We start from the raw sequence: 547,088 nt of genomic DNA on the forward strand, positions 1-547,088 counted from the left end.
CACAGACTGAAGTCCACCAGGCTTCTCTGTCCAAGGAATTTCCCAGGCAAGAATACTGGAGTGGGTTGCCATTTCCTTCTCCAGTGGATCTTCCTGACCCAAGGATTAGACCCGTGTCTCCTGCTTGGCAGGTGGATACTCTGCCACTGAGCCACCTGGGAAGACCCTTGTAATGCAATAGCAGGAGGTTTATCCACACTGTCACCCGAAGTAACATGGAAAGTAGAACAGCACCTGATGAATGGTGATGTCTCAGGAAATTTTTATACAGAGTGTTAAAGGTATTGCCTGGTCTCTTGCTGCTAATAGTAAAATGCAAGTTAAGCCAAAAAGACAGTTAAAAACAATCAGGACTTCATGGTTTTGAAAACTCCTGGCCTCTCACTTGACAACTGATCTTTAAATTAAGAAATGATTTGTAGCAAAGATTAAATCCAAAAGGACACATAAAGGACACAGCCAGGAAAACATGGTCTAAAGATAAATCCAAGGATGTTATTGTCAAATCCCTTGTTAAGATCCCATAAAGATCAAAGATGACGCTTCAGAGTACATTTAGGCAGACAAAATTCTAATGAAATTTTTAGTTTGCCTCACAGTTTTAATCAAACAATGGAGCATCTAAGAGATTGGAGGGTGTTGTCCTTCAGCAGACTCTCAAGGTTGCGAAGGGCTTATTGTAGAGAGATTTGAGGCTCTGGCTCTTGAATAATGATGTGGACTGAATAAGATTCATAGGAGACCTGCGAAGTTTTTTGAAGAACTGGATTGGAATAAACATTGCCAGCTTGGACTCAAAGAGGGTGTGTCTAAAAGGGGATGAGTGTATTTTGCATGTGAGATCAACATATATAATTTGCATCTGAAGGACAGGATATGCTGGTTTTAGACTATGTCCGCAAGTTATTTGCTTTTCTTTCCTGCAAAGGAAATTTGGAGGAGTTAGGCTCTCTTCTTGAAGGTGGGCTGTACTTAGCTGCTTACTTTTGTTTTTTGTCTGTGATGGTCTCAGCAGTTGCAGTATGTGGGCTCGCTAGTTGTGGTTTGTGGGCTGAATTGTCTCTTGGCCTGTGGGATCTTAGTTCCCCAACCAGGGATGGAACCCCTTTTCCCTTGCATTGGAAGGCGGGTTTTTAACCACCAGAGAAGTCCCTACCTGCTTACTTCTAATGAATAAAATGTGTCAGAAGTGGCAAAGTGCGATTTCCAAGACGAGCTTATAAAAGGCATTGTACTTCCTCCCTGCCTTCTCTTGCATCACATGTCATAGGGCAGTTTTTCAACCTCAGCCCAACTGATGTTTTGGACATGGTTATTTTTTGTTGTGAGGGGCTGCTTGTGCATTATAGGATGTTGAGCAGCATTTCTGATCTCTACTCACTCAAAATTCCCCTAATTGAATTCTTTTGTCAAAGTGTATATACATATGTACATACACGCACACACAAATTTCCTTATTTATTCTGGCTTTTTTGTTAAGGCTTTGTATACCCAAATTGCCCTTCAGAAAGTTTGTATCTTTTTCTACTTTCACAAGTTGAATCTGTAGATCTTTTTTTTAAAAAAAAAAACATTTTTGCCAGTATTGGTTTTGTCTTTCAGAAATCTTTGCAAATATAATAGACAAAAATTGGTATCTTGTTTTAATTTTTTTTATTATTGGTGACTTTGACCATTTAAGAAATGATTTTGGTCTGTTGTATTTCTTTGTGACTTAGCCCACTTTTTTCCTGGTGCATGAGCGAAAACATAGGACTTACTTTCTTTTTCAACTTTTTATTTTATTGGAGTATAGCCAGTTAGCAATGTTCTAATAGTTTCAGGTACACAGCGGAGCAACTTCTCCATACATATATATGTGTGTCTTAAGTATGTATGTCATAGTCTAAGACCAGCAACTCCCCAAACTCCCCTCCCATCCGGGCTGTCACATAACATTGAACAGACTTCCTTGTGCTGTACGGTAGGAGGACCTGCTTCCTAGGGCAGGCGGTTCTGCATATTTTGATGAGGAGGGCTGGAGAAGCCCCACTTCCCTCACTACCCTTCCTAGGCAGGTGCCCAGTGTACACAATTCTTCCTTTAAAAATGTATTCCTTTAGTTTGTTCTCCCTCTAGATTTTAAAATATCAAGCAAATCCACTGTTGGGAATTGGTGACACATCAACTTTCTTTTTGACACATTTTATCAGATGAGTGAATGGGAGTGAGTGAAGTTGCTCAGTCGTGTCCGACTCTTTGCAACCCCATGGACTGTAGCCCACCAGGCTCCTCCGTCCATGGGATTCTCCAGGCAAGAATACTGGAGTGGGTTGCCATTTCCTTCTCCAGGGGATCTTCCAAACCCAGGGATCGAACCCAGGTCTCCTGCATTGCAGGCAGACGCTTTAACCTCTGAGCCACCAGGGACCAATACATAAACAGTGTCATGGTTGGGTGGGACCAGGAGACAGTTAAAGAATAATACTGAAAAGAGGAAGAAGACAAGAAACCGGATAATGGTCACTTCAGACTTTGCCGGAATCATGGTTTTGCTTAGGTATATGCTTTTCTAGGGCTTCCCTGGGGGCTCAGACAGTAAAGAATCCGCCTGCAATGTGGGAAACCTGGGTTCAATCACTGGATTGGGAAGATCCCCTGGAGGTAGGGCATAGCAACCCATTCCAGTATTTTTGCCTGGAGAATCCCCATGGACAGAGGAACCTGGCAGGCTACAGTCCATGGAATCGCAGAGTCAAACACAAGTGAGTGACACACACACACACACACACACACACACACACACACATCCTTTTCTAATCTACCTCACCCTCTCCCAAGAATAAAACTGTTAATTCTTTAAAAATATTTTTTCAGGACATTCATCTCTTGTATTTTGGTAATACATTCTTAGTGTTTCAATTCAATAAATGTATAGTTTGAGGTCTGACTATGTAGGACTTTAGGCACTCTGTAGGACTCTTTAGGGAAAAACCTATACATTCCCTGCTCCCATGAGTCTATTCTTTAGTGTGGGAGACACACCATTAACAAGTAATCAAAGAAGATAACATGGTGAATGATGGATGATCTAACAGTGATCAGTGAGATTCCAGAACTGAGAATAATCGACAGCAGTTCTGATGGACTGGTGGTGTAGGCATGGCTTTGGAGGGGGAGGTTGAGGAAGATTCTGATCTATATTTACTTCCTTAACAGTTGGCACCTGGTGGGAGTAAGCATCTTTCATTCCTTTTATTTGAATTGTTCCCCCTTGGGTGGAGGGTCGGCGTGTGTGGCATGGCCTGATGTGGCTGATTAGAAGCAGCAGAGACTGCCTACTGGCTCATCCTCTTTTTGTGTTCTGGACCCATGACCCTGCTCTGGGAGCCCCCAGTGAAAGTGAAAATGTTAGGAGCTCAGTTGTGTCTTTGTGACCCTGTGGACTGTAGCCTGCCAGGCTCCTCTTGGTAGCCATTTCCTTCTCTAGGGGATCTTCCCGACCCGGGGATCAAACCTGGGTCTCCTGCAATTGTGGGCAGGTTGTTTACCGTCTGAGCCGCCTGGGAAGCCTGGCTGCCCCCGACACCATACTTAATGGTTTCCGTTTTTCCCTTCCTGATCACCTCTCTTCCTCTTTAAACCTTCTGAATTAATCTTACTCCTTAGTCTCTTTGCTGCTTAAAGCGAAGTCCACGCACCAGCAGCAACATTGTCAATTGGCAGCTTGTTGCAAAGGCAGAATCCCAGACTTGCTGAAGAGGAATCCGCACTTAGCAACATCGCCAGTACTTTCTCCACTCAAGTTTGAGAAGTCCTCGTTCAGAGCTATGCTTCTCATTGGTCTGCGAAGGCCCTTCTCTGGTTATTTGCTTATTTATTCCCCTTTATTCCAAAGCCCATTCCTATCCTTTCACCCAACAGGGATACTCCCTTTAATCTGTTTAAGAACTGGCTTTAACAGATGAACAGTAAGGTCCTACTGTAGCACAGGAACTATACTCAATATCCTATGATAAACCATAGTGGAAAGAATATGTACAACTGAATATTTTGCTGTACAACAGAAATAAACACAACACTGTAAATCAACTACACTTCAATAAAATTAAAAAAAAAAAAAGAATTGGCCTTAAGCCTACACTTTTAAACCTGCTGCTGCTAAGTTGCTTCAGTCATGTCCGGCTCTGTGCGATCCCATAGAAGGCAGCCCACCAGGCTCCTCCGTCCCTGGGATTCTCCAGGCAAGAACACTGGAGTGGGTTGCTATTTCCTTCTCCAATGCATGAAAGTGAAAAGTGAAAATGAAGTCGCTCAGTCATGTCTGACTGTTCGAGACCCCATGGACTGCAGCCTACCAGGCTCTTCCGCCCATGGGATTTTCCAGGCAAGAGTACTGGAGTGGGGTGCTATCGCCTTCTCCCACACTTTTAAACCTAAAGAGTGTTATTATGAGGGCACATATGTATTTTCAATGTACACAAGTGTTATTGTACTAGAAATATTATTGCTTCCTACATTTTAGTCACTAATATGTATTTAAGATATAATTACATTGCTGTATAGATCAAGTTCATTGTCCTAATGACTTCGTAGCATTTCATCAGCATCCAGTATGTTTTACTTACCATTTGCCCTTAATGGGCAGCTAGGTGGCCTTGAACTTACCAAACCCCCAAATAACACATGTGTCCCCTTACAGTCTTGTCCAAAGTTTCTCTGGGCCATACATGCTCAGGAGTGGGATTGCTGGGTCCTGGGATAAACATATACATAATTTCACAAAATTCTTCCAGATTGTTCTCCAGATTATTTGTCCCTGTTTACTGTAGCCACTGGGCTTCCCTGGTGACTCAGCTGGTAAAGAATCTGCCTGCACTGTGGGAGACCTGGGTTTGATCCTTGGGTTGGGAAGATCCCCTGGAGAAGGGAAAGGCTACCCACTCCAGTATTCTGGCCTGGAGAGTTCCATGGACTGTATAGTCCATGGGGTCACAAAGAGTCAGACACAACTGAGCATCTTTCCCTTTCACTGTCACATCAGTAGCGTCACATCTCTAAAATATTTGCCTTTCTGGGGGATGTAAGATGGTGTAACATCATTGCTTTAATTTGCACTTATCTGACTACTAATAAATTTGAGCATTTTTGTGTCTTTTTGCTAGTCATTCATTTATTCAACCAAAAATTACGCTGAGTGCCTATTATGTTCCTGGCACCAGGTAAAAGCATCCCTTGTTGATTTTATACTGGATCTCATGTCTTTTTTTTGGATCAGTTTGTATGAGCTCATCATATATACACATATTAATGCCTTGTCAGTTTTAACAAGGCAAAAATCTGCTCCCCACATGAATCTATCTGCTGTCTGCTATCTCACTGACCAGATAGCCTTATTTTGATGAGGTCAAGAAATTTTTTGGCCTCTTCTATTAAGATTCTCTGGGCTTCCCAGGTGGCACTAGTGGTAGAGAACCTGCCTGCCAATGTAGGAGACACAGGAACCTCAAATTTGATCCCTGGGTTGGGAAGATCCCCTGGAGGAGAAAGCATGGCTACCCATTCAAGTATTCTTGCCTGGAGAATCCATGGACAGCAGAGCCTGGAGGGCTATAGTCCATAGGGTTGCAAAAAGTTGGACACGACTAAAGCGACTTAGCACTCAGGCACACACATTACAATCTCCTGGAGAAAGAAATGGCAATCCACTCCAGTATTCTTGCCTGGAAAATCCCATGGACAGAGGAGCCTAGCAGGCTACAGTCCATGGGGTTGCAAAAAGTCAGACACGCCTGAGCAAGCACGCACACACATTATGCAATATTACAATGACAGTCTCTTGGATTTTGTTCTATTAGTAATAGTTTGAGCATTTACATTTAGGACTTCATTCCATCTGGAATCCACCATTTTACGTGGTACAAAGTAGTAATCTATATTTTTCTCTACGTAGTGAACTTGTTCTCCTGACACAGGTTTTCCTTTGCTCTCAGGGTTTCATCATTCAACCTAAGAGATCTCAGCCTTGAGTCTATTCTGGGAACCAAGATGAGTCAGAGGTTTGCAAACAGTTGCATTTGGAAAATGTCCCTGTGAAATCTGAAACTGGGCAACTCCAATGTTGACTGCTTTGCAGAAAGGTTTGACTTATGGTTAATGTTATGTGGAGTAGCTGGAGCCAGATGCTTGACAGCAATGGACAGGTGCTGGTGGGGAGATGTTTCTCCTACAAGGTGAGGGCTTGCAGAGAGAACTTACAAACCAAGGGCAAGGCTGAAATTTACCGTAAAAGTTGGAATACTACCAGGGGGATTGTCTAGTATCACACATCGAAATTTGCACACTCCTAAAATGTAAGCTTTGAAATTTGGACATGATTTAAAAGTATTAGGGGGCAATGTAGCTCAAGTTTCAAGCATGAGTCCTGGGAGGTCAAGAACATTGGGTTCAAATCCCGGCTTGGTTGCTTACCAGCTGTTTGACCTTGGGCAGATTATTCCTCTCAGGGATTTAACATGAGGTCATCCTTATAAAGCACCTAGCTCAGGGCCAATATGTACTAGGCATTCAATGAACAAAGACAATAGAAATGCTTATGAATGACATAACAGACTCTGCATTCTGGGGAATACAAAGAATAAACATACTCTGACCCCCAAGGGGTGTACGATCTAACACAGGGATGAGATAAACTACAAAAATAATTATACCGTAAGAGAAAAGCTGGAATTTTGCTCTAAAAACATTATAATATGTAATCAGAGTTCAAAGGAAAGAATGGCATATAAATCTGGGGGCTGGGTCTGGGACTAGGATTAGGGGCTGGGGAAAAGTTTCATGGAAGGACTTGGCTTTGGGGAAATGTCTAGACCAATGAGCAAAGGCTCCTGCAAGAGAGTGCCCATGAGGCTAGAGTATAGATTAACGGTAAGAGGATGGCCTGTTGGGTTGTGCCATGAGACCTTGAAGCCTGAAATGGGGTTGGATTTATCCTGGTAGACAGAGAAGATGCTCTGCTCTGAGCTGTGCATTGAGGATTAAACAGGAGTGGCTGCCAAGTGGATTGCAACCAGAGGGGAGGGAGATGCGGGAGGATGGTATGGTCTGGACAGGTTAGGTGGGGTCTCAATAGGGGCATGGGCACTGGGAGCAACAGGTAGGGAGCAACACAACAAGCCTGTGATGGAAGAATCCACAGGACTCCCAAGGCAACCTCTTCCCTAACAGCTATTTCCTTCCTACCAGCTCTCCTTCCCTTAAAGCTACACCTGGATTTCCTTTCTCTCTTTTAGCTGATAGATAACCTCACTTACGGAGAAGGCGATGGCACCCCACTCCAGTACTCTTGCCTGGAAAATCCCATGGGCGGAGGAGCCTGGTAGGCTGCAGTCCATGGGGTTGCGAAGAGTCGGACACGACTGAGCAAGTTCACTTTCACTTTTCACTTTCATGCATTGGAGAAGGAAATGGCAACCCACTCCAGTGTTCTTGCCTGGAGAATCCCAGGGACGGGGGAGCCTGGTGGGCTGCCGTCTATGGGGTCGCACAGAGTCAGACATGACTGAAGCGACTTAGCTGCAGCAGCAGCAGCAGCCTCACTTATGGCCACCTTTGTATCTCAAAATGTTTCTTTTGTTCTTTCTTTTCTTTTTCCTGCCTGTTTCCTCCCCTCCTTTCCTCCGAGGCCTCCCCTTCTGCTGGTGTTCTTGACCCTGCCTTTCCTCCTTCTCATGGAATCTCCACCAAGGACTTCCTGTCCTTCCTCATGTCTTCCTCCAGGTCTCCCCTGGCTCGCTCCTGCTTACAAATGTGCCAGGTGTCTCTCAGGCTGGAAGAGCTTCCCTTGGGTCTGGTTCTCAAGTGATACTTCAATTTCTCTCCTACCCTGGGCCTCCAGGTTTCTCCAGAGAGGGTTCCCTCCAAGTCAGCCTTCACCACCTTCACCCCTCAGCCTTTCAAAGCAACCCCCACCTCCACAAACACTGCAGAGTCACCAAGGACGTCTTTGAGATCGAATCCAATTTTTTTTCTCAGCCCTCTATCCACGAGGCTCTGCTGAGTGATAACCCCTTTTCCCACGCCACCTTCCCCCAGTGTTCTCTGTACCTGACTTTGCAAACAAAGCTCCTGAACCTCTCTTTTCCTAGATTTTCCTTCCCACTGTCTTTTGTCCCTGCCCTGCAAACAAGGCTCTGGGAGTGAGCAATCTTTTCCTGTACAAGTTAAAGGAGAAAATGTTTATATAAATATGTATATGTTATCTACCCTCTGGAGTCAGGCCCCAGCTAGGATCCTTCTGCTCTGTGTGCTATGGGCCCAGAGAGTAAGATGGAGAGCTCAGTTCAGAAGAAAAGGAAAATGGTATCTTTGATCAGAGCATGGGGAGGTAAGGGTTCCTACTCTAGAGCACAGCTCTCCCTGTGGGCAAGGCAGTTTTATAGGGTCTGACACTGGGGAGTGGAGGGGAGGGGAAGGCACAGAGTTCTCATTAGGCAGGCACAGCCGTGCTGTTTCAGATTGCAGTGCCCACTTGGTGTCTCTGCACAAGCCCTACCACCATCATGCACAGTGCTTCTGGGCTGTGCAATCTCACGCCATGTGTCAGACTGCAAGCTCTTCGCCTGTGGCCCTCTATAGGCAAGTGAAGCTAGACTAAGCCAGCTTAAGTTAAAGAGGTTAGACCATATCACCTACATTCCATCTTGTTTTTCCTGGGGACTCCAGTGGGGTTTTGCTGGTGACAAGTATATTTATTTTATATAAACTTGAGTGAAGTTGCTCAGTCATATCCGACTCTTTGCAACCCCATGGACTGTAGCCCACCAGGCTCCTAAATATATATTTATATATATAAAGAATTCCCTGGTGGCTCAGATGGTAAAGAGTTTGCCTGCAAAGCAGGAGACCGGAGTTTGATCCCTGGGTCAGGAAGATCTCCTGGAGAAGGAAATGGCTACCTACTCCAGTATTCTTGCATGGAAAATCCCAAGGATGGAGGAGCCTTGTGGGGCTACAGTCCATAGGGTCACAAAGAGTTGGACACAATTGAGTTTATATATAAATATATATACTTAAATATACAATATATATAAATAACTTTAAAATATCCATCTATGTCTATTTATACTCCATTTAATAGAATAATAATCAGTTAGAAAATGGGCATTTCATTATGGCCCCTAAAACATATCATCAAGACATAATTGCAAATAAGTAGCAATAGGGAGGAGCGTTTCAATCTTTCTTGCAATTATGCCAAGGGCTGAAGTTAGGCTCATTCTTTTGCTTTCCCTCTAAAACATTAGTGTCTACCATGATTTAATTGCCACCTCCCTGTGAGGAATTTCTCCAGCCCTCACCCTCTTCTTAAACTATAGACCACCCGTCCCAATGTCCTGATAGCACCTCAACTGAATCTTTCTCAGCAGAACTCATCATCTTCTTCCCTCATCCTACTGAATCTGCCACCCTTTTTCCTTTCCATCTTCTTAGGCTTCAAGATCTGTGTAGAAGCAAAGAGCATTATTTTGAAATTGTATGATGATAAATACATTATTCTTGGTGCTGTAAGAATGTTTTTAGAATATGTAGCTGTAGACTTTTAACAAATATGATAGTGAGTGGAATATTATTTTTTTAAACAGCAACATAGAAATCGATGAATCAACATTTAAGTTTAGAAAATCCAAATAAATAATATTCTCTAAAAATACTGCATGATAAACCTAATACAATTCTTTTTACAATGTAAATAGAATTCTGATAAGTTGGGGAGAATTATATCTTTCTTCCTTATATTTTTAATAAATGAAATAGTAATTGATGACAACAACCTTGACTAAGAGCCTTCTATGTATCAGAACTGAATAGCAGGCCTTGCATTCTAGGATTTTACAGATCTTCTGGAATTTCACTCATTAGCACATTAATAAAAACAAAGAAAACTAAGTGATGAAGCAGTAGCTAAAGTTATCAGTGAGAAAAAAAGAGAAATGTTCAGGGATTTTCATATTATTTGTAAAATCACTCTATTGGCTTGAGTTTATAAAATTTAAAAACAGCCTGTGTATGACGTTTCACTTTGACAAAAGGAGATGAAATAATCCTAAATTATTCTACAAAATTTATTAAAAATTTGATCTACAGTAGTCTTATAAGAAACAATTAGTAAGAGTCCATAAAGATTTCAGTTCAGTTCATTTCAGTCACTCAGTCATGTCTGATTCTTTTCAACCCCATGGACTGCAGCACATCAGGCCTCCCTGTCCATCACCAACTCCCAGAGTTTACCCAAACTCATGTCCATTGAGTCAGTGATGCCATCCAACCATCTCATCCTCTGTTGTCCCCTTCTCCTCCTGCCCTCAATCTTTCCCAGCATCAGGGTCTTTTCCAATGAGTCAGCTCTTCACATCAGGTGGCCAAAGTATTGGAGCTTTCAGCTTCAACATCAGTCCTTCCAATGAACACTCAGGACTGATTTCCTTTAGGATGGACTGGTTGGCTCTCCTTGCAGTCCAAGGGACTCTCAAGAGTCTTCTCCAACACCACAGTTCAAAAGCATCAATTCTTCAGTGCTCAGCTTTCTTTATAGTCCAACTCTCACATCCATACATGACTACTGGAAAAACCATAGCTTTGACTAGATGGACCTTTGTTGAAAAAGTAATGTCTCTGCTTTTTAATATGCTGTCTAAGTTGGTCATAACTCTCCTTCCAAGGAGTAAGCGTCTTTTAATTTCATGGCTGCAATCACCATCTGCAGTGATTTTGGAGCCACCCCCCAAAATAAAGACAGCCACTATTTCCACTGTTTCCCCATCTATTTGCTATGAAGTGATGGGACTGGATGCCATGATCTTAGTTTTCTGAATGTTGAGCTTTAAGCCAACGTTTTCACTCTCCTCTTTCACTTTCATCAGGAGGCTCTTTAGTTCTTCACTTTCTGCCATAAGGGTGGTGTCATCTGCATATCTGATATTTCTCCTAGCAATCTTGATTCCAGCTTGTGCTTCATTTAGCCCAGCATTTCTCATGATGTACTCTGCATAGAAGTTAAATAAGCAGGGTGACAATATACAGCCTTGACGTACTCCTTTATCTAGAACCAGTCCTTTGTTTCATGTCCAGTTCTAACTGTTGTTTCTTGACCTGCATACAGATTTCTCAGGAGGCAGGTCAGGTGGTCTGGTATTACCATCTGTTGAAGAATTTTCCTACAATTTATTGTGATCCACACAGTCAAAGGCTTTGGCATAGTCAATGAAGCAGAAATAGACCTGAAACTCTCTTGCTTTTCTGATGATCCAGTGGATGTTGGCAATTTGATCTCTGGTTCCTCTGCCTTTTCTAAAACCAGCTTGAACATCTGGAAGTTCACGGTTCAATATTGCTGAAGCCTAGCTTGGAGAATTTGGGGTGTGGGGAAGGGTGGCATTCACTTTGGAGAGAAGAATTTTGAATGTATTTTGAAGAGGCAGACTTTGTATGCAGGTCAGGAAGCAACAGTCAGAACTGGACATGGAACAACCGACTGGTTCCAAATAGGAAAAGGTGTACGTCAAGGTTGTATATTGTCACCTTGCTTATTTAACTTATATGCAGAGTACATCATGAGGAACGCTGGGCTGGAAGAAGCACAAGCTGGAATCAAGATTGCCGGGAGAAATATCAATAACCTCAGATATGCAGATGACACCACCCTTATGGCAGAAAGTGAAGAGGAACTCAAAGGCCTCTTGATGAAAGTGAAAGAGGAGAGTGAAAAGGTTGGCTTGAAGCTCAACATTCAGAAAACAAAGATCATGGCATCTGGTCCCATCACTTCATGGGAAATAGATGGAAAAACAGTGGAAACAGTGTCAGACTTTGTTTTTTTGGGCTCCAAAATCACTGCAGATGCTGATTGCAGCCATGAAATTAAAAGACGCTTGCTCCTTGGAAGGAAAGTTATGACCAACCTTGATAGTATATTAAAAAGCAGAGACATTACTTTGCCAACCAAGGTCCGTCTAGTCAAGGCAATGTTTTTTCCCGTGGTCATGTATGGATGTGAGAGTTGGACTGTGAAGAAAGGTGATCGCCGAAGAATCGATGCTTTTGAACTGTGGTGTTGGAGAAGACTCTTGAGAGTCCCTTATACTGCAAGGAGATCCAACCAGTCCATTCTAAAGGAGATCAATCCTGGATGTTCATTGGAGGGACTGATGCTAAAGCTGAAACTCCAATACTTTGGCCACCTCATGCGACGAGTTGACTCACTGGAAAAGACTCTGATGCTGGGAAAGGTTGGGGGCGGGAGGAGAAGGGGACGACGGAGAATGAGATGGCTGGATGGCATCACCGACTCTGTGGACATGAGTTTGAGTGTACTCCGGGAGTTGGTGATGGACAGGGAGGCCTGGCGTGCTGTGATTCATGGGGTCGCGGAGAGTCGGACACGACTGAGCGACTGAACTGAACTGAACTGAAAAAGGAGAAATGTGGTTGCCATTTACCAAGATGAGGAAGTCAGAGCAAGTAGTGGGTCTGGGGGTGTCAGATTTGAGTAAATTGGGTTTGAGATGTCTACTAGCGTAGCATCCAGTGGTCTCCCCAGGTGGCCCTAGTGGTGAAGAACCCGTCTGCCAGTGCAGGAGGCATAAGAGACACGGGTTCGATTCCTGGGTCGGAAAGACCCCCTGGAGGAGGGCATGGCAACCCACTCCAGTATTCTTGCCTGGAAAATCCCACTCCAGGATCCCAGGAGCCTGGCGGGCTACAGTCCATAGGGTGGCAAGGAGTCGGACACAACTGAACGACTTAGCATGCAGCACTAGCGAGGAGCTCCGGTTGGTGCGGCCCCCTCCTCACCTTTTCTCTCCTCTCTCCGTTTTGATGGCAGGGGCTGTGGCCTGTGTGTGCCAAGGCGTGAGCACCTGTAACTACTAGCTGGGTCTCGCTGCCCGTCAGGGGCTGCTATCGGCTTGAGCCTGGGGCGCGTTTGAATGATCTGTTTTATAAGAGCCACGTGTTAGTAATCATTCCAAGGCGGATGTCTGCCGGCTGTGGCCTTGGTAGTTGGGTGTGGACTGGTGTGAAAAGTGAAAGTCGCTCAGCCGTGTCCGACTCTTTGTGACCTCATGGACTGTACAGTCCATGGAATTCTCCAGGCCAGAATACTGGAGTGGGTAGCCTTTCCCTTCTCCAGGGGATCTTCCCAACCCAGGGATCGAATCCAGGCCTCCCACATTGCGGGCAGATTCTTTACCAGCTGAGCCACACTTGTACAGGTCGAGGAAAAGGCTCACCCTGCAGATACAAGCATTGGAACCAATAGCTTGTAGTCGGTGTGTGAAGCCATCAGGTCAGCAGAGGTGTGAATTTAGAAAGAAATGTGTATAACTTGGTTCCAGGATCCTTGTTCTGTATCCATTTGTCTATGCATACATTAAACACCTGGCACACCGACAGCGCTTAACAAAGATGGTTGCATTTTTTTTTTTTAATTAATAAAGCCATCTGTAGAGGCTTGCCTCTGGGCAACCTCCTGTCCGGCCAGGAAGGCGCGCTTTTGTGACAACCACGCACCCTAAAAGAAATCGGGGAAGAAAAAATGACTGGATGCGGTAGAAGTGACCGGTAGGTATAGATGGAAGGGTGTCAGTCCAACCCTTTCCTTTTACAGGCGGGGAGGCGGAGGCTCGGGGAGGTGAAGCGCAGCTAACTGGAGGCGGGATGAAGCTTCCACCGCGGCCGCTGTGCTGCGGGTCTTCCCCACCCAACCCGACCAAGCTGCCTCTCCCATCCTAGCCCCAGCCCCGCTGGTCCGCAACATAACACAGCCTCTTCCGATTCTAAGTTCCTGGAAGCGCCGGCCTCTACGCGGCCGCACTGCTGTTTGTGAGGGGCTGCCCGGCTCACAGCCGGGCCTGACTGCCGCGGGAGCCGGAAGGGAAAGCGGCGGGGCGGGCGCGGGTTTGCGCGCTGGAGCCGTGCGCCCTTGGGTTCTTGGCGCACGCAGGTGGCACTTGGAACTCGGCGCCCGGTGCTCCCAGCCGCCGGCAACTGGCGGGGTCCAAAGGGAGGGAGAAGGAGGGCGCTCGCGGGCCCGCTGCGCCGGAGCCTGGGCTGCAGCCGCGGGGCGGGGAGCGGGGCGGGGCCGGGAAAGTTGAGTCTTAGAGGCGGAGGGCTGGGCTCCGCGCGGCAGCGCCCGCCACCGGGGGGACCGTAAAAGGTTGGAGCGGGCTGGGGAGGTGTGGCTCTTCCTGCGTGACCTGAGCCCCCGTCTCGGTCGCCGTCGTCTCCCGCAGCCGCGGCCTCTCAGTCATGGGCGCCGTCTGGTCCGCCCTGCTGGTCGGAGGGGGTCTGGCCGGAGCGCTTTTCGTCTGGCTGCTGCGGGACTCGGGAAAGGAGGGGAATGCGGAGCAGAGGAAGGACGCCCCCCCAAGGGAGGCTGCGGCTCCGGGAGGAGATCAGGGCGGTGGCGGCGGCGGACTGAGCCCCGGACCTTCTGCCAAACCAGGTATTCTTCCTCCTTGGGCAGATCTGCCAGAGGGCTCTGAAGTTCCTCGGGGGAGCGGGAGGGATCCACCTGGAGCTTTCCTAGCCGTCCTTTCCCCGGGACTAGCTTCCTCTACCCGGATCGCGACCATCGCCGCGCTCCGCATTTTCCCCGCCTGGTGCGCACGCTCCGGGCGGGGTGCTCGCCCCCACCGAGGCCCTGAAGATGCCCAGACGGTTCGTCAGGGGGCGCGCCCCTCCGAGTCGCTAACCTCGGCGCCTGCCCCTGCCCCTCCGGCGGGGATGGGCTCCTCCGCTCGGCGGCGCTTGGTGCAGTGCAGACGGCTGCAGCGGCGGCGCCCCTTCCGGGCCTTCGGAAAGGGGTGCTTAGGGTTAAGAGATCCTCCGACCCTCCCGCGTCTGTCCGAGCAGGGACACTGTCTCATCTCAGTCCCAATCCCATAGCCTCATGTCCTCCTATCCCTCACCGCAGGGAAGAACCGCGTTTGGGAACACCACAGCAATAACCACCCCCGCTCTCTGGACGCCTCTGTCAGGGAGGCAAAGTTCAGGCTGGAGTCTGGCCATGAAGGCCTCGGCTCAAACCCTGGGGCGGCTCGCTGGCAGCAGATTTCGGAGCTGTCGGCCCTCCCCCATGCTCACCGGAGCAGGGCACGGTTGTCTAAAACCCCAGGGAAGAGGCACACTTAGTAGCGGCCCCAACTCCGAGGAACAGAATTGACATCTAGGTTTAGACGTCTGCGCTTTTGACCCCCTGTGCTGGACAAATAAGAGACTCGGCAGAAAAACTTACCTTCCAGCGCCCTCCCTTGGCAAGCTGCCCATCCCTGGATTCCAGCCTAGTGAAAATGACATCTGTAAACTTTATTTTTAGTGGAGTGGTGTTCATGTGTAGCCACTTGATAAATCTGCCTCTCTGTCTTTCCTGCAGAGAGCTCATTGGTCTTTTCCGTGAAAGCCAGCCTCCTGTTTCAGGTGGAGAGATTGGGAATTCTAAGTAATTTTTGTTTATGCCTCACTTCCAACCCCACCATTAAAAAGAGACAAACAAGATCGCCCTTTTCTCACTCCCATCCCCCTCTCAATCCCCATCTATTCTGATTGAATGGTTCTGGAGATATTGTAGGGAGCTATTTGGACTATATGAAGAGGCCAAGAAGTAAGCTGAGTTTTTGGTTAAAGTGTTAGTCCCTCAGTTGTGTCCAACTCTTTGTGACACCCATGGACTGTAGCCAGCCAGGCATCTCTTTCCATGGGATTTCCTAGGCAAGAATACTGGAGTGGGTTGCCATTTCCTTTTCCAGGGGATCTTCCCAACCCAAGGATTGAACCTGGGTCTACCACATTGCTAGAGAAGGCAATGGCAACCCACTCCAGTACTCTTGCCTGGAAAATCCCATGGATGGAGGAGCCTGGTAGGCTACAGTCCATGGGGCCTCAAAGAGTTGGACATGACAGAGTGCCTTCACTTTCACTTTTCACTTTCATGCATTGGAGAAGGAAATGGCAACCCACTCCAGTATTCTTGCCTGGAGAATCCCAGGGGCAGAGGAGCCTGGTGGGCTGCCCTCTATGGGGTCGTACAGAGTTGGACACGACTGAAACAACTTAGCAGCAGCAGCAGCTACCACGTTGCAGGCAGATTCTTTATCTTCTGAGCTACCAGGGAAGTTACTTTAACTAACTAGCCTGTGTTTTGTTGAAGAGGCTCCAAATGCACACAGTTGGCAAGGAGAATCCAGCCCTGTCCCCCCACCCCTTGCCCACGGATGCACTGCTGTCCTTCATATTCTGCCACAGTGACAGCTGCTGCTGGCCTGTCCACACTGTGACCATCAACGCCTGACCCACACACAGTTCCTGGGAGGGAAGGTGTGCTCTTCTGGTTTGCAGGGTAACTGTGCAGCTCTTCATCACACAGGCTGGACAGCATTTTTTGATGATAGGAGCCAAACGACTCGATTGCATGCCAGTACGGCCTGCACTGCGGAGATCCAGGACGATGACAGTGTTACACGTCCGCCTCTACAGTTTGCCTCCTTGTTTATACTCTTGTGCTGGTATACTGGCACTCCTGGATATGCCTTTTATTATTGGATGTGGTTTGCTTAGTTGCTCAGTCATGTCCGATTCTTTGTGACCCCAATGGACTGTAGCCCGCCAGGTTCCTCTGTCCAAGGGATTCTCCAGGCAAGAATACTGGAGTGGGTTGCCATGCCCTCCTCCAGAGGATCTTCCTCACCCAGGGATTGAACCTGGGTCTCCTGCATTGCAGGCAGATTCTTTACCATCTGAGCCAACAGGGAAGCCCCTTATTATTGGATATGTGTGTTCTTAGAGCACAGTGTTAGGAAGGCACCAGGTAATTAAGTACTTGATTTTAATAGAGACAAATTTTGTGAACTGCAGATAGATTAGTAGTGGAGTCTTTCATAACTAAACCTATTTCCTCAACCTAACTTACTGAACTGCCCAAATACTATTACATTTTTCCTTTTGTTTTTTTAAGAGCATCTTCAAGAAAGCAATGGATGTTTGGTTTCTGAGACCAAAGGTCCTGGGGACCTGCCGGGAGCAGCATGGAGACAGCAGAGTCCTTCTGGAGAAGCTGGTAACCCTGACAGTTCAAGAGCGCATGTTCCTTCTGGCCCGTTTCCAGACACAGAATCTCTACCTACCTCTGAGACTGGTAACTCTAGAAGTTACTCTGACGTTTCAAGACACGAAAACCTGGGATCTCCTATGGGAGAATGGGGATTGCAAAAAGGCCAAGAGACACCTTCCAAAGCAGTTCCATGTTTGGCAGAGAAGTTTCCCTCTAGCAACCTGCTCCTGGGCAGAGCGAAAGAAGTGAGCCCTGCACAGCTGGACAGTCAGACCCGGGCTGACCATGAGGACTGGGAGATGGTGTCCCGGCACTCGTCCTGGGGAGATGTTGGTTTGGGTGACAGTCTTGGGTCTCCAGTGTTAAGCTCTAAGCAGGGAAAGGACTGGGACAGAAGCATGCTGGTAGAAGCAAGAGGTCAGAAAGAGTGTCGTCAAGTTAGTGTCAGGTTCCAGGTCCATTATATCACAAGTGCTGGTGTGCAGTTCATCGCCGTAACTGGAGACCACGAGAGTCTTGGGAGATGGAATGCTTACATCCCACTCCAGTGTAGCAGGGATGGGTTCTGGTCTCGTTCTGTGTCCCTGCCGGCAGACACGGTGGTGGAGTGGAAGTTTGTGGTGGTAGAGAACGGAGAAGTTGCTCGTTGGGAAGAATGCAGCAATAGATTCTTAGAGACTGGTCATGAGGATAAAGTGGTTCACAGGTGGTGGGGGATTCACTGAATCACTTTGACAAACAGCCAAGAGGCTATGGGAGCGCATGGAAGGGGCTAAGGTCATGGAGCACCTGGAATAGTTTAAAGGAAGTGTAACTTCAAATCTAACCCCTCAGACTTGTTTCAAATTTGCTAGTGGCTTTTGTCTAATGTGTAGATAGTGCTTCCAGTGAGCATGGCATTTCCTGTGGCATTGCTGGATGGATTTATGCTGATCCATCATTACTTTAGGGCTTGGTTGTCTTGGGGAGTGGCTTGGCTAAGTGCGCAGTGGTCAGGGAGCGCAGAAACCAACTAACTGTGCAGGGTTTAGACTTGAGCCTTTCAGTGATTCTTAGACCAGGGGAGTAAAACAAGCCTTATTCAAAAAGAGATTTCCTACTGGTGCAGCTGGAGGAATGCTCTCATACACATATTTAAAAATCATTAGCACCATATGGCAGAGAAGGCAATGGCACCCCACTCCAGTGTTCTTGCCTGGAGAATCCCAGGGACAGGGGAGCCTGGTGGGCTACCGTCTATGGGGTCGCACAGAGTCGGACATGACTAAAGTGACTTAGCAGCAGCAGCAGCAGCACCATATGGAACTGTAATGAGAAAATATCTGGTCACTAGATGTGATTAGCCAGGATATGAAGCATTGCGTTAAGACTTCCCTTTTTTTTTTTTTTTTTTGCTTGATTTTACTTGCCATGTATGGTTTGAAAGTAGCAAGTATGTTTTTGTCTTAATGATCAAAGGCTGGTGTAGAAACAGGGGCCTAATCAGAGTCTGTTACTGGGAGCAGTCTAAGAGGAAAGAGAACAGGAAGGGGGTTATGGTGGATGCTGAGCAAGGAGGCCTGATTGATACCTCTTAAAGGGCTGGGGGCTACGGCACAGCCCACTGGAGGGTGGGACGCCCCATCATTTCCTGGAAGGGCCTTTGGAGGACCATCTTGCCCCACTGCTGCTCGTCTCACAGCAGATTTGGGCTCACAGATGGCTGGTCCCACAGCAGTCATTTCACTGTCTTCCCTCTTCATTTTGGTGACGATCTTGGGTAACAAAACTGTAACAGGACAGTGATGCAGAAACACATCTTTGCCCTGGGAAGAAACAACCTTTAAACTTTGCCATTATAACTGAAAAAAAAATAAAACCTGAGTTTAGTATCTTTATTAAATGTCTGAATTATTTGTGTAAGTCTTAGTACCATAACCGCTTAGATGTAAAATAAAATACTAATATTTTTCTTCACTAATGACACAGAAAAAAAGGCAAACATCAAGAGGCATATACACTGTTCTCTTCCCTTTAAAGTTTTAGAATATTTCTTTTACAACTTTGCCTTTGTTTGGGAGGATATTACGCATGCCTGTACTTGAAAATTCTATGTTGAAACAACTTTTTATTAAGTGTAATATTTATTGGCAAAACAACATTTAATCCTGGATGGTCTTTGCTAAAAAGAGCGTAAACTCATCTGAAAATAGTGTTACAAAGTGCTTCAGTAACTTTTTTGGCTCAGAATACTTTTGCTTTAATACACACACACACACACACACACACACACACACACACACATTTTTTACAAACTTCATAATGGAATTTTATATTCCTTCCAGTCAGGTCTTCAGAAGACACTGACTTTTACTACACAGAATACCCAAGCGTTTCTATTAGGTAAAGTTAAAGGTGGAACAATTTATAGTAAAAACCTGTTGAGAGTTCTGTCACTAGCTATTTTATCATTATCTGATGAAGTAAAAATCTTTAAGTAAAGCCAGTTGATTTAAGAGATACATAGTAGTACTAAATTTTACATTTTTGAAACTCATTTAAAATCAGATGTGCTTAGAGGGAGAAGTGGGAGGGCCGTAGAAGGACTTATGTCCTTCTCAGCTTGGCATCTGCTCTTGTTAGGCTGAGCGGCACCTGCTGTCACGGCCCCGCAGCGCTTACTCCCCGCTTTACTAAACAGCAGTGGGCACTCCTGGCGGGAGGGCCACTTTCCCTGCAGATCGTCACCCAGGCCTCTGTCCTGTGGCTCCTCTGTCCCCTAGGACCGCCCTCTCCTCTATAACCAGTCCGTGGAAAGGGAAAAGACTCCACTAAAACTCGGGGCCAGAAGGTGCCACATACGGCTGTGTCCTAGTGTCATTAGTGAGACCTGGTCAGGTGGCCATACGTAGATTGGAGCGGGGTTGGGGGGTGGTTTGCTGGGAACAGAGCCATTAGCAGGGCCGCAGTCTCTCAGGGACGTCTGTACTGGGGAAGGGGAGCACGGGTTTTATTTTTTTGGACAGGCTGGCTTCTGTGAATTGTTTCTGTTGTCTTTGACACAATTTAAACATTTTTGTATCTGTTCTGGTCTCCTTTCATTGGGTTCCCATCCTGCAGTATAATAAATACATTTGGTCTTTGTTTCTGACAATTTCCCCAGAGCTGGTGGTGTCTTCTGTTATTCATTACGAGGCCCCTTAGACCATGCCTGAATTTCTGCTAGTGAGGTGACTTAGGTGGGGCCACTAGACAGCCTCAGGTCAGGGCTGGCCACCAGAAAGACCAAGTAGGATCGCAGGCTTGCCACTTCCAGCCCCACACACCAATCTCCAGGCTGGGGAGGGGGCTGGAGATGAAGCTCTGAGACACTCTAGAATGATGGCACTTAATAAGCTTCTGGGTGGGAGGATATATCAAGGGGCTGGGAGCCCTGAGAGGGCATGGAAGTGCCACACCCCCATCCATGCCTTGCTCAGTGCCCCTGTCGTTTGCCTGTTCCTGAGTTACTCCTTTATAATAAGCCATGATAGTTAAGTAAAGCACTTTCCTGACTTCTGTGATCAGTTCTAGCAAATTATTGAAACTTTAGAGAGGGATGTGGGAACTCCCCAATTTATAGCCAGTCAAAAACTACAGGTGGCCCAGGACTTGCGATAAAGTGGGGGCAATCTTGTGGGTTGTTGTTGGTTAGTTGCTGTGTTCAACTCTTTTGCAACCCCATGGACTGGAGCCCACCAGGGTCCTCTGTCCATGGGATTTCCCAGGCAAGAATACTGGAGTGGGTTGTCATTTCTTTCTCCAGGGGATCTTCCTGACCAGGGATTGAACTCACATTTCCTGCATTGGCAGGTGGATTCTTTATTGTTGGGCCACCTGGGAAGCCCTAGTCTTGAGGGACTGGGCTCTTGAGTCTGCAGAATTGGACACTAACTCCAGGTAGTTAGTGTCAGAATTGAATTGATTCACAGACACCCAGTTGGTGTCCACAGAGAACTGGATATTGGTGTTGGAAAATATTTCACATACAGACCCCACTCATTTATGAAACACTACTTAGAGCAGACTGAATCCATTTGATCTACAGAAGTTACCCACTGGCTGAAGAATCAGTTCAGTTCAGTCGCTCAGTCGTGTCTGACTCTTTGCGACCCCATGAATCACAGCACGCCAGGCCTCCCTGTCCATCACCAACTCCCGGAGTTCATTCAAACTCATGTCCATCGAGTCGGTGATGCCCTCCAGCCATCTCATTCTCTGTCATCTCCTTCTCCTCCTGCCCCCAATCCCTCCCAGCATCAGAGTCATTTCCAGTGAGTCAACTCTGAGAATAGTAAGCCTTTTATCTCTTTCCTTCTAGTTATTAATATGCAAAAAGAGAAACTTCTTCAGAAGTTTTGATTACAGGCCCCAGTGTTCTGTTCTGTGATAACACTGACTGATATTGACAGAACACCGAGTTCAGGGTCACAGAAGGAATCTGGTCAAGACCTTGGAGTTTGTCCTTCTGTCTGGGCATCATACCCCATCTTTTACTTTCATGTAAAAAGAAATTTTTAAGCTGAAAAAAAAAAAGACTATTGCCTCAGCACCTGTAAAGATAATAATTTTTAAAAAATGCAGTTATTCCAACACACTGGTATTAGCATGGATTGATACCTGTAAGGTACATTCACATCTAGCTAGTACTGCTTTAAGTTTTACTAAGAGAGCATTCAAGAATAGTTTATTTCAAAATAGAGCTTACAGGACAGGATAGGATATCTTTTATTAAATTTTCACATAAAAAGAAAAAAGTACACAGGGCATTAATTATAAGTAACACCACAATTAATTGGGCATCATCTCTCTGTAAAGAATAGGCAAGCAATGTATCATTTTAGTAACATTTTTTCCTGGTCTTTCACTTTCTGTATTCTTTTTTCTTGATTTCTGATCATTGAAGACATTGCTGAAAATGTTGATAAAACAAAGTTAGAAAAGCAACATATACTCAGGCTTTAAATATATACTTCTATTATGTATTTCTTAAAAGATCAGCTTGCTACCACAGAATAGATACATGCCAAGCTCAAAAAGTTCTTAAAAACTGCAAAGTAGCACATTTTAAAAAAAGACTTTAATTATGAAACAGAGCTGAGGGTAAATCTTTGCTCCTTTAATTGTTTTCAATAAACACGATACAGAATTCCCTGATGGTCCAGTGGTTAGGATGCTGTGCTTTCACTGCCAAGGGTATGGGTTCAGTTCTTGGTCAGGGAAGCAGCACTGTGTGGCCAAATAAATAATAACATGATAATTATTGTTACAGAAGTAATACATACTAATTGGAAATAATCTGAACACCTCAGAAGGATACACAAAGAGATAAAAATCATTCTTTGTTTTTATTCCCTCAGTGTATTGAACCTCCTTCTCCCTAGGTTATCACTATAAACATTTTAGTGAATATCTTCACAAGTACATACGCGCACACACACAGACAGAAGTTTTCTTCTTTACAAAAATGGAAATGTGGTATAAATCATTCTGCAGCTTGCTTTCATTCACTTAAAACGTCAATATCTTTCCAGTTCAGCTCATGTTTTGTTATGACAGCACAGTATCACATTGTGTGGATGTACCAACATGTTAATAAATAAACTTTTTAAAGCTGCTTCCTTATTTTTGCTTATAAACAATGCTATAGGAAATACTTCTGTGAGTAGACTTTTGTGTGTGCAACTTTTCTTGCAGAATAAATTGCTAGAAGTGGAGCTTCTGGGTCAGAGAATACATGTACTTTAAATTTTGATAAATGTTCCCCACATTCTCTCCAAAATATCTGTTTCATAATTTCTAAGAGACATTTCATCCAGACAATGCATCCAATAAAAAGATTAGAAAAAAATTTTTTTAACAAATATGACATGTTTTCCATTTGCATTATTATATGGTAGGTTTAGTCAGATAAAGTCAGAAATATAAGTCAAAGTATGAATAAAAATGGGGCCAATAAGATAATCTTCCTCTAAAAAGTTATGATAAACTTAAAATCAAATGTTTATGTTTATATACACAGACATCTGGAGTTATCAAAAAGAATTTGTTGATTTTCTTTAGTAACAGTTTAGCTTTTAGTACATTAAAAATGTGGATTTTGGAGTCAAAAATTGCAGAGATCAGTTCCCAGCTCCACTACTCTTTGTGTGACTTAGAACTTATTGACTGACTGTGATCTTCAGCTTCCTCATTACCAAATGACAAGAGATTAGCATGCACCTCCCAGTATTGTGAAGCTCACAAGCAAGACACTGCATACAGGGCCTGGCACACAGAGCCTGGCACACAGCTGATGATTGCTCAATAAATGCTAATAACAACTATTATTAATAATAAGGTTAAATTTATTTTTAAATGATTTTTTGAAAGTTATTATCTTCCATCTAGCAAGACTGTATTATTTCCAGAGATGAAATAAGAATAACCTGTATACTCCAAAATTAATTTCTCTCTGACAAAGTCTCCTGGATTCATGGATTTATATCAGGAAATCATAAAACATGATAGCCTCCTGAATTCATGGGAACATCCACTTGGAATTCATGTCCCAAAAGTTGTCTATCATCTGCAGAATACAACAATTTCTCGTTCAAATAGCTCTAGTTTATGTAGACATATGGAAGTCCACATTTAGACATAGTTCATCTTTTTATTCAGTGATTCAATGGGTGGCACAGTCTGCCCTGGGTAATTTAAATCTTCTATAAGGCTAAATACTGTTGTTTTGTTTTCTGGCTATTTACTGCCACCTTATGCTTGCTGCTGTCATACAAATGTTCATCTACGGACCAGAAAGGACAAGAAAGACAGTGTATGGGAAAGTGTCATGTGAACTCAGCCACTCAGAACATGTGTCCTGCTGAGGGCTGGTCAGCAATATTATCATCCCTATTAGATGAAAGAGGAGGGCTAAAGCAACTTGCCCAAGGTCACACTGCTAATCTAGGCATTAGTCATGGTGAAGACTCTTAGGTTCTGACTGAGGTTTCTAAATTGCCTGTTGTGTATCCTTTTCAGTGGATCTACAGGTAAGAGGCTTAACCTGAAAGGAAGGCTGAGTATTCTTTTGAGCTAGGATGTTCTCTGCAAAAATGTGCATCGTACCTTGGTTCTTCATCTGTAAATCTTCTACCAGAGTTTGCAAGCTTTCCAGTCTGGTTTGGAGCTTCCTGCATGTCTTTCCGGTTGTTTCTATTGGCTGAGACTGTGAAGCTATTAGAAAATTGCTTAGATGATATTAAAAGTCTATTTGATATTTCATTTTAGAAATCTTCCAATTATGGGTTAAACAACCTTTCTTTTAAAATAATGGAAGCTTTAAACCACTATTTTAAAATAAAGAAATATTGTATCCAAATATTGCAATACTAGCTTATATGATTTTGTTTCAAACCAATCTGATTTGCTAGTCTGTAAACTGAGCGACTGAACTGAACTGAACTGAACCACACAGCATTAAGTGGGATGAGTGGGAAGAACACTTCAGGTTTAATGATATGTCCTACATTTTAAATGACAGCTTTTCATTCCAAACCTGTGTAGTTCCAGCAACTAAGTGTTTGGAAGAGTGAGATTTAATACTGGTGCTGGAAACATTTTTGAATGTGTGAGGCCAAGTGCCCATTTCAGTTGTTGTCACATGAATGAGGACAGTATTATATTGCAAGAGCAGTATGGACACTGACACAGCCACAGGGAACCTAGAAAAAATGTGGCAGCAGCAACTGAGGAGGTGCTAGAAGCCTGTGAACTATTCTCAAATATTACGCTATGCTTTGTCAACCTCCAAAAAGTACTGGCTGTCAATCACAAGATTTTAATTTCGAGCTCAGTCTCTGACTTTCTGTATAATCTTGAAAATATTTTGATACCTCATTTTCCTATCAAGAAAACACCCTTTTACTTTTTAAAGATGATTTTAAAGGCAATCATCTAGGAATTATTTTTGTTCAAGAGAATAAAAAAATAATTTCTCATTGAGATATTTTTAATGTAAATAATGCAAAACATGTTTAACAAATATCTGACAACAGGGAACAATAAAGAAAATGCCATGGTATTGAAAGTTGCTCAGTGGTGTCCAACTCTGCGACCCCATGGACTATACAGTGCATGGAATTCTCTAGGCCAGAGTACTGGAGTGGGTAGCCATTCCCTTCTTCAGGGGATCTTCCATTATGTAGCCACAAACTAATAATGAGGTGATCAGCGGCACTGTTCTACTCCTGCAATAATCACTGTTGTCATTATGATGTAATTGGGCTTCCTTGGTGGCTCAGATGGTAAAGAATCTGCCTATAATGCGTGAGACCTGGGTTCGATCCCTGGGTTGGGAAGGTCCCCTGGAGGAGGGCATGGCTACTCACTGCAGTATTCTTGCCTGGAGAATTCCTTAGACAGAGGAGCCTGGCTAACTACAGTCTGTGCTGTGCTGTGCTTAGTCGCTCAGTTGTGTCCGACTCTTTGGGACCCCATGATGGAATGTAGCCTGCCAGGCTCCCCTGTCCATGGGATTCTCCAGGCAAGAATACTGGAGTGGGTTGCCATGGCCTTCTCCAGTCTGCAGTCTATGGGGTCACAGACAGCTGGACAAGACTGAGCAACTAAGCACAGCACAGCACATTTTTTAAAAAAAATTAAAGAACTTAGAAGTATAAGAAATGAAGGAGGACCCAGATGCAGAAAAAGATGACAAAAAAAGAAAATGTGCTAAAAGCTATGATTAAGTCCTGATTTTTTTTTTTTAGGATTTACAAATATGTTAGGTATAGAATTTCAAAAGACCAGGAACTGACTTAACAATGATGCAACAACTTGGCTAATTTACCTCTTATCAAAGAGAATGATACCAGAGAGCACTGATGTCATATATGATGAAAAACATTTCAAGCTCGATTCAGTACTTATATATATTTAATGTCCACTTTCATTTTTTCAGGCTTATTCTAAAGCAAATCATTTTTTTCTCACCTGTCTTTATTAATAATAAATGAACTCAAAATTTTAAAAATGAGGACATTTTGGTAAGTTTGTATAACAGATACTTGCACTTACACAGACAGAACACAGAGATAATTTGAAGCACAAGCTGGAATCAAGATTGCTGGGAGAAGTATCAGTAACCTCAGATATGCAGATGACATTACCCTTATGGCAGAAAGTGAAGAAGAACTAAAGAGCCTCTTGATGAAAGTGAAAGAGGTGAGTGAAAAAGCTAGCTTAAAGCTCAACATTCAGAAAACTAAGATCATGGCATCTGGTCCCATCACTTCATGGGAAATAGACTGGGAAACAGTGGCTGACTTTATTTTTCTGGGCTCCAAAATCACTGCAGATGGTGATTGCAGCCATGAAATGAAAAGATGCTTACTCCTTGGAAGGAGAGTTATGACCAACCTAGACAGCATATTAAAAAGCAGAGACATTACTTTGTCAACAAAGGTCCATCTAGTCAAAGCTATGGTTTTTCCAGTGGTCATGTATGGATGGGAGAGTTGGACTATTAAGAAAGTTGAGCACCGAAGAATTGATGCTTTTGAACTGTGGTGTTGGAGAAGACTCTTGAGAGTCCCTTGGACTGCAAGGAGATCCAACCAGTCCATCCTAAAGGAGATCAGTCTTGGGTATTCATTGGTAGGACTGATGTTGAAGCTGAAACTCCAATACTTTGGCCACCTGATGCAAAGAGCTGACTCACTGGAAAACACCCTGATGCTGGGAAAGATTGAGGGCAGGAGGAGAAGGGGACGACAGAGGATGAGATGGTTGGATGGCATCACCGACACAATGGACATGGGTTTGGGTGAACTCCGGGAGTTGGTGATGGACAGGGAGGCCTGGTGTGCTGCAGTTCATGGGGTCGCAAAAAGTCGGACATGACTGAGTGACTGAACTGAACTAAGAAAAGTCATTCATTCTCAGCATTTACAAAAAGACCCAAAATCTTATAATAAAATAGAGAAAAAGATCATTATTCATGTCAGAGAAAGAGATAATATTTATCTATAATATCTATGTTTATTTACTAAGGTGTATGTGTGCATTAATAATTATTCTATTTAACTAAGACAAATAAATAAATAAATAAGACCCACTAATCCACTCCAGTACTATTGCCTGGAAAATCCCATGGACAGGCTACAGTCCATGAGGTCACAAAGAGTCTGACACGACTGAGTGACTTCACTTTCACTTTAAACACACACCCACCACACAGCATCAATTGGAGTGTACCTACAAGAACACCATGTGAAACTTTATTAAATCCAATTATGGAAAAGAACTTTTAAATCACCAGAGTAGGAAAACAATTAATTTCATCAGTGATATCAGGTCATTCTTACCTTTAACAGGATCAGGTGAATGAACAGGTTTGGTAGATCTATATTGTGGTGAGGAACCTATGGAATCCTCAACCGAACTAGTTAGGAGTGAGTGAACTGGAGACTTCTTAGGAGAAGAATGGAATGAACGGGAAGCTGAATTTTTCACAGATGGACTTCCTAAAATTTTATAAGAACAAAAGTAAAAGGACAGAATTATTTAAAAATAGTATGCTACACCTCTCAAAAAATCAAACTCTCATGAGAAAATGTTTCTAATCATGTGGGTGGGGTGTGTTCTGGTAAAACCCAAGAAAATGGGGTACATCCTAGAATAAGGAACTGAGCCTGCCCTTGTGGGTCCTGAGGTCTATCTTCAAATTATCTTAATTCCTGATTGGATTAAATTGATCTGGGATTGCTGGTATGGTTGAGTACCAGAGGCAAGTATGAATTTTCTCTGGAAGAAGGCAATCTTATTCTAAGTCTGAAAGCATTTTCTAAGTCTGAAACAGTTTTTCGTACATATTCATATATGTTTGTCATACAATAAAAATAACCAAGTATATGAGGAGACCCCCTTCATGGATCACAGCCGTGTTGTAGCAAAGGGGCTTGCCTAACTCAGTGAAGCTGTGAGCCAAGCTGTGCAGGCCATCCAAGACAGATGGGTCATAGTGAAGAGTTCTGACAACGTGGTCCACTGGAGGAGAAAATGGCAAACCACTCCAGTATTCTTGCCATGAGAACCCCATGAACAGTATGAAAAGACACCAAAAGATGAACCCCTCAGGTTTGAAGGTGTCCAATACGCTATTGGGGAAGAGAAGAGGGCAATTACTAATAGCTCCAGAAAGAATGAAGTGTTGGGCCAAAGTGGAAATGATGCTCAGTTGCAGATATGTCTGGTGATGGAAGTAAAGTCTGATGCTATAGAGAACAATTTCTCAAAGGAACCTGGAATGTTAGGTCCATGAATCAAGGTAAATTGGACATGGTGAAGCAGGAGATGGCAAGAGTGAACATTGACATTTTAGGAATCAGTGAACTAAAACGGACTGGAATGGGAAAATTTAATTCAGAGGACCATGATATCTACTACTGTGGTCAACAATCCCTTAGGAGAAATGGAGTAGCCCTCATAGTCAACAAAAGAGTCCAAAATGCAGTACTTGGGTGTAATCTTAAAAATGACGGAATGATCTCGGTTCGTCTCCAAGGCAAACCATTCAACATCACAGTAATCCAAGTCTACACCCCAAGCACTGATGCCGAAGAAGCTGAAGTTGACCAGTTTTATGAAAACTTACAAGACCTTCCAGAACTAACACCATAAGAAGATGTCCTTTTCACCATAGGAGATTAGAATGCAAAAGTGGGACGTCAAGAGATACCTGAGTAACGGGCAAATTTGGCCTTGGAGTACAAAATGAAGCAGGGCAAAGGCTAACAGAGTTTTGACAAGAGAGCACACTGCTCATAGCAAACACCTTCTTCCAACAACACAAGAGAAGACTCTACACATGGGCATCACCAGATGGTCAATACCAAAATCAGACTGATTATATTCTTTGCAGACAAAGATGGAGAAGCTCTATATAGTCAGCAAAAACAAGACCTGGAGCTGACTGTGGCTCAGACCATGAACTCCTTATTGCAAAATTCAGGCTTAAATTGGAGAAAATAGGGGCAATCACTAGTCTATCAGGTATGATCTAAATCAAATCCCTTATGATTTTGTCCCTTACAGTGGACTTGAATAGACTCAAGGGATTAGATCTGGAAGACAGAGTGCCTGAAAAAATATGGACAGGGGTTTGTAACACTGTAGAGGAGGCAGTGACCAAAATCATCCTCCCAAAAAAGAAATGCAAGAAGGCACAGTAGTTGTCCGAGGAGGCTTTACATATAGCTGAGGAAAGAAGAGAAGCAAAAAACAAGGGAGAAAGGGAAAGATGCATCCACCTGAATGCAGCATTCCAGAGAACAGCAAGGAGAGATAAGGAGGCCTTCCTCAGTGAACAATGCAAGGTAGTAGAAAAAAGTAATAGAATGGGAAAGACTAGAAATCGCTTCAAGAAAATTGGAGAGACCAGGGGAACATTTCATGTAAGGATGGGCACGATAAAAGGACAGAAACAGTAAGAATTAACAAAAGCAGAAGATATTAAGAAGAGGTGGAAAGAATACATAGAAGAACTATACCAAAAAGGTCTTAATGACCTGAATAATCACGATGGTGTGGTCACTCACCTACAGCCAGACATCCTGGTGTGTGAAGTCAAGTGGGCCTTAGGAAGCATTACTGCAAACAATGATAGTGGAGGTGATGGAATTCCAACTGAGCTATTTCAAATCCTAAAAGATGATGCTGTAAAAGTGCTACACTCAATATGTCAGCAAGTTTGGAAAACTCAGCAGTGGCCATAGGACTGGAAAAGGTCAGTTTTTTCATTCCAATCCCAAAGAAGGGCAGTGTCAAAGAATATTCAAAGTATCATACAACTGCACTCATTTCCCTTGCTAGTAAGGTTATGCTCAAAATCCTTCAAGTTAGGCTTCAGCAGAACGTGAACCGAGAACTTCTTGATGTACAAGATGGGTTTAGAAAAGGCAGAAGAATCAGAGATCAAATTGCCAACATTTATTCAATCACAGAGAAAGCAAGAGAATTCCATAAAAACATTTACTTCTGCTTCATTGACTACATTAAAGCCTTTGACTATGTGGATCATAATAAACTGTAGAAAATTCTTAAAGAGATAGGAATACCAGAACACCTTACCTGTCTCCTGAGAAACCTGTATGCAGGTAAAGAAGCAACAGTTAGAACTGGACATGGAACAACTGACTGGTTTAAAATTAGGAAAGGACTGTGACAAGCTGTATGTTGTCAATGTGCTTAATAACTTATATGCAGAGTACATCGTATGAAATGCCATGCTGGGTGAAGCACAAACTGGAATCAAAATATCTGGGAGAAATATCAACAACCTCAGCTATGCAGATGATACCACTCTAGTGGCAGAAAGGGAAGAGAAACTAATGAGGGTGAAAGAGGAGAGAGAAAAAGTTGGCTTAAAATTCAACATTCAGAAAACCAAGATCACGGCATCCAGTCCCAGCACTTCTTGGCAAATGTAAGGAGGAAAAGTGGAAATAGTGACAGATTTTATTTTCTTGGGCTCCAAAATCACTGCAGACAGTGACTGCAGCCATGAGATTAAAAGACATTTGCTCTTTGGAAGGAAAGCTGTGATAAACCTAGACAGCATATTAAAAAGCAGACACATCACTTTGCTGACAAATGTCTGTATAGTCAAAGCTATGGTTTTTTCCCCAGTAGTCATGTATGGATGTAAGAGCTGGACCATAAAGAAGGCTGAGTGCTGAATAACTGATGCTTTCAAATTGTGGTGAGGGGAAGACTCTTTAGAGTCCCTTGAACAGCAAGGAGATCAAAACAGTCAATCCCAAAGGAAATCAACTCTGAATATTCATTGGAAGGACTGATGCTGAAGTTGAAGCTCCAATACTTTGGCCACCTGATTCGAAGAGCTGACTCATTGGAAAAGACCCTGATGCTGGGAATGTTGAGGACAGGAGGAGAAGCGGGCAGCAGGAGATGAGATGGTTGGATAGCACACTGACTGTATTGACATTTGAGCAAAGTCTGGTAGATGATGAAGGACAGGCAAGCCTGGTGTGCTGCAGTCCATGAGGCTGCAAAGAGTTGGACACAAATTAGTGACTGAGCAACAACACGAGGAGTCAAAATGACATGGCGGAAAACCAAGAGAAAAAAAAATACAGATAACAGGCATAGACCTGCAAGGTCTGGATGATGGAGGCATAGACTACCACAGATTCAACAGCATTTACTCCAAACCACAAACAAGTGCTTCTTATATAAAGAAAATCATACCTAGATGTATCAGTAAAAATGGCCAGAAAATAAAACAAACACAAACCCAAAGACAAAAAACAATCTTAAAGCTTCCAGGAGGGCAAAATGACAGGTTACATTGAAACGAGGAATAATTAAATTTAGAGCTGACTTCTTAGTGGAGACAATGGAAGCCAGAAAACAATGGAAAACTCTCAAAATGAAAGAAAAATGTTAACCTAGAATTCTATACTTAGCAAAAATACTCCTCAAAAGTGGGGATAAAATAAAGACATGTTTAGACAAACAGAAACTGAGAATATGTTAAAGGAAATATTAAAGGCATAAGTAAAATGACAGCAGATACAAGATACAGTGTGAATATGTGTGTGCATCTAAAAGAATTTTAATGGCACAACACAATGGAAATGACCCCTTATGGTATTTTACCTTTATAATTAAAATACATGACCACAATTCTGTGTAAGCTGGAAGGAAAGTAAATGGAGTTAATATGTTCTAAGGTACTCACAATTTATGAAAAAAGGTTAAAGCATTCACTTATATTAATCTAATATAGCAAGGATATTTGTTGGATAAATGGCAAACAAAAATATAAACATACAACTGAAGTAAAATCTAAGGAAACTATTCAACTTCAAATGTTCTTTTCTTCAAAATATAATATTAGTTCATAAAAATCCTCACAAGTTAAAAATTTTAAAATTAAGAAATAGAATTTATTTAAGAATATTGCTTTGATGTTAGATATATATTTACATTCTTCTACAAAAGACAAGAAAACCTGGAAACTTTCCTTCTATTTCACCTCACACCTTGATTTTCCCTACTTTTACATTACTGTCCAGATTTATAGTAAACTTTTGCTGAATAACCATCATTTTCAGTTTTGTTCTTTTCTATTTATTTTGTTTTCTTCCATAAGACAGCTGATTTTGTGTCTGCTGGTTTGCCTTCGCCTTCCAAATGCAACCTATTCTCTATTATCTTTCACATTTCTTAGTTTTAAAAATTCCTCTTCTGCAGTTTTCTCTAGGAGTCTGTCATGTCCCTGATTATGATTTCTGCCCTTCCTATCCTCACTTTTATTTTTTTCCATTTCTAGTTTGAGTTGTGCCATTTTGTTTTTCAACAGATTCTGCTATCTTTCAATTTCTTCCTTTATCTTGCTTTATAGAGTACATTTTGTCTTTGGAAAGTGAATGGAGAACAATCTGTCTCATATCTTTTTCTTTTCACTCATTTAGCAATTATTTACTGAATATTTTTACTGAATAATTTACTGAATTATTTACGGGCCTGCTATGTCCCGGGAAGGTTCTGGATACTGGGGTATATCCCAACCACTAAAGACATCTGCCCTTGTGCAGATCTGTCTAGCAGGAGGTGACACCCAATCAACAACGTAATTAGTAAGTTACATAGTATAAAAAATGAGGGGGCTAGCAGAGCGTGAAAGGGAAGCCACTGTAGGATTTAAGCAGGCCCCATTTCTGTGCTTTCATTAAAAACTCACCTGCAGATGGGAATACAAAGCAACCAGGTGGATCTTCCAACTCTCCTACGTGTAATGTGACTGGCTCTCTGTAAACATAAGAATGGTCATGCAAAAACATTCCATTTCCAAACTCAGTGCTAGGATTTATCAACAAGAACAAGCTGGTGAAGGCAAAAGTGATGGCTTAATGTACAAACCCAAGATGGCAGCCACGACCCTAAGCTGCAGAGGTCCTAAAGCACCCTATGAGGGAGAACCAAAGTTACGTCTTCCTTATGTATTCAGTGCCCATGAACATTTTGCAGAATGAAAATGTAACAACGTATAATCTTGGTTGCAAAATTCTTTTTTGTAATAATAGCTATAAAACCCAGTATTTCTCTCATGGATTCTAAGAGATGCACTCTTAATGACTCATTTAAAATTTAAAAACCAAGGAAAAAAATAACCTCTCTTAAGTGTCAGACCTATTTAAATCAGTAAGTTGAACTAAACCACATAGTTCTCTGTGGGTTGGATACCAGTCTGAAAATATTATGACAGCAGTTCTCAAAGCGGTGCCCTTGAAAAGGGGTTTGTGAGGTCAACACTAATTTTATTAGAATACTAAGATATTATTTTCTTTTTAACTCATAGTCTCTCATAAGTACACAGTGGAGTTTCCCAGAGGCTCTATGATATCTGATATCATACCAGAAAAATGCAGTGGCAGGTATGAGAATACAGCTACCTTTTATTAAGCCATGTATTCAATGTAAAATGATGTCCCAATGATTTTTTTTGTTTGAAAAGTTATTTTTCATAATAAACTTTTATTACAGTAACATGTAATATACTTACTTTGCTTATCTTAAAGTATCAAAATGTTTTATTTGTTTAATTCTTAAAATTTATTTTCCAATACTAAAAATAGAAATGACCTACGTAAACAAAAGCTCTTTGGAATCCTCAGTGATATTTGTGAGTGCAAAGGGGTTCTGAGACTAAAATGTTTTAGAATATTAGGAGGAAAGCCTTGGAAAAGGTCAAGGCTGTGTTGTGCAGTCTTCATTATCAGGGTAAGGAGTCTGTTCTTGCTCCAATAGGCAATGGGGAGCCTTTGAAGGTCTGGGGGATGGGAACATAGTCTGAGGTGTGCTTCAGGCAGAGCAATTTGAAACTGATGCACAGAAGTGATTGGAACTTACAAGAGACTATAGAGATTTAAGACATCCACACTGAACACTATAGCTGCTGCTGCCAAGTCACTTCAGTCGTGTCCAACTCTGTGCGACCCCATAGACGGCAGCCTACCAGGCTCCCCTGTCCCTGGGATTCTCCAGGCAAGAACACTGGAGAAGGTTGTCATTTCCTTCTCCAATGTGTGAAAGTGAAAAGTGAAAGTGAAGTCGCTCAGTCATGTCCGACTCATAGCGATCCCATGGACTGCAGCCCACCAGGCTCCTCCATCCATGGGATTTTCTAGGCAAGAGTACTGGAGTGGCTTGCCATTGCCTTCTCTGGAACACTAGAGGCTACCACAAAGGTACATGAGATTGGTAAAATGGCTTTAAAAGCAGTGTGGTGGGATGAATAATGACTGTCAAATATATCTGTCCAAATACCAACAGCCTACGAATGTTACCTTACATGCCACTAGAGACTCTGCAGATGTGATTATATCAAGGGTCTTGAGATGGAGAGACTGTCCTGGAGTATGTGGAGATACACCTACATTATCTAAATCTCTACAGGAGGAAGGCAGGGGGAGATTTCACACAGAAGAGAGAAGGTGATGTTACAATCCCAGCAGAAGTCTTGAGGATGCCATGCCAGAGGCTGTGAAGACGGAGGAAGGAGCCACAAGGTAAAGAGTGCAAAGAATGAAGCACTAGAGGCCCAGAAGCTCTAAAAGAGAAAGGGAAGGGAATGCATTAATCCCAAGGGCTTCTAAAAGGATTGTAACCTTGCCAACATACTGATTGTCCAGGTACCCAGAAGCAGAACACAGGAGTGGTTATAAGCCTGAGCTCAGAAGCAGGCTAGAACTGAGTTCAAATCTGGTTCCTTTTACAAGCTGTATGACCCTGGTAAATTGTTGGGCAAGCTGAGTCTTCATTTCTAACCTATATATGGGGATAATAATGCCTGTATCATAGATTTGATTAGACGGACTAAATGAGATAAGTCAAAAACACCCAGATAATAGATGGCTGCAGATATTATTAATAGAATCAGTGAGTGTAATGTTACACAACCAGGTTAGAAGACAATCAAAACTTGTTTCTTTTAGGCTAAGAGAAAGCTGTATTTATAAAGATTCAAGCTCACTGAATATTGATCAAACAGTAGGGACAGTAAGAAAGTATCTGCTTTAATTCATTCACGAACAAATATTTACTGAAAAACAGGCAAAATGCTTGGTGCTAAAGATACAGTAATGAATAGGACTTTCTTTGCCTAACTGGAATTTAAACACTAGAATTCATTTTCATATTCTATGATATAAAGAGGACTCCAATATCTCTATTTTTTCATAAGCAATAAAAATAGGAAGATAAAAGTTTTTCCCAGCAGTCAGTCAATAAATAGACCCTACAACTATAAACAGCTTGAGGACAGGGCCCATGTGTGTCTCACCTGCTGTTACATCCCATGGGCCTAGCACATAACATGGCACATCACAGGCAGTGAACAATATTCTAATGAATGAAAAATAGTAGTAAAGGGGACATTCTGAAAGTCAGGGGCTGGTCAGATGGTTTCTTACCTGCTAAAAGTTTCACTTGATTTGCTGCCTTCAGTGGATTCCCTTAATGAATTGTTGCTTCTGTTGGCAGAGGGTGGGAGAAGTTAAAGACTATGTGATGTTATTTTAACTTAGTGATCAAACCAAATTGTTCCTCTGAATACTGCTTTTAGACAGATGCAGATTCAAAAGAAAGAGACTGGGGTGCTGGCTCTTTCCAGTGGAGAGAATGTATGGAGAGAAGCCTGAAGACAGAAGGACATGGACCCCTCTGGGAATCAGGCGTAGTCCATCTTGGTCAGAGCTCAGTACAGGAGGAAGGCAGGCTGGCGACCAGCTAGGGAGATGCTTCAGTGTCAGTCTGAGAACCATGTGTTGAATGAAGCAGATGCTGGGAGCTACTGAAGACCTGAGGCAATGCCTTCTGTGTCTGACTGAGTAACAAACTAATATTAGCTTTTCTCCTTTTTGGCTAAAGACAGTTCTCAGGGGTTGTTTTTGTTTAGGGATTATGGATGTAATCTCTCTTTTTAATGGTTTTTTAATGCTCTTTTTAATGGTTTCATTTAAACATTCAGCTATCAGATTATTGATAAAAATAGGACTGTTTTCAGTAAGGTTCTTATAATCCTATATTGAGGTTGTTACAACTTCCTTTGAGACCACCTTCTTCTCGAAAGTTATGCAAGCTATTGTAACTGTAGGAAAAGTATTCCATTTTTGGAATGGCATACCACAGAAATATCTTCATCTGGGTAAACAGCAGCAAAAAAAAAAAAAAAAAAATGCCTATGAAGTTGACTTCTAGAAAGTAAGTTACTTCAGTATATTTCACAAAAATATACTTTTCTGTTTCAGTTAAACACTATTAAGGCTTTCCATCAATTCCCATCTAAACTATTCAGACTTCCCAAATTATCTGGTCGGTCACATGTACAATTCTTCGGCAATTAATAAGATTCAGAATCTCAGACTCCTCTTACCTATGGCATATCTCTAATCTCAGGCTTGATTCAGTAACACAATCTCTTACTCTATCATCTCTGTATCGATAAATATAACTCTCAGTTAATTATACAAAGAATAATTTCCAGATTCCATGTATTTTTAGAATCAATTGCTCATATGTATTTAACTCTTTAATGCAAAGAGTAGATTTTGGGTCTCCAAGCAAGTTTTGCAAAGGGTTACCCATGGAGTTTGTCAACCTAGAAATGCTTTTGTTCCTGAATCTTTAAAAGCTTTAGGCTGAGTTGAGGCTTTGGTAACAAGGTCATCTGTAGAATTATAGCAAATTAACATAAATTCTCTAAAGGCAGGGGCCAAATATATTCATGTTCAACAGAGTCCAATATAGTCAAGCACATCTGGAGAGGTTGAAGTGATGGAATTTGATCAGGGAAGTCATGGTAATCTTGTGGAATGATTAGTTCTGGAAGTCAGGGGCTCTAATGTTTATTTGGTTTACTTCTGACTTTATCTCTTTGTCTCATAGGAGGCAGCAACTCAATCTATGTCAACGTAATCATTGGTCAAATGAACTTAATAAATACTGCCCTAGCTTAGAAGGCATATTAGAGTTATGACAAAAACCAAAGTGCTCTGCTATCCATAATAGCCAAGACATGGCAACAACTTAACTGTCCTTTGACAGACAAATGGATAAAGAAGATGTGGTACATAAATCCAGTGGAATACTATTCAGCCATCAAAAGAACAAAATAATGCCATCTGCAGCAACATGGATGCGACTAGAGATGATGGTACTAAGTGAAACAGTCAGAAAGAGAAAGACAGATACCACATGATATCACCTGTATCTGTAATCTGAGCTATGACACAAATTAACCTATCTATGAAACAGAGACAGAATGACGGACACAGAGCAGACTGGTGGTTGCCAAGGGAGGAGCAGGGTGGAAAAGGGAAGCAGTGGGAGTTTGGGGTTAGCAGATGTAAGCGTCTACATACAAAATACATAAACAACAAGGCCCTACTGTATAGCATGAGAACTATATTCAATATCCCATGATAAACCATAATGAAAAGAATGTTTAAAAAAGAATGTACATCTATCTATAAGTGAATCACTTTGCTATACAGCAGAAATTAAAACAGCATCGTAAATCAACTATACTTCAATTTAAAAATTGAAAAAAATAAGTAAAATGCATGAGAACATTTTTTTAAAAAGTACTCTGCACATATAAGTGTTCTTGGATGGAGTGAAAAGGGGATGTTTCTGATGCGATTCAGACAATGCAATGTTATGTATATATCAGACAATCACTAATATTTTACTACTACTATTAACAAATATTATTAGTAAAATAGATAAATCCAATTAATATTTTGCTATTTCAGGTTAATAAGCACTGTCTGAATATCTTAAAGAAACTGGAGATTGTTTACATATAAGTATTATGTCAGAGAGTATGATTTTGAGATATTTGCTACATAACCAGATAAAAAATGTTACAAAAGTGGGTTGTTATAATACTAACAACATATAATTAATGTTGCAATGCTAATAATATAGTATATATACTGTGCTAAAATGCTCTAAGTTAATTTAATAATAGCACACATTAAAATTTTAAAACACTATTTGATTTCTGTAAGTACATGCAGGCAGTGGCTGGTAGACTGGCTGAATCATTTTTTGGATGTTATTAATTTAAGTCACTGGCATGGATGCCTAGAGAGCCAAACCTTTCCAATTAGTTTATATTTGAAGAGTACGCAGTTCTCAGGGTTTGAGTTTTAGCTCCACCATATGTGGCAGTAGGTAACTCAACCTTTTGGAACTTGTGTTTTTCCTGTTTTTAAAATTGGATAAATAAATCCTGCTCTGTCTTGTCTCAAACAGTTGCTGTGATAATCAAGTAAGATTATGGATGTGAAATTTGCTGGGAACTATAAATTACTGTATGAATGTAACTTTGGGTCACACTTTGCCCTAATTTCTGAATAGAACAAATAATATTTTCTCTCCATATCAAGTAGTTTCACTTCTGCCGACTCCTCCACTTTCATATCATTTCTCCTGGTAATGTCCAGATACCCCTCAAAGTTAATGTAACCTCAACCTCCCCTGTAGACAGTGTGATGGCCAGCCACTGTTGAGGGACACTTTCCCATTCTGAAGCACATTCAGTCTTACACAGCCACAAAGGAGACCCCCAGAGACGGTGCTCTCCCGTCTTCCTCGCTCTTGCCCAGAGGCACGGCTGGCTCCTCGTTGATCACACTTCTCAACTCCTGGAGAAGCTGTTTCAAGTCCCTCGTTGGATCTTCCTTTGCGTTAGGTTTCATAGAGTGCTGAATTAAAACAATTTACAAGACAAGGATACTTTGTTTTTTTCAGATTTTAATGCCATTTCCTATTATAAAATTAATTCAACTGGTAAATTATGGAGGAGAAAAAGAGGAAATAAAAAACCTGTAATCTTACTACTCAGAGATAAATCAGTAATATCCAATCAACACAGTGCTATATCTAATTCATAAATGCATATACCTATTTATGGACTTCCCAGGTAGTGCTAGTGGTAAAGAACCTGCCTGCCAATGCAAGAGACTTAAGAGTTACAGGTTCAATTCCTGAGTCAGGAAGATCCCCTGGAGGAGAGCATGGCAACCCATGTCAGTATTCTTGCCTGGAGAATCCCATGGACAAAGGAACCTGGCAGGCTACGGTTCATAGGGTCACAAAGAGTCAGACATGACTGAAGTGACTTAGCATGCATGTACATACCTATTTATACATATACATATATAAATTAACTATACAGTATTAAACTGTACACATCTATTTAAAAGTATTTTCTTTTACAATTAGCAGGGACTTTATTTTTCAACATAATTAAGATTTATATAATTTTCACACAACAGCAGGATACAAATTCTATTCAAGTTCCCACAAACTATAAACTAGGAGACACTGGAACATACCCAGGGACATAAAACAAGGTGGAAAAATTTCAAGGTCTAAAAGGTATTGAAATTATAGAGTCTGTTCTCTTATCACTGTGGAATTATGGTTAGAAATCAATATCAAAAGGTATTTGAAAATAACCCACATATTTTCAAGTGCAACGTGACATTTACCAAGAGAGATCTTTGGTTTAGCCAAGAGAGATCTTTTGATTTAGATCTCTAATAAAGCCATTGATTGAGCTTTTATTACTCTCAATAAAGTTAGAAGACTGAAAAAACACAGAGGGTGATTACAGAGAAGAAAGCATTTAAATGAGAAATTAATATCAAAGATATTTTAAAAACCCTGTGCATGTGGAAATTAAATATCCACTTTTAAATGATGGGTGTATCTAAGAAGCTGTAACAAGGAAAATTAGAAAATACTTGTAACAGAAAAAAGATGAAAAGAGAATTTATCAGAATTTGTTGCATATAGCTGAAGCTACTCAATGCAGTTAAATACGATGTGGAATCTTGAATAAGATATGAAAACAAACAATGGACACTAGCATAAAATTTCATGAAATTTGAACAAAATCTGTACTTTAGTTAATAACACTGTATCATATATTAATTTCCTTTTTCACAATATAATGAACTCATTTTTTAATTGTTTTAACTTTAACAATATGGTATGGACATCTTACCATGCCATTAAATATTTATAACTATATCCAGGTAAAATAATTTCAATAATTTGTTAAAGGATGAACTAATTTTATAAAGCTATAGAATTTTAGAAGTAAGGAACTCTCTAGCAATGAGTGAATCTAGCCCCTCCACCACCACCACTTTACTGAAGAGGAAAGAAATATTCAATATTTTCAAACTATGTTAGTTGAGGAATTATATTAAAAGATTTTTCAGGTAGCAAGTATTCCTCAATGAATATTTATAATATAAAAAGAAGCACAGATGTTCCCAATAGGCACAAAAAAGAGAGGAAACCTAATAATAATCAGAGGTTGCCCTGCTGAGCCAGAGAAGGCAATGGCAAGCCACTCCAGTACTCTTGCCTAGAAAATCCCATGGATGGAGGAGCCTGGTAGGCTGCAGTCCGTGGGGTCGCTAAGGGTCGGACACGACTGAACGACTTCACTTTCACTTTTCACTTTCACACATTGGAGAAGGAAATGGCAACCCACTCCAGTGTTCTTGCCTGGAGAATCCCAGGGACGGGGGAGCCTGGTGGGCTTCCATCTATGGGGTGACTTAGCAGCAGCAGCAGCCCTGGTGAGCAGGTGGACTTAGTTGGAGGATACTCATGGCTAGAGAGGCATCAGGCATCACAGGTATTTTAGCCAGTGGTGTCTGACCCAAGGTAGAGTTACACCTGCCAGACATACTGGTAATTGAAGGATAAACACTGCAAAATTTTTGTTCTTTAGGCTTTACTTTTCTAGGGTCCATGCCAATCAAGTGTTGATGCTACTGGTATAGCCCTCACATTGTCCTTCACTTCCTATTACCACTGATAAACCACACAAAATATCCAGTCGAAGATGTCAAGAGTTCTAACTAACTATATGTGTGGTAAGTATGATTTTACCACTTTACTGATGGTCATGTTACCGAAAAATTACCATGATGAGTTCAGGGTTTCATAAATTAAGATTCCATTAAACTATTCAATTTTATTTCATTGATTTAAAATATACAAAGATGTGAACCATTTTTAATAGCCTTTATTTTTTGGAGAAGTTTTAGGTTCACAGCAAAAATGAGTAGAAGGTACAGAGATTTCCCATATACCGCACATGCTGAACCAGTTTCTTAATCATGAGTAAAAGCATTTGTTGCTAAGCAGATCCAGTTTCAACAAACACAGGCTTTGTTCTTGTCCTAGCCCTGGTGGACCTCATATCTGATGTGGAATAAAACTTCAAAAGACTTATCCTATTGCAATAATCAGTCACTTCAGTTCTAACCTTCAATATAACACCTGGACCTTCATATCTTCTACCCACTAGGAAGTTTACTTAAGAAGCTTTGTTTAAAAATTTTAAGCCCATGACACTTATTATAAATTATCAGTGTAATAACCTGCAAACAAATTCATAAAGATTATTTCAATATAACAAGGGAAATGCTTCTTTTAGTCTCCATTTCCTAATCTGTAAAAATGGGGAAAATAACTCTTACTGTAAAAGGATGGCATAAGGAATGAGAAGTACTTAATGTATGCATAGTAAGTACTCAAAAAAGGCTGGTTTCCACTTCCTTCTCCCCTTAGCATAAAAACACATTAAGTATCTTATATGCTTCATATTTACGGATTTAGAGTAACCAGAAAGGTTAACATGACAATGTAAATAGTATGTTAGTACCAGGACAGAGTCATGAAGAAGATGTCATCAGGGTTAGCTGTGTGTTCTAGCTACAATGCTTCCCTTGATATATTGACAAACTGATTCTAAAGTGTATATGGGAAGGCAAAAACTTCAGAATAGGAAAGACAACAGTGAGGGTGAACAAAGTTGGACAACTGACATTTCCCAAGTTCACGATTTACTGTAATAAAACAGTGTGGTACTGGTAAAAGAACAGACAAATAGACTGATGGGACAGAATAAAATAAAGATCCCAGGAACAGTCCCATACAAATATAATCAACCAGTCTTCAACAAAGGAGCAAAGGTATTTCAGTAGAGAAAAGGGAGTATTTTCAACAAATGGTACTGGAACAACTGGCCATTCACATGCATTAAAAAAATAAATCTAGATGCAGACCTTATATTGTTCACAAAAATTAACTCAAAGTGAATCACAGACCTAAACATAAAATTCCAGACTATAAACCTCTAGAGGATAATACAGGAGAAAATTTTAGATGATTTTTGGATTCATGATGACTTTTTAGATACAAATCAAAAGTACAATCCATGAAAGAAAAGCATTAGTAAGTTGGACTTTTTAACTTTAAAAACTTTTCCTTGTGAAAGATAGTTTTTAAAAAAATGGAGACAAAAATCACAGACTTGAAGAAAATCTTTTCAAAATACATAAGTGACAAAAGACTGGTAGCTAAAATATACCTCCAAAAAGAACCTCTTAAAACTCAACAGTAAGAAAAAAATTTAAATACCCATTTAAAACGTTTAGAACAGACATCTCACTATAAAAAATATGTAGAAGGCAAATAAGCATATGAAAATATGCTCAACATCATATTTCATTAAGGAATTTCAAATTAAAACTATAAGATATCACAATACACTCCTATTCGGTTCCGTTCCGTCTCTCAGTCGTGTCCGACTCTATGCGACCCCGTGGACTGTAGCCTACCAGGCTTCTCCGTCCATGGGATTCTCCAGGCAAGAATACTGGAGTGGGTTACCGTTTCCTTCTCCAGGTTAGAATGGCTAAAATCTGAACACTGACAACATCAAATGTTGAGAAGGATGGGGAACAACAGGAACTCTCATTCACTGCTGGTCAGATTGCAAAATGGTACAGCCACTTTGAAAGACAGTTTGGTAGTTTCTTACAAAACTAGACACGCTTGTACTATAAAATGCAGCAACCATGCTCTGTAACATTTATGTAACAGAGTTGAAAACTTATGTCTATGCAAAACCTGCACACAGATGTTTACAGCAGGTTTATTCATAACTTGCCAAAACTTGGAGCAATCAAGATATCCTTCAATAAGTGACTGTATAAACTGTGGTACATCCATACTATGAATATTGTTCAGTAAAAAAAGAAATTGACTATTAAAGGATAAAAAGATATGAAAAAATCTTGCAAACATATTGCTAAGTGAAAGAAACCAATCTGAAAAGACTATAACTAGATGACTCTGGTTATATGACATTCTGGAAAAGACAAAACTATGAAGACAGTAAAAAGATCACTGGTTGCCAGGGGCTCAGGGGAAGGGAGCAACTGATGAAAAGGTGAAGTACAGGGCATTTTTTGAGCAGTTAAACTATTCTGTATAACACTGTAATGGTGGATATATGTCATCATACATATGTCAAAATGCACAAAATGTACATATAAGGTGAATGTGATGTTCAGTAGTGTCTGACTCTTTGCGCTCCTTTGGACTGTAGCCTGCCAGGCTCCTCTGTCCATAGGATTTTTCAGGCAAGAATTCTGGAGTGGGTAGCCATTTCCTACTCCAGGGGATCTTCCCGACCCAGCAATCAAACTCATGTCTCCTGTGTCACCTGCATTGCAGGTAGGTTCTTTACCCACTGAGCACTCAGGGAAGCTCCACAATATAAGGAGTGAGACCCACTGAAAATTATAGACTTTAGTTAATAACAATGTATCGATATTGGTTTAGCAATTATAACAAATGTACCACATGAATGCAACATGCTGGTAACAGAGGAAGCTGGGGGGAGAGAGGACAGCAAAGAGAATCCATGGGAACTCTGTATTTTCCGCTCAATTTTCTGTAAGGCTAAAACCACTCTTTAAAAAGTCTATTAATTTTAAAACAAAAGGAAATCGTGAACTTTGGAAGTAAAAATGACAATGTAAAGTCATATCAATTTATATGTTTATCAGTAAGGTGTGGTAGAAGAGTAGCCATTATACCATACCCTTCCCATTACCATTTGACCATTCTATACACAAAATTGTTTGTTTTAGCTTTAATATGTAATAATTATTAACTGATTATAAATGAGCTTGAACATTTTTCATGCTTATGGACTATATGCATTTCTTCTATGAATTTTATATACATGTCTTTTCTATACATTTCTTTTAGAATATATGCTGTCTTTTTCCAGGTATGTAAAAACTTTTTGATACTGTTCATGGGAAGGGCAAAATGATAGGATACTGAATGAGGAATTCCCCAGGTCGGTAGGTTGGTAGAGTGCCTGATGAACTCTGGACGGAGGTTCGTGACATTGTACAGGAGACAGGGACCAAGACCATCCCCATGGAAAAGAAATGCAAAAAAGCAAAATGGCTGTCGGAGGAGGCCTTACAAATAGCTGTGAAAAGAAGAGAAGCGAAAAGCAAAGGAGAAAAGGAAAGATATAATCATCTGAATGCAGAGTTCCAAAGAATAGCAAGGAGAGATAAGAAAGCCTTCCTCAGTGATCAATGCAAAGAAACAGAGGAAAACAACAGGATAGGAAAAACAAGAGATATCTTCAAGAAAATTAGAGATTCCAAGGGAACATTTCAGGCAAAGATGGGCTCGATAAAGGACAGAAATGGTATGGACCTAACAGAAGCAGAGGATATTAAGAAGAGGTGGCAAGAATACACAGAAGAACTGTACAAAAAAGATCTTCACGACCAGGATAGTCACAATAATGTGATCACTGACCTACAGCCAGACATCTTGGAATGTGAAGTCAAGTGGGCCTTAGAAAGCATCACTACGAACAAAGCTAGTGGAGGTGATGGAATTCCAGTTGAGCTATTTCAAATCTTGAAAGATGATGCTGTGAAAGTGCTGCACTTAATATGCCAGCAAATTTGGAAAACTCAGCAGTGGCCACAGGACTGGAAAAGGTCAGTCTTCATTCCAATCCCAAAGAAAGGCAATGCCAAAGAATGCTCAAACTACTACACAATTGCACTCATCTCACACACTAGTAAAGTCATGCTCAAAATTCTCCAAGCCAGGCTTCAGCAATACGTGAACTGTGAACTTCCAGATGTTCAAGCAGGTTTTAGAAAAGGCAGAGGCACCAGAGATCAAATTGCCAACATCCGCTGGATCATGGAGAAAGCAAGAGAGCTCCAGAAAAACATCTATTTCTGCTTCATTGACTATGCCAAAGCCTTTGACTGTGTGGATCACAATAAACTGTGGAAAATTCTGAAAGAGATGGGAATCCCAGACCACCTGACCTGCCTCTTGAGAAACCTGTATGCAGGTCAGGAAGCAACAGTCAGAACTGGACATGGAACAACAGACTGGTTCCAAATAGGAAAAGGAGTACGTCAAGGCTGTATATTGTCACCTTGCTTATTTAACTTATATGCAGAGTACATCATGAGGAACGCTGGGCTGGAAGAAGCACAAGCTGGAATCAAGATTGCCGGGAGAAATATCAATAATCTCAGATATGCAGATGACACTACCCTTATGGCAGAAAGTGAAGAGGAACTCAAAAGCCTCTTGATGAAAGTGAAAGAGGAGAGTGAAAAGGTTGGCTTGAAGCTCAACATTCAGAAAACAAAGATCATGGCATCTGGTCCCATCACTTCATGGGAAATAGATAGAAGAACAGTGGAAACAGTGTCAGACTTTATTTTTTTGGGCTCCAAAATCACTGCAGATACTGATTGCAGCCATGAAATTAAAAGATGCTTACTCCTTGGAAGGAAAGTGATGACCAACCTAGACAGCATATTAAAAAGCAGAGACATTACTTTGCCAACAAAGGTCCGTCTAGTCAAGGCTATGGTTTTTCCCGTGGTCATGTATGGATGTGAGAGTCGGACTGTGAAGAAAGCTGATCACCGAAGGATTGATGCTTTTGAGCTGTGGTGTTGGCGAAGACTCTTGAGAGTCCCTTGGACTGCAAGGAGATCCAACCAGTCCATTCTAAAGGAGATCAATCCTGGGTGTTCATTGGAAGGACTGATGCTAAAGCTGAAACTGCAATACTTTGGCCACCTCATGCGACGAGTTGACTCACTGGAAAAGACTCTGATGCTAGGAAAGGTTGGGGGCGGGAGGAGAAGGGGACGACGGAGAATGAGATGGCTGGATGGCATCACCGACTCTGTGGACATGAGTTTGAGTGAACTCCGGGAGTTGGTGATGGACAGGGAGGCCTGGTGTGCTGTGATTCATGGGGTCGTGGAGAGTTGGACACGACTGAGCGACTGAACTGAACTGAAAAACTCTTTATATTTTATATTAACCCTTTGTTTACTAGAAATAATTTTCTAGTTTGTGATGGCTTCTGATTTAAGTTTCATTTACTCAAAATAGTCAATTATTCCTTTTCATGTTGTAAATCTTATAATACTTTCACTTGTAATACTTTTCATTAAAAAGTTTAATACTTTATTGTTTGATTCATATGGAACAATTTTTTATTTATAACATGAACAAAATATACTTTAAAAAATTAGAAATAGCTAGGAAATGAATGATTTAAAAACATTCTTTACATATGACTGGCTGGCTATGTATGGCTGTTTATGACTATCTTGTCTGACTGGTAAAGAAACAGCTACATTCAAGTTCTTCATGAGGTTACTAGAACCCATCAAAGAATCTTGCTCTTCCTCACGTCAATCCTTTGACCCTTAGGATATATATTAAGGCTATTTCTAGGGGACATACATTTTCAGGTTAAAACTTATACAAGCTTTTTGATTTCAAGGGATGAATATGAACTTATACTGTCATTGTTAAACTTAAGGTTTATTTTGTGATTTGATTAGCTTCCTATTACATTTTGACTCTGAAATTGTTTTATGTCAGACTTGTTTCCAAAATAACTTGCAAATTATATCTCAAATGCACCTCCATCTTCTCCAAATATTGTTCTCTCTAATGGCCTTGAGTCCATTACAGGCAAACATGAGTTATAACTTAAGATAAGTAATGTTGAAGAGAGTGTGTGCTTCTCAACACCTTCTATCTCCACTCTCCAGAGATAGAAGATAAATGAAAAAGCTAAAAATAAAAGCTTGATCTCATTCAGTTTGAATTACACTGTTCTATTTTAAGAATGCCTGACCAAATCCATCTCCTATAATACCTATGTTCCTGTCATAAGATTGTAGTAAAAATGGATTATGAATATACTATTTAGAATATAAATATACTATTTATATTGTATATTAAAAATGGGTGAATAGGAAACCAAAGTTATATAAAGTCTTACTGAAAATCTTGCTCACATCATGGGTACTTCAGTGACAAAGATCAAGCACAGTTAGCACAAATTACAGTGCATGTGTATGGAATCCGATATATAAATAAAATAAATTATATTATCCTGGAATTATTCTATTCTAAATGCTAAAATAATCTGTATCTAAAATCACGTACTCTGTGGACATGAGTTTGAGTGTACTCCGGGAGTTGGTGATGGACAGGGAGGCCTGGCGTGCTGTGATTCATGGGGTCGCGGAGAGTCGGACACGACTGAGCGACTGAACTGAACTGAACTGAAAACTTTAATCTAGAATGCTTCTGTGTCAGGCTACCAATTATGTGTGTGTATCTGTGTGTGTACGTATATACATACACAGATACACACACATGTTCTTGGTTTCTGAGCTTGGATCAATCAGATAATAAAATTTTTCCAATTCTACCATTTTCTCTTCTATTATTAATAACACTGGGGCAATCAACTGGATACTTTTTAATGTCTTTGGATCTCTGAAATGGTACAATCCTCAGTCACAAGGACCTGATGAAATACACAGTTAGTGCAGGTAGAGTATTTATTTACAGCATCATCTATTTATTTTTTTATAACTAGCATTCAGCAGTGTAGTGTGCATAATCAGTACAGCAAACTAATCAAGAAGACAAATTCTAGACTCAGGCCATCTTGGTTAAGTTTTGGCACAACTGTGTTTTTGGAGTGTGAACTCTGTATAACTCATTGAGCTTCTCCAAGCCTTAGTTTCTTTCTCTGAAAACTTGTTATAATAACAGCACTTACCTCATGTGGGTAATTGTGAGGAATAAATTATATAATCTTTAGAAAGAATATCGTACAGTGCCTGGTGTTCAGTAAATAATGACTATTATTAGATTCATGGAACAAGGAGACTAAAATGAAATGAAATAAAGGGGCAATGCAGAACAATTTATGCAGTGATATTCTACTTTTGTTCTACTTTTAAACATTAGATTTGGCATTTATTCCATTTATTTTAGTGTCACTAAAATGACACTAAAAAAATTAACAAGAATAAACAGGAAAAGAGAGATAATATTAGATGAGTAATGATGATAAAATCTGGGGAGATGAAAAGCAAATGGTAATTCACAGCTAATTCAATGGAACAAAGAAGCTAAAACATTAAGGACCTGCACAGAAGTAGCCAAGAAACAGTGAACTGCTCTGCATCAGAGTATACCAGCAAGAAAGATTCAAGTAATGGAGGCCTCATGCATTTCTAAAGGTCAGGGGAAGGCACAGGGCAGCAAAATGGGAGGACTGGCTAAAAGCTTATGGCAGAAGCTGTGAGAATACCAGATGTTCTCCCCATGTAGATGGGTAATAATTCATTATTTTCCTCTCAATAAAATTAGAGGTTGGACCAAAGGAACTTAAACTCTAAGAGGACACCTGGCATGGCAGAAGTAAGGCTGCAAACTGAAAATATAAGCATAATAAAGTAAGACTATACAGATACACATGTACCCCAGGCTCCCTGTCCCACTCACCTCTTCAGAACACTGGCGAACAGATTTATATCAACAAGTCAGTAGTAAGAGATTCTCTCTGTAGTGGGATTGACAGGACCAAGAAAAAAGTAAGATAGTTTTTGGGTCTCTTAGTTAAAAAGTAATACCTAACCATCTACTAGTTGACAAATCCTGTGAACCTTACCAAGTGCTTTTAATTAGTTTTTTAGGGCCTCAATTTTTAAAAAAATTTTAGGACCTCAATTTTAAGTATGAATGGATGGCTAGTAAACAGTGAAGGAAAAAGCTCCAACATGCAAGACAGACATCTGAAATTAAAAAAGTAAAGTTATCTAATAGTACAAGTTTCAGAAGGAAACAAGAGAATGGGGCAGAAAAAATAATCAAAAATATAAAAGATACAAATTTCCCCAAATCAATGAAAGATATCCATCCACACATCCAGGGAGATCAGTGACCCACAAGAGATAAAGAATACAGGTAGGCACATCACAGTCAAACTGCTTAAACCAAAATCTTCACAGTGGTCGGAGAAAATATTACCTTCAAAAAAGCAACAGTAAGACTTAAAACTGACTTGTCAGTAGAAACAATGAAAACCTGTACCCAATATTTTATCAGTACAATGAATTCATTCATCCATTAGACAAATATGTACTGAGTATCTACCACATGCTAGATACTTTTCTAGGTACTCAGAACACATCAGTGAACAGAAAAAAGAATGTATATTACATTTAATGTGTAAAATTATATAATAAACATATTTATAATAACATTTTTAAGGGAAGAAATTAATTGTATGAACAGGTTTAACAATCTATTCAGAAAATATACTTCATTATTGCTGTTAGAATTATAACTCAAGTTTTTAATTTAATAGACTCATGACTAGTACTTTTTCAGTGATGGATGAGTTCTTTATAATCAAGTATAGTCTATGTATTAAAGAGCCTATATTACTAGGCTGGCTTTTGGGTAATGAAAAGTCATGAAATCTTAGAGCTGATCTTCTAGAAAACCCTAGAGATGATCCATAGTCCAGACTCCTCATTAGAGATGAAAAGACACAGTATTATTTAACTCAAGTTCCAAGGTCACACAAAGAAGTTAGAGGCACATCTTAAGCCCCAGTGACTCCTGGTCAAATATGCTTTGTTGTTGCTCTTTGTTCGTTGTTTAGTTCATGGAGAGAAGGGTTTAATTTAGTTTTTATTAATGTAACATACATATAGTTTTAAAAGTAAAATGATTTATGACACTTAAAAAGCAGCAATTTTCTTCCCTTCCTCTGCCCACCTCCAAATTCCAGTCTCCAGAGAGAACCATGTTTAACTTCTAATGTTAATAATACTGGGCTTCCTTTGTAGCTCAGTCGGTAAAGAATCTGCCTGCAATGCAGGAGACCCAGGTTTGAATCCTGGGTTGGGAAGATCCCCTGGGAAAGGAAATGGCAACCCACTCCAGTATTCTTGCCTGGAGAGTCCCATGGACAGAGAAGCCTAATGGGCTATAGTCCATGGGGTCACAAGAGGCGGACACAACTTAGTGACTAAACCACCAACCACCACCACCATTAATAATATTCTTTTGTTTGATAGAATGTTATTGTGTGACAGCTTATCAGTCATATACCTCATGTATGTGAAAGGAGTCCATTTCAACTTGTTCATTCTGCAGTGCATGTTTTATATTCAATGCACAGGCAGAATAACTGGTAGGCGACCAGTGACCTTGTTGCTATACACACAATAGGACCATTAACTAATGAAACGAATTTTCATGGGTGATTTATGAAATATGTCTCATTTCTTTAGAGCTGGAGCTGAATATTGGTTGCAAGTGATTAGTGGTACAATAAATACACATAACTTCAGAGAAGAGAAAATCTGAATTTTATACTGTGCATATTTTTTCCTAAGCTTTAATAGTACAAAAGGTTAAACTAAAAAATTTTCAAACTCTCTAATTTTTTTAACTAAAGAGAATAACTATTTTAATATTAATAAAATCTTTATGATTATAAATAAGTCCACATATAGGTCATGAAGAGACAATATACAGCAAATCATTTTCATCTTAGTAGAGTTCAGTTCAGTTCAGTCGCTCAGTCGTGTCTGACTATTTCCGACCCCATGAATCGCAGCACGCCAGGCCTCCCTGTCCATCACCAACTCCTGGAGTTCACCCAAACTCATGTCCATCGAGTCGGTGATGCCATCCAGCCATGTCATCCTCTGTCGTCCCCTTCTCCTCCTGCCCCAATCCCTCCCAGAATCAGAGTCTTTTCCAGTGAGTCAGCTCTTTGCATAAGGTGACCAATGTATTGGAGTTTCAGCCTCAGCATCAGTCCTTCCAATGAACACCCAGGACTGATGTGGTCCACTGGACAAGGGAATGGCAAACCAGTATTCTTGCCTTGAGAACCCCATGAACAATATGAAAAGGCAAAATGATAGGATACTGAAAGAGGAACTCCCCAGGTTGGTAGGTACCCAATATGCTACAGGAGATCAGTAGAGAAATAACTCCAGAAAGAATGAAGGGATGGAGCCAAAGCAAAAACAATACTCAGTTGTGGATGTGACTGGTGATAGAAGCAAGGTCCAAAGCTGTAAAGAGCAATATTGCATAGGAACCTGGAATGTTAGGTCCATGAATCAAGGCAAATTGGAAATGGTCAAACAGGAGACGGCAAGAGTGAACGTCGACATTCTAGGAATCAGCGAACTAAAATTGGACTGGAATGGGTGAATTTAACTCAGGTGACCATTATATCTACTACTGTGGGCAAGAATCCCTTAGAAGAAAGGGAGTAGCCATCAGGGTCAACAAAAAGAGTCCGAAATGCAGTACTTAGTAGAGTACTACAATACAAATAATTTGTCTTTGGCATTTGAAGTGATGCTTATTTTAGCCATCTCAACATTGGCTTTGTAAACTGAATGCTTGTAACAGAAAAAAATCAATACAGGTTATTAAATAATTTACTTTAATAATTATTGTTTATATTAATATCACTGAGTATTTCATGTTTTGTTTTTTCCCAGAGAAAATACCAAACAAGAATGAAAAACATTTTTGTTCACCTGATCTGTATAAATTTAAATTCTAAAAACTGAAAATGTCGTAACTATAGGTTTATTTTTTAAATGAAATTCTTCTCAACTTAGAAGTATTTACATATTATGCCATTTGCATCACAAACTATAAGACAAGTGACTTACATGAGACAGGAAGCTGGCTGTAGACTGGGAAGATGGAACGTTGGAATGAGAACGGGCAGCGGGTGATGGCTGTAGAAGGCGTGGTTTCACAGCAGAATTTGAGGTGTATCCAGGGCCCTGCAGTTCCTGGAAGACAGGATACATGTGAACAAAATAACTGTCAACCTACAGCTGAAATTGTGAAATCAAAATGTATTTTTGCAAATACATTTCAGTCTTACATGTTGAACCCCAACAAAGTTTGAAGCCAAAGTATTAAGCAAGATGCATGTTATTCTTTGGGGACTAATCTTGGGCTTAGCAAGAGGCCTTCACACTTGTGAATGATGTAAGCATTCCAGGTGGGAAACGGCATCTCCAATCAGAGGCTACTACACTGGTTTTAACTCTGCCAAACACTCCACACCAGTTCTGACATACTACTGAGAAGGTTCCTCTCCAACTATGGGAGGGTATCCAGTATTGTGACTCTAAAGTATGTCTGCAATTTTAAAATATATTCAAAAAACAAATATATTTCAGTGGAAAATGTATTATTTTTAAAGCACACCTGATCTGTCATGCAAATTACCTCATTTTTGCTATTCTCCAAACAAGCCAAGAAACTCCAATACTTTGGCCACCTCATGCGACGAGTTGACTCACTGTAAAAGAGTCTGATGCTGGGAGGGATTGGGGGCAGGAGGAGACGGGGACGACAGAGAATGAGATGGCTGGATGGTATCACCAACTCGATGGACATGAGTTTGAGTGAACTCCGGGAGTTGATGATGGACAGGGAGGCCTGGCGTGCTGTGATTCATGGGGTCGCAGAGAGTCGGACATGACTGAGCGACTGAACTGAACTGAACTGAACTGAAACAAGCCAAACATGTTTGACCTCCTCCTGTATGCAAACCTCTGCTTCCCCAAAGTAAGTACTTCTGTGTTTCCCTTACTCAATATAAACATAACATAAAGCATGATGCTTCAACGTGTTACTATATAGGAAAAGGATAGGTATAGTAGGTACAATGTAAAGATTTTATAATTGTTAATATCAGATAATGTTAAAAGTACACTTGAAAGCATCTAAGATACATGAAAAAAACCTAAAAGTATATCAAACCAAGGCTTAAGTTTTGCATAAATTACTATTTAATGAAAACAAAAGACCTTACTTTTACATCCAACGTGTGTTGAAGTTTTAGGCGCACAGATTCTTGTTCCTGACGCTGTATTATATCTTGACATTCTGCAAACTGCAAAGATGCCTACAATCAAGCAACCACATGTGGTTTATCCTCCATGCTTTGTGCAATTTTATTTTATTAATGTATACGTGCAGAGTTGCCATCTCTTCAAGGAAACTTTCCCCCATTCCTAGCACAGTGTATTACATTTATCTATTTACTTATCTGTTTTATTCAGAAAACTGAGAGTTACTGGAGGTCATGTCTTTGTAGCCCCAGCATCTGTATGGCGTTTAGTAGGTGAAGGGTATGCAAAAGAATGAATGAACTAAGGATGAAATGAGCAAACAGCTTTAGCAATGGTAAAAATATCTGCATAAAGATAACCACAACTGAAATTCGTTGAGCCCATATATCATGTTCTAAGACCTAAGTTTGCATAGGTGGGAACACAGACCATGTTCTGTCACCACGGAGGCTCTGATGTCTCAAGAAGCAAGGACTAGTTTCAGTATACAGTATTTTCAGGTTTCCAGAGTTTTCAGGAGACACAAAGAGAGATTACTCCTCTACAATATATGGCAAGGACAAATGTAGTGTCATCACTGATCTTCTCAGTCATTAAGCTGCATTCTCTACCTGCACTTTCTGAACTCCACAAAGTGCCACACATCAGCATTACTTCGTCTTTTTATTGATATTAACAGACTGTATTCTACCAAGTATTGAAGTCCTTCTTTGAAGGTAAATTAGACTGGTGGTATTTTAAACTATTCAGGCCCCAAAGGACACCAGAAGCATCTCATATCTTGTATCTTACTGCTCTTATGTTCATGTTAGAAAAAAAAAAAGATAATTTTGTAAAAAGTATGCATCATGATTTGTTCTTAAAGCTCAGCCTTCTCTACAGGATACAGTTCTTCCTTGTGTGAGGTAACTGGGACACAATCCAATTTGACAGATTTGGTGTCTATCAACATGGAGCTTTCCTGTTTAGTTGTTAATTACTGTATATATTTAGTTAATAACCACCTTATCAAGAGCAACTTCCATATTAGCAACCTTTTCTTTCAATCGGCGCTCCTGAGATCGCAGGACTTCTAGTTCTCCAGCCATCTTGTTTTTCTCTGTTGCAACAGTACTCAATTCCTGGCTTAATTTTGTCTTCTCTTCTTTTAGAAAATGCTTTTCCTACAATTATACAGGAGCAAATATCAGAAATGATATAGTGATGTAGATGCTGAAGCACACACACATAATTTCTCTTATCCTAGATTTGTTAATTTTACCCTTCCATTATTTGCCTATTTGGAACTTAAGGCAGGAGGGGATAAAAAAGTTGGAAAGAACAAAGTCACAAGAAATCAGTGCATGTGATGAGTGTGTGTGCGTTCAGTCGCTTAGTCATGTCTGACTCTTTGTGACCGCATGGACTGTAGCCCGCCAGGCTCCTCTGACCATGGGATTTTCCCAGGCAAGAATACTGGAGTGAGTTGCCATTTTCTTCTCCCAGGATCTTCCTGACCCAGGGATCGAACCCGTGTATCTGGTGTCTCCTACACTGCAGGCAAATTCTTTACCCCTGAGCTACCAGGAAAGACTGGTGAGAGGTATAACAAATGTATGTGCATATCTGTCAATATTTAGCCTCATTCTAAAAAAGCATTTTGGGAAGGGGGAAAGCAACTGCTTTAGTTGCCTCCTTTTCTACCTATGCTGTTTACCTTCTCATTGGCATTATGGTCAGTTCTATTGTAACTCTTCTTCAATCAGTGCAATTCTCTGATTGATGTATCAGGGAATATTTGAGCACAACACAGATTTCACAGTTACTAAGGCATGGTTTCATCTGTGACAAATACTAGGTCAGTGTAGAAAACAGCACCCAGCTAAGGAGAGTTGCACAGAAATACAAAAAGCAAACATACACACTCTTCAAACAATTAGCTCCCTCAATTTACCTTGTGTCATGAGCCACATCCTATGTCACAGAAAAACCTACCTTCTACCCCTTAGCAACTATCACACTGCAATTCTTCAATGCACACGTTCACAAGCAAACTTCAGGTCATTTTTAAGATAAAGGGCCATTCTAATTGCAGTATTTATGTGTCTCTCAAACATTTAACGTGTAAAACTGTGCGACCATTTTCATTAGGTTCCTATTTTTCCTCTGTCATCGATGAAGTTCGTCAGTGCCATGCTCCTAATCCCACTACTCCCACAAGTCCCATGGTGGTTTCTGTTGCACAGTTTTGCGTAGCATGATTTTAGGAACACAGTTGTCACATTAGAGTGGAACTGAATATGCTCTGCTTATAATCACTCTGTCTCTACCACGAGTATCTTCTTGCAGTAAAAATACTAGCTCTCGGACAGCTACATGTAAGAAAATGAAATCAGAACACTTTAACAGCACACATAAAAATACACTCATAATGGATTAAGGACCTAAATGTAAGACCGGACACTATAAAACATCGGTAGAACACTCTGACATAAATTACAGCAATATCCTTTTCTATCTATCTCCCAGAGTAATGGAAATTAAAACAAATTAAAACTCCAATGGAATTAAATGAATGGGACCTAATTAAACCCAAAAGTTTTTGCACAGCAAAGGAAATCACAAACAAAATGAAAAAACAACCCATGGAATGGAAGAAAATATTTGCAAATGATGCAACTGACAAAAGATTAGTCTCAAAAATTTACAAACAGCTCATGTGGCTTAATATCATAAAAACAAACAATCTAATCAAAAAATGGGCAGAAGACCTAAACAGACTTCTCTCCAGAGAGGACGTACAGGTGGCAAGAGGTACATGAAAAGATGCTCAACATCTAATTAATAAAGAAATACAAATCAAAACTATGATGAGGTAACACCTCACACCAGTCAGAATGGCCATCATCAAAAAATCCATAAACAATAAATGCCTTAGAAGGTGTAGAAAAAAGGGAACCCACCTATACTCTTGGTGGGAGTGTAAACTGGTAATTGCCACTTAGAGCTATCACATGAGTCAGCAATCCCACTCTTGGGCATATATCCAGAGAAAACCATGGCTTGAAAGGACACATGCACCTCAGTGTTCATTGCAGCACTGATTTACAATAGCCAAGATATGGAAGTAATCTAAATGTCCATCAACATATGAATGGATAAAGAAGATGTGAGATATATATGCGATGGAATATTACTCAGCCATTAAAAAAAATGAAATAATGCCATTTGCAGCAACATGGATGGACCCGGAGATAATCATACTAAGTGAAGTAAGTCAGAGAAAAACAAACGCTGCATGATATCACTTATATGTGGATTCTAAAAAACTGATACAAATGAAATTATTTGCAAAACAGAAACAGACTCACAGACTTAGAGAATGAATTTATGGTTACTGGTGGGAAGGGTTGCGGGGAGGGATAGATTGGAAATTTGAGACTGAATATGCATACTACTTTCTCTTTTCTTTGTTTCTTTCTAAATTAATTTTTATTGGAGTAGAGTTGCTTTACAGTGTTGTGTTAGTCTCTGCTGTATAGCAAAGTGAATCAGCCATATGTATACACATATCCCCTCTTTTTTAGATTTCCTTCCCACTTAGGTCACCACAGAGCACTGAGTAGAGTTCCCTGTGCTATACAGTACGTTCTCATTAGTTATCTATTTTATGCATAGTATCAAAGTGTATATATGTCAGTCCCAATCTTCCAATTCTTCCCACCCCCACCCTTCCCCCTTGGAATCCATGTTTGTCCTCACTGATATATTTAAAATAGATAATCAACAAAGACCTACTGTATAGCACAGTGAATGTTGCTCAATATTATGTAATAATCTAAATGGAAAAGGAATTTGAAAAAGAATACATACATGTAAAAAAATAACAAAAGACGACCACAGAAGAAAGTAATAAAAGAAAATAAAATTCATTCCAGAGTAGTTATTAAAAAAAAAAACAAAAACCCAAAACACTAGCTCTTTCAAGGCCCTGCTCAGATGTTCCTTTGGGAACCTTCTCCTCACTCTCTCAGTTAGGAATAACCTCTTGCCATGTCCCACTGTACTTTGCATCTCTGTGTGTCTTATTCTCTGTTGTAGTTTACTAATGAGTAAACACATCAGCCTCCCCGACTCCAAGGACAGGGACTCACCTTGTTTGCATTTGTCATTGCCTCTTCCAAAAATTGTATCTTGCTCTGAAGGGCATCTATCTGACCTCTTTTAGCTGTAATTTGTTTTTGCATCCCCATTGCCACTTTCATAGCTGAAAAAAAAAAAAGGAACTAAGCTGTGTCTTAGTTTTTAAAGTTTCTAAATTTTGACAGGTGACTATAATTTGATGTTCAAACACTATGAAAAGGTGTTAGATTCCTCTAAGGCACCTGGATCATTTCAAGAAGGTGTTCACAAAAGATGTTTTCAGATTTCACAATATTGGGATATAACAATTTTCAGCAATTACTCAGGGGTTTTGAGCTGAGAAACATAGATAAATGATGATGTTCTGTGATTCCTTGCTAGAATTAACTTCATTGGCCATCGTACTTTGCCATATCTCCAATGGTAATAAATTATACTGACCAAATTCATACTTATACATATAGAAAATATATACACAAAATATATAGTCATAAATGAAACATGTAAATAATATTTTTACTAAAATAACTTTCTAGAAACTCATATATAAAATACCACAGAAGACATCTACTACTATTGATCTTTTAAAAGATTCCAGAGATAACACAAGCCATTCAATTTCCATGTCATGGGTATTGCCATGTACTCAGAACTCACTATTGTTTCAAAAATCAAACTGGCCACATAAGCATACATGTGATTATTTTCCTGAAACTGGTGACAGGATGAGAATGTTCTAGACAGGAGGCAAGGCACTGAATACTTAAGACATGGTAGGCCACTGAGCTCACTATTGTTTGGAATTTCAAAGTCTGAGACCCTATGTTGTTTCTTGGAACCAGCTGAGAAAAGGGGTTTGAAAATGCCACTGCTCTTGAGTTAGGTCCAGCTTAGAGGTTAAAAAGAAAAAGAAAATGTGGCATTCTTTAAAAACAAACTATTGGAGGATTAAAGGTCTAACTTCTTGCTAACAGGATATAGTTCCTGTAGCTAAACTGTCCAGACTAGGGTTAATACAGGCACCGTTCACTGGTTTGTTAATAGAGCAAAAGTCTGGTATCATTTGCTCACCACTCTGAAGAATTCTGATCTGATTAGGTGCATCATGCTGGGCCTTCAAAGGTAATTTTCTTAATCAATTCTTTATTTTAAAGTGATCCTAATTTGAGAGTGAATACAGGGTTACCTAGTTAATTTAACAACTGTACTAGGACTGGGGGATTATGGAGAGGCCTGGAGCACATGAGGAGGAGACTGTCTCGTGGATGGGGAGGAGGGAACAGACCCCAGATAGGCCTCTGGAGTGAGCGCTCCACGCCCCACCATTTTCTTTACGTTTACCAGCAAAGACAGAGCTGAATCTCTGAGGACCACATAAAATGTGGACATTTCAAGAATTTCTGTGCCATCTTTGTGCAACGGCCATGGTAATCTTTCAGTATCATTCCAATTTTGGTATATGTGCTGTTGAAGTGAGCACAAACATAAATCTTTTGACATGAAAAAATATTGAGAAATAGAAAATGTAGTCTTTAGTTAAATCTTTATTCTTATAGTCAGCTAATACAGCCATACTAACAATGATAGGAATAATATGAAACAGCAACTAACCTTCCTTCTGAATTAATATGGGCAGCAAGGTGAAAAGGAAAAGGGTGTAAAGCGGTGAGAAGGGACCCCTCATCCTAGCAGTTCAATTCCCAGGGCACCCTCCCATCTTCAACTCAAAGAAGGAGTCAGGAATGGACAAACAGCCACAGGCTCACAGTTTATGAAGACAGTAAACATGTGAAAAATAGGCTGGTGAATGAAAATTATTGGTGCTCTGTATTTGTATCAACACTTCCTCAAAAAGAATTAATTGGCATTTATGGACATTGAGGTTTGTTAGAGATTACTGAAATAGCTAAAGAAAAAGAAAGATTTAGATACTTAAGGAGTAAATTAAGCAAATTGTCAATTTCCCTCAAAGACACGGGGAATTATAACTGCTGGTAACAACCATCAGTGATATTTACTGTTGTATGTCTCTCACCATGCTTCACTGTGAAGAAGTGGAAGGCAATGAATCCAGTTTGTGTTTTATTAAATCTATACCAAGGGAATTAAAAGCAAAAGGAAAAGATCTACTGAAGCATACCATGACCATCAGATCCTTCCATTGACTTTAAAGTATTTCTTGTTTGCTCCAGCTCAGACTGTGCAGATTTTAATTGCATTTTCAGCTTATTTGTAGTAGTTTCCATTTCTTCACTTTTGTTTCGAAAGTTCCTTTTTAAGACTTCATAGTCCTCTGTACAACATGATAAGCAATAATAGTTGGTTAATTTTTTTTCTACTCCATTGTTATAAAGCTCATTTTATTTGTAATTAATGATCACAGAATTTTGGAGCTGAAAGAGACCCCACTTAGTTACATCATCGTTCATTACAGAAATGAGATGTACACACACATTTTCAGGGATCTAACTCTTTTTAATCTGCTTGGGTGGGTCATCCTCTTTTACTCTTACTATTCATTGCTTTTTCTTCCAGCCAGTGTAATTGGCTCACAACTATTTCCTCTTAAACCTTCTTGGATAATCATACCCACCACAACAGATTTAGCCACCATTTGTAGGCAGATGAATCTCCATGACTCGGTAAGTAACCTGACACTGCCATGTGTTTTACCTGATTTTTAATCTCCAGTAACTATCAAAATACCTGGCATTCATCATTCATACACAAGAATACACACACACACACATTCAACTATCCATTTACTTACATTTGTCTATTTATATATGATAGATAGATTTACTTATAAAGGGAACAAGCAGAGTCAAGACCTCTCTGCTGAGATCTAACCCCATCTCTCCAGATGCTTTCAATGTGGATGCCCTGGTGCCCCCAGACCAATGGTCTCACACTGACTGCCTCACCCTCCTGCCTGTAAGTTAACCCCTCTTGATTTCGTTTTCTCAGATGTTGGTATCATTGTTCTCCCAATACTACAAACTTAAAATCAGAAGCACACACACAACCCCTCTGATCGTTTACTGTTGATTCAATCTCCAAAAACTCGCTTAATTCTTCCCTCGCCTCTCATGCTCACTGTACTGCCTCAGTTCAGGTTCTCATCACCTTTCCCTGGGACTACTGCAAAGTTCTCCTCAGCTGGCTGGCCTCTGTTCCTTTAGGCTTGCCTTTCTCTTCTTACCTGCTGACTCTGTCCTTCTAAAATGTAAATTTGGCGACAACAATCTCTCACTTGGTATCACTTGCCGGCTCCACACTGTCTGGCTCTGCCTATCCATTCTGCCTCATTTCTTAGTTCTTGTTCCTTTGTGCTTCTACTCCCATAAGTGTTTCTGAGGTCGCACTGCGTTACTTCATGCCTTCATGCTTTTGCCCATAATGTTCTCTCCGCCTGGATTGCCCTTCTGCCTCCTTTTCACCTGCCAAATTCCTATTCCTCCATCGAACCCAGATGTCACCTGCGACAGGAGGCTGATTTCCTACCTTTCCTGCATCTGTACCCACCACCCAGCCACTGTGCTTCACCCACCACACATGATACATTCTACACAGGTCTGGCTTCCGACTAACGTGAAGCCTCACTGCTGTTTCCAGGGCCTGTCTCAGCATCTGGCATGGTAAATGCTCAAGAATCCCTGACATATGCATGTGATGTGTGTATGTGTGTGAAGTAGAAAATACCTGTACCATACTAACAGTGAACTGGGGGTATTTTCATCTTAAACTTTAAAGCCTTGGATTTTTCCATTCCAAGAAATTTGCATAAGTCTATTTACATGTGTGGCTTCATTATTACACCTCTAATCATGCTATCTGACTCAGAGGACTCAAGGTTTCCACTTCTCTCACTCTCCCCTTGGAAACGCAGTACCGAATTTCATGGACACTGAGGGCTGACTAAAGTTAATGGTTAATGAGTGCACGCTCTGGGAGCACTTCATGGAGAAGTGTCAGGGTTTCAGGTGATGAGATGTGTGCACAGTTCAGTTCAGTTCAGTCACTCAGTCGTGTCCGACTCTTTGTGACCCCATGAATCACAGTACGCCAGGCCTCCTTGTCCATCACCAACTCCCGGAGTTCACTCAAACTCATGTGCATCAAGTTGGTGATGCCATCCAGCCATCTCATTCTCTGTCGTCCCCTTCTCCTCCTGCCCCCAGTCCCTCCCAGCATCAGTCTTTTCCAGTGAGTCAACACAGAGACAGCATAATTATCCATGTTTGTATCACTGGATGAGGGCCCATTCTGTCACAACAGTCCTAGTATCCTCATGGAACACCACTGACAGCACTCCTATTTTCGGCGAGTTTGAACTGGAATAACGTACCTGTAAGACTGTTTAACTCATTCCTACTAGCTTTCACCTCACTTAATAAATGGTCTCTCTCTTGCTTGATGTCTTTCACTGCTCGGAGCCTCTCGGAGCCTGCGTTCACCAGCTTCACCTTTTCCAATTCCAGGTCACTCACTCTGGCTTCAAGCTCCCGTATCTTTGCATCTTTTTTATCTTTCAAAATCTAAATGTAGGGATAAATACAAAGGACAGAGCAAGAAATAAAAAAAAAATATAATATAAAGCAGTAATAAGAAGTGGGAAAACAAAAGGAGTATTTTACCTTTCTTTTAACCATAGATACCAATTCCCAGTATCACTGGCTACAGCCTTTCATTATTCCTATTCTATATATTCATTCATTTAAAAAAACACAAAAAATGTACTGGGCACCTAACTGTGCCAGACTCCATGTTACACGTTGAGGATAGTGTGCAGGTAAGGCCCTAGGTGAGCACCTACTCAAGTTTTACTCCCATGGCACCGCCCACACCAGGCTCCCCTCGCCCTGGCCATGTATAGCAGTGAACAATGTCCCTGTCCTCGTGGGGCCTTTGCATTCTCGTGAGAGGAGACAGACAGCAACAAATACTGAATAACCCGATGACAATAACGACGGAGAAAGAACTGAAAAGGTGAGAGGGCAGAGAATGAACACAGGGAGGGGGCTGCTACTGGAGCTAAGGTGGTGTGTGGAAGAGAGCCTGACCACTGCCCTGATGAAAGCTTCTAGTCAGGGTGGCTGTTGGTGGTCCTGAAAACTTGGATTTGGGGAAGGGTCCCATCAGTCTAACCCGCTCTGCCTAAAAACTGTTCTTCAAGTGAAACAATTTACACTGAACCCTTGCTTTCCTTTCAGAAGACTGTATTCCCCTCCCTGGTAAGGAGAGCCTATATGATCAGCTCCCAGTATAAAAACTCTGCCCACTAAGCCTCTGATGAACCCCCCTCGTTGGCAGCATCTGACACATGTTGTCAGAACTTATCGCTGGCAGGGTTAAGCATCTTGTGCCCGACTGCAGGAGAAGCTTATGCCTGGTTTCCTTTGGGTGAATTTTCCCCTTTGCTGATTTTTAGATCCTTTCTTTGTCATAAATCATAAGGGAAAAAATATTGGTTTTTTGTATCTATATGAGATGATAGATGGTATCTTACTGTTGTAATCATTGCATAATATGTGTAAATTAAGCCATTATGCTGTATCCCTTAAACTCATACAGTATTGTATGTCAATTATATTTCAACAAAACTGAAAGAAAAAATTAATTATATGTGATTTGTTTCCTACTATTTACCTGGCAGATAAAAGTAATATAAAGCTTGGGAAACTGAATTTTTAAAAATTCATTCAATAGTTTTAAATCCTGATAAACATTTACTGAGCACCTTCTGGGTACATGGCACAAAGTCAGGGGCAGGGGTCCAAAGATGAAGATGTGTGCCCTGCTGAAGAAGTCTTCAGTCTCACAGGGAAGAGGAGAAATTGCTATTTACACACACACACACACACACACACACACACACATGCACGCACGCATACACAGTGCAATATAGAATGTGGCCCAGGCTGTAACAGGTACAAACGCAGTACAATAAGGTTCAGGTGGAAAGTGGAATGGGGGAGGGGAACTAATATTCTCTAAACGTCTTCCACAGACCAGGAACCAAGCTAAATCCTTGATATACACTTTCTCATTTAAGCCTCAAATAACCCAACAAGATTCGGGGGTTTTTTGTTTTGCCTTTTGGTTTACAGACATAGAAGCCAACATTCAGCAGTCTAGTGCTTTACAGTTACGGAGTGGTGAGATGGGATTCAAAACAGACATAGAAGCCAACATTCAGCAAACAGTCTAGTCTAGTGCTTTACAGTTATGGAGTGGTGAGATGGGGTTCAAATTTAGGTCTGTCTGAAGGGGGACAAAATGCTTTCTCAAACTACAGGATCAGGATGGACTTCATAAAGAAGCTGGATTTTCTGATTTTTCTCTTTTGTATCAGCACTTCTGAACCATTTGGGGGCCACTCCTTGTGGAATTTAAGAAAAGTATGGAAACTTTCTCACAAAAGCACACATGTACACTGACAGAAACACTTGCAAACAATTTCAGAGTGTCTATAACTATCTTTACAGAACCTACTTCTGGTCAATTAGGTCCAACTTATGGGAGAAGAGAGATATTGCAGAAGCTAAACCACCAAAGCACTCCACAGACCTTAACTTCCTGTAGCTCCAGCCTCCTATCGTTGATCTCCTTCTCCAGCTGGGCTTTCTCCACCTGCATAGCGCCGGCCGTCCGCCCGTGCTGGCCCACCAGCTGCGTCATGTTCTCAATCTGCTGTCGCAGGATCTCGATCACTTTGTCCTTCTCTGCCATCTGCAGCCTGAGGGCCTCGCACTCTGTCTGCACGTTTCGGAGGTGATCCCCTTCATTCTTCAGGTGCTGCAGCTCCTGCAACTTCAAGTCCACCCGGGAGCGCAGCTTCGTGATTTCAGCGTTGGTGGCCTCGATGGCTCGCTCCTTTTCCTGGAGGGAAGCTGTTAGGTCTGACACGGTCCTCTCCGAGCTCTCCAGGGTCATCTTCTTGGCTGTCAACTCTTCCACCACTTTGCGAAGCATCTCTTTGGTGGATTCAAGCTGAGCAGTCAAGGAGGACACTTTTTCCAGACTTTCATTCTTTCCCTGAATGGCTGCCATCTGGTTGTTAAAGAAGAATTTCACAGATTTAGGTAGACAGCGAGAGGTCTCAAGAGATCTGAAGAGTTAGCTCAAGAAGGTGAAATCATGAATATGACAGGACCTCCAATTGTTTTGCTCTCAGAATTTCATACCGACAGCAGACTAACTTGTGTTAATTAGATAAAGGTGGAGAGGCCTTAATTAAATAACAATGCTCATCCAGAATGGTGTTGCAGGGTGGGGACGAGCTCGGCAAGTGTCCTCTAAGGAAGTTTCCCATACCAATTTATATTAGGATGACACTGGCAACAGTGGAAAGCGGGGTAAGAGTGAAGACAGCTATCCTTCTGTTCCCTCCTTAACTCCTCCTTTGAGGGAAAAGTGAATGATGGCTTTTATCCAATGTACATTCACATCCTCTGGTCCTTGTTTGGAAAACAGTAAGATTCTAATTGGGCTTCCCTGGTGGCTCAGACAGTAAAGAATCTGCCTGCAATGCAGGAGACCCTGGTTTGATTCCTGGGTTGGGAAGATCCCCTGGAAAAGGGATAGGCAACCCACTCTAGTACTCTTCAGCTTCCCTGGTGGCTTAGATGGTAAAGAATCTGCCCACAAAGCAGGAGACCTGGGTTCAATCCCTGCCTTGGGAAGATCCCCTGGAGGAGGGCATGGCAGCCCACTCTAGTATTCTTGCCTGGAGAATCCCATGGACAGCGGAGCCTAGTGGGCTACAGTCCATGGGGTCGCAGAGTCAGAAATGACTGAGTGACTAAGCACAGCACAGCACAAGATTCTAACTGCCAGGTGCTCCTTGCAGCTTTCCTCCTGCCCAGGCTGGGTCAGAGAACAGGAAGATGACTTTGCCTGCGTCGAGGCCAAGGCTGCTTTTTCATTTGAGGAAGCTCTTTTGTGGGACTCTTGTAGTGTCTCCCTGGTAATTACGGCAGGCATTGGAACTACGTCCTTCCTGTCTTGAAGGTACACTGGTGCTCACGCAGCACCCCACGTGTCACTCCTGGTGTGCTGAACTGGAGGGCTCAGCCTGCATATTTATCATTCCTAATCAGTTTGGGGGAAAAGGAGGGAAAAGCCTCTTTGGGGAAGGGGAAAGAAAAAATTCTACTGGAAACCTTCAACCCTGCTTTTCCTCAGATCTCCCTATTTTAGTTGTGTCCGACTCTTTGCATCCTTACGAACTGTAGCCCATCAGGCTCAACTGTCCATGGGGATTTTCCAGGCAAGAATACTGGAATGGGTAGCCTTTCCCTTCTCCAGGGGATCTTCCCAACCCAGGGATTGAACTCAGGTCTCCCACATTGCTGGCAGATTCTTTTCCATCTGAGCCCCAGATCTCAGATGAAGCCCCAGATCTCCCGATGGTCTGATGCTTTTCTATTATTAGGAATTATTAGGTTACCAATTTCTAGGTGAAATGAAAAGGCAACTGAATGGGAGTTTCATTACTCAACAATGGATAAAAGCGAGATGAAGTTTAACATTTGAAATTTAACAAGAGGTCAGAACCATAGAAATAAATACCCGGTTTACATATCTTGCTCTCAGAGCCCACAGCTCTACCCCGGGGAGGCCCTGCCTCACCTGCCGCTCCATCTGGCCCTGACACTCGCTCTTCATGGCCTTGAGCAAGGCTTCCAGGCGCTGCACCTCCATGTTCCTGTCGTCCAGTTCCCGCCGCAGGTGGTCGATGGTGATGCTGTTGCCCGTGTCCCGGTCCCACAGCCTCTTGTTCTGCTCCTTCTCCAGACTGAGCTCCTTCTCGCGCTTATGTAGGTCAGCCTACGAGAAGGGACGTTGGCATTCCCCCTTGTGTTACACATTTGTTTTCGAACTCTTTTTTTCCTTACATCATCTTTGGAGTTTCTATGCGATTTGACAAGACTTTGATCTTGGAATTGGATTCTTTTTTAATGATTTTAGATAAAGAACAATGATTTCCTAGAAAACTAACATTTTGTTTACTTATAATTTCTAGCATTACAAGTAACTCTCAATGGACTAGACCCCAGATTAGACATGAGGATGCTGGGAAACATGCAACAGGAGGGAGAGAAGCGAGGATTATCCTGCAGTTTAGTCAGCTCTCCCTTGAGCATGTGCTCATCAAGCCCCGGTTAGCCTGTGAAGGACACTCTGGCAGCTGAGGGCCCTGCAGCCTGAGGCAAGGTTTAGTGGGGAGAGAATCCTGTTCTAAAGGAACCCTAATAAACACTGCATGAAGGGGTACCAACATTGCCTTTCCTAAGTTTCTCAGCCTAGTGGAGGGCAGAAGCTGCTTCACTACCATCAGAATCCTCTTTTCTTCCTAAAAAATTTTTTTACCTCAATTTGCATTTAACTTGTCTTTATACAGGATTTGTATGTGTTTTGAATGTTGTTTGGCTTTGAAATGAACATTCAACCCTACTTCAGTTTAGCAAAACACAGTACCTAACGGAAAGACCATGGCTGTTCAAAGATCACCTTCATCCAACTTGTAAGCCCAAAGAGTTGTGCTTAAAGTATACAATATTATATTTCACATGAAAAACTTGAATAGTGTCCAGGATGCTGTGTTGTGTGTAAATGTACAGGTATGTTGGAAAATTTGGAATTTGAAACTAGTTTTGTGAAATACTGTGGTAAAACTTCCCAGAATTAACCTCATTCATATTTCAGAGCACCTTCTTACCAAGAGCTTTTGAAGTTGGTCGTCCAGATTTCCAGATTCCTGACTGAACTGATCACGTTCTGTCCGTGCCTCAGTTAGCTCTGAGTTTGCAAGAACTAACTGCTTCTCCAGCTCTTCTATCTACAAGGAAATCACAAATCAATCTGACTACGTCAATGAGCAATATAAAATAAATATAGTCTTTGGAAAACACAGTATTATTTGGGGCAATGGTATCATTTGGGGGGCAAAAGTAAGAGTTCATTTTGTGAGGTAGTTTGTAGACAAAATTGTGATGTATTTTGCAAAGTTTTCTAAACTTAAAATCTATGTAGAATTCAGCCAGACAAATTGACCAAAATGAAATACTTGGTACTGTGAGATTTAGCCATTGTCTGTAATATGTCACTCTCATTATCACACTATTCAAAATATATCTTCTGTGAAAATGAGTTCTATAATTTTGTATTTAAGGAAGTTTTATGTGACATAAACAACATTCTACAAAACCCACACAAATTAACTATATTATACTTAGATGTGCTATTTTGTTTCAGAACATCAGTTTCAAAAATAAAGGCACTGACTATTAAATGAATGGTAACAAGTTTATAGTTACTGTCACTGCTAGTCACCCTATTTTGAAAGGATACACAAATTTATATATACATATATAATAATAATATGGAAGCGGCTATGGGGGCTAGAGCAGCATGAGTGAACATGACCAAGTTTTACAGGAAAACTCCAGTGATTTTCAATCAAACATTGCATAGGCAGCCAAGGAGCAGTGAACAGCAGTTACTACAGTAGTGGAAGCCGAACATCTATGGGAGTGAACGGAATGGGAGGGATGTCTAGCATGTCCAGTATGAGTAGTGGATGGGGAATGTAATTGATCCTGATCACTGACTCTTGGTCAACATTTTTTAAAAGAAAAACTTAAATTTTAACAGTTTTGCAATACAAGCTTGTGATTTATGCTTACTCTAAGTGGAAATCAGGATTGTTTTAAAGACTTAAGGTTCAGTATTTTTCAACACACATTCATCTAGGATGTAACAACTAGGTTGAGTAAACTATTACTGTTAAATAATTTTCAGCTTTTCTCAAGTTAGTTCTATTGTAGGATGTACTTAAGCAGTAAGTGTATTTAGGTTAAAGCAGTTGAATTATGTTAAATGTTGCTCTTACATCACATTACATTGAACACTGTCTGGATGCATGCTGAAAGACATGCTTTTTTGTAAAACTCAATATAGGAGCTGTGTCTACAATTAAAAGTGAAATATTTGGCATGTTTGTTAAAAAAAATCCTCACTTTTTTCTAACTATCAAATAGGATAAGAATACTAATTTTAAAGAACTGTATAGATGTAGTTCTCTCTTACAGACAGGAAGCTGTCAGATCCGTGTGACCATGCATTTCTATGATGTATAACAGAAGGGCCATCGCTGTAAACAGCATCTTTACAGCTCTTAACCTGGGGCTTCAGGCTATGAGGTTAAGATCTTAGACAATGGAGATTCTGAGTTTATATTTGAGCACAGCTACATAAACTCATTACTTAGACACAGATATTAAAATAATGAAAAACTACTGATACTTAGTGTTATATAGTGATACCTGATCTTTAATGTGATACCTACAATAACATTTCACCACCACTTTCCAATAATAACAAATCTTTTATGTCTGCATAAATGCTATATATTCCTTACTTCTAAGGCATCTACTGAATAGGCTTCCAAATCTACAGTCAAGAATAAAACTTACTGACTGGTTTGGATGGGACTGTGATTAAACCTTCTTAGAGAACATATAAGCAAGACTAACATTTTGTGATACTACTTTAAGTTGGTCTAAGTTCATTTAAGATCTTCATTTATTAATTTGGTACATATATATAAATTATATTACATATAAACATGTATATGTAACTATCTGATAAATGGTAAGGATGAATACATAGATGGTGTGTATACATATATATGTCTTTATTTACATACGTACATACATGACTTAAGAGCATACTGATACAGGACTATCAAATAGTTTCACATTTACCAACAGAGTAGTATCACAACCTACAGGAATTTGAATATAAATTTTAATATTTACATTGGATATATTTCAAAACTGACTTTGAACTGATTCCATGTTTCATACAAAAAAAAGTATTTCACAGGAATTAGGTAAAACATTAAGTGACCGATAGAAATGAGCTCATAGATTCTAATAATCCTATAAAAAAGTGCTTTCACTCTTGTGCTCCTATAACAATTCATCCTCAGGGATACAAGCAGCTTCCAAAGACGAATGAGTACTATCAGCTGAAACAATCTCTTCAGCTTTACTATTATTAGGAAAGACTAACTCAGCACACATAGTAAAGACATTAAGAATATTGAGGGAAAAAAACATCAACTCTTACTTTGGTTAGACAAATGTGATCAGAAAGGCAATATGATCTGGTTGAGAATCAAACAGCCTGGTTCTGAACCAGCTTCTGTCAAACATAAGCTCTCTGAGTCTGTAATTTGAGTCTAAATTATACATCTATAATTTGAAAAAAGTATTCTAGATGATCTCTTAAATTCCTTTCAATTCTGCTTCTAATATTTTTTCACATAAGATCAGTATTAATAAAGCTGAAATTCTATATTTTCAAAGGAACCATATTTGAGCTCTAAATTTAACAAGAACGCTTTCAATTTTAAAAGTTACTCATATGACTAAAACGAACATTTCAGACTCTTAGTCTGGTGTAAAATCATTTCTATCTTTGAGCAAAGTATTTGTGTGGTTTAAAAGCTTAAATTAAAACTTGCTATTTTATGTCTGTTTTCACTTTTTAAGAAATTCTGGATAACCATTTAATGTTAAATTCTATGAGACCAAATTTTACAAAGAAATAAAAGAAAAAAGAAAAAGAATCAAGTAGTATCTTTCCATCTAAGTTATCAGACGTTCCTCCAGACCCCTGCAGGAACATTAGTTTTGTAGTTGTCAGTACTGACTCAACTGCTATAGCTCTGCTTTTACCTTTCACTTTTTAAAAGTAAAAATATTTATATTAATTAAACAATCAAAAAGATAAATGGAGAGTGAAAGGGAAAACCATTGAAGTAGCAGCTGAGCTGATACAAACAGCTGTAAAAAAACACTATGAAGAAAAGTCTTTTAAAATGTCCAGAATAAATACTGACATCTGAGATGTATTAGTTTTTTTCTTTTTCGTTTCTTTTTAAATAGCAGCACTGGTTTTCCCTTTCACCATCCATGAATCTACTTTTTTTTTTGGATCACTGGTCAAATAAGTACTGGGATCTCATTATAATCGTACGGTGATTTTAGATATCACCAATTGTGCCAAATTGTTATCTCGTTTTCTGTGCTCAAAAATACACAGTTCTGGGATAATAAGGAATGCTGCCGGTCAGCATGGAGGTGCATTGGCAGAACTATGCAGAGATTTGCATAGAATCTCCCTGCACAGGGTATAGCTCCAGCCAGTGCTACTACAACTTCACTTTTTGAGTAAGAAATCCAGCCCCAAATGCTTTCAAAGTAGGAAAAGTAAACTTAGAATCAAGATTGTGAGATATTTTTGTTATCAAAAAGCGAAAGTTAAGAGTAAAGCCAAATCTACAGAGCCAATAGTGACAGCTTCTACTGGTCCAAATTCGTAAAGGGGAATTCTGGAGGTTCTCCTAAAATGGAAAGAGAAGAATAGAAAAAATATTACAGTAAAACGCTTTTGTATCTCTGAAAGCTATGTCTACAGTCTTCTTTGAAACATCACTTTTCATCAGTAAGAAAATACTTTTGCTTATCTGAAGAGACACTTGTCTGGCTAAACAAGTTTTCTCTATACTTATGCATTCTAGTTGGGAAAATTTTGTTCAGACCTGTCATGTAATCAATTTTTAAAAATAATAAATATTTTTTTCTGAAGGAATCTGACCCTCAGCAGAAAATACTAACACTTCCTGCCTCTCGTAAAATAGGTGGATGTATAATATCAACATACTCTTAAATAATAATTTTAAGTCTCTCTTCCCACAAATCTCACTTTCAATCATAGCTGTATTTTTTCCTCATTGTTATTTGGACAGTATATATTGTATATATTAAATGTACAGCAGCAGTGGAAAAAAAATTTTAAGATTTTATTTAATTTTAAGATTTTAAGGTTTTAATAGGCTTTAGCAATGTCAAGGTAAATGAAAATAAAATAAATTAAACAAAAGAATCTGTGTTTTTTAAAAATTCTACATTCAATTTTTCACAACAAAAACATTTCATAACAATAGAATTTATCATGAACACAAAATAAAATACTTTTGTTAATGGGTTTGATCTTCTTTGCCTAGTTACACCATGTCCTTTTTTTTACACTATGTATTTTTAATGCTTTTCAGGTCAGAGTACATTAAAATCTGTATTTACATGGCAGGATAATCATCTCTCAGTGTTCCTTGACTAAAGGGAGTTACTATAGAGCTCCTAGGTGCCAACTCGATTAGGCTTAATACGCTTTACTAAAAGTCTCAGTGATCTGGATTAAAATTAATTAAACTAATATGCCCCCCTTTTTCCAATAATGTTGACTGTTAAGATTGTAAAGATTCTTCATAATCAATTGTTTACATTAGAGCAAGGCAAGACAATGATTTTAGTATTATGTTTGTATCTACATGACCTCAAAACCCTCAAATAAAAGGTTTCAGTCATTTATCTGGGGCAAAGAGTCAGATATGACTGAGCGACTGAACTGAACTGAATGCTTCTACAATGCTAAAGAGATAGGTGTTTATAAAAACAAAAACTATTTTTGTACTGTTAAGATGTCAATATTTGTTAAAATTTCCTACCATGCCCAAATTTAGGTTGATCAGCACGGTGTTATACATCAGACAACATGCAGATTAGCAAACAACTGGGTGACAGCTTATGAAGAGGTTGTTTCCAAGCAACATTACAAATGGAAAGCTATATTAATTTCAAATTATGTAAGATAGACAGGTGAGTCAAGTCTTAGTGTTTAATATTTTGTGGCTTTTCAAAGGGTTTGTCAATAAACAATGAAAATTAAATCTTTTCAGAATGGGTTGAGTATGATGAATATCAGTCACTGTATGCTTGATCTGCCCAGAATGGGGTGGATATTCCTCTTATCCATCTTCAGGGGAAAAGTCCATCCTGAACTAGAACACAAAAGGCAGGCCTCAGTGAAGCAGGAAAGAACAAATATTTCTCTCTGGGCTTTTGTTTCTTGGATTTAGCCTTTAAGAAGTCTAAGGCTCCTTAAGGCTACTTCTAGGTGGCAGTGGTTGAAATGACCCTGACACAAGAATCAAGGCCAAGAGCTAAGGAAGAGGTTTTCAAAAGCAGTGCTGTTCACACTGCAACCCACCAGGAAAATGTGAAATCAATTTAGTGGGCATCAAATCAGTATCTGAAGAGAAGAAAAAGAGCCAGTGTCGTGAGTATTATTTTGTGAAGTGTACTTTGATTGTATCTGTGTGGACTAGATCATACGGAAAACTAGATTTCTTGGTGTGGGTAGTGATCAAAAATGTTTGAAAGCCCCTGTAGAGGATCCAAATCTCAAAACTGAGATTATACAGTTTCACGTTACTCTTTATTGTTTAGACCTTTATAGTAAGATCATGTCTAAAGTTTCCATCCTTCTTTTAGCTGCGCAACAACTAACTAAAACCAAAGTCTTGAACTAGAGAGCCGAGGAGAAAGAGCCCCTTCCTGTGACCAGCACAGGGGTGACAGTGATATGAAAGGAGGGTTTGCCCAAAGGCAGGAAAGTATCTGGAAGAATCAGTGCTGCAACTTTTCAACTGCCTCTTCCCATAAGGAGCTTTTTCCCTTGTACCATTTCCCTGGAGAACTAGATTATGTTATAAAGAAAATCTGTCAGCTTTCTTATACTCTATTTTTTCCCAATCAACTAAGGAGTAAAAAAATTGGCTACAAGTGGTTAGACCTGCATGTTCCCTTATAGGTAGGATGATTATCTAAAGATTTATCTTCCAAACTAGGACATTTTGGAGATGAAAGGGGGTATTCACAAAACAGGATACCATTTTGTGTCCTTGAAATCAACAAAAACCTAAGCTCCAAAAGATTGGTTGATAATGAAAATAGTTTCTTTTTAGCTATGGAAACTGTGAGAACAGAATACTGTAGTAAATATTAATTAATGTCTAGTTTTAATAGGAAGTGTGTGATAAGAGATGAAGATTTAGCTTGCTAATTATTTTTTATTCAGACTAATCTTGAAGTGAATTCAGTTTGTAAGCATCACAATGATTAATAAGGAGGAGTTGAAATAAGAGAGGAAATAACCTAAAGTATTCAGTGGGAGGGGGAGATCAGCTGGTGTCAAGCACTTGCAAAAGCTAAACCTTGTAGCAGTAATTTAAATGATGTTATCCTTTAATTTTTAGAAACTTGCAGGAAACTTTTCTAAGAATGAATTAGTTTGAGCAAACACTGTTTATAATTTAACATGTAGATATTTAGCACCCATCTTATAAACTGCTTTTAATTTTAAATGATTGCTTTGATTCCTCATTTTCAAATAAACCATTAAAAACTATCTAATTGATTCTGTGTATAATAGTCTCTGGAAGCAGAACAGCAAAATTTAAACTCACCTTGTCTTCATACATCCTTTTGGCTTCCCTTAATTCAGAACGTAGTTGAGAAACAGTAGATTCCAGGTCACTGAGTTGGCGCATATACATTGAGTTTTGGTTTCTTGCTTGCTCTCTAAAAAGGGTTTAAAGAGGGAATAAGAGCAAATAAGATCTAAGGCAGAAGGAAAAGAGCATGACAGAAGATGAGATGGTTGGATGGCATCACTGATTCAATGGACATGAACTTGGGTAAACTCTGGGAAGTGGTGGCCTGGTGTGCTACAGTCCACGGGGTCACAAAGAATTGGACATGACTTGGCAACTGAACAACAACAGGGGCAAATAGCAAACTGAGAGTAAGTGTGATACCTAAGGGTGCTCTAGCTTTTAGGTACTTTCACGAATTATTTAATATAGCCACAGTCTTTTATCTTTCAAATTGGTTACTAAAGGCTTACGTTCAAAACTGTTAACTGTTAAACATAGATGACGCATACACAGGAGTTCATTTTATAATTTTCTCTCTGTATGACTGAAAATGTCCATATAAAAAGTTTCAACATGGGAATGCAAATTATAAAATTATTTGTATGTTGTTAGTCAGTCACTAAGTCATAATGGGTCTGACTCCTTGCAAACCCATTGACTGTATAATTTATATATATTTACACACATGTGCATGCTCAGTCACTCAGTCATATCTGACTCTTTGTGACCCCATAGACTATAGCCCTCTGGGACCCTTTGTCCATGGGATTTTCCAGGCAAGAATCCTGGAATGGCTTGCCATTTCCTCCTCCAGTGGATCTTCCTGACCTAGGGATTGAATCCACGTTTCCTGTGTCTCCTGCATTGACAGGTGGATTCTTTACTACTGAGCCACCTGGGAAGTCCATCTACACACACACACACACAGATATATATAGTGTGTGTTTGTTTTATCCAGTTGAAATATAGACAAAAATTAAAACATCCAAACCCCAAGAGGTCCACATACTTGCCATAACACTTCTGATATGGTTATAAAGTATTATCCATATGTTAAACAATCTTTTCCGTTCACTTGAATGTTAGAAAAGTTTCACTTTCTTGTAGAATCAACTATTAAGCATTTTAAAAAAAGATCTTAGAACAAAAATCAACAAAATATAAAATGAAGATAAATAGCTATCAACTTCAAACCACCAGGACACACATACTGAATGATTTCCAATTGACTCTGGATACTGTTGGCTTGACTCCGAGCACTGCTAGCTTTCTCGGTGAGTCCTGTTATTTCAGCTTCATGTTCACTTATTAACTGTTCAATCCTATAGAAAGAATGTGGTGAACGTTATTTGATACAGATTTTGCCTGATAATGAATTATTCTAAAAATTAATGATTTTCAACACTCACATTTGGTATTTTGTTTTAGCTTTGTCTATATAATCCTTTTTATGACAAATATCTAGCTCTGGGAGTTGGTGATGGACAGGGAGGCCTCATGTGCTGTAGTCCATGGTGTCGCAAGGAGTCAGACACAACTGAGCAACTGAACTGAACTGATGACAAGTATTTAAGTTAGATACAGAATCCTTTATCCAAATCCTTTGGGAGCCAGTCAGGCTTTGGAATTCAGAATTTTTAAAAAATGTTATGATGGTAATAAAGAATAGTACTAAGTATCATGTGACTTCCCCAGAGAGATCTATGGAAGTGTCTCAGAAGCCAGACATCACTAATGCAATGGTAGGTTTTTAAATATTTACAGTAAATCATGAAGACTATAAAAAGCTTTATATTAGTTCAGATTAGGTTTTGCCAACAAAACTGACATAGTATCTAACCTTGACCAAACTGTAGTCAGATGCCTCTTGGCACTTAGAAGCCTACGCTTAGTAAGAATTTTGCTAAGTCAGTTTAGTGAGAACCTCCCACCCCATGCCTCCTCCTAGTAATTTTCCACCCACTGACCCTCTCACCCTGCTTCTTGGCTATGAATCCCCATCTGCCCATGTTGGACTGGGAGTTGAGCCTCATCACTAATTCAAACACCTTTTGCAATAGTCTTCAATGACATCTTCCCTACTTCTCAAATAAGTGTCAGAATAAATTTTTCATTAACACGAGTTTCCTACAGATTTATGGGGGGAAAAATCTGTGTTTTAGAGCTTTTTAGATATTGGAATTGCTGATGAGAGATTGTAGATTTGTGCGATAGTTTCACTATGATCTTCGATACCTCAGCCAGAAACCTACCTATCTTGATGTTGTTGAAGAAGTAGTTCCATTTTGTTCTGTGATTCAGATTTCAGGGCTTCAAGCTGATCCTCTACCTGGTTATAAAAAAGAAATACTGACTGCTGCTGCTGCGTCACTTCAGTCGTGTCGACTCTGTGTTTCCCCATAGACGGAAGCCCACCAGGCTCCCCCATCCCTGGGATTCTCCAGGCAAGACTACTGGAGTGGGTTGCCATTTCCCTCTCCAATGTGTGAAAGTGAAGTCGCTCAGTCATGTCTGACTCGTAGCAACCCCATGGACTGCAGCCTACCAGGCTCCTCCATCCATGGGATTTTCCAGGCAGGGAGTACTGGAGTGGCTTGCCATTGCCTTCTCCGAAATATTGACTGAGGAACTGGTAAATCTAAAGCTTGGAAAATTTAAGAGATTTCCTAACTAAAGGAATGCTTTGAAAGTGAAAGTGAAGTCGCTCAGTCATGTCTGACTCTTTGCGATCCTGTGGACTGTAGCCCACCAGGCTCTCCGTCCATGGGATTCTCCAGGCAAGAATACTGGAGTGGGTTGCCATTTCCTTCTCCAGGGGATCTTCCCGACCGAGGGATCGAACCCGTGTCTCCCTCATTGCAGGCAGATGCTTTAACCTCTGAGCCACCGGGGAAGCCCAAGGAATGCTTTAGAAAGATGCAAATAGAAGCAATGCTAAAATCAGATACATTCGATCACTGTATTTTATTAAATCTTTTACAGTGGTTATACTCATGGAACTATACAGAGAAGTTAGCTCCCTTTATTAGGAAAGATCACTGGAAGTAACTTCCAGTATTTTAGAGAACAAAAATGAGAACATGGCTCACTTTGAAGGGTTTAAAAAAATTATATGCCTTATACTATTGTCTTAATGAATTTTAATATAAAATTGACATAGTGTTCTCACCACTTACTGGAAATATCCTCCCTTTAAGATAAGAAATCTCTGTGTCTAATTCTCTTAGGATTTTACTAATAGCTGAGGCCATGCTTCGGGAGTGGATGGTAGACATGCTGTCATGTTCAAATACTTTCTTGCCTGAGGCTTCTTCGAAGTCAACCAGGACTGATCGGATTTCTTGAAGCACTCCCTCATGACTAAGCATCATCTTTCTCAGCTGCTCTATCTGTGTGCTGCTATCTTTCAGCATATCGTCCTTAAGGCATTTGGCAGCTTCAAGTTCATGAACTGTATTTTGAAGCTGATTTCGTAAATCCTCCTGGGACTGACTCTCCCTTCGTCTATGAAATAAATGAAAGAAAAGAAATAATATTGATAAAACTCAGATTCAAACAAGTGATTTTACTCTAGAAAACGTAAAACTTTAAAATAATTTCAGGTAACGAAGCCCAACCTGATGTCAGCCATGGCATCTCTCTCCATCTGCATCTCTTGAAGTTTTGTTTGCAAATCAATGACTGATTGTCGTAAGTAAAACTTTTGTTTCTCATGCAATTCATTGCTCTGGAAAAAAAGTGTCCTGCAAATTAGTCTTCATTCAGTTCAGCTCAGTTCAGTCGCTCAGTCATGTCCGACCCTGCGACCCCATGAATCACAGCATGCCAGGCCTCCCTGTCCATCACCAACTCCCGGAGTTCACTCAAACTCATGTCCACCGAGTTGGTGATGCCATCCAGCCATCTCATTCTCTGTCGTCCCCATCTACTCCCGTCCCCAATCCCTCCCAGCATCAGTCTTTTCCAGTGAGTCAACTCATCGCATGAGGTGGCCAAAGTATTGCAGTTTCAGCTTTAGCATCAGTCCTACCAATGAACACCCAGGATTGATCTCCTCTAGAATGGACCGGTTGGATCTCCTTGCAGTCCAAAGGACTCTCAAGAGTCTTCTCCAGCACCACAGTTCAAAAGCATCAATTCTTCAGTGATCAGCTTTCTTCACAGTCCAACTCTCACATCCACACATGACCATGGGAAAAACCATAGCCTTGACTAGACGGACCTTGGTTGGCAAAGTAATGTCTCTGCTTTTTAATATGCTATCTAGGTTGGTCATCACTTTCCTTCCAAGGAGTAAGCGTCTTTTAATTTCATGGCTGCAATCAGCATCTGCAGTGATTTTGGAGCCCTAAAAAATAAGGTCTGACACTGTTTCCACTGTTTTCCCATCTATTTCCCATGAAGTGATGGGACCAGATGCCATGATCTTTGTTTTCTGAATGTTGAGCTTCAAGCCAACTTTTTCACTCTCCTCTTTCACTTTCATCAAGAGGCTTTTTAGATCCTCTCCACTTTCTGCCATAAGGGTGGTGTCATCTGCATATCTGAGGTTATTGATATTTCTCCCGGCAATCTTGATTCCAGCTTGTGCTTCTTCCAGCCCTGCGTTCCTCATGATGTACTCTGCATATAAGTTAAATAAGCAGGGTGACAATATACAGCCTTGACGCACTCCTTTTCCTATTTGGAACCAGTCTGTTGTTCCATGTACAGTTCTGACTGTTGCTTCCTGACCTGCAAACAGGTTTCTCAAGGGGCAGGTCAGGTGGTCTGGTATTCCCATGGAACATATTTCCTTATAGCTAGTAATTTCCAAAAATCTATGTATCAATCATTTAACTTTAAAAAAAATTTGTGTCTTTTTAAAGAAATTATTAATATTTATTTGGCTGCATTGAGTCAGTTGTGGTGCATGGGCTCTTCACTGTGGTGTGCGAATTTCTCTCCAGAGCAGAGGCCTCATTAGTTGCAGCTTACCAGCTTAGTTGCCCCATAGCATGTGGGATCTTAGTTTTCTCACCAAGGATCAAACCCATGTGCCCTGCACTGAAAGGCAGATTCCTAACCACTGGACACCAGGAAGTCCCTCAATTGTTTGTTCTTATGTGTACTTCCTTCCCCCTTCACCATTGTCTGGGGCCTAATTAATCATTTCTAACATAGACTTTTATTGAATTAAATTTATTAAATTTATGTAATTTATTTATTAAAAGATGCTTACTCCTTGGAAGGAAAGTGATGACCAACCTAGATAGCATATTAAAGAGCAGAGACATTACTTTGCCAACAAAGGTCCGTCTAGTCAAGGCTATGGTTTTCCAGTGGTCATGTATGGATGTGAGAGTTGGACTGTGAAGAAAGCTGATCGCCGAAGAATTGATGCTTTTGAACTGTGGTGCTGGAGAAGATTCTTGAGAGTCCTTTGGACTGCAAGGAGATCCAACCAGTCCATTCTAAAGGAGATCAATCCTGGGTGTTCATTGGAAGGACTGATGCTAAAGCTGAAACTGCAATACTTTGGCCACCTCATGCGATGAGTTGACTCACTGGAAAAGAGTCTGATGCTAGAAGGGATTGGGGATGGGAGGAGGCGGGGACAACAGAGAATGAGATGGCTGGATGGCATCACCGACTCGATGGACATGAGTTTAAGTGAACTCTGGGAGCTGGTGATGGACAGGGAGGCCTGGCGTGCTGTGATTCATGGGGTTGCAAAGAGTCGGACATGACTGAGCAACTGAACTGAACTGAACATAGATTTTTGGAATACCCCTTCAATCCACTTACTTTATAATCAAAACATCACTTCTGAACAAATCTGACTTATAGCTCAAGAAAGGGATAGGAATAAACTCTATTCCTGAGGATAGAAGTGGTTGAATTTGTGTATACAGAAAAGTCAACCCCCACCTCCAACTGACTTAAAAACTGGCAACTGACTTGGCAGCAGACAACTACCATTCAAAAATCAAGGTGTTCTACTACAAAGAAATTCACAAAGATCTCTAAAATCAGGCACTGAGAGGTCTCCCAGAGTAACTGTTGACACCCCATCTAATTATCCCAAAGTAAAGCCATCAAGTTCTGCCCATAGACAGATTGTCAACAGTTTTTGTTTTTTCCTACTGTTCATTCTTGAGTATGAACAAAAAGCCAAAAATCACTGAAGGAAGATTACAAAATAAAAAAGAGACCAAGATGAAACAAATGAGAAAATACCCAGAAAAAAAGATCCAAAGAAACAAAAAGTGATAATGCAACAGTGGAAGAACATTTCCAAAAACTTGTATTAGAGAGAAATTTGGAAGACATTTTTGCTATTAAGAATAGTGATATGTCAAATAAGTGATCAGAGAAGAATAGGGCTATGTCAAATAAGTGATCAGAGAAGAAGAAAGGGTTCCTGGAAATTAAAAACATGGCTGCAAACTAAAAAGTTGCAATAGAAATGTTGGCAGTCAAGAAATGCCCCTTTAAGTAGAAAAAGTAGATAAAATTCTTGAAAGAAAAGGTAAGAGATTTAGAGATTCAACCTAAACAACAGGAGCTTCAGAAAGAGAGAAGTGAGAAAACAGAGAAAGAAACTGTCAAAGGAAAAAAAAAGATTGAATTCCTCAAAGCCATGAAATTAAAAGATGCTTCCTCCTTGGAAGAAAAGCTATGACCAACCTGGACAGCATATTAAAAAGCAGAGACATTACTTTGCCTACAAAGGTCCATCTAGTCAAAGCTATGGTTTTTCCAGTAGTCATGCATGAATGTGAGAGTTGGATCATAAAGAAAACTGAGCACCGAAGAGCTGATGCTTTTGAACTATGGTGTTGGAGAAGACTCTTGAGAGCCCCTTGGACAGCAAGGAGATCCAACCAGTCAATTCTCAAGGAAATCAGTCCTGAATATTCATTGGAAGGACTGATGCTGAAGCTCCAATCCTTTGGCCACCTGATGTGAAGAACTGACTCACTGGAAAAGACCCTGATGCTGGGAAGAATTGAAGGCAGGGAGAGAAAGGGATGACAGAAGATGAGATGGTTGGATGGCATCACCAACTTGATGGACATGATTTTGAGCAAGCTCCAGGACTGTGCTGCAGTCCATGGGGTTGCAAAGAGTTGGACGTGACTGAGCTACTGAACTGAACGGCACAAATCTACAGACCAAAAGGGTCCACTGAGTCCCTTTTGGGACTAGCACAGTGAATGAAAAAAACAAAAATCCACACCTATGTACGTTACAGTGGAATTTCAGAGATAAAGAGAAGACCCTAAAGTTTCCAAAGATGAACCTCAACTAAGTAAAAAAAATATCATCTACAAAGGAACAAGAATCAGATAAATATCTTCTCAGTCTCTGCAAGGGCACACAATATTTTCAAAGGATTGAAAGAAAATGACTTTCAACTTTATCCTGCTTAAGTCATTTTTAGAATGAAATAAATTCATACAATGTATGTCCCATACACTTTTTCTTAAAGTTTCTAAAGATGTGTTCTGACTAAATGAAGAAATAAATCAAGAAAAAAGAAAATAATAAATCCTAGAAATCATGGCTCCAACCAGGAAAGCAGATTTGATAATAATCTCAAGAAAATATTTTTTAAACTTTTTTATAGTTATACAACAGACCTAAGAAAAAACTCTTCTAGACTCGACAAAAGAACTAGAGTCCTGGGTTAAAGGAAGGTATGATAGAAAACCTATATGATAATTTTTTAATAAGGTTATGATAAAGGTAAATAATATAAAGGAAAAAGTAAGGCAATTGGGAAACACAGGAAAAACAAAAACTACACAGCAAAGGAAATATAAAAGGTTACTACCTGATTCTGCAGTTCACAATGTTTATATAGTCACTATAAGGTGGGACCCTCTATCTTTTTCTCTAATAGTCCAGGTGAATGGCTAGAGTAGTCTGAACTTTTAATGTAACAGTGGAAATGAAAACATATTCGAGAAATATATATGAGGTGCACTGGATGGACACGGCAGTAAAGTGCATGTCAGGGAAAATGCAGAGGTATCAAGAATGAATCAGGTTTTCGCCCTCCACAACTGTATAAATGTAGCACCACACAAAGCCAGAAGAAAGGTTTGGGGAAAATCAGGTATGTGACTGGAAATGGTGAGTTTATGAGCCTGAGGAACCTTTCAAGTAGAAATGTCCAGGAGGAACACAGGTACACTAACTGGGTGTGGAGACCAGTTGAGAGGTCTGACGAGATGTGTAAACTGGACAGGCACTGACATATACATGGCAACAGAAGCCATGGAAATCACTATTACAATCTATGGAGGGTTTTGCTGGAATAAGAAAACTGAAAAAGAATGAGCTGCAGGAAAGTTAGGAGACTGTGGTTCCAAGAGACCTAAGAGAAAAGAGTGTTTCAAGATGAAAAGAATTGTCATATGTGTCGAATGTTGTGGAAGAGGCAAGTAAGATAAAGAATGTAAAGCATTGATTAGATTTAGCATCAGTGCTTACCCTACTGAGGCACATCCTGTTACTATCATTTTCTGTTTTAAATATCTCAGCCATAAGACTGTAAACACACACATAAAAAGGAGGACATCTTTTCCATCTTTATATATCCAGTACCTAGTATAATATCTGTTACATGGGAGGGCTGTGATAAATATTATGTCTCCAAATAACCCTGTTATTCAATTACTGATATAACTATTCATAATTTATTGGGAGCCAGTCAAGTGTCACATACTCTGCCAGAGGACAGATGTGGAAAATTAATTAAGGCATTGTTTCTATTCCTCATTGGCATTTCCGTGCTTCACCCATCTATCTATCTACAATAAAAGCACTGAACAGTACAACAGACGTGTGCACAAGGAGCAGTAACTGTACAGAGGAGAACACGCCCACCTGTGTCTAGAGGAAAGGTTTCAGAGAAAAATGCTTCAGTTGAGTCTTGACTGAGAGGAAGAACTGCCAGGCAGACAGTTAGAGAAGGGGGAATGATCTGGGCAAACACATGAGGGTCAGGGATTATATGGTACATCTAGGGAAGAGCAGGCAGCTTGATACTGCTAGAATGCACAGAAGAGGCTAAAATGCACAGGGAAAAGTTAGATTACAAAGGCGTCTGTGCAAGTTTGACTCCAAGCTATAGACTGCTCAGATTCAACATGCAGTTGTAAAGCTGACCAAATCCAGCTTAATTCTACATAAGGTCCACTTAAAAGTTTTTATGGATTAATTTCTAAACACTATTTAGCCATCACGTATACACACACATCTAAAATCTGATCCCCAACCACTGGTTTGAAAAGAAAAACCTGCTATCATGACAGCAGCACAGCAGGCTTGAACCAATTATTAATTATAATTACAGCTGAATGTCATTAAGCATAACACTTTGAGTTATCCAAGTCTCACTAAGATTACACCAAAAGCACAGCAAAAGAATCAATTTGCAACTCACTTCATTTAGTCTTCTCTGCAAATCTTTGACTTGATGTGAATATTCTTCCAAAACACGCTCAATGTGTTCCTTTCCAGGGTAAGGAATGACTTTTCTATGAGAATCAAGTTCCACTTCATATTTAGGGAAAAAAGGAATTTGTGTTATAGTCCCAGTTGAAGATGTGTTTTCAATTATTGTTCCACGAATAGATGACATAAAAAATGGACCTGAAGAACCTAAATATTAAATAATTAATTAACCAATTAATTAACTGAATAATAAAATGATTTTGTGGTGAACAATTATCCCAGGTGATGCCCTTACTGAACCCTGAATGAGCTCAAGGTCTCATGGGGAAAGAGACAAGTGATAGTCTCTCTGAGAGAGAAGGGCACAAGGTAAAAAGGAGCAGCAGGATAGGGAGGGGGCAGTTTTATTTGCTAGTGATCAAGTGATACTTGCGTTGCATGAGCCTTGAAGCATCTATGACTACAAAGTAACTAGCCTGTATTGTAACTCCTTATGTATGAAATAACTAGCATGTATGGTAACTAGTTTGTATAGTAATTCTATGGTACTGTATCTGAATTCGAGTTTTCAGTATGAACTTAAAAAAGAAATCTAATTCCAAGTTTTAAGACACTGAACACTCCCAGACACAGTGTCACCTCAGTAGCAATAGGCACACGAGATCCTGGTGTATGATTACTATTTCCTACTAAAAAGAACCAGGGCTCCTTAGCAAATGGCTGATTCCAGGTCTGGTGGAACAGGAAAAGTACTGTGTGAGTCACAATTAAGAACTACCTTTATCAGGCAGAAAAAAATAAGTATTGTAGGAATAAGAGAGTGAGAGTGCTAGAAGATAGCAGGCTGGATTCCAGAAGCCCAGCTGATCTTGGCAATAACATCCAAGACAGGAAAGTGAGTACTCTTAGCAGTTCAGTCGCTCAGTTGTGACCAACTCTTTGAGACCACAAGAACTGCAGCACACCAGGCTTCCATGTCTATCACCAACTCCCGGAGTTTGCGCAAAATTATGTCCATCAAGTCGGTGATACCATCTAACCATCTCATCCTCTGTTGTCCCCTTTGCCTCCTGCCTTCAGTCTTTCCCAGCATCAGGGTCTTTTCCAAGCAGTCAGTTCTTCCATTCAGGTGGCCAAAGTATTAGAGCTTCAGCTTCAGCATCAGTCCTTCCAGTGAATATTCAGGATTGATTTCCTTTAGGATGGACTGGGTGCATCTCCTTGCAGTCCAAGGGACTCTAAAGAGTCTTCTCCAACACCACAGTTCAAAAGCATCAATTCTTTGGTGCTCAGTTTTATGGTCCAACTCTCATGTCCATACAGGACCACTGGAAAAACCATAGCCTTGACCAGACAGACCTTTGTTGGCAAAGTAATGCCTCTGCTTTGTAATATGCTGTCTAGGTTAGTCATAGCTTTTCTTCCAAGGAGCAAGTGTCTTTTAATTTTCATGGCTGCAGTCACCATCGGCAGTGATTTTGGAGCCCCCCAAAATAAAGTCTCTGTTTCCACTGTTCCCCCATCTATTGGCCATGAAGTGATGGGACCAGATGCCATGATCTTAGTTTTTTGAATACTGAGTTTTAAGCCAACCTTTTCACTTTCCTCTTTCACTTTCATCAAGAGGCTCTTTAGTTCCTCTTTGCTTTCTGCCATGAGGGTGGTATCATTTGCATATCTGAGGTTATTGATACTTCTCCCAGCAATCTTGATTTCAGCTTGTACTTCATCCAGCCTGGCATTTGGCATGATGTACTCTGCACATAAGCTAAATAAGCAAGGTGACAATATACAGCCTTGACATACTCTTTTCCCAATTTGGAACCAGTCTGTTGTTCCATGTCTGGTTCTAACTGCTGCTTCTTGACCTGCATACAGATTTCTCAGGAGGCAGGTAAGGTGGTCTGGTATTCCCATCTCTTTAAGAATTTTCCCCAGTTTGCTGTGATCCACACAGTCAATGGCTTTGGTAAGTCAATAAAGCAGAAATAGATGTCTTTCTGGAACTCTCTTGCTTTTTCGATGATCCAACGGATGTTGGCAATTTGACATCTGGTTCCTCTACCTTTTCTAAATCCAGTTTCAACATCTAGAAGTTATTGGTTCCCGTTACTGTTGAAGCCTGGCTTGGAGAATTTTGAGCATGACTTTACTAGCGTGTGAGATGAGTGCAACTGTGCGGTAGTTTCAGCATTCTCTGGCATTGCTTTTCTTTGGGATTGGAATGAAAACTGACCTTTTTCAGTTTGTGGCCACTGCTGAGTTTTCCAAATTTGCTGACATACTGAGCGCAGCACTTTCACAGCATCATCTTTAAGGATCTGAGATAGCTCAACTGGAATTCCATCACTTCCACTAGCTTTGTTGGTAGTGATGCTTCCTAAGGCCCACTTGACTTCGTATTCCAGGATGCCTGACTCTAGGTGAGTGATCACACCATCGTGATTATCTGGGTCATTAAGATCTTTTTTGTATAGTTCTTCTGTGTATTCTTGCCAATTCTTCTTAATATCTTCTGCTTCTGTTAGGTCCACACCACTTCTGTCCTTTACTGTGCCCATCTTTGCAGAAATGTTCCCTTGGTATCTCTAATTTTCTTGAAGAGATCTCTAGTCTTTTCCATTCTATTATTTTCCTGTTTCTTTGCATTGATCACTGAGGCAGGCTTTCTTATCTCTCTCTGGAATTCTTTGGAACTCAGTATTCAAATGGGCATACCGTTCCTTTTCTCCTTTGCCTTTTGCTGTACAGATCAAAATGACTGAGTAACTACAGACAGAAGGCATGAGCCTGAGACCTTAGATGGATCATCCATGAGGACAATGACACTGCAGGATGATGGTGTGCCTGGGGCGGGAGTGAGAGCCCATGAGCTAAGCGGCCATGCCCCCACTGGCTGGTGGGGAGGTGAGCAAGGGGAATGAGCAGGGTGGATGGGTCTAGTACAATGGAGTTGCCAACGGCATGAGCATCCTAAGGAGCAGAAGATTTTACAGAATAATCATGTGAAGATAAAAGTCTGTAAGCAGACCGGTGGAACAGACCTGTAATTCAGAATGAACTCTGGCTGCATTCTTTCAGATGAGAGAGACATGAAGGGAGAGCAGGCAGGGCTGTACAGTCGCCTGCCTGACTGCCACAGAGTCCCTTCCCTGCCAAGTGCTGTGGAGACCATCCTTCCAATGGCCCATTCCCAGTGCGTTTCCTGGTAGCTTTGCAATGGAAGGTGCTGGCAAAAGACCAGAAGGCCACAGGCGGGGAGAAGCTGAGGGACTCTCCTCTCTCCTGCCTCAGACGGGCTTCTGGCAGTGACTGGTGGGTCCGTCTCCAGCAGGCAGCCCAGTCCGTGGATCCAGCTCCTGCTTCCACCCACGCGTTATAACAGTTCCTATTCTCAGGGTCCTTTTGGCCCAGAGGCTGGTAGCAGCTTCCTGCTGTGGTTGATCTCTGTGTTCTCTCATCTCCCGTGAACCTTCTCAGCTCTTCCAACACCTGTGTTATCAATTCCCTGTATTAAGTGCCGCCTATTTATTCCACCTGTTTCTGTCTTCTGTCTGCTATCTGCTGACTGACATAATTTTCATCAGAGTCGATGGTGGGCCTGAACTAGAACAGTAGCCATGGGAATGGAGAGGTAAAATGGATTCAAGAGACATTTCTGAGACTAGAGAAAGCAGGATGTCATACTTGATTGGATGTGTCAGGGAGAGGTGTAAGGGAAAAGAAGTCAAAATGATGCAGTGTTGGGGCCTGGGGCAGACCAAGGAAGAGAATGCATTTAGAGAAACGGCATGTGCGGAAGTGCCTCAACATGGAAACAGTGTTCAAGCCAGAAAATAATGTAAACACATGCTAAAAAATAGACATGCTATTTTTAAAAGATTAAACAACTTCTTCCTTATAAAGCAGAATTATAAATAATCTGGTTATCATTCATGAACAAGGTCTGTGACCTGCATAGTTAAACTAAAACACACTAAAAAAACAGTGGCTTGAATGAATATTATGAAGGCTGCTTAGCTCTTGAATATTATGAAGGCTGCTTAGCTCTAATTTTCTCCCATTTTTGTTTTAAAAAAAACACATACCTGCATTGGATGGGATGCCACTGCTCGACAAAAGATGTTCATTTTTGGGTTCACAAGGTTTTTGTTCCATATTAAATATTTGCTACCTCTTCTTAGAGATCTTGAAATATGAATGCTTCCCTATTTAGTTCTTTTAGTTCTTATCTATAAAAGACAGGGATTTAGTCTTTATTAATAAGGTTAAATGTGAAACAAGTTCACAGAGGAGGAAATGACTATATTCACATTTGAAATTTAATAACAGGTTTTCACCAGGAAAATACTTATACAGAAATATTTTATTATTACGTAAAATTAACAAGTGAACAGAACCTTATTGTAAAACTTGTTGATTTTAATGGCCAAGTGGTTTATTAGAGATAACCCGAAAATAAGAAACACTTTTAATTACTACGATTATTAGCACTCTGATCTGGGGCAGAGTTTTTTCTCTTCTTATGTCTCTCTCATAAGTTACATTATAAAATAATGAAAGAAGGCACTTCCTCAGTAAAAAGTCACAAATTATGAAGAAAATTCAAATTAGAAATCATTAATAAAAAGTAATGGGGTGGCAACCCATTCCAGTATTCTTTCCTGGAAAATCCCTTGGACAGAGGAGCCTGGTGGGCTACAGTCCATGGGGTCACAAACAGCTGGACACAACTGAGTGACTGAGCACGATAAATGGTAAAAACTTCTGGGATATCAAACAGTGCTCATAATTTTAGATTAGGCCAAGAGGGGACTTTGGGGTTTGAAGAACACTGGTAGAGGCCTGATTCCAAATCTCCTTATCCTCTGAATATCCATAAAATCAACAACAAAAAACCCATATAAAAGCACATGGGCTCCAAGCCTTCAGCATTCCCAGAAGACAGAGAATGCCATAGCTTTCAAATTATCTGTTAGCAGAGGGAAATTTTTTTCCAAAAGTGCTCTCATACTCTACTGACCAGCACTACAGGCCTCTGGGTTTGGACAGTGGGAAAGGAGAAGCTGAAAAGACTGAAAAGGAGCAAAGGGCTGAGAGGAAGCACAGAGTGGCCCCCAGAAAGAGAACAAGAAGAGCCAGGTTACTAAGCACAGGCTGGAACGTGATAGTCTCTGGCTGTGCAGTTAGGGCTAAGTGGGCGGGCGCTAGGAGTGTCAGCCTCAGAGAAGAGTGTTTCTGGGGGAGACTCAGAGTATTTCCGAGGGAGATATGGTCTCCCCTGGAGACAAGGCAGTAAAGGGAAGAAGAAAATGAGAGGGGAAATTTTAGGAACCAGCAGAAGCACAAAGAAGCAAGATATGCCAGTGCTCCTTCTACCCCTCCCACCTAATATCCCCCCACCATCCATAAAAGAGAATGCCCCGAAGACAGCTCTCTCAGATCAATGGTCCTGTCCACTAAATAAACAGAAATAGTTAAAAATAGATCACATCCATACAAAACTTCCACAAAATATCAGAAAATGTGGACAAACTCTTTTCTGCTCATGAAAAGTCCCCCAAACCCTCCCCAACAACAAACATGAACTCAAAGAAAGCTGTAACACCACACTTCAAGCTGAACTGAATATTCTCAAACAAGCATTTGGGAATAATGAAAAGTCACCCTTGAATAAGAACTGTAAAATGTAAGAACAGAGGTGGACAAGAAACAAAGAAAACAAGCAAGTCATCAGGAAGAAATGAAATGAGAGTTGACTAAAGTAAGGAAAGCAAGAGAAGAAAACACAAAATTATATCAGAAATGAAGACCAAATTACAAAGACCAGAGAATAACCTGTGATGTAAACATAATAAAGGCACTGAAGGAAATCAGGAAAACAACCAAGAGGATGAAAATTGAGATAAAGAAGAAAAAAGACATGGAGAGGAAGTAAAAGAAATAGAAGACAGGCAAAGGAGGTTGAATATAATTGGTGTCCCTGAAGAAAAAAAGTCCAAAAAATGAAATAGAACTATTATTTAACAGTATTCCGTTCCGTTCCGAAGGCTCAGTCGTGTCCGACTCTTTGTGACCCCATGGACTGTAGCCTACCAGGCTTCTCCGTCCATGGGATTCTCCAGGCAAGAATACTGGAGTGGGTTACCGTTTCCTTCTCCAGGGGATCTTCCCGACCCAGGGATCAAACCCGGGTCTCCCGCATTGGCGGCAAACGCTTTAACCTCTGAGCCACCAGGGAAGCTAATGCATATATATGGAATATAGAAAGATGATAATGATAACCCTGTATATGAGACAGCAAAGAGACACAGATGTATAGAACAGTCTTTTGGACTCTGTGGGAGAGGACGAGGGTGGGATGATTTGGGAGAATGGCATTGAAACATGTATATTATCATATGTGAAACGAATCTCCAGTCCAGGTTCAGTGCATGATACAGGATGCTCGGGGCTGGTGTACTGGGATGAACCAGAAGGATGGGATTGGGAGGGAGGTGGCAGGGGGGTTCAAGATGGGGAACACATGTACACCCGGGGCAGATTCATGTCAATGTATGGCAAAACCAATACAATAATGTAATTAGCCTCCAATTAAAATAAATTAATTTTTTAAAAAAAGAAAAAGAATTATTATTTAAAACTTTAATCCAAGGACGTTTCCTAGAAATAAAGGAAGATCCGAATCTATACATTTTTCATACTAAAGAAAATCAGTTAAGAATGATTAATTTTGAAAAACATCCTATCGCAACAACATTAAGATGTTAAAGATTATGAAAAAATCCTTACAGCCTTCAGGCAAAAAAAATGAAGTAATTTATAAAGGCAAAAAGATTAGAACGGCATCAGATTATTCAAAAACAACATATAAAGCAAGGCAACAGAAGAGCAACATTTTCAAGAAATATAAGGAAAAAGAAAGTACAAACCAAGCCTATTACATCCAGCCAAGATCAAAATATTCAAAAGCACAGAAAAGCAGTTTTGAATGTGCCAGAACACTGTACATAAGTGCCCCTTCTGAGGAACCTACCAGAGGGAGTGAGGCTTCATCCAACCAATAGATGATCAGCAAATGTGGCAACATGGTACCAGCTGGTGTAAATCTTTGGTTTTTCCAGAGGTTTTAAATTTTTCAAAATAAAACTTGGGAAAAGGGAGGACTATTTTTAAAAAAAAGATGACTGGGAACACTGAAAAAACACTTATGTGAACAGTTTAAATATTCAATTGTAGAGTTGCGACTAAAACATGAGAAGGGTAATGGCACTGAAAAATAATGTGTAAATATTATATGTGTGACAATAGAGAGCAGATACAACTAAAGATGGGAAGAGAATAAAAGGGAAATAGAGGGCCACTGGTTGTAAAAGGTACCATTTAAAATTGACAAAAAATAAAAGGTTATATAAGAAAAAAAGTTGGAGGGGTTATGGGTGTAGTATAGAAAGCATTAAGGCAAAGGTAACAACTAGAATAAAAATAAAAATCTTAAATGCCAAAATAATTTTTTAAAAAAAGAAGAAATAAACACACCAAATAAACACATTAATATAATATAATACACACAGTAATTACACCACAAGATAATAATGTAATAACAATGAGACAGAGGGGCTTCCCTGGTGGCTCAGAGGTTAAAGCGTCTGCCTCCAATGCTGGAGACCCGGGTTCGATCCCTGGGTCGGGAAGATGCCCTGGAGAAGGAAACGGTAACCCACTCCAGTATTCTTGCCTGGAGAATCCCATGGACGGAGAAGCCTGGTAGGCTACAGTCCACGGGGTCGCATAGAGTCGGACACGACTGAGCGACGGAACGGAACGGAATGAGACAGAATTTAGGCCAACACAACAGTCATGTCAGTAAGTCTGAAGGGATTTGACTATTCAAAGAAATTTCAAATTAGCTCTTTAAAAAATTCAACTCTGTGCTGTACATAAGAGGACACTAAAAGGCACAGATTAAAAAAAAAAAAAACTTCAAATAAAGTGACACCATCATCTGCTAGGCAAATGAATGCAATAAGAAAGCATGGGGTGGCCATACTATCCAAAGCAATCTGCAGACTTAATGTGATCCCTATTAAAATTACCCATGGCATTTTTCACAGAACTAGGACAAATAATTCCAAATGTATATAGAACCATAAAAGACCCAGAATAGCCAAAGCAATCCTGAGGAAAATAAAACAAAGCAGGAGACATACCCCTCCCAGACTTCAGACAATATTACAAAGCTACAGTAGTCAAAACAGCATGGTATTGGCTGCATCACCCTCCCTCTCCCCACCCCACTCCTCCACCCCGCCGCCCTGCCATAGACATATGGATCAATGGGACAGAACAGAGAGCCCAGAAATAAGCCCACTCACCTACGGTCAATTAATCTTTGACAAAGGAGGCAAGAATATAAAATCAGAAAAAAGTCTCTTCAGCAAGTGGTGAAGAGTTGGACAACTGCATATAAATCAAGTTAGAACACATCCTCATACCATATAGAAAAGTAAACTCAAAATGACTTAAAGACTTAAATATAAGACATGGCACCATAAAACTCCTAGAAGAGAACATATACAAAATGTTTTCTAATAAAAGTCATACCAATGTTTTCTTAGGTTAATCTCCCAAAGCAACAGAAATAAAAGCAAAAATAAACAAATGGGCCCTAATCAAACTTATAAGCTTTCCCACAGCAAATGAAACTATAAACAGAATGAAAAGACAACCTACAGACTGGGAGAAAATATTTGCAAATGATGTGACGGACAAAGGATTAATTTTCAAAATATACAAAGAGCTCATACAACTCAGTAACAAAAAAGCAAACAACCCAATCAAAAAGTGGGCAGAAGACCTAAATAAGCATTTCTCCAGAGAAGACATATAGATGGCCAACAGGCATATGAAAAGATCACTAATTATTAGAGATTTATAAATAAAAACTACAATGAGGTACCACCACACACCAATCAGAATAGCCATCAATAAAAAGTCTACAAATAATAAATTTTGGAGAGGATGCAAAGAAAAGGGAACCCTTTTACACTGTTGGTGGGAATGTAAATTGGTACAGCCATTATAAAAAACAGTATGAAGATTCCTCAAAAAACTAGAATAGCCATATGATCCAGCAATCCCACTCCTGGGCATATACCCAGACAAAACTGTAATTCAAAAGGATACATGCACCCCTGTGTTCATAGCAGCACTATTTACAATAGTCAAGACATGGAAACAACCTAAATGTCCACTGACCCACTGACAGATGAATGGATAAAGAACATTTGTGTCTATATATACATGTATATACATACAATTTAATACCATTTGCAGCAACATGAATGGACCTAGAGATTATCATAGTAAGCAAAGTAAGTCAGAAAAAGACAAATACCATATGATAGACAAATACCATGTGATGCTGCTGCTGCTAAGTCACTTCAGTCATGTCCGACTCTGTGCGACCCCATAGACGGCAGCCCACCAGGCTCCCTCGTCCCTGGGATTCTGCAGGCAAGAACACTGGAGTGGGTTGCCATTTCCTTCTCCAATGCATGAAAGTGAAAGGTGAAAGTGAAGTCGCTCAGTCGTGTCTGACCCTTAGTGACCCCATGGACTTCAGCTTACCAGGCTCCTCCATCCATGGGAGTTTCCAGGCAAGAGTACTGGAGTGGGTTGCCATTTCCTTCTCCGCCATATGATACAAATACCAACAAAAACAAACTTATATGTGGAATCTAAAATATTATACAAATGAGCGTATCAATGAAACAGAAACAGACTCACAGAAATAGAGAACAGACTCACAGTGGCCAAGGGGAAGAGCACTGGGAGGGAAAGATTGGGAGTTTGGAATTAGCAGATGCAAACTATTATATAGTCAATGGATAAAAAACAAGGTCCTATTGTATAGCACAAGGAACTGTATTCAATATCCTATAATAAGCCATAATAGAAAAGAACATGAAAAAATATACATGTATAATTTTGCTGTATAGCAGAAATTTACACAACATTGTAAATCAAATATACATCAATAAATTTTTTTAAAAAAAAAGCATGGGTTAAAATCCTGATACCAGACCAAATGGTCTTCAAGCCAAAGAGTATTAAATAAGACAAAGGGCACTTAAGTTAAAAGCTTCATTCCACAATAACAATATAATACCTCTGACTCTATGTACCATATAACACAGCAATCATTTAGATAAAACATAAATTACAGGAAATGCAATAATAACTAGAAACGATAATAATGCGAGGCTTTAACACATCACTCAGCATGAGATAAATCAAACAGCCAAAAAATAAGTAAGAATATAAAAGATTTAGAAATAATCACTAAGGTAGACTTTGTGGATATACATTGAACACTATATTTTAATAATAGAGAATACACCTTCCTCTCAAATACACATAGAATATTCACAAAACTCCATCACACTCTAGGACACAAATAATAGATTAGCAGCTTCCATAAACAGAAATGACAAACATTCCCCTCTAGTCACAACGTAATATGAGAAAGTAAAAGTAAAACCCCAAAAGCAAAAAAGCCTTTCCACTTAAAAATTAAAAGGCTTTGTATTAAATAACTCTTGAGTGATAAGAGAAATATAAATAGAAATTTTTAAGTTTCTAAAAATGACAATGAACGCACTACATATCAGAATCTGAGATACATTAAAGCAATGCAAAGAAGAAAATTCCCAGCCTTAAAAACCTATTTTAATTTTTTAAAAAAACATGAAAATAAGTGAATTAGATTTGTAACACAAAAAGATTTCTAATACAAAAAGGGAGGCGGAATATAACAAAAGCACATGGTAGGACATAATAAAGATAAAAGCAGAAATTAAGAAAACAGAAAAACAATAGATCACATTAATGAATCAGAATACTAATTCTTTAAAAAACAGATGTAGGTAAGAACTATCAAAATGATACAAAGAGGAATATTACACATAACATACTGCTCATCATTTTTACAATGTAAGCATTGTGTTAAAAGTTATTTTTAAATACTTCTGAGCTAAAAAGAATTTTTGCTGTTGAACAGAATTCATTTTTATTACACTTACAGTTTTACCTTTTAGATTACTGAGGTGCCATCTGTCAAAACAATGATTAAATTCTTCCTTAATATGCTTGTACTATCATTTTTAGGAAATCAGTGGCAGGGAAACATTTCATAAAGAATTATAACAAATGGAATGTTACTCAAGACTGCCAGGCAATTTAAATGTTCTAAATAGAAGAAATTGCTATTTGGGAAAAAAAAACACCTCTCATTTAAACAAGTTTTATCATGAATGTTTGCGGTTTAACTTAGCTTACACACTAAAATGATATATTTGGGGATTCTTCAGGATGATAAAAGTAAGAAAATGTAAATTTATTGAGTAATGTTATTATCATAAATTAGACATAGATCCAAAGCATAAAGGAATGAGTAGGGCAGGTGGAATCAAAGCCCAGCATTAGGAGATCATATATTAATCCACTCTGATTGAAAGCAGACTTTGGGCTATCAAGAAAGAAACAGAATCTATAAGCAAGATAAGCAGAACAGGTATGTCTACTTGCCAATGCTGCTAGCTATTTTATGTATATACCTTAGAGTAATGAAATGTCTTTTAAAAATTATTTGTAATCCAGATTTTCACTGTTTTAGACTGACCAAATCAATAAACTGGTCAAATCATTCAGTATTTATTTTCATTGCATTGTAAGAATTGTAACCTTATTCCTATATTCAGGCATAAAACTTATTAAATTCCTAAAGATTTCTGGAAAAAGAAAATTTTTTTTTTTGTCTCAGTAACTGCAAGGAGATCCAACCAGTCCATCCTAAAGGAGACCAGTCCTGGGTGTTCATTGGAAGGACTGATGCTGAGGCTGAAACTCCAATACTTTGGCCACCTCATGCGAACAGTTGACTCACTGGAAAAGACCCTGATGCTGGGAGGGATTGGGGCCTGGAGGAGAAGGGGACGACAGAGGATGAGATGGCTGGATGGCATCACCGCCTCGATGAACATGAGTTTGGGTGAACTCTGGGAGTTGGTGAGGGACAAGGAGGCCTGGTGTGCTGCGATTCATGGGGTCGCAAAGAGTTGGACATGACTGAGCGACTGAAGTCATGAAACCATGAAAATGCGGCACTTTGTTGATTTGCGGATCAAAACATGAACTTACATGTGTTTGATTTAAACCTCTGAGAAAAGCACACAGATGAGATCTTGGACTCTTCTAGTATGCCTAAGATTTATTAAGAACAATTCTGCCTGCTTTAAAATTATGAACAGGTTCACACTGAAAGAAGCCTAAATTTCTGACAAGTATTGCAGCCATGAAATTAAAAGACACTTACTCCTTGGAAGGAAAGTTATGACAAACCTTGATAGTATATTAAAAAGCAGAGACATTACTTTGCCAACAAAGGTCCGTCTAGTCAAGGCTATGGTTTTTCCAGTGGTCATGTATGGATGTGAGAGTTGAACTGTGAAGAAAGCTGATAGCCAAAGAATTGATGCTTTTGAACTGTGGTACTGGAGAAGACTCTTGAGAGTCCCTTGGACTGCAAGGAGATCCAACTAGTCCATTCTAAAGGAGATCAATCCTGGGTGTTCATCGGAAGGACTGATGCTAAAGCTGAAACTCCAATACTCTGGCCACCTCATGCGACGAGTTGACTCACTGGAAAAGACTCTGATGCTGGGAAGGATTGGGGGTGGGAGGAGATGGGGATGACAGAGAATGAGATGGCTGGATGGCATCACCGACTCGATGGACATGAGTTTGAGTGAACTCCCGGAGTTGGTGATGGACAGGGAGGCCTGGTGTGCTGTGATTCATGGGGTCGCGGAGAGTCGGACACGACTGAGCGACTGAACTGAACTGAATAGCTAGGTAAAGATTCTACTCCTGTTATTTAATTAGAATGTTGCAGAAAAGGCCTTAGAAACTACAGACCACAAAAAGAGGACTTTTGGAGGAAAAGAAGGTTATAGGCTTTAGTTTTTGTTACACAGTTGAGCTAAGGGATTTAAAACCCAGGACTATCTGGGACTAAGGGACTATCTCCTAGGTTTTCACCTCTTCTCCTTGGCTTCCAAAAGCTGTGGCGACTGTACACCTACACTTGCCCTAATGTGACCAGTCCTCACCTTGATTTCTTTCTGTATGGCTATGCCCGGTAGCCCTCTACCGTGACTGTGATAGAATGTGACTGTCTCCATAGTAAGCTGATCTATTTTGATTTGGAAAGATTACTTACAATGTGGGCTTCCCTGATAGCTCAGTTGGTAAAGAATCCACCTGCAATGGAGGAGACCCTGGTTTGATTCCTGGGTCAGGGAGATCCCCTGGAGAAGGGAAAGGCTACCCAATCCAATATTCTGGCCTGGAGAATTCCATGGACTGTATAGTCCATGGGATCGCAAAGAACTGGACAAGACTGAGCAATTTTCACTTACAATGTGGGTTATATTTAGATTACTGGATTCATCAATTAATGACTCAAGCCCTCAGGGTGCTACCTTTCACAGAAGCCTAAGATTGGTGATTTTATAAAGCTAGTCCACACTCTTGTAGAACCAGTCTGCAGGTATGTCTTCCCCAGGAAATCCTAAGGTACTCTCGTGTGTTAGTCAGTCAGTCATATCTGACTCTTTGAAACCCCATGGACTATAGCCTGCCAGGCTCCTCTGTCCATGGGATTCTCCAGGCAAGTATACTGGAGTGTGTTGCCATTTCTTTCCCCAGGGGATCTTCCCGACCCAGGGATTGAACCCAGGTCTCTTGTATTGCAGGAAGACTCTTTACCATCTGAGCCACCAGGGAAGACTAAGGCTAATCCATATATCACATGTCTGGGCTGGTACAGTCTGAGAAACACAATGAAGACAGCAGTCATTGCTGAAGAAACCTTTATTGCCTGAGTTATTGTTCTCACTACTAACTTCACATCACTCATGGGTTCAAAATCTAGCTGTGGGATCTACCACCTATGTGATCTTGAGAACAATATTTAACCTCTGTAAGACTATAAGACAGATACAGAGTATATACCGCAAAAGAATAACAATTACCTGAGATAACTCATCAGACTTATTATCCTGTTGCCTCAGTCTACAAGACACTAGCACTACATAATGGAATAGTAAACCAAGAATAACAATACTGGTTTTGAAATTTAAGCAGTGTATACCAGCGCACTTTCCCATAATAAATGGCCATATCTTTGTTCATCGAGAAAGAAGGTATGTTTCATATATGTCCTCTAAAGGAAAAGAAAGCGGGTTCAGAATGCACTGAGTAAACACAGGGACCAATATAACACAGAATTAAGTTACATAAGATTCCACATCACCAGTACATGAGACCGTTTTGGAAGGAGGCAGCCCAGAAGAAAAACAGAACTTAGAATAGTAATTCTGCCTTTGGTCACCTGTGAAAGCATAGGCAAATCTATTCACATCTCTGAGCCTCAATTCCCACCATTACTAAATGAGGTTAGGGGTGTGTCTTCCAAACTTTTTTTTAACGAGTGGAAGCCTTTCGTTGAATCTTCAGACATCTGACTACACACCTTCCTCTCTGCCCTCTAAATACCTTTATGGAATACAGAAGGCTCCACTGAGCAGAGTTTGAAAACCACAGAGACAAACCCCTTATAACTTTATTATATTAGATATTCTAGCCTAGGCATTGATGAAGCTGAAGACCTCAGGCTCTAAAATTAGTTGCAGATATAATAAATTAGTGTTACCAGTTTTATTTAGTCACAATTCTTAAGTATAAAACCAAACAAGAAATACCTTAAAATCTGGATATTCTTATTTTCACTTATCCTATTAACACCTGAAAAACAGAAAATATTTTAAAATCTGCTTATTAATATATACACTACTTCATTATCTAAAATTTATTATTTTCAAAAAGTTCAACTTGTGAGTTCATTTTCATCATTTAAGATCTTGACAACACCTAAAACATGTACATACAGTAGCAACAACAAAAGTTTGAATTCTTCTTCCTTTGGGTTTATCTTGTATATGAAAGTATTGACATTTTAAATTTATAGCACTTAAAATGGCACCTGTGGCACTTATCGACACTAAGTTTATAGAACAGAACATGTTCAGCTATATGCTCCCTACTTTGCTGTGCTTAGTTGCTCAGTTGTGTCTGACTCTTTGACCCCAGGGACTGTAGCCCACCAGGCTCCTCTGTCCATGGGATTCTCCAGGCAAGAATACTGGAGTGGGCTGCCATGTCCTCTTTCAGGGGATCTTCCCACCCCAAGGATTGAACCCAGGCCTCCTGCACTGCAGGTGGATTCTTTACCATCTGAGCCACCAGGGAAGCCCATGCTCTCTATTGGTCCAATGCTAATCTTGTTGTACAGGTCTCATTGACATGATCAAGATAAGGCAGCAAGTAAACCAACAGGCCCATTATCGACATTTCCAACCTTTCTCTAGGTACTTCCAAACTAACTTAAATAGATCCCCCGAATGTCTTCTGACCATTTAAGCTGCTTTTCACTGCTTGGAAATGCTCTGACAAGGTAACAGCTCTTGTGCTTGGTTAGAAAAGTTACTGAGTAGAGGAGATTCTACCTATAAATTAGCAATAGTTCTATAAATTTTAAGCAATGTAGCTGAGAAAAACAACTAGGAATTTTGGAATATCTCAGTGGAATCTAAGTGAGCAGCTGCCTTACAGGAAAAATGAATGACAACACAAATACCAAATCATAATGTAATAACCTGAAACTAACATAATGTTATATATCATTTAACTTCAACTGAAAAAAAGAATGATGCTCTATGTGCAGAATTAGGACTAATGAACAGAAGTAAAGGGAGACAGGTTCTAGCTCAGAGTGGAGAGGGACATTCTAAAACCTGGAGCACCTTCAATATATACACAGTGGACCTCCTTGTGAGGTGTTCAAGCTGAAAGTGGATGACCATTTGTTGGAATGACAACTGCCACTGGCTTTCCTCTCTTGGCAGAGTGTTGAACTAGAATAACTATAAAATCTTCTCCAATCTGGACATTCTATGATTTCGTATGGAAAAACTTCAGCAAAAAGATGACCTCAAATACAATGATATCTCACAGGTGATTCCAGTCAGCAAAGCCAGACAGAGATAATTCCACTGCTTCCAGAAAAGTTCATGCTTTGTTGTTCAAAAAATTGAGGGGGCTCTAGATTCATCTTTATCCCAAATCTGGTCTCTCTGCATTCCTTCCTGACCTGTTTCCTAGGATGTTCTCAGACGGTGATGCCATAAAGCCAGCTTTCCAGGTCAGACGCTTCAGTGTCTTCACTGTTATTCACTTATTCAAACCCCACCTTCCGTTGAGTAATACCTTTTAACTCAGTGAAGGAGACTTAGATGTGGTCGCAAGTTATAAGGAAGGAACCCTGGCATATGCAGCTTAGTTATTTTTAGTCCTATTGTATTCTTCCATGCTTTAACCAACTCTTACTAGACCTGCTACAAAATCCCTCACAACGATCCTTCTAAGTTTCAGTTTCTTACAATCTTCCTTTAACATCAGAGCTATTCTGCCACAACTTGCTGAAAACAACAGCTTAAACTAACACTAGCCCTCAAAGCCCTTTACGATCTGGCCTCAGCAACCTCTCAGCCTCATCTCCTTCATCTTCACTCCCTTGACACACACCACCGTGTCCATTCAAAGCTGTGTCCTGAGCATGCCCTGCTCTTTCAGGACCCTCCTTTATTTACACTCTTTTTCTTCCTCCTTTCTTCCCTGAAAACCCGTCTCCAGTTTAGTTTTCAGCGAAGTGGAGAAAGAGGTTCAAAACTATGTAGCTGGTAGCAATGGACACTGATCCAGCCTGAAAATCAATATTCTAATAATAAGGGAAAGAACACTACCCAATGCCACTGAAAGATATAATTTAATGTGGGAACTGTATTTGGAGGACATGCTTTCCTCACTCTTCCCACATCAAAAGTAGTAACATTTAATTAAATCATCCATGCATATAAAACACTTAGCACAGGGCCTGGTACACAGTAAGCCTCTGGCAGTTATTAATTGCTGTTAGTAGCATTTTGATGGTTTATACTGTATTGCCGCTATGAATAGTGCCTCTGTAAATACTAGAGACAGAGCTTTTGGAAGATCATGACCAATCAAGTTCCTGCCCTTGTGGATCTTATATTTTAACAGAGAAAGACATTAACAAAATAAAGCAAAAATATAATTTTGGAGTGTGGTCAAGTGCAATGATGAAAATAACACGGAGTAGTAACATACAGAGTTGAGGAGTTGAGGCTACTTAGTAGGTCAGAGAAGGACTTCCTGAAGTGACCTGTGAGCTGAATGACAAAAAGTCAGCTCTGCAGAGGACTGGGGAAGATCCTAAGAGGAAGTACCACAGGCAAAGGTCTGTAGATAAGAAAGACTACGTGTTCACTGACAGCCAGGGAGGAGGCTAGTAGTCCAGGGAGAACGGGAGGTCTGCTTACAGACAGCTGGCTGTGTACTGTGTCCAAAGAAACACCGTGCTTTTTAGGAGTTCCTTTCCTAAATTATCTTGAGAAGTTGCTGGTGAGGTTGGCTGGTTGTAGAGTTCATGGGACCTTGAAAAAGCTACACTAAGGACTTGGAGGTTTATTCTAATTGCAACGGAAAGCCACTGGAGCATTTTAACCAGAGGCATATAATCTTCCAGGGGCTGGGTGGGAAATATGCTGAGTAGAAGCAGCGGTCGGTTTTGAAGCCACTGGAGTAGTCCCTGCAGAGGAATTAAAACCTTAACTCTAAAGTAGGCCAGTGATCAAAAGCAGATTGGTGCTGGGGTTGGGAATGGAGACTGACTACAAATGGGTACAAGTGATCTTTTTTGGGTGATGGAAATGTTCCAAAACTGAATCACGGTGACTTAATAAAAATCATTGGATTTTATACTCAACATTGATGAATTTTATGGTAAGCAAATTAAACCTCAAAAAAGCAGTTCAAAAATAAAGCTACTCTTTGTACATTTCTGTAATGCTTTGTGGAGTAAGAATAGGGATGCAAATTAGCTGCCTGGGACCCAGAAGTCAATCAGTCAAATCTGAACACATTTCTTCCCCCTGCATCCTAATCCTAAATATTGCAAAGTGTCTTAATTTCAAGATAACTAGAGATTGCTTTTAACTTCCTTACAGAAGCACTGTAGCATTGCCTCTTTTCTCCTGGATTGAATCTAGAACTCAATTTCCAGGTGTCTGCAACTCTTATTTGATATACACATGATAGATATCCAACAACAACATCTTAGCTAAGGACAAAACCTAAGCCATTTTGTACCTATAATCTCTTAACCAGAGCAAATGCAGTGCTATATTAATAGAAATACAAAGAAAGTTTAAAGAAAATTGCTTTAGTGGTAGGCCATCTCTTTCTAATGCAACTAATTTATTTTCCCTTCTCACCAAATTCTCTCTTTAAATCTTTTCCTTAGGATGTACAGGGTTCAGGAAATACTCGATGGTCTCCACTACAACACCTGCCACTGACCCAGCTGCAAAGCTTTAAAACATTCATCAATACAGGCCTGATTCTATGTGACTTATAAGCATAATTGTATGTATTAGTTTCCTATAATCGCCATCACAAGTTACGAAAAGCTTGGTGGTTTAAAACCATAGCCATTTATTCTTTCACAGTTCTGGTGCCAGAAGTTCAAAATCAGTCTCATAGGGCTGAAATCCCAGTATTGGCAGGGCGGTGCTCCCTTCATAGGCTCAAAGAAAGAATCCATTTCTTGCCTCCAGTAGCCTCTGCTAGTTACTGGCATTCCTTGGCTTATGGCCACATCACTCTGATCTGTGTTCACAATGCAGTCTCCTCTTCCCTGTCTAATCTTCTCTGCCTCCCTCAAGGATTCTACTGTTTGTATTTAGGATCCACTCAGATAACCTTTCTAGTTCAAGATCCTTGACTTAATCATATATGCAAAGACCTTCTTGGCTTATCACATTTATGGTTCCAGGGATTAGGACCTCATATTTTTGGGTGGCTCTTATTTAGCCTACTATACCAAATCATTTGAGGGCTTTTAGTGTGGGAACCGGAGAAGGCAATGGCAAGCCACTCCAGTGCTCTTGCCTAGAAAATCCCATGGATGGAGGAGCCTGGTAGGCTGCAGTCTGTGGGGTCGCTAAGGGTCAGACGCGACTGACTGACCTCACTTTCACTTTTCACTTTCACACATTGGAGAAGGAAATGGCAACCCACTCCAGTGTTCTTGCCTGGAGAATCCCAGAGACGGGGGAGCCTGGTGGGCTTCCGTCTATGGGGTCACACAGAGTCGGACACGACTGAAGTGACTTAGCAGCAGCAGCAGTGTGGGAACAGGTGGTGTGCATAGTCCCTATTTAATGAACTGTGGATGTGAGTGGCCCTAACATACTAAACAGACAACAGTGAGTCCTCTTTATAAATCACAATAGTAAGGAGTCTGCATATACAAAATAAATTGTCGATTTCTGTCCTCAATTCAGGAATATAAAAATGTCTCCAGGGCATAAAAACCATTTTACCCACAAGACAAATAAAGATAACTGTATAAATCTAAGAACAATAGAGCTGGGAGGACCAGGCGTCTCCCACACTCCCCCACCTCCACCCCACGACTTTACACAGAGAAACAGTCCTGCCCCACTCAGTTCTGGGACAGTGGAAGGTGGCGAGCCTTCCTTTCCTGAATGGGCAGCTGCGGAGGAAGCAAGAAGTGGAAGCCAGTCAAAAGACCCTGAGAAATAGCCAACTTCACTTTTCTTCTACTTTCCCCTGCTCTTAAAATACACCAAGATGCATGAACACCACAGGGCTCTTAAGGTCTATTATATCCTTCTACACTTCTGGCTAGTCTATCTATTCTTTCTATTAATTTTTGAGAGCTTGGTGCTGAAACTCCCACTAAAAATCATAATTTATCCACTTAAAAATAAATATACAGTGGAACTATATATTAATTCTGTTCTGTATTGTCCACGTCTCCTGTAAATATGTGATCATACTTTCATAATTTAAAAAAGAAAAAAAATAAAGATGCATGAACTCAGCCCGGAACAACAGCCTCAGTGGGGACTGGCAGCAGTTCTGTGGGAGAGGGTGGACTCATCTGAGAACTCTCTGTTTCTGACAGACACTGATAATGATGCAGAACCAGACTCCTCACTTAACAGACAAGGTTGCAGCTGAGAGGGCCCTTGCACAGCATTTAATACAATCTCATTGGGATTAGACTGTCCAAGGTTACACATTACTCATCACGTCTCTGTTTTCCCCTATTCCTCCCCCCGCCCCCCGCCACGTCTGCCAAAGCAGCTGGGTAGGAACAGGAGTTAGCAGTAATGTTGGAGCAACAGGATCCTGTTGTTTCTACCAAAATGAACACTGTAGTCCGACAGTTAAGCCACCGTCCCCGGAAGTCTTGTGATTCCTGAAAACAACGGCAGTCCCTTCTGGTAAAGAAACAATTTATTGGGCATCCACCATGTGCAAAACAAACGAAAAGTTCTGGAAGGTTCCAGAAATGAAGATGCGCAGCCTCGGGTCCTCTGGCGAACGACCCGCCTCCTCACCCGGTCCCCCGGCCGCACCCGCCCTTGTACCTGCTACCAACGCCTCATCCTAAGAGACCGGCCGCATCCCCGCGGGGGCGCCGGCGGGCGCGGCGGCCGCACCTGCGTCGACTGGGCGGCGGCGGCGGCGGCGCAGGACCGAGCCCCGCCCACCCGCGCGCCGGCTCCCCGTGCGCTCGCGCTCGCGCCCTGCCTACGCCAAGCGAGCCTCGGGGGCAACCGTTGGGCACCTCGCCCGAGACTGGGGAGGGGGCGGGGGGAATGCGGAACTAACCACGTGGGGGCCGCCTCCGGCCCCAGACTCCGCCCCTAGACGCCGTCGCCCGGGCAACCGAGCGCCTGTCCCCCACGCCCGCCCAGCGTCTCCATACTAGAGCTCTGACCGAGGGCGCTGCTTGGCCTCAAATCCTGCCAGCACTACTCCACAAGCGACCCCGATTCGGGCTTCCAACTTATACTCTCTGCCACTCACGGCCATCCTCTTTATCTGCGGCCTCCTAACCGGTATCCACGTCCTGCTCTTGCCCTCCATCACCCGAACGCCCCAGGCTGTTCTCCAAGTTGTTCCGCAGAGAATCTTCTCCAATTCTTTACCGACCCGCATAAATCCTGTCTGTATTCACAATCTAAGGATCAAGCCAATACTGGCGTTGCCAGTCAGGCCTCCCCGCCCGCCTTCTAACAGCGGCCCCTCCCGCCCCAACCTACCCCTCAATTCCCCTTTGCCTATCTGCCTTTGCTTATCCTGATCCTCTGTCCGGAATGTTTTGCAAGGTTCAGAAATGTCCTCGGAATAGCTGACCCTCTCGCCTCCGGAGAGTTTTCTTCCGCTGTGATTCAGTTGCTGTCTGTCGTCATCTCTGTAATATAGAACTTATCATATACTGTGATTACACACTTAGACCTCTCCGTACTGCCTAAATTAGTGCTCGGATGGAAGAAATCCAGAAAGGGCCTGAGTGTGATGGATGCCACCTGTCAGCGTTAATGCTATTAGCAGTGGCACTATAAGGATACCTCCAGCGAATAACTTTCTATGTGTGAGTTGATTGGAAATAGTAATAAATCCTACATTACATAATGTAGTTTTAAATTTTCATAAAATTAGTATTAAATACCACTAAAGATCCCTTTTTATTGTACCTATAATATAAATTTATTGACCTGGACAATCTTGCCTATAGAATCAAGTATTTTAATAGGGAATGAGGCTAGTAAATGGAAGGGTGAATGGTTTAAATTTCGTGGCTAGACAGCAATTTTTAATTCTTTTGTTTTAAACTTTTATTGTGTTAAAGCACAACTGTGTTCTTACATCAAGAAAATGTTTCAGTTACCTAATACGTGATTTCCATTAATGTCTCATGTTTATATTTGGACCCTAAGAACCAAGAAAGTTTCTTTTTTTATTCTTTTTGAAGTTGTTAACTGAAAAATGTTTCTTAGAACACTATAAAACTATTTAAACCCACATATATGTGTGACCATTAAAATTTTATTATAAAATTCTTTTCATTTGAAGTGCCTTACAGTTTTACTTCATGGTATGTTTCTGATATTGAATTTAAAAGAGATTCTTAGCTTTTAATAAAAAAATTTCGAGATAAAGGAAGGGGTCCAGAGTTCCTATACCATTCATCCAGTCATTTGAAGGTGTGTTCATACAGACCTGATAATGCAAAGTTGTTGAAAATACAGCCATGAACCAAAAAAACTCCGATCTTCATGGAGTTTGACACTCTTGTAGAAGAAGATGAGCAATGAGCAGAGAGTCAAGTTCAAATATATCAGATGGGGATAAGTGTAGATGAAATAGGGTATGGAGGTTAGAGAGAGTAGGTACCATTTCATGTGTGGTCTGAGAAGGCGTCATTGATAAAGTCGGAGAAGGCAATGGCAACCCACTTCAGTACTCTTGCCTGGAAAATCCCATGGACGGAGGAGCCTGGTAGGCTACAGTCCATGGGGTTGTGCAGAGTCGGACACAACTGAGCGACTTCACTTTCACTTTTCACTTTCATGTGTTGGAGAAGGAAATGGCAAGCCACTCCAGTATTCTTGCCTGGAGAATCCCAGGGACAGAGGAGCCTGGTCGGCTGCTGTCTGTGGGGTCACACAGAGTCGGACACGACTGAAGTGACTTAGCAGCAGTAGCAGCATTGATAAAGTGACACTGAGCAGAGATCTGGAGGACTGGAGGGAGGAGCCACGTTGTAGAACAGAGCTTCCCAAGCATGTGCTTGGTGTACTGAAGAATAAGACACAGCAGTGTATGTAAAACAACTATGCGCCAATAAAAAAATAATAATAATTTTTAAAAATTCAGCCAAAGGCCAGATTGGCCTGAGCAGATTGCCTTTTCTCCTCTAGGCTGTTTCTGTCATTGAGGTCAACCACCGTTGTCACTAATGTCTTTGAAGCTTGCTCTGGTTTTTCCAAAATAAACTAATGTGCTTTATCAAAACTATTGTTTGAGATCTTAATACTATGGGTTCTGCTGAACTATATTTTTATTAAAATCCTCTACTTCTCATAAGTTTATGGATATACTTCTACCAGATTTTAGAATTATAACTTACTACAATAATTCCTATAACAGTAATAATTTTTTTGCCAGGTATCTAATGTTTAGTATATGTGATCAGATATTATTATTATTATTTGGTTCTTTATGCATTTGACAATTTCTATGACATCCACCCACAACCATGCTCAGCCTGGTGAAGGGATGAACTGATTAATTACAGTATCATATTTTACAACGTTTCTTTACCTGTTTCAAGTACTTAAAAAAAAAAAACAAAACTTTTTACTGTGGTAAAATGCACTAACGTAAAAGTTACCATTTTAACCATTTTAAGTGTTTAGTTCAGTTAAATTCACATTGTTTATGTGACCATCACCACCATCTATCTCTAGAACACTTCCCCAAACTGAACTCTGTACTCATTAAATTCTAATTCTCCATTCACCTTCCCTCCAGCTCCTGGCAACCACTATTCTACTTTCTGACTCTACCAATTTGACTCTTCTAAGAATTCATATAAGTGGAATAAAACAGCATTTGTCCTACTGTGACTGGCTCATTTCACTTAGAATAATGTCCTCATTTCATCCATGTATGTATCAAAATTGTTGTCCTTTTAAAGGCTGAGTTAATGTTCCACCATTGTGTGAGATATATATATATATATATATATATATATATATATATACACACACATAGAATAATAATAATAGTATAAAACCTCACATTTTGTTTATCCATTTATTCATCAATGGGATTCTTGTATTTGTAAAATTTTATTTTATCTTATCTATTATTTTTTTACTGTGCCATGCAGAATCCTGCGGGGTCTTAGTTTTCTAATTAGGGGTTAAACCTGTGCCCCCTGCAGTGGAATCTTAACCACCAGTGGACCACCAGAGAAGTCCCTTGAGTTTTTTTTTAAGCTGACCTTATTGAGGTGTAATTTCTGTTCATTAAACTGCATTTATTTAAAGTGTACCATTTGATGTGGTTTCATAGATACACATTCAACCCTTGAGCAATAAGGGTTTAATCTAATTATATACAAGTCTACTTACACTCGGATTTTTTTTCAATAAATGAATTCTACAGTACTACACAATCTGCAGTTGATTAACTCCTCAACACAAAATTGAGGGAACAGAGGGCTGACCGTAACGTTAAGTATTTTGATTTTTCCTGCATGGGTCAGGTGGAGGGGATTCTATGCCCCTAAACTTCATGTTGTTCAAGGACCAACTATGAAACTACTACCTGTGAAACTATAGCTTTGATCAAGACATGGCATTTTCATCATTGCTGAAAGATGTGAACTGATTGTGCTCGGACAGTTTTGTGACAGCCCTCAGGATGGTGAGTGAAGCTGATGCTGTAAACCACAAATCCAGGAACCATGGCTTCTCCCTCCTTTCTCAGGGAACCCCACTTTGGGTATCCACATTCTATAGAGCTAGGACACTGCTTCAGGGGCCGTTCTAGCAGGTGCATCTTGATGATTTTTAACTAACCTTCGGGCGTCCAGTCCTCTTCCAGTCCTCGTTTCAAGTGACTGTCTTCAGGTGAGGCTTCTTGGCATTTAAGGGTGAGGGAAGATCGGCTTGGAAGTTCTCCTCACCCTTAAGAAAGAGACACATGAAGAGATTTTTTTTTTTTTTGCCTCTGAAAGATTGCCTAGAGAGACTGTGCAAAGTTTAAAATAAAGTTGATTTTTGTCTATTTGGGATGGTTCTGAGACGTTCTTTCTAAGAAAATCTAAATAACCTTCTAAAGGTATAATTTAATAACTGTCCAGTTCCTTTGATGACTATTTAGTAAGCCAGAAGAGCCACTAGATGTCACTCTGAGTTTTTTTATTTTCAGAGACAAGCCAGTGAATTTTCAATCTTTGAAATACTAAATTTAAAGGCATTCAAAACACCCAATAATTTAAAAATCATACTTAAAATGCTAAAACAAAAGAGAAAGACACACAGGTTGCTATGAAAAAAATCAAGGAGTGAATATTTTGAAACGAACATTATTTTTCCTTTAGTAATGTTCTAAGAAATCAGAACGATGGTTAGGCAAGTGACATTTAAAAGCACATTTGGAAAAGGCACTCTAGAAGAACAGGAGAGTCAATATGATTGAACTGTTTTTTGCTCTGGGGCCATATTCACAGTAACAGCAAGATGAACGATTACAATATCGGGAATCTTTCATACAGAGATAGAAAGTCGTGAGGTATGTGGAATCTATTTATTATGAAGGAAGAACTTGATAAGTTCTACTTTAAAGGCACAAAGGAGGGAAGAAGTAGAAAAAGAGAAAACAACATTCAAAGCTACCTCTGTGAGACAGCACTCTGTGTGTGTGTGTGTGTGTTCAGTCGTGTCCGACTCTTTGTGACCCCATGGACTGTAGCCGGCCAAGTTCCCCTATCCATGGAACTTTACAGGCAAGAATACTGTAGCAGGTTGTCATTTCCTACTCCAGAGGATCTTCTGTCCCAGGAACTGAACTCACATATCTTGAGTCTCCTGCATTGGCAGGAGGATTTTTACCACTGCTCCACCTGGGAAGCCCCCCATGGGACAGCACTGAGCTTCCCTAAACCTTTTCCTAAACTAGGAAAAACCATGAAGGGTTTCTTTGTGTTTACTCGAAACTCTTTCAGTTGCAAGTAATAGAAACCCAACTCCAGCTATTCAAGGAAAAAGTACACATGTGTTCATAGGCTCACCAAACTGGTAAAAATGGGTATGGCTGTACCTGGTTGAGGCCAGCAATTCTCAAAATGTAGTCTGGGTATCCTGGGAAGTCCTGAGACCCTTTTGGGTCTGCAAGGTCAAAGACATTCCTATTCATGGTTCATTCCACTGTCAGCACCTTGAGACAATAGGTTTTTCTCTGTCTAGAGAGGGGAGAGGGTCCAATTTCATTCTCTAATTAGAGTTTGGGTCCAAGTCACATGCCCTAACAGAAGTTATCCTTATGAATTAGCAGTGCTGGCCACATAAACAATTTTCCTTTGGCCATAAACTGTGTGCAAAAGACCTACCTTAAACTGTAAGCCATTCCTAAGGGTCTGACAATTTTAATTTTATGGCCACTTATGCTTTCAAACTGTAGTGCTGGAGAGGACTCTTGAGAGTCCCTTGGACAACAAGGAGATCAAACCAGTCAATCCTAAAGGAAATCAGTCCTGACTATTCATTGGAAGGATTGATGCTGAAGCTGAAACTCTTATACTTTGGCCACCTGATGTAAAGAGCAGACTCACTGGAAAAGACTCTGGTGCTAGGAAAGATTGAGGGCAGGAGGAAAAGGGGGTGACAGAGGATGAGATGGTTGGATGGCATCATTGATCCAATGGACATGAGTTTGAGCAAACTCTGGGATATAGTGAAGGACAGGGAAGCCTATCCACGGGGTCACAAAGAGCCGGACATAACTTAGTGATTGAACAACAACAAGAAGGCTGCTTGCAGGATGACTCTGGTCAGATTATTTAGGCTTCCCAAGGCCTCTATGCACTCACCTTCAAAACAAGGATACGTTCTTTGATTGTGAGCAATGGAAGAAGGGGGAAAAAGTTATTCTAACCCTGATCAATCAGTTGCTACACTGTGTCCAACAAGTTCTATATGGTTTATTTTTCAAATTATTTATCAATTTTCATTAAATATTTATGTCAAATACTTTTGGTGGTTATATAAAATAGAGGTTTCATCAATCCACAAGCCCTGAGTTGTTTCTTCACTGCTTAACGTGTTCTTACTTCCTTTCCATTTTGTTTTTGGTTTTATTACTTTTAATATTAAACGTTGATTCTATGAAATCCCATATTTTACAAAATGAATCAGGAGCAAGATTGTAAATGCCACATACAAAAAAATACTTTTCAGAAAGAAACTTCATTTACCTTGGTTTTTATTTAAATATTCTCTCTCTGTATACGTATATGTTTTAATAATGGAGTGAATGAAAAGTCAAGATTTCACCTTCTATTCTTTATTTATAAATTAAGTTGTAAAAGGAAGCCCCAATAAAAATTGCATAAATTATCCAAGAATCAAACAATGTTTACCATTTACTTTCATTTTGTACACCTTTTGTTTTCACTAAAATACTATCATGACATTAAAATTAGATTTTACTTTATTTTGTCTTTGAGCCCTACAGATGAACTTATTACTGAAAAGCAAATAACACTTGTCATGTGTTGTTGTACCTTAAACATCGTACAGACTTCTTTGCATATTATATCTGCTTCTTTATTATCTTAACTTTTCATTAACTATAGGTACAAACACCAAAATTAAATTGATATCAAAATGTCAGTATCCAACACAATTCACATCACGAACTTTTAAACAAAAAAAATTTTAGCAAAATATCCCCTGGAAATAATTCTAAGTTGTTCCAACTTAATAGCTGGGGCTTCTGGCTAAAAGATACAGTTATCTTGCACTATTTAAATTTTTAATAGAAAGTTTTGATGTCAAATTTTATGTAACATTATTACAAAATTCCATTGCTAACCTGAAATCCAAACAACATTCCACCTTGAGTGCTTATTACTTGTCCGACACTATTTCTTTTCATTTAAAGAATGGATAACAAAGTAGATAACGATCACAATATAGAATAAAGCCTGCGACCTGTTTGTACTGAATCAAACAAGGAGAAATTTGATTGGAGAGTCTTATTTCAAGATGAGAGGCCAGTTATAAATTTTACCTGTCATTTTCTTCTAATGAACAAAATAAAGCCCTTGTGCTACCACCGTGACACTTACTTAAATGTTTACCAAAAAGCTCTGCAAACTTGGCCGCAGGGCAGAATTGCCCAGAGGTTTTTTTAAAAAATGTCAATGCCTGTGCTGGCTCCCAGGGATTCTGCTTTAATTGGAAAAAGGGGTTAGTCCATCAGCTATTTTGCTACTTGCTAATTAGCTGTGAGTACCGTATTTTTAACTGTCTATGGTCTATCAAGTGAAAGACTGTTGTGATTGGTCGGGTCTTTGTGGGGAACTGAATTCCACATAGCAGCGCTTACTGTGCAGAAAGGTTGCGGTTCCTCTGTTTGCCTTAATCCATTTTCCTCTCGCTTCCTTACTCTTTCTCTCAGAAAAGGCAAGTACAGCCTTGGCTGCAGTAGTGGCTGCTCATCACTGAAAATACCAAAGAAAGGATTGAGCTGCCTCCTGGATATTTTTTCCAGGGAAGGTTAATTTATCGAGGTTTTTTCCATTTTTCTCTACATCCTAGGAAAACTTTTTTTTTCTTCAAGAAACAGATTGAACTTATTGCTGAAAAACATAGACAAGTATCAGCACAGCTTATCTGTTTGGAACAAGTTAGAAACTTCTGAAACTGGCAGAAGCATAGTTAGTGCTTTCTTTCTTTTAAAGCTACTTCTGGGAAGATGGGAGGCTATTGTAATGGTAAATTTCACTCAGAGAGGATGAAAGGGTTGATAATCAATCAAAATTGAGGTACGCAGTTGAGTTTTTGCAATTTTCTTACTATATTGTAAGACGACTTTAAGTTTCTCTGTATAATCTGCTGGAAAAATTTTGGCGTGGGTGTGTGTGAAATAGAGGCAGTCTGGAGAGTGACAGTGAAAGAAGTCTGTTTCTTTTTCTTTTTTTTAACGGAGTGGAGAGATATACACCCCTCTGGGGCTTTAGTGAGAACCGGGAATTCCAGGAGGAGAGTTGCATTCAGAAACGTTGAAGTGAAAAATCCTCCTGGCTCAGCATCTTGCAGTTAAGCTCGCAAGAACCTTTTACATCTGAAAGAATTAGTTTCTGAAAACGTCTTTTTTGGCCAGCTGGATTGCGAAGGATGGCATAATGCTAAACACCATTCTCCTGAAACGGCTTCAGGCGTTTAAAATTTAACTCGAGGCATCATGTGTTTGCCATGATGAGGACTACTGAGAACTTCGATGAGACCAGTGCAACACTAACCCCTAACAGGACCTCCAGGGGACGGTACATTTATCTGGAAGCGTTCCTCCAGGGAGGAGCTCCCTGGGGTTTTACTTTGAAAGGTGGTTTGGAGCATGGGGAACCATTAATCATCTCTAAGGTATGTTGCTTTTTCCAATATTTTTTTCCTTAAACTGCTTTTTCAACTTTTGTCAGATCTCTCAAAAACACAGATAATGCTGAAGATTGTCTGACAATTGCTTAATTTGCTGTTTCATATCCTTCTGTTTATATCTAGAAATATTTTGCATAGCTTGGTGTTTGAAAGAAAAATGTGTCTGGCGCCTTTATTCTGTGAAATTCCAGGGGAGAATGTGCTTGTCTAATGGATCTCTTTTTGTGAATGAAATAGTATAAAACCAGCTGCCACATGATCTTTTCAGTTGTGAATCAGATTAAAGATTAACCCCGTAGTTAAGGTGGTGGCATAATATATATTTGTATATGTGCATCTTTATTTAACAGGCAACACAGCAAACTCCAGGAGATAGTGAAGGACAGGGAAGCCTAGCATGCTGCAGTCCATAGAGTCATAGAGTCGGATAACTGAGCAACTGGACAACAACAAATTTAACATATGGCTAGAGATATATCTGCTCTTTCTCCTTTCAACTAAAAGTGTTATATCTAGCATTCCAAAAGATTTTAGAATTTGTTTGAATTTCTGGATAATTGATTGCATAAAAATCATTTCTTCTTCTTTCAGACTTGGAATTATAGAATAAATCAGCTTTCCAGTATAATTCAAGGGCAAAACAGTATTTCTGCCTCTTCTATTTATATATGATTTAAGCCCATTTTTAAACTTTAGTCATTCTGGAACATGCCTGAATTCTTCGTTTATGTTTGGTGTGGCAAGGTATACCCATTGAATGAATCCTCTTAATGCATTAAGTTTAGTGCTTCTGCTTTTCTCTAAAACTACAGAGATTAAGAAAGATTACATAGGATGCTTTACAGAATTTTGTTGGTTTCTGCCAAACATTTCCTTCAATTAAAACATAAATTAAAAAAGAAAGATAACAGAAATTTATTTTACAATTTCAGAATATTAACAGAAACGGTAACCCACTCCAGTATTCTTGCCTGGAGAATCCCATGGACGGAGAAGCCTGGTAGGCTACAGTCCACGGGGTCGCAAAGAGTTGGACATGACTGAGCGACGGAATGGAACGGAATGAATGGAAAACAACAGAATATAAGTGCTTTACATATCAAAACATTACTGAAGAAATATTTCTAATTGAGGGGAAATTTCTTTTTTAGTTTAAGGGTGGGAAAGAGAAAAATATGCATTTTGCCTGAACTTTGTTACCTATTAAGGTCTATTTTTCTATCTCACCAAAATAGGTGTTTTGAGAGAGACTAAAATGATGTTTGCTTCCCTAGTTCCTAAATAATAAAGAATTTGGAGCCGTGGGTTCGATCCCTAGGTCAGGAAAAGGAGAAGGAAATGGCAACCCACTCCAGTATTCTTGCCTGGTAAATGCCATGGACAGAGGAGCCTGGCAAGCTGCAGTCCACGGGGTCACAAAAGAGTCAGACACGACTGATCAACTAAAGAACAGCAACAAAACAATTCTTACTGTGGATGAGCCAGTGGAATTGGCTTCCAGCAGTCAGCCGAGATGGAGAAGGCAATGGCAAGCCACTCCAATACTCTTGACTAGAAAATCCCATGGATGGAGGAGCCTGGTAGGCTGCAGTCCGTGGGGTCGCTACAAGTCAGACATGACTGAGCGACTTCACTTTCCCTTTTCACTTTCACACATTGGAGAAGGAAATGGCAACCCACTCCAGTGTTCTTGCCTGGAGAATCCCAGGGACGGGGGAGCCTGATGGGCTGCCATCTATGGGGTCACACAGAGTCGGACATGACTGAAGTGACTTAGCAGCAGCAGCAGTAGCAGCAGTCAGCCGAGAGTGTGCAAAATAACACTGTAAGCTGTGTGACTTTTCCTTGTCTTTCCTAAGAAAACAAAAGGTAGGTGTACATATATGTGTATCAGGAAGGCTTACAGCTATAAGTAATTGGAAACCTGATTGATAGTGACCTAAGTAAATTGCGATTCGTTTTTTTCATCTTACAAGAAGTCTGGAGTTAGGTTGTCCAGACAAGGAGAATGTCTGGACATTCTCAATAATGTCATCAAGAACTTCACTTAGCTCTCCACTCTGCCTTCTTCAGTGTTGGGTTTTATCATTAAAGTTGCAAGATGGATGCCACACTTCCATCCTTGCATCTTCATTCTGGGCAGAATTGTGGCTTTTTGTTTGGAAAGGGTCACCCTCCCTATCAAACTTGTGTTTACATCTCATTGATCAGAACTGTGCCACTTACCTGTCCTTAGACCAATTACTGGCCAAGGGGAATGAAACTACTATTACTAGTTTAGACCAATCAGAATTTCTCTCCTGGGTTCTGCAGTGGAAACCTACTCTTCCTGATGTCAAAGAATCTCCACCCATTCGTTAAACAAATTGAGGTTCTGTTTTCAGGAAGAGGGAGGTAACAGGTGCTGGGTAGATGGCTGAGAATGTCTGCCACAGACATAAATATCATCTCTGCATTTTAAAACTCTGATTTACACTCAGTTTTCCTGATCTTTAATGATAAGATATTATGTATGGGACTGCCCTGGTGGTCCAGTGGCTCAAACTCGGCACTCGCAATGTAGGGGGCCCAGGTTCGATCCCTGGTCAGGATACTAGATCCCACATGCCTCAACGAAGTTTGAAGATCCTGTGTGCTATGACCTGGCTCAGCCAAACAAACAAATAAATAAGTTTTAAAGAAAGAGGAAATAAAGGTCAAGCTGATAAAAGCTGACTTGAACCTTAAAAAAGAAAAGATATTATATATCTGTTCCCTAGAATATGGTTTGCTGTTAGATCTAATCCTACCACTAATGAGCCACTGTGGTAAGGCTTCATTTTATCTGCAGAATGGGAATAAACAATTATCTCCCTTATCATTATGTGCGGAGATTAAATTGGATGCAAGCACTTAAAACAGCTAGCACAGGGGCTTGTACACAGGAAAATCTCAAAAAAAATCTTAGCAAGATTATGACTATTGCTTTTCATTATTGTAAGAGACATTGTGTTTGGATACAAATTTGTCTGCGGTATAAAGATTCAAACTAACAACAGCTTAAGCAATACAGAGATTGATGTCTCTCTCACATGACAATGTGAGCTTAAGCTAAACTGAAAGATGGTCCTTTCTACTGTCTTGCTTCCATCCCTGGGGCGATGTCCCGTCTGCTGGTCTAAGGTGACTTGCCACAGCATCTGCTTTCCAGTCAGTAAGAAGTGGAAAAACAGTAAAGAGAAGACAGTCTCCTTCCTTTTCAGGGGTATAGTCTGGTGCAATCCACTCTGTCCAGCAGGGTAGCCAAGAGCCGCATGTGGCCATTTCCAGTTTAATTAAAGGGAACTAAAATGCAGTGGGGCTTCCCAGGTGGCCCAGTGGTAAATTATCTGCCTGCCAATGCAGGAGACACAGGAGATGTGGGTTAGATTGCTGGTCGTGAAGAATCTTTGGAGAAAGAAATGGCAACACACTCCAGTATTCTTGACTGGGAAATCCCATAGACAGAAGAGTCTGGCGGGCTGCAGTCCATGGGGTAGCAAAGAATCGGACAGGACTGAACACACACACCTAAAATGAAATGGAATTTTAAATTCTGTTTCTCATATACACTAGCCAGATTTCAAGTGCCACATTGCTTCAAAGCTCTTGAATCTCTCTCTTTATCCTGTCTGGCAAACTTATCTTCATCCAAGCTTCATTTTTTCCTCTCTCTCAAGTTTTCCTGACTTCATTAAGCTGGGTTAGATGGTCTTTCTTCTGTACTCCTGCACCATACATTTATTATAACAAATCATACTTTTAAAAAATTTATGTTGACTGTCTTCTCAGAAGTTTAAAAGCCTGTTGAAAGCCTGGAACTTTTTTTTTTTCCCATCTCTACCACATCTAACTCAGAGCCTGGGTACACAAATATTTGTTGGGTAAATGAAAAGGCTATGTCTTATTCATCTTGCATTTCCAAGACGTGCCTGGCACAGAGTAGGTATTCAATAACTTTTACTGAATGACTAATCAAAGACAAAACAGAGGAGGGAGCAGTGTGAGCAGGAAGGCAGAGTTCCGTGAGGTGAGGACCCTAGGCAGATCTCTGGAGATGGAATGTGTGTCAGTTTCCCAGTGTTGTTCAGTCGCTCAGTCGTGTCTGATTCTTGGTGACCCTGTGCACTGTAGCTGGCCAGGCTCCTTCGTCCATGAAGTTCTCCAGGCAAGAATACTGGAGTGGGTTGCCATGCCCTTCTTCAGGGGATCTTCCCAACATAGGGATCGAACCTGAGTCTCCTGCATTGGTAGGCGGATTCTTTACCACTGTACCACCAAGGAAATCAAGGAAAGGGATAGTACACGTTAAGTCTTTGATATGAAAGACACATACACTTATACAAAACAGTTATAAGCTGCACAGTATGACAATATAATGAATGAAGTATCATTTTTCTTTAGGTACAAATGAGATGGAAGGATGAATGGGGGAAGAGGAGCTACAAAAGGGTGGCAATAAAAGAAATCATTTCCAAATTGCTTTCTTTGGGATTTAATGTCCTTGAAAAGGAAAGGTGGAGTTGAGGAAAGAGCCTCTGTAATCTGTGAACTTCAAAGAGAAAAGGTAGCTTTAAAAAAAAAAAAAAAGGATTGTATGTAGAAGCTCAAGTAATTCAATAGTTCAGGAAGTTGGCAGCATGATTTTATTATGACTCACGCAGTATTGTGGCTGAGAACGGTTCCACCTTCTGTGGGGATGCACCTGCCCCTAGGATTCATCAATCAAGTAACAACTAGACAACAGCCGACAACAACAACCAGTAACAACCACCAGTAAATGCTCGCACTTACTGAGTGCCAAGGTCTATTCCAGGAGATCCACATGTGTTAACTCGTTTAATTTTCACAGCTCCATGAGGAAGGTGATATTATGAAGCTAGTTTTATACAAGAGGACTGAGACACAGAATTTGAGCAGCTTTCTGAAGCTCTCATGACTGGTAGAAAGTGCTAGAGTTGGAATTTGAATCCTGACATCCTGATTCTCCAGGGTCCTCTGCTATTCAGTCACCATGGATACCAAATATTAATATTTGGCTCTGTCTAGATTCTAGAGCTTTGATCTGGGTAAAATATGGAATTAATCTCTTTATTGTATATGTTTTAAAATTTATTAGAGGAAAACAAACTTTAAAAATCTTAGTCTTGGAGCTTCCCTGGTGGCTTCGTGTTAAAGAATCCACTTGCCAATGCAGGAGACACGGGCTCCATCCCTGATCTGGGAAGGTCCCACATGCCGTGGAGCTACTAAGCCCATGTACCACAACTTACTGTGCTCTAGAGCCAATATGTCATGACTACTAAAGCACATGTGCTTTGCAACAAGAGAAGCCACTGCAATGAGTAGCCTCCACTCACCACAACTAGAGAAAAGCCCACATAGCAATGAAGACCCAGTATAGCAAAAAATAAATAAAATTTTGTATATAATGTTAGTCATATAAAAGTCCCCTAAAAATAGGTATGGGCTTCCCTGGTAGCTCAGTTGGTAAAGAATCTGCCTGCAATGCAAGAAACCCTGATTCGATTCCTGGGTCAGGAAGTTCCCTTTGAGAAGGGATAGGCTACTCACTCCAATATTCTTGGGCTTCCCTGAGGGCTCCGATGGTAAAAAATTCACCCGCAACGCGGAAGTCCTGGGTTCAATCCCTGGGTTGGGAAGATCCCCTGAAGGAGGGCATGGCAACCCACTCCAATGTTCTTGCCTGGGGAATCCCCATGGACAGAGGAGCCTGGCGGGCTGCAGTCCATGTGATCACAAAGAGTCAGTCATGACTGAACAACTAAGCACAAAATAGGTGTAGGAACTCCTGTAAGTAGTTTCAGAACCCTAAAAGGAGGGGTCACTTGACATTTCTTAGAAAGTGTTGTTGGGTGTCTTCAATTAGAGATTTTTTTGTGTGCACTGGTCCTGCTGCTGACAAGTGCTGAGTGGTTTCTGACTCTTTGCAACCCCATGGACTGTACTACAAAGGATTAAAACCTCCACATGTGCTTCATGTGCTTACATGGCCTAAGATTGTCTAAGAAGACGAAAACATATATGCCAACCAGAAAGAAGTATGAGCAGGCCAGTTCAGCCTTGGGGAAGAAAAGGAGGGGAAAGGAAGCTTATTTTAGTTATGTGGGGAAGTCCTAAAGGAAACACACCCTGACTTCAATGGATCCTTGGGTCCTCTGGAGGATTGGTGACTGAAACTGATTGTGTGTGTGCTAAGTCACTTCAGTCGTGTCTGACTCTGTGTGACCCTATAGACTGTAGCCCGCCAGGCTCCTCTGTCCATTGGATTCTCTAGGCAAGAATACTGGAGTGGGTTGCCTTGCCCTGCTTCAGGGGTTCTTCCCAATCCAGCAATCGAAACTGCTGTCTCACATCTCCTGCATTGGCAGTCGGGTTCTTTACCACGAGCACCACCTGGGGAGCCCCTGAAACAGATTAACCTGAAGGCAGCTAGACTATCCTTCGACAAACACAGAAAAGCTGTCACCAGCAGAGAACTCCTTGAAACAGTCAAGCAGAGATCCTCTCAGAAGAGCTTGTGGATAAATGAAGTGTTTCTGAATGGCCATGTTGTTGGAAATGATTGCACTTGTTCAAAAACATTGGATACCTCAAAGGGCTGGGCTGGAGGATAGAGTATCTAAGAAGCTACTACAGGCAGGAGTCTTGATGCTAAACACCTGTTATCTGGGTCCTCTGTTTTTAACCTCTGATGTCACTTGTAGAAAACGAATGAAGGAAAGGCATTTTTTTTTTCGTGTGTATAGAAAAAATCCTGGGCCTCAGGATTGAAGGTCAGCCATTGTCTCTCATGTCACCAATATGAGGATCACACATTCCTGATTCCTACCCCTGAGAGGTATCTTTGCTCTGACTGGACTCTCTTATGTGCCAGCCGCATCTAGACCTTCAAAAATGGCCCTGTTACTCTGCCAGGCCAGCAGCTCTCATGAGTAACAGAACTAGCGAATCCCATCAACATGTGCCCATTGCCAACCCCCTTTACTATAAGTGTATCCCTTGATCAGAGGGGATGTTATGTAGGATCCTATTGAGGGGATCAGACACTTGTAAGCCCCCAAATATCAATGCTGACTGAGGGCTTATGGTTAGGAATATGTGTCACTTCCAGTCCAGAGGAACAACTGCCCCTACCAGAGTAAAAAGGTCCAATGTCATCAATCAACTTGCCATCAAGTAGGTAATCGGTTTCTATGAGGGATGTTGAAACAGGTAAGTTCAGCATTTGTCTCTGTTTGCTGGCCAGTTGAACCTTTGGCAGCATTGATAGCTAAATCAGTCTTGGTGAGGATGGGGCCCATGCTACTGGGTCCATACACAACCTCCATACCTGCTACCTGCCTCCTGTGTTCGCGAGCTCATTGTGCCAATGCCAGGGTGAACTATGACACGGACTTCCTGATATCAACTGGCTGTTGGTTCCATCTTCCACACCATTACCCCTCCCTCTCTGAAACTGCTTCTACCACCTATACCACCATCATTCTCTTCCTCTCAATCTAAGTCACAGCCTTCCCCTACCAAGGCTTGACTCACTATCCCAGCTCAGCCCCATCTTTCCATTCTTGATGTATAAGGGATTGTGTTTGCTAGGTGACATGGGAGGTTAAACTCAAACACGTGTCCCCTGGCTTCCTGGTGTCTGATACTACTCAGATATTAAAATGGATTCTTTCATTGGGTTTTTCTAGCCTCAGTGATATGAGCTCATCCCTGAATCCTCTTCATAATTCCTCCTCTGAAGACAATCATCTGAAACACCCTAATCAACCTGCCATTTTAAGATAAAATGAACTGCTTCACTGCATTGTGAGAAGCCTTGGAAATAGAAACAGTCCATATGCTGGGAAATGATTCATTGGGAACACACTTAAATTGTCTGGATGAACATGTTGAGATTTCCTCATTGCTGGTTTTTCTATATCCATCTGTCCACACTGAGCACTCTATTACCTTCTAGCTTCCTTAGTGATCCTCAGTTTCAACACACCAACCTCAGCCAGACAATCTCTCTAGGTCCATTTCTTCTGCATTAAAATAAGAATTATCTTATGAGTTTATGAGCCCTGGTTTCTGAATTCAGTGTGAAATTGGCTTCTAGGCAGTTCCCCCAGGACCTTGGGCTGGTTGATTTAGTTCATCCCAAAGTCACCTTTTCTGTCTTTTTCTGAGAACCAAGTTTGATTAGCTTGTTATTGACCTTTTAAAATAGCCAGCGTTTTCTGAGTTTCCTTCCCTACTGTTCTTGCTCTTTCCTTTAACACCCTTTACCCTTCATACTAGGGTAGCCTCATCTCTCTGCTGTCCTTAAACCAGCTTGTCTGATCTCTCATTGTTCCATCCCCTTCTGTCCTGAATTTGTATCAAATCTTCCTCTTGTGTCCCGGCACCTTTATTCATGCCATCTTCTAGTACAGTTAGTTGTTCACATTTGGCCAATACATTGTAATCACTTTAAAGCCGAAAGAGTTTTACTCAGGCTGTACATCTTGTTTCTTCTAATAAAATACTTCCCATTTCACATGCAACAATTGCTCAGTAAATGTTGAATGGCCTATAGGATGTTAGAGCTGTGAAGAATCTCAGCAATCATCTTATTCAACTTCCTCATTATACAGAGAGAAAACTGAGACACAATAAAGTTAATCTATTTGCCAAGATGGTTTCTGCCATAGCAAACTGTGTGTGTGTTTCTGGTTAGGCTGCTAACTTCTGGAAGCTAAGGACATTTCTTTCCTTTTCTTTCCTCCCTCCTTTTCTTCCTTCTTTCTCTTATCCACAGTGTTTAAACTATGCTTAGCAATGTTGAAAATGAAAATGTATTAATGAAGAAGACAAATGAATCTTAAAAAGGATCTTCTTTAAAGTCTTTGTTAGAAAGATGTCAAGGGCAATGTACAAACACGTTACTAGAAAATGCTGCTTTAAAGTATAAGATAAATTGGTTGAGTTTGACCTTCAATTTAATGATGTCTTGTACATATGTAATGTTTGGTTCAATGTCTGTTGAATTGACTGGGAGAAAAAGGGAAAATTTGTATTTTTGATTTAAACATTTATAAACTATCTAAACTGCTTAAAGTGTTATGTGTTGTTAGACAAAGACCAAATTTGTGATTCTGTCGATGTTGTTGGAAATAATTTTTCTTCAAGTAGTATGCGGAGGTGGTGTGCCAGATGGCTCTTTACGTCTGTGAGAACTCAGCTTTCCTTTAAAACTATAGTTTCCCAAGGCACTGCCTCCTATGCCAGGGACACAATTTAAGAAATACTTGTTGGTTTCATCTCAGTGAATCCACAATGTGATTGGAAACACATAACGAGAGACTTTCTATCAATCTTTGTAAAAGCAAAATCCCAAAGGACATTCTGGATCTTAACTAACCCACAGACAGGTTTTTCCACTTCTTTTCTTTTGAGGTACTTCAAACATCGAACATCTTGATCTAAAGAGCTGCAGAGTCACTGTTCTCCCACTCCGTTCGTCCCACCCATCTCTCGTGCTCTGACATCCTGGGCCCTTATCAACAAAATGAAGTGACGCAAAGACTCTCTGCTAAATCTGGGCATTGTTTCTCCCCGTCTTCTAATGACTATCCCTGCAAAAGAGAGCTTGCGTTATCTCCATCTGTGCAGTGGAAGTGACAGTTCCTTCCTGACTTCAGAGGAGGCTTTTCTAACTTCACAGACTAATGTGAAGAACTCTCTGTCCTGGGCATCTGAGCCTGAATTTCCTCTTACATCATGTACTTTTTTCCATTCCTCAGCCATTCATACATCTATTCATTATATCCTTCTCGAACTTGAACTGCATTTTACCTTAGAGATTTATGAGATCTAACTAAAGTCTTTATTTTTAAATGCCCTTTGATATATCTGTATTGCTTTAGGGTTATAACTTCTATGTTATCTTTTTTCTTTTCATTTTAATCAAGGCTGTCCAGTATAGCAAAATACACATCCCAGAGTGAAAATGAACAAATTTCATTTCTACCATAGTCTTAACTGGCTGTGTCACTGTGGCAAGTAACATAGCTTTCCTAAACCTGTGTCCTTATCTTTAAAAATGGGAATTCTCACCTAATGGAATTGTTATAAGTATTCAAAGGATTAAACTATACGACAGTGCTTTGAAATGACAAACCACATCCAAAGTTTAGTTATGATGTGATATTATGGACTGGTGGGAGAGTAGTAGATACCAAAGTTAGCAACTCACGTAACAAAGATGATAGTTGACTGACTTTCTGTATCATGGCCTAAATGGATAATTGTTGATAGTTTCTACCTGAACCGACAATTCCCTGCCCCTGTGGAGCTTATAGTCTAGTAGAAATAGACTAGTGGGAAGCATGTTTATACATGATAATTTCAGAATTGGTAAGTGTTATTACAAAAAAAAAAAATGGATTCCAGAATGCTAGTATCCGTTGGGTAGAGAGGTATAGGGAACAGGGTTTGCTTTAAATAGGGTAATTAGAGAAGAGTTTTCTGATAAGATGACTTCTGAGTTAAAACCTGGTGGATGTGATACAAGGAATCAGATGTAAAAGAGGTTTATAAGTTAGGCTGAGGAAGGAAAGTCTTGGAATGTTTTAGAAACATGAAGAAAGGCATTTGGGGAGTAGAGTAGGTGTCTTATTCTGTTTGGACTGTTAGAATGTCATAGACTGAGTGACTTACAAACAGAAATTTATATCTCACAGTTCTGGAGGCTGGGAAGTCCAAGATCAAGGCACTGGCAGATTCAGTTTCTGGGGAGGGCCCACCACCTGGTCCATAGATGGCATCTTCCCACTGTGTCTTCATATGGTTGAAAGGGCAAGGGAACTCTCTAAAGTTTCCTTTTTAATGGCATAAATTCCATTCATGAGGCCTCTACCCTCATGACCTAATCACCACCCAAAGGACCCACCTCTAAATACTATCACATTGGGGGAATAGGTTTTAACATATAAATTTTGGAAGGGACACAGTTTTAGTATATAGTAGTAGGCAAGAGCAGTACTCTTGCCTGGAAAATCCCATGGACGGAGGAGCCTGGTAGGCTGCAGTCCATGGGGTCGCAAAGAGTCGGACATGACTGAAAGACTTCACTTTCACTTTTCACTTTCATGCATTAGAGAAGGAAATGGCAACCCACTCCAGTGTTCTTGCCTGGAGAATCCCAGGGATGGGGGAGCCTGGTGGGCTGCTGTCCTTGGGGTCGCACAGAGTCGGACACGACTGAAGTGACTTAGCAGCAGCAGCAGCAATAGGCAAGAGAGAGTAGTGTGACATCAAAATGCAAAGGAGTCAGGGGTCAGATCAAAGAGGACCTTGTTAGTTACAGAAAGGATCTTGGATGGAATTTAAATGTGGGGCGTGAAGAGACGGTATCTCATACCATGATTCTGTCTCTACCTATGGTGGGTTGGGCCAATTGCATTTAATTAAACTCCGGGTGACTTTTTGTGCCAACCCCTTTCTTGCCTTCCATTTATTTATTTTGGCGGCACTGGGTCTTGGTTGCTTTGCACAGGCTTTCTCTAGTTGTGGCCGGCAGGGGCTACTCTTTGCTGCGTTGCTCCAGCTTCTCATTGTGGTAGCCTCTCCTGTTGTGGAGCATAGGCTCTAGGTGAGAGGACGGAGATGCAAGCAGAGGTCAGACTGATGGAGGGCACAAGCCAAGGAACGCAAGTAACCTTGAGAAGCTGGAAAAAAGCAAGGAAGCAGCTCTCCTCTGGAGCTTCTAAAAAGAACACAATGCTGAAATCTTGTTTTAGTCCAGTAAAACCCATTTGAGCTCGGACCTCCTGTACGGTTAGATGATACATTTCTGTTGTTTGAAGCCACCAGTTCTGGGGTACTTTGTTACAAGCAGCAATAAGAAACTATTACAATATGTCATCTAGCCCACTGTTCTTTTCAGAAACATAGAGGATAAAAACATAACACTGAAAGGGAGAGTGAGGGAAAAGAGGCCGCAAAGGGTGAAAACTGGTGGAGGAAAGATAATGGTTTGACCCCAGGGGGGTTGATGAAAATACCTACATTTGAATCACGATCAGTTTTGAGTTTCAAACTGGTGGAGTGCTGATTTTCTGGGAGGTTTTAAGTTCATGCCACTGCAACTTGGTAAAGAGACCTGGTTATAAGCTCAGCAGCACAACAGATGGTCTTTCATAGAGGAGTGTCCACCAAGTGGCCTTAACCCTCACCTGTTCTTGGCTCCTGGAAACCTGGTTTAGACAGATCCTAAACTCTAAAGATCTCAACATTTTAAGAAGATCTCAAAACACAAACTAGTTAAGTGAAATAAGCATTCATCAGGTTAGTTGGACTAAGTGCCTAGCACTTTGGGTATTATACATTTGTTGGAAGGTAAGAAGAAAGATTGAACTTTACAACTAATGGACTTACTCTTTTCCTTTGAGAAGTTAAATTTTTTATGAAGAAAGTTGTACGGGTATAATTTAAGCTTTTATCATCTTGTGTGCCATCCTCTGAGAAGTTAACATTTTTCAGGGTTTGTTTCATGGAAATTGGTAAATGAGCTATTGGAATTCAGACCTGGGATCTTACTAGATACTTGAAAGAAATATACATGTTGAGTGTTGAGATAAAACCTTACAAGAGTAGGAGAGTGAGTGAACTTTTGGGAATGAGAAAGCAGAAAATACCTGACACTTTCTTCTTACTCCTTGATTTTTTTTTTTTTTTCATATTTTCACTTTGGAGTAATTACTGATGAGCAGCAGGTCAGAAAAAGGCAAACGTTGACCTTAGTATAAGCAGCAGTCACGTTAAAAGGGTTAGCCTCGATCTTCAAAACACATTCATAGTTCCATAGTGGTGGTCTTGGCTCAAAACTAACAAGCGTTGGTTCTCTCTTGAAAGAATTGCTATCACAGCTTCCCGTATATATGAAAGTCAATGAAGTAGACATTTAGGAAGAAACCGTTCGTGTGGGCTGAGATACATTGCAGATTTAAAAACTCATGCACTATCAAGTGCTCCAGCCACCTTTCATTTCTGTGAGAGAAAAGCAAAACAAAGGAGGGAGGGCCATGAAAAAAGGAAATGGATATATAATAACAATGTTTCCATTTACTTGGTTCCCGCTGTGGGTCAGGCTCTATGTTAGGTTCTGTCATTTATTACTGATAATAGAAGATTTGTTTTTACATGTGAGAAAAGAGGTTTTCCACAGATGATGGTGCTAGGATTAAAGCCAAATTATTATCATGTATTCACGAATACGGTATTTATTGAGTGCCTAAAATGTGACACGATCAAGGAAACCACAGCAAACAAGGTCCCTGTACCCCAAGAGGGAATGTGTTCTCTGGTTACTTTCATGTCACTTGCAGCTGACCCAGGTGCCACCACTCACATTCCCTCAGCCTTTCACTGCCCCCGCACAAAGGCTGGACTTCCCTCTGCTGAAGCTACATGGTGGCTCAGATGGTAAAGAATCTGCCTGCCATGTGGGAGACCTGGTTCAATCCCTGGGTAGGGAAGATCCTCTGAAGAAGGGAATGGCTGCCACTCCAGTATTCTCGCCTGGAGAATTCCATGGACAGAGGAGCCTGGCGGGCTACAGTCCATGGGGTTGCTATGAGTCGGACACGACCGAGCAACTAACACTTTCCTACTGTCAGCATCTTGATTTCTTTGCCTGTGGACTTTCTTTTGCCTTCTCCTTTGGTTAATGACTCTGGGAGCAACTCTCAACCCATGACTGAGTGAAGATGAACAGCTCAGCTTTTTCATCCCTTGAATGAGGTAAGAGGGAGGTGATGTTCCCACTGGAGTTGCCCATGGTGATGGCTGGCTTGAAAATGGAACTGCTTTCCTTCTCTTATCTCTTTTGCCCACTTTCGCTCTGAGTTTTCTTTACTTCCCAGAGAAACTCTTTGCTTTTGAATTCTTTTGTTTTTAATTTTATTTTTCATTTATTTTTGTTTCTTGGCCATGCTGCATGGCATGTGGGATCTTAGTTCCCCCACCAGGGATCGAACCTGTGCCCCCTGCATTGGAAGAGTCTTAACCACTGGACCACTGGACGACCAGGGAAGCCCCTCATTTGAATTCTTGTCTCAGAGTCTGCTACTGGGGAAACCTAAACTAAAATAACCACTGTTTAGGGAATGCTTACTAATGTGAAAACCAGAACTTAAAATCTAATGTAAATATCTTTCCACTCTACTCTGGAATTCAAGCAGGAAGAATCTCATATTTCCTTAGACCTAATATTTTCTTGGGTGCTAAGGAAAGGAGAAATTCATTCCTAGATGTGATGTTTTGCAAGTCTCCCTTTCATCTTCTGCCCGCTCCCCCATGGGCCTGCCTTTCTCATTTTTCTCCATTGAATGGTTTGGTGAGCTTCACTGTTTTCATTCTGGCTTCTGTTTTCTGTATCAATCAAGCAGCAAGAGACTTTCCCCTCCCCTACGAGAGGACGATCCAGTCTGTGTTTTGTTCCATAGGTCCTTTGATTCTTCAGGTTCTATAGGTGAGTGGTTAAAGAAAACGTGGCTCCTTGAGCAGGACGGACAGAGAAAATTAGATCTGATTTTTGTTTCTGAGCATAGTTTCTTTTCTAGAATGTTAGTAATGTTGCTTCTTTTCTTTCGCAATTCATTCTATACACACAGCACAAGAAGCAAGGTGAACAACAAACAATTTTTCAGTCCAGAATATTTGACAGTGTAATCTGTCAGTGGTATGAAGTTTGGCACCTAAGCAAGCAATAAAATATTATTTCCAACCCACCCCAACCCAAAATAACAGAATAACTTTTCAACACTGAAATGTAGTTTCCTGGTGTAACTTGTACCATTGCCAAATTCAGTACCAGAAGCTGCTTTTCTCTTGGAGCTGTTTCTCCACCGTATGAATATTCTTTGACTCCCTAGGTTGTCCATTCCCAATTTCCTTGTTTTTTGCTTGAGCTCACTGAAGACTGACAAATAGTAGCTTCATGTGACAGCCATTAATCTGCCTTAAACCTCAACTTACTCTTGAATGGATAGAATAATGAATGCATTTTATGTCATGTAATTCATGTTGTCAGCTATATGAAATTGGCAGCTCAAGATCAACTAAATATGCTTCCAGTCTTCTCTCCTCTGTGTTCCTATTTGAATATAATAATGCAAAAGGAGTTGTTACCTCCTTCAGCTAAAGTACTTTCATAGTAGTCTGAATTCTGAGTAAGAAAGCAATAAATGCATCGTCTATCAAAAAAAAAAAGAGAGAGAGAGAAGGTAAGGAAGATAAGTATTTTCTACTTTGTAGTAGTGGAAATTAACAAGCATTTTTTAAAAGTTGTGTTTGTGCGTGTGTGCACACAGGGAGGGGCTTTTCATCATAATGAAGGAGGTCTTGGCAAGTCAGTGTTCACTCTAACCCCATGGCATTGATTGCTGAGCACATGCATGCCCACAATAGCTCCAGGGAGTGTGCGGAATAGAAAATAGATTCAGAAAGTAGTACAGAAGAAAATCAACTCCCAACCTTCCATCTCTCATGCAGGGGAAAAGATTCATTCTTCTTAGAATTCCTTGGTTTGTCCTGTTTATGCTGTCATTTCATAGAGGTTCAAAATATGCCTTTTAATTTATTGCTGGTAGGAATGTAAAATGGTTCCATCGCTTTGGAAAAACAGATGGCAGGTTCTTAAAATGTTAAACATGGAGTTACTGTATCACCCAATGATTAGATGTCTAAGTATTGAGTTGGCCGAAAAGTTCGTCGAGTTTTCCCGCAAGCTGTTATGGAAAAACCCAAACTTTTTGGCCAACCCAGTATATACCCAGGAGAAATATGAAAACATATGTCAATACAAAGACATACTCAGGGACTTCCCATTCTGCAACTGAAAAATTCCACATGTTGCAACTAAGTCCTGGCACGCAAATAAATAAAAATAAAATATATTTTTGGAAAAAGATACTCAGATATTCATAGCTGCATTGTTTGCAATAGCTGTTAAGTGGAAAAAATTCAAATGCCCATGAACTGTATAAACAAAATGTGGTATAGCTATATGATAAAATACTGTTTAGCAATAAAAAAGGACTGAATATTGATACATGTTACAACTGGATTAACCTTAAAAATATTAATTAGGCTCAATTAAAGAAGCCAGGCACAATAAAACACATATTATATAATTCCATTTATGTGAGACGTCCAGAAGAGGGAGATCTATAGAGACAGAAAGGAGATTAATGATTGCCTAAGCCTAGGGGTGGAAATGGAGAGTAATTATAAATGGTATAAAGTTTCTTTTTGAGGTGATTAAATGTTCTGAAAGTAGATGGCAGTGATGGGTGTACAACTTTGTGTTAAAAATCATTGAACTGTAAAGAAAAAAAACTCACTTCTATTCTGGTTATAGAAAGGAAAAGAAATAAAAAAGGAGAAAGAAAATAAAGAAGAATCACAAAATAGATATTACCATGTTGAGCACTCAGTATTGATTTGATTAACAAATTTAAAGTAGTAGAGGAAGACAACCAAATGAAGCTTTAAAGAAAACACTGCAGTGCCCGAATTATTTAGGGAGTCAGGAAAATCTAAAATGTTGTTCTTGAGACAGCTTAGAAAATGAGACCTAACATGGCATGTTCAGAGAACCTAGGCCGTGGATTCTAGGATCTTCTCCAAAGGAAGAGTGCCCTTCCTTGTAGTCAGATATCAGGATCTTAAATCTCTAATTCATTGGTTCACCATGGAAAATGAAAATATGTTTATAAAAAGACTTGCACAGGAATGTTTATAGCAGTTGTATTCATAATAGCTCCAAACTAGAAGCAATCTAAATATGTACCAGTAGGAAATAGGTAAAGAAATATGGCACATCCACACAATGGAATTCACTCGACCATAAAAAGCAATGAACTACGGGTATGTGCAACAACATAAATCACCTACAGAAACATTGTGCTGAACGAAAGGAGGTGGAGCACAGGGGAGTGCATACTGAATTATTTCATGTTCAGGAATATTTAGAACAGGCAAAACTAAATGGTTGGGGACTGACTGAAGCAAAAAGCATCTCTCGGGGTGATTGAAACATTCATATCTTAATAGTAGTATGGGTTATCTGTAGGTATTTGCCAAAACTCATTGAACTGGATCCTGAAGATCTGTGCATTTTATATCATATAAAATTATACCTTAAAGTGAGATACTTTCAAGTATGAGGCAGGAACAAATTGATTGGGCAATGACACCATGGAACAAAATAGAAAATTTACAAATGGGTTCACTACATAAATAATTAGTATATGATGAAAGAGAAACTTTAGATCAGCAGGAGCAAGAAGGGAGGGAAGGATTATTTAATAATAATATTGTGACCAGGAAAGATAAAAAACTGGCTCCACTTCATGTGTAACACCAAAATAAAACCTAGTGAATTAAAAATTTACATGCAAAATAATGAAATAAGTTTCTCCACATTCTTGCCAAGACTTGCTACTTTTCTTCTTCTCCTTCTCTCCTCCTCCTCCTTTTAAAAAATGGCTCACCTAACTGGTGTGAAGTGGTGTCTCATTGTGGATTTGATTGCCTTCCTTAATGATTTGTGATGCTGAATATCTTTTCATGAGCTTGTTAGCCATCTATATATCTTCTTAGGAGAAACGTCTGTTCAACTTCTTTGCCCATTTTTAAATTAGGTTGTTTTGCTGTTGTTCTTCTATAGTTCTTTGTGGACTGTACAGTTATGGAATTCTGCAGGCCAGAATACTGGAGTGGGTAACCTTTCCTTTCTCCAGGGATTTTCCCAACCCAGGGATCGAACCCAGGTCTCCCACATTGCAGGAGGATTCTTTACCAGCTGAGCCACCAGGGAAGCCCAAGAATACTGGAGTGGGTAGCCTATCCCTCCTGCAGCGAATCTTTCCAACCCAGGAATTGAACCAGGGTCTCCTGCATTGCAGGTGGATTCTTTACCAGCTGAGCTACCAGGGAAGCCCTTATATATTCTGAATACTAATCCATTATCAGCTGTATGATTTGCAACTATTTTCTCCCATTCTGTGGATTGCCTTTTCACCAGGTTGATAGTGTCCTTTGATGAACAAAAAGTTTTTAATTTTGATGAAGCACACAATTTTTTCCTTTGTTTCCTACACTTCAGATGTTCTACCTAAGAAGTCACGACCAAAGTTAATGTCATGAGGCTTTTCCTTTGTATCTTCTTTTAAGAGTTTTATAGTTTTAGCTCTTATATTTATTTGATTCATTTTGAATAAACTTTTGTGTATAGTGTAAAGGCCCAACTTCATTCTTTTGTATGTGAACATTCAGCTTTTCCAATATTATATCTTGCAAAAACTGTCTTGAATATTGAATGGTCTTTGACCCTTGCAGAAAATCATTTGGCTGTATTTGTAGTCTATTTCTGGAGAAGGCAATGGCAAGCCACTCCAGTACTATTGCCTAGAAAATCCCATGGATGGAGGAGCCTGGTAGGCTGCAGTCCGTGGGGTTGCTAAGGGTCGGACACGACTGAGCGACTTCACTTTCACTTTTCACTTTCACACATTGGAGAAGGAAATGGCAACCCACTCCAGTGTTCTTGCCTGGAGAATCCCAGGGACGGGGGAGCCTGATGGGCTGCCGTCTGTGGGGTCACACACAGTCGGACACAACTGAAGTGACTTAGTAGTAGTAGTAGTAGTCTATTTCTAGGCTGTTTATTCCATTCCACTGGTCTATATGTTTGTCTGATGCCAGGACAACACTATTTTGATTACTATAGTTTTAAAATAAGTTTTGAAATCTAGAAGTATGAGACCTATAATTTTGTTCTTTTAAAAAAAAAAAAGATTTTTTGGCTATTTGGGATCCCCTGAGATACATATAAATTTTAGGTCCGATTTTTCTGCAAAAGTTTCATTGGATCTTGATAGAGATTGCATTGAATGTATCAATCTCTTCAGGTAGTATTGACATTTTAACAAGACTAAGTCTTTCAATAGACAAACATGGACTGTTTTTCTATTTACTATGTCTTTGTTAATCTTTCAGTAATGTTTTACAGTTTTCAGTATATAGTCTTTAGCCTCCTTGGTTAAGTTTATTCCTAAAGAATTTTTCTTTTTTATGTTGTTGTAACTGGAATTGTTTTCTTAATTTCCTTTTTGGTTTGTTCATTGTTAGGTTTAGAAATACAGCTAATTTTTGTATGTTACTTTTGTATCCTCTAGTTTTGATGAATTTGTTTATTAATTCTGTGTGTGTGTGCGTGTGTGTGTGTGCGCGCGTGTGTGTGTGTGTGTGTGTGACTTTTGGGGTTTTCTATATGTAAGGTCAGGTCAAATAGAGATAATTTTGTTTCTTCGTTTCCAGTTTGGATGTTTTTTATTCCTTTTCCTTGCCTACTTGCTCTGGCTAAAACTTCCAATATTATGCTGAACAGAAGTAGTGAAAATTGGTGTCTTTAAAAAAAAAAATTATTTATTTCGGCTGTGCTAGGTCTTTGTTCGGAGAAGGCAATGGCAAGCCACTCCAGTACTCTTGCCTAGAAAATCCCATGGATGGAGGAGCCTGGTAGGCTGCAGTCCGTGGGGTCGCTAAGGGTCGGACACGACTGAGCGACTTCACTTTCACTTTTCACTTTCATGCATTGGAGAAGGAAATGGCAACCCACTCCAGTGTTCTTGCCTGGAGAATCCCAGGGACGGGGGAGCCTGGTGGGCTGCCGTCTATGGGGTCACACAGAGTCGGACACGACTGAAGTGACTTAGCAGCAGCAGCAGCAGCAGGTCTTTGTTGCTGTGTGTGGGCTTCTCCTTGTGGTGGCTTCTCTTGTTGCAGAGCATGGGCTCCAGGCACGCAGACTTCAGTAGTTGTGGCACATGGGCTTAGTTGCCCTGTGGCACGTGGGCTCTTCCTGACCAGGGATGGAACCCATGTCCCCTGCGTTGGCAGGTGTATTCTTAACCGCTGGTCCACCAGGGAAGTCCCAAAAATGGGTGTCTTTGTCTTAGTCCTGATCTTAGAGAAAAAGCTTTCAGGCTTTCACCATTGAGTATGACATTAGTTATGAGCTTTTAAAATATGGCCTTTATTATGTCATATTTTAAAATAAAATATAGATAAATATATAATTTGGAGGAAGGAAAGCATGATAGAAAAAGCAAATACTATAAGGGAAAGAAAAGCTAATGCATTTGATTTGAAAATATTTATATGGCAAAAACTCCGTAAACTAAAATGATATGATAAATGATATGATACAGATAGGATTCTTAATATAAAAGAACTATTACATATAAATAAGGAAAAAATCCATAGAAAAGCTAAACTGGCAAGGGACATGAACATGCAGTTCCTAAGAAAAGAATAACAGAGTTGTGGCATATTTAGGAAAAACGTTTATTCTCCTTAGCATTTAAAGAAATAAAAATTTTAATGAGATAGAATTTTTTAAAATTGAAGTATAGTTGACTCTCAATATTATATTAGTTTCAGGCATACAAAATAGTAATTTAGTATTTTTATAGATTATACAAAGTTATTATAATATATTGACTATATTCTCTGTGCTACACATTACAAACTTGTCACTTATTTATTTTATACCTAGTTCAGTTCAGTTCAGTTCAGTCGCTCAGTCGTGTCTGACTCTTTGCGACCCCATGAATCACAGCACGCCAGGCCTCCCTGTCCATCACCAACTCCCGGAGTTCACCCAAACTCATGTCCACAGAGTCAGTGATGCCATCCAGCCATATCATTCTCTGTCATCCCCTTTTCCTCCTGCCCCCAATCCCTCCCAGCATCACAGTCTTTTCCAGTGAGTCAACTCATTGCATGAGGTGGCCAAAGTATTGGAGCTTCAGCTTCAGCATCAGTCCTTCCAATGAACACCCAGGACTGATCTCCTTTAGAATGGACTGTTTGGATCTCCTTGCAGTCCAAGGGACTCTCAAGAGTCTTCTTATACCTAGCAGTTTGCATAAATTGTCGTCACCATGTTGCTCCCTTCCCCCACCCTATTCCCTCTGTTAACCACTGGTTTGTCCTCTACATCTGTGAGTTCGTTTCTATTTTGTTGTATTTGTTCATTTGCTTTACTTTCTAGATTCCACATACATGTGAAAATATACAGTATTTGTCTTTTTCTGTCTGACTTATTTCACTAAGAACTTTTTTTTTAACCTCTAATTCTGAGGAAAGAGAGAGTAGTGATTTCACACATATCCATGGGAATACAAATTGGTTCAGACCGTCTGAGACATCCGAGAAGCCCTTTCAGGAGAGCACTAAGGGCTAACTCTGAAAAATGTGCATCCTTAGCGATTATATAACTCTGGGTTTATCCTAAAGACAAAATCATCCAAGATGTACGTTCAAGGATGTTCACTGATATATTATGTAAGAGAGCAAAAAAAAAGAGGACTAACCTAAATGTCTAACAACTGTGGGCCCACTAGAAATGATGATTCAGATGTAGCGTGTACACCCACCCACACACACACACATATGGTCATCCCTCAGTATTTAAGCCCTTCCCTGGTGGCTCAGATGGTAAAGCATCTGCCTACAATGCGGGAGACCCAGGTTCGATCCCTGGGTTGGGAAGATCCTCTGGAGAAGGAAATGGCAACCCACTCCAGTACTCTTGCCTGGAAAATCCCATGGATGGAGGAGCGTGGTAGGCTACAGTCCATGGGGTCGCAAAGAGTCGGACACGACTGAGCAACTTCCCTTCACTTCAGTATTTAAGGGAGAACTGGTTCCAGCACCTTTTCTTGGAATCTTTGGAAGCTCAAGTCCCTTATATTTATGTATAACCTAAGCACATCCTCTTGTATACTTTATATTATCTCTAGATTTATCATAATACCTAATACAATGTACATGAGGTGTGAATAGTTATGTGTACTGTGTGCTAAGTTGCTTCAGTCGTGTCTGACTCTGTGCAACCTTATGGACTGTAGCCTGCCAAGCTTCTTTGTCCATGGGATTCTCCAGGCTAGAATACTGGAGCAGGTTGCCATGCCCTTCTCCAGGGGATCTTCCCGATCCAGGGATCAAACCTGCGTCTCTGATGTCTCTTGCATTGGCAGGCAAGTTCTTTATCACCAGTGCCACCTGCGAAACCCTGTGAATAGTTATAAGTACAACATAAATGCTATTCAAATAATTGCCAGCATGCAGCAAATTCAAGTTTTGCTTTTTAGAACTTTCTGGAATCTTTTTTTCAACTATTTTGACCCATGGTTGGTTGAACCTGCATATATGAAAGGTGGACATGAGTTTGAGTGTACTCCGGGAGTTGGTGATGGACAGGGGGGCCTGGCGTGCTGTGATTCATGGGGTCGCGGAGAGTCGGACACGACTGAGCGACTGAACTGAACTCTACCTGTAAATCTAAGCACGTGATCTAAGCCCGGAAAGATATATATATGTACTGAGTGAGAAGCAAATTGCTAAATAATACACCGAGTACTACCTGAGTTTTATTTATTTGTTTTTGACAAAATTTGGGAGGCTATTTATACAAAACTATTAAAAATGGTTGTGTCTAGATAATAGTATTTTAAGTGATTTAAATTTTCCTCTTTTTTCATTTCTTTTTCTCGATTTCTACAATAAACATGTAGTCGTGACATAGTAATGGTTTTTGTTACTTAAAATGATGACTTTTTACTATGGTAAAATATACAACACATAATATTTACCATTGTAACCATTTTTCAAGTGTATAACTCAGGGGCGTTAAGTATATTCATATCGTTCTGCAACCATCACCACTGTCCATCCTCAGAACTTTTCATCTTCCCAATCTGAGATTATACTCATTAAGCAATAACTTCCCATTACCACTGCCCTGTCAGTGCAGGAGCATTCTATATTCAATCATATTTATCTCTCTCTCCTCTTCCCAACTACACATATGCTTAAAAACAAAAACAATTTTATTGAGATAAAACTCACACATGAAATAAATCTCCCATCACACAACTTAGCCTTCCTGTCTTTTATTTTAGCCTTCCCTGTCTTTTAGCCTTCCCTGTCTTTTTATTTTAGCCTTCCCTGTCTTATTTTTTTTTTTAATTGGGAACATTTTAATCATGCATGAGGACAGCGTTGGAAGTGAATGCTCTTGAATTGCTTTGGAAGAAACTGTAGAGGAAAAAAATATAAGTGAATTTTACCTGCCAGAACCCTGTGCTCTGTGTATGGAAAGGGCCTCTGGGTACTTTCAAAAACTATTCAAACTGATTCAGGCCCAGGTCCCCTTGGAAAGCTGAGATAAACTCAAGAGCAGGAATCTATTAATAGGTCAACAGCAGGAGAAGAAGGGGGGTATGGAGGAGTCTGGGGCAGCTGCGTCTCATTTGGGACTTGAAAATTGGCTTTTCTTTTATTCTTTTATAGAATCTAAGAAGAGAAGGGATGTTTTCTCCTGCATATTTGATCATTATAACAGGGCAAGATTTCTTTGAACATAACCAGTAAAGAAAAGAAGCCTCCGAACTGGGTAAAATAGTAACATAATCTCTGGTTTGTAGTTTGAATCCTATTAATGTTAATGGTGTAGAATTGTACAGTGAGAATGCTCTGGGAGTTTTTAAAGCTCGATTTTTCAAAGGCTGCATTCCTCATTAGACCTTCCCCATTAAAGCATGCTTGAATGATGCTACACAGCCGAATAGTTGGGATTTTTTTCCACTCTTGTCATAGTCTGAAGACAAAGGATTCTTCCGCTTGCCCAAGTTCCTGCGAGCCTAGGTTGAGTGGCTGTGACAGCGCGGCAGCAGGGAGCTTTTTGTGCAGGCTTGGGTTTGCCGTCAGGCCTCATTCACTAGACAGGATCAAGTTGGAGCAGTGGATGGAGGAAAAAAAATCAATGGGGGAATATCTCACGCAGCCAGATATGGTGCCATGATCCACTTTTCCCTTTCACTGCTGCTGAGTCATGGTGCCGTCCAGGCCACAGCACAGAAAACTGTAAAATCTCCTCCTAACTGCATTGTGTCTTTTCTGTGCTTTGGCTAAAGTGATGTCGAGACGGTTTAACAGATGCTAGTGTTAGGATCTCAGCTTTCTTGACTACTTCTGTGAGTGGCATTAAGAGTGGTGGAAAGGAGCTGGGGGCCCTGTAGTGGGTACCCACGGTTCCTCCTCATGTCTTACAGCCTAGCTTTTCCTCAATGTCTCCTGGCCTCAATTTCCTTATCTGTAAAGCATGGACAATATACTTACTCCTTCTAATTCACAAGGTTTCTGTGAGGATCAAAGAGGGTTAACTTATATGTTTGTTATCGTATGGAGGCATACTTCTAATTCATTATCACTGGGATTTTTATACTTGAGTTGGAAGTTGTGTGTATAATTCTTCTGGATTATGTGTGCATGGATTTCAGCAATTACCAAAGATTTTTAATATTGCCCAAGGATAAGCATTGTGTGTGCTCAGTGGCGTCTGACTCTTTGTGACCCCATGGACCATGACCCACCAGGCTCCTCTGTCCACGGAATTTTCCAGTCAAGAATACTGGAGTGGGTTGCCATTTCCTTCTCCAGGAGATTTTCCCAACCAAGGGATCAAACCCACATCTCTTGTGTCTCCAGCATGGCAGACGGACTTTTTACTATTAGCACCACCTAGGAATACCCAGGAAAATGTTAAGGGCTATATAAATTTAAAAGTGACTTTGGGTATAAGATATAAAATGTAAATATTGTGACTATTAACTAGTTAATTGGAATAGAGTTTGGGGGAAGGAAGGAGAAAGAGAGGGTCAAATAAAAACCCCCTCCTTCACAACAAACGAAACGAAGCAGGACTCATCAAAAGAGGGAAAGACAACGGGGAGTAGGGAGTAAAAACACAGATGCACTAAGGCACCGAAACGGACACACAGGAAAGACACTGCCACCCTTGTCTTGTGACCTTATGTCTCTTAATACGGAAGGTTTAAAAACCATATTACATCTTTACACCATAAGCGACATATTAGTTTGCTAGGGCTGCCATAACAAAATACCACACACAGACTGGATGGCTTCAACAATTGAATTTTTTCTTCCGGTTCTGAAGACAAGAAGTCTAACATCAAGGTGGTGGCAGGTCTGGTTTCCTGGGAGGCCTCTCCCTTCCTTGGCTTGCAGATGGTGGTCTTCTCACTGTGTCCTCAGGTGGTCTTCTTTGTGTGTATGTGTGTGTGTGTGCATCCCTGGCGTCTCTTTCTGTGTCCAAATTTCCTCTCCTTATACGGCATCGGTCACATTGTATTGGAGTCTTCCTCAGTGGCTCAGTGGTAAAGAATCTGCCTGCAATGCAGGAGACACAAGTTTGATCCTTGGATTGGGAGGATCCTCTGAGGAGGACATGGCAACCCACTCCCATATTCTTACCTAGAGAATCTCATGGGCAGAGGAAACTGATGGGCTATATCATGGGGTCTTAAAGAGTCAGATATGACTGAAACAACTGAGCATGCACACACACAAGCACGCATATTGGATTAAGTGAAAGTGAAGTCGCTCAGTCGTGTCTGACCGTTTGCAACCCCATGGAAAGTGTAGCCAACCAGGCTCCTCCATCCATGGGATTTTTCAGGCAAGAATTCTGGAGTGGGTTGCCATTTCCTTCTCCAATCCAATATTGGATTAGGACCCATTCTAACAACCTCATTTTAATTTAATCACCTCTTTAAAGATTCTCTGTTCAAATATGGTCATACTCTGAAGTACTGGGAGTTAGAGCTTCACTATGAATGGGGGTCAGTATGATTCAGCCCACAACATGCTTTTTGTATCATAGACAATAAGAAATTAGTCAAAGGACCAGAATTTACTCCAGAATCATAGAAGGGGGCCAAAAGGAGTTGTGAAACCAGTGGTAAAATTTTTTTGAATATCTCTTGTGATACTTACATCAATCGTACAAAAGATATCTGATATTTATGAAGAAACTCAGACTTCCGTGGATAAATAATTATTTAGTTTAAGCATTTGGTCCATAATTTTTGATTTGGGAAGTGGGATTGGAGTTGTGTCAGATAAGGAAATAGAATCTACACCGGTTATGTCAGCAGAGGAAATTTAATACAGGGGAAAGCATGAAGAGATTTACTACTCTCTGCTCCTGAGGAGCAATTTAACATGGGATCATTCATGAGGGAGTCACATGTGATGTTCATGGGATGTTCTGTGGGATGTCAAGATGGTCAAGACTTCTGGGGACCATGGAGAGATGATGTGGCACAGAGCAGAAGGGTTGACATAGCCATGAGGCAACACAGTGAATGTATACTGTTGTCCCTCTTAGTGGAAAGAATTAGCAGAAAGCAAGAGACTTGTGATCCTTGATAACTGTTTGAAGGGAAAAAATTAGATCAAGAGCTGTGTACCAGATGCCAGATACTTGTGTTAATTTGCTCAAGTGAAGTTACCATGTCGGGAACAGCAATGACTATCAGCATTGCCTGACAGAGTTTAAAGTAATCTATAAGCGTTATCCAACGTGAGTACATCTTCTGCATAGGCCCAACAGGAAAGTTAAATGGAAATGGTAGGAATTGCCACACCTGCTTCTTTGAAGTCTGTGGTGTTGGCATTAATCTTGGCAATCCTCCTAGGGATGTGGTATTGCTTTTGGTTCACTGTCAGGAATGGTGTGGAAGGAATTCCAAGAGCTTCCATTTGGCCTTACTACAACATTTTCCCACATTCCAGTGTGGAGGCTAGATCAGTTTCTGAGTGTGTTTGCAGCAATTATACACTCAAGATCTAAGGAAATAACCATTTCCTTACGGTGGGTCCGATAAGGTAGACTTGAGCTCAAACCTCAAGTATCACCTGACTACTGTAGGTCTTCTCTTTGAATACTGATCTTCAGTGGTGCTTTGGGTCTTCAGTAATTAGCATCCATTCAGAACTAGTATCTAGAACATTTCAAAGATCTGTAGATTCTTTAATTTCCCTTGATAAAAGGCCAAGACTTTACTTAAATCTTATGAGCAGAATTGATCCATATCACTTGCTTATCCAAACTAGTGTGTGTATATATACTAGCTGATGCCTGTTGTTTGATGCCTGCTATGACAGTTGATCTCTGCTGTGGGGGCTCCTCATCAGACCTTCTCAGAATTGCACTGCAGGCTGAAGCTCCTCCTCCTCAGTCGCCTTCCTTCCCTGTCTCCTTTCACAGGGGTCAGACCTGTACTGTGGTCAGAAGCCTCTCCGCTCCTACTCCTGATCCTTCTCCCCTTTATCTTCCATAGATGTTTCCCCCAATATGTGTCTATCACATCTTGTTCCACTTTGGCGTCTGTTTCTCAGAGGATCTGAGCTGACACAGAAATCAACTAATCATTCAAAATTGCCTGAAGTCCATTGAATATTAGATTGCTGATAAGTATAAGACTCCTGGGCTTCAGTGAGCATAATTTTAGTTTTTCCTAATAACTGAAAAAATGTTAAAATAATTAAATAAGGCATATATTAAAAAGCCTGAATAGAGTTAGTTTCTTTCTTCTAGGAAAACATCTATTCCTTAGGTAAGAAAATGTTGCTTTTGGAAATAAAATTTTAAAGTGGATCCAGGGAAGAGATTGAATTCAGGGAAGAGATTGGGAGCAGAAACTGGGAACCTGGGTAGCATCTGTCTATCTCTGCTGTATGTTTTTCTTTCTATTTTATATCAAAAAGTGTTAACCTAAGATCTGACTTGTCAAAAATGAAAAATGTGGGATTCATGTGGTACTCTCAATAGGCTCCTTGAAAAACATTTTTTCCTTCTGTCAAAGATCAGCTAGAGTTGAATTTGGCATTGTTTGCCCTCTGTCACCCCTGCATTCAGGTCAGAAGAGTCTGACCTAAATGAGGCAGTGATGGACAGGTCTGTAAAGGGTATTATCACAGCCTAATCAGATAAACTGAAAGCAAAATTGTTTTTCTCTTCTCCCATGGCATCTGTTCCTTCATGCTCTCCCTCTTTCATGATCTGGCCTAACTTGCTCTGTGAATTTTCAAGACATGGTACAATCGACTGTTAGGAATGAGACAGAGATTTGGTCACAGCAGCAGTTCTGGGAATCAACTCTCCTCCACCTTGTAGACTGACTTCCTCAGGAACAGAGCAACCTAAGCACCATGAAACCTGAAATATTTTTTTACCTAATGCATAAAAGGCCCTATTGTTTCCTGGATGCATTGGGCTTTCAGTCGATGATAATGACACATTTAATCTTGTGCTGTGCTGAGTTGCTTCAGATGTGTCTGACTCTGTGACCCTATGGACTGTAGCCCACCAGGCTCCCCTGTCCATGGGATTCTCCAGGCAGGAATGCTGGAGTGGGTTGCCATGCCCTCCTCTAGGGGATCTTCCCTACCCAAGATCAAACCTGCATCTCTTATGTCTCCTGTATTGGTAGGTGGGTTCTTTACCACTAGGGCCACCTGAGAAAGATCTAAAACATTCATTTTGTAATAGTAACAGTAAGTCCAAGTATAGAATCAGCAGAAATCTTGCAAAAAATAATTAAACTAAATAAAATGAACAACGGCAACCAAAACTAAGTCCTAAAGGCACTAAAAGAATCTCTTTTTGTTTGCTTGCTTGTTTAATTATATATTTTAATAATAATAATAGACAAGTAAGAAATGCCTATGTTTGGGGCTGTAGAGGCAATGACAAATAGGCTTAAAGGAAAGTAAAATACTGTCAAAATAGTATTTTGCTTCGCTGCCAGGGGAGTAATAGAAGAAAATAATTATTTGTTGCAATTGTGCTTTGTGCCAACCTTTGTGCTAAATTATGCATACACACACACACTCAGTCACTCAGTCCTGTCCAACTCTTTGTGACCCCACAGGCTGTATGTAGCCCACCAGGTTCCTCTGTCCATGGGATTCTCCAGGCAAGAATACTGGAGTGGGGTGCCGAGGATCTTCCTGACCCAGGGATTGAACCCTCGTCTCTTGCACCTCCTGCACTGGCAGGTGAATTCTTAACCACTAACCCCACCTGGGAAGCCCGTTATATATTTATTAATATTTTGGCCAGCTAAGATTATGTATTTATATTTTTGATTGACGTATAGCTGCCATACAATGTTAGACATCATAGGTGTACAATATAGTGACTCACAATTTTAAAGATTGTATTCTGTATATAGTTATTATAAAATATTGGCTAAATCCCCCATGTTGTACAATATATCTTTGTAGCTTATTTCATACTTACCAGTTTGGAGGAGCCTGGCATGCTACAGTCCATAGAGTCACAAGGAGTCAGACTTGACTGAAGTGACTTAGAACACATGCACGCACAGTTTGTACCTCTTATTTCCTGACCCCTAAATTGCCCCTCCCCTCTTCCCTCTCCCCACTAGTAACCATAGTTTGTTCTCTATGAGTATGCTTCTTTTTTCTTATATTCACTAGTTTGTTGTATTTTTTAGATTCCACATATAAATGATATCACACAGTATTTGTCTTTCTCTGTCTGACTTCTTTCACTTAGCATAATGCCCTCTAAGTCTATCTGTGCTCCTGCAAATGGCAACATTTTTATTTTTTTTATAGCTGAATAGTATTCCCTTGTGTATATAAACCACATCTTCTTTATCCATTCATCTGTTGATGGACACTTAAGTTGCTTCCATATCTTGGCAATTGAAATAATACTGATATGAATATTGATAAATAACTTAACCTTCTACCTAAAGGAACTAGAGTAAGAACAGCAACAGTTAGTAGAGGAAAGAAATCATAAAAATCAGAGCAGAAATAGATGAAATAGAGACTAAAAAAAAAATCAATGAAAGAAAAAAAGATCAATGAAAATAAAAGCTGGTTATTTGAGAAGATGAATAAAATTTATAAAACTTTAGCTGAACTCATCAAGAAAAAAAGAGAAAGGGTCCAAATCAATAAAAAAAATGAAAAAGGAGACATTACGACCGACATCACAGAAATACAAAGGATCATAAGAGATCACTACGAACAACTATATGCCAATAAAAAGGTCAACCTAGAGGAAGTGGACAAATTCTTAGAAGTATTTTCCCAAGACTGAATCAGGAAGAAATAGAAAATATGAACATATCAATTATCAGTAATGAAATTGAATCAGTAATTTTAAAGGTCCTAAATCAATGCAGGAGATGTGTGTTCAATCCCCGGGTTGGGAAGATCCCTTGGAGAAGGAAACAGTAACTCATTCCAGGATTCTTGCCTGGGAAACCGCATGGACAGAAGAGCCTGGAGGGCTACAGTCAAACAAAACTTAGCGACTAAATAACAACAATAAACAAAAGACAAGGACAGGATGTCTTCATAAGTGACTTCTAGCATACATTTAGAGAAGAGTTAACACCTATCCTTCTCAAACTTTTTTTAAAAAAAAAATCACAGAGGAAGGAACACTTCTCAGCTCATTCCATGAGCCCAACATCACCAGCTGTTTCATCTGGTAAAATTCTTAAAAGATCTTGTTTAAACTTCACTCTTCATTGGCACACATAGATTTTAAAACATTTTTAAAAACAAAAATTTTAGCTTACTTGTAATTAGTATTTAACATGAACCTAAACTTAATGCTCAGTATTAACTCATCTTTCCAACACATCTATGCAGTAACTCCTATCATTAACCCCATTTTGCACTGAAGGAAAGAGATTTAGACTAAGTGATTTGACCCCAAACGCCAAGCTACCTATTGTACTGTGTCTCTCTGTCTACTTCAGAGAGTTTCCATGAGAATCAAGTGAGTTTCTGTGTGTGAAAGCACTTTGAAATCCACAAAGCACAAGATACTTAAAAGCCAGTTTTTAAGAGAAAATCTTACTTTCTCTATGGAATAATCCTTTTAATACAATACTTAGCAAGTTACTGTCCAAACTAAAATTAACCATGGATTGGAGGAACACTTTTGGATGGCAAAGTAAGAGTTAAGAAAAACACAAGGATGAAAAGAAAAAAATTGACATATAATCAAGATAAGTTGTAATTTTAAAAATGGCCTTTTTGAAGGAGTGAGAGTTTTTTGAAGAGCTAAACAATGTGATTGCATTGCCACATTTTATAAAACAGTCTCTGGAACAGGTCTGACTTGGCCATAAGAGGATAACTGCATGGTCTAATCGGAGAAGGCAATAGCAACCCACTCCAGTACTCTTGCCTGGAAAATCCCATGGATGGAGAAGCCTGGTGGGCTGCAGTCCATGGGGTCGCTACGAGTCAGACATGACTGAGCGACTTCACTTTCACTTTTCACTTTCACACATTGGAGAAGGAAATGGCAACCCACTCCAGTGTTCTTGCCTGGAGAATCCCAGGGATGGGGGAGCCTGGTGGGCTTCCATCTATGGGGTCACACAGAGTCGGACACGACTGAAGTGACTTAGCAGCAGCAGCAGCAGCATGGTCTAATAGATTGCTTCCACCTTCAGCTGCTATTGAAACTCTTAGAAAATGTATCCCCACTTAACAAACATGGCTGAAAATGTCAAGAAGCCTTTTGCTAAAGGATGTGTTCTCTAGGCCCCGACTGAAATCATTATTTTGTTAGAGCACTGCCACCAAGCCAAGCATGGGCAATTTAGCATGCCACATTTCAAGCTGAATTTAATTCATCTAGTATGTTCTCTTTTGTGTGCCGTAAATGAGACAAATTTACCCTATGATCAGGTGACCACCGGTCAGGAATGTCATAAAAGGGAAGTGCCAATTCTGCCATAAACAATACCATAAACAAAAAGTCAAGTCATGGTTGTCCACCTATGAAAAGCTGGTACAAAAATTTGCCAAGGCTGTCAAGGTCCTATGTTGACAGGAAACATGTCTAAAAAGGCTGTGGCTGTGCCTTTTTAGGGGCTTCCCAGGTGGCACAGTGGTAAAGAATCAACCTGCCAATGCATGAGATGCAAGAGATCTGGGTTCAATTCATGGGTCAGGAAGATCCTCTGAAGCAGGAAATGGCAACCCACTCCCAGTATTCTTGCCTGGGAAATCCCTTGGACAGAGGAGCCTGGTGGGATACAATCCGTGGGGTTGCAAGGAAGAAGTAAAAGAGTGTGTGTGTGTGTGTGTGTGTGTGTATGTGCCCATGGGTGTATGCTACTTTGTTATGGAACATCACTTATCTTCAAACCAAAAAAAGAATGGGTAAATATCTTGATCAAAGAAAGCACATCTAAGTGACTGTTAATCTACTATGGGTATATTTTTTTAATCACACAGCTCTCAAGTTACCTTAAGATAGCTATCTCTTATAAGTACTAGCTCCTTCTCTCTTTATGGCCACATGCTTTCCCTTAAGTAGCAAATCTAAAAGTGGGGATCATTGGAATGTTATCCAAAGTTGGTGGCTTCCCTGGTGGCTCAGATGGTAAAGCATCTGCCTGCAATGCAGGAGACCTGGGTTCGATACCTGGGTAGGGAAGATCCCCCAGAGAAGGGAATGGCAACCCACACCAGTATTCTTGCCTGGAGAATTCCATGGACAGAGGAGCCTGGTGGGCTACAGTCCATGGGGTCACAAAGAGTCGGACACGACTGAGCGACCAACATTTTCAATTTTCACCCATAGTGCCTGATATACCAGTCACAAAGTGACATGTGAATGGGTCCAAGATCACAATAAGAAAGTGTGTTACAATACACACCATTTATCAAACACTTCCAGTTCCAAGGAGCTATAAATCGGAGAGAAAATCTGAGAAAGACACTAGGAATTCAGTGAGCATCTTTTTTTTTCCATCAGATTTAGGGCAATTATCAGGTACTTTGGGAATCAGAATTACTTGGGAAGGATTGAGGGTTGTATTATGTAGGCTCTGAAATCAGATTGCTTTGTTTTGCTTTCTTTCTCTGCTGTTCGATAGCTATGTGACCTGGGGCAGGTTACTTAGTCATTGTAAGACCTGGTGCTCCTGTGGGTAAAAGCAAAAGAATGGAGAGTGAAAGATAGGGAGGGTCACAGGGAGAGAGAAAAATACACATCTCAGTTAAGGGTGTTGTGAAGATTGACGTGTTGCTGGGCATGGCTTCAGGCATATGGTAAGCCTACAGTAATTATCTATTGTTGTTGCTCAGTCATGTCTGACTCTCTACAACCCACTGACTGCAGCACGCCAGGCTTCCCTGTCCTTCACCATCTCCTGGAATTTGCTTGAACTCACTTCCATAGAGTCAGTGATGCCATCCAGCCCTCTCATCCTCTGTCATCCCCTTCTCCTGCCTTCAATCCTTCCCAGCATCGGGGATCTTTTCCAATGAGCCAACTCTTCGCATCAGGTGGCCAAAATATTGGAGCTCCAGCTTCAGCATCAGTCCCTCCAATGAATATTTAGGACTGATTTCCTTTACAATTGACTGGTTTGATCTCCTTGAAGTCCAAGGGACTCTCAAGAGTCTTCTCCGACACCACAGTTGGAAAGCATTAATTCTTCAACGCTCAGCCTTCTTTATGGTCCAATTCTTACATCCACACACAACTACTGGAAAAACCATAGCTTTGACTATACGGACTTTTGTTGGCAAAGTAATGTCTCTGCCTTTTAATACACTGTCTAGAGGCTTAGTCTTCCCTAGTGACTCAGACGGTAAAGAGTCTGCCTGCAATGCGGGGGACCTGGGTTCAATCCCCGGGTTGGGAAGATCCCCTAGAGAAGGGAATGGCAACCAACTCCAGTATTCTTGCCTGGAAAATCCCATGCACGGAGAAGCCTGGAGGGCCCCAATCCATGGGATCACAAAGAGTTGGACACGACTGAGCGACTAACACACTCACACTCACTAGGTTTGTCATTGCTTTTCTTCCAAGGAGCAAGCATCTTTTAATTTCATGGCTGCAGTCACCATCTGCAGTGATTTTGGAGTCTAAGAAAATTAAGTCTGACACTGTTTCCATTGTTTCCCCATCTATTTGCCATGAAGTGATGGGACCAGATGCCGTGATCTTAGTTTTTTGAATGTTGAGTTTTAAGCCAAACTTTTCACTCTCCTCTTTCACTTTCATCAAGAGTCTCTTTAGTTTCTCTTCACTTTCTGCCATAAGGGTGGTGTCATCTTCGTATCTGAGGTTATTGATATTTCTCCCGGCAATCTTGATTCCAGCTTGTGCTTCATCCAACCTGGCATTTTGCATGATGTACTCCGCACATAAGCTAAATAAGCAAGGTGACAATATATAGCCTGAGGTACTCTTTTCCCAATTTGGAACCAGTCTGTTGTTCCATGTCTGGTTCTAACTGCTGCTTCTTGACCTGCATACAGATTTCTCAGGAGGCAGGTAAGGTGGTCTGGTATTCCCATCTCTTTAAGAATTTTCCATAGCTGCTTGTGATCTACACAAAGACTTTAGTCAATGAAGCAGAAGTAAATGTTTTTCTGGAATTCTCTTGCTTTTTCTACGATCCAGTGGATGTTGACAATTTGATCTCTGGTTCCTCTGCCTTTTCTAAATCTAGCTTGAACATTAACTGTTTTATTATTTTGGATGTGCTGGGTCTTTGTTGTGTTACGTGGGCCTAGTTGCGGCAAGCAGGGGCTACTCACTAGCTGTGGTGTGAGGGTTTCTCCTTGTGATGGCTTCTCTTGTTGCTGAGCATGGGCTCCAGGCTTTCAGTTGCCACACAAAGGTTCAGTAGTTGTGGCACTTGGGCTCCACTGTCCTGCAACATGTGGGATCTTCCTGGACCAGCGATTGATGCTGTGCCCCCTGAATTGGCAGGCAGATTCTCAACCACTGGATCACCAGGGAAGTCTTAGCCATTTTATTTTTGATATTATTATTTTCCTTTCTCTACCTAGAGTCAGCCTTTAATTGATCAAAATGTATCATGTACCTCAAATGAATTGGGGGCAAAACAAACAAAAGACAAAAACAGATTGAGAAACAAAGCTTTGTGCAATAGTTTAAATCTCTTCACTGATCAAAACTTTATAGGAGATGCTATTAGACAGTAAGTTAACTGACTTTCCACTTTTTACTAATTTACTCAACAATACTTGCTGTCAAGCACCGTAATAAATTCTGTTTGAATGCAAAGATGAACCTGATTTGGGACTTGCCTTCAAGAACCATAGTCTTGCCACAGTGTTAGGACTGGGAAACAGTGGTGGGGCACTAGGAGACCTTCTAGGTGCTGGCAGTATTCTGTTTCTTGATCTGGGGATGGTTCTATAATAATTAAACTATACATTTATGTTTAACTTTTTGGTATACCTTTTAAATTCGCAATAAAAAAGAGTCCCTAAGAATGGTATGTAAATTGTATCCCAATAGAAAAAGATTATGAGACCTTGGATTATTATTATTATTCCTGACCTTGGATTAGAGGGTGGTGTCTTAGATGGGCACACAAAGCACAAGTGAGCAAAAGGAAAAAATAAGTTCATTTAACCAAAGTTAAAAACTTTTGCTTTCACAAGAAAGTATCAAAAAACTGAAAAGACAACCCAAAGAGTGGGAGAAGTATTTTTAAATCAGGTATCTAATAAGGGTCTAATATCTAGAATATGTAGAAAACTATTACATCTGTCAGTTCAGTTCAGTTCAGTCGCTCAGTCATGTCCGACTCTCCGCGACACCATGAATCACAGCACGCCAGGCCTCCCTGTCCATCACCATCTCCCGAAGTTCACTCAAACTCATGTCCACAGAGTCGGTGATGCCATCCAGCCATCTCATTCTCTGTCATCCCCTTCTCCTCCCGCCCCCAACCTTTCCCAGCATCAGAGTCTTTTCCAGTGAGTCAACTCATCACATGAGGTGGCCAAAGTATTGGAGTTTCAGCTTTAGCATCAGTCCTTCCAATGAACACCCAGGATTGATCTCCTTTAGAATGGACTGGTTGGATCTCCTTGCAGTCCAAGGGACTCTCAAGAGTCTTCTCCAACACCACAGTTCAAAAGCATCAATTCTTCGGCGATCAGCTTTCTTCACAGTCCAACTCTCACATCCATACATGACCACGGGAAAAACCATAGCCTTGACTAGACGGACCTTTGTTGGCAAAGTAATGTCTCTGCTTTTTAATATACTATCAAGGTTGGTCATAACTTTGCTTCCAAGGAGTAAGCGTCTTTTAATTTCATGGCTGCAATCAGCATCTGCAGTGTACCTCAATAAAGCTGAAATTAAAAGATGAAAGAAGAAAAAAAAGAACTGTTAAATCTCAACAATGGGGGCTTCCCAGGTGTCCCAGTGGTTGAGAATCCATCTGTGAATGTAGGGGACATGGATGTGATTCCTGGTCTGTGAACTAAGATCCCATATGCTGCAGGACATCTATGCCTGTGAGTCCAGTGTACCACAGTGAAGACCCAGAGCAACCAGGGGAAAAAAAAAAAAAAACAACCAAAACCTCAGTAATGAAAAGGGACAAATTACTCCATTAAAACTGAGCAAAAAATTTGGGCTTCCCTGGTGGCTCAGTGGTAAAGAATCTGCCTGCCAGTGCAGAAGACACGGGTTCAATTCCTGGTCCAGGTAGAACCTACACGAGAAGCCTGCACACCAAAACTAAAGAAAAGCCCATGCAGCAACAAAGACCCAGCACAGCCAAAAATGAAGAAATAAATAATTTATTTTAAAAAATGAGCAAAATGTTTAAAGACATTTCTCCAAGAAAAATATATAAATGGACAATAAACATATGAAAAGATGCTTAACACCATTAATTATCAGATAAATGTGAATCAAACCCCCAAAGTTACCATTTCATACCCACTAGCACGGCCATAATGAAAAAGGCAGACAATAACAAGTGCTGGCAAGGATGTGAAGAAACTGAAACAGTCATACATTGTTGATGGGATTGTAAAATGATGTAGCTACTTTGGAAAATAATTGGGTATAATGCCTCAAAAATAGAGTTACCACATGACCCAAAGCTGGCTTAAAACATAACTTTCAAAAAATTAATTTTGGGCTCCAAAATCACTGCAGATGCTGATTGCAGTCATGAAATTAAAAGACACTTACTCCTTGGAAGGAAAGTTATGACCAACCTAGATGGCATATTAAAAAGCAGAGACATTACTTTGCCGACAAAAGTCTGTATAGTCAAAGCTATAGGTTTTCCAGTGGTCATGTACAGATGTGAGAGTTGGACCATAAGGAAGGTTGAGTGCTGAAGAGTTGATGCTTTTAAACTGTGGTGTTGGAGAAGACTCTTGAGAATCCCTTGGACTGCAAGGAGATCAAACCAGTCACTCCTAAGGGAAATCAACCCTGAATAGTCATTGGAAGGACTGATGCTGAAGCTGAAGCTTCAATACTTAGGCCACCTCATGCAAAGAACCAACTCATTGGAAAAGACCCTGGTGCTGGGAAAGATTGAGGGCAGGAGGAGAAGGGGACAACAGAGGATGAGAAGCTTAGCATCACTGACTTAATGGAGTTGAGTCTGAGCAAACTCTGGGAGGTGGTTAAGGACAGGGAAGCCTGGTGTGCTGAAGTCCATGGGATCACAAAGAGTTGGACACAACAGAGCAACTGAACAACAACAACAATAGGTCTTTACACAAGAGAAATGTAAGCCTAAATCTACACAAGAACTTGTACGTGAAATTTTATAGATGCACTGTTCAAAATAGTCAAAAAGTAGGGGGAAAAACTCAACTGTTCATCAACTGATGGATAAACAGAATATGTTTATATAATTGATTATTATTCAATCATATAAAAGAATGAAGTACTGATATCACCTACAACATGGCTGAACATTGAAAATATGATGTTAAGTGAATGAAACTGATCACACAAGATCACCCTTTGTATGATTCCATTTTTATGGAAGGTCCAGATTGGAAACAGAAAGCAGGTTAGTGGCTGCTGGGGATGAGGGAAGAAAGGGACTAAGGAGTGATTGCTGATGAGTACAGGATTTCTTTGGGGGGTGATAAAAAATATTATGGAATTAGATAGTGGTAATAGTAACAATATAAAGCATTATGGATGTATACAATATAAAATATAAAGCATGACTTCCATAAGAAAGAAGTGATAAATAGAAGATAAAAGTAAGATTTTTGTCATGTTCACTAACACACATCCCTAATTTGGAGGACAGGAAAGGGAAAATAGTCTGTTAATCTAGGTCTCAGCATGACATTTGTGTTACAATAGTTTAATGAGAGTTGTTGAGAATTCGGAAGGATCTGAGAATTTACCCTACTAACAAGCTATCCTAATAGGTGTGAGGCTTCCCTTGTAGCTTAGTTTGTAAAGAATCTGCCTACAATTCAGGAGACCCGGGTTCAATTCCTGGGTTGGGAAGATACCCTGGAGAAGGAAATGGCAATCCACCCCAGTATTCTTGCCTGGTGAATCCCATGGACTGTAGCCTGCCAGGCTCCTCTGTCTATGGGGTCGGTAGAATTGGACTTGACTTAGTAACTAAACCACAAGGACCTAAGACTCCTGGGTCAGAGACAAAGGACTTTTATTCTGTGTTTTACCATAGTCAATTGTGAAAGAGTTAACAATTTAAAGAATTTTTAAAAAATATAATCAAATTAGTGTTTGGAAACTCTAAGAGGCGTATTGTAAAATAAAATATTAAATGCGGAAGGTGTATAAAATCTGTTTACCATATAACTTCTTGAGTATATGCTTGCTGGATGTTTCGGAAGCTTATAAAGTAAATATTAGCTTTTCAGATTAAAAACACAAGCTGAAATAGAATGTGAAAGAATCCTCAGCAAATTGCTTGAACTTATACATAGCACTTAACTTTCCCAATGAAGTTTTTCAGAAGGACAGATTCAGTAAAATATGTTAACTGCAAATTCATTGTTCACCCGAGACTTCTTTAATCTAACAGTGCATGGTGGGGAAAAATTTTACAATAAATGAGAAAACATTCAGTAGTGAATTCTCCTTGTATTTTCTGCAAAGTTCCCTGGGATCATGTGGTTTAATCAGCACAAAAAAGTACTGGTCTTAAAAAAAAACAAAATCCTCATTTAGAAATCATCTTGCTTGTATTACAATTATATTTTGTTTCACTTAAACCTGTTGAACTGCATGGACATACAAAACAATCTTAGAGCCACTGTGCTAGCAGAGTGAGTCAGCGTGCTGAGCCCCAGCATACGGAGGAAACCGAGACTCTGGGATCTGAGTCTGAAGGCAGCAGTTTCTTAGAGTATTTTGGAAAACTTGGTTTTGAAGGAGTCAGTTACCTAATGAGGTTAGAGAGTCAGTTAACTAATTAGATGTGTTTCATACACAAGGAGAGATGATCGCTTTAGTCTTTTCCTAGACTCCTAAAGAGATTTCCTTCAATTATAGGACCTCCAACATACACAGGAGGTCTGTTTCCTAAGTTTTCTAAAGGCTGATCCATCCATTATTAAAGAGACTTGGCCTCTGAGCATCAGATTACTGCATTTCTTGTAAAACAGCTTAGTGGCAACAAAATCCATTTCATCTCTAGACATTGGGGTGTTTTTTTTTTTTTTTTCCCTTTTTAACTGAGTCCTTCTATTTTGTTTTGTTTCTTGGTTAAAGATGAGCTGCAAATAAGTCCATGGAACTTTTGGTTATCAACTTTACTTACTTTCAAATGATCTAACTATATAATCCTTTGTCCTGTCTCAGATATTTGCTGTGTGTAATTTTTGCTTCATTTCACTGAGATGTCTTTCTTTTTCTTAAGCAGAAATAGCAGAAGATTAAGAGTTAGGATATGTAGCCTTGTCTTTCATCTCTTAATCCCCTGTGTATAACCTATTGCATCAAGATAATGCTTCTGGGAACATGCTATGAGTTTCTTCGGCGTGACTGCTGACGAGCTGGGGTAGATTTGGCTACAGTCTGGAGTTCCTGTGTGTTTGGAAAAAAAGGATAAAAGAGAATGTTCATAAAATATATCTTAACTAGTTTATGTGGCTGAAGAGACTGGGAGCGTCATCTCCTAAACTAAATAAGATTTGGTTTAACTTGGTATGTGGAAAGATGAAAGGACAGCTCCCTTAGGAAACTCAGACTTGATGCAAGACTGTGCATCACTAGACCTTCTGCCTTTGCCTTGAATTGTCTGGAGGCTCAAAACTATTCTTAATGCTCACTTATAGTGACTGTATTAAGTTTTAAAAGTTTTAAAATCATTACCATGATCTTTTCTTTCAACTTTATCATATCTTCCTACTTTAACATATATGTGTAAATAGTCAGTATAATTAATATATAGGTGAGTGCATGGGTGCTGTGCTGTGCTATGCTTAGTTGCTCAGTCGTGTCTCTTTGTGACCCCATGGACTATATATAGCCCGCCAGGCTCCTCTGTCCTTGGGATTCTCCGGGCAAGAATACTGGAGTGGGTTGCTGTGCCTTCCTCCTGGGGATCTTCCCAACCCAGGGATCAAACCTGGGTCTCTCACACTGCAGGCAGATTCTTTACCATCTGAGTCACCAGGGAAGCCCGAGTATGTGTATGTTTGTGTAAAACATATATATGCATACATACTTTTTTCTTTCTTATGAAGTCATCTATAGTTGTTTTTGGAAAGAAGTGAGAAATGAAAGCATGGCAAAGAACACATGAGGTGTGAGGGATGTTTCTTTTTCTGTCCAAAACCTTTAGTTAGCACGTTCTTTTATATCAAGGGAACACTGAACTCATCATGAACAGGGCACATAGAAAGATGGCACAAATGGAAAGGAAACAAACCAACAAAAAAAGAAAAAAAATAAAAACAGCTCTTGGGAGAGTTGATTATGATTGCACAGGAGCAGCCCTTCAACTTTCCTTTCTATTACCAGGGGTTTTACTCAAATTGCAAAAATGTGGTTGAGCTGTAGTGACCTGGAGACTCAGCATCTGTTAGCAGAAAGTAAGAGGGCCATGATTACAACTGAAGTTTTAGAGCCTGGCGATGGGCCTGACATTTGAGAAAACAGGCAGGAGGAGTCCTTTGGTCTCCCTCCCTTACCACCCCCACCACCACTTCCCCCTCTAGGACCCAAGTTATACTGCTCCACGAGGCCTGTCATATCCAGAAAGTACTCAAGCCCTTGATCCCCTCTTCTCTATCCTCTGGCTAAAATCTAACCATCAGTGTCCTGTTCCCTCAGGTCTGTTAGGAGAGAGAATCTAATGTGATAGTAAATTCACAGTAAATATTGGATAATAGAAGAGCTCTCAGATCACATAGGAAACCCACTGTGGTTGCTTTTCCATATTGTTTCAATGTCCTGTGTGTTCTCTGGAATTTGGAGTTATGTTGAACCAGCAGTCAACCATCACTTGCTTCGCTGACCTTGTATCCTTCTCTTTTTCCTGCAGATATGGGGGTTTTTTGGTTTTGTTTTTTCCATTGAAAAGGAAGACTTAAACTCTCTTTGAGAAACTTCCCTGGTGGTCCAGCGGCTAAGACTCTGCACTCTCAATGCAGGGGGCCCGAGTTTAATCCCTGGCCACAACTAACACCTGGCAGGCCAAATAAGTAAATAAATATTAAAAAAAAAAACTTCCTTTGACTTGAGTTGGTAAGATGGATTAGAAAGTAGGTGAACTCCTAAATGAATATTTTGTTCCTAAAAATAAGTAGAAAAATTTATAGGCCATTTCTGAGAGAAGTGTTGTACGTTGGGAACATTTCGGTTCAGAAATGAATATTCAGAGATAGAACCACTCATGGTGTTTTCAAGGAGCTATCCGCTATGAATGGGAAGGGATCTCCATTCATTTCTGTATGGAAGCTTTGATGTTTTAGCTTAAAAGAGAATGTAGTGGTGAACTTTTGCAACATTCTGGCAGTGTGGATTCCAGGGAGTGGGGTTAACTTTGGACAGGTAATCCCTTTGTATCAGATTCTAAAGGGCAGTATCTTTATTGAATGTCAGCTTGGCTGTCATGCATGTTTTGCCCTGCAGTTTCTGAATTATGCATTACCTTTTTGTCTTTTCCCAACCATTTGAAAATCAAGAGTGGAGATAATAATGTGGTTGGGGCTCCACATGCATTTATTGCTCATGTGGGGTAGTAGTAAGCAATGGGATGTTTCATGATTCTTTATGCCTTATATGTCTGAGATGGATCATAATAATTAAATGACTGTAAAATCTAAATAGAGCAGGGACTTCCCTGGGGGTCCAGTAGTTAAGACTTTGCTTCCACTGCATGGGGCTTGTGTTTGATCCCTGATCAGGAAACTAAGATCACACGTGCCTCGTGGTCAGAGAACAAAATAAAACAAACAAAATAAACTAAATAGAACAAATGGTTTGGGGAAATTTTTCCTACATAGTCAAACCATTCATTTGCATAGGTTCTAACAGAGCAGCAGTTGGGCCATTTCCATTTTTTCTGCTTCCCTATCCCTTAAACAAACACAAATGGAATTTTCTGGATGTGACTAGTTACTTCCCACACTCAATGACTTACAGAAGAAAATATGTATGCACTGCCATTTGCTTAAAGGTCAGCAGCTTCCATCTCTGTGGGTTATGGTGGAAGTGAGCACACAGGTGTTTGCTCAGTAAGCATAAGTATTTGCAATGCTAACTATATCTACTGCAAAAGCACAGCAAATCGCATATTTAATTGGAAATTCAAAAAAGCCAGAGCAGACAGCAACTAGTATATTTTGAAAAGGATAGTTAAAATATGCTGAAAAAGATTATTTGCCTATAAATAAGATTGACAGTTCATAACCACATGTTGGAACCTCTTTCGTAAACATTTGAATGAGATGGGATCAAGATGGGGGTGGGGGGTGGCGGGGGTGGGGGACTGATCATGGAAATTTAAGAGTGCTAGTGATGCCTGTTAAGGATTAAACCATTATCGCCGGGCTGACCAACCACTATCTGCATCCCAATCCATTGACACATATTCAATAATTCTTGTAAAGTGGAAAAAGAAAAAAAAAAAATTGCTTCTTTGGTGGTGCTGGGTGGCAGGGGGAGATCCAGGGGAATAAAAGCACATGCTAGTGTCTTAATGGTAGCCAGGATCACCATAAATGGCTATGCAGAGTTTGCTCTGCACGACTCCTGGGTCACAATTTTTGTAGATTCCAAAATGAATGACACCCTGTGCCTGCCTCCCCGCCGTCATAGTGCAGTACCTCAACCCTAGTGGCAAATCATTTATTTGGCAATTTGGAAATATTTCCAGAATATCGTTTATGAAGACAAAGATCTACTGTGTATGTTATATACTGTGTACGTAGTTAATATATACTTCACTATTAACCCTGTCACTTGTATTGAGTAATAAATATCTATTCGGTAAAAAAAAAAAGGAGAGAGAGGAAAGCAGCTTTAAAAGAGCAGCCTTTTTTAAAAAAAAAAGGTACAAATGAATTTATTTATGAAACAGAAATAGTCACAGACATAGAAAGCAAACTTATAGTCACAAGAGGGGAAAAGCAAGGCAGGATAAACTGGGAGATTGAGACTGACACATACACACTGCTACATATAAAATAGGTAAGTAGCAAGGACCTAGGATTTCCCTCGTGGTCCAGTGGTTAGGAATCTGCCTCCCAGTTCGGGGGACAAGGGTTCCGTCCCTGCTCCAGGAAGATCCCACGTGCTGTAGGACAACTAAGCCTGTGTGCCACAACTACTGAGCCTGTGCTCCGGAGCCCAGGAGCCACAACTACTGAAGCCCATGCACCCTAGAGCCTATGAGCCACAACAAAAGAAGCCACCAGAACGAGAAACCTGCACACGACAGCTAGAGAAAGCCCACAAGCAGCAAAAAAAAAAAAAAAAAAAGACCCAGCGCAGCCATTAAAAAATAGATAAAAATCAACCGGGAAATTTATTTTAATTTTTAACAAAAGGACCTAATGTATAGCACAGGGAACTCTACTCAATACTCTGTAATGACTCATATGGGAAAAGAATCTAAAAAAGAGTGGATATATGTATATGTAACCCTTATGGAAGAAATTAAAGAGGAATTAAAGAGCATCTTGATGAAAGTGAAAGAGGAGAGTGAAAAAGTTGGCTTAAAACTCAACATTCAGAAAACTAAGATCATGGCATCCGGTCCCATCACTTCATGGCAAATAGATGGGGAAACAGTGGACACAGTGACAGACTTTATTTTCTTGGGCTCCAAAATCACTGCAGATGGTGACTGCAGCCATGAAATTAAAAGACGCTTGTTCCTTGGAAGAAAAGCTATGACTAACCTAGACAGCATATTAAAAAGCAGAGACATTACTTTGCCAACAAAGGTCTGTTTAGTCAAAGCTATAGTTTTTCCAGTAGTCATGTATGGATGTGAGAGTTGGACCATAAAAAAGGCTGAGCACTGAAGAACTGATGATTTTGAACTATGGTGTTGGAGAAGACTCTTGAGAGTCCCTTGGACTGCAAGGAGATCAAACCAGTTAATCCCAAAGGAAATCAATCCTGAATATTTGTTGGAAGGACTGATACTGAAGCTGAGGCTTCAATACTTTGGCCACCTGATGCAAAGAGCTGATTCATTAGAAAAGACCCTGATGCTGGGAAAGATTGAAGGCCGGAAGAGAAGGGGACAACAGAGGATGAGATGATTGGATGGTATCATCGACTCAATGGACATGAGTTTGAGCAAGCTTCCAGGAAATGGTGAAGGACAGGGAAGCCTGGCATGCTGCAGTCCATGGGGTCACAAAGAGTCAGACACAACTGAGCAACTGAACAACAATTTACATATAAACCTTGCTGTGCACCTGAAGCTAACACAACATTGTAAATCAGTTATAATTTAATAGAAAATGTTCAAAAATGAACAGATTTACCGAAATATAATTTTCATATCACAAAATTCACCCCTTTTTTAATGCAATAATACAACCATCACCATAATCAGTTTTAAAATATTTCATTACTCTCTCCCCCAAATCCTATACCCATTATCAGTTACTCCCTTTTCTGGAGTTCTGCTTATGACTTTCCCTGTTCCTTTCTTTTCCTAGCAACCACTAATCCACCTTCCATCCTTATAAATTCACTTATTCTGCACATTTCACATAAAGAGACTCATACATACTTTGACCTTTTGTGATTAGCTTCTTTCACTTAGCATGATATTTTCAAGGTTCATCCATGTTTTAGCATGTATGACTACTTCATTTCTTTTTACTATTAAATTATATTCCATTGTATGGATATGCCACATTTCATTTATCCATTCATCAATTCATGGATATCTAGGTTATCTCCACTTTTTGTCTATATTTGTGTGGACATATATTCACACTTTTTATCTATGTTTGTGTGGACATATATTTTCAGTTCTCTTGGATATGTACCCTAGGAGTAGAATTGCTGGGGAGAAAGGCAGGTTTTTGTTTAGAAATTTCTCCATTTTTAAGTGTTATATTAAAGCCATCATATTGATCGTATGTCTTTTTATTGAAGCATAGTTGATTTCCAATGTGCTTCTTTCTGCTGTACAGCAAAGTAACTCAGTTATACATATATATTTTTTCTATTATGTTTTATTATAGGATATTGAATATAGTTCCCTCTGCTATACATTAGTCCCTTGCTGTTTATTCATCCTATATATAATAGTTTGCATCTGTTAATCCCAAACTCCCGATCCATCCCTCCCAGTCCCCTGCCCCCTTGGCAATCACAAGTCTATTCTCTATTCTCTATGGTTGTGAGTCTGTTTTTGTTTCGTAGGTAAGTTCATTTGGGTCATATTTTAGATTTCACATATAAGTGATATCGTATGGTATTTGTCTTTCTCTTTTTGACTCTCTTCACTTAGTAAGATAATCCCTAGATCCATTCATGCTGTATATGAATATATATACACATATATGTACATATATACACACACACACATATATATATATGCATACATACATGGACTTCCCCGGTGGCTCTAGTGGTGTCTTGATCCATTCATCTTCTGATGGACATTTAGGTTATTTCCATGTCTTGGCTATTGTACATAGTGCTGCTATGAACATAGGGACAGGGATGCATGTATCTTTTGAATTATAGTTTTGTTCAGATATATGCCCAGGAGTAGGATTGCTGGATCATGTAGTAACTCTGTTTAGTTTTTAGAGGAACCTCCATTCTATTTTCCATACTGGCCACACCAGTTTACATTCCCACCAACAGTGTAGGGGCATCAGTGGTAGTGCTTCTTGGTCCCACATCAACTTTCCAGCCCCCACACCCACACATGTTATGAACCACGGAAACGTGAATGCACTAAATGTTTAGTCTCTTCGAGCAGGTCATACCTACATTGAATTCACTCTGATTTATTATTTTGCTACTGCACTTGGAACACAGACAGTATTCATTAAGAACTGGATCTATAGAGTGGAAACAGAGGTTCCCTGTTTCCATCGGTCAACTCTCAAAGGATAGCTGGAGCCAATTTCAGATTATTCTAGGGTCTGTGCTTTCTTAGTTCTTTGCCATCCTTCTTTCTTTTGGTCTTTTTGCTTTTCATTAGTGCCACTCACTAAGCTAAGAGACCTGAAACACAGATAACTGAGCCAAAGTATTTTTATAGTCTTTAGGTGAAAAGAACTTTTAATAGGTTTGTCATCATGTATTTTATGTGCCTTGTAAATTGCATTGTTTATCCTGAAACTATGAAGACGTTACAGTCTGCTTCTTTCAACCTATTCTTAGTTTCTGGTATTGGGCTGTGAGACTTATTATTAAAGATGGTAAAAAGAACTTATAGTAAAGGTAGCAAATTGTTTAAGTGTATAAATTATAGTATTTATTTTTTAAGTGGTCACTAAGTGAGAAAAAGTACCACTAGAATGACTTTTAAAAATAGATTGTATTTTCATCATAGTAGTAAATTTATTCATAAGTGTTCCAGTTATGACTTTGATAAGTGAACGTTACCTTAGGATTGAGATCTTTGGATTAATGAGCTTGTCAAAAGTGTGATTTTTATTGAGCCAAAGCTATTTGAACTGTGCAGACTTGAACGGTTTTCTTAGTGGCATGTATATTTGAGTAGGAGGTTATAAAGAGTAGGCAGTGAGAGGAATGCTGCTTGACTCTTAAGGAGAACATTGTTTCATTGGAGAGAAATAAAATATGGACTCCCTTTAAGTAAAGCAGTTTGCATTTCTGTTGTCCAGCCTTCTGAAGAACCTGATAAAGCGTTAGCCCCACCGTATCGTGCTTTCCCCATTTTTCTTTTGGGACTCTTTTCTACAGAATGAAATTGGTTGATTCATAGGCTGGCCTGAGGTTTTGAATAGAGTGCTTGGGGGAATGTTTAGGAAGTGTTCCAGCAAGCCATCAAGACTGTTGACAGGTGGCCAAGTCAAGGGAAAGAGTATTAGTAATAACAACAGCTCACACTTATGGAGCTCTTAATCATGTGTCAGGCAGTGCCCCAAGCACATTACATATATTAATCCATGTGATTCTCACAGCAATCCTATGAGCTCAGTCTGTTTTCATCCTCAAAGTAGATGAAGGATTTAGGCACAAATAAGTTAAAGAATTCCCCAAGGTCACACCACAATGGTTTGAACCCAGGCAGTCTAGTTCCAAGGTCAGTGTCCAACCACTAAGTGTTTCTGCACAGCCTGGAGAAACAGAGAAACTCGCCTGCCTCTGGAGGCAAGAGGACAGGCAGGGTTCAGGTCCCTGCCAGGACTTTGCCACTAATGAATTTAGTGAACTGAGGCATTCTTCTGGCCTTTCACTGCTTAGATCATTTCAGAGGGCAAAAGAAGCATTCATTGTATGGAATTCTTTTGTGGCCAGAATATATCAACAAGACATAGGTCCAACTTATCTTTAAAGATATACCTTTAAAAAAACAACAACAGAGAATGAGACTGCAATGTTGCTATTGTATGCAATATTGTCTTTTATTATGGCTTTTATGACAAAAGAGGTCAAATTAAGAGGAGTTGAGGGGGATGGGATAAATTGGGAGATTGGGACTGACACGTATACACTATTGACACTGTGTATAAAATACATAACTAACAAGAACCTACTGCATAGCTCAGGGAACACTACTTGGTGCTCTGTGGGGACTTCAATGGGAAGGAAATCCAAAAAAGAGGGGAGATATGTATACAATGTATAGCTGATTCCCTTTGCTGTACAGTAGAAACTAATACATCATTGTAAAGCAACTCTACTCCAGTAAAATTTAAAAAGCAAAAAGGGGACCTCCCTGGTGGCTCTGTGGTAAAGAATTCACCTGTTAAAGTAGGAGACGTGGGTTTGATCCGTGGTCTGGGAAGATCCCACAGGCCACAGAGCAACTAAGTCATGAGCCACAACTACTGAGCCTGTGCTCTGGAGCCCTGGAATTGCAACTACAAACAGCACACGCTGCAGCTACCGAAGGCCCCGCGCCCTGGAGCCTGTGCTCTGCAGCAAGAGAAGCCACTGCAGAGAAGCCTGCGAACGGCAAAGAAGCCTCAGCGCAGCCAAAGACAAAGAAGAAAAATTTAAAAAAATAAGTAAAAAACAGGAGGAAAAAAAAAGGAATAGAAATGTAAAGATGATAATGCAAAGTCACAAGGCCGTCACAAAGTAAGAAGAGTGTAATTTGTGTGTCCATTTAATCCCTGGTGTGACTTTTAATCTCTGATGCTTAAAATTTATGGAAACTAACTGTGGCCTAATAAAGAGCCACTGTGTCTTTTCATTTCAGTTTTTCAAAGTTGCATCAGTTCAGTTCAGTCGCTCAGTCATGTCCAACTCTTTGCAACCCCATGAATCACAGCACGCCAGGCCTCCCTGTCCATCACCAACTCCCGGAGTTCGCTCAAACCCATGTCCATCGAGTTGGTGAGCATACAGGATAAAGATAAATACATACTGTTAACAGCTTCTGAAGGAAGCATACAGTGCTTTAAAAGAATAAATCAAGACATGAGCCAGGGTTTATGGCCTCAGCAAATGAAGTTTTTCTTGAGGACAAATTGAAGTTCAGGCATTTCATTTTATTTGGTGGTAGTTTAGTCACTAAGTCGTGTCTGACTCTTGCGACCCCTTGGATTGTAGCCCGCCAAGCTCTCTGTCCATGGGATTTTCCAGGGAAGAATACTGGAGTGGGTTGCCATTGGGGAGAAGGAAATTAATTTTTTAATTAATTTATTTATTTGGCTGTATCAGGTCCTAGTTGTGGAATGCAGACTCTGGAACTCAAGGGCTCAGTAGGTGTGGCCTTCAGGCCTGGTGGCTCCATAGCATATGACCAGGGGTTGAACACATGTTCCCTGCTCTGCAATGTAGATTCTTAACCAGTGGACCACCAGGGAAGTCCCAGTTTAGGGATTTTAGCAGAAGCTTTCCTGAAGAATGAGCTTAGCCCAAAATGGTCCTAACCTTGGTACTTTCCTTAGTCAAGTAGAGAAAGACAAAGAATCCGTTTAGAAAATGGCTGTTGAGTGGTGGATCAGAGGTACGTCAGCCAATGAAAGGGTTGGACTTTATTTCAGCAATGGAAATTGGCTCATTGAGGGCAGCCACCGTGTATGTATTACCCACCCATTCATCCTAATTCAGAGTGGAGTGCTTGCTACTTAGTAACAACAACAAAAAGAGCAAAAATAATAGCTACCACTGCTTGACACTTACCCTGTATGCGATGTATTATTATCACCTCCGTTTTATGAATGAAGAAACAGAACCTTAGAGAGCTGTCAATAGCCAAATCTCATACAAGTCATTTAACTGCAGAGTCAGTTTTCTTAACCACCACAACTGATCGTGGCTGACCTTAATGATTAGGCTAAATGTTTTGGAGTATCTTCTGTGGTTAGGAGGGACTCCTTGAAAGTTTTCTGAACAAGAAACTTAGTTTTTTAAATGTGGTATATAGGATGAGGGCAGAACAGTCTTGTAGCTTTTGCACTTTAGTCTTATTGTGAAGTGATAAGCATCTGAGTCAATATGCTGTATTAGAACGAAAAGGAGAGAAGAGATAGAAGACTCTCTGTGAAGGGGTGGATGATCCTTAAGACATGGAGACTGATTGGTTGTGGGAATTAGGGAAAGGAAGGAATCCCAAAGAATCGGTGGTCTCCAGAGCAGTGACAGAAAGATTGCTGGTGTCATGAATAAATATAGAGAACTTAGGAGATGAAGCAGTTTGCAAAGACTTTTAGGACTAGGGTGATGTTTTGGGCCGGCAGTGATGGCAGGACACTAGTGTTCAGTGTATACCAGTTTTTCCTTGATGATGTCAGAGCCTTCATCTCCCTACGTAAAAGCTAAAAATTCTGGATTCTTGTTTTCCTAGACTCCCTTGCATGTGACCCAGCTTTGGTCATGGGACACAAGTGGATACCTGCTGGGGGTTTTGAAGAAAGATTTTTCTCTTTGATGATAAAAAAAATCTAGTAAGGAAAAATCTCTTTCTGTTTTGGATTTCGAGCACAAGGTTATCTTACAGGGAGCTGCTGTAGCCATCTTGTAGTATTGAGGTGGAGAAAATAGATGGAAAGTTGACCCAGAGCTCCAACACTGGGGAGGTCCTGAAACACCAGGACCATTCATCTCTTGACTTATCATATGGGAAAACAAAAACAAAACCATCCTTCAAGTCGCTTTTAAGTGGGTGCTTTGTTATTGATAGCCAAGTATCCAAACTGGTATAGACTTTATGAAGGTCCTGGATGACCTTGGGATCCAAGCTTGGCTGTACTGTCTCCTTTGGACATTAATTTTGGGAAAACACCATATGGGGCGTGAACATCAGAATTGCCCACTGAAGCCTCTAAAACTGTAGGAGTTCCTAAAAAGGAGAACGCACTTTAGATCTCATTTCTAAAAAATGAGGGCTTTTTAATGAAAAGGTCTCTAAAGATCAAACAGCCTGGCCTAGATCTTGGACCCAGTTTGCTGCTAGGTGAGAATCCCTGTTAGGTTTCAGCATTAAAATGTGCTTCTCAAATGACAACAGGGTTCCTTAATAAATGGAAGCATTCCCCCAGCCCCTAGATACACACTGGGCAAAGGAAACATTTTCTTCTTTCAGAGCTGCTGCTCTTTTCATTCGCTTCGCTTCCTCCCACCTTCCTTGCGCTGGCTGGTGTCTGCTGGCAGGCAGGCATGTTCAGCCCAGTGATGGATGCGCTGAAGAGACTCAGTCTGTTTTGTGGAGCTTTTGTGTGCATTCGGAAGGTCTGGGTGACTGACTGATTGAAAAGTAATTGATTGCAGACTTTCAAAATAAGATTCAAAAGGTACATTATAAAGTTAGATTTCACAAAGGCCTAACCCTTTCTTTATTATACTCTCCTTTTTACTCATTTTATTTGTTTCAACTTTGCAAAATTATTTTAGAATTTAGTATCCACTTCACCATTTAGCCCCTGAAGCTTTGTGTGTTGTATATAAAGTTCATGAAAAGAAAATTCTTGTCAGAGAGGAAGGAAGGAGAAAAACAGGCCACATTGATTCTCGTCTTGATTCTACCTCCCAGGAGGGAATCTTGTTTAATGTTTCCAAGCTCCCATATTTGTCAACGAAAATATTGGGTTGGCCAAAAAGTTCGTTCGAGTTTTATGGTACAAACATTTTGGCCAACCCAATATTTTATAAAATCTTGTGTAAGATCCTGTCCACAGGAGCTTAGGGTTTCTACTATTTAGGTCACATTCTATGTAAGAATTTTGCTGGAAGTACTTCCCAGGTACTAGTGGTAAAGAATTCGCCTGCCAGTGCAGGAGACATAAGAGATGCAAGTTTGATCCCTGGGCCGGGAAGACCCCTTGGAGAAGGAAATGGCAATCCATTCCAGTATTATTGCCTGGAAAACCCCACAGATAAAGGAACCTGGTGGGCTATAGCCCATAGGGTTGCAAAGAGTCGGACACACCTGAAGCAACTTAGCATGCATAATATCAATAAAATTTGGTTCTGACAGTGGGATTCTGGGTGGAGATGCCAGATAAAATACAAGACACTTAAATTTGAATTTCAGGTAAACAAGAATTTTATTTCATTTTTTTCGTATAAATATGTCCCAACTATTACACAGGACATACTTCCGCTAAAAAATACATCTATTATCTTATTTGAAATTCATATTTAACTGGGAATCGTATTTGGATTGTCTAAATCTGGCAACCCGAATTCTGCAAAAGTCACTGATGGTAATAACATCGGCCTAAATTACTCAGGAAAGGATAAAGAAAGAGCTCCAGGAGAGTTTTGTAGGTTTGAAAGATCTGCTGTCCTGGCCAGGGGCTGAGTGGGTTCAGCCAAAGGTGAGGGGATTGAAAAGACTGAGGTATATATGTCCTCCTTTTCCTGGTTCTTCACTTGACCTTGAACATCTCTGCAACCCCCTTTCCCTTTTTCACCCTTAATTGGTTCTCACGACAATGAAACTATTAACTTGTTACAGGCTGTAGTCATGTCATCCATTTTATGGTCCTTGTTCTGAATTTCTGAAATGTGTGGGTGGACCTTGGTTTATTTTTCTCCTTCTCTGTGCTCACCCCCCGCCCCGATTAAATTGATTTCTGCTGGTGTGTGGCCTAGATTGATTGTTTTCCTCCCATGTGGACTAGCTCTTTCTCAACAGAAAAATGATTGCCAAATTTCTCAAGCCCACTTCTAAATTTGGGGGCCTTTTTGAATTTTATTCATAGTCCTCCTTCAGTTGTCTGTACACCCTTTACCCACATGGCGTGTCTCTTCACCACAGATAGAGGAAGAGGATTGCAACTGGGGTGGGTTTTGCTTTTTGTTTTTGTTTTGACAGATGGATGATCAGTCACTCTTTACTGAAACACAGCACACATGCCAGGGGAAGTCCAGGGGTATCTCTGGCACAGGGGAAGACCCCACCCCCTCCCTACACATGCACACTCAGGCCCATGTGAGCCAGGGTCCCACTGAGCGTCTGGATCAGGCCTGCTGATCTACATGGGAACCTTCCAGGTATCTCTCAGCACAGTAACACGACTCCAGTCGTGGTGGGGCCCAGGCCGTAGGCAGCACTGCCCCTTTCCACACGTGGCTGTGCCTAGTCCCTGAGGGTCTTCAGCCCCTCCTGAAACACAGCAAGGAGACTCGGATGGGAGACGTAAGCACTGCACTTGGGTTTTGATCCTGTGTGTGGCTGGCTGCCTGTAGCACTGCAGAGGCAGGATCAATGTTGTGCACTGCCAGTTTGTTCCAGTTCGTCAAGCAAGATCACTTAACACCTCTGGGTCGGATAACCATGCTTTCCCATGAAGTGAGAGGACTGCTGAGCTGGAGAAATGGAGGAGCCTTCTCCTAGAGGGTAAGCTTTTCAGGGCCCTGATGTTAAAAGTGGCAAGAGAATAAATAGGGAAAAGAACATGCTGAGACTGCCGTACACGTGGTGTAAGAAGTGGCTGGGGTGGGAGTCTCGTGGTGAGGGGATGTCCCTCATCATGGCACACGGGGAGCGGCCACAAACCTGGCTTCTTGGCTTTTTATCCTGAGGATGGGTGCAGCAGGGGCCCTTTGGGAGGCCCTCTGTGTCCTGCTGTCAGTGGTACTTGTGTCATGGCCTTTGAGGCCCAAAATGCCAGACAGGAAATTAGGCAAATGAAGGTCATGGCTCAAGGCCACTTCTTTCTTTTTAACTTCTTATCTTATTTTGGAATATAACTGATTAACAATGTTGTGATAGTTTCAGATGCATAGCAAAGGGACTCAGCCTTACATATGCGTGTATCCATTCTACCCCAAACTCTCCTCCCATCCAGGCTGCCACATAACATCGAACAGAATTCCCGGTGCTATACAGTAAGTCCTCGTTCATTATCCATTTTAAATATAGCAGTGTGTACATGTCCGTCCCAAACTCCCTAACTATCGGAAGTGGTTGCTGAAGTTTCTCATCTATGCAATCTGATTGATGAAAGGCTCTTCTTTTTAAAAACAAAAACCAACCAAACAAAAAAATACAACGAACTCTTACCTACATGCCTGATTGAAATGCCTGTTATTAGAACCACAAATGATCCCAAAACCTTTGTTCAGGACAGCTTTCTTCTGTGTACTAGCCACCAGGGATTCTGAGAAGAATGGATGGCCCCCACTGTCTGGAAGCTTATCGAATGAGTAAGCTGATGGTTAAACTAGAGTTTGACCACGTAATGAGTGCTGTGGTGACAATTCACCTGGGTTAGACCCGTGTTGAGGGGTGGGTGACACAGGAATTCAGCAATGAGAAGACAATAGATGTAGGTAAGGTTGTGGGCTTGGATGCTGGAGGACCTGTGGTGGGTCCTGTGGCCAAGTCCCCTACCCTGAGCTACTGGGAGCATTGACTGTCAGGCTCCGTGCTGTACTCTTCCAGGGTAAATTGCCTTCTACTCAAAGGAGCAGAAAATGCCCAGGAGTGGCATTTTCAGCCTGAAGAATCAGGCTGAGCATAGAGGTCAGAGTGAACCACATCTGAACATCTGTGCCATCCTGCCTCCCTCACTCCCTTCCAGGTTTCTCCCCAAAAAAGTCTCAATAAGTCACTTGCTCTTGAATTCATCTCTGGCTCTGTATCTAGGAAACCCCATCTGCTGGAGGAGAAGCAGGAAGTTGATGTGGTTCTGGCACGGTGGGTTCTTATTTTCTGAGATGTGGGAGATGCAGTAGACAAGGTGGTTGAGAAGACTAGTGACTGTTGATAGTGGGCGTGTATGGCTCACATGAGGAATAGGAGCAGGATTGATTGTCAGCTTAGGTGAGAGACCATATTTCTGTGGCACCATCTATATTGTGGTATCACTGTCTTCAGCACTCAGCAGCCTAGATACAAAAAAAGAAGCACGTGGCACACAACTGCAGTGCTGACAGACGGAGACCATAGGAAGATAGTGGGCCAGATGTGATAAGAGAGGACTCGAGAGCAGGAAGGAACTAGCAGTTTGGGAGAAAATGGAGGTGTGGACCAAAGATATTGTTAAGATTAAAGAATATGTGTGATGAGCACAGCATAGAGAACACGTGGCAAGATCAGGAGGCAAGGAAGGTGTGTTCAGAGTTTGGAATGCAAGAATTTAAGGTTTAAGGGTTAGAGCATTTCAACATAACAACAGGACAGCAGGTCTAGATCTGCCATGGGCACAAGTGTCTGAACCATGTGGATTCCTGGTAAAGAGATCAAAGCACTGCAACGTTAGGGAGTTGGATGAGCCATCTTCAGGGATGTTGTCAGCAATGAGGTGTGGTAGTGACCCCAGAAATCCACACTGATCAGTTCTTATCTGCCCCATGCCCCAGAGATGTCATTACTTCTTGCACCTGAGCCTTTGTGTAGTAGGCGAGCTTAAGAAAGACACTGGACAGACATTGGCCAGTGTGGGCTACATGGAGTGCTGAAGGCACAGGAATTCCTAGTGAGGCCCTTTCTCTTGGTGGTTTATAACCCAAACCACCTGTTAACAGCTGGAATAATTCCCATCTTTCAGCGTTCATGGTGTCCCACCTCTTCTTGGACTAATTGGCCTTCCTGTTAAATCTCTCAGTTGGGAAAACTCCACTCTTACTTTATTTCTCTTTTTTTCCTATGTATTTTCACTTGCTATTCTTATCTACTAATTTTCTTGCTGACCCAGGCATTCAAGAACAGGGAACACCATGCTATCTGAGAAGAAGTTGTAGTGGAAAGGATTCACGACTCTAGTTCTGCATGAAATGTTCCCATTCCCTTCATCATTCACTGAATTTTCACTTGTCCTTTGGGTATCTCTAAACTGTCTCTTTCTGTTCTCCCCAGACTATTTCAGAACCCCTCAATATGATAGACTCTCAAAGTTACCTTATTCCCCTTCATGACCCTTATCACAGTTGTAACTAAACAAACAAAAAAATGAAGTAATTCATTGCTTAAGGTCTATGTCACTTGATGGAATGTAACCTCTCTAAGGACAAGGGCCATCTCTGTGTCCCCAGCTCCTGGCACAGTGCCATACATAAAGAATGTACTCAATAAGTGTTCATAGAGCAAATAAATAAACATATGATGAGGTGATGATAGTTCGAAAAGTTCCAATTCTCTTCCTAGATCTGTTTCTACTTACCCCATGATCTTCAACAAGTCATTTCAGCTTTCTGAGCAAAATATGTTTTTACTCATTTTAGCATTCTTTGATTTCTGATTTCACAGCCTATCAGTCAAACACCTTAACAACTCTTAACCCCAGCACTATGTTTGGGCTAACTAAAACTTCTCCTGGAACTTCTTAAAGTAGCTTACTTGTAGAGAAACTGTTTTTCCTTTGTGTCTCAGTAAGCTATTGTGAAAGTGAAGTCTCTCAGTTGTGTCTGACTCTTTGTGACCCCATGGACTGTAGCCCGCCAGGCTCCTCCATCCATGGGATTTTCCAGGCAAGAACCCTGGAGTGGGATGCTATTTCCTTCTCCAGGGAATCTTCCTGATCCAGGGATCGAACCTGGGTCTCCCTCTTTGTAGGCAGACGCTTTTACCGTCTGAGTCACCAGGGAAGCTATTACAAGCTATTGCTAAGTAACAAATAAGTCCTATGTTTAGTGTCTTAAACAGTAATTTATTATTTCAAAATAAGTAGGAAGAAAGGTAAGAGTAAAGATCAGGGTTTAAAAAACACAAGCAAGCAATGAAATAGACATAGAAAGACTAGGAGATAAGGCAGTGCATGACGCAGATGTTTCAGGAAAGAACTTTCAAGGCAGAGGGTACTGTTAGCTCCAGGGTCCCCTAGTAGGACATGCCAGAAGATCAGAAAAGAGGCCCTGAGTGCATGAAGCAAAGAAAGCAAGGAGGATGGAGGTGGGCAGCCAGACCACACTGGAACCTGTGGCCAGCTCAAGGACTTGGACTTTGCCTCTGAGAGAGATAAGGAACCACTCAGGGATTTTGAACAAAGTAGTATGATTTTCAGTCTTCAGTTCTTTCCTCTGGTTTGAATTCTAGTTTGTTCTCTTGACTCTGGTCATGGAGATATGTACCTGGGTCATAAGACATAACAATCTAATTTTATATGATCAGAGATAGGCTGTTTCTCTGGGCAGGTTTTTATTTCACATTTGTACATTGAGTTAGTGGGCTTCTCTGGTGGCTAAGTAGTAAAGAATACACCTGCCAATGCAGAAGATGCAGGTCAATCCCTGGGTCCAGAAGATCCCCTGGAGAAGGAAATAGCAACCCACTTCAGTATTCTTGCCTGGAGAATCCCATGAACAGAGGAGCCTGGCGGGCTACGGTCCATGGGGTCACAAAAGAGTCAGATACAACTTAGTGACTAAACAACAAAAGATTGTGTTTGCACTTTCAGTTCCCAGGGAGTTCACACAGATAGGGGTGACTGTTTTGTACTAATGGCAATTTCCAGCTGTATGCCTACATTGTTTTTTGATGTGGTTGAAGGTTCAAATGGATAGATAGCTCAAGGAATATGGATAGATATATGTGGAAATGGATGGATGGGTGAATGGGTGGATATGTGGATGGATGGATAGACACAGATATATAGTAGAGAGGAAGAGTAAGAAGGAGAAATCTTCCTTGTTTAGACAGCACTCAAGGAGGACAGGTGAACTTTTTCTCTCTTTGTGAATTACAGACAGAGTTTAGAAATTGCGTGGTTGAGTTATTGTTCCCTTAATTTCATCTCCTTAATAATCAAGTATATTCTAATTTAACCAAATAGTAATTAGGTTTCTGCTTATCTCCTGGTAGCAGAGGGAACATTAGAGAGATTTGGTACTGGGATATTACCTGTGGATAAGAGGCATATTTGCTGAATTATGAGAGTAACTAACAAAACTGAACTTTGCCCTTTCAATATGGGAATGCTCAATAATGCCTGGATCTTTTCTTTTGTGTTCTGGTTTTATGCAAACACAAATTACATTCTTGTTGACTTCACTGTAACCCATGAAACTGAAGAAGGGGAAATTTGAGTCCCATAGAAAGCAGTTTCACCAAACCTACCTCACGCATTTGTGTGATGGAAACTGAGAACACCTGTATTTACTAACCAGTTTTATGAAGGAAGAAATGTCTCCAGCACTAATCAGCACTGGCACATGATATGAACAGACAAAGCTACTTCTTTAAAATCATATATTTTAAGGACTTCCCTGACAGTCCATTGGTTAAGACCCTGCGTTCCCAATGCAGGGGGCACAGGTTCAATCCCTGGTCAGGGAACTAAGGTCCTGCAGGCTGCAAGGCATGGCCTAAATAAAATCATACATTTTAGAACTGGAAGAAATCTAAGAAAGCATCCAAGCCTCCCTCATTGTACAAATGAACAAAGTAAAGTGGAGAAATGCCTGTTCACAGCTGACATCAGTCTGTACTAATTGCAGGAAGCCACATGGCATCATAGAAACAGCACAGTTGTTGCAGAGGTCTGGGCAGAAATCAGAGCTCAACCACTTACTAGCTACTGTGGCCTTGGGCAAATTATCTTTGAGACTTTCTTCCCTCATCTATCCCTACTTTGTGGGCTGGTTGTAAGAATTACATGACATAATATATAAAGCCCTGGCACAAAGTAGGTGCTCAGGAAATAGTAGTTATCATCTGCATATTTTGTAGGAATCAGTGTAGAGATCTTATACATATTTCGTTAGATTTATTCCTAGGTGGTTGATTTGCTCTAACAAATAGTATTATTCTTAAAAATTGTTCTCTGTAGCTTATATATATGTGTATATATATTATGCACATATAATTGATTTTTGTATATTGACTCTTTGGCTAGTGATCTTGTAAATTCAATAAGGTATGCTATTTATAAGGGCTTCCCAGGTGGTGCCAGTGATAAAGAACCCACCTGCCAATGCAGGAGACTAAAAGATGCGGGTTCAAACCCTGGGTTGGGAAGATCCCCTGGAGGAGGGCATGGCAACCCACTCCAGTATTCTTGCTTGGAGAACCCCATGGACGGAGCAGCCTGGCGGGCTACAGTCCATGTGGTCACAAAGAGTCAGACATGACTGAGCAACAGAGCACACACATATTTATAGAAGAATTTTTGTACGTATCCTTTACAATAGAAGTACCTTTCTATTTATAATTTTCTGAAATTTTCTTTAAAACCAAGAGGGTGCTGACCTTTACCAAATGCTTTTTCTGCATCTCCGAAGACGTTCACTTCTGTTCTGATTCAGCTTAGAACCCAGTACTAAAGTCTGTTCCCTGGGTTTGGCTCTATCCTACATTCAAAATAGAGACTGGCAAACAAGAGCTTGTGTGGAAGTAGATGCAGAAAGGAGGAGATGAACAAGAGAAATCCCGATGCTCTGTAACGTAAACGATTTTATACAGCAACCAGCTGGTTTAAACAGAGCCCAACCTCAAATTCTTTAAAGGCGGAGGACAAATTTTATAATATACATAGATAATTTAATTATTTATTTATTTTTGGCTGTGCTGGGTCTTCGTTGCTGCACGGGCTTTTCTCCGGTTGCGGCAAGCAGGGGCTGCTCTCTGGGTGTGGTACTCAGGCTTCTCACCGTGGCGGCTTCTTTTTGTTGCAGAGCACGTGGACTTCTTCAGTAGTTGCCGCTCCCAAGCTATAGAGCACAGGTTCGGTAGTTGCGATGCATGGGCTTAGTTGCTCCGCAGCATGTGGGATCTTCTGGGATCAGGGATCAAACCCGTGTCTCCTCTTTCGGCAGGTGGATTCTTTACCAGGGAAGCCCTAGACCTCAAATTTCAAAATTCCTTTTGATAACATGAAAAAGAAATCTCACCCCTTTGTGTTATAGAAACAACAGGCAATTTTCCAAGTATAAAGTTTGATTGATTGTATTTTTTTTTCAAATTTTATACCCAGTAATCCCCATACCCAAAGTCTGATCCATTCTCCCTCAAAGAGTACTCTTTCTCACCACTCTCTTCCTGTTGAAAATCATTAAAATAGCATTCATAACACATCACTGCATAGAGGTGGTGCCGGTCAGCAGATTATGCTGTCTATCCTCAGTATGTTCTGAGTGCCCTGGATGGTTGGGGTAGGGAGAACTGTATGAAGGTTCTATTAGCAATGAGATTTTATCATTGAAAGGTACAGAACTGGTCAGTTCTACCCCAGGGTATAAATGGACCATGTAGAAGAGGGGTCCCCAATCTCTGGGATCTAATGCCTGATGCTCCGAGGTGGAGCTGATGAATCAGTAGAATAAAGGGCACAATGAATGTAATGTGCTTGAATCATCTGGAAACCATCCTCCCGCCTGAATTGGTGGAAAAAATTGTCTTCCATGAAGACAATTTGTCCCTGGTGCCAAAGAGGTTGGGGACTGCTGCTGTAGAATACACACTTATGGACTTCCAGTTTTACTAATACTCAAACAGGTTCAGTTCAGTTCAGTCGCTCAGTCATGTACAACTCTTTGTGACCCCATGGACTGCAGCCCACCAGGCTTCCCTTTCCATCACCAACTCCCGGAGCTTGCTCAAACTCAAGTCCATCGAGTCGGTGATGCCATCCAACCATCTCACCTTCTGTCATCCCCTTCTCCTCCCACCTTCAATCTTTCCCAGCATCAGGGCTTTTTCTAAGGTGTCATTTCTTCTCATGAGGTGTCCAAAATATTGGAGCTTCAGCATCAGTCCTTCCAATAAATATTCAGGACTGATATTCTTTAGGATTGAGTGGTTTGATCTCCTTGCAGTTCTCAAGAGTCTTCCAGCACCACAGTTCAAAAGCATCAGTTCTTCAGCCCTCAGCCTTCTTTATGGTCAAACTCTTACATCCATATATGAATACTGGAAAAACCATAGTTTTGACTAAACGTGCCTTTGTTGGCAAAGTAACGTCTCTGCTTTTTAATATGCTATCTAGGTTGGTCATAGCTTTTCTTCCAAGGAGCAAGTGGGATGCAAGCCACCTCTCATGTCTCCTGCGTTGGCAGGCAGGTTCCTCACCTCTGGAGCCACCTTATGGAAGATGATGATTTAGTTTTCTCGTGGTACTGCCATACTCTCCATCTTCTCTGTGTGCATATGCTACTCTTCTCCATTTATGATCCCATTTATGTCAAAATAATTTAATCACATATTTATATATTTTGCCTTCTCCACAATAGACTAAAGGACAGACAAACCTGAAACCATAAGAATACCCTGAGGGTCTGTTCCCCAGGCAGGCCCACTGGCAGGCCCAGCCTCTAGAGTTTCTGATTCAGGTGGGCAGGTGCTGCGCGAGAATTAGCATTTCTAACCTGTGTGTGAAGAATCAGCCTGCAACACGGCAGACCTGGGTTCAGTCCCTGGGTTGGGAAGATTACCTGGAGAAGGAAATGGCAACCCACTCCAGTATTCTAGCCTGGAGAATCCCAAGGACAGAGCAGCCTGGTGGGCTGCAGCCCATGGGGTCGCAAAGAGTCAGACCCAAGTGAGCAACTAACACATACATACAACATGTGTGTGTGTGAGGGAGAAGCTGCTGGTCTGGGGACCACGGGACTGGAGAGCAAAGGGAAGACCACAGGAGGCAGACAAGGAAAGGTCGTGAGTAAACAGGCCCTTAGTGGGGGTTCTCTCCTAGTCTGAACTTTTCTTGTGAAGTGAAGCATATGGGGTGACAGATAATGATAAAGAGTTGAAAGTATAGATTTTGTACTCACAGATCGAAATTTGAATTCTCTCTCTGCCAGATGTGGCTGTGTGACTGGGAAAGTTTCTGAAGCACTCTAAGCCTCAGTTTCCTCAAGTATAAGATGGGGATAAAATGGTTGTGGCTTCATAGGGTGACTGAAGACTTGAGATCATAGGAACAGGGCTTCACTCAGCTCCTGATCCACAGTGAGTGTCCCTTCAGTGTAACCTCTTATTAGTGCTTAGGTGGCCCTGTCACACGTGAGTGCAGTCCCTTGGGAATGTTTTTACCAGATAAGACATGCAGATTTGGACACATTGTTTTTTGTGGCCATGTACACTGATGGTCTGAGTTGTTGAGGTCTTGATCTGAGTGCATGTGCTGTGAGTGTAATCGTTCAGAGAAGTGGGGTGGCAAAAGGGAAGGAGCCAGGGGTTCTTGTTTCAGTCTGAGTCTTATCTCAGACTGAATTTATCTCAGCTTCCTTATCTCTGAATTGAAGTGAGTCAGATTAGAAGATTTCTATGGGCTTCCCATGTGGCACTAGTGGTAGAGAACCAGCCTGCGAATGCAGGGGACATGAAACACGTGGGGATCCCTGGGTCGGGAAGGTCCCCTGGAGGAGGGCTTGGCAACCCACTCCAGTATTCTTGCCTGTCCCATGGACAGAGGAGCCTGACAGGCTATGTACAGTCCATAGCGTCACAAAGAGTTGGACACGACTGAAGCAGCTTAGCACTCATCCACACAAGGTCTCTTCTTGCTTGAAAATGCTGGTTTCTCATTGCCAAGGTGACTCCATGAATTCAGACTTTCTTCTCTTAAACACCAGGTGGCAGCAGAAGACAAGAGTCTTGGCTGCTCTTTGCTACCACAGGTAGGATGTGCTGATATCCCCCAATTTACACTGTGTTACAAGATAATGGAGGCAAATGGCTTAAGATTACCCCTGCTTCTAGCGGTTTCTATGAAGACAAGGTTTAATATCCCTAGAATGATGCTTATGCCACTATAATCAGGATTTTCCTATTTTTCCAATATGTACACAGAAGGTATACCCCACCAGTCAGCACTGGCCCCCCTACCCACTATCCACATGGACACAGTCACACACACAGACACACACCACCACCCTTCCCCAAGGCTTTATTTATCATGGCTGCAGCTTCCTAGAAGAATACCTGCCAAGTTCTTGCCTGTGATAAGCTGAGGGCTGCATGGCAGAAAGGCAACTGTGTGCTTTACAGAAACTTCTTTCTTCTGGGGTCTGGGAGGATTTGAGGCCTGGGGGGCCTGGCAGTGCTCACCCAGGAAAATACATTTCAAATAAAACATCTTTTATGACCATTCTGTACCAGTGTGGCCTATTTACAAATGGCGGAAGGAGAGGCAGATCTAGCAGTTGGGATACTACTCCTTGGTTGGCTGCTGGCCCCTGGCCAGGCGGGCTGGGAAGGGGTGAGGAGGAGACAGAACTGGACCATGGAGTGAGATATGCAACCCGGTTGCAGAAGCAGAATAAGAGATCTGTCTTCAGAATCTAGATAAGGCTTCTCCCAGGACCCCTAGGGGCAGAGGCCAGGGACCTGCTTCAGGTGCAAGTTGGATGAACTTTAACAGAAGAATTTCACCCGTAGGCCTATGGGGGTAGTGTGAGGCCTAAATAGGAAGATCACTGTTCTCCAAAGGCCTAGGGGACGTCACGACATAGGTGATCTAAGCGGGGCAGATGGACATTAGAATGAAGGGCTAGAAAGTTAGGGTCAAGGGGCTTCCCTGGTGGTCCAGTAGCTAAGACTCCACACTCCCAATGCAGTGGGGCCTGGGTTTGATCCCTGGTCAGGGAACTAGATCCCACATGCCACAACTAAAGATCCTGCGTGCCACGACAAAGATCTAAGATCTTGTGTGCCACTGCTAGGATCTGGCTCAGCCAAATAAATAAATAAAAATAAATATTTTAAAATTAAAAATTAAAAGGTATGGTCAAGCTAAAGTGTTGGCACATAGTACTAGAAGGAAGTGGACACGTAAATACCAGGGTGAAGTTGTTCAGTGGTTTAGGCATACGCCACATTGCTTTGAGCAACTGGGAGCTGTGCTTACCCTCCTCTCTGCCACCAGTTCATTTCCTGAGATGCGCTCTACACATTGGTGAGGAGTGACTGAAGTGGGGTTGGCCATGAACTGGCACAGATGCTTGGGGTGCTCCAGCTCTTCCTGGGGAGGGCGTCTCCAGACAAGAGAAAGGAGGGCAGGCCTTGAACTGGGTTTTGATTTTTCAGAGGAAATCCTTTTCCTTCTTTCCTATGCTTCCTGCTAAGTGGTAGGAACAGAATAAAGAAGGAAAGCAGCAGCTTTTGGAAACTGGTAAATTTGGAATGTGGGTTATTTTCTCAAAGCTCCCTTGTTTTCCATCTTCACATGCTTGCTCTAATGGTCATACCCTTTGCAGGGTGCTTGGGAATCAAGGGACAAAGAGGGAAAATGCTTAACCTTTGAATTTGGTGACCCTTGGGGGAGCCTCTACCCAGGTTACCTCCAAAATAAGTGGAAATGGGGAGGGGAAAGAAACTCTAGTGTGGTCTAATGGGCTGGGTCCAGGGAGGCTGCCTTGAATGCTGGGTCACACGTTTCTCTTACAAGTGGGTGAGGCATTTCAGGAAGGGAGAATTAGCAGAAAATTCAGTAAAGACCTATCACAGACCTGAATTGTTACTCACTGGGGAGAAATTTATGGAGGGGTTAAGGTGAGAAATAGTTGATATTTGGCTAAAATGCAGGGAAGAAAGAAGGGGCATTGATCGTAATTGACTTCATTGGCACTTCCTTCAAAGTACCCAAACAGTAACATCAGTGTGAACAAGACCTATAAAATGTACTGATGCTTTGCACGGTGTCACCCTCCCCAGTCCACCCTGGTGCTGTTACCTTAACGATGCTGAGCCCCCAGCTGCCATCTGGGGAGCTGAAGCAGGTGGGTTGGTTTGGTGTCAGAAGCTCATCCTGGACTTCCATTGACCTCAGAGGACCCTCTGTGGGACTGTTGTACTGTCGGGTCTTTCGTGATTCCTTACTAGATGTTTTCATGTGTGCTATAGCCGTGAAAGGAGAGAACCCCAGCTAAATACAAGAGAAAGCTGTGCTGGAGGACTGTGGGAGAAGGGGAAGCTGGTTGCGATTCCAGTTCTAACATTTGAGGGAAAGACAACATTTCTATTTCATTGATCACATTTACAGGTGGTTACTTCAAGAGGAGCTAAAGAACCTCTTGATAAGGGTGAAAGAGGAGAGTGAAAAAGCTGGCTTAAAACTCAGTGTTCAAAAAACTAAGATAATGGCATCCAGTCCCATCACTTCATGGCAAAAAGATGGGGAAAGAGTGGAAGCAGTAACAGATTCCCTTTTACTGGGCTCCAAAATCACTGCAGATGGTGACTGCATCCATGAAATTAAAAGATGTTTGCTCCTTGGAAGGAAAACTATGACAAACCAAGAGAGCATATTAAAAAGCAGAGACATCACTTTGCCAACAAAGGTCCATATAGTCAAAGCTATGGTTTTTCCAGGAGTCGTGTACAGATATGAGAACTGGACCATAAAGAAGGCTGAGAGCCAAAGAATTGATGCTTTCGAACTGTGGTGCTAGAGAAGATTCTTGAGAGTCCCCTGGACTGCAAGGAGATCCAGTCAATCCTAAAGGAAATCAACCCTGAATATTCATTGGAAGGACTGATGCTGAAGCTGAAACTCCAATACTTTGGCCACCTGATATGAAGAGTCAACTCATTGGAAAAGACCCTGATGCTGGGAAAGATTGAAGGCAAAAGAATAGGGTGGCAGAGGATGAGACGGTTAGATAACATCACCAGCTCAATGGACATGAATTTGAGCAACTGCAAGAGACAGTGAAGGACAAGGAAACCTGGCATATCCATGGGATGGCAGAGTCAGACATGACTTAGCAACTGAACAACAACAACTTTGGGGGGAAAAGAGAGCTGGGTAATTGCTGAAGTAAAGCCTTTAAAGAAAATGACTTCATTGTCTTTAGCAAACATCCAGAGACAAATCTCTGACCTTACCTGGTAGCCCCTGAAGAAATGCTGAGGATTAGGGGGAAATTTTGGAAGACTTGGGGACTTTGCTTTTTCTTGTCTGGGTCAGACATTGATCTTTGAAAAATGGTCCACTACTGTATGGTCATTAACTGATGATTTGCAAAGGTCTGCTGCTGCAGTCGGAGAAGGCAATGGCACCCCACTCCAATACTCTTGCCTGGGAAATCCCATGGATGGAGGAGCCTGGTAGGCTGCAGTCCATGGGGTCGCTAAGAGTCAGACACGACTGAGCGACTTCACTTTCACTTTTCACTTTCATGCATTGGAGAAGGAAATGGCAACCCACTCCAGTGTTCTTGCCTGGAGAATCCCAGGGATGGAGGAGCCTGGTGGGCTGCCGTCTATGGGGTCGCACAGAGTCAGACACGACTGAAGCAACTTAGCGGCGGCGGCTGCTGCAGTTCCTGGAACCAGGGAGAATACTAGAGTGAATTGAGGACCAATGACCCACATTAAAAATCAACCAAATGGTGATGGGAAGCAAGAAGCAACTTAATTGACTTTTTAAAAAATTTCTGAAACAATTCACTGGATAAGTATTTAAGGGTGAAATATGAAGCATAGTGGCCTTCCCAGGTGGCGCTAGCAGTAAAGAACCCGCCTGCCAATGCAGAAGACATGAGACTCGGGTTTGATTCCTAGATTGGGAAAATCCTCTGGAGAAGGAAATGACAACCCATTCCAGTATTCTTGCCCAGAGAATCCCATGGACAGAGGAGCCAGGAGGTTCAGGGTTGCAATCCATAGGGTCACAAAGAGTTGGGTATGACTGAAGCAACTCAGCACACACACATGCATGAAGCATGATAGCATTTTGCAGCCACTTTGTAAAACTGTTTGAAAGTTCCTCAGAAAGTTAATAGAGTTACCCAGAGACTAGGAATTCTACTCTTAGAAATAATACCTAAGAGAAATGAAGACATATATCCACACAAATGGTTGTATGAATGTTTATAGCAGCATTACTCATAATTCCCCAAAGTGGGGAGGGAAACTCATTTGCCTGTTAGCTTTGATGGATAACCTAAGGTTGCATGGCCATACAATGGAATGTTAGTCAACCATAAAAAGGAAGGAAGTACTGATACATGCCACAACACAGATGAACCTTAAGTACATTATTCTAATTGAAAGAAGCCAAACACCAAAGGTCACATATTGTATGACTCCATTTATATAAAATGTTCAGTAGAGGCAAATCCAAAGAGATTGAAAGATTAGTGTTTGTCAAGGGGTGGGTGTAGGGGAGCATGGAGAGTGACCAGTAGTGGATATTAGGTCTCTTTTTGGTGGGAAGAAAATGTTCTGAAATTAGATAGTGATGATGACGGCATTCAATGTAAGTATACTGAATTGTGCGATTAAAAAGGGTGAATTTGGGGTATTTAAAATTTTATGGTATGTAAATTACATCACGATAAAATAAGAAGCATGAAATTTTATTCAGGAAACCTTTAATAAATAACCCAATTACAATTAAAGCATAAGGAAAGACAGAAAAGAAAGAAAATGAGAACCACTCTTTTCTCTCACTCATTCTCTGTTAATCTCTAGCCTGGTCAAATACAACAGCTTTGTAATAAGTTTTCTAGTCTCTAATCATGCTCCCCTAAAATCCACCCTTCCTTTAATGAAACTGTTATTCCTAAAGTCCACATCATGCTATGTCCTTGCCTAATTATTTCCCTGTGTTGAGAGTAGATGAAGCTATAAGCTGAGATGTTCAAGGGTGAAGGACTTTGCAAGGCCATCAGATTTTGCTTTACCTGAGCCCATAAACCTGGTCATTGGAAAAGATCCCTGCACTGAATGGCCTGGGTCAGCTGACACTTTTGGGTAACAGTGCTTTGATCACTCTAGATGAAAAAAGAGGAGTATTATTTTTTTAAAAAAGAAAACCCGAACCATCAGCTAATAGGCAGGAATTTGAGCAAATTCTGGGAGATGGTGAAAGACAGGGAATCTGGAGTCCATAGGGTCGCAAAAAGTCGGACACAACTTAGCGACAGAACAACAACAGACATTATGAAGTAAGCACATCACAGAAATACAAAGCCACAGTGTGCGTTCCCTGTGCCAGTCCCTGCGGAAAGCAGTTGATAAATGCATATGAGCTTGATCTTCAGTCCTGGTTCTCTGAGTTTCCGGCCCCGGTCCTTTCATGAATCACATCTGCTATCTCCAATGCCAGTCAAAGCTGCACAAACCAAACAAAGCTTTCCAGGGAGGCTGGGAACCTCTTCTGAGCTAGCCACCACAGAGTTTTATTTCCAGCCAAACTGTCATCATATCCAGAACTCAATGATGGCTTATTGATGTTCTCACTGGAGGAAATTCTCTGCCCCCCACACCCTCATGAGACTTCTGTTCATTTCATTATCATTATAACTGTCCTCAGGGGAGGGATGAATTGGGAGATTGAGACTGAGGTATATACACTGTTGATACTATGTATAAATTAGATAACTAATGAGAACGTGGTCATGTATGGATGTGAGAGTTGGACTGTGAAGAAAGCTGATCGCCGAAGAATTGATGCTTTTGAACTGTGGTGCTGGAGAAGACTCTTGAGAGTCCGTTGGACTGCAAGAAGATCCAACCAGTCCATTCTAGAGGAGATCAATCCTGGGTGTTCATTGGAAGGACTTATGCTGAAGCTGAAACTCCAATACTTTGGCCACCTCATGCGACGAGTTGACTCACTGGAAAAGACTCTGATGCTGGGAGGGATTGGGGGTAGGAGGAGATGGGGACGACAGAGAATGAGATGGCTGGATGGCATCACTGACTCGATGGACATGAGTTTGAGTGAACTCCGGGAGTTGGTGATGGACAGGGAGGCCTTTCGTGTTGTGGTTCATGGGGTCCCTAAGAGTCAGACACGACTGAGCGACTGAACTGAACTGAACTGAATGAGAACCTACTGTGTAGCTCAGAGAAGTCTACTCAATGCACTGTGGTGTGCTGAGTGTTTGTTAGTCACTCAGCCATTTCTGACTCTTTGCGAACTTATGGATTGTAGCCCATCAGGTTCCTTTGTCCATGGGGTTCTTCAGGCAAGAAGACTGGAGTGGGTTGCCATGCCTTCCTCCAGGGGATCTTCCCAACCCAAGGATCAAACCTGCATCTCCTGCAACTCCTGCATTGCAGGTGGATTCTTTACCCCTGAGCCATTGGCGAAGCCCAGATATATCTATGTGATAACTGATTCACTTTGCTGTAGAGTAGAAACCAAAACAACATTGTAATGCAACTAAACTCCAGTAAGAATTAATTTTAAAAAATGCATACAACTGTCTTTAAACAGGTTTCCTGGTGATTCCTTACCCCTAATCTTACAAAGGGATTAGACACTTCATACCCAAAGGACCATTGCAACTGTATCAATAAGGTTTCTTCTAAGTGTCAACCACTGGTCCTTCCCTGTTACGAAAGGAGTCTGAGCTTCCATGAGTGAAAAATATCTGCCACAGGTGCAGGTGGAGAAGAGTTTGTGTGTTTGCCTATTTTGTACCACACCCGTATTGTCTAGGGACTGGAAAGTCACCCCAGTTTACTCGCAGTGTGCATTGAACAGGTGTAGGAAAATTACCTGGATTAGTAAAGACAGGATGTCCAGAGAGGCCTCCTCCCTTTCCTCCCCCAGCCCCAGCAGGAAAACTGCATCCCAAGTACAGAACATCCCTAACCCCGCATGCCTGGCTGACTGTTCTAGACTCTACTAGTCTAAGCCCTGACTGGGTGGCTTCTAGAATTCCTCTCTGGCTAAACTTGTCATTGTTTCAGATGAAGCACTGGATAAGATGATAAGACTTAGAACTCTGATTCATGCAAATGAAATTGAAAGCATTTCTCTTGGTTGAGTTGCTGATTTACTAGAGAATTTTTAGGGTTTATTTTTAGACATTACGGTTGCAACAGATCCCAGGATACTGGAAAGTTCCTTAATTCAGGTTTTTGTCTTTAAATCGAGAAGGACAACTTTGAAAATGATTTACTTAAGTTACAAGGAAATATCTTCTTGAATAATTCTCAGAAATTGCAAGATGGTTATTTTGCTATTGTATGTATGTGTGTTCCTACTGAAGAGTGAGAGCTAGACTCTTAGGAATCATATCAAATATCAAATTATCTCCATTTCTGATAAATGGAGAAAAAGAATCAAAGAACCTGTTAGAAGTAAATTTGGGAGAGGCTCAAACTCGAGAATCCTTTGGGTGCTGAGTCCCTTGAGGACAGGGGCTGCGTGTATTCATGCAGATGGTCTCCTCCATCCCACATGATCATCTACACAGAATAGGCACCCAGGAAATGTTTGCTGTTGTTAAATGAGAGCCTTTTTCTGAAGACTTTGAAAGACAGAGGCAAAGGCAGAGTGCATTTTCATTAATGCTCAGGGTGTCTTTCATTTTTCTCTTCCTGCTTTCCTTCCTTTTGTGGATTAGATAATCTAAATAATTTGAAAGGATTTGAAACACTGCTTCATATTTGGCAGAGCTCTATGGATCCTGCCTGAAAGTGAACATATTTCTGAACCTGTGCTGTTACAAATATGAGACCAGTCATCCAAGCCTCTTTCTGTGGACTCTCCCATTTACCTAGAGAACATTGAGATCAGTGCAGATCAAGAAATCAAATTCCTGAGGGCTGTTTTGAAATTCCTTTAACTGAAAGTGATGTAAACCCAATTAAGCAAAATGAAGATTTCTATTGGGTCATCACAGGGAAGGCAGGGGCTTGGTTCAGTTCAGTTACTCAGTCAAGTTCGACTCTTTGCAATCCTGTGGACAGCAGTACGCCAGGCCTCCCTGTCCATCCTATTTCCTGGAGCTTGTTCAATGTCCATCAAGATGGTGATACCATCCAACCATCTCATCCTCTGTTGTCCCCTTCTCCTCCTGCCTTCAGTCCTTCCCAGCATCAGGGTCTTTTCCTATGAGTCAACTCTTCGCATCAGGTGGCCAAAGTATTGAAGTCTCAGCTTCAGCATCAGTCCATCCAATGGATATTCAGGACTGATTCCCTTTCAGATTTACTGGTTTGATCTCCTAGCAGTCCAAGGGAAACTCAAGAATCTTTTTCAATGAAAAGAAAAAAAAAAAAAAAGAATCTTTTTCAACACCACAGTTCAAAAGCATCAATTCTTTGGTACTAAGCTTTCTTTATGGTCCAACTCTCACATCCCTATATGACTATTGGGAAAACCATAGCTTTGACAATATGGACCTTTGTCAGCAAAGCAATGTCTCTGCTTTTTATGCTGTTTAGTTGGTCATAGTTTTTCTTCTAAGGAGCAAGCATCTTTTAATTTCATGGCTGAGGTCACCATCTGCAGGGATTTTGGAGCCCAAGAAAATAAAGTCTGTCACTGTTTCCATTGTTTCCCATTCTATTTGCCATGAAGTGATGGGACCGGATGCCATGATCTTCATTTTTTGAACGCTGAGTTTTAAGCCAGCTTTTTCACTCCCCTCTTCCACTTTCATCAAGAGGCTCTTCACTTCCTCTTTGCTTTCTGCCATAAGGGTGGTTTCATCTGCATATTTGAGGTTATTGACATTTCTCCCAGCAAACTTGATTCCAGTTTCTGCCTCATCCAGCCTGGCATTTCACATGATGTACTCTGCATATAAGTTAAATAAGCAGGGTGACAATATACAAGATTGTAGCAATTACTGGACCCAGCACAGGATTGGAGCCAGGAACGCGCTCTTCATCTCTCAACACTGCTTCTCTCTGCTTGTTTGTCTTCCTAAAACCCATAGACTGAGAACTGGTCTCTGATTGCAAGTGCAGAAATCCCAGGGGAGGCTTCTGACTGAACTGACTTAAGTCACGTGCTGCTCCGGTGGCCAGTGAGACACAGTGACTGGTGGCACCCTAGAATCACCGACTGCAGTAGGGGAGGGCAGAACCCCTCAAAGAAGGGATACCTTGGAACTTCCCTGGTTGTTCAGTGGCTAAGACTTCACACTCCCAATGCAGGGGACCAGGGTTCAATCCCTGGTTAGGGAACTAGATCCCACATGTCTCAACTACGACCCAGCACAGTCAGGTAAATAAATAAAATTTTTTTTTAGAAAGCAATGCCTTTCCTGGAAGAAAGGAGGGTGCTGGATAACAGTCAGGTTCGTTTCTAGGGGCCAGAGAGTGGACTGAAAGAGAATAATTGCTGACTAAGAAGCCCTGCTGCTGCTACTGCTGCTGCTGCTGCTAAGTCACTTTAGTCGTGTCCGACTCTGTGTGACCTCATAGACGGCAGCCCACCAGGCTCCCCCGCCCCTGGCATTCTCCAGGCAAGAACACTGCAGTGGGTTGCCATTTCCTTCTCCAATGCATGAAAGTGAAAAGTGAAAGCAAAGTCGCTCAGTCGTGTCCGACTCGTAGCAACCCCGTGGACTGCAGCCTACCAGGCTCCTCCGTCCATGGGATTTTCCAGGCAAGCATACTGGAGTGGGTTGCCATTGCCTTCTCCGAAGAAGCCCTGGCTTGCTCCTAAATGTTCAGAGGAATGCACTTACCTTCAGCAACTGCTGCTCTGTGCTCTTAGATGAGTAGAAAAAAGGTAAAGAAATAGAAAAATAGCAATACAAAAGTTGCAACAAATTCAACTTGACATTCCACTCAATGAGTATACAGCCTAATGTGAGAGCGTGTGGGTGACATGAATCTCATTGAACCTCCCCAAGGAACAAATATCTCTTCCCCCTGACTAAGTGAACTGTTTAAATACATATGTTTTTCATAGAACTTGGCACTTAAATTCAGGTTTTTTTATTTAGTGCTTAGTCAGAAAAGCAGAGCCCAGTTCCAGCACAGCAGCAGGATACTGCAAAGAGGCAGTTGCTCAGGTGGTGTATCCCTAGATTTCTCAGCGCAATTTTGTCTGTATGTGATTTTTGCCACATATACAGACAGATTTTAGAAATTAAACTCCTATAAGACAGGGTACTTCTTATGTTTTTGTAGGTGCATCTGAATGTGTTATTCAGTTGAAATTTCTTTGCTGAAACTCTTTCCCATTTGTGTGAGTATCTGGTAGAAATGGGAAGAATGACTAATTCGTAGATTTGGGAGATGTAAGGTGTGACATTGTTGCAACATAGGAGGCTTATTTTAAAATATTTACTTATTTATTTATTTGGCTGTACTGCGTCTTAGTTGTGGCATGTGGGTTCTAGTTCCCGGACCAGGGATTGAACCCAGACTCCCTACATTGAGAGCTCAGAGTCTTAGTCACTGGACCACCAGGGAAGTCTCTGAAACAGTTTTTAATTTGTGTCGAGCTTCTTATATTTTACTCATTCTTTAAAATTCTGCTTGACACTTTAATGGTGTATTTAAGGATAGACCCACAAGCCTAGGTTCTTTGGGATCATCTGATTCAGTCTTTCAGTTAATTCTTAAAATCCCAAAGGACCATCTGGGGTAGGATTGAATACCCCGGTAACCTAGGATACCTCTCAGATAGACCAAGCCTCTGATCTTCAGACAACTGTAACCACTAAAACGATGTTCCCTGTGTATTGAGCCCGATTCTGAATTCCTGTAACTTATACCCTTTGATGTAGTATATGTGTTCCCAGAGCCACATGGAAATCATCTCATCCCTCTTCCTCTTGGCAGCATTTCAAGCCTTTGAAGAGACCGGTCATGTCCCTACATGTCTCCTTTATATTGTCCCCTGCTTTCTTTTTACTAGTTATTCCTGAAGGTGATGATGATAATGATGACACTAGAAATAATAAATAATCAACATTGTTTGGTTTATATGTATATATTATATGCCAGATGTCATTTTAAGCAGCTTATATATATTAATTCATATAAATCTTATAACAACCCTATGAAATGAGCAGTATCCCCACTTTTAGATGAGCCACAGAAAGGTTAAATAATGTGCCCAGAGTTTGCAGCTAGGAAGTAACAAAGCCTGACTTTGAACCAGGAGGATTGGCCCCTAAGACTTCCGACCTAACACCATTGTGAGAGGAGAATCCTTTGACATGATCCAGGCTGGCCGCACAGAGTCAGACATGACTGAAGCGACTTAGCAGCAGCAGCAGGCTGGCCACAGTCTGTTAGGATGACGTCTAGTCGTGGATACACTGCTACAGATGCTGTCTATGGGCTGTTTTCTACTCAGTGAATTTCTCTTAATGCCACCCAGGTGTCCACGGGCTGTACGCAGTACCTTGTAAACAATGGAGCGAAAGGAAGTTCATCAACTCTTTTCACCAGTGTGGTTTTGCCTGTGCCTCCTTCAGCCAATTAGAAAAATTACTACAGGTTTTCCCCTCATATTTGGGCACCTGGAACCACAAATGAAAGGAGAGCGCTCTCATTGTATGTGAGGCTTGATCGCTTCTGTTAAAGCAGCCAGGGTCCATCACTTTGGGATCTGGGGTAGCTTTCTGTAGCTGCTGTTCGACTCAGAAGAGTTGGCGTCACATGGCTTCATTAGTATTTAGTTCTGTAACAAGAGCCTTTTATTTTTTAAATCGTTCCTGATCTAATCTCTGACATTCCCTTTAGGATTTGATTAAAGTTGAGAATCTTTGTAAAAATAGTGACCCATGATTAAATATAATGAACAGAAATTGACTTGTAGCAGTAAGCCCTGGAAGTTTAGGCAAGGCTGAGTATGTATTGAAAGATAAACATACAATTTTTAGAGTTAACATTGTATAATGTTGCTATTACAAACATATTAACTAACTCTGGAAACTGACCTGAATTGCTGGGACCTACTTAAAATATCTTCGAAGTAAATAATGTTGCTCAAGTCCATAAGACATCATTTACTTTATTTTTGAGTGTCTCATACAGTGTCCTGAGAGCTACGCTCCAAGGCACCTGAGCTCACCGCTGAGTTCTAGATAAGCCAAAACCACTCCACCTGCACAACACATTGCATGTTTTTGTGTAGAGCACAACATTGCAGAAGTGGGGATGGCAAAGTCACTGCACTCTGGTGATGACCACAGTTAATAAGAGGTGATACAGGTGGTTGATAAGAAATTGCATATTTTGTCAAACCTTCAAATTTTCTAGTTTCAGTACAGACCGCTGTAACTCACACGTCTCATTCATTCCTTCAGTTGACAGCTAAGGGCTCCCAGGCCTGTTGAAAACTTTTGGGAATCCGATAAGTCACAATCCTCCACCTTAACCAAGTGTCAAAGTGATAGTAGACATTGGTCATCAAATCAAATGTCACAATGTACCTTCCTGATGTGATGCGTGAAGAAGGACACAGTATTACCCTGTTGCTGCTGCTACTGCTGCTAAGTTGCTTCAGTCGTATCCGACTCTGTGTGACCCCATAGACGGCAGCCGACCAGGCTCCACCGTCCCTGGGATTCTCCAGGCAAGAACACTGGAGTGGGTTGCCATTTCCTTCTCCTGTTAGTTCCTGCCAAACTTGTTTAACCTGAATCTAATCTTGGGGAAATAGTCAGACAAATCCGGATTTGCGGGCGATATATGAAACTGATCTGGACACTCTAAAAATGTCAATATCAAGAAAAGAAGGAAGAAAAAGCCAGGGAACTCTTGCAGGATAAAGAGCTTACAGAAATGTGATAATTAAATGCAGTGAATGAACCCTGCTTGAGTCCTGAATTTAAAAAAAGCTTTAAATGTCATTGTTAGGAAGTTTGGGAAGTTTGAATATCTACTTATATCATATTAGTACATATTATATTATATATACTCTATGGGTTTCCCAGGTGGTTCAATGGTAAAGAATCCTCCTACAATGCAGGAGATGCAGGTTTGACCCCTGAGATGGGAAGATCCCCTGGGTAAGAAAATGGTTACCCACTCCTATATTCTTGCCTGGGAAATTCCATGGACAGAGTAGCCTGGCAGGCTACAGTCAATGGGGTTGGACTTAGCAAACACTCTATATGTACTCTATAATTTATTGTATTAATGTTACATTTTTGGAGTATGTAGTGGTAATTTATATAAGAATATCTTTTTTCTTAGGAGACACATATTTTTAAAGTTTTATTGTTCAATAGCTAAGGACTGCAGCATGTTAGGCTTCTCTGTCCTTCACTATTTCCCAGAGTTTGCTCAAATTCATGTCCATTGAGTCAGTGATGCTATTAAGAGATAAGTGTCATGAAGCCTAAAGCTTTCAAATGTTTCATTAAAAAGATTTTGTATATCTGTTAATAGGTATATGAATATCTATTTTATATTTTCTATTATACATTGATTTTATATTAATAAGTATATTAATAACAATAGTATGTGTGTGTGTATATACATATGGTGGTGCTAGTGGTAAAGAACCTACCTTCCTATACAGGAGATGTGGGTTCGATCTCTGGGTCAGGAAGGTCCCCTGGAAGAGGAAATGGCAACCCACTCCAATATTGCCTAGAAAATTCCATGGACAAAGGAACTTGGTGGGCTACAGTCCATGGAGTCACAAAGAGTCAAATATGACTTAGCGACTAAACAACAACAAGAGAAGCAAAACCATACTGTCAGGAAACAGAGCAATGGTTGCCAGGAAGGAGGGGTTGATTACAAAGGGCACAGAGTAATTCTTGGGAGAGAGGAAACTGCTCTAAAACTTGATTGTAATGGTAAGTATACAACTGCATGTGTTTGTCAAAACTTATGTAACTATACACCAAGAAGGGTAAATTTACTCTGTGTGTAAACTACTCTTCTATTTAAAACAGACAACAATCATAGAAATCTTGGAAAACAGACATCACCTCCAAATTTAGTAATAACAGCAGCAATAACAGTGAAGTTAGTCAAGGTAATTACACACGGTGCTAACTCAGCCAGGACACCTTGAAAAGGGTTTCCGTGGGAAGTGACACCCAAGAGAACAGAGCTTGAAGGCCAGTGTGGGAGTCAGCCGCAGAGTTAAGGGTGCACTTGGGGAACTGCCAGCAGACCAGAAGAGTTGGAGCAGAGGGCATGTGTGTGAAGACGGTGGGAGTGGAACCAGGAGAGACACAGCAAGCACAACCTCGAGAGAGCTGTTTTTCACTTGGAAGGCCAGGAGGAGCCTAGGTGAGATTTTCAGCAAGTATAACCAGACCAAGGCTAGGAGTGTGGAGAAGCCTGGGTACAAACCAGCTGGGAGACTGGTGGAACAAGCCAGATAACAAACAAGGGGCGTCAGAGCAGGGGAGGGTGTTGGGGAAGCTGTGAGAGCTAGAACCTGAAGGGCTTGGCTGCTGAGCAGATGGAGGTTGCAGAGAAGGAAGAAATGGGGAGGAAGAGGGAGCCCAGGGTGACTGTCTGCGCTCTTCTCTGCAGGACATACAGGAGACAGAGAAGGAAGGGCTGCAGACAGAGGGTGGCAGAGAGGATAAAGGCTCTGCTTAGTTTTGACGTGCTGAACTTAAAGGGCCAGAGGGAGGCCTTGCTGAAGTGTCTGAAGCCCAGGAAACAGGCCTGGCCTGGTGACTCGTGGGCATCATGGTGTTATGTGAAATCACAGATTTTGAGATTTCCCAATTAGAGTGTAGAGACAAGTAGGAGGCAGGGTGTGGAACCTGAGAAGCAGGGCAAAAGAAAGCAGAAGTCCCGCCAAAGAAACAAAAGAGAAGACAGAGAGGTGGGAGGACGGCTAGGAACCAGTCCAAGAGGAAGGTGTGTGTGCAGGGGAGTGACAGCAATGTGAGACAGCACACAGGGCCTCAGGGCAGTGGCGGACATGAGTCCTTTACGCTCTGCAGCTGGGAAGTCCCAGAAGTTTCAGGAAGGTGCGGGTCAGATGGCCAAGGACCAGGCATTTAACTAAAGGAAGCATAGAGCCAAATAGGGATGAATATTCTTAGCAGACACTTGGCCAGAAGAGTAGAGACCTAGTCATGTTACTAACTCAGGGATCAATGTTCTCCCTTAATTAATGAAACATGAGCTCTCTCTGCCTTGTCCGTCAGGTTGGAGGTCTGGGTACCTGAGGTCTCAGCCTTATGGTTGCTTCAGTAGATTTGTGGCCAGGATTTCCAGAGAACCGTTTCCAGGAATTCCACTGATATGACAGCAGCCCCTGAGAGTTTGTTTGTTTATGAAAGGGTGGAAGTGTTTCTCTCCCTGTACCCCGTTAACTGTGAAATATCCAGGTGACAGGGTAAGCTGCAAAGGGCTACCTGCTCTCAAATTTATGAGAAGTGTTGGCTCAGAAACGGAACTGTCCAAAGGCAGGCATGACTGGATGTGAGTCTCAAACAATTTTCTCGGAAATGGATTTCTTTCTCCATTTCTCACTGGCGCTTTCCAGGCTGCAGTGCCATTGACAGCTCCCTTGTATGGTTTCCAGACCTCCAACCTTCCAGATCTGAGTCCAGTGCAAAGAACAACCATCTCCACCCCAACGCCAGGATACATCCAGACCGGCCGGGCTCAGGGGAGCATGCAGGCCCAGGTCACATGTTTTCATGGGACCTTTCTGGGCTGGGAGTGGCCATAAGGGAAATGTGGGCACAGTGAACAGGAGACCATTGGTGAATGGGTGTTGGGGAACCCAAACCACAGAATTCACAGCATCTGCCTCATCTGCCTACCAGAAATCGAGGTAGGGTTTCAAAAAATATATTAAAAAAAAAAATATGTAGATTCACAGGAAGTTACTAAAAATAGTACAAAGAGATCCATTGAACTCTTCCCCCAATTGCCCCAAACTACATAATTATAGCACGTTATTAAATCTGGGAATTTAACATTGGTACAAATGCGTAAGTATAAATCCATCACATTTTACCACATATATAAAATCTGTAATCACCAGTGCAGTCAAGATACAGGGCTAGTCCATGACCACAAAGATCCCCTCATTCTGTCATATCATTCCCCTCACCCCTAACCCCGGCAACCCCTCACGTTTTCCATTGTTAATTCTGTCATCTTGAGAATGTTGTATACAAGTCACTCCCTTTTGTTGCTGAGTGGTATTTTATGGTATGGATTGTTGACCTAGCAGAAATAGACTGCCAGGTATTTCTTCAGCAAAGATGGGTTTATTTGGTATCAGCAAAAAATTGCATTTCCGAGTCTACAAGCATGGTGAGCCCCATGCAAGTCCCCAGGCAAGGGAAGGAGAACACTTTCACTGAAGGAAGAGGAAGTTGGGAAGGCTACAGTAAACAGAGAGTCCCTGGCTTTTCATTGACAGAGTTTTTGCCAGGAAAGAAAGGAGTTTTCCTTCTTTCTTTTGGGCCCAATTGTTGTCCATGGCATGAGAACTCCCCCTTTTGGACTCTAATTGAGATTTCTGTTTATGAAATTTTTTACAGGATGTACTTCCCAGGTGACGATAGTGGTAAAGAACCCACCCGTCAACGCAAGAGACATGAGACGAGGGTTCAATCTCTGGGTGGGGAAGATCCCCTAGAGAAGGGCATGGCAAACAATTCTAGTATTCTTGCCTGGAGAATCCCATGGACAGATGAGCCTGGCAGGCTATGGTCCTTAGGGTCACAAAGAGTCAAACATGACTGAAGTGACTTAGCAATTAGCACCACAGTTTATTTAACGACTCAACTCCTGAGGGATATTTTGGTTGTTCCCAGTTATGGGCTATTTTTTAAAAGTTTTTATTGCAGTATAATTGATTTACAATATTGTGTTTAATCTTTGTTATGTAGAAAAGTGACTCAGTTATACTTATCTATTCTTTTTCATACTCTTTTCCACTATGATTTATCACAGTATACTGAACGTAGTTCCCTGTGCTATAAGTAGTCCAGCTATGGGCTATTACAAATAAAACTGCTATGAACAATTGTGTGTACAGGTTATTATGTGGACATAGTTATCATTACTTTGGGATAGATGCCCAGGAGTGTAATTGCTGGGTCATGTGGTAAGCATATGTTTAGTTTTAAAAGAAACTACCAGACTATTTTCCAGCATGGTTGAAGCATTTTAGATTCACCCCACTAGCAATGTATGTATATTTCTCCATATATTCGCCAGCATTTGGCATTAATACTATTTTTTATTTTAGTTAGTTATATAACAGAGTCTCACTGTGGTCTCAATTTGCATTTCCCTTGGACTGCAAGGAGATCCAACCAGTCCATTCTAAAGGAGATCAATCCTGGGTGTTCATTGGAAGGACTGATGCTAAAGCTGAAACTCCAATACTTTGGCCACATCATGCGACGAGTTGACTCACTGGAAAAGACTCTGTTGCTGGGAAGGATTGGGGGCAGGAGGAGACGGGGACTACAGAGAAGGAGATGGCTGGATGGCATCGCCGACTCGATGGCCATGAGTTTGAGTGAGCTCCGGGAGTCGGTGATGGACAGGGAGGCCTGGCGTGCTGTGATTCATGGGGTCGCGGAGAGTCGGACACGACCGAGCAACTGAACTGAACTGAATGTCTAGCAATGTTGAATACCTTATTATGTGCTTATTTACCATCACATATCATCTTTGTCTGAGTGTCTCTTCATTTTTTTGTTCATTTTCCAATTGGATCTTTTTTTTTTTAATGTAGAGCTTTGAGAGTTTTCTCAGTACAGTTTTTCAAGGTTCATAAATATCATTTTTCCAAGCACAGAGCCTATTCTAATTTAGCTCTAACCAGCACGGTGTTGACTCTAAACATCTTTGCTTCAATACAGATACTATGAGCCAACCTTTTATTATTCAACAGGGGCGTTTTCCCCATAACACTTTTGCAAGTACTCTCTAGCATCTTCTGCTCTTTCTGCCAGCCTTAGTCCCGTGCTGCCTCCATAGCAAGCAGCCCTGGCTTTAGTCTCAGACATCCTCCTGACCTCACTGTCAGCTTCGTGATCTGAGACTCAGTCTGGACAACTGGACCCTTTTTCCAGGACCCACATGCCTCTCAGTTGTTGTTGCTCGATTGTGTCTGACTCTTTGCAATCCCAAAAACTGCAGCAGGACTGGCTTCCCTGTCCTCTACCAGCTCCTAGAGCTTGCTAAAACTCGTGTCCATTGAACCGGTGATGGCATCTAACCATCTCATCCTCTGTCACCCCATTCTCTTCCTGCCTTTAATCTTTCCCAGCATTAGGCTGGGAAAGGGAAAAGGGAAAAGGCTGACCCTTTTCTAATCAGTCAGCTCTTCGCAGCAGGTGGTCAAAGGATTGGAGCTTCAGCATCAGTCCCTCCAATAAATATTCAGGACTGATTTCCTTTAGAATTGATGGTTTGATCTCCTTGCAGTCCAAGGGACTCTCAAGAGTCTTCTGCAACATCACAGTTCAAAAGCATCAGTTCTTCAGTGCTCAGCTTTCTTATGGTCCACCTCTCACATCTGTACTGGAAAAACCATACCTTTGACTATATAGACATTTGTTGGCAAAGTAATGTCTCTGCTTTTTAATATGCTGTCTAGGTTTGTCATAGCTTTTCTTCCAAGGAATGGGCATCTTTTAATATCATGGCTGACTATGGAGAGCAATGTGGAGATTCCTTAAAAAACTGGACATAGAACTGCCATATGACCCAGCAATCCCACTGCTGAGCATACACATCAAGGAAACCAGAACTGAAAGAGACAGGTGTACCCCAATATTCATCGCAGCACTGTTTATAATAGCCAGGACATGGAAGCAATCTAGATGTCCATCAGCAGACGAATGGATAAGAAAGCTGTGGTACATACACACAACAGAGTATTACTCAGCTATGAAAAAGAATGCATTTGAATCAGTTCTAATGAAGTGGATGAAACTGGAGCCTGTTATACAGAGTGAAGTAAGCCAGAAAGAAAAATACCAATACAGTATACTAGTGCATATATATGGAATTTAGAAAGATGGTAACGATAACCCTATATGCGATACAGCAAAAGAGACACAAATGTACAGAACAGTCTTTTGGACTCTGTGGGAGAAGGCGAGGGTGGGATGATTTGAGAGAAGAGCACTGAAACATGTATATTATCATATGTGAAACAGACCACCAGTCCAGGTTCGTTGCATGAGACAGGGTGCTCAGGGCTGGTGCACTGGGATGACCCAGAGGGATGGGATGGGGAGGGAGGTGGGAGAGGGGCTCAGGATGGGGAACACATGTACACCTGTGACTGATTCATGTCAATGTATGGCAAAACCACTACAATATTGTAAAGTAAGTAGCCTCCAATTAAAATAAATAAAATTGCTACTCAATGCAATCCCTATCAAGCTACCAACAATATTTTGGAAATACAAAAAACCTCGAATAGCCAAAGCAATCTTGAGGAAGAAGAATGGAACTGGGGGAATTAACCTGCCAGACTTCAGGCTCTATTACAAAAACACAGTCATCAAGACAGTATGGTACTGGCATAAAGACAGAAATATAGATCAATGGAACAAAATAGAAAGCCCAGAGATAAACCCACGCTCCTATGGACACCTTATCTTCGACAAAGGAGGCAAGAATATAAAATGGAGAAAAGACAGTCTCTTTAACAAGTGGTGCTGGGAAAACTGGTCAGCCACTTGTAAAAGAATGAAACTAGAACACTTCCTAACACCATACACCAAAATAAACTCAAAATGGATTAAAGATCTAAATGTAAGACCAGAAACTATAAAACTCCTAGAGGAGAACGTAGGCAAAACACTCTCCGACATAAATCACAGCAGGATCCTCCATGACCCACCTCCCAGAATATTGGAAATAAAAGCAAAAATAAACAAATGGGACCTAATTAAAATCAAAAGCTTCTGCACAGCAAAGGAAACTCTAAGCAAGGTGAGAAGACAGCCTTCAGAATGGGAGAAAATAATAGCAAATGAAGCAACTGATAAAGGATTAATCTCCAAATTATATGAGCAGCTCCTGCAGCTTAATTCCAGAAAACTAAGTGACCCAATCAAAAAATGGGCCAAAGAACTAAACAGACATTTCTCCAAAGAAGACATAAAGATGGCTAATAAACACATGAAAAAATGCTCAACATCCCTCATCATCAGAGAAATGCAAATCAAAACCACAGTGAGATACCATTTCACACCAGTCAGAATGGCTGCTATCCAAAAGTCTACATGCAATAAGTGCTGGAGAGGGTGTGGAGAGAAGGGAACCCTCTTACACTGTTGGTGGGAATGCAAACTAGTACAGCCACTATGGAGAACAGTGTGGAGATTCCTCAGAAAACTGGAAATAGAACTGCCATATGATCCAGCGATCGCACTCCTGGGCATACACACCGAGGAAACCAGAATTGAAAGAGACACATGTACTCCAATGTTCATTGCAGCACTGTTTATAATAGCCAGGACATGGAAGCAACCTAGATGTCCATCTGCAGATGAATGGATAAGAAAGCTTTGGTACATATACACAATGGAGTATTTCTCAGCCATCAAAAAAAATGCATTTGAATCAGTTTTAATGTGGTGGATGAAATTGGAGCCAATTATACAGAGTGAAGTAAGCCAGAAAGAAGAACATCAATACCGTATATTAACGCATATATATGGAATTTAGAAAAATGGTAACCTGAACCCTGTATAGGAGACTGCAAAAGAGACATAGGCATTTAGAACAGTCTTTGGGACTCTGTGGGAGAGGGTGAAGGTGGAATGATTGGGGAGAATGGAATTGTAGCATGTATATTATCATAAGTGACCAGTCCAGGTTCGACGCATAAATTAAAAAAAAAATAAATAAATAAAAAAAATAAAAAAGAAATTTGTCCATTTCATCTAAATTGTCATATTAATGTTTATAAAGTTGGTCATAGTAAAAAGAATAATAATAATATCATGGCTACAGTCACCATCTGCAGTGATTTGGTGACCTCTAGATGCAAAAATAAAGAAATGCTAGTAAATAAATCAGTAAATAAATGCTAGTAGGTGCCTGTGCATTACTACTCTGAGCACTAGACAGTTGGGATTTATCTGCTATCCTGAAAAGCAAAGAATAATAGGAAAGGGCAGAAACTTAAAAATCTGACATCCTAACGACAGTGACCCCCTTTGAAGATTGTCAGTTTGCAGCCACAGAAAGGAAATAGAAGAATGTGTACTACCATGTGAAGCAAGCTGGAAAGAAAAAGACAAATATCGTGAGATGTCACTTATATGTGGAATCTAAAACATGACACAAATGAACTTATTTACAAAGCTTTCTTAAGGAACTTATTACCAAACAGACTCAAAAACATAGAAAACAAATTTTTGGCTACGAAAAGGGGAATGAGGGTACAGAATTAATTAGGAGTTTGGGATTAGAAAACTATATACAAATAATTGTATTACATATTATATACTATATTAAAAACAATATTACATACTGTATTATAAACAATGATAAACAAACAACAGGGCCTACTGTATGGCACAGGGAACTATATTCAATATCATGTAATAAACCATAATGGAAAAGAATATGAAAAAGAATATATATATATATAAAATGTATAATTGAATCACTTTGCTATACACTTTAACACAGCAGAGTAAATCAAATATATTTGAATTAAAAAAAATTGGGGACTTTCTTGGCAGTCTAGTGGTTAAGACCCCTGCCTTCCAATGCAGGGGGCTCAGGTTCCATTCGTAGTTGGGAAACTAAGGTCCCATGTGCTGTGGGGTGCAGCCAAAATTTTTTTTTTAAACAGAGAAGAAGAATGTGGGAGAGGAGGCCTTGGGGAGGAAGTCTTGGGTATACCACACAGGACAATGGCCTTCCCTGACGCACTTGGGGCCTTTGGCAGGTTATTTTTAACTGCCACCTTGTAAAGTCAATGTTTGCACTTTGATAAGTGTCCCGTCCAGTGGCTTGTTCTAAACTCTGGCCTGGGAGGTGCCTGGAAGAGCCTAGGCGTGGTGTGTGAGAGGGAAAGGGGTGAGTGAGATATAACAATCCTGTAGCCTCCAGCCCTGCTATTCCTGAGGATCAAACAGTGTGCATTGTGCCCTGCTTGCATCACCTGGTCATGAGTTGTCGCTGGAATTTGTGGAATGGATTATTCCCTTGGAGTTACCCAATACCCCTGAACAGTGGGCTCACACATTCTTGCTTTTACATAAGAGCTAATAAGGAACGTTCCATGCACACAATCAGAAGCAGAAAGCTGGTGCCTGACTGTCAGCTGGCCTGCCTTCCGCCTCTCTTTCTGTTTCTGCTTGTCCCCCTCCCCATTCTGCTCCTGCACCTCCCGCCCTTCTTCCTCTCCTTCTGCCTTTAAGAAAGAAAAGAAGAGGGAGGAAGGGAAAGCACGATAGATCCATTATGCAGAGGTCCCTGGGAGAATGATGCCACAAGTTGGAGGGAAGATAAATACGGGAAATTAAGGGATACTCTGGGGTTTTCAAGGGCCTCTCTGGTGGCTCAGACATTAAAGAATTTCCCTGCAATGCAGGAGACCCAGGTTCAATCCCCAGGTCAAGAAGATCCCCTGGAGTAGGAAGTGGCTACCCACTCCAGTATTCTTGCTTGGAGAATTCCATGGACAGAGGAGCCTGGTGGGCTACAGTTCATGGGGTACCAAAGAGTCAGACCGGACTGAGCAGCTAATACAAATACACACACTTCCACACACACACACTGGGGTCTTCACTTCATAGAATCTGCTTTTATTCCTTTGTTGTTTTTTCTCATTGAATATGGTTCTAAACAAAAGACATGAAAGTATGAGGTAATTGTTGCGAGGCCCTGCTTTACTCATACATTCAGATTTAGGAGCTGAGAAAGTCCCCTCTCCAACCACAACATTTCAGGGTTCTTTGGTTGCATGAGATACAAAGCCCAATCCAAACCATGTCAAGCAGAAAAACAGACGGATTGACTTAGCACTGGAAGGTCAGAAGCAATCGGCTCAGAGTTGATTTGATTTAGTAACTTGTCAGACATCTTTTCTTTTTTAAAAAATAATTTAAAATTTTTTATTTATTTATTTATCTTTGGCTGTGCTGGGTCTTCACTGCTGTGCAGGCTTTTTTCTCTAGTTGCGGCATGGTGAGCAGGGACTACTAGCTAGTTGCGGTACACAGGCTCCTCATTTCAGTGGCTTTTCTTGTTGTGGAGCGTGGGCTCTAGGGCCTGTGGGCTTTAGTAGTTGTGGCATGTAGGCTCTGTAGTTGTGACCCCCATGCTCTAGATCATGGGCTCAGTAGCTGTGGCTCAGGGGCTTGGTTACTCTGAGGCATGTGGGATCTTCCTGGATCAGAGATAGAACCCTGTGTCCTGCATTGGCAGGTGGATCCTTTACCATGGAGCCACCAGGGAAGCCCCAGGCATCTTTTCTTTACCTTCTATGGTGTCAGTTTCAGGCTTAGGCCAGCTCCCTGTTTCAATGTCCATCTGCAGAGAGAGGAGGCCAGTCCCCACTGCTGGTTGATAGCCCGTAACCAACCCTCAGACTTGGGAAATGTCATGGACTGGCTAGCTGGAGCTTGGCTTTCCTGACCCGGTCCCTGCATCATGGAGGTGGGCTCATTCGGAAATGTAGTCACTATGGCTGCTTCACAGTGAATGATGTGAAGGAAGGACGAAGTGGATGCTGGAGTGGCCACTGTGATGCCCACCACTACATCTCCCGATGAAGGTGCCTCTGATTCCTGTCCTGAGGGTGAAAACTCCTTTAAGAGAACATCAAGCCTCTCAATCTGAAATTTAAGATAAAATCAAAATAGTAACAGTGAATTTACATTAAAACGTATCAAGAGAGAAAATATTTACTAACACAAATGTCAATGAGCTAAGTCATTTTCTTTCTCTATACTTGAATTAACTCATGAGCCCTAATTTCTACTTGGTAATAGAAATCAACATTTTTTCTAATTGAAGATGATTCAATTATTTCTTGTTTAAATTCTGATCCTTTTTTTTATTGTTATTTTCTGGAAACCACAAGTTAGAATTTTTTAAATTAATTTATTTTTAATTGGAGGATAATTGCTTTACAATATTATGTTAGTTTCTGCCATACATTAACATGAATCAGTCGTAGGTACACATATGTCCCCTCCCTCTTAAACCTCCCTCCCAACTCCCAGCCCAGTTGCTTCAGCTTCAGCATCAGTCCCTCCAGACCCTAGGGACTGCAGCACCCCAGGCTTCCCTGTCCTTCACCATCTCCCGGAGCTTGCTCAAACTCATGTGCATTGAGTCAGTAAAGCCATCCAACCATCTCATCCTCTGAGATGCCCCCTTCTCATCCTGCCTTCAGTCTTTCTCAGCATCAGGGTCTTTTCCAATGGGTCAGCTCTTCACATCAGCGGGCCAAAAGACTGGAGATTCAGCTTCAGCCTCCGTCCTTCCAATGAACATTCAGGGTTGATATCCCTTGGGATTGATTAGTTTGATCTCCTTGCAATCCAAGGGATTCTCAAGAGTCTTCTCCAGCTGATGTCTGTGGTCTACCCTGTCCTGAGGCTTCCCGGTCCATCCACCATGAGACTATAAGCCAGCCCACTGGCTTTTTCTCTGCCAAACTCTTGCCCTATCTTAGGGAAGGAAGAACAGAAACAGTGAGATGTCTGCCAGTCTTCTGTGCTGCTCTGACGCTGCAGGAAATGTGGAGGGGGACATGGAGAGTCTGTCTCAGAGGGTCTCTCTGGCTGCACCTGCCCTGTGGTCACTGCCACTCTGGTGTAGCCCTGCATGCTGGCACAGGACAGTCTGTGAGAATGTTTCCTTTCAGGATTCTCCAAGAGGGGTGGAGGGACAAGTCTTCCTGCTCCTGGATCCACAGTTCTTCTGAGGGTTTCTTCCCCTTCTATCCCAAGAGTTGAGCTTTGCGTCAGCCGTCCTGACCAGTGACTTACTCTTTTGCTCTTTTCCTTGTTTTTCTTCCAGTCCAGCAAAAGCAAAGCTTTTTTTTTTTTTTAAAAAAAATCACCTCTCTGTCGAGTTTGGAGGAAGGGGGAAAGTTTACATAATTTTCATTCTTTTAAGTCTCTTGGTTTTGGCATAAACATTACTATTCAGTAGTTTTGATCTAGGTCTGGGCATTGACTACCATCATCTGATTTAGAACCATTTGCTCATCTTTAATATTGAAATAGAACTCTCTCACAAGTGAAACAGGACGATATACTCAAATGAATTTCTCATTCATTTTGTTCTTGGAAACATATTTGGCACAATTTCTCTCTTACTGGGGCTCCTGGTCCAATTCTTTTGAGTTGAGTGATGATATATTGAGATCAAATATTCCCTTTTTTCTTCAGAGATTCACATTTCTTTTCTTTTTTATTACTTATATTTATATATATATATATATATATATATTCTTTTATTTGTTTTTGGCTGTGCTGCGTGTTTGTTGCTGTATTTGGGCTTTTCTCTAGCTGCAGTGCATGGGGGCTACTCTCTAGTTGCGGTGTTCAGGCTTCTCGTTTCAGTGGTTTCTCTTGTGTGGAGCCCAGGCTCTTGGGCACATGAGCTTCAGTAGTTGTGGCTCTTGGGCTCCAGAGCTTGAGTTTGGTAGTTGGTGCACGGATTTAGTTGCTCTATAGCATGTGGAATTCTCCTGGACCAGGGAGTGAACCTCTGTCCCCTATGTTGGCAGGCAGATTCTTAACCCCTGGGTGACCAGGGAAGTCCTCTTATTTTTAATATTGAAAAAAAAAAAAAAAGGTCTTGCCTGAAAAAGCTCCTGCTTGCAAAACAAATGGGAAGGCATTTAGTAGTAAATGAGAATTATTTCAGCTGCCAGTAATGGACAGATTAAGGCACAGATTAAAGAGGTATTGGGTTAACACTGAGTAAAATACTTTTAATAGGTAGTATTGCAACTTCGTGTCCATTCTTCTTTTTCCCTGGGGAATCAGCTTGGTAACAGTTCTAGGCTCCTGAAACAAACCCTGGATCAGCGGCCATGGTGGGCAGCTCACAGCCACAGCTTACTCTCCATCCTCCATGGTCTTGTTAATGGATGTACACTTCTTGCTTCCTTCATTGCTTAACTGAGAATAATACCACTGAAATGGGGGGAGCAGCCATGGGATTAAAACTTGTGTATTGTTCTGTTATCCTTAATACGTTTAATTGCTTTTCCTTGTTTCTCAGTTGACATTGAACCTGACATTCTAGGTGAATAAGCAATAAGCACCCACAAGATGAATCTGAAAAGCTGAAGAAAATACAATCTACTGGGATAACCCAATGAAATGAGGGTGTGTCCAATGTTCCAACACCGGCATTGTAGAATGACTGAGCTCTATTTACTCTGAAGATAAAGACAAATAGAATTCATCTTTGGAGATATTTGTGAGAATTTGTAACACCGTTCATACAATGTGATGATACAGTGTAGCATAAGATAGTGATTAGGAGTCCAATTTTTGTTGTCACAGCCTTGGGTTTAAAACTCAGCTCAGCCACTTTCTTACCCCAGGCAAGATACTTAATCCTGTTCAAATCAAGCTCCCTCCAGTGCACCACGAATAGCGTACATGTGGGACTTCCCAGGTGGTCCAGTGGTTAAGAATCCACCTTGCAATGCAGAGGATGTGGGTTCAATCCCTGGTCAGGGAACTAATATCCAACATGCCACGGAGCAACTAAGCCATATGCCTCAACTGAGCCTGCGTGCTCGGAGCCCACTCACCCCAATTAGAGAGCCTGAGCACTGCAAGGAAAGATCCTGCAGGACACAATGAAGATCCCACATGCTGCAACCAAGATCAAGTGCAACCAAATAAATAAATGTTAAAAAAAAATTAGTGTATATGTGTGCCAACAGATTGGTCCTCTCAGCCCTGGAGGAGATGCTGTGATGCAAAAAGACTCGGAAACATCACCACAATCTGAGCTTCCACATCTGTTCATCATAACTGTATTATCCTCATGGGGTCAGTTTAAGGATTAAATGCAGGCAACCTCTCCCTGCCCCAAAGTGTTCAGTAGAGAACTCAGTAAGCGATCACCAAATGACAGCATGCCCTAACCACACGGTCCTCTCCAGCCATCCAATTTAGCCAGCATTTGAAAAATGTCTGAAAGGTAATTACTTCCCACTTCATTGCACAGAAAGAATCCTGAAAGCCATTTTCAAGGCCGTCAAAGAAATCATTCCTTTCTAGGAAGGTCAGTGTTGATGGCCACTGGAACCAAACCCTGCTCTCTCTGCCAACTTGTTCTTGAAGGCTTCCTTCTTTTACAGTAAGTAGCTAGAAAGTATAAACATTTCAACCTCCAGTTCCATTGGGAATAAAATAATTTCCTCAAATATGAGAGCCTCCTGCATTTGATTTCCATACACAGGAAGCATCAGGGTCCAACTTTATCTTTCTTCATATAGCAGGTCCTGATGGCTGTTTTATTTTGTTGTTGTGTGTGTGTGTGTTAGTCACTCCGTCGTGTCTGACTCTTTGCGACCCCATAGACTTTAGCCCACCAGGCTCCTCTGTCCATAGAATTCTCCAGGCCAGAATACTAGGGTAGGTAGCTATTACCTTCTCCAGAGAATCTTCCCAACCCAGGGATCAAACCCTAGCCTCCTGCATTGCAAGTGGATTCTTTACTACCTGAATCAGGATTTCAGAACTAGGTGGTGCTTTAGGGATTATTACATCTACATTTTTCTTTACTTGTCTCTACTCTGACCCATTGTGCATTGATTTTTACAGATTAAACACTCATAAAATATTTCTTGCATTTCCAAGCTATTAGGGGTGGGGCACAACCCCCATTGGAGCTCTCAGGTTCAAATATATATATGCTTACTCTGATCATAACATTTAGTATGTAGCAGATGAATTGTCAGTTTAGCTGTCTGTTTCCCCCTAACTGAGAATTCCAAGCCGTGTCTCAGTTTTGGAGCCCTGTTTCCCTGGGACCTGGCACAATGACTGAATCAAAGCAGACACTCGACAAGTTTTTATTGTTGTCATTGTCAATTGAAACACAAAGATGTAGCCCAAGCCAGTTGGATTTAGACTTGTCTGGAGACACAGTAAGTTGGCTGAAGAATGGTGTCCTCATGGAGCCGAGATTGTGACAGGACACCCAAGGGCAACTTGTCAATTACGCAGCACTGCTGGGATGGTCGGCATTTTTAGCCTGCAGCTTCTCACCATGGTCACAAGAGAAAGGCAATCTCTGATGGGTGCTCTACCCATTGTCCTCAGTCAGCATGGCCCTAAGGCAGTCCTGGTCCCTCCCCAAGGAGGCTGACCCCTGTGGGGTTCACTTCTCAGTCTCCTCAATCAGCTGGCCTCTAGGAGGGTGTGGACAATGGAAGATACCAGTACATGTAGAAGGAAATTAATATTTCCATTGGATGTTGCCAGCCATAAGAAGGTGTGTTGCCTAATGGATTTGGCTTGCTGCTGCTAAGTCACTTCAGTCGTGTCCGACTCTGTGTGACCCCATAGACGGAAGCCCACCAGGCTCCCCTTTCCCTGGGATTCTCCAGGCAAGAACACTGGAGTGGGTTGCCATTTCCTTCTCCAATGTGTGAAAGTGAAAAGTGAAAGTGAAGTCGCTCAGCCGTGTCCGACCCTTAGCGACCCCACGGACTGCAGCCCACCAAGCTCCTCCATCCATGGGGTTTTCTAGGCAAGAGTACTGGAGTGGCTTGCCATACTGAGTCTAAATCCCCATAATTAATATTGGACTTTGTGGCAAAGTCCAAATATTTCACATTTGTCCTTTGTAAAATGGGTGCAATACTAATTGACCTCTCAAGATTTTTATTTGCATTAAATTGATGATCTTTAGACTAATTAGCACTTGGGAAATGTTTCCAGCTGGAATTTATCATTATTCTGATGGCAATTAATAAGACTTAGGGGACTGCTCCATAGTTTCCTGACTGCCATTTAATCCCTAAACTTCAACTGTAGGAAGTAGAAACCAGAATGGATAAGACATTTTAAATTAGACTTTCTATTCAGCAGATTTACTGTTTATAGAAAACCAGTCTACAAGAGAAACCAGCCTCTTGCTGCTGGTTCATGGTCATTTAATGAGTAACTCATCACTGTTAAATAAGGAGACAGAGGTTGACCAGGAGGCCTGGTGCAAACAATTCCGTGTAAGTCTCTTGGTTGTCACTGCTCCCCCACATTCGTCTCCCTCCTCACGGTGCAGGTTTTGAGTGATTGAAGTTAGTTTGAGCAAGGATTCCAGACAGGGAAAAGCAAATACTTAAGTCAGAGGTCAGGGGAGAAGAATAAGCCAAGGGGAGGAAGAAATGCCAAGCTGATAATTGAAAGATAATGAATGTGGGGGTGGCTTATGGCAGCATAGTTACGGGGGAGACAGACACCCAGAGCTTCCTCAGGCATCTGCAGGAGGCCCAGGGTTACCACTCATCTTCAAAGGCCCATGGAGCATGGATTTCTAAATATTTGGGCCACCCAGCATGGACTTTTAGAAATGGTGTTGTTGAGTAAAACCATTAACAAATTACTTTCCGTCCATTTCCTGCATTGACAGGACCTTCTCTTTATGCCTCCTTAGCAGCAACTGCAAGGAGTAAATTTGTGGCCAGAGTCCTCATGCAGTGAACCACCTGATGGAATTTTTATCATGCAAAAGTGATCCTAGACGATTAGTTGAGAGATTGCCAGGAATCTCTGGAATCTAATTAACCCAAGTTGAGCACACAGAAGTTTCATTTTAGGGTAAAGTCAAGGTGAAGAATTTGTGAAAATAAGCCATATTGATTTCCTTACTATTGCAAATATTTGAATTCCGTAATGGGCATCCATTCCCAACTTGTTCTCAACTAAATAGAAAGCTGGATATCTGTGATGTCGTGGGCCAAGGAAAGGTTTTGAGGTTGGATTTTTGATTGGATACCAAGTTTCACCACTGACCAGAAATTTGTTAGGGTTCTGACTTTATCCCTCTGTGTCTCTATTAGCTCATCTATAAAATGGATATATAACCATCTTCATCTTGCAGGCTGTGAATATTAAGTCAAATAATAAGTAACAAGACCTTGGCCTTTAGGAGAACCTCCTCAAAGTTTAAATACCCAGTTTCTGTTCTCTTCTTTTTTCCTATTCCAACTTCTCCTTGCTGCCCCAGAAATTTTCTGATTTGGAACAGCCCTTGCTAAGCTTCTGAAAAATGCAGGAGACCTGAAGGAAGGGAGGGAGTAAACCATATGGCTGCCTGGGGGAAGGTGTTCCAAACAAAAATCCATCAAGTGCAAAGACCATGTAGTAGACATGTCCTTGGATGATTCAGGGCATCTCAGCAAAGCCGGGGTGGCTGAAGTAGAGTAGCCCCAAGGGAGAGTGACAGGAGAAAGACAGATAGAGAGGGGCAGACTGTGTGATGGTGCAGGGCCTTGAAGGCCTTTAAGAGGACTTGAGCTTTTACTCTAAGTGGGCTGAGAAGGCATTAGATGGTTCTAAGCCAAACAGTGATGTGTTTGACTTAGTTTTAAAGTGATCTCTTTGGCTGCTATGCTGAAAATAACATTATGGGACACCATATATTAAATCATTGCATTATGCACATTAAATTTACATATAAGTCAATAATACCTCCATAAAGCTGGGAAAAATTAAAAAGATAGGGAGAAAAAAAATACATCATGTCATAGGGATGTGGAATGAGTAGATGGGGCACAAGGGCAGAAGCAGGAATGCCAGTTAGGATCCCACTAAATATCCAGATAAGAGATGGTGAAATGTCAGAACTGGTCATTAGAAGCAGTGTCAATGTCAGGAGCAGTGTCACTGGCAGGAAGTGATGAAGTTGGGAACATTTTTGAGGTAGTAGTTTAGGCTTTGCTGATAAGAGTCAACGTGTAACGTGAGAGAGACTTCTTTAGGTTCTTGGTTTGAGAAATTGGAAGACAGTGCTGCTATTTGTCATAAAAGAGTTGGTTCAGGGGAACACCAAGAGTTTAATTTTAGGTTTGTAATATTTGAGATGCTAAATTAATATCTAAAAGCAGGCAATTAAACATGTGATCCTGAAGTTCAAGCTATAGAGAGAAAAGCTTTTCTGGAGGAAGATGTAGGATTAGAAGGTTTGCTTTTTTTAAGATGGGAGAAATAATAGAAACTTTTTCAATAAAGAAAATAATCCAGTTGAGTGGGAAAATGTGATCATGCCTGAGAGGGAATAGTTGCTGGAATAGAGTACATGAGCAGGTGATAAAGGATGAGATTTGGGGTACCAAAGGGCCTATCACTATCAACAGTCCAACCCCGGTAACAGAAAGGATGATAAAGTAAATAGAGAAGTCCATGTGGTGGCAAAATTTGGGGGCATTGTCTTCTGATTGCATCCCTTTTCTTGGTGAAATAGGAAGCAAAGTCAGTGTGAGGATGGTGGTGCAGGACTGAAGTTGACAAAGCTATGAAATTAACCAGGGGAGAAGAGGAAAGGGTGACTTTGGGGACTGACAAGTGATTGAGCATTGCCAAGTGACGTTAAGGGCTGGGATTTAAACTGAGACCAGCTTCTTGCATTGGTGCAAATTAAAGTGTGACATTGATAGTTTGATTCAACCGAGCCTGGGATTTTGCCAGATGAGTATGAGGATGAAAGAGAAGAGCAAAAAAGCTGAGAGCTTATACAAATAACTGATTATATAAATGGTCCATGGACATTAAGATGGATAAGAAAGGAAGTGAGCCCTTCTTTGAAATGAGGGCGAAGCAGTGAAAGCACCATAGGAAAAATGAATGGGATAAAAAAAAAATGTTGGAGTTAAGAGTATTAGAACAAACAAGCTAAAAAGAGAGAAGAGGGAATGCAAATCAAAACCACAATGAGGTATCGTTTCATACCCAACAGGATGCCTGTAATAACTGAGATAGAAACTAACAAGTGTCGAGGAGGATTGTAGAGAAATTGGAATTCTCATTCACAGTTGAAGGGATTATAAAATGGTAGTAGAAAATTGGCTGTCTGGTAGTTTCTTAAAATGTCAAAATGTAAAGTAACCATGCTGTGCTGTGCTCAGTCACTTCAGTCATGTCTGACTCTTTGTGACCTATGGACTGTAGCCCGCCAGGCCCCTCTGTCAATGGAATTTTCCAGGCAAGAATACTGGAGTGGGTTGCCATGCCCTCCTCCATATCTCTGGCATCTCTGCATTGCAGGCAAGTTCTTTACCCACTGAGCCACCTGGGAAGCCCTAAAGTTACCATGTGACCTGGCAATTCCACTCCTAGGCACAGACCCAAGCGAAATGAAAGCTTTCATCACATAAAAGTTTATACACAATGTCCATCAACTAATAAATGGGTAAAAACTAACATATCCATATAATAAAGCATTATTTGGCAATAAAAATAAAATTCTGGTACTTCATCCTGTGATAATTTAGATAAATTTTGAAAACATGCTAATGGAAAGAAACGAGGCACAAAAGGCCATATATTGTATGGTATGAAATACTAAAAATAGTTAAATATATACACAGAGATGCCTAGACTGGGAGCAATGGGAGAATTGAGGGGGCATGAAGGCTAATAGGTGTGGTGTATTTTGTGGGTTTAGTGATTAAAATACTCTGAAGTTGATGGTGGTAATGGTTGAACAACTCTATGAATACATTAAAACCATTGAACTGATCACTTGAAAAGGCTGAATCTGATAGTATATGAGTGATGTCTCAATAAAACTGTTACAAAAAAAAAAAAGAAAGAAAGGAGGAGGTGGTCAGAGAATGGGGTGCTTGGAATTGGGTTATGGAGGGTTTGCTCCGGAGAAGGCAATGGCAAGCCACTCCAGTACTCTTGCCTAGAAAATCCCATGGATGGAGGAGCCTGGTAGGCTGCAGTCCGTGGGGTCGCTAAGGGTCGGACACGACTGAGCGACTTCACTTTCACTTTTCGCTTTCACACATTGGAGAAGGAAATGGCAACCCACTCCAGTGTTCTTGCCTGGAGAATCCCAGGGACTGGGAGCCTGGAGGGCTTCCGTCTATGAGGTCACACAGAGTCGGACACGACTGAAGTGACTTAGCAGCAGCAGCAGATAGGTAATGACACAGTTAGGGACTAAGCGACTATCCACGATGGCTTGGAGAAGGGAGGAAGCATCATGTGTGCTGGCAGGAGTGACGTTGGTGAGAGGCTGACAGTGAGCCAGGGGCTAAAGATCTAGGGGATAAGGAGCAGGGACCTGAGGTTTGCAGATTACTGTAACAAGGCAGCATCCTAGCAGGTGGGAATCTGGTAGTAGGCAGATCAAAGCTGGAGTTGGCTAGGGTAGGGTTAGACTGTTCTGAAGTTTGAGTATTTTGTGAAGAACAGAACATCCTTTTTTTTTTTTTTTAACATATACATGCATTAACTTGAGTTCTCACAACCATCCTATGAAGGGTATTATTAACCTTATCTCACAGACAGACAGACAGGCACAGAGAGGTCAAATAGCTTGTTGAACCTCACATAGCATCTTAGAGTGTGGCATGCAGGATCTTAGTTCCTGGACCAGGGAACTGAACCCATGTCTCCTGCCCTAGAAGCACAGAGTCCTAATTGTTGGACCGCCAGAGAATTCTCTGTACTTTTCCTTCATTCATGTTTTCACTCAAGCAACACATACTTCTATTTTTTCTGCACCATTATCTATTCATCTTGCCATCTCTGTGAATGCAGCCAAGCACGGTAGACTGACTCCTGGGAGGGCTGCAGTGCTCCAGCTGCTGTTTGGTGGTCCCCCTTCAAGGATTTTCCCTAGAGTCTGTTGCTCACTAGTTGGGTCGAGGGCTATAGTGATCAGCATGTCACTCTCCTTAATCACTAGTGTCACATTGGCCTTCTCTGTTGTTTAGCTATAGGAACACAACAAGTGACTTTATTATTTTTTTTTTGAAAGGGTGGGGGTGCTACCTGTTTTATAGTTGAGTGGGGGAATGCTTAATGGGTTTTGGCTTTGGACAGATCTGGATTTGAACTTGGGCTTTGCTATTTTAAAACTTTGTGATCTTGGGCAGCTTATTTTAACTTCTGGGACTTAGTTTTGTGGTTAGCAAAATATCTACCTCCTAAGTATTGGTGAGCATTAAATATTATACAGGTCAAGTTCCTAACAGATAGTAGGCAGACCAAAGATGTTCTTTTCCTTCTTTTGCCTTTATGCTAATGCTGCTTCTTCTGTTTTATTTCTAGCTTTTAGCAGTTCTGGTGTCTGGCTTCTAATCAGAAGCTTTCTTTTAGGGATGGTTAAAATTATTGAGCCAACTTCCAGATCAGCATAGAGTCACTTGAATAGTTTAGAGTACTGTCTCAAATGTTTTATAAACTTTCTCTAATCTTAACCTTTAAAGTAACCTGTGAGGCATATAAAAGAGGTATTTGTATTCCTAATATTTTGGAAGAGAATATAAGGTATGGAGAGAAATTTAGAATTACCGGGTATTTTCTAAATGGTGCTTTTCTCATTGGCATTTTTCTAAACATTTACTTAATCCTGACAACCATCCTGTGACGGGTATTATCAACATTATCTCACAGACAGGGAGACAGGCAGAGAGGTCAAATAACTTGTTGAAGGTCACATAGCTTCTAAGCATGGAGGCAGAATTTGAACCTGGACAGTCTTGTTCCAGAGCTTAACCTCTATGTGGCTCTGGTAGAAGATAAGTAAATAAGTCATTGTTCAGAACTCCTGGGTGAAGAAATCCTTTGGCTGGTTCCTGTTCAGGTATCTCTCTGCCCTCAGAATGTCATGCAGCTTGAAAATGTTTGTAGTTCACAACAGTGACTAGTAGAATATTATTATTATCAGTATCTTGTACTAGAGGTGAGTCTGTGTGATTTTTATTACTCAGGGTCTTTCTAGCTCAGCCACTCCTGAGAATTCTTTTACAGAGACAAAGAAGTCAGTTCCTCTAAGATAATAGCAGTAAGAATAGCCACTCTGATCACACTACATTTCTGCTTGTTGCAAGCTAAAGCTTTCTTAATATCATAAGTCTAAAAACCTAGGAGAAACTTTGAAAAACTTTGGGAAACAAAATTCATAAGGTTAAATTAAATGTTTTAAATAGGTTAAATACTGTTTTTTGATGCTGGGAAAGATTGAAGGCAAGAGGAGAAGGGGGCAACAGAGGGTGAGATGGTTGGATGGCATCACCAACTCAATGGACACGAGTTTGAGCAAACTCTGGGAGATGGTGAAGGACAGGGAAGCCCGACAGGCTACAATCCATGGGGTTGCAAAGGGTCAGACACAACTTAGCGACTGAATAACAACTTTTTCTGTTTCAGGTGGATTTTTCTTTATATGTTTCTTTCCATGTAATGAACATATATACATGGACATACATATGAAACATACAAGCTTTATCTGGATATCTGGCCTAAGATTGAACCATTAGATCCCCATGAAGCTCACCCTAAAACAGTAGAGATAAGGCATTTTTACTAAGTGCTAGAGGTTTGAAAGCTATGGCATTTAGGCATGGATTCTCAAACATTCGAATCATCTAGACATTAGTCATTTTTCTTCTTGCTGCCAAAGATTCTAGTTTTTTTTAAAAAAATAATATATTTATTTGGCTGTGTCAGGTCTCAGCTGTGACACATGGGATATTTCGTTGCAGTGACTCAGTAGCTGTGGCTCTCGGGCTTAGCTGCCCCACAGCATGTAGGATCTTAGTTCCCTGACCAAGGATTGAATGGGTGTCCTCTGCATTGGAAGATAGATTCTTTTTCTGTTTTGAAAGGTGGATTCTTAACCACAGGACTGCCAGGGAAGTCCCCTGATTCTAGTTTTTGATCCCATGGCTCAGAGGTTAAAGCGTCTGCCTCCAATGTGGGAGACCCAGGTTCGATCCCTGGGTTGGGAAGATCCCCTGGAGAAGGAAATGGTAACCCACTCCAGTATTCTTGCCTGGAGAATCCCATGGACGGAGAAGCCTGGTAGGCTACAGTCCACGGGGTCGCATAGAGTCGGACACGACTGAGCAACAGAACGGAACTGAACGGAAAATTTCTCCCAGAGCCAGGAGTAGGGAAAAAAAGATGAAACTAAAGCTTGATCATTTTAATATGTCAGAAAGTTTGATATAAATCTGACAAAGGAATAGTTGGAAATTGCTATCTAAAATGAGACAGGGGACTTCTCTGTTGATCTGGTGGTTAAGACTCCAAGCTTCCACTGCAGGGGGCACCAGTTCAATCCCTGGTCAGGGAACTAAGAACCTACATGTCACATGTTGCCCCCCCAAAATTAAATAGGAAAAGAAAAAAGAAAGCAAAAGAAAAATGAGATAAAGCTTGTATGTTTCATATGTATGTCCATGTATATATGTTTATTGGCCTTTGATTCTTATTCATATCATATTGATGATAAGAAGTGAACTTACTCTGTAATATTTATGAAATAGTAATACATGAAATAAACATGTGATTTGTAGAATTTACTTATTTTCCAAAGATCCAAGCTTCTCATTGATGTGGTTAATGTGAAAAGTTCTCTCATTTGTAAAGTGGTTTATATAAACATTCTCTGTATACGTGCATTTTAATATATATTCTATACATGTGTGTATATTATATACAATATAGTATATCTCCATGAATAAATACAGCAGAATCAGTCTAATGAATGAAAACACTGTAGGTTGAACATAAACAAATGGGGCAATTAAAAGAATCTTTCTTAGGAACATGGAATGACCATGCTAAGATTCCTGATACTATTTGAGAAATCAAGTAAAGCATAAATAAATGCCTTGAAGTTTAAGAAAGTACTTGCCCAAGTCTTTGATCTGAATGGAGCAGAAACAGGAGACTGAGGTCCAATTAGCCTTGGCCTCTTGTTCTCTGGACAGGCCCAGCACCTCCCCTCTTTGAAGCTCCTTGGAGTTCCCTGGGGTGTGACACAAAATAACTGAAGGGGCTCAGGGACTTCACTGAGAGGGAAAACAAACCGAGTGCACTTTCTGAGAAGGCTCGGATTCACACGTAGGCACACAGACACCTGTCCCTTCAGAAACGAGTTTTGCTCTTGTTACAGCCCAGGGGCTCCCAAGGCTTCTCCATGCATTCAAGGGACTCTGAGAAACTAGTTTGGGACTAGAACTTCCTCACAAGTCTCTTTCTAAGATGTGAGAGCTGGCTTAGTTCAAACACCAGAAGCTCAGAGGACTCCACTTGGAGGGTAGCAGTCCCTTGTCTGTCAATTGTGTTCGTCGTGCTTGCTCTTGCTTCACTGTCCTGAACCAGGGGAGGGCGAAGGAAGGATGGGGGAGAAGCAGGAGGCCAGGCCTCTGTGATGTGGTTCATTCTACTGCACCCAGTAAGCAGGGGAGGACTGAGTGTGCATAACCTCTTGACCTACTTTCCCCGTAAACGATGATGATGATGATGATAAAGCCTAATGTTTATGGATCCCTTTTCATTCATTATCATAATTTACTTTTAGTCTCTCAGTAGTTCCTAGGGGTAAGTGCTATCATCATTACCTTCCCTATTTTTCCAGAAAGTAAACTGATATTTAGAGGAAAGGAATAATTTCGCCTACCATCACACAGCTAGTTAGAGGTTCTGATAGGCAGAATAATGCCCCTTTCCCAAAGTTGTCTGCATCTTAAACCAGGGGATATAGTACATGGCAAAGGGGGATTAAGATCACAGGTGGTGGGACTTTCCTGGTGATCCAGCGATTAAGAATGCAGGAGACACAGGTTCGATTCCTGGTACAGGAGGATCCCACATGCCACAGAGCAGCTAAGCCTGTGAGCCACAACTACTGAGCCTGTGCGCGAGGACCCAAGAACTGCAACTCCTAAAGCCTGTGTGCCTAGAGCCGCCGCGGTGAGAAGCCTGTGCACCCCAACTAGGCCCCGCTCATTGTAACTAAAGAAAGTCCGAGTGTAGCAACGAAGACCCAGCACAGACAAATAAAAAGATTGCAAATGGAATTAAGGTTACTATTCAGCTAAACTTGAAATTAGGGAGATTCTCCTAGGTTATCTGGGTGCATGCATGCTTGCTAAGTTGCTTCAGTCGTGTCCGATTCTTTGCAACCGTATGGACTGCAGCCCACCAGGCTTCTCTGTCCGTGGGATTCTCCAGGCAAGAATACTGGAGTGGGTTGCCATTACCTCTCAGATCTCCTGCATTGCAGGCGGATTCTTTATCGTTGAGCCACCTGGGAAGCCCCAGGTTATCTGGGTGGGCCCAGTGTAATCACAAGGGTCCTCATCAATGAAAGAGGGAGGCAGGAGAGTCAGTGCAAGGAGAGTCAGTGTCAGAGCAAGACAGTATGGGAAAGACTCGACTGGCTAACGCCGGCTTTGGAAAATGGAGGAGAGGCCAAGAGCCACTAGGCAGCCTTTAGATGCTAGAAAAGGCAAGAAAATGGATTCTTCCCTAGAGGCCTCCACCTCTTGAAAGAACACAGCTATGACAACACCTTGGTCTTAGCACAGTGAGACCCATTTTAGACTTCTGACCTCCACAACTCAAGTTAATGACCCTTGAGTGGTTCAGGTGGCTTCAGTGAAGCTTGACTTTTACCCTAACTTAGAAATCAGTTCTTTCCGCCCTATGAGCAGTAAATCAAGAGTTGTGGGCACATCTAGGTTTTCAGGGGCTGCATCTCATTTGGATGGTTCATAAGGTGTCACTGGGTAACTTCCTGCCTTGAGACCCTTCTCTGAAATAAAAGCTTCCCGCCAAAGGAAAGACTGTCTCCTATTTCGCTTATAAATCAAGTTGACTCCTGTTCTTTGACTTTAAGTAAATAACTTCTCTCCTCCTCCCAGCAAATGTCCTCCCCTTGGTCTCTGCAGTTGTAATTATATTCTTGTGGTGGAAACAATCAGAAAAGTATTAAACTTATTAAATAAAACCTCAAACCCTGTAATTCGGGAAACACTTTTAAGAAGCGGGTGCTGTGTGTAAGGACACCTCGCTGTGTTAATTCATGTGATCCTCACACTAACTCTGTGAGGTTTGTCTTCTTGTTTCCATTTTGAGGCTAAAGAGATGATGATGCATATTTTGCCTAAGAATGCCCATTATCAGGAGGTAAGATTCTTACCCATGTGGTCTACCTCTCGAGCCCCCAGTTCTTACACACCTGTTTCTACCTTCCTTCCATCCAAGCGATGAACCTTGGAAAATAAAGGATATACCTTGTATTTAGAAAATAACAAAACATGGGGACTTCCCTGGTGGTCCAGAGGCCAAGATTCTGCACTCCCAATGCAAGCGGCCTGGGTTTGATCCCTAGTCAGGGAACTATATCCCATATGCTGCAACTAAAGGTCAAAGATCCCACATGCTGCCGCTAAGACCTGGAGCAGCCAAATAAATTTTTTAAAAAAGAAAATAACAGAAGAATGATTATATAATTTTAAGTAGTAGCTGTTGTATCTGTGTGTGCTCAGTCGTGCCTGACCCTTTGGGCCCTCATGGACTGTGCCCCGCCAGTCTTTTTCCTCCGTGGGGTTTCCCAGGCAGGAATACTGGAGTGGGTTGCACTTTCCTTCTCCATGGAATCTTCCCAACCCAGGGATCAAAACTGCAGCTCCTGCATTGGCAGGCAGACCCTTTACCACAAATCTACCTGGGAAGCTGTTGTATATGTATTCCAATTTAAAATAAAACTGGAATTTTCCCTATTGGTCATCTTAATTGGAAATAGATGACCAACAGGTCATGTTATGGATAAGAGACTCATCCAGGGCCCCACAGATAAAAAAAGTCCAAAGTCTGGATTAGGGCACAGGATTCCTAACTCTTGGGCTTCCCAGGTGGCACAGTGGTAAAGAATCCACCTGCCAATGCAGGAGACCCAAGAAATTCAGGTTCAATCCCTAGGTCAGGAAGATTCCGTGGAGTAGGAAACGGGTACCCAACTCCAGTATTCTTGCCTGGGAAATCCCATGGGCAGAGGATTCTGGCGGTCTACAGTCCATAGGATTACAAAAGAGTCTGACACAACTGAGTGAGCACATTCCTGACTCTTAACCCAGTGTTCTTTCTTCTACTACCATACACGTCATTTTATAACTGGAAAAAGGAGTTTTCAACAGCATAAACCTAATGATTTGGGGTTAGATGAGAAGCAGGTGATGAGAAAGGGAAGCATCATATCTGTTCTCTCATGTCACTCAGGGCAACTCAAGGGGATGTTTCTCTGTTTTAAGTCCCGAGATTAGTTCTGGGGTCCAAGAAGTGCTTGCTCATTTCATAGGGCCTCAGAGCCCCATACAGTTCCTGGGAGGAACTTTTAAAATTTCACTTTACCTGATTGTCCCTACTTTATGTACAAGTTAAAACCAAGAATGCCCACCAAGTTATAATGATAATTAAAAGTCATTAAAAAGCAGCACTCCAACAGCTTTGTCTGAAAGATCCTTACAATATTTCTTTACCTATTTGTTAATCTTTCTGTAGTTTGTTATTACTTCGATACAATTTTTCCACTTATGGAGAGTTTATTTCTTCTCAAATCAATCTCACAAAACAGCAAACAAATTGTATATTTCACTGGATTGACTGTGAGTTATTGAAGCCTCCTGTTCTCCCCACACTCCTTCCTTGGCATCATCCAGGAATGAAAGTAATCAGAAGAGGAAAAGAAATCACTCAAGAATTCAGACATTAGAATGCAGGTGAAATTCAATTGTGGTAGATGTCTACTAGAAGAGTTCGATTTTAATTAAAACCCCAGATAGGATTGTAAATGGAAACCATTACATGTTCAGCTGCACTTGGCCAGGCCATCTCCCTGTGCCGGGGCACTGCAATGCCAACTCTTTGTCCTGTGGAAGCTGTGAACCTGTGAGCTCATACCGTAGCTCCACAGTTCTTAGGATCCCTGAAAGAGAACGGTCAGGACACAGGAGTGTGGGGTGACTGTTTTCTTGGGCGCGTGAAGGATCAGGCAGACAAATGAAGAAGTGTTAGCTTGGGGATAGAGACCTGGGGAATTCTCCTGGCAGCAGGCTGGCGAGTGTGGGCTCTGAATTTCAGCTCCAGCTCTGCTGTGTAACTGACTCTGCAACCCTGAGCAGGTCATCTGACCCCTCTGAGTCTTTACTGTTTGCATTTATAGCAAAAGGAGATCATAGTAGCTTGCAGAATCTTTGTGACTTTTCGGATGATGCAATAAAGTTACCGTAACACAGAAGGCATGCAACAGCTGATAGCAATGCTGATGTTCCCTTATACAATAAGTACTGAGCAGCTCTATGTGCCCCCATGCAGTCCTGAGCACTGGGGACACGGCAGTGAACAAAACAGACCCAAGTCCCTGCCCCCATGCAGCCGACCTGGGGGAGACAGACTATGAACAAGATACAGAAGTAAAAAGTATAGTGAGTTGGATCATGACCGAAGTGCCAAAGAAAAAAACGAAAGATGGGAAGGAAGAGTAGAGGCTGAAATTCCTCCAGAAGCTGAATTAGTGTAAAGACCTAGAGGAGGTGAGAGGATGGGAAAGGGATGACTCGAGGGAAAAGCATTCCAGGCTGAGGGAACAATAGGTACAAGAGCCTGCCTGAGCCAGGAGCTTGCCTGACAAACTCCACCTGCCTCAGGGGGCTTCGGACTGGAGTTGAGTAAGCAGAAAGGAGAACAGCAGGATGTGGAGAGGTAAGGAGGCCAAGCCCAGCAGGGGCCATGGTGCACAGGGAGAACTCTGGTTTCTGCTCAGAGTGTGGAGACGAGGGTCTTGCAGAGGAGAGTGACCTGATCTAATTGAAGTTGCAAGAGGATCACCAGGTTGCTGCCCATGATGTGCTTCTGATCCTAGTGATGCTGCAGCTGATGCTGTGGTGATGACCTAAGACGGAGAACAGGGCTGGAGGGCAGGGCATCGAGTCGAGGTATTTTTATCGGAGGGCACAAAGCCGGGAGAAGAAGAACACAGGACCCATCCCCAGAGAGTTTGTGCATTTAGAGTGGGCTGCAGAGGTTAGAGTCTTGGAGAGGGGAAAGGAAGGGCCTGACTTGTCTAATTAATTGATTTTTGGCTGTGCTGGGTCTCCGTTGCTACGTGGGCTTCTCTCTAGTTGCGGCGAGCAGGGGCTACTCTCGTTTCAGTGCACAGGCTTCCTTTCCATTGCAGTGGCTTCTCTTGTTGTGGAGCACGGGTTCTAGCGCACATGTGCTCAGTAGTTGTGGCCCATGGGCTTAGTTGCTCCAGGGTGTGTGGGATTCTAGCCCCCTGATCAAGGATCAAACCTATGTCTCCTGCATTAGCAGGCTAATTCTTTTCACTATTATTTGTTTATTTTCTCTGTATATTTTTTCTGGTTGTGCTGAGCCTTCGTTGCTGAGCAGGCTTTTTTCTAGTTGCAACAAGCAGAGGCTACCCTTTAGTTGCGGTGCACCAACTTCTTGTTGTAGTGGCTTTTCTTGTTGAAGGGCACAGGCTCTAGGGTGTGGGGACTTCAGTAATTGCAGGTCCGTGACTCTAGAGCACAGGCTCAATAGTTGTGGCACATTTGCCTAGATGCGTGTGGAATCTTCTCAAATCAGGGATCAAACCCATATCTCCTGCACTGGCAGGTGGCTTCTTTACCACTAAGTCACCAGGGAAGCCCTGGAAGGCTAATTCTTTACTGCTGGACCACCAGGGAAGTCCCCAGGTCTGACTTCTCGCTCCTCTGCAACCCACATCCTGTTGCTGACACGGACACACAACTCTCCCCTTTACCTGTATTTTGCCTGTATCATGTTTTGAATGTATGAATGTATCATCTGGTATTGTATTTATTTAAAGTCAGCTTCTGCAATGCAGGAGACCTGGGTTCGATCCCTGGGTCGGGAAGATCCCTTGGAGAAGGAAATGGCAACCCACTCCAATATTTTTGCCTGGAGAATCCCATGGACAGAGGAGCCTGGTGGGCTACAGTCCACGGGGTCGCAAAGAGTCGGACACGACTGAGCAACTTCACTTCACTTCTTTCACTTCACTTCTCCAGATGTACTCAACAAAGGCTTATTAATCACTTACTATGATTGGTGCTATGTGCCTGCAAGTCGCTTCAGTCATGTCCGACTCTTTGCAACAACTGTAGCCCACCAGGCTCCTCTGTCCATGGGATTCTCTAGGCAAGAATACTGGAATGGGTTGCCATGCTCTCCTCCAGGAGGTCTTCTGGACCCAGGGATCGAACACAAGTCTCTTTTGTCTCTTGCATTGGCAGGCAGATTCTTTACCTCTAGCGCCACCTGGGAAGCCCCGATTGGCACTATGTTAGGAGCTGAATGTATTGAAATGTAAAAGACTATAAATGTTTTAAAAAACAACTCCTTACATGGTCATAGTAAGAAAATTCATTTACTCCTAAAGGTGTGGATGCATTTAGAATTTGAGAAGGGAAGAAGCCTACTAATTTTCCAGGTGTATAATCGCCTTCTCCCCTTGTTAGCTTAGGGATTTCCCACCCAGTTGTACAAGGTACATTATCTGAAGTCATTTAACTTGTTGACCATCACATTCTTGGAATAAGTAAAGTCTCTGCAGGTGAAATTGAACAAACAATGCCAGTGACCTCTTTAGCTGCTCCAGTATTGGTCCAAGGGTTTAAAATAATAAGCTTCATTTTTCACTGAGTCTTGCTGACAGACAGTATCAGCAGGGCATGAGGTTAGAAGTATAATCCTCTTTGATGAATAGTTCTAGAGAATTATTGTTAAACCTTTTGTAAATATACGTTTTTTTTTTAAAGTCATAATAATGATTTTAGATAAACAGTATGACAACAAGGTCCTACTGTATAGCACAGGGAACTATATTCAATATCCTACAATAAACCATAATGGATAAGACTATAAAGAAAGAATGTATATGTGTGTATAACTGAGTCATTTTGCTGTACAACACAGCTTGGACAACATACTTTAATAATATGTTATTAACCACTATATTTTAATAATAATTTAAAAAATAGGCCAGTTCAGTTCAGTCACTCAGTCGTGTCCGACTCTCTGCGACCCCATGAATCACAGCATGCCAGGCCTCCCTGTCCATCACCAACTCCCGGAGTTTACTCAAACTCATATCCATAGAGTCGGTGATGCCATCCAGCCATCTCAGTCTCTGTCGTCCCCTTCTCCTCCCGCCCCCAACCTTTCCCAGCATCAGAGTTTTTTCCAGTGAGTCAACTCGTCGCATGAGGTGGCCAAAGTATTGCAGTTTCAGCTGTAGCATCAGTCCTTCCAATGAACACCCAGGATTGATCTCCTCTAGAATGGACTGGTTGGATCTCCTTGCAGTACAAGGGACTCTCAAGAGTCTTCTCCAGCACCACAGTTCAAAAGCATCAATTCTTCGGCGATCAGCCTTCTTCATAGTCCAACTCTCACATCCATACATGACCACGGGAAAAACCATAGCCTTGACTAGACGGACCTTGGTTGACACAGTCCACCAATGTCAAGTGACCATGATCCTCCCTTGAGCCAGTTGCCACATCCTGAAAAAAATATAGGGAGAAGTTTTGAATAGGATGGTTTTTAACCAAAATGCACAAAAAAATGATAGAAGTGACTGACTTCCCCCGAATTTAGTATCTGACATAGAAATTGAACTCTATAAAAATAAGGTTTTGTTTTTTCCGTTCCGTCGCTCAGTCATGTCTGACTCTGCAACCCCGTGGACTGTAGCCTACCAGGCTTCTCCATCCATGGGATTCTCCAGGCAAGAATACTGGAGTGGGTTACTGTTTCCTTCTCCAGGGGATCTTCCCGACCCAGGGATCGAACCCGGGTCTCCCGCATTGGAGGCAGACGCTTTAACCTCTGAGCCACCAGGGAAGCCCTTGGTTTTTTACATACCTGAAAAAAATACTGTGAATAATTGATATAAATGTGCATTTAGTCAGCCTCAGTAGATTAGAAATCAATTACGTTGTTAGTGCATCATAAAATGCATCTCAGTATCTCAATTTCTCATTTGTGATAATAAATGGAGTCAATCATATTGATTAAGGTAATTCAGTCTTGTCTTAGCCAATAATTTCCACTTTCTTGGCAATCAGGCTTACTACCTGAGTGACCAACAGGTAGAATATCCACTGACACTGATACTACCAAATAGGAAGGTGGCAGAAGAACCAGCAGTAGACGAGAAAGAGGGGAACACTGGGGTCCCAAGTAATCCACAAACTGATATGGCAGCCCTTAATGTGGTTAGTCAAAGGCATTAGATGAGGGGTCTACATTTCGTGCCCAGCTGGCTCAATTCCAGCCTCATTTGGACTGACTGGGATGTGATTTTTTGGGGAATAGAACCCATGGGTGAATCCTGAAGAACTTCCTGAACTCCATTGACTCACTGCAAACTGCCTGACCTTCCAGGGAGAGTTATGTACATAGATGAATTGAAGCACCCAAAGAACAGAAAAAACTCAGCCTTGTTTGGATCATTATTTTCTGGTGGCTCATCAGTAAAGAATCTTCCTGCTATGCAGGAGGCCTGGGTTTGATCCCTGGGTTGGAAAGATCCCCTGGAGAAGGGCATGGCAACCCACTCGAATATTCTTGCCTGGGAAATCCCATGGACAGAGGAGCCTGGTGGGCTACAGTCCATGGGGTCACAAGACACGACTTAGTGACTAAACCACCACTACTACTGTGGTCTCTGAACTGCCTCCATGAAGGCATAAGGCTTTTAATGCAAAGATATGAAATATATTAAAAGCTGGATGGACCTAGAGCCTGTCATATAGAGTGAAGCAAGTCAGAGAAAAACAAAGATTGTATGTGAATGCATATTATGTGGAATATAGAAAAGTGGTACAGATGAACCTATTTGCAGCGCAGAAACAGAGACACAGACGTGGGGAACAGGCAAGTGGACTTGGGGTGTGGGCGAAGAGGAGGGTGGGAAGAATTGGGAGATTAGGATTGATATATGTATACTGCCATGTGTAAAATGGATGACTAGTGGGAACCTGCTGTACAGCACAGGGATCTCAGCTCGGTGCTCTGTGATGACCTAGAGGGGAGGGATATGGGTGAGGCGGGAGGGAGAGGGTGGGTATTTGTATACATACAGCTGATTCACTTCCTGTACAGAAGAGACTAACACAATATTGTAAAGCAATAATTCTTCAATTAGCAAAAGGAAAGAATATGCTAAAATGTAAACTCCAGGAAAGGCGAACACAGAGTATGCTTCTTTCCTGGACATTTCCCCAGGCCTAGAACAGTGCCTGACACTTGGTGCAGCAGCTATAGTGGCTAAGTCGCAGCAGTCGGGCCCAACTCTGTGTGACCCCATAGACGGCAGCCCAACAGGCTCCTCTGTCCCCGGGATTGTCCAGGCAAGAATACTGGAGTGGGTTGACATTTCCAGTGCATGAAAGTGAAAAGTGAAAGTGAAGTCGCTCAGTCGTGTCCGACTCCTCACGACCCCATGGACTGCAGTCTACTGGACTCCTCCGTCCATGGGATTTTCCAGGCAAGAGTACTGGTGTGGGTTGCCATTGCCTTCTCCCTGACACTTGGTAGATGCCCCCAAAATATTTGTGAACAGAAGAGTTTCTGACTTCTGGGAGTTTAAAACCCGGAAGAGGGGACAGAGCATGGTCAGAAATACCTATGACAAAGACACTGCTGTGGCTTGTCTCCAGGCAGGCAGAAATGGTGTAGAGGAGAAGGCGAGAGATTCTATCTGGGTTGATAAGGCAGTTTCATGATGGAGGAGGGGCATTTGGAAGAAAAATGAGGAAGAGAAAAAGAGAAACTGAAAATATAGGGTAAAGGCTTATGCAAAAGATTAGTGTTAGAGGAAAGGTCTAAAAGTCATCTCCAGAGAGAAAATCTGAAGAGAGCATGAGAGTTTGGAGAGATTAGAGAATCAAAACAAGAACCCAACTAATGGTTGGTAAAAAAAAGTGAAAGTGAAAGTGTTAGTCCCTTAGTCATGTCCAACTCTTTGCAACCACACAGAATGTAGCCTGCCAGGCTCTTCTGTGCATGAGATTTCCCAGGCAAGAAAACTGGAGTGGGTTGCCTTTCCTTCTCTAGGGGATCCTCTCAAGCCAGGCATTGAACTCGCGTCTCTTATGTCTGCGATATTGCAGATGGATTCTGTTACCATCCGAGCCACCTGAGAAGCCATACCATTCCAAAAAATTATCCCAGTCCCAACTTTTTTCAGTTTTATACATAATTATCTTTACTGACTTTTTTAAAGTAAGCAAAATTCTATAGAGCAATTATCCTAAAAAACAAATAATTTTTTTTAAAAAGTAAGCACTTTAAGCCTCAAGGCTCTGTTCAAAGTCAAGAGATTATGAGAAACTCTGTAAATACAAAGGGTTATAGAAATAGTTTATCAGAACAGTGAACAACAATGAAACTCTTTAGGCCATTCTTTCTGGTAATGTTTACTTTCACGTTAAATCAGTCATGAGAAAAACATGATATAAACTGTACAAATGCGCTTTTCTTGACTTTCTTTTTAATATAAGTAATTGGCTATTTCCTAGGCCTCATTTCATTCTCATCTTACTGAAAATATTGGCAAATAGTAGAGCAGCAGAGAGGGGATTTAATTCTACAAACGGGGACTTGAATAGGACTGTTGTGTCTGTGGTGTTCATCATTGTCCCCTCAGCTTTTAGCTCCATACCTGGCACACAGTAGATGCTCAGTGAATCTTGGCTGAATGAATGAACCAGTGCGAGGAGGTCCTTTGTGCAAACCTCTGGGGAGGCATTCTGGGCTAAGTAGAGATAGTGTCAGTTCCTCTCTTCAGAGTTCACAGCCCAAGCTGGGGATAAGGTGGGACTGTGGGCAGAGAACAGGCACAGACTTAAATAGCTGTGCCTAAAGACAGAGTGTGATAGCCACAAGCATTGTGTTCAAGTAGTATAACGATAATAAACTATCTATTTAGTAAATTATCTATTTAGTTTATTATTGCTGTAATGTCATTATGTAGTATTTTATTCATTTGGTTCTCCCACAATGGAGGGGTGGGACACTTCTTAAAGGACAGATCGCAGGTGCAAGAGGGTCAGGGGATATTTATGACAGATCAGAAAAGGCTTAGAGGAAATGGGATTTGAACTTGGCCTCAAAGGATGAATAGTCAATAGACTTCAACTTTATTGAATACATACTATTGAACCCCTGGGTTGGGGAGATCTCCTGGAGGAGGGCATGGCAACCCACTCCAGTGTTCTTGCCTGGAGAATTCCATGGACAGAAGAGTCTGATGGGCTACAGTCCATGGAGATGCAAAGAGTCAGACACGACTGAGAGACTAACACATACACTCTATGGGTCAAGTCCTTTTCTTGATGAACTCACTTGATACCTCAGATAGGCTCTGTGGTAAACCCTATCATCTTACAGAAGAGGAAACTGAGGCACCCTAAGGTTAAATAAGCTGCTCACAGTCACACAGCTGGCAAGCCTCAGAGCCAGACTATCTGGTTCCAGAGCCCCAGCTCTTAACCATGAGGGAATATTGCAGTTTTTATAGGTGACCATGGTGCTGTGAGTAGTGGGGAGTGATCCAGGTAGAGGGTAACTGAGCCACTGGGGTAGAGCTTGAGGTTAGAGTGTGCCTAGTATGTTTGGGGGGGAAAGTGAAATCTATAAGAGGTTGGCAGGGAAGTTTAGTGGGATGAAAAGGGTAGAAAGGCAGGGGAAAATGACCAACAAGAAAGGATCAGTTCAGTTCAGTTCAGTTCAGTTGCTCAGTCGTGTCCAACTCTTTGGTTCCAAATAGGAAAAGGAGTGCGTCAAGGTTGTATATTGTCACCCTGCTTATTTAACTTCTATGCAGAGTACATCATGAGGAACGCTGGGCTGGAAGAAGCACAAGCTGGAATCAAGATTGCCGGGGAAAATATCAATAACCTCAGATATGCAGATGACAAGAAAGGATGGCTAAATGAATTGTACCAAGATGGTATAGTAGAATCTGGTATAAAAGGAAGTATCTTCATGATATTTATGACTTTTGAAAACAATGGCTACTACTTATAAAATCTTACTGTAATCCGGGACCTGGAACCGTGTTCACCAATTCAAGCGGCTCATCTCATTCATCCTCCCTGCAGTACAGCTATTGCTATCTCCTGTTTAACACAGGAGTCTCACGACTCCAGAGAAGAGGTGACTTCCTCTTACCTAAGTTACCTGTTTGACGCCTCAAACTCTTAACCACCTCAGTTTAATGCCTCTTGGTTAAAAGCCAAAAGATGGTCGAGGGGGTGGGTATAGCATGATGTCATTTTTGTGAAAATAAAAAATACACACACACACACACACACACACACATATATATATATGCAGGTCTTCATTGACTTTCAATGAGGTAATATCCCAATACCCTCATTGTAAGTGGACAATATCATTAAGTCCAAAATACATTTGATACATCTAACCTACTGAACTTAGCTTAGCCCACCTTAAACATGCTCAGAACACTTAACATTAGCCTACAGTTGGGCAAATCACAAATCATCTAAAATGAAGACTGCTTAATAATAGTGTTGAATATTTTATGTAATTTACTGACTACTATACTGAAAGGGAAAGCAGGATGGTAGTAAGGACACAGAATGGTTTTAAGTGTATCAGTCTTTATCCTAGTGATTGCTTCAGTTCAGTTCAGTTCAGTCACTCAGTCGTGTCCGACTCTCTGCGACCCCATGAATCACAGCATGCCAGGCCTCCCTGTCCATCACCAACCCCCGGAGTTCACTCAAACTCATGTCCATCGAGTCGGTGATACCATCCAGCCATCTCATTCTCTGTCGTCCCCGTCTCCTCCCACCCCCAATCCCTCCCAGCATCAGAGTCTTTTCCAGTGAGTCAACTCATCACATGAGGTGGCCAAAGTATTGGAGTTTCAGCTTCAGCATCAGTCCTTCCAATGAACACCCAGGATTGATGCTAAACTGTAAATAGTAGTTGCCTTTATTTTTAAAAAATAATAAATATTTATTAATATTTATTTGCACTTTTGGCTGTGCTGGGTCTTTGTTGCTTCAAGAGGGCTTTCTCTAGTTGTGATGAGAAAGCTACTCTTCTTGCCGTGCTTGGGTTTCTCTCTGCACTGGCTTCTCTTGTTGCAGAGCACAGGATCTAGGGTGCTCAGCTTTCTTTTGGTAGCTGCAGCATATGGCTGAGTAGTTGTAGCTCGCAGGCTCCAGAGCACAGCCACGTTAGTTGCGGCATAGGGCTTAGCTGCCCCTTGGCATGTGGAATCTTTCTTGACCAGGGATCAAACTGGTGTCCCTCAAATTGCAAGGCAGATTTTTAACCACTGGACCACCAGGGAAGCCCCGACAATGGTTACCTTTAGAGAGTAAAACGGAATGAGCCGGGGTATGACTTACTTTTCCCTTTACATACTTTCTGTATTATTTTCATCCTTCATAATAAATTAATGAATATAGTGATTTAATAATAAATTAATGAACACTATCTTAAAAATAAAGTATAAATTTTAGCATACATTACACTAAAACAAAAGTTAGCAAGGACATAATTTACAAAATTTTTATAGGAATTTGGTTTATTTTATATATATTAAGGCCTACTGAAGGTTTTTGAACATGTGGGTAATTCTGGAGAGTAATTATTGAAAAAAGAAAGCTATATGGGTCAGGCTTGTTTACTTGTTTTTGTTTTATTTTTGTCCCTTTTAATTCTGTTTCATCACTATTGACATGCCATAGGATCAAGCATTATTTTGTTCTGTTGGTTTCCAAAGCACTTTGTCAATCTTTTTTAAAAAACTGCCTATCATTTATTTTATTTTTTAATTTTTGGCTGTGCAGGGTGTTTATTGCTGTGTGGGGTTTTCTCCAGTTGCAGGAATCAGGCCCTACTCTCTAGTTGAGGTGTGTGCGCTTCTCACTGGGGTGTCTTCTTTTGTTCTGGAGCACCAGCTCTAGGGTGCGTGGGCTTCAGCAGTGGTGGCTCACAAGCTTAGTTGCTGTAAGGTATGTGGACTCTTCCCGGGCCTGGGATCAAACCTGTGTCTTCTTCGTTGGCAGGCAGATTCTTAACCCCTGGACCACCAGGGAAGACAGCTTCATCAACTAACATCATTTACTTGTTTACTCTGTTTAGTGTTTGCTTTCTGCCTCTGCCTTAAGCACCAGAAGAGAAAGAATTTCTGTATGTTTTGCCCACTGTCACAGCCTTAGCTCCTGGAACAACTTCTGGCATAAGAAAATGTTGAATCACTTTGTTGAATGAATTAGGATTTTTAGTAGAAGGAAATGGCAACCCACTCCAGTGTTCTTGCCTGGAGAATCCCAGGGATGGCGGACCCTGGTGGGCTGCCGTCTATGGGGTCGCATAGAGTCGGACACAACTGAAGCGACTTAGCAGCAGCAGCAGCAGCAGCAGCAGGAGAGTTCATTTATGTTATAAAAAATGCTTCTCTGGTGGCTCAGACGGTAAGGAGTCTGTCTGCAATACAGGAGACCTGGGTTTGATCCCTGGGTTGGGAAGATCCCCTGGAGAAGGGAATGGCAACCCACTCCAGTATTCTTACCTGGAGAATTCCATGGACAGAGTAGCCTGGCAGGCTACAGTCCATGGGGTCTCAAAGAGAGTCAAACACAACTGATTGACTAACATTACACATGTTAACTTGGTTGCTGCAGTGAGGTAATTTTCTGTTTGGGCTTCCCTGGTGGCTCAGCTGGTAAAGAATCCACCTGTAATGTGGGAGATCTGGGTTCCATCCCCGGGTTGGGAAGATCTCCTGGAGAGGGGAACGGCTACCCACTCCAGTATTCTGGCCTGGAGAATTCCGTCAGTTTTAAAATTCACAGCGAAGTTGAGCAGAAAGTAGAGAGAGCTTCCATGTGTCCCCACTCCTTGATTGCTTGCATAACCTCTCCTATTGCCAATCTCCTTGTCACAGTGGTGCATGTGTTATGAGTGATGAACCTACAGTGACACAGCCTTATCACCCAAAGTCCATAGTTGATGTCAGGGTTCACTCTTGGTGTTGTACAGTCTTGGGTATAATGTCGTGTACCCAACCTTATAGTATCACACAGAATAGTTTCATGGTTCTAAACATCTATGTGCTCTGTCTATTCTGCCCATCTATCTAACTACTGATCTTTCTATTGTTTCCATAATTCTGTCTTTTCCAGAATGTCATAGAGTTGGAATCATCCCATATGTAACCTTTGGATATTGGCTTCTTTCACTTATTAACATGCATTGAAAGTTCTTCCATGCCTTTTCATGGCTTGTGAGTTTATTTCTTTTTAGTGCTAAATAATATTCCATTGTTTGGATGTACCACCGCTTATTTATCCAGTGAGTTATAATTTTGTGTGTGCACTCTAAGTCACTACAGTCGTGTCCGACTCTTTGCGACCCCCATGGACCGTAGCCCTCCAGGCTCCTCTGTTGCTGGGATTCTCCAGGCAAGAATACTGGAATGGGTTGCTATTTCCTCCTCCAGGGGATCTTCCCACCCAGGGATGGAACCTGTGTCTTTACCATTAGCCCCACCTGGGAAGCCCCCAAATAGCAGAAGAGGGCGTATAATTTTAGACCTCCCCCCCAAAAAAATGAAGTAAGAAGAAGGCAACTTCTAAAGGAATAAAACAGTTGCTTTGAGGGACTTGGAACGGGTGCTGAAGATGGAGGTCGGGAGTGGGTTTTGGATGGAAATCAGTTCTTTCAGCCCTTCACCCTCTGTTTCTGAATGCCCTCTGTGGCTGGCTGGGTGCTGGGTGCTGGAAGGTGTGGAGAAAGGAAGTCATCCCTGCCTTCTGGATGCAAACAGTGGGAGTGGGCGTGGCCGCGGGCAGTGGGCGGTCTCTGCAGGAAACAGGCTGCTCACCTGTGGATCCTCCTCTCTCTAAGCAGATCAAAGAAGGGGGCAAAGCGGACCTGGTGAGCTCCAGACTGCGGGCTGGGGACGAGGTGGTGAACATCAACGAGGTGGCACTGAGCAGCTCCCGGAGGGAGGCCGTTTCCTTGGTGAAAGGATCCTACAAGACCCTGCGGCTGGTGGTGCGCAGGTAGGCAGGACGGGTGGGCGCCAGGTTCCTCCTGCGCCTCCCCCTCCCGTAAAAAGCCTGTTCTTTAAACCTCGCCGTGTGGATTTTATGGTACCTCACCCCCCACCCCCCCACCCCGATCACCACATAACTTTCCTTTTTTCTTGCCCATCTTGTGGCCTGTGAAGACATTTTAGATATGTCTGTCTTGTGAAACCCTAGTTTTCCCAGCAGGTGTTGGCTTGGCAGGGTTCACTGTACTTTCCACATTTCTGGGCTTGATGAAAAGTGACCCTGATCCCCGATGTGGTCAGAGCTCTATGAGGTGTTACCTCCCTGTGGGACCAGAGACAGCCCCAGGCTTGGAGACTTGGAGAGCATTCTTCTTACCTGACCTACCCCCGGGGGTAGGGAATGTCGTCAAAACAAGTGAATTCCTGCTTTTGTTTGGTTTGTTTTGTTTCTCTGGTTGTGATAGTGATGTTTCCTTTGTTGGAAAAGGTTTGCCTTGTGATTGGTTCATGATGCCTTAAAGTTAGAAGCTTTCTAGTTCCAGGAGAACACCTCTTGGTGGAGGGAATTACCTGTGGAAGGAATTTAAAACATTTTTTGCAATCATTATGACAAACCAAGCATTGCTGGAGATGTCTTACATTAATCTATATAACTTCATTTAGTCTGCACAGAATCTGGGGAGATAGCTATCATTATCCTCATTGTATAGGCAAGATGGTTAAGCAGGTCACTGAAGGTTGCTGAACTGGTAAGTGGATGAGCCACAGAGGAGTCTAGATGCTGCTGGTCCCACTTCACCAGGCCACTTGAGCCTTATTACCCTGACCTACTAAGTCCTGGGCTTACACATTTAGGTATTTCTTCATTAATCAGGTTTTGGCTATCTCACATGGTAACTAAATGTTATAATATTTGAGGATGTTTAAGTTGACAGTGGAAACAGTGTCAGACTTTATTTTTTTGGGCTCCAAAATCACTGTGGATGCTGTTTGCAGCCATGAAATTAAGAGACGCTTACTTCTTGGAAGGAAAGTTATGACCAACCTAGACAGCATATTAAAAAGCAGAGACATTACTTTGCCAACAAAGGTCCGCCTAGTCAAGGCTATGGTTTTTCCCGTGGTCATGTATGGATGTGAGAGTTGGACTGTGAAGAAAGCTGATCGCTGAAGAATTGATGCTTTTGAACTGTGGTGCTGGAGAAGACTCTTGAGAGTCCCTTGGACTGCAAGGAGATCCAGCCAGTCCATCCTAAAGGAGATCAGTCCTGGGTGTTCATTGGAAGGACTGATGCTAAAGCTGAAACTCCAATACTTTGGCCACCTCATGCGACGAGTTGACTCACTGGAAAAGACTAATGCTGGGAGAAATTGGGGGTGGGAGGAGAAGGGGACGACAGAGAATAAGATGGCTGGATGGCATCACCGACTTGATGGACATGAGTTTGAGTGAACTCCGGGAGTTGGTGATGGACAGGGAGGCCTGGCGTGCTGTGATTCTTGGGGTTGCAAAGAGTCAGACACGACTGAGCAACTGAACTGAACTGAACTGAAGTTGGCTGGAACTTCAGGAGTTGTTAATCAAGCCATACCATTTTTAAGATGTCCATAGTAAGCTGGTCTTCTCATCAGGCCTCACATAGTCTCTTAAGTCAAAGGTCTACAATCTCTGGGCTTTTGGACAGTCAGTGGAGGCATAAGATTAGAAAGAAAGTGAAAGTCACTCAGTTGTGTCTGACCCTTTGCGACCCCTTGGACTATAACAGTCCATGGAAGTCTCTAGGCCAGAATACTGGAGTGGGTAGCCTTTCCTTTCTCCAGGGGATCTTCCCAACCCAGGGATCGAACCCAGGTTTCCTGTATTGCAGGTGGATTCTTTACCAGCTGAGCCACAAGGGAAGCCCAAGAATACTAGAGTGGGTAGCCTATCTCTTCTCCAGCGGATCTTCCCGACCCAGCAATAGAACCAGAGTCTCCTGCATTGCAGGCGGATTCTTTATCAGCTAAGCTATGCGGGACGCCCAGATTAGAAATAAAGTGCACAGTGAATGTAATGCACTTGAATCATCCCCAAACCGTTTCTCCATCCCTGGTCCATGGAAAAGTTGTCTTCTACGAAACTGGTCCCTGGTGCCAGGAAGGTTGGGGGCTGCTGTCCGAGAGTCCCATTCACTCCTGCATTCACTTCTTCCTCTAAGTTCACTGTCTGAGGCTGTGCTGAGGAGAAAAGCAGCTCCTCCCAACCACAAAAAAATAACAGCTGTGGGTGTGGTCCCACCGTGTCCCCAGGCTCCAGTGACTCTCCTCAGTGTGCTGGGCCGGATCTGGTTTCTCTTCAGGGCCTTCTAACTAGACCTTTGCTTCTCTGGTGGACAGTGATGCAACATGGCTCAAAGCATAGGCGCCAGAGTCAGATCAGGCCTGGGTTCAAATTCTAGGGCTGTTATCTTCTACCCATGGGATCTTGGGAGATTACTTAGCCTGGTTGAAGATTCAATTTCCTTATTTTTAAATTGGGATTAAAATAGCTACTTTACAAGGTGATTAGAGCAACATAATGAAATATTCTACATGGTTACTCACGATAACAACAGATGCTGCTGCTATTATTTTTATTATTTTTGGCCAACTCTAGGCATTATTTGTGGGTCAGTATTTGAGTAAAGCAAGCATTCATTCTGCACATGGTGGCCAATTTCTCAAATAGATGGATAGGAAGATTCAGACCCATTGGCCTATTCCATGCGTCCAGAGAGTGTTGAAAGCTTTGAACTCACTTTGACATTGGAACCCAAAGCCAGTTTGAGAGCTCTAGCATGTATCTGTTGAGGATTGACAGCGGAATCCACATACAGAATGTTAAGACAGGACTCTCGTTACCAATTAACCTCTGAAGAGGGTTGTCTTGTTTCCTGCTATGGATAGTAGCCATGCTGGCTTCCGGTTATGCCTTCTAGTTGATATAATAGTTGACTATTATTTTGTCTAGTTTGAATTATTTTGTCTAGCGGAACAGGCAACAGACAGTCCTGGGATTGAAATCAGGCTTTGTTGTTTGCAAATTGTGTGACCTCAGGTTCTCTTTTATAAAGTAATAATAGGAAGTAATAATCCCTGCCTCACAAGGAAATTGTGAAGATTTAATGTACAAAATCAAAGTACATAGAAAATGTGCACTGTTTGCTCATTATTATTCTTAATTAAGTTAGGGGCCAACAGCGATATGGAGTACTGTCTTATTACCAAACATGCTGGGTGCCTGGTTATCAAGAAGCCCCCACCCTCCCCCTCTCGTGAAATTTAGAAATGTTAATTCACATCATTGAAAGACACACACCAGAATGTCAATACATTAGCTCATTTTGAAGAGCGCAGCTCTAAGTGGAATAAATACCCCAAGGTGACCAAGAATCAGTATACTTTATCCCCACAGGAAAACGAAATAGGAAGTCTGATCATAACTAGGTCAGGAGGTTACATGCTGATCTCAGGCTGAAGAGTGGGTCTGAGGCGCCAGAATGTGCTGGCCTCCCCGCTGTTGGCCAGGTGGCCCATCTTTCCACGAGGAACGCATCTGCTAGGCGGGACAGATGCCCGCGCTGCTGAATCAGGGCCCTTTCCCCTCTGGACCGCAGGGAAGCATTCTGCCAAAGCGCTCCTCTCCCATCTCGTGACTTCTCTGCCCTCCGCTCCAAATCCCCTTTCTGATTGACACATTCTTTCTTTAGATATGTTAATGGGATCGATAAGGTTACTAAAGAGTCCTTGCACTCTGTGCTTTTGCTGTGGGAAACATTTTGTCTCTAAAATGCCTTTTGAATATGTCTTATCTCGTCTATTATGTGTTGGTTTTTAAAGTTGAACTCTCCAAAAGAAGGTAGTCTTTCCTCCTCATACATCTTTATCAACTGAGCTCTCAGGGAAGCACATATTTAGAGATGGGGATTTATGAACGCGCTTTGGTAGACATGGATGGACATTCCGCCCCTACATTGCAGAGAACTGGGTAGACGCCCTTATACTCTGGATTAATCTGGCTTTGTTTTTAGTAGAGCTGTTGCTTTCCTGAGGTCTTCCCTTTATATCTTGGCATATGTCACGTCCAGAAATGTCATTTCCTTTCACTTGATTCTGATAGAGTAACTTGTGATATTTCATTTACTTGTGTCTGACTCTTTGCGATCCCATGGATTGTAACCTACCAGGCTCCTCTGTCGTGGAATTCTCCAGGCAAGAATACTGGAGTGGGTTGCTATTCCCTTCTCCACAGGATCTTCCCGACCCAGGGATCGAATCCAGGCCTCCTACATTGCAGACAGTTTCTTCACCATTTGAGCTACCCAGGAAGCCCATTTTATTGACTAGCTTTCATTTTTTTCCTAAGTGATCTTTCTATTTTTGAAAAAAAGATCTATGTGGCTTCCAGGATATGTGATCAGGGAATCTGTTTCCTGGAGAAATCATTTGTGTGGTGAAAATGTATATTTATCGGCATTTCCATCTGTACCTGCCTCCTTTTCTCTTAAAATTAGTTTTGGGTGGACAAGGGCAACACCTCAGGTTGGCAGGCTTCCTCATCCATCATAAATATGTCAAGAATGCTGAGCAGGGAAGTGGTGTTTATATAAGTTTTGTGAGTGTCTTACCCAGTGACCAAAAACAATCAAAAGTAAAAACACCTTCTTAAAAGGCTACAGTGACAAGAGAAATGCAGTTTCAAGTGAGTTGTGGGTCAGTGGCCTTAGGAGATCTGCTGACCCATAAAGAAGGCAGGGTTTAGTTCTCTGGGAGGAGGGAGTGAAGGGGTGACATGGATGTTCTAGGACAGAGAATATGTCTGCTGCTGAGTACATAGAGGTCTGCAGCTAGTGGTGGATAAATGGAGAAGAAATGATGCAATGTGAAGTGAGCCAAAGAAAAGACCTTCGAAAAGGAAAACAAACACCTCCCAGCTGAAGGGAAACTGAAGAAGGAAGGACAGTACAAAGGATGTAAATTAGGAAAGCAGACAGGTACACAAATAAGAGTCAGTACTCAAGACCCTCTCTAAATCAATGGAAACTTGATTTGGTAGATAGGTGTGCTGCGCGTCGTAGATCCACTAACGTTTAGAATGAATGGAAAGCAAAGACAGAGGAAAGGGTCTCCGGTTTCATTTAAACCCCTGGGATGATGCAAGGTGCTTTCAGTACAGGGAGTACTCTGCTGTTTGCAGATAACCTACATTTTAAATTTAAAAAAATCAGAAGCTACATTTCCCTTTCAGGACAAACTGTTAGGGTTAACTGCTGGGGATGCACCTAATCTCATGTTTTCACCCTGAGTTGGGACTCTGATTCCTGTCCTGAATCAGATCCTCAGAAAGGCCTTGTAACCAGTGAATTTGTACCTCAGTAGTTGGTGATGGACAGGGAGGCCTGGCGTGCTGTGATTCATGGGGTCACAAAGAGTCAGACACGACTGAGCAACTGAACTGAACTGAGAATGCCCCCCAACCCCCATTTTTCTTGGCAAACCCAACCTCCCAAACTTCTGTATTAAGGTACTAATTTTGCCAAATATTATCCTACTCCTAAGTTTGGTATCCATGGTTGGTTTGGCAAAGAAAAGTTTTGGGGGTAGTTTTCGTGGTAAATGTTTTGTAAATTTTTTGCAAGGCTCATGTAAGCCTTTGGGAATTAGAATGCAGCCTTTCTAGGAGAAAGGACATGTGAGATGGTGATGCAGGCTTGATGCTGCCTGGAAAACAAGTCATTTAATTTATTTGATTCTCACCTCAAAGGATTGTAGCGAGGATTAAATGAGAGATATGGACGTTCAGTATATAGTGTAGGTGATTGAAAAATGAACACTTGAAAATAAATTGTGTATTTGTGAAATAAATTGCCTCTTTTTTATATTTATTTTTTTTGCTGCCTCCAAATATCTTTTTAATATTATTATTAAACTTTTTATTTTGTATTGGAGTATAGCTGATTAGCAATGTTAGGACGGTACAGGTGGACAGCAGACTCAGCCATACATATACATGTATCCATTCTCCTCCAAACCCCTCATCCTTCCAGGATGCCACATAAAATTGAGCAGAGTTCCCTGTGCTATACAGTAGGTCCTTGTTGGTTATCCATTTTAAATACAGCAGTGTGTACTGGTCCATCCCAAAGTCCCTAACTTTCCCTTCTCCCCATTCTTCCCTCCTGGCAACCATAAGTCCATCCTCTAAGTGTGTGAGTCTGTTTTTGTTTTGCAATAAATTGCCTGTTACAAGAAGCCCATTTTACTGTCTATAACATAGCACACGATTAGAGGTTCCATTGAATGGGAAGGATGTGTGGGGAAGAGGCCTTTCTGGGCATAGGAGGCAGCATGTATGATTCGGAACAGTAGACAGAGGGTGGGGAAAAGTGAGCCCCTTTTAAAATGATATCTCACTACTAAATCTTCCCACTATCCCTGCAAATTTGGAATAGCTTCTCCCCTTCCCATTCATTTAGTCTATGAGCTTACTTTACTTTACCAACAAAGGTCCATCTAGTCAAAGCTATGGTTTTTCCAGTAGTCATGTATGGATGTGAGAGTTGGACTATAAAGAAAGCTGAGCACTGAAGAATTGATGCTTTTGAACTGTGGTGCTGGAGAAGACTCTTGAGAGTCCCTTGGACTGCAAGGAGATCCATCCAGTCCATCCTAAAGGAAATCAGTCCTGAATATTCATTGGAAGGACTGATGCTGAAGCTGAAACTCCAATACTTTGGCCACCTGATGCAAAGAACTGACACCTTAGAAAAGACCCTGATGCTGGGAAAGATTGAAGGTGGGAGGAGAAGGGGACGACAGAGGATGAGATGGTTGGATGGCATCACCGACTCAATGGTCATGAGTTTGAGTAAGCTCTGGGAGTTGGTGATGGACAGGAAAGCCTGGCGTGCTGCAGTCCATGACGTTGCCAACAGTCAGACACGACTGAGTGACTGAACTGAACTGAACTGATGAGCTTACATGTCAGAAGGGAACTCTTTTTTGGGCTGTGCCATGTGGCCTGTGGGATCTCAGTTCCCTGACCAGGGATTGAACCTGGGCCAGGGAACTCCTGGGACTGTTGATTTTTTTATTTGACTGAATATATATGTTTGAGGAGAAGAAGAAGTAGTGAAAGAAGATCATATTTTACAGAAAAGTGAGATTGAGGAGAAAGGAGGGTGACTTTGTAAAACACAAGCAAACAATAGTCATTTGTCTAAAATACAAGTACTACCAGGCTTCATGACTTGCCCTGTGTTCAGACTCAGATTCCTGTCCTGAATCGAATCATCAGAATTAGCAGGGGCCAGAGTGAAAATCTGGGTCTTGTCCCTTTCAGCCCACAGCGCTGCCTGGAAGTAGACATGATGGAACTGCATCCAAAGATGTGTAGAGACTTGCCCAAGGCCACATGCAAGTAGCCTAAAGGAGCATGGAGGTCTCTGAGGAGTAGGTTTTGGAGCTTTTGACATCTCAAGCAGTGAACTAGTGCTTTTCACCCGGCTGCCTTTTCCCTTAGAAATATTTGTGATGCTTAAAAAACAGGCAGTGGGACTTTCCTGGTGGTCCAATGGTTAAGGCTCCTCACTGCCAATGCAAGGCCACAGGTTTGATCCCTGGTCAGGGCATTAAGATGCCATTTGGCACCACCAAAAGATAAAAGCCTTTAAGGATTAAAACAAAAAGTTGCAAAAAAAAAAAAACAGGCAAAAAAATCCAGAAAAACCAAATAAACTGATTTTTGCCTGGAGAATCCCAGGGACGGGGGAGCCTGGTGGGCTTCCGTCAATGGGGTCACACAGAGTCGGACATGACTGAAGTGACTTAGCAGCAGCAGCAGCAGGAAAAACTAGATTCCCCACTGACCTTGAACTTCCTGGGGAGTTCAGAGGAAATGCATCTCACTGCTCTGTGCACCCTGCTGGCTGGAGGCTTTCCATTAGCCTCTGGAAAATAAAACTATTTGTTGCCTTACAGCTGCTCCCTCCATCCGAACAAAAATGGTGATGAAATTAAGCTCACCACCACCAGCCCACGCTTCCCAGAGCAGACCATCCCACATTTCTGAGGGTTAGCTGCATAATTCTTTTTATAAACGGGTGGATGACTTAATCGGAATGGAATGGGATGGGTGGCTCCCACACCTGCTACCTCCGTGTCAGGTTTCCATGACCTTTTTATGTCTGGATTGAGTTGTGAGACTGTAACTCGCCAAGGATTTGCAAGTCAGTGATCTTGTAAGAAGAATCTGGTAATGAGCGCCATGATTTTAAGGTCCTCTTAAAGAATACAAAATGAGTTCCAATAACTATTCATTAAAAAAGGAATTTTTGCAAATCAGTTCCTTTTCCAACTCATGGTTACATTTTATTTAAAAAGAAAGACAAAAACTTTCTTCCATATTATCATTATCCCCTTCCCATGTTCTGCACACATTTTTGCCACCTACCTGCCCCCACACCTGCCTTACTCTTTTCCCTTAAAAAAGTGGCTATATTCGTAAAGCATCTTAGTCTCACTTTGCTTAACCACCTAACATCTTTTTGAAACTAAAACAATTTAAAGAAATTGTTCATTAAGAGCTTTGAAAAGCAAATTGAAAAGTAAATCCCTATTTTTAAAGCACACAGTTTGAAGGGAGGGTGGAAACTTTTCCAGAGCATGAAAAACATCTGTTGTATTCTTCTTTTTTTTTTCTTATATATTAGCTGTTTTTAAACCAGTCTGGGCTACCTCAAGCTGCCAGTTTTCAGATACGAGATGACAAACAGCTTGGGACGAGAAGTCCATGTCATGGGGATTCCAACTGCAGCTCTGCTGTGTACTGGTCATGGTACCGAGAGCTCAGATCAATCCCTCTGAGGTTAAGTTTCTTTTTGTGTGTGGTAAATTTATTTATTTACTTTGGGCTGCCCTGGCTTCTCGTTGCAGTGGTTTCTCTTGTTGCAGAGCACAGTCTCTAGGCACGTGGGCTTCAGTAGTTGTGGCTCCCAGGCTCTGAAGCACAGGCTCAGTAGTTGTGGCAAACGGGCTTAGTTGCTCTGGTAATGTGGGATCTTCCAGGGACAGCCCACATCAGCAGGTGGATCCTCAACCAGCGGACCACCTGAGAAATCCCTGACTGCATTTCCCTGTGTGTGTCACTCGTTCAGTCATGTCCAACTCTTTTCGACCCCGTGGACTGTAGCTCGCCAGGCTCCTCTGTCCATGGAATTCTCCAGGCACTAGAGTGGGTTTCCATTCTCTTCTCCAGGGGATCTTCCCAACCCAGGGATCAAACCTGGGTCTCCTGCTTTGCAGGCAGATTCTTTACTGTCTGAGCTACCAGGGAAACATTTTTTTATGATTGTCCTATTTAATGCACTAATTTGACTTGTTGGTGTAAATGAGGGCATAGGGATTTTAAGTTTCTGATTATACCCTTTTTGCTCAGAAATGTAGTTTGAAAGACAGGACCAACTAGGCCTGAGTTCAGATTGAGAATTCAAAGAAAAAGACCGTATTCTCTGGAGAACTTGAGTAGGAATTGTTCTGATTCTGAAACACATCAGAGCTCCTTGGTGGGAGGCTGAATATGGAAGAGGATCCCCCGATTGCAGAAGGGGGCTCTGGGACAAGTGTGTTTCATCTCCTGGTATATGAAATTTAGAAATGGCTAGGTTATATGGGCACATGTATGTAGCACAGGCTGAGTAATTTGAAAAGGTAGTGTTCTTGAGCACAAGATGTGGCCTTTGGGGAAATCATGATGCCAAAAGATAACTCTTGGGTGGACAGGCAGGAGTTGAGGACAAATAGAAACAGAACAATAATCTTTTAAAAAATTAATTAATTGACTTATTTATTTACTTATTTTTTGGCCACGCTGGGTCTTCATTGCTGCCAGTGGGCTTTCTCTAGTTGTGGCAAGCGGGGCTACTCTAGTTGTGTGGGTTCCTTATTGTGGTGGCTTCTCTTGTTTGGGCACATGGGCTTAGTTTCTGCATGTGGATCTTCCCGGACCCAGGGATCAAGCCTGTGTTCCCTTCCTTGGTAGGCAGATTCTTTACCAGTGGACCACGAGGGATGTCCAGGAACAGTACTCTTTTGATAGACAGTTGCAAAACCGTTCTTAAAGCTCCAGGCACTTGGTGACAACAAATAGGGCCTCTTCTATCTCACCTGGACCCGGAAGCCACATGAGAAAGATTTTTGTCCCTTGTGCATGTGTTCAGAGAAGGTAATGGCACCCCACTCCAGTACTCTTGCCTGGAAAATCCCATGGACGGAGGAGCCTGGTGGGCTGCAGTCCACGGGGTCGCAAAGAGTTGGACAGGACTGAGCGACTTCACTTTCATGTTTCACTTTCACACATTGGAGAAGGAAATGGCAACCCACTCCAGTGTTCTTGCCTGGAGAATCCCAGGGACGGGGGAGCCTGGTGGGCTGCCGTCTATGGGGTCACACAGAGTTGGACACGACTGAAGCGACTTAGCAGCAGCAGCAGCAGTGCACGTGTTAGTCGCTCAGTCACATCCAGCTCTTTGAGACCCCATGAATGCCTCTGTCCATGGGATTTCCCAGGCGAAATCCCACTCCATACTGGAGCGGATTGCCATTCCCTCCTCCCTTGTAAGTTCCAAGAATTGTCTCTCAGGATATAAAAGGGGGCCTCATGCTGTGCTCTGTGGCTGAGTCTTCTGTGGAGGTGGGGGATTGCAAGAACCAGTGCCCCCTAAGGACATCCCTGGGCAGTAGGGACAGCTCTGAGCTTCTTATATGCACCTCCAGCCTCCCTGCCTCTCAGGCCCTTGCGATGACCCTCTTGCCCTGCTGCCCGATCCCATGCCTTACTTGTCCTTTCGTTCTTCTATGCTCTGTGCTTTTTCACTTGGACAAGGGCTGCAGATACCTGGGACATGAACACAAACCCCAAAGCGCAGTTCGGTTTGCATCCCCTCAGAGGACCCAGGACTAGGCTTCCCCAGATGGGGAGTCAGGAGAGCTGAGAACTGTGGTAACTTACCCTCTAAGCATTTTTTCCACTAGAGCAAGTGGCTGAGAAGATGGGAAGGAGGCAGCTGCAGTGGCCTTCGACCCCCAGAAACTTTTCCAGGAGGGCTGGCATCATGGGAATTCGCTCAGTATGCTTTGAGGAGGTATTTCAATCCTGCTGGGACCAGACTCAGAGTAGTTTTTGGCTTGCCTGGAGTCTTAGGTTTGAATGTCACTGTCTAGAAGTCTAGTATTTGATTTCCTAACCAGTTGTTCCTTCCCGTGGAAAATTCATGTAACACATTATTAGGTTTCCTAAGAGGTATGCAATAAGACTCCCTTACTGTAATGAGAAAAGGGACATTTTTTCTGTGGCACATGATGATAACTGCTATTTTTATTCATTGGGTTACATATGCTCACAGGCTATGTGCTGAACACTAGCCATGTACAAAGGAATGCTGTATTGTTCCCTATGAAGGAGGTTTGATGATAAAAGACCATGTTTCATTCCTGGGATAACATGGTCTTACTTCTGACAAATGTATTCCAAACAGGAGTCACCCCTCCATGCCCAACCAGTAACGACTGGCACTCAAATATCTGTCTGAGCCTTTGTAAAGGGTATGAAGTCTCAGGCTGAGATCACACAAAAGTTATGGTGGAAATCTTTTCTCCCAGTTCTAAATGTGGGCGCGAAAGCACAAATAAGTTTGAATGATGCTGATTTAGAATATGAGCCAATTTGTAGTTCTGCATCCTTGCATCAAAATGGCTTAAAGTTGGGACTTCCCTGGTGGTCCAGTAGTTAAGAGTCTGTGCTTCTAATGGAAAGGGCGTGAGTTCAGTCCCTGGTCAGGGAACAAAGATCCCACAGGATGGGCAGCATGACCAAAAAGCAAAACAACAACAACAAAAAAATGGCTTAAATAGTCCATCTCAAACTTGACTACGCATTAAAATTACCTAAGAAGTTAATAGCAAATGAGCTGATGCCTGGCTCCCCCAAAGATTCTAATTTAACTGATAAGAGAGTGTAGCTTGGCATTGGACATTTTCATAGCTGCCCTTGTTATTCTAATGGGCAGTAAAGTTTGAGAACCACTGGTTTAAGCTGTAAGTCAAAGTGATAAAGAGAAACAGTGAGTAGCTAGAAACTGAGAAGGAGAAGAAAGATACGCAGCTATGAAGCGGTCATGAGGATAGTAGCAGGAGGAGAATCAAGAAGGCAAATCGAGGGACTCTCTGGGGGTCCAGTGGTTACCAATCTGCCTTCCAGTGCGGGGGATTCAGGTTCAATCCCTGGTCAGGGAGCTAAGATTCCACATGCTGCACAGGGCAACTAAGCCCACGTGCCACAACTAAGATCCAGCCCAGCCAAATAATAATAACAACAACAACGCCGGAGGTAAAACCTAACAAGTGTGATTCAAAAACAAGAAAAGTAAATCAAGAAGGGCAGCAAGTAGAGCAGAGCCTCCAGAATGGGGGCAGCAAAGGTGGCGACAAAGGATGAGATGGTTGGATGGCATCGCCAACTCAATGGATGGAAGTTGGAGCAAACTCCAGGGGATAGTGAAGGACAGGAAAGCCTGGTGTGCTGCAGTCCATGAGATCACAAAGAGTCGGATACTTAGCGACTGAACAAGAAGGTGCAAAAACAGAGCCCCTGCTGAGGTCTCTGGACCTCCCAGGACCCAGAGAGGCCTGCAGGGTATGGCTGCTCCAGCAGTGGCTCTTGCTGTTGCATTTCTATGCGATCTGTCTCATGATTGCTGTATGGAGTATTGCTTCTTAAAAAGCTCATCAAGTGACACGTGGACGTGGGCAGGGGCACACTTGTCTGGCCCTCCTGGGAACACCTGCGGCCCAAGCTGTTATCACGTGCCATCGCCCTGGGAGCTCATTTTTACCGGCAGGTGTTGGGGCCACTGTTTTGAGCCTGTGGCACCATAGCCATCGCACTGCAGTTGCTGTGTTCACTCTACATGCCATTTCTGGATGGTGCCCCTGTGAAACCAACCGTGAAAGAAAGATGGCTTGACGCTATCGAACTTATTCTATCTAATGAGATGTACAATGCGAAGACAGAATCTAGAGGTCCCTAGAGATGGTGCTCTGTGATGACCTAAAGGGGTAGGATTGGGGGAGGGGCAGGAGGGAGACCACAGAGGGAGAGAACATGTGTGTACATAGAGCTGATTCGTTTAGTTGTACAGCAGAAACTAACACAACACTCTAAAGCAATTATACTCCAATAATAAAATTTTTAAAAAAGAAAAGAAGCCCTCAGTGAAACAAGCACTTGAGCTTGTTTTATTTATTTCATCCATCCCTGGTTTTTAAAAAATCACATTTTGTATAGTCTTGGCACCAGTCCCCCATTTCTTGGGACCCAGGGATAGAGAAATGGTTTCTGGAAAGAGTTGTTAAAAGCCAGTCACCACACACGTCCTTAATGGTACATCTGAGCTTTGAGGGTCCTGGCAGTTTTGTCCTGCTCGGGATAATTCCACTGTTAGAATATTGTTATGTCTTGTGCATATGTGCCCAGTTGATTTGGTCATGTCCAGCTCTATGGACTGTAGCCCACCAGGCTCTGCTGTCCATGGGATTCTCCAGGCAAGTATATTGCAGTGGGTTGCCATGCCCTCCTCCAGTGGGCCTTCCCAACTCAGGGATCAAACCCATGTCTCTTATGTCTCCTGCATTGGCAGGCAGGTTCTTTAACACTAGCGTCACCTAGGAAGCCCAAAGGCTAGGGAATTAAATAATGTTATGTCTTGTTTAATTATAACTGCTTCAAGATCACACGTGGCCTAGTAAGGTCCTGGCAAGAGGTTTAAAGTATAGGTTTAGAAACACTAAAAAGCCCACACAGGTACTTAGCTTTCAAAGGCTGGGAACCCCTGGGTCTGTCTGGCTAGACATGACCCCTAAGGTTCTTCTATAAGGCTTCTCTGGTGGCTCAGATGTTAAAGAAGCTGCCTGCAGTGCAAGAGACCCAGGTTCGATCCCTGGGTCAGGAAGATCCCCTGGAGAAGGGAATGGCTACCCACTCCAATATTCTTGCCTGGAGAATCCCCATGGACAGAGGCTACAGTCCATGGGGTTGCAAAGAGTCGGACACGACTGAGTCACCTGTCTTCTCATGGTTCTGTTAAACCTCTGGCATCCTAGCATGTGGCAGTTTTGAGGAGCCTAGTGTGTCCTTAGTAAAAGGCTGTAAGACCAGCTTTACTCTGCTTCTGTCACTAACACTTTTTGTTCTGCGGCCCACTGATCTAGAGCCCCCCGTCAGTCTTTCCACTTGCTGCCAACTATTGTCTGGATAGTTCATCATTGCATTTGAAAGATGCCATTTCTCCACTCCCCCCTCATTCTGCTGTCAGACTCCTGTCTGATGCTGTGTTGGCTTAACAAGCAGGATGTGTGAAGTTATCCCTGGGACTGTTGCTTGATCGGTGTGTTTATGGTTTATATGGGAGGGATGCTACACTGTTTTCGTGAAGACTGTGGACTCTGGCCTTTTTAAGAAATATTTTACTTTTGATTGTAGGATGATTACCTTACAGTATTCTGCTGATTTCTGCCATATATCAACATGAATCTGCCACAGGTACATATGTGTCCTGTCTCTCTTCTCCCCCCTCCCAGCTCCGTCGCCTCCCACCCCCCAGGTTGTCACAGAGCACCTGCTCTGGGTTCCCTGCGTCATACAGCACACTCCCAGTGGCTATCTATTTTGAAAGGATTTTTGGAATCTTTCCTTAAAGGTGTCTCTTGGGAATCAGCCATTGGTATTTATTGATTATAAATGAGCGAGGTCGACAAATCCTTTGACACAGAAAATCCTCTTTCGTGGAGCTGTCCCTGGAGTGAGATGTTTTAGTAACCTTCCGTTCTTCACCCTCATGACTTTAAAGGAGCAAAAGATGAAAGAGAATCATTGTTTTTCACCAGCAGCTGAGTATTATTTACATTAAAAAAAAAATAAGTTAAAAAAATTTTTTTAATCAGTTTTACCTTTTGACTTGTTCCCTTGCTTCCTTCAGGTATTTGCTCAAATGTCAGGCTTCCCTGTACAGCCAGTTAAAAAATTGAACCAGCAGCCCCCAAAATTATATTAAATTATTAAAAAAGGGGACTTACCTGGTATTCCAGTGGTTAAGACTTGCACTTCTATTGCAGCAGGTATGGGTTCAATCCCTGGTCGGGGAACTAAGATCCTACATGCTGCATGGCACAGTCAAAACAGCAACAACAAAACAAACAAACTGCAGCTTTCTTCCTACATGTCTCCAACCCTTTTTATTTTCACTTATGAGATATAGACTCCTAAAGTTATTCATTCCGTTTCCTCTCATTGGATGATAAACTCCTCAATGGCAGACTTTGTTCCGTGTGGGGTCCCCAGTGCCTGGAATGGTCCTTGGCACATGATATGTACTCAGTGAATGTTTGTGGAGGAAAACACACCCAATGAAAACAAAAATGTACCCAGTAGCAGCTGTGCAGCCCAGTGGATGTGAGCACAGCCTCTGAGCCAGCTTGCCAGACTTTGAATCCCAGCTTTAGCATTTGCTGGTCGAGCGCCTTAACCTCTGACACAGTTTTATTATCAGTAAAATGGATGTAACAGCAATCTCTCCCTCCCTGGTGTCGTAAGCTGCTATATAAACATTGACTGTTACGGATCTTGTCACTGGAGAGGGTGTGTACTCTCTCTCAACTGAGGGTTTCTTTTTTTCCCCATACCTCACAGCATGCCGGATCTTAGTTCCCAGACCTGGGATCAAACCTGTGCCCACTGCAATGGAAGGGCGGAGTCTTAATCCCTGGGCTGCCAGGGGAGTCCCCAGTTGAGGTTTTTAAAGCTAGTCAGCTGCAAGCTTGCCAGCTGTGAACCCCCTTTACTGTCACATGGTGACTCACTATCTGGGAGTCAAGGCGACTCGGCGGGACCCCGAAACAGGGATGCAGATGGATTCCTCATGACTTTATTTGAGCCTCGGATCCAGACCTATCCAGTCAGCTGCTGCTGCTGCTTCAGTCATGTCTGACTTTGCAATCCTATGGACTGTAGCCCACCAAGCTCCTCTGTCCATAGTTTTTTCCAGGCAAGTATACCAGAGTGGGTTGCCATTTCCCTGTCCAGAGGATTTTCCCCACTCAGGGGTTGAACTGGCATCTCCAGCTTGGCAGGTGGATTCTTTACCACTGAGTCACCTGGGAAGCCCTGATCTAGTCAGATTCTAGTCTTTTTCTGTTGTGTGACCCAAAAAACCTCTATGCTTAAAGAAAGGGCTTCCCAGGTGACACTAGTGGTAAAGAACCCACCTGCCAATGCAGGTTTGATCCCTGGGTCAGGAAGACCCTCTGGAGAAGGGCATGGCAACCCACTCCAGTATTCTTGCTTTGAGAATCTCATGGACAGAGGAGTCTGGTGGGCTATGGTCCATAGTGTCACAGAGTTGGACACAACCGAATCGACTTAGGACCTACGCATGCATGCTTAAATCGAGAAAAAAAAAGAAAAGAGTTCACTGCAGTGGGCAGGCTGAGCTCCTTCTTGCTGCCATCCCTGTTCCCTTGTGGTCAAGAGTCTCATCACCAAACTGACCACACCTTTCACCAAATAAAGATCCTGTTTGAAGGCTTTCTCCCCTCTGTAAAATGAGATTGACAGGCTCCCTCCTCCCTTTGCGTGCACCCCCCACTCTGTGCTTCTCTGGGGGAGGTAGCGCTCCAGCCCTCGCTTGGGGGTTAGGTCCTGGGAGCCCGACTTTGGGGACGCTTCCTATGGCAGGGCCCGCCCGTTACTGTGTCCCCAGTGAAGCCTCACCAGAGTCAGGGCCTCTGCTGTCACCTACTACTTGGAGGCTGGGACTCCTTTTTCAGTCCCGTGTTCGACGGCAGTGCTGTTCAGTGGTTATGGGCACTGGCTTCCAATTGAGCAGGACTTGGTCAGCAACCTGCCCCTTACTGGGAGGGCTGGGTCCATTGCCTTCACCTCCTGCTTTCCTTTTGTTTCCTCTGGAAAGTGAAGACGATCATTGTTGCTTCGTATGAAGGTTGGGATAATAAAGACCACACGTGTGAAGGAAAAACCTGGGCCCTGGGCTTGCTGCACCTCCCTTAGTCAGCCGATGAAGCCAGTGCCTGTGAGAGGAGGCATTTGCATCCTTCACTAAGAGAAATGCTTTCTTCCTTACATCTCGCCCAGTTTCCCTGCCCCAGAGTCCAGAAAATGTGGCGGGAGAGCATGGTTCAGGGAGCAGGGATGGGCTTATGTTTCCTGCCAGTGAAAGTCAAACCCAAACTGGACTGAAATCAGATTTGTCAGAAGAAGAAAGCAAGGGGAAAAGGTGACCTGCTGCTGACTGTAGATGGAAGAGAATTTTGGGGGTCAGAGGTCACTGACAAAGCCCCTCTCCTGACCCCCCAAGGGATCTTTCTGGAGAAACTGCTGCCTGCTTTATGGAAGTTGAGGCACCCAGAAATGGAAGTGAGTGTGAAAGTCACTTAGTCGTGTCTGACTCTTTACGACCCCGTGGTCTGTCCCTGGAATTCTGGAGGCAAGAATACCAGAGTGGGTTGCCATTCCCTTCTCCAGGGGATCTTCCCGACCTCGGGATTGAACCAGGGTCTCCTGTATTGCAGGTGGATTCTTTACCACCTAAATCCCAGGACCAGAGACACAGACTTAGGAAGAGAAGCCAAGCTTGCTGACACAAGGCAGCGGTGTCAGGACCCCTGTGACAGCTCCAAGGCCAGGCTCTTCTTTCCTTTCATCTTACGGCTTCTCCTTCCTTGGTGCCGGGAACTGATAATTTGATGTGTTCCTGTTTTGTGTGATGATTCCCCCTCTCACTCTTCACCATCTTTCATGTATCATGTCATCTTCCTGTAACAGTTCCTCAACGTGTGAAACACATTTAAACAACTTGCATCAAAATCAGCTGTGGTGCCTATACAAATCCCTGTACCCCCCAGATCAGACCGTCTGGAGCACGGGGCGAGCCTGTTTTTGTAGCAAACTGGCCAAGTGATTCTAGTGTCCACTGAAGCACACAGCCTGCACTGCTAGGAGAGGCACCGCAGCCTTCCTCTGGTTGTGAAGTCATTCCTGGGGATCTTTTTTTTTTGTCTTTTTGGCCCACGCTGAACCTCAAATGATGGGATCAGTGTCAATTTGAGCGATTCTATGGTTATTCCTCAAGATGAAAAACTAGCTCCACGCCTCTTCTTGGCCATGGTGTGTAAGTGAGATTCAGAATTCAGATTTTCAACCTTAAATAGAGACTGGAGATGATTTTTGTCTTCTCGGAGCTCTTTCACAAACATTTTTGAACACAACCCCAGTGCACAGTAATGTTCAAAAATAGCAATAGTGTTCGGTCTGCCTTCTGTCCAAGGGCATGATGGCTTGCAGCAGTTTCTAAAAATAGGTCTTCCTGGTCCAGGTCACTAAGCAGGAATGGCCTCTGCGTCACTCTGTTTACACAATTTCCCATCTGACTCCTTCATAACAACAATGCGGACTGGATGAGGCCTGGGGGCCCGCGGGGGCCTGTGGGAACTCTGGGTGACTGCAGTATCCCTATGAGTGTGTTTGGATTCGGGGTCAACCTTTGCTTCGTGACTCCTCATCCCCTTTCCATCACTGTCTCAGAGTCAGGGGCAGAGGTCAGAAACTCCAAGTCATTCCACAGGATCCCAACAAACAGAAAAATAAGCTCACGTTCGAGAATGTAAGACCCGCGGTGTTTTCCTTTGTTTAATCTGTCTTTCATTTTCCCTCTCTGCACACTTGTGAGTTTACAAGACATCACAGAGTTGCAAATGTAACTTCCAGAACTTTCAGTAGAATGTTCAGAAAAGGCTTGTCTTTGATTTTGTTTTGGAACAGTCCTGCAATAGTGAGAGGTCTCCTCTTTTGTGTAATAGTTCATGGCACCCCTATCCTTTCTCCTAAATGCAGATGACGGGAGTGGTATTAGAATGAAAATATCTTGGAATTAACATTTTAAAATTAAGGACATGGGATAAAAGTATGGTGACACTTGACACTGAATATACATGCGGTGACTGAACTGGCCCACCGAGCCTTCACATTTGTAAGATTCTTAGTAAGTTCTGAAAAAGTGGGTTAATTTGTGTCAAATGTAAAATGTTATCTCTAGGAATCAATTTTGATTTACTAGTTAGCCTGCCACCTCTAAAGAAATAATTGTTACAAGCTCTCACCTGTTGTGGATGTTCTAAGCCAGGGGTCCCCAACCTCCAGGATCTAATGCCTGATGATCCAAAGTGGAGCTGATGTAATAATAATAGAAATAAAGTGCACAATAAATGTAATGTGCTTGAAATAGTTATTATTATTACTCTATTCTATGGAAGAGGAAACAGACTTTTTAATAGGGTAGCCTGGCCAAGGGAACGCATTTTGAATTTGAGCTCTAGTCTGTCTTACATGAATGTCCAGGCTTTTGAGTCAGTAGCTGTTCAGAGGAGCAGGTGAGCTGGTTTTCTGTGGTTGCTCAAACCCCCATACCAGCATGAATTCTTCAGCCCCTGGGCAACCACGGTTGGGTTCCATCACTACTTTTGTTTTATTTTAAAGACAGTACTCACTGGTGCCTTTTGTTTTCTCAGCATTGTTTATCCACATTCCTGTAAATAAATTAACCCTGCCATCTTGTCTGGCTCATCTAATGGGAGCAAGTCCACATGCCAATAAAAATAGCAACAACACAGCAAGGGAGAAGTGACTGAGGTTTTATGGTTATTATGATATGAATACAGGCATAGCATTTTTCACTCTTTCCAAACAGAGCAAAAGACCCCCACAACTTGATTCCAATCACAGTTTGTTATATATATATACATGTATATCATGTATGTGTATATATATAGGTATATATGTATATATAATATTATATAATAGATATAATATATAATATAATAACGTATGTGTGTGTGTGTGTGTATATATATATATAGGCTGCTCAGGATCTTCGTTGGTGCTCATGAGCTTTCTCTACTTGCCGTGAGCAGGGGCTACTCATCATGCATGGGTTTCTCATGGCAATGGCTTATCTTGTGGATCCCAGGCTCTAGGGCATTTGGGCTTCAGCAGTTGTGGCGCATGGGCGTAGTTGCCTCGGGGCATGTGGAATCTTCCGGGACCAGGGATCAAACCCGTGTCCCCTGCATTGGCAGGTGGATTCTGAACCACTTGACCACCAGGAAAGTCTTGTTTTATAATTTTTCAATGGTTAAAATACATGATTAATATTGAGATGTTGGAACATCTACTGTTTTTTGAGATTTTATCACTTCTCTCCCAAATAGCAGATGCTTGATAAATGATGTTGAATGCAAGTGCTAAACTTGTGAGTACTTAGCCTAGAAGACTCTGTCCACTGCAGGGTGGACTAATCCAGCTTCCAAAGAAGATGCAGTTTGTTTGTTCTCTGTTCTAGCCAGCACCCTAATGAAGACCCCTACTTTGTACCCACTGCTCTCTGCACACCCCACCCCATCTCTCTCAAATCTCTCCTCTTCTAGGAATTGTTCCTCCACACCTCTTTCCTGGTTTGTCATTCAAATTTGCCTTTCCATTTTTTGCTCCCTCAGAACCCTGCAGGAGAATGACTTACAAAACTCCAAAAACAGAACAGTTGAAGTCCTTTGAGAGAACGGTACCACCTTACACTGATACAAAACAGCAGGGCTTCCCAGGTGGCTCAGTGGTAAAGAATCTGCCTCCAGTGCAGGAGATGCTGGTTCTATCTCTGGATTGGCTGGATCCCCTGGAGGAGGAAATGGAAACCCACTACAGTATTCTTACCTGGAGAATACCGTAGCCGAGGACCTTGGCAGGCTACAGTCCATGGAATCGCAGAGTCAGACACAACTTAGCAACTGGGCACAAGCACACAAATAAAGCTATTATTCATATTTTTAAAAGTGATTGTGCAGATTATCAGTATCTTACCATAATGGAATGTGTTCCCAATGCTGTTATCTCTGTGACAATTGATTGGAACCTCCCAGGGTTTCTCTGATAGCTCGGTTGGTAAAGAATCTGCCTGTAATGCGGGACACCTGGGTTCAATCCCTGGGTTGGAAAAATCCCCTGAAGAAGGGAAAGGCTACCCACTCCAGTATTCTGGCCTGGAGAATTCCATGGACTCTATAGTCCATGGGGTCAAAAAGAGTTGGACACAACTGAGTGACTTTCACTTTCACATGGATAGATGGGTCTTGTCATTAGAAGCCTTCTAATCATGGACAGAAAGTGACGTCATCCTTGTAAGGTTGATGCTGGCCCTTCAGCCTGTGTGGCTGACTTAGCCCCCTGAGGACTCCTGGTAGTCAGCAGGGAGCCTTGGTGGCCAGTGATGGTGGGCCCTGGGGATGAGGGTTAGAAGATACATTAGCTATCTTGACAGTATAATTAAAATGCTCATTTCATGAACTTGTGGCATCCTGGATGGGAGGGGAGTTTGGGGGAGAATGGATACAAGTGTATGTATGGCTGAATCCCTTTGCTGTTCACCTGAAACTATCTGAACATTGTTAATCGGCTAAACCCCAAAACAAAATAAAAAGTTTAATGAAAACGCTCATTTCACAACTTTGGAAATCATCCAAAAGGTGTATTGTGATAATTCAGATGTGAATATCCTAATTTGAATGTAGTGTAAAGAAAGTGATGGGTATGTTTCAGGATGGATTTGCCTCTTTGTAGAATTGTCTGCAGGGTGGGTTTTATCCTAAACTTTTTTTCTCTGCTACTTGACTGTTCCTGAAATATTAACGTGAGCTTGAAACCCAGTATATGCAAGTCTGGGTTTAGCTCTGTCAATTGCCCTCAGTTGGCGCAGCAATAAGACGGTTAACGATTAGATTCCTGGGTTGAAGTAGGCAGTGTGATGCTGGGACACTCTAATAACTTTATCCCCATATGTATACATGCAATGTTTGTGTGTGGGTGAGTCGCTCAGTCATGACCGACTCTTTGCAACCCCATGGTCTGTCCGTGGAATTCTCTAGGCAAAAATACTGGAGTGGTTTGCCATTCCCTTCTCCAGGAGATCTTCCTGACCCAGGGATTGAACCCAGGTCTCCTGCATTGCAGGCAGAGTCTTTACCATCTGCGCTACTAGGGAAGTCATATACATGCAATAGTATGTCCCATGTAGGGTTGGCCAATTGAGCACATCAAAAAACAGGATGCCCATTTTATTTGAATTTCAGTGAGCAAATAATTTTTTAATAAAAGTATGTCCCTGATTTTATCTAACAACCCTAGTCACATTACAACTTAGATATACAGGGAAAAAAACAGGCAGGTTCTTTATCTAAAAATTTTTTTTAATAAAGTATAGTTGACTTATAGCATTGTGCTACTTTCAGGTATACAGCATAGTAATTCCATATTTTTGCAAATTATATTGTACTACAGGTTAGTACAAGATGATGCGTGTAATTCCCTGTGCTATCCAGTGTATCTTTGTTGCTTATCTGTTTTATGTATAGTAGTTTGTACTGTTGACCCTATATTCCTACTTTGTCTCTCCTCTCCTCTTGTTTGGTAGCCACAAGTTTGTTTTCTATGAGTCTGTTTCTGTTTAGTGTATACATTCATTCACTGGGTTTTTTTGATTTTTTTTTTTAAGATTCCACTTATGTTCATGCATGCTCAGTGATGTCCAACTCTCTGATCCAATGGACTGCAGTCTTCCAGGTTCCTCTGTTCATGGTATCTTTCCAGGCAAAAATACTGGAGTGGGTTGCCATTGCCTAAAGTATTTATCTTTCTCTGTCTGACTGATTTCACTCAGCATAATATTCTCTAGGTCAATTCACATTGCTGCAAATGGCAGAATTTCATTCTTTTTTGTAGCTGAGTAATTTTTTGTATATATATCACATCATTTTAATACACAACATGTATTCACATGTTGATGGGCACTTGGTTTGCTTCCATGTCTTGGTTATTGTGAATAGTGTTGCTATGAACATTGGGATTGTATATTTCTTTTCAAATTAGTGTTTTCATTTTTTTATGGATATATACCCAGGAGTGGAATTGCTGGATCATCTGATAGTTCTATTTTTAGTTTTCTAATGAAATTCCATACTGTTTTCCATAGTCAGCTCAGTTCAGTCACTCAGTCGTGTCCAACTCTTTGAGACCCCATGGACTGTAGCACTCCAGGCTTCCCTGTCCATCACCAACTGCCGGAACTTGCTCAAACTCATATCCATCTAGTTGGTATGCCATCCAACCATCTTATCCTCTGTTGTCCCTTTCTCTTGCCTTCAATCACTCCCAGCATCAGGGTCTTTTCCAATGAGTCAGCTCTTCGCATCAGGTGGCCAAAGGATTGGAGTTTCAGTTTCAACATCAGTCCTTCCAATGAACACCCAGGACTGATCTCCTTTAGGATGGACTGGTTTGATCTCCTTGCAGTCCAAGGGACTCTCAAGAATCTTCTCCAACACCACAGTTCAAAAGCATCAATTCTTTGGCACTCAGCTTTCTTTATAGTCCAACTCTCACATCCATACATGACTACTGGAAAAGCCATAGCTTTGACTAGACGGACCTTTGTCGGCAAAGTAATGTCTCTGCTTTTTAATATGTGGTCTAGATTGGTCATAGCTTTTCTTCCAAGGAGCAAGCATCTTTTCATTTTATGGCTACAGTCACCATCTGCAGTGATTTTGGAGTCCAAAAAGATAAATTCTGTCACTGTTTCCATTGTTTCCCCATCCATTTGTCATGAAGTAATGGGACAGGATGCCATGATCTTAGTTTTCTGAATGTTGAGTTTTAAGTCAACTTTTTCACTCTCCTCTTTCACCTTCATCAAGAGGTTCTTTATTTCTTCTTCACTTTCTGCCATAAGGGTGGTGTCATCTGCATCAGTTCCATTGTGTCCAACTCTTTGCGACCCCATGAATCGCAGCACACCAGGCCTCCCTGTCCATCACCAACTCCCGGAGTTCACTCAAACTCACCTCCATCGAGTCGGTGATGCCATCCAGCCATCTCATCCTCTGTTGTCCCCTTCTCCTCCTCCTGCCCCCAGTCCCTCCCAGCATCAGAGTCTTTTCTAGTGAGTCAACTCTTCGCATGAGGTGGCCAAAGTACATGTACCCAATTTTGTAGCAACACTATTTATAGCAGCCATGACATGGAAGCAACCCAGTGCCCATCAACAGATGAATGGATTAAGGTAATGTGACACTATGCTACTTTGTGCTATGGGAAGTCTCTGGTAATTGGAATCCTTCAGGCTCAACCCTGGGTGGATTACAGTGGTTCTCAAAAGTGTGGTCACTAGCCAGGACCTGCTGTGCAATGAAAGATCTGGAGCCCTCCTCCAAAATGCTGGAGTTTTAACCTGGTAACTGATGGTTTATCAACCTTTCCAGGTGTTTCTGATGTACCCTAAAGAACCACAGCTTTAAGATTTCAGCGAATTATCTCATTCCCTTGCTTACAGTTTCCAAGCCTAAAGTCTTATTCAGTGGACCAAATGTACACATGCTTGTGTGCTGAGTCTCGCTTCATTTGTGTCTGACTATTTGCGATCGTATGGACTGTGGAATGAAATTTGGACATACTACAACATTGAGGAATCTTGAGCATGTTGCACTAAGTGAAATAAGTCAGTCACAAAAAGATACTGTATGATCCCATTTGTATGAGGTACCTTGAGTAGTCCAGTTCAGAGATTCGAAAAGTAGAATAGTGGTTGCCAGAGCCTGGAGGGTGGAGAGGGGGAGTTATTGTCTTATGGGTACAGAGTTTCAGTTTTGTAAGGTAAAAGGAGTTCTGGACATGGGTGCTGGTGACGGTTGCATAGCAACATGATTGCACTTAAAACCACTGAACTGTACAGAGTTAAAAATGGCTTAAGTTCTTAAGTAAAGGTATTGATTTGAGGAAAGGTCACATGCTTAACTCAACTGGTTATCCATGGAATGTAATCCTGGATGTTAGAGTTCAGATCTCAATCTGGAAACAGATGTTCCTTGTAAATTTGGGTATTTTACCAAATGTTAGTTGAGTTTCTGAGCTATCTGAAGTAGATGAAGTAACTGATCCAATCAATCTGACTCTGGAGTTTAAATAGGATAGTCAGTCTCACTGTGGCTATTGAGGTAAACGATTTTATATATATATATATATATGTAGTGTTGGGAATTTTTGCATATAATATCATTCTACATGAGAAGTAATGATAAGCCATCGGCTTTTCCCCGTTTGCTGAAAAGATGAGCCACTGGAAGAGCTTTGTCTGATGGTTTGAATAGGTAGCCTTCTAGCTCCCTTTATTGTTGCTACTCTTCCAGTCATTTGGCACCAGGTGAATGAACCCATCCTCTCTAGAGGTGGCAACTCGAGGGTGGTATTGGCAGACAGTAGAGCTTTAATCCCCCTTTCCAGCTCCCAATAATATGCATCAGTTGTCCACCCAATAAAATAATATTCCTTGCTACAGACGATTGATGTTTTCTCAATCTTGTTAAGGATGAATGAAAGGATCTTTAGAAAGTGGCTCTGGTGTAAGTGAAAACAGTGAACTTACTATGCATAGCGCAGCTTCAAGACAAGTTCCCTGCAACCTCTACACAATCCACTTGCCACCAGGGAGCACCCCCTGTAGCAAATTCTGTATCTCCCACTATTCTAATCCCATTTCCACGCTGCACAAATTTCCAGGGAGAGAGAAAAAGTCCAAATCCAAATTTAAACATCCAAATATGCCTCCTGTCTCTGAACTATATTCATACACGACAGTGTTCTCATAAGCCCAGGAAATTAGTTTAGGTAAATAAAGATAGATAAAGTGAAAGTGTCAGTCATGTCCAACTCTTTGCTACCCCGTGGACTGTAGCCAGCCAGGTTCCTCTGTCCATGGGATTCTCCAGGCAAGAATGCTGGAGCGGGTTGTCACGCCCTCCTCCAGGTGATCTTCCTGATCCAGGAATTGAACCCATTATCTCCTGTGGCTCCTATCTTGCAGGCAGATTCTTTTAACATTCAGTTCAGTTCAGTTCAGTCGCTCAGTCGTGTCCGACTCTCCGCGACCCCATGAATCACAGCACGCCAGGCCTCCCTGTCCATCACCAACTCCCGGAGTACACTCAAACTCATGTCCACAGAGTCGGTGATGCCATCCAGCGAACCTAGATACTTAATGTCAGCCTTCAAAGCACCACCACCAATCCTTATAATATGAAGCATGAACTCCTAATCAGATACTGAATTCATAAGTTTCATTTTGCTCCTGATTAAGAACTGAAATTTATCATATTCTTGTGGAAGAATTAAGAAATCTTCCCTGGAAACTTAGTGGTAAAGAATGCGCTTGCCAATGCAGGAGACTTGGTACTTGGGTTTGATTTCGGGGTTGGGAAAATCCCCTGGAGAAGGAAATGGCATCCCATTCCAGTATTCTTGCCTGGAGAATTTCATGGACAGAGGAGCCTGGTGGGCTACAGTCCATGGGATCGAAAGGTTGGATACAACTTATCGATTAAACAAGAAAGCACATCGTTTGCTAATTTTTATGAGGCCATGTGGTCCAGTGGAAAGGTACCCAAGTAGACCACACACTGTGCTGACTGCCTGCCTGTATGTGTCTCCTGTCACATTTTTTTTTTTTTCTTTTTTCCAGGAGGGTGGGTTTGCCAGCCCCAGTGCAATTCAAACTGCTTTTTGAGACTGTAGACAAGATGGAGGGTTAGGAAAGAGAAAGGAAGAATGTTCTCCACACTGTTTAAATTATGATTTGAAGCAGGTTTTATTATACCAAATTATCATCAGGCTAATTGCTTGACAGCCTCTCTCGTTACTGCTGGCTGGCGCCATTCATCTGATACACTCAGCTGATATGTGGCTGGGGGCGGTATGGCATAGTCTCCCTAGGGAGAAATCTGGCAGCTGGAAAAATACCCCAAACTCCTCAACATCGTGTGTGCCATCCACATCCCACTTCTAAGTCACAACAGATCTAGCGTAGACAGTAGTGTTTAAGAGCATGTTCCTTGAAATCAGGCTGCCCAGGTTCAAACCTTGTTATTACCACTTGTTTGTTTTGTGATCCTGGGCAAGTTTTTTATCTCTTGTTGCCTCAGATTCTTCACCTATGAAGTAGGTATAAAAATAGTACCTCCCTAGTAGGGTTGTTGGAAGAGGTAAAATATGTCAAGTACTTAGTATTCTCCCTGATATAAAGTAAGCACCCTGCTAAGAAACTATTGATAAATATGTATATGTCTATATTGTTGCCTGTTACTCATTGTTTTTACTTTAGCTGTGTAATTTTTCTAGAGATTTAAACGAGTCATTATTCGTGTGGGCTCAGTTGTGTCTGATACTTGGTGACCCCATAGACTGCCAGGCTCCTCTGTCCATGGGATTTCCTAGGCAAGAATACTGGAGTGGGTTGCCATTTCTTTCTCCAGGGGATCTTTCCAACCCAGGGATCAAACCTGTGTTTCCTGCACTGGCAGGCAGATTCTTTACCACTGAGCCCACCTGGGAAGCCCATAATGAGTCTTTAAGGATACCATAATTTGGACTTAGAGAATGAACTTATGGTTACCAGGGGGAAAGGATGCAAGAAAGGGATAGTTCGGGAGTTTGGGATGGGCATGTACACACTGATATGTTTAAAATGGATAACCAACAAGGACCTACTGTATAGCACAGGGAACTCTGCTCAATGTTATATGGCAATCTGGATGGGAGGGGAGTTTGGGGGAGCATGGAAACATGTATACATATGGCTGAGTCCCTTTACTATTCACCTGAAGCTATCGCAACATTGTTAATTGGCTGTACTACAATATAAAATAAAAAGCAAAAAAAAATAAAAAGAATACTGTCATTTGTGTTCAGCATGCTCTTTCTCCAGAGTTTTCTTTTTATGCTCTAGGATAAAATGTGAACCCAAATGTAATTCCTCTGCCTGTTATTCTTAGCACTAAATGGTAGCTTGGGATTCCCCATTGGGGATATTGGGACTTTGAAGGGATGACCAAACCCAATACCTTTATTTACTGCCTTCTGACCACTAACATTCTTGTGATGAAATGCCTTGGTTTCCCCTAAAGAATTAGAGAATGTGAAGAGAGGAGAAAGACTAAGAGTGACCGGATAACTTCAGGCCTGTTGGTCTCTGTGGTCAGAGGCAGCACAATAGGAAGGAGAGAGATTTAAATGCAAGAAAGGTGACTCTCATCAGTCACGTTAGCAATGAGAAAATACCATGCTTTCTGATTTCTGTGTCATAAATGATTTGTGTCCTGCAATTATTGCCCAGGAAAGGTATTGCATTATAACACTTTGAACTTAACTGACATCTTTTATGACACTCAGAAGCCTATGGGTAATACTCATCAACCTTGACGTCAACATTCGGTCAGAGTGGGATTGAAAAATGTTCACTTGAACACAAAGTGAGCATGGCTCAGCTGCTCTGTGTCCACTTCCCTTGGTGTGTCCTTCAGGATCTGACTCCTTTAGACACACTTGGAGTTTAATCCACCAAATACAATTTCCCATGAAATTGAAGGAAAATGGACTAGAAAAAAGAAACTGAGCTTATTAAGTTTCTCGCTAGGCTCATTGACTGGTTTTCTCTCAGTCTGGACTCTCTATGTGGGAATTTGCAGAACTGGACTAAACTACTTCCGAACCCCCACGTTTGTTCACTTTTCTCACCTTAGCTGTGATATTTTGTATAATGCCTGTTCTTGCTGATGACACAGTGTGATTTCTAAAAGTGAGATGTATAGGGTACAGTTTAACCTGAATCACTTACATGATTTTACAAAGTTTATTTCTTTATTGAGCATCTCATATATGACCAGTCATTGCTGTAGGTGCTTGGGACTCAGCCATGGTCTGACATACCTCTGTCCTCATGGAGTTGACATCCTTGTGAGCAGAGGAAAGGAATAATGAACATTATACATATGTGAATTATGCAGTATGTTACGTGGTGAGTGCTCTGTGGAAAGAAAGCAGACCAGAGGACAAGGGGCTGTTTCCATTTCTTCCATTCATAAAATTCTTTCAATTCCTCCTGGGAATATTGAGGATAAATTTTGCAGTGGTGGGGGGTAGATTATGGGAAATGCCTTTATTATTTATTTCATCTTATCTTTTATTGACGTATAGTTCATTTACAATGTTGTGTTACTTTCTGCTGTATAGCATAATTCCATTATACATTTGTCTACATTCTTTTTCATTACGGTTTATCACAGGCTATTGAGGACAAACACTTAATTTTAAAAATCATACTCCGTGAAAGAACTTTGAGCTTCTGGGCTGTGCCATAAACGTGCCCTACAGGCGTCAAATCTACCTGACATAGTAGATGAGTCTACCTTGCAACTGATGGAGAAGAGTGTAACTGCACAGATGCAAACACAAAGAAGTTGAAAATAAGAAAACTACATTTTTTTTCATTATTTAGTGAGGCTTTCTCTCCATAGACTCCCATCTCTAACCACGAACAAGTACCCTACAGGGACATGTGCGAATCATTAAGGAGAAATACCATGGCAGTCTGGTGTTCTGAAATCAAGGCCATCTATTAAATATCTCGGTCTGCAGTTTATCAATAGAGTGACAGAAAACCTTCCTGCCTGTGGGTGTTTAAAAGGTAATCAGAAGGAAACAGGATGTACCTGAGGAGATGAGCTATTAGCTCTTAGAGAAAAGGAGAAAGAAAAACTCACGTTTCTTCAAAAACTCATCTAGTATATTCCCTTTTTCTTCCTCACCACAGATATTAGTACTGGGAAGAAACTTAGCGATGTTCTAGGTTAGTGAAGACTAGAGCCCAGAGATAATAAATGACTTGTTCAGGGTCACTTAGCAGGTCAGTGGCAGAGCCTAAAGAAAGCCAAGCCCCCCATCTCCCGGTCCAGTACTGTGGGTTCTATAGCTCCGCTTTCAGTTTGGATCATCAGCACTTTTCAGCATGGATTGCCTAGCCCTCTACAGCTGATTGCTAAAGAAGCTAAGAGAGGATAAATGAGAAGTCTAAGGTGTCGGTGAAAGTGTTTCAGATTCTCAGTAGAAATCTGAAGTAGAAGGAGCAGGAAATACAAGACGGGGCTGAGAGTCAGATCTGGGGGGCCAGCATGGCGTGGAGAGTCTCTCTTCCAGATTGAGGGTGGGGCTTGCTGCTGCACATTTCAGCGTGAAGGACTTCCTCTTTGCCAGAGTAACCATCCCCGACTCTGGAGAGCGGCGCTTCCAGACGTAAGCACCCAGGCTGCACTGTCCTTCTGCCTGTGAGTGGCCGCTGCACCACCGAAGGGTGATGAGAACACACCGTGCGCTGTCACTTCAGGTCCTGGTGAAGGTGGCAGAATGACTGTCCTGTCCCTTTCACCGCAAGGAGCTAACATTTGAGCTCTTCCTCTAGGCTGCGTGCTTTGCTTGCGTCAGCCCGTTCTGTCCTCATATCCGGTAAGTTTGTTGTCAATCCCATTTCAGAGGAGAGACAACTGAGTCTTGGAGAAGTTTAGTAATAGTCTGACCAGTCACAAAGCTAGTGAATGCCACAGTCAGAATTCAAATTTTCCTTCGTAATTCGAAGATGGGGGTGGTTCAAAGTATAGGCTCTGTGAGCAGATTGTCAGGGTTTGAATCCCCACTCCAATGCTTGCAGGGTATGAGGTGTTCAATGCATTACTTAGCCTCCCCAAGCTTCCCTTGCCTCATCTGTAAAACTGTAACAGTAATCACAGTGTTACATTATAGAATTGTGGTGATTAGAGAATACAGCATAGCACCTATTGACACATAAAATTAAGTCCTGCTGCTGCTAAGTCACGTCAGTCGTGTCCAACTCTGTGCAACCCCATAGACAGCAGCCCACCAGGCTCCCGTCTCTGGGATTCTCCAGGCAAGAACACTGGAGTGGGTTGCCATTTCCTTCTCCAATGCATGAAAGTGAAAAGTGAAAGTGAAGTTGCTCAGTCGTGTCCGACTCTTAATGACCACATGGACTGTAGCCTACCAGGCTCCTCTGGTCCATGGGATTTTCCAGGCAAGAGTACTGGAGTGGGTTGCCATTGTCTTCTCCGAATTAAGTCCTAGTTATATAGTATTTGACTACAGTTCAGCTACAGGTTGAATCACATGAAATTGCTGTCATAGTCTACCAAAAATTGTCAAAAACTGACAGTTTTGTATGGTTCAGTCTAATACTACATAGGTATTCATTCTTTGTAAATATAACAATGGTTCCCTTATCCATCTCATAATTTGTGAATGGACAGGTGATTTGATTGCTTCAGTACAATCTTTTCTTTTTACTTGCCTGCTCTTTTTAGTTTCTCTAAAGAACTACATAATTATATCGTCTCTCCTAATGTAGCGTATCACCCAAGAGGACATATGCAATGATGTAATTCCTGGAGCCACTAATCTGTTGAGCATATTGTCACAGGCAGCTTGAATGGGAGTAGATTTGAAGTGAGCTTAGGTTGTGCAGAACTAGACTAAAAAATTACTGGCGAAATGAAGAGGGGGTGGACTCCTGGCTCCTTTAAGCCAGTGGGAATGTTCCACTGGTGGAGGGAATGGCATTCCCATGCTAGATGGCTGGTTGTGATAAACGCATGTCAGGCAGAACCATTTGTCGTGTACACTGGAAAGACCAGCGCCTGGCCAGCAGTAGCAGGTTGTTCAATTTGACACATTCAAAATGAATTTTGTGGCCTGGCTGCCCTTGAATTCTGGTTTGGTGAGAGTAGCTGTGATAGAAGGACACACAGTTTAGTTGTCGTGTCTGGGGCGGCTGTGGGGTTGAAGAAGAAAACTTGAAACTGGGATAAGAATTCTGCCTTCCTGGGGAAGAGGGAGAGTGTGGAAGGAAGGGACAGTTAGGGAGTTTGGGATGGACATGTACACCCTGCTATATGTAAAACGGATAACCAACAAGGACCTACTATACAGCACAGGGAACTCTGCTCAGTGCTATGTGGCAACCTGTTACGTGACAGGTGAGTTTGAAGGAGAATGGATACATGTTTACATACGGCTGAGTCCCTTTGCTGTCCACCTGAAACTATCACAACGTTGTTAATCAGCTATAGTCCAAAATAAAATTAAAGGTTTTGGACAGGGAGGCCTGGCGTTCTGTGATTCATGGGGTCGCGGAGAGTCGGACACGACTGATCGACTGAACTGAACTGAACTGAACTGAAAGAAGATAAAAAGAATTTTGCCTTCTGCCAAGAAAAGAATGTTACTTTCAAAGGAATGCATCCAGGGTGCAAAATCTAGAGGAGCTTTCTCTCCTGAAAGAGGGTTCTCTGTCTCACTCCCACCTATGTTCCCATCTCACACCTGCCCCAGTCCTGTTTCCTTAGATTTCATATTATAGGAATAGAAATAGCTCTGGAATTCAAGTGGAGCATTCTGGAGAGACAGTCCTGCTAGTTAATGCAGGAACAATCTCTAAATAAAGTTAGTCTCACCTTTGAAATGTACTGACATCCTCAAGAATGCTTCAGACTTTCTTGGTATCTGGAGTGGAGATGACTACTGTATTTAGAGTATAATGCCCCCTGTGATGTCAGAATGGGGTGTGTGGGTGTGTGTGCGTGTGGGTGTGTGTGGGTGTGTGTGGGTGTGTGTGCGTGTGGGTGTGTGTGCGTGCGTGTGCGTGCGTGCGTGTGCGTGCGTGCGTGTGTGCTCCCTTTACTTCTTTCCACATCTAAAAAAATAATCTGGAAGTCTGTTAAAGTTTCCGTAGCAAGGAGGTTTACAGATTACAAGTGGATCGTGGTTTGTTTTTTCCCACCATGGCGGCCATAAACTAATGAAAATGCATTTGCATAACCACGCATGCAGACACACCGGGAGTCGTTCTCTTTCTGTGTGCCCTATTCCTTTTCCCTCTCTTTGTGTCTATGGTTACTGTTAAGTTGACCCCTACAGTCTGGGGCAAATACCGAAACTTGAATCAAGCACTGCTTCTCCATACAGCTGCAAAGGCCTGCCGCTTCAGAGGCTCGGATGATCTGTTTAAGTGAAATTCTTTTTGCCAAGATTGCACACACAAAGGTGAGCCGCGTGGCACTCCAGTGTACTGCATTTACTGTTGTTGCTTTGTTTTTTTTATGAGAACGGCCTTTTATAAATTTTTGTCTGCCAGGGTTGAACAGTATTGAACGAGATCCTTCGAAACAATGAAGATAGAAAGATAGTCCTTTCTGTTGAGTCTCCTTCCGCTCCTCTTAGTTTCTGTAAGAAACCGTTGCTTGCAAAAACTATAGCTAATTAAAAATTGAACTCATTCAGCTGCCCAGAAACCCGAGTGGGGACCGGCAAGGGGCGGGAGGAAGAGCGGACAGGGGCGCCCTGTGAGTGGCGCCCCCAGCGCCATTCATTCTATCGTCCTTCCCTTCCATTTAACCTTCGCATAGTGGTTTTGTGAGTCGAAGGACCCTAGAGCGACCTGTGGGGACCGGCAGGAGAGGGCGTACCCGTTGCCACGAGCTCTGCTTGCAACAGCGAGCCAGCCTCTGCAGAGCGCGGGCCCCGGAGTGCGCGGGGCCGGCGTGCCCGCGGCCACTGCAGAAACCGGTTCTGGGCTCTGGCCGCGTGTCCTTCCCCTTACATCAGGGTGCCCGCCGCTGTCAGGCAGGCCGGCCGGCGATTGGCTGGGAGGAGGGCAGTAATCCGAACTGCCTTTTGTATGTGGCTAATCAGGGCAGCTGCCTGATTGCAGGTTCCCAGCGGAGGTGCCTGGGTGGTGTCTGACACCTGTGTCGTAGCTCTCGCCTTCCCGGAGCTGCTTCCCCGGGATTCTTTCCCGGCCGGATTCGTGTCTCTATGTCACCTCCCCCCGGCCCCTGAGCCCCCTCGGGCCGCCGGCTTGGCCCCTTGTCATGCCTGGCGAAGATGTCCAACAGATAATCAAGGACAGTGGAAATGCCGGCTTAGACTTCCTTAAGGTAAGTCCTTTTTAAACCAGGTATTTTTCGACCGGATTTCTCCATTTAATTCGACAGAAATGCTTGTATCGGGCAGGTAAACTAAAGAAGGTCTGGGGAGTTGTTTTAGTTTAGGCTTTTATGATGAAATTTGTAAGTGATTTGAGTGTCAGATGTGCTGGCAAAATGATACCAAGGCAGAAATAAAGATGTACATGGTTGGGGGTGGGGTGCGTACTTGACAAACCACTGTCAAGATCCTTGCAAGCAGCTGGCACCTCACTGTGCACTCCTTCCTATTTGATGAGGAGCTCCAGTGACCTTAGAATAAAGTAACTTTTCACCAAGGCCAACAAATGTATATGCTTGTGCCATAGGCTCCTCCCAACCGTGCAATCCCAGGAGCTGGCATTTAATTCTCATTCCCACTTCTTTTTAAAGCTGTCTTTAATTTTTTCCTCTTGTGATAGTAAAGCAGTTTTCTTTTGAAGTCTTGCTCAGCACGGAGGAGTTAGTGACTTTCACTCCAGCATGGGGTTTGGTTGTACTGCTTGGGTAACTTCCCCTCACCTTTATTTTCCAGAGAAAGTCAGATTCTAGACAGCACTTAACTGACTCACAGGGAGATGCTTTGGAATATTAAGCCATGATTCTGATTAAGCTTAAGCTCTGTTATGACTTCATTTTATGTTCTTTTAAGTTGATCGACAGATACTTCGGGGCCATCCTGTCTTCCTCTTGGATTGGTGTCAGCATACTCTTATTGTAGGATTTAATAATCCAAGGTTGGTAAAACGACTAGTGGTGTGGACAAATGCTTACACCCTTGCCTGCTTGTTGTGATAAGGAAGAAAATTTTTATTTTTTTTAAATGAAAACTTTCTGTATATGGGTGAAGATCCATTTATAAATCCAAAGAGGTTCTGAGGCTACTTTCCCCCCATATTAATTTCAAAGGTAGGAGGAAGCTGTTCCCCACTTCTAAATGATTCCATTTGACCAGTAAACAGGAATAGAACAGACAGAGGTGGTGAAAAGCAGGCGATAAACATTCAGAAACCATATACTCAAGATCTATGTTAATCATCCTGAAATATGTCTTTTTCTTTCATTATTTATAGGCAGCCGGAAGTCTCCATCTTTCTCAGCTGTTAGCTAACTATTCTTTATAAAGACATTTTCCTGTAATAAGATCAGCATATTTGTAATACTAAATATAAATACTAAAAATGCTGCTCTGATGAATAGAAGCGTCAGAAATGACATTGCCCACGGGTTGAAATGTGAGCATCATGCAAGTCTACAGAAATCATTTAAAATATAATGTATGTGCCCCATAATACAGATGGTTGATGATGATTGAACAATTAGATCAGTTGGTAGGTATTTATTAAGTGAATTATAAATATTGAGGGGATTAAAGGACAAGTAAATGTGGAAAGCTAAATAAATACTGAATATTTAGCACTGAGTTCAAGTTCAAAATGCTACCTTCACCTATGAATTACAATCTAGAGAATGTGTAAATTAAAGTTGGTTTCCTGGTTTAAGGATAAGTCATTGCTGTATAGGGAGGGATAAATACCATCTCAACTTAATCACTATCTTAAAAAAAAATTTCACTGTCCATAATAACCTTAGCGTCCTAAAAAGAAACAGAAAGGAAGAGAGAACTAGTTTCAGCCTCTCAGTCAGTCAGTTTACTCGCTCAGTCGTGTCCAACTCTTAGGGACCCCATGAATCACAGCATGCCAGGCCTCCCTGTCCATCACCAACTCTCAGAGTTCACTCAAACCTATGTCCATTGAGTCGGTGATGCCATCCAGCCATCTCATTCTCTGTCGTCCCCTTCTCCTCCTGCCCTCAATCTTTCCCAGCATCAAGGTCTTTTCAAATGAGTCAGCTCTTTGCATGAGGTGGCCAAAGTATTGGAGTTTCAGCTTCAACATCCGTCCTTCCAATGAACACCCAGGACTGATCTCCCTTAGGATGGACTGGGTGGATCTCCTTGCAGTCCAAGGGACTCTCAAGAGTCTTCTCCAACACTATAGTTCAAAAGCATCAATTCTTCGGTGATCAGCTTTTTTCACAGTCCAACTCTCACATCTATACATGACCACGGGAAAAACCATAGCCTTGACTAGACGGACCTTGGCTGGCAAAGTAATGTCTCTGTTTTTTAAAATGCTGTCTAGGTTGGTCATAACTTTCCTTCCAAGGAGTAAGCGTCTTTTAATTTCCTGGCTGCAATCAGCATCTGCAGTGATTTTGGAGCCCAGAAAAATAGTCAGTCACTGTTTCCACTGTTTCCCCATCTATTTCCCATGAAGTGATGGGACCAGATGCCATGATCTTCGTATTCTGAATGTTGAGCTTTAAGCCAACTTTTTCACTCTCCTCTTTCACTTTCATCAAGAAGCTCTTTAGTTCTTCTTTACTTTCTGCCGTAAGGGTGGTGTCATCTGCATATCTGAGGTTATTGATATTTCTCCTGGCAATCTTGATTCCAGCTTGTGCTTCCTCCAGCCCAGAGTTTCTCATGATGTACTCTGCATATAAGTTAAATAAGCAGGGTGACAATATACAGCCTTGACATACTCCTTTTCCTATTTGGAACCAGTCTGTTGTTCCATGTCCAGTTCTAACTGTTGCTTCCTGACCTGCTCTAATTAAAAAGGAATTAAAGTCACAAAAACTGCACACTTCATATTGAATGTAGAAAGCCCTGTACCTATCTACAGAGTGTAAGGGGACCACTGAATGTGTAATTTAACACAATGGTTAATAACTGATACACACACAAACACATTTCATCCCAAGAACAGCATTGTCAGAGTTAGATTGGGACAGGGGATTAAGTATCTTATATTTATTTTTTTCCCCAGTGTCTCCTTTCTGGAGCTGTGGGATGACTGCCAGCCTCCGTCTTCCACGGGGGCCACTGGGATGAACCCCTCTAGTGTCTGCAGAACACACAGTAAGGCACAGTAGTGTTGCCCGCCAGACACACTGCGTGTGCCCCAGTGGCTCTGTGCAAGAAAGGGTCAGCTATGCAAATGAAGCCGTCCACGTGGACTCTGCCCTCCCCTCACCTCTCCTCTCCTCTCCTTCCTCAAAAGAGTCCCAGATTCCAGCCTTTGCCCCAGGCTTTTCTGACTGGGGCGGTGGCGGGGTGGGGGGGGAAGAGGGAGCTGAGAATGAAGGCCGCTGTGAGCTCAGAATCTGAACAACTGGGCCAGACTTCCCTTTGCCGGATGGGCTTCCATAGCCCTAGAAAAATGGAAAAAGTCCCCATCTCCACCCCGCTATAGATGGCTTCATGAAAACATCCCTGTTTAATAGGAAAGAGGTGCACTTCCTGTTAGGCTGAGCTTCTAAAAGGCGTGTTTTGTTTTGTGTTTTTAAATTGCTTCCAGCAATCCTAATGTTCACAACTTGGGGATGAGAGGAAAACTTTATGTCAGAACAGCTGGGTGATTTTGGAAGGTGGGAACCTAAGCAGCTCAAGTCGTTTTGCTCCTAGCTGCACAGATTGGATTTAAAAATGAACGTCAGATGATGGTGGCGGTGTGGTGTTTGTGGCCTATCATCTGATATCACAGGGAGAATCGCTCTTAACGAATGTCTGTGAACTGAAACTGGTAGGATGGCTCTGATGTCCCATCAAGTGATCCAGTGACACTGGTGTCAGACACTTCTGTAGGACTTTGCTTGTACACTCCAGACCTGGTTTTGTGGCAACAACTCAGGAGATGGAATTTAAATGAGCCCCACCCTAAAAAGCTGTGACTGTTAAGAATCACTTGTTTTTTTCCAAGTCCCAAATCTCCTTAGTGACCCATGCAGGTACAGGGAGACCTTTTCCACCAAAACCTGTGGTCAGTAATCCAGACCAGCCCTCCAGGGGCTGCGGCCCCTACGATTAGACCCCGAAGTGCTGTCTCTAAGTTCCTTCCTTATCTTCTTCCCTGGCAGCACTGGAGGCTGGTCCTATGATATTTATGCAGTGATTTCACAGTTGTTTATTAATCAGGTTCATCAGTTTCTCTCTCTGATGCATGTAGGTCGATATCATCATCCCAGTTTGGAAGAGTGAGAAAAGTGATGGTTTGTCCAGCAGCACCAAGAAGTTAGTGTGAATCTAGAATCTGCCCCGCCTTGACTTTCTCCCTTCCTTTCTGTCGGAGGAGAAATCAGGAATGCTTAAGCCTCTTCCTCAGCAACTCTGGAGACTAAAATGGCTTCAGTCCAAAACTCTGTTGCTCTCAACTGGACCACTGTGATGGGGAGGGGTCAGAGGCTTCCCAACAATGAACTGAATTGGGTGTGGAGTGAGGTGTGTGTGCATATGTGTGTGTGTGCGTGCACATAAGTTTGAATGTCTGCATACCCATGTGCGCCCACCTGCTCACCTGAAGGACTCAAAACCCCCAGGGGTGTGTGAGTAAAGTTTGTCCGAAGCCTCCACTGACGGCAGCATCTGTACTGTGGCCTTTTCCTAGAGAGGCCTGATCATTCATTTATAACAAATCTCAGCCCAGGCCCAGTGGCCAGGGAGGCCGGCCCAGGAGCTGCGGGTGAGCCAGTCTGAGGGCGGCTGGCCCGCATTTGCCTCAGAAAGTATTTCAGGAATGTTAATGGTATGCCTGAGTGGAGGGCTTCAGAGCCCGGAGCTGGGGCTGAGAACTGCTCTGTGGCCATCTGTTGAGGCCCAGGAAGTCTCATAGCAACAGCTTCTCAAGAATGGTGCCCACCCCCCTTTTTTTAATTAAAATTAACTAACACAAAACCCAAAAACTGGCTCCACTGCTCAGAAAGACAGAGTTTGAATTCTTTCTACAGAGTGATGAGCTTTTAAGGAAGAAAACCCCCACATTCTTAATTCCTGTTCTTTAAATGAGCAATTTGTACTTGGTTTGAGGTCTTAATTTTTTTCTCTCCCCTGGGGTGGAATTCTCTTCTGGAAAAGGGTAGAGGTGAAAACAAGCTTTCAAAGCTGTGGCGAAATCATTGGCAAAACTCCGGTTAAGAAAAAAAAAAGTGGTCAGACTTTTGAGATTTTCCTGGTATTTGTTGCTCTTAGCGATCCTGTCAGCAGCTGCATTTTTTTTCGCTCTGTAATAATGTGAGCTTTATAAAACTGGATGTTTAGTGAGTGAATTGAACTTCAGACAAAGACCCTACTTTTACTGTGACGATGTAGGGGCTCCACTAGGAGTCTCTAAAATCTGTGTAAAAGTAGACTTTGGAAAAAGAGGGGAAAGTAATATATATAGCTTTTAGTTTTTCAGTCGGTGGGCTCTCAGTTAGCCATTTATAGTAACTGAGTTCCTTCCTCAGGATAGAAGGCCTGTAACATGTTAAATACCTGAAGTCTGACCAGCAGCTGTGAGTGCAGGAGTGGGCGTTCTAGATGGAGACAAAAGAGTTATATTCCATTCTAAATTCTACCCTGTACGGGGCTATTTCAGGAAGGTGCGCAACCTGTTAGAGCATAGTTCCTCATCTGCAAATTAGATTTCTCCATTATTAGGAAGGTTAAATATAATCCCATGAAACGAACTCGGGAAATGATCCCTGAATGAATGGCATCTATAATAAGCTGTCATTCTTGCTGTTGTACAACTCTGAGAAAATGTTTTCATGAGAATGAATATATATATACATTTTCAAATCTTTGTATATTTAAACATTTATATTTTCTTAATTTTTATCAGAATATACTTGCTTTACAATATTGTGTTAGTTTCTACTGTACAGCAAAGTGATCAGCTATATGTATACATGTGTCCCCTCTTTTTTAATTTCTTTCCCATTTAGGTCACTCAGTGCACTAAGTAGAGTTCCCTGTGCTCTGCAGTAGGTTCTCATTAGTTGTCTATTTTATCCATAATATCAGTAGTGTATACATGTCAGTCCCAATCTCCCAATTCATTCCACCCTATCCCTTTTCCCTTTGGTAGCCGTATTTTCTTTACATCTGTGTCTCTATTTCTGCTTTGCAAATAAGATCTTCGATATCATTTTTCTATAGTCCACATATATGTCTTAAGTATTTATATTTTCGTTTAAAAACCTGCTGCTGCTGCTGCTAAATCACTTCAGTCTGTGTGACCCCATAGACGGAAGCCCACCAGGCTCCCCCATCCCTGGGATTCTCCAGGCAAGAACACTGGAGTGGGTTGCCATTTCCTTCTCCAATGTGTGAAAGTGAAAAGTGAAAGTGAAGTCGCTCAGTCGTGTCCGACCCTTAGCGACCCCACGGACTGCAGCCTACCAGGCTCCTCCATCCATGGGATTTTCTAGGCAATATTACTGGAGTGGCTTGCCATAGAGTCAAAAAATATTCTGACAAGTGATTTTTCCTGCACATATAGAACTCATGAATATAGTACATATGTGGAATATTTCTTTACATTTTTGATTGCTAGGATTGTTTGGAAGTATTATTCAGATCTAACATATTGCCCCTGATGGTCAAAACTAATGTGACCGACTCTTGGGAAAAGGCTGTATACTCTGAGTTTAACTTAGTCTTTCTATGAAAAGCATGACCCCTTACCCTTTCTGTACTGATTGCCTCATGTATAAAATTTAAACACTAAGTATTTATGCAGTGTCTACCGCGTGCCAGCTGGGTTCCACATGCTGGGGGTTTAGGGTTGTGAACAAAAGTAGACAAAAATCCTCGCATACATTCTGGTCAAGACAGACAACCCCCTAAATAACTAGGTTATAAAATAACTGCTATGGAAAAACCTAAAGCAGGGAATATAAGCAGAAGGGATATTGTCATTTTCTGAAGGGTGGTGAGAGAAGCCTACGAGGAAGGTGATGAAGAAAGACGAAATAAGACATGAAGGAAGTGAGAACCTAAGCCTGGGGATGAGCTGGGGAGGAAGACAGAAACCAAGAGAACAGCAAGTGCAAAGGCCCTGGGGGCAGTATAGATGGCATGTGAAAGGAAGAACCAGATGAGTGCAGTGGGGGCAAAGGTCAGGGCCCTCTGTACCACCGCAAGGCATTTGACTTTTTCTGAGTGAACCCCATGAGGACTTACTTCACAGAGCTGTCGCAGGGTTTAAATGAAATAATTTGTTTGAAGCCTTAAGTGCCTACTATATAAGAATTCTTCTATAATTGTTAGCCATTGTTCCTTTGCTTATTATTACCACCACCTAGGATTTAAAGATAGGATAATGTGAGCATATAGAAGAGAGTGTTGTTCTGATTAAAACTGATCATCATTATGAGAATTAAACTCCCACACTCGGCCCCTTAGCTGTTTGATTTTATCATCTAAGAGGGTCCCAATTCTATATCTTCAAATATATGAGGGCTTACTTTTTAAAAACTAGCCTGTTTAAACTATAGCATTATCTCTCCTAGGAAAGCACTAAGTTCATACTCTCTAGGGACAGGTGTCTTTGGATATATTTGGTTTAAGTTTCAGCTACAAAAATCCTGTTGAATTCCACTGAATTCACATGCTCTCGCAATGTACTCATGTTTGAGTTTTGATATGGATCCTTCCTTCAGGCCACAGGATCCCACGTGGGGAGGAACTTAGTGCAGATGTAATTAAAACAAGGAATCCATGTCTTTTCCTTCTCCCCTGAGCCCAGAAGCAAGATTGGTTTTCCTGGCTGCTTTGAGAACCCTATTTCAAAATTATCTTCTTGGACACACCTCTGTGTCTCCTCCTTTGAACTTTTGAAGGATTTTGGTAGGAACTCAGGTCAAGTGGTGACTAGCTCAGAAACTAGAAGAGAGGGAATCTTCTTCTCCAAGCATTTGAGGGCCATCATTTAGAATCAGGGTTATCTTATCCTTGCTCCAGAATCAGGATAAGTGGTTTTGGGGACAATAAAAGGAAATTCTTCATGGTAACTAGAGATGATGCGGAAAGGAAGAGGCTAAAAATGTGTACCCTCGGCAGTGGGAGCATTCCAGTGGAGGCTGGGTAACCACTGGGCAGAGGGGTTCTCAAGCATTTGGATGGCAGCTTGGTTTCTTAAGTTCTCTTCCGAATTTGTGATTCTGCTTTCTTTCAAGATATGCATTTTGAAAACTAAGTTCTTTAGGGAAAGTCACTGTAAATTTTCTTTAACCAATATCTTAAATTAAGGATCCTGAGAGCAAGAAATAGATGATTGTGGAACCTCTGTTTGACTTAGGGGTCAGCTGGGTCATCCTCCTGCAGTGGTGACCCTGGTCCTGCAGTGGTGACGCTGGTCCGGGGGCCTGAAGCCCTATTCTCCCAACGTCGACAGTCCTGTGCTCCAGTTTACAGATTCAAATATCAGGGTGTTGTCATAATCACTACTTGATGCAAAGTTGCTTAGTCATGATCAGTGGGTAAGAATAGACTATAGCTTGCTTTTCCTTTTGAACAAATACTTGTATAAATTTATATTTTAAATAACTGATAAACATGCGCTCCTAAAAAGCCTAAGGACAAAGCTACAATTTTAATCCCTATTTATCAAGTTATTAAACAATTGTGATACCAGTTCAGGAACTATTCAATGTCATATGGTGAGAGAGCAGTTGAGAGAGAGAGTTTGAACCCAGGCAGTTGGCCAGCAGGATCTGCACCCTTAAATCCTGTTTGGATGTGCCCCACAACTGCTTTATCTAGTCCTATGAACCCTTTTCATTTGTGGTAGCCCTCCTGTTGATTTAGAGGGGAAAAAAAAAATGATCTGGCATATCATTACACTTTATTGCCCTCTATGAGGGCAGAGAACAAAAACTGTTGATACCTGTGCCTAGAATAGTGCCTGGGGCACTGCGGATACTCAAATATTTGTTGAATAAGTGAGGGAGTGAGGGTGTGACTTGAATAAATAGTAGTAGGGCCATAGAAATGCCTTCTTAATCTCACAGAGGCACAGAGATGTATGTGAATGCAGGATGCCACTTAATGCAAAAACTTTAAAAAGTTAAAAACCAGATAAAATTAGAGGTGAGGATATAATAAGGCAGTGTCAACAGCTTCATCTTTTGTTAAGTCTCATTAATATTTTAATTAATAAGTCCTATCACACTAGAAACAGTGCCCGTAAAAGACCTCAAACTAATATTGGCCACATGACAATTAGGGAAGGAGCAAACCAGGGAACCATGAATTCCACTAAGTCAGGATTTTTAAAGTGGGGATTTGGACACTGAACATTTCACACTTAACACTTAGGGGGCTTCCCTGGTGGCTCAGTCTGTAAAGAACCTTCCTGCCAATGCAGGAGATGTGGGTTTAATCCATGGGTTGGAAAGATACCCGGAGAAGGAAATGGCAACCCACTCCAGTATTCTTGCCTGGGAAATCCCATGGAAAGAGGAGCCTGGCGGGCTATAGTCCTTGGTGTCTCAAGACTCGGACATGACTTAGGAACTAAACCACCACCACCATTTAACATATAACAGTACATTTAACAAATGGACCCTGAGACTCACAGAGTTATTAAGGGGCAGAGAAGGGAAGCCCTAGTTTGGCCAATGCTGGTGCCTGGGGGAACATTTGGGTGCAGTGAGGATAAACTCACTCATACCAACTCAAATAAAAAAGATGTTTTTTTGGAAAGGTAGCAGTGAAGCTTGAGGAATCCAGTTGCAGCAAACCAGGAACACTTCTAAGTTTAATGTGATGATTAAGTCTGGAGGAGTCGAAAGTGTCAGTGTTTTTCCCACCTTGGCATTGCTGGGTTTGTGATGTTGGACAGATACCTCAATGTTTCTGGTCCTTGTTTACCTATCTGAAAAGCAGAGAATAATTAAAGTATCTATTGATATTTTGTTGGGTTGTTGCATAGATTAAATGAAGTAATACATATAAAGCACTTAGAACACTGCCTGACACATAGTAAGATGTGTAACCACAGCTTTTATTATGATTCAGCAAGTAGGCAGCTCTTCACTTCTCCTTGGACTATATAGTCCCTCATTTCAGTTGATTTTGAACATTGGTTCCATTATTCTCCTTTCGGACGGGCTTCCTAAAAGACATGGTTCCAGGATTAACTGAATGGCATAGGATGTCATCAAGGTTCCAGCTTTACCTGTTTCCATTCTACCATCCTTTGCATGATGATTTTAATCTTCAGGTTCATCCCTCATGATTACAAGATGGCTGCTGCAACTCTAGGCATCATGTCTTTATACGACTTTGTCCAAAGGCAGCAAGAAGTCCCAGTTTGGTGTATTTTAGCAAAACATAAGGAACATCTCTTTCCTTTGGGTCAGAGCTCATTTGCTAGGGTTGCCCTGTACCCATGCCTGGACTAGTCCTGACATGGGAGTCAGAGTACCATGATGAATGTAGATGAAGAATGATTTTTTAAAAAAATAAATGCTTTAAAGTCTTTATTGAATTTGTTGCAATATTGCTTCTGTTTTATGTTTTGGTTCTTTGGTCCCGAGGCATGTGGGATCCTAGCTCACTGACCAGGGATTAAAGTTACACCCCCTGCATTAGAAGGCAAAGTCTTAACCACTGGACCTCCAGGGAAGTCCTGATAAAGAATGATTTACTTCTTGGGGATGTGGAAGCATCCACCTTTCTGAGCATAGGATCAGAATTATGTTTATGAGGAAGAAGGGGACAGTGGCCATTGAATAAACAGTCATAAAGACCTGTCTTAGATAAGAGTGTATCCAAGTCAGGCAACTCAGAGTCTTCCCTGAGATTTTATACAGAATCTAAGAGAAGGCAAAGCTTTCTATTTTTTGAAGTGGCTAATTTGAAAAACATCTACTTCTGCTGTGTTGACTACGCCAAAGCCTTTGACTGTGCGGATCACAATAAACTGGAACTGGTTCCAAATTGGGAAAGGAGTAGGTCAAGGCTGTATATTGTCACCCTGCTTATTTAACTTATATGCAGAGTACATAATCTGAAATGCTGGGCTGGATGAAGCACAAACTGGAATCAAGATTGCCGGGAGAAATATCAATAACCTCAGATATGCAGGTGACACCACCCTTATGGCAGAAAGTAAAGAACTAAAGAACCTCTTGATGAAGGTGAAAGAGGAGAGTGAAAAAGTTGGCTTAAAACTCAACATTCAGAAAACTAAGATCATGGCATCTGGTCCTATTACTTCATGGCAAATGGATGGGGAAACAATGGAAATAGTGACAGGCTTTATCTTTTTGGACTCCAAAATCTCTGCAGATGGTGACTGCAGCCATGAATTTAAAAGATGCTTCCTCCTTGAAAGAAAAGCTATGCTGAACCTAGACAGCATATTAAAAAGCAGAGACATTACTTTGATGACAAAGGTCTGTCTAGTCAAAGCTATGGCTTTTCCAGTAGTCATGTGTGGATATGAGAGTTGGACTATAAAGAAAGCTGAGTGCCGAAGAATTGATGCTTTTGAAAAGTTGCTCAGTTGTGTCCGACTTTTTGTGACCCTATGGACTATAACCCTCCAGGCTCCTCTGTCCTTGGGATTTTCCAGGCAAGAATACTGAAGTGTGTTGCCATTCCCTTCTCCAGGGGATATTCCCAACTCAGGGATCGAAACCAGGTCTCCCACATCACAGGCAGATTCTTTACCATCTGAGCCACCAGAGGAGCTCAAAGTCAGGGAAGTGGATATGATAATGGTGGAGAATCCAGTAAAAGACAAAATAGTCAATGACAGATATATTAGCGAACTCCACAAAGGGGACAGGAAGTTGAAGTCTAAGATTCTTCTTAATCATAGGTTAATGAAATGATTGCTCAATGAGGTCTGCTGCTGCTGCTACATCACTTCAGTCGTGTCCGACTCTGTGTGACCCCATAGACAGAAGCCCACCAGGGTCCCCCGTCCCTGGGATTCTCCAGGCAAGAACACTGGAGTGGGTTGCCATTTCCTTCTCCAATGTGTGAAAGTGAAAAGTGAAAGTGAAGTCGCTCAGTTGTGTCCGACCCTTAGCGACCCCACGGACTGCAGCCTACCAGGCTCCTCCATCCATGGGATTTTCTAGGCAAGAGTACTGGAGTGGCTTGCCATTGCCTTCTCCTGGCTTCTGGTTATTTGAGTTGTGATTATGTAATCTGAGGAAACTGACTCCTCCTACAGCCTAATCTCCAAATTGCTGAGGGTCTTACTCGGTGACAAGACTAAGAAAACAAGAGGCATTATTCCTTTGACATTTGGCAGCTCTTGGTCTGCAGTCTCACAGGCACTGTGCTAGGCTTTCTAGGCACAGAGATCTGAAAGATAGGGTCCTGGCTTCACAGAATGCAGGGTCTACTGGAGGAAATCAATAGGAAAGTCTATCACAGGCACACTAGAACAAAGTTATCCTGGTAGCATAGGATAGGTGAACGTTTCTTGGAAAAGGATAATTGTCTTGATTATCAGAACAGCAAACAGGAGGTAGGTAGAGAGATTTAGTAGGTAAAGGTGTTCTAAACAAAGTAAACCAACAGGTGCTTGAAGAGACCTTTATGTCAGGGATGCACAGCTGATCGTGCACTTGTGACCCATGAAAGGGACGGGCAGAGATGGGGTGGGAGCAGGGCTGAAATCCCACCTGGGCTTTGCTCCCTGGAGGAGCTGCACCCCATGGAGTTGGCAGGGACTTTGTCTAATTCGCACAAGGTGCCTCATGGGCTGTCTGAATGTATTTGCTGTGTTTTGACTGAAGGACATAACGCAAGGACCCTCATAAGTTTTAACAGGACCCTGAAGGTGATGGGAAGCTAATGAGGAATTTAAAAGGCAGATCAGGGGAGATGAAATAATGTCATTTGCAGCAACATGGATGGATCTGGAGATAATCATAGTGAAGTTAGCAGAAAGAGAGATATCGTGTGATATCACTTATATGTGCAATCTAAGACAATAATGCAAATGAACTCATATACAAAATGGAAACAGAGTGGCAGACCAAAAATGCAAATTGATGCTTACCAAAGCGGGTGGGAGGAGACGGGGACGACAGAGAATGAGATGGCTGGATGGCATCACCGACTCGATGGACATGAGTTTGAGTGAACTCCGGGAGTTGGTGATGGACAGGGAGGCCTGGCGTGCTGTGATTCATGGGGTCGCAAAGAGTTGGACATGACTGAGCGACTGAACTGAACTGAACTGAACTGAAAGGGAAAAGGCAAGGGGAGGGATAAATTGGGAGTTTGGGATTAGCAGATACAAACTGCTATATATAAAATAGATAAACAACAAGGACTGACTCTATAGTACAGGGAACTATATTCAATGTCTTGTAATAATCTATATTGGAAAGGAATATGAAAAAGAATATGTATATAACTGAATATAGCTATCACTTTTCTGTATACCTGAAATATTTTAAGTCAACTATGTTTTAATTTTTAAAAAATGGTAGATTGGGGCAAAATCAGATTTGTTTTTGGGATGGACCATTCTGGCTACATTTTGGAGGGTAGTTTTGAAGATGGCAAGTCTAGAGGAATAGAAATTAGTGGGCGAGGATTGGTCCAGATGAGAAATAGTGAAGGCCTGCACTAAGGCTATGGCAGGTAGAGGGGAGGAAGTGGCGGGATGGGCATCTAGAAAGTAAAACAGGTAGACCTGGTAGCAGGCTGGCTCTCTGGATGAGGAAGGAGGAGATGGTCAGAATCACTCCTAGCTTTTTAACTTCAGCAGCTCAGTGGAAGGTTCTGGCTTCCCAGCAAAGACTGATAAACTCGAGAACTTTGACACGGTGTGTAGTAAGGTGTTAACTGTTGAGTAACCATAAAAAGTACCTTCTACAGCCTATAGTTAAAGATTAAAAAGACAGCTTTAAGGGTTGCTTTTGCGTTTGAGGGAGAGCACACTGGTCTTGAGCTGGGTCTCTTCAGAGAATGATCACCTGGCATCAGAGGAAATGGTTCCTCTTGTTTCAAGTACAGCGCAGCCTCCTGCACTGGATGGTCAGTCTTTGCAAGATAACAATGCCCAGCTGCAGACAGCTAGTTCATCACTTTTATTCTTTCAAGGGGCTTCCCTGGCGGCTCAGATGGAGAAGAATCTGCCTTCAGTGCAGGAGAGCTGGGCTCAATCCCTGGGTTGGGAAGATCTCCTGGAGAAGGGAATGGCTACCCACTCCAGTATTCTTGCCTGGGGAATCCCATGGACAGAGGAGCCTGGCAGGCTACAGTCCACAGGGTAACAAAGAGTTGGACATACACATTCTTTCTAAAGTAAAATGATATGATAGAACAGTCTTTGGGACTCTGTGGGAGAGGGTGACGGTGGGATGGTTTGGGAGAATGGCATCGAAACATGTATATTATCATATGTGAAACGAATCTCCAGCTCAGGGTCGATGCATGTTACAGGATACTCGGGGCTGGTATGTGGGGATGACCCAGAGGGAGGATAAGGGGAGGAGGGAGGGGGGAGGGGGATTCCGAAAGGGGAACTCATGTACACCCGGGGCGGATTCATGTCAATGTATGGCAAAACCAACCGATATAATATTGTAAAATTTTTTTAAAAAATGATATAAACCTAGGGTATCTCAAACCCTTTCCCCATTCTTTTTATTTTTTTGTTTGTTTTTAATACTTGTTTATTTGGCTGCCCAGGTCTTAGTTACAGCATGTGGGATCTTTTGTTGTGCCATGAAAATGCTTAGTGGTGGCATATAGGACCTAGTGTCTTACCAGGGATTGAACCAAGGCCCCCTGCATTGGGAGCCAAGAGTCTTAGCCACTGGACGACCAGAGAAGTCCCTCCCCATTCTTTTGGAGAAAGTATTTTTTGTTCTGTTCCTAAGAGTGGACAAGGTAATCAGGGTTCTTTCTGCTGTCTCCCTACGCTAGTAACCATGGGATAATAGCTCAGGCTTTGGAGTTGAATGGTCTTGGGTTTGAATACCAAGTCAATATTTTCTGTCACATTGGGCAGGATACATGCCTTTATGAACCTCATCTGTAAAGTGGGGGAAATGTGACTCAGCTCATAGAGCTGTTGTGAGCGTTAAGTGGTAATGAACATAAAACCTGGCAGCCAGCGTGCTGGTCACACATGGTGGTAACGTGGCCGTTGTTGCTGCTGTCATCCTTGTTGTTAATGCCAGTGTTCAGACATTAAGAAAAGATACGGTTTGCTTTTACAGACTTTGATTATTCCTTGGGCTGGCATCTGTTAGGTGGTGAATATATGCAACATTGCCTTCCTGATATTGGCCCAAGGAGAGGAAGGTGCGTGCTACGTGAATCAGAAGGAAGGTCCCAGACACCCCTGCTGCTTCCTGAGGTGTCTTGGGAGATGAGGGTGACAATGCTGGGGATAGAGAAGCATACCATTAGTCTACAGGAATCACTGGAAAGAAGGCCGAGCACCGTGGTACTCTTGGTTTTCACACGACTGAGATGTTTTTCTAGGATATACAGTCAACTGTGAAGCTACATTTGATATTTTACAGTTATTAAATCAATGAAGAATATTTCCTACTAAGCATGTGGTTTTCTTATCCAGTTGCACCCAAAGAAGGTATGCTTCATAGTCCTTATCAAGAAACGGTCTCGATAAGATAGTGATTGTAACTCTGGTCATTGCTCTGGAATGTTCCTGATGGTCATGCCAGTTTTCATTGCCCATAGGTGTGATATTTTTATAAATGCCTGTATGCTATGCTTTCACAAGTTAAAAATGTTTTATGCTGCCCTGTAACTGAAAACAACAACTAATGTGCTTCTATCTCTCACCTGTAAAAAGGGGAGTGGTAAGAATTCAGGCGTTAACATTGTTACCATGCCTGGGATAAGAAATACACGTTAAGGTGTGAGCTCTTATTGGGTTTCCCTTGTGGCTCAACTGGTAAATAATCTGCCTGCATTGCAGGATATCTGGGTTTGATTCCTGGGTTGGGAAGATCCCCTGGAGAAGGGAAAGGCTACCCACTCCAGTATTCTGGTCTGGAGAATTCCATGGACTGTATCGTTCATAGGGTCACAAAGAGTAGGACACGACTGAGCGTCTTTCAGTTCACTTCACTTATTGTTCTTGGGCCTTTCCAGGTGGCACTAGTGGTAAAGAACCCGGCTGCCAATGTAGACCAAAAGATGTGGCTTCTATCTCTGAGTCGGGAAGATCCCCTGGAGGAGGGCTTGGCAACCCACTCCAGTATTCTTGCCTGGAGCCTGGTGGGCTACAGTCCATGGGGTCGCAAAGAGTTGGACAGGACTGAGGCAACTTAGCACACCCACATATTATTGTTCTTGATTGTCACTGAATCCCTGTGAAGCAACCATGAGAATCAGAGACTAGGAAAAGTGGGAAGTCTGTCTTTTATACTACTCTGAAATCTATTATGCCTTTGAGAAAGAAAGAAAAAAGTTTTTTTAAAATCTACTCTTTTTATCAATATATTTATTAAATTTATTCATTCTCTTTTTGGCCACACGGCATGTGGGACCCTAGTTTCCTGACCAGGGATTGAACCCATGCCCCCTGTAGTGGAAGCGCAGAGTCTTAACCACTGGACCTCTAGGGAAGTCCCAAGAGAAGTTTTTAAAATGTTTGAAATGAACCACCCATAATTTGTTTGCTATGACAGAGAAGGAAGAGAATTCAGTAATGGTCACAAATTTAGCGATTCTCACCTGGAGGCAGTTGCGTGCCCACCCCCCGCCACCCCCAGCACCACCCAATCTGGACCTTTAACAAGGTCTGGAGGTAGTTTTGGTTGTCATGGTGGGGAGGTTGTGCTGCTGGCTTTAGTGGAGAGAGGTCAGGTCCTACAGTGCCCAGAACAACCCCCACAACACAGAATTGTCTGGCCTATGTGGCACAAGTTGAGAAATCCTGAGTTAAATAATGCTGTTGGGAATATCAGGTGATTATTATCCAATACTTGACTGTCTCTTTCAGGGAGAAATTAGCCTTCCAATTGCTTTCTGAGAACTGAAATTATTTTCCTCTGCCTATATAGGGAAACAATTGCTAATCCTTTTAATAGGTTTAGTCTGGGCTGTCTTTTTTTCTACACATCTCTCAAATTATCAGGCACCTCAGTCGAAAAAATCATCAGGCTGGTGGCTTGAAAGATTGTGGGTGGAAAAAAAACAACGGGATTAACTGAGTGTTCATTTTTCAACTAGTGAGGTTTAGCCCTCTGTGGACACACAGCTGTTCTGTGATGATAAGGGAAGGAGCCGAAGAGAGAGGCTGGGTGAGGAAGTGCCGTCATGTTTCAACACTATTCTTCAAGGAGAAGGAAGGTTGGCCTTTCCAACTCTTGCCAAGTGTGGAACCATCCAGGAGTAATCATAGAACTTCTTCTCTGTTTTCTTTGTTTATCTTAATTTCACAAACTATTTTATCTATTTTTTAATAGTTTTATTTATTTTTGGCTGAGCTCGGTCTTCACTGCTGTGTGGGCTTTTTTCTAGTGGCAGCAAGTGGGGGCTGCTGTCTAGTTGCTATATCCAGGCTTCTCAGTGCGGTGGCTTGAGAGGGCTCTAGGGCGCCCTGAACCCCAGGGCTCTAGAGCGAGAGGGCTTCAGTAGTTGCAGCTCCCAGGCTGTGGAACGCTGGCTCAGTAGCTGTGGCTCACAGCTTAGTTCCTCCTCGACACATGGGATCTTCCCAGATCAGGGATCGAACCTGTGTTTCCTGAATTGGCAGGTAGATTCTTTACCACTGAACGTCCAGGGAAGCCCATTATTTCACAAACTATTGATTGAGTACTTTCCAACTCAACTCCTGAGATAAGTGCTGCTCATGATACAAAAAGTCCTTAGTGAGTCTAAGATTAGCTCAAAGGAAATTAAAAAGTACAATAGGAATCATATCATCTCAAAAAGAAAAGGTTGAACAAAGGGCTTTCCCTGCCATATTTTATTTTATTCATTTCTAAATTGCAAGATATAAAGTTAATCCACATTTTCTATGCATTTAACTGTGTTTATTGAAGGCTATAAAATTATATAAATTCATGATAAATGACTGCCACAGCCCTGTGTCAGCTTTCCTGCTTTTGTTCTCTGTCAAAAACTTTTGCTTTGTCTTTGAAAGATTACCTACTAGTATATAGGCTTCCTAGTGGCAGTAAATTGGTAAATAGTAAGCAGAAGTAAATTTAATTACAATAAATAAACTCAACCAATGATACAAAGTGGTTTTTAAGTTGAATCTCTCTTGGTCAGGCTGCAGGAAAGCAAATTGCTTTTCATAGTGATGAATGTTAGCACCTAACATGTGCTATGTGAGTGGAACTCATTGTGCAAGAGTGATATGAGTTTGGAGAGAAGACTCTTAGAAAAGATTTATTTACTTATTTGACTGGGCCTTAGTTGTAGCAGGTGGGATCTAATTCCCCAAGCAGGGATCCAACCCAGGCTCCCTGCATTGGGAGCTCGGGGTCTTTAACGACTGGACCATCAGGGATATCCCTGGAGAGAAGACTCTTGAGCCGGGCTGGCTGGATTCAGGTCCTAGGTCTGTCACTGGCTCTGTGTGATTCTCAAACTTTGCACAGATCACTTCTCCAGCACCTCAGTTTCCTTATCTTCACAGTAAGGATGATGGTTTTTTCCTCAGAGGGTGATTGTGAGGATTAAATGTGCCAATGCATGTCACTAGCACAAAGTAAGGGCTTGATAAATGGTAGGGTTTTTTTTTTTTTTTTCTGAACTTTTTGTATTGGTGTGTAGCCAATTGAGACTGATGGACTGGAGCCACCACGGCTTGCCTAAATCTAATGTGGTGGGAAAGTGCCGAATCGTGATCACCTCATGTTCCTTGAGACAGTCATCTTTTAAAGACACATGTTTTGTAATTAGCAGGACAGAGCTTTATTGAGGTATCACCAAATCCTCTGGCTTTTTATGCAGTATGACCATGTAAAATGCTGGAATAAGATCAATATCTTGGATTCCCAGGCCTTGGATGCATCCTGATCTTCAGGCAGCATGGGACACATATTAGAATTTGGGTTTCCAGTTGCCTGAAAGAGGATGCTTTCAACAATTTTAGCTGGTGTAATACTTGCAGATGACAGTGCTCTAAGGGATGTTGGTATCAAATATTTTCTGGTTCTATTTGTGCCAAGTTCCTGACATGTTAATATTTATTGTCCCTAAAGCAGGATAGGATCAAAATGCTGTGCATAAACAGGTGGAGATGAGCTCACAGTTTTGGTGGATTTTTTTTTGTTGTTTGTTTCATAAATTTTATTACCAGTGTGCAACAGATTCCTTCCCTCCCCAAAATGAATCACATGCTTCCCTGGAGAGATCTGGGAGAGTCTCCCACCATCCCCAGGGAAGAAGTGAGAAAGACAGGTGCTGGGGACAGGGAAGGCTCTGTAGTTCCTCAGCCTACTTTTCCTTCCCTTCTCAACAGAGGGCTTTGGTTTTTCCATTTATTTCCTAGAAGCATATCTCATTTGCCCTCCTACATAAAGACACATGATTGCTTTAGAGCCTGACTATGTGATTTCGGTACGTACTTCCTTATTAGTGAAATATCTACGTTGCCTGTGTGTTATTCCAGTAAACAGAGGCACTTGATCAAAATGATCTCTCAAAAGCCTAAATTTTCTTCTTAAAACGTTAAAATAAGAATGATTCATCTCAGGAATGCCTTGAACATATTAGAAGCCATTATTTTTCAAGGATTAATGTTAGTAATTGTTGGACAGTCTCTGAAACTTGAAATCAACACCTAAAAGCAGTAGTGGGAAGGGAGATGAATAGAATGTAGAAACACTAAAATTGTAAGTTTTATAAGACAGAAGTGATATTATATTCAAGATAAAAGATCTGAGAATTCCATTCTATTTGCTCTAGATTGAATTTCAAATTAATGACTAAATACTTGAAAGTGTGAATATATGGATTTACTCATCTATAAATTAAAAATATGAACTAGTTGATGTCTCAGGTACATTTTGTCTCTAAAATGTCAAAATCAATGTAATGTGGCTTTGGAGTTGAATTCCCAAAGAACAAAGTAGATACATATTTGATTCAATGTTCAACAAAGCTTTGCCAATAAACATTAAACTGATTTTCATTTAAGTACCCTCTTCTACAACTGAAACATGGGCTGTAAAAGTCATGTCCCCATGGTGATAAGAGCATCAGTATGAGGGAATGTGTGAAAGGATTGTTGTAGGAAGCTGGCATGACTGTTTCATACTGATTTCAGCAGTGTGGGTGCTGCTGTGGAGGTGATGGTCTGCGTGGCATTATCAGAGTAAACCTTAATTAAAAACATGAATGGAGCGATGGAGAGCTGAGATTTACCCAGGAAACAACAATGTGTCAATGACATTCAGCTCAGAAAAGGGGTTTTTGAAGCCCCATTTTATTGCCTGATGGTGGGAGAGAATAATTCTCCTTATCCAGTATTCTTGGGCTTCCTTTGTGACTCAGCTGATAAAGAATCCGCCTGCAATGCAGGAAACCTGGTTTCGTTCCCTGGGTTGGGAAGATCCCCTGGAGAAGGGAAAGGCTGCCCACTTCAGTATTCTGGCCTGGAGAATACTGTCCATGTGGCCACAAAGAGTTGGACACGACTGAGCGACTTTCACTTTATAGAAATTCTAAGAAGACTTTCTATAATAATGACTTTCTAAAAATAATGAACACCATAAATTAGATTTGAATTTGATCAGAATCATAGCGTCAAATTCTGTATCTCATTAACTATGAGGCTTCCCTGGTGACTCAGTGGTACGCTGGTGGGGCTACCCTGGTGGCTACCCTGGTGGCTCAGCGGTAAAGAATCCACCTGCCAATGCGGAGACCCAGGTTCGATTCCCTGGGTTGGGAAGATCCCCTGGAGGAAAAAGGTCAACCCACTGTAGTATTCTTGCCGGGAAAATCCCCTGGACAGAGCAGCCTGCTGGGCTGCAGTCCATGGAGTCCCAAAAAGTCAGACACGATTGAGCCACTGAGCAGAGCATCCCATTAAACTATCAGCATGTTGACAGAGAGCAAGTGAGTGTAACCCATCTCTCTGACTTGGTTAAGCAGAAATGATAACAATCTGATTTAAGATATAAGTAGCAAAAGGAAGAAATAATAAGGAAATGACCAAACAGAACTGCCCACGAGGCTGAGGTATTGTGCAACTCAGCCAAGTGACACCAGTGAGAAAGCCTAATGGAATTGCTGAAGAAGGGAACAATATATTTTTAGTGGCATAAATCCCAGAGCATAGAAAAAATAAGGAAAGCATGTAGGCTTTTAAATAAACGGGAAATCCTTGTTTTCTGAAGTGTATCTTTAAAGACTGTACTGTGCTGTGCATAGTCACACAGTTGTGTCCAACTCTTTGTGACCCAGTGGACTGTAGCCCGCTAAGCTTCTCTGCCCTTGGAATTCTCCTGGCAAGAATACTGGAGTGGGTTGCCATTTCCTCCTCCAGGGGATCTTCCCAACCCAGTGATCGAACCTAGGTCTCCCGCATTGCAGGCAGATTCTTTACTATCTGAGCCATCAGGGAAGCCCATCTTTAAAGACATTCAGTGGAAATTCTAATAGCTCCAGTTAGATTTCTTTCTAATAAATAACAGTTTAGATGCAGACTCATTCTTATCATTTCAGATTTCCAAGAATTTGTCAAAAGGACGATACTATATATTTTAAATAAGCGAGTAATTTAAAAATTAAATTTGTTCATTTTGGCCTGTGCTGGGTCTTCGTTGCTACACCCAGGCTTTCTCTAGTTGCAGCGATCAGGGGCTATTCTCTAGTTGCAGTGAGAGGATTTCTCATTGCAGTGGCTTCTCTTGTTTTGGAGCACAGGCTCTTGGGCTCTAGGGCTTCAGTAGTTGTGGTGCATGGGCTTAGTTGCTCTGTGGCATGTGGAATCTTCCTGGACCAGGGATCAAACCCATGTCACCTATAGGCAGATTGGCAGGTGGAGTCTTAACCACTGGACCACCAAGGGAGTCCCAAATATTTTTAAGTATCATGCTTTCTACTGACTGCTTACCAGTGTGGTGCAAGATAACTGCTCTGAATCTTCTTATCTGAAAAATGGGGGTAAAAATTTTGCCTGCAGAGTTACCCACATTATTAATTAAATATGTGTGCATTAAATTAAATACATAGTATTGGTCTGGGTAGCTGGCAAGAGTCTGATAAATGCAGGAAGTGGTTTTGGAATGTTAATCTCTACCCAGAGTCTGACAGACTCTGACACAGTGTGAGAGTATATTTTACCAAATCAGTTTATTGAGTCTCAATATCAGAAGCTGCAAGAATCGGGGAAACACTCTTTGTGTATGTGTGTTTTGAAATCTGCTCATAAATATAAAATGTCTTGGGGAAAAAAAGGATGCCACTCGGATATAAATAATTTCTCTTCATTTCCTCCAAGTTTTCTTGACTAAAAGACATCAGTTGCAACATCTCATCATAATCTTATCCATTTCTGTCTTACGGAATTAAAACTTGATATAAGACATGTTTTGTAGTTTCTCTGAGTCTAGGAGATGAACAGGCTAAACTGGAAATAAACAAAGCCGGGAATCTTGAGCAAGAGAGCAGAGACCTATTCACTCCCACTGCCTGAAGAATTTATGACCTGTAAGTTGTCCTGTAATGAGCGCAGAATGAGAGCATTGCATCTTCTCTTAATTAGTTTGACAGATATTCATTTAAATTTGAAAAGATTCTCAGGCTTGGGATAGCAAAGGAAGGTTCTGAATTCCTTTTGCATCTTAATTCTGTTTTTGTTGTGGTGGCTCTGGGGAATGTCAACATCTGAAGATGAATAAAGCCCCCATCTTCATCCGGGGACCCCCACATTTTCTCTTTAGAAATGCCTGCGAACCACCACACTTTTGCTTTGCAGCTGTGAAGTCTAACACAAAGCACCAGGTTTTGCAAGAATATGTTGGGCTTAGTGTCTATGAGGGGTGGATTTTTTTTCTCTCTCATGCTTAATAAGGGATAGAATTTCAAGGCTGGCCTTAAATAACAAGCTTTACATCAGAATAGGTCACTGGTTTGGCTGTAAGTAATGACATGAAGTACACACCAAAGTTGATGAATTCACTAAACTATGAATTGTTTTTACTCTCAATACTTAGATCTGTCATGGATATAAGGTTACCACCAGCCCTTGGTTATCCATGGAAGTGAGTAATCAGGAGTCCATATATTTCCTCTCTCTATCTATATATGTATTAATATAGATATTCCCTTTTATATATATTAGTAAATATACATATTATACACATACATACTCCCTTTTGGACTTCCCTGATGGCTCAGATGGTAAAGAATCTTCCTGCAATGCAGGAGACCAGTCTTCAATCCCTCAGTCAGGAAGATCCCCTGGAGAAGGGAATGGCAACACACTCCAGTATCCTTGCCTGGAGAATCCCATGGACAGAGGAGACTGGTGGGCTACATGCAATCCATGGGGTTGCTAAGAGTTGGACATGACTGAGTGACTAACCCTTAAACTTATACGGCCTTTTAGGCAATAGTAATGTTAACCTTTATCAGGGGTGTCTCTCTCTACCTTATCACACTTTATCTCTGGCTGCTCACTGAGTAGTGTCCAGTCAAAGAGGTGTCAGGGGCAGAAACTCACCACCGCAGCAGACCTGGCCAGGCACTCGGGTGCCTTTTCCTCCTACACACAAAGAAAGGCCCCTCTGGGCTAGTGGTGATCCTGGCTGAAGTCTGTAATCAGGGAAATGTCTAAACACAGACAGCTTTGGGAGGGAGGTACAACACTTGCCTAATCTACCAAAGCCAAACATCTGGCTCTTGAGTGAGTTCATTCATCAGGTCTGTCTGGGCTAGCCATACTAGACCCCCGTGTCCCACCCCCATCTCCCACCATTACCATTTTCCTCCTTGCTGTAAAACAGATTCCTTTTGCTTTATCAATTCATCTTAATGAAGCCAGAACATAACATCCAAGGAAAGTGTCCAGAAATTTAGTCCTGACTTAAGCAAAGAGAGGTAGAGCTTACAAAGCATCACCTGTCCCCTCAAGTCCATTGTCCTGGTCGTTAGAGTGTTTTCTCTGGTGAACCTGATTTGACTTACTGTGGCAGAGATGGGTGCAGCATGATGCTAGGTTGGGAGGACTGGGTGATGGTCCCTGCTTTCCCACTTGTTAGAATAATCCTGAGCAAGTTTACCTCTTTGAGTATCCATTTCATCTTCTGTAAAACAAAAATGATAATGTGATATTTAGGTGAGGTTGTGAAGTGTTTACCAATATTGCCTTGGAGCAGTAGCTCTCAAAGTGTAGGCCCCTGGATTGTCAGTGTTACTGGGGAACTTGTTAGAGATGCAGATTCTCAGATCTCAAATAAAAAACTCAGGGATATGGGAGAAAATATTTATAAATTATGTATCTGATAAGGGGTTATTATCCAGAATATATCATATATGGATATACCTCATATATATATGATATATGGATATACATCATATGGACATATCTGGATATTAACCAGAATATATATATATATATATAACTCCCAGAACTCAACAGCAAAACAATCTGATTTTTAAAAAGAGCAAAAGACTTGAAAAGACTCTTCTCCAAAGATGAAATCCAAATGGTCAGTAAACACATGAAAATATGCTCAACATCACTAATTATTCAGTTCAGTTCAGTTCAGTCGCTCAGTCGTGTCCGACTCTTTGTGACCCCATGAATCACAGCACACCAGGCCTCCCTGTCCATCACCAACTCCCGGAGCTCACTCAAACACATGTCCATCGAGTCAGTGATGCCATCCGTTCCGTTCCGTTCCGTCGCTCAGTCGTGTCCGACTCTTTGTGACCCCATGGACTGTAGCCTACCAGGCTTCTCCGTCCATGGGATTCTCCAGGCAAGAATACTGGAGTGGGTTACTGTTTCCTTCTCCAGGGGATCTTCCCGACCCAGGGATCGAACCCGGGTCTCCCGCATTGGAGGCAGACGCTTTAACCTCTGAGTCACCAGGGAAGCCCATCCAGCCATCTCATTCTCTGTCGTCCCCTTCTCCTCCCACCCCCAATCCCTCCCAGCATCAGAGTCTTTTCCAGTGAGTCAACTCATCGCATGAGGTGGCCAAAGTATGGAGTTTCAGCTTCAGCATCAGTCCTTCCAATGAACACCCAGGATTGATCTCCTTTAGAATGGACTGGTTGGATCTCCTTGCAGACCAAGGGACTCTCAAGAGTCTTCTCCAGCACCACAATTCAAAAGCATCAATTCTTCAGCGCTCAGCTTTCTTCACAGTCCAACTCTCACATCCATACATGACCACGGGAAAAACCATAGCCTTGACTAGATGGACCTTGGTTGGCAAAGTAATGTCTCTGCTTTTTAATATGCTATCTAGGTTGGTCATAACTTTCCTTCCAAGGAGTAAGCGTCTTTTAATTTCCTGGCTGCAATCAGCATCTAATGCAAATCAAAGCCTCAGTGAGATACTACCTCACACCTGTTGGGATGGTTGCTATCAAAAAAGCAAAATAAGAGGACCCTTGTCCACTGTTGGTGAAATTGTAAAATGGTAGAGCTGCTGTGCAAACAGTATGGTCGTTCCTTTAAAAAGTAAATATAGGACTATCATGTTGTTGTTGTTTAGTCGCTAAGTTGTGTCCTACTCTTTGTGACCCGGTGGACTGAAGCATGCACGCCAGGCTTTGCACATATTTTTTTTTTAAAAAAAGGTAGAATTGTGATCCTGAGGACACTAATGGACAGAACCAAATTCTAGAAACGGTGTATTTGGGCTGTGAGATTCTGAGAGCCTGGGAAAATGATTCCTTGGCTCACTAAGGCTGAGCATGTTCTCCAGAAATGAAACGACTGTCCACCATTCTGCTCTCAGAAAACTAACAACACATCAAACTTTTATTTTTTATATGTGCAAAGCCAGATAGTGTTGTAAACTTCCTTTCTTTTCAAGTATCCTCATCAGGATTGGAATAAATGGCAGGAACAGTGTTAGCAGACAAGTGAGTCTTTATGTCCATCTATGACTTTCTAACGCTTAACTAAATAGGCTGAGTCTAGAATGTTCATATCCCTACACCATTCAAGAGTCTGAAGTTAACAACAAAAGAGACAGCATTAATTTTTTTCCCCCTCAGTGGTTTGTACTGAGCTGTGAACATCTTACTAGCCTTGAGTTTAGATTCTCAAACTTGTTTCAGGCAACTTTTGCCACCTGGTACCCATTTGGCTTTATTTTTATTTATCTTTTGGAGGGCAGAGGGCAAAGGGCTTTGAAGAATCCCCCAGAGGAGGAAGGAGAGCATTTTCTGCGAGGAAAATTGACGGCGCATTGTTTTCTTTCACATAGGGCACTGAGGACATAATCTCAATGCTACACTTGACCATCATCTGTCAAAGCAAAGCAAATAAGCCAGTGCAGTCTTTCGTTATTGTAAAATGGGGACCGAAAATAACTGCCATATGGTGGTTGTCTAGCCAAAGAAAACCACCCTCATTTCCGAAAATGTTTATTTTTCTGCTCTCATTGAGTAATGGACCATCGAGGTATGAGTTAGGTTACAGCATTTTGTGGAAAGGTTGTTTTTGCGTAGCAATTCCTCAGGTATTAACTTTTGGTAATTTTGGCTTTCTGAAGAGGTGACAGTAGGTTCTGAGGGTTTTTTTTGCTTTGAAGATGAGGAAATTGAAGTATAAAAAAAAAACAGATTGGTTAGTATTATATGTATTAATGTGAAATTTGGAGATTAAACATCCTTATTTGCAGAAATAACTGCACCACCTTGTTTTATGTCACCTACTTTCATATATTTCTCAAACAGCCGTATACCTTGTACACTCTAACAGTGACTCTTGTTTTGTACGTGTGTTTTTTTCCAGAGGGATCCACCCCCGCTCCAACGCATCTTTGATGTTACCATGTTATCCTCTGTAACCTGGGGTTTTATTTTAAAATGCTCTTGGTAGGGACTTCCCTGGTGGTCCAGTGGCTAAGACTCAGCACATTCAAATAAATTAATTAATGATTAGGGCTCCCCTGATGGCTCAGATGGTAAAGAGTCTGCCTGCAATGCTGGAGACCTGGGTTTAATCCCTGGGTCAGGAAGATCCCCTGGAGAAGGAAATGGCAATCCACTCAGTATTCTTGCCTGGGAAATTCCATATATTAAAAAATAAAATGCTCTTGGTGTCCCTGCAGAGGGATCCAGGTTTACTCCTCTCCAAGCCACATCTCAAGATGACCTCCCTGTTTGTTGACTGAGACATCCAGGTTGTACGGTGAGTTAGGGAGGCTGTGAGCCACTTCTCATGAGCAGACAAGCCCACTCCAGACCTAGCTGCTGCTGCTGATGCTGCTAAGTCGCTTCAGTCGTGTCCGACTCTGTGCGACCCCACAGACGGAAGCCCACCAGGCTCCCCCGTCCCTGGGATTCTCCAGGCAAGAACAGTGGAGTGGGTTGCCATTTCCTTCGCTGAGGTGGGGCTAATATTCTGTTGATTGGTGATGTGAGTAACCTGGATGTTCCCAACCAGGTTCAGTAGCTGTTGTTCAAATCAAACAAGTAACTCTTGCTAAGAGGTTTCACCACCTCAACCAGTTTGTCCTCCACCATGGATGGAGATGGGAGAAGGACTTGCCTGAGGGTCAGTTTTTCCCCATTAAATAAAATCATGGTTGGGACTTCCCAGATTGTCCAGTGGTTAAGAATCTGTGCTCCCAATTCAGAGAGCTTGGGTTCCATCTTTAGTCAGGGAGTTAAGATCCCACATGCTGGGCAGCCAAAAAAAAAAAAAAAGCATTAACCCAAAGAAAACAGAACATAGTAATAAAGATAAAAATAAAACAAAAATGTTTAAAAGAAATCATGGTAAAGTATCCTGATATAGACTGAATATGTGCCCCTCCAAAATTAATATTTTGAAATCTAATCCTCAATGTGATGGTCTTGGAGGGGGGGCGGCCTTTGGAGGTGAGAAGGTCATGAGAGTGAAGCCCTCAAGAATGGAATTAGTGCCCTTATAAAAGAAACCCCAGAGAGCTCTCTCAGCCCTTCTGCCATGTGAGATTATAGCCATCTGTGATACAGGAAGTGAGTTCCCATCACACAGAATCCGCTGGTGCCTTCATCTTGGACTTCCTGACCTCCAGGCTGTGAGAAATAAATTTCTCTTGTTTATAAACCATCGAATCTATGGTATTTTGTTATAGCAGTCCAAACAGGCTGAGATATATAGGGAACATAAAATCGGCCATTTGAACCATTTTTAGGAGTATAATTTACTGTTGTTAAGCATGTTTACATTGCTGTGCAACCACACTGCTATCTGTATCCAGAAATTCAAGGTGATTTTTGAAGTCCTCCCTGACTTCAACTCCCTCATTCCAATTAATTTTGCTGCTCTCTCTCTCTCTCTGAGTCTATGTTTCTGTCCTGATTATTTTACTTGGAGAGTGGGAAGGATTTATTTTTTAACACTACATGATGAATTGGTTTCAGAGGAATTCAAACGATCTTGTTGTTTGGATTATTTCTTATCGGGAATGCTAGATTTTTTCCTGAGAATGATGGCAGAGGTGAAGGGGCAAAAGGGAAGGACCTCTTCTGTGAGTCAATTTAGCAAAAGAGAGGAGAAGTAAGGTAACATTAAATCATCCCTGGAAATATATTGTGAGTGCTAAAAGGGCATGTTGGCCTTTTCAAAGGACTGAGACCCCAAGGTTTTGCCTAGGAGACCTCCTGGCTCTGTGTAGGGCAACCTGTTTCGTGTTTTTCTGTTTGCTTTCCATTGATAAGCACTGCTTAAGGTCATAATGCCCTTGGGTTCCCATTAAGCTGGGTGGAGGGCAGTTCTTTAATGTTTACTTAGCGGGCACGGCATACCGGGAACTCTACAGCAGATATACAAACGTGCCTGGCCTCTTGCTCCACCTGAAGAAGGAGGATTTCCTTACAGTATCTCTTTGCTGCTCCCACCTTCTGTAGTTTCAAGGGGATACCTGAAGGAATGATTAATTTCTTTACCCAGTGTCTAGATACTCGGCCGTGAAAATGTGTTTTGTATAATACAGGCTGAACCAGTCACATGTTGAATAAGATACATCCTCTTCCTGGAATATTTTTGGAACAATTTAATTGCATTTTGCCCAAGAGCAACTTGTGTGTGTGTGTATATTCAGTTGCTCAGTCGTGTCCAGCTCTTTGCAAACCCATGGACTATAACCCACCAGACTCCGCTGTCCATGGGATTTCCCAGGCAAGAATACTGGAGTGGGTTGACATTTCTTTCTCCAGGGGATCTTTCCAACCCAGGGATCAAACCTGCCTCTAGGATCTCTTGCATTGGCCTGCGGATTCTCTGCCATGCACCACCTGGGAATAGCCTCTAAAGGGTTTGGAGTCAGGCTTTAAAATGTCTTCTTTTTGCTTTAGTGGGCTTCACATTTTATATCAGTTGCTGTTATTACTAAATTTTCTATACTGAAAAATAATTCAGTGTGGTAAGGCCATTTATGGGCTTCCCTGGTGGCTCAGAGGTTAAAGCGTCTGCCTTCAATGCGGGAGACCCGGGTTCGATCCCTGGGTCGGGAAGATCCCCTGGAGAAGGAAACGGTAACCCACTCTAGTATTCTTGCCTGGGGAATCCCATGGATGGAGAAGCCTGGTAGGCTACAGTCCACGGGGTCGCATAGAGTCAGACACGACTGAGTGACGGAACGGAAAGGAAGGCCATTTATTTCAGGCAAGATTTAGTCCCTTGTCACAAAGACTCTGAAAAGTACAAAATTATAAATTTAGGTTCTTCTTAAACACTTTTGGATAACTGACCAAGTTTGAGCCTGTTCCATGTAAGATCAGTCATCCTAGCATCTAGTGAGGTGTGTAAACTAAGTCAGTGGGCTTCTAAGTTATAGAAAAGGAAAAGGAAAAAACACACACCCAGAGGGAAAACTCCCAGCATGTGGGGTTGGAGGGGACTCCCACATACTACCCCAGCCCCCACCCCACCACAGCATCCAATGCAAGAAATTCCTACAGGACAGAGGCTTATCCAGCCTCTCCTTGCATAGTTTCAGGGTCAGGGAAGTCAGTACTTGACAAGTCAGCTCATTCCTTCTTGTGTGGCTAAGAAAGTTGAATCTCTAAGTCTTCAACTCTCTACCTTGAGTAACCACTGACCATCCTCTTTGCCAATAAAAGGAGTAACTTAATGCTGTTTTATGCTTTATGAACACTTGTGCATAACTCACATAAAGCATTTACCATGGGCTATTATTATTTCAGCACATTGTGACCTCGCAAGTTCTTATGTAGCTATAATACATGAGAAATGTTTTCTCTGTTTCACTAATGTCTCCTTCCTTGGCTTTCCTAAAAAGCCTTTAGAAGGTCCAGGGAACATAGTGCAGATGGGCAAGCTGGTATGGAAGTTAGAATAATCAGCTAGGACTTGGATGGAAGTCACCATTCAAACCTGAACTGCATCTTCAACTTCCATTTGGCTCCTCTTGTTTTGATAGCGAGGAAGAGAGGGCCACACCGAGGTTCAGGGAAAGGCCATATCTGAGAGAAGGGCTGGAGGAGATGGTCACTCAGTCACAGCGGTCATTGGTCATGCTGTGTCCTCCTCCATACATTGAGGAAGTGGGATCAAGAACAACACGATAGTAACTTTTGCTCAGCAGGCCACTGAATTATACAATCTTGGAAGTGGAAGGCCAACCTCAGTATTTTACAGATAGGAAAGCAGGTTTGATGGTCTTTGACAGAATATCTACCAGGCTTGCAAACTTAAATGGCTCTAGAACCAACCAAGGAAGAAACACAAGTGAATGAAGTGGGCCAGTACAAACTGTAAAGAGCCCTTTTCCTGAGAACACAGTGGAGAATGGTGAGGACTAGGGCAAGTATGCACTCGCTAAAGGGAGTAGTGGATGTTCAACTCTGACGGCTTATTATTTTGAAGGAATGCAGACCTGGTGTTGCCAGAAATCTGGATTTTTATGTGAAAGATCCCAAATGATGATTAAGTGTTCAAACTGAAAGCACTGTGTATACTAACACAGCGCAGGCCAACTGAAACATGCCGCAAGCCAAGTTCTGTTTGCAGATGCTGGTCCAGGGTTTAGGAAGCTCATGAGTGGGTCGTGTCCTGAGCTGGGGGCCTTCAGGAATGAGGCTATGAGTGGATCCAGATGTTTTTTCTGCAGTTGACCTCTGCCAATCCCTCCCCTTCTCCAGAAAAGATTGAGTTCATCTCTGTGTCATCCCTAGAGGGATGCCTGTTGACTCTGAGATGAACTGACCTCATCAGGGTGCCCAGGAGAAAACTGGCTGAGAAGGAGAGCAGTGTGGAGAATGAACGCTCCATTAAGGGAGAAAAGATCGAGACCACAGGAAGGTCAAGCACATTTGAAGATGTCTAAACTCGTCTGTTTCCTAAAAAAGTTCCTTTCAGTTCAGTTCAGTCGCTTAGTCGTGTCCGACTCTCCACGACCTTAGTGAATATTGCAAGTACAACTTTCAACCAAAAGTGTAGTTAATGGATTTGAAATCTATGCAGTCCAGTCTTCTAGGACACAGGTACAGGTCAATTACCTGTAGTTTCGACTGATATGTGCTCTTCGGGGCTTCAGATGAGAAAGGGGCTCAACAGGGCTGGGGAAGTTCAGCCCTGCTTTGAAACGAATGATTTATGCCAAGTGATGCTGAAATGCAGTGTGTTTCCATTTAAGAAGACCTGCTAGAGGAATGCGGTTTGGGGGCCTCTCCTCGTTTATCACGGTGTTTACAAATCCTGCTTGAAGTTGAAAATAAATCATCATCCTGCTGCTTCGAGGCTGTTTTACAGCTAAGAATTTTAGAGGGGATTGAGCACGAACCCATTGGTGGCGCCATGTGAAGGTGCAAAGGGAAGGGACAATGAGGAGGCACCCTGGCATGGAGGATCCTTGAGCAAGGAAAGGTGTTCATGGCCAACCCTTCTCTTCCAATAATTATGCAGTCAACTGAAAGATATTGGCTAGATATAGCATGAGCTGAGTTGAATCTGTAAAATGCAGGATTAGCTGGGATTTGAAGTTTTGATCAGCCAGTAGATTCAAAGAACTGTCTGGTCCCTCAGTTTCAAATACCTGTGAGATGTGAGTAGTGAGGATTCCCTGGTGGTCCAGTGGTTAGGACTCAGGGCTTTCACTGCTGGGGCCTGGCTTCCATTCCCTGGTTGGGGAACTGAGATCCCACAAGCCATGTGATGTGGCTTGGAGTAAAAACGAATAGAAGATAATAAGATGTGAATGGTGCATCAAGTGAGGAAGAGAAAGCCTTCAGTCTGTGAATCTCATGCTAATCTAATGCTCCACCTTCATCACAGCTGGGCATATTTATCTTACAGCAGAGAAAACTCAAAGGGTGGTGCCTCCCTTTCCATTCATCAAGGATTACCGTGCAAAAGCAGGATTAGACTCCAGAGGGCAGAACAAGGACCCATGGACAAGGCCCTACAGGGAGGCAGATATCAGGTTTGACCTTAAGAAGACATTTCCAACAATTAAGAGTTGTTTGAAAATAGAAGAGGCCTTGAGTCAGGGTCAAACAGTGGCTTGGTGGCTTGTTCTAAAAGGAACCTGGGCATTCCGTGGGGCTGTGAAAGTTTATGATTCTAATATTCTGGCTTGGAATTCTGCAAGGATCAACCCTCCTGCATTTTCTGTTTCCTGGATCATAAATCCTGTTTTAAAAACAATAATCTGGTTTCTTTGCCTACCAATTCAGTTCAGTTCGGTTCAGTAATTCAGTCGTGTCTAGCTCTTTGCAACCCCATTGACTGCAGCACTCCAGGTTTCCCTGTCCATCACCAACTCCTGGAGCTTGCTCAAGCTCATGTCCATCTAGTTGGTATGCCATCCAGCCATCTCATCCTCTGTTGTCCCCTTCTCCTCCTGCTCTAAGTCTTTCCCAGCATCACAGTCCTTTCAAATGAGTCAGTTTTTCACATCAGGTGGACAAATTATGGAGCTTCAGCTTAAGCATCAGTCCTTCCATTGAATATTCAGGACTGATTTCCTTTAGGATTGACTGGTTGGATCTCCTTGCAGTTCAAGGGACTCTCAAGAATCTTCTCCAAAACCACAGTTCAAAAGCATCAGTTCTTCAGCACTCAACTTTCTTTATAGTCCAACTCTCATATCCATACATGACTACTGGAAAAACCATAGCTTTGACTAGACAGACATTTGCGGCAAAGTAATGTCTTTGCTTTTTAATATGCTGTCTAGGTTGGTCATAGCTTTTCTTTCAAGGAGTAAGCGTCTTTTAATTTCATGGCTGCAGTCACCATCTGTAGTCACCAATTGCCTACCAATTAGGTTTCCCTAATGCTGGAAGAAGCACAAGCTGGAATCAAGATTGCTGGGAGAAATATCAATAACCTCAGATATGCAGATGACACTACCCTTATGGCAGAAAGTGAAGAGGAACTCAAAAGCCTCTTGATGAAAGTGAAAGAGGAGAGTGAAAAGGTTGGCTTGAAGCTCAACATTCAGAAAACAAAGATCATGGCATCTGGTCCCATCACTTCATGGGAAATAGATGGAAAAATAGTGGAGACAGTGTCAGACTTCGTTTTTTTGGGCTCCAAAATCACTGCAGATGCTTATTGCAGCCATGAAATTAAAAGACGCTTGCTCCTTGGAAGGAAAGTTATGACCAACCTTGATAGTATATTAAAAAGCAGAGACATTACTTTGCCAACCAAGGTCCGTCTAGTCAAGGCAATGGTTTTTCCCGTGGTCATGTATGGATGTGAGAGTTGGACTGTGAAGAAGGCTGATCGCCGAAGAATCGATGCTTTTGAACTGTGGTGTTGGAGAAGACTCTTGAGAGTCCCTTATACTGCAAGGAGATCCAACCAGTCCATTCTAAAGGAGATCAATCCTGGATGTTCATTGGAGGGACTGATGCTAAAGCTGAAACTGCAATACTTTGGCCACCTCATGCGACGAGTTGACTCATTGGAAAAGACTCTGATGCTGGGAAAGGTTGGGGGCGGGAGGAGAAGGGGACGACAGAGAATGAGATGGCTGGATGGCATCACCGACTCTGTGGACATGAGTTTGAGTGTACTCCGGGAGTTGGTGATGGACAGGGAGGCCTGGCGTGCTGTGATTCATGGGGTCGCAGAGAGTTGGACACGACTGAGCGACTGAACTGAACTGAACTGAACTGAATGCAGAAATTGGGGCTTCCCTGGTGGTGCTAGTGGTAAAGAACCCACCTGCCAATGCAAGAGACATAAGAGGCTCAATCCCTGGTCGGGTAAGATCCCATAGAGGATGGCAAGGCAACCCAATGTTCTTGGAGAATCCCATGGACATAGGAGTCTGGTGGGCTAGAGCCCATAGGATCACAAAGAGTCAGACACCACTGAGGTGACTTTGCATGCACACAATGCAGAAATTAACCTACAACCGATAGTAAAGTTAAATAAGTTAATAGAAACAGTATGATCTGGTAGGAAATCTCAGGAAGTAAAAGCTAGGTGAATGTGTATTTAAAAATCACCTTCACAGTTGAATCAGAGCAGTTTTTGTTTTATCTAAATAAGAGCACAGACTCTGCAGCCAGTTGACAGTGTTTGAGACCTAGTTTTGCTTTGGACTAGACCCTGAGCAAAATACCTCAATGTCATTATCTGTGAGGTGGAGGTAAGGCTAGTACCCACCTCAGAGAATTTATGGGATGAGTAAGAGGGTTGAGAGCATATGAGACATTGAGAACTGAGCAGAGCACATAGTATGAGGTTCATAATGGCAGCTGCTGCTGTTATTATACAGCAGAATGTAGCTGTGTTTACAGAGCTGACGTGATGGACCAAATTTTACTGTTTTTCCCTAAATAATTTATTTGCTTCAAATAATAGCCCATGTTGGTGTTTTTATGATATTTAAATATTTTAACTGACTGTTTTTCTGTCCAAACTGGTGACATTGTGAGGATGCTTTGTCAAAATAATAATACATTGATAAAAGGATTAAAGAAAGTTCTTGTTATCTAAGGAAATTTACCTTTGACCACAGTCAGATTTTTCAGACTTCATCCTTCTGCTGCTGCTGCTGCTAAGTCACTTCAGTCGTGTCTGACTCTGTGTGACCCCATAGACGGCAGCCCACCAGGCTCCCCCGTCCCTGGGATTCTCCAGGCAAGAACTAGACCTGTGCAAATATGTTTGACACGTCACTGCGTTACAGAAATGGAATTTAACCATCTGGGGTCTTTTGTTTGCTTTATCAAAGAATTTAGTTCTCTAAGGTATTGTGGCTGGAGAAGGGAAAGGCTACCCACTCTAGTATTCTGGCCTGGAGAATTCCGTGGACTGTATAGTCCATGGGGTCACAAAGAGTTAGACACAACTGAGAGACTTTCACTTCACTTCACTTCACTTCAAGGTATAGTAGTCTCAGCCTGATGTTATGTTTTGAGTTATAAGAACTGGCTCACATTTATTCTGTTTGTTTAACCACCAATTAGCACATAGAATTTTTTTTTTACAAAACCAAAGTGCTTTATTTCTTTTCTAAAAAAAATTATTTATTTAAATTGGAGGCTAATTACTGTATAATATTGTGGTCATTTTTGCCATACATTGACGTGAACCAGCTACGGGTGTACATGTGTCCCCCATCCCGAAACCCCTCCCACATCCCTCTGCTTCCCATCCCTTTGGGTTGTCCCAGTACACCTGCTTTGAGTGCCCTGTTTCACGCGTTGAACTTGGACTTGTCATCTATTTCACATATGGTGATATACATAGGACATAGAATGTTATAGTTGGGACTTCCCTGGTGGTCCAGTGGCTAAGACTCTGTGCACCCAATGCCGGGGGCCCGGGTTCCAACCCTGGTCAGGGAATTAGACCCCACATGCCACAACTAAAACACAACACAGCCAAATTAATAAATAATTAAAAAGGAAAAATGATAGCCAAGTTTACAATACCTGGGTAGTCCTGTGGAACGCTGATTTTTTAGCCCCAAAATATGAGGTGTTAGAATAACAATTTAATACTAATAGATGCATATATATTTGTAGATGTATTATTTTGCTTATAGTAAACATATATATTTGTATACACAAATGTTGTATTATGAAGTCCTAAAATTTATCTTCACATTAGTATGATTTGAGCTGAATTTAGGAATAGGATGTTCCAAAGCATGGAAAGTTGAATGTCATGAACATGAATGTTACCTAAGTGAAAGTGTTCGTCACTCAGTTGTGTCCGATTCTTTGTGACCCCATGGACTGTAGCCCTCTCAGGCTCCTGAATCCATGGAATTCTCCAGGCAAGAATATTGGAGTGGGTTGCCATTTCCCTCTCCAGGGGATGCTCCCTACCAAGGGATCGAACCCAGGTCTCCTGCAAGAAGATTCTTTACAGTTTGAGCCACCAGGGAAACCTAAGCAGGTACTAAATTTAAGAAGGTTTTTGCATTGGACATTCATTCCTCAAATATTTTTTGATTCACTGCAGTGTGCAGGGCTTCCATGCTTATTAATAATACAGATATGAGGATTTAGTTCTTTAAAATCTTTTAACTGTTTATTTGAAAATAATTTTGAAATTATAGAAAATTTTCAGGAGGAAGAATAGCTCACAGAACACTTATGTATCCTTTACCCAGATTCATGGATTACTGACCTTTTACTCCAGTTGCTTTATCATATGTGCCATCTAAGACCTGAATTAGGATGGTGATACTAGGAATGAAAAGGACCAGATGGTCAGGATGGACCCTGGTTTTGATCCCTAATTGGAAGGGATGTTGGAAATGATTGACTTGTTGAATCATGAGGTCGTTAGTAGAAACAGGCTATTCAGGAGGGGGATCTGGGGCTTCTTCATTTGAATATAGATGATGACTTTGCTCTTGAACTGGTGTAAGACTCTACTTGTGAAAGTATCCAGTAAGCAATTGGGACAAAGACGGAGAAAGAGTCTGAAGCAGTGTATATAGATTTGGGAATTATCTACAGAAAGGGGATCATTACAGATGAGAATGATGAGATCTTGCAGAAGGGAGCAGAAGCAGTGGAGAGGGAAGAGCCGTGTACCTTGGGATTTAGAGGAAGGAACTATACAGCAAAAATGCCACAAGGAGGAGTAATGAGAACAGGCTGTTCTGGAAGGCAAGGGAGAAAGTTGAAGGGGCGGAAGTGGTTAGCAGTGCCCACATTGAAGGCGGTGGGGAACACTGAGGAGAGGCAGCTGGATTTGTCACTTGACGGAGAGCAGTTTGAACAACTGTGAACTCCAAAGCCTGCCTGCAGGGGGTTAATAGATGCAAGTGGAGAAGGAGGCAGGGCTGAAAGGACAGAAGGCTCTGGAGAAGCCCAGCATCAGAAGCAGTGAGAAGGTGGGAGGGTGAGGTCACCAGGCTAAGGAACCCCACAACTCTCTGTCCTTCATCATAACCTGGAGGCACTTCCCCATCTTTAATGAATCTTTGAAATCATTCAGCAGTCACTTCCATCCCACAAGCAGATGATTAAATGAAGGATCACTCTTCCCTGGGGCAGTCCTCAGCCCTCTTAGCTAAGATTCTGCAGCAAATAGCCCCTTATCTGCACCATCATGTGATGTGAGGGGACTAGGGTGACCCCAAAGAGAATCCTTAAGCATTCAGCCCTTGAAAGGGAATGCAAAACACCAGGTAGTCCCTTTTGTTGGAGAAAGTCCAGAAAAGTAAATGGGATTTTTGTGATTTTCTCCTTTGGTTTTTGGGCTTCCCAGGTGGCTCAGTGGTAAAGAATCCACCTGCTAATGCAGGAGATGCATGTTCGATCCCTGGGTCGGGAAAACCCCCTTTAGCAGGAAATGGCAACCCACTCCAGTATGGACAGAGAAGCCTGGCAGGCTACAGTCTATGCGGTAGCAGAAAGAGTCAGCGACTAAACAACAACAATTCAATTTTGCATCTCCAAGAGCCTCCTATTGCCATGTTTGTTTGTTTGTTTTAAGCCTCCTGTCAATCAAGAGCGGGGTCTTAGCACCCTGGGAGAGCCTCAGTTTTGGCCTACACCTGTCACCAGTCAGTTAGGAATTGCAAATACCAGTTCACATGAGCTGTTGCAGGCAAGATACCTGAGGATGTCCAACTGATGCTCCCGAAATCTCAGTTCAGAGTTCAACTGACTTACAGTGAATGAGACAAAACACCAACAATACAGAGAAGGATCTCTAATAAGCATTTTGCACACTTTCCTAATCCCCAAACCACCACCTTTGCACCAAAGCTGACTTGGGATGTTGAGTCTTGGGGCTTGTTTATTTATACAGTGGTTTGAGTGAAAGGTGGGATACAGGTTTCAGATGCCTAAAGAATATAGTTTCAGTATTTTGTTTAGATCTGATATAATTTAGATCTTCTTAGATTCTTTGTATCCTATTTGGTTAGGGACATTTAGATGAGTAGACTGATGAGTTTTCATGGGGGCACTCCGGTACTTAATGTCAAAATTATCCATGGTTTTTCCTAGACATTTCTTCTTTAGGAATTTGTCATTTAAAGGGTAGTTACAGCGCAATGAACTCAGCTAGTACAATACTGCTTTGCAGGACTGTTCCTGCGCTCACTCCCACCCTCTTTTCCTGAAGTCAATTCTTACTTGAATGTCAACAAAATGGCAAGCTCTCAGCAAGGGAACGTTCTTGATTCCTGAGACGGGGAACTAAGCCAGGCACTTGTACTTTTGTTTTCAGATGAACTGGTTCTTATGTTGTAAATATTTAATCATTCACCGTAGTCCTCCTACCACAGTTTCCATTAGGTGTTCAGCTAATTCCATTTCCCACAGGCAGATAAAGTTTCTCTAGTCTCCAGACGGAGAAGGCAATGGCAACCCACTCCAGTACTCTTGCCTGGGAAATCCCATGGACGGAGGAGCCTGGTAGGCTACAGTCCATGGGGTCGCGAAAAGTCAGACATGACTGAGCGACTTCACTTTCACTTTTCACTTTCATTCACTGGAGAAGGAAATGGCAGCCTACTCCAGTATTCTTGCCTGGAGAATCCCAGGGATGGGGGAGCCTGGTGGGCTGCCATCTATGGGGTCTCACAGAGTCGGACATGACTAACGTGACTTAGCAGTAGCAGCAGCAGCTCTCCAGAACTCTCTTTAAGCAAATAGAGGTTATATTCCAGGGCGTTTGAGAAAGAACCAAAAGATGGGACCTGGAAGGCATATTTTTCCCTTGGTGGAGGGAAGGAAGCCGTGGAGAACTGAGTCTGCCAGCAAAGACTGCATGTAATGGTGAATCTTATTGATGGCTCTGAATATTTTTATAATTCCCTTTGCTGTCCTTGGTCCTCCCAGGTGGCGCAGCGCTAAAGATTCCGCCTCCCAATGCAGGAGACGCAGAGACTGGGGTTCAATCCATGGGTCAGGAAGATCCCCTGGAGGAGGAAATGGCAAGCCACTCCAGTATCCTTGCCTGGAAAATCCCATGGACAGAGGAGCCTGGGGGGCCACAGCCCATGGGGTCCCAGAGTTAGATATGACTTAGCAACTGAGCAAATGCTATCTTTGCTTAAATTGTGGGTAATGATGGCTAAAAGCAGAGTTTTCCCATCTCAGTTTATGGTTTTGAGAATCAGAATCAGATGGAGGGCCTTCAGCTATTAAAGCTACTGAAGAGGGCCAGGTGATCTTATCTCTCTAATGAAAATGACTCACCTCTGTGGTGTCTGGGTTTCTGAATACCCATTTCTCACTGGCATTTGCTCTCTGAAAGAAACCTAGGGAATGCATTAGGCAGAGGGTTTTGATTTACAGTTTGCCTTTGTTTACTCTCTTAGTGCTCTATTTGTTTATTTTAGTGGAAAGAGCGCTGTATAAGATGTATTTTCTGCTTTTAACTTCTTTCGTGACTCAAGTTTGTGATATTTGATCTTTGAGAAATATATTTTGGTTATTTCTCTTCTTTCCCTTTCCCCTTCCTTCCTTCTTTTTCTACAGCACATATCTCCTGCTTTCCCACGTCTGCAGACAGCAAGGCAAGAAGTCAACCCAAGTCTGAATGTCTAAGCTTATCACTGAGTACACCATCCTTCAGAATGTCTGATGGTACTTGGGCCACAAATGACTGTTAAGGTCAAAGACCATAAGCATGAGTCAAATTGGAAACACTACCTTGCAGAGCCAGTCTGTCTGTCTGGTCACTTAGCAGTTTATAAAGCTTAACTCCTAGCTACAGAGCTTATTGGGGAGGGAAGGGGAAGGAAAGCACTGGGGTCCTGCTTAGAATTCCTCATATACAGTGTAGTCCAAATGATGACCTGGACCTTTTCAAGGACTTAGCAAAATCATTCTACATTTTCTCATCCAACGGACACAAATGTTTCTTTTAAGAACAGTGATATTTTAAAAATTATCCAGTTGAACATTTTTTAAACAAAAACCTTTTTTCCCTGATAACTGACAAACAAGATACAGAACTATGCTCTTTAAAATTATGCTTTAAAATCTTTTTTTTTTCTTTTCTTTTTTTTTGTATGTGTTCTTTCCTATTTAGCTTCAGATTTGCATGAAACAGAAAGTGTTTTTCATCCCTGTGAGCTGGGAGTGTGAAACCGAAAGAACACCCCTGGAATCTGAAATAAGAGAACTTGGAGGGGAGGGTGGGCAGGAAGGGAGCAAATAATTTCCCTGGATGCTCCAAGGTACCTTCTCTGAGGAGTCTGCATTTTCTTTCTAGGGTGGAGAAAGCTTAGGTCCAGTTCTGAGAGGAACTCTTATTTAGTTTTGTTTTTCATTCCCAGACTGTTAATATTTGTAATTCATGTACATGGAGTTCAAAGGTAGCTAATTTCTATTTTGCCTAATCAAATATTTTAAAAATATACATTTATGTAGGAGACAAATGGATATTCTAAAAGAGTTACCTGGTAGTTTTAATATATAAGTAAAAGTATTATAAAACCTTCACTTATCCCTTTCATGTCTCATGAGACTGCCAGAAGGATAAGCCATTGCAGACACTGCTATGCATTCGAGGTCTCAGTGGGCTTCTGCCCTGTCATCCAGGCCCGCCCATCTGTGATGGGTTTCCGAGAGTCCCCGAGAGAGGCTTTCTTCTGGATGCTGTGCCCGCCCTTGGTCTTACGGCTTTGACACTGAAGCGCTGTTGTCTGCAAAAGAAAGGATATTACAGCCCCAGGGTTCACTCGGCTGCCCGCTTTGTCGCCGTAACTTAATTCTTGGGAAGTTTCTGGGTTTCCCAGGAGATTAAGCGTGAGCCACGTTCGCTCCAGCCTGAGTAACTTCGGAAAAGCCTTGAGTCTGTTTTGTTGTTCAGGTTTCCAAGAGTGGATGAGGGGCATGAGAATTCCCAGCAGGGGCCATTACCACTCCCTGTTAAAATGTGGTGTCCTGGGTCCCTCCTCTGTCACATTTTCTTTTTGTTTGTTTGTTTTATTTGATCTTTATTATTATTATTTTTTTTATTGGAGGCAAATTACTTTACATTAATATATTGGTTGGTTTTGCCATACATTGACACGAATCTGCCCCGGGTGTACATGTGTTCCCCCTCTTGAACTTCCCTCCCACCTCCCTCTTCCCTATATCCTCCCTCCAGGTCATCCCCGTGCACCATAGAGGGTGTTTCTTAAGTTGGCCTGGGCTTGAAGAAGCTAGACAGAAATGTGAACCAAGTGTTTGACATGATTCAGAGTGTTAAAAGTACATCTGAACTAATATGGAGTAAACTGTATTTGTTGCACGTCTCAGAACCGCCTCACTTCCTTTCTGGATTTAATAATAATATTGAATGTTGGAAAGATTGTTTGAATTAAAGCCAGGTGAGAGTTGGTATATTTGCAAAAAAGGAAAAAGAGTTGAACTAGTCTGTAAGGGATTTGATTTCTGAGTTAAAATGAATAATAGTATATGATTTATGATATTGTCTCCACATTAACCTCAGTACAGTGATATTACATATACATCATTGTTGGAAGTGAAAAGGTCCTCTTGACCAAAGCTGACATGGAAACCTTGCTCAATAATTCAGGCATCCTTGCATGGTATAGGGAGAATAGAGAGAAATAGTTTTATGTCACCTTCCTAGTTCATTCAGTGCCTCTGGGATGCAGTTCCAGTATTAAATGAGATGATCAGTCAAATCCTTGCCTTCTTAGGAAGCCACAATAATTTGCAAACTATAGTGGTGGTAAAGTTACAGGTTCAGTAAGTTAACCCACAGTAAGTTCTCATTTGTTGTTGCTGTTCAGTCTCCCAGTCATGTCCAAATCTTTGCAACCCGGCCTCCTGGAGTTCGCCCTAGTTCATGTTCATTGCATTGGTGATGCCATCCAGCCATCTCATCCTGTTTTCCTTCTGCCCTCCATCTTCCCCAGCATCAAGGACTTTTCCAATGAGTCGTCTGTTCACATCAGATGACCAAAATACTGGAGCTTCAGCTTCAGCATCAGTCCTTCCAGTCAATATTCAGAGTTCATCTCACTTAAGATTGACTGGTTTGATCTCCTTGCTGTCCAAGGGACTTTCAGGAGTCTTCTCCAGCACCATAGTTGGAAGACATCAGTTTTTTGGCATTCTGCCTTTTTATGGTCCAGCTCTCACAAGTACTATCAAACATATGGTTTAAAATTTCCATGAAAAACTGTAGGCCTTAAATTATTTGTTTTCAAAAAAACAAAGCCCAAATAACCTTAGCTTGCCACTTGGTTATGCAGCCATGCCAAAGTGAAATACACGAGAGCATTCTTCTTTGGGGGAGCTGAGACAAATCTTCCCTATATCAACAATGATAACCTCTCTCCCTTTCTTCCCTCTCTTGCTCCCCTCCTCCCTTTCCTTCTGGGGTATCCCTCTCTTGAATAACTTACTCCACAGTGCCTTTGGGATAAAAGTCAAGATTTACACACAGTATGCAAGATTTTCTTCTCCAGTCTTGTACCTGACCAGCTGCTTCTTTCCAGCTTCACATTCCAATCCACTTACAGTGCCTGAGCACACACGCTTCCTCTCTCCTCCTACACTGGCACAGGTTACTTCTCTAGAGTGCTCGTCCTCCCCTTTCTAAAGTTGGTGAGTATTCTCCTCTTTGTTTAACCTACAACCAACCACATGGTATTGTAAACTTAGGCCTGCTGCAGTCCATGGTGTCATGAAGAGTCAGACATGACTTAGCAGCTGAACAACAACAAGACTTTAAGCAACTTGGGAGCAAGGACTGTGTTCATTTTGTTCACCTTTTCCCCTCAGAGCCTAGCACAGTGCCTGGCCAGAGCAGGTGGTCACTAAATCTTTGTTGAAGGCTCAGTTGAGTCTGGGTGTCACTCGGATTGCTTTACCTGCAGAAAAATCCCTTGATCTTTCATTGTATTAAATTTATTTATTTCGCTACTTTGGGTCATAGTTGCAATGGGTAGGCTCTCTAGTAGTGGCACACAGGCTCAGTTGCTCTGAGGCACGTGGAATCTTCCCAGACCAGGGACCGAACCCACGTCCCCTGCACTGCAAGGTGGGTTCTTAGCCACTGGACCACCAGGGAAGTCCAGCCTTCCATTTTGTTAATTAAGGAGGTGAAGCAGAGGGGCAGAGTGTACTCAGAGGTGTTTCCTAACTGTGAGCAAGTAGTAGGACCAGCAGTAGCCCCCAGTAGGGTTAATCCTCAGTCATGCAATCCACAACACTAGGAAACCCAAAGAAAGAAAAAAATCACTCCCTGTAAGTGAACAGTGCTTCCAGTGGTAAAAATGATCATGGGATTTTCCATCTCTAGGTCGAGACTATTTTAAAATTTGCCTCTTTAGTGACAGTGGGCCATCTGTTCCCTTAAAAGTAATCCAACTTGTCTGAACACTAATTGTTGGTATTGAAGTTTGAGTTCCACACATGTTCCTTGTTGCTTCATTTCCACTAAAAAGATGACTTTAAACTGTTCTTCCTTAAACTAGTCCTTCTTAAATACACATACCCACTGCCTGTTTTAAATACTGCTTGCTGTTCACCCCCAAGTTGCACTGAAAATAAAAATCTCTGATAACAGTGTTTACAGTTAAGAAATGGCAATTAAGAAATTGTTGGAAAAAAAGAAAGATAAATTGCTGGGATTTAGAAATATAATTTCAGTTTAAGTTAGGTAGAGTTATAACGTAAGTTCCATTTATGTGGAGTTGATGTCAGACATTTTCCCTGCTTCATCTCTAATCATCTCAGCAACCGTGACAGGTAGATGGTACTGGTCCCTCTTTACAGCTGAAGGAGCTGAAACACCTAGATTCCAAGATCACATGGTACATGACAGATCTGAGCTTTGAAATTTGGTTGGTCTGTGCCAAAGCCCCTGTTCTCACTATATACTTTTCCATTATAATAAGAGCTTCATTATTTTCCCAGGCATTGTAAGTTTGCCCTTATCATTGTAGAATACTACCTTTTGTATGTGCTGTGGCTATCATCAGCCTAGTCTCATCATTTCTTGAATTTGTAATCACAGACAGTCTGCACAGAACTTTGGGGTTTTAATTCAGACTGTTGGGAATCTGTCTAAAAAGCTCAAATGATGAGCTATTTCCACAAATGATGAGTCTATGATTGTGTTTCTCAGTACTCTATAGACCTGTCACAGTACATAGTCCATGTTTGCACGTGTTATACTCTTTGTTATTGTCAGGCTCACATCACTTTGGGGGTGCTGGCATGGCTTTTTCGCTAACATTTTTCTCAGACTTCCTTCTGGCTTCCTGACTAGTCCCAGGAGGTAAATCAAGAGCTCCTGAAGCAGCCTGCAGAGGAGGGGAGATCCTAGGGTTCATGTAAAGCTTAAAAACTGTCTAAAACCTGGGGCCTGAGTCAGACCTTCCAGAATAAGAATCAACACAATAGCCATATCTTTGGGGACATGTGGATGACTTAGTTAGTTCTAAAAAGAAATGCAAAAAAGCAAAATGGCTGTCTGAGGAGGCCTTACAAATAGCTGTGAAAAGAAGAGAAGTGAAAAGCAAAGGAAAAAAGGAAAGATATAAGCATCTGAATGCAGAGTTCCAAAGAATAGCAAGGAGAGATAAGAAAGCCTTCCTCAGCGATCAATGCAAAGAAATAGAGGAAAACAACAGAATAGGAAAAACAAGCGATCTCTTCAAGAAAATTGGAGATACCAAGGGAACATTTCATGCAAAGATGGGCTCAATAAAGGACAGAAATGGTATGGACCTAACAGAAGCAGAAGATATTAAGAAGAGGTGGCAAGAATACACAGAAGAACTGTATAAAAAAGATCTTCATGACCAAGATAATCACGATGGTGTGATCACTGACCTAGAGCCAGACATCCTGGAATGTGAAGTCAAGTGGGCCTTAGAAAGCATCACTACGAACAAAGCTAGTGGAGGTGATGGAATTCCAGTTGAGCTATTTCAAATCCTGAAAGATGATGCTGTGAAAGTGCTGCACTCAATATACCAGCAAATTTGGAAAACTCAGCAGTGGACACAGAACTGCAAAAGGTCAGTCTTCATTCCAATCCCAAAGAAAGGCAATGCCAAAGAATGCTCAAACTACCACACAATTGCACTCATCTCACATGCTAGTAAAGTCATGCTCAAAATTCTCCAAGCCAGGCTTCAGCAATACGTGAACCGTGAACTCCCAGATGTTCAAGCAGGTTTTAGGAAAGGCAGAGGCACCAGAGATCAAATTGCCAACATCCGCTGGATCATGGAGAAAGCAAGAGAGTTCCAGAAAAACATCTATTTCTGCTTCATTGACTATGCCAAAGCCTTTGACTGTGTGGATCACAATAAACTGTGGAAAATTCTGAAAGAGATGGGAATACCAGACCACCTGACCTGCCTCTGAGAAACCTATATGCAGGTCAGGAAGCAACAGTTAGAGCTGGACATGGAACAACATACTGGTTCCAAATAGAAAAAGGAGTATGTCAATGTTGTATTTTGTCACCCTGCTTATTTAACTTATATGCAGAGTACATCATGAGGAACGCTGGGCTGGAAGAAGTACAAGCTGGAATCAAGATTGCCTGGAGAAATATCAATAACCTCAGATATGCAGATGACACCACCCTTATGGCAGAAAGTGAAGAGGAACTCAAAAGCCTCTTGATGAAAGTGAAAGAGGAGAGTGAAAAGGTTGGCTTGAAGCTCAACATTCAGAAAACAAAGATCATGGCATCTGGTCCCATCACTTCATGGTAAATAGATGGGGAAACAGTGGAAACAGTGTTAGACTTTATTTTTTTGGGCTCCAAAATCACTGCAGTTGCTGATTGCAGCCATGAAATTAAAAGATGCTTACTCCTTGGAAGGAAAGTTATGACCAACCTAGATAGTATATTTAAAAGCAGAGACATTACTTTGCCAACAAAGGTCCATCTAGTCAAGGCTATGGCTTTTTCAGTGGTCATGTATGGATGTGAGAGTTGGACTGTGAAGAAAGCTGATCACCGAAGAATTGATGCTTTTGAACTGTGGTGCTGGAGAAGACTCTTGAGAGTCCCTTGGACTGCAAGGAGATCCAACCAGTCCATTCTAAAGGAGATCAATCCTGGGTGTTCATTGGAAGGACTGATGCTGAAGCTGAAACTGCAATACTTTGGCCACCTCATGCGACGAGTTGACTCACTGGAAAAGACTCTGATGCTGGGAAGGATTGGGGGCGGGAGGAGAAGGGGACGACAGAGAATGAGATGGCTGGATGGCATCACCGACTCGATGGACATGAGTTTGAGTGAACTCTGGGAGTTGGTGATGGACAGGGAGGCCTGGCGTGCTGCAATTCATAGGGTTGCAAAGAGATGGACACGAGTGAGCGACTGAACTGAACTGAACTGAATGTGTTAAGAAACCTAGGTTTTAGGTCTTAAAACCACGGCAATGAGATGTGCCCTGGGCAGAGGTTCCCTCCAGTATAGGGTTCTCTATTGTTTGTATTCTGTAGATGATGGTGGCAGTTACAAGGATTTAGGATGAATTCCTAAATTATTTGGATTGGTTGTTGAATTCCATTGGGTCATTATATAGAATTTGCAAACTGCTTTTATACTTAGAGGTCAATCATTCATTCAACAGGTATTTATAGAGTACCCACTACAAGGCAGGCATTTCCCTCTGTATGGGAAATGCAGTGGTAAATAAGATAGGTAAGGTATTTGTTTTCACAGACCTTACATTCTCATGGGATCACGTAGATAATAGACAAGTAAACAAGTAAGTGGAGAAGATAATTCCAGATAGTAATTTGTGCTGTGGAAAAAATAGAACAGGGTCATTTGATAGAGACTGGTGGGCTCCTTGAGGTCTGAGGGTCAGAGCGGGCCAGATGAATTTTGAACTAAAACCTAAATAAGAGGAAGGAACCTGCCATATGGAGATGTGGGGCATTCCAGGCAGGGGGAGAATTCAAGAGCGAGGGACTTGAGGTGGGAACAATCTTAGGTTGTTGAAGGAAATGAAAGGCCAGTATGGCTGAAGCATCGTGAACAATGTAGGCTGGGGCCACTTGGTGAAGGGTCCCATAGGCCCCAGTAAGGAACTGAATTGTGGTGCAAGTGTAGCAGGAGGCCATTGGAGGATTATATGCAAGGCAATAATATTATCAAATAGATTTCTTTAAGGGACTTCCCTGGTGGCCAGTGGATGAGAATTCACCTGCCAGTGCAGGGGATGTGGGTTCTCTGGGAAGATTCCACAGGCCTTGGAGCCACTGAGCCCATGAGCCACAACTAAAGCGTTGCCCCCGCTAACTGCTTGTACACTTAGAAATGATTCATTCATTCTACAGATATTTATAGCGTACCCACCACCAGCCAGGCGTTTCCCTCTGTATGGGACATGCAGTGGTAAATAAGATAGGTAAGGTATTTCTAGAGAAAACCCGCATGTAGCAACGAAGACTCAGCACAGCCAAAAATAAACAAATAATAAATATAGCAGTGTATTAGGGCTTCTTTGGTGGCTTGGATGGTACAGAATCTACCTGCAGTGAGGGAGATCTAGATTCAGTCCCTGGGTCAGGAAGATCCACTGGAGAAGGGGATGGCAACCCACTCCATTATTCTCGCTTGGAGAGTCCCTTGGACAGAGGAGCCTGGTGGGCTACAGTCCATGGGGTCACAAAGGGTCGGACACGACTAAAGCGACTTAGCATGCACACATGCATGCAGCAGTTTGTTGTTGTTTAGTTGCCCAGTCATGTCTGACTGTTTGCAATCCCATGAGGTGTAGCCCACCAGGCTCCTCTGTCTATGGGATTTCCCAGGCAAGAATACTAGAGTGGGTTGCCATTTCCTTCTTCAGGGGATCTTCCCGACCCAGAGATCAAACTGCATCTTCTGCATTGGCAGGAAGATTCTTTACCGCTGAGTCCCCAGAGAAGCCCATAGCAGTGTGTACATGTCAGAAAACAAATTTTTTTAATTGATTTCTTTCAAATAACACTGAGATTCCTTTCTTAGGATTAGACTATATAAGGTCACGTGTAGGCACAGGGAGACCAATGAGGATGCTATTATACTTATCTAAGGGTGTGGTAGTAGCTTATTCTAGGATGGTAGACGTGGAGATGGCTGAAGTGTTGAGATTGAAGACAGATATCTGAGATAGCATCACTTAACCTACGGAGGGGCTTCCCTGGTGGCTCAGTGGTTAAAGAATCTGCCTGCAATGCAGAAGCCACAGGAGATGTAAGTTCAATCCCGGGGTCGGGAACATCCCCTGGAGGAGGGCTTGGCAACCCACTCCAGTACTCTTGCCTGGAGAATCCCATAGACAGAGGAGCTTGGTGGGCTACAAGATTTGGACATGACTGAGCAATGGCAGCCCACTCCAGTACTCTTGCCTGGAGGATCCCAGGACGGAGGAGCCTGGTGGGCTTCCGTCTATGGGGTCGCACAGAGTCGGACACGACTGAAGCGACTTAGCAGCAGCAGCAGCAGCAGAAGCAACTTAGCATGCATACATGCATGCACGCAACCTACTGAGGGACTGAATAAAAAGTTAAAGGAAGGAATTAAGATGGAGAAAGCTGGAAAGCAGCAGTTTTGGAGGATAGCGGTGGGCGTGCCAGGGAATAGCAGAAGCAAGAGTTCTATTTCAAACTTATTTTTAAACATATTTATTTATTTGACTGTCCCAGGTCTTGGTTGTGGCGCTCAGGGTCTTTTAGTTGTGGCATGTGGACTCTTAGTTGTGACATATGGGATCGAGTTCCCTGACCAGGGATCAAACCTGGGCCCCCTGCATTGGGGATGTGGAGTCTCTAGCCCCTGGACCACCAGGGAAGTCCTTTCAAACATAGAATTTTTGATCAGCCAATCAGATATCTGGGTAGGTAGTTGTATGTAAGAACTTGGAGTCCAGGGGAGAGGTCCGAGCTGAGAAGAGAAAGCTGAGAGTCATCCACATATAAAAAGTGTTTGTTTAAAGTCACAGGACCTGATTCATTCATCAGAGAGTGTAACTAGAGAAAAGATGTAAAGACTAAACCCCCAGGCACAGCAAGCTTGGGAGGAGGAGGACTCAGCAAAAGCAAGTGAGAAGCAACTGTCGGTGAATTGGAGGGAGGCAAAACTCAGTAGGGTGCGGTGTTGTGGAAGTCGAGAAAGGACAGTATTTCCCAAGGAGCGAACAGTCATGTGTTTTGAATGCTGCTGCCAAGGGATCCCAGGAGATGATCACAAAGCACTGACCTTGGCACACAGAATGATGTGACTGTGAGAGGAGCAGTGGCAAAGGAGTGCTGAGGGTGAAAGCTGGACTGCAGTGGGTCGAAGAGAGAACAGGAGATGATAAAGTGATCAGTGTATCCACATGGATGGTTTCTTTCTTTAGTTTTTTGGAACTTCTCTCCTTGAGTTGGGAAGATCATCTGGAGGAAGGCATTGCAACCCACTCCAGTATTCTTCCCTGGAGAATCCAGCGGACAGAGGAGTCTGGAGGGTTATGGTCCATAGGGTCGCCAAGAGTTAACGTGACTGAAGCGACTTAGCACACATGCACACAACATTTATTGAAGATTTGCCACATTTTAAAAAAGCTTTTATTTTGTATTGGGGTATAGCCTGGAAAATTCCATGGACAGAGAAGCCTGGTGGGCTACAGTCCGTGGGGTCACAAAGAGTCGGACATGACTGAGCTACTAACACGCACACGTAGCCAATTAACATTGTTGTGATAGTTTCAGGTAAACAGTGAAGGGACTCAGCCATGTATATACATATATCCATTCTCTCCCAAACTCCCTTCCCATCCCCACTGCCACATAACATCGAGCAGAGTTCCCTGTGTTATATATACAATAGGTCTTTGTCGGTTATCCACTTTAAATATAGCAGTGTGTACATGTCCATCCAAACCTTTTATCATCTCCTGTTCTCTCTTCAACCCAGCTTTCACCCTCAGCACTCCTTTGCCACTGCTCCTCTCACAGTCACATCATTCTGTTTGCCAAGCTCGGTGCTTTGTGATCATCTCTTGGGATCCCTTTATGGTTCCCTCCAGCAACCATAAATTTGATCTCTGTATCTTTCTGTTTTGAAAGCAAGTTCATTTTGTATCATTTGGTTTTAGATTCTACATATAACGGATATCACATGATACTTCTGCTTCTCTGCCTGACTTACTTCACTCAGTATTAACATGGATGGTTTCTATGACCATTTTAGCTGGGGATTTTGTCATGAGGCAGGACCATTACTAAGATTACTAGAGAGTCTCCTGCTGCTGCTGCTGCTGCTGCTAAGTCACTTCAGTCGTGTACGACCCTGTGCGACCCCATAGACGGCAGCCCACCAGGCTCCCCCATCCCTGGGATTCTCCAGGCAAGAACACTGGAGTGGGTTGCCATTTCCTTCTCCAGTGCATGAAAGTGAAAAGTGAAAGTGAAGATGCTCAGTCGTGTCCGACCCTTAGCGACCCCATGGACTGCAGCCTACCAGGCTCCTCCGTCCATGGGATTTTCCAGGCAAGAGTACTGGAGTGGGGTGCCATGCCCTCCTCAGAAAGTCTCTGTGTCTCAGGTTTTAGAATGGTGAATCAAAACTAATATACGTTCCTAGGAAATTTGACCTACAGTGTCTGCTCGGGGGGATTAAGCTTTCATGGAGCCACCCTGATATTATCCATGCTACTCCTAATTATCCTTGGGCTTCCCTGGTGGCTCAGCTGGTAAAGAATCTGCCTGCATTACGGGAGACCTGGGTTTGATCCCCGGGTTGGGAAGATCCCCTGGAGAAGGGAAAGGCTACCCACTCCAGTGTTCTGGACTGGAGAATTCCATTGACTATACAGCCCATGGTGTTGCAAAGAGTAGGACATGACTGAGCAACTTTCCCTTCCACTAGTTACATGGGTCTGTTTCCTATAGAAGAACCAAGTAGAACATGAGGCAACGATAATGAAAAACGAGCATTTACAGAGCACTTAGTGTGCTGCTTGAGTTTCTCAGGTGGGACAATGGTAAAGAATTTGCCTGCAATACATAAGAGTCGGGCACGACTGAGTGACTTCACTTTCACTTTTCACTTTCATGCATTGGAGAAGGAAATGGCAACCCACTCCAGTGTTCTTGCCTGGAGAATCCCAGGGATGGGGGAGCCTAGTGGACTGCCATCTATGGGGTCGCACAGAGTCGGACACGACTGAAGTGACTTAGCAGCAGCAGCAGCAGCACAGGAGACGCAAGAGATCCAGGTTGCATCCCTGGGTCAGGAGGATCCCGTGGAAGAGGAAATGACAACCCACTCCAGTATTCTTGCCTGGAAAATTCCATGGACAGAAGCCTGGCAGGCTATAGTCCATGGGGTCTCTAAGAGTTGGACATAACTGGGTGACTGAACACACACACACACACACATAGACATACACACGGAATGTGTTTTTAGAGCTGTAATAGAATAACTCACTGAATCCTTACCTCACAAAGTAGGGACTGTCATAACCCCTTTCAATAAGGTCACACTGCGTTCTTTAAAATCCAGGTAACTAACTTACCATTGAAATCTTACAACACAGTTTGTACTTAAGTTGGGAAATGCTTGTATTTCAGCAAAATTTCAAATTTTATAGCTCTCCTCACCCAAATAACAAAAACTATGCTTACATGGCAGTTTGAGTTTGGAACTCAGGCAGTCTGAAAGCTCCAAAAACCAGCTCTTCAACATCCTTTATCACAAGGCATGTGGAAAGGAGATTCCAGAAAAGAAAAGCAGATGACATTTGATAAAACCAGTGCCGGTATAAAAGTGCACAAAAGTTATAATGCATAAAACGTGGGCAAGAAATAAAAGAGTATGCTACTGCTCAAATTAATAAATAGTCAAGGGTTTGAAATTGTCACAAAAAGAATCTTAAAGGAAGCATGAGCTATCCACTCTACTTTGGTCTTAGTGTATGCATGTATGTGTGTGTTAACATAGGTTAATAGATCTCTATCAAATTTACATCAACATCATTATTTCCTGCTTATATAATAACACACAGTTGTTTTTTTTTTAACTCAGAAAATAATAAAGTCAGCCTCTGACAAACAAGTGAACACTTATACATATGAAATATGGTTGGAGGTTGTCTTTAATCATTTTGGAATTTGAGGTTGCTTTCTCTTTTTGAAACACTGCAGAGGAAGAGCTTAGAATTTAATAAATTATAAACCTAATGAAGCTTATAACTCCTCTAGCCAGTCATTAGCTGCCAGGAAATGATCATTGTTACTTAATTATAAGATGAAACTAAACATTGAGAAATGTTGAAAGTGATCTGATTGGCTTATAGTCCAAGAACTAATTCCATAGGTATGCCTTCTACATACCAATTAAAGCTGCATCACCCATGATAAAATGCTGCATGCCTGTTGGCTGTGTTCTATGTTGTCATTTTCAGATTAAAACAACAACAATTCCAGTCTTGGGCATTTCCAGTGACTGCTAGGCTGTTCTAATTCAGACGATAAGGACTACTCCTATGAGCTTATTACTCCTCATATTTTCACTTTGACCACACCTAAAATAAGAGTCTGTCTGGAAGGTAATAAAAGCAACCAATCCATCAGTCATCGCATTTACTAGCCGTCAGGTCAAAAAATACCAAAAGCTTTCCAAAAGGAAAGTGTAGATGTACAACATTTAATTTTGATTCTGAGGGGCAAGTTCATTTGTTGTTTAACAAATACTCTGACCATTAGGAACCCAAGGGGAAACAAGTTAGTAAGTGTTTAATGGACATCATGTGTAGTTATTTTCACAGAAATATAGGTGGAGACTCAAAAGCAGGCTTTTACTTCATCCCTGAAATTACTACTAATTTAAAGTCACTTTTCCTAATCTGCCTAGCAATCCCATTTGCCTATACTTTCCCTAGAATTATAGTATTTGTATTCACTCCTGAATGGGAAAAAAAAGATAGTTCTATATAATATACAGTTTTATTTAAGTAACCAATAGTTTTCACAAGAAAGAAGATATGACAGTGCTTTTCTGAATGGGCATCTTTTCTGAATGGGCTTCCCTTGTGGCTCAGCTGGTAAAGCATCTGCCTGCAATGAGGGAGACCTGGGTTCGAGCCTTGGGATGGGAAGATCCCCTGGAGAAGGGAAAGGCTACCCACTCCAGTATTCTGGCCTAGAGAATTCCATGGACTGAAGAGTCCATGGGGTCACAAAGAGCCGGACATGACTGAGCAACTTTCACTTTATCCTAAGTCATGGAAAAATGTCCCTGGAAGCGTTGAAGCCCAGCACTTGCACACGCACATGATAGAGAAGGCCTCTCTGTGTTGCATGTCTTTCTAGGTCTAATGAAAACATAAAGTGTGAGGTCTTGGCCTCACCCAGGTGATGTAATCAGGAATGGCTTGGTAGCAAAAATGAGGACAATAGAAGTATCATTATGTTTTGGGGAAGGAAACATCTCAAGAAAGAGACTACTCTGAATAACTCAGGCTCCTTCTCTCTCTCTTTTTAAAATTAATTTTTTTAATTTTTATTTTTGGGTGTTGGGCCTTTTGTTCTCTGGTTGTGAGGAATAGGAGCTACTCTCTAGTTGCAGTGCATGGGCTTCTCATTGCTGTGGCTTCTCTTGTTGTGGAACGCAGACTATAGGCGCACAGACTTCAGTAGTTGTAGCATGCAGGTTCAGTAGTTGTGGTGCATGGGCTTAGTTACCCCAAGGCATATGGACTCTATCTGGACCAGGGATCGAACTTGTGTACCCTGTGTTGGCAGGCGGATTCTTATCCACTGGGCCACCAGGAAAGTCCTCCTTCTCTCTTTTTCTTGTGTGAAATTCAGTGTTTCCTTTCTCCAGGTGGCCTCTACAGAGGTTGATGTTAGTTTAAGAAGAAGGATAGGGCTTTAGAAGCTGATGCAACCTCCCAGTCACTCACTCCACTGGCCAATGAGAGATCTGATAAAGGAGCAACAACTATGAAGGTAGAAATTCTGCCCCAAATGATGAACCTGTGTTTTCTAGGATGATTCCAAACTTTAGAGGTTGTGGGAAGTCCTTGATTAGAAGTGAGACAAAACCTTTCAATTGTGCTGGAGAGACACCCTCATTACGAAGCCTGGGGATGATGAATCAAAGCCAGGGACCGGAGGAACCTTGCTAAGTCAGTGTGTGTTGTTGAGTCTTGAAAGGAGTATGCAAGGTTCTGGGTTCAGTGCCTTTTCTAATGCCTTTCCCCTCCCAGGTCTCCAGGTCAAGTCTGGCAGGATTTAATGACTCTGAATCTCTGCAATGAGTGGCATCTGGATAGCCCAGGGGAACTAGGCAACACCCCCTAGCCCGCACTGGGATTGGAGGTTGGGTGGAGTGACTGGGACCTGGACACCTAAGAAGCTGTCTTCTTGGGAACGTCAGAGAAAGCTTTTGCCAAGCCTGTTAGGTGAGTCAGCGAGAGACTTCAAGCTCTACTTTTGTTGATCCTAGTTTTTTTTAATAGCACTGAATGTATAGAAACTTCAGAAATGAATTGTCTGATATTGCATGTTCTATTTACTCCTAAAAAGAGATTGGTTGGATTGCTGGGCCACTGGTTATATTTAGTGCTTGGATTGCTTTCATACGGTGGACAAAAGTGTTAAAGAAATTAAAAATTCTTTTAGTCAAAATATTCTTTCAAGGGATCAAGTTAAAGGTTAATTGTCTTTCATGCAATGGGACCAGGCCAGGTAAGCTCAACACTTTAAATACCATGAGTCGTCCGTGAAGACCATCCTGTCTCATTTTCTTGAATCTTCATCTGCAAAACTTCAAAATTACCTTGAGGAAATAAGGTTACATGACTGAAAAAAATTTTTAAGGAAATTTAAAAAGGTAGAAATGAAATGATCCCTTCAGATCTTCTTCCCCTGCAGTCTGATTGTAGGAATGAGTCCCCATGGATCAGATCAAGAGAGATGGTGTATTTACTACTTGTGAAGACTTTACAGCTTTTGCCAATCCCCAAAGTGACCAAACCTCTTGAGGAGGGAGGGGTATTAGGTCATGAGTAACACAGACAACCCAGAACTCTATGAACCTAGGAACCCTTGTCTCTGTAGAAACTGGAATGGGCGTTAGGGAAAGAGAGTGAAAAAGAATAAGGCAGAACCTCTGAAGCAGGGCTTCCCAGGTGGCTCAGTGGTAAAGTATCTGCCTACCAATGCAGGAGATGCGGGTTCAATCCTTGATCCGAGAAGATCCCCTGTAGAAGGAAATGGCAACCCACTCCAGTATTCTTGCCTGAAAAACCCCATGCACAGAGGAGCCTGGTGGGTTACAGTCCTTGGGATCTCAAAGAGTTGGGACACAACACCTAAACAACAACAACCCTTGAAGCAGCCAGAAGCCAGATTTTTGAGGGAAGGGAGTCTCAGAAACGTCCTTAACTTGGGTCTCAAAGAACTGCTTCCACCTTTGGCAGGAGGTTCTGGTTATAGCTAAGTAGAATCCCGTAGCCCTGTACTGAGTACCTGATCCATCTGTGTATAACTCCCCAGACCCTGCTCTGGAGGGGTTTACATTTTGTTGAAAAGCCCCTGGAATCGCCACGCCCCCAAGGAAACGAATGTTTCTCTGAGACGTGCTTGGGGTCTCTGGTTTGTTTCCCACCTGTTGGCCAGCTCCTCTCGTCCAGCTCTTCTCCTTTCTTGCCCACAGCAGAGCCTGTTACTGCAAATGGGAGCTGAGGCAAGGCAGAGGGGAGGTGCTCCTGTGTGGGGGAGTGCTGTTGTTTTTAGAACCAGTGCCAGCTGAGTGGATGGTGAGTAAGAGCCTCTTCCTCTTCCCTCTGGGCTGTCCTCCTCTCCCATCCCAATCTTGTTGCTGGCCTGTTTCGGATATGGTGCTAAACAAGGGCGGCTGCCTGGCTCTGATGTTCCCCAGGCTTGGGACCCAAAACTCGAGAAGGCGGCAAAATCCGTAAGTGAGGGCAGCCCTTGGCCTCTGTTTCCTATTAGCCAACTTTCCTCCGTGAGGGCTTCTGGGGAGAGGTGGCGAATGTGAAGGCAGTAATACAGCAGAAAGTACTCTTACTTCTTCCATTAGGTAAATCGAAAGTATTGCATGGCATACAAGACGAACATGGGTGTTGAATGCATCTTCCAGCAACCTGGGGGATGATTTTAGGTTAAGTGGCCTTTCCTCGAGAAGAATTCTGTTTCTGGAAATTTTCTTTTTTTTTTTTTAAATAGCTGCTTGTTCCTTCTTAAGCTTAAACATTGCAATAGAGGAACAGCTACAGTTGTCCATACTCCACTGGACATTGATTTTTGCCAATTGCTATTCCACTTATGAGAGCAGTATTTGTTTTGGATTTTAGCTGCTCTTTTGTGTACATCACTAACATATTTGTCTGCTGCCAGATTATTACAATCAGATAGAAAAGGGAGTTTTCTTTTAGAGGGACTCCACATTTCACGATCAAAGAATCTGTTTTGTATACTCTGCAGGGGAAACAAAATAATTCATTGGTGTCTTTGTGTGTGTGTGTGGTTTTTGTCTTTTTTTTTGTGGTAGCTGTAATCTGCTGAGATTCTGCATCTTTAAGCATCAAGAGAGATTTCTCATTTTGTAACATGAGTTCTTTTCAAACTTGTAGTTTAATTGAATCCAGCTCTGAGTGACACTTTAGAAAATGTTCTCCCACCTCAGAAGTGCTTCTCCAAATCAGGTGCTGTTCTTGTTCACCTGCTGGCAGTGTTTGATTAGCAGCCAGCTACACCCGGGTGTTCCAATTTGTGCCAAGTCCATTCTATATATGGGAGTCTGTGCTTGAGAAGACGAGTTGTGCTTGTTATCCGGACGTCTTCCTTAGAAGTCACGTGCCAAAAATCACAGAAGCAGAAAAGCCAGAAACAGTATGAGACTTGGTATTGATGAACCATAAAATCAGAATTTCACCTCATGATATTGCTTTGTTCTTGGATACATCATCCCTTCCAGCTATGAGCTCACCAACCCTTGCTCGATCCCTGGGCCATTTGGCCTCATCACCATTCTACAGACGGAGAATGGGAGATGCAGCCAGACAAGCCAGATTGCCCTCAAGCCAGGTGATCTAGCTAGAACCTGGAGCCAACTCCCTTGACTTCTCTCCAGCCCCCTGCTGTCTAAGACAATTGGGCTTAGAAGGGAGAGCTAGAGGCAAAGTTGAAACAGCCAGTGTAGCCTGAAAGCAATCAGTATTTGAATTATCATTCAGAAGCCTGGAGAAGCCAAACAGTAGGTCAGGCAGTGGAATCATAAATGGAGACTGGGAGAAGACAGTAGGGAAGAAAATTAAAAATAAGGCAATTTGGGATCTAAGTTCAAGAATGTAGGGGATCTACTGGAAGATCTTTTTATGCAGGCTGTAATGCCTCTGTTAACTATGAGCTGATCACATGTGGCATACAGAAAGTACAGAATGTTCTCCAGTAGGAAATGGTAATCAAAGTAAAACTAATGCATACTCTTAAATCATTAATTCCATAAATATTTCTTGAGTATCTCCCTTGAACCAGGAGGACTTATATTATTCATCTTTATAGCTTCACCACCAATCCCTTGGTAGATAGATAAGAAGAATGAATGGATTGATGGTTAGGTGGACACAAATTGTCAAGGAAATTCTATTCTGAGGATTTCCTGTCTTCTTCATGCTCTTCCTCCCTTGGGACTGCCCAGATAATCCAACAGAGTCTCCTGCCTTGCCCCTCCCAGAACCACCCACTCACAGGAAAGAGAATTCCCTTAATGAAGGCAAGTAAACACTGGTCTGTGTGCTCATAGGGAGTAAGGCCTTGATGTACTTTTACCCAGATTGAATCTGGGAAAATCATGTCAGGAAGGTCACACCCTAACACACTCAGTAGAATAATATTTGCATGTGTAAGTTTCACTTCAGGCCCCACAGCTGTATAATCTCTGCGTCAGACTATCAGAACAAATTTGCCTTCGTGGCCTCCAGACCTCTACCACCCTTCATCCACCATCTCTCTCGAGCTTGCCACCTAGGATCCCAGCGCCGTCTCAGACCTACATAGCCAGGACCTAGGAAAGGCACACCGAGCACCATTATTTACTGAATGCCCTCAATACATTGGCCCCAGACCAAATGCAGAATTAGATTACTGTGCTTGACCAGTTGGTTCACATTTTAAACAAATGAATAGGCAGACAGAGGTGAACTGAGTAGCAGGGAAGGTGGAAGTATACTCCAGGGAGAGGCTGGTACCAGAGAGGAGAAACCAGTCAGAGCCTGTCATTTTGGTACCTTAAGTAGGGCAGGATCTTAACACACTTCAGGTCCAGCTCCGTGCTTTTGATCGGAGGAAGGACAGATTTGCTTGGGAGAGAGAAAGAGAAGCCACACACGTCAAGGCCTTAATGTTGATTCGTTCTTTTGTGGTTGTCTCTGTCTTTGGGACAATCCTGGGTGTTCATTGAAAGGACTGATGCTGAGGCTGAAACTGCAATACTTTGGCCACCTCATGCGACGAGTTGACTCACTGGAAAAGACTCTGATGCTGGGAAAGGTTGGGGGCAGGAGGAGAAGGGGACAACAGAGAATGAGATGGCTGGATGGCATCACCGACTCGATGGACATGAGTTTGAGTGAACTCCTGGAGTTGGTGATGGACAGGGAGGCCTGGCGTGCTGTGATTCATGGGGTCGCGGAGAGTTGGACACGACTGAGCGACTGAACTGAACTGTCTTTGGGAATGGCAACCCCTTCCAGTATTCTTGCCTGGAAAATTCCATGGACAGAGAAGCTTGGCGGGCTGCAATCCATGGGGTCGCAAAGAGTCGGACATGACTGAGCAACGAACACTACTACTATGGCCTCTGGGCCACCGTTGTACCTTGCGTATGCCTCTGACAAAGCACGTGGCCACTCATGGCCAAACGATCATTCGCTTACTTTCTATCTTCTCTAACAGAACATGGGCTCAGTGAGGATAGGGACTTTGTGTTCTTCATCTCTGAATTCCCAAAGTCTGATCCATAAATTCTTGTCGAATTTACATATGATACCTGCCTCGGTGACTATAATTGAGTTTCCAGTGAGAGTGTGGACCAGGATGTCAGGTGCTCTAGGATTTCAAGATAGAGGTAACCGTGGCTGTGAGAGGCCAGCTTTCTTGAATCTAGTATTACTGGCTGGAATCTTGAGCTGAGGTGGTTAAGAGGTGAGGGGGTGAACAATGGTCTGTGGCAAAGGCTCAGAATCAGGGGTGCTCTTATGGTTCTCAGTGTGGCTGAAGCAGAGGGTTTGTATTAGAAATACTGTGTCACAGATAAGAAAGGTACGATGTGAGATGGAGAGATAAATTAGGAATTTGGAATTAACACTTGGAATTTGGATTCACACTAACATCTACAAAATAGCTAAATAGCAAGGACCAACGTATAACACAGGAAATTATACCCAATATCTTGTAATGACCTATAATAGAAAAAAATCTGAAAAAAAAATTGTATATATGTAAGGAAGGATGAAGCCAGTGTATGAAGGGACAGATGAAGATGTTTGGCATTTAAGCTTTCAACAGTGGGAAGCTACTGCAGCCATGTAAGCCAAACCGTAAGAGATAGCAGGAAAGCTCAAAAGAGCTGAATCCATCAGTTCCAGGAAAGATCTGTTGGGGTAAGAAGCCTACATAGGAAGATAACAGCAACAGTCTATGAATTAAGTGATAAAATCCCGGTCTTACAGAGGCACCACTGGGGATGAATATCAGGATTCTGGGAGGTTTGCTGTTTTGTTTGAGATAAAGGTATCATTGGAATCCAAAATTTTCTCTAAATGAGGAATAAAATAGTGACAGCCAAACTCTTTATTTAGTGCTTCCTAGAGTATCTCAATTCATACCTACAATACCCCATTGAGGTACTACAGTTGGCCCATTTGACAGGCCAAGTTACTGAGGCACAGTGGTTAAGGAACTTGCCCAAGGTCATCCGGTTACGAAGACAGAGAGCCAGGATTCAGACCAGGATGGAAGGCAGCACCGCTCACAGTGTTAACCGCAAATACCTACTTAACAGGCTCATGGGTGGACTCGTGGTATGATGAAAGAGGTTCTAAAATGCATGTGTGTTGTCATTTTGAAAGAATAGAGAAGCATTTCCTGTACTTGTTTATCTCATTATAATTACCTGTTCCAGTATAAGGTGATCAGTATACTGTACAATGTAAAATCTGTAATAGGATAGTATGCTTTTTCTTTTTAAACATTGATTTTCCTGATTTAAAAATACATAATGTTCTTTATAAACAGATATAGCAGATAATAGATATAGAGTGAATGTCCCTTGTAATCCTAAATTGCTCCCCAAATCATTATCCATTGTTGGGTGGAAATTCCTCCAGCCCTTCTCTTTTATAGATGCTGATGTGTTACCATTTTTTATGTTAATATTAACAGATTTCCAACAGATGATCACATTGTTCTCTAACAGGCATTTTCATTTAATAATTTTGGACACCTCTCCATGTCAGAAAATACAGTTTCATTTTATTTTCCTTTAAAAGTTCACTTTAAAAGATTCACTTTCCCTTTCAGCACGCCCCAGTCTGGGTTCGTGTTATTTTCCAATCAGCAGAACCACAGGTCTGATGTGACCTAGATTCTTAGCTCAATGCTGCTGTTGTTTGTGTCTTGGACAGGACTCAAGGAGAGGCAAGTTCAGGAGGGACTCAATTTTCTGTTTCTGTGAGCGTAACAGGAGCTATCATTTATCTAGTACTCACGGAGAGCAAGCCACTATTCCTAGTCCCATTTTATAGATGAGGAGACTGAGACCTGGAGAGGTTAAGGAATTTACTTGCTCAAGATTAGAAACTAGAAAGTCAGAACTTGAACTCTGGCTCTTTAAGTGTATTTTAGCAACACACCATCTCTTTATCTCTTTTACAAGTCTTTTACCTAAATGGATTAATATGAAGTGGTCTCTGGAGCATCATGTGGAGGTCTATTGTGGAGTAAGAGTTGGTAAAGATGAGCTCTGTTTCTTGTCTTTATGATGCACTTCACAAATACCTGTGAAGTGGTGGCTCAGATGGTAAAGCATCTGCCTGCAATACAGAAGGCCCAGAGAAGGGAAATGGCTACCCACTCCAGGATTCTTGCCTGGAGAATCCCATGGCCAGAAGAGCCTGGCAGGCTATAGCTTGTGCGGTCACAAAAGTCAGATACAACTGAGTTGACTAACACTTCACAAATACCAGCATGAAGAGGGAGTTGTTGAAGAAACACCTCCCTTTCTGCTGTTTCTCTCTTCATCCCCTCCCTGTAGGTCACTAGGTGGTCTGGATTTGACCCACTGCCTCTCAACAGTCAGATGATGCTTCTTAGGGCTCAAGCCTCATTTAGTTCCTCCCCTGCTGGTGGAGGCCCTGAGGGAAGAGCTGCTGAAGGCTCTTTGGGGGAGTGGAGAAACCCCCACATCCCAACTGAGTGACATGACTGGCTGCATAAAGCCTGCATCCCTCCTCCCGACAAAACCCACACAGACATTTCAGAAGAGCCAATTTAAGTAGACGAGTGTAGATAAACAGTCTCGGTGGAGCATCCTTAAGAGGACTTTGTTGTTTTGCTTTGTCAAGTACGGGCTTCCCAGGTGGCACTAGTGGTAAAGAACCCACCTACCAATGCAGGAGACATAAGAGATGGGAGTTCAGTCCCTGGGTAGAGAAGATCCCCTGGAGTTGGACGTGGCAACCCACTCCAGTAATCTTGCCTGGAGAATCCAAGGGACAGAGGAGCCTTGTGGGCTATGATCCATAGAGTCGCACAGAGTCAGACTTGACTGAAGCAACATAGCACACACGCACAAGGCAAGCAGACTGGTTTAACATTCAGTCTATTTTAATGGAATAAAATAACTTCAGCTTTGTGGTGGGAAAGCCTACGAAAGACAACACAGGATAAATCCTACACTCTGGACCCCTGAAACCATTAGTATTTGAATTATTTGGCTGTACCTGATTTTGTTGCATCAAATAATCTTCCCCAAGGCAGGCGTTTTCATAGAACTTGAGGGTTAGAAGGAAACTGAAAATCCAGGCAGTTCAGTTTCTTGTCTCATGCATTTTACAGCAGCTCACTAGAGTGATATGCTAGCCTCTACTTGAACACCGTCTGGGAAAGTGAACCCCTAAGTACCAAAGCACATGATTTCATTTGCGGACCACTTCAAATTACAGTGGTATTCTTCTTTTTACTAATTCTATCATAACTTCAGTCCTTTCATCCTTCTTGAACCAAATAGAAGGTATTGAATGGTTTTTCCATTTCACCATCTTCTGACCTTTTGAGGACAGTTAACATTTTTCTGCCAAATCTTTTCTAGGTTTAGTTCAGTTAGTTTTTAATTCCTTCACCTGTTATTTCCGTGTCATGATCTAGAGATCTGGGCTGTTAAGGTCTCTCTTTCTTGATTGTGTTCCGAAATGTCCATGTCACTCTCTTTTTTGGGTGAATGTAACAAAACACAGTGCCTCAGCGAAACCTAGATGAGGACAGTTTTTTATCTTGTTCTTAATGGTCCACTTCTATTAGGTTCACTCAACTTAGAATTCCACCCAATTCTTCAAAAGAAGGGGAACTAAGGAACTTTATTCTGGAAAGTACGTTTTTAAAAAAATCACTTTATCAATTTATTTTTTTTAATAACATAGAAAAAAGAAACCCATGGACCTAGATTTTTAGATGTGTTGTAGGTATATTGTGTATTGTATCATCCTTCTAATATACTACTTTTCCATAATATGTATCCATGATCCATCTGTAAGATAGGAATTGTGTGGAAATAATAATGCTTAATTTTCGTGTCTGAGTAATGACTCCTCAGGTACCAAATACTGAACGTTCTTAAGAGTGTCTTGATAATTAAAGAGATGAAATATTGTAGAGTATTTCTTTACATCGGTGAGTCTTTGAAGTGGAAGGCTAGCCCCTTAAAGACTAGGATTTTTTCAACAGCTCTCCCCCTCCCTTCCTTATTGCTGCCCTGGTGGAGTCAAGTTTCTGAATTCTTTCAGATCCTTGAAAGGTTTACTACCTCCTCCTCCACTGCAGGATTTAGGTACCCACTCTAGATCCAGATTAGCTTTTGTAACACTAGAAGAAAGTAAAGTAATCAGGTAGGCTTCCCTCAAAAACTTTCTTTGATGGTAAACTATGTCCATGTATATGTAAGATTTGATTACACTTTAGACTTTGGAGAAATTACTGTTATAATATACAAGACAACATGTGGTAGGGAGTTCCTGAAGGCGGAGAATACATCAGATATATACATTAGATGCCCTTTTATTAGGAGAATACATTAGATGTCCTTGTATCATTTTCTAAAAAGCATATGATTGGGGTGTCTGTATAGGAGAGTGTCACTGAAAGTTATTCCATATAAGGAAACCACTGTCCAAATTAACACAGCCCCTTAGCCACTGGCTAAACTAAAAAAGGAGAACAAAATCTTAAAGACAAATGAATTTTAAATAAAGGCTTATTAATTGTATCAGGGAATGTGTTGAAATGAGAGTGTGTATATGTAATTTTCATTACATTGAAAATGTTCAGGAGGTAATCACATGCCACCTAGACATTTGCTGGAGGGTGAATTCACCCTCTGCAACCATCCCTGTCTGATCTCAGAGACCCTCATTGACTCTGGAAAGTATGATATGGCTTCCTTTCCTTGAAACGGTGACCTTTTCCAGGCCAATTAAAAGGTGCTGCTTTCAGGACATTGGAATCCAAGCTCAAAGGGATAAAAGGAAATGGAAACTTCTATTAAGATGAGCTAATGATGCCTGGAGCAGTTGGGATTAAAAAAGAACAAAGTCAATTTTAAAAAGATCCCCCAAATCAAAGAGCTGCTTCTCTCATCAAATACCAAGAGAAAGCAAAATGATTTTTAATGAAAACTAGGGCAATGGAAATCAGCCTTTTGCCCAGATCCTGGGGCTTCAATCAAAACCAGTGAGAAGTTTTGAGAAAAATCCTTTGAACTTCTTGGGGAAAATGTATTACACAAATATAAGATAATGTCATGAAAGATAAACTAACTTTTCTTGCAAATTAGATAAAATGATCCATAAATATATCAAAATGATAATGATAAAAAGTAGTGTACATATAAGATTAATTGACAATTGATTCCTCATCTGACATAAAATAAATCCTGAGTTAAAAGTGAGCATTTTAAAAAATTTAAATAGACATATAACATTGTATTAGTTTTAGGTGTACAACATAATGATTTGATATATGTATATTTTATGAAATAATCACAATAAGTTTAGCTGACATTCATCACCACACATTGATACAATTCTTTTCTTGTGATGAGAACTTTTAAGTTTTATTTTTCTCTTAGCAACTTTCCAGTACACAATATAGTATTGTTAACTAAGTCACTATGCAGTATGTCACATCTCCAGCACTTAATTATTTTATATTTATAATTTTGTACCTTTTGATTACTTTCACCCATTTTGCTCATCCCAGACCCCCATTCCCTGTGTATAGCAATCACCAATTTGTTCTCTGTATCTATGAGGTGTTTTTTTTTTAAGATTTCATATATAAATGAGATTATATAATTATATAATATTTGTTTCTCCATCTTACTTATTTCATTTGGCATGATTCCCTCAAGGTCCATCCATGTTGTCACAAAAGGCAGGTTTTCCTTCTTTTTTCTGGCTGAATGATATTCCACTGTGTGTATGTACAAAGCTTCTTAATCCATTCATCCATTGGTGGACGCTTAGATTGCTTTCCTCCTTTGGCTCTTGTAAATAATGCTACAGTGAACATGGACATGCAGGTATCTTTTAAAGTTAGTGCCTTCATCTCTTTTCAGATAAACACCTACATGTAGAATTGCTGGATCCTATGGTAGCTCTATTTAAAATTTTTAAGGGACCTCCACACTGCTACTCTAACAGATGTGAAGAGATCTCACTGTGGTTTTGATTTGTACTTTCCTGATAATTAGTGATACTTAGCATTGTTCCATGTACTATTGGCAATATGTATGTCTTTAGAAAAATATCTGTTCAGTTTCTCTGCCCATGTGAAAAAAAACTATTTATTTATATATTTGGCTGGGCTGGGTCTTAGTTGCTGCATTCAGGATCCTCCGTCTTCACTGTGGCATGCGGGGTCTTTAGCTGTGGCATGTGGGGACTTCTACCCTGATCAGAGATCAAACCTGAGCCCCCTGCATTGGGAGCATGAAGACTTAGCCACTGGACTACCAGGGAAGACCCTCTGCCCATTTTTTAACTGGATTGTTTGGGATTTTTACTATTGAGTTGTATGATTTCTTCATATATTTTGGATATTAATCACTTATCCGATCTATGATTTGCAAATATTTTCTCCCATTCCATAGGTTGTCGTTTAATTTTGTTGGTGGCTTCCTTTGCTGTATAGATTTTTACTTTGATGTAGTTCTGCTTGTTTTTTTCTGCTTTGGGTGTCAAATCTAAAAATCATTGCCATACTGATGTGAAGGAGCTTGCCCCCTATGTTTTCTTCTCAGAGTTTTATGATTTAGGTCTTATGTTCTAGTCTTTAGTCCATTTTGAGTTGATTTTTGTGTACGGTGTAAGATACTGATCCAGTCATATTCTTTGGCATGTGCCTGTCCAGTTTTCTCAACATTTATGGAAGAGATTTTTCTTTTGTACTCTATATTCATGGCTCTTTGTCACAAATTAATTGACCATATATGCGTGGGTTTATTTCTGAACTTGCTATTTTGTTCCTTTGTGTGTCTATTTTTATGCCAATATCATGCTGTTTTGATTATAGTATATTATATGCTATGGTAATAGCTTTGTAATATAGTTTAAAATCATCAAGTGTGATGATGATTGTCCTTCTCTTACTTTGTCTATTTGGGGTCTTTTGTGGTTCCATACAATTTTAGGATTATTTGGTCTATTTCTATGAAAAATACCAATTGAATTTTGATAGAGATTGCATTGAATCTATCAGTGGCTTTAAGTAATATGGAAATGTTACAATATTAATTTTATTAATTTTTCCACTACATGAGTACAGAATATCTTACAACTTATTTATGTCTTCTACAATTTCTTTCATCAGTGACTATACAGTTTTCAGTGTATGTGTCTTTCACCTCCTTGGTTAAATTTATTGCTAGATACTTTATTCTTCTTAATGCAACTGTAAGTAGGATTGTTTTCTTAATTTCTAAAATCTAGTATTTTGATGACCTGTGATGTGCACAATAATAGTCATCAGGTGATTGCTATGGATGGTAATTATTGCAACCTTGGTAGGTTGTTCACTTCTTAATACGGTTCATAATAACCATCTGTATTAGTCTGCTCGGTCTGCCATAACAGAATACCATAGCCTGCATGGCTTGAACAATAGAATCTTATTTTCTCACAGTTCTGGAGCTGAAAAGTCCAAGATCAAGATCAAGGTTTCAGCAAGTCTTGGTTTCTTGTGAGTGCTTTCTTCCTGGTTTGTAGATGGCCCCCTTCTGTATCTCCAAGTGGCCTTTCCTGGGTACATGCAAAAGTGTAGCAGAAAGAGAAAGGAGAAATGAGCTCTTTGGTTCTCTTGTTATTTTTGTTGTTGTTATTCAGTGGCTAAGTCATATCTGACTCTTTGTGACCCCATGGACTGCAGTGAGGCAGACTTCCCTGTGTCTTCCCTTGGTGTCTCTTATAAGGACACTAATCCTTTTAAATTAGGGCCTCAGCCTTATGACCTTTTAACCTTACTTTTTCAGAGGCCATTATCTCCAAGTACAACCATATTGGGGTTAGGGTTTCAACATATGAATTTGGCAAGGGACATAAGCATTCAATCTTTGACACCACATAATAAGTAAGGAAATGGCAATCCACTCCAGTATTTGTGCCTGGAGAATCCCATGGACAGAGGAGCCTGGCAGGCTGTGGGGTCACAAGAGTCAGATGTGACTTAGTGACGAAACTACTACTACTAAGAAGTAAGAAGTTAGGGAACTGTTGAGCTGGAAAAGGCTTCACACCACACTTGCACGTCAGTGGGTAATGCCTTTGCCACTTTGAGGATAGTTGGATGGGTAGCTCACAAGCCATCCAGAAACCAATCAGCAGGCTAGTGCTGCATTTTCTATTTGTTTAAATTCTAAATGAGCTAATTGCCCAAGCTAAGGAATACCACATCCTCAGCTTAATCAACAGAAGCTTCTTCATTGCACGTTGACTGAACTCCCTTAAGGTAATGTTTAATGGCATTGTAGCCAAGGGGAAATTTTCCATCATAACATATCATTTTAGGATGCTGGTTATCTATCCAGCAAATCAGCCTTGGCAAGGGAAACTTTACAGAGTCCAGCTTCACCTCCCCTGAACTTCTCCCTGGGTATGGTTTTAATGGTGGACAAAGCCATTATTTCAGAATTTAAAGGGTTTTCAAGAATAAAGCAAGTCATCCCTGCTTATGTTAGGACTCAAAGCTACTTTATTGGAAATTAGGGTTTCACCTTATGATTTGTGTTGGCAGAAGGGGATGCCTCATCTCAGCTTGGAAATTCTAGGCTGAGTTGAGTGTTAAATTTAATTACCAAAAAGATGGACCCCACCACTTCTATGCCAGTGTGTATTAAGCAAGGGCAAACATATCCAGCCTTGGCAGTCAGTTTTAGCAGTTTAATAATTTGAACAGATAAAGAAAAAAGGGAGTTGGTAAGACAAGAAAAATGGCTCATCTCAAAAGCAAAAAGACATCTGGACTGATAAGAGGACAGCTGAAAGAGGAGCTGAAGATAACCATGAGAAACTGATCATAAATTTGCCTCAGGGTTCAGACAGGGGGTCATGCAGCTGAATTATAAGCAGGGGTCACTCTGGTGAGTTTAGAACTTACATCCTGGTTTTGCTACCTCTAGGCAGCCTCCTTCACCATGCACCGCATCTCTAAACTCTCAATAGTGAAATACACGTGGATGAAAAGAATTGCCCAAGATGAATAAGTAATTCTAGTATATGTGTCATTGATGGTACGACACTCCCTAAGAAGTGGGTCAGCCTGTGTCCCATGTCACAGGCTACTGCCTCACCTGTGCTGTGTCAGATGGCTAATAAAAAAACCTCACCTGACAGCTTGAAAGTTTTCATTGTTACACGTCCCTTGCGATCCCAGGGAGGCCAGGCCTTATTGGAGAGAGTGTTCAAGTTCTGAGTTCACGCAAGATGTGAAATTCTTTTGAGTGTGTGTGTGTGTGTGTGTGTGTATTTCAACAACACCACAGCTAGTGAACTAACAGATTTACTCATGGTCCAGGCATTCTAGCTGGTTGTTCAGGGTTGCAGGGCTGGAGCAGGTGGGTTGTGTATGTGTGTGTTAGGGGAGAGAGGGTCATGTGTCATACTCTACTGGACTTTGCCTTATGTAAAGTGTGTTTGTAAAAGTAGACTGGAACTCCCTCAGGTCTGATGCTGTGAAGTGAGTGAATATCACGCAGAACTGCTCAATAAACTGAAAACAGTATACTGTCCAATTATATGATGTATTTATATCATGATTATCATTCCTGCCTCTGGTGCCAGCATTAGGAATCCTGTATTGAGATCTTCCATGTTCCAGATCCTGTTCTACAGCAGGATTTTTCAATTTTGGCTCTTATCAATATTAACAATTGGGGCTGGATAATTCCCCATTGTGGGTTGTGTGGTAGGGCTGTCCTAGGCACTGTTAGACAGCATCTGTGGCCTCTATCCACTGGACGCTAGAAGCACATTCCCTCTCCCTGCCACCACCACTCCCCCGCCCCCGTCGTTGTGACAGCCTGAAGGTTTCCAGGCACTGAAAAATGTCCCCCTGGGAGCAAAATTACCCCTAGTTGAGAACCAGTGTTTCAGACATAGGGAATATTTGAGATGGGGCATGGTGTACACAAAAAGCATGACCTGGGCGTCACACTGTTGTTTACATGCCCACGTTCACTTTATTTCCTGAGCCCCGGCTGTGTGCTAGGAACAGAGACAGGTGATGGGGAAAGAAAGATGAAGATGACATGCTTTTTGTCCTTATGGAGAAGAGTCTAGTGAGGGAGAAATACTAATAAATTGCCAAACAGATACAGTGAAATAGACATGTACAGGAGCTGCAAGCACGTGATCATGGTCAGGGGAGAGAGCGCCTGACCTCGCTTGGGAGGTATCCCAAGAAAGCAGAAGCATCAGAGAAGGCTTTCCTGAGTTGCCTAAACTGAGCTGAGTCTTAAAAGATGAACAGAGGTGTAATTCAGTGTTGCAGCACTGAAGCATAAACAAGATGCAGAGATGAAAAACAGCCTAGAGAGTGTGCGTGTATTGGGCAGGGGATGCTAAATCCGGGGTAGATAGACAGGATGACCTTGTTTGCCAGTCTAAGAGCTTGTGCTTTATGCTGGGCCTCCCTCGTGGCTCAGATGGTAAAGAGTCTGCTTACAATTCAGGAAACCCAGGTTTGATCCCTGGGTCAGGAAGATCCCTTGGGGAAGGGAATGGCAACCTACTCCAGCATTCTTGCCTGGAGAGTTTCATGGTCAGGAAGGTGGAGAGCCACTGAAGGGCTGTTAGTGAGGCAGTAGCATGCTTTTGTTTAAACCGATTGCTGTGGTCAATATGCAGAAAATGGATTTAAGGGGCACAAGAGTGAAAGCAGGGAGACCAACTTAGGAGGCCAAGGGATAAGGAGGGCTGGAACTAGGGCTGTGGATGGAGGGGATAGATATGAGAAATCTTTCAGAGATTGCATGACTTGGCGACTCTTTGGGTGTGAGAGTAGAGGAAGAAGGAGCGAGTCAGGATGACTGCCAGTCACATATGTTCTCAGGTGCCACTCTCAGGGTCTAGCATGTAGAAAACAACCGAGTGAAGGTAACCATTGCAATATGCTATCATATCAACAGCTTCTTATCTCTATTTTGCAAATGAGAAAATTGAAACCCAGAGGAGGAAAGTGGTTAACCCAAAGTCACACAGCTAGTGACCCGAGCTCTGTTTGGCTGTCTTAACTTCTGTTTTGTCCTGCTCTGTGGCTTTGGCTACGTGTGGATTAAACTGGTGAAAATGACTTCAGTCAGAAAGAAGTGAACTTTGTTACCGTTGGCTTTTATGCTTAGTGGGTGCTTCAGTTCAGTTCAGTTCAGTCGCTCAGTCGTGTCCGACTCTTTGTGACCCCATGAATCACAGCACACCAGGCCTCGCTGTCCATCACCAACTCCCGGAGTTCACTCAAACTCATGTCCATCGAGTCGGTAATGCCATCCAGCCATTTCATTCTCTGTCATCCCCTTCTTCTCCTGCCCGCAATCCCTCCCAGCATCAGAGTCTTTTCCAGTGAGTCAGGTGGACCTTGGTTGGCAAAGTAATGTCTCTGCTTTTTAATATACTATCTAGGTTGGTCATAACTTTCCTTCCAAGGAGTAAGCGTCTTTTAATTTCATGGCTGCAAGCAGCATCTGCAGTGATTTTGGAGGCCAAAAAAATAAAGTCTGACACTGTTTCCACTGTTTCCCCATCTATTTCCCATGAAGTGATGGGACCAGATGCCATGATCTTCGTTTTCTGAATGTTGAGCTTCAAGCCAACCTTTTCACTCTCCTCTTTCACTTTCATCAAGGAGCTTCTTAGTTCCTCTTCACTTTTTGCCATAAGGGTGGTGTCATCTGCATATCTGAGGTTATTAATATTTCTCCCGGCAATCTTGATTCCAGCTTCTGCTTCTCAGCTCAGCGTTCCTCATGATGTATTCTACATATAAGTGGGTGCTTAGTACTTACTAAATAGAGGAGTGACTGATATTGAAAATTAAACCAATGTCTGTGTATCATTTTCATGCATTCCAAATTGTTTAAGGGAAAAAGAAACAGCCTACCAAGTATTAAATGCAAGTGGCACCCACCTAAGTGGCAGCTTTAATCTCAGATTCCTGGCACCTACAAGTGAAGTCTTGGGGCCCATAGTCCACTGTCAGTCTCTTCAGACTTATGGCCAGGGACATGAGTATAACTTATAATACATTTATAATTATAAATGTGTAATCATTAAATATATAAATTAAATCACTAAATATATAATAATATAATATAGTATGTGAATATATATATATATATGAAAATATTAAATGTGCCCAAGACCAAGAATGACTATTGGCCAGGAAATGGGGGTGATGGTTACTGGGCTAAATATTGAGTGGTATGTCTTTAAGATAAACACAAAGAAATTCCTGAGTCACTTCTCTCCGGGATTGCTCCCTTAACCTTTCCTTCTCCAAATCTAGACTTCAAGGCTCCTAGAAGAACCAAGACACAGAAGTATAGGATTAGTTGCCCAATTTACTTATATTTTAAGAAAGTGTCCCCAAAGGCCAGTTAAGCCTGTCTGACAGCAGTGACAGGTCTCATCATCAGAAAACCCAAGAATGATTATAGCCTATGACCTGTGTCAGCTCTAAAGACATTAAGAACTGCCAGGAAATGCCACTGGGATTTCTCTCTTGGGTCATTGGAAAACAAGGGGGCTTTCATTATACAGGTTGAGGATTAGAAGTTCCTTCCAAAATATTTATTCCAGGCCATTGATATGATGAGAGGTCTCACTCTAAGTATCAGCATATGTATTTTAAAAATAATTTTGCACATTGTTTAATTGTGAAAGGCAGTCATGTGGTGTGGAAGAAACCCAATATTTGAAGTCCAAGGACTTGGTTTGATTCATTTTTTCAGCTTTTTCCGCAATAGGTAGGTGGCAGACACATTCATCCATAGGTCCCTACTCTGTTCAAAGCTATTTGCCTTAACTTGAATGTTTTGCCTTAACCCAAATGTACCTGCTCATTACTAGCTCTAAAAATTAAAAGTGGAATATTAATTACCATCTCTTTTGGCAATTCCAGTATGTGCGTGTGTGTGTGGTGGGGATTTCTCCACCCCAAGAAGCAATTTCTTGTCACCAGCTGGAAGTCAGAATTTAACTCAGTTCTGACAGTACACAGAGATGACATCAGATTCCGCAGGTTAAGGGTTCATTCCTACACAAACACACACACTTCAGAAATAGATGCAGCCCAGGTGGTTACCTGTGCTTCTGACCTACACACTACAGATTGGAGGTTGTAGTGATCCCTTCCCACTCAGAATGACAGTCACAAGTCCAGGTTGTTACCTGTGTGTTAGTCTCTCAGACATGTTCGACTCTTTGCGACCCCAAGGACTGTAGCCTGCCAGGCTCCTCTGTCCATGGGATTTTCTGGCAAGAATACTGGAAAGGGTTGCCATTCCCTTCTCCAGAGGATCTTGCCAACCCAGGGTTTCAACCAGGGTCTCCTGCATTGCCCCTGGACCCCTCTTTAGGTTCAGTGAATTCACAGAACTCAGGGAAACATTTCACTTATTAGATCACTGGTTTATTGTGAAAGACTGTAACTCAAGACAACTGGATGGAAGAGACACACAGGGCAAGCTACAGGGAGAGGGTATGTGCTTCCATCCCCTCTCCAGGTGGGCTCCACCCTCCCCAAGGCCCACGTGTTCCCCAGCCTGGAAGCTCTCTGAAACCTCCCCCGACCCCCAACCACACACACACATACACACACATCCTTTTTTATGGAGGCTTTATTGCATAGGCCCAATTGACTAAACCACTGGCCATTGGTGATTGAAGTCAACCTCCAGGCCCTCTGGGTCTAGGCGTGGGACTGAAAGTTCCAACCTTCTCATCACAAGCTTGTCTGCAACCAAACCTAGTTAAGCTAATAAGAGACACTGGTAAGCTTGTATCACTTAGGAAATTCCAAGAGTTTGGGAGCTGTGAGCCAGGAACTGCAAGTGAAGATCTGAATGATCAAATATATATATAAATCACAACATCTGACCATCCACTTAAAGTCCTTTCCCTTTGGTTCAAGGTGCTCTCTGCTGTGTTAAAGTAACCAAGCAGTGAGTGCATCGCTTTTCCAAGTCCCATCAGGGTTGAGATTCTGTTTCCATGGTGCAACAGTGACATCCATTGGCTTGTTGCACTAATTATAGAGGAAGCCTGTTTCTCAGCCCTGTAACTATTGGGTTTCCTGATACACACAAACACAGAGAACATACTGTCGCCAAGCCTGACAAGTAAGTCAAGACCGAGTCACACCTGGTCTCCTGCAGACTGTACTGGTTTCAGGACCCTTTCCAAGGACTCACGTTCTCAGATTGTGGCCACCTGGGTCTTTTCTTGTGGTCACATGGGGCAGTCCTGGAATCGGTCCTATTTTTGTGGAGTTCAGTACATTCGTGGGGTTGTTGGGAAACCATTGGTTTACGATTCAGATATCTCCCTTTGCGTCTGAACTTTTTCTACATGAAGTGAAGCTGTTAACCTGTTTTGCAGTGACCAAGGGCTTTTCCACACACTTGATAATGTATCCCCATTGTCACACAGCAGTTGTGAAAATTAGGAAAGTGCTTGGCACCCACCAGACTGTGAAGGAGGGGAGCTGGCCACCCACATGCCAGGTGTTCAAACCCCAAGCGTTGGTGATTTGTCTTCCTGCCCTAATTGGAATTCACCAGGTTGTTCAGAAACACTTGCTTCATTTCTGAAATAACCTTGCTGGGGGGGAGGGGGCAGGGTCTAAAGATAGAAAAGCCAAGGAAAGGTTATGTGGCTGGATTTGAGACTGAGCCATGAAAGTGTGTCTTCATGTAGAAAAAGAAAGACTAGGGCTGTTTTTTCATCTCCATAGAGAACATAACAGGAAATAGCAAGACTAAAAATACTTGCATCAACTATGTGTCAGATACTTTGTTAGGTATTAAGAATAAAGGATAATGAAGACAAACCATTGCATTCACCCAAAGACCTCATTTTCAAGTGAGGGACACAAGCTAGGAACAATGAATTCTGTGTGGCAAGAGTTTAGTAAGAGTTTCTGCAGGGACTGCTTCTAACCTGTGTGTGTGTGTGTGTGTGTGTGTGTGTGTAAGCACTGGTAGGATCCAAGTAATGGCCAATGTTGGCACCTTTGGATGGAAAAATGAGTGAATAGTCTCAGTTCCACTCAAAGCCAAATATCAAAATCAATCAGGTTGCAAAACTGACAAGTCAGATACTTAACACTTACATGAAAGAACAAAACCTATAGATTCAGTGTCACTTTGCACCATTTCCAGGTAAAACTTCTTTTTGGAAATAATTAGGGCATTGTAACTAGTTTATAGTGTGTGCATGCTCAGTTGCTTTAGTCATTTTTGACTCTTTGCGACTTTATGGGCTGCAGCCTACCAGGCTCCTCTGTCCATGGGATTCTCCAGGCAAGAATACTGGAGTGGGTTGCCACACCCTCCTCCTGGGGATTTTCCTGACCCCAGGATTGAACCCATATCTCTTGGGTCTCCTGGATTGGCAGGCAGATTCTTTACCAGTAGCGCCACCTGGGAAGTCCTGATTTATGGTATATGTAGCAAAACCCATCACTGACTCACTAGTAAAGTTTTTCCAAATCATTGTTATGATTAAACAAACAAACAAAAGACTCACCTAAGAAAGAATATCATCGAGATTCCATTCTTCCTTTTCTGGTTGACTACCTGAAATTTTTATTCCAGTGCCCGCTCTTACTAACTGGTCTCATTTTAACTCTCACTGTAAATTCTCAAGTCCCATCCTTTAGCTCACCTCTCCTCCCCCTAGCACAGCTTCCCCATGTGACCTTACTGACTTCCCCTCTGGAGAGGGCTGAGTACCAATCACTTCCCACATACCCATGGAACTTGTTAAAGACAGTGTCCAACAGATCGAAGACACCTTGCCAATCAAGTGGCTCTACTACTTTACACTCCCCCCTCCATACACACACACACACACACATACACACACACACACCACTGTATAACCATTAGAGCCCCTTAGAAAAAGTGCAGCCCACATTTTAAAACACAGTTTCTCATGTTGGTCATTTTGGTTTAAACCCATGTCAGTCAAACTGAGAAAATTTTAGTCTACAATTGTTGGCTCTGTTTAAAGTCCCTTCCCAAGTACCGAAGTGTCAGTCTGCAGAATCCAGTGACATTTCTATGAGCTTTGAGAAGTATCTCCACCAACTAAGAAAAGATGAGTTTACACGGATACAAAGAACAAACTAGCAGTTACCGGTGAGGAGAGGGAAGGGAGGAAGGGCTGTATAGAAGTAGGGGATTAAGGAGTAGAAACAATTAAGTATAAAATAAGCTGCATGGATATATTACAACATGGGGAATATAGCCAATATTTTATAATAACTGTAGGAGTATAACCTTTTAAAATTTTGAGTCACTACTTTGTTCACTTGTTACTTATAGAGTATTATATTGATCCATCAACTATACTTCAATAGCCTGATTGGGGCGGGAGGAGAAGGGGATGACAGAGAATGAGATGGCTGGATGGCATCACCGACTTGATGGACATGAGTTTGAGTGAACTCTGGAAATTGGTGATGGACAGGGAGGCCTGGCGTGCTGTGATTCATGGGGTCGCGGAGAGTCGGACACGATTGAGTGACTGAACTGACTGACTGACTGATACTTCAATAAAAAAAAGACCTGTAGCAGCCCATCACAACGTATTGTGTAGTCCCCATTCCTAAAGAGACCAGGAATGCTGGTGTGCAGCAATATCCCCGGAGGCCTTCGAGGTCAGTGTGCTGGGTGTCTTATGCGACACAAGACCACAAGACCAGTAGGCCACCCCTGTGGGTTGCTGACCCTTGGCCATCAGATCTGAGAGCTTGAAGCTCCATCTCTGTCATATGGGAGTCTCAGGGCACTTCTCACTTGTCCCTGTGCTCTCAGCTCCCTTCAGAGACCTTCCTGTTTGGGTTGTTGCAGTCCCATTGGCATCTATGCTGTTTGTGTGTGTTTAGTCACTCAGTTGCGTCCAACTCTCTGCAACCCTCACAGACTGCAGCCTGCCAGGCTCCTCTGGTCAATGGGGATTCTCCAGGCAAGAATACTGAAGTGTGTTGCCATGCCCTCCTCCAGGATCCGCTGGAGGGGGATTGGGATCCTTCCCAATCCAGGGATTGAACCCAGGTCTCCTGCATTGCAGGTGGATTCTTTATCATCTGAGCCACCAGGGAAGCCCATTTTAGCATTTTAGACCTGGGCATAAGATAAACTTATAGGAGGTTTTTACAGGACAATTTGAGTCTCTGGAGTGGTTTGAGGTCCTCAGGAGGCCTGTCGTGCTGCGGTCCATGGGGTCGCAAAGAGTCAGACAAGACTGAGTGACTGAACTGAATTGAACAGAAGATAGTCCTCACTGTCCAACAGTTTTTCATCCAGCTGCTCAGAGGGCCATATGCCCTAGCCTCTGGGTTAATTCTTCCCCGCTGTGCTTTTAAATGGATACTCCTAGTGTTAGTCATTCAGTTGTGTCCGGCTCTTTGCTACCCCATGGACTGTAGCCCTCCAGGTTCCTCTGTTCGTGGGATTCTCCAGGCAAGAATGCTGGAGTGGGTTGCCATTCCCTTCTCCAGGGGATCCTCCCGATCCAGGGATGGAACCCAGGTCTCACGCATTGCAGGCAGATTCTTTACCATCTGATCCACCAATTAACACCTTAGTAATAACCAGTCTGTAACATTATAGGCTTGAATTTTTTAAAATTTATTTTTCAATATATTTTTATTGAGATACCATTTACAAGCTGAAAGATATGCTTCAGTATTACAGTTCCATTTTCAGAGTCCTGATAAATGTATATACCTGTGTAATCTATACCTCTGTTAAGATAGACCATTTTCATCAGCCCCATAAACTCCATGCCTCATCCCAGTCCATCCCCCACCCCCAAGCATCCAGTATTCTGATTTATTTCACCATAGATTAGATTTGCCTCTTCTAAAGCTTACACATGAAATAACACAGTACGAGAAAAAAAAAAAAAGAACACAGTACGTACTCTTTTGTATGGTATCTTTTTTACTCAACACGTTTCTAAACTTCATCCATGGTGTTGTCTGTGTTCATTATTTACCCATTCTCCTGTTGATGGACATTCGGGCTGTATCCAGCGTGGGGTTATTATGAATAAAGCTACTGTGGATATTAGTGTTCAAGCCCCTTTGTAGACATTTGTTCTCATTCTCTTAGATGAGATGCTGGGTCATCTCATGATGTATGTTTGCCTAATAAGAAACTTTCATACTATTTTCCAAAGTCGTGGCACCATCCTACAATACAGTTCCAGTTGCTTCCCAACCTTCTTGACATTTGTTGCTGGCAACAAATGTGTTAGTTTTCTATTGCTGTGTAATAAATTACTGCAAGCATGGCATCTGAGAGCAGCACAAATATATTAGCTCATAGCTCTGCAGGTCAGGAGTCCTGTATGACTCAGTTGAGTTCCATGCTTATGGTCTTAAGGTTGAAATGAAGTGTCACCCGGGCTGGGTTCTTATCTGGAGGCTCTTGGGAAAATCCACTTTCGAACTCATTCAGATTGTTGGTTCAGTTCAGTTCGTGTGGTTTCCTCGCTGGCTGTCGTTTAGAGCAGCTCTCCGCTCCTAGTGTGTGCGTCCTCGGTTGCTCAGTTGTGTCTGACTCTACAACTCCATGGACTATAGCCTTCCAGTCTCCTCTGTCCAAGGGATTTTCCAGGCAAGAATAATGGAGTAGGTTGCCATTTCCTACTGCAGGAGATCTTCCTGACCCAGGGATCTAACCCGTATCTCCTTCATCTCCTACATTGGCAGGCAGATTCTTCACCACTGAGCCACCTGGGTAGCCCGTCTGCACCTAGGGGCAGCCTGTATCTTTTTCTCACATGGCCCCTTCTATCTTCAAGCTTGCAAAACACATTGATTTCTCACCCCCTTCCCTAGACTTCCATGCCCCTTGGTTTAAATCTCTCTGTCTTCTTTACTGCTTTAAAAAGACTCATCTGATTGGGTCAGACTTACCTGAATAATCTCTGTATCTTAAGGTCATTCAACTTGGAAACATAACTGCATCTGCATACTCTCTTCCCAGTAGTATATAAATTAATGCTTGATCTAGTAACCAGGGAGCAGAAATCTTGGGACCATCTTTAGAATTCTGCCTATCACAGCAGTCCATGATGAAATTTTAAAACCAGCATCACTTTTAATTATCCAGTTGCTTTATATATATTTTTAAAAAGCCAGAACATTTATTGCCCTTCCGTTCCGTTCCGTTCAGTCGCTCAGTCGTGTCCGACTCTTTTGCGACCCCGTGGACTGTAGCCTACCAGGCTTCTCCGTCCATGGGATTCTCCAGGCAAGAATACTGGAGTGGGTTACCATTTCCTTCTCCAGGGGGTCTTATTGCCCTTATAATCGTGGAAACCCTTAAGATGAACTGAATGCTGCAATAGCCTCTCACTTGCGTTTAGGTGTCATTCCTTTATGGAATCCAGACCTGAATCTGCGGTATACAATTTTTAGGTGCCTCATTCGACCAGTCTCTGTGGCATTTCAACCTTTAGCTTTAGCCCTCCAATTATACTTTCTCTTTCGGTTGGCAGGGTAGCCACATTTGCCACAGGTCAACTTCTGAAGGTGGTAGGCTTTAGAGCCACAGCGGCGGCACAGCATGTGCATCTTATTCTGATGCTTTCCAAGCAGTGACGTTCCATGTGTCATCTTGCTTCTGCCGCTTAGACCAAAGAGCTATCCAGTTGCTCTTAAAGCCAGAAATTTCAAAAATATTTTCCTGCTAAAGAATTGTATTTACTGTGGCTTCAAGAATTATCCCTTGCCACTTGTGTTCTATGCATTTATAAAACTCCCTGCATTTGAAAACATTTAAGTGCTTCTACATTGAGTTTTGACACTCATCCAACATGATCAAGTTTAGCTGGCAACGATAAGACTGGAATACTTAGACGCAGGTTAAAGTGATTTAACCAAGTTGGTTTTTGTCATTTCTTACAGTCTCATAGCTGGTTGCAGAATTGAGAATTGATATTTTAATTTTGGTAACTAGAATAATGGATCTTAGGGATGAAAAGTCACAAGAACTTTATAGTCAAACTGAAGATCAGAGAAATTGATTCAGAGAGTTGGTTATTCAGAGATGAGCCCAGAGCTATGTCCCTAGGTTCCTGGGTAGAGCTCTGTTAACTATCCTGCAGTGGATAGTTACCCCTTGCTTCTCGAGGGGTATCTTCTCCTGAAAGGGGACTTTGAAGTTTGTTGATTTAAGTCACTGTATAAATCTCTGACGGGCTTCCCAGGTGGCACTAGTGGTAAAGAACCCACCTGCCAATGCAGGAGACATAAAAGATTCGGGTTTGGTCCCTGGGTGGGGAAGATCCTGGAGGAGGGCATGGCAATTCACTTCAGTATTCTCCAGTATAGGGTTGCAGAGAATCAGACATGACTGAAGCGACTTAACACACACACACGCATCAGTCTCTGGAATTCTAGAAAGTATTGCATGCATGTGTGCTCAGTTGTGTCTGACTCTTTGCAGCTTCATGGACTGTGGCCCTCCAGGCTTCTCTGTCCATGGGATTCTCCAGGCAAGAATACTGGAGTGGGTTGCTATTCCCTTCTCCAGGGGATCTTCCTGACCCAGGGATTGAACCCAGGTATCCTGCATTGCAGGCAGATTCTTTATTGTCTGAGCCACTGGGGAAACCCTAAATTTGCATTAGTGTATTAGTATATAGTATTAGTTCCAAATCAAAACTTTTCAGCTAGCTAAATCCATTCCCGGAGAAGGCAATGGTAAGCCACTCCAGTACTCTTGCCTAGAAAATCCCATGGATGGAGGAGCCTGGTAGGCTGCAGTCCATGGGGTCACTCAGTTGGACACGACTGAGCAACCTCACTTTCACTTTTCACTTTCACGCATTGGAGAAGGAAATGGCAACCCACTCCAGTGTTCTTGCTTGGAGAATCCCAGGGACGGGGGAGCCTGGTGGGCTTCCGTCTATGGGGTAGCACAGAGTCGGACACGACTGAAGCGACTTAGCAGCAGCAGCAGCAGCAGCAGCAAATCCATTCCAGGAAAGGTTATCTTCAGTCGGCTTGAAACTAATTGAAGGAGGGATGGAACCGGTGAAATTGACCTGCTTCTGTTCAGATGCTAGGATCTTAGGAGTTCTTGAGTTCGTGCTTGAAATCTTTTTGGACTTGGGGACTCTGCATTTCTTCCAACAGAGAATGAAAGAATTGTGTACCTGACTTTCATGAAACTCTCATAAGGCATCTCATATTTTTCAAGATGAATTCCAGATGAACTGGTGGCAGAATCACACAGCTTCCAAGTCAAGACTAGAACCTGGTCACCCTATGGCTTTACACCAAAAGCAAAGCAGCCCAGACTCTCCTGAAGCTATGTTTTATTTGGTCCACAGAATGGTGGTGCTTTTTTACTTGAATTCATTTTCAACATTGAAAACTGGAAACTTTCATGTGAAAAATCCAGATGTCCTTTATTTTTTTCAGAAGTTGGAGCTCAAGGAACAGTGAGCCCACTTTCTGCAAGGCCCTTGAGACAGGGTATGAGCATTCTAGGCACTCCAATCCCCCAGGTTCAGTTTAGTCCATTTGCCTTCTCGATTCTATAGGAAACCAGAGTCATGACACCTGTTTCACCCAAGCTGCCATTTTGAGACACCTTGTCAGACTGTTCAAACAATTTCTTACCTGGGTTACAGATCCTAAATATATCTGGCACTTGTTTCCTAGCGGTTGAAAATAATGAACCAGATTTTGAAATAGGTGAGCTACTTCCTGGCATTATTTCTGGCCATTTAAAAGAGTATTTTCTCTGTAAGCCCTTAGTTACCATGTGGGATGCTCAGCATACACATAATTTCAAAAATTATTCTTTTCCTAATGGGTTTGCTTAGTCATCAGGAAATTTTGACTTCTTAAGTAAATTAAACATTTGGTATTTGTGAAGTCAAAGAATTTATTTAGGATAGCCACCTTGTCATCTGAAGAACTTATGTTATGGACTGAATTGTGGCTCCACCCTCCTACCACCCAAATTCATATATTGAAGTCCTGAACTGAACCCTCAATATCTCAGAATGTGACTATATTTGGCAATAGGGCCTTTAAATATATACTTAAGTTAAAATGAGACCGTTAAGGTGAGCCCCAATCCAATCTGACTCCTGTCCTTATAAGAAGAAATTTGGACATGCAAAGAAGCACTAAGGGATACACAGAGGGAAGACCACATGAGGACACAATGAATAGGTGGCCTCCTGCAAGCTAAGGAGAGAGGCCTCAGGAGAAAACCTGTTGACATCTTATTCTTGACCCTCTAGCGCCCACAACTAAGAATCTTCATTTCTGTTGCTTAAAACAAGTATTTTGTTAACGGCAACCCTAGCTAACTAATAGAGCTTCCTAAGTTGTATTTCTTGGGAGGAACCTCTGTTTCACCTTATGAAATGTATGCAATACATTATTGATTGATAATTCCTCTTGAGTTTATGCAGCTAGAAGCCCAAGTTGACTGACGGCTGTGATTCCTTAGCTGCACATAAGAATCATCTGTGGATCCTTTAAAACTAACTAGGGGATCATTGTCCCAAATTCTGATTCATTGGTTTGGGGTTGGTCCTGGCCCTCAGGTTTTATAAGCCTCCCAAGAGGTTTGCAGGTACAGCCTAGAGTGAGAATTAACTGATTCAGAGGGAATGATCCCCCCTCCTAAAGAAGGGCCTGGGTTTCTGCAGTTCTCCCCTGGGAGTCCACAGCTGACCATGCCATCCAAAGGTAGGCAGGATAGATTTACTGCCTGTATAACAAGACCTCTGAGGGCTTTGAGTGACAATGAGCCTCTGCCCACAGGCCTTATATTAGTGTTGTTGTTGTTCAGTAGCTCAGTCATCGGAGAAGGCAATGGCAAGCCACTCCAGTATTCTTGCCTAGAAAATCCCATGGATGGAGGAGCCTGGTAGGCTGCAGTCCGTGGGGTCGCTAAGGGTGGGACACGACTGAGCGACTTCACTTTCACTTTTCACTTTCACACATTGGAGAAGGAAATGGCAACCCACTCCAGTGTTCTTGCCTGGAGAATCCCAGGGACAGGGGAGCCTGATGGGCTTCCATCTATGGGGTCACACAGAGTCGGACACAACTGCAGTGACTTAGCAGCAGCAGCAGCAGCTCAGTCGTGTCCGACTCTTCGAGACCCCATTGACTGCAGCACTCCATGCTGCTCTGACCTTCATCATCTCCTGGAGCTTGCTTAAACTCATGTCCATTGAGTTGGTGATGCCATCCAACCATCTCATCGTCTGCCACCCCCTTTTGCCTTCAGTCTTTTCCAGGATCAGGGTCTTTTTCAGTGAGCTGGCTCTTCCTATCAGAACCCCCAAATCTGCAAGTGGCCACAGCTCTGCCTATGAGGCACTTAATTCATATATGTGGCCTGGCTACAATACAGGTTTTGGTGTTTGGTTTTTTTTTCTTTTTTAATCTCTTATCTCCCTGCCACTGATCCCCTGTGTTTAATTTCTTGTCCCACCTTCCATTCCAGTGGAGGGTGGGGCATTCTGGAAGGTGTTCCAGGAAGTTGTGGCTTTCCCTCTGCATCCTGGGCATAGAGCTTGAAATCGAACAGAAGGAACAGCCATTGCAGGGAGCATGTTCCCAAGGCCCAGGCCCATGTGGTTTTCCCTCCAGCAATGGTGAGATTGACTCCTTTCCTGGCATGCTGGACTGTTCTGTGGATTTCACTGCTTTTTGCCACATCTCTTATAATTAGAATGGTGTTTTCTGACATTATGGCTATCTAAGCTTGCTGATTTTATTAACTTACTTGCTGGCCATTCTCAGCAGTGTCTCATGAACTAGGTAGAATGAAAACATTGCCCCGTTCTGTTATTTTCCAAGAGCTGCATGCTCTGTTTGATTGCGGAGAACAATGGTGTTTTTGAGAGTAAAATACAAGTTGGTACAACTAGGCCTGTGTTTACCCCTTCCTTCAAAACCTCTCCCTGCAGTTTGCTGGTGTGTGTCTAATCTCTCTCTGCCATCAGGCTTGACATCCTGACCCCATGTCATAACTTCATTCCCTGATAAGTGCTGTCTCGGTAAATTCAACTGTCTCATTGTAGACCGGTCTGAGCTGATGAACCACAGAAAACTTTAAGCACTTTATGAAGTGCCCAGTGAACACTTTTATCACAAAAGCAAAGAGAACTGGGTCACTTTCAGGACCCCGCATTTCCCAAGTGACTCAGTGGGAAAGAATCCACCTGCCAATGCAGGAGACACAGGAGGACATAGGTTCGATCCCTGGGTTGGGAGGATCCCCTGGAGAAGGAAATGGCAACCTGCTCCAGTATTCTTGCCTGAGAAATCCCATGGACAGAGGAGCCTGGTGGGCTACAATCCATGGGGTCATGAAGAGTCAGACACAACTGAGCACAAGACCCCACAGATTATCGGAAAAATTTTGTAAGGAACTTGAGCCTCAAGTTTTGATTGATTCAAGGGGGTATCATCAAAATCCCCAAAAAGGAAAAAAGAACAGTTTCTGAATTGTAGGTCTAGAGTTTAAGAAAAGTCCAGTGAAACTCAGTATCTCTTAAAGCTGGAGAAAGTTTTGGCCTCACTCAGTTCACGTGGTATTTGTAATTACGATCTTAACCTGATCACATGAACACCTATGATTCAAGTGATGATGCATTATTACAGCTTTCGTGAGTTAAAGTATTGAAAAGGTGTAACCCAGAATGGGACTGGAACCCACTGTCTTTTAACTGAGATCACAGACCTAGTCTCAGGGCTTAATAAAGCTCAGGTTCTTGATGTCTCATCAAAGAAAGAATTCAGTGACAGACAAAGGGATCGATAAAAAGTGGATTAATTTAGAAACACTCCAGACAGAGTGTGGGTCATCTTAGAAGGTAAGAGTGGCACCAGGATATGGGGTTGTCACTTTTTATAGGAGTGGGTAATTTCACATGCTAATGAGTAGGAGGAGTATTCCAGCTATTTGGGAGAAGGGGTGGAGATTTCCAGGAATTGGGTCACTTCTCACTTTTTCACCTTTACTGTTGGCCTTGGAACTGTCATGGCACCGGGGGGTGTGTCATTTAGCTTTGCTGATGTGTTACAGTGAGCTCATACTGAGGCTCAAGGTCTAGTGGAAGTCAACTCGTCTGCCATCTTGGACCTAGCTGATTCTTACCCGTTTATGTTGTTTTTTCTTAGGCTATGTCATTCTTTTTTGTTTGTTTGGCTGTGATGAGTCTTCATTGATGCACACAGGCTTTCTCTAGTTGTGGTGAGCAGGGTCTACTCCTAGTTGGGGTGTGCAGCTGCAGGCTTCTCATTGCAGTGACTTCTCTCATTTCAGAGCATGGGATCTAGAGCACTCAGGCTTCAGTAGTTGCAGGTCTTGGGCCCTAGAGCACAGGCTCAGTAACTATGGGCTTAGTTGCTCCTTGGCATGTGGGATCTTTCCAGAGTGGGGATTGAACCCATGTCTCCTGCAATGGCAGACAGATTCCTTACCACTAAGCCACCATGGAAGCCAGGGCTATGTTATTCTTTTGAAGGCTGTGCCCTGCCCGCTTCCCACCTGATTCAGTATGGCAAAGATCTTCCAACTCTTATATCTTGAAATTTTTTGAAAGTAAATGCCAAACAAGCAGGGACTGGAGGAGATATGTGTACACCCACGTTCGTAGGGGTATTATTTACAGTAGCCAAAGGTAGAAGCCACTCAAGCAAGTGTCTATCAACAGATGAATGGATAAGTAAAATGTAGTATGTACGCATAACTTTAACATTATGCTCGGTGAAGTAAGCCAGGCACAAATAGAACAAATACTGTATGATTCCACTTCCATGGGATCGCAAAGAGCTGGACACAACTGAACGACTAACACTTTCACTTTTCACTTATATGAGGTACCGAGGTACCTTCCCCATTTCAGTGAATTATGTCATCATCCAACCGGTTGCTGAAGCTTGAAATCTGGGCATCTTCCTTGAGCTCTTGATTTTTCTTACCACTTCCTACATTTAATCCAAATAACAGAGCCTCTGTCTGTCCACTCAAAGACTCGTATACAGATGCTTATAGCAGAACTTTAGGCACATTATGGTAAGAGAAAGAAACCAGGCATAAAAAATTACATACTGTATGATTCCATTTATTTGAAATATTTAGAAAAGGCAAATCTATAGAGACAAACAACAGATCAGGAGTCGCCTGACATTGGGGGTGAGAGCAGGGATTAGGCATAAGGGAACTTTCTGAGGTGATGAAGATATCCTAAAACTGGATTATGGCAATGGTTACAAGAATCTGTGGATTCTCTAAAAATCTCTGATTTATACACTTTCAAAAAGTTAGCCAGGAAAGCCTGGCTAGCTACAGTCCATGGGATCACAAAGAACTGGACACGTCTTAGCCACTGAACAACAACAAAGTTAGCATCTTATTTCGAAAGTAACTTAGATATTTTGTATTGAGTCAAATAGATTTATTGTGGCAGGATGCAAAGAAACATGGTTGCTTATATCAGAAAAGAGATTTTAAAGAAGGGTCCACACAAAATTAACAAGGCCTATCCACTCCACTTCCTAACTATTCTCCCCACTGGCCCTTCTCTTTAATCAAAACATTTAATCTCAAATGTTTTGATCAGACTCTTCTTACTGTAAATCATTCTGTTACTTCAAGTTAGGAACAAAAAAAGGAAAAGAAAATGTCCTGTTTATCCCATTCCCCAGCCTGTATTGATAGGAACAGCAAGCTCAAACTGTGTGGGAAATTTCCTGCCTTAAGATTTATTTACTCTCTAAAGAAAAGCTACTTTTATTTCATTATTTTTTTAAGCATACATGGGTTTTAATTTGGTGAGAAAATATCCTTGCCATTAAGAAGATTCTGCCTCATTACCTCTTATAAAAAAACCCTCCTCCCCAAATTTGCAGAACTAAAGGAAGCATAAATTAAAACAACATTGTTGTTTGTCGCTTTGATCAACAAACACCCATCTCCAAAAGAAAAAAAACTGCAAACCAAGCCAGATTCAAAAACAGTCCGTTCCCAAAGTCAAAGCAGTCAATGTAAACAGCTTAGTCTTCCAACTGGATAAGAAAGAGGGAAAAAAATGGGGGAGGGGGATGGTGTTGGGGGATAGGAATAAGAATCGAGAAGGGAAGAAATTTCGATTCCTTACTTTTCCTGTTGGCCTGTCTGTCCTTAATTGTTAGCTCCATGAGTTTCCATCAGACTTTTGTCCAGGAATTGAGTAGTAAGGAGTTGATTCTAAACAAACTCTGATGGAGACTGGGCTTCCCAAGTGGTGCTAGTGATAAAGAACGCCCCTGCCAACGCAACCCTCAGAGATGTAGGTTCAATTCCTGGGTCAGGAAGATCCCCTGGAGTGGGAAATGGCAACCAACTCCAGTATTCTTGCCTGGAAAATCCCATGGACAGAGGAGCCTGGTGGGCTACAGTCCATGGAGTAGCAACTTAACATGAAGCAACTTAACATGTTGAGTTAAGACTTAATGACATCTGTTCTTTGGACCTCAAAAGCTTCTTTGCCATCCCCTATTACACATAATGTAACTTTTAAACTATCCTATTGGCCAGTGGTTCAAAAAGAGATATTCTCCAAAGACAGAGGAAGATCTCTGTTTCTGCAAATGCCTATGTATTTCTCTTCCCCCTCCTGCTTTTGTCCACATAAAGGGAAAGAATATTTGTGTATAACTATGAGGCTTCCCTGGTGACTCAGTTGGTAAAGAATCCACCTGCAATGCGGGAGACCTGGGTTCGATCCCTGGGTTGGGAAGATCCCCTGGAGAAGGGAAAGACTACCCACTCCAGTATTCTGGCCTGGAGAATTCCATGGGGTCCATGGGGTCACAAAGAGTCAGACATGACTGAGTGACTTTCACCTACCAGGCAGCTTGCTAAGAGAAAAAAAGGGGGATAAGACAGCCAAAGGAGCTGTAATTTATTTTCCTCTTCGCAATATATTTGGTTGTGTTCTTTTTCCTTTTTGTTCTTTTTTTTTAAGTTTTCAAAGATTTTTAATTGTGGTTAAAAAAACCATGACATCAAATTTACTGTCTTGGGACTTCCCTGGTCGTCCAGTGGCTGACTCTTCGCTCCTAGTGCAGGGGGCCTGGGTTGGGGAACTAGATCCCACATGCCGCAACTAAGAGTTTGCATGCTGCAACTCAGACCTGGTTTAGCCAAATAAGTGAATAAATAAAAATAAATATATATATTTTAAATGTACCACCTTAAGCCATTATGTGCAGTTCAGTAGTTAAGTATATTCATATTATTGTGCAGCAATTCTCCAGAATGTCATCTTGCAAAACTGGAACTCTGAACCCGTGAAGGGACAACTCCCATCTCTCCCTTTTACTATTGTTTTTCTGGCTTTCCTCGTTCCTCAGTGGTAAAGAATCCACCTGTAATGCAGGAGATGTGAGTTTGATCCCCAGGTCAGGAAGATCCCCTAGAGAAGGAAATGGCGAAGCACTCCAGTATTCTTGCCTGGAGAATCCATGGGCAGAGGAGCCTGGCAGGACAGTACATGTGGTCGCAAGAGTTGGATACAACTTAGTGACTAAACCACCACCACCACCACTGTTATTTTTAAATTGGAATTGAAAAATGGAGTCTTCTGGTTCTGTACGATGTCTGCATTATCTGGTATGTCAGGAAGTCAAAATTTTCAAGGGTTTCTTAGGTAATGTGAAAGATAGCTGTTTTCCATGAACAGTCATCCCTTGTTTACATTTCTTTAAGTTGTTCATCTTTTCTTCTCTCCTACACATCCTAAGATAGGTATTTGATTGTTAGTCTCTCAGTCGGGTTGCCGTTTCCTTTTTCAGGAGATCTTCCTGACCCAAGGATCAAACCTGTGTCTCTTGCCTCTCCTGCACTGGCAGCAGATTCTTTATCAACTGGGCCACCAGGGAAGCCCTGGTGAGGAAGAAAGCAAATCCCGTTCTTAAACCCTTAGCAGGCTGGCCTTTCTGACTCTCCCCCTAACATGGGGGTCAAGGGCGCAGGCTGTCCTCTAATCACACGAAGAAACTTCCTCCTTACCAGGAGCACCCATAAATTTCCAGAAGCCATGTCCTCCTGCCCTTCCCATTCTCCCCTTTCCCTCTACTCTCTAGCAACTGTAACTCGCTGGTTTCTGGTCTCACGCTTCATGCCAGCTGCCAGGGTCCCCATTTGGGTTGGCTCCAGTTTTCTGAAGCCTGGCAGTTAGTTAATAAGAAAACCAGGATGTAAATCACGGCTCGGACAGTTTCCTGTGGGGGAGCTTTTAAGTTCCCATCAGATCTTTTCATTCATTCCAGCTATGAAGAGGAGACTGATGCTCTCTTCAGACACAAATGTGAATATAGACCAGAGATAAACAACCAGGGTGCCGGCAGGGAGCTGGAGGGAAGCTTAAAGACAAGATGCTTAGCATTGGCTTTCATTCTTTTGCCTAAAACTCATCCATTTAATGAACTGATAGAGGAAGTGTTCTCACTTGATAATTAGTAATTGAAATTTCCACTGGTATTTTTTAAAAAACAAGTTTTAAAGCACTGTTTGTTTTGTTAACTCACTATAGTTCCAAAACTCTGATGGAACATTTATTGAGGATTTATTCTCTACCATGAGGCTTCCCTAGTTGCTCAGTGTAAAGAATCTATCTGTAATGCAGGAGATGCAGCAAACTCCACTTTGAGCCCTGGGTTGGGAAGATCCCTGGAGGGGAGCAATGGCAACCCACTCCAGTATTCTTGCCTGAAGAATCCCATGGACAGAGGAGCCTGGAGGGCTACAGTCATAGAGTTGCAAAGAGTCACACAAGACTGGACTGAAGCGACTGAGCATACACACGTTCATTCTCTACCATGCCCTGCAACAGACATGGATAACAAGGATGTGGTCCCTGTCTTTTAGAATTTTACTGTCCATCTAGTTGTCAGAACCAAGGAGTCTATTACACTAGAGAAGGCTGTTGCAGGCTAAGAAACAGAGTCAGGCAACCCTTGAGTTCTGTAGGGGAAGTGATAAGGTAAGTGAAGCACTCAGCAGAGAGACATAGTGTTTGTTAAGTGAAAATGGTTATTAATATCAATAATAGCATCATCCAGATAGATACAAGCTCCAGGAGTAGATATAATACAGAGTGTACACATATTAAAACAAATAATGCTTCCAAGCTGTGTATAAGTACCAAAAGTTTAGTCCATAAATTCCAAGAGTTGGGGGGAAGGCTAGACAGGTTGGGGAAAGGTTTTAAGAGACTAGGACTTAAACAAAGAGAACAAAACCAACATGGACTCATAAACATGGATTCATAAACTTACCAACATGGTGACGGGCATGGGTGTAATGACCTGGAAGCATTAATTCACCCAATACCAGCATGTGCCATGCACCTTGGGCATCTGAGATGAAGGAGTTGTAATCCCTTTCCTAACACACCTAATCTGGGAGGGGAGATTTTTGTTTAATGGCATTAGTGGCTCTGTTCAAGGTAATATGTGATAAGAGCTATAGAAGATGATTCAATGCTGTATTTTTGAACATTCAGAGGAGAGAGAAATTGCTTTTGGTTAAGAATAAGAGAAGTTTCATTGAGTAAAGAATATATGTTGCAGATCCTGAGAGGCTGGCAGGAATTTCCTTAGTAGAAATTGGGGTTGAAGAAGGAATCTCCACCCAGACAATGGAAAATATGAGTCAAGTGCTAAGGAGGGAAACCAAGGCATGCTTGCAAAATGGTAATTACTGGACTCACTGACAAAAAAGTCAGTGAGACAGTATGGATGGAATCAAGCAAAGTGAAATGTCCTTCATTTGGGACAAAGCACAATTTTTAAGGGGAAAATATAGTAACTTTCCATTTACCCAAGGGAAAGAAGAATATTTTGGAGTGATCTGCTGAACTGAAGTGAACTGAGGCTTTCCTCATATTCCACTAGTCATATAGGCAAAAAGTATTTTTAAGTAGCTTTATCTTGGTGTTCTGAATGGCACTAAAGTCTCTACCTACAGAGGATCTGTTCAGTTCAGTTCAGTCACTCAGTTGTGTCCGACTCTATGCAATCCCATAGACGGCAGCCCACCAGGCTCCCCCGTCCCTGGGATTCTCCAGACAAGAACACTGGAGTGGGTTGCCATTTCCTTCTCCAAAGCATGAAAGTGAAAAGTGAAAAGTGAAAGTGTAGTCGCTCAGTCGTGTCTGACTCTTTGCGACCACATGGACTGCAGCCTACCAGGATTTTCCAGGCAAGAGTACTGGAGTGGGGTGCCATTGCCTTCTCCACCTATAAATGTGCCCATTTTCCTTCATCCTCTACGATAGTAGTCCCCGGTGTTTTTGGCACCAGGGACTGGTTTTGTGGAAGATAGTTTTTCCGTAGATGGGATGAAGTGGAGGGAATGGTTTCAGGATGATTCAAGTGCGTTACATTTATTATGTACTTTATTTTGATCATTTATGACATCAGCTCCACCTCAGATCATCAGGCATTAGATCGCAGAGGTTGGTGACCCCTGCTCTAGGAAGCAGCAAGACCTCATCCTCTGATGAAAGTGGCTTAGCCTGCATTCTCTTGGTCATGCCGGATGGTGTGAGAACAAGGCCTAGGCTTCAGAATCAGGCAACCGTTTCAACTCTTCATATCTGCCCTTTCTGCACTTTGACCTTAGCAAGTTACATAAAATCTGAGCTTCCTTTTCTCTTCTGTAAAACAGGACTACAAATGGCTACCCTGAGGTATTGTTGTAAAAATTAGAAATAAGGTACATAAATTCCGAGGCAGGAGTAAAACTAACACTGGGCACAAAATACATGGTGACTGTTACTATTACCCATAGGCTATGCTCAGCTCTTTCTGGTCTACCACTGAGAAATGGCAGCCAGCAGCCTGCAAGGACCTGCCTAGGACTCTGCTATCTTATTGCCTTTGGTCAATCAACCACCCTCTGGACACCTCCCACAGATGCTGATTACAAGAACTTTAAAAATAAATTTTCTCCCCCATCTTATCTTCTGGTTCCTAGGCAGGAGCACTAAAGTATGCTGAATAATGCTGACATCCGGCTTGGAGTAGAACAGTTTCCTGAACACCTGCTGGGAGAAAATTGTGCTTAAAAGCAAATAAGCTGGAAAGCAGAGAAAATTTTTCCTCTTGGTGGAATCTACATGTGAAAGTATAAAATAAAACTGTGTGACTTGAAGCAAATGAAAAAGAGCCTAGAAAATGAACTATTAATCATGGTGCTTGGTGACTAGAATCTTTTTTTGAAAACACATTGTTTGTAGCTTTTTTAAAAAATAAGGGGAGACAAATTGGCTTAAGTCAGTAGTTAAAATGAGACTGCCAAAAAAGTAAACAGAAGCTGCATTTCTTTGTTTTTATTTGGAGAGCTAGAGACCCCAATACTTCAAGAACAATGAAGCTGCCAACTAGCTAGTGGAAAACTTTTATTTTAAAAAATAAGTTTACAAAGGAAGATAAGATAATTAAAAAAACCCAAAAACCTAAGGGATTTAACTCCCTTTAAAAAAATATGTAGACATTAAATACCATGCTGCCTAAATTTCATTAACAGTAAACCATCAAAGCAAGTCATTTACATTTTAAAAATTCCAGTTGGTTTTACCCTAACAGCTTTTCTTGTTTTTATCTCTTGAAATTATACTTTTGTAGCACCTTGGGTTGTTCTTAAAGCAGCATCTGGCAATGTTGATGTCATTTAAATATTTAAAATACTTATGTATATTTAGGGCTTCCCTTGTGGCTCAGCTGGTAAAGAATCCACCTGCAATGCAGGAGACCTTGGTTCAACCCCTGGGTGGGAAGGTCCCCTGGAGAAGGGAAAGGCTACCCACTCCAGTATTCTGGCCTTTAGAATTCCATGGACTCTATATAGTCCATGGGGTCACAATGAGTTGGACACGACTGAGTGACCTCCATTTCACTTTTCACTTTCAAGACTTCGTATAATACAAACTTAGGAAGAAAACCTAGTCAGTAGAATAGATGTCTTGATGCTATGAATAAGATGTCCTTTTTGAAAGGTCTAAAATTCTGGATATGATAGAAAGACCAAATCAATGAAAAGAATAAGTAATTTGGTTTTGTTGATGTTTTGTATCATTATAAAGAAATAATTGTTGGTGTCTCTGATGAATTCTCTTGGTCAGGGGAGGAGCTTTTAACAATAAATAAGCCAGAGTTTGTAAGCAGTGGAATATCATAGTACCTTTAGACATAAAGACACATTTCTTTTTTTAAAAAAAGATGTATTTATTTATTTTATTTGATGGGGGAGGCTGTGCTGGGTCTTCATGGCTACAAGCAGGCTTTCTCTAGTTGTGGTGAGCAGGGGCTACTGTTTGTTGCATGCTCCTGCTTCTCATTGCAGTGAATTCTCTTATTGCGGGGCACAGGCTCTAGGCGCACAGCCCTCAGCAATTGCAGCGCATGGGCTCAGTAGTTGTGACTTGAGGTCTCTAGAGACTGGCCCAGTAGTTGTGGCTCACAGGCTTAGTTGCTCTGAGGCATGTGGGATCTTCCTGGACTAGGGATCGAACCAGGTGGCCTCTGCCATTGCAAGGCGGATTCTTGACCACTGGACCACCGGGGAAGTGCCAAGTCACATTTCTCGAAATCACTTGTTCAATATGTATGCCAGTTTATCACAGTATAGCCTGTCTGTTTCCAGTTGTGCTTTGTACTTATATATTACATATGATTAGATTCAGATACTCAGTTCAGTTCAGTTCAGTTCAGTCGCTCAGTCGTGTCCGACTCTCCACGACCCCATGAATCACAGCACGCCAGGCCTCCCTGTCCATCACCAACTCCCGGAGTTCACTCAAACTCATGTCCACAGAGTCGGTGATGCCATCCAGCCATCTCATTCTCCGTCGTCCCCTTCTCCTCCCGCCCCCAACCTTTCCCAGCATCAGAGTCTTTTCCAGTGAGTCAACTCGTCGCATGAGGTGGCCAAAGTATTGCAGTTTCAGCTTTAGCATCAGTCCCTCCAATGAACATCCAGGATTGATCTCCTTTAGAGTGGACTGGTTGGATCTCCTTGCAGTATAAGGGACTCTCAAGAGTCTTCTCCAACACCACAGTTCAAAAGCATCGATTCTTCGGCGATCAGCTTTCTTTACAGTCCAACTCTCAAATCCATACATGACCACGGGAAAAACCATTGCCTTGACTAGACGGACTTTGGTTGGCAAAGTAATGTCTCTGCTTTTTATTTTTATTTTTTATTTTTTTGGTTTTATTTATTTATTTATTTATTTATTTTATTTATTATTTTTTTTTAATTAATTTATTTTTTTATTGGAGGCAAATTATTTTACAATATTATATTGGTTGGTTTTGCCATACATTGATATGAATTTGCCCCGGGTTTACATAAGTTCCCCCTCCTGAACCCCCCCCCACCTCCCTCCTCCCTTTATCCTCCCTCTGGGTCATCCCCACATGCCAGCCCCGAGCATCCTATAACATGCATTGACCCTGAACTAGTGATTCGTTTCACATATGACAACATACGTGTTTCAGTGCCATTCTCCCAAATCATCCCACCCTCACCCTCTCCCATAGAGTCCCAAAGACTGTTCTATACATCTGTGTCTCTTTTGCTATCTCGTATACAGGGTTATCATTTGCATCTTTCTAAATTCCATATATATGTGTTAGTATACTGTATTGGTGTTTTTCTTTCTGGCTTACTTCACTCTGTATAATAGGCTCCAGTTTCATCCACCTCATTAGATCTGATTCAAATGTATTCTTTTTAATGGCTGAGTAATACTCCATTGTGTATATGTACCAAAGCTTTCTTATCCATTCGTCTGCAGATGGACATCTAGGTTGCTTCCATGTCCTGGCTATTATAAACAGTGCTGCAATGAACATTGGAGTACACGTGTCTCTTTCAATTCTGGCTTCCTCGGTGTGTATGCCCAGGAGTGCGATTGCTGGATCATATGGCATGTCTCTGCTTTTTAATATACTATCAAGGTTGGTCATAACTTTCCTTCCAAGGAGCAAGCGTCTTTTAATTTCATGGCTGCAATCAAGATAGTCACGATAACATGATCACTGACCTAGAGGCAGACATCTTGGAATGTGAAGTCAAGTGGGCCTTAGAAAGCATCACTGCTAACAAAGCTAGTGGAGGTGATGGAATTCCAGTTGAGCTATTTCAAGTCTTGAAAGATGATGCTGTGAAAGTGCTGCACTCAATATGCCAGCAGATTTGGAAAACTCAGCAGTGGCCACAGGACTGGAAGAGGTCAGTCTTCATTCCAATCCCAAAGAAAGGCAATGCCAAAGAATGCTCAAACTACCGCACAATTGCACTCATCTCACACGCTAGTAAAGTCATGCTTAAAATTCTCCAAGCCAGGCTTCAGCAGTATGTAAACCGTGAACTCCCAGATGTTCAAGCAGGTTTTAGAAAAGGCAGAGGCACCAGAGATCAAATTGCCAACATCCGCTGGATCATGGAGAAAGCAAGAGAGTTTCAGAAAAACATCTATTTCTGCTTCATTGACTATGCCAAAGCCTTTGACTGTGTGGATCACAATAAACTGTGGAACCTTCTGAAAGAGATGGGAATCCCAGACTACCTGACCTGCCTCTTGAGAAACCTGTATGCAGGTCAGGAAGCAACAGTTAGAACTGGACATGGAACAACAGACTGGTTCCAAATAGGAAAAGGTGTACGTCAAGGTTGTATATTGTCACCTTGCTTATTTAACTTATATGCAGAGTACATCATGAGGAACGCTGGGCTGGAAGAAGCACAAGCTGGAATCAAGATTGCTGGGAGAAATATCAATAACCTCAGATATGCAGATGACACTACCCTTATGGCAGAAAGTGAAGAGGAACTCAAAAATGCCTCTTGATGAAAGTGAAAGAGTAGAGTGAAAAGGTTGGCTTGAAGCTCAGATACTCAACTGGACCATGAAACGCCCCTCCTGTGGCCCCCTAGGCACGCAGCTGTTTTCACCCCAAGTCTACTCTGCCCAGTCTTTCTTCCTTTTCCTCTCTCACCTCCTGCACTGTCTCGGTGGCGATTTCTCCCCACCCGGCCCCCATGCAGGCACTCAGACAAGGAAGCAGTTCTTCTTAAAATACAAGCTGCAAACCAATGGCAGAAATTGCACTGCATTCCATCCCTAAATTGATTATGCCTCCCTTTCCTCACACCTTTCCCCAGTCCTTATTTATCTTCATCTATATCTTCATTAACCTATTAATATTTTTCTAGAAAGGAAAAAAAAAGGTTTACACCTTTCATCAAAACATTTGGGTTATGTCCCAGAAAAGATTTCAATCCTCAGTACTTAGGCTTCTTGGGCACCATCAATGCAGACACTCAGCTCCCTTGATAGAAAACAATGTTCACGCTTGTGCACAGGCCCAGGTTAGGCTGAGAATGCTGGTTGGCTCAGCCCTGATTGCCCTTGTCCACTCCACCTCCCCAGTCTCCTGGTGACAAGGACGTACTGCTATTTGAAAGCACTCCAGCTGAACCCATGCTCTTAAGGACCCGTCACTTCTGGAGTTTTAACTTTCAGGGTCTGGGCTGACAGTTCTCATTGTCACCTAGATCACATGTCTTTTTTTTTTTTTGCCCTTCACATACCAAGCACACTTCACCTTCTTCCGGAAGGTTGCTGCCGCTGATGGGAGGTGGCAGCTGTTCACAGTTCACGTCAATCCTGTTCAGAGCTTTGGGACTTAAAAGGGAAAACCCTCTTGCCAGCATGACTATAGTCACTTTTAAGCTAGTGAGATTTCATTGTTTGAATTGTGCTTGACCTGAGCACTTCTTACAAGTGAATTTACAAAGTGGTTTTTCTCCCGTGAAATTTGGACCAAAATTGAAATGAATATACAGAACTGAAAATTTTACCATCATTCTCTGACATGGTCATCATTCTCCTCTATGCAAGCTAACTGTGATTATAAGTACAGCCTAACATTGAATATTCATTGGAAAGGTTGATGCTGAAGATGAAGCTCTAACACTTTGGCCACCTGATGCGAAGAACCAACTCAGTGGAAAAGACCCTGATACTGGGAAAGATTGAAGGCAGGAGAAGAAGGGGACAACAGAAGATGAGATGGTTGGATAGCATCACCCACTCAATGGACCTGAGTTTGAGCAAATTCCAGGAGATGGTGAAACCAAATTCAAGGGAAGCCTGGTGTGCTGCAGTCCATGTGGTCACAAAGAATTAGACATGACTTAGCGACTGAACTGAACTGACTGAACATTGAATAGGCAGGCATTGTGCCAGGCATTCTTCTAAGTGTATCATATAAAGTTTTACATCTAAAAGCCCAGCAAGCCTATGACTCAGGTTCAGTTTTTAGCTCTCATTTTATAGAAGAGAACCTTGATTCAGTGGAGCTGGTAATGACCAGCCTGAGGTCACATAGTAGGTGCAATGGCCTGGATTCAAATCTGAGTGTTCTCCTCCCAGAGACTGCACTATTAACCATGATGCAACACTGGACCCACAGGAGTGGGAGTCCACCCTAGTGGTAAAAATCAATGAGCCCATCTCCTCCCATTCAGTTCATCTTTCACATGCCACCAGCGTGACTTCTTGAAGGTGCAGATCCAATCATGACACTAGTGGAAAGTGTTTCTCACTGCTTCCGAGGTAAAGTCTAAATCCTGAAAGTGATCCAAAAGCCTCCCCTGCTACCATCTGCCTCTGTAGCTACGCTGTTTGCCACCTGCCTATTCCTGCCATGTTTCTTCCGGTTCCCCAATTGGTCTGTGCTATTTGATACTTCAGGACCTTCCAACATGTTCCATCCTGACATTTTCCTCCTCTCTTCCTACCCAAGTGAGCTCATGTATATCCTACAGAACCTGTCTCAAACAGCTTCTCTACATCCTTCCCGGACATAAATCTCACCTCTATTTGCTACCAGCACATACATCTATTTAGTGAGATAAAAAGAGATACTACATTTGAGCTCTTGTGTGCTAGGCAGGGGATAGGGCTGAGCATTTTGCATGGTTAGTGGTTACAAATCTTGAGCCAAAAGCACAATTATAGGAGAAATGTATCTGTTTCTTAAAAAAAAAAAAAAAAGACTATAATTTCTGTTTTGAGACCTCATTCACCAAGGAGACACAAGCAATGTCAGCCAATCCATCTTTTCCAGCTCCTAAGGTTGCAGCTGAGTTGTGAGGTGCTTAGACAAAGTCCAGGTGTGTGTGTGTGTGTATGTTGTAGGGAAGTTGGATAAAGTCTCTTTGGTCTCCATGTCACCATCTCCCCGTGCTGGTATCTGACATGTCTGATCACATCCAAGTTGGGGTAGTGGTGTCTGCAGCCTTCTCAGATCCATCAGGCCCTCCTTGGGTTTACCAGAAACCTTCTGCCTCTCCTGGACCACTCTGGTTAGGAGGATTGGTGAAAGCCTGAACCTCTCTCCTGCCCAGCTGTACTGCACAGACATTTCTTTGATTCCTCCTCTGTGCTGAGTTCCCAGAAACTCTTGGATTGAGCCAATTCTGCAGGCTTTTGCTTGGGATCGGAACCCCCATAGTTTCTGCTCTCAAATCATTTAGCCTACCTGGAGCTTCCATCTTGCGTCAGGTAGCATTTAGGGTGGCTCCAGCTTCTAGCTCCCCTTTACTTCCCTTCTGACTCTCCTTACCCTTCTTTATTCATTCTAGAAAGCTGTAATGTCTTTTGGAGAAAAGCTGGCTCTAACTGAGTATTCTTTTAGATCTTAAGCCTGGATTCTTTTATAATATAAAAATTCTGCTGCATCATCCCTTCCTTGGTCAGTGAGTGACACTAACTGGGAGGAAAGACAGGACTATGAGGAAATCCATGGGTGGGAAAAAGAGCCATTAATGTCTCACGGTTACTCCTGCCTCCCAGAGACACACACTGAATGACTGGTTCATATAATCTTTGCTAAAACCAACGGGAGGTGTAATTATTCTTATTTTATAGAGGAGAAAAATAAGGCTTAGTGAGATCAATCAATCTCGCATACTGCTAGCAAGCTCTTGAATCCAATTCATGCTCTTGACCATAAGACCTAACTATCCTCGTGGTACTGAAATAATTTCTTTAGATATCTGAGTTTCCCAGTAAATTGAGCTCCTTGAAGTCAAGGCTAGGACCTCATCCATCTTGATATGCTCCATACCCAGCAGTTAGCAGGTGCACTTAGTAAGTGGGATTTGACCTGAAATGGATGAAAGAGAGAGAAGGAAAAGGCAGAGGAGGAGAGGAAAAGGTAAATGGGAAACTTCTCTTATCTAAGCTCTTCTGTGAGCTTAGAAAGTTATGAGAATCCTATACAACTTTTAAAGGAAATAAAATGAAACTGTGTTTTCTGACACGGAGTTGTTGTTATTCAGTTGCTCAGGCGTGTCCAACCCATGGACCGTAGCACGCCAGGCCTCCCTGTCCTTCACCATCTCCCAGAGTTTCCTCAAACTCATGTCCATTGAATCGGTGATACCATCCAACCATCTCATCCTCTGTCGTCCCCTTCTCCTCCTGCCCTCAGTCTTTCCCAGCATCAGGGTCTTTTCTAACAAGTCTGTCTTTTCTAACAATTCAGCTCTTCGCATCAGGTGGCCAAAGTATTGGAGTTTCAGCTTCAGCATCAGTCCTTCCAATGAATATTCAGGGTTGATTTTCTTTAGGATTGACTGATTTTATCTCCTTGCAGTCCAAGGGACTCTCAAGAGTCTTCTCCAACACCACAGTTCAAAAACATCAATTCTTTGGCTCTCAGCTTTCTTTATAGTCCAACTCTCACATCCATACATGACTACTGGAAAAACCATTGCTTTGATTAGACGAACCTTTGTTGGTAAAGTAATGTCTCTGTTTTTTAATATGCTGTCGAGGTTGGTCATAGCTTTTCTTCCAAGGAGCAAGCATCTTTTAATTTCATTGCTGCAATCACCATCTGCAGTGATTTTGGAGCCCAAGAAAATAAAGTCTGTCACTATCCCCATTGTTTCCCCATCTATTTACCATGAAGTGATGGGACTGGATGCCATGATCTTAGTTTTTTGAATGTTGAGTTTTAAGTCAACTTTTTCACTCTCCTCTTTCACCTTCATCATGAGAGGTGTCTGAAATTATTAAACGAAAATGCATGTTAGAAAACAGTGTGATCATCTATTGGAAAAAATATGTTAATATTAACATACATAATGATAACATGTCAGCATCCATAAAAGAGAAGAGCTGGAGGAATTTCCACCCAGCAATGGATAATGATTTGGGGAGCAATTTAGGATTACATGGGACATTCACTCTGTTATTTCTGTAATACTTGAATGTTTATAAAGAACATTATCCATTTTTAAATTAGGAATATCAATGTTTAAAAAGTAAAAGCATGTTATTCTATTACAGATTTTATATTGTACTGTATACTGATCACCTTACACTAGAGCAGGTAATTATGACATAAACAAGTACAGGAAATGCTTCTCTATTCTTTCAAAATGACAATACACATCTTGCATCATACCATGAATCCACCCATGAGCTTGTTAAGTAGGTATTTGTGGTTAACACTTTGAGCTGTGCTGTCTTCCATCCTGGTTTGAATCCTGGCTGTTTGTCTTAGTACCCATATGACCCAGGGTAAGTTCCTTAATCACTGTGCCTTTTCTGTGTCACTACGTATAGGTCTACCTCTTTCCTTTTAAATGCTGCACGATATGCTTCACAATTAATTTAACCATTTTCTATATGTACATTTAGGTTGTTTCCAGTCTCCAGGATGTGTTTCTAGTCTTTCAACCTAGACTTTCCAGAAAAAATGCTGTCAATCCTTGTCTCCAGTATCTCCAGTATCACTTGAGGATACTGACCTGTTGCTTAATCAGTGAACCACCCTTCCCTGGTAACATTGAAAATGGCCTCTATCTCTTATATTTCCATGAGCCAAAAACTTGCTGTCTTCCTTCACCGACAAAAACTGTCCTTCTGCTAGTTCTGTTCTTCATTTCACTTCTGTTTAGACCTATACAGATTTGATACTGGATCCCACATCTGACCCACAAAACCATGCATGCTGCTGTTGAGAGCTGTGTGTGTGCTTACTTGCTCAGTCAAGTCTAACTCTTTGCAACCGCATGGACTACAGCCTGCCGGGCTCCTCTGTCCATGGGATTTCCCAGGCAAGAGTACTAGAGTGGGTTGCCATTTCCTTCTCCAGGGGATCTTCCCGACCCAGAGATTGAACCTGCGTCTCCTGCATTGCAGGTGAATTCTTTACCATCTGTGCAACCAGGGATGCTGTACGGACATGCATGGACATGCATTTGTAGTATCGCAGATAGTAACTGAACTTTGGCCTACCTAGTCCTTCCCTATTTTCCTCAGGTTCTGACCTTTGCAAGATTCTAAATAGCTTTCTTGGTAATAACTAGGTTGCATAAAGGTCTTTACTTGGGGCCCTGGTCCTGAGGCTACAAAGAACAGCAGGAAATACAGAGGTGCCCTTGTCAGTACGAATCAACTGCTAGCAGCAGAAGATGCCTTCAACAAAGAGAGTGAGGAAAGTGTCAGCTCTGAGGACTTGCTTACTGGGGTATTTATGAGAAAGGTCTCTGTGATAGAGGGCAACTAACTCTGAGAAGCTGAAAGCATATAGGGTTTCCCCCTTTCCTGTTAACAATCATCACTTCATGAAATAAAGTCTTTCCCAGGTTTAAAGCAGTCTTAAATGTATTTCCTTATTTTCAACATCCATTTTAACATTTTATTCAGTAGGATGGTTGTTCACTTTTTTTTCCACATTTTTCTGTGAGTGGTTCAAAAAAATAAAAATATTTGTCAAAGTGAATATTACATTAAAAGTTATGAAAAGTTCAAATTAAACCGAAATAAATAGCCATTTGAGAAGGGAGGACCCCATATGTTCTTCCTAATATTTTCTCTCTGAATCAGTCAAGAGTATTCTTTCTTGATTGTGTATATATTGACCATTAAACGATCCTTAGAACTGATTTTCAATATTCAACAGATTTTGACACTGTTTTTCTAAGGTGTCAACATCGAAAAGAAGAGCACAGATGAAACAGGGAATTTATTGTATAGCTATGGCAAGAGCTTACAGTTGCTGTTACTATTATTATTTAAGCAAAGATTCATGTTTCAAATACTTATATTCTTCATATGAAAACTTTATTTACTTGGAATAACAGAAAAAGGCCAAACTGAATTGGTAAGAAGTAATGGTTGACTGGACTTCCCTGGTGGCTCAGGTGGTAAAGAATCTGCCGACAATGTGGGACACCTGGATTTGATTTCTGGGTTGGGAAAATCCCCTGAAGAAGGAAATGGCAACCCACTCCAGTATCTTTGCCTGTGAAATCCCATGGATAGAGGAGCCTAGAGGGCTATAGTCCGTGGGATCACAAAGAGTTGGACAGGACTGAGAGACTAACCCCACCTCCACCTGAATAGTTGACTATTCCTAAGTGACATTTAATAAAGTACAATATATATTAAAAAGTTATTACCGTAATATAGAAAAGAAGCTATATTTGTGAAATAAATTCAAATCCAAATCACATATATGATTTCTATATGTAATCTCTTTAAAGATATAACTAAATGTATTAGGCTAATTAAAATTTTAAAATTCAAAGAATAGCTGCTGAGATTGGAATTTAGAGACATATGGCAGTAATCCTAAATGTCTTAAGCTTTTTGTTTGAAAAAGACACTCATTCTCACAGGTTTCTCCTTAGAAATAAGACCTAGTAATCATAGTGGGAAAACAAACTTTTAAATGTGTATACAGAATGAATCAGACCGTTCGAATTATGTCAGGTCCTTAATCAGTATCAATTAATATAATATGATTTTAAATATTTTTAGGTTATCATATTTAACTCAAGTTGAAATTTGGGTTTGCAGGTTAAACGAATTAAGAAAAGTGGGAAGGGACTTCCCTGGTGATCCACTGGTTAAGATTTTGCTTTCTAATGCAGGAGGTGAGGGTTCAATCCCTGGTTGGGGAACTAAGATCCCACATACTTCTGGCCAAAAAACCAAAACATAAAACAGAAGAAATATTGGAACAAATTCAATAAAGACTTTAAAAACTGTCCACATCAAATATACATATATATATATATATATATATAAGAGAGAGAGGTGGGAAGAAAAGGAATTGGCAAAGATTGGGGAGGAAAGGGCAAAAATGTGCCTCTAACCAAGTGTAAATCATATGGTACGTTAATTATGTCATAATGCATGTGTGTGTGCTTAGTTGCTCAGTTGTGTCCGACTCTTTGCAGTCTCATGGACTGTAACCTGCCAGGCTCCTCTGCCCATGGAATTTTCCAGGTAAGAATACTGGAGTAGAATTTCCTACTCCAGGGGATCTTCCTGACCCAGGGATTGAACCCTCATCTCTTGCGTCTCGTCTCCTGCATTGGCAGGCGGATTCTTTACCATTAGCACCTCCTGGGAAGCCTTATATCATAATAAAAATGTTTAAAAGAATCATAACTTTAAACAAAAGAAAAAGTGTACAAACAGCAGGTTGCTGACTGGCCAAGCAAACGCTTTCTCTAAGATTAGGTTGTGTATTTTTCATATTTGTTACCCCCTCATAAAATATTTTAGCATTTTTAAAGCTTTATTTCTTGATCAGTATATCTGTTTTCACTAGAAAAAATAAAACGCTCTGGATTCTAGTGTAATGCACCATTTCTGGGAGTGATCTTGATGTAGGAACTAAAAGGTAGCATGACTTGACAGAAACCGTCTTGGCATTTATCCACATATACACCTGATATGTGTAACTATTTCACAGTCATTTATCATTTATGCTTTGGAAGGAAGGGAGGGGCCATTTTGAAGGGGAATTGAAGGACCAGGTGGGGGAACTTACTCCTAGCTTATACAGAGAGCAGTTTGCCGAATTTTCTATTGCTGTGTAGATTTTTTCATTTCCAATCTCACCTTTGATCCCAGGAGACAATTTGTTTTCCTTTTATGTACAAGTACCTGGCAATACATCTAAATTATAGGTAGAAGTAAAAAGTGTTTTTCCAGAATCTGTGGTACAGTGGAAGCCCAGGACTTCCTGTCACAGTGATAGATTTCACTGGTGTCATGCAGTCTATGTGGGAGGTAAAAATTGGATCTAAAGTGTTTCTAAAACATTTTTTTTTAACTGCAGTATAGTTGATTTACAATGTTGTGTTAGTTTCCAGTGTGCAACAAAGTGATTCAAATATATATATATATATATTCTTTTCCATTATAGGTTACTACAAGATATTGAATATAGTTCCCTATGCTTTTCAGCAGGACCTTGGTGTTTATTTTATATATAGTAGTTTGTGTCTGCTAATACCGAACTCCTGCCTTATCCCTTCCCCCCTTTCCCCTTTGGTAACCATGCCTTTATTTTCAGGGGCCAAAGTGTGTTTGGAATCACCACTTTAAAGTGATGTTCCAGACAGGAGTAGATGAATCTGGGCCAGCCTTACAAGGTTTCACCTGACCCTGAGCACTTAGAAAACAAGGTAGAGCAGCAGGGCAGGAGGTCTTCTCTCTCCTGCCTGCAGAGCTCCTGGCTGTGTCCTCAGCTAATACGTCTTACTTCCTCCACATGGCGGCAGCCACAATGTGCTTTCTAAGCAGTAAGGACTGACCACTTTGCTTAAAGCTTAAGTTCTGAGCATCATCTGCTTCCATCTAAAACTAGATCCTCACAGGGCATTAGGACACAGAACAGGCAACATTAGCCTCCCTGCTTCTAACACCTAGCAACAATGTGGGTGGGCACCCCTCTGGCTGTGTGGCAGGTGTATATGTATTTGTGATACCATGATGCAAACAAAATACAACTTCAAGGGGGGGTGGGTAATACCTTGGGGGAGGGGGAAGCCTGTCCATGAAGATATCGATAAAGAGGTTTATTTAGTAGTTTTTGTAGCCCCTAATGCTTCTGCATTGTGCCAGGATATTATAAAATACACAGCCAAGTAAAGGCAAATAATATTAACTCTATGGGAACCAAGGTTTCTAGTTCCTGCTTAATTAGACATTCTCTTTTCTGTGTCCATATGTGTGTTGATCACCTTAAATATAGAACCTGATATATATAAAATAATATATAAAAACCACTATATATATAAATAAAAACTGCTGCTGCTGCTGCTGCTAAGTCACTTCAGTCGTGTCCGACTCTGTGTGACCCCATAGACGGCAGCCCACCAGGCTCCCCCGTCCCTGGGATTCTCCAGGCAAGAACACTGGAGTGGGTTGCCATTTCCTTCTCCAATGTGTGAAAGTGAAAAGTGAAAGTGAAGTCGCTCAGTCATGTCTGACTCGTAGCGACCCCATGGACTGCAGCCTACCAGGATCTACATATAAAATAAAATTTTAACAGGCATTCTGCTTGAGGGAGAAGGAATAAAGCCAATTTCAAACCTTATTGTTAATCTCTGGAGATGCATGTGAAAGCCATTAAGAAACGTACTTTATACAGAAAAAAAAATTTTTTTTCCACCTCTATTGAAAGAGGCTGGAAGACCCTTTAAAGAAAGATGAAACTGAAAATAGCACCATACCCTCCTTCAGAATATTAAAGGAGTATCTCTATCTCAATGCAAAATAAATGCCGGTGTGTATACTGCCTAAGACCCCAAAGTTTGCAAAGCTGAATCCAGAATTTCCTGTAAGATTACAGTCATAACCTGTTAATAATCACCTGTTCCTCATCTAGAGATGATGCTCAGGAAACAAAAGAACTGGGAAGGGAGGTTTCAACAGCATGAGCGATCAGAAACAACCTGAATCTCTCCAGTTGATTTATACTGAAAAAGGACACACGGAGGAAAAGGATGGCTATTTTCCTTGTAATGCGAGCTTTGTTTTTTTTTTTTTTAAAGATGTGAACTTTTTACCTTGTTCATTCATGCTTCATTTGATCAATTACTAACTATATAGCCCCTGAAAAGCGAGCGCGGGCTTTTTGAAGTGGGTATTTTGTTCTGGCATCCCCCCTTCATTTCAAAACGGGCGGGGAGGTGGAGTTAAGACACCTTTCTGACTGAACCGATCAAGCAGCGCCCGAGTGTGTGAGTCGGCCCCCTGAATACCGCGAGGACCCAAGAACGTGGACCGCGGAGGGGCGGCGAGCGGAGCCCGGCTCCTGCAGCCGGGAATCCTTTTTCAAACCTCAGGGAGCCAGCGCTGCCATTGAAATGCAAATCCCGTCCTGAGCGGCCGGGCCAATCGGCGGGGCTTCCTGTGCGATTACCTGGTGGCGAGCGCGGAGCGAGCGCGGCCCCTCCGGCTCGGCCCCGGCGGCCCGGCAGGCGTGGTGGTCGGGCGCCCCCGCAGCCTCCGGGCCCGGCGCCCCGCTTCACCCGCAGCAGCCCCGCGCCCCGGGCTCGCCGCGGTAGCCGGGGCGCAGGGCGCGGCCGAGCCTCCCGTTGTTAAGCGCGGCCCGGCGCCGCCGGCGATGCCCGGCGCCGCCGCCTCCGAGCCGCGGCGAGGTTTGAACTTGGCGGCGGCCCCGAGCCCCGCGCGGCCCCGGGGGGCGACCGCGGCCCCGAGAGCGGCGACGGTGAGTGTGGGGCTCGGGTCCGCTTTCCCCCGGCGGGGCGGAGGGAGGGCGGGTGCCCCGCCGTCTGCTCTCTAAAGGGTGTCTACTTCGGTCCCCGCGGCGACTCTGGAGAGCCCTCTCTGCAAGGATGCGTCCTCAGGCGGGCTTTCTGTGCCGGCGGCCGGCCTGATCGGGGGTAGGTGGCGCCCTCCGAGGGTCTTCCTGACACTCCTGGACCTTGGCCTTTTTTTTTTTTTTTTAAATAATTTTATTAGGGAGGCAGAAATTGCTACTCCAAGAGGAAAAGAATTGCAGATTATTGACAGCATGAAAACTTTTCAGGAGAAATGATCTGTGAAATATTTTAATTTTGATAAATTGCTTCTTACGAGAGCTCCCACTGAGTTTAGAGTGACTGGCCTTTCTTGGTTTTACTGGATTTGTTTCTGTAGGAAAGATCCCAGGAGTGTTTTGAGGCGCATGCCTGCCCCTCCCCCCTTCCACTTGTTCCGCCTCTTAAGGCAGTTTCTTTTTAAAGGTGTGTTCCGCTGTCATGTTGCAAGAATTAAATCATGAAAATGAAATGATACCTGACACACGCTTTACTGTGAGCGGCCAGAGAGCGACAAGTGCTTTGCTGAGGGGTGGAGGAGAGGTAATGAAATTTCAATACATCCAGCATCCGGTGGGGGAGGTGTGACCGGCTTTTTCTTCTCTTTGATGTATTTTGGCATACTTTTTTTTTTTTTTTTAAATCGTGTTATTGTTGTGGTGCACTTTTGTGCATGGAGGCTTTTGAGAGGAAGGCAATAGAAGCCCATGTGCATATAATCTCCATGGAGAGATTGCTCTGAGATGTCAGGGTGAGGCAGGAAATCTTAGCACAGGGGCTTCTCATGATAGTTCTATGCGTCTCCTATTTCTAACTAGTTAATATTTTAAGACTAGTTAAATTATCATTTCCAGCTAAAAAGCACATTGGTCAGACATATGCTTAATCTTGCCTCAAATAATCTCACCGGAAGTTGGTTTACATTTTAATTAATTTCGATGATTAATTTTTGTCTTTAAAAAAATTTTGTTTTAATTACAAAAGTGTTTCATGATCATGGCAGAAAAGTGGCATGTACAGAAGTAAACTCCTTAACAATAACATTTACGTTCTGTTGGTCAAGGCCTAGCTTTTCATGGAAGCCTAGTTATTTGATAACTTTGCAGCTGTATTGGAGTTTTTAAAATTGCTAACAAACCTGGTTTAGGAATTGACAAGGAAATAAATTTATACTTTAAAAAATGTTATAACCAACAATAACTTATTCACATGGTTCATGGGACGGAATTTATTGTGGCAGTTTCTCTTGAATCAACTTCCCACATCTGCTCCAGACAAATGGTTTCTGTTTGTATAGCCTGTTTTGTAAATACATCTCTACCAGAAGGCAAAGTGCCCAAACACATACGCCTTTTCAGTGCTGGTAACTAGGTTCATAGAGTTAATATTTTTATTGGTTTCTGCATCAGAACTTCCTTGCTGTACACTTGATAAAACCCTGGAGAAGGTTACCAAGGGATGTTGTAGAGAATTTACTTCCCTGGAGATTTTAAGAATAGGATAAACATCCATCTGCCTAGGATGGCTTCGGTGCAATAAAGGCAGGCAAGGTCACTTCTCAGAACCCCCAAATTGAGGAATTTTAAACAAATTTCAGTCCTCAGCAACCTGGAATCGAGGGAAATAAAGATTGCCTCAGAAGCACCTGAGCCCAGGATGTGGCGAAGCCCTGTTTTGATTTATGTTAAAAAAAAGATTTCCCTTTGCTTAAAAAGATTTTAAATTTACCCCCAGGACTTGCCAGTCCTTTTCTGTTGATGGATAGAAAATCAACAATGATTTATTTATTTTCTAAGAATTTCTAGGTTGACTATAGCGCAAGTTCCGTAATTTCAAGTAAATGAACAGATTTATGGAAATTAAAAGTTCTACCTCCCAAGACTTAGAAGGTAAATTAATCTGCCTGCAGTGCAGAAGACCTGGGTTCGATCCCTGAGTTGGGAAGATCCCCTGGAGAAGGGAATGGCTACCCACTCCAGTACTCTTGCTTGGAGAATCCCATGGACAGAGGAGCCTGACGAGCTATATATAATACCTGGGGTCACAAAGAGTTGGACATAACTGAGCAACTAACCCTTTCATCAACATTTTACTTTCTCCTCCAAATGTATTCTTGACTTTCCGTTTCCAATGTAGAAACTATGTGGTACTTTCACCAAAACCAGGTATTCCTGTAACTTGTGTTGGAGGCCGTCCTCCTGAGCTCCTGCTCTGCCACTAGAATTTCACGGGTTGCTGCTTCCTCCGCCCTCCTGTTTGACAGAAGTATCCTGTAATCCTAACCACCATGTGACCTCAATTGCAGTGACACCTTCCTCCCTTTCCGTGGTCACTTGATCAGGAATAGCCACCCCTCGCCCTCCCTGCAGGATCACTGGGAGGGATTTACTTTCTAGGAAAGGTCATGTCAAAAAAAATAATAAAAAGGGCAAGTCAGGAGTTTCCTGGCTGGCTGGTTTTTTTACCCCCACCTCACAACCCTTCAGCTTGTCCTATTTCTCCATGCATGCCAAGCATGTTTTCTTACGCTTTGGTAACACCCAGAGAAGGAATAGGAGTATGAACGATGATCGTCCATTTGTCGAACAAACATTTGCTATGTGGGAGGCCCAGCAACTGCAGATTGGTCCTCTGTCCTCAAGGAATTTGTCATATAAGAGAAGAAATCAAACATGTCAATAAGCTAGTGCCATTCTGAGGGAATAGAGTACAGGGGTTAAGAACTTGTTTGTGATAAAGTTAAACATACATCAACCTTATGACTCAACATATCCACGCCCAGCTATTTACCCAAACTGACGAAAACAGATGCCCACAAAGAGGCTTGTACGGAGTGGCCATGGCAATGTTATTCATAATTGCCAACAACTGAGAACAACCCTGTGTCCACCAATAAGAAAACAGATAACCTGTGGTATAGCCACACCAAGGGAATACCACTCAGCAATCAAAAGGGGTGAACTTGTGATAAACCCAAGAACCAGGATGAATCTCAACCATTATGTTAAACTGAAAGGAGCCCAACACAAAAGAATATATAAGCAGTTCTATTTATGAAGTTCTAGAACAGGCAAGGAGAAGGAAATGGCAACCCACTCCAGTGTTCTTGCCTGGAGAATCCCAGGGACGGGGAGTCTGGAGGGCTTCCGTCTGTGGGGTCACACAGAGTCGGACACAACTGAAGTGACTTAGCAGCAGCAGCAGAACAGGCAAAACCAATCAATGACCATGGATGTTAGTGATTGCTTGGGGGTGGGGATCGAGAGAGTTTGACTGGAAAGAGGTGACTTTTGGAGCCATGAAAATGTTGTATGTCTTGATTTGAATGATTGTTACACAGTTATCAAACTCCATTGAACTGAGCATTTGAGACATGTATTTTATTGTATTTGAAGCATTAGCTCAATTAGAAGCAGAGCTTAGTTCCTAGAGATAGACAAGAGTATATATCTCATCTCTGGCTCTAGGTGTATGTTACTTTGGGCAAGTTATTAAATGCATCTGAACCCGGAAGCATTGGACAGTAATAAAATACCTCCTTCATAGGGTTGTTTTAAGAATTGTCAGATAATCAAAGTATTTAGCTTAGTTAAGAACTCAGATGCTGGGAAAGGTTAGGGGCGGGAGGAGAAGGGGACGACGGAGAATGAGATGGCTGGATGGCATCACCGACTCTGTGGACATGAGTTTGAGTGAACTCCAGGAGTTGGTGATGGACAGGGAGGCCTGGCGTGCTGTGATTCATGGGGTCGCGGAGAGTCGGACACGACTGAGCGACTGAACTGAACTGAACTGACTGAAGAACTCAGTAAGTGTCCCCTCATAATTCCATGTATTGTGATAAATATGTGGTTTTGTTATTTTGAGAAACTGATTTCCATTTTTTGTAAAGCCACCTCATTTATTTAAGATTATCAAGGATCTTACAAATAGTAACAAGTATCCTTAGCATTATATGTATCTTCATTTTAATGGGTTCTTTTCCCAGGTTGTAGGGAATTTAAATTTAGTTCTTGCTTACCTGATCAAAGTACCACGCTATCAGAGGTAAACCTCAAAGAGAGGAAATATCTGCTAGTCAAAGCCCTCTGTTTTTGAGGATTTCATGAGAGTAGTTGAAACTGATGGAGAAGGCAATGGCAAGCCACTCCAGTACTCTTGCCTAGAAAATCCCATGGATGGAGGAGCCTGGTAGGCTGCAGTCTGTGGGGTCGCTAAGGGTCAGATGCGACTGACTGACCTCACTTTCACACATTGGAGAAGGAAATGGCAACCAACTCCAGTGTTCTTGCCTGGAGAATCCCAGAGACGGGGGAGCCTGGTGGGCTTCCGTCTATGGGGTCACACAGAGTCGGACACGACTGAAGTGACTTAGCAGCAGCAGCAGCAGCAGTTGAAACTGAACTACCAGACCAGGCTCACAGCATTCACAGAATCCAGGTGAAAGGCCTACATATTATAAACTCTTTCCAAAGAAGTAGGGTGAAAGAAACATGATCTCTGTATAATTAATATTGTGCTTTTTTTTTTTAAGGGACACATTATATAACTGGAATTTTCAGTAAAATACCTTGTACAGAGTGGTAAATATAACACTAGTTTACTTAATCTATTAATCTTCAATTATTTAGGTTCAGCAAAGTGTTTGGGAAGGACAATGTAAACTTTGCCAAGTCCAAGAGAAGCATTTTGTTGTTAGAATGATTTAACTCATTCACTAAGCATTTACCAAACGTTTACTGAGAACATATTGACCCCTGGGAATTCAGTGATGAATAATAAAACATTTTATACCCAAAGATTCATAGCTGACCTGATTGTGTGAATATGTGCCCATTTCTCATGGACTTTTTTTTTTTTCAGAGCAGAGGCACCTTCTTAGGCTGGTTTTGTTAGTTTAAAAAAAGTTCAGGGACTTGCCTGGTGGTCCAGTGGCTAAGACTCTGCACTCCCAATGCAGGGGGCCTGGGTTCAATCCCTGGTCAGGGAACTAGATCCCACATGCTGCAATTAAGACCCAGTGTAGCCAAATAAATGATTTAAAAAAAAAATTTTTTTAACTAGTTTAAAAAAGCCTCTTGCTTAAAATGGAGATTTGAAATCCTGTTTTGAATTTCTTCTTATCCTTACTAAAAATTACAACAAAATGGTCTTCTATAAAGGCAGTATAGAATTGTGGAAGGGTCTTAGGCTATGAAAACATAGCAGCCTGGGTTTGAATCTGAGCTCTGGGGGTATGCGTGCTCACTTGCTTCAGTTGTGTCCGTATCTTTGTGACACTATGGACTGCAGCCCTCCAGGCTCCTCTGTCCATGGGATTCTCCAGGCAAGATTACTGGATTGGGTGACCGTGCCCTCCTTGAGGGGATCTTCCCAATCCAGGGATCAAACCCGAATCTCTTATGTCTACCTGCATTGGCAGGTGGGTTCTTAACCATTAGTGTCTCCTGGAAGCCCAAATCTGAGCTTTGCTGCCTAGTAATTTAGGGTAGGTCCTTAAACTCTTTAAGCCTGAGTTTCCATATCTGTAAAATGGTGATAAAAGAAGAGTTAATATATATTATCAGATTAGGCTGTTTTAAGGGTTAAAATATAAAAATAACTATCCTGGCACCTAGTGGGTATTAATATCTAATATGTATCGAGTCCTTGCTAAGAGTCAGGTGCTGTCTGAAACTCTCTTGTATCTTCCTCATACTTGTATGAGGTAGGCACTCTTATTGAGCCCTTTAAAGGTGAGAAAACTCCAAAACCACAGAAGAGATGAACTAGCTTGCTGAGGGCATGGAGGTGCCAGGGTTGGAACCCCGCAGATCTTGCCTCAACTGAGGAGGTTATTAGTGGATGTCAGTTACTTTTCCCTTCTTGTTGCTGTTGCACGGTCGCTAAGTTATGTCCATCTCTTTGCGACCGCATGGGCTGTAGCCCTCCAGGCTTACCTGTCCTTCGCTGTCTCCCGGAATTTGCCTTTCCCTTTTAGGTGAAATTAATTTTGAGATTTAATTACTGCAGGTAGAAAGTAACACCAATAAGTGGCACTCAGGCTACAGTGTTGGGTGGCGTTCAGGTGAGCACCGGTGATGGAGAGTGTGTATATCTTAAATAGTTGATGGGTCTGCTTTCTACCTTGTGGAGGGGGACTCGCAGGAGACGCGCTTGCGAATATGGTCAGGGTCTTTCCCCAGCCCCTCAAAAGTTTTCCTGTCAGCGGCCCTCTCTGACTCGTCAACAAAGAATGTGGATTTGGTTGAGATTTTGTAAAGCCCTAGTAGGGGCTGACAGAGATGCGGTATTAATATACTATTGCAGCCATGAAACTAAAAGACACTTACTCCTTGGAAGGAAAGTTATGACCAACCTAGATAGCATATTAAAAAGCAGAGACATTACTTTGCCAACCAAGGTCCGTCTAGTCAAGGCTATGGTTTTTCCCGTGGTCATGTATGGATGTGAGAGTTGGACTGTGAAGAAAGCTGATCGCCGAAGAATTGATGCTTTTGAACTGTGGTGCTGGAGAAGACTCTTGAGAGTCCCTTGGACTGCAAGGAGATCCAACCAGTCCATTCTAAAGGAGATCAATCCTGGGTGTTCATTGGAAGGATTGATGTTGAAGCTGAAACTCCAATACTCTGGCCACCTCATGTGAAGAGTTGACTCATTGGAAAAGACCCTAATGCTGGGAAGGATTGAGGGCAGAAGGAGAAGGGGACGACAGAGAATGGGATGGCTGGATGGCATCACTGACTTGATGGACGTGGGTTTGGGTAGACTCTGGGAGTTGGTGATGGACAGGGAGGCCTGGCGTGCTGCAATTCATGGGGTCGCAAAGAGTCAGACACGACTGAGTGACTGAACTGAAATGAGTGTGTATCTGTTAGAATATTGTTGTTGGACCCCATGGACTGCAGCACGCCAGGCTTCCCTGTCCTTCACTATCTCCTACAGTTTGCTCAAACTCATGTCCATTTGAGTCAGTGATGCCATCCAACCATCTCATCCTCTGTTGCCCACATCTCCTCCTGCCCTCAATCTTTCCCAGCATCAGGGTCTTTTCCAATGAGTTGGCTCTTGGCATCAGGTGGCTAAAGCATTGGAGCTTTAGCTCCAGTATATATGTTAGAATATGTATGTGACTGAATCTCTTTGATGTACACCTAAATCCAATATAACATTATAAATCAGCTATATTTTTAAAAAATTAAGAGGAACATTAAACTGTTGCCCCGGGATATTTTATATTCCCCATTTTCATGGCGTTTCCTCAACTGTCAGATTCTGGAGAACCCTGAGTTAGAACTTTATAAAAGAAAAAATCCCATGTGGTAGATTGAGAACCCTACTGAGTTAATGAAGGCATATGAAGTCACATTGGCCAATTAAAATAATATGTGGGTGCCTTGAGGGGAAGGTAGTTAAACAAGTATACAGACATGATTCCCTACATAGACATGAGCCTTTTCACGGAATTCCCAGCCCACCCCACCAGAGTACAGGTTTTTGTGCAAGATGCTCTCTTAACGTTCTCAGCATCCATGGCTGTCTTCTGTAGTGTAGCTTGTCAGCCAACCTCCGAGCCAGTTCCTCAACCACCCAGGTCTGTGTAAAACCCACCAGGGAAACCCCTCAGCAAGCAGAGTGGGTGCTGCTGGGGCGACAGGCTGAAGCCAGGGGGCATGGGAGGAGCCTCTTTGCAAAGTGCAGCTTGTATTTAAAGGAGTGACACTGTGTACCAGTTTTGTCCACCCAAGTGAGCCATGTTATCTCAGGGCAAAAGTCCTGGCGGATGAAACTTTGGGGGTATCACTCTGAAGGGGAGAAAAGAGATCTGGAGGGAAACCCTGTAGCTCTCTGGTTGTCTCCGACCCCTCGAGGGTGCTTGGCTCTGTTCAGGTTCCACTGGTATCTTAGTCTGATCCATAGTAATTGTGCTGGGCTAAAACTAGGAGAATCGCAGGACTGACACTTGAAGGTCCCTCTCTGCTTCTTCCCTGTCGCCACCAGCCTCTTTCACTCAACTTAAGCCCTTTGTGTTGGTTCCCATGGTTACCTCTTCACCACCAGCAGCTGGAATTCAGTAGTGAGAGGAGGCTGCCTCCCCACTGAGCCAGGTCTGGCTGGGGCGGAGGCCGCTGATCCGCCCCTGGTTCGTGGCATGGGGTCACAGTCCAGTACCTTCTCTTTGTCACGGATTCTGTACTTTTCCCAGGCTTGGCGTGCTGGCATTCTAGTGGGAGGGGACACGAGGGGTGATATGCGACTCACAGGGTATTTCCTGCTCTCAGCTGGCCCGGGGTGGACCTGCCAACCCCCTACCTGCTGCCACCTCCTCCTGTGGGCTGGTGCCCAGGTGAGGGACTAGGACCTGCTGTGCCCATTCGGAAGAATATGACCACTCACTTTCCCACCTGCTTTTGTTTTCGCTTTTGTGCCCAGTACCATCTGTTTATGCCTGGTGGACGTTAACAAGACCAGGCTCTGGTCTGGAAGGAATTGGTGCCCATGGCGGGCTTTCCTTCAGCTTGGAGGACCAGGCAGGCTTAGGAAACCTGGGGATCGTGGGCAGCCCCAAGGTTCAAGAGGAGAGCACAAGCCAGCTCAGAGTTTGTCTTGAAGCTTCAAATCAGATGCTGTTTGAGGCCCAGATTCCTACTCAGTGAGAGTTCCATTGGCTTCAGAAACAGGAACTGTAACTGCAGGTGGAAATTAAGCAGCCTTGTTGGTGAAGGTGAGACGTTACCTATAGAAGTCACCACAGATCGTGGCTCCTGATGCCAGTACTGGAAGAATTGTCATGCTTTTCCTGGAATCAGGCAGCTCTATTTTAGAGTCTGCTCCACCTACAAGTATCTGAGCCCCTAGGTGATGTGTGGATCAAGGTTAAGGGCATGCTTCCAAGCCTTATAGTGTGGGAGGTCTTGGCTTTATCACTGTCTTTGTGATCTTGAGCAATTCACTTAAATTACCCATTCTTCAGTTTCCTTTTTCTATGAAAGGGGAAGAACACTTCATAGGGTTATTATGAGGATTGAATTTGTTAAGTAAAAATACTTTGTAAAGCCCTACACAGGTGCTGGGCTTCCCAGGTGGCGCTAGTGGTAAAGAACCTGCCTGCTAGTATAGGAGACATAAGAGACACAGGTTCAATTCCTGGGTCAGGAAGATCCCCTGAAGACGGGCATGGCAACCCACTCTAGTATGCTTGCCTGGAGAAGTCCACAGATAGAGGAGCCTAACGGGCTACAGTCCATAGGATTGCAGAGTCAGACATGACTGAAGAGACTTAGCACAGCACACAGTAACCGAAGGAAAGGAAAAATGATGGGGATAAGTAGAAACTTAGCCAGTGGAACCATAGTTACCAACGCCTTGGAAAGATATAAACCACAAACGACGACTTTTCCACAAGTTGACTGCAGTTTAGGTACCTTGCCTTCCATTTAAAATGTACTTCCAAAGAACATAAAACAACAGCTGGGGCAAAGCTTGGGAGACAGAGTCCCACTTTGGGGGATAGCAGAGGTTGGAAACATTTAGGTTTGAGATTTGGAGGGATGTAAATAGCATGGACTGTCTATTATCTACCCCAAAAAGCAGAACGAATCTTGGATATTGTGGACACAAATGCAGTTGGCACGAGCTTAAAAAAAGTGCATGTGAGCTTCTTTCTAAGACCCAATAATCCTCTTGGGCAAAGTAAGGATTAGGCCTCCCCCACAAACAAGGGGGTGAGTTCCATTTTGCTAAGATCCCTCAGCTGTTGCCAAATTTAGCCAGGGACCTATTTTCTTGCGATGAATGACCACCTCCATTTATATGTTGCATGTCCATCCCTTTTCTCCAGGCAGGTCTAGGACAGGAGCAACTTATTTGCATGTAGATGGAAGAGAGAAGGGCTTCCTTGATGGCTCAGTGGTAAAGAATCTGCCTGCCAATGCAGGAGACCTGGGTTTGATCCCTGGGTCAGGAAGATCCCCTGAAGGAAGAAATGGCCATCCACTCCAGTATTCTTGCCTGGAGAATCCCATGGACAGAGGAGCCTGGTGGCTACAGTCCATGGGGTCACAGAATTGGACACGACCGAGCTGCTGAGCATGCATGGTTGAAAGAAACCCCACCTCCTACAGACTGCAGTCCCCTCCCTTCCAGAGCCAGGGTCCATCACCCCCTCCCACTTGCAGGAGGATAGGGGGTCTCACTCCCTAGAGCCTGAGGTTAGAGGACTCCAGGGGCTAAAAAGACCTGGGCCCAACCTCATTGTGTTTTGAAAACAGCCATGCAGACACATTCGCTGAGTCCCATCCCTGCTCAGTGCCTGAAGCTCCCTCTGCTGAAACGAGGCTTGTAGAAGAATCCTCAGGCTGATGCTGTCAGCCTTGATACTCCAGAAACCATTTCTTTCACGCTGGTTGCTGGGCTTTCTGCCCCAGTCTGTTCCTAGGGGGCCCAGGTAATGCCTTTTATTTCCTGCTCTTATATGCAAGAACTGTGACTTTAAACATTTATATCTCTCACCAAATGCTTTGGACATTTGCAGTTGCCCTCTTGAAGGAATGAAAGAGCCGATCGTTATACCTGCATCCTGTCACACCCCTTGGGTACCTTCCCGTACTCCTCTCTCTCATGTAGGCCACTTGGATCAAATGATAATAGCTCCCTTCTTATGGTGGTTATCACGTGCCAGGCTTACCAGATCCCACAGCCGTGTCACCAGGCAGATAATACTCTGTCTTCTTTTTACAGATAAGGTCCTAGGGCTCAGATGGAATAGTGGCATGAAGTCTTTTGCCCAAACTTACTCCCAGAGTAGTACATCCACTGCCATTTCCCAACAAAGATTTTCCTTTAAAAATATGGAAAAATTAGACTGAGATTCATTCTTGTGAGGAAAAAAAAGTTAAGGCTGATTTTACTTTTTCTGATAGCTACAATCATAAATGTTAATTGTAAACAATTTTCAAGATACTGAAAAAGGGGAAGAAAAATATCACTCTTAATCCTATCACCCAGTAGTAACATTTTGATACTTTTACTGGTATTTTGTCTTCATTCATTGCTTTCTGTCATATATGAATGGCAAAAGGGTCATGTGGCAGAAATGGTCATGTGGATTGGCATGTGGCTGATGCCTAAGAGAAAAGCATGCACAGTCTTGGGACCCTCAGGCATTGCGTGAGGGGTGGTGTGGTCTCTGGCCAGACTACTTTCTACTTGTCTTATTTCTTTTTGCTTTCTCATCTATATGAGGATCATTGCTGTCTCAAATGATAAGATTAATAACCTATTAAAGCACAGTATCTGGTGTACACCATGTGTCCAAGAAATGTAAATTTCCTTGCCATTGGTAAGAAGGAAACACTGCCAGGCACTGTTCTAAGTGTGTTACACATATTCAAGCCTCACAACTACCCTTTGATATGGGTATTATAATATTTATAGGGGAGGATACTGAGGCGCAAGAGGCTGAGTGACCTGCCCAAAGTCAGACACCTGCTAGGTGACAGAGCCAGAATAGGAACCCAAGCAGCTGGCTGCGGAATCCACATTGTTCATACAGGTTATGCAGCCTGCCACTTACTGTGTTGATTTAAGGTCACACTCTTGAGTGTTTGTGGCTAGGGCAGTATGCTCCAGTGGTAAAGATGTCACCAGTTTAATATAAGCCCTTGCATGAGGGTCCTTGGTTTTCTTATGCACTTGCCCTGGACTAGTCATAGGGCCCTGGAGGTGGTAGCATTGCAGTCAAAAGTAAATTTGGAGCAGATTAAGTATTTAATAGGTAGGTTAAAAGATCTGGCTAATCATTTGGCTTTTTCCCCTACCCACCCTTCTCCAGTCTTTGTGCAAGGTTGGCATCGAGGTCACTAGCTTAAGATCTGGAGACAGTTAGGCTTATGGTTGCAGAAAGAGTCAGAAATATGCTGAATGTTAGTGTTGTAAGTTGTACACTTGTTCCATTTGGAAGGTTTCAGGGGAAATCAAGTGAGAAAAAGCGTCAACAAGAGGCACAGGAGGAACAAGTAGACACAGGGCCGAGACCTACAAAGCACCTCTATGCACGGCTGAAGGGTTATTATGCGTGGCCTCCTGTAATAACCATACTGCCAAACCAAGGTGGGTGAACAGAAGGAAGAGGTTTTTTTGAGGACAAATAAAAGGTATGCCTGGGTAGCTCAGCTGGTAAAGAATCCACCTGCAGTGCAGGAGAGCCCAGTTCGATTCCTGGGTCAGGAAGATGCCCTGAAGAAGTGATAGACTGCTCACTCCAGTATTCTGGCCTGGAGAATTCCATGGACTGTATGGTTCATGGGGTTGCAAAGAGTTGGACACGACTGAGAGACTTTGACTTTGCTTGCTTTTTCAATTATTACTTACCATCTAAGAAGTTCACTCTGTTCCCTCAGGCCTGTATCCTATCCCGTGCATTCCACTGTAAGTGTGCCCTTTGCTGTGCTGTGCTTAGTCGCTCAGTCGTGTCTGACTCTTGCAACCCCGTGGACTGCAGCCCACCAGGCTCCTCTGTCCATGGAATTCTCCAGGCCAGAATAGTGGAGTGGGTTGCCATGCTCTCCTCCAGGGGATCTTCCTCATCCAGGGACTGAACCTGGGTCTCCTGTGTTGTAGGCAGATTCTCTACCATCTGAGCCACCAAGGAAGTCCAAGAATACTGGAGTGGGTAGCCTATCTCTTCTCCAGGAGATCTTCCCAACCCAGGGATCAAACCCAGGTCTCCGGCATTGCAGGCGGATTCTTTACCAGCTGAGCCACAAGGGAAGCCCCAAGAGGAGGGAAGAATGAAGGGACAGTGACCCAAAAGGTTCAGTCTAAATACATTCTTCCCTTTACAGTCAACTGTGATTGCATCTATAAATCTGTCTTGTGTGCCTATCACGAGCCCCTCACTGAGGCCCTGGGTATGTAGTCGTTTAAAAGTGCAAAACTGAAGAAAAGCCAGCTGTGGACCCTGAGTTGGCTGCACTTTCTGTCCAGTGCAATCCGTGTGCAAATAAACATTTACCTGCCGCCACAGGTGCAATGACGGGAAGACCAGGTGCTGGGCAGAGACTGTATGAGGCAGATGAAATGGTCTCTGAGGAGGCGGTGTGCTCCCTGGACCGAAATGCTGAGGACGAGCCGGTCAAGCGGAGAATCAGGAGAAAGACTGTTCCAGGCGAAGGGAACTGCATGTGTGAAGTGGAGAGCTTGGCAGGCTTGGGGCGCTCAGGGCAGACCACCGAGGACTGGGCAAGCGAGAGAGGAGATGTTAAAGGGTGGGCAGGAACCAGGTCACTCAGGCCTCACAGTCAAGCTCAGGAACTTGGATTTTCTCCAGAGTGCATGCGGAAGCTACCCAAGTTTTATTATTAGAGATGACATAATCCATTTAGTTTTCTTTTTAAAGGTGGCGCTGGCCCCTGGGTTGGAGGGGCACTGGAGTGCATGTGGCTGGCTAGGAAGCTTCCCCAGGCAAAACACAACCAAAAGAAGAAAACTGCTGACTGTCAGCACTGAGCTCTTCCTGAGGCTGTAACAGCCCACGCTAAGGAGAGTGGAGCCCCCTCTGCCCATCCTTATGGGAAATCAGGAGCTAAAGGGCTCTGGAGAGACCCTCCCCAGACACCTCCCCTTGGCGTTCAAGAGAGCTGCAGGAACAGGGCAGTCTGGAACTGCTTCTTCAGTATTGGCTGAAGCACAGTTCAGAAAGCAGTTAAGGACTCCATGAAAATACCAAATAGTAAAGCAGTTAGTATATGGCTCAGATGGTAAAGCGTCTGCTTGCAATTCGGGACACCTGGGTTCAATCCCTGGGTTGAGAAGATCCCCTGAAGAAGGAAATGGCAACTCACTCCAGTACTCTTGCCTGGAAAATTCCATGGATTGAGGAGCCTGGTAGGCTACAGTCCATGGGGTTGCAGTCGGACACGACTGAGCAACTTTACTTCATATATTCATAAATTATGAACTGTGCTGTTATTTAGTGGCTAAGTCGTGTTCGACTCTTTGTGACCCCATGGACTGCATCACAACAGGCTTCCTTGTCCTTAATCATCTCCCAGCGTTCACTCAAACTCTTTGAGTCCATTGAGTCAGTGATGCCATCCAACCATCTCATCCTCCTGTCGTCCCCTTCTCCTCATGCCCTCAGTCTTGCCCAGCATGAGGGTCTTTTCTCATGAGTAGGCTCTTCTCATCAGGTGGCCCAAAGTATTGGAGCTTCAGCTTCAGTCCTTATTCAGGGTTGATTTCCTTTAGGATTGACCAGTTTGATCTCCTTGCTGTCCAAGGAACTCAAGAGTCTTCTCCAGTACCACGGTTTGGAAGCATCAATTCTTTGGCGCTCAGTCTTCTTTATGGTCCAGTTCTCACATTCATGTATGAACAGTGGGGGCTGGGAATATGAATGCACTTATCATAGGAAGTAGAAATATGTAGGTGGTTGGCCTGGATTTCTTGTATCTTATCTGGCGAAGAAAGATGACACTGGGCTAGTGCATCACAATCATTTTGTTTTTAGCCCCTGGTAAATCTTTCAAGTCAGCTCTGATTTCTGTTCATAGTTTGTGGTATTGAGACTGGACAGTAGTAAGAAACAATATTAAAAACAACCCTCAAAAACATCTCACCAGTTTGGCCAGCAAGATTCACTATGCAATTTCTTTTCACTAGAGCATGTGAGTTTAAAAGTGTTTATTTGTTGTCCCGATTATTCCAGAAAGAGTTTAAGGCAGAGAAGGTGTGTTCTGGGTGCTGGCCATCCTCCCTGCCTTCCTTTCAGCCTTGCTTCCTCCTTGGTGTCAAGCGTCCAGACAGCCCACACGGGAGCCTCATAGCCAGCCCACCCAGGGTGGGGGGAGGTGAAGATCGGCAGGGTGCCACTGTCAGCAGCACGCAACCCAGGTTTTCTGAGCCCTCACACCCGGTTGTTAACCTCAGCCTGGTCCCCCAGAGGTCATTGCTGGGGTGCTGATCTCTGCTAGGCGTGAAAAGAATCCTGCGTGAAAAATCCTTAAAAAGATGAAACAGCCTCCTGTTCTTCTTGCTTCCATCTCTTTCCTATTTGCCTGCTCTCCCTGCCAGCCCTTCACTCCAGACAGCCTGCACCTTGGACCTTCCATCCCTTGGTGCTTCCCAGAGAGGGGTAGGGGCTAAGGAGAGAGAAAAAGGCTCAGCCACTGTGCAGAGAGGGCAGGGCCAACAGCTGTGGTTTAGGCCCAAAAATGAGGAAGTTATTAAATGCCACAAAGGTTTTGTGAAAGCTTAGGCCTGGTCTGTCTTGTTTTCTGTCATGGACAGCAGCAGGGTCTAGATTAGAGCCAGAAAGGCAAGCTTGCTGTCGAAATGGATTCTACCAATGGGTGTCTGTGGATGTGCTGTGTCATCTTTACATTCATGGATTTGATAAGATGCCTTTGAGTCTACTTTACACCTCAGCTTAAACCAGATGGCCATTGGGGCAAAAAGAGCCTTGTCCGGAGTTAGAACGTCAGAGCTTTTTTTGTGGCTTAGGGCTGTAGGAGAAATCCTAATTAGAGAACACATGATGAATTCTGCAAAAAGCTCTGACATGCTAACTCCGGACAAGGCTCCTTTTGCTGTTATTTCCAGCATAAATTGGGTCTTTTAGTTGTGTCTGTTTTACATAACGACCTTGGCTGAAAGGAGTTCTAAAATGAAGGTTGCAGACAATAATGAAAATGATTCATTAATTAAGCAGATACCCCATGTGTAGACAGTATGTGGGGACAGTTAACAGACATTATCTAGAAGCTTGATAGCAACTCTGCAGGATACATATAATTATAGGAGCTGATTTGCTGAGTGCTGAATAGGTACAGACATTATTATTATTCTACGTGCTTTACCTGAATTTGGCCTCTCTGGGTAGCTCAGATGGTAAAGAATCTACCTGCAATGTGGGAGACCCAGGTTCGATCCTGGGTCTGGAAGATTCCATGGAGGAGGTCATGGCAACCCACTCCAGTATTCTTACCTGGAGAATCTCGTGGATGGAGCTACAGTCCATAGGCTTGCAGAGTCCGACATGACTGAGCAACTAACACGGCACTTCTCAACAATGCTATGAAAGCCATTGTTCCTTTGCACCTATTTCAGAGATGCGAGAACAGAGGTACAGAGAGGACAGGGTCACAGTTTGCTCAGTGGCTGGGGCCAGGACTTGACTCAGACTCCAGCGCCAGGCTCCTACACTGTGGGTTCTGCCATATTCTCAGGTTCCCCATGAGGAGCCTGGGGCTCACCATTTACTTGCCTGATGTCATTCAGCTCACAAGTGACAGAACTTCAACCAGGCCTTCAGACTTCTGGTGTAGGGGAATACTGAATATATTCCAAGTCAGGCATGCTCAAATCATTGAGAAAAGTAAGGTAACAAAGGAGGCGATTACACTGAGATAAAACTAGACAAAAGCTTATAAGTGGAAACTCCCTGCTGACTGCCTGATCATCTCCCTCCCTGTCCTGAAATAGAAATCAATACCATGCCTATTCCCACCACTTCTCACCCAAGACTGTGCAGAGGAGAAACCACAGGCATTTGTACCTTCTTCAGATTCCTGCTTATAGGATGTGGTGCGGGGGCTACCGGTCAGCTATCAAAGAGACATGAAAGCAGATCACTGGTACCCATTGTGACAAACCTGCCTCAGAGTCTGATGCAGGGGACAGACTCAGTCTGATCAAGAGCAGACCTTGAAGGTGCAGACAGGGTGTTTGGAAATTAAGAAGCCAAGACTCTCCACAGGAGAAGAAGCGCATCTGTTCCCATGGGGAAGGCACTGGCCACTCAGGGCTTAACATTTTTCTTTGGCTCCCTGGGTGTATGGAGGAAAAGCATTAGGGAAATGGTGTTAGGGACTGGGAGCGGGAGGGTGGATTTAAATGGACACACAAAAGGCTTGCCTCCAGTGCAGTGGAATCTAAACAATCTGAAATAGCTCGGGCTCAAGCGTTGGCTGGTGCTCTGGGAGTTGCTCTCCTTCCAGCTACCCTCGGTCGGGAGGCAGCAGAAACTTGTCTCAGGAAACCACCTCCTTCAGTGAGTTCAGTTTTTCACTTATTCACTAACAGATCCTGAATTATAGGCGGCTTCTTCTTCATAATGGTCAATGCGTCTTTTTCCCCGATGGGTTGGAAAAATCTGGAATTCTGAGGTTGGGAAGTACACCTTACTGCTTATTGTAGAAACACAGATAGGAGAGGGTGACAACCCCCACCAGTACAGAGTCCCTGGGTGGGTGCAGGCTTAGACCTCTGCACTAAGCTGTGTTGCTCTAAGCCAGCTCCACTGTGAATTCTTATACCGTGTCCGTATTGGATTCATTTATCCACCCTACCCATGAACACCACCACGCTCAACTTCTTGTTTTCCTCTTTTCAACAGAGATGCGTGTGCAGACCCGGGCCCTGCAGACACTGGCACCTCTGACTCGTTCGGCCCAGAGCACCTCACCTCTGACCCCCAACACAGAAAAGTAGCATGGTCAGGAGGGGTTAAACCTCGGCTGAAGCACAGGTAAGAGGCATGGAGGACCTTGTTGAGTGGTCTGGAAGAGGGACTTGGCTGCGGGAAGAGGGGATGAGGGCCAAGGCTGGTCACGAATACAGATGAGTGAGAGAGGTGAGGAGGTCAGGCCGAAGCTCGGAATTCAGAAGGATAACCATCCTGATGAGTTTCCAAACTAGGTTCTGAAGAAGCATCAGGTTCCTGGCAGGTAATCTGAGGGGTCCCTCAAATCATTTGATGCAAGTATCTTTTAAAAAAATACATTCACAGCCGTTTTTAAAACTGTAATTAAAAACACTCAAAGAGATGTACCAACGTCCTACACTTTGGAAATGACTCATGTGTTACATTGTACAACAAGATGGATTCGTCTTTGAGCTGATACTCATTGAAAATTTCTCATCTCTAATTGAGAAATGTCCTGAGATTACAAAGTTGACTTAATGAAAATTTGTAACTACTTATCTGTGCTTCCTGTGTCTAGGGTTTTGCGTACCTCATCAGATTCTCACCCCAGTGCTGTGAGGTTTGCACTAGTGTAAAGGCAACTAGTTAGGAGGTGGTGGGTTCAAATTTGGACAGTTTGAGCTCACAGCCTCTCCACTCAGCAATTAGCATAACAGCCTACTTCATAGGACAGTTGTGGGGATTCAAGGAGATGAGGTCTTCAAAGCACTTAGCACAGAGCCTACTCATTGTCGGGTGAAGTAAATATTAGGTGCTGGTATATTGATGATGTTCTCATTCTTATCATCCTTTTCATCACTGTCATATAAGTCTGTGTGTCAGCATGAAAGGCAGTATAATATAGTAAGATGGGGTCCATGGAATCAGTCTACCTAGAATTCACATCTTAATTCTGCCATTTAATATATAATGCAGGGGCAAAGAGGATGGGATGGGATGGATTGGGAGATGGGGCTTCCCAGGTGGTGCCTAGGGGTAAAGAACCTGCCTGTCAACGAAGGAGACATCGGGAAGATCCCCTGGAGGAGGGCATGGCAATCCACTCCAGTATTCTTGCCTGGAGAATCCCAATTGACAGAGGAGCCTGGTAGGCTACAGTCCATAGGGTCACAAAGAATCAGACACAACTGAAGTGACTTTGCACGCACGCACACGTGTATAAAATAGATAACTCTTGAGAACCTACATGAGGAGCTATACTCAGTGCTCTCTGGTGACCTAAATGGGAAGGAAATCCAAAAAAGAGGGGATATACGTATGTGTATAGCTGATTCACTTTGCTCTACAGCAGAAACTAACACAACATTGTAAAGCAACCATAAGCAATAAAAAATATATCTCTCTATATATTATAACTGTAGGCAAGTTATTTAAGGTTTGTTTCCAATATGTAAAATGTGTTTAATAACTCATCTTCTCCATTCAGTTGCTGAGAGGATTGAAAGTGCTGATGCACATAAAACATTTAGAGTGGTACCCAGCCCATCATAAGCACTCAGTTTATCAGTTATCATTGCTGTCAGTTATCCTGATTTCAGTTTGGGGGCGGTTCCTTCATGTAGATGTGTGAGCTCGGATTATAAATAAACATAGATTTATTCAGGGACCCATTTTATGAATATGCAACTGTACATAAAATATATTTTATATAATCAAACAGTATTTGTACCTGATGTCTTTTTAAGGTTTCGTTTGAAAAAACGATTCAAAAGCAGTTTGGACATACCAAATGAGGACAGGCTGAGTTGTGCAGAGGCTTCTGTCTATGAGAGAAGCCGCTGGTGTAAGGTTACCCCAGGGACAGCCCAAAGAAACAGAAGCCCCAAGGTTATCTCTGTTCCCTTCAGCCTCCTAGGATCTTCAGCATGTAGAGGATCAGAGCCTTTTATTTCACGAGACTCCATGAGCTGTGTAGGTTAATGTAGCCTCAGTGCCAAAGGATTTCAGGCCAGAAAGTCATAGTTAGGAAGTTACTGTACTGGCCTGAGCAGATAATGATCAAGACTTGAACTTAGCAAGAGGTGATGGGACGAGAGATGAGCCAACTTTGAGATGAATTTAAGGAGACATATCAAGAACAGGTGAGGGTGGGAGAAGAGATTAAAGAGTGTGACTCCTAAGTTTCTGCCACCGGGCACTTGCGGGTGATTGTGGGGCCATTCAACAGGTAGATGAAGGCAGGTAGAACTGAGATTAAATGGGGGCTGAGAACGTGAACAGTGGAGTCACACACTCCGGGGTTTGAGTTTGAGACAATTGAAGTGTTTCATAAAACAACCCTTAACAACTGGATAAAACAGACAAACCTAAATGTATATCTAGGTGGTGTCCTAACCATGCAGAGACTGTGCTTATCACCATGAAGAGATTATCTTCAAAATAAGCTGGGGTTGCCCTGGTCTCCATGGTCCAAACTGGCTCATGATGGTGGGTCTGTATGAAGGGAGACTCTAAGGGAACAGATAGACTTTTTCATTTTGAAAAAGTCATGCCTGCCCATGTCCTATTGGCCGCAATTTTTACTCTACTTATCCTCTAAGGATTTTACACGTGTATGTATCTTATCTCCACAGGTATATCGTAAGCCCCTACAAGAGTCCAGCCATAATTCTTTCCTATGCTCTTAGATCTCTGCAACCCATGTTTTACTGATATAGGACCGAACTTGGAAATTGGTCTGGTTCTCGTCCAATGTATTCAGATCTCAAATCCTGCCTGTTTTGCTTTTTACTTTTTATTTTGAAATAATTTTAGACTCACAGAAAAGCTGTGAAAATAGTACAGAGGTTTTCTATCCACCTATCACCCAGCGTTCCATGATGTTAATATCTTTAAAAACCACAGTGTAAATATCAAAACTGAGGAGTTAGTGATGGTATAGTACTTCTAACTACAGACTGTAACCCCTGATAGACTTTAGTCAGATATCACCCCCCGACACACCCGTCCCCCCAATATCCTCTTTCCATTCCAGGACCCTACACTGTGTTTAATCGTCATGTCCCTTAGTCTTCTCTAATCCAGGATACTTCCTCAGTCTTTCCTCATCTTTTATGACCTTGACACTTTTTGAAGAGTAAGGACCAGTTGTTTTGTCGAATGTTTTCTATTTCGGTTTCTCTGGTATCATCTCATGGTTGGATAGAGGTTAAGCATTTTCGGCAAGAATACCACAGAGATGATGTGTCCTTTTTAGTGGGTCGTTTCCATTGTTACGTGGTGTCAATATGTGTTATTACTGGTGATGTTAACCTTGGTCACCTGGTTAAAGGTGAAGTCACCAGGTTTCTTCACTGGAAAGTTACTGTTCGTCTCCTTGCAGTTGACAACATATCTTGGGTAGGGGGGAGGTAGTTTTGAGGCTCTGCAAAAAGATCGTTTCTCCTCACACTATCTCCCACTGATTTTTAGCATCTGTCAATGGATATAGCCTGTGACAATTATTACTGTAATGTTCTAAAGATGAGTCTGTTTCCTTCATTCCTTCTACATTTATTAATTAGATGTCTTCTGTAAGGAAGAGCTCTCTCTTTCCTCGATTTATTTATTTATTCAACCATCTGTATAAATAAGAACTCCTTCATATGATTTTATTCTGTGGGTTATTTATTTTTTTGCTCAAGTTGTTCCAGCTTTGGCCATTAAGAGTTCTTTCAAGTTGGCTGTGGTCTGTTGTCCAGTCACTCCGTCGTGTCCGAGTCTCTGTGACCTCAGGGACTGCAGCACACTGGGCTTCCCTGTCCTTCACTGTCTCCCAGAGTTTGCTCAAATTCACGTCCATTGAGGCGGCGATGCTATCTAACCGTCTCACCTTCTGCCACCCGCTTCTCCTCCTGCCCTCAATCTTTGCCAGCGTCAGGGTCTTCTCCAGTGAGTTGGCTCTTCACATCAAGTGGCCAGAGTATTGGAGCTTCAGCTTCAGTATCAGTCCTTCCAATGAATATTCAGGGTTGATTGCTTTTAGGATTGACTGGTTTGATCTCCTTGCTGCTGCTGCTGCTAAGTCACTTCAGTCGTGTCCGACTCTGTGTGACCCCACAGATGGCAGCCCACCAGGCTCCCCCATCCCTGGGATTCTCCAGGCAAGAACACTGGAGTGGGTTGCCATTTCCTTCTCCAATGTGTGAAAGTGAAAAGGGAAAGTGAAGTCGCTCAGTCGTGTCCGATCCTTAGCAACCCCACGGACTGCAGCCTACCAGGCTTCTCCATCCATGGGATTTTCCAGGCAAGAGGGTAAGGGGTGAAACGCTGATGTCTTTAGAGAGAGCAGAAATGATGTGCTTATCATCTTAGGAGTCTACAGGTTTTGAGGTGGAAGGTTAGTAGTGGGCAGTGAGCAAGTCTATTTCATGAAAGGGCGTGGAAGCCTACACCAATTTGGAAATTGAAGAGGGCTGGGATCATGTCATGAGCCAAATCCAAGTCCAGGGGGTCATGGATATATATAGCTCCTTTTTCATGGAGAAAATAGAAAGGATTTTCTTGCTTATTTATAAGAAAAAGAACAAAAACTCCCTCCTCCCAGGTATACATAAGTAAGTATAAGTAAGTGACGTTGCTCAGTCGTGTCCGACTCTTTGTGACCCCATGGACTGTAGCCTACCAGGCTCCTCCCTCCATGTGATTCTCCAGTCAAGAGTACTGGAATGGGTTGCTATTTCCTTTTCCAGGGGATCTTCCCGACCCAGGGATTGAACCCGGGTCTCCTGCATTCCGGGCAGACACTTTAATCTCTGAGCCACCAGGGAAGCCACAGGTATATATAGGGACCGGCTAAATCATCAAGTTAAAGAGAAGGTGAAGCTGTTAGTAGTCCAGGGCTTAATATTCTCACAGATCTAGTCCTATTCTTTTCCTGGTTGGATCCCGAATTCTCTTGCCCAACCTGTCAGTAGGAATCCTATGATCTAACTTATCTTGGCAGAACTTTACCTAAATTCAGTCAAGCCTCAGGCTAGAGTAGTCCAGTGAGTTAGTTCAAGAGACAGAGTGTTCCAGGTTAAAACTCAAGATTTTCCAGGCCAGTGCTTTCTCCATAAACGTCTCGTCCCCTCCTCACCCTCCACCACCAGTCACCATCATCATTGTAATGACCGTCTCATCTAATTAGTAAGTGCTTACCATACATGGTGATAGGTGCTCTTTTGAGAAGAATGGGCCATAGAAACTCAGGCTTTGACTCTTTATTCCTTCTCATTTGGGCAGCAAGTTTAGCTCAGCTGGTACTTTCATTGGCAGTGAGTTCTGTCCCCATCAGTGTGTTTCATGAAACCTCAGTGGATGTTTGGTATAGGACTTCCTTCAGTAGTCTCCCAAACTGTGGGAAGCTTAACACCATTAACATGCATTTTTGCAGACAGTGGCATTTTTGGATGTGGAGGAAGGCTCGGGTTCAGCAGAGAAGATCAATTAAAAAGGAAACTTCCTGAGTACAGTGTGATGTATTTTATCAGCAGATGGTTTTCCTTCCTTCTCTCCTCCTCCTGCCCACAGAATAGAATTCTGGCATTCCTGAGCTGCGTGCTGCTAAGATGCTGGTTCTTCTCAGAAGTTACTAAGGGTCAGTTTCTCTTCTTCCCTCTTAGAGAGCAGGAATTGAGTTTTAATTGGCAATTTACAGAGGTGGCTAGAAATGAGTCCCTCCTACTTGCATGAAGCTTAGTGAGTTCTGGGTGGTTCAGGCTGTCTGAGGAGCCTTGGCAGCCCCAGAAGAAGCAGAAAGAGCAGTAGCAGAGTGCAATGGCTTTTTATCCCACTCCTGAGTATGACGTGCAGTTGGCCAGAGGGTTGTTATCTAGGATGTTTCTCTTTGCCACAAGGTAAGCCCACGGTTATGTTAGAGTGAGATTTAGATTTAGAATCCTGCATTGCAGGATTGCATTGCAGGATTCTCAGCTGAGAAGCCTTTCACAGGTGTCGATGTTGTGCTATATTATATTAAGTTTAAGCCCATTTCTCTAAATTGTCATATAAGTTCTCATTATTTGAGCACCTCTGATTATTCTGTGTACTATCAATAGTCCTGTGTGGGAATTTTCAGTCATTCTCTCTCCGACATGTCCAGTCACTGTATTTCTTATGATGTATGCATTTAGAGTGACTTTTATCTTTTTCAAGTTAGCAATTGCTTTGTGTTGTGTAACTTCGCGGTTTTGCTTCCCCATTTCCCCAGGGAATTTCAGAGTAATAATTTCTGTTTCTCACAAGGAACGGCTACTTATCTATGTCCTTGTAACCAAGTTCTCTATTCTCTTTGCCAACATTTGTATAAAGAAAAGGAACCTGCAAGTGTAGTCTCAGTTTTAAAGGAAAGGTGTAGTCCTCTCCTTTGAGTTTGCATGAAAGAAGTGTTTATTGAGATTGCTGAGTGTACCTCATTGACGTCCACCACAATGGAAGGCTTAAATATTTGACTATCTTTTCCTTTATTCACAATAATTCAAATTCAGCTTGTATCCTTATACAATCTTTGATTTGAAAATTTTATTCAGGGCTGTGCCAGTGCTGGCCTCAGGGATGCTTCTGCTGCTGCTGCTGCTGCTGCTGCGTCACTTCAGTCGTGTCCGACTCTGTGTGACCCCATAGACAGAAGCCCACCAGGGTCCCCCATCCCTGGGATTCTCCAGGCAAGAACACTGGGATGCTTCTACTAAAAGAAAATATGATATGGCAAAGAACAGGTGGCTGCACCAGTTGTGGTCTTGTCCTGCAATGTGACTTGAATATTTATTTTTATTATTGTACCATGTAAAAGGTAAAAAGGAAAATGAACTGCTTAGATTATAAAGCACGTATATAGAGAGAAGGATCCAGGGCCGGTTTTTCAAGTTTTATTTGGCATTCTTTCACTTAAAGGTGAATAAGAGAGAGCATTCTTCCAAGTTTTATTTTCTCCCCCAGAGTGTCAGGTTATGTGTGAATGGTGGTAGCAATTAAATTCCTCCTTGTTGTAAAATTTATCATGGAAATGTTAGCAAGTAGAAACTGAGGGGCTGGAGCAAGTGTTCATAAAGTTTTCAGCCTCTTTGCCTTAAAACTTTGATTATTCTTTTCATTCTACTCTCAATAATATTTGAAAATTTTAATGAACATTCTTTTCTGGTGTGACTTTAAACTATAGATCCTTCTTTTGACTGTTGATTAAGGTTCTTATCTAAAATTAATGCTTTCTGCTCTTTCGTTTGTTTTACTATTGCCTTAAATTCCTCATTTGTGTCCTCTTCCTCTAATGAAGAGAAACTGGTATACTGAAGAGAAAAACATAATACAGTGCAGGACACTTAACCCCAAAAGAGAATCATGGCTTTAGTGCTGGAGATTGGAGGAGCATTTCTTTTATCTTTTTAATTGAATGGTGTTTAGAAAAAAATCACTACCCAAAAGTTAAGACTTCTTCTACCTCACACACACCAAAAACCCTTTCTTTCCTTGTTTTGGCAAATGAAATTTAATTCATACTTTAGCACTGTATGAAAATTAATTAGCTTGCTTTGGAAGTATCTTGGTTGGTATTTGATGTAAAGGGTACCCTTTAAACGTATTCTATGGCACAAAGGAGTAGTAGGGAAGAAAAAATTTAACTTGTAGAGTGTCTGATATGGGAAATGAGTAAAAACCAGTCCCTCCTTCCTTCCGCCAAAAAAAAAATGTCTAGTTCCAAGTTGAGAGTTGAGAAGAAGAAATTGTTGTTAGAGCTTATGCTTATCTATTTATTCTATGCTATTATATTGTAGTTGAAAGGCAAAGAAAAACAAAGACGAATGCTATTACAGAACAAAGATCCTGTTGGTGTCAACCTCTGCCGTCCCTTATAGGCAGACTGTGAAGTGTGGGAAGGAGAGTTGACTGTTCTGATTTCTCTGTAGATGTCAGAGTTGAGGGGAGGAAAAAAGAAAGAAGGCATAGTGAGAAAAGACATTTCAGCATTATCACCCATTGGTGACGAAGTGAAAAACACCCACCCACCCCCATGGCTAGCCCCTCTTTTTTATGGTAATAGTTTTGCGTGGTCATCAATAAAATTTAAGCTTAAAAATGTTTCAAAATGAAGGGTGAGGAGGAGATAAACTAGTAGTGAAAGGCTGGGAGAATGGGGTAAAGCTTCTTACAAGAAAAGATTTTGCTTTTACTTTTTATGCAAATCTTAGATGTCAGACTTCACTCTTACTTGTGATTCAGTTGCCAAAGCCAAAAGTCCCCAGGGCATATTATCAGGATGTGACATTTAAAAAGAACTTCTCTTTCCAGAAAGGACTGTGTGTTGCTATGGGGTTATATTACCTAATGCATACCTTTCTACCCACTGAACCACTTTTTAAAGACACAGAGGTTAGGCAATTATGAAAGCTTGGAAATGTTTGCTTGTTAGATTTTTCTATGAATCCAAAAAATCTGAAGTATAGCCCAGTAGTCACAGAAACTAGAGGTGAGAGATGCTGAAAGGAGCTAAAGGATATCTCAAAAGCAATACCTTTGTCAAAGAACAATTATCATCTTTTTTTTTTTTTCTTAAACATTTTGGAAGATGATGAGTTTTGTGTTTGAGGTACATCATTTTCCCATAAACTGGAAATGCTTGAAAAGGCATTTTTGTTCAAATACAAATAATCTATTCTTCTATACTAAAGAAGATATGATCTCCTCTAAGAATCACTTGCATAGTGACATTTAATTATTTATGTTATTTGTCTCCCCTTTAAAGCATAAAAGGAGCAATTTAGCAATAACTACCAAATTGCAGTGGCTCAGTGGTAAAGAATCCACCTGCCATTGCAGGAGCTGTTGGAGACACAGGTTCGATCCCTGGGGGTGAAAGATTCACTGGCGTAGGAAATGGCAGAGGAGTCTGATGGGCTACAGCCTATAGGGTCGCAAAGAGTCGGCATGACTGAGCAACTGAAAAGCAGCAGCAGCAGAATACCACATAACTTTCCTATTGTGAAGGGAGTGAAAGAGATGTGTTTCTATTTGTTTGTATTTGCATAACAAATCACTGGAAAAGATAGATAAGAAATTAACCACAGAGATTAGCTGGAGGGAGAAGAGAAATGGGTGGAGAGGGCTGGGAGGACGAGTAAGACTTCACAAGTGTCCGACATCATAAAGGTTACGAGAAAAAATATGTCAAGTGCCCAGAATGATACTTGGCACTCAGTAGGCACTGAAGTATTTTTTGAGCGAATGAGTAATACTGTGATGCTGTTTAATATTTTTTTCTCCCATTCAAGGCTCCCCAGAAGGATTATAAACTCCTTGAGGCCATCTGTGACCTCCCTGAGGTCCAGTTGTGCTACATCAAGGAGGTGGTGGTGTTCAGTCACTCAGTCGTGTCCAACTCTTTGTGACCCCCAAAGAGGGGTCTGCAGCACTCCAGGCTTCCCTGTCCTTCACTGTCTCCCAGAGTTTGCTCAAATTCATGTCCATTGAATCAGCGATGCCGTCCAACCATCTCACCCTCTGTCACCCTCTTTGCCTGTCCTCAGCCTTTCCCAGCATCAGGGTTTTTTCCCAGTGAGCCGGCTCTTCACATCAGGTGGCCAAAGTATTGGAGCTTCAGCTTCAGCATCAGTCCTTGCGATGAATATTCAGGATTCATTTCCTTTAGGATTTACTGGTTAGTCTCCTTGCAGCCCAAAGGACTCTCAACAGTCTTCTCCGGCACCACAGTTTGAAAGCATCATTCTTTAGCGCTCAGCCTTCTTTATGATCCAGCTCTTGCATCCATACATGACTACTGGAAAAACCATAGCTTTGACTAGACAGACCTTTGTCAGCAAAGTGATGTCTTTGCTTTTGAATACACTGTCTAGGTTTGTCGTAACTTTTCTCCCAAGGAACAATCGTCTTTTAATTTCATGGCTGCAATCACCATCTGCAGTGATTTTGGAGCCCAAGAAAATAAAGTCTGCCACTGTATCCATCGTTTCCCCATCTATTTGCCATGAAGTGATGGGACCAGATTCCATGATCTTAGTTTTTTGAATGTTAAGTTTCAAGCAAACTTTTTCACTCTCCTCTTTTACCTTCATCAACAGATGTTCCATCAAGAAAGTTCCTCTTTCTGCCATCTTTGTATCTGAGGTTATTGATATGTCTCCTGGCAATCTTGATTCTAGCTTGTGCTTCATCCAGGCTGGCATTTTGCGTGATGTACTCTGCATGTAAGTTAAATAAGCCGAAGCAGGGTGACAATATACAGCCTTGACATACTCCTTTCTTAATTTGGAACCAGTCCATTGTTTTATGTCTAGTTCTAACAATTGCTTCTTGACTAGCATACCGGTTTCCCTGGAAGCAGGTTAGGTGGTCTGGTATCCCCATCTCTTTAAGAATTTTCCAGTTTGTTTTGATCCACACAGTCAAAGACTTTAGCATAGTCAATGAAGCAGAAGTAGATATTTTTCTGGAATTATCTTGCTTTTTCTATGGTCCAGTGAATATTGGCAATTTGATCTCTGGTTCCTCTGCTTTTTTGAAATCCAGCTTGTACTTCTGGAAGTTCTCGGCTCACATGCTGTTGAAGCCTGACTTGAAGGATTTTGAGCATTACCTTGCTAGCATATGAAATGAGGGAAACTGTGTAGTAGTTAGAACATTCTTTGGCATTGCCTGTCTTTAGGATTTTAATGAAAACTGACCTTTTCCAGTCCTGTGGCCACTGCTGAGTTTTTCAAATTTGCTGGCATGTAGAGTGCAGCACTTTAACAGCATCATCTTTTAGGATTTGAATAGCTCAGCTGGAATTCCATAATCTCAACTAGCTTTGTTTCTAGTAATGGCTCCTAAGGCCCACTTGACTTCACAGTCCAGAATGACCACATCCTCGTCGTTATCTGGGTCATTAAGCCCTTTTTTGAGTAGTTCTTCTACGTATCCTTGCCATCTCTTCTTAATCTCTTCTGCTTCTGTTAGGTCCTTGCTGTTTCTGTCCTTTAGTGTGCCCATCTTTGCATGAAATGTTCCCTTGGTATCTCATTTTCTTGACGCGATCCCTAGTCTTTCCCATTCTGTTGTTTTCTTCTATTTCTTTGCATTGTTCACTTAAGATGGGTTTCTTATCTCTCCGTGCTGCTCTTTGGATTTCTGCCTTCAGTTGGGTATTTCTTTCCCTTTCTGCTTTGCCTTTCACTTCTCTTCTTTGCTCAGTTATTTGTAAGGCCTCCTCAGACAACCTCTTTGCCTTCTTGCATTTCTTTTTCTTTGGGATAGTTTTGGTCACTGCCTCCTGTGTAGTGTTACAAATCTCTGTCCATAGTTATTCAGGCACTCTGTCAGATCTAATCCTTTGAATCTATTTGTCACTTATACTGTATAATCATAAGGGATTTGATTTAGGTCATACCTGAATGGCCTAGTGGTTTTCCCTGCTTTCTTGAATGTAAGTCTGAATTAAATTGAACGAAAACCACAATCACAGCAAGGTAGAAGGCATATGGTAGGAGATGAGTGAATACTGCTCAAAAGACATGAACTAATTTATTGTAAATTTCTCCAAAACATGCTTTGCATTCAAATCTCTCTGTGTTAGGACAAAATCATCTAAGAAGGACATTATGTCACTTGCCTAGTTCCAGTTTCATCAGCCTACCCATCCCACGCAATGAAGCTTCCTTGTTTGTGGTTAGGAATGCAACACAAGGGCTTTGTTTGAATTACACCCACACACAAAACTTAGTTTGCTCAATTTTAAAATTAAATGGTCCTCTGACTCTTAATTGATATGCTCATGATGTAATGTGCTTTAGGAAAATATTTCCTTATCTTCTTTAAGATCAAAGTGATCCTAAAAGGTAAAGCATGCTGTGCTCTTTAGGAATGCTTATTAAATTACTTGCATCATTGAAAAGGTCAATAAACAGCTGTTTGACTTTTTTGGTTATCTCCAAGTACAGTGAATTTTATTTTAAAAATGAATTTTTAGTACTTGGCTTTTTAATAGGTAACACATGTACATGGTGTACAATTCAAAAGTTACAAAGTGAAATACCTGAAAAATAAATGTTTCTCCCCAGAGGCAGTCATTGAATGGTTCTAGTTTCTCAAGAATTCTTCCAGAAATATTCTTTACATTAATAAACAGAAGTATATTTTCCCCCATACTCAGCAGCATACTGTATGCACAGTTTTGTGTCTTAATTTTGTCCTTTTACCATATATTTTGGAGTCAACATGTATAGAACTACTCAGTTTTTTTAATGGCTACATGCATATTCCATTGTATGGAGGTACCACACTGACTTAACTGATCTGCTGTTGATGAGCATTTAGGTTGTATTTCAGTCTTTTGATTAATATGTTACTTAAAAATTATCTTGCTGTATGTTACCAAATTGCTCTTTATTCAGACTCTGAATGTTGGTGGGCTGTATTTTGGTCATCTTTTTCATTGTTCTTTTTCCTCATGTCATCTCTCTTATTTTGGAAGACTATTATAAAACAAAGATTTATCTCTGAAACCTCCCAACATGTGTTCAGCATTCAAATGAAAGGGCTGTGTTTTTCAGGACCTATTGATTTGTTTGTTTCACAAGCATTCTGTTCTTAACGTGTTACAACTGTGATGACATCTACGCGCCCTCCCCACACACACTTCCACCCCTGAAAGTGAAAGTCGCTCAGTCCTGTCCAACTCTTTGTGACCCTATGGACTATACAGTCCATGGAATTCTCCAGGCCAGAATACTGGAGTGAATAGCCTTCCCCTTCTCCAGGGGATCTTCCCAACCCAGGGATCGAATCCAGGTCTCCTGCACTACAGGTGGATTCTTTACCAGCTGAGCCACAAGGGAAACTCCCACCCCTAACCCAAGGCAAACAATCAGCCTCTGCAGTCTACTCTGGAGAAGCATCCTCCCAAGTTGAGTGTCCTGTCTTGGCACGTCTTGGGCACTTTATCTTTGCTGTAAGAATTATTTCTTTATAGTTTATTAGAGAAATACTTCATTTGGTCTCCCCACCAGAATGTAAGCTTAAGAGCAGAGAACATATCTTAGTTACTAAATCTTTTCAATATCATTAGTTCAGTTTCAACACTTCAGTCCTCACCTGTCATGCCCCTTGATCCCCACCCACAGCATCGAGCCTCTCACTCGTCCCTCTAGAGGACAAGGGTGTGGAGTTAAGTCCTTTCAGCTGTCCTCCCACCCTCTTTCATACGAGCACCACCACCTTACCTCCTCCTTTCTCATCCCTGGATCTGGCTTCTCTTCCACATAAAGTCATGCCTTTCATGTACTTCATGCCCTTCGTGTGCTCCGGAATGCTGTCCTTTCCTATTTCCTCATGAGTCTTAAGAAGTGGCAGCCTCTCTTCAGCTGCACATACATCCATTCCCTGTCTCATAGACTAGCTCGTACTTCTCATCATTTAAAATAAAACAGCAAGAACACTCCCTGGCCCCCTCTAGCCTTCTAGCTGTTCTGTTCAGTCGCATATGACCCTTTGTAACTCATGGACCGTAGCCTGCCAGGCTCCACTGTCCATGGGATTTTCCAAGTAAGGATACTGGAGTGAGTAGCCATTCCCTTCTCCAGGGGATCTTCCCAACCAGGGATCAAACCCATGTCTCTTGTATTGACCCTGAGCCACTAAGGAAACCCCAGCCTTCTGGCTACCACCCTCTTTATCTCCTTTAGAGCCAAGTTCTTTAAAGAATTATCTTCCCTTGCTATCTCCATTTTCTCTCTCACTCACCTCTTAACCTGATCCTAATCAGACTTCTTCCCTGTCATTCCATCGCAGAGACTTCAGTTCAGTTCAGTTCAGTCACTCAGTCATGTCCGACTCTTTGCAACCCCATGAATCGCAACACGCCAGGCCTCCCTGTCCATCACCAACTCCTGGAGTTCACCCAAACTCATGTATATTGAATCGGTGATGCCATCCAGCCTTCTCATCCTCTATCGTCCCCTTCTCCTCTGCCCCCCAATCCCTCCCAGCATCAGGGTCTTTTCCAATGAGTCAACTCTTCACATGCGGTGGCCAAAGTATTGGAGTTTCAGCCTCAGCATCAGTCCTTCCAATGAACACCCAGGACTGGTCTCCTTTAGGATGGACTGGTTGGATCTCCTTGCAGTCCAAGGGACTCTCAAGAGTCTTCTCCAACATCACAGTTCAAAAGCATCAATTCTTCGGCAATCAGCTTTCTTGACAGTCCAACTCTCAAATCCATACATGACCACTGGAAAAACCATAGCCTTGACTAGACGGACCTTGGTTGGCAAAGTAATATCTCTGCTTTTTAATATGCTATCTAGGTTTGTCATAACTTTCCTTCCAAGGAGTAAGTGTCTTTTTTGTTTTTTTTTTTAGAACTTAACAAGTTGATTTTATTTTTTATTTATTTTTTTAAATTTATTTTAATTGGAGGCTATTACTTTACATTATTGTATTGGTTTTGCTATACATTGACATGAACCTGCCCCGGGTGTACATATGTTCCCCAACTTGAACCCCCCTCCCACCTCCCTCCCCATCCCATCCCTCTGGTTCATCCCAGTACACCAGCCCGGAGCATCCTGTATCATGCATTGAACTTGGACTGGCAGTTTGTTTCACATATGATAATATACATGTTTCAATGCCACTCTCCCAAATCATTCCACCCTCACCTTCTCCCACAGTGTCCAAAAGACACAGATACATCTGTGTCTCTTTTGCTGTCTCGTATACAGGGTCAGTGGTGACCCACTCCAGTACTCTTGTCTGGAAAATCTCATGGACGGAGGAACCTGGTAGGCTGCAGTCCATGAGTCGCTAACAGTTGGACATGACTGAGCGACTTCACTTTTACTTTTCACTTTCATGCATTGGAGAAGGAAATGGCAACCCACTCCAGTGTTCTTTCCTGGAGAATCCCAAGGACGGTGGAGCCTTGTGGGCTGCCGTCTATGGGGTTGCACAGAGTCAGACACGACTGAAGCGACTTAGCAGCAGCAGCAGCATACAGGGTTATCATTATCATCTTTCTAAATTCCATATATATGCGTTAGTATACTGTATTGGTGTTTTTCTTTCTGGCTTACTTCACTCTGTATAATAGGCTCCAGTTTCATCCACCTCTTTAGAACTGATTCAAATGTATTCTTTTTAATTGCTGAGTAATACTCCATTGTGTAAATGTACCACAGCTTTCTTATCCATTTGTCTGCAGATGGACATCTAGGTTGCTTCCATGTCCTGGCTATTATAAACAGTGCTGCGATGAACATTGGAGTACATGTGTCTCTTTCAATTCTGGTTTCCTCGGTGTGTATGCCCAGGAGTGCGATTGCTGGGTCATATGGCAGTTCTATTTCCAGTTTTTTAAGGAATCTCCACACTGTTCTCCATAGTGGCTGTACTAGTTTGCATTCCCACCAACAGTGTAAGAGGGTTCCTTTTTTTCCACACCCTCTCCAGCATTTATTGCTTGTAGACTTTTGGATAGCAGCCATTCTGACTGGTGTGAAATGGTATCTCATTGTGGTTTTGATCTGCATTTCTCTGATTATAAGTGATGTTGAGCATCGTTTCATGTGTTTGTTACCCATCTGTATGTCTTCTTTGGAGAAATGTCTGTCTAGTTCTTTGGCCCATTTTTTGATTGGGTTGTTTAGTTTTTGGAATTCAGCTGCAGGAGTTGCTTGTATATTTTGGAGATTAATCCTTTATCAGTTGCTTCATTTGCTATTATTTTCTCCCATTCTGAAGGCTGTCTTTTCACCTTGCTTATAGTTTCCTTTGCTGTGCAGAAGTTTTTAATTTTAATTAGGTCCCATTTGTTTAGTTTTGCTTTTATTTCCAATATTCTGGGAAGTGGGTCATGGAGGATCAGCTGTGATTTATGTCGGAGAGTGTTTTGCCTATGTTCTCCTCTAGGAGTTTTATAGTTTCTGGTCTTACATTTAGATCTCTAATCCATTTTGAGTTTATTTTTGTGTATGGTGTTAGGGAGTCTTCTAGTTTCATTCTTTTACAAGTGGTTGACCAGTTTTCCCAGCACCACTTGTTAAAGAGATTGTCTTTTCTCCATTGAATATTCTTGCCTCCCTTGTCAAAGATAAGGTGTCCATAGGTACATGGATTTATCTCTGGGCTTTCTATTTTGTTCCATTGATCTATATTTCTGTCTTTATGCCAGTACCATACTGTCTTGATGACTGTGGCTTTGTAGTAAAGCCTGAAGTCCGGCAGGTTGATTCCCCAGTTCCTTTCTTCTTTCTCAAGATTGCTTTGGCTATTTGAGTTTTTTTGTATTTCCATACAAATTGTGAAATTATTTGTTCTAGCTCTGTGAAAAACACCATTGGTAGCTTGATAGGGATTGCATTGAACTTATAAATTACTTGGGGTAATATATTCATTTTCACAATATTTATTCTTCCAATCTATGAACACGGTATATTTCTCCATCTATTAGTGTCCTCTCTGATTTCTTTCACCAGTGTTTTATAGTTTTCTATATATAGGTCTTTTGTTTCTTTAGGTAGATATATTCCTAAGTATTTTATTCTTTTCGTTGTAACGGTGAATGGAATTGTTTCCTTAATTTCTCTATTTTCTCATTATTAGTGTATAGGAATGCAAGGGATTTCTGTGTGTTGATTTTATATCCTGCAACTTTACTATATTCATTGATTAGCTCTAGTAATTTTCTGGTAGAGTCTTTAGGGTTTTCTGTGTAGAGGATCATGTCATCTGCAAACAGTGAGAGTTTTACTACTTCTTTTCCAATTTGGATTCCTTTTATGTCTTTTTCTGCTCTGATTGCTGTGGCCAAAACTTCTAAAACTATGTTGACTAGTAGTGGTGAGAGTGGGTACCCTTGTCTTTTTCCTGATTTCATGGCTGCACTCACCATCTGCAGTGATTTTGGAGCCCAAAAAAATAAAGTCTGACACTGTTTCCCATTGTTTCCCCATCTATTTCCCATGAAGTGATGGGACCAGATGCCATGATCTTAGTTTTCTGAATGTTGAGCTTCAAGCCAACTTTTTCACTCTCCTCTTTCACTTTCATCAAGAGGCTTTTTAGTTCCTCTTCACTTTCTGCCATAAGGGTGGTGTCATCTGCATATCTGAGGTTATTGATATTTCTCCGGGCAATCTTGATTCCAGCTTGTGCTTCTTCCAGCCCAGCGTTCCTCATGATGTACTCTGCATATAAGTTAAATAAGCAGGGTGACAATATACAGCCTTGACATACTCCTTTTCCTATTTGGAACCAGTCTGTTGTTCCATGTCCAGTTCTAACTGTTGCTTCCTGACCTGCATACAGGTTTCTCAAGAGGCAGGTCAGGTGGTCTGGTATTCCCATCTCTTTCAGAATGTTCCACAGTTTATTGTGATCCACACAGTCAAAGGCTTTGGCATAGTCAATGAAGCAGAAATAGATGTTTTTCTGGAACTCTTGCTTTTTCGATGATCCAGCGGATGTTGGCAATTTGATCTCTGGTTCCTTCGCCATTTCTAAAACCAGCTTGAACATCTGGAACTTCACGGTTCATGTATTGCTGAAGCCTGGCTTGGAGAATTTTGAGCATTACTTTAGTAGCGTGTGAGATGAGTGCCATAGTGGCTGCCATGTAGAAAGTGTCTATGGATGCTGCTTGAATGAAAGGGAAGGAAATTGAAGAGAGGTCTGGATAGCTTATGTTGAAAACAGCAGTCCCCAACATTTTTGGCACCAGGGGCCAGTTTTGTGGACGGCGGTTTTTCCTCGAATAATTGGGGGTAGAGGATGGTTTCAGGATGACTCCAGCACATTACATTTATTGTGCACTTTATTTCTGTGACTATTACACTGTGATATATAGTGAAATAATTATACAGCTCACCATAATGCAGAATCAGTCTGTAATGCAAGCAATGGGGAGCAGCTGTAAACACAGGTGAAGCTTTGCTTGTTCACACGCCGCTCACCACCTGCCACGTGGCCTGGCTCCTAACTGGTCACAGGCCAGTAATCAGTCCAGGGCTCGGGGGTTTGGGACCCCTGATTTAAGAGAGCCTTACTGTTGTCTTTAAAAGCACAAAGAGAAATTTTTTTTTCACTTAGTCTAGATGAGACAGCTCCATTGATCTTCACTGTTCTCTGCACAGCCTCCTTTCCTGCTTCAGAGTCTGATTCAGAACTTTCAGCAAGGTGTCTGCTCCTTCCTGAAGGAGGTGTACCAGCTGATATTAAGCCTGGGTAGCTCCATGCTACTTCAGGGCACCTCCTCTCTTCTGTCCATTGAGATTTCAGTCTAGAAATCCCTGAAGTCAATGGTAAACATTATCTCACTTTTTTTTTTTTGCCAAAAATTAAGTTCAGCCACTCTCTGACTCTGAAAGTGTACAATGGTGTAATCCTCCCTACCAAATTCAACCTTTAGCCTTGCAGTCTGAATAACACCCACTTTTTCCCTTCAGCTTTGTCAGTTCTGTGTGTATTTAGGGCATATCTTGGCTATTGTGAGTCATGCTGCAGGGAACATGGGAGTACAGATACCCCTTTAAGATACTGATTTCAGTTTCTTTGGATAAATACCAAATACGTGGGATCGCTGGATCCTACCGTAGCTCTATTTAAAATTTTTTTAAGGAAACACCATGCTGTTTTCCATAGTGGCTGCACCAGTTTGAGCTCTCAACAGTGCACAAGAGTTTATGCAGGAATTCTTTAAGTCTGCAGTATTTGTATGTAACTGAAATCATGTCAAAATGAAAAGGAAAATAATAATAAAGCATAAAAAAAAAAACAATGGTTAGTAAGAGAAATGAACAGTAAGATCTGTTTTCCAGTATTTACTCGACTGTGTTCCATCTCTGAGATACAGCAGTCTCTGCTTCCAAGTCCATAAATCTCGCTGGTGAAGAGATCAGTGGAGACTGCTCCTAACGCAGGGGTCCCTGTGCTGTGTCTCCCCAGACGCACTGAACCTGCAGGCCGGCCTCACTCTTGGCACTCGACCAAACTTGGGGAGAGCCAACCCGATGCCAGCATGATGCAGATATCTCAGGGCACGATTGGCACGCCTTGGCCCCAGAGCTACCATTCCAGGTAAGTGAGCACAGCTGAGACCCGGGGGTGGGGGTGGGGCTTGCTTTCAAATGCCCTGTTCCCAGAAAGGATTGTTTTCTTTCACTCACCCTGAGTATGAAGTCTCTCTACCCACTGTCCGCATCCTCTTAAAAGCCCTGACGCGCCTATGAGTCATCACCTTCTGGGCTAGACTGGCGTGGAGAGAGGCCAGGGTTATTTTGAACAATGACTAGCCATTTGAGATATTTATGGGGTTTACTGATCCTCAGTCACACACTATAGCAGAAAAACTGACGGTTCCCTCCCTTGATGCTTCATATTCTTTTAGTCAAATACGTATCTATTTTTTATCTGAATGGTTTTATGCAGTATCTGAACTTCTCACTCGGTTTCTGTCTCTGTTAGAGCCAGTTATCCAACTTAGCTCCAATCAAAGCAGTTAACACACTGAGGACCGTTCAGTGTGTACATCATCTCACGCGGTCCTTCGTATGCAGCCTGGAAACTGACAGTCTTCCCGACTGCATTTCATAGGACGGGACGAAGCTGGAGAGATGGGTTTGTCCAGGCTCAGACATCTGCTCAGTACCTGAGTCATGAATCAGATCCAAGCCAGGTTCCACAAAGCCATTGCCCGTAACCTCCTATACTTCCTCTGTACTAGCTATATGAGTCATCTTTCCTTTGCTTGTCTTATCGCTCCAGCAGTCAAGGTCCAGTCAGGAAAAAGCAGAGCCATCACGAGTGATGCAGGAGAAGGGATTTATTATAGTAATCAGACCAGACCTGACACAATTGAAGGGGACTGAAGAGAAGGGAGCCAAGCTTGGACCCCACCCCCCACCGGACATATTAAAGAATGAAGTCAGGATACCCCTGCATTTACTACAGACTTGGAGCCATGCAAATGGAGTCCATCTTCTAATGCTAGGGAGGCAGGCCCTGTTGCTTACCACTTTTCGGAAGTACTTGGATATAGGTTATAGTAGGGAGGCAGGAGGGCTTCCCAGGTGGTGCCCGTGGTAAAGAACCCATCTGCCAATGCAGGAGACACAGGGCACACAGATTCAGTTCCTGGGTTGGGAAGAGCCCCTGCAGAAGGAAATGGTAACCCACTCCAGTATTCTTCCCTGGATAATTCCATGGAGAGGGAGTGTGGTAAGCTACAGTCCGTGGGGTCATAAAGAGTCGGACACAACTGAGTGGCCAGGCACAAAGTGCTGGTCAGTATCAGGGAGGGAAGGATGTTGCTGGAAGGATTACTTAACAAACAGATGGTGGCTACGCATTTGACGACGCCAAGACTCAGAACCCCCACGACCCACGCCTGCTCAGATCAAGGGCCAAATAAATCCTAGAGTTCTGACTGGTGGGCATGGCCTGTTAGGATACTTTTTGGTCACCCTCCTTGTTACAGACACTCCTTTTCCTTGCCCACAGCCCTCCCTGTAACCCTGAAAAAATTTCACCATCTGAGCCCCGTGTGCTCCAGGAACACAGCCCCAGCAGGGCCCACGTGCTGTGCAGGCACAGTGCTTTTGCTCTGTGGGCATGGCTGTGTTACAGGCTTTTAGAAGGTTAGATGCAGGGGCCCAACAGTGTGAAGGACACCAGACAGTGAGGTACTTGGGCTTATAAATCAGACCTCGATTTCAATCTCAATTTCATTACCTACTGCATAAGCTTGAGCAAAGCACTTATCCTCTTTGATCTTGGTTTCTTTGTCTGTAAAATGAAATTAATAATATATATCTCATTGGATCATAGTGAGGATTAAGCAAAGTAACATCTGTAAGACACTTAGTGTAGTTCCTGGAACATAGTGAGCACACAGTAATTATGAAAAGTAATTATAATAATTAAGACTGAAAACTTGTCAGAGACACAGTGAAACATAATAATGAACTAGGTTAATGGCATGAACCAGTACACATTTATAAAATGCAGGAATGTATTAACAGGGTACCCCTCCTAACCACTAACCTTTGTTGATGTTCAGTCACTAAGTTGTGTCCCACTGTTGGCGACTGCATGTCAGACCCCATATTGGAGCCTGCCAAGCTCCTCTGTCCATGGAATTCTCCAGGCAAGAATTCTGGAGTGGGTAGCCATTCCCTTCTCCAAGGGATCTTTCCAAACCAGGGATCAAACCCAGGTCTCCTGCATTGCAGGCAGATTATTTACCACTGAGCCAGCAGGGAAGCCCATTAACCTTAGGAGGCCCTTAAATCTGAAGTCATACTGTGACCTAAATATACACTGGGCTAAAGGCAAAAATAAGACAACTGCAACTGGTGCCTAGAATCACTGCCCACAGTAACTATAGTGAGCTCCCAGAGGCCCCAGGAGAGGGGCAGTGTTGACATCAGAAGTGCAATATTCTATAGGCTCTGCTTTTCCACTTGCTGTTCCTTCCTCATCCCAACCTCCAGAGGGGTTTAGGCCGGTGGAGCCTGCACCATACCTACCACTCTGCCCTCTAATGCTACCTTTGGAGCAGCCTCCCCTGACACAATGTCTATCAACACAAAAGCTCTGGGTGGGGTACAGGAGGAGAAAGGAAAGCTTGGGTTACCCCAAAATGACCCATACGTGTGGATTTTCTTCTACCCCAGCTCAAAGCATCCTGTGGTCTGCTCATTCCATGCCTCGGGTTTGCAGCTCTGCGTTCTGCTCATAGTGGCTGCCCTTCGACAGCTGTAGCTGGAGAAGCTCTCCTGGTACCTTTCTGAGGGGCACAGTGGCATCTAGTGGTCTGGTGGGCAGCATCCCTGTGACAGCCTTCACACAGCCTCAGTCCTAAATATGTGGATCTGTTTCTCATGAAGAAGCAGGAAAAGGAGAGGGAGCTCAAGGGATGGGGAGGGGCAGGAGAGAGGGAGAGAGACGTTCAAAGAGATAGAAGATATGTAATTTTCACGGCCTGCAAACTGGCTCAGATCTGGAATTTCACTGAAATTGTATTCCAGCTGCTTTCTCTCAGATCCTTGTCACTGTCTTTCTGCTGTCCTACAGAAATCTCTTGATGGTCCTAAAGTATTAGGATTTCTAAAGTACATAGTACTTTAGAAGAAACCCCGAAAGAATCCTGTAGTCTAGTCCCCTCCTGAGAGGCTGAAATAACACCATCGGAATCCTAAAGAACCAGTACATGCTCACTGATTCATTCCTCTAACAAATATGTATGGAATACCTACTATGTCTCAGATAATTTTTAGTTACTGAGAGTACAAAACTGAGCAAGACATCAAAAAGTAGTATTTATTGTTTCCCCAGGTATGTTCCATGGAATAATAATCCATTAGATGCTCCTTGGGGAAAACTTTCTAGGGTCATGTAAGTTTAGAAGTCACTGCTTGGGACTTCCCTGGTTGATCCAGTGGTTAAGACTTTGCCTGCCAGTGCAGGAGTGCGGGTTTAACCCCTGGTCAGAGAACTAATATCCTACATGCCTTGTGGCCAAAAAATCAAACTACAAAACAGAAACAATATTGTAACAAATTCAATAAAGACTTTAAAAGTAGTCCACATTAAAAGAAAAAAAATGAAAACTTAAAAAACACTGCTTAGTATATTTGCCTTGAAGAATATCACATGAACAAATTTATTAAGGACTCAGAAGTCTTTATTCTAGCCCAGTATTTTCCAGACATATTTTTATCATCTAAGGAATTAATTAATGTTCTGGGAGTACACTTTAGGAAATGTTTTCATGTAATTGTTTTGTGTGCTTTGTTGTGTTTTAAGTATTTAGAAAATACTTTTAAACAGAGGTGATGTAATGTCAAGTAGTGGTAAGCACTGTGAAGATAATGAAGCAGAGTAGCAAGAAAGGAGGAGAGAAGAGGTACTTTTAAGATAGTGAGTGGCAGGAAGTCTTCGCTGATGCAGTCATGAATAAAGGGAGTGAGCCAGGTGATGAGCATTCCTTACAGTGGGAACAGTGAGTACAAAGGCCCTGAGTCCCTGATGTGGGAGCATATTTCATGGGTTTGAGAGGCCATCAGCGGCCATTCAGCCAGAGTGCAGTGAGCTGGGGGGGAGCAATGGGAAACGAGGGTAGACAAGTCGTCAGATCAGTGAGAACTCTGACATGCTTGACACACTCATCTTGAGAGTAAGGATGTCTCTGTGTGGGCTGGAACTGCTGCGGGATTGAAGACCTGCATGTCAGGTTCTTGTCAGCCATCTGTAAGAGGGCCATCTTGGAAGCAGGAATGGCAGGGGTAGTCAGAATGACTGCTTCCAGAATGTGGTAGAAGAACTTGTTCCTAGAGGGTGATGTCAGGGCACTCCATGGCATGGCATTGGTCACTGGGTCTTAGTCCTCTGTCAGCTTGGAAATGAGAATTTGGGGAGACAGAGCCCTCCCTGAGTAGCAGTGAAGAGCAAGAATGGTCCTCATGGGATGGATTCCATCTGAGGATTGGTGGGCTGAGTGTCCTTTGGCTGTAAGACGGAACCCACTCTACCCTTGCTCTGCTTGGCTCGAGATATGTTTACCAGTGAGTTCATATTTCTAGATCCATCTGTATTTTGCGATGGCATTTCCTCCCATTCAGTGGTGTTTCAGTTAACCCATCAGTTCATTCACTTTGATTTTTTTCCCCACATGTTCCTAAATTAGATCTGGATTATCCTTTTAGTGAAAGACTGCTAAAATTCTTAGCAGTGGGGAGGAGGATTAAGTAGTGTCTACCACCTGCGTGGAATTGGTGGGCAAAAACAGCCCTTGTGGGATCTGCTGCTTCCGTGTCCCCTCGAAGTATTAACTCTGAGTCTTCTGTTAGAGGAGATAAACAGGAGCGCAAGTGGGTCATGGGGGATTATCCTCAGTCACACCATGTGCATTTTCAGCACATCCTCTTCATTTGGGGGTGGGGGTGTAAATGTTGGTAGTGACATATGCCATGACGTGGAGTGCCAGGACTGGCTTCCCTAATCTGGTTGGGATTAACCCTTCCTTCCTCTGTCCCTGCCAAAGCAAGATGTTCCATTCAGTAAGTTTACTTGTCCTGAAGGAGAAATATTATCCTGGGGGGGAATTGCTGAAAATGTAGTCTTCTTTTCCTTGAATTCTGCTCCAGTTTTGACTCAGAATATGATCCTTCTAGTCTCTTCCTGTATACTATGGAGACAGTCCAGCAAAGCAATATCACCTACTCTGCCATTAAGACACCATATTTACTTACACGAGATCTAGAAATATAATAATAGCTTCATGGATTTTAATAGTGTTTAAATGTCTATTCATTTAAAAATGAAAAGCCTCAGGCAAGAACTCTTCATTCTTCTTAATTCTTTTTGTGACCCTATGGACTGTAACCCACCACGCTTCTCTGTCCCTGGGATTTTCCAGGCAAGAATCCTGGAGTGAGTTGCCATTTCCGCCTCCAGGGAATCTTCTGACCCAAGGATCGAACCTGTGTCTCCTGCATTGCAGGCAGATTCTTTACCGCTGAGCCATCAGGGAAGCCCTCTTTAGAGAATAGTGAATCACAAATGTTTGAACTATTATTGAGACTGCTGTTTGATTTTTGAGCTACTTATGCCTTCCTATATCTCTGTTCTCTCTTGCCCACCATGCTGGGTAAAGTATATTTGGGGTTTATAATTAAAGTTAGCTATAAGTAATTCTGTTTTATGGCAACTTTTTGGAGGAGCTAGTGAAGGAGAAAGTCTTACTGTTCAGCGTATGAAGCTTTGCCCAGACTCTGGGAAGTTGTCCGTGGGTGATGGTCTCCCAGCACCTGAAAGCCTCCCGTGGTTAAGACTTCTTATCCAGCCTGCCTCGCCTCTCTCATCCACTTTTTCTAGCTCTCAATTTTTCTTAGTATTCTCTCATTGAGTTTTGTGTTTGGCTTTCTTACCACAAACAAATTGTCTCTTGTACAGTGGAAATTCCAGGAAGACTGCCAGGGAGTATAGCCCTTCAACTCCATAAAAAGGAAAGATATTAACTAAAACCGTGGACATGTGCACAGTCTCCCTCACCCATCCGCGTGCCTGGTCTCTTACTAAGCTTCCCCCTTCTTCCCACAGACGCCCCAAGAGACACAAAATATCAGTCTCTGTCCCTCTAACCCATCTTGCCCCCCGCTTTCCTCGCCCACCTCTCTCATTTTTTGGGCACGTGCAGAATGTCACTTCCGGCACGGAGCACTGCACATCATCCTGTTGCCTGAGCCCAAGGGCCCACATGGCGTCCTCCTGCTCCCCACTTCTCCCCTGGCGAGCCTGGGTGATTAATTAGAGACACATAGGTTACGGTGTCGGGCAGTTACTCCTAGTGATGACACGTAGGGAGGCCGAGCAAGGCCCAAATATGGTCCTTTCACCCACCCTTCCAGAAACCAAACATCTTGCACAACAGTCCATTTATAAGCTAGTCCTGTGCCTGGAAGCCTACTGAACAATCAGGGCTCACCGCTAACTGCCCTCCCTCCCTTTCTTCCAGCTCCTCCACCAGTGACCTCTCCGGCTATGACCACGCATATCTGAGGCAGAGCCCTGATCGGTGCAGCTCCCAGGGGAGCATGGAGAGCCTGGAGCCCGGTGGGGGATACCCACCCTGCCACCTTCTCTCCCCGGCCAAGTCCACCAGCAGCATTGACCAGCTCAGCCACCTCCACAGCAAGAGAGATTCGGCTTACAGCTCCTTCTCCACCAGTTCCAGCATCCTCGAGTATCCACCCCCTGGCGTCTCTGGCCGGGAGCGTTCAGGCTCCATGGACACCACTTCTGCTCGAGGTGGCCTCCTAGAAGGGATGAAGCAGGCAGATATTCGCTATGTTAAGACGGTCTATGACCCCCGGAGGGGGGTCTCAGCAGAGTATGAGGTGAACTCTTCAGGCCTGCTTCTCCAAGGTAGGGAGACCCGAGCCTCAACTGATGGTCAGGGCTACGATAAATTCCATAATGTTCCTCGGGGCAAAGGCGCGCCACCCTCTTCCTGGAGCCAGCAGTGCCCCAGTTCCTTAGAGACCACTGTGGACAACTTGCCTCCTAAAGTGGGTGTGCCCCTGCCCCCAGCTCGGAGTGACAGCTATGCAGCCTTCCGGCAGCGAGAACGGCCCGGCTCCTGGTCTAGCCTAGATCAGAAACGGTTCTGCCGGCCCCCGGCAAACGCTGCCAGCACCCTGAAATCTCCCTTCGTAGAGGAACAGCTGCATACAGTACTAGAGAAGAGCCCAGAAAACAGCCCTCCAGTGAAGCCCAAGCACAATTATACCCAGAAGGCCCAGCCCGGCCAACCTCTGCTGCCGACTGGCATCTACCCGGTACCTTCCCTGGAGCCACACTTTGCCCAGGTGCCCCGGCCTTCTGTGAGTGGAAATGGTACCCTCTACCCTGCCCTGGCCAAGGAGGGCGGGTACATACCTCTTCAGGGAGTGTGCGACAGAATGGCTGCCCTTGATGAGAATGGGAACCAAAACGGATCTAGCAGGCCTGGCTTCACCTTCTGCCAGCCCCTAGAACGGGACTCAGCGTCCCTAGTAGAGAGGAAACCTGAAACTTCAGCCAAGTGTGTCCCCTATAAAGTCCCTTTTCCCTCAGTGCCTGAGAACGAGGAGGAAACCTCCCTGAAGAGACTTCTCACACCTCTAGAAGGCCACAGCCCACATCCCAGTGACAGAAAGAGCACCCAGGGCAACAAATATTCTAATTATCACAGCCTCCAATCCCCTCAGGCTCAGGCGTGGCAAGTGGGTGAAGACAAGAGATCCTTCCTGCCCTCAGAGCCTTGGGAGGGGGATGCCCATGAAGACCACAATGCCAACCTCCGGGGGAGGCTCCACAGAGGCAGCCTGGGCCAGAGTGTGCCAGGCAACTTCGGCAAGACTGCAGCTGCCTTCTCCTCCCTCCAGAACATTCCTGAGAGTCTAAGAAGGCAAAGCAGCCTGGATCTCGGAGGAGCAGCCCAGGAAGTCTACCTGGAAGGCTCATCCACCTGCGCAGTCAATACCAAGGGAGAAGAGTCTGGAAGGACTACTGTTGCTGATCACAAGAGCCAGCTGGACAGGTCGGTGTCCTATCCAAGGCCCGAGGGGAGAATCTTGGCCTCTTTCCACAGTTCAGACCCAACGTATGAAGAGCCGCCCTCCCCATCCCCACAGGAGACCTCCAGTCTGGGCCGGAGGAGGCTGAGTTCCAGCAGCACCTCGGCTCTGCAGGGCTTTCAGTACGGAAAGCCCCACTGCTCCGTGCTGGAGAAGGTTTCCAAGATTGAGCAGCGAGAGCAGGCTGGCCAGAGACCCCCGAGTGCCGGCGGCTCTACTTACGGCTATAACTACAGGCCCCACAGGACACTCCTAGCCTCCAATACTTTGGGGAATGACTCGGAGGAGACTAAAGGCCGTATGCATTTTTCCGAACCCACTGAACCCCTAGGCAATGGAGAACAGCACTTCAAAAACGGGGAGCCAAAGTCAGAAGAGGTTTCCTGGCAGCCGTGTGGCCAACAGCCGAGGCGGGCTGCGGAGGGTGGCCGGGGTGCCCCACTCCGGGGCGGGGAGCCCCCGAGGCGGGACGCCCGTCTGCTCCGCAGCCAGAGCACCTTCCAGCTCTTCAGCGAGGCCGAGAAGGAGGCCATGTGGTCGGACGACAGGCCGCGCACGCCCGAGTCGCCGGTGCAGGATGCCCCCTTCAGCCGCGCCTACCGGAACAGCATCAAGGACGCGCAGTCCCGCGTCCTGGGGGCCACGTCCTTCCGCCGCCGGGACCTCGAGCCCGGGACGCCGGTGGCCTCCAGGCCCTGGCGCCTGCGACCCGCCTCGGCCCACGTGGGGCTGCGCAGCCCGGAGGCGCCGGTTTCCGCCTCCCCGCACACCCCGCGCGAGCGGCACAGCGTGACCCCGGCCGAGGGGGACCCGGCCCGGCTCGTGCCCCCCGCCGCCCGGAGGGGCCCGCGCCGGCATCTGACCCCCGAGCAGAAGAAGCGCTCGTACTCGGAGCCCGAGAAGATGCACGAGGTGGGGGTCTCGGAGGAGCCCGAGCCAGAGCTCCACAGGCCGCCGAGGAAGGGGTCGCATTTCGTGGAGGGCTCGGTGACCGACCGGCGCCGCATCTTTGAGCGAGACGGCAGGGCCTGCTCTACCCTCAGCCTGTCGGGGCCCGAGCTGAAGCAGTTCCAGCAGAGCGCGCTGGCCGACTACGTTCAGCGCAAGACCGGCAAGCGGCCCGCGGGCGCTGGCTGCGGCCTGCAGGAGCCGGGGCGGCTGCTGGAGCGCGCCCAGAGCACCTACCTGCAGCCCGAGGGCCCGGGCCTCGCCGCGGCTGCCAGCCTCTGCTCGCTTCGGGAGCCCAGCCTGCCGCCCCGCAGGGATACCGCCCTTCTGCCAGCCACTGCGGTGGGGAGTGCTGGGGAGACCCAGCGGGGCCCCCGAGATCGCAGCAGCTCCTTTGCCGGCGGCCGCCACCTTGGGGAAAGGCACCGCGGGGACCCAGCGCCGAGAGAACTGCCGGGTGGAGCTAACAGTGGATCAAAGGGCCCCCAGAGACTGAACGGGACCCCAGGGGAGCCCTCCCCGTGGGGGGCCACGGCTGGGAGGGCCGCGAAGTCCATGTCGGCCGAGGACCTGCTGGAGCGCTCGGATGTCCAGGCTGTCTCAGTCCACGTGAGGTCACGGTCATCTCCCACTGCAGACAAGCGCCAGGTACGTGCAGCCAGCGGATCCTAGCACTACCGCCTCCGTCCGCGAAGCCTTAGTGCGACTCCTCTAACCCCTCCTTTCCCCTTTGTTTTCCTTTAGCGTGCAAGAGAGCAGCATTTGTTTTCATAAGGGGATGTCTTTCTCAGTGCCCCTATCTGATGAGATCCTTACAGAAATAGAGATATTCATAGGCGTCTATAAAGTTGTGTCTTATGTAGAAACATATGTATCAATATAGATATCTATAAATGTGTATCTATAGATATATGTATACACACACATAGTAGGCCTCATTTCTGGTTTTGCACTGGAATGGAAAATATTTGGGAAAATTCCAGGGAGTTCCAAAAAACAAAACTTGAATTTGCCAGCACACCAGCAACTACTTATATCGTATTTGCATTATAAGTAGGTTATATGCAAATATTCGGAGAAGGCAATGGTAAGCCACTCCAGTACTATTGCCTAGAAAATCCCATGGATGGAGGAGCCTGGTGGGCTGCAGTCCGTGGGGTCGCTGGGGGTCGGACACGGCTGAACGACTTCTTTCACTTTTCACTTTCACACATTGGAGAAGGAAATGGCAACCCACTCCGGTGTTCTTGCCTGGAGAATCCCAGGGACGGGGGAGCCTGGTGGGCTTCCGTCTATGGGGTCACACAGAGTTGGACACGACTGAAGTGACTTAGCAGCAGCAGCATACAAATATTATGCCATTTTACATAACATCAGGCAGATTTTGGTATCCATCCCAGGGGATCCTGTAGCTGCAGAGAGTCAAAGGTGACTGAGCACAGCACTCGAAGACAACTATATATAATATATATACACACGTGTATATATAGTATGTGCATATTATATTTATTGTTCAGTTGCTCAATTGTGTCCGATTCTTTGTGACCCCATGGACTGCAGTATGTATGTGTAAAAATTACATTTTAGTGTCATCCACTTCTCAGTGTAAGAATTAGATTAGGAAAAGTTAGGGATTATCTTTTTATCCTTCATGTTTTTTGTTTTGCTTCTTTATTTTTCCAAATTCGTGCAATAGTATCTGTATCTCAGTATTTTAAAGATTTTTAGCTTTGTACTTTCTTTTGTTTCTGTTGGACTTTTGCATTAACACAATAGGTATTGTTATTGACTTTGATCATTGTTAGTTACTGAGTTCCAGGCCCTCAACTAAGAATGCTTTTACATTTAGGTATGGGTACATGTATAGCCATGTCCGACTCTTTGCAACCCTATGGACTATAGCCCACCAGGGTCCTCTGTCCATGGGATTTTCCAGGCAAAAATACTGGAGTGAGTTGCCCTTTCTTTCTCCAGGGTATCTTCCCAACCCAGGGATTGAACCCACATCTCTGGCACCTCCTGCACTGGCATGCAGATTGTTTACCACTAGCACCACTTGGGAAGCCCCACTTTTACATTTATTATCTCATTAATCCTCAAAATAATCCTGTGTAGCAGAGTATATTATCCATGTGCTGTGCTGTGCTTAGTCGCTCAGTTGTGTCTGACTCTGCAGCCCTATGGACTGTGGCCCACCAGGCTCCTCTGTTCATGGCAATTCTCCAGGCAAGAACATTGCAGTGTGTTGCCATGCTCTCCTCCAGGGGATCTCCCCAACCCAGGGATCGAAACCATTGTAGGAGGATTCTTTACTGTCTGAACCACCAGGGAAGCCCATATTATCCATATCAAATTCATATCTCTCTGTCTCTTTATACTATCTTGGTGAGACAGGAGAATGTCAGACTTTCAAATTCTCACATTAAAGGATTTTTCTCATAAAGTCTCCAAACTGGATAGGTCATGAGGAACTTTCCCCTGGAAATTTTAGGAGAGCTGGGAATAAAGTCCAAGCACTCTGACTCCCAGGACTCTGTTAGTTTCCCTAGTTCATAGCCTGTCTTCAAGCTCTACTTGTACTGCTCAGTGGCCTACCTCATGATTCCCTTCCCAGATCAAAAGATATGAGGAAGTCACATATATGTTACCACAAGGGGAGAACACCCCTCCATTGACCCTTCACAGAGTCTCTCTTCTCCAGCAGAGAGTCCAGTGATTCTGCAAGCATTTGTAGAGCCTGTGTTTTATGAACAGGACTGCATTGTAGGTTTAAAGGAAAATAAAGGTCATGCCTTTCTGGGGGTTGCAATTGAGCAAAGAATATGTACTTATATACAGATAATACAAATGGTGAGTGCTTTGGGAGTGATCATAAATAACATGCTATGGGAGGGACACTGATTAGTTCTAATTTAGGGGATCTGAGCGGAGAAGGCAATGGCAAGCCACTCCAGTACTCTTGCCTAGAAAATCCCATGGATGGAGGAGCCTGGTAGGCTGCAGTCCGTGGGGTCGCTAAGGGTCGGACACGACTGAGCAATTTCACTTTCACTTTTCACTTTCACACATTGGAGAAGGAAATGGCAACCCACTCCAGTGTTCTTGCCTGGAGAATCCCAGGGACGGGGGAGCCTGGTGGGCTTCCATCTATGGGGTCACACAGAGTCGGATACGACTGAAGTGACGCAGCAGCAGCAGCAGGGGATCTGAGAGAGCATCTCTTGAAAGAGAAGGGATCTGAACCAGGCGGTAAAGGATGGGCAAGATGTTGACAAAGGGTTGCAGGTTGTGTGTGGAGGCATTGTAAGTTGGAGGAAATAGCTTCACAGTTAGCCATCACTTTCTGAGAGATCTGTTTGCTGCACTGCTTCTGAAACAACACATACACACAGCCTCCTGAGGGAAAATACCACTCCCGTCCAGACACTTTCTCTTAAGAAATATTTTCTCCCCAATATAAACCACCCCCACCCCCACACACATACACACAGACTCTATAGAAGCAATCCTCCATAAGCCTTCAGTATTTTTTTTTCTCCCCTTGGAATGATGAACAGAGCTAATTTCCAGTGTTTATCCTACCTCCAAAAACACTTTAACAATCCATATATGTAGGTCCTCTCTGGTGGTCCAGTGAGTGGTTAAGACTTCATGCTTTCACTGCGGGGGGCACAGTTTTGATCCCTGGTCCAGGAACTAAGAAAAAACACAGTCCATATATGTAGCATGCCATTTCAGCTAGTTTGATAGGCTTCAGAGGCTCACTGCATAGCAGAGCAAGCATTTTCATTTCTCTCCCCATGTTCTAAAGAAAATAGAAATGTTTAGGTGAAAGCCAAATCATCTTCTGTTGTTTATTCCCCACCGCATCTCATTATTCTCTGCTGGGGAAGTGGTTGGATGGTTCAGAATGTTATTTTGCCTTCCCTTCCAAATATTTCTCAAACCTGATAAACTGGGAAATAGAGCTCAAACATAGGCAGTATAGAAAAATGATCCCAATTAAATCCCAATTCTTGGGTATTTAAAAAACTTTCTAGAGACAGCTAAATACACGACATTATTTATGTTCTCTTTAATATAGCGAGTTTAATATAGCTATATTTAGAAAGTGGGGGATGTGATGGGGGGAATGGAATATTTCAACGTGAAATACTGCTGCTTTGCTCCTACAGATTCTGAACGTAGTTTATCACACCCTAGATGGCAGTTACGCCAACACCTTGTTCTCAGGCTTCCTCCTGCATTCCCTTGCTCAGCAGTCTCACCATGCCTGCCCTGAGGCCTGTTCCCTGGCAAGGTCTGCCCCTTACATCTTCTTCATATATCCATTGTCTTCCTTGGTTGTAGAACTAGTTTAAAACAAAACTAGTCTCCATGTAATTATTGTGGTTATTATTTCAAGATACTATTATTTAGTTGAATAAAGTCCAGGAACTTTTACCATTATCATTAAGCTTTGGTGAAGGTGTTAAATAAGGATTTTTCTCATCTCAGCTTTAGAGAACTCTGAGAAATTAAGTGACCCTGTAGAGACTAAGCCGTCTACCCGAGTTAAACTGAAAATATGGAGTCTATTTCTGGTTCCAGCTCAGTCAATAGCCTCCCAAACAACTGCTGCTTGCTTCTGCTAGCCAGATGCTTATTAGCACAGAATTTTGCAAGCGTTGGACCAGGATTCAGCTCCGTTCCAAAGGTCCATTAGTGAGGATAGTTTCTGCTTCCAAAACAAGGTCAGCACAGAAATTGATTTCTCTGTTTATAAAATTTGGTCATTCTTGGGTCTGAAATGATGGCTGCAGAAGGCTGCTACCACTTGTAGCCTAAGACCTGCTCAGACACTCAGCAGACCCGGGCCAACCCCTTTGCCAGCTGTGGTCGTCTCTGAACAAACCGCCTCTTGTTCCCTCTCCTTTAATTCCTCTAAATTTGAAAAGTGTAATTGCAGAACAAATGAATATTAGTGATGGAGCTGAAGTGCCCATCAAATTCTTGGCTACTTTCTGCTTTCTAAGACACTTTAGAAAACTTAACTGATTTAAATTAGGTAGGCCCTGCAGAGCAGCTGGAAAAAATTCAAACATTTCTGCCTTGGAGATGGAAATTTATACCCATTCAATGCATAGATCTAAAATATAGCAGAAGCTATAAAAAGAAATCTTTTAGAGAAATGAACTTTCTGGTGAGGTTTTTTTTTTTTTTTTCCTCCCCAGATGTTGAGGTAGAGTTTTCTCTGGTTCTCACTGTGTTTTCAAAGATCTTCATTTCTTCTATGTGGCACATTCACCATGTGAAGATGTAACAGACGTTTCATTACTGAGGAAATTTGCATGGAACTCCACAGTGTTGGATTATAGTCTCGATTCTGTAGGATACAGCTTGCCAGTCATTTTTAGTACTTCTCAACAAGCACCCATTCAAGCTTGGAGATAAATAACTATCACTTTCCACAAAATGTAAAGTTGCAAATTGCTACTATTAATTAAATGTGCACTGTGTGTAGTCCGTGTTTTATAAGCATAAAACTGACCCTCAGTTCAGTTCAGTCGCTCAGTCGTGTCCAACTCTTTGCGACCCCATGAATCACAGCACGCCAGGCCTCCCTGTCCATCACCAACTCCCGGAGTACACTCAGACTCACGTCCATCAAGTCAGTGATGCCATCCAGCCATCTCATTCTTTGTCGTCCCCTTCTCCTCCCGCCCCCAATCCTTCCCAGCATCAGAGTCTTTTCCAGTGAGTCAACTCATCGCATGAGGTGGCCAAAGTCTATGCAAAGGAGGAGATACTATTGTTATTCCCATATTACAGATCCGGAAACTAAGGCATAGAAAAACTGAGAAATTTGCCCTATCTGGTGGAAGTGAGGTTTTGACTCCCTACTGTCTTGACTCCAGAGGTTTTAAGTCACAATACCATGCTGCCTCCTGGTATAAAAAAAGACTGAGAGGTGAGAGTTAAACATCTTATATTTGAAAACTCTAGCCAGTGAATTGATTCCATTTTAACATTTATCAATTACTATTACTTAAACTTAATATTTTTTTAAATTTCTAATTCATTTTAGCAGATACTTGAAGTTGATATTCCAAAGTAGATAAATATTGTCTTCATGTTTTATTGGTCGTAGAAATATTAGGATATCTTAATTCAGAACTCAAAGTAAGAGTGAGAATCAGAATTGCTAGGATTTAAGTTTATAGTTTTAAGTGTAGTGTGCCTGATAAAGAATAAGAACTGGTATACTTCTAAGTCAATCAAAGTTAGAGACCAAAAAAAGACAGAGTGTTGGTATTACTCTGTATTTCCCCCATAGCCAACTGCTTTTTCCTAAGTTGTCATAGAAGTTTATACTGCTTACAAGTTTATAGAAAATCAAGTCGTCTTTGGCAGTGTATACATACCCAATCAAAGCAAATATGTGCAGCAGGAATGAATCCTCCTTGGGTTTTCTACTAGGTTGGGAAGGAATTTCCCTTTAGTCCAAATGGTGTTTCCATTGATAGATGGAGAAATTTCTCTCAGTGGCCTATTACTGGCTCTCAGTTCCTTTATTTTATGCATATCCTCATAAATATCAAGCTCATACTGTAGTTTAAAGGAAGTAATAAAATGGAAGTATATATGTGAACATTACTAGCTTTGAGGGGACCTAGAGGCTTTTCCAGTTAACAACTGGTAAAGCTGAATATTCCTGTCAGTGAGGGAGTGGAGTGGAGAAAGACTTTAAAGAGACCATAGAGTTTTCTTTTGTTTTTCTTTCATTGAACAATGTGTACTTTTTTTTTTTTCTATATTGGATTATAGTTGATTAACAATGTTGTGTTGATTTCATGTGTGTAGCAAGGCGATTTGTCTTGGACCTATTCTTTTTCAAGTTCTCTTCCCATTTATTTCCCTGGATTTCCCTGATAGCTCAGCTGGTACAGAATCCGCCTGCAATGCAGGAGACCCAGTTTCGATCCCTGGGTTGGGAAGATCCCCCAGAAAAGAGAACAGCTACCCACTCTAGTATTCTTGCCTGCAGAATTCTGTGGAAAGAGAAGTCTGTCAGGCTACAGTCCATGAGGTTGCAAAGAATCAGACACGGTTGAGCAACTTTCACTTCACTTCCTATTTAGGTTATTATAGAATATTGAGCAGAATTTCCTGTGCTGTGCAGTAGGTCCTTGCTTGTTACAAATGGCCTGTAAGGTTTTGTGAAGAGTAGGAATTCCCATTCCCTCTAGTGATACTTGAGCAAATCAGAGACACATGGAATTCTTTTTTCTCGAAGCATTGATGTTTTATTGCATCCAGCTCAGCCACCACTCAACTTAAGATTCTAAAGATCACCCTTCAGTTCAGTTCAGTTCAGTTGCTCAGTTGTGTCTGACTCTTTGCGACCCCATGAACCACAGCACGCCAGGCCTCCCTGTCCATCATCAACTCCCGGAGTTCACTTAAACTCATGTCCATCGAGTCGGTGATGCCATCCAGCCATCTCATTCTCTGTCGTCCCCTTCTCCTCCCACCCCCAATCCCTCCCAGCATCAGACTCTTTTCCAGTGAATCAACTCGTCGCATGAGGTGGCCAAAGTATTGGAGTTTCAGCTTTAGCATCAGTCCTTCCAATGAACACCCAGGATTGAGCTCCTTTAGAATCAATCAGTATCAAAAGATCACCCTTAGGCTTTGAGGAAATCATGGTTTGAATCCCAGCTCCTTACTTAATGTGGGTGCTGTACTCACCCTCTCTGAGCTGCAGTTTCTGCCCCGCTCCCCATTGTTATAGATTAAATTGCAGAAGAAATGTCAGGTGCCTGACATGACTCCAGGCACGTCACTTGAGGATCATAAGGAACTTGACAGAGCGTCCAGCACATAGTAAATGCCCAGTAAGGGGAAGCTGTGGTTATTAATAATATTCAGGCTTGTTTCTTCTTTGGGCCTGTTCCCACCCACCTCTGGCTCTTCTGGCTTATTAGTACCTCTACCACTGATTGGGGGGAAGGAGCAGGAAAGAAAAAGAGAGAAAGGGGATGAAAAGCAATTAGCCCTTTGGACAGAATAAACGGGGAAATGCTAAAATTAAGTTTATGGATTACCTGTGGATTTAATTTTCTTGTTTTCTACCTGATTCCTGTTATCATAAATAATTGAGTTTTATCAAGAGCAGCATCATTGTCTTCATCAGGAACCTGTACATATGAACTGATTTTACACTATCAAAAGCTGACTTATAACCCACCAAAAACCAGTATATACCCGTATTAAAAACAGAAACAAATAATGACTACCCTTGAAGTGTCCCCAGAGTTACTCATATGACATGTGGATGAGATGTTTTTCTGAGAAAGAATGTATATCAACCTGATTACAAGTCAGATTCCTATCTGATTTTTGGGATTTTACTAAATTTAATAAACTCTCCTTTTCTTGTCATCTCCCTGTTGCTATTTTGAAAGCTTTGCCCTTTGAATTAATTTTCATCTTTATACTTCCAAGTATAGCAGTTGTTTCTGAACTCTGAAGGTAATTGTTATCAGACTTCTCTTGTTTAGAAAATGTCTTGGTTAAGAGAGGTACCCAGTGAGATAGACTGAGGTTCTACCACTTGTGACCTTGGAAAAGTTAACCTCTTGGGCCTGTGTCCTCATCAGTGCAGTGGGATTAACAGAACTTCCTGAGGCTTTGAGGATAAAATGGGTTAGTATGTAACAATGCCGCCATGAGCCTGACAATAAAGAGTGGACCACCAATAAATGTTCCATCTCCTTTACACCTCCACCCGCTTAGTAAATTTAAACACCGTTTGTAGGTACTAACGCTGTGCCTCTTTCTGTTTTAAGGATGTGCTTTTGGGGGAAAACAATGGCTTTGGTCTCATGAAGGATCCGTGTTATTCGACTGGCCCAGGTTCCAGGTATGTGTCTATAGTTATGCTCTTTGCCTATGAATGCTCCTGGAGTTAAATGCTTCTGTTCATCTCTACTAGAAATTGAATTAAGATATGTCTCATGGTGTCTTGTGCCACCTTTTCAGTTTGTCTAGGCTATGGGAAACTTTTAATCTACAAATGACTTTGTCTAAGAATGATACTGTTCAGAATAGGTTTTGAACATGTGCTGTTGAGGCAGTGATTGACTTCTCGTATGTTTACATCAGAATGGTTGATGGTTGTGCTCTTCTCCAGCATATACTCTGACTTTCTCAAGTGGGTCCTCTCTGGTGTGGCCGATCTCTTCTGGCTGTGACCCACAGGATCAGGTCTCTGAATAAAGCGCTAGGGGAAGCATGAGCATTCATGAACAAGACAAATCATTGTAGGCACTTAGAAGACAGCAAGAAAGTCTTTTCTTTTTTTTTTTTAATTTTCTTCGAAATCATTTCTCCTTAGAGAAATGGATAAGGATATTTTATAATGGATAATTTTTAGAAGTAGGATCTTTGAACTATTCACTTGGAGCTTAATGAGTAGGAATTGCCAAGGAGAGTTTCCTCTGAACCACATGTCTGTATGTAGTTTTCATGCAGCATTGTAGGACTATCTGCTGTAATCTGTTATTACTGATGGTAATATATTTTATCTCTCATGGTTTTTTTTAGGCCAGTTCTTTAATATTTATTATGTTTCGGTCATTGTTTCTCTCTTTTTCTGTATTCATCTTCTCAATAATTCAGCCTCGTAACTGCCAGCATGGTCAGGAAGTAGTGTATTAAGTTACCTTCTTCCCTGCCAAGGGCAGCCTTGTATAGTTGCTCTTGCTCCTGTAGCTCTTCCCAAAGTGAAGCAAGGAGTCAAGGTGAAGCTAAGGGCGTTTGGGTGCCCTTACCTTAGTTAGTTTGGGTGCATTAATTCAAAGCTAGAAAAGAAGGTTAACTGGAACTAGAGCTCTGCCAAAAGAGGACTGTTCTAAAGTCTAAGGTGAAACTGAAGTCAACCACAAAAAATCAAATTGCTCGATTACACAAAGGACTTGAAGAGACACTCCTCCAAATAGCCAACAGGCACATGAAAAGATACTGCACATCACTAATCCACAGAGAAATGCAAGTCAGAAGCACCACTCATTAGGATGGCTACAGTCAAAGAAAACATAAAAGAACAAGTGTTGGTGAAGAGGCGGGGAGATTGGAACCCCTGTGCACTGTTGGTGTAACTGCTGTAGGAGACAGTATGGAGGGTCCTCAAAAGATTAAACGTCTATCGTGACCAAGCAACCCTACCTCTGAGTATAAATCCAAAGAACTGAAAGCAGTGTGTTGAAGGAAGATTTTTATACCCGTGTTCGCAGCAACACTATTCACGATAGCAGAGAGGTGGAAGCAACTCAGCCGTCCACGGGTGGTTGAGTGGATAAACACAATGAGGGGTGTGCATCCACCGGGATATTGTTCAGCCTTTAAAAGGAAGGAAGTGCCACCTCAGACCGCAGCGTGGATGAGCCTCGAGGACATGCTAAGGGAAATAAGCCAATCAGAAGTACTTCATGGTTCCGTTTGTGTGAGGTATCTAAAGTAGTCTCATTTGTAGAAAAGCAGGGTGGCAGTTACAAGGGCTGGGGGAGTGGGGAAAAGAGTTGTTGCTTACTAGTTACCTAACTTCAGATTCGCAAGGTGAAAATGTTCTGGAGGTCTGTTTTGCAACAATATGGCTATAGTTAACTGAACATTTTAAAATGAATTTAAAGTAGTGAATTTTATGTTATAGGATTTTTTTAACCATATTTTAAAAAATGCTATGAGGAAGAAAATGAGACTAATCAAATTTCGTTCACAAATACTATGATTCCTGAATACATGTATCAGTAGATGCTTGTCTCACACTTGATTATAAAAGAGACTGAAGCAAAATCTTTGACACTAGTCTTTATTCTTGGAAAGCAATCACCAGAAAGAAGTATTCTCAATCAAACTAAGTGTTTAACTAAACTACTGTCTTCAAAAATATACAGTTTAAGTGTAGTTTCTATAAACTAAGAAAATTAAGCATAAAACTAAAAACATTATATCAAGGTTTATTTTGGCTGGATCTTTAAAAGATACACATTATTGTGTGTTTTAGTGACGTCTCCCCTTTTTTAAAAAGCAATATGAAATTACAACATGAATTAGTCCTTAAAACATCAGATTGCAGTTATTCCATGTCCTGTTAGAGGATGCTAAGTTCAAAAATATTTCACGGCCTGCGATCTAAATAGCAGTGGGCAAGACAGACATTGTTTGTTCAACAGACATTTATTGAGAAGGTACTTTGTGCCAGGATCCATGGGTCTCAAAATGAATAAGACATGGGAGTAGAAAGCACCCTCAGCAAATCTCCCACCCCTGAGTTTCTGGTGGACCCGTTTGGGAACCCGCCGAGAAGAACAGAATAGCCATTCTTGGATATTGAGAGGTTCCTGATAAAGAAACTGCCTATAAATGAAAAGATCTGTGGTGGGAGGAAGGGTTTGCGTCTGAGCAGAAGATGGGTACCTTACTATACATTTTATATTAAAGAGAAAATAACGGCAGAAGAGCTACTTGGGTTCTTTGTGGTCTTTTCCTTCTTTATGCTGCTTTACTCTCATCTGGCCTCAGATGATTTTGTGGCCAGGACTGTGCTGACTGACTGGGGACCGAGCCACAGCCCCCTCAGGACGCGGGTCTGTGAAATGAAGAGTGCCATCTGCTCTCCAGATACACTTGCTCACTAGGCAGGGAGCCACAGATGTGGGATTCGCGAACTATGGATGTTTGCTGGAGACCTTTTAATCCTCACATTAACTCTTACATGGCAGGCAGGCAGTGCTGCAGACGTGTTTTCTTTTGTTTTGTTCTCCTTTTTTTCCTTTCAAACACAATAACAAAAGTACTGGAAATTGTTGGGTTTTTCCTTGGAGCCTAGAGGATAGCTATTATAACCACCGTGCACTCTGTTTGCTCATTATTGTCAGTCTCTTTCTCCAGAGGTAACTGCTTATTAGCTCCTTGGGTGAGACACTTCTTTTCTTTCTTTCTTTCCATTTGGAGAAATGAAAACACTGGGAATCCAAGAGAAAGTTGTAAATAAAACCTGCAGATTCAGCAGCCCATGCAAATACTTTCCAAACAGACCACCCCTGTGGGGGCTCACTGGCAAGAGAATGAGGGCTCATGCTTTCCCCCAGAAGTAAGGAGCTGGTTCCCAAACTTGGTCTAAAAGGAGCCGAAGAAATGTCCTGCAACCTGTCCTCAAATGCTGCCTTCCATAGAGGAAGGGGGATGAGAGAGAATTAATAAAAGAGAAATGCCCTGTGACCCCAGGCTTGGCCTGTGACATTTTCCTGCAGGAGTTTATGTCCCGCTGTTACATTTAAATTTGGTTCTTGGAGCAGCCAGGGGGAGGCAGTGTGCAGTTTCTCCAGGGTCCTTCTCCCCATCAGAGGCTTTTCCCATCTGTGGAATGCACCTTGGGCTCAGCGTTTGCCCCTTCTCATCAGTGCTAACCCACATGTCTGTATCCCGCTCCAGGACATTCAGCTGTTCCAGCCGTGAAGAGATGCCAGCTCTCAGACACCATCCCAGCCCTCACTGGGGGGATTCGGGCTGCAAAGCAGGTAGTGGTGGTGCCTCTCTGCCCAGCGGTGGTCCGGAGCTGCTGGACCCTCCAAGACAGGCCAGCAGAATGCCTTGCCCTCCACCACTGTCCTCGGGAGCTCACGGGCATCTTCCAGACGCCAGGGCTGCACCCCTGAGCTCGGTCCTACCTGCCCCTGGCCCTTTGAGCTATTGCTCACAGGCCGCAGCCCAGCCCTCCACACCAGTTGGGACCCCCAGAAGCGGCAGCGGCCACAGCCTGGCCCAGCCTCCCAGCCCTGAGCGTGGGATGGAAGAGCGCGCAGGGATGCGGGCCTCCCCACCCTGGATGAAGTGGGCCTACACACCCAGAGAGGAGAGCCTCCCCGAGGACCCCCCGAAGCACTACCCCAAGCCACAGGATGCCCCCAGCTTGAGCAGCACTTCTGACCCGGATACGCCTCTCGGGGCCCCAGGCATTCCAGGCAGAATTTCCCTCCGGATCTCCGAGTCGGCCTTGCTGGCTTCCCCGCCACCTCGCGAGGACTGCGAGGAAGATGAGGTGTTTGTGAGGGACCCACGCCCCACCACCACTTCCAGCCCCTGCTGCGATGAGCTGCTGCTGCCTCCACTGCCGCCACCCCCGCCACCAGCAACCAGCCAGGCATCCCTGGCCCAGGGCCTGGACCACTTCCCTCCGCCTCCCCCTGAAGCTGTGTGCCCGGCCCAGTGGGAGGAGGGCTACCTGGAGCCCCGTGCCAGGTGAGATCACAGCCCTCTGCCAGTGGAGAAGGGTCTGCCACCCTGGTAAGATTTACATGCTCCAGGCTGCCCTGAGCTGCCTCTGCTGGCCCTTGGAGAGTCATGTCAGTTTTACAAGATGACAGAACTGTTTCATCTGATGACCTTGGTAATCCTTATGCAGGATTTCTGCAATGGCTCTGCAGTGAAGAATCCACCTGCAGTTCAGGAGATGCGGGTTCCATCCCTGGATGGGGAAGATCCCCTGGAGGAGGAAACGGCAACCCACTCCAGTATTCTTGCCTGAAAAATTCCATGGACAGAGGAGCCTGGTGGGCTACAGTCTACAGGGTTGCAAAGTCAGACACAACTAAACACAGCAACAAGTCATTATGCTAGCAGTCCTTGGGTGCTGAGGAGTGAGACTAGTGGAAATGGAAACCAGAACCCAAGAGGCCAGGTTTACTTCTGTGGGCATGGCAGGTTCAGAGAGTCCAAATAAACAGCATCCTCTTCCCTGCCCAGAGTTCTGAATCAGTTAAGAAATAAGACGAAAGGGCATACAGTAGACAAAAATAATCACTCTTATTACTGAGAAAGCTGATCCTGGAGAATATGGCTTCTGTCTCAGTATAAGTGAGTCTCCTGACACTGAACCTCAAAAAGGGTTGCCCACCTAGTCACAGGCTGTGCTAGACACACACACACACCGAGCACACGTGAGCATGCCAGAGCGAGCTAGAGGCAGCCTTACTCTAAAAAAAGGGGCTGGACTAGGAATGGGCTGTGGGCAGCGTCTCTTAGCAGAGTCACTCTGTATCCATAGGAGGGAATGAAGAGGAAGGCTGAAGGTCAGTAATGTTTAGGGAAGACCTCTTTTTGGAAGTCACAAGAATGGGGAAGGAGCATTTCCCAATACATAACTCCCTAAGACAACACTGAAAATACATCAGCACCTTTGTGGTAACTTCCTCTAAACACCGTGATTATCTTCTGTTCACTGTTTCATAAAGCTCTAGAATCTGAAAGCAACATTCAGCAAAACTGAACTCCTGTTCGTCCATCCCCCTTAAAAAGTCACACTTCCCCCTTAAAAGCCTCTCTGTGACCCTTTTGAACGCTGCCGTTTGTGGAGATAACAACCCCAGAGTCTCCAGACGTGTGGGAAGCTGCAGCCCCATGCCAGTCTCTCTCTCTCTTCTTTCACCCTCTGCTGACTCTTCTCTCACCCCTCTCTTTTTTTTAATATCCCTGGCAGCTCCAGCAAACTTGCCAAGGTGACAGTTGCCAAGGAAAGGTCCATGCCTGGTGCAGCCCATCTGGTTGATAAACAGCTGCTGGGTTCCAGATTGCAAACTTCAGGCGAGAGTTTCGAGGCCAAGGAGACCAACCCGCCCTCCACCACAGGTGCTCTGCCCCAGCCTGCTGGCTCTCTAAGCAAGCAGCCAAGCCCAGGACAGCCACCTCCCATGCAGACCCGCAGCCTCATTCACGAGCCAGCCAGTGGGACTCCAGGTTTAGAAAAGCATGTCAGTTCTGGTCCTCAGAAGACCTCAGAAGACATCAGAACAGAGACGCTAGCCAAGGAAATTATCCACCAAGACAAATCTCTGGCAGACATTTTGGACCCAGACTCCAGAATGAAGACAACTATGGATCTTATGGAAGGTTTGTTTCCTCGAGATGTTAATTTGCTGAAGGAAAACAGCATAAAGAGGAAGGCCATGCAGAAAACCGTCAGCTTCCCAGGATGTGAGACCAAGAGGTAAGTCCCTGGCAATGTCCCCAAACAGACTTCAAATTAAAGTGCTTCCGTGGGGGTGATGATCCAGTGAGAGGATCGTGAGCAGTTTGTATTTTTCCTTCTTTTGATTGCTTCTGGGTTACTACAGTATTTCTTTGCATGTTTGATTTCCTTGAAGCTACTATGGGAGAGATTTAGAGTGTTTTTTTATTTTCTTACAAGTTTTCAATGAAAACTATATGAATCAACAGGCTAGAACTCCACAGTTGGTGGCTTCAAGACCACCAACAAATAAAATCAGAGAGCATTTCATCTAAATTTGGGCTTGCATTTTAGAAATTTCCAACTGATCCTAACTAAATTACAGGAACACTGTGTTTTGAGTTGTGGGGGAGGGGAGAAAGGGAAGAACTATGTGATGTTTCCAGGCTGTCCGATATGTTATCGGGGGCTCTGATCGCCTTATCCAAGCCCTCAACAGTAACCTTGTCCAGCCTGTCCTCTTTCAGTCTCTTACAGAGACTAACAGGAAGGGACTTATCCAGGGCCATGTGTTTAGCAAACACTTCTTCAGCACCCACAATGTGCAGGGCAGTCCACTGGTTCCCCCATGGACTCACAGATGAGTTTTTATGGATGCTCCAGTCGGTTCACCATGGGTGGTTGTCTTCCAGCCACTCACAATTGGAAGACCAGAGTAGTTGACACATATATTCTTATAAAAGCATTTCCTGGCACTATCTGAGAACAAAAGTTTAGAAGTAAAATCCTCAGGTGGCTTTGGCAGCATGGAGAGCTTCCTGAGGGATTTCAGAAGGGTGACGTGCGCCATCTTCTGGTTAAAGTGAGCATTGTCCTGTCGTATGTGAGACTGCAGATAGCAACTGTGGGCTTCAGGTAATCAGATAAGACACCCAGGAAGCCCATTTGTAAGGCAATGAATATGTGGGGAGGCAGGGCGTATCAGAAGACCTTTTTACCATGTTTTTTTTTCCCACCCCCACTAACTGGATTAATGTAACTATATTTTTTAGAGGAATAACGTCACCAATTGGGAAATTAGTGAAAACAGCCTTCTGCTGGTTCTGGATTCCATAGTAAAATGATGGTTTAGATGTTAAATAATGTCACAAGATTATGTCCAAGAAAACTAATTATGCCCACAGAATCCTTTATTCAGTGAGTAGGGTCTTACCTACTGACTCACTGGAAAAGACCCTGATGCTGGGAAAGATTGAAGGTGGGAGGAGACGGGGACAACAAATGATGAGATGGTTGGATGGCATATGAGTTTGAGCAAGCTCTGGGAGTTGGTGATAGACAGGGAAGCCTGGCATGCTGCAGTCCGTGGGGTTGCAAAGAGTCAGACACAACTGAGCAACTGAACTGAACTGAGAGTCTTACCTGAAGTGTGAGAGACAGCTTGATTATAGTAAAACGAAGACTGTAGTTATCAGGTCCATAACTTCTAGATTGTCCTCCATCCTTGAAAACCCCCCTGCTGTGTAACCAGTGAGTAGGTTTTACATTTTGTATGCGTTCACTGATGACCAGCAAGCTCCAGGTTTTTCAGGCTTACCTGGAGCCTCATGCGTTCATGAAAAAGGAAAACTGGTAAACATCCAAGCAACAATTACAGTAGGCATCAGAAACATTATGGAAACCGAGAAGGGGTAGGAAATAATTGACCTAAAACCTGAGGTTGGTGCAGCAGCTTGAAAACACTGTCATCTTGACTAAGTCTTGGCTCTCTGCTGTCTCTCTCTGAAACAGGAAGTCAGTGTCATTCTCGTATTTATCACAAGAGGAAAATCATGCAGAAAGGTTAAATGTCCACAGTCCACTCCCCATCGTAATATTGCCCTTGGTGGTTTTCCATCCCAGGTACTCTGGCTTCAAGAGCCCCACACACGGTGATCAGTCAATCATAAGTATTTATTAGGTCATCCTAACCCCTGGGAAGATATTACACAGAATTTTTTTTTCACATTTCCAAATGGACAGACGTGTGGTGGAATGAAGCTGCCTGTGGCTGTACTCTTTTGTTCTCTCTGACCCAGGAGTGACGACAAGGAAGCGGTGGGCATGTTGGTCAACTGTCCTGCCTACTACAGCGTGTCTGCTCCCAAGGCCGAGCTTCTAAACAAAATCAAAGCTATGCCAGAAGAGGTGAATGAGGAAGAGGAGCAGGCAGACATCAACGAAAAGAAGGTAAAGAAAGAATGGGGGACTTTGTTCTGCTCCCCCAGAAAGGTAGTTCTTGCAGGCTTACTGGTGACTTACAGCAGCGGCGGGTAGGGGCTGGCGGGAGACCTGTGACATCACCCACCTCGCTGAGCCATCAGAGATTCTCCTCGTGCAAGGCACTTGGAGCGGTTGCCTCACAGCTGTGCTGTCATTGTCCTTTTTACAAATGTCAAAAGTGAAGGGTAGAGGGATTAAGGTTGATTTCCTACAAGTCACACAGCTGGGACCTGAACCCAGGTCCCTTGCTTCCTGGTTCAACACAGGGACCCCCGACACTGTTCTCAGCAGCTGACCAACCAGTGCCAATGGTCTGTGTCATTTTCATTTCGTGTTTCATGGTCAAAAGGAAAACTAGGAAGTCTAGAAACTTTAAGGAAAGAGAGACTGATTGTCAAAAGATACTTCGAGAAAAGGAAGTGTTGCTGTTTAGATCCCCCCCTTGTACCACAGGGAAAAAGCTTGAAAGCACAGTGTTGGAATTGAGTTGTTAGCATTTGCTGCTCCTACAGAAATTTTAAATGTAAAGCACTTTCAGAATGACCGTGATGCTGGCATCTTCCCACACGCCCTGGAGATCTCAGCCCAGCTGTGCCCGGCTGCTTTCCCCACCACCCCAGAGGAGCTGCCTGCCTCTGTGCTTAGAGCTCTTCATACGTCTCAGGCCGGTCTGCTGAAAAGGGCTCTTTGTTAAAAAAAACTCACCTCGTGCTGAGCCAGGAATGTAAGTGCTTCTCAGTGGTGCCAGTTCCAGGAAACCTTCTCATGTGATTCTGTTTCATTTATTCCATAGTATGTGTCCTAAGCTCCCTTGTTTATGTGTTGGAATGAGACCAGAGGATATAGACCGTGGGAGCAAGGAGCAATGGGGCAGGAGGATTTAGGGGTTTTAGAAACACCTCCGTCAGTGACATTCTGTCTCCTGCTGACTCACAGCGCATGGCTAACATGCTGACACGATCCAGCTGCTGTGGTAACACAGGTTCTCCTAGCCCAAGGCCTCCCTGCGTCCACGCCTGCTTCATAGCATGTCTCCTGGCCCCCATTCAATGAGATTGGAGGGAGAAACCACCTCGCTATAGTCTGTCTATCTTTATCCCCAAAAGGGGGCTGTATAAACACCCTTATAAATACTAAGTTGCCGTAACATCTTTAACCACATATTTTATAGTTGTTTTGTTTTTTGCGTGTAGACACACCCTGCCCTACAGTCGCATTGTGGCAAATTATGTGTTGCTTTTTCCTCCCCGTCTTAATTTTATTTTTCTCACTGCTTTTTCATCACTTTATCATCACCCTCTCGCTCTAAGGATTATGCGACAAGAAGTAATTTTAGACTGAGAACTGAAGGAATAGGGGATTAATCCTCACAGGAAATGACATTAGGTGCTATTTGTCGAGCAAGTCTTAGTCCCAGGTGTGGGCTGTGTTTTTTTTACTTAGTGCTTTATTACCGTCTTTATTTACACAAAACTGCTCTGATGCTCGTCTTGTCACATGTTAGGCTGAATTAATTAGAGTGAGCCAGGAGAGGAAGAGAAGGGGGCGTTCAAGACAAAGGGCATAGCCTGGGAGAAGAGGCAGAGGTGTGAAAAAGCACTGGGAACTAGTGTGTATTGAAGGGAGATACTTCAGGAGGCTTGATATTTGGGGATGTAAAATAGTCTCATGATTAAATCAGAATTTACCAAATTTAGAGGATAACAAAGAAGGGTCATGAATGGCAGGAAGGAGATGAAGTGGGGAGGATTCATGGGGGCAGGAGGTCATGGAGGTTCCATGGGGCTTTGTCTGAAATTCTAAAGTTTGGATTTTATCATATGGCAGTGGAGAACCTTATGAGATTGTTTTAATGAACTGCAGGTTTATTAATGTGTAATAGAATGTGTGTGTGTGACTTGCATTTATATATCTGGTCAGGAAACAGGAAATATGTAGGCTTTCATTGATGTTGATGAAGGCATTTAATAATAGATTCAGCATGAAGTTGAAATGCATTTCTCTCCCTGGTGTGTCAGATGGTAAAGCGTCTGCCTACAATGCGGGAAACCCAAGGTTCGATCCCTGGGTCGGGAAGATCCTCTGGAGAAGGAAATGACAACCCACTCCAGTACCCTTGCCTGGAAAATCCCATGGATGGAGGAGCCTGGTAGGCTAAGTAAGAGTCAGACACGACTGAACAACTTCACTTTCACTTGTCACTCACTTTCCTGATATATAACAAGTTTTTCCAAGGATGGTTTTAAAACATGAAGCTTGGTCAAGATTGTTTTAAGGCCGTGTATAGCATTTCACCAAATTCTGCAAAGCAATAACGTGCTCCCTAATGTTTAAAGTTAGTAATAACTTAAGATGTATTTCTTGGCATGGAACTCACTGTCAATGGAAACTATGGTCCTGATTTATTAATATTTTAAAACTTAAAATTAGCATTTCGAATCCATTCTCCTTTAACATACTTTTTATTTATATATCCTGGATGATGAACTATAATATTGCTCAGACAGTAAAGAATCTGCCTGCAATACAGGAGACCTGGGTTCGATTCCTGGGTCTAGAAGATCCCCTGGAGAAGGAAATGGCAACCCACTCCAGTATTCTTGCTTGGGAAATTCCATGGACAGAGGAGCCTGGCAGGCTACAGTCCATGGGGGTCACATAGAGTCAGACATGACTAGGCAACTAACATTACTTTATATAAGCATTAATTAAAATATAAAACACTCGCTGTGTGAACTTCTGACAGACATAAAATCTAAAGACAGTTTAATACTTCTGTTTGGCTAAACCCTGCCATATCTGTTAGACGAAGATCTGCTTAACCAGATCCCATGATTCTCTGTTCTGAAGGCCAGAAGACTTTGACTTAGCGACTTGGTGGAATATTTGAGAAAGAAGCTGTTGTTCCTTAGAACTGGCTTTCCCCAGGAGACCACTAGTGACCCAGATGACTCTCAGCTGCCTGTCTCTGTTGCTCTGGCTTCATTCTTGAAGTTCCAAGCTTCCCTCTGGTCTGTCTTCCTTTCAGCCTGAAAAACTTCCTTTAGTGTTTCTGTTTTTAAGCATTTTTCTGCTGGTGACAAATTCTTTTAGTTTTCCTTCATCTAAGAATGTCCATGTTCTACTGTCATTTCTAAAGAATTTTTACTGGATATGGAATTCTGGGTTGATTAATCTTTTTTTTCAGCACTGTAAACATGTCCCATTTCTTCTTGCTTCCGTCGTTTCTGATGAGAAATGCACAGCCGTGGAATCCTTGTTCCTTCAATATGGAATGTGTTGTTTTTTTTCTGACTGCTTTCAAATTTTTCTTTCTTTGATTTTTCAGCAGTTTGGTTATGATGTGCATGGGCCTTATTTTGTTCATTTGTCCTGTTGGGGTTTGCTAAGCTTCTTAATTCTATAAACTTATGTCTATCACTAAATTCAGGATGTTATTAGCCAGTATGTCTTCATTTTTTTTTTTTTTTTAACGTGCTAATCTTTTCCTTTTCTCCTTTCGGGACTCCAGTGACACAAATATTAGACCTTTTGATATGGCCCTGCAAATCTGAAACTATTTGTTCATGTTTTTAATGTTTTCTGTCAGTTTCTTCAAATTGGATTACTTATATTGATCTGTCTTCACTGACTTTCTTGCATTCTGCCAGTGATTTTTTTTTTTTTTTTAATTTCAAATACTACAGTTTTCAGTTGTAAAATTTCCATTCAGTTACTGTTTTGTAGTGTCTGGCTGATCATTTCAGGAGTGTTTACTTCTACCATGGAGCATAGTTACAAAAGTCATTTTAAAGGCTTCGATAGTCCCAGCGTTTGTTTATCTCAGGGTTAGCACCTGTTGGTGGTCTTCCCCTGAGAGCTGCTCACATTTTACTGGTTCTTTTCATATGAGGTAATATGGTATTTGAACATTTTGAGTATTACGTTGTGAGACTCTGGGTTCTGTGAAAATCCTCTGGAGAATGTGGATTCATTGTTTTGTTTTAGCAAACAGTCAGCCTAGTGAGGTTCAGGCTGCAAGTTCCATCCCAGCCCTGGGTGTTGGTGCCAGTGTCAGTTCGGTTTTCAGAACCTCTGCTGTCTCCTGTGTGTCTGTCCCCCATGGGCACCTTTCAGGGCTGAGCTGGGGCTCAGGTGAGTTGTTCTGTCACAGTTCAGTCCTGAAAGCCTCAGCTGTGCTGCTTTGGGTCTGTCCCACACATACAGCTTCTGGGTGGGCCAGGACCTGGGCAGTTCAGACCCAGAGTTAGGGGGTCTCCCTTTCCTCCTGTCTCCTGTCCAGTATTCCCATGTCTCCTCCCATCCCACTCCAGCCTCTGGCTCCCAGAGACCACTTTTCCTGGGCCTCTGGCTAGAAATAGACAAGTTCTCGCTATGTCACAGCAGCCTGCATGGCTGTACCTGGGACTCGCCTCAATAAGAGAAAGAAATAGTGGGGAGACCCCCTTACAGTTTAGACCATGGGGTCATTTTCCCAGTTCCTCTAGACAGAAAGAAGGGTTTTCTCTTGGAGTTTTAAGTGCTCATGCCATGTGGCTGTGCAGGGAGCATCACTTCAGGGAACGGGGCTGGGAAAGGGAGGAAAAAATGAGAAGGAAGGGGAAGAACAGGATTTCCGCCACAAGCTTTCTCCCACAGAAGGCAGGGCTTCTTTCAGCATTTTTGCTCCCATACCATCTCTGCAATTCAGTGTTGAGGCTATTCCCAGAGCAAAGCTAAAACATAAAAAGGAGGAGAAACAGGAAACACCCCCGTCTGGGTTATCCTTCAGGCTTGCTCCCCTTCCCAGCGAGCTGCCAGTTAACCTTGCAGAGCCCTCTGGGGGGTCAGGGTGTCAGCTGTAAGAAAGGGGGAGGGGGCCTGAACTGGGCTTCTGACATCTGCCCACCAACAGCCCCCTCCTGGGGTTTGTCATGGGGGAGAGAGATATGACAGATTTACATCCAGGAAAGTCTCTCCAGCAGCTGCGTGTGGACTCAGACAGTAGGAAGAAAGGGTAGTTGGAAGGGTTACAGCTGCCCAGGAACGTGCTGATACGGGTCAGCAGCAGTGAGAAACCGATGGATTTTAGTTTTCAAAAGAGGAGGTAAAAGTGGACAGCCTGGGAGCAGATTACACGTGGGGTGCGGGAGAGAGGAAAGAGGGCTGACTCCGGAATTCCTGGCTGAGGTGACTGTTGTAACAGAGATAGGAAAACATGGAGAGGGAGGAAGATGAGCTGCGTTGAATTTTGAGGAATTTAATCATGTTTCTTCTTGTATGTCAGAGATTTCGTGTTGCCAGGAACCAAGAGATCAAACTAGGTAAATGTGACAGCTTTCTGGTCACAAGCCTTCCTGAGAGAAAACGAGACCCACCGTTGACAGAGAACGTGCTCGAGAATATCTGCCTTGGCAGCGGGTCCCCCCCGACCTCTCTGCTTTGTCAGGCCGCACAGCATGGGATGGAGATATCCTCAGGACAGAAACTGCCCCCGACTTCCCTCGAGTGAAACGCAGCTAAAGAGAACAGCCCGTGCTGCTGCTTGGATCCTCGAGTGGAATGTCTTTAACTAGTCCCAGTTTTTACCAGCAGGAGCCTAAATTTCTCTCTGTCCTCAAACCCTGGCCATGCGGCCATGTTAGTTGCTCAGTCATGTCCGACTCTTTGCTATCCCGTGAACTGTAGCGCACCAGGCTTCTCTGTCCATGGGATTCTTCAGGCAGGAATACTGGAGTGGGTAGCCATGCCCTCCTCCAGGGATCTTCTCAACTGAGGGACTGAACCCAGGTCTCCCACATGGGCAGATGGATTCTTTACCACTGAACCACCTGGGAAGCCCTAAGGGTCCTGAATTACTCTGTTTAGATGAAGACAGGCCAGTGGTCGAGGCTGACTGTGTGTGTAGTGACATTATTGGCAACCCTGTCAGCACAAGTCCCCTGAGCAGAAGGCAAAACAGTGTTGGGGGCGGGGAGTGGTCGGCTATATTCCCCTAGCATCATCTACCCAAGTGACTGACTGGTTTATGTTCTTCAAGGGGCTGCCCAATCTTAACCATAGCACAAAAGAGGAACGACTTGAATGTGTGACACTTTTTATATTTTTCAAAGTGCTTGCTTCATCCTACCTGAGCGTGACAACATTCCTCTGAGCTGTTTTAACGTAACAGCAAAGAGCCTGAATCCTGCAGCTGGGTGACCTGGGTCTAAGCCCAGTGCTGCCCATTTCTGCCCGCCTGAGCTTGGGCAAGTGACATAACTGCTATCCGCCTCACTTTCCTAGTCAGTAAAAGGGGGATAGCAGCACCCATCTCACTGGGTTGCTGTGAGTAGTAACTGAAAATAGGAAAACACCTAAATGGTGCCTGGCATAGAGAAAGAGCTCTGTAACTAAACAGAATGATTATTTTCAGGCAGGCTTTAGGATGCCCATGCTATGGATGAGAAAAACAGTTACAAAAAGTCGAGAGATGGGCCTGAGAGTGAATTTCTGTCATAGCCAGATCTCCTGACTCCTATTCCAGTGTCCGAGTTGGCGCTGGAACCATGAGGAGGTGGACAGGGCCCAGCAGGATTTCAGCCTGCAGATGGCAAGGTGGGAGGGAGGGACTGTTAAAACTGTTTCCAGCGAGAACCCTTATAAATAGCAGCTCGGGCGGGTGAGTTAACAGTTTATGCCAGGTGAGAAGTGGTTAAATGTCGATGATTTTGCAAATTAATTAGCTCCTGAGAGACTAGTAAGTTATTTTTAAAAAATCAAAACACCTCTCCCCTCTCTCCCCATTGAATTCCATGGGTGTAAATAGGTAGGTTTTTTTGAAAAGATCTACCTGGCAGAGAAATGGCTAGTGAATACAGCCAACTTTCCCTTGCTGCCTTCAGTTATTCAAATCCCTCTTTAACTGCATTTTAAAATCCAGATCTCCACATGTTAAGGGCTTGGTAAAATGAAAAATTCAAATACCATCCAAATGCAACATTTGGGTCAGGAGTGATTGGTGTGACTATTCAGTGATGCTGGTATTAGCCGATCTGGCTGGGCTCTGACAGATCACATCACCGTCCCGCCAGAAGCTTTCAGAAATCAAAACGCAAAATATAGATAGTTCTTCCTGCAGAAGCCTCCCTGCATCGCTTCTAGGCATTTTCTTCTCATTCTGTCCATCCTTATCTCATGAAGCCCAGAGTTCATGTCAGCTCCTATACAGGCAGACCTATGATTCTTCTGCTAACGTTGATGTCTTTGAAAAACAAAACAGAGCAGGCTCCAAGCACTGCCTCTGCTGTCCCAAGAGGGTGCAGACGGCAGCTGTCTGCCTGAGACCTGCGAGCAGGCACCAAGCACTGCCCCCACCATCCCAGGAGTGTGCACAGGCCACTGCATCTGCACAGCATGTATCACGGGGACAGTGGCCAGCACATGCTGGGGAAAGAGACAGCCAGCACCCAAACTAAAAGCAGCCCCTCGGTTCTGGGAAAGATGGCAGAGTAGAAGGACTTGAGCTCGCCTCCTCTCACAAAAACACCAAAATCACAACTAACTGCTGAGCAACCAATGACCAAAAAGACTAGAATCTACCAGAAAAGATCTACATTCAGAGACAAAGAAGAAGCCTCAGTAAGACAGAAGCAGGGGACACTTCCACAACATAATTAAACCCCATACCTGCCAGGTGGGCGACCCACAAACTGGAAAATAATTATATCACAGACATTCTCCCGCAAGAGCGAGAGTCCTGAGCCCCACATCAGGCTCTCCAGCCTGAGGGTCTGGTATCGGGAGGAGGAACCCCCAGTGGGGCTTGAGTTCAGGAGTTCCACAGGACTGGGGGAAACGGAGACTCCACTTTTAGAGGGCACACACAAGGTTTCAGGCGCACTGGGCCACACCATAAAGAAGTAGTACCGTAGCAGCCTGAACTGGACCTACCTAAGAGTCCTGGAAGGTCTCCTGGAGAAGCAGGGGTCAGCTGTAGTTCACTGGGGAGCAAGGATACTGGTGGCAGAGGCCCCAGAGATTATTGGTCAGTGTGAGCTCTTTAGGAGGTCTGCCATTTTGGTGTTACGACCTGGTCCCACCCAACAGCCTACAGACCAGTGCTAGAACACTCAGGCCGAACAACCCGCAGGAATACAGCCCCACCCATCAGCAGACAGGCTGAGCTCACAGCCACCTCTAAACACACCCCTTGATATAGCCCTGCCCACCAGAGGGACAGGACCTAGCTCCATCTACCAGTGGGCAGACACCAGTCCCTCCCACCAAAAAGCCTGCCCAAGCCCCAGGACCAGCCTCACCCACCAGGGAGCAAACACAGCGGCAAGAGGAGCTATGATCCCGCAGCCTGAGAAGTAGAGACCACAAACACAAAGTTAGACAAAAGGAGATGACAGAGAAATATATTCCAGATGAAGGAACAAGATGAAAACCCACAAAAATGAAGCAGAGAGAGGCAACCTGTCTGGAAACGAATTTAGAGTACTGATAGCAAAGGTAATCCAAGATCTCCCAAAAGAGAATGGAGGCGCAAATCAAGAGGATACCAGAGATGTTTAACAAAGAGTAGAAGGTTTAAAGAACAGATAAACAGAGGTGAACAATACAGCAACTGGAATGAAAAATATGCTTGAAGGAGTCAAGTATTCTGTTGTTAAAAGAATGGATAAGTGAGCTGGAAGACAGAAGGGCAGAAATTACTGCCACGAAACAGAATAAAGAGAACAGAAATGAGGGCAGAAACTGACAGATATCGAAAACAAACTTAGGGTTACCAAAGGGGAAACGTGGGGGGAAAGGATAAATCAGGAACTTGGGGTTAACATGTACACACCACTATAAAGTAGGTAACTAACAAGGATTTACTGTATAGCTTGGGGAACACTACGCAGTGTTCTGTGAAAACCTATATGAGAAAAGAATCTAAAAAATGAATATGTTTATGTGTAACTGAAACACTTTGCCATACACCTGAAACATAACATTAGAAATCAACTATACTCCAATAAAATTAAAGCTAAGAAACAACAAAAGGCAGGGTCCTCAGAGGAAAGACCGAACGGGCTAGATGCTGACCCTGGTGGCTGTTCAGCCTTCTTTGACCCAGCCTTACCGCTGCCTTGGTGACTGCCCTTCTAGTACTGCTGACCTGTCACCTTTAATTCAAGAACTTGGACATTTCAAGGACATTGTGAACCCTACTTAAACTGAAGGAGCCTGAGAAAATTAGGGAGCCAAGTTCAGTAGACTCTCAGAAGAAGAGTCCTCCCTTCTCTTCACCACTCACCCCTACATCTGAGGACAGACTTACTGGTTAATGCCCATTTGCCAATTGAACCTCAGCACACCCCACTGTCCCAATTTCCTCACCTAGTACACTGCATAGATGAGGGAGTATCTCCTACAAGACTGCTGGGAAGGCTCAGTGAGATAATCTATAGAATTCCTCACCATGTCTGGCTCATAGTAATTGCTCCACAAGTGGTATCCATGATTAATACTCAACTCAGCTCTGTAATCTTAGGCAAATCCTTAGTTCCTTTGACTCTTGGCTGCTCTATTTGTTAAACAAGAATATATACCCTGCCTGCCTGTGGTATTGTTGTGAGGGTCAAATGAGAACATGTCTTGAAAAGACTTTTAAAAGTGAGCAGTGAACAAACCAGTTGGGAAGGCAGTGTTATGCACAGCACGACATGACTGGACAACATTCCAAGGTGACGTGTGATCGTGCGTAGGCTGTGAGAACTGAATAGGTTCTGAGAAAGGAAAGGAGACTGTGGTCTAAGGTTGGGGGCAGTCCATACAGAGCAGAGGAAGGCCTTCAGCTGAGCGTCAAAAAAGACAGGGAGGATGCGACTAGAAGTGGATCTTGTCACCTCTGACCCCTCCGCTGGCTAACTTTTGCTATGTGTCTCCTCTCTCATGACAGGTGGAACTGATCGGAAGCCTCACCCACAAGCTCGAGACCCTCCAGGAAGCCAAGGGGAGCCTGCTGATGGACATCAAGCTTAATAACGCCCTGGGGGAGGAGGTGGAGGCCTGGATCAGTGAGCTCTGCAAGCCCAACGAGATCGACAAGTACAAGATGTTCATCGGGGACTTGGACAAGGTGGTGAACCTGCTCCTGTCCCTCTCGGGGCGCCTGGCCCGTGTGGAGAACGTGCTCAGCGGCCTTGGTGAAGACGCCAGTAACGAGGAAAGGGTAGGCGGCCTAGCAGTTCCCTTCAAGTCTCCTGCCTACCTCCCCCAAGTCCCATATACACAGAGAAGTACGGTGAGACAGGAGTCCTTCTAGAGAAGACTATCGTCTCTCTGGGGCAGGGAGGGGGGTCCGGCATACAGGTGAGCAGGGCACAGAGGGGAAGGCAGCTTCCACGCCAGGATGTCATGTCATGACACCTCAGCCTCAGAGATACTTACTAGGAAAGTAAAAATGTGGACGCCAGAGTTTCTTTCCTTCCTTTCTGTCCCAGAAAAAGGCAAAAGGCATAATGAAGATGGACATTAAAAACAGAGAGGAATGACAAAGCTGTTGGGGACAAGGAGAGGGCCCAGGAACATGAGCTTAGGCTCCAAGGAAGCTGAGGTGAGGGGCCAGGGACGCCAAGGGAGGACGTACCCACTGCTGTCACCGCACCCCTCACGTAAGGACAGCGGTGGTGACACGACACAAAATCCCAGGGCGTCCTCTGGGTCAGGCACTGTGGGCTTAGACGCTGTAGACACAGCCTCAAAGAGTTCTCACTAGAGGCAAGTAAGCGACGCAGCCAGGCCAGGAGTCCTGCTATGGTCCCCTGGTGTTATCCGCCTCCTTGAGCTTCATTGCAGAGCGTTCTTCACCCGCTCATCTCTGCAGCAGATCCTTCCTGTGTGTCTGGTATGGGCCGCCTTCTGGTGTAGGCACTTGGGATACTCTGAATAAAGCAGTCAGATCCCCGCCCGCATGGGATTTACTTACCAAGGAGGTCAGACAATAAACAGCTGTAACTTCGCATACACGCTGACTGACCAGCACTCGCCAGTTAAGAGGCAGCTCTTTTGCTTCCTGGCTCCTGGAAATTAGGGATTTCCCAATCATTTCTCCAAGTGTACTGCCTTAAAAGGAAAGGTATGTCTTGGCAAATAGATTTTTGAAAGATTAGAAGAGATCTAGATGGTAAGCATTTAGGTGACTCTGAGCACCCAGGACCCCCATCCCCGAGCCCGGACCAGTGCCCTTCTGTGTATATGTGCTGGGCCTTTGTTCCCTCCAGACAGTTTCCCTAGAAACTAACTGTCCTCACAAGTGTTGTCCCTCCTGCCTTCCTTCCATCCAGCAAGTAGTGAACAGGAACCTGTCAAATACCAGCTGCTCCGCGTGCTAGGGCCGACACTGGCTAAAAACACCCCCTCCCCACCCCGGCCCCGAAGGCACTCACCAGCAAGGAGGACCAGTGTAGAAGCAGCGATTGTGTCTAGTATGCTGCTGCACAGTGATAAACTCAGGGCCACGAGAGCACTCTTCGTGTGGTGCTGGAGTCAGGAGGGACTTCACATGGGTGCCGCTCAAGTGGCGTCTAGAGGGCTTTCTTAATGCCAGGTGGACTAATGGGAAAAGCTTCACCATTTAGAAGGAATGTTATGGATGAAGCCCAGGCAGACCATGGTGTGTTTAGAAACTGAGTTACATGTGGTTGGTATGTCTAGAGCATAGAGTGATTCTTGACTTACTTGTTTTTAAGGGAGACCAGAAAGGGCTTCCGAGGTGGCACTAGTGGTAAAGAACCTGCCTGCCGGTGCAGGAGACATAGAGACATAGGTTAAATCCCTGGGTCAGGAAAATCGCCTGGAGGAGGGCACAGCAACCCACTCCAGTATCCTTGCTTGGGGAATTCCATGGATAGGGGAGCCTGATAGGCTCACAGTCCGTAGCATCCCAAGAGTTGGACACAACTTAGTACATAGGCAGGAAGGGATAATGAAGCTGCTCTGTCCCCATGGGGCTAGCATCAGTGGGGAAGCCATTATCACCTCTGAACCCAGAGAAGCAGAAGGAAGGGGCCCTTATCAGAACTGCAGCCACAGCTCTGGAAGAGAGGTTTCAGCCACTGCCACCTGGCAAGGAGAGAGCCAGGAATACAGGCCTCACTGTCGTCTTTCTCCCACCTCCCAGTCTCCTGCCGTGGCTGCCACTGGCCGAACCCAGCGCCCAGCAGGGCTCAGCTTCACTAGACGTTGAATCAGGCTGAGGAGAGTGGGTCTGGAGAGATAGAATCCAGTGCAGAAAATCGTCACCAAGACCTATGGATCAGTACTTTAGAATTTAGCTTGGAGAGCCTTGAACTCATTTCCTTACATGATCAGCCTAGGGAGTGGGGAGAAGGATGTTACCATGGGGAGACTTCTGGAAAGATGGGTTTAGGCTGTTAATTTCGACTATTGTCTTGGGGATAAAGAACAGGGAGTGAGTTACAGCATGAGTTTGAATCACCAGGGCATGTTAGATGAGGGAAAGGACAGAACAGAAGGCAATTCCAAGTTTCCTGTTTGGTCACCTGGCTGGATGCCACAGGTCTGTGAGACAGGGAACACTGGAGCAGTACTTAGAAGATGAGCTGTTCCAGAATTGAGCTCAACTTAACACTTGAATGCTGTCTATACTCTTAAGTACACATAAGTGCTTGCTCACCTGCAGAATACATCAGGATTAGTTTTCATTGTTGTTCAGTCACTAAGTCAGGTCTGACTTTATGCAACCCCAAGGACTGCAGCATGCTAGGCTCCTCTGTCCACTGTTTGCTCAAATTCACGTCTGTTGAGTTGATGATGCTGTCTAACCATCTCAGCCTCTGTTGCCTTCTTCTCCTTTTGCCTTCAGTCCTTCCCAGCATCAGGGTCTTTTCCAATGAGTCAGCTCTTTGAATCAGGTGACCAGAGTATTAGAGCTTCAGCTTCAGCATCAGTCCTTCCAGTGACTATTCAGGACTCATTTCCTTTAAGATTGACTGGTTTGATCTCCTTGCAGTCCAAGGGACTCTCAAGAGTCTTCTCCAACACCACAGTTCAAAAGCATCAATTCTTCAGCACTCAGCCTTTTTTATGGTCCAGCGCTCATATCCATAGGTGACTACTGGAAAAACCATAACTTTGACTTCCTTGATAATTGGCTCTTTTTTCCCTTCAATTTTTTAATTATGGTAAACTACATAAAGGACTTCCCAGGTGACTCAGTGCTAAAAAAAAAAAAAAAAAATCCACCTGCCAATGCAAGAGACACAAGAACACAAGTTCAATCCCTGGGTTGGGATGATCCCAACCTGGATTCCTGGAGAAGGAAATGGCAATCCACTCCAGTATTCTTGCCTGGAAAATTCGATGGACAGGGGACCCTGGTGGGCTTCAGTCCATGGGGTCGCAAAGAGTCTGAGTCAACTGAGCACACAGTACATAGGTTTCCCTGGTGGCTCAGTGGTAAAGAATCCACCTGCCAATGCAGGGGATGAGGGTTCACTCCCTGGGTTGAGAAGATGCCCTGTAGGAGGAAATGGTAATCCACTCCAGTATTCCTGCCTGGAGACTCCATAGAGGAGCCTGGGTTGCTCCCTCCCCATGGGCTCACAAGAGTTGGACACAACTTAGCAACTAAACCATCATCACCACCACATATAAAATTTGCTGTCTTAACCATTTTTAGCTGTACAGTTCAGTAGTGTTAAGTGTATTTACATTGCTGGGCAACAGATCTCCAGAACTTTTTTCATCTTGCAAAACTGTACCCATTGAAACAAGTCCTCCACCCTCCCCTCCCCCCAGGCCCTGGCAATCACTGTCCTACTTCGTGCCATTAGGACTTTGACTGCTCTTAAGGATCCCCTACAAGTGGAATCCTGATTGTCCTTTTAAGAGTAGAAGCCCAAAGTAAAGCCCTTACCCCCACCAGTTGAATGTAATGCCTCTCTAATTAAAGCTGGACCATACATAAGCACCATAAGGGGAATAAGCTGATTTTCAAAACACTTGCACCTCCCTACTTTAGAGTGACGGTTGAAATAGCATCTTAGATATTGTCCCATCCTATTAAAAAAACCTCTCTGCAGGCAGTGTGGCTCTCTTTCCCCCCCGACACTGGCCCTCTGCTGACCCACTCATCTCGCCCTGGCAGAGCTCACTCAACGAGAAGAGGAAGGTCCTGTCTGCTCAGCACGAGGACGCCCGGGAGCTCAAGGAGAACGTGGATCGCAGGGAGCGTGTGGTGCTGGACATCCTGGCCAATTACCTCTCCGAGGAGCAGCTCCAGGATTACCGGCATTTCGTGAAAATGAAGTCGACGCTCCTCATCGAGCAGCGAGAGCTGGACGACAAGATCAAGCTGGGCCAGGAACAGGTCAAGTGCCTGCTGGAGAGCCTTCCCTCGGACTTCGTGCCCAAGGCGGGGGCCCTGGCTCTGCCCCCAGGCCTCGCCGGCGATGTGACTCCTGTTGGGGGCTGGACTGGCAGTGGTGTTTTCCCAGCGGTGACCTCCCCACTTTAACCTCTTCTCCAGTACCCATCCAAAAGACTACCCCTTCTCTCAACACTATTTAATCTGAAAAATGTTTCAGTACAAGCCACCCGTTAAGCTCTGTGGGTTATTGCGGGTTTTTTCCTGGATAAAAGGAAAAAATTCCATCCAGGAAAAAGCCTGTCCTTCTCCTTCTTGCCCTTCATGATTGATCTCCCTAGAGCTTGAATGCCACTGGGAGGTGACCCCCTTTCTATTGTTACTTCATAGTAGAAAGAAAATTAATGAAACTGTGAGAACTGATCGGAGGGTGTCTGATTGATCGTTTAGTTTTTTAGGCCAAGGCAACACGGATCTGTGGGTGTCACCCTCAGGACCGCATCCACAGTGGCCTTCCCTGCCTGTGGGCAGTGCTTCCTGACGACAAGTAGGCGTACTTATCAGTGAAGGGCCTGCGACATAACGCCTTAAAGAGAAACACACACATGGGAGAAAATTGTCCAACCTTGAACACTGTTATTTATATTTTTAAAAATGAAAAAGATCATTGTGTGCTAACCACTTACTTGATTCTGTTCTGTGGTGGATGTAGACAGTTATGTTTGAGCTTTGTATTTTGTGAGAACCTTAATGAAATGAAGAATTCCAAAGACAGTCACCTTGAGTGTGGAGACTTTTTTTCTTAAACTGACATGTGAGTTGAGCTTCAGCGCTTGTTTTAAATTGAGTATGGGGAAGTACCAGCCGCCACTGCTGCCAGCTCACCACTTTACCCCTGCAACAAGCAGAACACCACACTCCTTCCCAGGAAGGCTTTATGCACCACGGTCATCACATCCTTTCCTAGTGCTTATCATTATCACGGGGACAGAGAGAAAGCTAAATTCCACTGATGAAGACAACTCTCCAACCTGTTGGCAAGGAGACTAGAACCCAAGTCAGTTCAAAACTGAGTTCATGCTGTCCTGCTATGAGATTTGAGCTAAATCCAGCTTATTTAGTGAGATACAGTAGCAGGCTCTCTTAATCATGCTTTTCACAAAAGTTTCTTCTCCTGAAATGTCAAACTCATCAACCACACTTATGAAAAATCCCCTCCTTAAACTCTGAAGACTGATTTTGCACTATTCTGCTTCAATAGCAACATCTGAGAGGACACTCGCCAGCCCAAGCTGTAAGTCTATTAAGATGGACTGGATGATGGACAGGGGTGACGGGCCAGTGACCAAGTTGTGTCATCAGCAGCTGGAGATGGCAACAGCCTGATGCATGGAGCAGCTGGTACGTCCCCAGCTGTGCTTTCATGTTGAATCCTCAGCTGGGGGCCACCTGTGCTGATCTGGGCTACAAGTAAGATAGCAGCCAGTCCTCGAGAACTGGGAGAGTAAAATTCATAGAATATCTTGGTACAGTTTAAGTAATGAAAAATTTCTGGTTAAGCACTTCAAAAATGTAGTTTTGGTCCCTGATACAGATGTATTTTGATGAACTTAGAATCAATAGGCCACCCACAGATTTCTTGTGAACCATCACAAAACCACTGCTACACTCTTCGGGGGTTTTACACTGTCAGACTGCATTACAAGACTGTACCTTGGTTTCCCAGGAATGTTTTTAAAAGCTTCTCTCAAATCTCAAGGCTCCAGACTCCCAGGAAATTAGTAGAACCGGGAACAGCGTGCAACAGCCACACTGCGTGGTCATTTTGAAAGAGTGCCTCTTACTGACCTTTCATCAGACTTAGGCCAACATGGGAGCCTGAGAGCAACTCCAGCTGGTAGTTAACCAATCGGTGTGTCTCGCTGACACTTGATGGTGTCTTGAGGTCAAAGCAGGTTAAAGTAACCAGCAAGTGTCTCCAGCAGCTATTAGTGAAATTCCCCAGGGGATTCGGGGGGTTCCCAATTCCCATAACTTTTAAATTCCCAATTTCATTATTTATTATTTTTGGTTGTGCTAGGTCTTCACTGCTGGCACAGGATTTTCTCTAGTTAGAGCAATGCGGGGCCACTCCCCAGGTGCAGCATGCAAGCTTCTCAGAGCTGTGGCTTCTCTTGTGGAGCGTGGGTTCCAGGGCATGAGGGCTTCAGTAGTTGTAGCTCTAGGAGTCTAGAGCACAGGCTCAGTAGTTGAGCACAGGCCCGGCTGCACTGTGGCATGCGAGATCCTCCTGGACCAATGATCAAACCTATGTCTCCCCCACTAGCAGGTGGATTCCCTATCATTGAGCCACCAGGGAAGTCCCCTACACCCTTCTAAATTCTCTTTAAGCATTTGAGAACATTGTACACATTCAATCTTTTTCATCATTTCTCTAACTGATACATGTCAAAGTAAGTGACCCCCAGAGAAGAGCAGCAGGTGATGCTTCAAGGCACCCCAAGCACCTGAAAGTGATGACACTCTGAGGATGGTATCCCTTCTTTTGCTCCAGTGAAATGGTGTTCTGTGATGTGAGAGGAGTGAGGAACCAAGTGTGACTATGAAATTAATTTGCAAGTGTATGTGATATTTATAACAGGACTTGGCCTCTGTGTTCTGATGAGAAGGAATGTCTAACATAGGTTTCATTATTAACTTTAACTAGAAAATAAGCCTATCCTTTATCCCTTTCCTAGTTCACATTCTTTCCCCACTATTAAAAAACAATCATCTACAGTAGAAGCCACCTTTTCCCTCCAAAGAGTATCCTCAGCCAAAATCATGAGCACAGCAACCACAAGCAAGTTGTTGGTCAAGATCTCAGGACATCATCAGGAATGTTCATTCAGTCAATAATTATCCCTGTGGATGCGATCCTTTCAGAGAGAGCAAATCTCATGAGAATCGAGAATCAGCAAGGATGGCCTTGCTGCTGGTAACTCAAGAAGCCTTCAAAGTTCCAAGAAAGGACAACACTGGGAGGCCTCCGACTTCCTGGGCCCTTGGAGATGTGCCTGGGCTTGTTGCTACATGTCATCTGACTCAGCCTTTTCTCATGCTGTTTTGCTTCTTGTGGTGGCTGCTTAACCCCAAAGAATGCAGGGAGGGTCCGTAGTGAAAGTGTCTGGAGTTCCTCCCAGAGGCACTGTCGAAACCAAATATTTTTTTTTTCCTTTGCTCCAGGGGATCATTTTAGGTTTTGTTTTGCGCAACTGGTTTTCAGACTTGAACATTAGCCAGTTTGGGTCAGCTCCCAAGAGTCTATTCAGGTGAGGAATGAGGGCTTTACTGAGGTTCTTTGGGGCATATAAAGCAGAAGCCAGCCTGGGATATCCCAGTGTTCCTATTACTCCATTATTACTATCTGATCCAGAGTCACTTCTGAGTTTAAAAGGTAGATCACAGTCATTCCTAATATGAGTTCTACCTTATTTGGGATCTTCCCTGGTGTCTCAGTGGTGAAGAATCTGCCTGCGATGCAGGAGCTGCAGGAGACGCGGGTTCAATCCTTGGGTCGGAAAGATTCCCTGGAGGACAACATGACAACCCATTCGAGTATTCTTGCCTGGAGGATCCCATGGACAGAGGAACCTGGCAGGCTACAGTCTATGGGGTCTCAAAGAGTCAGACATGACTGAAGCGACTTAGCACATGTACAGCTTATTCAGGCATGTTTTTTATTAAGATATTGGGCTTTTTTTCTGGAGACCTTGAAAAATCCTGACTCTTCATTCTTCACTCAGTTCAGTTCAGTCGCTCAGTTGGTCCAACTCTCTGCAGCCCCATGAACTGCAGCACGCCAGGTCTCCCTATCCATCACCAACTCCTGGAGTTTACCCAAACTCATATCCATTGAGTCGGTGATGCCATCCAACCATCTCATCCTCCATCATCCCCTTTTCCTCCCACCCTCAATCTTTCCCAGCATCAGGGGTCTTTTCAGATGAGTCAGCTCTTCGCATCAGGCGGCCAAAGTATTGGAGTTTGAGCTTCAACATCAGTCCTTCCAATGAACACCGAGGACTGATCTCCTTTAGGATGGACTGGTTGGATCTTCTTGCAGTCCAAGGGACTCTCAAGAGTCTTCTCCAACACCACACTCAGTCATGTCCAATCTTTGTGACACCATGGACGATATATAGCCTGCCAGGCTCCTCTGTCCATGGAATTCTCCAGGCAAGAATACTGGAGTGGGTTGCCATGCCCTTCTTGGGGGATCTTCCTGACCCAGGGATCGAACCTGGGTCACCTGAGGTACAGGCAGATTCTTTACCATCTGAACCACCAGAGAAGCTTTTTATTCTTAACATGATTCCAAACTTTCCCCTTTAATTTTCCATGATATTATTGGCTTTATTCTGTTGGATTGGAATTATTTTCCTTTCTTGGAACAAAATGAGTTTTATTAACCTTACCGCTGGGAGGAAAAAGAAGAACTTCAGCCATAAATAACTTTTCCATCTCCAGTAAGACATGGCTAGGTGAATCAAACATGAAGGGGCCTTTCTACACAGAAACAGGTTATTGGGGATGGGGTATTCATTACTGCCTGAACTCTGGGGCAAAGCATAGAATAAAATGATAAAGGCCATTTCAGTATCAAGGACATATGAACAGTGTTCCAGTTTATTCTTATTTCTAAATTAAACTTCACTTTTCTTAAGGGAGCTCATTCAGACACTAACTCAGTCATGATTTCTCAAAGTACAGTCATCTTCATCAGAATAAGGGGTACTTGATAAAAAGGCGAGTTACTGGGACACAACCAAGTAGGCTGGGAACCTGCACCTGAACAAGTTCCCCAGTTTATTCTAAGGTATTCTAACATCCAAGAGCCTCTTAAACCTGTCGTTTAGGATCACAATTAGACTAGCATAAATACATGTCATAAAAATCCCAGAAATTCAAAGCCCTGTCACATTTACTCTCAAGAATTACATTATTATGAGTTAATATTGTCCCCATGATTATATCATCCCCAGGATTGTGATGTAGGGTTTTTTTCCCCTACGTACTCTCCCCTCGATTTGTTTTAAACAGTCTAAGAGTTTCCCAAGGGCTTCCCTGGTGGCTCAGAGGTTAAAGCCTCTGCCTCCAATGCAGGAGACCCGGGTTCGATCCCTGGGTCGGGAAGATCCCCTGGAGAAGGAAACGGTAACCCACTCCAGTATTCTTGCCTGGAGAATCCCATGGACGGAGGAGCCTGGTAGGCTACAGTCCACGGGGTCGCAAAGAGTCGGACACGACTGAGCGACTGGAACGGAACGGAACGGAAGAGTTTCCCAAGAGGCTCAGTGGTAAAGAATCCACCTGCCAATGCAGGAGATGCTGGTTTGATCCCGGGGTCAGGAAGATCCCCTGGAATAGGAAATGGCAACCCACTCCAGTATTCTTGCCAGGGAAATCCCATGCCTAGAGGAGCCTGACGGGCTACAGTCCATGGGGTCACAAAGAGTCGGACACAGCTAAGCACACACACACATGCAAGTTCTTATTCAGGCTCAAGTGCACTAATTATTTTTCCCCTGAAGGAATCAGCTTATCACACAGTGTCACTGATCTGAAGTGCTGTCATGATACCTGTGCACGCATGCTCAGTCACTTCAGTCATAGTCTGCAACAATGGACTGTAGCCTGCCAGGCTCCTCTGTCCATGGGATCATCCTCCAGGGGATCATCCTGACCCAAGTATCGAACCCAGGCCTCCTGCATTGCAGGCAGATTGTACCATCTGAATCATTGTCCCAAGCACAAACATGATACCTATACTAACCTGAAATTATGACTGCCATTTCACTGGGGATCACACTCAGATTTCTATTGCTTTAACCACTAGTTTCATGCTATCTATGAGTTAGAATTTCTCTTGGCTTGAATCTGACAGTCAAGCTAATGAAACAAGACTATGTTCATTTCCTTTGAGAAGTAAAAGATGCCATCACCTGATTTCAAAAGCCTAAAATCAAAAGTAGGCAAGAAAAAAGTTGTGAATGAAGAAACCGGTTCTCTTATTCCTATGTCATTCTATAAATTATTCTCAAATCTTCTGTGCGTAGAAAAGTAGCTGCATTTCTCCCTAAAACCTCAGTATTGCTATTGCTTTTTTACCCGTGGAAGTTTAAGAAATTATTGAATTCTGATTAACAAGTGTCTATTGAATATAGCAAAATTCTGTAAAATACCCTTGAGCTAAGGAGGGGTACCCAAGGAAAGATAAACTTGGAAAGCCCCACCACCTCCCTCAAAAAGGCTGGGATTCAGAGCTCCTTGGAGAACTCAGTCCACTGATACCAGAGAAGTTTGCTGTTTTTCTCAGAACAGAGGTCGGTCTGCAGTCCCTGGGCATGCAGGAGGGAACCCATGCACAGGGAGTGGGGGTCTACAGAAGGGGGTGGCTGCTCAGTGGCCTGTGAGTCAGGTTATCTGCACAGGGTCTGGGGGTGGGTGCTGGCAGAATGCCTCTGGGACATGGATACAAGCAGGAATCCTTCAGGGTGTGTAGTTTCTAGTTCACAGAGCTGAGACGGAGGCGACCCATGGATGGAGCAGAACTCCATCAAATACCCTCACACCCTCGCCACGCCTGCTCCAGGCAGCAGCCCAGACAGCAGGGTAGTCCTTTCCTGCCCTCCAGCGCCCTCTACTGAGAAAGACCAGCATCACACTCACTGTGAAGGTGATTAAAGTGACCGCCCACTGACGCAGAGCAAAGGGTGACTGAGAAGCTAAGAGGCAATAAACGGATAACCGGTAACTGGTACAGACTTATTCTTCTAGATTATTACCCTAACATTATCTTCTGGTATCATATAGAATTTTGTAGTTGTTGTTTCTGTAAGAACTGTTCTTCTGATGATAAAAATATCAATGGACAATTTCTATCTTTTGAAGAAAGTATCAAAAGGAAAGCAGTTTCTCATTTACTTTCTTTAAATGTGTGACACACATTCATATTCCTCAAAACACCTAAAGCGATAGAATGAGGCCTGTTTAAGAGCACGTGGAAGTTCTGTCATAAAGAACGCACTATGGATCAAGTTTAGAAGATCTCTGAAATCCTCCCATTGCACGGAGACTGTGCTGTGCACATATAGTTTCCTGGAGAACTAGTTTATAATTTGGGCACCTCCCCAGTGACTCAGCTGGTAAAGAACCCACCTGCCAATGCAGAAAACACAAGACGTGGGTTTGATCCCAGGGTGGGAAGATCCCCTGGAGGAGGAAATGGCAACCCACTCCAGTATTCTTGGGTGGAGAATCCCATGGACAGAGGAGCCTGGCGGGCTACAGTCCATGGGGTCATAAAGAGTCAGACACGACTGAACATGCGTGCACAGTTCTGTACCTGTGTGTCTGCCTCTGCCTCTGCACACCTCTGTGAGTCTCTCCATCTCCTGATGTGTCTCCACACGGATACCTTTCTTTCTCTATTTGTCCACCTCACTCTACAGTTGTCATCTCTCAGCTCTTTCATTTCCAAAATGATTCCAATTGTCTTTTTTATTTGGGGGAGGGGGGTTGGATAACTTAGGATAGTGCGCATGAGTGAAGAGCTAGAAGGGAAGCTGACCTGAGTGTAAAGTTAAGGATGAGTTCCTTTTCTCCAGTTTAGGAAAAAATGTTCACTGCATTCAAGCTCATACAAAAAAGAGACAGACAGGTACAGGATGACTTTACAAATCTGTAAGATGTGCAAGAGTGAGTGAGAGCTGTTTCCCTTCTCTAATGAGAACAGAATATAGGAATTGGCTTTATTTTTCAGTCACAGGCACTGAGGGGATAGGAAGGAACAACCCAACCAAGAGGACTCATAGGCACTGAACTGAGAACTTAAGACCATTCATCTTCCCTGACAATTAAATAAAATATAGGTCTACCTGGTATGAAATGATTTGGAAGCAGGTTTATTAAAAGGCAAGAAGATGGTCTGACATCCCTTCCAGGGTTAGGATTCTGTGCAGGTAGGTGGGCAGAAAGTAAATTTCAGCTTAAGATGTAAAGAGACATTCCCCCAAATTTACTCAAAAAGCTTAATGATGACTTTAATAATCAACTCAGTTTATTAGGCTGGTGCAAAAGTAATTGGGGTTTTGCATTGTTGAAATTTGCCATTTGATATTGGAATATATTCTTAAATAAGTGTGATTATGTTATACATCATTTTAATGTACATTTCTCACTCTACTTTTTTTTTTATTAATGACTTACTATTTGCTATTTTAGACTATGGAAATGTATGGATGTGAGAGTACTTATGTATAGATGTGAGAGCTGGACCATAAAGAATGTTGAGCTCTGAGGAACTGATGCTTTCGAACTATGGTGTTGGAGAAGACTCTTGAGACTCCCTTGGACTACAAGGAGATTAAACCAGTCAATCCTAAAGGAAATACCCTGAATATTCATTGGAAGCACTGATGCTGAAGCTCCAATACTCTGGCCACCTGATGCAAAGAGCCAAGTCACTGGAAAAGACCTTGATGCTGGGAAAGATTGAGGGCAGGAGAAGTGAGTGGCAGAGGATGAGATGGTTGGATGGCATCACCAACTCAATGGACATGAGTTTGAGCAAACTCCAGGAGATGGTGAAAGACAGGGAAACCTGGCGTGCTGCAGTGCGTGGGGTCACAAAGAGTCGGACATGACTGAGCAACTAAACGACAACTATCGCAATGTTAAACAAAAAGCAAATTCAAGCCATTTTCTTATGCGAGTCCAAAATGGGTGCTAAAGCAGTGGAAACCACTTGCAACATCACCAAAGCTTTTGGCCCGGGAACTGCTAACAAATATACAGTGCAGTAAGAAGTTTTGCAGAGGAGATGAGAGCCTTGAAAATGAGGAGCACGGTGGCTGGCCATCTAAATTTGACAATTACCAACTGAGAGCCATCATCAAAGCTGAACCTCTTATAATTACAAAAGAAGTTACCCAAGAACCCAATATCAACCATCCTATGGTCTTTCAGCATTTGAAGTAAATTGGAAAGGTGAAAAAGCTTGATAAGTGGGTGTCTCATTGAGCTGACTGCAAATAAAAAAAAAATCGTGATTTTGAAGTGGCATCTTCTCTTATTCTATGCAACAACAATGAACCATTTCTCAATTGGATTGTGACGTGTGACAAAAAGTGGATTTCATACCACAGCCGGTAATGACCAGCTCAGTGGTTGCACTGAGAAGAAGCTTAAAGCCCTTCCCAAAGCCAAACTTGCACCAAAAAAGGTCATGGTCACTGTTTGGTGGTCTGCTGCTGGTCTGATCCACTACATCTATCTGAATCCCAATGAAACCATTACATCTGAGAACTATGCTCAGCAAATTGATGAGATGCACCAAAAACTGCAACACCTGCAGCCAGCATTGGTCAATAGAAAGGGCCCAATTATTCTCCATGACAACGCCTTACCACACGTCACACAACCAACACTTCAAAAGTTGAACAAATTGGGCTATGAAGTTTTGCCTCATCAGCCATATTCATTCACCTGACCTCTTGCCAACCAACCATCACTTGTTCAAGCGTCTCAACAACTTTTTGCAGGGAAAACACTTCCACAACCAGCAGGAAGCAGAAAATGCTTCCCAAGAGTTCATCAAATCCCGAAGCACAGATTTTTATGCTACAGGAATAATCCAGCTTATTTTTCATTGGCAAAAATGTGTTGATTGTAATGGTTCCTATTTTGCTAGATAAAGATATGTTTGAGCCTAATTATAATGACTTAAAATTTGGTCTGAAACCGCAATTACATTTGCACCAACATAATAATACTACATCATTAGACATGTTTTGATATTATTGTTTAATACACTGAGGAAACGTTCCTCAAATCAAGGATTAATGATTTTAATCCATGTTTGAAACCCTGAATAGAAATCTATTCTTTACCATAAGGATGCAGACCCTTCACACCTTCCATTTTTTTCCTGACCTTTTCTACAAGTCTTACCAAAGACTTCTTGGTTTTGAACAGTAAAATTGAAGGTGATGTATTAACAGGGTTGAACAATTAATTGTAAGGCCGTCTTGCAAATGTCAGTTAAAAGCTAACTACAGAATAATGTGCCTAGAAATAAGTAACTAAGGAAATAATTTCAAGATGTGGTTAAATAATGTGCCTCCTCAGGTAGTTAAGAGAAAAGCATCTTTGAGAAGTACAGCAGGAAGTGTGCATGTGTGCCATTATTCTGGATACGTGCTTTGACACGGCTGAGAAGGTATATCATGTGCCTGCTAACAAAGGCAGAAACACAGCTCTTCAGATCGAATTGATCAGAAATCAGTGGGAAGGGAACTTCCCTGGTGGCCCAGTGGCTAAGACTCTCTGATCCCAGTGCAGGGGGCCCAGGTTCGCTCCCTGGTCAGGGAACTAGATCCCACATGCTGCAACTAAAGATCCTGCATGCTGCAGCGAAGATCCAAGAGCCCCCACAATTAAGACCTGGCATGGCAAAATCAATACGTATTTTTTAAAAAATCATTGGGAGGTAGCTAACAAAAGGACTTCCCTCCATCATGCACAAATACAAATACGCATAACACATGAATATAAATCAGCAATAAAAAGATGACCCAGTTTAAAGAGCTTAGCAAAAGGGAGTTTGGGGGAGAATGGATACATGTATACATACAGCTGAGTCCTTTTGCTATCTACCTGAAACTATCACAACATTGTTAATCGGCTATACTCCAATATAAAATTTAAAGTTTGGCAGTGTTTCCCTGGTGGCTTGGTGGTAAACAATCTGCCTGCCAATGCAGGAGACACAGATTAGAGCCCTGGTCCAGGAGTATCCCATATGCCACAGAGCAACTAAGCCCATGCAGCACAGCTATTGAGCCCGCACTCTAGAGAGCCCAGGAACCACACCTACTGAAGCCCACATAAAGCCTGTGTCCCACAATAAGAGAGGCCACCTCAGTGAGAAGCCCACACACTGCAACTGGAGAAAGCCTGAGTGCAGCAATGAAGATCCAGAATAGCAAAAATAATAAAATAAATCTCAAAAAAAAAGTTTGGCAAAAGAAGTAATGAGATATTTCACAAAAGAAGATACATGAATGACCAATAAGCACACGGAAAGGTGATGGATATCTACAAATTCTCAGAGAAACGGACATTTAAAACACAACGAGATTCCATTGTCCACTCACTAAAATGACTAAGATCAGGTTTAGTATGTGGGGTAAATGGTGTTCTTACACATTCTTTTGCCACTTTAGAGAACTGTTTGGTAGTTCTTTACAAAAAAAAATATGCATTTACCCCATGATCTAGCAGTTCCACTTTTAGGTAATTAGAGAAATTGAAGTATATCTCCACAAAAAAAGATGTTTACATCAACTTGAATCACAATAGTCAAAAAACTGAAAACAATTCAAACCTCCATCAACAGGTAAACAGATAACCAAACTGCAGGATATTAATGTAATGGAATATTACCGATCCATTTCTTTAAAAAAAATATATTGATACATGTAACCATGTGGATGAAAAACATTATGTTAAGCTAAAGAAATTATACACGAAGTATCTACTATATGATTCCATTCATATCAAACTCAGGCAAAGCTATCAAGAACAGTCACAACTAATCTGTAATGGTAGAAATAATAAAGTGATTGCCTGGGGATGAAGAGAAGTTGATGTATTCAAACTGAACAAAAGAGAACCTTCAAGATGACAGATGTAATCTGTATACTGCTTTGAGTTGTGGTTATATGCTGCTGCTACTGCTGCTAAGTCGCTTCAGTCATGTCCGACTCTGTTCGACCCCACAAACACAGCCCACCAGTCTCCACCGTTCCTGGGATTCTCCAGGCAAGAATACTGGAGTGGGTTGCCATTTCCTTCTCCAATGCATGAAAGTGAAAAGTAAAAGTGAAGTTGCTCAGTCGTGTCCGACTCTTAGCAACCCCAAGGACTACAGACTACAGCCTACCAGGCTCCTCCGCCCATGGGATTTTCCAGGCAAGAGCACTGGAGTGGGTTGCCATTACCTTCTCCGTGTGGTTATATAGGTATATGAAATTGTCAAAATTCATCCAACTAAACATTTAAGATCTATGCATAATACTGATTGTTAATTATACCTCAGTTTAAAAAACAGTGATGAAAAGTGAGAAACTATGACAAATTAGTTATTTGATACTGACTAAATAGGTAACTGAAAAGCCTCTTGATGAACGTGAAACAGGAGAGTGAAAAAGTTGGCTTGAAGTTCAACATTCAGAAAACTAAGATCATGGCATCTGGTTCCATCACTTCATGGGAAATAGATGGAGAAACAGTGGGAACAGTGTTGGACTTTATTTTTTGGGGCTCCAAAATCACTGTGGATGCTGATTGCTGCCATGAAATTAAAAGACGCTTACTCCTTGGAAGGAAAGTTATGACCAACCTAGATAGCATATTAAAAAGCAGAGACATGACTTTGCCAACAAAGGTCCATCTAGTCAAGGCTATGGTTTTTCCAGTGGTCGTGTATGGATGTGAGAGTTGGACTGTGAAGAAAGCGGAGCGCCGAAGAATTGATGCTTTTGAACTGTGGTGCTGGAGAAGACTCTTGAGAGTCGCTTGGACTGCAAGGAGATCCAACCAGTCCATTCTAAAGGAGATCAGTCCTGGGTGTTCATTGGAAGGACTGATGCTAAAGCTGAAACTCCAATACTTTGGCCACCTCATGCGACGAGTTGACTCACTGGAAAAGACTCTGATGCTGGGAGGGATTGGGGGCAGGAGGAGAAGGGGATGACAGAGAATGAGATGGCTGGATGGCATCACCGACTCGATGGACGTGAATTTGAGTGAACTCTGGGAGTTGGTGATGGACAGGGAGGTCTGGCGTGCTGTGATTCATGGGGTCGCAAAGAGTCAGACACGACTGAGCGACTGAACTGAACTGAAATAGGTAACTGAGCTTCCTTGGTGGCTCAGTGGTAAAGAATCCTCCTGCCAGTGCAGCAATGGAGAAGGCAATGGCAAGCCACTCCAGTACTCTTGCCTAGAAAATCCCATGGATGGAGGAGCCTGGTGGGCTGCAGTCCATGGGGTCACTAAGGGTCGGACATGACTGAGCGACTTCACTTTCACTTTTCACTTTCACACATTGGAGAAGGAAATGGCAACCCACTCCAGTGTTCTTGCCTGGAGAATCCCAGGGATGGGGGAGCCTGGTGGGCTTCCATCTATGGGGTCACAGAGTCGGACATGACTGAAGTGACTTAGCAGCAGCAGCCAATGCAGCAGATGTGGGTTCAATCCCTGGTCCGGGAAGATCCCCTGGAGGAGGAAATGACAAACCACTCCGGTATTCTTGCCTGGGAAATCCCTTGGACAGAGGAGCATGGCAGGCAATAGTCAGTCCATGGGGTCACAAAGAGTCTGACACGACAGTGAATGACAACAAAATAGGTAACTGGTTTTTCTCCTTCATACGATTATTGGAGATCATAATGATAGAAACTGCCAGGGATTATTTTTTATTATGGCTAGGGTGTAGCTCAAGCTGCTGTAACAAATAGATTTTTAAAAAATAGAGTCAAGTTCAAAACAGCAACATAGGAGTCTCCCGAATTTACCTCCTCCCTCTGAATCTACAGCTATGCATAGAACAATCCCCCCTGAAAAAAAATAAAAAGGAAACTAGCCGAGCAACTCTTATACACACACACATTAAACAGGCTAGAGAGGTTGAAACAATCTCACCAAACCCCACCCTGGGTGTAGCTGACAACAACTGGGGGTGGGGGACTCCTAACTCCTAGCTTCTCCATGAAGAGTAAAGGGTTTGGATTACACACCTTGTGCCCCAACTTTTAAGATTTCCACTTTAGAAATGGCCCCTCAAAGTACCTACCTCTGAAAGCCAACAGGGCTTCTTGTCCCTGAGACTCATAAGGCTATAGTGAAGGAAGAAGAGTGTTTAAAGCGCTTGTACAGACTCACCAACTATCTGACCCAGAGACAGCAGACAGAAGAGCCACATCTTCTGTGAAAGAGGCCTATTTGCAGATCTTAAAGGCTGTAGCTTGAGGGTCAGGCTTCTAATCGAACACATGTGGGGGCCTACCGCAATCCTCTCCAGAGACCAGGGAGGCAGTGGGAACCATTCCGTGCTCTTGCTCTACCTGCCCCAGGCTGCCAGTGTCTCCATAAAAGGATGTTGTACACACACCTGGCATCCTGGCTTTCATGGCAGCTGCCCAGAGGACACATCCCACGATGGCTCTGGTGGCCAGCAGGGTGTCTGTTCATGGGTTCAACAGAATGGTAGTAAACAAGAAACAGTTTTTAACAGCTGTCACCCTAGGGCTCAGTGCAAAGGGAAGAGACAGAAATGTCCATCTCCTAGTCTTCCCTGAAAGAGGGACTTTTGCATACCTTAAAACAAGATGAAAAGACAGCCCTCAGAATGGGAGAAAATAATTGCAAACGAAAAAACTGACAAAGGATTAACCTCCAAAATATGTAAGCAGCTCATGCAATGCAATATCAGAAAAACAAACAGCCCAATCAAAAAAATAGGCAGAAGACCTAAACAGATGTTTCTGCAAAGACACACAGGTGGCCAATGAAAAGATGCTCAACATCACTAATTACTAGAGAAATGCAAATCAGAACTACAGTGAGGCATCACCTCACATCCGTCATCAAAAAACCCACAAGCAATAAATGTTGGAGAAGGTATGGAGATTCTACATACCACATTACTGATGTGAATGTAAACTGATACAGACATTATGAAGAACAGTATGCAGAGTCCTTAAAAAACTAGGAATAAATCTACCATATGACCCAGCAATCCCACCACTGGGCATATACTCTGAGAAAGCCACAATCCTAAAAGACACACATACCCTGATGTTCACTGAAGCATGATTTACTATAGCCAGGACATGGAAGCAACCTAGATGTCCATTTACAGATGAATGGATCAAAATGATGTGGTATACACACACACACACACACACACACACATACATATAAAATGGAATAATCCTCAGTCATAAAAAAGAACAAATTTGAATCAGTTCTAGTGAGGTGGATGAATCACAGAGCCTGTTATACAGAGTGAAGTCAGTCAGAAAGAGGAAAACAAATATATTAAGGCATTTATACGGACTTGAGAAAAATGGTATTGATGAACCTATTTGCAGGGAAGGAATGGAGACGCAAATGTCGAGAACGGACTTGTGGACACAGCAGGGGAGGGAGAGGATGGGACGAATGGAAAAAGTAGCATCGACATATGTACATAATCAAAATGGATAGCCGGTGAGAAGTTACCGTGTGACACAGAGAGCCCAGCCTGACACTCTGTGATGGCCTAGAGGGGTGGGGTGGGGAGGGAGGCTCAAGAGGGAGGAGATACACATATCATGACTGATTCAAGTTGCATGGCAGAAACTAACGCAACATGGTAAAGCAATCCTCTCATTAAAAACAGGAAATAGGGATCTTACACATTCTCTTTTACTTTTATCATAGTGATACTGCTTATCAGAAGAAACCATATGCCCTTCCTAAAAGTGTGGGGTCTAGGAAACACAGTCTTCTGTGTGACCAGAATGAAATAAGAACTGTAGAATGTCAAACAAAAATTTGTAATGAGGTAGATTAATGGATTTAGAGAAACAGATGAATGGACAGAGTATGATAAGGCAAGTATATATTAATATTAATGGTAAAATCTAGTTGATGAGTAAGGGATCATTATAAAAGTCTTTCAACTTTGCTGTGCATTTGGAAAACCTCTATAATAAATGTCTGGGGTGAACTCAGTGAATATACTCTTAAGACTACTGCATTTTATCGTATTCAAATTTTACATCAAAAGAAAAAATAAATACTGAATTCTGGTTGATAATAGATATGTTGAAGGATATAGGGGATGTCTGCAATTTTCTTTGAAACTGTCAAAAACTAAAATAGACAAATGGATGGATGGAGAGAGAGAGAGCATGGATAGATTAGTGATAAAACAAGAAGAGTAAAATGTTAGTGGTAGAATCTGGGTCTATGTCTGTTCATTGTAAAATTCTCTTTGTTTTATGTTTAAAGTGTTTTGAAATAAATTGTCACGGGACAGGGGTGGGGGAACTCAGTGAGGGCAAAGGTCCTGTATTACTAAAGCTTAATTTAAAAATGGATACTGGAGACAAGTAACAGCATTCCTCAGTGGTTAATGTTTACTTGCTAACTGAGGTGGCCTAGTCCCTTCCATCCCACCTTTCCTGGGAATTATATTCCACTCTTAGAGAGTCACTCCTTTGACTTAAATTTGACCCTTGTTGAAATTCAAATAGCTTGATTGTTCTTTTTTCTCTCCTTTGGCTGTGTTTCCTTCACTCCCCCAACCCCTAAGTCGTGTCCAACTCTTTGCAACCCCATGGACTGTACCCGCCAGACTCCTGTCCATGGAATTCTCTAGGCTAGAATAGTGGAGTGGGTAGCCATTCCCTTCTCCAGGAGATCTTCCTGAACCAGGGATCGAACTCAGGTCTCCCACATTGCAGGCAGATTCTTTACTATCTGAGCCATCAGGGAAGCCCCCCTACCCCTAAAGTTCAGTGTTATTCTGTTTTTTCCTAAATGATTGAATTTATTCCATGACACTACCGACAGGTAGTTGGCTCCCAAACCCATCACTGACCTCAGTCTTAAAGCTCCATCTGCACTTGCCCAGCTGATTCACATCTAGATACTGAGCTTATACCACTGGCCCCTCAAAGCAAGGATTTTCAAACCAAAACTATCTTCCTTTCTAAACCCATGTCACTTCCTGTCTCTGTTTCTCGTATTAGCACTGCCTTTCTTCCCAGGGCATAGATTTACCTCATTCACTCATTCATTCATTTATTCAGCAAATAGTGTTTAAAGGTGACTTTGAAATGCTTTTGCTAGGTGTTGAACAAGACAGACATGATCCCTGCTCTTATGAGACTTATAGTTTGTTACCATCTAGTTAGTTATCCCTTCTCTTGTCTTCCAAGTTTAATGAATAGATGAGTAATATTCATTTTTATCTTGATGACTTCTAGGCCCACTCCCCTCCCCCTGAGCTATGCCAAGGTTCCAGGGAACTTAGGCAAAGGCCCCAGAAGAAGGGGAGAACACCATCACTTAATTGTTACCCAAGATACCACTGGGACTCCATGCATCACTGTTTGCAGGGCCCCTTCAGGCCCAGTGGCTTGATGCAACCATGCCCAGCTTAGGATATTCAGTTCTTTCCTGAGGCAGCCTCTGTTCCCAGTTTATACATCCCAGTTTACCTGGGCCAGGTCAGTTTTGATTCATGCTTATTGTGAAAGTGAAAGTTTGCTCAGTCATGTCTGACTCTTTGCAAGCCCATGGACTATAGCCCTCCAGACTCCTCTGTCCATGGGATTCTGAGGCAAGAATACTGGAGTGGGTGGTTTCTCCCTTCTCAAGGGGATCTTCCCAACTCAAGGATCAAACCTGAGTCTTCTGCATTGTAGGCAGATTCTTTACAGTCTGAGCCACCAGGGAGGCCTTATGCTTACTGCCCTGGTATAATTATTAATAGTACCCCCATCACTGTCAAATGTGTCCTAATTGGATCAATAAATTAGAAGTAGGTGGTTCAGTTCAGTTCAGTTCAGTCGCTCAGTCGTGTCCGACTCTCCGCGACCCCATGGTTACTTTCTCCTAAACCAATCATTTCTAATCTGAGCACTTAACTACTTCTTAGCATGAACCAGCAGGCCAGCAGAGCCACTCTGTTTCTTGAATCTCTTTCTATTAATAATCGAAGGGATTAGGAAGTAATACTCCTTCTCTGCTCTTTTAGAGGTGAATTTCTGTTCTAGGACATTCTCTTCTCCTAAGAGTCTGGACTTTTTGACATAAAAGCCCAAATAAGGAACTTCCTGGTGGTCCAGTGGTTACAAATCTGCCTGCCAATGCTGAGAGGCACAGGTTCGATCCCTGGTCTGGGAACTAAGATCTCACATGCCGTGGAGGAACTAAGCCCAAGCCACAACTGTGGAAGCCTGTGAGCCTTGAGCCCATGCTCCACAGTTCACAACAAGAGAAGCCCTTGCAATGAGAAACCTGAACACCGCAACTAGAGAGTAGCCTCTCGCTCGCCACAATTAGAGAAGGCAGCAAGGAAAACCCAGCACAACCAAAAATAAATTTTTAAAAAAATTTAAAGACAAAAAGAACTACAGCCTCCCCCTACTTTTCGCAGTCAGCCATATACACTGCTTTGGATGGGGGCAGGCAGGAAGGGAGAACATAGAGAAAAGTAAAAAACCTGACTTCTGATCTCAAAATATCTTAGTGTTAGAACTCAGTTTTTTGTGTATATGTGCTTTATCTCCTCTGAGATTCCCTGGGTGGTTCAAATGGTAAAGAATCTGCCTGTAATACAGGGATTCGATCCCTGGGTTGGGAATATCCCCTGGAGAAGGGAATGGCTACCCACTCCAGTATTCTTGCTTGGGAAATCCCAAGCATGGACACAGGAGTTTGGCAGGCTATGGTCCATGGGGTCACAAAGAATCTGACAACTGAGCGATTAACACTTTATCTTCTCTAATGACTAAAAGCTCGTTGGAGACAAAGATCTGTCTTCTTTCTTTCCTTCTCAGTATTTCCTCCTCCCCTTTCCCATGTAGTTATCAAGGCCTTGAAATTTTTCAAACAATCAACAAAAAATAAAGAATTTTGCAGTGAAAAATAATATGCTCCCTACCTGGATTCTACTACTAACATTTTACTATTCTTGTTTTATCACTAATCTACCCATTCCATCTATCCACCTATCTATCTTGCAGGGTAGACTCATTAAATGTTTGTTGAAAATTAAATGCTATTTGTACCTTAGTATGAATGAATTGATCGCTAAGGAAGGCTTTCTTATCTCTCCTTGCTATTCTTTGGAACTCTGCATTCAGATGCTTATATCTTTCCTTTTCTCCTTTGCTTTTCGCTTCTCTTCTTTTCACAGCTGTTTGTAAGGCCTCCGCAGACAGTCATTTTGCTTTTTTGCATTTCTTTTCCATGGGGATGGTCTTGGTCCCTGTCTCCTGTACAATGTCATGAACCTCCGTCCAGAGTTCATCAGGCATTCTTATCTATCAGATCTAGTCCCTTAAATCTATTTTTCACTTCCACTCTATAATCATAAGGGATTTGATTTAGGTCATATCTGAATGGTCTAATGGTTTTCCCTACTTTCTTCAATTTAAGTCTGAATTTGGCAATGAAGTTCACAATCTGAGCCACAGTCAGCTCCTGGTCTTGTTTTTGCTAACTGTATAGAGCTTCTCCATCTTTGGCTGCAAAGAATATAATCAGTCTGATTTCGGTGTTGACCATCTGGTGATGTCCATGTGTAGAGTCTTCTCTTGTGTTGTTGGAAGAGGGTGTTTGCTATGACCAGTGCATTCTCTTGGCAAAACTCTATTAGCCTTTGCCCTGCTTCATTCCGTGCTCCAAGGCCAAATTTGCCTGTTATTCCAGGTGTTTCTTGACTTCCTACTTTTGCATTCCAGTCCCCTATAATGAAAAGGGCATCTTTTTGGGGTGTTAGTTAGAGGAAAACAACAGAATAAGAAAGACTAGAGATCTCTTCAAGAAAATTAGAGATTCCAAAGGAACATTTCATGCAAAGATGGGCTCGATAAAGGACAGGAATGGTATGGACTTAACAGAAGCAGAAGATATTAAGAAGAGGTGGCAAGAATACACAGAAGAACTGTACAAAAAAGATCTTCACGACCAAGATAATTACGATAACGTGATCACTGACCTAGAGCCAGACATCTTGGAATGCAAAGTCAAGTGGGCCTTAGAAAGCATCACTACGAACAAAGCTAGTGGAGGTGATGGAATTCCAATTGAGCTATTTCAAATCTTGAAAGATGGTGCTGTGAAAGTGCTGCACTCAATATGCCAGCAAATTTGGAAAACTCAGCAGTGGCCACAGGACTGGAAAAGGTCAGTCTTCATTCCAATCCCAAAGAAAGGCAATGCCAAAGAATGCTCAAACTACCATACAACTGCACTCATCTCACACGCTAGTAAAGTCGTGCTCAAAATTTTCCAAGCCAGACTTCAGCAAGATGTGAACCGTGAACTTCCAGATGTTCAAGTAGGTTTTAGAAAAGGCAGAGGCACCAGAGATCAAATTGCCAACATCCGCTGGATCATGGAGAAAGCAAGAGAGTTCCAGAAAAACATCTATTTCTGCTTCATTGACTATGCCAAAGCCTTTGACTGTGTGGATCACAATAAACTGTGGGACATTCTGAAAGAGATGGGAATACCAGACCACCTGACCTGCCTCTTGAGAAACCTGTATGCAGGTCAGGAAGCAACAGTCAGAACTGGACATGGAACAACAGACTGGTTCCAAATAGGAAAAGGAGTACAACAAGGCTGTATATTGTCACCTTGCTTATTTAACTTATGTGCAGAGTACATCATGAGGAACACTGGGCTGGAAGAAGCACAAGCTGGACTCAAGATTGCTGGGAGAAATATCAATAACCTCAGATATGCAGATGACACCACCCTTATGGCAGAAAGTGAAGAGGAACTCAAAAGCCTCTTGATGGAAGTGAAAGAGGAGAGTGAAAAGGTTGGCTTGAAGCTCACATTCAGAAAACAAAGATCATGGCATCTGGTCCCATCACTTCATGGGAAATAGATGGGGAAACAGTGGAAACAGTGTCAGACTTTATTTTTGGGGGCTCCAAAATCACTGCAGATGCTGATTGCAGCCATGAAATTAAAAGACGCTTACTCCTTGGAAGGAAAGGTATGACCAACCTAGATAGTATATTAAAAAGCAGAGACATTACTTTGCCAACAAAGGTCCGTCTAGTCAAGGCTATGGTTTTTCCCGTGGTCATGTATGGATGTGAGAGTTGGACTGTGAAGAAAGCTGATCGCCCAAGAATTGATGCTTTTGAACTGTGGTGCTGGAGAAGACTCTTGAGAGTCCCTTATACTGCAAGGAGATCCAACCAGTCCATTCTAAAGGAGATCAATCCTGGGTGTTCATTGGAAGGACTGATGCTAAAGCTGAAACTGCAATACTTTGGCCGCCTCATGTGACGAGTTGACTCACTGGAAAAGACTCTGATGCTGGGAGGGATTGGGGGCGGGAAGAGAAGGGGACGACAGAGAATGAGGTGGCTGGATGGCATCACCGACTTGATGGACATGGGTTTGAGTGAACTCCGGGAGTTGGTGGTGGACAGGGAGGCCTGGCGTGCTGTGATTCATGGGGTCGCGGAGAGTTGGACACGACTGAGCGACTGAACTGATGAATGAATTGAGGAGGGCATGGCAACCCACTCCAGTATCCTTGCCTGGAGAAGCCCATGAACAGAAGAGCCTAGCGGGCTACAGTTCATAGAGTAGCAAAGGGTCAGACATGACTGAAGAGACTTAGCACACATGCACGCATGAATGAGTTACAGTTCTGTTTTCTTGTACAGTTCAGTTCAGTCACTCAGTCATGTCCAACTCTTTCCAAACCCATGGACTTCAGCATGCCAGGCTTCCCTATCCATCACCAACTCCCAGAGCTTGCTCAAACTCATGTCCATAGAGTCGGTGATGCCATCCAACCATCTCATCCTCTGCCGTCCCCTTCTACAGATCTAGACAAAGAGGAAGTAAGCAGTTCAGTATGTAGAGATTAGAAAAGTCTATTGGGGAAATGTAAACAACTCAGAGTGGGCAAAAACAAAGTCAGTTCTTATTTGTCCGGCTGAATTTGTTTCACCCAGAATATCATTCTGTACAAAGATGCTAGAGCTTGGTTTTCCCCTTTTCATTCACTAGCTGCCTTTCTGTACTATAAACTATAGTCCCTGAGACAGGACTTTCTTGGTGATCCAATGGTTAAGGATCCAACTTCCAATGCAGGGGATGCCTATTTGATCCCTGGGAGGGGAACAAAGATGTCATATGAGGGAGCAACTAAGCCCATGCACTACAACTAGAGAGGTGCCCAGGAAACTAAAACCCGATGCTGCCAAAAATAAAATAAATAAATATATGTTTTTAAAAGGTACCTGAGCCATCTGCTCCAGAATTCACTAAGACCAGGAATCCAAAACATAAGGGAGACTTTTAGGGGTCCTACTCTCAACTGCTGAAAGAACAGAAATGTGAGCATAAAAGCAAAGATCCTAAGAAAAACTCAAGCACTCCTCAGTCTCTGAAGGCTTTCCACTCTCCCTGGTAAATCAATTTCTCATTTCAAAATTTATTTCTCATCTAGACTTAAAGCACAGGTTTTGTAGCCAGACAGCCTATATTCAAACCCAGGTTCAGTATGTGCCCTTGTGCAAGCTACTCCATCACTCCATGCCTTAGTTTGATCATCTGTAAAATGGGACCAGTCCATTCTAAAGGAGATCAATCCTGGATGTTCTTTGGAGGGACTGATGCTAAAGCTGAAACTGCAATACTTTGGCCACCTCATGCGACGAGTTGACTCACTGGAAAAGACTCTAATGCTGGGAAAGGTTGGCGGCGGGAGGAGAAGGGGACGACGGAGAATGAGATGGCTGGATGGCGTCACCGATTCTGTGGACATGAGTTTGAGTGTACTCCGGGAGTTGGTGATGGACAGGGAGGCCTGGCGTGCTGTGATTCATGGGGTCGCGGAGAGTCGGACACGACTGAGCGACTGAACTGAACTGAACTGATGCAATTATGCTGAGGGTCAGATGACTTCATATATATGTGAATATATATATATGAACATATATATAAGGTATATACACACAGTAATATATACACACTATACATCTATACTGTACATATGTACATTATATATTTCATAGGCACTTAAGTCAGTGGACGCTCCCATTCTACTTCCCAGCAGTTATTCTAGATGGCAGTAAGACAGCAGTGAGAAAAACAGTTGTCCCCCTGCCTTCCTCCAGGTGCTTGGCCTCCCTAGACAATCATTTTAAATAAATAACCGTGGCGACACTGACTGACACTCCTGTGCGCTGACCGCCCTCGGTGAATAGGTCTGGAAGGTCTACACTAGCACCCCGACTCCTGGCATAATTCTCTTCCCACCGCGCGTCTCCGCCCAGGCCCGCGGGCCCCGGGATGCCTGCGAGATCCCACGTTCCTTACCTTCGGGTCTCCCGCCCTAGCGCGGCGCTGGCAGCGGGCAGCCCGCGGGCCCTCGGGGTAGTCTCCGTGACCGCGACCGCAGGAGCGAGACCGGGGCGGCGGCACTGACCAGGGAGGGAGGCGACCCTGCCCTTCCCTCCGCAGGCCGCAGTCTCCTCCAGTAACCAGTCCTCTCCAGGAGCCCATGGTCTGCTCCCACCGGGAACCCCTTCCCCTCTCTCCCCGGCTACTCTCCGGCATCCGAAGATGAAAAGCCGCTATCAAGGTGCGCAGCCTCGTTTTCTTCTTTTAACTAGCCCGCATTTCCTCCGGGCTGCTTGGACGCGGTCGCCTGTGCCGGCTCCATCTCACCCTCTCTGTGACAATCCACCCCAGACTGGACACCTCTCCCGGCGTGGGCATTATCTCAAAGAGGAAACGGCCATGGTTCATCACGGTTTCTTTTAACAAGGACCGTCTGTGGTGAGTGGCGCGGCTGTCCTTCCAGGAGGGAACAGAGTAAGGAAACCCCGCGCCGGCCTGCGTGAGGGGTCATTGGGCGCGGGGCGGATGGAGCCTGGCGGGGACCAGCCACCTCGGCCCCAAACCCACAGACTCCACTGGAGGCTCCGGAGAAGGCTGTGAAAACAGAGGGCAAAAAATCTTCCTGGAGAGCAAGGGTGCGCCTAGGACGGAGACTCCATCATCTTTTCCTTTGGCTTCTAAGTGGGGGCGACCACATCAGACGGCGAATTTCTACCCCTACCCTAGTTCATCGAGGACAATGCTGTGTGCAGGGATGAGTCCTCTCTGCTTCTCTGCTTTGGATGACAGCCCATCTCTGTGCACTTTCACAGAGGGTGAAAGAGGCCTAAATTACTTCAGTGGGCGCTCTGAGCCTATTTTTGAAATGAAGACGTGCCAAAACAGTTACAAGAATTGGAATGGTGGTGTCTTTTAAAGATCCTTTAATAAACCAATGCTCTTGACATGCATGCACTAATTCAGTGACCCCATGTGTCTACTCATCTGGAGATGATGCCCAAAGGCCGTATGTGAGGCCCTTGATGTCCATGAGGCCAGAAACAAATGGTGCTTCTGCTCCTTGCCCACCCCAAGATGGGCTCTGTGCCTGCAAAAGCCCAGGAATGGGAGAGGAAGTAGCCTACAGGGGTGCATGAGGGGGATTAAACCTGTGCCAGGGGTGTAGTTCCCGTGCTCAGCTGTTTTCCACTCTGCGAGCCCACCAGGCTCCTCTGTCTATGGAATTTCCAGGCAAGAATACAGAAGTGAGTTGCCATTTCCTTCTCCAGGAGATTTTCCCAACCCAGGGATGGAACTCATGTTTCCTGTGTCTCCTGCGTTGGCAGATGGATTCTTTACCCAAGGGCTAAAGAAACTCTCCTTAAAGAACTCTCCTGGTTCATATGGGGACCCAGAGTGAGTACTTCACCTTCTTGATGCCTTATCACCCAACTGTAAGCTGAAAAATGTTGAAAGAGGGTATAAAGAGAACAAAGATAAAAACAGAGATCTAGAGAGTCACCAGTGTGTGGGAGTAGAAAGCAGGAATGCATTACAACAAGCCCCCTAAAGAGGCTTCCTTCCTGCCCCTCTCTCTCCCTCCCTTCCTTCCAGCCTTCCCGAGTTGGAATCAAAAGGCAAAGGACAGCATTCATCCCAGACAAGTAGTTTAGTTTTTCATGTTTGGTATTTATTGACATCTTGGAATGCATTTCTCAGCCACATTTCCATGTGGCCTCTCTTAATGCATAAACGGAAAAAAGGATGCCGCTGGTGGAATGTACTTGTCAGACAGCAAATCCCAGCGTTCTGTTTTCTGCCTATATTGTGGGGAGGGGAGAACACCCCCAAGACCATATGTCCATTCACTAACAACAGCCTTGCCAGCTTATAATCAATGAAATTAGTTAGGTGGCGCAAGTCAAAAGCAGGTTTGAAATATTAAGAATTAAATCTGTGACACTTTGTTTTTAGATTTCTGAGAAATACATTTCTGACTTGCCACTGCTCAGGCTCTCCACATCCACTACTAGAAAAGAAGAATAGGCATTCTCTCCCTCTAGTCTATTCTCCCGCCCTCCCCACTGTGAATCACGGTTACCCGTCACACACGTTTGGCTCTCTAACCTTCAGCTGTGTCGCCGGGCGCCCCAGTTGCCGGTCATTTAACCTGCCTGGATGGATGAGCTCGTTAGCGGGCCGCCCCAGGGGCTTTTTCTGTTGGCGGGTCTCCCAGACGCCAGTCCTCTTCCTGCGTCCAACAGCCTTCACCAGCCGAGATTAACAGGCCCTCGGTGTCCCGCGGAGCGAGTCCTCGCGTTGTACTTCGTTCCCCTTCCTGGAGGAGAACTCCAGCGGGCGGTGGCAGCAGTCATTCCGAGCATCCTGCTGACCTCTCACTTTTCACAGAGGCCGCCCTTTCGCCCGAACACCACCAGCTCTCCAGAACCCTGCCGCGTTCTGGGGAGGGAGGGTGAACCTACCAGCAATTCTTGTTCCTTGCTTTGCCACGGGGCTGCTTCCCCTCGCGGGTCAGCGCACCTACCAGGAAACACTGAATTCCTCTTCTTGTTCCCCTGACCGTGAAGCTAAGTATCGCTTCCAGGGATCCGAGAGCTACCAGAGCTGCCTGCCTGGCATGAGGGGAAAAGGAAGCGACAGGGCTTTTCTCCTAAAACACGGGAACTCAGGCTTTCCCTGAGCATCCCTCTAGGGCAGGCACCCTGGGAGGTGCTTTCAAGATTAAAAAATATATATATGTAATCAATAAGACCCTGCCTTTTTATCTTCCCTGGTTTCTCCTTTCTAAGAAAGGCACACACACACACACACACACACACAAATTTGAATTATAGTCCAGATTTCCTGTTGTGGACCCAGAGACCATGGAACGCCTCCTGTGGTCTTAGCATGTCCACCCCGTCTCTCTTTATTTTTTTCTGCATTGTTTCTCCAACCAAATGTCTTCTACCTCCTACCCAAAGGCTTCTCGATCTTTTTTTCCTTTTTTTTTTCTGCCACTCCTGGACCGAATTCTAACTTTGGCACTATCTCCATCAGCTTCAGAGAGGAGCCACTTGTGAAGAAGCCCCCGGGTCAACACTGAATAGAATACAGCAACATTTTCTGAATTCTTCTAACCGCTAGAGTCTTGCAGGGATCAAGAGCACCCCAGGACTCTTCTATTTGTTGAAACTCCCAGAATATTTTTTAAAACTTGATAAATGCCAAATAGCTACAAATTGTAGAATATTTTTAATGTTTATATTAAATTACACACTCACAAAACAATATAATTGGGTTGCTTTCAGAAGACATCCTCAGAAGCCTAAATGTAAGACTCATTGTGAATTTGTCAAAATCCAGTCAAAACCTTTGATATCCATTTCCCTTCAGAGAAACTTCTGGCCCAATTATCATCACTCTTCTTATCTAGCTCTCAACCAGCCACTAATGAGTTGGGGCAGAAGAGCAAAGGGTATTTGATTCCCTCCAGCTATCAGCCCAGCCCCCAGGCCAGGGCAGTCTGACACATCTCTCCCAACCTGCCCCTCCCGCCCCACCACACACATACACACACACACACAAACACACACACACTTCACTCCTCCCCAAAAGATGCTTAGAGTGGGAAACTGTTGATTCTTGCCTTTAGGTGTTCACCACTAATGACTAGATAATAGTTGCTAAGGTCATTCTTTTCAAACCAAGTCTGGCTTTCCAATACCATATACTAGGGTATTCTTTAATCAACCTAATAGCTTTTAGCCCTTTGTCTATGAATTAATAGAAGTGTTCTAAAACAAGCCTTATTGCCAAATTCAGACTTAAATTGAAGAAAGTAGGGAAAACCACTAGACCATTCAGATATGACCTCAATCAAATCCCTTATGATTATACAGTGGAAATGAGAAATAGATTTAAGGGACTAGATCTGATTGATAGAGTACCTGATGAACTCTGGACGGAGGTTCGTGACATTGTACAGGAGACAGGGACCAAGACCATCCCCATGGAAAAGAAATGCAAAAGAGCGAAATGGCTGTCTGAGGAGGCCTTACAAATAGCTGTGAAAAGAAGAGAGGCGAAAAGCAAAGGAGAAAAGGAAAGATATAAGCATCTGAATGCAGAGTTCCAAGGAATAGTAAGGAGAGATAAGAAAGACTTCCTCAGTGATCAATGCAAAGAAATAGAGGAAAACAACAGAATGGGAAAAACAAGAGATCTCTTCAAGAAAATTAGAGATTCCAAGGGAACATTTCATGCAAAGATGGGCTCGATAAAGGACAGAAATGGTATGGACCTAACGGAAGCAGAAGATATTAAGAAGAGGTGGCAGGAATACACAGAAGAACTGTACAAAAAAGATCTTCACGACCAAGATAGTCACGATAACGTGATCACTGACCTAGAGCCAGACATCTTGGAATGTGAAGTCAAGTGGGCCTTAGAAAGCATCACTACTAACAACGCTAGTGGTGGTGATGAAATTCCAGTTGAGCTATTTCAAGTCTTGAAAGATGATGCTGTGAAAGTGCTGCACTCAATATGCCAGCAAATTTGGAAAACTCAGCAGTGGCCACAGGACTGGAAGAGGTCAGTCTTCATTCCAGTCCCAAAGAAAGGCAATGCCAAAGAATGCTCAAACTACCGCACAATTGCATTCATCTCACACGCTAGCAAAGTCATGCTCAAAATTCTCCAAGCCAGGCTTCAGCAATATGTAAACCGTGAACTCCCAGATGTTCAAGCAGGTTTTAGAAAAGGCAGAGGCACCAGAGATCAAATTGCCAACATCCGCTGGATCATGGAGAAAGCAAGAGAGTTTCAGAAAAACATCTATTTCTGCTTCATTGACTATGCCAAAGCCTTTGACTGTGTGGATCACAATAAACTGTGGAACATTCTGAAGGAGATGGGAATCCCAGACCACCTGACCTGCCTCTTGAGAAACCTGTATGCAGGTCAGGAAGCAACAGTCAGAACTGGACATGGAACAACAGACTGGTTCCAAATAGGAAAAGGTGTACGTCAAGGTTGTATATTGTCACCTTGCTTATTTAACTTATATGCAGAGTACATCATGAGGAACGCTGGGCTGGAAGAAGCACAAGCTGGACTCAAGATTGCTGGGAGAAATATCAGTAACCTCAGATATGCAGATGACACCACCCTTATGGCAGAAAGTGAAGAGGAACTCAAAAGCCTCTTGATGAAAGTGAAAGAGGAGAGTGAAAATGTTGGCTTGAAGCTCAACATTCAGAACACAAACATCATGGCATCTGGTCCCATCACTTCATGGGAAATAGATGGAAAAACAGTGGAAACAGTGTCAGACTTTATTTTTTTGGGCTCCAAAATCACTGCAGATGCTGATTGCAGCCATGAAATTAAAAGACGCTTGCTCCTTGGAAGGAAAGTTATGACCAACCTTGATAGTATATTAAAAAGCAGAGACATTACTTTGCCAACCAAGGTCCATCTAGTCAAGGCAATGGTTTTTCCCGTGGTCATGTTTGGATGTGAGAGTTGGACTGTGAAGAAAGCTGATCGCCGAAGAATAGATGCTTTTGAACTGTGGTGTTGGAGAAGACTCTTGAGAGTCCCTTATACTGCAAGGAGATCCAACCAGTCCATTCTAGAGGAGATCAATCCTGGATGTTCATTGGAGGGACTGATGCTAAAGCTGAAGCTGCAATACTTTGGCCACCTCATGCGACGAGTTGACTCACTTGAAAAGACTCTGATGCTGGGAAAGGTTGGGGGCGGGAGGAGAAGGGGACGACGGAGAATGAGATGGCTGGATGGCATCACCGACTCTGTGGACATGAGTTTGAGTGAACTCCGGGAGTTGGTGATGGACAGGGAGGCCTGGCGTGCTGTGAGTCATGGGGTCGCGGAGAGTCGGACACGACTGAGCGACTGAACTGACTGAAAACAAGCATCATTTGAAAAAACAACACTCTGTGGGAGAGGATGAGGGTGGGATGATTTGGGAGAATGGCATTGAAACATGTATGTTGTCATATGTGAAAGGAATCGCCAGTTCAGGGTCGATGCATGTTACAGGACGCTTGGGGCTGGTATGCGGGGATGACCCAGAGGGAGGATAAGGGGAGGAGGGAGGTGGGAGGGGATTCGGGAGGGGTAACTCATGTACACCCGGGGCGGATTCATGTCAATGTATGGCAAAACCAACCAATATAATATTGTAAAATAATTAGCCTCCAATAAAAATAAAAATTAAAAAAAGAAAAAACAACAGAATGTTGATAATTATTGGATGATAGACAATCAGTGTGCCGGTCTCTAGTTTTGTGTATATGTGATTTTCTATAACAAAAATAAAATAAAAACAAGTAACTCTTCTTGAATCTATATTTACTCTCAATATTAGCATTTAGAACAAATTTTTTGAATTTTTTTTTATAAGTCGAGAAACAACTTTTTACTCCATCCCATTTCCTGTCTTTTATTTAAGTGTCTTGTGGCTGTGTGTTTTTGTTTGTTTTTTTGGTATAATCTGAAATATAAGGTCTAGTTTATTATTAATTTATGATTTTTACATTAGAACTATTATTGTTTTAAAGCATTTGACCTTATTGAAAAACTTTTATTAAGACTTATTAAGATACAAACTTTTATAAAACAAGTGATGGGAAGCGATGTATAACATGGAGACTACAGTTAATAATATCGTATTGCATATTTAAAAGTTGCTAAGAGAGTATATTTTAAAAGTCCTCATTACAAGAAAAAAAATATTTTGTAACTGTGTGGAGATAGATGTTACCTAGACTTATTGTAATCATTTCACGATGAATACAAGTATCAAATTATTATGTTGTACGTGCGTGTGTGCTCAGTCATGTCTGACTCTTTGCGACCCCATGCCCACCAGGCTCCTCTGTTCCTAGGGTTTCCCTGGCAAGAATACAGGAATTGGTTGCCATTTCCTCCGCTGTGGGATCTTCCGGACCCAGGGATCAAGTTTGCTTCTCCTACATCTGCATTGCAGGTGGATTCTTTTACCATTGAGTCAATACAAAAACAAAACAAAAACCTATGGAATGGGAGAAAGTGTTTTCAAACGATGCCACCAAACAAAGATTAAGTTCCAAAATATACAAACAGTTCACACAGCTCAGTATCGAGAAAACAAACAACCCAATAAAAAATTGAACAGAAACTTTAAATACACATTTCTCCAAAGAAGACATACAGATGGCCAATAGTCACACGAAAAGATGCTCAACATCGTTAATTATTAGAGAAATGCAAATGAAAACTACAATGAGGTATCACCTTATACTTGTCAGAATGGCTATAATCAAGAAGTCTACAAACAAATGCTGGAGAGAGTGGAGAAAAGGAACCCTCCTACTCTGTTGGTGGGAATGTAAATTGGTACAGCTACTATGGAGAACAGTATGGAAGTTCCTTAAAAAACTGAAAATAGAACTACCATATGATCCAGCAACCTCACTCTTGGATATATATCTGGAGAAAACTGTAATTTGAAAAGATATATTCAGTCCAATGTTCATAGCATCTCTATTTATAATACCCAAGACATGAAAGCAACCTATATGTCCATCTACAGTTAAATGGATAAAGTGGATAAAGAAGATTATATATTTTATATATATATATATATGAATATTACTCAGCTATAAAAAATGAATAATACATTTGCAGCAACATGGATGAACCTGGAGATTATCATACTAGGTGAAGTAAATCAGACGAGAAAGATAAATACCGTATGATATCACTCATATGAATCTAAAAAAATGGTACAAATAAATTTATTTACAAAACAGAAATAGACTCAGACATAGAAAACAAACTTATGATTACTAAAGGGGAAGAGGGGAGGGCTAAATTAGGAATTTGGGATTAATATGTACACACTATAATATATAAAATTGGGCTTCCCTAGTGGCTCAGATGGAGAAGAATATAATCAACAAGGACCTCCTGTATAGCACAGGAAACTATAGTCAATATCTTGTAATAACCTATAATGGAAAAGAATCTAAAAAAGAATATATATATATATATATAACTGAATCACTCTGCTGTATGTACACCTGACACTAACACATCATTGTGAATCAACTGTCTTTCAATGAAAATTTTTTTAGTTAAAAAAAAGTTCAAGCTTTAGTAGGTCCAAGATGGGCCCAGGACTCTGCATTTTAATAAGAACCTCAGATAATTTTGAAGGAGGTGGTCCAGAGAGCTCACTATAAGAAATATATTCAGAGGATGCCCAATGTACTTTGGAGGCAAACATACCTGAGTTTCAGTTTTACTCTGCCTTGTACTAGCTGGCAAATTTGTGGCAGGCTACATAATATGTCTGGAGAAGGAAATGGCAACCCATTCCGATATTCTTGCCTGGGAAATCCCATGGACAGAGAAGCCTGGAGTTGCAGAGTCAGACACAACTTAGAGACTAAAGGACAACAAGAAACAGTAACACAGGGTCTACATATATACTCTCTAACATCCCCAATGAGGTCCTTGGTCTTCAAGCACATACTAATAATATATCTGTTTACGGGAATCTGTCTGCAATGCAGGAGACCTAGGTTCGATTCCTGGGTCAGGAAGAACCCCTGGTGGAGGACATGGCAACCCACACCAGTATTCTTGCCTGGAGAATCCCATGGACAGAGGAGCCTGGCGGGCTGCAGTCCATGGAGTCGCAAGAGTTGGACACAACTTAGCAACTAAACCATCACCACCACATAATATATCTAAATGTCAACTTTCTCACAAATAAAATGGGAGTAATAAAGATGCTTGCTTCCTAAAGTAGCTGTGAGTATTAAATGAGATACTTAGCACAGTGTCTGGAATATTAGAAAATATATTAGCTCAAAATATATTGGTTGCTATTGTTATTTTGCTTAAAAAGTTAACCCTGGCAGCTCTGTAGTAGGCAAAAGGAATTTGGAGAAAGGATAGAAGGCAAATATTCCTAAAATGTCAGGCATGCTGTTAGGTGTGAAACAGCAATGACACATAAAACTTGAAAGAGATGGGAGACCACCTGACCTGCCTCTTGAGAAACCTGTATGCAGGTCAGGAAGCAACAGTCAGAACTGTACATGGAACAACAGACTGGTTCCAAATAGGAAAAGGAGTGTGTCAAGGCTGTATATTGTCACCTTGCTTATTTAACTTATATGCAGAGTACATCATGAGGAACGCTGGGCTGGAAGAAGCACAAGCTGGACTCAAGATTGCTGGGAGAAATATCAATAACCTCAGATATGCAGATGACACCACCCTTATGGCAGAAAGTGAAGAGGAACTCAAAAGCCTCTTGATGAAAGTGAAAGAGGAGAGTGAAAAGGTTGGCTTGAAGCTCAACATTCAGAACACAAACATCATGGCATCTGGTCCCATCACTTCATGGGAAATAGATGGAAAAACAGTGGAAACAGTGTCAGACTTTATTTTTTTGGGCTCCAAAATCACTGCAGATGCTGATTGCAGCCATGAAACTAAAAGACGCTTACTCCTTGGAAGGAAAGTTATGACCAACCTTGATAATATATTAAAAAGCAGAGACATTACTTTGCCAACCAAGGTCCATCTAGTCAAGGCTATGGTTTTTCCCATGGTCATGTATGGATGTGAGAGTTGGACTGTGAAGAAAGCTGATCGTCGAAGAATAGATGCTTTTGAACTGTGGTGTTGGAGAAGACTCTTGAGAGTCCCTTGGACTGCAAGGAGATCCAAACAGTCCATTTTAAGGGAGATTGATTCTGGGTGTTCATTGGAGGGACTGATGCTAAAGCTGAAACTGCAATACTTTGGCTACCTCATGCGACGAGTTGACTCACTGGAAAAGACTCTGATGCTGGGAAAGGTTGGGGGTGGGAGGAGAAGGGGACGACAGAGAATGAGATAGCTGGATGGCATCACCGACTCTGTGGACATGAGTTTGAGTGAACTCCGGGAGTTGGTGATGGACAGGGAGGCCTGGCGTGCTGTGATTCATGGGGTCGCAGAGAGTCGGACACAACTGAGCGACTGAACTGAACTGAACTGAACCCTCACAGACAATCAAAGTGTGCTAATAAGATTTATTAGGGCTACTAGGTAGAGTTGTACAGGTTGTACACTGCACCATGATGCCACATCTAAAAGGGTACTATGTCCGTTTTAGATATCACATATTTACATATTTACTACAATGATTTTTTTAAAGCAGATAACCATGAAGTGTTTTGTTCCAATAAAATGAATATGCTTTAACAATTTTCCAACAGATGGAAATAAAGTATCTTAAGAAACTGAATGGTAGCTTGTTGCAGTAACAGCTCCAGTCTTGTGTAGTTTTCTGAGCCTGGCTTTGGCCACTGGGCTATCAATAAATGTGACATGAATGAAGCTTGCAGAACTCCCAATTATCAGAGCCAGCATCTCTGATTTTCTAGGACTTTCTCTATTTAAAAAAAATATATATATCTATGTATTTATTTGGTTGTGGCATGTGGGATCTTCGCTCTTCATTATAGCACACAGGATCTTTAGGTGCCATATTCAAACTCTTGGTTGTGACACACGGGATCTAGATCCCTGACTAGGGCTGGAACCTGGGCCCCGTGCATTGCGAGCATGGAGTCTTAGCCACCCGATCATGAGGGAAGTCCTTAGGACTTTTCCTCGTCATCAAAATATGGCTGCAGATACATAACAGCTATAGGAATCACATCTTCATTCAAAGCAAGAAGGTGCAGTATAGACAATGCCAACTAGAGCTTCTTTTATTAGGAAAAAAAAAAAAAACTTTTCCAAAAATGTTTCAATAGACTTTCATTTGTAGCTCATTGACCATGTCTGTATCATGTGGCCATCCTTAGCTGTAAGGGAGTCTGGAGAGTGAAATACTTAGCTTTTCTAGGCTCTGTGGTAACGTATGGCAAACAGACAGGAGTCTGGGAGAGGTTGTTGGGTTGGGTAAACAGCAAAGCCTGCTATAGAACTTAATCATAGATCCTATTTTCCTATTAATACTACAGAGACATGCAACATGGAGACATGAAGACACTAATCAATTTCCAAGTATACGTGAAAATTTTTTAAAGTTGGTTATTCATTTTTGAGGCCAGGATCAATTCATTTCTATCAAACATTCATAGTAGTGCCTCTCCAAATATATGAGAAAGCTTCTTGTAAATCAAAGTTACCCCTGTTAGGAAAATAAAAGCCTGAGTTGTGTACAACCAACTCCTGAGCTAGTGACTATCAAAGTTTATGTACTCAGACTCATTAGTAAGAATTTTACTTTATATCATAATCCAGAATACATGTATCCACATAGATTTCATAAGACAAATCCTTATTATATATTTTCTATTTCTTGTTGTTCAGTCACTCAGTTGTGTCTGATTCTTTGTGACTGCATGGACTGCAGCACACCAGGCCTCCCTGTCCCTCACCATCACCCGGAATTTGCTCAAACTCATGTCCATTGAGTCAGTAATGCCATCCAACCATCTCATCCTTTGTCATCCCCTTCTCCTCTTGCCTTCAATCTCTCCCAGAATCAGGGTCATTTCTAAGGAGTCAGCTCTTCGAATGAAGTGGCCAAAATATTGGAGCTTCAGCTTCAGCATCAATTCTTCCAATGAATAGTCAGGATTAATTTCCTTTAGGATGGACTAGTTTGATCCCGTGTGCTGTCCAAAGGACTCTCAAGAGTCTTCTCTAACACCACAGTTCAAAAGAATCAATTCGTCAGCCTTCAGCCTTCTTTATGGTCCAACTTTCACATCCATACATGACTACTGGAAAAACCATAGCTTTGACTAGATGGATCTTTGTTGGCAAAGTAATGTCTCTGCTTTTTAATATGCTGTCTAGGTTGGTCATGGGGCTTCCCTGATAGCACAGTTGGTAAAGAATCTGCCTACAATGCAGGAGACCTTGATTTGATTCCTGGGTTGGGAAGATCCCCTGGAGAAGGGAAAGGCTGCCCACTCCAGTATTCTGGCCTAGAGAATTCCGTGGACTGTATAGTCCATGGTGTTGCAAAGAGTCGGACACGACTGTGTGACTTTCACTTTCACTTTCAGGTTGGTCATAGCTTTTCTTCCAAGGAGCAAGCATCTTTTAATTTCATAGCAGCAGTCACCATCTGCAGTGATTTTGGAGACCAAGAAAATCAAGTCTGTCACTGCTGCCATTGTTTCCCCATCTATTTGCCATGAAGTGATGGGACTGGATTCCATGACCTTCATTTTTGAATGTTGAGTTTCAAGCCAACTTTCTCACTCTCCTCTTTCACCTTCATCAAGAAGCTCTTTAATTCCTCTTTGCTTTCTGCCATTAAGGGGTGTCTTCTCCATATCTGAGGTTACTGATATTTCTCCTGGCAATCTTGATTCCAGCTTGTGCTTCTTCCAACCTGGCATTTCTCATGATGTACTCTGCATATAAGTTAAATGAGCAGGGTGACAATATACAGCCTTGATGAACTCCTTTCCCAATTTGGAACCAGTCTGTTGTTCCATGTCCACTTTTAACTGTTGTTTCTTGACCTGCATACAGGTTTCTCAGGAGGTGGGTAAGGTGGTCTGGTATTCCCATCTCTTTAAGAATTTTCCATTTTCTACAATATTTTTTAAGTTGGTTATGACCTACTAAATTAATTTCACTGCCCACAAATGGGTCATGACCTGTAGTTTAAAAAGTACTATCATAAGCAGAGGCCAGGGACACTTTTCTAGGTAAAAGTAATAGCGATGCAAAGGTCCTAAGTTTGGAGTTCTCAGAACCTAGGAAGGCCAGCAGGGCTGGAACCAGTTGAGTGGGAAATGAGGTGTTAAAGATCAGCAGGGACCTGTCATGAAGTCTGCAGGCCACGGCAGGAACTTTGGGATTTACTTTTGTTCTGATGGAAGCTCCAGTGGTTTCAAGCAGGAAAGTGACATGACATAATCTATTTTCAAAAATAGTTTCTCCTGACCTCATGCACAGATCAAGGATGATTCCAGGATGACCTAATTTTCTCTAAATTTAAATCAAGCTTGGAATGACTTTAAGATCCTCCAGAGGATTTTTCTCACCCCAACTTCATTCCATCAAACTCCTTCCATAGTTCTTTCCCTTACACATCAGCTTCTACCCTCTGCTGGGCTCCTCTGGAGACCAGAGTCTTGCAGAAAAGACTGAAGGTTTAGACTTCGCCTTCTATCGAGATCAGTACCTTTATAGTCCTCCCATCCCTAAATACCCACATGTTTGCTCACCACACTGCCTTGCTGACTGGAGTCCTGCCCACCCAGGGATTTGTTTAATTTTCTGATTTACAGTGTTGACACTTGGAAGGACGTCTCTCCGTTTTGGCAAGGAGCTCCTTGCAGCCTGGAAGCAAGTCTCCTCTCCCAGTGGGGGTCTCCACATCTGCTGGGACAGTGGGAGCACCTTTTGTTGGGAGCCGCCACCAGTGGGCTAAGTCCTGTGTCACACAGGCTGCAGAGGAAGCCGGGAGGGGGTTGTGTGACAGGAGACAGGAGACAAGCAGATTTCCCAGGGCCTGGGCCTCCTTCTTGGCCAGTCCCCAGGAGATGAGTTCCAGCTGCTTTTCTTTCCTTAATCTTCCTCCTCTCCCCATCCCCTTCCTGGCTGGGCTCCCAAACACTCCCACCTCTGGCCAACCCCCAAGTCATACAAGATTTGGGGTAGAAAGGCTGAAAGTCAAAAGGGAGGAGTCCAGGGAGAGGGCAGCTGAAAAGCAGAGGAGGATACACTTCTCTTCTCGAGACCTGGTCCACCTCTCTGGCATCTCTTGTCCAGATAAAGACCACAGGGTGCAGCAGACACGGCAGATGTGCTTTCACTTTGTCCACTAACCCCCTCACCTCCCTCTGGCCCCAAGTCGGTGAAGAACATCCAACCAGGTTTCTTTTATGTACTTGTGGTTTCCAAAATAGGCATTTTCTAGGCCTGGAAGTAAAGTTACTTTTAGGAAAGAGATAGAGGGAGGCAGAGGAAGAAGAAGGAAAGAAGAGTTTGCTTTGAAAAGTGGAGAGCTGAGTGAGTCAGTAAATGGTAGCGATTAAGAGCAGAAGTCCAGATTCACATCCAGCCTGGTTTACAATCTGGCCTTTGCCATGTGTTACCATGTGAGACAGGGTTGGCTATTTTCACCTCACTGAGCCTCTGTTTCCTTATCGGCAAAATGGACATATTTGTACGTGCTTTCAAGACTGAGAACTAAATGGGGATTCTATTATTTAATATTTATTTATTTGGCTGTGCTGGGTCTTAGTTTCAGTATGTGTAATCTTCAGTTGTGGCATGCCGGATTTGCAGCCTGTGGGATCTAGTTCCCTGATCAGGGATTGAACCTGGGCCCCCTGCATTGGAGTCTTAGCCACTGGACCACAAGGAAGGTCCCTAAACAGGGATTCTTAATGCAATTATTACCTACCCTGGTAAGAACTTGATGAGAGGCAGGTTTACTATAGCTAATATTAAAAAGAGCATTGGAAAAGGAGCTGCCAGTTACTTTTGATGGAAAGAAGACCAGGAGAATAACTGTTGAGGAGTTTCAGAAACATGAGCTGTAAATTTAATATTGTATATATTTTAAAATTATGTTCGGTGTCTTCCCATGGACTCTGCATCTCATCAGTCATGATCTTTACAAGTATTCTGATAAGCAGATATGTTTATCCCCATTTCACAGATGAAGAAATTGAGGCCCAGGAGGTGATGATGCAATAACAAATGTAAAAGTACCTTGGGCTTCCCAGGTGGCCCTAGTGGTAGAGAATCTGCCTGCCAATGCAGGAGACGCAAGAGGCGCAGTTTTAATCCCAGGGTCAGGAGGATCCCTGGGTCAGGAGTAGGAAATGACAACCCACTCCAGTATTCTTGCCTGGAAAATTCCACGGACAGAAGAGCCTGGCAGGCTACAATCCATGGAGTCACAAAGAGCTGGACAGGACCGAGCCATTGAACACACACAAAAGTACCTGGTATATTGCAAGATAGTACACAAAAGCAAAGTTGCTTCTTGTCACACAGGCAGTGAGACAGTATCCAAAACCCAAATGTTCGGTCTTCAGTGTTCTCTGCATGGGGTCTCAAAAGATGAAGGACAACTGGCCTAACGTGTGAAGAGAAACTGAGCCAAGTTTAGGCAGATGGAGGAAGGTCTCAAGTATGAGCTTGATGATTTATGTGGTTGAATCTTCAAGCCTGCAAGGACCTTGAGAAAGCAGGGCCAGTCAGGAAAGGCCAAGGCCAGTCACTGTTCCCAAAAGTTATGTCTGAAGTTTGCAGCCACAGTGATAATAGATGTAAAATGGGAGGTATGCATAATCTAAAAACAAAGCAAATTAAATAATAGAAATACCTCCCCAGTGAAAATCCTTTTGAAGGCAAGTCAAGCTTAGAACAAAGAAACCATTCACAATGAGATAAAATTAGGGGGTTGCATTTTATAATGTGGAAAAACTCAAGGGTCTTATTCTTTCCTTTTAAGCCCTGAAAATCATGGCTTGGCTTTCAATCAGCAAGACCACAAAACTAGGTCTGGATCCCAATCAGTGATTTTGTTAACGAGAACCAAGAGAAGTAAACTGAGTGTGGGTTACTTGCTGAAAATAAACATAAATCAGAAATCAGACTTGTACTGGAAGATGCCAAAAGTATTCAAGCTGCACATCTGGTCCCATATTCTCTTTGGAAGATTTCTGAACATTACTTTTCTCCTTTTCTTTTTTTTTTAAGTCTCAATCTGCTCTTCTAATGGATCCTTCTGAGTCTTCTTTGTATAAAATTAAACTGCTATTTCCTTTAGGATATCTGGCTACTTGGATATCTTGCAAGCCCCTTAAACTCGGCATGTCCGAAAACAGAAAACAGGCGTCTTTATTTCCCCTAAAACATTCAACCCACTGTAACCACCTCTCAGCAGCAGCCTTCTCATCCACCGTGTCCCCCAAACCAGAAACCTGGTGTCTGCCTCGAGTGCTCTTTCTCATTATGCTGCCCTTCCTGTTGGCGACCACTAAGTTCTCGCAAATCTCTACGCTTCCCTCCGTCTCTTCTACCCCACATCTGATGCAGTCTCCCATCTTCTCAACCTCCATTGCTAAGTGAAGCTGCAAAGGCTTCAAGCCTCAGCCTCTATGCCTAGACTCCTTGCACTTTGTCCCAGTCCAGACCTCAGCAACCCACACACTGGCTGCAGGGTTCCTACAGCACTGAGCAGTAACCAGCTACCGTACCAGGCTAACCTCCCTAATAGTCCCCATAGGCCAACACTGAGGGCCAAGAGAAAGGAAAGCTTCCAGACCAGCCAAGGAAAAGGAGCTGAAGAGACAAAGTTATCAGTGGACTCAGTAGATGAGCAGACAGAATCAGGTGGCCTCTTCGCATTGTTGTTGCTATTTAGTTGCTCAGTCATGTCCATCTCTTTAGGACCCTATGGACTGTAACTCTCCATGGAATTCTCCAGGCAAGAATACTAGAGTGGGTAGCCATTTCCTTCTCCAGGGGATCTTCCCAACCCAGGGGTTGAACCACGTCTTCTGAGTTGTCAAGCAGATTCTTTACCACTGAGTCACCAGGGAAGCCCTTCTTATCAATTACAGCTATTTTATAAGGGTACTATTTCTAGTAGGTGGCTCAGATGGTAAAGTGTCTGCTTACAATGCAGGAGACCCGGGTTCAAACCCTGGGTCAGGAAGACCTCCTAGAGAAGGAAATGGCAACCCACTCCAATATTCTTGCCTGGAAAATCCCATGGATGGAGGAGCCTGGTGGGCTACAGTCCATGGGGTCGCAAAGAGTCGTTCACGACTGAGTGACTTCACTTTAAGGGTACAGTTCAGTGGCCTTAACTCAGTCACATACCTCTGTCACCAGCACCACCATCCAGCCCCGGAACTTTTCCATCTTCCCAAACTGAAACCACAGGCCTGTTAAGCACTAGTGCCCCGTTCTCCCTCCCCCAGCCCCTAGCAACCAATTCTACTGTGTCTCTATGAATCTGACTGCTCTGTGTACCTCAAATAAGTGGAATCTTGTGTGTCCTCTTCTTCTGACCTCATTTCACCAAGAATAATGCCTTCCAGATACATCCCTGTATCAGAATGTCCTTGTATTTCATTGTGTTTATATGCCAAATTTTGTTTTTATTTGGCTGCTTTGGGTCTTAGTTGTGGCATGTGGCATCTTTCCTTGCGTCTCACGGGCTCTAGTTGCAGAGCTCAGGCTTAGTCAGTCCTCAGCTTGTGCGATTTAGCTCCCCAACCAGGGATGGAACCTGTGCGCCCTGTATTGCAAGGTGGATTCTTAACTACCGGATGACTGGGAAAGTCCCTGTATATACCATGTTTTGTGTATCCATTCATCCATCAGTGGACACCTGGGTTGTTTATACACTTTGGCTATTGTGAGTAATGCTGCTATGAATGTGGGTGTACAGATTACCTGTTCAAGTCTGTGCTTTCAATTCTTTTGGGTATATACTCAGAAATACAATTGCTGACTCACCCATTTTAATTGTCTTTTAACTTATCTCCCCACAAAGACTGTCAACTCTTAAGAGACAAAGATTGGTTCTTGATACAAATATTTGTTGAATAACTGATCATTAACCCAAGTGAAAAGGATTTTGTAAGAGACCAAAGTTACAAAGGATGGGAAGGGCAGGAGTGGTTGGGACCTTCAAAAGGTTCAGATCCTGGTGAAATTTACAAACCTTTGATCAAGATCTTAAACAGATTAGAGGATGGGTGGGAGCTCCCAGGGAGACCTTATCACTTGTGCCTAAGCTCCAAAGGAGATCTTGGAGCCAGACCACCAGCCCCTTGCTCTACACCCAGGGAGGGAGAAGAGCATAAACTCAGTTTCCAAAAGTGTTTCTTGGCATGGTTTATCTTTCAGCATCTTCTTTTAGACATAGGTTGGAAGCCACAGGACTAACAATGTTATTAGTCTATATACTAGCGGAAAAAAGAAATTAAAAAACATTGTTTCTCAGGCACCTATTAGGAAAGAAGCCAACTATATAAACTGAATCATTCTAGCTCTGTTGATCAAACAGTGATATGAGTGAAACATTACTCCTAAAACTGAAAAGAAATGTTAATAAATGAGTGCAATTCTTTAAGCTTTTATCTACACCTGATTTTCCCTGGGAAAATAAATGTAATTTTTTTTGCGAGCCTATTGTTAAAGGCCACCCTGTAACTGTTTGTTAATGTATTCATTATTTATTCAGAATATATAGTTACTCATTCTTTCATTCAACAACTCTTGTATTTCAATAGTCATTCATTCTTTCAACAACTCTTGTTAATACTCCAATGTTCATTCTTTCATTCAACAACTCTTGTTAGTATTAAGAAAAAGTTAAAAAAAGAAAACCAAAAAACACTTACATAAGACTCCTTTGCGCATCATGCTAGACACTTGAGGAATGAAAATGCAGCAAACTCAGCGCCTGACAGTCCAGAAAAATGTTTGTTGAGACGGGAAAAATAATACGCAACAAGAAGGAACCGGAGCTTAGCATACACATGTGGCTGAGACTTTCCTGCCAAGAACTGCTCAAATACAGGACAGAGTTTACATATGTAAATGTGAAGTCCATTACAATACACTAAGTGGCTGCAAATGGGGAGAAAAAAAGGAGGGCCAGTGGGCTAGGCTAGAGGAACAGGCCTCCTCAAACTCACCTTCAAAGTGCCCATCTCACTTGTGAAAATTCTCTACATTTTAACGTCTCTCAGTCTTCCAGTGTCTCCCCTCCAGGAAGCTTGCTCCTACCTCCTCCTCCACAATACTAAACCACGTAGTATTTTGATACTATAGCATAAAGTTAGGTACAGGGAAAGGGTTGATTAAATAACTTCTAAAATCCCCAAAGGTTTAATGATCTAAAATTCACAAGAGGGAATTCCCTGGCAGTCCAGTGGTTGGGATTCTGTGCTTTCACTGCTGGAGCCCAGGTTCAATCCCTGATCAAGAAACTAAGATCTGGCAGCAGAATAATTATCATTTATTTGACCACTTACTAATATTCCAGGTATTTTACAGTCATTGTCTCATTTGACTCTTACAATGACTGTAAGAGATACATACTTTTTAAATGTCCATTGTATAAAGAAATGGGGCCATGGGGGACTTTCCCGGTGGTCCAATGGCTAAGACCCTGAGCTCCCAGTGCAATGGGCCTGAGTTCAATCCCTGGTTAGGGAACTAGATCCTAATGCCACAGGTAAGATCTGGCACAGTCAAATAAATCAATACATTAAAAAAAAAAAAATGGAGCCATGGAAATTTCAATATCATGCCGAGTTTACAGAGAAACGGCAAAACCCAGGATTGTCAGACTATAAACCGCATATTCTAGGGGCTTAAGAGTTAAGTAAGATCTCGGGTGGTCTTCGCCTCCAATGGCTTGGAGTGGGGCTTGCATTCCCAGCCAGAGATTGAGGCCAAGTCACAGCCGTGAGAGCACCAGATCCTAGCCACTACACCAGTGGTCAGTGACGAGGGCCCTGGTCCTTGGTTTTGCAGAAAAGAATTCCGACAAAGATGGAAGTAGTTAAGCAAGTAAAGTATTTATTAGAAGGGAAAAGAGTACAGTCCATGCGGAAAGACACACGGGCAGACTCAGTGGGAGAGAGAGTCGCTGAGTCGCACACTCATGGCTGTCTGAACCACTTTTATGGGGTATTTCTTCTGGGTTTCCTTTGGCCAATCACTTTGATTTGCCTGGTCCACAGTCCATAGTTGGTAGATCTCGCGATCCTCCTATGTGTGCACAGGCATCTCTTAGCCAAGATGGATTTTACTGAAAAGGCATCTGGGTAGAACATCCCTTGACATAACTCCCCTTTGGTCTGCAAGGAGACTTTTCTGGTTATGTGTGGTCAGAGAAGTCTCCTGACTTCAGGGAGAATATGTGGTCTGGGCAGGGCCAGTCTCCTCCCTTAATTGTCCTATATTGTCTCGGGGTTTCATGAATCTGTAATTGCCATACCCTGTGGGGGGTGGCATCTGCCTCCTGCCTCAAGTACAGATCCCACTCTCTCTCTCTCCCACCTCTGTCTCAGCTTTGGCAGCCCCTGTACCACATGTATCCATCCTCCTTGTTGTATAACCATTTATATAAATATCTTTTCAAAATATGGGTTCCTTAGGAATGGGAACATGACCATCTTTGTAACACTCTCTTCTCAGAACACAGGAACTGGCACACAGGTGCTCAGATGCTATCAGTCACCAGAAACATTACAACAGTAAGAACACTTCATTCTTACCAAGGATGCATGAAGATCTTGTACTTTTCTCCTGCTCTGTTGTGTTGTTATTGGAGACTATGTCTCTGAACATAACATTAACTCTTTTTCATATTTACTGAGCATTTCTTGAAAGCCAAGTACTCTGCTACATCCTTTAAAGGATACTGTTATTCTGGAGCCTATAGATTACAAGACAAGATAGATACATAGCAAGTGTTAGTCGCTCAGTTGTGTCTGACTCTATGCGACCCCATGGACTATAGTTCACCAGCGTCCTCTGTCCATTGAATTCTCCAGATAAGAATACTGGAGTGGGTTGCCATTCCCTTCTTTGGGGAATCTTCCTGACCCAGGGATTGAAACTGGGTCTCCTGCATTACAGGCAGATTCTTTACCATCTGAGCCACCAGGGAAGCTCATAAACAAGTGAGTTCACTGTAAAGCAGATTGTGATAGGCAGTAAGGCAGAGACATAAAACATTTCATTGAATTTGATGCCCTTGATTGGAAGGTGCATCCTTATTTTAGATATTACTAAGAGAGAAAGACTACCGCTAATTACCCTACACACAGCCTTGATGTGAAGATGCACCCTTATTCAGAGATGTTAGAATGTTTTTAAAATATGCCTCTTGGGTGAAGTAGTGCTGATAAAAGTGACGATGTGGGTGAACCTTGAAAATGCTATTCAAATTAAAAGAAATCAGTTCCAAAACACCACATACAATATGATTCTATTTATATTAAATGTCCTGATAGGCAACTCTATAGAGACAGAAAGTAGACCATGGTTGCTTAGGGCCGGAGAAGATTTGCGAAAGGTTTAGGGGTGTGGATTGGTGAGTGACAGTTAAAGTATGGAATGGAGGTAGGTGATGAAAATATTCAAGAATTGATGGTGGAGATGGTGGCAAAATTCTGTGACTATGCTAAAAACCATTGAATTGTATGCTTTAAATGGATGATATGTGAATTTTATCTCAATAGCTGTATCAAGAAAGTTATAGCTCAAAATAATACAATAGAAGGGCAGGGGTTTGGGGGAGATATTAAGTCAGATGGGAAGGACCAAGGAAAACTTATAGGCATGGGCATTAATACTTAGAATATAGTCGAGGAACTTTCCTGGTGGTCCAGTGGCTAAGAGTCCAAGTTCCAAATGCAGGGGACCAGGGTTCAATCCCTGGGCAGGGAACTAAATCCCCCATGCTCCAACTAAAACCTGGTGCAGCTACATAAATAGATATTTTTTAAAAAGAAAAGAAAATAGTAGAAATTGTGTCATGCAGAAATAAAAGATGGAGTGGGGGAAGGTGATCCAGGCAGAGGTAAGAGCTTAAGCAAAGTCCAGGAAGCCAGGGTACTGGATAAAGTTCAAGTATTAGCTGAAGGAAGGGAGGGTGGACTGGAGGAAAGGCTTGCAGGCAGACTGGCCGTAATGCAGGAAAGCATCAAACGTTGGGCTACAGGCTGTGGTTTTTTGTTCAGCTTGTGAGAAGTCTTGAAATTTTCCCAATTGCCAGCCTTTAAGATTTTGGCAACCCTGTATCCAAGGAAGATGTACTATTAAGGCTTTTCTTCCAGCCACAGGGCATGGTTTCTGACCTGACAGGCAGTAAAATCCCCTTTGGAATTTGGAGCCAGATGACAAAAAGGTTAGAAAGGCAAAGGGCATTGCCACCGGAAGCGTGGTGTTTAAACAGATGCTGGGAAGAAGGGAGGTTTGTGGCAGGGAGCCATGAAATTCCAAAGGTCACTGCAGCAGAGCCAGGAAGCAGAGCCACTGCACCAAAGCAAGAAGCCATCCGTGTATTAAGCGTCGCACAGGAGGAGTTAGAATCGCACTTCTCTTCCAGGAGAATGAAAACTGAGAACAGAATGAAATGGGGAGGAGGAAGTGTGCAGAGTTACAGGAAAGAAAACAGTGAGCATCTCAAGCCCAGGAGAGTCAGTGCATGAAAGCAGGAGCTCCTGGGCTCAAATATTCTTGTCCGGAAGCCAAAGCCTGAATTTGCCTTCCCTGAGCTAAGTGGCAAGAACCTGGGGCCAGGGAGGACACTGGGTTATAGAGGAAGCACAGGTCAGAGTTTGAAAGGCACTCTCGTTGGGCAATTCCCCTGCGGGTAGGAAACAGTCCTGGGTGCCCCCTTCCTGCCCCTGTTCCTGGGAAGGGGACTTCAGGCAGCTCTCCTAATTTAGCCCAACTCTGAAGCGGGAGGAAAAGTAGTGTGGAGAGGAGTGTGCAGAGGTGGGAGGACTGCAGAAGGCGGAGCCCCAGGGAAACCAGGTGGGAAAGCATTGTACTAATAGGCAGAGAAGAAAATGGAGAGGCTCACAGGGGTCTGTCTGCCCTTTAGCTCCATCTCTTCCGCTTCCGGGAGAGCTTTTGTCACTCAATTTAAATAACATAAATAGCACAGTCCACTTTTTTTTTTTTGGCCACACTGGGTGGCTTGTGGGATCTTAGTTTGATGACCAGTGATCCAACCCAGCCAGTGAACACACCAAATGCTAACCACTGGATTGCCAGGGAATTCCCCACCTTCCACTCTCTTATTCTAACCCCAAATGTTGACACAGTTCCCAAGATGGACAGAAGGGGAGCGGAAACTCAGAAAAGCTGCTGTAGAGAGCCATGGGTGTGCCCAGGCCTCCTTCCTCAGGGGAAACAGCCTTTGATTTAGAACAATCATGCTCAAGCTAACCAGTGCAGAGTGGGGTGGTGGGGAAAAATGATAGCTAATGGCAAAGTGTGCTAAATAGAAGTTTTTTTTTTTTTAACCTAGAATGTAAACCTACCCACTACAATGAGGGTTGGAGGCTATGGAATTGCAGCTTAGGCCTGTCAGAACTCCCTGCCCGCAGAGATTAAGTGCTGACAGAGGTCACGCAGTCCAGGTTTTTCAAGCAAAATCTGAAACCCTTTCCTCTTGGTCTGTACCCGACCCCAGGAAGAACTACTTGGCCAGTCCTGTAGATCTGATAAGGCTCTTGCTTTCTTCCTTACGGTCAAGAGAGGCCTGTACCCTGCCCCCTTTCTGGATCCAGTTCAGCTGCCCTCTTCAGCCCAGAGGCCGTGACACCCGAGCTCTGGTTCCAGCCAAAGCCATAAATGTAGGGCAGGGCAGGGCAGAGGAATCAGTCTGGAAGGGCTATAGACTTTTTGTTTGTTTGTTTTGGCTTCACCTGGTCTTTGCTGAAGCACTCAGGCTTTCTCTAGTTGCAGTGCTTGGGCTTAGTTGCACTAAGGCACATAGGATCTTAGTTCCCCAACCAGGGATAGAACCCAAGTCCCCCGTGTCAGAGGTGGATTCTTAATGAGTGGATCATCAGGGAAGTCCCAGGGTAATGGGTTTTAAATTGTAACTGGAAGTGGGTATTTCTGTCAAAACCGTGTTAAGCACTCAGTCGTGTCCCACTCTTTGTGACCCTATGGACTGTGGCCTGCCAGGCTCCTCTGTCCATGGAATTCTCTAGGAAAGAAAACTGGAGTGGGCTGCCATTTCCTTCTCCAGGGGATCTTCCTGACTCAAGGATCAAAATGGTAGGTACAGCTAAATGTGGGCTTGGAGGATGTCCTGAAAACCAAACATAAAGCATTTCAACCTGCTCCCTCAGAGACTCAAGTACTTCCAGCAGATCTGTACCTGTTGCGGATGAGCCAACCACAGCCTCTAGTTCAAACTGCAATATTCAACAAATAACTTTGTGATGTCAACCTCCCCCTGAAATAGTGCCCAAGGAGAAAATGCATTTATCCCATCAAAATTAAAGCTGCACAATGATTTGAGATCTCACCATAAGCAAATACATTGCCTCTCTGGTTTTATACATCAGGCTCCCTAAGCATGGTTAATTTGAGCTTTCCTCTTGTGCTTCAAGGACAAAAATTTCTGGTCCAGGAAACTGATGGTCAGTTCTCGAAGGATGTTGAGATCATCCTGTGAGTCCTCTTTGCACCAGGTAGGTGTTCTAGTGTCCGTAATTTATTCTAAAGCATTTAAGTGTTTACAGGGCTTCCCAAGTGGCCCTGCTGCTGCTGCTGCTAAGTTACTTCAGTCGTGTCCGACTCTGTGTGACCCCATAGACGGCAGCCCACCAGGCTCCCCTGTCCCTGGGATTCTCCAAGCAAGAACACTGGAGTGGGTTGCCATTTCCTTCTCCAATGTGTGAAAGTGAAAAGTGAAAGTGAAGTCGCTCAGTCGTGTCCAACCCTTAGCGACCCCACAGACTGCAGCCTACCAGGCTCCTCCATCCATGAGATTTTCTAGGCAAGAGTACTGGAGTGGTTTGCCATTGCCTTCTCCACCCAAGTGGCCCTAGTGGTTAAAAAAAACAAAAATAAAAACTAAACCCACCTGCCAATGCACAACATGTGGATTTGATCCCTGGGTCAGGAAGATCACCTGGAGGAGGGGATGGCAAACCACTCCAGTATTCTTGCTTGGGAAATCCCAAGGATAGAGGGGCCTCTTGAGCTACAGTCCATAAGTTTGCAGAGTCGGACACAATGGAAGTGATTTAGCACACATGTAAGTGTTTACAATGTGATATTACATGTATTTTTCTTAAGTTAAGCCAAAATCCTTGGACTAACCAAGAAAGCACAGTGAAGCATTGGGCAGCTAGCATTTCATCAAAGTGCCCTTCTCTAGAGCCAGTCTCTGGGTTATCATACTTCAATCAACAATCAATTAATTTCCAAAAGTTATACTCAGTGTCAGAAATGGGTTTTTATTAGGAAGGTAAAAGGTAGTGATTTTTTTTTTTTTTGGTCACACCGTGTGGCATGTGGGAATCTTAGTTCCCCAATCAGAGATGGAACATGTGTCCCCTGCAGTGGAAACACAGAGTATTAACCACTGGGCCACCAGGAAAGTCCCAGTAATGATATTTTAATGCACATAACTGATGTTAGAAATGGGCTTTCAGTGGTGAAATTAAAGGAATTCTAAGTAGACAGAGTGACTAGAAAACAATAAAAGTAATCCTTATCCTTCCACGAATGAAGTGTAAAAATCGAGCGAGGCCTACGCGCAGATCTTTACTGAGGGTATCTGAGGCTAACCAGTTCCATGGTAAGCCACTGATCTGTGAGAATTTCTGATTGTCTGATGCCCATCAGAAACCATAGATGCCTTCCTGGAACAAACCTTTCACATGCAACTAGCAGAAAACCTCAAAGGGCTGAGATCTTGGACTTAAGCTCCGAGAATGGTTAGATGAACTGTTGTGTGTGTTGACTAGCAAGTATTTATCTAATTATGTCAGTATATGTGGTGGGACTTGGTCTGAAACTTGCTTTCATTATAACCTTATGGTGAAATATGGGAAAATAGCCAATCTTTTCAAAAATATATTTATTTGTTTATTTGGTTGCACCTGGTCTTAGCTGTGGCATGTGGGATCTTTAGTTATGGCATGAGAACTCTTAGTTGCAGCATATGGGATCTAGCTCCCTAATCAAGGATGGAACCTGGGCCCCATGAATCAGGAGTGTGGCATCCTAACCACTGGATCTCCAGGGAAGTCCTGGAAGTAGCCAGCTTTTACCCTCCTCAAAACTTCTTTGGGGGCTACCACTCTCTATCAACAAGAGCAAGTTTGCTGACCAAAGTGTCTCATTTCAAATCTCACCACCAGGCTCTAATTCCCACTCCATATCATGACAGCAACACTCCAGGCCTTTCATATTGCAAGTTATTGGCTAATGCATAGAAAGTCCCTTAGCAAACACTGGTTAGCACATTTGATGAATAAATAAATAAATAAATGATTTAAGTGAACAAATGGTTGGAATTGGAAAGTAGTAGAATGGTCATTTCGGTTACTGAGGCCCTACTCTCCAGTTTCCTTCCTAAAACTTTCCCCTCCTAATTGACTTCCCACCATTATAAACTAGTGAATATCACCCTTTGTGGTAGATCATCTTAAATCTCCTAGGATATAAATTCTTTGAAGGCAGAATTACATATTTCTATGTTCTGTAGAAAACCCAACATGCATTTTTATATTCTATTAGAGAATATTCCTGACTATTTCTGTAGTATTATATACAGTTGTCCCTGATTTGGAGAACTGCTTCCAGATGTTTAAGTTTCTGATATAAAATAGTATAGTATTTGCATATAATACATATCCTCCTGTGTACCTTAGATCATCCCTAGATTATTTATAATAACTAATACAATGTAAATGCTACATAAATAGTTGTAAATACAATGTAAATGTTATGTGAATAGTTGCCAACTCACAGAAATTTAAGTTTCGGTTTTTGGAACTTTCTGGAACTTTTTTCCAAGTTGTTCTCCCACCCGACTCCCCAAACCATGTGGGATGCAGGATCTTAGCTCCCTGACCAGGAATCAAACTTGTGCCTCCTGAAGTAGAATCACAGAGTCTTAACCACTGGACCTCCAGGGAGGTCCTTTTTCCAAGTATTTTTGATCTGCCATGAGTTTCACAGAAGACTGACTATATCAGAATATTTCCTTAGTATTCTGTAAAAATGAAAGTGCCAAACAAGATGTGTTTCATGAGGATTAACTGTTGATGACATAAACTTAATAATGAAAATAATAAAAATAGCTGATAATACTAAGCATCTACTCAACACCAGCCTATCTAAGTGCTTTGTTAAGTGCTGGGTCATTATTTCACACAATATCCCCATAAATAAGCATTATTATTTCCGTTTGACCATTAAAAATTCCTTGAAGTTATATTACTTGCCCAAGGTCACATGGCTCGTAAATTCCAGGGCCTGTGTAACACCACACCAGTGCCCTGGTCATTATGACTGTGGAATCTCTGGCCACGGGATGTTCACCAGGTCAGCAGGTTCAGACTCTAGACTGACTGCTATACTCTGCCTTAAGGAGTTAGTCCCTGCCCCAGTTCTCTGAGGATTTAAAGTGCCGGCCTATTTCTTTTCCTTTCCCTGGAGAAGTTCAGCAGGTTTCTCACGAAGAGCTACATTCACAGACCCTGCCAGGACAACTGTCTGCGTGATCCCCCTTTTTTTTTTTAAAGTCGCTTAGTTATGTCCTACTCTTTGCGACCCCATAGACTGTATAGTCCATGGAATTCTCCCGGCCAGAATACTGGAGTGGGTAGCCTTTCCCTCCTCCAGGGGATCTTCCCAACCCAGGGATTGAACCCAGGTCTCCCACGTTGCAGTCAGATTCTTTACCGGCTGATCCACAAGGTTCAAAGAGAAGTCCTGTTGTCCTCTCGGAGAAGACCCAGCCTTACTGCAAAGACTAATGTCTTTTATTTTTTCCCTCCTGGATTGCCAGGAACTGATTTGGAAAGCCAACAATGCCATGCTTTCTGAAGGGCGTTACATAGGAAACAGATGTTCAAATTCAGCTTGGGTTCATGTTCCTTTGCAGTGGATAATTCCTTGGCTCACCTCTCTGCCTGAGGCCCTGCCACCCAACTGATGGTTGGTGGGGACGGAGTCCCCACAAAGCAAAGGAGGAGGACAACAGCCTGCTGAGCAGGACATGCGAGGAGACCACCTCTGGTTTCCTCAGGCAGCAGGCAGAGGCTCTCAGGAGAAGCCGGCCTCGGCCATCGGCGTGTCACTGGCTGCCAGTCCTGCTGGCGGAGAGCCCCGGGCCTCTCGCCAGGGCTTTCAGCATGATGGATGGGGGCAGGCTGGCAGGCCCACTGCACAGCCGTGACCTGAGACTGTACACGGCCTGGCTTAGACTCTGGGGCTCATCGGAAGCAGGAAATTGGATGGGCAAAACGTTTCCAGTATTTCAGAACTGGGATGAGTAGCTCTCTTCCTAACTGTTTAGAAACTGTAGAAGATAAGCTGTATTTCCTTCCATCTGCCAGCTGACCCAGGAAGCCCTCCGGTTTCCAACAGCCCCTTTTAGCTGCACTTTGACTGCTGAACACACATCTCTCTCCCAACGCACCATGAGGTCAACCTTTTCGCTGTCAAGAATTATGTGGAGAAGGGAGTGATGTCAGGGGGTAGGGGGGTCATGGCAAAGGGGACTATGTTACATCAGGATTTGTTTCTTTGCTTTTTTTTTTTACTTTTTGAAGTTGATTGATTTCCTATATTTAACTTAAAGTGCCAATAGACTTTTTTTTTGCCAATAGACTTTTGAACTCCATATATGAATTTTCTAGCTGTATCCATTGATAGTCCATCTTATTGACCAAAAAAAGCTCTACCACTAACCCCAAATCTCTAACTCTCATTCGAGCCATCAGAACCAGTTGTAAGTCTCAATCTAGAAAAACCATTTAATATTTAAGAAATAATAAAAGTTAACACTTAGGTAGTGCTATGCACAGAACTTTACAAAATAACTCATTTAATCTTTAGGAAAACCCTATTATCCTGATTTTACAGAGGAAGAAACTGAGGCACAGAAAAATTAAGGAATGTGCCCAAATTCACACAGTGATAAGTGGAAGAGCAGAGCTGCAAATCCTAGCCATCAGACTCTAAAATACCCCATTTCTTGCTATGTTTCAGTTACTTGCGTTTTATTTTGTTTTCAGTATCACTGGGGTATAGTTGTTTTACAATGTTGCGTTAGTTTCTGATTTACAGCAAACGGGATCAGCTATATGTATACATATATCCCCTCTTTATTGGATTTCCTTTCCATTCAGGTCACCACAGAGCATTGAGAAAAGTTCCCTGTGCTACACAGTAGGTTTCTGTTTTATGCAGAGTGTGTATATGTCAGTCCCAATCTCCCAGTTCATCCCACCAGCCCACCTCTCCCCCGTGGTGTCCATGTTTGTTCTCTATGCCTGCGTCTCTATTTCTGCTTTGCAAGTTGTTTCATCTGTACCGTATTTCTCGATTCCATATATAGGCATTAATATATGATATTTCTTTTTCTCTTTCTGACTTACTTCAGTCTGTATAGCAGTCTCTGTATTGTAAAGAATGTCTCAATGCCATCTTAATTGTCAAATGTGCTGGCATAAATGCTCTAAGTCTGAAGTGAAATCCCCTCTTTCATTTCTGATACTGGTAACTTGTGTTCTCTCCTCAGTCCAGCTAGAGGTTTATCAACTGTATTGATCCTTAAAATAAACCAACATTTGTCTCACTTGATTTTTCTATTTTTGCCCAATTTTCATTTCATTGATCTCTGCTCTTTTCATTTCCTACCTTCTAACTTAACTTTGAGTTTAATTTGATCTTCTCTGATACCTTCTTAAGTGGAATTCTTAGATACTGATTTTAGAATTTTTCTTTGGGTCTACTATAAGCATTTAACAGAATGAATTTTCCTCTAAGCACTGCTTTAAGTGAATCCCACAAATTCTAATATTTTGTGCTTTCATCATCATTCAACTCAAGATATTTCCTAACTGCTTTTATAATTTCTTCTTTGACCCACAGGTTACTTAGAAATGTATTCTTTAATTTCCAAATATTTGGAGATTTTACAAGTATACTTTTCTCATTTAATTACATTATCATTAAAAATATACTCATTTTTAAATTACTGAGACATTTTACAACCTAGCATATGGTCTCTTAGTGAGTATTCTATGTGTACTTAAAAAGACTATGTAGTCTGCCACTTTTGGGTATAGCATTTCATCTATGCCAATTAAGTCATCTTGATAGTGTTTTCAAATTAATTATATATCCTTACCCATTGTTTATCTGCTTATTTTTATCAATTATAGATGCTGATTGCAGCCATGAAATTAAAAAACGCTTACTCCTTGGAAGGAAAGTTATGACCAACCTAGATAGCATATTAAAAAGCAGAGACATTACTTTGCCAACAAAGGTCCGTCTAGTCAATTATATAGAGAGGAGTATTAAAATCTCTAACTATTGTAGGTTTGTCTATTTCTTCTTTTAATATTATCAGTTTTTACCTCATGCATTTTTTTTTTTTTCTTTTCTTTTTGGCCTGTGCAGTGTGGCATGCAGGATCTTAGTTCCCCTACCAGGAATGGAACCCAGGCCCCCTGATTTGGGAGCTTGAAGTCTTAACCACTGGACCACCAGTGCTATATGCAAAGTCGCTTCATTTGTGTCCAAATCTTTGCGACGCTATGGTCTACCGCCCGCCAGGATCCTCTGTCCATGGGATTGTCCAGGCAAGAAAACTGGAAAGTGATCCTGTGCCCTCCTCCAGGTGATCCTCCCAACCCAGGGATCGAACCCAAATCTCTTATGTCTCCTGCATTAGCAGGCGGGTTCTTCACCACTAGCACCACCTGGGAAGCCCAGGACTATCAGGGAAGTCCCTAATTCACATATTTTGAAACTCTTGTTGCTAAGTGAATAAACATTTAGAACTGTTATGTCTTTGTAATGAATTCACCATGTTATCATTATAAAGTGTCCCTCTGTCATTGATAAGGGTCCCTGTCCTGAAGTTCAAATATAGCCCTTAATATAACCTCATTTTGATTAATATTTTGCATGGTATATTTTATTTCATTCTTTTGTTTTTAAACTTTGTCCTTATATTTAGAGTGTGTTTCTTTTAGACAACCTATGTGAATCTTGTCCTCTTCCAGTATAACAATTTCTGCTTTTAGTTGATATGTTTAGTCTGTTTATATATATATTTTGTTTAAAAAAATACTTCTATCTATTTATTTTTGGCTGTCCTGGGTCCCTGTTGCTACGAGGGCTTTTCTCTACTTGTGGTGAGTGGGGGCTCCTCTACCGTTGTGGTGCGAGGACATCTCCTTGCGATGGTTCTCTAGGGCCCCTGGGCGTCAGTAGTTGTGACTTCCAGGCTCTAGAATACAGGCTCAATAGTTGCGGTGCATGGGCTTAGTTGCTCCGCAACACGTGGGATCTTCCTGGATCAGGGATCGAACCTATGTCTCCTACACTAGCTGGCAGGTTCTTCACCACTGAGCAACCAGGGAAGCCCCTTAGTCCATTTGTATTTAATGCAAATGTTGTTGTATTTTTCACATGAACCATCTTGCTATTTGTTTTCTAATCTTTTCTTTGTTCATTTTTATTCATGCTTCCTGCCTTCTTTTAGACTGAGTATTTTTAATATGTCATTTAATCTTCTCTTTTAGTTTGTACACTTTTTAAAAGTTTTATAATGGTTGCTATAGTGTTTAGAATATGCATCTTTACCTTATCACAGTTTACCATCAAATTGAACTGCTGCATAAAGTTATTGATCCCAAATATATTGATATTACTTTTGCTTTAAATACTCAATTATTTTTAAAGAAAAATTTAATGAAAAAATTTTACCCACATATTTACGATTTTAATTGACCATCATTCCTTTGTGTAGAGCTGGTATTTTTTTCCTTATACATAAGAACTTCCTTTTCTATCTCTTGTATTATAGGTAATAATTATTTTCTAATCATTAACTGTTTATTTTAATCATTAGCTATTATAATGCAAGCAAGAATTACTTTCTATTAATTAGCTTTTATTTGTCTAGAAATATCTTTGCTTCACCTGCATTTTTAAAGGTTTTGTTCATTGCATATTAGAGTTCTCAGATAATTTTTTCTCTCTTTCTATGCTACTCTGTGTCTTCTGGCTTACATTATTTTTGATATAAAGTCAGTGGAAAATCTTATCTTTGTTACCCCGAATGTAATGTGTCTTTCTTTCTCTGGCTGCTTTTAATACAGGTACTTTACCATTGGTTTTCAGAATATTGATTAAGATATACCTAGATGTGGTTCTTTGTACCTATTCATTCTGTTTGGAGTTTGCTGACCTTATTGCGTCTCTTGGTAAGTATATATTTTTAAAATCAAATCTGGAATTTCAGTTATTTCTTTAAATATCTCTCCCATACTCAATTTACATGTGTTAGATTGCTTGATATTGATCCACAGGTCACTGGGGTTCTGTTTCTGTATGTATGTGAGTATGTACATGCGTATTTTCTTTCTCCTTTTCTTTCTGAGCTTTAGTTTGAACTTTTTTGGGGGGCTGTGTCTTCAAGTCCTTTTTGTTCTTCTGTTGTGTGCAGTCATCTGCTAAGCCCATCCCGTGAATTACTCATCTCTGATTTTTAGGTTTAGAAGTTACATTTGTTTCTTTCATTATAATTTTCCATGTTTCTTTGTGTTCAAGCTTCACAGGTGACTCAGTGGTAAAGAATCTGCCTGCCAGTGCAAGAGATGCAAGTTTGATCCCTGGGTGGGGAAGATTCCCTGGAGAAGAGAATAGCAACCACTCCAGGATTCTTGCATGGAAAATTCCATGGGGTCGCAAAGAGTCAGACATGACTAAACACTCACACACACTTGCTCATTGTGTTCATTGAGTTTTTCTTTAGATCCTTAAACATATTTACAATAGCTCTCTCTAAGTCCTTGTCTGCTAATTTCATCATTTCTGTCATTTATGTATCTGTTTCAACGGACTTGTTTTTCCTGGCTAAGGATCATATTTTCATGTTTTCCCACATATGTGGTAATCTTTTTACCAGATTCTGGATTTTGTGTCATGCTTTGAGTGTCTTTTGCCACTTTTCGCTTTAAAAGCGCTGAGCTTTATTCTTGGAGGCAGTTAATTTAGTTGGGGATCAGCTTGGTCTTTTTGAGGTTTATTTTCAAGCTCTTCTTAGGAGAATCTAAAGTCTCCTTTATTTTTGGACTACTCTAGCCATGCTCCTAAGGTGTGGGATCTCTAGAGTCTATTGAGTTCTGACTAATTGAAACTAGAATGTCTCTCAACCCTCTCCAAGCTTCAGTTATTGCTTATTTTGAAAGTTCTTGGTAATTTTTATTTCTCTGGTAATTATTCTATGTGCCCAGCTTATTGAGTCTCACTTTACACATGTACAGCCTAATATCTGGGCAAAGACTTAAGGGGATCCTATGAATACTTATCTGGAGAAAGAAATGGCAACCCACTCCAGTACTCTTGCCTGGAGAATCGCAGGGACGGCAGAGCCTGGTGGGCTGCTGTCTATGGGGTCGCACAGAATCGGACACAACTGAAGCGACTTAGCAGCAGCAGCAACATGAATACTTACCGGAGAAGGCAATGGCATCCCACTTCAGTAGTCTTGCCTGGAAAATCCCACAGGCAGAGGAGCCTGGTGGGCTGCAGTCCATGGGGTCGCTAGGAGACTGAGCAACTTCACTTTCACTTTTCACTTTCATGCATTGGAGAAGGAAATGGCAACCCACTCCAGTGTTCTTGGCTGGAGAATCCCATGGACAGAGGAGCCTGGTAGGCTATAGTCCGTGGGGTCACAAAGAGTTGGACATGACTTGGGTACTAAACAACAACAACAAAATGAATATACTTAAAAAGCCCTTTTTCTGTAAACCTTCTTTTGGTCTGGGAGTTTGCCCTACAAATTCCAGTTGCCTCAACCTGCACAAACTCTGATCTGTTTATATATCTGTCTCCTGACTTCAGTAAGGCTGCTATGTTCTGCTTGCAGCTTCTCTCCCTGTACTATCGTCCAGAAAGCCTGGGAAGTCAGAGGGCTCACCAAATTAGTTTTATTTTTCTCAGGACTCAGAGTTCTGAGTGCTTGTTGTTCAATGCCTGAGGACAGTTGTTTTACATACTTTGTCCAGTTTTCTAGTTATTTACTGCAGGGAGGCTAACTAATACCAGTTATGCTATCATGACCACAGCAGAAGTCAAACAGGTTTTATTAAAATAACATTTACCAAGCCTCACTCTATTAGATATCACATTAAAAGCTTTATCTGCATTGTTTTATATAATCTTCATATAAACCCCATAAAGTAGGTAATTTTTTTCCTTATTACAGATATAAAACTGAGGCTTAGGAAGTCAAAGAAATGCCCCAGGTTATGTTGCCAGTAAGTTATGAAACAGTACTCAGAAACCTGTCGGACTCTCTGCTCCTCTTCTTTTAAAAGGCTCTCCTCCTTTTAAATTTTTTTTTGTATAAAAAAGTATTACATGCTCTTTAAATAGATGTTTCAAAATATAAAGAAATGTGAGAGAAAAAATCTGCAGGTCCTGTATTTGCACCATCCATTGACAGCCACTCTTAACATTATATATATATATATTTACAATATATAAAATGAACAGAAAGGTTAGTTTGTTGTACAAAACTAAAATCCTATGGAATCCTACCATATCTCAATACATACTGCTTGATCATTTGTCTTTTCCACTCAGTAATACCTTATAAGCATTTTCCATTAGATGTAAGGGTTTCCCAGGTGGCACTGGTGGTAAGGAACCTGTCTGCCAATGCAGGAGATATAAGAGATGCAGGTTTGATCCTTGCATTGGGAAGATCAGATTCCCTGGAGGAGGAAATTAGTTGTAAACATTCTTTGAGAACAAGAATTTTTAGTTTCTATTATCACAAATTTCCATCATACCCCCAAGGAATACAGAATACCATAGTTAAGCCTCCTGTACGCGTAACTCTCACTTAATATTAAAATGGACATTTTTCAACCTTTGAATATAATTTTTGATGGCTCATATTCTAACACATAGATGTAGCATTTTTAACTTAAGCAATTCTGTTGTTGAACCTTTGTGTTGTTTCTCATTATTGTAAATAACACCGCAAAGATCTTTCTGAATAAGTCTTGGCACAAAATATAAGATTATTTCCTCAGGATAAATTCCTGAAAATAAAATTACTTGATTAAAGAGGATAAATATTTTAAGGCTTTTGAAACATGTTCGCAAAATGCATATTAGAAAGTCTGTGTTAATTTACCCTACTTCCTCCCAATACAGTTTCTGAGTGTATTTCACCACATTCTCAAATAACTAAGCATTAATCTTTATACAAGGAGCTTCCCAGGTGGCGCAGTGGTAAAGAATCCACCTGCCAAGGCAGGAGACATAGGTTTGATCCCTGGGACAGGGAAGACTCCCTGGAAAAGGAAACCCACTCCAGTATTCTTGGCTGGAGAATCCCATGGATTCTGTGTGTCTAATGGACACAACTGAGCGACTGAGCATGCACACACGAATCTTTAAACACGCATTTGCCTACTGGAAGGTTGACTGACACACTGTCATTCTCTCTGTACAGTCACCATCCCCCACCCTTCAGTTAGCTACAGAGCGACTGGCTCTCATCAGATTTACTTGGAGCTGAACATCAAAACAAGACTAGAGAACAGCACCATTCTTTGTTCTACATATTTCTCCTAAAGAAAATACACCCTACTTATCCCACACCTGTGGTCCTGCTGCCTAGAATTTGTACCCACTTAGAAAGGCAAGAATCCCTTATTTTGGCAGCAGTGGAGGACAGCTGATGAGCCACAGATCCTGGCAAAAGTGGCACCAGCCGCCTGTCTGGTACTAGACCAAAGCTAACACTGTGCCCAGATTTGCATGTGCCTTCCTGTTTTCTCGGCTTGCATCCAGACTACAAAAAAGGTCTCCACAAGCTGGCTCCAACACAGCTTACAAGCATGCTTCAGTGGGCAAAGAGAAGTTCAGGACACAAGGATGGCTTATGAGAGAGAAACTTTCTGCATGAACTGAGAGCTCTTCAAACCATTTCAGCCCCTCCTCTCTGTCCTTGGCAGTCAAGTAGGAGATCTGAAAGGATGCCAGGATAGTCCCAGTACTAGAAACTGGCTCTGGACAATAAAGAGACATGAAAAACTACAGAAACTAGTCTAAAACCTGCAACTAGGGCATGTGAATTTCAACACAGAAACTTACATTCCCATTAGAAAGTAAGCTTCATAAGGACTGAATGTGGTCTTTTTGGTTCACAGATTTATCCCAGAGGTAAGAAAAAATGTTTGACACAATGTAGGCACTCAATAATTATTTGTTGAATGGATTAATTAAATGAGAAGAAAGTATTGGGGAAACTATATTCAACAATCACATATTAAGGGCTTAATATATATTGAGACAGGAAGGAGGCAGGGCACAACCTTTAAAAGAATGACAGCCATTGAGGGCAAGACATAAACTGCTTAGAACTAACTAGGTCCGAGATGGCAGACAAGTCAACTTCGACTAGACTGCGAGCCTCAGTATGAGCTCATCGTAACACAGTAGCTAAATCATACCCTCAGGTGCCTTCATAGTTCAGAGGTTGATGATTAAAGGTCAAAAAAGGGACAAGGTGACCCAATTCCGGAAATCTCCGCCCCTTCCCCAATATCAGGGCTTCCCTGGTGGCTAACAGGGTAAAGTATCTGCCTGCAATGCGGGAGGCCTGGGTTTGATCCCTGGATCAGGAAGATCCCCTGAGAAGGAAATGGCAACCCACTCCAGTACTCTTGCCTGGAAAATCCCATAGACAGAGGAACCTGGTAGGCTACAGTCCATGGGGTTGCAAAGAGTCACACACAACTAAGCCACTTCACTTCAACACCCCAAAATAGTTGGAATAAACCTTCTACTCATTAGCTTGTGAAATTGCCCAGCCCATTGAAAACAAACCACCCCATATTTCGGGCTTCCCAGGTATGCTAGTGGTAAAGAACCCACCTGCCCCTGCAGGTTAAACGTAAGACACACCAGCTCTTTCCCTGGGTCAGGAAGATCCCCTGGAGAAGAGAATGGCAATCCACTCCAGTATTCTTGCCTGCAGAATCCCATGGACAGAGGAGCCTGGGGGGCTACAGTTCACAGGATCACACAGAGGTGGACACGACTGAAGTGACAGCACGGCAAGGCCGTATTTCAGGTCCACTCTCACTTTCTGAGACAGTGCAGACTTCTGCCTATGAAGTGTGTAAATTATGAAATAAATTCATGCTTTCACTCTACTTCGGCTCGCTCTGGGATTCCTTCCTGCATGAAGCCAAGGACCCTCACTTGGCAGCTATCCCAGGAACTCGCCTGAGACCTGGGACATGACCATTCTCTTGCTCTCCACTTTTCCTGCAACAACATCACTGCGTTAGGAGATAACCAGGGACTCAAAGAAGGGTTAAAAATCTAACTTTCCCTCCAGAGAAGCTGACACATACACAATAAAACCGTGAGTCCTCAGGAATGGTGCAGACAGCAAGGATTCTTGGGGTTCAGAGGAGGGAGAAATACTTATATCTTAAGTGACGAGGGAAGACCATAGAAAGGAAGTCAATTTGGGGCCAGGTCTTGAAGGCTAGTATATTAGTTCTTTAGGGCTGCTGCAACAAGGTACCACAAGCTGGGAGATGTGAAAAAACAGAAATTTCCCTTACTGTCCTGGAGTCAGAAGTCTGAAGGAGAATCATCCCTTGCCCCTTTCTAGTGCTGGTGGTTCCTTGCAGTGTCAGCCAACTCTCATCTCTGTCCCCATCTTTGCACATCCTTCTTGTCTTTCTGGTCTTATGTGCTAAGTAGATTTAGTCGTGTCCAACTCTTTGTGCGGAGAAGGCAATGGCAAGCCACTCCAGTACTCTTGCCTAGAAAATCCCATGGATGGAGGAGCCTGGTAGGCTGCAGTCCATGGGGTCGCTAAGGGTCGGACACGACTGAGCGACTTCACTTTCACTTTTCACTTTCACACATTGGAGAAGGAAATGGCAACCCACTGCAGTGTTCTTGCCTGGAGAATCCCAGGGAAGGGGGAGCCTGGTGGGCTTCCGTCTATGGGGTCACACAGAGTTGGACACGACTGAAGTGACTTAGCAGCAGCAGCAGCAGCAGCAACTCTTTGTGACACCATGGACCATAGCCCACCAAGCTCCTCTGTCCATGGGATTCTCCAGGCAAGAAGACTGGAGTGGGTGGCCCTGCCCTCCTCCAGGGGATCTTCCCGACCCAGGGGTTGAATGGGCATCTCTTATGTCTGCTGCATTGGCAGGCAGGTTCTTTACCACCGGAGCCACCGGGAAAGCCCTCCTTCCTACATTTGGTTCAGGTCAGTCGCTCAGTCGTGTCCGAATCTCTGTGACCCCATGGACTGCAGCACACCAGGCTTCGCTGTCCATCACCAACTCCCACAGCTTGCTCAAACTCATGTCCATCGAGTTGGTGATGCCATCCAACCATCTCATCCTCTGTCGTCCCCTTCTCCTCCTGCCTTCAATCTTTCCCAGCATTAGAGTCTTTTCTAATGAGTCAGTTCTTCACATCAGGTGGTGAAATTATTGGAGCTTCAGCATCAGTCCTTCCAATGAATATTCAGGACTGATTTCTTTTAGGATTGACTGGTTTTATCTCCTTGCAGTCCAAGGAACTCTCAAGAGCCTTTTCCAATATGACAGTTCAAAAGCATCAGTTCTTCAGTGCTCAGTTTTCTTTTTGGTCTCTCACATCCACACATGACTACTGGAAAAATCATAACTTTGACTAGATGGACCTTCCCAACATTACTGTGTCTTTTTCTGTCTTTTCTAAGGACATTCGTTGGATTTAAGGCCCAGCCTAATCCAGTATGATATCATTTTAAGCCTTATCTTAATTACATCTGCAAAAGACCCCATTTCCAAATAAGGTCACATCCCAACCTGAATTTTTGAGCGACACTATATTCCCTGGTGGCTCAGAGGTTAAAGCGTTTGCCTCCAATGCGGGACAGCCGGGTTCGATACCTGGGTCGGGAAGATCCCCTGGAGAAGGAAATGGTAACCCACTCCAGTATTCTTGCCTGGAGAATCCCATGGACGGAGAAGCCTGGTAGGCTACAGTCCATGGGGTCACAAAGAGTCGGACACGACTGAGCGACAGAACGGAATGGAACAGAACGGATCCTCTGCAATGAGTAGAACACTAGTGACAACAGGACTTCCCTGGAAGTCCAGTGGTTAAGGCTCCGTGCTCCCAATGCAGGTTCAAGTCGGGGAACTAGGTTCCTGCAAGCTTCATGATGAAACCACTTACCTCAGATTGGGACTCGAACCCAACCAAAACCCTGCTTGGGACTTGAACCCACATGTTTGGGATGCAAACCCTGTCAAAATGCATGGTACCTGGTTTCAGGTCCTAATGAAGCTCAGGTTCTTGATGTCTCATCACAGAGAGAATTCAATGAGAGACAAAGTGACAGGTAAGAAGTACCTATGCTTCAGCATCAGTGGGAGGATTATTCCAACTATTTTGGGAAGGGGTGGAGATTTCCAGGTTTTGGGCCACCACCCACTCCTGGTCTTTTGACAGAGCCTTGGAACTGTCATGGCACCTCTGGGTGTGTCATTTCACTTGCTGATTGAGGATCAAGGTCTAGTCTTGCCTGCCATCTTGGTCCCACTTGATTCTAATCGATTTATTTTGTGTCCTTGGGCTATGGCATTCTTTCAAAAGTCCTGCCCCTTTCCCTTCTGTTACAATGGTGTGGCCAGAAAAAAAAAGTATTGACAAAAATACTCCTCCCAAATGTGTGTTTCCCCAAAACCAATATTTAACCAAAGACTGAAAACTTTCTGAAGTTAGATTATAGAGCAACCCTGATGAATACACAGGAAAAGAGAAAACTTCAAATTGAAGGATTCCCAATAGACATGTAATCTCCTGAACTGAACTTCTGAAAACTTAAAACAATTTAAAATGTACACGGAATGCTTAAAACTGTAATTGAGCAGGATTCTATGGGGCCTTCTTGGAACAGACTTTCCCACCCTCCTTGTCCTCTGGCTGCCCCTAGTCTGTAGAAAAACTATAGCCTTACAGGCCTTCCCTGAGTTCCACAAAGTGAGTTTAATCCGAGGAATGAGAAAACGCAGAAAGAAAGGAAAACAGCCAAGCAAGACAAAATAATAGCAGTCCAGCCATTAAACAAAGTCAAGAACCTTTAGTTCCTCCTCAAGGGCTATAGATGATATTCTGAGTCACATCCTTTGAGCTGTTTTGCAGATACTGAAACCCCTACCAGATGGAAGAAAGTAACTGTCTGCTGCCCACAGCATGAAGACCCCAAACCAGTTGGAACCAGGAGGTTGATGATGTTAACTCCCACAGTTACCTCACCACTGATCAGAAGCATGTCCTTGAGCTGATCACCCCGCCTCCTTTATCTTGTTTTTAAAAACCTTTCCCTGCAAGCCTTGGGGAGTTCAGGGTCTCTTAAGCACTAACTGTCCTGGACTCCGTGCTTCAAAGTGAAAATGTTAGTTAGTCCGACTCTCTGAGACCCTGTGAACTGTAGCCTGAAGGCTCCTCTATCCATGGAATTTTCCAAGCAAGAATACCAGAGCAGGTTGTCATTTTCTTCTCCAGGGGATCTTCCTGACTCAGGGATTGAATCCGGGTCTCCTGCATTGCAGGCAGATTCTTTACCCTCTGAGCCACCAGGGAAGCTAGGACTCCTTGCTTGGTGCCCTGCAATAAATGCTTCACTTTCCTTCACTACAGGGGCTTCTCTGGTGGCTCATATGGTAAAGAATCCGCCTGCAATGTGGGAGACCTGGGTTCGATCCCTGGGTCGGGAAGATCCCCTGGAGAAGGAAATGGCTAACCACTCCAGTATTCTGGCCATGGACAGAGGAGCATGCAGGCTACAGTTCATGGGTCACAAAGAGTCAGACAGGACACGACTGACTGACTTTCACTTCCTTCACTACACCCTGGCGTCAGTAGATTGGCTTCACTGCATGTGGGCAAGTGGACCCAAGTTTGGTTCACTAACAAAATGAGAAATTTTGCTTCAAAGTTATATATGTATGAGCTTGAAATGAGCTATTGACTATTTAGAAAGACCAATGAAAAGCATGAAGTCTGGGTTAGAGTCCTGATTTCTTGATCTGCAATTCGGAGCCTGTTGCCTCTCTCCAGACCAGTTTTCCCCATCAGTAAATTAGGGATAATAATTATCCCCAGGATAACACTGTCTTCTTGGGTCGTGCAAAAAACCCCTCCCTCAGTTTTCCTCGTGTGTGTCTCCCTTGCTGCTGCTGCTGCTGCTAAGTTGCTTCAGTCATGTCCGACTCTGTGTGACCCCATAGACGGCAGCCCACCAGGCTCCCCCGTCCCTGGGATTCTCCAGGCAAGAACACTGGAGTGGGTTGCCATTTCCTTCTCCAATGCATGAAAGTGAAAAGTGAAGTCTCTCAGTCCTGTCCGACCCCTTAGCGACCCCATGGACTGCAGCCCACCAGGCTCCTCCATCCATGGGATTTTCTAGGCAAGAGTACTCGAGTGGGGTGCCAGTGCCTTCTCTGGTGTGTCTGCCTTAGTCTCCCACTATTGCCACACTCAGAACATTAAAAATATATATATCCATTTTTCCTTTAATTCACAGTAATCTTTTGTGTTTTTAATTGATTTATTTTTGGTTGTGCAGGGTCTTCATTGCTCTGAGCAGGCTTTCTCTAGTTGCGGGGAGCTGTTCTTCCTTGAGGTGCTTGGGCTTCTCACTGTGGCGGCTTCTCTTGCTGTGAAGCGCGGGCTCTAAACTCGGGCTTCAGGAGTTGTGCACAGATTTTAGTTGCTGCCCCCACCCCCACCCCCACTGGCCCCAGGATGTGGCATCTTCCTCAATCAGGGATTGAATTGAACATGTGTCCCCTGCATTGGCTGGCGGATTCTTATCCACTGTACCATTGGGGAAGTCCCTCAAAACATTTCTGATACCAGATGAGTGGCTATTTTTCCCACACCAAATAATTCTCTGTGACACCAGCTCTGTGTCTTACAACCTAACTCAGTTCTGATACTCTGCCTGGAGATACCATCAGCTCCTACAGGGGAAGGGCTCATTTCTACAAGACTGCTCCAACCCCACTTCAGATGATAATCACAGTCCAGGTTGTCCCTTGTGCTTCTGACTGATGAGCTATACACGATTCCCTCCCCACTCAGGATCAATTAATTTGCTGCAGCAGCTCAGAGAACTCAAGAAGAGTTCACTTACTGTTGACCAGTGGATTGTAAAAAGATATGATAAAGGCTACAGATGAACATCCAGATGGAAAGAATGTGTAGGGCCACATATGTGGGGGCTTCCCTGCCCTCTCTGGGTGTGCCCTCCCCCAGCACCACCATGTAATCACCAATACAGAAATTTCTCAGAACCCAGTCCTTTGGGGATTTTTATGGAGGTTTTCGGAGAAGGCACTGGCAAGCCACTCCAGTACTCTTGCCTAGAAAATCCCATGGATGGAGGAGCCTGGTAGGCTGCAGTCCATGGGATTGCTATGAGTCGGGCATGACTGACAGACTTCACTTTCACACATTGAAGAAGGAAATGGCAACCCACTCCAATGTTCTTGCCTGGAGAATCCCAGGGACGGGGGAGCCTGGTGGGCTTCTGTCTATGGGGTCACACAGAGTCGGACACGACTGAAGCGATTTAGCAGCAGTAGCAGCAGCAGCAGCATGGAGGTTTTATCACGTAGGCATGATTGATCATCAACCCATTTCTAGCCCCTCTTCTTTCTTTAGAGAATGGAGGATGCAGCTGAAAATTCCAAGCCTCTGATCATGGCTTGATCATTCTGGTGACCAAGCCCCATGTAGGAGCCCACCCAGGGTCACCTGACTAGAACAAAAGACACTGCTGTTACCCAGGAAATTCCAAGGGATTTAGGAACCAGGGTTAAACAAAAGATGCTCCTCCCAGTGCTCTTATCACTTAGCGAATGTCAATGGTTTTAGGAGCTCTGTGCAAGGAACCACAGACAGAGACCAAAATATGTATTTTCTAACATCTCACAGGTTGAAATAAAGATGAGAATAGACAAGGCATGTGGAGTGCTTTGTCTAGGACCTGGCATGTCGAGGGTAGGGGATGTAGCTCAGTGGTAGAGCGCATGACAGAGGAGCCTGGCAGGATTCACAAGAGTCAGACATGACTTAGCACTATCTTTCTTTCTTCCTGGCATGTAAAAACTGCTCTATAATGTTCACTCAGTATTTTCAGATGCTGTTAGCAGTGGAGAATGAATTTGGTGAGGGGATGGAAAGAGTTATGAGGCTAAAGACTAAGAGGTTAAGAATCAAGCAAGAAACTTTACGTTTAAGAAGGAAAAATAATTTATGTTTTCCAAGGCCCGGCCTATATTCCTATTCACTGCAATAGCTACAGCAGCAATTCACAGAATGTAGTCTGGGGATGTCTGAGAATCCCCCAAACCTTTTGAGGGAGTCACTGAGGCCTTTTTTCACTCTCATTCCCTCAGCAGGGTGTTATGGCATTTCTTAGAGGCTTACGCCCATGTAATGTCACACCTGACGAACACAGAAGCAGATATGAGAAATCCAGCTGTCTTTGATTAAGCCAGACATTAACAATGCTTGCCAAAAATGTAAGACAATGACAGTTCTATTAATTAATTTTTTTGAAAAATATTTATGTCAACACTGTTGTTGTTAAGTCGTTTAGTCGAGTCTGACTCTTTGAGACCCTGTGGACTGTAGCACACCAGGCTTCCCTGTCCTTCACTATGTCCAGGAGTTTGCTCAAACTCATTTCCATTGAGTGGATGATGCTAACTATCTCACCCTCTGCTGCCCCTTTCTCCGCTTGCCTTCAATCTTTGCCATTGTCAGGGTCTTTTCCAATGAGTCAGCTCTTCGCCAAAGTATTGGAGCTTCAGCTTCAGCATCAGTCCTTGCAATGGATATTCAGGGTTCATTTCCTTTAGGATTGACTGGTTTGTTCTCCTTGCAGTCCAAGGGACTCTCAAGAGTCCTTTCCAGCCCCACAATTTGAAAGCATCAATTCTTCGGCACTCAACATACACATTAATTACTGTTAATTTTAAATGAATAAACGAATTAAAATGTTAAAGATTTCTCCTTTAATTTCAGGTACAATAAATATCAATAAATAGAGCCCACAAAAAAGCTCTTAAATTCTCAGTCATTTTTTAATAGTGGGAAGGGTCCTGAAACCAAAAAGTTGGTCTAGAGGAGCACATGACCTGCCATGGGGCCAAACTGTTTGGCATTGTAGCAGGTAATCACTGGATTGAAGTGGGCTCTACTTTTATATTCAGAGCTTATTTCATCATTGGCAAGGCTTTTAGGGATTTTATGGGGATCCTGGAATCAAAGTTTCCATAATGTATCCATTTCCTTGGCTTCTGAGCAACTGTTCCTATTAGGGCAGAGCTCCATTAGTTGTAGACGTCATCGATCCACTCAGGACAGTACAAGCAAAGGGGAACACGAAGTCCACCACTGAGAACTCAGACTGTGACCTCTGCTTGTGCTCAGTTTCCAGCACAAACTCTGCTTATTTCACATCCTTTTTTACTTCATTCATCTTGGATTTGCCAATTTCATTTGCAGTAAACTGAAAACCACTCAAACCTTTACTTAGAAGTTAGATTACACCTTTGCTTTTCTCTTTTTAAAAATATTTATATATTTACTTGAGTGTGGCAGGTCTTAGTTGCAACTTGCGAGATCTTTAGTTGAGGCATGTGGGATCTAATTCCCTGACCAGATTGAACCCTGCACCCCTGCATTGGTGTCTTAGCCACTGGACCCCAGGGAAGTCCTACTTTTGCTTTTTGTTGCCCTTGTTATGTTCCAGAACTCCTGGTATTTCTTTCCAAGATATAAATGGTCATATTTTATACCATGTGACCCCATCCTAACTGGTCACAGCAGACTGAACAGGAATTGGATACTTAATCCAAAGGTAACCATTCATGGTTTATCTGTGATGTGTGTTTTCTGCTAGATTGATGATGGCTTCCCTGTCCTTTTTTTTTTTAATCATCTAGGAGCATGCTCAGACTTTTCTGATGATTAAAAAAAAAAAATACAAGGGGCTGATTTAAAAGACTGATTCCCAGGCCTCTCTGTCTTGGAGATTCTGATTCAGAGATTTGGATGGGGCTTGTGAATTAGTTTGTCTAATAAGTTTCTAGGTGTGTCTTCTCAGTGAAAAGTGAAAGTGTTAATCACTCAGTCACGTCTGACTCTGTGACCCTATGGATGGTAGCCCACCAGGATCCTCTGTCCATGCAATTCTCTAGGCAAGAATATGGAGTGGGTTGCCATTACCTTCTCTAGGGGATCTTCCCACCCAGGGACTGAACCTGGCTCTCCAGTATTGCAGGCATATTCTTTACCACCTGAGCCACCAGAGCAGTGTAGAAAGTGGATGCCTGTTTTACAAAGTCATTGGAATATCCAAGGTATGGAAAAGGACAGAGATTTTCCATCTTCATGACCACACCAGCTCCTTGGATCCACCGTAGAGATTCTAAGTAGATCTGCTCTGGGGCCCAGGAATCAGCATTTTATGCCCCCAAGTGTCTGATGTGAATGCTCAACTTTGATAACAGCCAAGAAAGAGATAGTTTCATCAGATTATTTTGCTTTTGTGATTCCCTACCATGAAAGACTGAATTTTTAAATTTTATTTTAATTATTTATTTTTGGCTGTGCTAGGTCTTCGTTGCCTCGAGGGCTTTCTCTCATTGCAGCAAGCAGGGGCTACTCCTTATTTGTGGTGCTCGGGCCACTGTGGTGGCTTCTCTTGCTGTGGCTCCCTGGCTCCGGAGCACAGGTTTAGGAGTTGTGGCACACAGGCTTAGTTTTTCCACTGCATGTAGGACCTTCCCTGACCAGGAATCAAACTCTGTCTCTTCCATTGGTAGGTGGGTTTATTTATTTATTTTTTAACCACTGAACCACCAGGGAAGCCCTGCATTTTATTTTATTTTTAATGAAAGGTCATATTGGAGTGGATACAGTTTTGGAACAGACCACTATCTCTGCTATGGAGGAAGGTCGAGCAGGATGAGGGGTCCAGGGAAACCCAAGGATGGCTCTGCGATATTTAGGGCCTGAGGGTGGAGTAGGGGAGAGGCAGGAGGGGCCTAGACAGAGAAGTTCCATTCCTTCCATTCCTCCTGACAATTGCTCTGTCCAAACACCAGCCCCGACCCTGACACTGATCATGTGCCTGACAATTAGAACCGGTTGGAACAGTTCTGTAACGTTGTAAATGCCTTTGTAAACTGCAGCACATACTACCTTGGTGAAGACAGCAAATTACATCCTGGATCTTCCCATCCCTGGAATCTCAATAGTAGCAGCATACAGGCCACCCAGAGGGAAATCAGGATGTCAGCTCTCAGAGAGGTACTTATCTTTACTATCAGACTATCCTATCACTTATTTTCCAAGAAGGTCCAATTACACTTCTCCTTTCTGGAAAGAACTTAACTACTTGTACCAGCTTGATTTGGTGTCATAGGTATTCTGTTTCTCCTACTAGAAACATGTTCTCTGGTCACCTCTCAAGATTCACAGTGAACCTATCTCTACCTCAGGCTCCAAAAGGCAAGCTTTCTTTTTCTCAGTAGGAATCTATCCCCATCTATCAAACTTTTGTTATTATTTAGTCACTAAGTCTTGTCTGACTCTTTGCATAACCCCAGGCTCCTCTCTCCGTGGGATTTCCCAGGCAAGAATACTGGAGTGGGTTGCCATTTCCTCACATATTGGCTTATTTATAGTGTTTTCTGCTTTCCTTCACAAGAATTTAAGTTCTATATGAGGGCATAGTTTTGGTCTGTTTTGTTCTGGCCTAAAACAGTGCCTGGTTCTCAGTAGACTTTTAGTAAATATTTGTTGAAGGGATGAATACAAGGGTTTTGTTTCTCTCCAGGTTGGGGATGGGAGGATAGGATGGCTGAAGCTTTGCTGAACCAATGGACAGGAGGGAGTGGTGGCTTCTAGGGTCCAGGGTTAGACAAGGAATTTATTTAAGAGTTATCTGGCAAAGACACAATCAGAATGGGAGTTTAATGTAGAGGAGATTCAAGGTCCTCAACCTGGGCAAACTCAAAGCACTAAGACCAAAGGGGCTGGCAGAAAGGAACTAAGGATGGGACCACAGAGCCCAGAGGTTGGACATAAGGTCCACGGGTGAGCAGAGGGAAACAGGGAGGCAGGTGCAGCAGCAGGGGTACACCTGAACAAATTCTGCTTCCTGCCAACTTCCCCTTGTAAGTGAAAGTTGATCAGTCATGAGCCGACTCTTTGTGACCCCATGGACTGTAGCCCACCACGCTCCTCTGTCCATGGGATTCTTCAGGCAAGAATACTGGAGTGGGTTGCCATTTCCTCCTCCAGGGGATCTTCCCAACCCAGGAATCAAACCCAGGTCTCCCGAATTGCAGGCAGATTCTTTACCATCTGAGACAACAAGGAAGCCCCTTGTAAGATTAGGGCTTTAAAAATGGAATTTGGTTTTTTTTTATTATTATTATTTTTATTTTGGGCTGTGGTGGGTCTTTGATACTGCACGTGGGCTTTCTCTGGTTGTGGAGAGTGCAGACTATAGTTGCAGGGTTCGGGCTTCTCACTATGGTGCTTTGTCTTGTTGCAGAACATAGGCTCTAGGTTCGAAGTCTCAGTAATTGTGGCACACAGGGCTTAGTTGCCCCAAGGCCTGTGGGCTCTTCCCAGACTAGGGATCTAACTGGTGTTCCTTGCATTGCAAAACAGATTCTAAACCACTGCACCACCGGGGAAGACCCCAGATTTTTGTTTTTTAATTTATGTTGAGGAGTAGCAATTTATTATTGTCATTAGATCAATTAGTAGAGAAACTTCTGAATAAGGGTAAACTGCTAACAGTGTATCATATGTTTCTGCTAACTATCCCTGACAAATTCACAATTATTGTGAGACTGAGTTCAAATCTGAGTATTTTTAAAATATATTTCACTTTTTATTTTGAAACAATTCCAAACTTACAGAGAAGTTGCAAGTAAAAAAGAATTTCTGTATATCAGATTCCCCAAATGTTAACATTAGCCGTGTTTGCTTTACCGTTCTCTCCTACACTTGTTCCTCAACCATTTGCGATTGAGTTGCAGATATAATGTCCCTTTGGCTCTAAAGATTTCTGTATGTACTTCCTAAAAACAAGGATATTTGGGGACTCCCCTGTCATCCAGGAGTTAAGAATCCATATTCCCATGCAGGGGACATGGGTTCAGACCCTGTCTAGAGAACTAAAGTCCCACAAGCTGTGCGGTGCAGCCAAAAAATTAAAAATAAAAACAAGGACTTTTTTCCCCCATAACCACAGTACAATGATCAAAATCAAGTAATTAACTTTGATTGGTTGTTGTTATTATTGTTCAGTCTCATGTCCAACTCCTTGTGACACCATGGACTACAGCACATCAGGCTCCCTTCCTTCACTACCTCCCAGAGTTTGCTCAGATTCATGTCCATTGAGTGGGTGATGCTACCTAACCATCTCATCCTCGGCCACTCCCTTCTCCTTTTGCCTTCAGTCTTTTCCAGCATCACAGTCTTTTCTAATGAGTCAGTTCTTTGAATCCGGTGGCCAATGGACATTACTATATTCTAATCTACAGACCTTATTCAATTGTCTCCCATCCCCTAATGTCCTTTTGACAAGCATCTTGCAGAAATGGGCCTGCCCAACACAAACACCATCCAGGAATCCAGAAAGACAGGCTGGCAGTGAATTCTCCTTCCGCACCAATGGGTCTGGATGGTGGACTTCTGTGGCTGCCAAAGGTAGTCTTCTTGTGACCAGACAAGAAAACAAGAATGTCCCAGAGGTCCAACCTGAACAAGGCTGGACTGTGGACCACTTTGTCAGTAACCCTACCTCTAAACCTCGTGCTGGGCAAGAAACATAAACCCCTATACTTTTAAACCATCTTAAGCCCCATCAAGATTTTTGTTATTTATGGTCACAACATTCCTAACTGACGTAATCCTCTAAAAGTGGAAATACCAGATTTTTATACCTATGCATGCACACACACACAGACACACATTCAAACTGCTCTTAAAAGAAATTTAATGAATGAATTATGTCATATGTGAGTGCACCTGTTTCCCCTCAGCAATTCTAATATATTTTATCACTTCAGTTTATTTGGATGACTGTAATAGGCATAACATCTTTCTTTACAACAAATCTCACAGGATCACAGGATTTTAGTTAGAGGAAACCTGATTATCTCATTTAAACCCCTTCACAGTATGTACAATTTTAAGAAATGTGTTTATAAGTAACAGAAGTTGTCACAAAAGGGGAAAGGGTGATTTAACAGCAGGGAGAAGAAGCAGGTCAACTCAGGTAAAAAGGATTTCAGTTATGTTGGGACTTCTCTGATATTCCAGTGGATAAGGCTCCATTTTTCCAATGCAAGGGTGCAGGTTCGATCCCTTGTCTGGAAACTAAGATCCCACATGCTGTGCATGAGGCCAAAGATTATTTTTTAAAAATTGTTTAAAAATATATTCACATTGATAAAGTTTTATGTCATTATATTAATATAGTGTGGTGGAGAGAATCAGATTCTTCAATAGCAGACTCAACCAATTTTATTGCCAGCTCTGCTGCTTACTAAGGGTATAACTCTGAGCTAACAATTTGTCCCTTCTCTGCCTTAATGTCTTCACCCATAAAATGGGAATGATATGAGTGATTGATAGCCTCTGAAAGTTGTCATGAGAATTAAATGAACTAAGATGTGTAAACATTTAGAACATGTTGCTGCTGCTGCTGCTAAGTCACTTCAGTTGTGTCCGACTCTGCAACCCCATAGATGGAAGCCCACCAGGCTCCTCCATCCATGGGATTTTCCAGGCAAGAGTACTGGAGTGGGTTGCCATTGCCTTCTCCGTAGAACATGCTAGCTATTATTATTAGTGTGGTACACTCAGCCATATGCATTGCTTATGTCATAGAAATGAACATGGATTGCTATCCTGGTATTTATTGGCCTTGCTTGGAGGATCCACTGTATGAGTTAATGAACTTTGGGCTCTGTCTTCCACAGGGTCTGACGAGGCCTCAGCCTCCCTTCCTTTCCATTGTTTGGAGGAGACTAGACCTCAGATCTTTGTATTTGAGAACCTTTGAACCTGAAACTACAACGAAGGGAGAGCAGTTTATTTGGGTATGTTTAACTCCTGTTGCCATGGAAATTGAACACTGTTCCAACCTTCTGTCCACATCCTCCAGTCTGAGTCACTACTGCTTAATAGACTTTTAAAGACATCAGTAAATACCCTCAGAAGCATTTAAAAGTCTTAAATCAGGGCCTGAGGCTTTCTGCACTGTCCCTCTTGTAATCGACACAGATTTTTCCACTAGGACTTGTGAAATGTGGCAGTTCTATATTAATAAACAGAATGTCTATACCTTTATCCACACCTTGAAAGGGAAGGGCCTGTGATCCAAGCCTCAGTGTCCAGCTGAGGTGTTCATACCAGAAGCCAACAGAAATGCATCCTCAGTTATTCAAGGGCCCAGAAGATCTACCACCTTTATATCATTTCTGTAGAAACTACTCTAAGGCACACTCAGCAAACTGAGGAATAAAGTAGACTTAATAAAGAAAAAATTGTGGCATAAAAAGCACCAGTGATGAACATTGGGACCAGTGAATTAAGGCCAAACAAGTGTCACACTTGTTTGACCTTGTCACACTAGGTCAAAAAGTAACTGTGCAATACTTAATCTATGCTATTTGGGCAATGATGCACACTTTACGGATTGAAAGGAAGAAAGTAATAGTGATCCGTAGCAACTTAGTAGCTATAGACTTCCAGGAAAATTTCCTTGTCCACTTTGTAAACCTCATCTGCAATGGACAATAAACTAAGTAGTCAAGAATTTTTGGTTTTGGCTGTGCCATGTGGTATGTGGGATCTTAGTTTCTGATCAGGGATGGAACCCACATCACCTTCTTTGGAAGTATGGAGTCTTAACAATTGGACCACCAGGGAAGTCCCAGTAATCAAGAATTTAAAGAAGTCAAATCAGTTTCTTACTTACATTTACTAAGTTGAAACTAAAAGTCCATCAATTGTAAATAAAATGTTACTTCTATCTTAATGGCTTTGGGTCAGATTACCCATCTTTCCCCACTGTCTCTGAAAATAACACATATGATGGAGTATAAATTGTATCAAAAGAACTCTCTTTCCCACTCCCTAACCTTTGGGGTTACCAAATGACATAATGGAAATAGCAAGTCATTCAGGCCAGGTAATCAGTACTGAGCTGTGTGCACACTGAGTCGTTTCAGTCTTGTCCAGCTCTTTTCAACCCTATGGACTGTAACCTGTCAGGCTCCTCTGTCCATGGAATTCTCCAGGCAAGAATACTGGAGTGGGTTGCCATGCCTTCCTTAGACAAATCACTTTACTTCTCTTTGCTTCAGCAATTCTTAACTTATTCTTCATTCTTCCCAGGTGGCACTAGTGGTAAAGAATCTGCCTGCCAATGCATGAGACACAAGAGATGCAGGTTCAGTCCCTGGGTCAGGAAGATCCCCTGGAGAAGGAAATGGCAACCCAATCCAATATTCTTGCCTGGGAAATCCTATGGCCAGAGGAGCCTGGCGGGCTACTTACTACACATGCACACACACATTTCTCATTATGCTGCAAAGGGAGATAAAGGAGCTTTCCTGATTCCTCATAGTCTAGACTCTAGGGTGAGAGAGACAATTCTCAATAATCAATACTATCTAAAGGGATACATTGATTGAACAATCAAAACTAATGAGACGAACTCACACACCAGGAAAGGTTGAAGAAGTGGGATTGACATGGGATAGAATGTAGAGAACTTGAATCCTCGCTAACGAGGGACACAGCAATTACACTCATGTGTTTGTGGTTTTCTGTAGCTTCCTCAGTGGACTGATGTGTGTGTGTGTGTGTAATTTGATCTTTATGATATTCTGGGGAATTATTATCTTCATCTTTTCCCAAATGGAGAAATAGAGGTTCAGAGAAATTAAGTGATTTCCTCAAAAATAAGTGGCAAGTTAGAAGCGGAGAGGCAGTGACAATGGTGGGGATGGTAGGGGGAAGGACCTATGACAAGTTGCCCTTCCATAAAAAGAACATGAACACTGGCAATAACTGTCAAAGACAACTTTTACAGAACTCTGGAAACTGACCAAAGGGGAGTATTTATTCATGAAAAAATGGATGAATGGCAGTGAACACAGTGAACTTTGTGGAATTTTAACTTGCCTTATTCCTTCCCCTTTTCCCCAGCTCCACAGTAGCCTTGAAAGCAAATGCCACCATATTCACAGTGAAAACCAGCATCTTGGCAGCCACTGGAAGGGGAAGAAGGGGGTTGGAACTCCCTAGAAAACCGTTATCAGGAAATTGTCATCATTTGACATGTCAGGCAGTTCCCTGGAAAACTCTGTTCTAAGGACTTGTCTTTATTTGATCTGACTCAGAACAGCTTTTTCCACAGGAACACTTGTCAAAAACAATCAACAGCAGTTATTTAACATCACAGCTGCCTAAGGTAGTGATAACAATTGATACAGACAAGAAATTGACCAAAAAATTAGAAGGAAAAGCTAGGGAATAAGATATCCACGGGAAGCTTTGTAAAGGTCCAACGTATTTCTAGAAACCTAGAAGGATTCAAATGATAGGGTTGGGCTCATGCTTCAGGAAAGACCTAAGTAAACTGAAAGACATCTTATGTTCTTAGATTGGAAATTTTAATATTGTTAAGATGGCAATACTCTCCAAATCGATCAATAGATAATGCAATCCGATCAAAATCCCACATGCCTTTTTTTTTAAGGTTTTATTTATTTGCTTTTATTTTACTTTTGGCTTTAAAGAGTCTTTATTGCTGAGAGTGGGCTTTCTCTAGTCACAGTGAGTGGGAGCTACTCTCCAGTTTCGGTGCTTGGGCTTCTCACTAGGGTGGCTTCTCTTTGCTGTGGAGCACCAGACTGTAAGGTGCACGGGCTTCAATAGTTGCAGCTCATGGACTCTGGAGCACTGGCTCAGTAGTTGTGGTACACAGGCTTGGTTGCCTTATTGATTGTAGGATCTTCCCAGAGCACAGATTGAACCCTTGTCTCCTGCACTGGCAGGTGGATTCCTAACCACTGGACCAACGGGGAAGTCCTCCCTATCCCACGCGCCCTTTTTTTTTTCTTTGCAGAAATTTATAAACTTCCTAAAATTCATATGGAAATTCCATGGACCCAAAATAGCCAAAACATTCTTGCAAAAGAACAAAGTTAGAATCACACTTTATAATTTTTAAAGATATTGTAAAGCTCTAGTAATCTAATCAGTGAGGTATTAGTGTAAAGATAGATGTATGGATCAGTGGAACTGAATCTCGAATCTAGAAATCAATTACATTTCTGGTCAGCTGATTTCCACAAGGGTGCCAAGGCAATTCAATGGAGAAAAGAACAGTCTTTTACACAAACAGTACTGGGACAATTGAATATGCATGTGCAAAAGAATGAAGTTGGAACCCTATTTACATTAGTCAGGATTCTCCAGAGAAAAAGAACCAATAGGATATACGCAGATGAATAGAAAGAGATTCATTATGAAGGATTGGCTCACAAGATTATGGAGGCCAAGCTGGAGGATAGCAGGAGGCCTAGGGAAGCCAGTGCTGCAGTTCTAGTCCAAACCCAAAGGACTAAGAACCAGGAAAGCTAATGTAAGAATCCAAAGGTCTGAGGACTGCAGGGGCTGATAGTATAAGTCCAAGTGACATCAAAGGCCCAAGAACTAGGAGTGCCAATATCCAAGGGCATGAAAATATGGATGTGCCTGTTTGAACAGAAGAGTAAATTTGCCCTTCCCTTTTTCTGTTGTTCTATTCAGGGCCTCAGTGGATTGAAAGATGCTCATCTGTTTTGGTGAGGGAGATCTTCTCTCCTCAGTATATCGATTAAAATGCTAATCTCTTCTGGATAAACCCTGACAAATCTACCCAGATAGATTGTAACAGCCATCTAGGCATTCCTTAGCCCAGTCGAGTTGACACATAAAATTCACCATCATGTCATATACAAAAGTTAACTCAATATCAGTCAAAGACCTAAATGTAAGATCTAAACTATAAAACTCTTAGAAGAACATAGGAGTAAACCTCCATGAGCAATGGCTTCTTTTTTTTTCCTGGCCATGCCATGCGGCTTGTGGGACCTTAATTCCCTGACAAGGGATTGAACCCGGATCCCCAGAAATGGAAGTGTGGAGTCCTAATCCCTGGACTGCCAGAGAATTCCTAGCAATGGTTTCTTCAGTCAGTTCAGTTCAGTCGCTCAGTCGTGTCCGACTCTCCGCGACCCCATGAATCACAGCACGCCAGGCCTCCCTGTCCATCACCAACTCCCGGAGTACACTCAAACTCATGTCCACAGAGTCGGTGATGCCATCCAGCCATCTCATTCTCCGTCGTCCCCTTCTCCTCCCGCCCCCAACCTTTCCCAGCATCAGAGTCTTTTCCAGTGAGTCAACTCGTCGCATGAGGTGGCCAAAGTATTGCAGTTTCAGCTTTAGCATCAGTCCCTCCAATGAACATCTAGGATTGATCTCCTTTAGAATGGACTGGTTGGATCTCCTTGCAGTATAAGGGACTCTCAAGAGTCTTCTCCAACACCACAGTTCAAAAGCATCGATTCTTCGGCGATCAGCCTTCTTCACAGTCCAACTCTCACATCCATACATGACCACGGGAAAAACCATTGCCTTGACTAGACGGACCTTGGTTGGCAAAGTAATGTCTCTGCTTTTTAAATACAATATTAAAAGTTTAGCAACCAAATAAAAAATAAATTGCACTTTGTCTAAACTTAGAACATTTTTGTTTCAAATGATATTATTAAGAAGTGAAAGAGAGCAACAGAATGGGAAAAAATATTTGGAACTTATATATCTGATAAGAATCTACTACCTAGAATATACCCTATAGACCATAGCCTGCCAGGCTCCTCTGTCCATGGGATTCTCCAGGCAAGAATACTGGTGTGGGTTGCCATGTCCTCCTCCAAGATATCTTCCCAGCCTAGGAATTGAACCCGAGTCTCTTGTGTCTGCTGCATTAGCAGGCAGGTTCTTTACCACTATAATTCTCCACACTTCTAATTATTATACAGTGCCTGAGGAATGTAAAGCAAAGTTCTTCTTCAAACTTCAGTGAGCATAGTAATCACCAGAGCCTTTGGATTGAGAGAGATTTCCCAGACCAGGCCCCAAAGATTTGCCTTTGTTAAATCTGGGGTGGAGTTCAGGCATCCATCATTTTTATCTAACAAGCAAAGTAATGATGCAGATGAGCCATAGACCACATGTGAGAAAACCTGCTTTCCATCATCTTCCAAGGTCTTGACCTACTTCTAATTCAGAAGTGGCCAGCTGTAATGAGCTCTGCTATGAAAGATGAATTCTGCAAAATTCACCAAACTGTAATTTGGGGACATCAATGACCCCAAACTGGAAGGTTATTTTTTTTTTTTAATTATTTTTTTTATTTTTGACTGAATTGGGTCTTCGTTCAGCCCTGGGCATTCTAGATCTTCATTATGTCATGCAGGACACTTCATTGTGGCCAAGGGGCCTTCTCTCTAACTGTGGCACAAGGGGTTCTGGAGGGAGTGCATGGTCTCAGTAGTTGCAATGGGCAGATTTAGTTGGCCTGCAGCATGTGGAATCTTAGTTGATCAAGGTTAATCAATGATATAACCCTCATTCCCTACATTGGAAGCAAGAAATTTTAATCACTGGACCACCAGGGACGTGCCCAAATTGGAAGTTTTACAGAGCACATCACCTTAACTTGCTGTCCCTTGGACTGCAAGGAGATCTAACCAGTCCATCCTAAAGGAAAGTAGTCCTGAATATTCAATGGAAGGACTGATGCTGAAGCTGAAACTCTGAAACTTTGGCCACCTGATGTGAAGAACTGACTCACTGGAAAAGACCCTGATGCTGGGAAAGATTGAAGGCAGAAGGGGACAACAGAGGATGAGATGGTTGGATGGCATCACCGACTCAATGGACATGAGTTTGAGTGGCCTCCGGGAGTTGGTGATGGACAGGGAGGCCTGGCGTGCTGCAGTCCATGGGGTTGCAAAGAGTTAGACATGACTGAGCTACTGAACTGAACTTAACTGAGGGAAAAATAGAGAAAATGCCTATGTTTTCAATTCAGACAAATGTCTCGTGTCTTGTCATCTTGTGACAAGAATACAATAGGTGAGCAGTCACTTATCATTTCTAAACTGGCTCCTTTGATAAATTTAATATTTTAAAAAAATATTAAATTTTTAGCTAAAGAACTACTTTAAACCCTCTTTTCTAATTCTGAGAAATTTTGCTATTCAGTCACTGTTTAGACTTAAAGACTTTGGATAAACAATGATAACATCTCATCCGCACTTCAGTGTAATTTTATCATCTTAAAACTTGGACAGTGCAGTGAGAATCTGGCTGTCTGGCAGGGACTCCTCTCTCCCAGAGATGCCCTAGAGGTGAGAAAGAGGGATATCCAAATATTCCATGTGATCACAATCAGCCCTTGCCAAGTACATGTCTGACTGCTTGGAGTTGGTGATGAAAGGAAAAGGAAATCTGTGCTGGAAGCTTTCACCTAATTCTAAAGGGAATTTCACTGCATTTGTAGCCAGCCCAGAGTTCTACTTCTCCAGCAGACGTGTAATTCAAGTACAATGATTGGGCAAGTGTTAGACCCACAAAGAAGAGCTTGTAAGGGAGAAAAAAAAGGCTTCAACAAAATCTGTTTACTTCAGTTAACTGTTAAATCTGTTAACTGCTCTTTGTTGCTTTATTTTGGCTGCACTGGGTCTTAATTGTGGATCTTTTTAAAAATTTTATTTGAGGTATGTGGGATCTTTAGTTGCAGCATGTGGGATCTAGTTACTTGACAAGGATAGAACCCAAACCCCCTGCACTGAGAGCATGGGAGTCTTAGCCACCAGTGAAAGTCTCATCTATTTTGCTGTTCTTAATACTTTTTTTTTTAACCACAAGCTAAAGCATTGGTTCATCCATGCAGGTCCACCTCTTCCCAGCCCCAGACAGTACCTCTATGAAGTTGGTGGGGTGGGGGGTAGTCGTTAGGGAGGAGGTGGTGGGCAACAGACTACAGGGAATTCGGGGTCCTTTGAAAACTGATACCAGAGGGGACAGAGGCTCAAGATACATTTTTAAAACTCAAATGGCTTCTGGGATATACTTGTTGGATGGTACTTGCACCTTTATTTACCTGGCCAGGAGACATTCAGCCTCTGGATATCCTTGGTCAGACCTGTCTCTTTCCCAGTTATAGAGAACCCAGATTCTGCCTAGTAACAGGCCATTTGAGATTCCCATTGGTGGGAACCAATTTTATTTATTAATAACAACCCTCCTCATTACATTGCAAGATTAACTATTGGTGAGCGTCTAGGATAGATGTGGTTCCAAAAAAGGGATAATCAGTTATATTTTTAAATTTCTGGTTTGAAATAAATTAAACTTAGAGAAAAGCTGCAAGAACTGTATAAAGAACTATTTACCCTTTACTCCTATTCCATGTTAAGGTTTTACCATCTTTGCTCTGTACTTTCTTTTGACTAATAAGCTTTTTAAGAACAGCTTTAGATTTACAGGAAAATTCAGCAGATAGCACATAGAGTTAACATATCCCCCAACATAGTTTTCCATATTACATAGGTATAGTACATTTATTACAATTAATGAACCAACATTGATTCATTATTTGCAGTCTATAGTTTACTCACATTTCCTTAGTTTTTACTTCCTTGCTCATGTCACTTTAATTTGACTCAATTCCTTTGAAGTACAAAGTGGTAAATGAAAATGTAAGCTATTAAATTGCACCTGGGAAAATAGCCAAGAAATGAAAGGACCTCACAATTATTTTCAAAAAGATATATCAGTACTATTATAGTGAGAAATGATCCACATGTCAAAAAGTAGAGAAATAGCTAAGCAAACTATTATATATTAACGTAGTGATATACCTCCTGGCCATTAAAAATGTAAGCTAGGAAAATTGCTTTAATATATGGAGTATGCTGTTAATGAGACTAGTGGAAGATAAATAAAATATGCATGCTAGTTAGCATTAGTCAGTTAAAAGTAAATTAAAATTGATGGGATTGAAAATGATTAGAACTTATTACTCCCTAGAGTATATCTTTTGTAACTATGTTTGAATTGGGTTTTTTTTTTTATTATTATTAATAGAAAGTAAAAAACTAGGAGCAAATTTCATCTTCAGGAAATTCTTTAAGTAAAAGATGCATACAAATGGAAAAAAAATAAGCCTTTGGTATAACTATATTCCCTTCCCCATTCTTATGTTGAATGATAAAGTCATTCTAAAATATTCTCCCGAGCTATCAAAAAAAAAACAAAACCCAGTGATACTGGTACATTTAGCCCATTTTAAGTAACAATCAGGCATAGTATTGATAAATGTTCTTTAGTCATGTCTGGCTCACACCTGTCTCACGTCTCCACTACCCCACAAGCAAACCAAACAATCACAGGTTTGAGATGGGCAGTAACAGGAGTACCCTCTTGTTTTCCTGCCATGAACAGGAGCAGGCAACCAGTTTCCTGGAGGAGGGACCTCCTACCTAAAAAGTCATGCACCCAGAACACTGGGCAAAAAGAAAAAAAAAAAAAAGTCTGCTGAAAAACAAAAGAAAATCATTGCTTCAAGTCAAATGAATGCAAAGAATGATTTTTTAAATAATTTAAAACTTAATACCTTTAGGATCTAGTCCTATATGGGAAAGGAAATGACATCGAAGCAAAATCTGGTCTACAGATGAATTCTGAACTGCCCCACTTTCAGCCATTTAAAGATCTAAACTTTGACCTTGAACTCAGTATATAATACCCAATTCAAATGGAAAAATAATAACATATTAAGCAATAAAATAGGCTGGAAATTTCTATGCACAGTATAGCTTCATTTTTGTTATAAATTCTGGAAAGATACACACCAAAATATCATCAGTGATTACCCTAAGGTAGTAAAATTAGGTAAGTTTTGGTTTTCTTGTTCTCTTTTATCTGTGTTATCTGATTTTTTCTTACAATAAATGTGTATCGTTTATATGATTTTAAAATCCTTTAAAAATATGAAAATAGATGTAAAATTTATCAAACCCAACCTTTCATCAACTGGCTTTAGTTCTGTGTATTTAAATGCAAAGATAATTGATATTTATAGTAATAATCACAAAGCATTATGGATCTTGTATGGCTTTTTGAAACCATAAATTACTTTGTGTTCAGTTTTAGTGTTGAGTGTATTTAATTGTAGTTCAATTTTCTTAAACTATTAATTATGTGAAGTACATGTGAGAAATTCTTATGAAATAGAATATTATTCAAGCAATCCATTTCCCATACCTACCAGGTAATGGGAGTATTGTGGTACCTTGCTACATCACAAAATATAACAATGTCTATGTAAACTTCCTATTGTGGTTTTGTTTTGTTTTTTAAGGAACACCAAACAGTTCATTACTGCAAATCCAGTTTCCATCGTAAGCCAGTATCTGGATGCTGTGGCTTTAAATTTATAAAGGATAAGGATTTTCTCTTCTTAACTCATAGAAAATAAAGACATAAGGAATTTTGAACCTGAGGAAAGTGGAAATTTGAGTCAGATGCTTACCACAATAAAGAGAAAACGTTAACTCTGGTAGAATAAAAACAGTCCTGTGCCCACGATCCGAGATTGCCAGGTGATTCTAGCCCACCTGTTCTTTCACTCTGCTTTTCCAGGTGGTCTTAAAGAAGCTTTTAGCAGGAAAACACCTGGACCCAAGAGACCACAGAATGTGTAAGGTGACACACACATAAGGGACATAAGAGTTATGGTTAGGTGGCACCTAATACAACTTCTGGCTGTGCCCCGTGTTTAGAGAACTAATCCTTTTCTCAAAGAGTCACAGATAACTCCCAGGATTAGGAGTTTTCATGGTCACTTGGTCAGCTGCTTCATGCAAATACCTTCCTTTATTAAGAATCTTGGATACATCTCAAATAAAAACAATAAATCTTATGGTGTAAGACTATAAACTGAATGGTTTTATTTAAATAAATAAAGTTCTGTAACAGTAACAGTTATGGTTTCAGAAAGTGTGATGGCATTAAAATACGTATTAATAACTGCTAGATTTGGGAATATTCACTCTTCCCTGGTAGCTCAGTTGGTAAAGAATCCACCTGCAATTCAGGAGATCCTGGTTCGATTCCTGGGTTGGGAAGATCTGCTGGAGAAGGGATAGGCTACCCACTGCAGTATTCTGGCCTGGAGAATTTCATAGACTGTATAGAGTGTTGCAAAGAGTCAGACACAACTGAGTAATTTTCATTGTCACTTCATTCTTCTCAAAAGGAGAAATAGAACACATGGAAGAATTAGACCCTCTAAAAACAGAATTCTGGCTTTGACGCCAACGTGTAACTTCAAAAATATCTTTCTCCTTATTTGTCCTATCATTTTCTTGTTTGAGGCATAACTTACATACAGTAATGTCTTAAAAAAAAAAGTCTTAAAAGTAGAAAAGAGGAGGCCAACTTGGGAGCTAGGAATCAAGAAGTGCTAAAGAGGAAGAATATTTCAATACGTCAATAATTTTTAATTCAAATCAGTGAGACTTCATCTTGACCAAGTTAGTGGAATTTTGGTAAAGTTTACTGCATGGTTGAATTTAGATATTTCAAATTTCCTGAGTGATGGTAGCTTTACATAGACACACACTTGACTCCCCATAAGCCTTAACCCTTCAGACCTCTGCCTGGGTTTCTATGCCAGACTAAACCAGAGCTGCTAATTTGACTGGTGCTAATAATAGTTTACATAACTTCAATTAAAACCTAATTTTGTTTAATGACATAACATAATAGCTCATGATTGTTACACAGGAGAGATAGTTGAACGGTCTTTTTCATTTGAAATGAGACATAAAAGCTCTTTTTATATCTGAAACAAGAAAAAGTGTTTGGTTTTATCAGCAAATCTTATTCTTGTAGCACCTTTTTAATCAACTAGAGAATTCTTTGTCTTTAGCATAGATGGAAAATTTAAGTGAACTGTATATTTTGAATGGTGTTTACAATAATAATATTGGAAGGACTGATGCTGAAGCTGAAGCTGCAATACTTTGGCCACCTCATGCGACGAGTTGACTCACTGGAAAAGACTCTGATGCTGGGAAGGGTTGGGGGAGGGAGGAGAAGGGGACGACCGAGAGTGAGATGGCTGGATGGCATCATCGACTCTGTGGACATGAGTTTGAGTGTACTCCGGGAGTTGGTGATGGACAGGGAGGCCTGGCGTGCTGTGATTCATGGGGTCGCGAAGAGTCGGACACGACTGAGCAACTGAAGTGAACATTTATGGAGGATTTACTATGTACCAGACATTTTCTAAAGATTTTGTGTTCATTCACTTGATCTTTAAATAAAAAAAAAAAAATCTTAAAAATGTGAAGACCAAGAAGTTGAAGGTTGTCCAAGCCAGAACAGGAACCCAGGCACCCTAGCTCATTGCCATGACCCTAAATACTACACAATCTACCCTTTCATCACACATTTTTAATTATTTGTTTGATGTCAGCGAACACAAGCACACACGCTCATACCGCTGTGCTATAACAGCCTATACAGAGATTGGATTTATGCTCTTAGGTCAGTGCCAACTTGAACCTAGACATCATCACAGTAATGAAGAGGTCTAATCATTGAACTGGGGCATTGAGACGAGAGCAAATGGAGAGATCCTTGTGCAGCTCACCTAATTTTTTCTGATTTTAATCAACTAAGGCAGCCCCTCCAACTAAAATTTTCTTTCCTTATCTTAGACATTCAAACTCATTCACCCCATCCAGCTGATGGAGTCAGCAATCCTATTTCCAATATGAAACCAAGACACTGCTGCTGCTGCTGCTGCTAAGTCACTTCAGTCGTGTCCGACTCTGTGTGACCCCATAGACGGAAGCCCACCAGGCTCCCCTGTCCCTGGGATTCTCCAGGCAAGAACACTGGAGTGGGTTGCCATTTCCTTCTCCAACCAAGACACTACAATAGCTTAACTGATCTCTGCTTCTAGTTTGCCTCCCTGGCTGCAGAAAGAGGAATCTTTTTTTTTTTTTTACCCCAGTCTATATGTGTCTGCATTAAACTGTCAGTGGCTCCTCATTCCCTGGGTCAGTAGTTCTCAAACATATACAGGAATTTATTGTGGTAATGGTTGCGCAACTCTGTGAACATACTTGAAACCACTGAACTGCATACTTTAAATAGATGAATTGTATGGTATGTGAACTATTAAATATAGATCAAAGTTGTTACTTTAAAAAATGTATTAAGAAAATCAAATCCTCTGTAAGTCATGGCATGCTGTGTGGAACATCCTGGAATGTTGAACCAAAAGCAGTTTTGCTAGCGGAAAATAACAGTATAGTAGATATTACATATAAGATTAAAACTCACCACTTTAAACTTTATCTACAAAAAATCAAGTGGTTGAGCTAAGATTATCACCAGTTTCTAATGTTTGCCTCTAATAATAAATTTTTATTTGTTAAATTATTTTATTGCCTCCCCCTATTTGCCAGCAAAGCAGCATTAACACCAAAGGCAAGGAAAATCTGAAAAGGAAACTTCAAAATTGAGTACATCCTATACAGTACTTCAATTTATGTCTCTATTTATTTGCTTTCAAATTAAGACATTAGGAAAGTTTCCATACTTGGATTACACTAAGGTTTTCTGGAGGAGATTAGACAATCCTTGGCTTTCTGGAAAATGCCTATTTTTCTTTTTATCTTTAATAGGCTTTTTTTTTTTTTTTTTACTTATTTGGCTGCTCCAGGCCTTAGTTGTGGCATGTGGAGTCTAGTTCCCAACCAGGGATCTAACCTGGGCCCCCTGTATTGGGAACACGGAGTCTCAGCTGCTGAACTATCAGGGAAGTCTCTAAAATGACTATTTATCTTGACATATAAAATTGGGGAAGCCTGATGGCTCAGTGAATTAAGAATCTACCTGCAATGCAGGAGACCTGGGTTCAATCCCTGGGTTGGGAAGATCCCCTGGAGGAGGAAATGGAAACCCATTCCAGTATTCATGCCTGAAAAATCCATGGACAGAGAGGAGTCTGGTGGGCTGCAGTCCAAAGGGTCACAGACTCTGACACGACTGAGCAACTAAGCGCACACACACACACACACACCCCATACACACACACACATACACACACACACACCCCATACACACACACACACCCCATACACACACACACACACCCCCCACACACACATACACACACACCCCATAAAAGACCTTTTTCAACTTGACCTTAAATTCCCTTTCCATCCTCACCTCATTCCACAGCACTCAGGCTGCCACATACCCCCCCAGTCATGAGCAGCTAAGTGTCCTCCAAATACATCCCTAAGCTTTGCCTTTCCAGAGGCATTGACCTCTGAGCTGTCCTCTGAAACACACCGTATCTCCAGGAAAGGAGCAGAAGGGATTCTAAGCTGAAAGAATTTAGCACCAATACAGAAACTTTGAGGGTAAGAGCATTCGCACTCTGGTAGTTTGGTGAGGCATCAGTGCGTGAAGGCAGAGGCTCGTAGAAGATTGGCCCGGGCAGTCCTCCTAGTCTGTGCTTTATGACATGAGCAAAAGAGTGACTCCATCAGGTCTGTGCTTTACTCCGCTCTCAAAACCCTCTTCTGCCCCACCCTCTCCCCAAATACATGTTACCACGTCAGAAAGTTGATCAGAGGGGTGGTATGTGGACAGAGGGACCTGATGGATCCTCATAAGAACGAACCTGGGACTGTGTTCTAACCATTGAGCAATCAGTCAATGCTGTGCTATGAAATCACACGCGGCAGCCAGTCAAGAATGTGGTAGAACAAACACAGCTGGTTTCTGTGGAAAGCCAAGATCATTCACCTAAAGATGCCTGGCCTTCCAGCAGCCCGCCCTGATTTTCCTAGCCCAAAGGAGTCTCTCCTCAGAAATCCTCTGGAGCACTTCATTTTGTACTTATGACACTTTGAAAAAAAATTTCTTCTTGCATTGCAGTGGTTTTGTCCTCATTCCTGGTAGCATCTTTTTATTTTTTCCTTTGTCTCATTTCAAAAGCTTATACCTAATATAATGCAACTTTAAAAGACACTTTGGGAGAAAGGTATTGTATAAATCAATCAGCAAAAAGTCTTGTTAGATTTTTAAGTTCAAGAGGGGAGAAGTCGTATCCCACTCACCTTTATAAATCCCACAGCACTAAGGAAAACATACTTGTTGAATAAATTGACATTGTGATAACAATATGGTAGAGTAAAAACATTTCCTTGACTTTTAAAAGAAGTTGACATTTTTGTGATTTTTCCGCCCTTGGAGATCACTGGGTTTACTAGAGTACTCACATAGATGTTTATCTTTTATGTTTAAAAATTTCATTTCTCCTAACCATACACCTACCTTCTGTGCCTTTACCTTTCTTGATTTGATTTGCTAAAGTTTCATCCCTAGTATGGGCCTTTTTGGAGAGAAGTAATCCTTAGATTTATTTATTCTACCTGTTTTTTGTTTGTTTTCTAATAGAACAGAAAGATATTTATTTCAGCAAAATTATAAAGTAAAACTACAAAGAAACAAAAATATTTGACATTCACTGAGACACAATTTTGTTAAGAAGAAAGTTAACAGTAATCAGCATAAGAACAATAAACTACAAATATCTCTTGATATTTTAATGGGGGGGAAAGCCAGAAGAAACACAAAAATATGTTAAAAATACAACATCATTGCCACAGCACATAAAAATATCTCCATAAAAAATTAACTATTTCGATTTGGACACTTGCAACCCTCTTTGAACTGACATTCTGAAATCTTGATGTCCTACTGCAGTTTATTAACTTGCCATTCTCTTGGATCCACAGAGATCAGTCTCATCACAAACAAACAAAGGAGCACTTCCTGTTAGAGACACAGCACTAACTCAAGGCTAATATTTCATCTTAATTGGCAACGAGTTTAGTGCAAATAAAATTATATTTAGCAGCTTAGAGAATTCCTGGTGGGGATGCATTCACCTCACAACCCTTATTCATCCCCAGAACAAAATCATTTCTCTTTTCATGAGTATGAATATTGGCCATTCAGACCCACTAAAAACTACTAACGCTAATTCTGCCATTTGTCACAGAAGGAGTTTCCATAAAAGATGGTTTCAGTCACTATGCAAATGAGCCATACAGTTTTTACATTTGGAAAGTTCCCCTTAGTTTTGATTTTTTTTAAAAAGCAGGGCCTGAATGTCAGTCACAACTGGATCTTACCCAACTGCTTCTCTGAAAAGAGGCATTAATCTTTTCTTGCACTGGCCACCAAAGGTTGCATTCAAAGGAAAACCTGAGGATAGGGTAGATGAATTTCTTAGTGAAACTTCTACTCTCCAGTAATAATTTTATTGCACTGATTTGAATGCAAAAAAAAAGAGAGAGGAAAGAAGAGGAACCATCTGATTTCAAACCTGGTACTTTTCCTCTCAGCCAAGATTTATTCTCCAAATGAATGGAAGCCAGAGAGCTCCTAGCCAGCGAGGTTTTGTTTGAGGCTTGTCAGTTCCTTGAATTGCCTCTTTTCTTGTTAGACATCTGTTCCCCCTCTAGCCAAGGCCTGGGGTAGCTGCTTGGGAGAATGGCATGGCCACCTGTACCCAGGTGGCAAAGGAAGGGGAAGAACACCCAGGTTTAGGCACCTGAATCTTGTCTACATTCACCGTTAGAAAGCTTGGATGACCTTGAAGGCCCAGGATGCGCTGACACAGAATAAAGGGAGGTAAACAGGCAGGCCATCTCACTTGACCTCTAAACCAACTCCTCGGCAATTTTTCCACTCTCCCTGGATTCTCTCACTGAATGGCTCAAGGATGGGGGCGTGGAAGCCATGTTGGAGAGCAAGGCTCCCTTCAATCACTGTCCTCTTCTCTTTCCCTCAGATTGGGCCATTTCTCATACTGGTTGGCCAGCTTCCATCTGGTGTGCTGACTTTTGAGGAGTGCAGCTAAGGAAGTCTTTCGGGTGACATGTCGAGATACTTCCCGGCTCTTGGCCTTCCTGGTGGGGGAAGAGCTACGAACCAATGAAAAGGCGGGGAAAATGGGCTTGCCCCGTGGGGCTTCCAGTAGCTGCCATATTTCCCCAGAGGTATTACTGGTCAGATACTGCCAAGGCTTCTTCCCACTGCTGTCTCGGACGTTTACACGAGATGCTAGCCTTTGCACAAGCAATTTAATGATCCCCTGGTGGCCATGAATGGCTGCAAGGTGCAGTGGGGTGTACCCACAGCTGGACTTCACATTTCCATCAAGAGCAACCCCTGCTTTCTCTGCACTTGAGATCAAGTCCTGAAGGGCCCTGAGGGCACCGTGTTTGGCTATCCAGTGCAAGGCAGTGTACCCAGTCAAGAAGTCTTTGCGCAAAGCCAGCTGGGGGTCCTCCCAGAACAAACTCAACACCCGAATCCAAGAGCCACTGGCCAGCTTCACGATCCATTCATGCTCCCTGGCATCGAGTGGGACAAGGGATGACTTGTGCTCGGAAGATCTGTGGGGGACCAAGGCTGAGGGCCTGTCCCCTCCAGGGGCCCACCAGCTGTGTGGATGATCCCGCTCGGCCGCAGCAGCAGCCTTAAGGTCTGCATGTGCTGATGTCAATGCAGCGTCCACCCTTGGGCTGGACATGGCTCCCACTCTAGAGGGTTTCCTGGACCGGGGTGGGCGGCGGCTCCTTTTCAGCAAATCCTCCTCAAGGCACTCTTCATCAGAGGAGGACAGTTTGGCTCTCCCGGCCCTAGAGCTCCTCCTGAGTGATCTCCTTAGTTTGGGAGCTGGCCAGGATAAAGTTTGGGGGTCGCCTGCAGGACCATCAGCTCCTGTGGAGACCAGCTGAGAGGTGTGAGCATCTCCTACATTCCTGAGGCCCTGGGGGCTCTTGGTGGGCCTGGCCTCCTTTGGAGAAGGGGCCCCGGGTGGATTCCTGAGCCTTCTCCCATCTGGGGCTCCCTGGGCCAGACGCAGCCCGTCTTCGGAACCTCCAGGGGACTCTTTGGGGCCGCTGCTGCTCTCCTCACTGCCATGGCTCTCCTGTTCCACGAAGTCCTCCAAATCCTGGAGGGACAGCTGACAACGAATGCTGCGAAAGACTGCCAACGGAGAATCCCCGGGCCAGACTTCCGAAACAGTGGGAACGACGAGAGACTGAGAAGGAAGAGGGGGTTCCGCGGGCGCTGACTCAGATTCCTGGACCCAGGAGCCCTGCTCCGAGGACAGCCGAGGGAAGTCGTCTGGCAGCACCGACCAGGCTCGGACTGGGCCGTGGTCCCGGGTCTCGGGTCCCTGGGGGTGTCTGGCTACCCACTCGCGAGTGCGCTGCTGCTGCTGCTGCAGAGTGGAGTAGTGCACGGAGCCCGGGATCACCGGCGCGGGCGGATCTCCTGCGGGACTGGGGCTGGACAAGACAGCGGGCGGTGCAGCAGCCTCGACGGGGGCAGGAGGCGAGCGCGGCGCAGTCGGCCCTGGCCGGGGCTCCGCGGGCACACCTTCCCGCTGCGGCCTGGGAGCCCCGCGGTCGTGCTGGGCCGGCTTCTCCGCGGAGCAGGCGCTGGCGCTGGCGGGGTCCGGGAGCCCCCCCAGGCCGTTCTGCAGGCATTCCCAGCAGCAGCGGCCCTGCGTCTCGGCCGCCGCGCATCTGGCTCGGTCCTGAGCAGCCGCCGCCCCCGCGGCCGCGGGCACCGGCGCCCGATGTCCGGAGCGGCCCCTCGGCCGGCCGCCTCCCCGCGCCGCCTCCCGGGCGCCGCCCGCGGGGAGTCCATTGCAACCTGCGCCGGCGGCCGGGGCTGCGGCACCTGCTGGCGCCTCCTCACGCCGGATCCGCCTCCCCGGCTGCGGTGGCGGCGGGGGCTCCCCCCGGCGCGCGGGGAGCGGGGAGCCGGGCGCAGCTCCCCCTGCAGGGGCGGCGGCCGCGGGCGGCTCGCGGGGTCGCCGCAGCCCCTCCTCCTCCCCTACGAGGTCCCGGTACCTCCTCTTGAGCACCACGTACTTGGTGCCGTCGGGGTCCTGGCGCACTGCGGCGACCGAGTTGACGAAAGCCTTGAAAAGCTCGCGGCGGCGCTGCTGCTGGCCGGGGGGCGCGTCGGGGTCGCGGAGGAAGCTCTTGAAGTGGCTCAGCAAGGCGGCGTTGGTCACCCGGCCCCCGGCCTGGCACAGAAAGTCCAGGAGCGCCTCCTGGCTCAGCTCCCGGGCCATCGCGGCCCCGTCGTCCCCCGGCCCCGAGGTGTCCGCGTCTCGCCCTCCCGGCGCTCTCCCGCGCCGGCGGAAGCCCCGGCCTGGCGTGTGTCACCTGCGCCCAGAGTGGCGCCACCCGCCTCCATCAGCCGCGGCCTGCGGGCAGACCCGGAACGTGCCGAGAGGGTGGCGGGCTCCCCCCGGCCTCGGGCCCCGCGCGCCGCCCAGGTGGGAGAGGGCGGCTGCCTGGGCCGGCCCTGCGCGCCGCGCGCCGCCAGTCCCCGCGGCGAAAGTTCCCGGGATCGGCCGCAGCCGGCTTCACCTGCGCCCTGGCGACGCCTCCTCCCCGGCTCTGGGGGAAGGGCCCGGCCCGCCTCCTCCCGTCCCTCCGCCCTGTGAGGTCTCCCCCACCCCTGCCACCCATCCCAGATGAGTCAGGCGGGTCCGAACCGGGAAGAAAGCGCCATAGGTGAGGTGGCCGGCGAGCCGGCGCCGGCCACGAACCGCGCGGCCGGTCGTGCGGCCGCTCCCGGCCCGGGGCATGGAAGGCAGGTAGGCGACCCGCCGCTCCTCTGGGTTTCGGCCACGTAGGAAACGGAAACAATAGGAGAGCTGTTCTCGCCAGCTCCTTTCTCAGCATAAGTCGGGGCTGAAGTCGCTGGGTGGGGAAAAAGGTGCAAATCAACCAGCGTCTTGCGGTCTCTCCAAATACACCTTACTTAACACTGTAGGCTAATAATTTCGCATACCCGGAGGCAGCATCGAGGTGCGGGGGGTGGGGTGGGGGACAAATTTCGCATCCAAAGCAAGCCCATCTGGATCTCGGGATAACCCCCGGGACGACTCCTCCGGACGCTGGCTCCTAGGGGTCCGAATACGCCCAAGTCTGCACTGAAAAGAGAAATCACTCTGAAGGTTACAGGTTAGTTACAGGAAGAAGACCTTTTTCCTTCCTAGTAGTCTCACGCTAAGCTGTTGAAAAAATCAGATTTGACGTGTGCATTCCCTAGTAGCTGAAATGGACAGGTAAGTTATCTGGTGCCCTTGCTCTTATTTACTCCACAATTTATGAACAGAAGAGATTTGTGCACTCTCTTTTGTGTTGGCTTAAGTAAAGTTGGTTCCCTCCAAACGTCACATTTCCTCCAGGCATTCAGAATGTGAAAGCAATACAGGCTGGCTGGATTCGACCAGGTTGTTCCCAGCATTCAGCTTGACCCTCATTCTCCACTGAGGGGCATAAACTTCCTAATTCCACGTGCACTTGTAGACTGCCTGTGTGCTTTTGTGGTTGTTAAATCATGTCCAACTCTTTGCGACCCATGGACTGTACCCCACAAGGCTCCTGGGGATTCTCCAGCCAAGAATACTGGAGTGGGTTGCCATTTCCTCCTTCAAGGGCTCTTCCTGACCCAGGGATAGAATCTGCATTTCCTGCATTGGCAGATTCTTTACCAGTGAGCCACCAGGGAAGTCCCATTTGTAGACTAGAGCTTGACAAACTCTAGGATGAAAATCTTGGCCTCTTCAAGACAGTAGAAGTACAGCACGTTTCCTAACAGTTGCTTCTTCTACATTTTTCCTGTCCACATGTTCATCCTGAAATAATAGTTCTGGTCCTGTTCTGTTTCTTTATTAGTCTATACACAGGCCCCAAATACTTTTCTTGTTTTATCTATTTACCTATCTGATTCCCCGCCCTCTCCCATTCTTTTCTTTAGCTGTCTTCTTATTTCCTTCTCTTGTTTATCCTCACCCCAACTGTAACAGCAAATATGCTTATTTTTTATGTCCTCTGTTGGCCGTATTTCCTATTTTCTCCTCCACGTCAGTGCCAGTCTTCCTTTTGTATTCCCCTCATCTTTCCACTTTTTCTTCTTTTGCTCTACAATTTTTAATTGTTTCCTGAGCCCCTGTCCTTTTTGCTAAGGGAAGGTATTGAAAGTATCTTGGCCTCACAGTTGTCAACTTGTGTTATCGTGGACCAGTTTTACTGACTGACACATCGGTCACATTAGCTGAGCTTGGTTTAAGTCTCCAACATACTCTGGTACTTTTCCATGAATGAATTGGAATCCTTGGCTTTAAATTATTTAGGTCAGAAAGAAGAACTGGGAAACATTTTTGTCTATTTTTGGCAATTTCTTGAATCTGAATCCAAAACAGGGTTAAGAGGGGGTAAGTGTTTCCCACTGAGGTCTCCACATTAACATCAAGCTTTTGAAAGTGAAAGTTACTCAGTTGTGTCCGACTCTTTGCCACCCCATGGACTGCAGTCCGCCAGGCTCCTCTGTCCATGGGGATTCTCCAGGCCAGAATACTGGAGTGGGTAGCCATTCCCTTCTCCAGGGGATCTTCCCAACCCAGGGATCGAACCCAGGTCTTGCAGATTCTTTAGGAGCTGAGCCACAAGGGAATCCTAAGTACACTGGAGGGGGTAGCCTATCCCTCTCCAGCAGATCTTTGCGACCCAGGAATCGAACTGGGGTCTCCTGCATTGCAGGCGGATTCTTTACCAACTGAGCTATCAGGGAAGCCCAGATATTCAAGCCTTTAGTTATTAAAAAAAGGTTTTGTATTAAACTTTAGCTTCTTTTCATTTTTTTTTTCCTGATGGAGTCTTGATGGACCTGCCAGGTGTATCCACACCTGGGACAGGAGGGAAGCCAAACGGAAAACTCATATGGACACTGAAGAGTGGCAAGGGGAAATAATCCTGCTTTAGTACTTTTTGAAACTGGATAGGGTACTTGTGGCAAGAGAGGGTGATGACATAGAGGTTTGAACTTGAAGCACTTAGACTGGAAAAAAAGGAAGGGGTCATCAAAGTCATGCTTGTTGAAATCAGATTATCTTTGGTTGAGGGGGAATTAGGTCTGGAGGAGTAGAAAATGGGGAAAAGGAAGAAAACCCCCATTATTTAGCTTTCTGGGTGCCCAGGTGGTTTAGTGTCCAGACTTTCTCTCCTTGCTCTTTTTTTGTTTATTTACTTATTTATTTGGCTGTGTCAGGTCTTAGTTATGGCATGCAGACCCTTAGTTGAGGCATGTGGGATCTAGTCCTCTTACCAAGGATGGAACCTAGGCCCTCTGCATTGGGAGCATGGAGTCCTAGCCACTGGACCACCAGGGAAGTCCCCCTTCTCTCCTCCTTTTTCTCTCTCGTCCCAGGTTAAGGTGATAGTCTATAAGAATGCTCTTCACCATATCTCAGGGAACATTTTTATGCTTCCCTCATATACAGTTCATTATTTCCAGAAATATTTATGGGGTGCTAGGTTGGGCTTCCCTAGTGGCTCAGAAGACTTCTCTGGTGGCTCACACTGTAAAGAATATGCCTGCAAAGCAGAAGACCCAAATTCGATCTCTGGGTCAGGAAAATCCCCTGGAGAAGGGCATGGCAACCCACTCCAGTATTCTCGCCTGGAGAATCCCTTAGACAGAGGAGCCTGGCATGGTCAGTCCATGGGGTCTCACAGACTGGACACAACCAAGCAACTAACACTTTATGTTGCCCTGGCACTCCTGGAAATGAGTATAAAGAAGAACACGTACTTGAGAGCTAATGATTTATTGGAAGCAACAAGTAAAAGAGGCTTAAACCTGTGTGTTAAGTAACTTAACAAAGACATGCGTCTGATGCTGGAGAAACTGAGAGACAGCGCATAAAGGAAGAACCCAGGCTTAGAGTGCAGGGGGTCGGGGACAGTTTTCCAATAAGAGGCAACTTGGAGTAGAAGAGGTGAGGAAGAGGCAGAGGAAACAGGCGCAAAAGCACCAAGATCTGGCTCAGCAGAGGCTATTTGGGGAACTAACTGCAAATAGATATACTTGACTTTGAGGAAGAGGATGTGTGAAGATGTGCTGGAAACAAACTTGCAAAAGTAGGAGAGAGTCAGATGATGAGGGGCCTAGGAAGTGGAGGTGGGGTAAGGAGGGGAAGCTTTGAAGAATTTGGGGGAGCATCCCTGGTGGCTCAGAGGTTAAAGCGTCTGCCTCCAATGCGGGAGACCCGGGTTCGATCCCTGGGTCGGGTAGATCCCCTGGAGAAGGAAACGGTAACCCACTCCAGTATTCTTGCCTGGAGAATCTCATGGACGGAGAAGCCTGGTAGGCTACAGTCCATGGGGTCGCATAGAGTCGGACACGACTGAGTGACAGAACGGAACGGAAGTGACCCAAACAGATTTGATGTTTAGAAAGATCATCCTGGAGATAAGTGCTGGTTTGGAATCCTGACCCATATTAATGAGTAAAAATAGCACATTGCAGAGCAATAATGTATTTAATCAAATCTCAGACACCACTGACTGTATGATAGAGTTTGATTTCTGAGATGTTAAAATATGAAGGGAAGAAAAGTGCCTCTTAAAGTAGAAGAGGGACGGACTTCCTTGGTGGTCCAGTGGTTAAGACGCTTCCACTGCAGGGGATGTGGATTTGATCCCTGCTTGGGGAACTAAGATCCCACATGCTGCACATTGTGCCACAAAAAGAAACAAAGACCTATAAAAGCTTTAGAAAAAAAATAAAAAAGTTGAAGTAGAAGAAATGCAAGTGTATTTGGGAGTAAGATTTGAGGACTGGATCAGGGTAGCTTTAACTTTTTCTTTACAGCCTTATAAGCGATTGGCTATTTTACAATAAGAGTATACTCCTTTTTAGTTTGAAAAAGACACTGAAGGAAAAAAGACATAACTGAATAACCATGACAAAGGGAAAAAAAAGCAATATCAAATCTTTAGGCTGGAGGAGGGAGATAGAGGCCAGCGGGAAGAACAGTCTGGAAATGACTGAGATAATCCAGAAAAGGGAGCCAAAAGGTCTACGTTCAACAGTGTCAGAGAAAGAGACGAATGGATGGATTGGAGAGATGGGGCCATGTCAATAGGATCTGGAGCCAGAGGAGTCGGAGGTGAGGAACAAGCTGGCTCCTTTCACGTATCTGGCCAACTCGCTGGATGGATGTGTTAACCATATACACAAACATTTAATGTAGAACGAAATGTCAGTTTTGGAAACAAGAAAGATGATCAGTTCAGCTTGGTCATACTAAGTTTGAAATGGCTACAGGCCTTAAAAACAGGAATGTCTAAAAGGCAGTTGGCCGTATAGATTGGAGGCTCCAAGAATGTATGCCATTAGTGTATATAAGCAGTCATTTAAGTCACAGGTGATGATAAAATTGCTTAGAAAGAGATATGCCAGCAGTGGGGAGGTAAGGGGTGGAGGGCGAAAAAGGGAAATAAACCTGTTAGGGGACTTAGAAGAAGCAGTTAGAGGGGGCAGGGGACACCACTGAGTGTATCAAGGAAGCACAGAACTAGAAGGGGGAGCAGCTTTCTAGGGTTGATGCCAAGTTAGATAAGAGGTGAATGTGACCATAGCCTGTTAGGTCACTGGGGCCAGGTCTGGAGCAGTTTCAGGAGAATGGTGAGAGACCTCAGGTTAGGGAGGGTTGTAGAGTGATTAGTGGGGAGAAAGATTTGACCCTGAAAAAAGGAGGAGAAAGAGAATTCTAGATATGGAGACTATCAGATCATGTAACCTAAGATTTGTTTTTGGTCGTTGTTAGAAGAGATATGATCTATGTGCTGAGGGAAAAAAGCCAAGAAAGGATAAGCTGAAAGACCTAGAGGAGAGGGTAAATAATTGATGAAACGGTGTGGGGGTGGGGCTGGAGTCCAGAGTTCAGATGGAGAGATTCCCTGGGAGAGGATAGAGAGCCACTCTTCTCCACTGAGAACAGAAAGAAGAAAAATGGCTGTTGTATTAATTAGGGGGCTAAGAGATTGGGAGAAGGTATTTGAGGACGTCTTGGTGGGGTTGAAAAGTAGGTACAAGGCAGTGAGTGTATATAGAGCTAGAAGTTTAGGTTACTATAAGTAGGACATCAAATATGGTTAGGTCTTGAGGCTTACGGCTTTCAAAATAAAATGATTTAGACGTGATGACAAGATTAAGAGCCTGACCATATGTAGTGGAACTGAGAGGCTTTGGAAGAGATCCATCACAGAACTGTGACTTGGGGTGTTGAATGAGGATAGTGAAGTCATCTAGGAGTGACAGGATACCATGGAATCACTTACGTAAATCTTTAGTACTACGATATGAGTAACACAGATGGCATTTTGCCAGGAGCAATCGCTGTGCTAACAGTGTTGTATAGTGACTCACAAATACGTGTCACATTCCAGATTATTCTCCTTTATTTGATCCTCAGAACAAGTATGGGAAGTGTGTAGGACAGAGATCATTGTCTTGCAGGAAGTAGCTCTCCTTGCTATTAATATATATGTATGTTTTGTAGGATGTAGACTGATGGGCTTGTTCTTTGCCTTCTGTCTGTGTTCTACTGTGGCTGTAAAGTGGAAATCTCCACCCAAGAGGGTGGAGCTGCCCAGTGTCAACCCTCCAGGTAGGTGGACAGCTCCCCAGGTAAAGCCGGAGTTAAGGTGCACCACAGAAGGCAGGAGAGACAACCAGGGGGCTAGCCCACCCTCCCTCTTTCTCTCTCTCCTCCTTCTGCCCCTCCCCTTCTGCTTCTCCTCTCTTCTCCTCCCCACCGCCCCCACCCTTTCTCCTCCTTCTCCTCTGTCTCTCTCAGATTTGGACTTCCACAAGCCTGGGTGCTCCCCAGGGTGCTCTGAAATAGCCAGGGGAAAGCATTTTTATGCTGGACTACAAGCTGAGGTCAAGGGCACTAATTTACAAGTCAGATGATCTACTGATATGGGGCTCTCTGCATTTATTTCCCTTCTCCTGTCCTGAGCCTTTAGTCATTAATTTATTCATCAATATTTATCGAGGGCATACCTTGTGTGCACTGTTCTGGGGCTGGAATGCAATGATAAACCAGACAGACAGATTCTCTTTTAGGAAACCTAGATCCAGTGGGGAAAACACAGAAAATAAACATAAAAATAAATAAGAAAATGTCAGTGATCAGGTGCAAGAGCCAAGTGATAAGATACTGACTGGGCAAGGAAGGTCTCTCTTTGAAGATATCAGTCAATGGAGAGCTCAGTGATGAGGAGACAGTCAGGTGAAGGTGGAGGAGAGGGGAGCAGGATGGGAAAGCATTTCAGACAGAGGGACTAACTAATATTATGTCAGAAATGAGTGTGATGTCGGACTTCCCAAATGGCCCAGTGGTTAAGAGTTTGCTTCCAAAGCAGGGGGTGTGGGTTCAATCTCCAATCAGAGGCCTAAGAACCCACATGCTGCTGGGTGTGACCAAAAAATTTAAAAAATCAAATAAGAACTGAATGTGATATTATAGAAAGCTAGCAAAATGCCACGAATTCCATATAAATTAGCATGATGTGTTTATAAATTAATGGCCCAATAAACTTCTATGACAACTTTTTCTATTTAGTACATACTCTTGATCATCTAGTCAGAGTTTTCAGAATGAAAAGATAATTCATTTTCTTTTCTTATTTACTCTATGATTGATAGTTCAGATGCTTAAAGCATATCACTTCACACACAGAAATGCTGGTTGTTTGTAGAACTGCTATAAATTTTTGTCATATGAGCACAAGATTCTGATACATTTATCTCACAAAGCTCTTCTTTCAAATTTATTTTATTGAAGTATAGTTAATTTATAATGTGTTAATTTCTGCTGTACAAGCAAGTGACTCAGTTATATACATATATATATATTCTTTTTCATATTCTTTTCCATTATGGTTTATCACAGGATATTGAATATATAGTTTCCTGTGCTGTACAATAGGACCTTGTTGTTTATCCATTCTATATATAATAGTTTGCATCTGCTAATCCCAAATTCCCCATCCGTCCCTTCCCCACTGTCCCTCCAGCAACCACAAGTCTGTTCTCTGTGTCTTATTTCACAAAATTCTTATCAAAAAAGAAAAAAAATGTGTTTATAATTGTTTATGCTTTATTTTCAAGTATATTCCTAACAAGGAAAGAAACTGTTGTTTTTTTTAATTGGGGAGAGTTGCCCAAGCATACACTATTTTAAAAAATATTTATCTGTTTGGCTGTGTTGGGATCTTCGTTGCATCATGCGGGATCGTTTGTTGCAGCACACGGATTCCCTAGCTGTGGTGTGCAGGCTCCAGAGTGCTCAGGCTCAGTTGTTCTGGGGCATGTGGGATCTTAGTTCCCAGACCAGGGATCAAACCCGCATCCCCTGCACTGAAGGCAGACTCTTAATCACTGGACCAACAGAAAAGTCCCACCAAGCATTCATTATATTCCCCCAGCTTTATTGAGGTATAACTGACAAATTAAAAATTACATATATATTTTAAATTAAAAGATGCTTGCTCCTTGGAAGAAGAGCTATAACAAACCTAGACAGCATATTAAAAAGCAGACATTACTTTGCCAACAAAGGTCTGTATCATCAAAGCTATGGTATTTCTAGCAGTCTTGTATGAATGTGAGAGTTGGACCATAAAGAAGGCTGAGCACCAAAGAATTGATGCTTTCCAACTGTGGTGCTGGAGAAGACTCTTGAGAGTCCCTTGGACTGCAAGGAGATCAAACCAGTCCATCCTAAAGGAGATCAGTCCTGGGTGTTCATTGGAAGGACTGATGCTAAAGCTGAAACTCCAATATTTTGGCCACCTCATGCGAAGAACTGACTCATTGGAAAAGACCCTGATGCTGGCAAAGATTGAAGGAGAAGGAGAAGGGGATGACAGGATGAGAGGGTTGGATGGCATCACCGACTCAATGGACATGAGTCTGAGCAAGCTCCGGGAGAAGATAAAGAACAGGAAAGCCTGGTGAGCTTCAGTCATGGAGTCTCAAAGAGTTGGACGTGACTGAGTAACTGAACAACAATATTTGAGAAACAGAGAGAAAACCAGAGGCTAAGCTAGAGCACAATGAGAGAGGAAAGTGTGAGATGAGGTCTCAGCCATGAGCAGGGTCTGGGTCTTGCAAGGCCTAGTGGGCTTGGGGTTTTAGTTTAAGTGTGATGGGAGACTATTGGGGGTTTATAATCAAGAGAGCTGCATGTGATTTATGTATAACAAAACATCTGACTGCTGTGTTAAGGGTGGATTATCGAGGATGCAAAGTAGAAACAAAATCAGGAGACAGTTGCAGAGGGCCAGGCAAGAGATGGTGGTAGCTTGGAATGGCAAGGTATTGGATGTAGAGAAGGACTGAGATTTGGAAAATATTCTGGAGATAGAGCCTAGAGAATGTGCTGGTGGGTTGAATATAAATTCACCAAGACTGGGACTATCAGGGTAAGACCTGATTTGGGGACAGGAAGTCAAGCATTCCCTTTGGGAAAGGTTAAGTTTGGGATGAACATTAGCCACCTAAGGAATGATCTAGAATAGGCAGTTATTCAAGGATGGGGTCAGAGCTGGAGATATAAATTTAAGAGTCTTGGGCATTGAAATGGTGTTTGAAAATTATGGGATTATTTGAATTTTTCTATGGAGGAAGCCTGGGCTTCCCCAGGTGGCTTAGATGGTAATGAACCTGTCTGCAAAGCAGGTGACCTGGGTTCAGCCCCTGGATCGGGAAGATCCCAGGAGAAGGCAATGGCAACCCACTCCAGTATTTTTGCCTGGAGAATCCCATGGACAGAGGAGCCTGGTGGGCTACAGTCCATGGGGTCACAAAGAGTTGGACACGATGGAACGACTAACACACATACACACACACACACAGGGGGAGCCTAGAAAGAGAAGAAAAGAGGTCTATAACTAGCCCCAGCATTAGAGATCTAATCTTTAGTATCTTGCTTAAATATTTGACCCCTCTCCGCCATACTATGGCAATGAGAGGAACTGTAAAATCCTGGTTCGTCCTGCTGAGGCCAGTCTGCTGTTGTGGCTGTAATTTACCTTAGGGTGAGACACCCCAAGAACGAGGTTAATTTCAGGGTCTGGAGGAAGCTCCGCTGGACCCTCCCTGATTGGAAAGTCTCCCTCTATTGCCAGCTTTACAAGATACAGGCTAAAAGTTTGTTAAAGGAGTCAGCAGATTTTCCATGTATATTCTGATTTTCTGTGTATAGGAAAACCAAGTTTCAGAGCTCAGTGTCTTGTGGAACTGGTGCTCACATCAAGTTGACATCAAATCTAGCATTTTGTACCAGAGGCATAATCTTTCCACAACTCTCTGGAGTACTTGACCCAGTTGGCTGTTTTCTCTCTGAAATCTCTGTCTTGGCTTCTACAATCTTTACTGTTTCCTGGTTCTTCTCTTACCTCCCAGACCCAACTCTGACTCTCCCTCATTAATTCTTCTTTCCATTTTTTCTTTCCATGTTCTTTGCTTGTTCTCTGCGTTCTACCTAAAGGATGTTGTCTATTTTCCCAGACTCACTTACCACCTACATTCTTAAGATTCCCAAATCTGTCTGTGATGCTCACCTAGAAAAGGCACAGACTTTCAAGTAGCTACTGTAGTCTTGTCTCTGCCTTAATTTTTAAATTTTATTTATTTATTTATGTATGGCCACATGCAGCAAATGGGATCTTAGTTCCCCAAGCAGGGAT

General features: G+C 42.7%; 4 protein-coding genes, 1 long non-coding RNA gene, 1 other non-coding gene and 1 pseudogene across 11 annotated transcripts; 3 read left to right on the forward strand and 4 right to left on the reverse strand.

The window, feature by feature from the left end:
• The first annotated feature begins 14,140 nt into the window (after positions 1 to 14,140).
• Positions 14,141 to 21,840, forward strand: STBD1 (starch binding domain 1). Its single transcript, XM_055434717.2, has 2 exons — positions 14,141 to 14,482; positions 16,991 to 21,840. Exons 1-2 carry the CDS (start codon positions 14,287 to 14,289, stop codon positions 17,809 to 17,811), a joined length of 1,017 nt encoding a protein of 338 aa, XP_055290692.1. The 5' UTR covers positions 14,141 to 14,286; the 3' UTR covers positions 17,812 to 21,840.
• On the reverse strand, positions 21,820 to 103,995 carry CCDC158 (coiled-coil domain containing 158). 3 transcript variants are annotated; one of them, XM_055434714.2, is made up of 24 exons: positions 103,885 to 103,995; positions 98,047 to 98,089; positions 87,310 to 87,453; positions 83,211 to 83,323; positions 77,392 to 77,501; positions 76,951 to 77,278; positions 76,027 to 76,103; positions 74,986 to 75,096; positions 73,805 to 73,919; positions 67,148 to 67,267; positions 66,058 to 66,255; positions 63,994 to 64,476; positions 61,772 to 61,961; positions 59,564 to 59,716; positions 57,435 to 57,547; positions 54,306 to 54,464; positions 53,262 to 53,354; positions 52,102 to 52,227; positions 38,726 to 38,883; positions 35,584 to 35,643; positions 32,853 to 32,920; positions 27,451 to 27,609; positions 24,212 to 24,311; positions 21,820 to 22,016 (listed from the first exon to the last, which is right to left on the reverse strand). In XM_055434714.2, the coding sequence occupies exons 3-24, from the start codon at positions 87,377 to 87,379 to the stop codon at positions 21,896 to 21,898; spliced, it is 3,225 nt and encodes a 1,074-aa protein (XP_055290689.1). In that variant the 5' UTR covers positions 87,380 to 87,453; positions 98,047 to 98,089; positions 103,885 to 103,995; the 3' UTR covers positions 21,820 to 21,895. The 3 variants fall into 3 exon arrangements, with proteins under 3 accessions (XP_055290689.1, XP_055290688.1, XP_055290690.1); XM_055434713.2 differs by having other exon boundaries at positions 24,212 to 24,319; positions 83,211 to 83,428; XM_055434715.2 differs by lacking the exons at positions 83,211 to 83,323; positions 87,310 to 87,453.
• On the reverse strand, positions 58,798 to 58,903 carry LOC129562270 (U6 spliceosomal RNA). Its single transcript, XR_008687182.2, has one exon. It is a non-coding gene; the product is annotated as a U6 spliceosomal RNA (small nuclear RNA).
• An 8,283-nt stretch (positions 103,996 to 112,278) lies between the features above and the next one.
• On the forward strand, positions 112,279 to 445,935 carry SHROOM3 (shroom family member 3). Of its 3 annotated transcripts, XM_088836401.1 has the most exons (12): positions 112,279 to 112,461; positions 227,792 to 227,946; positions 385,467 to 385,598; positions 404,448 to 404,579; positions 411,019 to 414,217; positions 422,401 to 422,474; positions 426,047 to 426,132; positions 426,568 to 426,853; positions 428,091 to 428,597; positions 430,637 to 430,787; positions 440,731 to 441,003; positions 444,943 to 445,935. In XM_088836401.1, the coding sequence occupies exons 1-12, from the start codon at positions 112,294 to 112,296 to the stop codon at positions 445,309 to 445,311; spliced, it is 5,532 nt and encodes a 1,843-aa protein (XP_088692527.1). In that variant the 5' UTR covers positions 112,279 to 112,293; the 3' UTR covers positions 445,312 to 445,935. The 3 variants fall into 3 exon arrangements, with proteins under 3 accessions (XP_088692527.1, XP_055290883.2, XP_055290885.2); XM_055434908.2 differs by having other exon boundaries at positions 426,047 to 426,853; XM_055434910.2 differs by lacking the exons at positions 112,279 to 112,461; positions 227,792 to 227,946; positions 385,467 to 385,598 and adding an exon at positions 388,968 to 390,665 and having other exon boundaries at positions 426,047 to 426,853.
• On the reverse strand, positions 340,702 to 340,995 carry LOC148777885 (large ribosomal subunit protein eL37-like; annotated as a pseudogene).
• A 68,508-nt stretch (positions 445,936 to 514,443) lies between the features above and the next one.
• Positions 514,444 to 530,897, forward strand: LOC148777886 (uncharacterized). 2 transcript variants are annotated; one of them, XR_016037462.1, is made up of 3 exons: positions 514,444 to 514,557; positions 518,256 to 518,375; positions 526,849 to 530,897. It is a non-coding gene; the product is annotated as an uncharacterized LOC148777886 (long non-coding RNA). The 2 variants fall into 2 exon arrangements; XR_016037463.1 differs by having other exon boundaries at positions 530,133 to 530,897.
• A 641-nt stretch (positions 530,898 to 531,538) lies between these two features.
• Positions 531,539 to 536,920, reverse strand: SOWAHB (sosondowah ankyrin repeat domain family member B). The gene has a single exon (XM_055433972.2). It carries the CDS (start codon positions 536,600 to 536,602, stop codon positions 534,266 to 534,268), a length of 2,337 nt encoding a protein of 778 aa, XP_055289947.2. The 5' UTR covers positions 536,603 to 536,920; the 3' UTR covers positions 531,539 to 534,265.
• Positions 536,921 to 547,088: the final 10,168 nt, after the last annotated feature.

Source organism: Moschus berezovskii, chromosome 5, assembly GCF_049115385.1.
Source record: "Moschus berezovskii isolate FMDL1 chromosome 5, NW_MosBer_1.0, whole genome shotgun sequence".
Classification (NCBI taxonomy): Eukaryota; Metazoa; Chordata; class Mammalia; order Artiodactyla; family Moschidae; genus Moschus; species Moschus berezovskii.

Excerpts from the sequence above, each read along its gene's own strand:
- STBD1 (XM_055434717.2), top strand. The coding sequence starts at position 14,287 with ATGGGCGCCGTCTGGTCCGCCCTGCTGGTCGGAGGGGGTCTGGCCGGA. Across the intron at positions 14,483-16,990 it reads CGGACCTTCTGCCAAACCAG|AGCATCTTCAAGAAAGCAAT; the intron begins GTATTCTTCCTC and ends TGTTTTTTTAAG.
- SOWAHB (XM_055433972.2), bottom strand. The coding sequence starts at position 536,602 with ATGGCCCGGGAGCTGAGCCAGGAGGCGCTCCTGGACTTTCTGTGCCAG.
- SHROOM3 (XM_055434908.2), top strand. The coding sequence starts at position 112,294 with ATGATGAGGACTACTGAGAACTTCGATGAGACCAGTGCAACACTAACC. Across the intron at positions 426,854-428,090 it reads TACCTGGAGCCCCGTGCCAG|CTCCAGCAAACTTGCCAAGG; the intron begins GTGAGATCACAG and ends TATCCCTGGCAG. Across the intron at positions 428,598-430,636 it reads CCAGGATGTGAGACCAAGAG|GAGTGACGACAAGGAAGCGG; the intron begins GTAAGTCCCTGG and ends TCTCTGACCCAG.
- CCDC158 (XM_055434713.2), bottom strand. The coding sequence starts at position 87,379 with ATGGAACAAAAACCTTGTGAACCCAAAAATGAACATCTTTTGTCGAGC. Across the intron at positions 61,962-63,993 it reads TGGAGCTACAGGAAGTTAAG|ATTTTGAAAGATAAAAAAGA; the intron begins GTCTGTGGAGTG and ends CCCTACATTTAG. Across the intron at positions 59,717-61,771 it reads TGAGTTAAACAGTCTTACAG|AGGACTATGAAGTCTTAAAA; the intron begins GTACGTTATTCC and ends CATGTTGTACAG.